The following is a 576,716-nucleotide window of genomic DNA, read 5'->3' on the forward strand; positions in this document are numbered from 1 at the left end:
TGTCCTTTAAGGTCGTGATGTAGTTTGATATCACAGATTGCTTCTCATTTAATGAATTTGACTTTGACTTGAAAAAAAGAAAAGAAAGAACAATGCCAATATGCTTCCTTTCGTTGACAATCTACAACTTATCAAGTACGCGTACTGTAGTCCACTGTTCACAGCTCGGTGCTAAAATTACAATTGAAGATGTAATGAAAACAAAAAACAAGAGCAAACCGTACCTTTGTCATTGGGTGTGACGTTTGTACATTTGTGATGTAAATCTTAATTTATTTTCAAGCTCTGCTTTCTCCTTCCGTGTCTTCCATTCAAACACAGAGGCAATGGTCATTGGACTGATTCAGGAAGACAAAGAAACAGCGTGGCACCAACTGATGCTGGTTGGATTGAACTTTGAATCCAGCTGATGCGTACACAGTATGATAACATGTAACAATATGTATCAGTGACTTTTGATCAGTTTTTTACCACTTACTCCACTGCATGGAGACCTATGGGATCACCAATGATATTCTAATTCATCCTAACAGTAAGCCAGGAAAGCAGCACAAGAAGTGAGTACAGGACTGGAGGAGAAATAACCAAAGTCAACAGAATAGATCATCATCTGGGACACCCCACTGCCACAATTTTGTGTAAACTGATCAAGATCGAGGACTTTCAAGTAGGCAAAACCTCATGATAGCAGTAGATTCAGACTGAAAAATCATTGTCACTGTTATTCATTGTCACGGAATATGTGGATAAATGGTAAATATAGCTTTATACTTTAACTCAACAGCATGAACAGTCTACAGTGTGTGGGATTTGTCAAGCAAGTGAGGCAAAACGCACCAAAATGTTTTTTTTGTTTGGTTTTTTGTCAGGGTAATGGAGATATACCAACAGTAAGTAACCCAAGCCTTCATTCACACCTGCCAAACACGATCCATGTAACCTCAACACAAAGTGACAGCCTGACAAACTGAACTCCGGATCCTTCCTGACTGATTCACCTTCCTCTCCATCCTCTCTGCCTGATCCCCCCCCCCCCCCCCCCCCCCCCCCTTCTGTCTCCCATCACTCCCCAATATGCACAAGGACAGCCGGGCCTCCTGCTAGAGTGTGTGAACGCTGACAGAGGTGAGCCTCAGCAGACTCCGAACTGGGATGCACAAAGTCGACCACTTGACCTCCAGCGTTAACCTGCAGCAGTCACAAAACACCCGAAATGTACTTGCTCTTCGGCAAGTCGACAGCAATGGACATGAGCAAAACAGGATCTTGTACCCACAAATAGCTTGGTGTTATGTGATTATCTGCTGTGCTCAGTAACTTTCTTATTCATGATCATTTTCCTCAAAGGTATGACCTGCAATTAGACCTCTTCGCGATAACATGTTTGGTTAAGAGCTCCCACAGAGGAGCTGACAAAGCAACCGCTAGCATTTTTCCACAATTTTTGTAAGACGCTATTACAATCACAAATTGAGGAGTGGGAGAAAGGGGAGGAGGGAAAGTGTCTAATGTACCACCGCCCCCCCCTTCCATTATTTCCCTCCCCAAGTGGACGGGATCCATTTCGGTCTTGGGAACGGCCTTGACAGCTGAGATAAAGAACATTCTGGTCCCTGACATGCTGCCACGGCCCCATCTGTGGCGGCGCTAAAAATACATGCAGTCTGGTGTCGCCATACCAGTCGACTGTTGAGAAGACGAAGGGGAGGCGACAGACAGACAGACAGGTACAACTCGAATCATTTGAGACGGAGCAGAGAGATATGGAAGAAGACTGATGCAAGTGAGAGAAAGACGGATGAATAAAATTCAAAGAATTAGATGGAAGAAGAAGATGCTACTGTGCTCGCAGTGGGATTGCCATCGCAGGAGGGCAACACAAGTGTTGTACACTAGTTACAACATGCTGCTAAACTTTGTGAGCTGATCCAGCACATGACAAGCAGAGTGGAGCACAATTGTTTGTGAATTCGAATCCTCTCACACCCTTTGTCTAACGACCTTGGGTATCCTGAAAGGCGGTATATAAAACGAATGATTAGAATGATAATAATAATAATAATAGTACAGTAAGACTTAAGCACAATACGGTGCCTACTATATCAAAGGTCAAGGATATTATTTATTATCAAAAAAACAATTACACTTACAGCTTTAAGCCTCTTGGGGTATGTCTCTTTAAGTTTGGTACATGTTGCAAAGAGGGATTTTTGCCCATTCCCCAAGTCAGCCACTCCTACAAGCTGGATGGGTTCTGCTGGCGTACGGCAATCTATAAGTCACGCCAAAGATTCTCAGTCGTATTGAAAGCTTGGCTTCGACTAAGCCGTTCGAAGAGATTCAAATGTCTCCCCCCTGTAACCACAATTGCTGTTGGAGCAGCATGATCAGGGTCATATTCATGCTGAAAGATGAGCTGCTGTCCCAACCTCAATCCACTGGAAGAATGAAACAGGTTTTTCCTCAAAAAACATGGCTGTATTTGGCACCATCCAATATTCCCTTCAGTTCATTCTATTTGTTTAGGTCTTGCCTATGAAACCCACAGTATAATGCTGCCACCACCATGTTTCACAGTGGAGCTTTCTGAAAGCGGGCACATATTACACCGGTTTTAAAATCGCTGCATTGGCTCCCTGTGTGTTTTCGGATTGATTTTAAGGTTCTTTTATTGGTTTTTAAATGTCTTAGGGGTCTTGGATCTTCTTATCTATCAGACCGGAAATATTAATCTGCAAAAAAATCCCCTTTTGCTTCAGCTTCTGGAAACTGGGAGACTCCTTGTCAGCCAGTATTTTACTGTATCCCAAGACATTCACAATGCCAAATGGGAATACAAAAAGAATGTTAATACCCCAAAAGTCTCTTTTTTGTCGTCAGACAGCCAGAGGTCATCACACTCCAGTCTGTGTGCTTCTGCATGGAAAAACATGCTGAGAATTAATCCTTCTCAGATGGGGTATCTGAGAAGGATTAATTTATCTTATGTGCACAAAGACTGTGCTACCTGATAGTCATTAGACACGTCTGCGGGATCCTTGGCAAAGTTGAAAAAAGAAAAAGCGTATAAAATGAATAAATTAATTATATGAATCTAAAAAAATTCAAGTAAGGTTCAACTGGTACTGCCTTAACATGGGTGACTGATGACTGGTTGTGTCAGACAGGTTAGCTGATGAGAAAAAATGATGTCATCATGCTTAATGTCTGTTTTATGCAGAATTCACCATGACAACAACAACAAATGTATCACTACTCTCAGTGTAAATGCTGTCAGTTGCATTAGAGGTTGTTTGACAATAAAAAACGAGTGTACAAGTGATATAGCCTACTGTTAGTCATACCGTAAGTCCACTTACAGTCTAAATAAGCTAGAGGCTTTTGGAGCAGGTCCGTGATGCTCAGGATGAGGGGCTTTGCTGCTCTTGTCACGTTTGTAGGGGTGGGATGGGCCGTCATCTAGAGGTGTGCTCACTTCCTTGCCGATCATACAACCAGACAGGTAATGTAATTACAAGTTTTGTCTCATCTTGAGACCTGCTCCCTGTTTCGGTCAAGAAAAATCTGCACAGGCTTCAACTTATGCAAAACAAACCTGCTTGAATGTGTAGGACACACTTGGCATGGTGTCTCGTACCTAAAAGCAGAGATGACAGATGTTTATGTGATCCTCTAGTTTCCCTTCATTGCATTGGCACTATGGTTAAATGCTTAGGATTTTACTCTCTGATCATTCATCGACATGGTACCAGACAGGTACGTCATATTCCTGTAGATCTTGTTTGCTGTTGTGGCTTTTAAAACAATCAGAGAATTTGGCACTGTCACAAAAAAAATACAAAAAAAGAAAAAAAGTTGGTTTGATGCCTACAATCCTAGTTCCCCAACGAGGACCAAATGCCCGGGCAGATCTTAACACAAATCATGAGTGGGTGTGTGCTAAATCTGTGACAACAAACTGAAATGGAAAAGAGGCATGGCGACGATACAGCTTGCAGGCGCATTAGCATCACCAATTGGTCTGCCGTGGGGAAGTGATGCTGCGGTGGAAATGTCCTGGCTCCATGGTTCTGGAACCGAAACCACTCTTTCTATTCAGAAATAAGCAACAGTGATCGTTTTTGGTTCGGAGTTGTTACATAAGAGGATATGCAACATTTCTGCCTAGAAATGAGTTGTGAGTGAAAAAAATCTATTACTCCTAGAAAAAAGTAAGAATACAGTTCTGAAAGGAATGGTTCGGCGTAAAATGACAATTTGAGCATCGCATGGTCATGCCACATAATTTATAGGGGTGATGAGCCTTTCTCCGAAAGACCGCGGCATTCCGAAGTTGGCTATTTTGAAGTGTTTTGTTAGAAACGCAGCCAAAGCAACTGGACGGGGCCAATTTGGAAAATATAAGAAATCGGTTGTTTTTCCGCGATAAACAAGCTCAAAAGCGCTACATACTTCAGCTGTGTCATAACAAAGGCCTCGTCAAGCAAACCGAGGCACAGAGAAGTTCATCGGACCACACAGCCCCCCCAGAAGAATGCTGTACCCAAAAGGCGCATGGCTTTGGAGGTATGTTTGAAGTGTTTGAAGTTAGAGAAACATGTATAAGTTTGTCAGTCTCATCATGAATTGACTTCTGTAAAACTGATCGCAACACCGCGCATCTTTGCCAGCAAGCAGGCACTCTATTTGGGAGGCATACAGACAGTGTTACAGTAAATATAACCTACTACAGGAGATAAATACCTCCAGTACGAGACCGAGCATAAGCGCCCACTGACGCTTGCTCCGCACATCTCTGTTGTTCCTCCCGTTCCCGCAACTCCTCGTCTGTATATTCGGGCTCAAACAAGTATGGTTGGCCTTCAAACGCAAATGGCTCGTCTTCGAAAAAATGATGGTCGTCTTCTGCCATATTTGCAACTCAGCCTCCCTTTGATAACTTGAAGCAGTAGGCCTACACCCGGGTCAGACTAGGAGTTGGAACTACCGGTGATGCCTCAAAAAACACTAGCCAGTGAAAGGCTGTGTGGTCCGATGAACTTCTCTGTGCCTCGGTTTGCTTGACGAGGCCTTTGTTATGACACAGCTGAAGTATGTAGCGCTTTTGAGCTTGTTTATCGCGGAAAAACAACCGATTTCTTATATTTTCCAAATTGGCCCCGTCCAGTTGCTTTGGCTGCGTTTCTAACAAAACACTTCAAAATAGCCAACTTCGGAATGCCGCGGTCTTTCGGAGAAAGGCTCATCACCCCTATAAATTATGTGGCATGACCATGTGATGCTCAAATGATCATTTTACGCCGAACCATTCCTTTAAGGGTTTGAGAGTGGTGGTAGCCTGTTGGTCTTATTGAATCCTCTCTTTTTTTGTATTTAAACGCCACAACTGAGTGAAATGATGTGCACCCTTGAGATTAAATTCCATAGCTATTAAGACTTGATTTAGTTCTGTATCCTGTTAAAGCCTGGTCCTATTACTGCATTATGTCTTACTTACATAGGAATTAGAATGTGAACAGATTTCCTATGGCTAAATGATACCAGATGAGGGGTAATTATATAACATATACTTACCCCATGTTGTGTGAACTTTTCCTCCTTATCTAATAATGTTAGGTGTTGTTTTTGACTCGTTGTTTGATGCCCACGCAACATTAAGTGGTTCAGGCCTAATTTGCCTAACCAAGACGGCTTTCCAAGGTCAGGTTGTTTCTATCTGCTGCTTTTACTTCTTCCAGACTCAATTATGGCAGTGCACTTTAATCTGGTGTAAGCAGGGGAAGACTGCAGCTGATGCAGAAAGTAGCAGCTGGGCTTTTAACATGAACTAAGAGCAGAGACCTTGTTACACAACTCCTCGCTGCTCCTCACTCCAAATCTGTTATAATGTTGGAAAATAATAGATATTTTGTTGATAAAGGCCACGAGGTACGGCTGAAAGCTTCTCTAGTGCCGGTAATGAACTTTCAAGCTCAAGCAGTGCTCTATTCTTTCAGTTGATAATGAGTGCTCAACACGTTGCATTGTATAATTCTCGGTAATTTCCCCTCTTATTATGTGGAGAAAGGATGCTTATAAAGCTTACTTCTGGAAAAGGTTGCTCATCAAAAAAAGAAAAGAATATTACAACTTTGATGCAAAAAAAAAGACAAGACTGTACGCTTAGACGCGTTGATGCTGTAGCCAGTCAGAGCTCATTTTCTCAAAGTGAAACGGATGCAGACAAAGAAAGCTGATTACAGTCAGTACACACACAATTTTGAATGTCTCTCTTTCTCCCCATCCTCCCACAGCGTCTCGTCTTCTCCCGAAATTGAGTTATGAAAATTTGATCAGGGTCTTAATCCATGAAGCGCTCGTCGCTCCTCACACTTCAGCAATGGCCTGTGTGATGAGGAACAGGATGATAAGTAAGACATTAAATGTGTGGGTAAGAGGAGCTGTATCAGAATGGTGTTGTTTTCTCTGTCAACATCCTCCTCATTGCTGTGCCTTTGCTGCCTGGGAGACATGTCTTCCACCCTTGCAGGTAACGCTTGGGTCGTCTTTAGTTAACAGTGACTGTGACCGGCTGTAAACAGTGTTTGTGGTGAATTATCAAAGGGTCAACATCTTCACTCGTTTAGCCACCGCTTAAACAAATACAGCAGAGAACGTGTGAAGTCTTGCTGCAGTCCTGAGACACACCACTAGGTGGAGTCCTTGTAACTGACTTGGTCTCACTTGATGAATTACCCTCACATTCACCTGCTTGCGCTCTGTGTGTGTGATTAGTTTCTTCAACATTTCCATGACTGAGGAAATTGATTCTCTACTCCCAAAAATTTCCGCTCTTTGTTTGCAATCACAATAACTCAACATTTCTACATTGCAGTCAGGTGCACCCCCTGCACAGCTAAGCCGAATACCTCATCTACCCCATAACGGTTGATTTTCAGCACCTGAGACTGTTTAGTTTTCCTAATTAGAGAGCAAATGCTAAGCACTAACACAGCCTCCCTGAGTGGACTTAATAAACAGGATCCTCATTAAAAACAGGCACCACTGAGAGTGGTGCAGAGAGATGAGGCCCCCTGGAGCAACACCCATCCTAGCAACACCATCCCCATGCCACCCATCTAAATCCCTTCTCTTGTTCATGCACAGCACCCCATGATGGTCTCGGATGTAAAGGTATAGGTTCATGGAGGGACTGAAATCAAGATTCTGGTCTGGAGACCTCCTACTGTTCTAAACAACAACCAAACAAACATAAACCAGATTATGAAGAGTGAGCCGAGGAAGACAGCAGGCATGCAGAGGGTAAACTCCATGGAAACTAAAGGCACGAGAAAACGAGGGGCGTGAGTTAGCAAAAGCTTCAAAGGAGGCCAGCTGAGGAGCATATTGGATTTCAAAGCTGGAACCATAAAGGAAACACGATCCGACCGCTAGACAAACATTAGTAAGTAAAACTAACTTAGCAAGATAGCAAAACTTCAAAAAGGTGCTAAATTCCTTGCTAAAATTCTTGCAAAAAAAAAAAAAAGTTGTGAAAGGCTTCTGAAAAGTTGCTGAGCAAAAGTTGGCAACAGTAAGGCGAACCGAAATATAACATTCACAGATCTTTAACATACTTAACTCTGAAAACCAATGAGTAGGTAGCACTTATTCTTGTCCAGCAGGTTTCCCTCACAATGAATTCTGGGTTATCAAATGCGTTTATTTTGTCAAAGACGTGTCAAGATCACCAGCTGAATTAGACCATTTAAGGTCAATGTGCCAATTTGTAATCTGGCATAATTTCAAGTGAGTTTCGGCCCAGTAATGGTTTGCCAGACTGGGTTTCGGTTGTATTGTATTTTGGGGCAATACAGTGCTGATAATTGGCACATTTAGTCACATTAAGATGATCAATGGCCCCGTTTGTGGTGACCTGAATTCGGGAAAGCCAAGAGTGAGGCCAATGTGTGATCCTGGGTCATCATTCATACCATAGTCTGATTTAGTTTTTAAGCCCTGCTGGATTTGGACAATCATAGCTGAACCATTTTGTTTGCCTGGGTGGCTTCACTGTTGCGTGAAAGTATAAATATTTGACATAAGGGATATTGATTTCTGAGGGTACGGGAGAAATGTCAGTGGATAAACAAATTCATGTAAAGTCATGTTATTTTCATCTGACAGGAGTATTTGCAATCGTAAACTTGCCACTTCCTGTAAACATTTCAGCCATGTAAAATACTGTAGGTGTGCCAACTCGTGCAGAGTCCCACTTCCAAACTTTGCTCATCTTACAAAACTGATGACACGCTTGAGAAGCGGCACACGATTCTCATCGCCTCCACCTCCCTCCCTCTCATCTCCTGCAGAGCTGAAGTTCTTGCTTCACTGCAGGGAAGCAGGCTCGGACGCCTGGGCTAACAGATGGTTAACAGGTAGAACTACCTGGAACCCCTCTGTGAGTTAGAGGACACGCTGCGTGCGTCTCATCGTTCAAAATCACATTAGTGCACCGCTCTTGAAAACACAAAGAAGGGGGGAAAAAAAACCTCAACAAAAAACACACCAAAGTCTGCTTACTGGTGTTATACTGCATTAAATGAAATGCACACGCCGTGGCAAAGTGTTTTCATGTTTAACGGCGACACTAGAAATGACACTATTCTAAATGAATTATCATGAGGAGAACTTGGTGTATTCATGTGAATCATTTTCACCTCTTTGTTACGCTACAGTGACTGCAACATGATGCTAGTTCTTAAGTAAAGAATAAAGGCTAAGGGTATTATGAGATCAAGCTATTCATTATTTCCATTGTTTCAGTCTGAAGAATTTTCTTATCAACCCATTCATACATAAAACAACAGACTGTTGCAGACGTAGCCACTGGCTCTGAAATGTGAAGCCACTGAAGAAGTGGCTAAAAGTGTAATACCACCACCTTGGTTTTTTCCCAGCTCGTCATATGTGATACTCTACTTTTGGTTTGTGGGTTTTGGTTTATTCTTTTTGCATTATTCACGTCTGTTTTCTTCGTGGGATGTATAATTTTGCCAGGTGGTGAGGTAGCAATGACGCACTGGCACATGTATATTCACACGTCTTAATTTTGTGGAGTAACAGCTTATAGCTCATTACCAACAGGTCTGCTTTCTCGAGTCTCGGTGCTAATTTTATGGCTGACAGTTGTGATCAGTATTTAAATGATCTGGCTTCACAAGTGCTTGCAAATCACCCAGAAAAAAACCCGAACGCTCCCATTGGCACCATTTATGATTTGCAACCACACACTAGTTTGCGCAGCTTAGTAAATCTGCCCCTTAGAGTTGTTACTCAACATGCTGGGGTAGCGTGAAAGGTTGATCTTTTCCTTACCCTAACCAAGTACTGATTGAGGCCAAGCCTATCCATGTACCTTTGTTGGCCACATCACACCATTTTTGTAGTGAAAGGTGAACTTTTTTTGGTGACCAAATGGCATGTGGGAACAAAACGTAAAAAAAAAAAAAAAAAAACACCAACAGACTCTCATTTAAGTCAAGCGCTGTTCTGGAGGATTAGAGTCCTAAAACTTATACCACCCTCACCCTTCCTACTTCCAAAAACACGTCACGAGGCAGTGCTGTATCCAAGCATCACATACCAACCCAGCTGATATTTAACAGTATCAGTGCTCAAGATCACTTTGTGCACATTTCATAGATGCTGCCAACTTTGACAAAAATGTCAGTATTTGATACTCTTGGAATAAAAATGAGGTATCTGTCTCTTTTCATCCGCCTATCTCCCATTCTATCAGTTGCTCTTTCTATTCGTCTGCCCATAGGTGTCCAAGTGTCATCTTTCCATCCACCCATTTATCCATCTGGTATTTAACAGTCCATCTACCCATCTCTCAGTGAGATGAAAGCTGAACATTTGAGGACTTAGATTAGAGGCTATAATGAAAAAAACCCCCAACAACAAGCAGATGTTTTCTAAGACACTGAAGAAATGGAGAGGGGGGCAATTTTGTAGCTTGAATCTGCATTCTGGTATGAGTCAGCAGACCAGTGACAAAGCCATGCTCATCGAAGGGTGTTTTTGAATAAGCCTGTGTCCTGTCATGAATCATCCTGGGCAGCCATGCAGACTGCCCTTTGCCCCCCCTACTCTCCTCCGTGCCTCCTCTCCTCTCAGGTCCATCTTCTCCACCTCCCCTGTCCTCCCTACGAGCTTAAATCTTTTGAAGCGCTGATGTGGGCTGACGGTGGTTATTTCTTATAACGCCATGACAGTTTTATGTGTCGCAAGTGCTCAATACACATCGAATAGAAGCGTGCAGGGTCATTATGAGTCCTAAAACCCTGGTGGGGCAGACGACGGCTGGCCATTCCGAGAGCAGCCGATACTGTCATGTTTTATACTCGTCTCCGCTCAGAGTTCGTGTGCACATGAATCCGTGTGCCCGAGAGGGAGGGTTCACAGGGTTACGGCCACGAGCACTATCCGGACTCAGCACTCTGCCCTCTGCATTGCTGGAGGGTCAGTGTCACAGCTTCTTTTTTTTTGGCATAAACAGTACAAAAGGGCCAAAGCACAGTGCAAAGAGAGCACAGACTTTGTGCTCCCAATTGGTGTTTTAACTGACTGCACAGCCAAAATCAAACAGAGAATCCTAATGGAAAACACTTCCGGAAAGTGCTGATAAAGCAAGAGAAGTACCAGGAAACAAGAAACTTAACAGCAGCATAAAAGTGCAACTTAATGGGTGAATGCAACTCTGAAACACAACCTAATTAAAGGCTTGGAAGAATAATGCTAATTCTACTGGTCTGTTGAGACCCAGTTGCAACCACAAGCAACAACCACAAAACAAGATGCACCTCAAATATAAGCAGTCCATGACTCATAGATCGAAGTACGACTGCGTGGTATACTCTAAACTGATCCGCTGAGGCAAGTATTTAGCATTACAAACAGTGTTTACTTTCTCTGTTGTGCTTGAACCAGCACATGGACACCATTAAAATATTTACCCCTTCATGCACAGCTGGAACTAAGAAGAAGGATTTCTTCAAGGGAAGTTTGGATTGGAAAGTCAAACTGAGTGAGTAATTAGATCAGTTAAGGCCTCAGTCAAGCAGAAAAGCAGCTTTATTTTTCAGGAAAAAGCAAGTACTAGATACACAGTGGGTTGTGAGGGTTGATGCATCGAACGACATGTGTTATTCATCTGCTGAATGCTAAATGGGAAGCAAAAGGAAGCTCAAAAAGCTAAAAGAATCTCAATTTCTTATGAGCTCGCTTTATGGGGAAACAGCTCTTTGGGTAACACACAGCATGGTTTACTGAATAATAAACTTTTTTTTTTTTTTTAACAAATAGAATCTCCTTTTCTGTTTTTCCTTTCTTTTTTTTTTTATTTTGCATGAAGCAACAAAAGTCATGATTAGCATCCGTGAGGACCACTGGCAAGCAGAATAGTTTATTTCCATGCAGAAACACCTCCCACTCTACATTAAGAACACGCTTGCTTCTCAGTAAAAGAAACTATCCTTCCATAAGCCCTATTCCCAATGAAGGCATGCAAGTGCACTCAATGCCCCGATTCCAAATTGAAGCCGCTTCTACACACAAAGAAACTCTACTTATGATACGTGTCTGCCTCGCTGACTGTGGAGATCTAATATCCACTATGAGTCATCATATGTGCAGGGAAAAACAGCAGCCGTTTTCTTTCTATTTGGCTGCAGGTACATTGAAGTGCATTAAATTCCCATTAGGGGACCTCAGGTCTGTGTTTTCACCCGTGGTGGCTGACTAATGGGAGAACCGGGGTGGGATGAATCTGTCATGGTTTAGCTGCACCGGTGGTGCCGGTGGCTTGGCCCTGGCAAAAGCAGCCACAATGGGACCTCTGCTTTGCTCAAAGACTGCTATTGATCTGCAAGTGGCTGGGAATCAGAGGGACGTGGAAGGAATCATAAAGCGCTCTCTGCCTTAGCTCCCCACTAATTCTCCCCTGCAGAGAGCGGGACCCCTGCTAGCAGTTCAGGCTGCAGTCAGAGGTGCTTCTCCTGCACACAGTCCTCAGGCCTAGAGGCCAGGAATGCTCTCACCATAATGATGCTGCCAGAGCTACTTCTAAACCAGGGGATGTGCCGTGCCAAAGTTGAGAGATAGACTTATGGATAGAGAAGAATCACACTAATATTGTCCTAGTTTTTACCTCTATTATCAGCAAGAAATAATTAAACCCAGGTTACAGTCAGTTGATTGTATTGCCAATATTATACAGACTCAGGTTAGAAGAGCACTCATAGACTTTGGAGAAATAAGCACCTTAAACATTTAATTTGATTTATTCAGCCCAACCTTTTAAACAAAAGTGAGTTGCAAGGGAGGACCACTGTTAATGTGAGGTTCAGCCTATTCCCTAAGGAGAATTCCATGTGAACTTGCACATCTGGGAATCGAATCAGTCCTCCGAATGGTGGACAATCCAGGTTGTTGAAATGTCCCGCTGCCTCAGATGCTACGTCCCCGATTCACTTTTAAATCTGTAAAGCAAGCACTATTCCAAACTTTTCTTTCATTTGCTCTGCCCTGTGTGTGGGTAGAACTTAAAAAAAACAAAACAAATATGAATAAAAAATATAAATGATTCCTACATTTAGCTAAAGTTAATGGTGTCAAATCGAAGGGAAATGATCGATTCTGGGAATGAACCGACAGTAGTGATCAAATGAAATTAGGCTCTGGAGGAGATTGGAGATGATAAAAAATAACATTTACCATATGGCATTCTCATCAGGACAACAGTGAGTCTCACAAAATCTGCTTAAAAAGGACTCAACCAACACAACAAATCGGTATGGTTTTTTTTTAAATGTCATGGTGGTTTGGGCAAAAGCTCTATGGTGGAAATTTATACAGCTTCGAGACAGTTTGACAGTTTTCAACTCTTTCTCAACTGCGGAAATTACGTTAGCAACATGGTCCAGGTTGCGTTCCAAAACAGTCCAGGTTGTGTCACCATATGGCAACGTGGCAACAAAAGCCTTTTCTTGTGGCCCCCTTGTAAGAAGCTTTTAACTGTAGCTCAGCCGTCAGGAAATCCATTCAAAACACAAACGCTCCGACAGCTGTCTCAAGGTAAAAAAAGACACCAACTGCTCATAAGTACTTCACACAACCCTACCAAAGAAAAAAATATACCTTTAAAGTTCGCCTCTTTTGACATGAAGCAGTATGACATCCCATATTAGCAATATCATTTATGAACATTGACTTACCCCCTGCTGCGTCCTGTGAGCCGAGTTCCAGCCGAGTTTTGGTGTTGAAGAAGGTAGTCCGGTTAGTTGGCTGGGGTTGCAAAAATAAAGCGTTTTGCTTCTCAAAACAATATGCGTTCAAAAGAGTAATACATTTGCATCACAAAATCGTTCTCCAGGAAAAAGTCAGACCTCACAATCGCTTGGCACTATTTTCTCTCCCTTCGTATCACTGCGCGCTGCCCCCTGCCGACAGACTTCACGGTGTAGACCGTGCAGACCGAAGTGCAGACCGAGCAGTCCCCTGCTTCAGAGCAGTAAACACCGTAATAGGCGCGGCTTTCGGCAGGCGGAAGTGCGCAGTGATACGAAGGGAGAGAAAATAGTGCCAAGCTATTGTTTTTTGCATATTGTTTTGAGAAGCAAAACGCTTTATTTTTTTGACCCCAGCCAACTAGCCGGACTACCTTCGTCAACATCAAAACGAGGCCGGAACTCGGCTCACAGGACGCAGCATGGGGTAAATCAATGTTCATAAATGATACAGTGGAAACCGCTTATAGTGGTCACGGATATAGTAATCAACCGCTTATATAGATCAAAAGGCTTGGGACGGAATCATTTCTGTACAAATGCTGTTTAAATAATTTGTTTATAGTAATCAAGAAATCCACTTATAATGTTCATTTTTGGTCATTTTATGAATGTAAACATGCGCAAAAATAATTTTAAAACTACGTGTAGCTATTTTATTTTTTACTCCATTGATTCCTTTCTGGATGTCTGCTTCTGCCTCGCTAGCTAACGTAACGAGTTGACACCAGGCAGCAAGCGCGCGAATCATGGCTGGAAAAAGGAAGTCATGGAGGAGCATGTGTCCGAGGATGGGTGCTGGAGAGCGGATTGAATGCGCGTGTGACCGCTGGAAGCTCCAGGCTGGTTCTTGTAAAATGGGAGGCCGGTGTTCATTCGATTTCTCCTACTTGTCGAGAATTGCTACTTTGTGGTTTTGCGCATGTGCCGAGCCGATTTTCTAAGTTTCGTTTTCACGCCAAGTAGCACAAATCGACAGAACACCGGCACGGAGGAGCATAGATCCGAGCAGGGGTGCTGAAAGGCGGATTGAATTCAAACTTTATTTTTCAAACATGTAAGAAAAAAAATGCACCGGCGGCACAGCAGAGAATAAGTAACGTACTGTATTTGAGTTAGCCTACAGTATGCCTGTGCACTGCGCAGTACTGTAATTAAACTTGCATGATAATAAAATTCAGTAAATGCTGAAGCTATCCGTTTCATTTAATTTTTATCATTGAAAAACTATACAAATGGCATTTAGATGATATTCTGCATAAAAAAATAAGTGAAATACCTGTACTGTAATACAAATTCGGTTTTAGTAATCAACCGCTTATAATGTTCAAATTGGCTCTGGACCAACGTGATCACTATAAGCGGTTTCCACTGTATTGCTAATATGGGATGTCCTACTGCTTCATGTCAAAAGAGGCGAACTATCCCTTTAAGTTGCATCAACAGTATACATGACTTAAGGAAACAACATTTACTAAACAGCATAAAACTGCAAAAGGTTTCACAATTTAAGATTGTGCTTGAATTGGACAGAAACCGTATGTAATCTGACTAAATGATTTTAGGCAAAATCAGAATCCTGACTGAAATATACAAGAAAAAAACGTCAACTTGTTTTCATCTATAAATCATTAGTTGCTGAGGAGTAGCTGCATTATGAGCGCCCTGCTCTGTGGGAGCTTCTCTTTCGTCACAAGCACCAACTCACCCAATTATGTATTTTTCAAGCCAGCTGACCAAATACATATCACAGTGTTGGAAACAGAACTACTCATTAGTCACTGCGTTTCACCACAGCCTGCTTTAACTACTCCGTCCATTATATTTTTCTCTCGTTTTTTTTCCTTTCCCCCTTTTAAATTCACATCATGCTTCTCGCCTTGTGCCACGTCTTGCTCGGTGCTGTGTTCAACCTGAACCCTTCATTAATAATGAGCGAGAATAAGGTGTGGTCCTGTCTTGTCTCTCGCGGCTGGCTGCGTGTGTGTGTTGCTGACTGGTTTCTTGAAATGCAGAAACAGGTCCCGAGGATGGCCGCTGACTCAAAGGAAAAGTGGAGGTCCAGCTTCATTAGAGGAGCGTGTAAAAGGATTAGCGAGAGAGAAGGGGGGGGGGGGGGGGGGGTAAAAGACCAACAAAAAAAAACAAACTTGATGCTGTCTTTAGAGAAACACACAATTTGGCAAAAAAATAAATTATCCAGGGTAACAAAGGATAGAAATTATTAAGGAACTAGTGGGTAATAAAGAATATTCTGGTTTGCAGAGTGTAAGGATTAAAGCCCCTCATTGCTTTTGTCTCCTATGTTAGAACACAGGCAGCAAGGAGCACATGAAAGTGACGCATACTGGTCCAAAAGCATTTCAACCTCTAGGAACCTTGTTTTCCCTATAGGCAGCTTTCCCAGCTGTTGATATTCATCCCCCGAAAGACTTTCCCTGAAATTTCTGAAATGTGAAGAAGTGAGCCGCAGTGAGCCGCAGCCATGATATTTATCACTTAGTTTGACTGAAAGTAATTCAATCCGCACTAGTTCTATTCCCCTGATTGCACATCTTCACAGCTGGGCTGACCTGTCATAATCAGTTGATCACATGCAGGAACTCGCTGCGAGCAGTTGGACTTTGTTTCTCCTCTTTCTAATCAAGGAATCATTCTCCCAAAGTCAAACTTGTGCAGCTTCCATATGAAATTACTTTTGCAGTACTTGAGAAAAAAAAAAGAACAACAACTCTAATTTACACATCCAAAGATGGCACTTGTTCTCTTATTCTAAGTCAGTTAGTAGCGCCTTTAACATCTTTCAGTTATTGTTTCATGAAGGTTTATCCATTCTTCCTGTAAAACATCTTGGAACAGTTAGCATGCAATGCTTTTATGAGCTCTATCAGCATATTTTCAGTTATCTTTAAGTTGAAGAATAGGAGGGCCATCCCAAAACCGACATCTTGTGGTCGTCCAGCGTTGGCCTTCAATACTCTGATTCCACGCAAGCCTACGATCAATCGATCCACTCCTGTGCTTAATAGTTGGAAAGTTGTTCTTTTCATAGAATTCGCCACCCTTGTCCCTTCAAACATATCTTCGCTCGTTGCACCGTAAAAAGTTTCACGACATTTAAGGCATTGGGTTTGCTTAGATGTTCATTTGCAAGTATCTGAGTCTGAACTTTGTGGTGAAGACGCAGGAAAGGTTTTTCCTCTCAGATCTCGGTATTTGTGCAGGTGTGGCTGCACAGCGGAACGATGCTGAATGTTTGCAGAGCCTGATCGCTCTTCGTTGAGGGTCATTTGCAGGCAAAGAAGGCTTTCAATATGGTGATTTTGTCAGAAGATGTATTAGGAGAGGTAAGTCTTGAGATAAGCACCCACACCTTTTTTTTTTGTCTAGATATCTAGCAAAGCAAAGGAGTCTTTCAATTACAACCCCAACCAAAAAAAAAAGAAAAAATTGTTACAGTTGCTCCAACCTACCACGACCGTTGCTAAGATATAGTCACACTAAATAAGGAATGTCTTAACTCGACCTGTTTTCTTTTCTTTAAGAGACAGGGAGCACTAGCACAGCATTGCATGGTTATTACAAGACTGAGCTTTGTAGAGCCTCCAAATCCTCAGCCTCTGTAGTCAGAGGGCTGAAAACAATGCCTTTGTGGAACACATGGTGTGTTCTTATTATTTATTTAATAATCTGTACTGTGTACAGTCAAAAGTGAGGTCAGGCCTTACAAATATTGATTCAGAAGCATGCTCACAGACAGAAAAAAAGTCTCAAAATCACAAATATCTATAGATTTATGGACAAAGATGCAGAAAATCATTATTCTACTTGTCTAATCTGCTTTCAGGGAGCCGTGACCTGGGGTACTTAAGTCCTGTCGCATAATTGTTCATGCTTATCGAATTGAAGCCAATTTAAAACACCTTATTCCTCTTTTCAGAACCTCCTTTCGTGTGCGATGCACAGACGCTTCACTGACTTAAACCCACCATGCTTTAGAGCCCCACAAACTAAACCCAGGAAAACAGAAAACCTCTCTCATATAACAGATTCTCAATTAGATTTCAGCTCACAAAGCCGCAGTGGTGTCACACACAGCGAGCCATGAGACCTCCAGGTGTGTTGAGGTGAATCCTGAGAAGAGAAACTGGCGAAAATTGCTGTTTCAGTGGTCAAATTGTATCTCTAAGTTAGCATAAATCACTCACCCCACAACCCTGAATTGGATTACGTGGGTATAGAAGATGGATGGATAAATCTCTCATATACTATTGCATGTAATAACAAAGGATGTTTTGTGCAGTTCTCTATCCCAATATATTAAAGTAAGAAAGCCTTATGTGCTCAGCACCTGTACCGAAAGGTTGCACTGTCATGTTTTGCATGAAGTTACCATGACGAAGTTAAGAAATAAAAAATTACAGTGCTGTTTTCCAAGGCCTTGAGCCACCCTACACTTCTTCGTATATTGCCATGAAAACAGGAAATAAGAGCAGGGATTTATTGGAAAATGTGTAAAAGTTCCAGTATTTAAGGCAAAATTGCTATAATTATATGAAAGTTTAAAGTCAATATTTAGCATGACCACCTTTTATTCATCTGCACAGCCTGGACCTTGTGAGTCAGGCTTTTCTTAAAACTTCCTTTAGTGGTTTTTCGGGGAATAGTTCTCCAGGCTTCTTGGAGGACATTCCAAAGCTCTTCTTTGGACGTTTGGCTGCCTTTCGTACTGTTCTCTGTCAAGATGATCCCAGACCGCTTCCATAATGTTGCGGTCCGGGCTCTGGGGAGGATTCATCCCTCCATCAAACCTGTTGCCACTGATTTTTTTAGTCCAGTTCTTGTGTCATATGGCACACCTCAGCCTTTTCTCCCTCCCAGTGGATAGATCAACTGAAGGTCCAGATTCATCTCCTTTAAGTCCTGAGTCAGGTCTCAGCTGGAATTATTTCACTTTCAGATACCGTTCATCTGTTTTCTTTAGACCTGAAGCTTCCTCTCTTGTCTTAACACTCCACCAATGTTCTCAATATTTTTTGAAGTCACACTTCACACCAACGGAACTGTTCTTCTTTTTTTGTCTCTCTTTTTTGTACAGGTGCAATAAAAGAAATGGGAACAAATGTCTTTGTGAGAGGCAGCAAGTAGCAAAGACACAATTTAAAACTGATTCTTTGCTAATTTGTCTTTTCTCAAGCTTGAATGATTCATAGGTCAGTGTTAAGTGGTTTAACAAATGGGAAAAAAAGATAACCCACATTAATCTGAAAACAGTCAAAGCCTATGGCTCAAGACCACCTTTGAAAGATAACAAGAACACGTTTGGCTATATAATATTTAAAATGCATGCATTATGGAATATAGGGTCTCTTTTAAATATATTTTCCTCACATTTACAAAAGCAAGTTGTGAGATTAGCTCTTCAAATACATCAAAGAACATGATGTAAAGTATTCAGGCTCATGTACACAGCTACAGAACACATCAGTAGCTACAAATATAAGAGGGTAGGGGCTTGTGATGTCTCTTATCTACCTAAGCACAAGCATGCCAATGCACTTAATTAGGCTACTTCTTCTTTCAGGGATTACGCACGACAAAAAGCGCGTTGACAATGACCGTCATCTTCAGAAAATGGGATTTAAAAATGACCCTATCACTTTCTTGCTTGCATGGTCACCCCTGAGATGGGAACAGCATACCTCTGTCTTTTCTGTAAAAAAAACAAAACAACAAACACTTAAAACTCCATTGTTTCTGTGACAATTGGGCATTGACCGCCTGTAATTTTCCCTCTTGTATCTGCTCCATCTCTTTTGTTCATCCACATTCTTTTCAAAAGGATGTTAATGGGACTTTGTAATTGTGCGTTTGGCAGTTATCATAACAAAAGCGCTCTCATTGTGCGCGTTCATGTGCGAAGAGAGAAATGCAATTAGGCACATTAAAGGCATTAAAGCTCTGTGTTCATGATGCCAACGCACATCTCTGATGTAAAAAAAATGTTTCGTGTGTTTGGGCAGCCGCATTAATCTGTTCGCCATAGAAACAACAATGTCAAAAAGTGAGTTTGATGGGATGAGGGTGTTTATTGATCTAATGTGTCTCCTTGCAAAAGAAAGTCAGAGGTCAGGAAGCGACGTGGGGGTAAATTAATTGTATTCAACTGTAAAATTTGAACAAACACATACGAGTTAACATAGGAAGCAGGGATAGCACAAAGATTAAAGGGGTACGGGCAAATTGTTTTTGCAGCTGGAGGCACAGCAAAGGCTGGAATTGTAGAACTACTGATGACAACAATGACTGTGTGACTGCATTAGACTGCAGCTGGGGATTTCCTTTACCGTGGGTAGATGAGGTTGGAATGGAAAATGTGGAAAGGAGAAGAAAAAACACTTGAAAAGTTAAAATCGACACGGTTCATTCATTCGTCACCTGTGTCATAGCGAGGAGAAAAGAGACAAAACAAGATAAATCTAAATATAGCGGCTAAAGCAGTGCCTTAAGGGATTTCTATAGTTTCGCACAAGTATGACCCAAGAAAAAAATCTGAGCAGATTCAGAAAGCCCAATTACACAAAGGAGGCAAAAATATCGATGGGCCTCGGTTGGAAAAGGGTGGCTTGCCCACTCAAGGTTGGGAGTCGGTTGCTGAATGTGAAGCTTAAGCATCCACAGATGTTGTCAAGTTGAGGTGGTTGAGGGGGCGGGACGGACTGGGTGGTTGACCCTCCGATTGGGGCAGCATAAGCAGTGATGTGAGACCCAGCTGGTTCTACTGTCAACTAATCGGTCGCACTGTAGAGATAGTGGAGTCAAAAGGCAAAGCTGTTGATTTACCCATTAATTTATCTATGTTCCGACTCTCACCTACGGCCAGGAGCTGTGGTCGGTGACAAAGAGAATAAGATCACAAACACAAATTGCGGACATGAGCTTCCATCGAAGAGTGGCAGGGCTCACCTTTGGGGAAAGTGTGAAGAGCTTGTTTACTTGAGATGGGCTGAGAGTAGAGTTGCTGCTACTCTGCATCGAAAGGGACAAGTTCATCTCTGCTCACTCAGTGGGGTTACATGGCACTGAAAGGATCAGATTATTGGCTAAATTACAATAAGACTGAGTTGCTCCTTATTTGAGCAACGGTAATTATCCTTGGATATACGGCGGTGAATGAATCAAATCATAGGCACAAAGCAGGTCATACTCCGATACGATAGGTGTTGCTATTGCTAATAGAGCCACTTCCGGTTGACCGCTTCAGCACCAACAACAATAACAACAAACTCAGGTATTCGAGAAAATGAGAAAAGAGCAAGATTGTCAGACCTGGACTTGAAAGAGGACTCAGATGCAGAGTATCCAATTAGGCAGATTTTATTATATATATATCCAACCACCAATACGAAGTGATGAAAATAAAAATCTATGAAAATGTTATTCTATATATTCTATAAAACTTAATAAATAAAAAGGAAAAAACAACAGAAACTCACTCTGCTAAGAGGAGGGCAACTAACTGTGAACTATTAAACCAAAAATCACTCCCTAAGGAGGAAAAACAATTTCGTACTAGAAACAAAACAACTAAATGCACTCCTAAAAACTGGAGGCTCTACAAAATCTTAGAAACGTTATCTATAACCAAAAAATCACTCCTAAAGGAGTCTATCAAAAATGGCAATGAAAACCTGAAACTAGTTTATGTAATTTACAAACAAAAAACACACTCGCGAGGAGGCAAAGAATTGTGGCTTAGTATTCGATAGTGATGTTACCTCCAACACCGAAGCTCCGAAGCACGCTTCAAACTCGACGGGGTAGTTATAGTGAAGCAGTGGGCCAGAGCTTGCTTCATGTGACGTCACTGATGACGTTTGAACCACTTCACTGCTTCATTCAGACCGAGTCAGCTGACTGCTTCGAGTTGATGGGCGGAGCTTTGAACATTTGCCACGATTCAGTGTATTCAAGATGGCTGAAGCCCCGGTTCATGTCCCCGTTCTACACGTCTTATACGTTACGAACAGCTCTCGTTTTTTGATATTCGGAGTTTTGGATTATTCTCTCATGGAGCAACCATCGAGGAAGCGTTCTAAAGTGTGGGAATATTTCGACCCAAACATTTCCTTGTCACATCAGCCTCCTCTGTTCCCTGTGACAGAGTATTTTCCAAAGCTGGAGAAATTGATTAAAAAAAAAAAAAAGAAACCGTTTGAGTCCTTCTACTGTGCAAAAACAACTTTTCTTGAATTAAAACACCTGAAGTAACACAAGCACCCTCTTTATTACACCAAGCACACTAACAAAGAAAATATGAATGACAAACCAAAAATTTTCACATTGTTTTTAAATTATTATTCCATCCATCCATCCATCCATCATCTTCCGCTTCTCCGGGTCGCGGGGGCAGCAGCTTAAGCAGAGAGACCCAGACGTCCCTGTCCCCAGCCACTTCCTCCAGCTCTTCTGGGGGGACCCCGAGGCGTTCCCAGGCCAGCCAAGATCCAACGTGTCCGGGGTCTTCCCCGGGGTCTCCTCCCAGAGGGACGTGTCTCACCAGGCGTCCAGGTGGCATCCTAACCAGATGCCCGAGCCACCTCATCTGACTCCTCTTGATGCAGAGGAGCAGCGGTTCTACTCCGAGCCCCTCCCGGATGACCGAGCTTCTCACCCTATCTCTAAGGGAGAGCCCAGACACCCTGCGGAGGAAACTCATTTCGGCCGCTTGTATTCGCGATCTCATTCTTTCGGTTACTACCCACAGCTCGTGACCATAGATGAGGATAGGAACATAGATTGGCCGGGAAATCGAGAGCTTCTCCTTCTGGTTCAGCTCCTTCTTCACCACGATGGGCCGGTGCATTCACCACGTGCTTCACCGTCTACAAGCACGTTTAATTTGACTTTCAACCGAGTTATCTCCGGGTCTTAATCTGATTGCGAGTAATCCGATCCAATTTCTTGTCCGATTAAGGTGTATACATGAACTTAATAACTCAGTCTTATTGTAATTTAGACAATAATCCGATTATTTAAGTTCCATGTAACCCCACTGACTGTTGCACCCATGACTTGGATTTACAGAAAAAAAAAAAAAAAATGGATGGATGGATGTACGTACAAAAGTATCATACTCATTTAAATAACGACTACAAATCATTGCTCGTAGTGACTGCAGTCTGAACCTTTTCTTTGATCATCTGATGTGAGAACCTTCTGAAGCACTAGCTGCATCTGAAAATGTATGGTAACACTTGATCAGTCCTGTACATCAGCTTGGATGGATTTTAGTCCATTCCTTATGACGGATCAGCTTCAGCTCTGCAATGTTGGGGATTTTTCTGACATAAACTACTCACTTCAGGTCTTTCCAAAACATTTGTATTGATTTTGGGTCAGGACTTTGACTCGATCATTCAAAACCTTTGTTTTTACTCTTTGTCTTTATTCTTCTCGAGGCTTGTTGTATACCATTTCACTCGTATCATTAGGAATTCATTATTTAAATTTGGCCCAAATTCTGCAAAACAGCTTGTATGCTCGAATGCTGTGTTTTTCTCTCTTCAGCCGTCTCATTAAAAAAAAAATCTAAATGTTCTATTTTTGGGTTTCATCTGCAGAACATTTTTCCATCAGCGTTCAACAAACTGCACACAGACAACAATATTCTTTTTTGGAAGAATTATTTCTGGGGTCCGACTATTGATTCGTAAATGGATTTTTAAAGGACATAAACAAATAGTGTACCTTGTGTCCCATATGTAGGACATTTCTCCATCCTTGTTAAATTTATTGGTACTTTAAGTTTTACCATTTGCTACCGTAGTAAAAAAATTGTTCATACACATCCTAATTTCGAGTAAAAGGAGTTTCCAATTTACTCGTTAACTTTCCATGAATTTCTTGTTCCCCCAAAAGTGTGTCTGTTAGACAGAAGCAGGCACTGCTGTGTCTTTTTGTTTCTCCTTTTCTGAAGGGCCTCTGTCTTCGTGATTGCGCTCAATAATCGCTGGTTAGTGCACAGACTTGGGGCTTGTGGTGGGTTGTGATTATCACATCTCAAGCTGGGTCTGCTGATGACAGGAGAGCCCCCTCGCCTCCACTCCACCCTGTCACCTTGGTTGTCCTCAGGCTACCTATGGCTGCCTGCCCCATAGTAATTCAGGCTGCAGTTCCACACTGATTATCCCACACTGAGTCACAGGTGGTGGATTCACTGTCCCGCTGGCTGCAGCCTTTGTGTCCGATGGAGAGGACAGTGGGAGAAAGCTCCACCTGCTTAAATTTTTGGGCAGTTTGAAGCAAGGCTGTGCTTCTGAGGCTCTGTCGCTTATTACACTCGGGTCTGTTCTCAGTGTTGGGAAACTTGTTTGGTTTGGCTTGTAGACACGGCCTCACAGGAGAAGGAGGGAGATTGAAATAAAGATGCAGCTGCATCAATCAGGCGAAGTTTAAAGGAGACAAGTATGATGTTTGGAGAGCGAAGTCAGAGAATGGCAAACAGGAGATCGAAGTGTAGTTAAATGTGAAAACTTGATGGCTGCGCATCCTTCCTCAGTTTGTTTGAATAAAAAAAATGAACTAAGACGCGTCCTTTGAATCCTATCTATGAAATTTCAAAGCGTAAAATCCTTTCCTAGTGTGGAAAGGACTCACCTTCCCCTTTAAATATTGTTTGCTATCACATAATACTGTGCTTTGCATAAAAGTCTCCTCGCTCCTTCTTCACGGTAGACTGAGAAGAGAGGTCTACTTTCATTCTGTATTTTTCTTTTTCCTCCTCAAATTGCCAAACCAACGAGTGGTTTGTGAGTCAAAGCCTATTACAATTCTTTCTTCTGTGCAACTAAGTTACATTTGTCCAAACACTGCTATACACATCGGTAAACTACACTGTTGCTACGGCTGACATGGCCTTTCATTACCCTGAACATGCACACTAAGATTTATTCAATCAAACCCACATTATGTCGTCCAGCTGCGGGATTCAGTTTCGGAAATGAGTTCTATTCCTCAGCAGAAAGCAACCACCAACAAATACACAAGTAATACCCAGCTGTTTGCAGTAATTACATAAAAAAAAAAATCAAACTATTCATTTGTCAATTAAATTAAATTGACTTGTATCTATACATTGCCAAATCGCAACAAATGTCGTCTCAAGAACTGACTATCATCAGTCCAACAGGACAAGCACAGACATAAGTCCGCTATTGGAGGTCAATTTAAAACATTACAACAATAGATGCCCAGTAATATTGCCCCTTAGCCACCACGTATTAGCCTCGCATGACAGGCTGAGCGAACAGCGCTATCTCCGCACAGGGAGCGTAGATTTGCACCTGTCTGTGTCCTACTATCAGTATTTGACAACCTCTAGCAATGGAAATGCGCTTCAAATGCCCCGGAGTTCCCCTTTAATGATCACAACATTCAAGAACTTGAGGCATAAAAGTGGGATTGAATATAGATCTATAATTATCTAACACTCCTGGATCAAGAGTACAGAACAATGGACGATGTTGGCCTAGTCTGATAAATAATGTTTTCTTTACCATCTAGCGGATGGCTGGGTCTATGTCATCGCTTACCCGGGGAAGATGGGGCACCGAGATGCGACATGAGAGTAAGGCAAGCCAGCGGGGTCATTGTGAAATTTTGGACAAAGATCTGCTGGGAATGCTCAAGTCCTATGTACCTGAGACACTTACAAAAACATTGTTGCTGACCAAGTACACCCCTTCATAGGAACAGTATTCCCTGGTGGCAATGGCCTCCTAAAGGAGGATAACTGTAAAAACAACAAAAAAAACCGCACAACAAGTTCAAGGTGTTGACTTTGACTCCTACTTCTCTAGATTGCAATCCTGTCTAAGGATGTTCTGGACACACAAGTCCAATCCCCAGAGTCCCTTCCTCACAACTTACAGGATTTAGAAAATCTGCTACTTACGAACTTGTAAGTAGGAAAAGTGAGACCTACTTGATGTGAGGGAGGTGGTCAAAAATGTTATGCGGATTGGTGTGTGTCTATGTAGACAAATGAATCAAAACAAAGATGAAAGTGAAAAAAAAAAAGAGCTGGGTCATTTGATACAGTTAGCAGTTTCGTGTGCTGCTGCAAAACTGTGTTGCCAAGTAACCAGATGTGATGCTAATAATGTATCTTTTTTATTTTATTTCGCTGTTTGTCTGTATTTCTTTAGCAGAGTTCATTGTGTTAAAAGAAAATCATAAAACAACCTCATAGTTTGGCAACCAAAGTAGCTTAATTTAAACAGTGTGCCCACTACATTGTTTGAAATGTCTTTAAGTCCCACCAACCATAGGCTAAGAAGTGTAAAAGTGTAATTTGCAATGGCACATAAATCTATAACCACAGGGTGATTAAATGCACCTTCCAAATTAAAGTCTTCAGTCGTGTAGCTTTCGGGAGAAAAAGACAAAAAATAGTACAATACAGTAAGTTAATTCAGTCAGTGAGAGCCGTAGGCACTGGCCCTCTCCATGCGGCTGTGACACCAGTATTAGGCAAACAGAGTGAAGCCTTGCCGCCCCACTGGGCCCATGTGACAGGGCTCTAACTCCTCTATCCCATTTCAGGCAAGTCTGACTGTTAGGCAGCCTATTGAATCCCCAGCACAGAGAGAACAAGAACCTATACATTAGAATTGTGTCAGCAAGACCTGGGATAGTGCCTGAGCCGCTTCACTGCTTCATAATAGGGCTCTTACCTACAGCAGCCACATATGGTATAAATGTGAGAGTGTGGATGGAGCTTGCAAGCAGAAGACCTATGAGGGCTCACATATAGAGCACGGTGAAAAAGATGCTTACACATGGACGCACACGAAACATTTTCCTTACATTTTATTTCACTTCCACTGCTTATTTTCCCTCTGCATCCACTCTATTTCATCCCTGCTCTGCCTCTTCTTATTGCCTCCTTTTCTCTGCATGGATCCACACACGTGCAAAGCCAAGCACCATTCTGATTCTTTCAAAAAGGGTTACATCTTATTTCCTTCTCTGCTACACTTTTCAAAGGCAGGTCCAATCGCTGTTACTTCAGCATAGATGCCCATGGGTGACTTCACTTTCCAAACCTGTGGAAGCGGCAATTTTCCAGACCTGCACCGAGGGGTCCGATGGGTATTTTAGAGTTCAGAAGCATGTATTTAAATTAGACATGGCTTTTAATTATTTTGTCACAGCGTAATTTCTTGGCTGAGGGCGATCTAGTTTTTGCTGAGATTGCATTTCCACAATTCCCTAGCATCTGCAGGACACCCTCAAAGTCCTCAGATGATAGGCCGCATATATTAATTAAAATTGAAATGTCAGCCGTAAAGGTCCCTCATGTGTTCTCTTGTGAAGTACAACTGGGGCACCTTTATGCATTAGAAAAAGCAACACTTTAAATACAGACATATTGCTCCAATTAATCCCAAAACAGCTAATAATCGTAAAAAGCAAATAGCTCCAGGCAAAAGCCGTTGAAATTCGATAAACTGTTACCAAGGCTGATGAACCATCAAAATTCAAAGAGGTCAGTGGGGGGGGGGGTTGTATTATGTGCAGTGATGGTACTCTCAAGGGAGGAGCAGCATCAAGGTACAGTGCCCTCCATAATGTTTGGGACAGAGTCATATTTTTCTTATTTTCCTTTGAGTTACTCTGCAATTCTAAATCAAACAGTTCAGACGTGATTAAAATGCACATTTTAGACTTTAACTTGAAGTCATTTTCATACATTTCAGTTTCACCATTTAGAAATTAGAACAGTTTTGTATACTCAGCCCCCCCCCTCATTTCAGGGCACAATACTGTTTGGGACAATTGGCTTCCCAGGTGTTTGAGATTGTTGAGGTGTGTTTCATTGGTTCATTAGTGCAGGGATAAGATACCCAAGCCTGCTTTTACAATTTGGAGTCGGAAGCTGCCATTGCTCAACATAAGGAGAGAATCTGTGCCAAGAGAGTCAAGGGAGCTATGATGTGGCTGAAACCTTTCAATGACCCAAAATCAACTGTCTTAGAATATCGTTAAGAAGAAAGAAGGTGCTGCGAGCTCTGTAATCACAAAGAGACCAAGGAACGCCTCCACTGCCGATGACAAAAGAATCCTCACTAAAAAAAAACCCAGATCTAACAGATCAGAAACAGTCTGCAGTTGGCAGGCGTGTCTGTCAGAGACTACGTTGCACAGAAGACTTATACAATGCAGAGGCTGCACTTTAAGATGCAAACTCCAGGTTTATCCACAAAAACAGGATGGCCAGATTACAGTTTGCCAAAAAGTACTTTTCTGGAAAAAAAAAAAAAGGTGTTCTGGAAAGATAAGACAAAGATGAACCTGTATCAGAGCGGTGGCAAGAAGAAAGTGCAGAGACCAAAAAAGGAACTGCCCGAGATCCAAAGCGTAAGAGCTCATCTGTTAAACAGGGTGGTGGGGAGCGTTGTAGCTCGGGCATGTATGGCTGCCACGGGCACCGGCACACTTATCTTCATTGATGACGTCTCTGCTGATGGCAGCTGCACTGAGGTGCACAGAAACATCTTATCAGCTGCAGTTCTGCCAGTAAATGCATCCAAACTGATCGGACTGCGCTTCATCCTGCAGCAAGATAATGATCCCAAACTTACTGCTGAGGCAAACACCAGAGATTCTCAGAGCTAAAACATGGAAAATTCATCACCAGAGGAGATACTTAGCACCTGGCATGCAACTGAGATATTCAAGAAAGTACTAAACATGACAGCTTTAATGTACCTACCATTACTCTGGACCAAATATTATGGTGCCCTGAAGTGAGGGGGACTATGTATAAAAAGTGTTTTAAAGTGTGAAATTTATGAAGTGACTTCAAATTAAAGTCTGGAATGTGCACTTTAATCACGTCTGAATTATTTGATTTAGAATTTGTACCCTGAGGCGCAGAGGGGGGAACTCAAAGAAAAAGGTGACTTAGTCCCAAACATTTTCTAACTCCTGTCCCTGGTGGGCCAAAAAGAAGCATCTTTTTGTGGTACAAGTCTGAACGGGGAAGGCGGAAGATGCAGAGTCCTCCTTAAATCCTACTCTACAGTTTATCTCTCTTTCACACTCAAGGGAAAAGACACCATCAACCGTTCTCACAAGAAATTACTAACACAGCTTTAGGGAAATGCAACAAAAACTCAACGTCGTTTGACAACTTCTCAATTCTAGTTTGGTATGAGTTTTGCTCAAACGGGCCTCTAAAAAAATAATGACACAGTGCCCACAAAAGCTTTGGATCGCGAACAACTTCAAAGCAGTCAAAAGTTTTCAGGCTGGTTAAATCAAACGCCACCTTTCAAGTGGCTCAAATTTAGGACATCTGTCTTCAGGGCCATATATTTTTTGGCGATGACTGAGACTTTACCTCATCATTTTCTGGGAATCACAAGCCCGACCGAGCGTGCCAGCAGTAAACTAGAAAATGGAGGCGACAGAGCCGGTGAGACGTTGGCTAATGGAGCGTTCACTGAGATAGAGGGAAAGAGGTAGCAAAACAGAAAGATGCTGTCATTCACTTACAAGAAATGCATTGAAAAACAAATGGAAGAAAGTGGTAAAACATATTTCACAATGTCATGATGCCACTCATGACATTGTGAAATATGTTTTCCTTTTTTCCTGCCTTGTGAAATGATTATCTATTGCTATAAAGTTTGAGTTGAACTACCTGTTCCTCGTTTAGGAATAGACAAATACACTGCGTGCTACATTCCTCTGCTTGTTGTGCTAGTTTTTTTTACACAGTTCTTACTTGCTGAGAAACAGGATGTCTTAGCCATATTTTCTCAACATAAGTCAGTCTTCTGCATAGAGAAATTTCGAAAAGTCATACATTCATCAATTTTGCTCATGATGTCCTACTGAATAAGGCAATGATATTAGTTGGTTAGGGTCAGAAAAAGACCATAGTTGGCCTACATGGAAACCATTTTTTTTTATAGTTTTAATGCAGATTCTCTCACAACAACTCGAGATTATATTCTGCAAATGTAACTATTTGTTTGCTCGGCCAGCATGTACAAGACTCTACGGGGGGGCATTTTTGGAGGGAAGACAGTGATATATTTTTTCTAAAAAACTGGAAGTCACCACGTTAATTTAGTCAGAAAAAAGGATAGAAATGGGAAATGAATGCACTTTTCTCCAAGTTTTTTTTTTTAAGATCCTTTAGAGTTTGCTTGAAATGGGTTCTTCTCACTGAAGATGCGTTCAGCTCTGTGTGCTGTTGTGTGATATTTTTCTGCCCAATCTTTTTGTGGATGTCAGTCTGCCGGCTGCTAATTTGCTTTTAGAGAGCTTCCCTTTTTGGTCCAGTTGAGCCAGAGTTGTCCATCACCGGTGGTTTGACATCAGACTATGCGCCATTCTCCTCTTTTGCTGACAACACGCTCGGAAGATAAAGTTAGTATCAGTCTTGTTAATGGAACTTTTTCATGTTCACACATGGTTGTGCAGTTATTTGATGACCGCAGTGAGGAATAAACGCACCAGAATGTGCTACTGAGGTCAACGCTACATATTACAACATTGAACCAGCTGCCACTGTGAGTGATTTTGGATGAAACCTGATGGCACTTCCATTGGGTGGGACTAAGAATTGAATAGCTGCTCCTTCCAAATAGAGAGAAAAATTAACTTTTTTGTCTTTGAGCTGCTTCGCCTGCACATTGTGAGAAAGTCAGTTGTGATCACTTTTTTTAAGAAATAAGGAGGGAAAAATCCGTTTGCTTTGTTTTGTTTTTGAAAGAAACCTTGCGCAGGTGTGGACTAGCCCTCCTGATCCACCATACACATCCACATCTATATAAAATAGCCACCTTAAACACCAACTGCATGCAACCGTTGCACAAAAAGTGAATTGCTTTCCTCAAAGTAGCTTTACTGGAAACAAAGGAGGTGGATGCTTTCCGCAAACTGCCATGATGGCCAAGTTAAATAATCAAAGGATCTGAAAAATCCTTTCAACTGTCTTCTCTCTCCTCCCTCTTTTTGCCCGTGACCTGCAAATCATTCACAGCCAAATATTTTAAATGCAATTATAAGTAAATACCTTCTTTGTCACAAACTTCTTTGATGGAGGATTGGGAAATGATATGTAATCTATAACTCCACATACCCATCTTGTAAAGTGAAATATAATGCAACACTTGTTTGACAAGCTCTGATGACAGTAGAGTGTTTAGGTGTTTTAAGGCATCATTAGCCTTTACAATGTTGCAAAAATATTTCACTCAGTCATTTTTGGCAACATCAGTATGCAAATTCACTGGATCACACTGGATTATAAACTCTTACAAAGTAACTTCATAGAGCTTCGTGAAATGAAGCTGTGAGGGTCACAGCTTCATTTCACCTCAGATCAAAGCCTCTCCTGTTCAAATGGTAACAGGAGCAGCAGTGTTGAATAAGTTCACTTTAATTTGTTCATTTCATAAAAATATACGCATGCTAAATGCAAGAAGTGTTGATCTGGTCCTGATACCGAAAAACAGATTCCACTTTTCATGAGTTCAACATTGAGAATAAAGCAGACTTAAACAGACTCAGCGTGAACTGTTTCCACCAAGTTCTGCTGACAAAAGGGAATGTGCGCCAATGCATTTCTCCCTCCTGACCGCTCAGCTATTGTAGAATGTAATCTCAGGATGAGAGTTGAAACAGATCAATTTAGCTGAAAGATTCCACCCTCTTATTGGATCCAATAGACTTTGTGGACACTGAGGTGCATTTCAAGCCCGTTTTGACAACAGCAGCCTGGCTCACAGGCAGAAGGTAATCATCCAAAAAATGGATTTCCTACGGCGAAGAGACCTCAAGTCGCCCAGGTTCAAATTTTTTTTCGAGAGACTGCCTTTTTTCCACATGATCTGTTTTCTCTATCTGATGATAATCCACCGTTGACAAATGTTTAAACAATGGGAGGGCCTTAAACAAGAAAGTAAAGAGGTGAGAAAATTGCTTCAGTGCAGTGCCAGCAGGAACAGGAAAAAAGGGGAGAAAAACAATAACATAATCCAATAAACTGTTTATATGCTGTTGTGATTCTTTTTCTTTTTTAGCAAAAGCTAATGGAATCTTTGGAAAAGATTCGAAAAGAAAAGATACTTTATCAGTCCTCACATGGAGATTTGAATAAACACTCCGCTGGGGAAAATCAGTTTTTCAAAGCTTGGTAATAGGTAAGTGCGGTGTGTTTTTTTTTTTTTTTTTTTTTTTTTTTAAATGATGGAAGTCAGATCACGAGCAAAATGAGAAGTTGATGACATAAAACAAACAACTTCAAGCATGTTGAATTATGTTATATTTTATAATAATTATGATGAATTATTTTGCCTTCAGAATAAGATTCTTTGGCTTTGAAAACAACATCAATACGGCAACCTTCAACAAGAGACAAAGAATTGAATCAAAAGATTAAAAACTCCATAATTTATATAACTCCACTCATAATAGAGGAACTTGTCACACCCTCTGCCTTCCAACTTCGATTTGCTGTGTACCAGTGACTGGATCCATATTTTTGAGGCTGACAGTCAGGCCTTTAAACTTAACAAACTGCAAGCAGGTCATCTTGCAGAGTAGGACTTGTTAGGGCGGACCATGGCCTGGTTAATCTAACAGCAGCAACACATTATTAGTATTTTTACTGTCGAAGAGACAAAGCCACATGTACGCTTTAGAATTTCTGAAGAGTATTCAGATAATTAAATCTGGCCTTTCTCCACTGCTCATTTTTTTTTACAGGAGGAGGTTCTAAACTGGAGCTGTTTTGGGACTGATATCAATACATCACGCATTTGGACATGTTCGCAATAATAATAAAGGAGTGGGAAACAATACACCTGCGAATTGAAAAGAGTTTGAAGAAGCAACTCTTCCTCTCGCAGAACCACCCGGGAAGTCCTCCAAACTGTTTAGAAAAATGCCGGAATTTAAGGGGAAATAATAGAACATGATTGGTCCAAACTTTTGAGTTTCAGGTGCAAATGAATAGTTTAGAGTCTTAACAAGATGGGTTTTCATGTGATAACGATCCTGTGAATCTGACAAGGATCCAGCTGTTTCGCAATAATTCCAGAACGTGTCTACAAGATGTCAGGGCTGTCGCGCATGTGAGAGAGGGGCTCGAGAGTGTGTTGGCAGTCAGTTGTGAGAAGCTGCAGCCTTAGATATGAATGACACAGAAGTGGAGCCAATTTGCATATCCACAGAAACCAAACATAGCAAACAGGAAAAAGTAAAGAGTTATGCAGTGATCAAGCCCCAAAACGTTTCGGAGATGTCTGACTGACGAGGACCACGATATCTATGGTTTTATTACAAACACCCACATACTAAAGAGTCAAAACTCTGTCTTTGATATTGTTAACTGTTCCTGTTTTTGTGTATTTGTGTATCTTTTTAGACAATGTCAGGGGTAATATGCGTAGTGAGTAGGGTTGCCACCCGTCCCTTGAAAAACGGAATCGTCCCGTATTTATGCTTTTGTTTCTAAATATGGGACGATTCTGTTTTTCAAGGGATGGTTGGCAACCCTAGTACTGAGGCAATGAAAAGCAGCTGATAACCATGTCTTGGTTGAGAAAGCATCGTCTGGGGGAGAAAATTACAATTGCTGAAGCACATTGTGACTATGGAAACCAGGATATACAGAGGAGGGGCAGCAGAAAGACAGTTGTGCAGAATTTATTCAGGATTTTCTGCAATCCACACCGGGTCAAAACTCAAAATATACACACAGGCACAAATGTACGCAAACACTCGCCTAAATCTTTTGATAAGCGCTCCTGAAGGTTCTAGAACAGGGATGTCCAAAGTCGGTCCTCCAGGACTGCTATCCTGCAGGTTTTAGATGTTTCCCTGCTTCAACACACCTGATTCAAATGAAATGGATCTCTTCAAAAGTTTTGCAGAAGCCTGCTAATGATGCATTGATCTGAATCAAGTGTTTTGAAGCAGGTAAACATCTAAAACCTGCAGGACAGCGGCCCTCGAGGACCGGATGTGGACATCCCTGTTCTAGAATGTCTTTTAGCTTGACACGGCCGATCAACTCTTCATTAGTGATCACGATTGACTGCAGCTGGTAGTTTCTCTTAGCCAGCAGATCTAAGAAGGAGACTGTAGATTTACACAAGCTGGGGAAGTCTTTTGGAGCAAGATTCCAAGATCATCAGTTCAAACATTTGTACATAAGCACAATTTGTTTGGATGTTTCACCACTTTGCCAAGGTCTGGAAGAAAACCCAAACTGTCAGGAGGAGTGAAGGTGAGGCCTTTCAAACCTAAGAACACTGTACCAGCCGTCAAGCATCCTCATGCTCTGGGGCCAATTCGCTGCCAGTGGTACTGCACAAAGTGGAATAATGAAGCGGGAAGACTACTTCCAAATTATTCAACTTTCCCTCAAAACAACAGGGGTTGAAACTTGGATACAATTGGGTGTTACAACAGATCCCAAACACACATCAAAAACTAGATTTGGAATTAATTAAGCAGGCCAACATTAAGCTTCTGGAATGGTCCTCCCTAAACCCCTTAATGAGAGTTGGTGGACTACGCTCAGAAGAAAACCAACCAATTTAAACGAACTTTACCAATTCTGCCAGGAAGAGTGGTCACACATCCAGCCAGAATTATGAAAGAAGCTGGCTGATGGCTACAAAAAGTGTCTGGTTGAGGTGCGACTTGCTAAGGGACATTTGACCAAATATTAGTGGGTCCAGCACCTCGTTGATTTGGACTGTTTCTTTCAAGTGTCTTGAGATGAAAATTGTTGTTATTTGCCGCATGTAAATAAAACCTGAGTTTAATTTTTTTTAATTCAATTCAACCCTGCATTGCCAGTCACTCACTTAAACTATTTTATTGTGCTGGACAAAAAAAAAAAAAAAAAATAAATTCTATAGATTTAACTGTATGTCTTGCAGTTACAACCCCCTGACAGTAGGGGTGCTGTAGCCCCCCCCCCCCCCTGCAGCCCCACATCCAACATCCCCAAACTTGAGTCTTGCCTGTTACTCAATATTAGCAATGACTTTAACTTTGTAGCAATGTAATGACATAAAACCCATTTCCGCCAAGAAACAGAACAACAAAGGAAAATAAATATATTTACAATCAAACGTATTTCAACACTGGAAACTTTTGTTTTACATTCATCCAGGACTTCTCTGTCAGGACTTTGACAGAGAAGACTCAGGTTTAAGTGCTGCACGGGACACACCTTTAATTTACTTCTTTTTTTTTTTTTGTGGGACAACAAAAGTAGATTTGAATTAAGATTTGTAGCTCTTTGGTTAAGTTTAGGCACCAAAATTACTATGTTAGTTATAATAGATGATCATTGTTTAGTTTTAAAGGTTTAGACCATTATAGGGTCAATTTAAGCATCCAACAATGCCCGTGGTTGAGCAGTTTTTCCTAAAATTTTCTTCCTTTTCTCTTATAGAATGTATTCATTGGCATTATTAAATTCACATTCATTCAAATAATAATACTAGGCAATGTAATTTATCAAGCAGCTTCATTGCAGTCATTTCTGATTTCCCCAATTATATGTGTGGCTGCAACTTGACTGCACAGCCGATAGACAATCAAGATCACTGATAGAAATGCCAACAACAAATGGCACAACCCCCCCAAAAAAGCCTGAAAGATAAAGATGAAACGAGAAAATAAAGACAGAGTCAGATTTAGAAAGGAGCTGGGCTGGCGGAGAGCCTCTGCGGGCCTCCACAGGAGGATGTGAGGTAAGGTAAAGAGCCCCTCTGATCATGTTTAATTCCAGTTTTTATTGGCGGTGCCGCTCAAGGAAGCCTTTGTTACACACAGGCTGAGGATCACTGTGTGGGGAGAGGAAAGCTGTGCACACAACAGGCCGGTACACTTTATGAGAAATACTACAAGCTCAGCTGCAGATGCTCTCTCATCTTCTCTCTTTACTAACTCTCACAAAGTATTTTGAATTCCAATAAATTATCGTGCTGTGTGTGTGACACAAGAATTTTCTTCCCCTCACGTTGAAGCTTGATGAATGTAAAAAAAAATCTAAATTTGGGCCAGTACTTACTATTCATGCTTGACATTTTGAGAGACGATGGTATCTCTTCCCCTACAAGTGGCTGTACCTGTATCAGTAGCATATGATGTCAGTGCAGCTTCAAGTACTTTTTGCTTTCTCTGCTTAAAAGCTCCACCCATGGCAATTAATAGTGGTTACCATGCCAACAGCAGCTGTTGTAAGGCCACTCGTGGCAGCCTCCGTGTCGCTGGGGCGCTCACAGCCAGACAGAAAGAGCCTCTCATCGTTTCCATCTGCCTAGTGGGGAAAGGTTTCTAGATCTGTGTGAATGAGTTTATAATAATCATCTTGTAAAGACTAGAAAGAGGCTCACAGCCAACATTGTTTCTGTTTTATTTGAGCTTAATGTCAAACGTATTACTGCAAATTGATTTTAATACCACTGAGAGCATGTTAGCAAACTGCTTTTAAAGGCTTATCAATATCCAAAAAATACAAATTCTACAGTGCTTTCAAAGTGGATATGTAATGTTACCATGACCTTTGACCCCTTCCAATACAGTTTCTTCCTTTCATTTTGCCTTCATTCGCTTCAGTAGCATGTTAAAAATCCCCCTTATTCCACTCTTGTCTGACACCGCCACATGCAGGCGTCTGTTTTATCTTGTTCTAACGCTACTCTGAAGCTCTATGATATCTATGTGGATAGAAATATTTAAACCCAATACTTTGTGCGTTTTATTGCTGAACCACTCCATCAAATATAACGTTTGTCATTTGATCATTTCACACACATTTGGCTAAAATATATACCGATGCCTTGGGAAACCAAACGGGAAACCTGGGATTTAGTATGGGAGCTTTTAAAACTGCTTTGGTTTGCATTCATAAACACAGTTTCGGGCTTCTGGCAAAATAAAAGTTGTTTTATGAACACCGTCACCATCATAATTGCCGGTGCGCTTAAACCCCAGAGAAAGCAAAAAAAGCAAAAAAAACAAAAAGGTGTTGAAACCAGCTTGCGGATGCATTATCACCTTGAAACAGACTGACGTGAGGAATGGGTGCCGCTGTGAGATGCATTGGTTCACTACAAAGGGATTGGGTCTGTGGATCCTGAACAAAACTGCTATGTGAAATAGACCCAAAGTGGTTATCCATTGATAAAATGAAAGAGGAAGGAAAAAAAAACCCACATCTAACCCCCTGTAAACACTCAGGAAACATTTCCCACACACTGTGGTTATCTCTCCCTCTTTGCCAGTCTGGTCACGACTCACCCCCCCACCCCACCCCACCCCATCCTCCCTCTCGTCCTGCCTTGGGCTCACATTGTGTATTCATTACCATTAAAGACTCCCCGGCTTGTCTCGCCATTAGGCCACATTACTCTGCTCTGCGCTTTCTGACATTGGTCACACTCTGATCGGTAATCTGGTCTGAACCCGATGGAGGATTTCCTTGAGGGGACTCTCCACAAGTTGGCTGAGAGGTAGAAACAGACATACACAACCATATACACACGTATATACACTCATATTACATTTCTAGTGGATGTCTATGCTTCATTGAGATGTGTCCGGAACCAATGGCTGCGGCTTTTGATGACTTGCCCACCGTGGCCGAGACCAATCTGAGCTGAGGGACTGGGCTGGGGGGTGCATGGGGACACAGTGATGACTACAGAATCGCTGGGTTGCACTGATGATGTGGAGGTAAGACAATAACTCCAGCAAGTCGTCAAGTGTGACGATCTAGATTTGCTCAAACGTGGCCTGATGAATTATTGATGTCCCAAACATTTTGGTTTTGTGGCATAGCCTATGCTTGCCGTGAGAATGAAATCCATCCTTGACATGGTAAGGATTAGGAATAGTTTGATGTAGTCAAAAAAAAAAAGAAAGCTGACTTTTGAAAGCAAAGTACTTCTGGAACCAAAACAAAAGAGGGCCGAGAAGTACAGATCTGTTGTCACAAAAGAGGCTCAGTCACTGTTGTCGTTACAAATGTAGTCCTTCGGGACCGTAATGAGAGGTTTTATACAGAATGCGCATCTAATTTTCGCTCAGCCATAAGTAACGCATGCAAACAGATATCATGAAAAGGTCTGCGGCAAGGCAAGCGACGATGTTTCCGAAAACTTAACAGAGGCCTATTCAGCGATGAAAATGATCAAGTAGTTTCTTTTATGCCTAAAATGATCCAAAGTGAAAATGAAAGCAAATGTAAAATAAACTCATAGCACTGAGACAGGAAAGAACCCAGGTCCATGATGATATCATGATGTGATACTTCACCGCCACACCCCCTAACCTCCACATACTGACGTTTTCCTCTTGTATATACTGGCAAACTCTTCATAAGTGTAGAAAATGGGAAATGGCTATACCCACTTATTGTTGACATTGTTGCAGGGGTCCGAATAAAAAGAGCTTGCAATAAAACAACATGTTGTCCGCGCTGTTACTCTACGCTACAAAGTTTATTTGTCAACTGATAATGTTTCGGTCAGAGTCCATTTGGTTTTAGTTTAAATACTATACAGCGACATGCAAGTGTGGGACATGCACAAAAGCTCCAATTCAGAATTTCAAATCTAAAAAAAAATCCCCAATGACTAATGTCCTCGTGGCTCAATCAAGAAACTTTCTCTGCCAACTTATTCATTATCCAATAACAGCATTATCTCCGTCGTCATCCCATTACAGTGTATGTGACTAGATGTTGCGCATCAATTCATTATGAGGGCTATGAGCTGACATTTCCCCTCCAGAATGGATCATTTATTTGAAGCACCTTGATGGCAGCGGCAGCCGTTAAAGCCGGCGAGCCAATTCGCAGACGGGGAGCAAGTTATTGTGACAGCCAGCCGCCTAATTGTTCATTTGAGGTAATCACCCGACAACTTAGAGCAATTTCGAGCACAATGCCGGGGACTAATGGAGGCGGACGTGCTCGCTTGATGAGATCAGAATCACTGTGCCGCCCGTCTGCTGAGTGCCAGGGGGCCCCTATGAGGGGCGTCTTCCTTGATATTCAGGGAATTATCTTCACCTCTGTGACACGACTGAACTCTCGCTAGGGGAGTATTAGCAGGAAAAGCAGAGGATAGTGATGGCATGATCATTTGTGTATCATAATGAAAAAAAAATGGAAGAAGCATTTGTCTCTTCTTATGATGGAAGGAAAATCCACTCGAAAGAAGCAGCACAATGCAAGCTGCTTTACAACTGCAGGTTGAAAATGCGTTGTGGAGCTGCAACCACGAGATGCGTAACCTCCCTCTTCCCTCTTAGCATGCAGGAAGACGCACCTGCCAGTGCCTTGTCTCTGTACTGCCGTGGGTATGTGTGTCTGGGTGGGTGTATGTGATGGATGACCGTGCAGTGCTGGGGCGTTCTTGGTTTAATTGTGATGTCAGTGCATGTCTGTGGCAACCCCACCGGTGAGTGGTGATGGACAGGAGCGTGTAGATGTGGCTATACTGTCTGTGTGTGTGTGTCTGTGTATGTGCACATCTTTGTCTATAAAGTGAAAAGGTGGAGGCCACTGAGGAACTCTGACAAGATGTTGCTGGGGCTTTTCATCCGACCCGCGGACCACAGTCTCTAAGGAAACAAGTTTTGAGGAGTTTGCCCAAAATACCGGCTGCTCGGGAAGCGGACACGTCAGACAAGTGTCAGATTAGCTTTACAACTAGGAATTGTCAGATAGGGACACAAAGGAGTGAAAGTGAAACTGCCTCCTTGATGTGTGTTTGTATGTCTTTCAAACTTAACCACGCATTCCCTTCTGTCATTTTCTTAACTAAGTCAAATTCATTCAAAAAGCACCCCTACAGTCCCATCCTAGAATATTATAAACCCTCTCCCTGAACTTCCGGGTCTTGTTTGGGGGGATTTTTGTTCATTTTTACTACAGTCTTGCGTGCACAGCTCTATTTTTGCCGCATCCAGGTCCGAGCACCAAGGCAAAACCTTCATCTTGTACCTATTGAGATTCATTCATTGTGGATTTTACATCAGATTCTTTCCCTCTGGAATTTGCTGGCATGGTCATATTTGTGCAAGCGTGGCTGCACAACAGAACAGTACACCACTACTCCAGACTTCGAGTATTAGTCTGTGGCCCTTTGCTGCGTTCGTCCTCTCTTTTTCTCTCTCTTAGATAACAATAATAATAAAAAAAAGTCTCCCTAAAGCTCTTTCGCTAACAAATAGGGTTAAACTTGCTAGCCATCCCCTCATTACCTACAAACTCCGGAAATGTTTACCTGACCACTGCATGTCCTACCGCCCTGTTTTGCTTTGTGGGCTTCAGTTCTTAAGATTTTCCAAGCGCCAGGCAACTGCTTCGATCACTGTAATAAGGTTTGATCTATATAGCTTTGAAATTTGCATAACATGGCCATTCGTAACAATTACTTGGACTTGAAAGGCTAATTAAGGTTGAAGACTTCAAAAAAAGGTAATCTGAGAACTCAAATCTCTGGGGTGGTGCCCGGTTTTTTGCACTACACACCATTCCTTTTTCACCCACTCACACAAAATAAGGTACACCGGTCTTGGTTGAAATGCTGAAAAGAATGATTCATTGGACTTTTTTTTGCAGATAATCCTCTGCCCACTCAACTATTGACAGTCAGGAATTTTGGCCGGAGGTGCCCAAACTTTCGAATGCCAAAGTAGCTGAGATGATGCATGTCCTGGACGCATAATTTGAATTATGAGTCACTCGTGAGGACTGAAGGAGGACCGAAGGAGCAGCTGTAGTTCCCCAGAGTGGCCAGGGAGTGGTGCTGTTGGACCTGAGCTTCCAAAACCATCCCTCTGCTCCTCAGTCACAAATTGATAATGCATGTTGAAATACATTTCACTGTGATTCAAACAGAGGCATGCAGGGAAATCATTATTTAATCTAAGGCTGATTTGGAAGGAAATAATTCAAGAAAATGTTCTATTCTGGTGCCGCGAGTTTGATTAATTTAGCCTGAGACACATGTGGGATATTGAGGATACTTCTTATCATAAGTCTGAACTATCCCCACAGAAATTGGGAAGAAATATTTCATGTTGTTTAGCTTTAATGGAAGATATTTGCTGCAACCTATCAAGAAACAAATCTGTTCAAACATCCACGTGTCACTCCATCCGTTTTGCTATTCAGCTCAGGTTTGGAAAAGCAAGAGTCTTGTTGTTTGTAAGAGGGGGGGAATCAGTCTCCCTCAGGAGAAAGAGTTTTCACTGAACATACTGTGGACTTCTTCGGGGAGAATATGTAATAAAAAAGCATAGCTGCAGCCTCTCCTCCTTCCTGGGGACCAAGTTGTGGTAGACACACAGACAAACAGGCAAGCTGACTCGACTGGACGGAAATAGAACTGACCAACTGTGCTCGTCCGGTGCCAATTTAAGCCCGTGAAAACAGCCGACGATACCAGATGTGGAGAGGAGAAAAACATCTTTGATTCCTGCCAGACTGCGAATGGAATCAACACATCTTCTCTGCAGAAGTGTGGAAACAGAACAGATTAAATATTATATCCGTGTGTCCTTCCTTTGCAGGGAGGAGAGCTTTTGTGCGGCAAAAAAAAAAAAAAAAAAAATGAACCAGGTTGTTCACAATAAGTCTGTTCACGCAGGACCAAGTAGACATTAACCCAAACCTTAATTTACATGGTCTTTCAGGGAGCCATCGAGAGAACACAAAAAACTCCCGTGACCTTACTGTGATGATGCAGCTGTGCTTTTGCACATGGGCCTGTCTCTATTTCATTCAAATCCAGGCTCTTCAATTGGATATTGCTCTGAAAGGCCAATAGACTGTAATGTGATTTGTATAAAAAGGCCAAACATAAGGGGCTGAGAAGCGGCCAGCAACGAGGTTAGAGCGCGCTGATAAAGGTTATTCTGTTGTGAATTGGTTGCCTCAATCCATTTATCGCCACCACATTCCAGACGCCGTGGGCAGAGTGAGGTGTTTGAAAATGCCTCGCGAGGGACTGCGTCTCCTGTGCGGGGGATTTGTTTTGGTGTGTGGCGTCCACACACAGTGGGTTTAGCTCAAGGTAAGTTCCATTTCTTGAATCAATGACTCGTTTACAGCCATCCTCGCCACAAGGCTGAGTGATAATTGCTCACAGGTTGAGTTGTTTTGGGTTTTTTTCTTCTTTTATTTCACCACTAGTGACAGATCGAGCTCCTTGAGAGGGAAGGGCCCCGAGTCTGACCAGTGATGCCAGCCTGATCCCGCTAATGAATTCTGCCACACAGTGTGCGCGCCCAGAGTGGCAGCATGGCACCGGTCACTGAGTGCGCTCGGGGGACAGGGAGGGTGTGAGATGCCATCTGTTGTGCAACTGTGCTCTCAGTTTCCCTTTGCTTTTACCCAAACAGCACAGCGGAACCACAATAAAAGAACGAGAGATCTGTTGCTTTCTGCAGTCACACTTAAACCAGAGTCGGGACATGTGAAAAACTTTAAGCACAAATGTAAGCTTTCACGCCGACCTTTAAAAAAAAAAAAAAAAAAAAAAAAAAAAAAGGTTGGCCCCCCCCCCCCCCCCCCCCTATCAAGATCAATATGAGCTGTGGACTTCCAGTGATTTGCAATACTTGCAGAGACTGCTGCCGAATTTAATTCTAACTCAAGTCTGTCACGTCTGGTGTTTGTCAAGCCTCCGGCAGAAAAGATCTGCATCCTTACAGAGGTCTCCCCCTGCAAGCTGTGTGCTGTTTTCCTGTTAATATGTTTTCGCCCGTCAAAAAAACGAGCAGTTTTTCTTCTTCTTCAATATCTTCCTCCTGTCCTGACAAACGTAACTCAAAGTGACGTTTTGAATAAGGTGTAGATGAAACCTTAATGATTCTCTTTTAAAGAAGAGAGGCTATATCTTACCCGCGTATTCAGATATTCAGAGTGAAAGGGATTTCATTCTCAGATAGTCTGCCATTCCCATCGTGGATAAAAATGCCTCCACATAGATATTCAACCCCCTCTTCACAATAAAAACTGGTGAAGTACCAGGTGGGTTTTTATCTTGAAGAGGCCACAGCGGCTTAAAAAAAAAAAAAAGCGGATCGGTTTGAGGCTACTGACGTCATCGTGGAACAGGCCAAGCACTGGACGATATTCTCAATAAAACAACTTGATTTTGTCTGGGTTGCGGTAACTTAAAAAAAAAAGATAAATATACTATAATGCAGTGTAGGGATATAGGATTTAAAAACATTTCTGAGTGTCTTGTTTTAACTTGCTGGGCTGTGTCCTGGAGTACAATAACAAAAATTTAAAAACTAATTAGGCTACTGTCAGATCCAGGACACTTGAATCCCTTCACACCACATTTGCTCATCACAGACACAATTCATAATACAGAAAATAATTAATATTTCATCACTAGAGTTAATTCATGGCAGCTATATCTGTAGTCGTAGGCTACTGCTGACAGTCGTAGTAATTCAACCTTTGCTCTGTTAGTGGTGCTGAATTAACACTCAGGGGCATCACCAAAGTTGGCACAGTTCCTTTCGAGGGAGACATGAATATGTTAACCAAACTCCTACCAAACTAATTCAAGATGAGCTCATATTTCTCACGAAAAAAGCTAAATGTCTCACTTTCAACATTTGATGTGCTTTCTATGCTCTATCGTGAATAAAATATCGGTTTATAAGATCTGCAGATCTCAGCGTTCTCTCTGTATTGACATCTCATACAGCTTTTTGGAATTAGGCTTGTAAGATGTGGATCCAGTGGAAAGTGTGACAACCTCTTCACAGGGTCTATGACAACACGCTGCAATCATACGCTCTCTGAGGTGACAGGACATTGTGTCCTTATGACACTTTTGTTTCCACAGCTCTGATTTTCTTCTTCTTGTGAGTCTTTTTTCAATTACAGTAAAACTGGAAAGTGAACTGGGGGGGGGGGGGGGGGGGGCATTTACCATTACTCAATAATGCTTGCAGAATACAATGCGCCTGAGGATATACACGCGAAAATGGGCCTTATGTTTCATCATTAAACTCTAATCATATAATTATTAGCTCTACTCCCTTGGTTTGAATTATTCTTGCAAACAGGCCTTTAAGAAATGAGCACACAAACAGACTGAATCAAATTCATCTTTCCCTTTTACTGTAATGTTTCTCTCCATTTCAAATCCCTCTGCTGTTTGTTTCCCAATCAGCACAGATGATAAAAAAAAAAAACCAGCCTTTTGTTAAGTCGTTTCACCGCGGCTTTACATTGCAACGAAAAGAAAAGAAAAGAAAACATTTCCGCCTTCTGCCACCACTCTGGGCTCTGCTGGGGAATTGAAGCTTTGTGTCCAGTGTAGCAATCCAATTATGAAGCGAGGACCAGTTACAAGGCTGCAATGACAGAATCAATGAAAACGATATAGGAGAGGCTCATTTTAAACATGTTACTGGGAAAGAGCCAAAGACCTGATTTTAAAAGAAAGTATCAGCGACAACGTTGTGAGATGGAATCAAAGTGAGACCAGAGCAAACAACTCAATGATTCACCGAGTTAAAGCTGTGAGAGTAGGAGAAGTAGTGGCAACACGGGGCTCAGTTAGTGAGAACGCTCTCAAACAAGTTGGTAAAATCTTGTTTTAGGTCTCAGTTTGGACTCCTTATCGATCTAAAGAAAAGGGCCTCAATTTTACAGTACAAATAAGCAGCTAATAAAAGTATTCATGCCATAAGTAAGGGAGACATCAAACATTAGCAACACATGATAATGCAAACGTATGCACAACCCACTGGAGGTTAGAATAGCAAACAAATGCGTTTCTATGTGATATTGCTTGCAAAATTAGGATAGTGCTAAATCTCATCCTCCTGTACAACCAAAATGAATCTAATTTCACCCACAATTCCTGTTTTCGACGTCATGGAGCCGCAAACCGCCTCTGAGCCACTTGTAAGTATTGCGCGGGGATGCTACCTCGCTGAACTTGGCTGCATTTCAGACAAGTGTGGGGGAGGATGAAGGCTCGCCTCCTTCCCTAGCTCAGCGAGAGAGAGCAAAGGCCCCACAACACTCTCAACCCACATCTGTAGAGGAAGACGAGGGTAGAGCGAGAGCGAGCCGCCCACATGCCGATTGGGGATGGCAGAGGGGGCACCAGACACGACACTCCGGAGTGTTTGTTGGGAGGCGTTTGTTCCACGATCAAACACTATTTTCAGAGAGACGGAATGAGATGATTTGTAGGGTTTGCACCTGGTTCTTCTGAAGTATGATTTACATTTAACATCTTTCGCATCAAGAGTCTGCTTGTTTTTTTTTTTAAAGAGAAAGTTCTCCTTCGCATCACCGATAAACACACTTATGAAGGATGAACCCTTTTGGAGAAGCTTTCTTGTAATTTCTTGAAATAGTCCTCAGCGATACTTCTGCAGGCTTCTCGAAAGACACTTCACAGCTCCTCTTTGGACGTTGGCTGCCTTTTGCTGCGTTCTTTGTCAAGACGCTGCTTCAATGATGTTGAGGTCTGGGCTCTGGGGAGGATTCATCGCCACATAAGACCTTTTGCCACTGATTTTCCGTCCATTTTTTGTGTCATTTGGCATAGCTCAGCCTTTTCTCCCTGTTTCCCATCCTTAAGAATGTCTTCTTGACAGCCACCCTTCCGTGGAGACCATTTCTGATGAAGCTTCAGTGAACATTCGATGGATTAATTGAAGGGGCCAGATTCATCTCTCAGATCCTGATCAGGGTTTTTCTTAAGGACATTACTTTTTGATACTACTGCTGTTGTAGATAGTTTTTTTCAGCCTGCCACTTCTTCTTCCGTCATCCACTTGTCCAGTTTCCTCAAATGCCTAAAGATACTATTTGAAATCATTTTTTTTTTTGCTCAGTTGTCTGTTATATGTGGACAAATACTGGTTAATCCCATTGGCTTGGCTTTTGCTGCTTGAATGACTCATAGGTCAGTGTGAAGGGATTTAAACGGGAAAAAAATTGTCAAAAAAGAAAAGAACAAAAACTTGGGAGACCTTCAGCGAGCTTGGAGAACTGTTGCTGAAGACCCTCTATAAAGATTACAAGAAGGCCTGACTGCTTGGAAACAAAATATGAGGAGATGAGGAGCGGCTCAAGACTTTTGCATCATGCTGCATGTCTGCTAAGTGTTCAGTACATTCAATGATTAGTCACATACAGTCCAGCTATTCTTATCGTAATAATTTGTCAGCTCGTTTGGGTTCTGCTGCCAATGAGCACTAACCAAAAATTGCAACACACAGATCTTCAGTTGACAATTGGCTCGAATGTCTGAGGTTGCTTTTGCCTTCTTTCGTTCGGAGCTAAATTGTGATTACAGTATTCGCTAGCCAGAAAACACAGTTTAGTGGTCTATTTAAATTTTCATTCAATGCCTCATATAAAATGTCAAAAGCCAAAAAGAAGAAAAAAGAGAAGCTTTATGGTGCGACACTAAATGGAGGCTGAATTTCCACACCTTCGCAGCCAGTTCAGACAACGAGGCACACTGACGTCTTTGTACTTTCTGCCATTGCAAAGCCTGCTGAGATACAGGGAAGCTTCCAGAACAACATATTAACAAAGGCTTGCGCACGTCAAAAGAAGAAGCTGTGCTTATTGCGTGTTATGCGCAAGTTCTCCAAAAAACAGTCCCCTTTACTATAGCTGGGATTTCATTCACGAGCAAATCAAATCTGAAGTGCCCTTTGGAAAAGTTGTAAAAAAAGACATGCGAGTCAAACGTGTTTCCATTAACTGGTTTGAGGTGAATAAACTAGTCTTATGTGTAGGGGCAGTACTGGCTATGTTGCCAGTGCTTTTGATTCAGTAGAAGTGGTGGTTGTCAAACCTCAAAAAACAAAGCTCAATGGGAAAATTAAACAAAAACTGCAATGCACATCCAAAAGAGGAAAGCTGGAGAGAGCTCTTCTTCAGGAATTCATCTCTCGGACTACCAGGAATATTATACTATCTCTTATTATACTATACACATCAGTTTATTGTTTATGCGCTTAAATGCAGCTGGAAACAGCTGGTGAGTCAGGTCATTTCGATATATGCCAGGTCAAAAGCAATTTGCAGATTTGTTTTCATTCTTCCTAATTCAATCTTTCAATCTTCTTGAATTATTTTCTGGGTTTCTGCCCTGCAAAGTGTTGATTGTTGACGGTGCGAGTGGAACTACGAGGTCCTACGTGGTCGGGAGAGCTTGGCTTGTGGTTTGGAGTCTTTCCTGAACCAATAAGGAATCGTTTGCATGTGAAAACCAAATGTAAAAAAACACGTGTCTCCCTCACTGCTAACAATAAGGTGTCTTCGACCAATAATTCCAGTGAAGCAGCTCAGTGCTTGGAACTGTTCGGATTTAGATGTGTGCAATGCTGCTATTAAAAAAAACAAAAACAAAGAAAAACACAGCTGGAATTGAGTGACCATGAGCAGTCTTGGATCTCCGGCCCCAACCTTCCTCTGCCTTCCTGCTTCCTATCTCCTGGCAGTGTTTACTGGTAGTAATGAGGCCATTAATCACGTTAATGGAACATCTGAGAATGTACCAACTGTATTCTTTCCCACAGAGCCACCTCGCATTACCCTGGACCCCCAGCTGTGGGGGGAGCCTTCCTGGTTCATGACCAGGCACAGCTGAGCAGGGCCGCCCATCTGTCAAAGCCACTCCCCGAGCCACCAATACTGACATCCACATATGTGTGCACCGCGGGAACATTATGTATCACATGCAACCGCTGTCAGCATGCTCCGCTGCACCGCTACGGTCTGCTGAAGTGATATAAGCTTTGATGACAGGATGGCTGTGAAGGTTGTAGCCTTGAAAGTGAGCCATGCCCAGACAGCTGACCCGAGGAAAAACTGCAGTCGGATCTTTTAACTGTTCGGAAAATTAATGGATGTGGGATCTGTTTTCAGAAAATTCTACATAACACCACGCTTCTGCCAGCTGGCCAAGGCCAAAGTCGAAGCCAAAAATGTCAGAATCTGGAAAAACTTGCTCATCAATCATCTCTTATAATCTCTCATTAATCAACAGTCCTGTCCAAAACGCCAGCAGAGGCCTAATGCTAGTGGCATGTTTCTGATATTCTGGAGGAACTGTGAAGTGTACGATGTATTTATTGGATTTTAATCATCTAAATTAAATGTACACAGTACTACCAAAGCAAAAGAGCAAAAAAAGCTAAGGTTTCCATTTAGAGCAAATAGGGCTGAATTTGTCTTTGTCTGTGCACTTAAGGTGGGTTTCTCAAGCCGTGACGGGCAGATATGTCAAGTCCTGCTAAAATGTTTTTTCACACACGTGTTTGAATATGTTGCATTTTGTTGAAAACTGCAGCTCTCTCTGCACAGGGCTGCTGATCCCCTGTGTCTACACTAGGACAGCGTGCCTTGACGCATCCTAAAGGGTGAGCCTCTAAAAATAGATTTGGAAAAACCAGTCCGGTTTCAGTCTTACGACAATCTCTTTTTCTGTTTCAGGAGTTGTGACTTGAATAAGAGTTAAAAGATGGGCATTCTTGGAATATTGAGAAGCCACTGCGAATATGACCTTTCAGACGTAGAATGTCACCACTTCATCACAATTCTGCTGTTTTGTTAGCCTGGCTGACGCGTCCACATCTCGATGAGATGGTGGTCTGGGAACTAGGTGTGCATTTTCTCGTATTTGAGGCGTGGTTTACGAATGCCTAGAGCCGTTTATTGGGAACTACGAATGTCTATCAAATGACGTCTGGTTCTTCCCATGCTGCTTGTAGCCAATTGTATCACTTATACCAGATGACGTTTGTAGAGCGACAGAAATTCGACGAGGAAATATATCCTTCTTGGCAATGAAATCTTTCAACGCCAAACGTTGCTCTTTTTTAAAAGTAAACTTGCGTTCTAAGCTACTTAAAACACTTTCTAAGGCTGCATCGAACGGTAACGTTGTGTCCGCTGCCATGTTGGATTAACTCGCGCATAGACGTCGTCGTCGTCATTGCTGCCCCCCCCCAAAAATAAGGGCGGTGGTTTCCAGGCTGCCTTTGCAGTGTGAATGAAATCGCGCGCAAAGCAGCATGGGAATTCCCAGGCTACTGTTTTGTCAGTGCTCGTAGAGCCTGGGAGATGCACACAAGTATCACAACGTGCTGGTTGGAGCAACATTTGAAGCCAAATGCTGCATCTTAAACAAGCCTCTGAAGCTGTTTCCACATATGAACAACGGGGATCTCTTTCCGCAGTTACTGTTAACAGGAGCAAATCACAGGGGTAAGCTTTCTGCTGGAGAGGCAGCGGTAGGAGAGGCAATGGAATCAGTTCCAGACTTCATTTACAACCACTACAACTTCATTTTGTAGTTCCAGGTTCCAACTGTCTGGCTCTTCCACGCCCATTGCTTCAAGAACTTTAATCTTCACTTGGAATCATCACAAAACCAGATGGCATCTGTGCTGACCGAACAGTCTCCCCCTTCACAGCTTTGTCCTCTGCAGGGGTTCATGTCTCAATCTCCAAATAACTTGATTGTACTACTAGCATGGTTCATGAAATGGCAAAAAGGGACGGTATAGAATGATAGCAGTACCTCAAAATACAATCAATCTGAAACATTATAAGAAAAAATAAAGATCCATCCATTTTCTTTGCCAATTCAGGGTCGCACGGCGGGGGGCTGGAGCTTATCCCAGCTGCCACTAGGCGAGAGGTGGGGTACATCCTGGATGGGTCGCCTGTCCATCATTGGGCCACACAGAGACAAACCACCTTGCCCAGTCACACTCACTCCTAGAAACAATTTAATATCACCATTTAACCTGACGTGCATGTTTTTGGGTGATAAGAGAGTAAACCCAGGAGAGAATCCCTGCATGCAAGGGGTGGACATGCAAACCAAAGATGAGTGCAGAAATATGCACAGATATAAATACATGTGTGGACAAACATTTTTATATACCTTTATTTCTTGTTTTTTCCTTTTCACTTTTTCTAAATCTTCTTTATTTTCACTACACTTTTTTTCTATGATCTAATCCCTTCATTTTACCCTCATTTCCATTTTACTTCGATTTATTTCTCGTTGATTCGTTGGTCTCTGCTTTTCCATTCACTTTTCGCTCTGAGCGTGATTTTATTTTTCTGCTTGCTCCTTATGAATTTCACTTGTTGTATGAGGAGACTCCTTTACCTATTGTGTATTTGACTATAACAGCAAAAGCTGTTTCTAAACAGATTTGTGGTGAGAAATTAACGCTACCATTTGTCCTATTTTGTAAATATACAGCGGCACATTGATGTTCTTATTACAGCTCTTTCTGTGCCAGAGTGGACAAAACTCTTTGCTTTTCCTTCACTGAATAATGCACAAAGAGATGGATGTGACTGGAGTCTATATAGGACTCGACAAGGGTGTGTTGACTAGTTTTCTCAGGACCATATGTCAAAAGTATTTCATAAAATCATAATATTTGCCCGTTCAATAACGCTAAATGGAAAAAAAAAGGTGTCAGTTAGGGTGGGTGTGAAAGGACACGGATGCGGAATTTCAAAAAGCAAACTTGATTTATTTTCTCACAAAACAAAGTTCAAACAAAAAGCGCAGCTGAGACGGATTCAAAAGAACCTTAACTGTGGAATAATTATTTAACAAAACAAAAACACTTGACATAGCATGGAAATAACACTGGACGTGGGGTCGTAGCATGGCTTGAGGGATGTTGACGGGTAGGATCTCGCAAAACAACGAGGGAACCTGGAAACTACATACTGTGGAGGGTGATTAGGGATTGAGTGCAGCTGATGGGGGAAACACAGGTGAGGGAAGTGAGGCTGATGGCATGGCAAAGCAGAACTGAAATGACAACCTGGATCCTAAAACAAAGACATGGTAAAAACTAAGAACTAAACAAACTAAAAACATGGCAAGAAGCCACAGACATGACAAAAGGTACAGATAAATTGAACCCCAATGACCCCAATAGTTAATATATTGAGAAACTCAATACATGCAGACTATAGCTGCACACCTTATATAGATTAGTTGTCATTCCTGCAGGATTTCAGAGCGAGGCCATCTTTTCTAATAGAAATATTTTACTGACAAGATGATTGTTGTTCAACTTAAACCTTCAATTTGTTTTGAGGTGAAGTCTAATCACAGAGCTGTAATTGGCGAGGGGTCATTAAGGGCTTTATTTGTTCAACCTGTCACAGATGAACTTTTCCCATCACTCCAGATACTCCTCAATCAACAACAAGGATTAAAACTAAATGAGGCCCAGAGCCTGGGGCTGTCTCACCAGTGTTCTCCCTCCGGCCATTGTCTCCCCGTCTCTGTGGTGTGCAGTTGCCTGCCCCACCGGCAGACCCGAGCTCATCCCAGCCTGTCTCCCAAACAAGCAGCGGTGTAATTGCTTGTCAGAGCTGTCGGCGCGCCCGTTTCTCTTCTCACCGCCACGCACCTGACAAGAAACACATATTTACACACAAAAATGAAATTACAGGCAATTTGAGAGCAGGAGCTGCGGAGGCAACGCCTGCCATCGAGCTGCACGAGGCGATGAACTCTCAGCCCCGGTGCTGTATCAACTTGAGAAAAGGATGGAGAAAACACAGAGGGGGGGGGGGAAGAAGAAATGCTTGGGGAATGTAGGCTTGAGCGGCTGCCAATCACGCCACTTCTTTATGTTATACATCCTTCAGTGCCTGTTTTCTTGCTCCTTTTTCATGGCCATCTTTGTGTGAAACGAAGCTTAGCCGTTGATCCTCAAATCATTATAAATACGAGCATACTACAATAATCCTGTAGGAGTGAATGAGTAAAGCTCCACAGGTCTGCCTGCAAAGGTGTTATTATGACATATTTTCACTGGCTGCGTTAAAGTATCAAGGAATTAATACATCACCACTGTATGACTCTCTGTTATAATTACCGCCTTGATTAATTACAGTGGCTCATTTAGTAGTAGGTGCCTCTGGGACATTTATTGTAAATACTAATTACATTTAAAGTGTGAAAAATCACCGATAACTATGTGAAAATTCCTCATTGAAAGCGTTTAACTTTTATCATTGACTTTTTTTTAAATAATGTTTGTTTAATGTATTCAGAAACCAATTCCAGTGATTTTCCAAGGACTTTAATGTTTCTAATTGGTAGATGAATGCGTGCCTTCACACAGGGTCATATACGATTAACTGACTGAGGCCATTACTCAATAAAAAAAAAGACAGATTCTGACCTGAATTTCAATCAGAAATCACCCTTTCAAGCTGAGGTTTTTTTTTTTTTTTTTTGCTGCAGTGGATAAGAAGAACCTTCTTGTTCAGACAAATATTCCTCATCTGGACACAGAGAGCTCCGATTTGTCTCTCATACAGTCTATAAATATACCAGATTTAGCTGGGAAACACAAAAAAACTTGTGGATTCAGGTCGACTCAAAACTGAATGTGTGTACAGCACATAGCTTCTCTTTTGCCATGCCAGGCAGAAAGCTGCTATCTGTTTCAAATTTTGAGATGATCTGTAGGAAAGTCACAAAACCAGAATGTTTTTTTTCCTTAACTTTCCTTTCATTGGCAATCTCAATTTCATCGTGTTCTTATGAAAACTGATCCAGCAAATGGCAGGGAGTACTAACTCTACAAAGTAGCCTCGTTTAATACAACATTCATTTGAACAAGTCAAACATTAGAAGCTCATGAAGTAGTCAGTTTAAGGTCTATAAGAAGTATATAAATTTTTTGAACTACGTTCAATGTTGGGGCTGCACGGTGGTGTGGTGGTTAGCACCGTCGCCTCACAGCAAGAAGGTTCCAGGTTCAACACCCAGCTGGGGCCTTTCTGTGTGGAGTTTGCATGTTCTCCCCGTGTATGCGTGGGTTCTCTCCGGGTACTCCGGCTTCCTCCCACTGTCCAAAAAATCATGCATGTTAGGTTGATTGGCATCTCTAAATTGTCCTTAGGAGTGATTGTGAGCGTGCATGGTTGTTTGTCTCGTTTGTCTCTATGTGGCCCTGCGATGGACTGGCGGCCTGTCCAGGGTGTACCCCGCCTCTCGCCCATTGACTGCTGGGATAGGCTCCAACCCGCCCGCGACCCGATCGACGGATTCAGCGGTATAGATAATGGATGGATGGATGGATGGATGGACGTTCAATGTTAAAACTACGGAGCCCCTTGAGTCTTAAGGTGAAATATATTGGGGTGTCGAGAAAGCGTGCACCCGTTTTAAAAAGCGCGCTCTCATTTAACCAAACCGTGCTCTCCTTAAAATATAGCAAGCGCACGTTTACCTAAATCGTGCGCTCGAATTACTAATGTCGTGTACTCGCTGTAATACAGTCGTACTCACGTTATATCCCTCGTGAGCACAATTTACTGAAACGTGTCTTCACTTTGCAAAGTGCGCGCTCATTTAACCAAAACGTGCTCTCGTTGAAATACAACGTGCGCACGTTTACCTAAATCGTGCGCTCGATTTAGTAGTTTCTTGCTCTCGTTGTAGTAACAAAGTTATATACCTTGTGACCACAATTTACTAAAGCGTGGTCATGATTCACAAAACGTGTTAACGTTATTTAAGAAATGTATAGCCTAATTAAAATTGGCACAAGTAAGCAAAGCGTGGCCACGATTCCACACTCTCATAACATCATGAGCCAAATTTACCAGCAGGATATGATTCTTCACCATTTTAAAATGGACTTAATCAGGGTTTACCATGGGCTAGGTATGGAATACAAGAATATTCTTTCAACCTTGGCGTCCAGTCATGGCATCATCATGAGCCTAGTTGACTCAAAGTACTTCACACACCCTCACCTGTTCTCAAGGCTGCCTTGTAAGGCGCCCAAGTCAGGGCTGTAGCCAAATGAAAATCCTAAAATATTTATTTGCATTCGTTAATTTTTTCCCCAGGATGAATTGAACAGCATCCAAGACACATGGAATGCACATCGCATCCGTCCGTCCAGAAACCCAGGTGTTCCGGCTGGAATACCGGATATAATGCACCTGGCTCCGCATCTGTGGGGGGCTGAAGATCATCTCTTTCCTCTCGATGAAGCCAATCTGACCGTCTGCAAGTGGAAATGCACCTTCCTCGACTCCATACCATGCGACATCGATGTATTTGATTTTTGCACAGGCATAATGCAAGAACGAGGGTTACAGTTGACAAACAGTCCAGACCAAGCACTTGAATTATACATTACATTAAGGGACACTGTTCGTCCCATAATACTTGCTTAGGCATACATTCGCCATAGCACAATGCACTTACTGTTCCATTCCAAGCAACTTCCAAATAGATTAAAAAGGTGAGATGCTCACACTGTAATGGTAACAGATTTCGTGGCCACAATTAATACAACGTGCGAACGTTTCAAGCAATTTGGATTTATTGTTGCCATACAGAATGTCGTGGGCACGTCTTACAGATCGTGGGCACACTTTTGTTTATTGTGCTCACAAGGTATATAATGTGGGCACGACTGAGGGGCAGTGAGCGCACGGTTTTAGTAAGACGAGCGCACGGTTTATGTATACGCGCGCACGCTTTATTTAGACGAGCGCACGATTTAATAAAGCGAGGGCACACTTTGAAAAGTGAGAGAACGCTTTCTTGAAACCCCCTGAAAAAGATAATGTTTGATCTCCACCGGGCTCCGTATTAAAACAGTGAGAATGACAGAATAATCGCAGGTGAATGACATAAGATGCAGAATTAAGGGCTCAAAAACATGATCTGCTGAATAGGAAATGAGACTGTGGGATTAAAAAAAATAAAAAATTCTCCGAGTTGCAGCTGAATATAAAATTCAATGCACCGGTTGAGTTTGCAGTATGCAAAATGAGTCAAGTTGAAAAATCATTCACTTTATAAAGAAACCTAAGTAAAATTATTATTATCAAATGATATGAAAAGTAGAAATTTCTGGTCTGTTGCTTCTCACTATTGCTTCTAGACCAGGGGTCTTCAACGTTTTTCAGGCCAGGGACCCCCAAACTGATGGAGAGTTGGAGCAGGGACCCCCCTACTATTTATATGGCATACAATTGTGTTTTATTTTTAACGGGGCCTAGTGCCGTGTATAAATATAGCTACTCTGTTATTGTACATTCAATACTAAGCTATTCAAATAATACACAGGTTAATATATTCATGTTTTTATTTTAAACATGTGCAAGGTACAGGGTGGCCGTGCCACTGCCATTTATAAACAAACATCTTGCATACAACACTGAGCTATTCAAATAATCCACAGATTTTAACTTTAAACATGCATGTAGATGGGACAATGAATCCTCAAAGCATCTGTGGATGGCACACGTTTGTACGGAGCCCCTTGAGTCTTAAGGTGAAATATATTGGGGTGTCGAGAAAGCGTGCACCCGTTTTAAAAAGCGCGCTCTCATTTCACCAAACCGTGCTCTCCTTAAAATATAGCAAGCGCACGTTTACCTAAATCGTGCGCTCGAATTACTAATGTCGTGTACTCGCTGTAATACAGTCGTACTCACGTTATATCCCTCGTGAGCACAATTTACTGAAACGTGTCTTCACTTTGCAAAGTGCACTCTCATTTAACCAAAACGTGCTCTCGTTGAAATACAACGCTCGATTTAGTAGTTTCGTGCTCTCGTTGTAGTAACAAAGTTATATACCTCGTGACCACAATTTACTAAAGCGTGGTCATGATTCACAAAACGTGTTAACGTTATTTAAGAAATGTATAGCCTAATTAAAATTGGCACAAGTAAGCAAAGCGTGGCCACGATTCCACACTCTCATAACATCATGAGCCAAATTTACCAGCAGGATATGATTCTTCACCATTTTGAAATGGACTTAATCAGGGTTTACCATGGGCTAGGTATGGAATACAAGAATATTCTTTCAACCTTGGCGTCCAGTCATGGCATCATCATGAGCCTAGTTGACTCAAAGTACTTCACACACCCTCACCTGTTCTCAAGGCTGCCTTGTAAGGCGCCCAAGTCAGGGCTGTAGCCAAATGAAAATCCTAAAATATTTATTTGCATTCGTTAATTTTTTCCCCAGGATGAATTGAACAGCATCCAAGACACATGGAATGCACATCGCATCCGTCCGTCCAGAAACCCAGGTGTTCCGGCTGGAATACCGGATATAATGCACCTGCACTGCACGAAAAGAGGGATTTGTGTCACTGTGGACGGCAGTGAACTTCCGCGAATTTGCCTAATTTTCGGACGCACCTGGGCGCTTGCAGGCAGACAAACTTTAAGTTTGTTGAGCGAGAAAATCGTCGGAAACGAACCCGACTCGCGGCGGGCTCTCACAGCGGGGTGCTAATGGCCCAGCGATTAGCACCCCGCTGTGAGAGTGCCTGGACCTCTCACTGGCCTCGCTGGTATTGGACGAAAAAGGCACGTGATTACATAAAAAAGCTCCTGTAAAGCTGTCCGCCCATTGGCCAATAAGGTTAATATATGCATACTTTATATGGGCATATCATTCAGCAATTATGATTAATAATTGTGATTATGATTACTAATATTCCTGGGATGTTTGTGTACTTCATATATTCACGTCATTCTTATAAGCTGCACTATGACTAGGCTAATGCAGGCATGAATGACGTGAATCTATTGAGGATGAAAAAGAAAACTTTTTTTTTTTTTTAAAGCGCTTTTATTGCCACACCACACAATGTACATAGCTTACATTGTAATAAGAACCATGTTGATAATAAAGAATTGAAAACTATATACACACACTGCTGTAGCCTACAATATACACAATAAGTCTAAACGCCGCCGTTTGGAATCCGCATTCTTCGCATTACTCCGGTCCCTGCAGGGTCTGCAGTTGTCAGACGTCCTCATCCTGGATCAGAAGCTGGCTTCTGGGAGCTGTTGGAATAACCAATAAATAATCAAAACATAGTCTATCCATGCACAGCATATTGACAACTTGTCTATAAAGTAACAAAAGTCATATTGACAGCGTATATGTTCTTACTCTCTTTCACTCTTCTGTGGTGAGACTGTGAGTATTTCGGGTTGGCTTCAAGACGCGCCTGTAGCACAGCACACAGGTCCGTCACGCAGCTGAAAAAAAACAACAAGAGGAATGAATAAAATGACCAGTGCTTAAAAGTGTCAGTGCCAGCCGTGGTAAAAGTCAGCTCCGCTCACCCTCGATAGTGTCCCCGTCTGCCTCTCTGAAGTTCGGACTGTTTGCCACCGCCTCCTTCAAGCGACTCGTTACATCCATATTGTGAGGTGACAGTAGCCTGTAAAAACAACAGGCCTATGGTTAATAAAAAAAACTGCATTAACGTAACGTAACATCAGGTCCAACTCAACTAGATATTGGGAGAACATTCACTTATTCTTACCCTTGACCTGGATTATAATGCCACGGTGAGTTATGCAGGCGGCGAACTGCTTCCTATAAATTGAAAACACGAAATTCATTTTTTTAAATAAAGCAACTCACACTGGTTTTCACATGATGGACACAATTAAGTTGAGTTTAGCCTAAAGCCACAGTCAATAACCTACTCTTACCGCGATTTTCGGATTCTGTATCCGCCTTCTCTTGGGGGTGCGCTCTTCAACTTCTCTGGAATGTAACTCCAGTCCGTTCTCGACGGCCATCTTGCCTCCAACCTAGCGAATCTCGGTCATAGCATTCAACAGGACTTTCATTTTATCTGCCTGTAAGCAAGTGAGTAAGTAAGTTTAATATACAGCACATTTAAAATCAGCGAGAACTGTCCCAAGTGCTGTACAGTGTCAACAAGACTAAAATTAAACTATCAAATGGTCATGTGCAAGTAGAGAAAAACACACAAACCTGTAGACCCGCAGAGAGTTGCTGGGGAGTTGAAAGCTAGTCGTCTTCCAGCCACATACCAGGGCAGTTTTCACAGTACGGGACTCTCTCTGCCTTTCTGCCGCCAGATCTGCTCCTTAAACTTTTTGTTTACACTGCACGACACAATGTTTCTCATACGTGATTGAACGAGAGCTTATGCGAGCCGTTAAGCTCCACCAATCATATGCGTATACGTCATTACACGGAATACTCGCGAGACAACCTCCCGTCCTTTTGCTATTTAATGTTGTCTGACCACAGCTGGCAATTTGCACTGTTTTGACACAAAAATGGACTCTGCAAGGACAAAGAAAAGACCTCGGTGATATTGTCACCATTGTGACACCGAATTAAGCCATACACAATAAAACACTGAGCGCACTACTGCACATTATGTATACAGGCCAGATTTCTATATTTTTATTTCTATATTTCTATTTTATTTAAGAAACCTTTTAGAATATTGCTGTTGCATGCTTATTTTATCTTTATCTTATCTTTATTATTATACATTTGGACATCCAGTGCGGAGAAAATAAAGAAAATAATTTCATTGTTCAGGGAAACACGTTTCTAACTGCACACATGACAATAAACCTTTGAAACCTTGAATCCTTGAATTTTGCCCACAAAAAGCGGTATTACAAAAGAGGTGTTTGGGAGAAAAAAACCCAGATATGCATCACCTGTCACCAGCAGACAGCGTGCACCTCTTCTTTTTCAAGACAACACAGCAACAAACTTGGCTGGAGTTGGAGGTGATGGTCAGGAACGTGTAGAAACAGGCCTGCCCACCCCCCACCTCACCTCACCCCACCCCACTTGAAAATGACTGTGGCAGCTCCTGACCTGATCACTGGCATTTACATATTAAAGGCTCTCCTAAGTAGGGGAGGGGAGGGGGGCATGGGGGAGCAGTTGCCAGGTCAATTTGCGACAATTTGGGCCAAGTTTTCACTTTTACCACCGCAAATGCAGGGGCTCAACGTATGCGGACATGTAAGGGGCCACATACATCCGCAAATCCCTCTTTTCATGCAGTGCTGGCTCCGCATCTGTGGGGGGCTGAAGATCATCTCTTTCCTCTCGATGAAGCCAATCTGACCGTCTGCAAGTGGAAATGCACCTTCCTCGACTCCATACCATGCGACATCGATTTGATTTTTGCACAGGCATAATGCAAGAACGAGGGTTACAGTTGACAAACAGTCCAGACCAAGCACTTGAATTATACATTACATTAAGGGACACTGTTCGTCCCATAATACTTGCTTAGGCATACATTCGCCATAGCACAATGCACTTACTGTTCCATTCCAAGCAACTTCCAAATAGATTAAAAAGGTGAGATGCTCACACTGTAATGGTAACAGATTTCGTGGCCACAATTAATACAACGTGCGAACGTTTCAAGCAATTTGGATTTATTGTTGCCATACAGAATGTCGTGGGCACGTCTTACAGATCGTGGGCACACTTTTGTTTATTGTGCTCACAAGGTATATAATGTGGGCACGACTGAGGGGCAGTGAGCGCACGGTTTTAGTAAGACGAGCGCACGGTTTATGTATACGCGCGCACGCTTTATTTAGACGAGCGCACGATTTAATAAAGCGAGGGCACACTTTGAAAAGTGAGAGAACGCTTTCTTGAAACCCCCTGAAAAAGATAATGTTTGATCTCCACCGGGCTCCGTACGTTTGCACACAATTTGTGAGAAAAAACTGTTTGAAAAACATTTTTTTTAAATCGTCTAATCAACCAAAGATTTCGCGAACCCCCTGCAGTACCTCCGCGGACCCCCTGGGGGTCGCGGACCCCCTGTTGAAGACCTCTGTTCTAGACTCTATGGCATATGACGTGTATTTCCCACTTACAAAGTTTGACTGTTTTCTGTGAGCTCCTTCAATAAAAGTTAATAATTTTCCCTTTCTCTACAAAAGCTCATCAAAATGTCACAAAACATTCACCTTCAGAATGCGACCGAAAAAAAAAAACTCTTTGAAATAGTGGTACCAGCCACCACGGCTACGTGGAAAGAGTCACACTCTGTATGTCAGCCATGTTTGTGGGTGTTTGCTCCTGAGCCGAATTGTGTTTGACATTTGTCCGAGACAGATCTGTTTGGACTTGGTGGTATTTCAGGATGAGAAGTCAACAGAGGCAAAGATGCGAAGCAAAGATGTGAGGAGGGTCGTGATGGGGAAGCCGATGATTGATATTCCCATTAGCCACCTGACAAGGTGAGGACAAGGATCTGATAATGAAGTGTGGCACATTAATGAGCTTGTCTAGCACAGACAATACCTGATCAGCCCTCTTACCATTTAACCTTTGATACCAGTGAGGGAAAATGAAGGCAAAAGAGGGTTTTGTGTCACCTGCAAAGACGAAACATGACTTTAAAAACTGTGAACTAGATACTTGGCTTTGGCTAATGTGATCAGGGATTTTAGGGACACCAGTTTGATTATTTTATAAAAACAATTCGAACACTTCGGAAAGTTAAAAGAAAAGGATCAGGGTATGTGCATACATAAGTACAAATTAATAGAGGTAGGTCAGGAATATTTGATTAAAAAACTTTGCAGTAGTTGCAGTAGTAGAAAAGCAGTCCCTGACAATCAGTCCTTCGCTAACAAGCTAGCTTGGGTGACACATATAAGATTTTGCGTACCTAAACTAGAAAAACTCCTTTGCCAAATTTGTCATTTTCTAACCTTCAACGTGTCGAAACCTACAGTGCAACTGAAAACATGCCTATAAAGGTTCCAATTTGAGTGAAATGATCAAATCCATGTGGCAGATGTAAGAGCAAGGCAAACTTCCTTCTTGCCAACAGAAGTTGCTTCAATACATTAATTTCTTATCTCCTCTTAAAGGAGATTTGAACAAAAGTTTAGGTTCAACTAATTTTGTCATATTACCAGATGATAATCATTGGGATTGTTATCAATAAGTGTGAACGAAAAGGAAGGTGAGTAGGAGCAACCATTGCTTTCACTTAACTTGGCACTTAAATCTTTAGATTAGGAATTGAAATACTACTTGTACAGAGTTGGGATACCATCATGGCTTTCCTTCCCTTTCACACTGGGTTTCATGCCCTATCGTTGCCAAAAAAGAAGACGTCAACATTGAGCCACTGCTGTTCCTCTTGAGTAGTTTACATGGACCAAAAAGAGGCAGATCAGTAAGTTACAATGAGTGCTTACACGTGGCAAGCTGGTGTGGCGTTACATGCCGCCATTGCGACATGAGCCTCAAAGTGTCGGAATGGCGACACTTAATTTTCTACCAAACATCCTGTCATTCCGACACTATGGCAGTACGTTTTTTTTTTTTTTAAACATCCTGCCTTTCCGACAATTCCTTAAATAGCCTTTAGCTGACCGTGTCTAATGATCAGCTCGTCAGACGATGTAAATTGGAAGTTGCTATGCCTGAATTTTCTGCCTCATTTCGGTGGCAATTTAGAAGGTGAGACTGCAGATTTCTTGAGGCTGTAAAGTAACATCTACTATTTACAGAGTCAGCACGCTGTCATGTAGTTGTTAATCACTTTACTATCTTTGCTCCACACAGTGCTGCTCAGATGCTTTAGAGTAATACTTCAGTTTTTGTCTTTTGGGTGGGATCACATAAAGTACTTCGAATAAGTTAGTAGACCGCTGTCTACTTGACAGATGAGCTAAAGCTAAAAGCAACTCAGAAGGGAGTAAAAGAGGAAAGAATTTTTCAACGTCTAAAAGAAATCCAACCTCATACATTTTATGGGGGTTCAAGTGAGATTTGTATTGTAATATTTTACACCAAGCCACATGTGCATTAGACAGTTACATAGAATGTGGCCATGTAACATGTCACCACACAGTGTGGCAACCCAGACAGTTTCGGAACACACCGCAGACCAGGTTGCTTCACCGATATTCTGCAGCCGAGAACGACTAAACAACTGTCTGATGCAGATGTGACGCTTTATGAAATACCACAAAAAAAACATTTGCTTAAACTGCTGTGAAATGTTCGAGGTTGGAGATGTTTTAGATGATCTTTTTACTGGTCCCTTTCTGAGTCTTTGCTCGCCTTTCAGGAATCCTTCTGATTTATCCGAACTGTGAGCATTAAAAACTGCTATCTACTGCAGTGGTTCACACACCCCAACTTAAAATAGGAAAAAAAGAGAAATAAACCTCTTGAATTTAGTGGTTTTCGCTCAAGGTGACTTTTGGTCAAGTACTCTAAGTTAATACTTAGAGCAATCTCTGCTGGATTATAAGAGAATTTACTGCAAAAAAGTGCTTTTTCCTTCTTTTGAACATATGTCCAACACATCCACATTTGTCGCCTCAATGAGATACCCCACTAAGAACGTAAAGGACGCATCATCTAGATCAGGGATGTCCACATCTGGTCCTGGAATCAGGTGTGTTGAAGTAGGGGAACATCTAAAACCTGCAGAACAGTGGCCTTCAAGGACCGACTTTGGACATCTAGGTCAATGCTAGGTCTTTCTTATTCCTATTACATTGGACCAGTGTTTCCAAGCCTGGTCCTCAGGGTTCAAATAAATGGGTCAACTCTGCAGAAGCCTGATTAAGGCCTGATAATTTGAATCAGGAGCGCTGGAGCAGGGAAACATGGAAACACGCAGGAGAGTGTGCCTTGAGGATCAGGGTTGGGAAACACTGCATTAGACAAGGTACCTTTGCAGTGGAGAACTACAAGGCGAATAAAAAGCATACACAGAACCCACACATACACTGGTAGAGCATGCAAACCCCACGCAGGAAGGCCCCAGCTCAGATTCTAACCAGGAACCACACCACCGTGCAGCCCAAGCTGCTGGTCTCAAGGCTCAATTTCGACCCCTGTGTTCCATGTCTTTTCCTCTTCATCCCAAATGTTTGAACCAAAGCCTGCTCAAACCTGACTTGCGAAAACACTTCTACCAGACGACCAGAAAGCTTTCGATTTCAAGTAGGCCTATCCTTCAGATGAAATAAAGATTAAAATTTGAATCTAACTTTAGTTTTAGGTTGAAAGATCTTGCCACATAACCATGCATTACAGTTATCCATTTTGATGACTCCATACTAAAATCCATCAGTCTGCATTATTATAAGTTCTTTGGTGGCATGCTTGTAAGAGCCGGTAATGATTTTGTCTTTTTCTTATGAGATGACTTCACGTCTGTTTGTTAAATCCTAAACACAGACTGCTTTCAGCTAAACTACCCGTGACGAGGTTACTGGATGGCTGTGTCCAAAATCCAGTTTTCCATTAACAGCGGGTGATGCAAACTGGATTTTTTTTTTTCCTTCTCCTCTTTGCACAAACAAAGTTGTGTTTGTGTGCCAAGGTGTGTGCGCTGTTTATGTGTGTGCCTCGATGTCACTGTCACGTCCCTCCCCATACAAAGCACCTCATTGGAAAGCTGGCCGGCTAAGTCTAATCCCAGGGGAACTCATTAGAATCATCGGAGAGGAGAGGGCCCCAGACAGGGTCAGGACAAACTGCGCTGCTGAGCTGCATAGTGATGCTTTCCGCTCTGTCTTTATGTCTGTTTGGTTTGGCTGCATGTCAGTTCATCTGAGTGGATGGCAGATGAGAGATCGGCCCGCTCAAGCACTTGACAACCATGTTGAACACCCACAGGCTCAAGCCTGCACACATAAACACACGTAAAGACACATACGGAGCCAGCACACACATTCGCTGATGCTCCTCGTGCCCGTACTCCATCACAGACGGAAGAGCATTTACTCACTTTCTGTGCGCTTGCCTATCTCACTGATCCAGAGTTTTCGTTTGTGATCAGGCACACATACAGAAGGGACTGTCAGTCACCTACCTGTCAGGTTGCAGTTTGGAGCATCCGATGTGATGTACGACAATAAGAGAGGGGCATGGGCGAGGTCAGGCACACTGACACCCACGAGACACTCATTAAATGCTTATGAATCTCAAGTGGAATCCTGCAGATACGCAGGACGTGTGAGTCTGAGTGGGTGTGTTTTGGGCCATGCATCTTTTTCATTCATGCATGCTTTTGTGTGCCACTACGTTTGAAGATGCAGCTGACGCGTGATCAACCCGTTCGGGGGTTTAATCACAAGAAGAGGAGAAGGAAACGTTGACCTTTTCATGTTGTTGGAGGAAATATCCAGATGCTTCTGAAATCCTGAATCGAACGCATTAGCTTGAATGCTCAGGTCCATGTACTCAAGCATTTGAATTTCCCACCACCATATTCAAATAGATTGTTTTTGTTTTGTTTACTTCTTTAAATATCTTAACAGCTTCGATTTATCTTAGATCTTATATTTATCCATGTTTAAAAAATGGCATGTAAATTAATTTGACCAAGTTCCATCTTCGGCAGCTACAAGAGAAACACGTTGATACTTCATTATCAATAATCAAATGATATGATTCATAATAAAATCCCATGCTGTATGAAATAATGTAATACTAGAACTAGGGATGCAGCGATACCAGTTTTTTTCAAACCGATACGATACCGATATTTGGATCTGAGTACTTGCCGATGCCGAGTACCGATGCCGATACTTCTACCACAAAAGAAAAATGCAATGAATTGGAACACAGGTTTCGGTCTCACTAGCCTAACCACACTGTTCCTGATTAGCTCGACATCTCCCCTAGCCGCCAATCTAAAAAAATACAACAAAAATGATAAGCCACCCTCTGATCGCGGTTTTTATGCAATAAATTGGTATCGGTTAACTTTAACGAGTACGAGTATATTAGAATAGTATCGGCCCGATACCCGATACCAATATCGGTATCGGTGCATCCCTAACTAGAACAGCGAATGGCGCATGACAAGACCTTGCCACAGACTCAGAAAGACAGAAGAGGCTCGGTGAATTTAGAATTTAGGACCTGTTGTCGTGTTTCCCTGGATAGAAATCGCCGATGAAGACCAAGTTGTCTGTTTTCTCCTCCAGAAAATAATTTAACCCACTGACAGAGATGTGTCTCATTTCTCGATAGTGCGTGAAAGGCACATAAAATGGTTGCTATATCCAAATCACTGCAACAAATCAATGATTATTGAATGCAGTATCTTTTCAGAGCTTACTTATAGCTTTAATTGGAGGTCTTTAATGTCCAGAGCCACATTAATTATTGGCTCAAATTTAAGTTACCCAAATTAACCAACAATCGAATCTTCATTTTTGATCATCTTGATTTCCGAATGACTGCCTGAAGTCACCAAAATACGGGCAACCTCCTTTGGGATGCTTTGAGAAGCCTTTAATGTTTATTTCTCGTTCGGCCGTTGGTCCTGCTGTCTTCGCTTTGACTTCAGGGGGTGAAATACAGCTTGATGGTTGAGATCATGTGATTGACATGGCCATTGCAGACTCTTCCGGTTCTTTAGCTTCAAAGAATCTGAGTTGCCATGGCAGTGTGTCTGGGGTTATTCATCTGTACTGAGAACTGTCATCATCTGAGAAGAAACCTTATCCACTTTTATAGATGAAAGAAAGTCACGAGAGTGGCAACAGCTGAACTTATAAGATCCCTAAATGTGTTTCTGTATGCAGAAAAGTGCAAAATAATTTGGAATGTGAAGGTTCGGATAAGACAGGAGTTGGTTTGGTTATGTTAATGAAAAGATAACCCCTTCTGTATATTACTGCCTACCTTTTCTCCGCTTGCAGCTGGCTTGTTATTCATCTCCACACCAGGGAAGTCTTCTCTGTCTCTGTTGCTCAAAGCAGCATTACTAAGCGGCTCAAATTCTGAGTTCTACTGAATTGGATGGGGAAGAGTGAGGAGGGCCAGAGATGCTGTTATTGCTCCACAAAAGCCGGTGGACACATAAAGAGTTTATCATCTGGGCGAGCGGAGAGCAAGCTTGCTAATATCCCGAGGCTCTCGCAACACTGTCCAATGAAGTCTGATTGACTCCATACATCAGAGGGTTGTGTATGTCTCACATATATGTGTAAAAACCCCCAAAAATGGCAGGAAGACGGGGAGAGCTTGACGGGTTTCTCTGCTTTGGAGCGACAACGAAATCACACACAGGAGCGCAGGACTTTGGTATAATTGGGAAAGTGCTGTGAGAGATGCCAGGCTGAGAGAGTCGGGGGGGGCGGGGAGGCTGCGTGGTCACAGGAACACAGTCTGAGAGCAGGAAGACAGTGGGGTGTTGGCTGGGGGGGGGGGGCAGCCATTATGAATGGATGAAGCAGCGGGGCAGGAGGCTTGATTAGAAGCAACCGGAACCTGTTTGTTGTTTGAAAAGCTTCTTCCTCTCTGTGTGTGTGTGTATGCATGTGCATTTATGCCCTTCTCTCCATCTCTGTGTAATTAGGCTGCTGGCTGGAAGAATGATCAGCTGTCATCCCCAATGGTGGACTTCCACTGCCTGAATGTCAACACTGTCTGAGACCTCCTGTCTGAGCGAGCAGCACACTCAATTAGAGACACTCAGTCACCGCCGGGGGCCGCGAGGACAAACACGCTGACACATTTACAAAGACACAAGCGCACACATACATATGAGGCAACTTCCATGCTCCCACAGAACAATATGTCCATGCACACGCTCTCATTTTGATTCATCACAGTGGTAGATCTCAGCAGTTACATTAATTAAATCACACCTCTTCAGGACATAAAAGTAACTATTGCTTACTTTGACTTTCTTGCATTTGTGGGAATCCCTCTGCAGGCTAATAGGCTTTCTCCTGGATGAAAGAGGAGGCAGGTAAGCGGCAGTGAGGTGGCTCCTTTGCTGCATTCGGCCACATCAAAGCGTTTCACAGTCAAAGGGTGAGGCACCAAAGAGGAGTTTTGCTTTGTGCATTTTTCCGGGGACACCTCTGTAGTTTTCTGAATTTCTTAACCGCGATTAGCCCGTTTAAGGTCGAGCTAAATGCTTTTATAGGCTTCATCCAGCCAAAGAGGTCACTGCAGAAAAATGATCAAATAAAAAAAAAACATTTAAAAAAAGGACAATGTCAAACCAGACTTTCCAGCCTCTGGCGTAAAGTTAATTTGTTTTCACCCGAATAAATGCTGCTGTACTCTTAAACAGGTGAAGATCTAATAGCAGTCTGGAAGCACAACACTTGTTATCTTGATATATCAACTGCTGGATTCATTTTTTAATCGTACCGTGGCCTGAAAGAAAACAGAAAAAAACCAAGCCAGCCTCATCGTTTCCACTAGCCATCTACTAATTTTGAGCTTTCTGCCTGTATTTGCTTAATTTTCTCACACTGCTCAGCATCATTTTCTTTGACAAATTACAGAGCTGATGCAGACCATCTGGACCTCTCCAGGCCTCTTTAGATTTAAGGGATTCAGCTGATGCTACTATCCACGGCACTGTAGAGTATGATGAAGTGAGCAGTTAGAGGTTTGCTGCCTTCAGTCACAGGAGGGGACTGTTGGATCCAACTGTTTGGTTACATAACAATTTTGCCCTTCCATGAATTAATGCACATGTACACGCTAAACTGTTTCTGTTCTCCCTGCTTCCGTTTCAGTCCTTCACTGCTGACTCATGCAGGCAGGAATGTGTCATGTCTGTGGGTTTTTTGCCACGTTTTTAGTTTCTGCTTAAGTTCTTAGTTTTCTCATGTTTTAGATTCAGGTCTCGTTTTTAGTTTTGCCATGTCATGCCACCTTCTTTCTCCTGCCCTGCCATCAGCTTCACTTCCCTCACTTCGGGGGCCTGACTTTGCCACAGAGGCTGCGGGGCCTGACTTTGCCACAGAGCCCATGGGGCCCCGGCCCATGGACCCACAGTTTCGAGCCCCTCCCTCCCACCCTCAGACTTTGGGGATGTCTGGGATCCATCCCTTGAGGGGGGGGGGGGCAGGGCTGGACTGGCATCTGAAAAGGGCCCGGGCACTTTTTGATCACTGAGGGCCCAGCGCGCACATATGTATATTTATATATACACACACTTCTGTCTAATTATCATTAATCCTCCATTTAATCCTTGTAAGGTGTTCATGTTTTTGTTACATAGAAGATATTCTGGCCCAGTGAACCTGGGACTAAAGGAGGGGAAAAAAGCTGCTGTGCACCCTCATGTTCCCTTCATCCTGCTTGTGAAGTTCTGAGTATCTTTGTTTTTGAGGATAAGAGATAGAGAGAGGAGGATAACCAACTTTATTTTCCAGATGATGAGCCCTGGCCAGTGAATCTCATTGTGAAAAAAGTATTCATACCATTTTCCTTCAGCAAAACCTGAAAATGGGTCCCACAGACCCAAGCCAGGGATAAGCAAAGCAATATTTCACCAACACACACAACACTGTATAGAAAAGGAGCACTAGCACCACACACTTGAGACTGATCAAAAGAGCCTAAGATAGTGCTTATGTCTGTGTATTTTTTCTCGGACACGTCATTTTTTTCACTACAGCAAAACCAAAAAATTATACCAAATGGGTATTTTTGTGACTGATTTGATGAAGTCAGGATGACAACTTGGTCTCGGTTTCAAACTTTCAGGCAATGGGAAACAAAACGCTGAAGCGCCCAATAGCTACACTGCATTGGCTAGCGGGTGTGTTGAGATGAATTCTAACCTCAATCTCTCCCTGCTGGGTCACGTCTCCTATCTCCGTCTCCTCCTCCTCTGGTTCCCCAGCTGGAACCATCTCCTCCGCCTCCTCCTGTTCATTCTCCACCACCTGTGCGCTCGTTGATGATGTACCGGCGGCGGCCCCACTGCTGCCCCAACCTGAGGTCGAGCAGCCAGGTTCCGCATCTCCCACGGCCCACTAACCGAACCTGAGCTCGAGCTTGTGCTTTTAAAAAACATATCGGTGATTTTAGCGCATTACTGCGTCGTCTCTTGGTTTTTGTTTTCTCTTTTCTTTACGTTTGTCATGGTCACTCTTTTGTTTCTCCATTTCGCGTCCTCTTTATCCACCAGAGCTTTAGCCGAATATAGCCAAGTGAAGTCAGCTAAACTTGGGGTTATAATGATGATGATGACTTGGGTCAAGTGGGCCTGTAGGGAGGGGCGGGCCTTTGACAACGTTAGGCATTCTCATTGGACTAGCGCTCTGTGCGTCAGGAGAAACATCCAATGGGCCCCGACGTGTAATTTTTTTTACCGTCGCAGTCAATAAAAAATATAATATATATATGTATATTTTATTTACGGCCCTCGGAGGGCCCAGAGGGCCCAAATCGCGGGAGGGCCGAACGGCCAGATAGCCAGTCCAGCCCTGGGGGGGGGCTCCTGCCACGTCGTCGGATGTCCGGCCACCCGCCGGACGGGCTCCGGCTTCTCCTCCTACCACGTCGTCGGATGTCCGGCCGCCTGCCGGACAGTCTCAGGCTTCTCCTGCCTTGTCGCCGGATGTCTGGCCACCCGCCGGACAGTCTCCGGCCGCCTCTGCCACGTCACCAGATGTCTGGCCGCCCGCCGGACCGCCTCCTATCGTCACGTCGCCGGAAGTCTGGCCGCCGCCAGACCGCCTCCGATTTCGAGCCCCTCCCTCCCACCCAGACTTTTGGGATGTCTGGGATCCATCCCTTGAGGGGGGGGCTCTGTCATGTCTGTGGGTTTTTTGCCACGTTTTTAGTTTCTGCTTAAGTTCTTAGTTTTCTCATGTTTTAGGTTCAGGACTCGTTTTTAGTTTTGCTATGTCATGCCACCTTCTTTCTCCTGCCCTGCCATCAGCTTCACTTCCCTCACTTCGGGGGCCTGACTTTGCCACAGAGGCTGCGGGCCTGACTTTGCCACAGAGCCCATGGGGCCCCGGCCCATGGACCCATAGTTTCGAGCCCCTCCCTCCCACCCTCAGACTTTGGGGATGTCTGGGATCCATCCCTTGAGGGGGGGGGCTCCTGCCACGTCGTCGGATGTCCGGCCACCCGCCGGACGGGCTCCGGCTTCTCCTCCTGCCACGTCGTCGGATGTCCGGCCGCCTGCCGGACAGTCTCAGGCTTCTCCTGCCTTGTCGCCGGATGTCTGGCCACCCGCCGGACAGTCTCCGGCCGCCTCTGCCACGTCACCAGATGTCTGGCCGCCCGCCGGACCGCCTCCTATCGTCACGTCGCCGGAAGTCTGGCCGCCGCCAGACCGCCTCCGGTTTCGAGCCCCTCCCTCCCACCCACAGACTTTTGGGATGTCTGGGATCCATCCCTTGAGGGGGGGGGGGCTCTGTCATGTCTGTGGGTTTTTTGACACGTTTTTAGTTTCTGCTTAAGTTCTTAGTTTTCTCATGTTTTAGGTTCAGGTCTCGTTTTTAGTTTTGCTATGTCATGCCACCTTCTTTCTCCTTACACTGCCATCAGCTTCACTTCCCTCACTTCGGGGGCCTGACTTTGCCACAGAGGCTACGGGGCCTGACTTTGCCACAGAGCCCATGGGGCCCCGGCCCATGGACCCATAGTTTCGAGCCCCTCCCTCCCACCCTCAGACTTTGGGGATGTCTGGGATCCATCCCTTAAGGGGGGGGCTCCTGCCACGTCGTCGGATGTCCGGCCACCTGCCGGACAGTCTCAGGCTTCTCCTGCCTTGTCGCCGGATGTCTGGCCACCCGCCGGACAGTCTCCGGCCGCCTCTGCCACGTCACCAGATGTCTGGCCGCCCGCCGGACCGCCTCCTATCGTCACGTCGCCGGAAGTCTGGCCGCCGCCAGACCGCCTCCGGTTTCGAGCCCCTCCCTCACACCCAGACTTTTGGGATGTCTGGGATCCATCCCTTGAGGGGGGGGGGGGGGGGGGGGGGGGCTCTGTCATGTCTGTGGGTTTTTTGCCACGTTTTTAGTTTCTGCTTAAGTTCTTAGTTTTCTCATGTTTTAGATTCAGGTCTCGTTTTTAGTTTTGCCATGTCATGCCACCTTCTTTCTCCTGCCCTGCCATCAGCTTCACTTCCCTCACTTCGGGGGCCTGACTTTGCCACAGAGGCTGCGGGGCCTGACTTTGCCACAGAGCCCATGGGGCCCCGGCCCATGGACCCATAGTTTCGAGCCCCTCCCTCCCACCCTCAGACTTTGGGGATGTCTGGGATCCATCCCTTGAGGGGGGGGCTCCTGCCACGTCGTCGGATGTCCGGCCACCCGCCGGACGGGCTCCGGCTTCTCTTCCTGCCACGTCGTCGGATGTCCGGCCGCCTGCCGGACAGTCTCAGGCTTCTCCTGCCTTGTCGCCCCCTCCACAGTATTTAGTCTCCAGGTTTTTCTATGCACTTTGCCAGATCCTCACCGTCACTCATGGTCTCAAGTCAAGCTAAGTATTTTCATGCCAAGTCCAGTCCTTTGTTTTTTTTTGTCACAGTCATGTTTTGTTTTCACAGTCTCGTTTAAGTTTTTTTTAGATCCGGCTCAGCCGCGCTTTCTGTTAAAACCTTTAATTGAAAATAAATCAAGTTTTGTTTTTCATGAATCTGCATCCGCATCCTTCCTCACATCCACCCTACCTGACAGAATGGCAGAAGAAGCTCCAGACAAAGAAATTGGGAATGGAAGCATTCTGTGTGATGGTCAAGGGCTTTCATATGTGGCCATGCAACAAACATTGGCTAAGTATGTGGGTGAGTGTGTACTTGTCTGAAAGTGATAATACATAAGTGTGTGTGTGTTTGTCCGAATGACAAAGGGAGGAGATTGAGTTGAGAGGGATGGAGGGACTTTGTGGGCCCCAGTGGAAATTAGAGCTCTCCATCTCTGTCCTCAGGCCAGTCTGTCTATGTGTATATGTGTGTGGTTTTGTCTCTTTCTGCATTTGCCAGGGGTCACTGCAGGAATATGGAAGAAAAAGTCAGAAACCTGTCAAAAATCTTTAAAAAAATAAAAGGTCTTGCAGCTAATAAAGCCAAAGAAACGTTGATATTTATGCTAATTAAAAGTGGATTAAGACAATTGATGGTTGAAAAATATCCCAAATTTTTCCTATTTACAGCAATCGTCACCTTGGCAACCAAGAAAAAGGGGGGTGGCATATGAGGCGATTCAGCATCTGGCCAGGATGTCTTCCAGACCTCACTCATGGGAGGTGCTATGGACGAGTCCTCTGGGGAGGAGGCAGGACCCAGGAATCACAAGAGAGATTATATCTCTTGCTTGTGAACGCCTCATCCTGGAAGAGTTGGAGGATGTGGCTGAGTAGAGGGAGGTCTGGGCATCTGTGCTCAAACTGCTGCCCCTCCCAAGCCCTGTACGAACAGTAGACAGTATAACAGATACATGGAAGTAAATTCCCCAAAAGACCTCTATGTTAAAATGTTTAACAAAGGAGAGAAATATATTCATTGCTTGGCATAAAAAAGGATTTTGGTCTGTTTAGGTAAATACCTCATTCATGTGCAGAGAATGAAGTTTTTATATTTGAGATGGCGATGGCTAAATGACAAAGTCGTGGCTTTCAGAACAGCAATCCACAAAGCAGAGGGGTGATGTCACACCGACTACGGTGTGACATCACTATCAACATACAGTATATATGATTATTACCGAGTACATGGAAACATTTTCATTGGTGGTTATTTTTGCACCATTACAGAATGTATACCCAGACGTCCATGTGACAAATCTACGTGTTGTGTTTAAATGTAAGAAAGGCAACCGGCAAAATGACATATCCACGAGGGTGGCAGTTGAATGTATATTAGCCCTAACCATGATCTTTATGTAATGTTATTGTCTAAATGCATGCAGGAACTGACAAAGTGTATTAGAATGTCGTTATATGTCAGTGTCGTGACTAAAAGCACTGAACGAGAACTAAGAATTAATTCTTGTCTCCTGTGTGCAAGAAAGCAGAAGTTAGCTTGAAAGCAGATTAAGTAAAAATAAGTTTATGGAGTTTTATATTTAAAAAGGTTGTGCTCATTTTCTGTATCATAAATCTTATCCTTCATTGTTAATTAAGCTGTATGTAGGTGGAGCTCCTCAGATGACATACTCAACGGATTTTTTTGCCCCCATCCTGTTCAGTAAACGTTTTGAGTAAACTTGAGGATGTTGGCAGATGATGTGAGCCAAGACAGTTGTGGTCTCCCTGTCGCAATTGACTTTCGTTTAACTTAATGGAGACATTTCCAGCTTCAAAAACTCAAGCACATGCAGTTTTTGGATGGTCAAATTGTGCTAGCCCCATGGATCCTCTCATGGCTCCTCACAGATGCCAGATGTGTGCATAATGTACATCTGAGTCATCTGAATGCTGTGTCTCGTCTTAAAACATAGTTTTAAACCTTTTCCAGTATTGTTGGGACCTATTTAGCTCCAGCCACCCTTGCAGAGGTGATTCTGTGCAGCCCTCGACAGTTTGCCTCAGGCTGTTGTGTCCAACCTCTATCTTCGTTTGGTCTCTTCTGCCTCACTTTCTCCTGCCTCTCTTGTTTTCCGCCGCCTCCTCAGTCAGCATCCCTGCCCTGATTACTATGCTGTGTGGCAAAGCCGCCTCATGGGAAGTTGTCTTCCGCCCTCATTTTCTTCCTCTTCCACACAGTAATCCTCCACCACAGCCTGGACGGAGTGTCTTTACCGGCTTGCTGCAGACGGGTCTCTTTGGGCCCGTCTTTTCCCCAGACTTATGTGTGAGCCTTAGGCTTGGAGTCACAGCAGCGCCTCCCACAAGTTTTCATCGACTCAGAGACCCAACATCCACAACGGCCTGTTGTTTGGGAAAAAAAAAAGTCTCAACAAATATTAAAAAGAGTGATATTAGAGTGTACAATCCTCCTGCCATTGATTCAGCGGTTAAACCATTTTACTCAGATCAAATCAGAAAGAAATCAATTGACTAAAAGGTGTGATGAGTGGGCTATTTTCTAAATGATTACACTAAATAACTCTAAACTCTCTTTGACAGGATTGAATGAATTATTGATTACTTGAGCTCCTTATCTAAAACCCATATGATGTAATTTCTGCACGAACTGTGAAAAGACACACCGTGCAAATTTGTATTACTAATCCAGTCGAAGCGAAGGATCACAAGGAGGAAGAAAAGGATGATCCTGTAAATGAACCACGTTGGCTAAATCATGGTAAAAATAAATCTTGCCATCTAAAGGATAAGTAAGGGATACCCCATGGAGGGAGATAACTATGATTTATGCTTCATATCCTCAACCACATCATGGAAAGATCTTGTTTAATTGCACATTATGCAACACCAGCGGGATTCTTCCTGTTATTAGAATTTAAATATACCACTGGAAATTGAACAGGGCAATATGTAAGAGTAATGATGTCACAACAGCACATGTACAGTACATGTCGGGGAGAAATACCGTAAAAGCTTCAGATTAATACGAGAGCAGAGTGATGACTTCTACAGAGCAATAACACTGTCGGCCACACTGGCTTAAATCCCTCAAAATTAAGTAATAATAATATTTTTGTAATATTTTTGCTGCTTTATTTCGCCGAACATAGTCACACACAGATTAACACGCCATAACTAAATGCGGTTTCCTTGAGTTTGAAGTTTTTTCATAGTCTGCCTGTGTGAAAGGCATCATTTTGTACTTCCGTACCGTGTACGATGGGGGGAAATGACACAAAGACGCCGCTAAGCCCATCTTTGAAGACATGTCCGATGGGAACCGTTGCAGAAATTTTGAAGTTGGACTTGAGTGTGGACCAACGACATCCTGCCCTCGGCCATGACAATACGTATTGGTCGAGTGCTAATTTCATGGGTTGGTAAGTAGGGATGCAGCGATATCAGTTTTTTTCAAACCGATATGATACTTGGATCTGAGTACTTGCCAATACCGAGTACAGATGCCGATACTTCTACCACAAAAAAATGCAATGAATTGGAAGACAGGTTTCGGTCTCACTAGCCTAACCACACTGTTCCTGATTAGCTCGACATCTCCCCTAGCCGCCAATCGAAAAAAAATCAACAAAAATGACAAGCCACCCTCTGATCGCGGTCTTTATGCAATAAATTGGTATCGATTCATGGTATCGGTTAACTTTAACGAGTACGAGTATATTAGAATAGTATCGGCCCGATACCAGTATCGGTACATCCCTATTGGTAAGCATTACAGTACTGTGCAAGAAGGCTTGACCCTCCAAATGTCTTTGTATATATCCAGGAAAACAGAAAATTGTTTCAGCTGTTTGAATTGTTTGAACGTCTGCAAACAAATTGGACATACTGTATAAAAGGTAAAATTAGTGTCAAACAAAATAGAGTCAATATTTGGATTTGGTACCATTAATCCTTAGCACAGCTTGAACCCTCTTTTTTTTTTATCTTCAGGAGTAGTTCTCCAGGCTTCTTGAAGGACATTCTAAAGCTCTTCTTTGGATGTTGGCTGCCTTTTGTTCCATTCTCTGCCAAGACGGTCCCACACTGCCTCAATAATGTTCAGGTCTGGGTTCTCGAGGATTCATTGTACCATAGGCCCTATTGCCACTTAGCCTAGAAATCTAGACGCCCCTAGCGGCCGCAAATGGAATTTGCTCCGAGGCTAGTCTAGTCACTTGTGGTCGTTTTGCAACGTTCCAAATCAAAACTTAATCGAGCCAATCAAATCGTGAGGAGCGGGGTCAGAGGCCGGGCTACCTAGTGACGACAGAGGTGCGACGTTTCAGTGTGTAGTTCCAGAGAGAGGTAAAAAAAAAAAAAAAAAAAGTCCCAGAGAGAGGTAAACAATGGCTGCGCCCGGCGAACAGGCTTATATAACAGCTATATTGCCTTCCATTAGCTAGCTCTCTTTAGATTTATAGGGAAACGAAGTAAACGTACATCTGAGAGCAATCCCCAGTCAATTGCGAGCATGATGTACCGAAGACAGCGGGCCGAACGGCAAAACCGGAAGTGCGTTGCTCACTGCGGCTAGCTTTGGTAGCGACAAATTCGTGGGAACAAAATTGTAAATAGCTGGTATTTTGTCAGATTTTCAACACCTTGGGGGTCTAAATGACTACTTTCTCGCCTGAAAATGTGTCAAATGTTGCTAAAGTTATATATTTACAGAGTTTATAGCTTAAGAGTAATCAGCTTTTCAGGCCATAGACTACAAACCACGATGTACATTCCGTCGCGTTGACTACATAAAACTTCTTCATCGCTCTGATTGGTTGTTGCGCCATCCTATTGCGTGGCGTTAAACTTGACAGACAGCCGTTTATCCCGCCCACACTGCTATCCAGCGTCACTAGACCCCTGTACAGCTTTTTGCTGTACGGGTCTGGCTTGCTAGGCTAGTTGCCACTGGCTTTAAGTCCCGATTCATCTCTCAGGTACTGTGCCGGGTCCTTGTTGAATTTGTTTCCCTATTAATCTACTGTGGATAGTTTGGCCTGACACTTTTTCTTTTGTCTTCCACTTGCCCAATAAGGTCACACTGCACATTATGCTAAGTTTTCAAATAACATGTTTTTGGGAATCATCTTTTTGGTACATAAATACCATTTTATACCAGTTAATCTCTGCTGTCTTTGGTATTTTTTGTAGATGTAACCAAATAAAAGGGCACAGCTGATATGTCTTTGTGACAGGCTGCTAGTAGGAAAGTACCGAAAAAATACAATTAAAAATGGTTTCTTTGCTAAGTTGTCTGCAATGTTTCTGTCTGTTATGAGCCTTTTTTTTTTTTAAATATCTAAATGAATCATAGGTCAGTGTTAGGAAATTAGGGGTCTCACAAGACTTTAGATTAACCGCAATAGGCCATTAAGTCTGGAGAAAAGCCTGGGTTTCGAGAAAAGAGTCATCTGAATGTTGTACAACCCGTTCGCTGCCTCAGAAGAGGAAACAAAAGACAGATGTTGCAAAACCACGACGGCGTCTCTCACTTAAGTGATGCAGACAGGAAAGAAAGTTAAAAAGCTATTAGCCATGCTGGAGTACAGATGCTTAAACCTAAAACCAGAGGTATCCCTCCTTTTGTAGGGTTGAGAGCTACAAATCTGGAAGCACTAAAACATGATCTGAACCATATTTCAAAGAGTGAACACGAGGCACAAAAGTCATGCTCTGTGTCCTTTCCTCAAAATTTCCATGAAAATTGAATGAAATGGAAAGCATAATTGGGTCAATTAAAAAACGAGAGGGGGAATGAAAAAGGACGAGAGAGACATTAATTATATATATTTCATTTAACAGAACCACGCCATCTGTCCATTGATTTTTTTACAGACTACCGCTGAACTTTACAATTTGCAACATACCTAATCGCATACAAACAAATTAGAGTGTGGGATTCATGTGTCACGCTTGCTTCCCGGTGCAGAAGTCCAAAAGAAATCTTCAAAAAGTAGCATCTTTGTATTCCTGAGTTACAACTCCTCTGGCAAGCCTCTAGCTACCGTACGTTATTTAGCACCTCCTCTCCCCTCCAGGTGGATTTTAGGAATTAATACGTCCTTCAAAATGCTTTGCTTGTGATCCATTTTACATGTGGAATGACAGAAGAGTGAGAAGCTGAAGAGACGAAAATGAATATCATGAGACGAGGCTTTAATGCGAGTCTGTCTTGCGGAAACAACGTTTTTCTCTAAGACGGACTAAAACGATTGCACTTTAGATGCTTCATCCGTGGTTTATATGGGCGATTTCTGAAAAACATGAATTGCCCCCCTCAATAAAAATACCCTAAATTATTCAAAATTGAACAAATGTATTTTCAGATTTCACATTCTTCACGTTTTAGATTCACATCTAAGAATAAATTATTGAAATGGTGGAACAAATAATGTTTGACAAATATTTTTCTGACTCCACATTCCATCTCTGGTCATCCTCCACTACAATGCAAATGAATGGGTAGTTTCTTACACAGACGCTGATGCTGACGCTTCATTCTTACACATCAGCAGGCTTTAAGAAAAAAAAACAATCCCTCAATCTTTCTCTCAGCTCTGGAAAGTGGGGACTGGGGGCTATGGTTGCATTTTGTTGATGATTTTCATGATTTTGTTGAGTCTACTGGTCAGAAATATGATTAAAAAAAAGAAAGTTTATAAAATGTCCTTTATTGTATCCAGGAGCTGTATCCAAATACAGATAATGAGAGTTATACAGATACAGGATTTCTTCTTCCAGTGAGTCCTGGAAAATGACAGATTAAAACAAAAAAGGAATGATTTTATACAAATTTATGTAAATAAATCAGATTTTGTTGGGTCAACCGGTTTACCAGCATGACTGGCATTGTAAAAACATGATCAGTCAGTTTTCACAACTTGGTTAGGGCTTCATATTTTGATATTCATCCATATCAGTTAATCATGCACAAAGTAGTCCCATACACTGGGAGAAAAGGAAGATGGTGAGAAGAATTGGGGATCTGGGAGGCAATCCTGACATCGGATCTGCACCCCTGCCTACAGCATTTTGAGATATAAAATGTTTCGTTTAAGGTAAAGAAAACCAGATTCTTATTTTTCAAGTGGTTCTTCCCTAAATATCACCATTTATTTACTTACTTATTTGACTACATTTCTATGAACCGATCATCCTAAAACCGACACAGTGTAACTTTGATATGCACAAGCAGAATAACACAGTTGGGAATCACAAGACTGTAATGAGCTTTTTCCATGAATGTGGATAAAACACTTTAGCAGTGTAGTTTTCATACTAAGTTGTGGAGTACGTAAAATTAAAATATCTCTTAAAGAACCAACCTTTGAAGTGGATGGTGCGTTTCTACCTCCTTATCTGACGTTACCAGCAGCTTGGGGATCATGCTATTTTCACTGGGCTTAAAAATGTGAAAATGTCCACGACAAATGTCATGTAGTTTAATCTTGCACAGAGGATGGAACTGATTACAGTGTTAGCTTGGACTGCAATGATTATGCAAACTAATTTCTCATCAGAAATGCTTGACAACGGATGGTTGAATGCTTCCAAGTGAGGAACTGCATGACCAGATATAAATATGTCACTGAGAAGCCATTTGTCATTTTTCTACAAAGGAGTTTGGACTCGTGGGACCCAAGTCCGTTTTCTTTACTGGCCTGGATCTACCATCTTGTTTTGGTCTTGGCAAAGGACCCAGTGATCCCCTCGGAATAAGAACTTGAACAACTTTAATCCATCATTTGGGCCAGTTGGTGCTGTTAACTGCCTTGTCATATCTGCGTAGGAGCAAATAAACACGTACGAGCACAGCTTTTTGCCTCCGGTTGAGCATGCACCTATGTTATGGCAATCCATTTAAACGTGTTTATACAGACTCATTTATTTAGGCCAAATCAGTCAGAGGTGTTTTTTTTTTTTTTTTGGAATTGTATCATCCTTTTATGAGGAGCGCCATATAAATTCCTCTTCCAGGGCCTATGACTCCTGTCAGAATACTTTCAAATGAACTAGCTGCAACTTTTACAAAAACAAAAAAAAAATCTTACTGGTCAAGCCCTGGGCCATCATAGAAATTAATTACCAAGTTTATGGAGCAAATTTAAACAGCCACCTTGTTTCCTCTTGGATGTGCAGGTAAAAGTCCCTGTCAAGGCGACACGCTGCAATTAAACAGCAGCGGTCTGCCAGTGATGAGCTGTCATCACCCAGCCATGTCACAGGCGTGCGGGGGCAGCTGTAAGCGGAATTGTCGTAGGCCTCCGGGATGGAGCTGAACCCCATCTCCTGGTGGCGACAGCAGCCTTTCCTGGAAGATTGACTTTTAAGGGGACTTGTAATGCACTGACAAATGGTTGTAGAGCAGTTGCCAAATTAACACTGACCTCCCCTTCTTTGCCGTCTGGCTTGTCTGATAACGTGTAAAGTCCTGTCGGGAAGTGTGCTTAATGTTCAAAATAATCTGTCCATTATGTGCGTTCAGTGTTAGGATGGGAGTGAGTATCAATTAAGCTCTCTTTACAAAGCAAATGGGAAGCGTCTCTTTTGTTTTGTTGGTTCACCTGATTCGAGAAGGCAGACTTCTTGTAGATTTTGAATACGCAGCTTTATTGGGAAAAAGCAAGGGATAGTTAAACAGTGTTCCTCTGCAGCAGAAGCCCACTCCCTAAATTACTATGGTGGAACTCAATGTGCTTACTAATTGAGTCTCAATGCTCCAAAGAGTGGAGCAGAGGGGGTGGAAAAGGGAGGAAAAGAAAGGAAGGGGATTTTCTGTTCATAAATCGTGTTTACTTTAAGCAAGCCATTGCCTTATTAGTATTAATAGCAGTGACTTCAGAAAGCTCATATTCTGCCATTGGACACTTTTGTATTATTTATGATTGAAATGAAAGCCAGGGTTTGGAGCAGCGGCGGAGGAGTGCTGCATAGCAAACGATGTTGCCTATGCCAGTTTACATAACCAACACTTGGGTAAACAGCGGATTAAGCGCAGCACGGGGCGAGAAAAAAAAAAACGAGAGCAAAATGTTATATCCACACATCAGCCTGTTTGAAGCGGAGGAAGCTGGGAAAGAACACTGCGGACCTTTTGATGCAGCTGGTCTTCATCTGAAAGTCCTTTTGAGCATGAAAGCGTGGTGTGGTGCAGAATCTCGCCTCCGGTGTAACTTCTGCACTGTTGATCTTCAGAAGCCAGGTCAAAATAAGCACTCTGTAACTTAAGAGCCTCCTCTTAATTAAAGAGGCCATCTGTAAATTTGATCATTGAAGCCGTTAGCATGTGTATTCGAGGATCCGTTCGGGGCTTTCGTTTTCTGATCTAGTTGCAGCATTTGCATGTCATGCAAAGATAACCTGGGATCTGAGCCTCACTGCTGAGGCGAGAAAGCCAAGAAATCCAAACAGGGATGCAGAGTGAGTGCAAGTCAGCTGGTCAGAAATACTGGCAATATTTAGGGTAGCTTCAGAAAAAAATGAAAAGAAAATGAAAACATTTTCTTAAACAAACTAAAACAAAATATACTCTCATATATTGATAGAAATAAACACACAAGATGTCTCTTAGATCAATTTGTTTTTGGCGCTTTTGGGATTAATTACATGAGAGTGAGTTGGATCTATTCAATCAAAAATAAGCTGAAAACTACTGCTGGCTGCTTGTTTCTGACAAATGGTGAAAACGAGAAAGCTGTCTGAGAGAAAGATGCGTTGAGGAAGTGGTCCCATCAAACAGAGCCAATGCGAGTATGTATTTTGGTTGGTGTAGACTGAGGAAGAAAACACGTAAGACATTCAAAGAGCAAGCTGGGGCGTTGGGTTTAGTCCCCATGACACATAGCGCATTGAACTGAGTCGGGCTTCAAGGACAAAGGCCAATGGGCAAGACAGTTATTTACAAAAACGCTAGGTAAATGCAATGCAATGCAATGCATTCATTAATTTCTTTCTCCTTTTCATTGAGGGATGGGCCACATAAAAAGAGTGCCTGCCAACAGCAAAACACGGTGGAAGTTGTATAATGCTGTGGGCCTACGTTGCTTCTTCTGTGAGTAGAGGCATCTTAGATTAAACTATTACCCTGCGTAGAGAACTCGCATTCGATGTGAAGATCTTGGGTCTTAAAACAAGAAAATGTGCTAAAGGATACTTCCAACAGGAGAAGGTGGACTGTTTCAAAGTAATTAGTCCCGACCTTAATTCAGTCGAAAATATTTTTGAAAAGGGTTGATAGTTATTTCAGTCTGCATGCTAAATGGCAGAGTGCCTCTTATGTGCGATTTTATCGTACATACTGTGCTAAAAGGTGGTAATACAGGAAACTTCTGCGTGCCGCGCTTGAGCATGTAACAAAGTCTAAAACGAAGAGAGCTAAAGCCAAAAGTGAAACCCAAGTTTAAGATGTTCTAACAATCTCTCCATCTAAGAGAAAACAGGCCAGTTCAGGCTCAGATTTCTAATTGGTCGTCATGATCTAAGAGCGAGGACTTGATCTAAAAGCTAGCTCGCGGCCACTTTGAATGAGATGAGACTCAGTGCTTATCTATGTGGGGTTGGACATCAGAGGGCATATTTTCGGGAAATATGAGGGCAGCAGGGAGGGAGGCTGTGTGCTTTGATAGGACCATCAATACCCCAGTACATCTTCCACATGGCATGTTTGTTTGTAATTCTTGAGCGCCAATAATGCTAACCAGCACTGTGTGCACTGTTGCAGTCCCTGATGTAGCTGATTTTTTCTTGATAAAGACCGTATCATCCATACAGACAATAGATACATGTAGAGTGACAATTTTCTATGAATATTTCATGTGTGTGTGTGTGTGTGTAGACTTTTAGCCGCTAGACACACAAAATCACCACCAAAAGACCAGCACAAATACAGAATCAATCTTTATTTATATTAAATTAAAAATATACTTTTGACAGATTCATGTACCAAACATGAGGAACGGTATTTCTATGATATAAAGCTTTGGGTATGGTTTCAAAGTACTCAGAGAAGATAGTCAGCAGTGACCATGTTGGATAAAGGAGACAGGGGGAAAGGTGTTGAAAGGCAAGGAGGAGTGGTGGATGACACCTTCTTCCCAATTAATTTTTCTCGACAAGCATGCAAAGCAATTTGGAACTCAAACATAAAAACGGGTTGATTCGGGGAAGCTGTGCTCTGCCTTTCAGGAGAGAAAAAGGACGTTAGACTTGGCTCAGTAACATTTCCGGGCAGAAACTAGGCAGAAAAAGGTAACGCCGACCCCAGGTTAGTTGGCAGCACTGGTTTCAGTTTCATAAAGTGAAAAGACGTGGAGATGTGGAGGAACTTGTCGTGTGTTGATGCGGCAGGCGCGGGGGAATTGAAACAGATTCAAATGGACTGACAGCCTGCCACCATCACTTTTATAGAGCTGTACAGTGTTCACCTAAACTGAAAGATTACATGAGGACACCCACAAAGGTCCAGAACAGGGCCACTGAACAGTTTCACATGAGAAAAGGTCAACAAGCACTTTTAAAAACAAATCCCCATTAGTCCAAAGGTACACTCACATAAAGCAAATATGTACGGCTCTTTTTATACAACTTGTTATAAGCAGGAGAAAACAGTAGTTGGAGAGAAGACCAATATAAATCCAAAGCATTGCCTCCATATTTACAAATTCACCATGTTGGCCATTTCAGTGCTTTATAAAAATACTATTCACATTTGTTTTTGAAGTGTGTTAGATAAATTTTGGAGGAAATCCCAAAGATTCTGTACAGTTCCACTAATCTGGTAATTTGAACATGGAAAAAAAAACAAATGATCTCCATTTATGAGCCATGATTTGTGCAATTAAAATGAATCACAAACGTTTTGGATAATGTACAGTAGCTGTCACAGTAGTGTAAATAAGTACATCCTTAATAGTATGGATAAAACTCAATCTTAAGAAGACAATATAGTATAGGAGTACAACACACGTAGACACATACACACACACACACACACACACACACACAAAAACCCTAAAAAAATCCATGAAAAAAATTTCAGAGATAATAATTTCCAGTTTGTGCTACTAAACTCAGTAAAAAATATCAGTTTAATTCATCCTACACTCAAAGGAAATATTGTCATCGGTGAAGAAATACAAAGATGGAGGGCAGTAAAAACACTCAATTTGGGTACCATGCAAATGTAACATTTACTATACAACAGACTCAACTGCAGCCTTTGTGGAAGGTAACAGCTGAGGAAGGATTCACTTCGGTGCATGGCTACATGCCTCTGCACCTTGGCTGAGAGGAAACAGTTCATAAAAAAAGTGATTAAAAAAAAAAGAAGGAAGGAAAAGATCGGTCTCAGGCCCTGTCCACATGAACATAGGTATTTTGATAGGCTCAAATTAGTCTATGTGTTTGCACCAATCGTTCACATGCAAATGCAGTTTTGAGCACTAATGCAAAACTTTTTGGATAATACCTTTCAAGGAGAAGGATTTTTACTAACTTCAGCTATAACAGGTGTCAGACATGTTTACAAGTAATTTTTTTCCAAGTCTAAGTCAAGTCTCAAGTCTTTGTGTTCTAGTCCAAGTCAAGTCTCAAGTCTGAAATGAACGTTCTATCATTAGACACAGACCATTTGGTCTAGATAATAAGACTGCATTGCTGTTTGTTATGTACTGTATTATCAGTATATGTAATATCATTATAAACTGGAGGATCAAAATTGATCACAGCATGGTCACTTAAGAGGGCTATTTCAATCCAGTGTGAAGAAACGCCATGAAAGCTTGTTTGAAGTATATAAATGTATTTTGAAATATGTGTGCTTGCTCTGCGCCACAGGATACATGAACACACATATTAATAACTGGCTGTGTAGCCTGAACTTCTCATGCATAACATTTTTCAGCACAATTGCAGGGCATTTTTCAGGTTTTTCTTTACAGTGTCGACCTGGAATTTTATGAGGTGTCCCTGAAATAGTAAAAGTGGGTAATTTTAAAACAGCAATTCGATTAACGTGAAGTTACATCCACGTAGACTTGGCTTAGCAATTAATTCGGTAACTGTTAACCAAGGCTACTTAACCCAAGTCATTCCCAAATTCCACAGGCTGCTGCAGATAAATCAGCAACGCCGTGTACTGAACAATGAAGCTATGATCTGCATATAGTTTACACTGTTTACTTTGATTAGTTTGCTAGCGTAACCTGTCGATACGCGCTAAGTTTCCCTTTCACGTTACAAAGAGACTGACCTGTCCTTGTGTGTTTTCAGGTGCCTGATGAAGTTGGACGTAGTTGAGCCGGCATCATTTATCCTGATACCACACACTTTGCAAGTGGCCGTTTGCTTGTTTGCCGTCTGCGTGAACGCTTTAAAACCAAATGTGACAACATATGGCACAGGTCCAGATGAGCTTGACGTTGCCATGGTTACAGTAGTTTTGATATCAGTGGCTGGCTGCCCGTATGCGTGAGGCTATGCTGCTCTCAGCCTGCCATCAGCCTTGTCATACATCGAAATTTACTAAATAAAGATCAGAAACAATAATTTCAGGAAATAAAGATTGTTTACAAGTCCCAGACCTCGAGTCCAAGTCAAGTCTCAAGTCTTTTGAGGGCAAGTCTGAAGTCAAGTCTCGAGTCTTTCTTTGTGCAACTTAAGTGCGACTCGAGTCGAGTCGCATGACTCGAGTCCCCATCTCTGACAGGTGTGGACTAGAAAGTCTGGGATTTTGGCTCATAGCGTGTGCTATGGCTATATCCTTACTACGATATCTCCTTTGTCTACATGGCAATGGCAGATCTAGCTAAGATAGCTCTGGTGCTAACCTTGCTAACAGGACTTTTTACATGTTTGCACATAAATGTCCAGTTACCCTCCGTATGGACTACACTGCAACATGAAACAAAACTTCAACAACGCGGGACCAAACACCAATGTTGTCAGTTTTGGACCAGATTTGGCAAAGAATTCGGCTCAAGAATTGTGAGAGTGTTTCCCTGTGTTCAGCACTTAAAGCAATACAATGTAACTTCTCAAAAAGCCCATGGAGCTCCCCCTACAGGCTGTTCCAAGAGCAACTCTAGTCCGGTCTCTTGCTTTGTCGGCCTCTCTCTTTCTCTTCCTTGCTTCATCAGTCAACTTCTTCTTCTGTTTCTTCGGTGCCTCTGCCATGATGATCGTACTGACAATGTTGCGCTAGCTTAGCCTTATACCTGGGAGCGTGAGAGGGGTCTATTTGTTTTTGCGGTAGGTGTGCCAGAAAGCAAGTCGAAGTACTTCCGCTCAGCTCCCGGGCCGGTCCAGCAAAGTTACATAGCGCAGTTTTTCCAACTCAGACCCCCGAAGGGCATAGGAGACAGGCCAATGCTAATATTAAAACTCATTCTAGCCGCACAATTTTTTTCAAGCTGTTATTTTAAGGTAGAAATGTTACATAGTATTGCTTTAACTATCTGTGTGCACTTAGCCTTAGACCTGGTCCACACAAACATATGAAAACGCAAGAATATAACAGCGAATACCAAAACGTCACGTGCCACAAGTCTCTGGGTTTCTATGCCAACACTGCCAAGTAATAAAGATGAACTTTGAGTGACCTAAAACTGCATTAGCATGTGGATCGAAGACCATACAAAGAGCTGGGCCTTAATAACCCACATGGACAAGACCCTTAAGACTGGTGTTGCTGTGGCATTTTTTTCTTTTATAACTGCCATGAGACACACTGGGGCGAATAGGGCAGGTACCACAGCCCAACACCAAGGCAAAAATATGTTTTAACATATTAAGAGTCAGCAGACAGGAAAGAATAACTATATCCACAAAAACACATTTGTGATATTTAAAGAGAGGTAAACAAGGCATCTGGATGACATAACAATGATGAGAACTGGTTAATCTTAAGGTTCAGGTGCGTCTTTCTGTCTTCTGTCAATGAAATCAGGAGATAAGTTCACTAAAAATACAGGGCTGAGTGCCTTAGATGCTCTACGTTTCACACCACTTCTTTAAATAGTCTCAGTGAAATCTATTAGTGATTATAACGCATGTTTTTTCCTGGGTCTGCAGAATTATTTGAGGAGGATGGAACCGAGGTATATGTTCTCCTTTTTCTTTTTTATTCCCCACATCATCCTTTTTATCCCCCCTTAAAACCCAGATTTGGCAGTTGCTTCCATCGCTCAGAATAAACAAGCTCAAATGTGCCATAAATATTTAACACTGATATTAAATGCTGTCTCTATTTCATAGAATTAGAGCTCTAAAAGGGACTACAAAATACTCCTTCATCTATTAATCATGATATCATCAAAGCGGCATTATAAATACTGTTTGAAGCAAACAAAAAAAAAACACGGAAATGAGGACATTCTTGAAGCTGGTCAGCACCACCTCGAATGTGTTCTTGTCTTCAACTCTTGGCAGCAGTATCTTCCTCAGACCTCTTCCTCAGCTTTTGCCTTCTGAAGTGTTAAACATCCAGATATACCAGTTTTTTGCAAGGAAGGCTGGAAATACTCTTTTTCTACCCGCGCCTCTGATCAAAGTGCTCCATAGGGAGGAAAAACATATACAGCTTTATATGTGCATAGACAAACACTTTCCGACACGCTGCAATACATGATATAAATAACCAAAACAAGAAAACAGCTCAGCTCTCCCCGCAGCAGAATGATGAAAAGATGTTGGAACAATGACACAGCAATATCGATGATCAACAAATAAAGACCAGTAAATGTCGCCCTTGTTAAAGGTTCAGGGAGATATTGCAACTGGACCTTTGAGATAAACCAACATTACAAAAGTTTTGACTCCTAAACTTGTTTTTTCACACCCGCGGGTTGCTCTGTATGGCTTGTCGGGAAGAAAGAATGGCTGTAAAACCAGTGCTTCTGGCAGCATGGCACGGCAGTTTGCCTGCAGAGGCATCAGAAGTGAAGGCTGCAAATATTCTGTGGGCAAACTCTACTTGTGCTAATTCAAATTCTGTGTCTGTGAAAGTACAAAGGAACAAGTTACACCAGCTAAGAAAAAGCAATGACGGGACTCGATATTTGGTACATTCATCAATATGATTAACGAGCCTTTTTACTGGAGGTGCGGATCAACCCTGTCCCCAAAAACTTTGTGAACGCAGTATAGCGCCTTTTGGTTATCCTAATTGTTGTGTGAATTCAAAACGCACGACTTTGCTCAGGAGGTTTAGGCTTGATCCAAATCAAAATTAGATGCACGAACTGCCCAGCTTTGATTTGAAAAAAGGTGGGCTCGGCTTGGTTTTTAGCCAATTGGTGGTTCGGCTAGTTTTTTTTCTTTAAAAAAAAAAAAAAAAAGTTACGGCTAAAACTATGGCCAGAGCTGGAGAAGAACAAGTTTTTCACTGAAATACACCGTGACGACATCATAAAAAAATAAGCCAACTAACTGAGTGACACACACTGATGTCAGATGCATGACTGCCTATCAACCAATCAATATCGAACACAGGGAACAGACAGAACACTTGAGGGACGACAATGGCTGGCGTTATGTTGTGAAATTATTAAGAATGCCTACATACATATTATTAGATAACATATGTTATTAGATAACAGAACCAAATTTAAACATAAAATTCATGCAATGTAACAACAAATCTTGGTTTTTGGTGTGAATCTTCAGGTAAGAAAAGGTCATGGGTCAACAAAAGGACTGACTGGAGTTGGTCAAACACTGTGGTCAAAATGCTGATGTAGTTACTGCAAACCTCTTCTGGACTCAGCCTTTCCTTAACATCAGACATATGATGATGATGCGTACTCAAAACCATGAAATGCTTCATGAAAGTAGTTGCTATGGTCAGCTACTGGTTGGTAGAGAAACAATACAGTTCAGTATTAAAGACTTTTCCTCATTACGTTGATTGAAACAGTCTGTGCATTATTTTATCTCACTCAAAATAAATGATCAAGAAATTAAGGTGGCGTTTTACCAACTCGTACCATCTGCTACTCCAAAACAATTCAGTAACAGTCACTGACAGTTAGAGCAGCCAAAGTGAAACTGGTTGCACGGGTGGAATCAACTTTAAGTTCAAAGTCAATATAATGACAAAAATAATGACAATGCACACTGGTCGTTATGTGTAAAATGAAATGATAAAAGTCAAATAAAAAAGGTGATCCAGCTGAAGATGTTAGGTGATACTCAAAATGTTTAGCTGTCAATCTATAAAACTGCCAAATGAGGCTCAAATGATGCACAAAAGCTTGCACCTAATCTAGATCAGAGTTTTGTTTCCGTCAGAATAAGCCTCGCTCTCATCGGCATCTTTTAAAAGTCCGTATACTTACATTTATGTGATTTCGGGCTAAAATGACGGATAATTCCTTATTGCTACATCCAAAACAGCCTCGGTGTTTGTGAGGTTTATCAAGCCTTCAAAAATGAAGCGACGTGGTTGCTTGGAAAAAAACTTGGATATTTGTGTGTTCTCTCATGTCTCTATTTTCAGAGGATAGCCCAGATTTCGAATAAACTTCCAACTTTAACCAAGAAAAAAGAGTTTTCTGAAGGGCTGGGAGTTGAGATTGCAAAAAAAAACTTATCAAGCTGTCAAGCCTGTCATTTTAACCTGTAAATTGCCACTAATAACCTAAAAATTTAAATTTCATTGTAATGTCTGTAAGAGTATAGATGTGGTGGAAAAGAAAATTCGGGTAATGAACAACTGTACCCATTTCCTGCGATATCAGTCGTTGAATCTTGCTCACATATGCCGCTATGTCGCTACTCTCCAAAAATGTACTTGAGATCAAAAAAACGTAGTTGATTTTTCTTTCTCATTTGGCGCAGATGGGGGCCACTCCATGAGTTTTTGATCCAAGCTTGATTCGTCTTCTGCTTAAGAGCGACCGCAGACCAAAAGCTTTGTCGAGTCTGCTGTTAGTTAACAGAGATAATGAACGTCTTTAGCTATCGAGCCCACTGATCACTGATTTTTAAAAAAGAAAAAAGATATCCCGACGGGGTCAAGCCGACTTCATAATATGTGAACATACACACCCACACTCATCCCAATCGCACTGACATAAAACACCCACATAAAAAGTAGTCTGCTTTACTGTGCTCTGCTGGTGCTGCCTTCTTCATTCCTTGAGGTCTTCATTAGTCGGCTTGTGTGAACCTTTCCTCAGCTCTCTGTAGTCATTTCTTCTCTCTCTTCTTTTAAGCTCTACTGCTTAATGGATGATCTTGACACTTTATTTAGCTGTACACAGCCATTTCCATAAAGATAGTTGCTCATCAATTAAGAGTCACGGTCTAAATGGGAAAACCAGTGTATAAAAGTCGAACGTTCAGCACCAAATCCGGTGCTTATCAAAGTATTAACAGTGTATTTTTATGTTAGACCCTTTCACCTGGAAAAGCTGTTTTTTGATCAGCCTTTCCAAGCAGACAGCAGTCAAGTGAAAAATAACAAGACTATAGTTGCCCTGCATCTTTTCAGACAACGTACAGAGTCTGTGGTTGAACTACAAATGCCACAGAAGAAAACGCTGTAGTTCCGGCCATCACAGTATCGTAGTTACAGTAGAAGGATGAAATGGATTTCCCGGATTTGATGAAAAGAATTTAAGAATAAATGGATCCTACAGGTTAAAAAAGAAAAAGGAAAAAAAAGAATATGATGGATGAGTGCTCCATCCAATGACTGAACATAAACTTGGTCTTCTTTTCCTCCATAATTACCATTCTTCACGTCACTCCAATATCATTCGCAAAGCCAGACATCTAACAAACTGAATTTGTTCTATCGGTTTGCTCGTTTACATAAACCCTCTGCAGAATATTGCTCATCCTCAGACTTCTATGCTGGAGAACAAGAAAAGAAAAAAAAATTAAAGTATTTGTTCCTCTCACAAATCTGACACTGAAGTGGCTGGCAGTGAGTTCAGGTTCCCAAAGATGAATCCAATGTGTTCGAGAGTCGTGCGCCTGCCTTGGTGCGAACAACAAGACCCAGAGCGCTCACAGCTGTGTTCTCTGTCCTCCGCCCAAAACTGCCATATACTCCACGCTCTCGGAGAGTTGGAGCAGAGTCTCTATCTACAGAACAGAAAATGGACCGGACTGGATATAGTGAAGATGTCTGAGTTGGTTTCTGCTTGTCCACCTCTCTTGGATGTTGCTACAGCAGATGGCGCATTTTTCTGGAACGAGAGTGGGTGGCTTTGGTTGCCGGCCTCTGATGGTGGAATCAAGAAGAATGTCAGGGTTGTCGAGGGGGGGGTGGAGTAAGATCGGGGGACAATCTAGACCACAGTGTTTCGCTGCCTGTAAGGTGGAGGCGGCAAGACAGTGCCGGACTTCAGGGCAAACTCAGACATGTATTCGGGGTTCTCAGCTACCGCCGGTCGTATGTGTCCGTTCTGTTTATAGAAGAGCTTGGCGTTGGTGGAGCCTCCCTGGGCTGCATCTGGGGCCACCTGGATAGATGATTTGGGAGGCAAGCTGTGCTGCCAGTATTCAGGATTGTCAAAGGTTACCTTCAGCTTCTTCCCGCTGGCTTTACCTGACGTGTGCCCTCCGTGCTTCAGCATGCTCGCAGGGTGTGAGATGGCGTGGCTCTGGTAGGCCGGCAAACTGCCATGCCCGATGGTGGCTGAAGTGCACAGGGCACCTGATTGGCTCACCTGGACTTGGGCAGTAGTTCCTGTTTGGCTCTGAGATAGGGAGCCGCCGCCTGGGTTGCCAGGTTGTCCTGCAGGTTTAATGGTGTGGTGGGCGTGGAGGATGTGAGTCGCTGGACCGTGGAGGCAGGGCACACCAGACGGAGATGGCTGGGCTGTGGGGAGGGGGAAGTGGGGCAGGCTGGTCTGGATGGTAAGTGGGAGGTGGGGGCCTGGGGTTGAAGCCGAGATGGAAGAAGGAGGGTGGATGGGTAATGGCAGACCGTTTCTCCTCAGGGCTTCCAGGCCTAACTCAGCGGAGCTGTGGAAGGTGTTGAGGTAGAGGGGCTCGTTGATGTACTCATCCTCTCCTTTTGGCTGGCTGTTGGGTGTGCTGTGGTAGCCCGGGTTGTCCAAGGCATGGACCTCACCGTTTTTACGTCGTGAGACAAAGGGGTTCTCCTCAATTGGATTCAGATACTCTGCAGCACGGGCCAGAGAAGGAAAAAGGGTAGGGATTAGAGGACGAAGTGCAAAGGAGTCTATGAGAGACAATCAGAAGAAAAATCAACAGAAATCAAATCAACAGCAGAGTAAACAAAGTGAATGGAAATTGAAAGAGAGTAAGAGAAAGAGATCATTGGCTAATGAGGAGATGAGATGGTAATGGTGATAATGGCAGCCACTGAGGACCAGATGGGAAACATGCCAGCAGTTCTTTGGCAGTGGAAGCTCCATCTGCCTCGGGTGAAAGTGCCAGCAAATGACCCCTTCTTCACTGCTTCCAAGCGCTATAATGGTGGGGTGTGAAACCTATTGATTTTTTTCCCCACTCTTCAGCTCCTCGACATTGCATCAGATGCACTTTGCCGCAGGCTTTGTTATATTTAGAGCTGCTCACAAATCAAAGATGGTAGCTCAGAAGCTGGGCTGATGGAGTGAAATACGATCAAAGGCAAAACATGACTCTGGAGTAGTAGCTGGCATAAACTGCTGTCGATGGAAACTCAGCAGGAGTATTAATCAATGGCAGCGAAATGAAATGAACAAGCAAAACGACAGGCAGACAATACTACAAAAGATTGCATTGAGTGTGTGAATGAGCAAAGACGAGACAGAACAGACGGTGCAAGAGACGAGAGTGTGCCTGTCTTGTATAAAGTTTTGCATCTGCCTGAGTCACATGGTTGTGTCTGTGTTTGACATGTCAATAAAAATGAATGCACAATTTTCAACTGGACTTATTTCCCCACTATAACAAAGGCTTATAATGTGCGTTCTGTAAAATATCCTAACGTAACTTGACTGTTTTGTGTTCTTAGACTACCTGAGGAGCTCTTGTCCTTCATTGGCGTCATGTAGCCGTCCTCATCAGTGTCCCCTCTGGACGCTCTCTCCCCCAGGAAGATGGTAGGGTCAGCGCTGTACCTCTGGGCTCCGCTGTCTTCCCCTCCAGCTTGGCTCAGGCTCTTCTTATGCAGGCTTCCGTTACAGCGCTGGTTCTCCAGGGCGGGAACCGGGCCACCTGTGGCTTCCTGGTTCACAGAGGCTTGGGCGAGGGCTCCTTCCTCTGGGTTCGGACCACCATCTCGATAGCCAAACTGGTTCTGTGTTAAAGGGACGAGTTGAGAGGATGAGACGAAGTTTTTGTTAATCTTGTGCCCTCTCCTCCTTTTTTGAAGTAAAATCCTCAGGTAAAGTTTTGCTGGTCTAGTCATCAGTCTTAAGAGACTCTGAGAGGCAGTCAGGCGAATCTATGATTCAAACACCTGAGCCTCAAAAAAAGAACAAAAATCCCCATAATAAAACACAAAACATGACACGTGAACTAAAGGCTTCTCATGGTGCTGTGCTCACTTGCCCATGGGCTATGTAATCCAGGCCAGCTCTTCTGCACTCTCGCCAACTGCTAGCGCTAAAGCAGCAATTACAGGAAGCGGAGCAACAAAACACAACAGGAAAAGAAAAGACAAAGGAAACATCCCGGGGTTATATCTCTCCACCTCCTCCTACAGTCCAACCTCCATTGCAATCAGCCTCCCCCTCCACCAACTTCTCACTTCATCCCTTCTTCAAAGCTAGTCATTATCTGCTCCTCTTTTCAAGTATGAGCGCGTGAGAGCGAGTCAACACAGATAACTGTCTCCATCGGACTGCATTTGCAGACCCGCAGCCTGAATAACTAAATTCCCCTGACAAAAAATGGCCAGTAGCGTTTAACAATGAGTTCCCTCCCTGTCTGAGCATTAGGGGAAATTTATCTGCATAATCAAAAGGCTGATGGGCTTCTTTGCCCTAAACACGCCGGACCTCAGGTGGATTATGCTGTGTGTTGTTTTTTTTTGGGGAGACGGACGAACAAAGAGCCTCTTGCAAGACAAATTTGTACAAGATGCAAAGCAATGGGCCAGCATCACAGGACGAATGCTGCAGAGCAAACGGCCTGCACTCATTGCCTATAAGGCTCAAGCCTTTTAAAAGGGCAGCTGTTATTTGCTTCTAAAGCGCTAAGTCATGAAACTTGGGGCCTGCAGAGCGAGCACATAAAAAGTCCAGGTTTACCATTAGCAAAAGAAAATCATCCGTGCAGTGAAAGTTCTTAACAGCCTCGAGCACTTAGAGAAGACAGCGATTTGGGGCCGTTTAAGACAAGAAGAAGGGAAGAATTGAGTCAAATCAGTAAAACCAAAAGGTCTTTTAATGGTGATTTTAAAAAGTTGCTCTATCAAAATGCTTTAATTTCAGGTATTTGTTTGCCATTTCCTGTTTAATTTCAAACTGTTGTGAACAGTTAGTTTGTTCCTCCGCGCCTCTTCTGTGTGATTTACCGTGTTTATACTTTTACACTTTTCTCAAAGGATCTCTGATTAACATCCTGTGCAAGACACTCCAGAACACTCTCAGATGTTCTTTGTCCAGACTCTGAAAGGTCAGAATGAACCTACTTAATATTAGGTAGGTGGTCATAATGTTGTGCCTTACTGATGCAAGATAAATTTTAGATTTTAAATCCACAGTAAATTCACAGCACTTCATTAAATTGTAAGGTTATGAAACACCATCACTTGTCTTAGGGTCCGTTTATACTAATCTGTTTCTATATCGTTTCTATCGTGGATGCACTGTCCATTTACATTAAAATACTGGAATACGACTTCATAGGTGGAAGGATTCAAAGACGCCGGAGCCCACATAAGCATTCGCATACGATGCTGATTTTTAGCAGTTGTAAACGGTGAGAAACGGGGATCCGCAGTGCTGAGCTCTATACTGCGGACGTACTCCTCCCTGATTCGCTAGGCTGGTATCGTTGGTCATGTGACTTGAGTGCTGGGAAACTAAAAACAAACAGGCGTGCTTCACTTCAGTTACACACTTCCTTTCTATTCGTGTCATCGAGAAGAATATGGAAATCATGGACAACCACGATCAGCATGGGAGCCTGCTCCATGTCCTACTGCTGGTAGTACGCTGTGCACAACAATAGGTGGCAAGGAGGCGCCAGATTCAACAAGCTTTTATGATGAGAACCCAGCCACTGCAGCAACGCAAGCCGTACATGGAGCGCCGCTTTTGGGTTAGACCGGGAAGAAGCAGCGCATGGTGGGACAATTTCGTGGACCAAGTTGTTGTCGCCGAAGAATAAATAATAAAGAATAATAAATAATAAAGCAAGGGCAATCATGTGATGTGATGGCTGATTAGTCATGTGACTAGCGAATCAGTCGATCCCCGTTTGTGTGTAAATGTAAATAGTTTGCAAGACGCCGACACGAAGAAAGGTTGAAATGAATTAATGTAAACAGAGCCTTAAAGAGCCCTCGTTATTGGTGTAACCGTACTTCACAGCTAATTGTGAGACCAGGCTGGAGGACGGGTGATGTTTGCATGTTTTTATCTTAGAAAACCTAGAGTCGCAACATCTTTGTGTGTGTAGAAACAGCGTCTTACTCTGTTAGAGTCAACTCGAGGCCTGGCTGTGCACGACGGAGGAGCCGCATTGAAACCTCGAGGCACCAGATACTCCTCAGCATCCATCAAGTCATCAAGGTCCTCTTCATCCAGCAGGCTCTGGAAGAACTTGCTGTCGTTGGGGCTGGGCAGCTTCATCCGGTCGTCTCCCTGAATCATAATTCATATTTGTTTAATCCAGAAGGCAGTGTTTCACACAACTGCATCAGACTATGTTTGGCTGCCGTAGCATGCGACTAGCTGCACAGAGAAGTCTCATTAAAGAGTGCCCTGGCAGACAGCCTGTTGAGGAGGACACACCTGGATGACCAGGTATCGCTGGGGGTCTCGCGCCATTCTGCAGAACTCAGCAGCTAACTCCTTGAACTTCGGCCTGCTGTCTGCATCAATCATCCAGCCTGAGGAAAAGAACAGAGAGGGATGTGGGAAAGGAAGGTGGAAAAGAGAAAAATAGATAGATATACAGATGCATAATGGCCTGAAAGAAGAGATTTTTCCTCATTCTCTGCCACCTTCAGTTTAACCTTCTTCAGATTTTTTTGCTATCGTCTCAAAAAGAGAAAATATCCTCTGTTGCACTTGCAGTTCATTCCGTTTCATTCATCCCCACTCGCTACTCTGCATGAATACGTAGAGAAAAAAAGCTTTTTTACTTTATTTTAAGCCAGTGATTGACAGCCAATGGCCTTCACATAGGACATCACTTTCACACTTTGCACTTGTATGCTCTCAAGGAAGTGTGCAAGTTCTTCAAATCACCCAATAAAATGAGTTTCATTTGATCCTTTATCATGTTAACCTGCATTTAGCCAAAGAATGCTGCCTGGGCAACAACGCTATTCATTTCAATAAAGTTTGCTTTACTAAAATAAAGAGTGCTTTGCTCATGGGAAAACTTTGAGATAGTTCTAATGGAGAAGTAAAGTGTTTTTCTTTTCAGTCCAGAGTCTACGCTCCTCTCCCTCGGGCTGCGAACCCCCTGAAGGCAAAGTGAAACAGCGGGTGGTGTCTCGGCTCAGATTAGACTAACTCAGCTGCTGGTTTCAGTGTCTACACCTCTATTACAGATTTTACAAGGCTGATGAATAAAGTGGGGCCTGTAGTAAATCTCATGGGGGGGGGGGGGGGGGGGGACAAAGACTGTAATTGTTTCTCTTCACTTTATTTTACCAGTTATATGTGACTAGCTTAATGCTTTCCCTGTTGACCTCCCTTTCATTCTAAAGCTAGCCTCATTTAGATAAACCCTTTCTTTTGTCATTCCTCCTGTCTGACTTTGTGCTGCTCATCTCATTTCCACTTGTAGCGCCCCATGCAGGCCCATTACCCAAATGAGGTGCAATTACTCCGGCAATCAAACTCTATTTCATCTTTATTGGGGTGGCGCTGAGGCGGCGGGGCACGCAGTGTGACGGCACACCAAATCACAAACAACGGCTCTCAGTCAACATCCAATTACAATTCATGTGGCTGTTTGCTGAGCTTCCCCTCTGGCTTCTGAATGGACAGCCCGACCTGCCTGCTTCTTTCTGGCTCAGCGTTCCAACTTGTTATGGTTTTCATTTGATCATTTAGTGTCCGCCCGACCTAAGTCCTCCATTTAGTTAGCAAATATTGCTGAAGGTGGTGTGGTATTCTGATACCGTGCAAAAGTTTGCTTCCAAAGAACCAGACTTTTTTTTCTTGGAATCTTTTCAAGTGATCTTGAAAAGGGAAATAGCTGTCTGGGCTCTCTAAAGGTGATTGAAAGTTTTTCTTTGGGAAATTGGCTCCTCCCCACCACTAATTTTCAGTCCTGTCCTTTTACCTGACGTTTTTTTTTGTTTTTCTTTTGTTTGTTTGTTCGTGAAGCTACTTAAACACTCGTCTTTGAATCATTCAAGCATAAGAAAGGCTCAAGGGATGAACCCCTGTTGTGGTTGTTGTGAACCAGTTTTAAATGGTATCTTCAGGGCACTTTGTTGCCAGCAGCCTGTTGCAAAGACACACCATTTGTCCCCATTTCTTTCGAGGCATCCAATAAAGATGCCAAAGATAACACGGTTTGACTGACACAAAATAGTATTTTGGCACCAACAAGGTGACTCTCGGGGAGCTATTAGCTGAAAACCAAAATCACAACATGTAGCTGAGTGTCAAAAAATAAATAAAAATGACGAAACTGTACAAGTGGAGGACAAAATAAGAAGCGGCATCTGATGATGTCCCTAAGAAAATCCAGCAAAGACCTGACACAGGACCTAAAGAGAGGCATTTGGACATCACTGAAGGGGCGTGGGATGATCTTGACGGAGAACGGAACAAATGGCAGCCGACATCCAACGAAGAGCTTTGGAACGGCCTTCAAGAAGCCCGGAGAACTATTCCCGACGACGACAAAAAACTTACAAGACAGACTGTCTAAGAGGGGTTCAGGCTGTGCTGATGGATAAAGGTGGTCGTACCTTGGATGACTGCAATTGGAGAATTTGTGGCATTTCAAAGAAAAAAGCACACCCACACTTTTAGCAAAGTAAGGGAACCCCTCAACATCAGCATTTATAATATCATTGCCCAGACACGTCTTGACAGATCTGCATAGCACATAAAAATTATCTTTCTCCTCCAGGGTGAAAGAAAGAAGAAGTTGGCGGTATTATTAGACTAAAACGCTGCAGGGCTTTCAGGGTTTGCTTCAATGCTGTCAAAAGGCATTGGAATCTATTAGATATCATGACATTTTAGTACGATCACCATCTTTATCATGGGAATATGTTTTGATTTAAAGCTCTGAGCAGGATCACATTATTTTCTTTCAACACATTTGGCATTTAAGCCCTCTGCAGAGTGAATCCCAATGAGTGCCACAGGTTTAAATTCATAGTGCCACAAGAGGCCAGGGTTAAGAGCTACATTTATTATACCGACACAGTAATTGTGCAATAAAAGACAAGACGATTAACAAGAGTCCGAACCGCGTAAGCAGTTGTTTTTATGAGATTTTCAGGGAACAGATAACTGAGTGACAGAACAGTCACTCCACTGTAGGTTAAGACAAGTTGAAGCGATGACCAGACTGGTGTGAGGAAAACGAGCCAAGAAGCTAATAGCTGGCACAACTCAATGCCTGTTTTTGGCTTACACGCCTGGACTGTTTCCTGGAAATATGGGAGGGTGGATCCCACGGTAACCCCCTCGTGCGAGCATTGTGGGAGGAGGTGGAAGATGGGAGGAAAAAGGAGAGAGTTGATCTCTTTGGGTGTTTTGCACAAGCTGGAGGGAGAGTTTGGGTGAATTGGATAGTCCAGACGGAAGGCTGACGTCAACGAGGATCGGGGCAGAGTCCCTGGTGTGGACTGGGCCAGCAAACCAGCAACTTATCGCGGTTTTCGTGACATCACAGTTCGATCTTTGCCAGCTCATTATATCTCAACTTCTCTGTCAGCCTTGGAATGTAGCCCCAGAGTTGCGATAACATCTCATGGGGTGAATAATAAAATATGAACTCTTATTAAACTACAACTCATCCGTATCACCTGAAGCTGAGCGGCAGCAGAGGATAAACATGATTTGAAAATGAAAAGAAAAGAAAACGAAAAAAGAGCTCCACAACACTGGAATAATGCTCTTTATGAATGTGCTTAATGCTACAACCTGTGGTTTAGGCCTCGGGTACTACCTTTATTCACACATTTTTACACGATATGTCCACAGTGTGAATCAAAACCACCGGGAGATGCAAGCATCACAGCAAATGTGTTTACCGTGCCAGCATCAAGGTTTCAGCATGTAAAATTTCAGCAAATGCACTTCGACTTCGTGACAAATTGTTTGAAAAATATGAACCAAAAATGAACACTCACATCGAGTAAAGCTAACGACAAGTGGATTCTTCGTTGAAGAGTTTGCCATTTTGCAACGTCATCCTCAACAAGCAGCAAAAGTAGGGTTAAACTCTGTAGCGAACACATCTAACATGCTTCTCATAGAAATCTCATTTCAAGTTCTTAAACGACATGGAAAGCTAACAGGCCCTTGTGTACAATGCAAATAAAAACAGTATTTAAGGATTTCAAAATTATTTAAAACCAGTATGAAACTAAAAATAGTCTTTCCACAAGATATCAAATATTTTAACAATCAAAGAAAAACTTTTTCTCTCTAAAAAAATAAAATAAATCGCTACGAATTTGCAGATTTCATCACCAACGCAGCATAATATCATTTAAAGACCCGGAGAATCCAGAGAAATCGCTGTTTACAAGAAAACCAATACTGAATTTTGCTGAAGCCCCTCTGGGACACGATGCAGCCTGTAAGACTGAGCTGCTCATCAGTCCGTCCAACACAACATCAACAGAAAACTTGCCTCTTCAACTGTCTCCCCAATAAAGGCTGCAAGAAGATTGGGTGTGGGGATTCATAAACATTTGTGTTTTTTTCTGGTTGTGTCGCAGCTGTCTCTTGGTGGTGTTGCTTTGTAGTTTTTTACGACGAAAGATAAATCGGGCCGTGTGGCGCTCAGTATACGACCCGCGCCTCGGTTCAGGCCACAGTTATCATAGTTATCAGGCCTCAGCTGGTCTCTCAGCACGCGCAGTGAAACTCCGACAGGCTGTCAGGAACGTGGCACCTCGTCTGGTGTGTGATCAATCAAAAAAGGGGACCATGTCACTCCACTTCACACTGACCTTTACTGACTAATAAGGCAGCCGGAATCAAATTCATCGCTCGCCTAAGTGACTGCAAACTCGGCACTGAGGTATTTAAACTCCCTCCTACATGTTTATGATCCTTCTCAATCATTGCATTGCTCTTGTTTTGGAATAACATCGCTATGCACAAAGTAATCCAGACTGTTCTTATACATGGATCCATGATGGTGATGCTCTCAGAACGCAGTGGGGTCCTTCTGTACCTTCAAGAAATCTTGTGACGACTCGTCCCTTCTGAAAACCTTCTTTGTCCCCTTGGACACACCTAACCCGCACTTTACCCGCAACTTCTGCACCTGCTCAATCGTGCTCTCACATTTAAAACGATTCAAACTGATTTTTGCACCCAATTTATCTTACAGAGATTCGTCGTGAGCACAGTTCGTCGCTGTCCCCGCCACCGAAGTTAAAACTCCACTTATGCAAAGTCAGTACCACTTCCTTAAGTCTCTGCTACAACAGTTGCTTGGCAACCTACAACTCCCAGACACAGGTCCAGCACGTGTAATCCCAACTAATCACTTTTGCACTTTCGCATGGATTACTCAAGATACAATGTTTTAATTAGTGATCTTTAGAGGTGCCGACAGCCAGACTTTATATTTATACCACGCTAATCTGGTCCACTGCTGACACCGGCTGCATATTGAGCAAACGGTTTCTCTGATCTGACTTCAGAGCAAAAGAGTGACAGTGTTATTCAATTTCAAGACCAAAAATGGATGTTCGGATGTTCAGATGTTCTATAGAACACACATTAATCCTGTGAAAACCACAATGATCTCTTTTTACTGTAAACGTCAGCCTTTTACATATATAAGAGGATAGACCTTAAAGTTCTGATGCTGGTCTATAAAGCTCTGAATGGTCTAGGACCAAAATACATCAGTGACCTCCTGACCCAGTATGAACCTTCCAGACCCCTCAGGTCATCTGGATCCGGTCTTTTATCAGTTCCCAGAGTCAGAACCAGATATGGAGAAGCTGCATTCAGCTTCTATGCTCCACATGTCTGGAACAAACTCCCAGAAAGCCTCAGATCAGCTGAAACACTAAGTGTATTCAAGTCCAGATTGAAGACACACCTATTTTCAGCTGCATCTGAAATTTGAATAAAGCTCCAAATCTGAAGCTTGAGTTTCAAAACTTAATCACATATTAACTACTGATTTTATCTGATTCTACCTATTGTTCTTATTCCTTTCTTTTTTTGTTTAAAACTTAAATCATGCTTTTTATTTCTAATGTTTTAATGTATCTGTAAACCACTTTGAATCGCCTTGTAGTTGAATTGTGCTGTACAAATAAACTTGCCTTGCCTTGCCTTATGTGCCGTCGAGTACAAGCTGAGTACTACCAGCCTCGTAAACGTTATATAAAACATCAAATGGTTGGTTGTATGTATGTTGGTTTATGGAGGTGAGCTGTAATGCATTTTCTCACATTTGACCATGACCATGTAAACGTCGATGGTACAAATGGGCGGCTGGGGAAGGCGCTCCCCCTTCTCCAAGATGTCGGGGATTTCTCGCGTGGGGATGCCGTCGTACGGTTTCCCTCCGAATGTCATCAGCTCCCAGATGGTCACTCCTGGGTGAAGAAGGATAAAAAAAAAAAACAACAACACAGGAAGAGAGAGATGGAGAGGTGAGACGGAAAATAAGGCAAGCGGGCGGACAACAGGATTTCGGGTCAGTGACTTTGTGGGAAGACACGGAGTAGATTGAGTACTCACCATAGCTCCACACGTCACTCTGATGGGTGAACTTCCTGTAGTGGATGCACTCCAGAGCCATCCACTTAATAGGCATCTGAGGAGACACATACAGATGCATTCAAAATGGAAATTTCAAATTTTTTCTTGAGCCACCCCTCAGACTTGTAGTCTTATTAGTCTTAGCCTTTCAAAATGTTTCTTTGGGCACCGGCTGCTTTTTCACTCACTTCTTTTGTTGACTATAAAACTATGAAAATGTCCAAAGATAACACGGCCTAAAACTGTATTTCTGCACCGACAAGGTGAGTCCTGAGACAGGACCCGAGAGACGCATCGGGTGGTCATATCAAAACACGACTTCCAAGCTCATTTCAGTTCCATAAACTCCTTTTCTCCTTATTCCCTGTAGTTTCATACACACTGGCACGAGCTTCGATACATCACAACGCATATTTCTGGTTTTCCTGGCAAAACATGAAGAAAAGAGGGGTGACTCAGTAATGTTTGCGCAGTATCGTGTTAGCCACAAATTGCAAAGCATTTTTCCCTTTTGCTCAACAGGATTCCTGTCTGTGAGGTACAAAAGAGCTAACCGTGCTTTCATCCAATTTTTTTTCTTTCTTCAGTATTAGTCATGCCTCGTGATGGATTCTATTCACTTTAGCCCTGAAATAAGCAATCGTAAAGGAGCTCTGTAAGGTACCAAATAAGACTCCTTTTTTTTGTTGCAATTTGTCTCGCATTATCTCAGCAGCATGTAAGTTTAGAGCCGCCTGGGTGTAAAATACCGATAACGGCGGGTCTTTTAACATTCCGGACAAGGACAAAGAAACACGTATCCTAGCTGCAATGTGGTTCCATTAGCGAAGGTAGAGGTGTTTTGAGCTGTGCACTGCGCGAGTCAAGTATACATGCGAGCGCACACGGGCACAAACATGCACAGGTGTCGGTCATTTCCAACCCCCCCCCACCCCTTTGTAGAGAGACCGACACACAAGCGCACACACCCTCGCTCTTTAGGGAAATGAACAGGAAGGGAGGAAATGATATGCTTCAGGTTGGAATGGCACCTCCACTTTCATCTGTGTTGATTTATCTCCCACGGCGCGTCTATTTTTACGGCATACATGCAGATGTGCTGACAACAGCTCTCATTTATCAAGGCATCAGTGAATACCAACATGGAGTCAATCACTCAGAAGGCTGCTTCCAACTCGCCTGGGTTATGAAAATGATCCCCCCCCCCCACCTCCTCACTCCTTTTTTCGTCAGAGATAACCGCTCCGAATAGAGATGCAGCGGCTACCTTCGGGCCTCCAGCTGAATAGATGTGGCAATGAACAAGCCAATTTAATAAAGGGAGTTGATCAGAACAATTTGCATAGCAAGTCTCAAGCGGGGAACAGCGAAGGGGCTTCTGATTAATGTAGTCCCCGAACAAAACAAACTGGCTGGAACTGTGGTTGCGTTATTAGTTTGGATGAAGTGTTCGTCATTGTTTGTTTGACCTGAAATTGTTAAAAACTGCAGTGGACTGATAGAAAAACTACTTTTCTTCTTGATTATCTTTTTCTTTTCACAATCAAAGAGTTGTCACCTCAGTTATTTACAAAGCAATGAGCATGAAAAAAATCTGCACCCCCCCCCCCGTGCAGGCTAAATTCAAAATTGAAATCTCAAGTGGTGTTTCAGTTTTTACAAAGGTCCCCATCCATATTTAAATAACTGAAATGAAATAGAAAAACAGCAACAATTCTTCTTCTTCCTCTTTGGTTGAGAGTATCACAATTAATTTCTAGTATCTCTGCCAACGTCCCTCTGCTCAATTCGCCTCCGGCTCTCCATCATCGCGTCTCATAGTTCAGCCGTTATCATTTTTCTGTTTCTGTTTCACTGAACAAGCAGAAAAACAGCTATTTGATTGCTGATTGTAAATACTACCTGTTAAGCTACGTGAAAAGTCATTTCTGCACTGCTTCACAAAGAGATGTCAGGGAAATCGTTATGTCGTGTTGCTTCTTGTGTGCTCAAAGTTGTCTGACAGAAAGAAACACAGGGGCGCGCAGGTGAATTTTAAACGGAGTGCTCAGACAGAGGGACAAAGGTGACAGAAAAGTTGTCACTTTACTGCCACACATACTCACGGGTCTCAATTCTGCTTTTTTTTTAACGTGAGAAATATTGACTAAAAGAGAGAAATATACCCTCTAAAATGTGCCTATTTGTCTTGACACAATCTAAAGCGAAAATATGTCAGTCTCAAGATCAAGTCCTGATTTGTTTCTGTCATTTCCTCATGCTAACGTGGACCAAAACAAGAGCAATCGGAGGTAAAGGGTGAAAATAAGAAGAAAGAGAAAAACGATTTTTGAAATCTCCTCGACAATATGCCATTCACATCAGATAATAGAACACGAATCAAATGTTTAAAGGGAGACATTTTACGATGCCATGAGAAATAGTAGCACATCCTTAATCGGATGGCAGCACCAGATCTTAAAAAAGTGGAGAGGGGGCAGCAAGCCTGGAAAAGAAAGTGATCCTAAAAAGTTGGAGGAACAATGCAACTAATTAGGTCAGTGACTTGATTGGGTATAAAAAGTGCACCTTAGACAAGGGGCGGAGTTAGGCAATCTGCAAATGAACTATTCCATCATCTACAGTACGTAATAAGGGACACAGCTGAAAATCAAAAATGGATGCCCGTGATCGCTGAGCCTTCAGGCAACGCTGCCTTAAAAATAGGCTTGATACTAGGGATGTCCCCATCAGGTTTTTTTGCCCCCGAGTCCGAGTCATTTGATTTTGAGTATCTGCCGATACCGAGTCCCGATCCAATACTTCTACAGCAGATTAAAAAAATAAAGAACAGATCCAGGATGTCCCTGATTTTTTTAAAAATACTTCCACACCGCAGACATTCGCGCCCCCAGCTTCAAGAGTGTTCTGCTTCGCTTTACGGCACGCAGCAAAGTGACGTCATGCCGCATGCGTTGTTCCTGTGTGGAGTTGAGACGGTCTGACTCTGTACCACGACATAACAGTAAATACTAAGCTGTTATTTTTTCCCATTTGTTTTGAAATATTATAGCTCTGATAAAAAAAACAAAGAGAATAAATAAATACATACATATATATCCAATCCCTGATCGGGATGTAATGTGCTATTCCGATAGAGTCTGAAACAACGTAATCGACCCCGATTTCCTATCACGTGATCGGATCGGGGCATCCCTACTTGATACTGTCATGAAATCAATCCATTGCCCGTGAACACAGTTCCCCCATGCAATCAAAAAATGCAGGCGAAAGCTCTGTCCTGAAAGAAGAAGCTATCTGTGACCATGACCCCGAAATGCCACCGTCTCCCACCAACTGTAAACATTTAGTCAATCTCGAAAATGCAAAACAGACAAAGAGAACATTCCATTCACAGAGGTACAGCAACTGGACACCTCAGTTCCCAGATGTGACTGTTCAGGAGATTTACAAATCATCGAACTCTACATTTCACAAGAGGTTGTGTGTAATAACGGCTATTTGTCGTGAAATGCAAAAAAACAAAAACTGGGAAACTTTGGATCCTGCCATTCTTAACCAAGCAGTTTGAAATGTCGAATCCAAACCAGTGACCAGAACCTAACCAAATTATTTTGATTATTTAAGCCTAACCAAACACAAAAGTTGCTAACTCAATTTGCAAACTAAGAAAACACTGGACTGGACAGGACAGAAACTCTGATCTCCTCACTGTTACCTACTATTTGCAATAGAAAGTAGCTAAAGTCTACAAAAACAAAATAATAATTTGCTATATGTCACAAGATGACATTATACGCAAATCAGCATATTCACGATGTCATCATGTCGCATTTGCATTCTGCATTGTGGCGGCCTCTTACATCTTTTTTTGTCTCTGCCTTTGCAGAGACAAAAGCAGCTCTCTGCTGTGATGTTGCTATTTCTTTTCTTTTTAACAGCGATCACTCACGGAGAGAGAGACCGAAGTGACAGAATAGCCAAGTTCCCACTTTCTTTTCAAGAAAAGATGAATGGAAATGGCCAAAAAGCTTTGGTCAAAAGGTTGGTCATTGTATGTTTTAAGAGAGGACTTAAAGTGCTTACATGGGAATGGAACAGCCGCGGCTATTCAGAGACAACACGGGAAGCCGGACAGCCTCTCCCATTCTCTGGTGAAATTGCTACACCTTCAATCTTAAAGGATAACTGCGGTATTTTCAACATTAAGCCTCTTTTCTGAGTCGTCTGCAATGTTTTAGAACCCCCCTCACCGCTTTTTTGATGTTTACTGCTGTCTCCGGTATTTGCCTAATTTTGATTCTTCTCAACCTGCTTCAGAATGGCAAGTCATGTGCATGTCCTAAAAGGTCCGTAAAAGCACCATAAACGTCCGTTTTCAAGATCATCAACTCACCGGAGTGGTTACTGGTGTGCACTGGTAATCCATATCAAATTTCGTTGCGAAAAGTTGCTTCTGTCGTGTTTTATTTGACATTTTGTACTGGATGTTCATTGATATTACTCCGCCACCGTTAAGAAAATAGTTCGCGCATGAACGAGCTGCCAAATAAAACACGACAGAAGCAACTTTTCGCAACAAAATTTGATATGGATTACCAGTGCACACCAGTAACCACTCCGGTGAGTTGATGATTTTAAAAACGGACGTTTATGGTGCTTTTACGGACCTTTTTGGACATGAATATGACTTGCCCTTCTGAAGCAGGTTGAGATGAATCAAAATAGCAAATAAGCAAATACCGGAGACAGCAGTAAAATTAAAAAAAGGTTTGAGGGGGGTTCTAAAACATTGCAGACGACTCATAAAAGAGGCTTAATGTTGAAAATACCGCAGTTATCCTTTAAATTGACGATAAAACATCCATCCATCCATCCATCATCTTCCGCTGGTCCGGGGATTGGATCGCGGGGGCGGCAGCTTGAGCAAAGAGACCCAGACGTCCCTGTCCCCGGCCACTTCCTCCAGCTCTTCTGGGGGGACCCCGAGGCGTTCCCAGGCCAGCCGAGAAACATAGTCTCTCCAACGTGTCCTGGGTCTTCCCTGGGGCCTCCTCCCAGTGGGACGGGCCCGGAACACCTCACCGGGGAGGCGTCAAGGAGACATTCTCACTAGATGCCCGAGCCACCTCATCTGACTCCTCTCGATGCGGAGGAGCAGCGGTTCTACTCCGAGCCCCTCCCGGATGACCGAGCTTCTCACCCTATCTCTAAGGGAGAGCCCAGACACCCTGCGGAGGAAACTCATTTCGGCCGCTTGTATTCGCAATCTCGTTCTTTTGGTCACTACCCACAGCTCGTGACCATAGGTGAGGATAGGAACATAGATTGACCGGTAAATCGAGAGCTTCGCCTTCTGGCTCAGCTCCTTCTTCACCACGACGGGCCGGTGCAGAGCCCGTATCACTGCAGACGCCGCACCGATCCGTCTGTCAATCTCCTGCTCCATTCGTCCCTCACTCGTGAACAAGACCCCGAGATACTTGAACTCCTCCACTTGGGGAAGGATCTCATTCCCGACCCGGAGAGAGCATTCCACCCTTTTCCGGCCGAAGACCATGGTCTCGGATTTGGAGGTGCTGATTCTCATCCCAGCCGCTTCACACTCGGCTGCAAACCGCTCCAGTGAGAGCTGAAGGTCACGGCCTGAGGACGTCAACAGAACCAAATCGTCCGCAAAAAGCAGAGACCCGATTCTGAGGTCGCCAAACCGGACCCCCTCAACGCCTTGGCTGCGCCTAGAAATTCTGTCCATAAAAATTATGAACAGAATCGGTGACAAAGGGCAGCCCTGACGGAGTCCAACCCTCACAGGAAACATGTCCGACTTACTGCCAGCAATGCGGACCAAACTCTGACACCGGTCATACAGAGACCGAACAGCCCATATCAAGGAGTCCGGCACTCCATACTCCCGGAGCACCCCCCACAAGAGTCCCCGAGGGACACGGTCGAACGCCTTCTCCAAGTCCACAAAACACATGTAGACCTGTTGGGCGAACTCCCATGCTCCCTCCAGGATCCTGCGGAGGGTATAGAGCTGGTCCACTGTTCCACGGCCAGGACGAAAACCACACTGCACCTCCTGAATCCGAGATTCGACTATTCGTCGGATCCTCCTCTCCAGTTCCCCCGAAAAGACCTTTCCAGGGAGGCTGAGGAGTGTGATCCCCCTATAGTTGGAACACACCCTCCGGTCCCCCTTTTTAAAGAGGGGGACCACCACCCCGATCTGCCAGTCCAGAGGCACTGCCCCCGATGTCCACGCGATGCTGCAGAGGCGTGTCAACCAAGACAGCCCCACAACATCCAGAGCCTTGAGGAACTCAGGACGGACCTCATCCACCCCCGGGGCCTTGCCACCGAGGAGTTTTTTGACCACCTCTGCGACCTCAGCCCCAGAGATGGGAGGTCCCACGTCCGAGCTCCCCAACTCTGCTTCCTCATCGGAAGGCGTGTCGGTAGGATTGAGGAGGCCCTCGAAGTACTCCCCCCACCGACTCACGACGTCCCTAGTTGAGGTCAGCAGAGCCCCGCCCCCACCATACATGGTGTTGACGGTGCACCGCTTTCCCCCCCTGAGCCGCCGGATGGTGGACCAGAATCTCCTCGAGGCCGTCCGGAAGTCGTTCTCCATGGCCTCCCCGAACTCCTCCCAAGCCCGAGTTTTTGCCTCAGCAACCGCAGAGGCCGCGTTCCGCTTGGCCTGTCGGTACCCATCAGCTGCTTCCAGAGTCCCACTGGCCAAAAAGGCCCGATAGGACTCCTTCTTCAGCTTGACGGCTTCCCTCACCACTGGTGTCCACCAGCGGGTTCGGGGATTGCCGCCACGACAGGCACCGACCACCTTACAGCCACAGCTCCGGTCGGCCGCCTCAACAATGGAGGCACGGAACATGGCCCATTCGGGCTGAATGTCCCCCACCTCCCCCGGGACATGGTTGAAGCTCTGCCGGAGGTGGGAGTTGAAACTCCTCCTTACACTTATAAAACAGTTATTCACAAAACACAAGATATGCCCAATACTGCATTACTGCCCGGCTTCAGGAGGGGGCGGGAGAGTCATGTTTTTTTCTACAATTCTAGGTCATCATTGGCTAAATCGACAAAAACTCATCACTTCCGAAGCTGCTCGGCGTCTCTGGGGGTAGATTAGACGTGGGCGTGTCAATATGAGGGGTAATAATGATTGGAGTTAGTGTTTGTCCATCATGAGAGATTTTGTGGCAGCCGAATTTTTAAGCGGGGAGAAGCACGCTGGAACTTCAGTCCCAAAGCCGATACCAAAGAGACTGGTTGTCTGTGAAAGTGCTGTAATACTTTTAGTTGTTTCTTTCCAGAATTCATGCTGCCCATTCACAAATGTTACCTTTTTTAAGAATACTTACCACCACCATCAAACTCTAAGTATTCATTATGACAGAGAAAAATTCTCCACAGATTCTGATCCAGCCACAGACCCAGCCATTTACAGGCCTTAGATTCGATCATACTTGATTTTGGCCTTGCTGTGTGAATTTCTGTGTATTTGCTGGGCATACTTGTCATACTAGACACAGCTACGTTATAACTAATTCTTTTTAACTTTGCTATCTTCTGCTTTGGGATGGCACGAGCCACTACAACCCTGAACGCGTAATATGGGCTTCCCCTGTTTTAGAAGTCAGCAGCCGCCACTGGAATGGACACAACCAGGGCTCTCAAGTCTCACGCAATGAGCGTGAGACACACGCATTTCAACAAGTTCACACGCTCACACGCCACACATGCCATTTTTCACGCTGAGAAATGATCAACTTCGTCGCACAGAAATTATAATGGCCGATACTATAAACGAGTCAATGGCAGGTGCGCTCGTACAGCTCAGAACTATAGCTCTGGTACAGCTGTCTTGATTTAGCAACCCATCGGAAAAATCACAAAATAGAATTTCTCAGCCAATCAGAAAACAGAATTTCTTGTTGCCGGGTGAGGTCTGAAATAGCTTTAAGCTGCAAGCACGCGTCCCATGAATGCACAGCGGACATAACCTTATGCTCTGAATGCGTGCAGAAGTTGTAGACGAGCTGGAGGTGGAAGAGAACCGTCAGGATCATCAGCAGGTCATATCTTCATTTATTTTAATCTTTTGTTAGTTACTATAGTTTTCCTACTCCTTGTAAAAGACCAATACCTGCCGATTAAAGTGTTCGTTGGAGTAGTAGACCTAAATATTCAGCACACACCCTTTGACATGAGCAACTTAATGAAAATGAAAAATATGTAGGAGTGTGATTAGGCTTCCGTGGTTAATTCTTTTCAAAGGTGACTGGTATGAACAGATTCCCAATAAGGCTACAATTGCCAAACTGGTATTAGTTCTGCCACACTGAAATGCTGATGCAGAGAGGGTTTTTTCCATGGTGGGGCTCAATAAAACCAAGACCAGGAACATGTTGGCTCTGAATGGAACTCTGCCATCCATCATGACTGTGAAAATGGCTGACATTGAGCCTCAGTGCTTTAAATGGGAGCCCCCAATATCAGTCATCAAGCATCAAAATCTGCCACAAACACTTACAACAACACTCATAAAAAAATTTTGTTTGTTAAGACTTTGCATACCTAAAACAATTTATTTTAAAATATAGCAGAATTTAGTGTACAAGTGAAGATTTGTGATTTTGGTATAAATAAAACAATTGTTCTTTAGCTAGTTTATGGCGATGGAATACTGCAAGGGACCAGCCCCCCCCCCCAAAAAACATTTAGCACCAATCTCCAAATTGCAAATGGACTTTCGTTTCTTGACTGTGTTCACCTCTGGCTTGGGAATGTTATACATCTTGCCATGGCGAGAACTGATTCATCTTCCATTTTCATGATTGCTTTGTTGACAATTTCCCCCTATCAACTGCCTGAAAAAACAGCAACTAAGACAACGGCAGCAAATATCTGAAAAATGAAGACATTTTCAACATGACGGGTAAATCTTGTGACAAATCATGGATGTACACCACCAAACCCCTGCTTGGTCTGGGGGTTGTTTACAGTTTCATGGACTTCTGTAAGACTGTAAGACATAAAATTGATTTCTTTGGTTTAGGCAGTGCACACACTGAAAGACTAACATATGAGTGGCCCTTCAGATTAACATAGCTTCTCTGTAACAGCTCTCACTTCCTGTCTCCAGCTCTAACCTTTTGTTCTTTTAATTTCTGGTGTCGGTACACACTGTGTGTCAACCCTTGCTACACGATGTGCCTTGTGTGCCACATCGCTCTGAGCCTGGTGAGGAATTTAAACGCACAAAAATATGCTCACGCCTCCACTTACACCAACCTTGCCCCCGTCTGCGTTGTACTCCTTCTCATCAGCGTCCAACAGTCGTGCCAGGCCGAAATCGGTGATCTTGATGTGATTGGGAGACTTCACTAGCACGTTCCGTGCCGCCAGGTCCCTGTGGACCAGCCTCCTCTCCTCCAGGAACATCATCCCCTGGGACAGAGAGACAAAAAAGAACTGTGAATTCTCTCCTGGAGCTGTTTATTACTTTACATCTCAAGACTGAAGCAGTAAATGTCACCACTAACAAAAAATTATTGTCATAACTGTCATAACCATCAGCCGTGCAGCCGCGCGGACATTTAGATTAATCTTTAATCACTATCATAGCTCCTGTGAATGACTGAAAGAAACAGCGAATTCCAGACAGCTTTTAGCCTTTCAGAGAATGTCGGAAAGTTTTTGACGAGCAAGACATACAGCTCTCAAATCTGAATGCCTAAACCATAACTCAACATTTCAAAGCCTCAGACTTACAAACGAAAGACTTCAACACAACCCCTTCTACATGTGTAGTTGATAAATAATAGAAGACATTTGAGCAGCAACCTTTTTCTGGCGTTAAATGTTTGCAAATCTTCCAAGTGTGCATTCTTTCAGGTGTTGTTCAGAAGCTGGACAAAACAGCTGGTGCGCCGAGAAGATAAAACAGCAGCTGCGGCGGCTGCCTGAAGCAACATCAATAAATACTTCTTGCAACGTGTCCAACTCAAATGTAATCTGGTTCTGTCATACTCGATATGCTGCCTCTGTGTCCTCGGTAATTGGGGCCATTTTCAAGGTGGCTGAGCAATAAGAAGAAGAGATGCGCCGCCAATTTGTTAATTCCAAAACGCACAATGAGCAAAACAAGAGCAGGGAATAAAAACAACAAAACCTCCGCGCTGGCAGCCGTAATTTGTTGCTAAATGAACTTGATGGAGCAGTGACTCTTTATAATGAGATCTGTTTGAAGCCATGTGACGGTTCCCACGCACACACACACACACACACACACACACACACACACACACACACACACACACTCACATGAAAGTTCAGCTCATCCTTGAGGAGCAAACGTGTCACTATTCTAGGGTAGCCACCGCACAAAACGCCCATGTTTTTATTGTGACCTCATGAGCCCACATATTCCTTTCCGTCTGCTGAGCTCGTAACTGAACAAAGCAAGACCGACAGGCAGGCAGACAGGCAAGGCTGAGCCAAGTGAAGTGTATTAGTTTGGATGTTAAGCAAGTGGTTGCCACTTTGCAGGAGGATCAATAAAAACACCTTGGTGAGAAGGGAAGGAGTCATTGTACTCAGCAGACAATGAAAAATTTAAACCAAGGCCCCCGCCTCCGCTGGAGTGAGAGAATCATCGCCCATTTGAAACAGTTAGGGCGAAAATACTGTAAATATGAGGGAGCACATGTGGAAGCAGGTTGCGCCGAAGTGCTCGAGCCTCCTCCTCCTCCTCCTCCTCCGCCTCCTCCTCCCAGACGAATGTGAGGGTAAATCGATAGCGCCAACGTCTGACTCGCCGCTAGCTGAGCCCTCATCCATCATCCTCTGGCCTTGCGAAGACTGACGCATAGACACACACATCTAAACAAACAACACGCACTGGCAGAGACCACCAAGAGGCCACGATACTAAAAAGCAAGACATTTTTCCCAAAGCGTGCTTTTTAATATTTCAATATGTCAGTCTGTGGCACGACTTTCTCTTTTGTCCACCAGTTTGGGACACTTCCTACTTGTTTATTCCTTTTCTTCACTCTTGGGCTGTCCTCACCGATTCAACACAACAATGTGCTGTGACAAGGCTCATAACAACACCAACGCCCCCTCCCCCTTTGCTGAGAGTGTATTTAAAATAGATTACTTGCGTGGGGTTCGGGCAGGCGATCAATAACAATGCTGATTACAATAAGCCCGAAGACGAGCGTGCCACGCAATATTTATCCCCGATGTCGACGTCGAGAGAAATTAGGAATCAATGGTCCACACAGCCCATTAATACACTTCGACTTAAACTGACGGGGCAATGAGGGGAGGCCATCGCGGTGACAGCAGGGAATGTACAACAGCTCAAGGAGCCAATTAATTTTCAGCCACCCTGGGCGGTAAACACCAGCATCCCAGCGGAAGATGTGGGGGCAGCCGCTGTTTCAGATTGAGAGGGTCTCCCTGATTGTGCCTGCCATGCCTATGTGTCACAATCCCCAGAGTCCCCCACCGAGGTCCACAAGGATGGAGATAGGGATTGGATAATTTGTGATTACACAGAACTTTCAGAAGAAGTAATTAACCATCATTTCAATTCTCGGAAGCCAAAGACAGAGCGTAGTTCAAGATCTCCCTCTTAGGTATGCACATGCATGCATAACCCACGTTCAGCAGTCAAATATGTGTGTCATCTGATTAATTACATTGAATACAAACTGTGCAACATCCCAGCAAAGAAAAAAAAAGAAGCAGAGAGTCGCAAGAGCTTGAATTTTTATTAGATTGATTAATATGTAAAGTATCTGCCAACCTACAGAAAAGAGGAAATCGTCCCGTTTAAGGTCAACTGGATTATTTTCCAGCCATATTTGAAAAATCTTAAAGAGTTTAAGAGCTCCCGCATATTGCCACGGTGCATCTACCTCATCTTGGATGACATATGCATATAGGAGACTACTTTTTCCAAACTGACACATTCAAGCTTCCGTGAAGCAAAAAACACAAAGTCAATGAAGAAATGATCAATGTCATTAATCTATTCCAAGGGTAAAGTACAGTTACAACAGGTGCAAAAATACAAAGAAAGTGCAGCAAAATCAAACGAGATGTTTTCTGAAGTCACCAATGCTTGAAGGTGGAAGGAATGCCTCTCCTCTAGCATTTGGTAACTCGTCCCACCATTGGTGTGGACTGCTTTGTGCGTAGGGAAGGCACAACCAGATGAGTGTGAGATTGCACGACTGAGTTTTCATTGCACGGTGAGCCCCCTCAGTCAATCTGGTCGGTAATACTCACTTGAATTTGTTTCAAGCTGACATATGTTGGTGGCCAATTTGACAATATATCCATGTATCCATGTAAAGCCACATGTAAGTAGCCATTACACTGGAAAAAATGCCCCTCCAAAAATAAGTAAGAAAAACAACAAATAAAAGACATTTTTGCTTGAAATAAGCAAAACAATCTGCCATTGGAACAAGTGAAAATCGGCTTGTCAAGATTTCTTGAAATAAGATGGGATATTTGGGACTTTTGAGATAAAAGTGATCTTGAAATTAGCTTAAAAACCTCTTCAAATGTCAAAAAAAGCTTGTTTCATATGAAATCTGTCTCAAAACAATTTGTTTTCAAGACTTTTTCACTTAACAAGATATTCCAGATGTATTGTCTTCAAACAAGTCCCTGTATCTGGCTGAAATAGTACTTGTTAGGCAGTTGTGTCTGTCATTAGTGTAATGAGATATTTTGACTAGAAATGAGACAAATATACCTGGTAAGACTTTGATTTTTTCCAATGTACACTGTATCAATGCATCTTTGCACAGTCAAGTTTCAAGTATCACTCTCCAGCTTCGTGTTCAGTACGTTCACTTTTGGCTCCAAGGGCAAAAATGCTGACCCTAAGGCTACAAAACACCAGTCCACAAAGCAACGGGTGATGTTAGGGTTGCTGCATCCAGTTTTCTTAAAGATGACACGAGAAAATCTAACAGTGAAATCTACTGCAGGAAACAAAAGGGATGCCAATTTGAACAGCTCTTTTTTTCCCGATTCAGCACGGCAATATCTTATGAGGCTGCACAATAATTAGGCCAATTATGTCACACATGTCAGAGTTGCATGCATCACCTGAAAAGATGAAAAACATCATTTGTGACTTTAAAACAGAATCCTATTTGGTGTTTTGGAGGCTTTTTTTCAATTACAATCCAGGATCATTTTACTTCTTGTCTTAGCTGTCCTAACCTGGTCATCAGGGAGCCTTTTTTAATGAGGCAATTTTTGTTTTTTGTTTTTGTGAAAGAAAATCATTTAATTCATAACTGACATGATCAGACTCTCGATTTTTCAGCAGAGAGGACCTTCTTTTAGACCTCCTCAGACCTGGTTGCAGGCCAGCAAGCAGAATAAAACTCACTTTTTTTTTTAAAACAGCACCGAGGGTCTTTTTCATCTCTGCAGGGTCCTGAATTGTTTCCAGAAGCTAAAAAGCCCTCTAAATGACGGGGTGTGATGGGCTGGTCAGCGACCCATTAGCACCTGTCTCTCGAGCAGGGAGAAAAGATGACTTGAATGAAATGAAATGCAAGAGGATGAAACCAAAAGGAAGAGGAGTTAGAAAAAAGTTAGACATGAAAATATACAAGATTAAAATAATAAAAAAGACAATAATGATACAAAATAAAAATAAATAATAATAAAAAATAAAATAAAGAAAAAGTGGATATTCAGGACAGTAGCAGTAGGCTATTTGCTTTCTTTAATTGTCACTACACAGGTCTTCTGAGGTCTCTGAGTCTTCATTCTTGTTTACTTTTCAATCATGTGGGAGGGCTTCAAGCTTCTCAAAATAAGATAAAAGTGGGGCCCAAGTTTCATGGAATTTTTGGGTCGATCCTCTAATGCAACATTTGATCTTTTCTAACTTAAAGGGGAACTCCGGGGCATTTGAAGCGCAATCCCATTCATTGCTAGAGGTTGTCAAATACTTATAGTAGGACACAGACCGGTGCAAATCGGCACTCCCTGTGCGGCGATTGCGCTGTTTGCGCTGTTTGCGCAGCCTGTCATGCGAGGCTAATACGTGGTGGCTAAGGGGCAAGCGCTAACCCTTCCATGTAAAACAACAACTTGCACACTGCAGAAACGTCACACCACTTTATAAACCATCCGACAATAAAGTCACAAGCCTTACCATCAAAACCATATGCATGGTTCTCACATTACTGGCATGGGGACGTTACAAAACAACTTTATAAACAGCATGTCACTTACCTCTTGTCGGTATGCGCGCGCATGTGAAAGCCCAAAAGAGTCGATGGACGATAATCCCATATACAAAGCAATTATCTTCTCTAGAAAAACTGCGTTCAAGTATTTAAAACATTACAATACATGCCCAGTAATATTGTTGTAATGTTTTAAAAACTTGAACGCAGTTTTTCTAGAGAATATAATTGTTTTGTATATGGGAGTATCGTCCATTGACTCTTTTGGGCTTTCACATGCGCGCGCATACCGACAAGAGGTAAGTGACATGCTGTTTATAAAGTTGTTTTGTAACGTCCCCATGCCAGTAATGTGAGAACCATGCATATGGTTTTGATGGTAAGGCTTGTGACTTTATCGTCGGATGGTTTATAAAGTGGTGTGACGTTTCTGCAGTGTGCAAGTTGTTGTTTTACGTGGAAGGTTTATTATTTGCCCCCTGGCCACCACGTATTTGGCTAGCATGACAGGCTGCGCAAACAGCGCAATCGCCGCACAGGGAGCGCCGATTTGCACCGGTCTGTGTCCTACTGTCAGTATTTGACAACCTCTAGCAATGGGATTGTGCTTCAAATGCCCCGGAGTTCCCCTTTAAGGAATATAATCAGGTCTTTCAACCAGGCTTTGAGGCTTTGGGTGGATGTGCTGATTCGCACTCAAGTAGGATTCTTCTCTGGGCAAGGAGAGTTGAAAAAGCGAGCACATTTTTAATTTTATTTGTCATTGGTATACCCTCCCCTGGGACTCCAAATATAGCCATTTCAGCACTGGGTTGGATATCTCTGTTAAAAGCTTCAGATAACGTTTGAAATATCGTAGTCAAAAATCATATAGTTTATTACAGGACCAGAACATATGGGCCAAGTCGGCCTTTGCTATATGACAAGGCTTACATGTTTGTGTGAGCGCATTCCTGCGTGACAGGGGAGATATCTAGATTTGCTTTCGGAGACAGATTTGGTTTACAACCTCAAGCTAATGGAAGGGGTTAATCCTCCTCTCTGCAGCTGCATGCCGTAAAACTTCCGCCTTCGTTCTAAAATTTCATATACGCCGACTGATTCTGCTCATCGGCATCAGACACATCCGCATTTCATTCAGGCTACACGAGCTCCTGTACATGTCTGGCCCCTTTTGCGAAGGCTTCCAATACATATCTGTCAAAAGACAATTCTGGGTCTCACAAACATGTTTCAGATTTCCACCACAACAGGTCAAATCTTTCACACCACATCTTCAGCCATGTTAATTGAGACGTTAGCAACATGAGCCACACACAACCATGAAATAGTTTCTTCCTGTAGTTACCAAGCAACGTACTTTTCCAGAAAGCACTGGGACCTATCAGTAGATAAATAGTCTTAATGATACAGCTATACCTGTAGGTTACTAACAAAGACACAGTATCAGTGAGCCTCCCTTTATTAAGGGATTCATGTCTGGAGAAGCTGAAAAAGAGGAAAAAAATCTGAGTTTCACAGAGGAACCAAAAGGAGAGGTGCCTGTTTCCAAAGGGAGTGATAAGAGCACCACATGTGGTGCACCAAATACCCACCTCCAAACCCCCCCACCCCCAGCGCCCCACCAAGTCGGGAGAAGAGGCAACGACAATGTGAGGAATTTTGCGACTGTCAACACACCGAGAACTGGGACCGGCACGATAAGGAACGCGCACAATGGGCTCTGCTCAGGTGGCGCAGGTGGTCGTCTGCCACGCAGCGCGTGCGGCGCTGGAGATAGAATGGAAGGCATTCCCGCGGAGCTGGCAGTCTCCGGAGCAAGTGCGCAAAGAAAAAAACATCTGTGTGTTTGGGCGTGGGAGAGAGAATGAGCCAGACTCTTCAATCATGAGTATATCCACAAGAGCGCATAACAAATTCAAATTTTATTCCCGAAATATTGTCCCGAAAGTTGAGCCTAATTTATTTCCAAATCGCTTTTCGAGACGATGTGTTAAGTCGTGTTGGGTTTGAATTTTTCTTCGCAGGCAAAATAAGCGGTAAACTGCATCAGCGGATGGTTTGGATGGTAAATGAACGGTTCAGGTGGATGTGACATAATGTGACATATATAATGACAGCACGGCGGTGGCACAGCAGTCCGGGGGTGCAGGCCCATTTACCACGCATTCAGCTGTCTGGAGTCACAGAGCAAGGAAAACTGTTCCTATCTATCAACCCGAGCTGAGCGTGTTTGTGCACGCACGCACGCGCATGTATGTGTGTGTTCATGCACACCTATGGGATTTGAAGGGTGAGATAGAGCACGTGAAGGCAAGGGAGGGTAAAATTCCCTTCAGTGGGAGTGGGTTTTTAAAAACAATGTTCGTGCTTGATGTCTCCCTGCTTGCAGTGTTAATTCTGCCTCTCCAAAAAAGAAAACGTCAAAAATATCGAAGCCGTGTCTCCCTGATGTCAACTCCCCTGTGGGATGGAAAGATCCTTCCAAAATGTCACTGCGCAGGCAATAAAAGACCGCTGGTGGCAAATTTACATGAGCAAATGTCAATAATCTTTGGCTGCTGCCGTGGAATTAGAAAAACCTGGGAAAACTTTTTGATCAGCGGGACTAATTTCAGATCCTTTGAGTAAAAGTCCAACTTTTATAAAAGAAAACACTGTTGGTAATGAGTCGACGAGTAGCTGCAGCAAAGGCATGGGGGCAGATGCCCTTTCCAAGCATCAATTAAGCGCGCTAAAATGAGATCCTGTGAAGTTTGTGATAGCCCGCGGGCTACCTCACAGTAATGATGGGTTTCATCGTCGGCTCAGATGTCTGTATTTGACAGGTGATGCAAACTGAGAGGAAGAGAGAAAAGGAGGTGGTAAAAAAACAAAAAAAAAAACAAAGAAAAGAAACAATGAGGACACCTGATCCTCATTTGAATGGGCTGGGCAGGAAGCTACACTCTCAGTCCATCTCTCAACCTGCACTGTAATGCCTGTAATTTGGCTGCTTCCCAGTGTGACACACGGAGAAGTTATAATTTTTAATCGCAGCGGATAATTATCGCAGCGAGAGGCTGTCAGACTCTTTCTTGATTCAACATGCCCACAGGCTACGTTGGGTTTGGAAAGGGACTCTCTGCGCTGTTGGCATGGCCACAAACTTTGCATTTGCTGAAGGATTCTAACGTGGCTTCTAATGTGGATGTTCTAATGTTTGGGTTCAGGTGCAAATCTTTGCTGGGTCACTCCAGCATGTGTAAGATTCATTTGTAACCCACACCGTGGGCTTTTTTTTCCCCCACCAAAGCATTTCATGCGCTAGTGTGAAGCCAGAGACGAACTGAAAAGCATTTTTTTTCTGTTTCAATCGCCGAGGCACGGGCCCTAGGTGAGAAAAACAGCAACATTGTACTGGTCCCGAGCAAAGAGCTACCTCCATCAAGAGCTGGAGGCGCTTTACAGATACCAACCAGACCAACTAGAATGTGACAAAAGTGTTTAGAAACACCTCGTGAATTTATTATGTGGGTCTGTGATGAGTCTCTGCCTTTGGAAAATAAATTGTTTTTTTCTGGGAATCAGTATACTACTATTAACTGGTCAAAAGGGTACGTGTCCTCTTGGTGACTTTCTTCAAGTCCTTGTTTTTGCTGAAATGAAAACCTTTGCCTATGTCTGAAATCTTAAGCACACTGGAGAAATGTCCCTCTTTGCTTTGCTCTCTATTTTTCTACATACCCCCCCCCCCCCCCCCACCGCTGTCCTGGGAGGCCTCCCAGTCCTTGTTGCAGAAGAACATCCCCACTGCATAATTCTGCCGTCACCACGTTCCACTGCAGAGATGTTGTGCTGCTCCTTTACACACACTGTCAGGAACTGTGGCAAAGTACTTATAATCTAACGTCTTTGTTTATCGGATCAGATTTAGCTTCTCGTGCCAAACCCCTGGAAGGGCATCATGGTCTTTTTTTTAGAGAAGAACAGCTTCTGTCTGACCATTTTACCACTGGGCCCTGATTTGTGGAGGCATCTGTTAATCTCTCCACAAAGGAACTCTGAATCTCATTCACAGTGACCATTTGCATGTTGGTTATCTGTCTGAAATAGCCTTTCCTCTCCGACTTCTCAGTTGAAAGCCAGTCAGTGGTTCCAAATCTGAAATCCCTCCGCTTCCACAGTTTGTTCATTTATTTGGGTGATCGTGACAGATGCACGGGCACACAAACAAGTCAGAAAATAGCGTCATTTCGGAGCGCAATTGCATCCGGAAAGGCTGAAATGAAAACTTGATCGCACGAAATTGATTCACATCGGAACTTAGAAATTTGCCCTTTTCATTAAAACAACATCGTTTGTACTCAATAACGCACAAAAAAACCCAGAAAGCCTAACAAAGAGAGCAGATTTGAAAAAAACACGTCATCACCATATGGTGTTGGACGATCCCCGCATTCATTGCATGTGTGCATATGCCTGTGTCTAATGAGCCTCAGTTTGAGGGATCATGAGTAATGGCTGTGTATTGAAAGAGGTGACCAATCCAATCAGGCCTTACTCGCCAGTGGATCTAGCAGTCAAATCCCTCCCCTTATGCATCCTTGAGCACTGCTGATCCACACAGATAATTAGATAGACCCGCGGGGCTTATCTTCCCACCGCCCGCCCCTCAAACTCTTCCTCCTCGTCTTCCTCCACCCAGCGTCCTTATTTTGTTGCATCAGCAGGGACATGTGCCTTCTGCTGGGGGCTCGTCTGTATATGTGTGGAAAAATGTTAAGAAATGTGCTTCCGTCGGAGGAAGAGGAAAACTGCTCAGGGTGCGCATTAGTTTAGTTTTGTTTAGTTTTTTTTATCATGTAAAGTAGTTTTATGGGTTGTTTGGTAATCACGGCATGAAGCTCTGAGATGCAACGAATTGTGGAGCTGCATTATTAATGAAGCCCCGGGGAAATGAAGTGGCGAACATGGATCACTACCATATAGCCTGCTGACAGTCATGAATTCCCTATAACTACTGTATATAATGTGTTTTAGTGGAAAATACAAGCTGGAATAAAAAAGACTGAATGTTTTGAGCTCTGAACACATCAATCATCCTTGCCGGAATTCTGAAAGTCTTTTTCTGCCCGTTTATTTGTGACAAGGAAACAACATCCAACTCCTTACAAAAAAAAAAAGAAGAAAGTTGAAGGATCTTAAAGTTCATTGTCATATTTCCACATTAAGACAAAGCATCCAGTCGACTTAAATCCTGTTTCATGATCCTCAAAAAAGGATCTGTTGACAACCTGAATGGCAGAAAAATCACAATACCAGACAATAAAGTGAATGCACGGCAGCTTTCATAAATCTCCATATTGATAGAATAAATCTGATCCTCTCTGACTTACATGAGGCTCGTTCTGTCTCCTACACATGTTTGGCGAGTCGGTAAAACATGCCGAAGTGAAAAACACGCCTCACCTCCAGGCTGCATCACGGCAGCTCATCAACTGCTAACAGGAATTTAAACGACAAGAAGCATGTTACTCTTCAGCTTATACTGATAATTGCCTTTCAGTCCGCAGCGGACTGTTTTCATTGCTGCATAGTTAATTGCATCCGCCTGTCGCACCTTTTACTCACAGCGACCGGATGGCTGCAAGCACGGAAACCTGGCATCTCAGTGCTTGTTGTTGGAACAGGATGCGAGACAGTATCGCAGAGCATCATTTTCAAGAATATGATGAAGAATTCACACCATATCTTATATAAAATCAATTATAATCATGACTGCTTCCTTTTAAACTGTAAAGCATGTCAAATACTGGAAGCCTTGACACAATATCAGTCTGTAGAATTACATTAATGAATGGCAAGGTCAAAGAGGTTGGAGGGGAAGCGGTGGTGTGCCACAAGACTTTGCATCATGAAAGTTCAAAGCCAATTGAGGGTTATTGTTTGTTCTTTTTTTACTTCCGTGTTTTCACTTGAAGCTTGATTTTGGTTTTGCTTATTGACTATGTTTAGGCATCAAAACTGTTTGCTTAGATCAAAACAATGCGATGAACTGCTTGGTTAGGTTTTGGAAAAAGAACTACTTGGTTTGGTTCAGGAAAGGTTTGCGGTTATGGACCGAAATACAGTTGCACATGCGCTGATTAGCCATAACATTAAACCAGTGACAGGTAACACTGCTCAGCTTGTTGCAATGCTCTGCTGGGAAAACCTACATCCTGACATTTACACGGATGTTTCTTTGGCACTCGCCACCAACCTTAACATTTCGGCAGACCAGTCAGACCCCCCACATAGTAACATCACTCCATTACAGTAAAAGCCACCGCCAGCAGGAAATCGGTGTCCATGTAAAAACACATGAACACAACAAAGTCAGAAGTGTTCATTCGGGCTCCAAACCTGCCAGATACCAACCTGATGGAATCCGTCGTGGAAAAAAAAAAGCTCAATCCACCATTAGCAATCTATGTCTGAGCTAAATAAACCAGAGATAATGGTTTGAGCTGTAGCCGAAGCTTCTGCTCTCTGTCTGACCATGTATCAATTTTCTTGGGTGAAGTAAAGGATCACTTTTTTAAATCTACGTGAAATAAAGTGGTTACACTTTTCTGCTACTGTATTCATAGTCATGTTACTGACGTGTTGCCAATTAAGCTAATTAGTCGCAGCATGTTCCTCCAGCTGTTTCTTTTTAATACTTATCTTTCAAGCCTTTTGCTGCCCGATTCAAACTTTGAGATGTGTTGCTGCCATCGAATTCGAGATGAGCCAATATCTTTGATTGAATAGTCACATTTTGTCACACATTTGGTTCTAATTTACATTTCGCACTTCATACGATGGCCCAACCAACCATTGTGGAATTGGGTTGAATCATACTTCACTTTGTGGACTGTCCAACCACATGCAGATTGAAATGTACTGCACAAGCACCGTGGCTCTCTCCGTCACTTTCATAGGCACATCTGAATGACGGGCGAAGAACATTAATGGAAAAGTGATGTGAAAGTGACTGAACGCAGTCGCTTTAACAGACTGATGAAGCCATTAACGCTACATATCTCATGTGTGAAAAGAGAACTTCACGTGTGTGTGTGTGTGTGTGTGTGTGTGTGTTTCTATCTGTATTTTCTCACTTCAAAGACTCGATCACTTTAAACTGCTCGGACAAGGAACAAAGAAAGTTTTGAGGTAATGTCGTTGATGAAAAAAATGACTTTAGCTGTTTCCAGAAACAGGCTTATACAGGCAGAGGGAAAAACAATCAAAACAAGAAAAAAGTAAGAATAACTTTTTCCAGCATACATGTGTCCAGGCCATCATATTGAGTCCACTGAGACGTTCCTGTCCTTGAGGTGTGATACTGTGATGGACACAAGATCACACAGGAAAGATGATTTCATTCAAAGCAAAGATTCCTTCTTCGAGTCAGGGAGGGGGAGACGAAGGATGTGCGCTGTGGGAAGGAGGTGTGTTAAGGCCTAGCTAATGAGTACAGGCGAGATGTGTTTGCTCAGCACAGAGAGGGAAGTGAATGACACAGAGGGCTCCACACTAAGCTTGACCAGATTAGATCCCCTGCCATCGGGTGGCATCTCGAGCGGGGGGGGGGGTGATGATGCAAATCCACACATATACACACACGCGCGCTCTGATATGGAAGTCCACACAAGAACAATTAATGCAAGTGAATGCACACACGGAGCCAAAGATCAAGAGGTAAAAACGAAACATTTTCTTTTCCCCTGACTAAGTGGTTGCAGAGGCTGTCTGCTTATTTCGCCAAAAAAGAAAAAGAAAAAAAAGAAATACCCCATTGTCTTTGCGTAAATGTCTGTGTACACCTGGTTTTATACATATTCGACCACAATGCTGTACACTAGTAGCAGGATCGCCTTGTAGATATCCTCTAAGGTCAGTACTCGGCGTCAACATTAGGATTCAGAGCCGCCAAGACAGCAGGACACAAATCTAACTTGAGGGTTTTCCTGCAGCTAATGTCAGCCCACACGTTTGCCATTGTGTGTGTGTTTACACAATCTGTTCCACTCCCTCACTGCTTAACCAACTGAAGGCCTGAATATGGCCTAGATACAAACACCAGTCACAACTCCATCCTCACCCCCCCAAAAAAATAATCAAAAGCCTTGTCCAGCAGGAGCCTGAGTGCCAAAGCCAATCATTTCAGCGACAGTGTGGCTACTCGCTGAATCTATTCTACCATCATTATAGTGAGCCCGAGGAGTAGGAGAGAGACCGCAAATGGGAGAAACAAAGGGAGAGAAAGAGAGGAGAGCCGAATTAAAAGACTTCTGCAGCTCCACATACACTCAGCTCCAATCCCATATTTAATTCAGTGATTGATTTGTTCATTAAAATACATCCCAATCCTAATTATTCCATTAATAATCCAAAAGCTAATGAAAGAGAGAGGGAGAGAGGCTCAGTTAGTGAATGACAAAGAGAAGACGGAGACAAGAGGGAGATGCATAGAAGAGACAGAGAAGGCAAGAAGGAGGTCATTTTCATGCACTGAGAAATTACTTCAGAGATTTTGCTAACTATGCCAACACGCGCACACACACAGGGTCATCTAAGGATGTGTGGCCTGTTTTGGGAAATGAAGAAGATGATGTGGAGGGAAAACCTTTGACCTCTGAAAACATAGCACTCGACCACCATGGTGATGAAAAAATGGACATATATGTCCAAGGGAAGGGGGTGTGGGTGTTTAAAAGTAAACAGAAGAAGAAGAGAAAGAAAAAAGGCAGGCAGGGAGGAGCAGAAAAGAAGGAAAATGGAGAAAGCAAAATGAACAGAAAGGGAAATTCAAAGGAAAGAAAGGGGAACTGAAATGATTGACAAACGGGAAAAAGAAACGACAGCTGTGGAAGAAGAAAAGAGGAGAGGATGGATAGGGAAGGCAAAGGGAAAGAGCAGAAAAAAGACGGGAAAGAAAAAAGGGGGAAATAATCAAGTTAGTACACACAATGAAAAAACAACCAAAGAGATAAGACAAGTAAAGGAGGGCAAAAAATAAAGGAGAGTTCGAGAGCAATAAATTTAGAGGGCTATTCCCGCACACCTAAAGAGACCTCTGAACGCTCTGCATCATGTGTGTGTGTTAAGTGAGTGTATGCCGCTGTGTGTGTGGCAGGGCAAGTGGAACAGCCCTGAGTGTGGCTGTAGATTAATGGGGGCCATTATCTCAATGCCCAAAACACTCAGTGATGAAGAGTCACTGCCTGGCGACAGGCCTCGACCAATCAATTTGCGGTGCAGCAGTCACCTGCCTGGGTCATACCCCACATATGGCTGGCGTTTGTGCTGTTGGTGCGGTGGTGGCGGAATTGACACGACATTCAAGTATGGCGAAGAGCAGGAAAACAAGGAGCTTCTCAGCCAGGATGTATAGCTCAACAGCAGAAGAATGCACATTTAGAAAAACACGTGCGGATGAATAAATGGGATGAAAATGACGAGACGCCTGCCATTAAGTACCTCATGGAGCTCATCGAGAGAATGCCAAGAGTGTGCAAAGCAGTAATCAAAGCAAAGGGCGGCTATTCTTGAAGAATCTAAAATATGACACGTTTGGAGTTATTTCACACTTTTTTTGTTGACTACACAATTCCATATGTCTTCGTTCATAGTTTTGATGCTTTCAGTGAGAATCCACAATGTAAATAGTCGTGAAAATAAGGAAAAACCGTCCAATGAGAATGTGTGTCCAAACTTTTGACTGGTAGTGTATATATATATCTATGTGTATGTATATTTAAACGGTAGCAACAGCCTCTGGTTGTTAACTGGCCCGACTACGGTCCAAAACCAGGAACAGGAAAACAACTACAGCAGTATCTCCCCTCAGCTCTCAAACGGGTGATGCAACATGGTGGTAAGCATGCCACTGACCTGACTTTTTGGGGTACGAATTTTCCAAACGAGCACATACTTTTCTGTAACAGTTCAACTCGTCGGCTTCCGCGTCTTACATGCCATCTTTGTGCTATTTCTGATTTAAAAAATACTGTTCAAATGATTCACAAATCCTTGCTCTTTAAGAAACAGGGTTCGACATTCCCCAAATGGTAAAGTATACCTGTATGAGTAAGCCCAGGTGATAGATGTAAACATTACACAGTCCATCCTTGGTCTTGTGTATTACATCATGCAGCCTTCAGCATGCTGTCAGGGCCTTTTTCTTTTTAAACTCTCTGTGTTATTTTTTACACTTTTCTTCCACCCTTCCTCTCTCCTGTCCTCTACCTCAACAACAACCTTTTCAAAGCTAACTGAAGAGCACGGGAAATTATTCTCCCCTTAGCTAGAAAATTGTGCATCTTCTGAAGGATGCTCTCTCTGCTCAAGGAGAGGTTCCCCATCATTACCTTGAGAGCGCAAAGATCACTCAGGGAAGAAGACCGAGTTATTTCTTTGGCTCGCATGCCCCCCGAACACGCACGGGCATGTGCTCGGATACACAAAGAGGCACAAAAATACACTTATAGATGCACGTGCACACAAATGCTCGTGGAGACACAGAAAACGTCTCTCCTTTTATAGCTTGAAAAATAATCTCCAGTTTATATGATGGCGGACCGGTGAGGTGGATCCAAAAGGTTAATGCGAGACACAGCAGAACCAAACTACCCGTCTGTCCTGCGGCGTACATTTTAATTCTACGAGTAAAGCTTCCTGTTAAACGGACTCCCTCCGTAACCGAAAACACACCAGTGCAAATAAAAAGGGCATCTCGTATGAAGTCGAACTGATTCCTACTGTAAATATTTCATACCACAGTGAGTCATAAATTCATGACTCTATCCTCAAAGGGGCAGCCATCAAAGCTGCTTGCAAACACGAGTTCTTGTGTTCAAACCCACGAGCCTCTTGCTCTCTCTTATCACAGGCTTTTCTTTGACAGAGCAAGAAAAGGCACCAGTCAAAGTAGATTTGATAACTAAAAAATTGCTCTCTTGTGCCTATTACCTCTAAGGGAATCCAAGTGATATGCCCAACTGTATCTATTTAAATACAAAGGGGGAAGCATACGTTTTTTTTAATATATATATATATATAACTATACGTGTGCATTTTGAGTAGTGTTTAATATAATCTTAGCATGACAGTGATAACACCATTCTAAATAATACAGATGTCATCCAGTATAATCTATAACGAAGCTTGATTCCTAAAACTAATTGAAAAAAAAAAAAGGGAAAAAACACCACCCAAAATGTAGTCGTAAGGGATGTGGCAAACCACGACTATTCATGGAAGAAAAAATGTGCAACAACTACCGACACCTAGTGGTCAATCCCGAGAAAGCAACCATGTAAAATTTCATCCACGGGTTAATATATCTGGCAACAAATAACATCCAAGTCAGTAGGTTAGAGTGCCAGTTGCGAAGAAAAACTAACGCCTACTAACGTTTATTTCTGTTTTTCTGTGCTTCTTTGGTTGGTTTATGTGCCTTTACCTGTGCTTGCATAATGTAATAAGTATGACCCTCCAAAACAACCCCTTCCTCTACAATCTTTTTCTCCGCTGCATCCTTTGAACAGTATTCTTCTATCTGCTAATTATGGCTGTCATGTGACCACCATTTCGTGCAGAGGGACTCTCATTTATGCTTTAGACATAAATGGGTCATTTTAATAAAAAACTCAATTAACTTAGCAAAGCAATCAGATTCTGACTGAAACATAGATTTTGATGATAAAAATCTCTTTTGATATTGTTACACTCTATAACTTTAGACCCAATGTCGAGGCAGTCGAATGAGCACTCAGATAGCTTTTACTGAATAATTACAATCGTGCAAACAACAAAGCAAAGGACAAGTCTAACTAAAGGCTAACAGAAACAGAAACACTTCACTCGACTCGAGTCACCAATTCGCTCATTCAAAGCAAATTGTCGACGTATGACTTCCAGTCAGTCAAGTAGTTTCATCCAAACCCTACATGAAGGATGAACAGCTGTAATTGCTATCAATCCCAATCAGTCCATTTCCTGTGTGGGTTGAGGCCAGTTCTGAATGATCTCTCCCTCTCCTCTTAACAGAAGCACCAAGACGCTGACATTTCCCCTCCTGCTGCCACAGGTGAAATCGAATCCAATTATGGCAATAAGTACCTGCTTAAGTAACCTGTTCCTCAAGCTTTTAGGAGTCATCCATCATGAGGGGGGGGTAAAGGGGTTAAGCCCACCCACAATAACCTCCCAAGCCTCATGAAACCAGAGCGCTCATCACTGACAGATGACTGTCAGCGAAATAAAACAATTGAATACACTGCCTTTAATGACCGCTGTAAATCAATGCGAATGGACTGGCGAATGAAGGGGAGCTCTTTTTCTTGAAAAAAAAAAAAAAGGCTTTTCATGAAGAGTGACTTATTTATGAGCATGCAGTAACTGACTTTACTGCATTTGTCATGGTACCACATCAGCGTGCGCGACGCAAATAGCAACAATAGTGCGCAGGCATGCTGGATGCCGGGCGATCTTCTGCCATATAGCAGCATTTCAAGCTGTGTAGTATTGCTCCTGGAATTACTTCATATTCTCTCCAACCTGAAGCACTTTTTTGTTTCAAAGAAGTATCTGAGAAGAGATTCAGGGAATGTGTTTGGAATAGGAGAGGGACCAAACTTTTGTCTATAGCTGTCTATGACGGGGGAACTTTGACCAATCAGATCAGCAAACGACCACCAACCGAGTGACTCTGTAACCTGAAACTCTTGCTGATGCCAGTCGGGAGAATAAAAAACAAGCAACTCTTTCAATGGGAGAATATTCTCTTTCATCTTCGACAAACATGAACAGGATATAACCTGAGGGGTCAAACCGTACAGTATTTGAGAGGGGCAATTTACTGTTACCTGCAACAAACGTATTAAAGTGATTTTATGACACTTTCCAGAAATCATATACAAAAATGGCTAGAGGCAATTCTTCTGACCGTTTTATTTGAGTTATATAGCCGTTCTATTTTTTGGAATGCTGTAATCATATGGTGGTGCAACAAGCTAGAGCGACGCAGTGTGGATAGGATGCCTCAGTATCACTAAATATGTCTGCCTGCACAGAGCGTAATAGCAGCTGAGCACCCTGCTGACTGACTTCCCCGAGTTAAAGTGCAGCGCTCACTCAGCACTTCCAATATCAAGCAGTGTTGACAACGGAACACGAATGTTCTTTGGGTAAGCAAAAGCGCACAATTCAAAGAGAGGATTTTGTTTGGTCTGATCTGGTCTCTTGCACCGTCGCTACTTTCCTTGAAGAATAACGATCGCGCTTCAAGGAGAGAGTTCAAGGCGACAAGGCCAGGGTGTGGCTTAATATTGGTGACTCTCTGTGAGATTAAGCAGTGCATTAAGCCATGAAGGTAACGAGAATCAAGTGACAAACACTCGAACAAAGATTTATGCCAAAGGTTCAACGGCTGTCGTGGTTCCTAACGGTTGCTCTGCGGTGACTTTCGGTTCCGATGTGTCTGGACACCAATGGAAATTTGGAAAAGTAAAGCATGAAAGCGTGAGCTTAAACGCCCCGTGGGACTACTGTGTTTTTGAATTTGTGAGAGCAGATCAAAAACTATGCTGAAAGCTCTTCAAACATAAAATTGGTGCCATATCCCCCCCCCGAAAATTGAGCTTGTTTGGTTTAATGCTGGAGATGGCAGCCCTCCACGTGTCGGCATCAATCAGATTCTGGCAAAGAAAAAAAACGGCACGTTCGACTAACATGAACACAAATCCATGAAATCTATTACACCCCCTCTCCAGCCTGCCAACACATACAGTTTCACACAAATGCTGCAGCGACACCAGATGCCGTCCAATTTTCTGCTGATTACAGTCTCTTACCTTAGCAATTTGGACACACCAGTTGAGCAGCAGCTGTGATCCGATGTTGTCCTTGTGTTCGTGTACGTAGTCGAGAAGACAGCCATGGGGCATGAGCTGGGTGACCAGCTGGATGGTGGGGCTCAGGCAGACGCCCAGCAAACGCACCAGGTGGGGGTGCTCCATGCTGGCCATGATCAGGGCCTCCTGGGTGAGATGGGGGATAAAGAGACAAAAAGGGACTAAGAGGACTGATGCACATATCAGAATCTTTTTTCCTCTGATCTCTGCTTAAATGCCACTTCTTCTCACATTTACCTTAAACACTATTACCACAAAGAACGAGCTATTTTCCAAAGCATTTCTTTGTACTTACTATCAGCCACTGTTGTTCGAACATCGAAATCTTTGCTTGTAAGCACTCTTCTATGAATTATCTTTCTCCCCCCCCCCAATGTATTAAAGAGGCATATTTGGGAAGAGACTTCTGGTGTAGTCACCATACAACCCTAATTCCAAAAACAATGGAAAGCCGCGTAAAATGTGAATCAAAAACAGAATGTAATGGCTTGCAAATCTTTGAAACAACAGAACAATGAAAAACATACGTGTTGAAACTGATCATGTTGTTGCCTTTCCATGAGAATCCACCACTCACAGAGAGATTTTTCTTTATCCGTATTTATTTGATATTTTATTCATTTCAACTTCATAATGTGCAATATTATTTATACTAGGTCACTTTACTTTTTGGTCACTTTACTTTTTAGTACTTGCTTTTTCTCTTTTTTTAAAATTTCTTTTCTTTTTTTTTTTTTTTTTTAATTTCTTGTTCATGTCTGTTATTGCTACTGTGTTGCTGCTGTGGCAAGTGAATTTCCCCGTTGTGGGATAAATAAAGTATAATCTAATCTAATCTAATCTAAAAGCGAGACATTTTACTATTTCCCAAACAGTTGCAACAGGGCAGTGTTTACCGCAGTGAAGAATCTCGACTGCTGCCTTTCCACGTATAGTTTCATGTTCTCCATGTGCAATCCAAAAACACGCATGCTAGGCTAATTGGTGATTCTAATTAACCCTTTAGAACACACCCCCTTTTTCAAACTTCATTTGCGAAATTGGCATACCCAACTTGAAAGTAGCAGAGATCTTACATGGTTGTAGATACATGCATGTATTTGGTACCATTGGAAAGGTAACACTTCCAGGTTTATGCCTGAAGTGTAAATTGCATTGTTTTCAGTTGCAAATACCATGGCGTCACATACAGAGAAGATCACACTACTGTTAGTGCTGTGGAGAGTGTTGTTCTTCGTGGTTGGGCTCAAACGATAGCTGACGGTTTCAGCTTTCAAGCGGTATGCGGCATTACAATTATATGTTTGTGTACATGCCGTATGACATCAATTTAGTTAAAAATTTGTAAACAAAATGGCGTCAGCATCCCGTTCATGGAACAGTGTGTGTTAAGAGGTTAAGGTTCAAGAGTCCAAGATTAGGAAAGTACTGAACAACAATGGTTCACATGGCAGAGTTCCCCTGTCTGAGGTTAGTTTCGTGAGCAGAATTACGTTTCATGTATGCAGTAGAATTCAATATCTCTGACTGTGCATCTATTATCGATGGACAACAGTGCGCTGTATTCCAAAGACTTCAGTCAGGGGGTGGAGTTTGATGCATAAATTAAGACTTGTGGGATGACGACTACATCTGCATGCAGCGCATCTGTCCAGAGTGTTCTAACAGTGAGAGAAAATCCTGCAGAAGCCCATCTTCAAAGCTGTGCAAACACAGCCTTTTATCTATATTTCAGCATGTAACCCACAGAGGTTCTTAAATGTTGCACCGACACAATTAGAACACCAAAATATGAGTCACGCTGGCTTCTAATCCACGATGCTGGTGAACACAAACTCACTTAGTGTTTGATTTCATAAGCTCTTGTTTGATTTGGCGCGCACACGCGGTTTTTCTTTTCTGCCTTCCCTCTCATCTCTCTCTGCAGCAGATGGACGTAGAGGTTCGAGCAGTTGGGATTCGACGTTGGAGAAATTGTTATTGCGGGCTCGCAGGCAGAAGGATGTGTGGGGCTGATCGAGTGTTATGATTGCGACGACTGGTGCTCGTGGCCAGCGCGCAGCAGAAGCAGCACTCGGCTCCGTCGCTTGAAAACACTCAGATTGGTCGTTCCCATCTCCTGCTGCCTCGCTTGCTCACATTCAAGCACTCCAACAGAGTCTCCTGGCAGCTCTCTGGAACACTCACATACTCAAGGACGCACACTTTCAGTTGCTGTCTTTGCATACAGCAGGTGGTTGAGGAGGTACATATCCAGGCTCGGCCTCAGGGCAGTTGATAGCTGGATGAGGTGCCGTTTTAAATTCAGATGCTGAAAAAAAATGAGCTCAGAAGGAGAGTGGTGGTGTGAGTAGATTCATTCTTAACAGGAAGGTGGGCGGAGGCATAGGCCATAGAGAGGCTTTTGGTACCATCAGTGATTTAAACGGAGCCTTCCAGGCTAAAGTAGTGCAACTACATCTTCACTTAATAAAACCACCTGCCCCCCCCCTTAGGCTTTTCCACACCTGACACTTTCAGCCACCTCGACACTGGGCATGCCTCACACCTTGGGATCAAGAGACGAAGAAAAAAGGGGGACAGAGCGCTTTTATTCTTGCTCTGTTATCCCCAGGGACTCGGGGAGTCGTAAACTATGTTGGGCTAAAGTCCTGCTCTTGCTTTCTACTCTCCGTGCAAACATACAAAGACTTGTGTGTGTGAGCGTGCATGTGCATGTGCACACGCGCGTGTGTTTTGGTTTCTCTCTCATCTCCCTGAGCGCTGACCTCCATTACAGCTGGCTGACCCGCCTTTGCCGACTCGACGCCTTGCTCACTTTCCCCTTGCACAGACACATATGCACAAATGCAGGGTGATAGACTGGCAGAGCTCTGCAAATCTGGAGCATGTTCCAGCATGTGTATACACGCATCAAAACCTACTAAATGAATGTACTACCAGGCCTATACAGTTCAAATATCAAATATCAGATTCCCATATTTGCCAACACAAGTAATCACCATGCATCTCTCACATGCAAAGCCAAAGCCACCACGGGAGGCTTTTTGCTGCAGAGAAAGTGCTCTTTGCATACGAGTGTGTGCGTCTGTGTGGACTTTGCGAGTGTGTTTTGTAGCTGGCACTCCAGCGGCCAGTTTCTCAGTGGCAAAGCGTGAGCCTGCCTTTAGATTGCTGTTTAACAAGCCAGCAGACAGAGCATATTGGCTCTGGATGGACAGAGCCCCCCACTGGGAGGAACAAAGAAGGAAAGAGAGGTTGAGGAAAAGAAGAGGGAAGAGGAAAGATGGAGGGAAAGAAGAGTTAAACGGGGCAGAACGGATAGAAAGAGGGTAGAAGCAAAGCAAAGTTACGACGGGAAGAAAAATGAAAGGAGAGAAATACGCGATAAAAGAGTGTGTTGTGGTTAGCCGTAAGCAGGTTATGGATGAAAATTTCTCAGAATTTCAGTTGCACCAGATTGCCCATTGTCATTTGTTGACTCAGTAGTGTTGCCACAGCCATCTAATGTGCACTGTGTTGAACAAGATTTGCCAGATTTGCCAACTGTATCTACCCTTTCTCTCCAGTATGTTATATCTATATCTATATCTATCTATCTATCTATATATATATCTATCTATATATATATATATCATCAGACTTTTTTGTCACACCAGACAAAAACAAGCAAACAAAAAAAAACAACCTAAAAATTCTTAAAACACAAACGTTTGAAACGGTTTCACTCGTTGCTTGAGGTTCCAGCTTGTGCCCTTTAAGTATTGGAACAGCCTAACCTTTTAGCCTCAGTCTCTAATAAGATAAATGGAAATCGTAACCTGTAACGTGTGACTAAAAATGATGTGGAAAATTTTTTTTGAAGTATGAAACTACTGGATAAACACTAAAACATGACTACACCCCTTTTTTCTTTACTTTTAGCTCTGGGTGATATTTAAGGTCCTTTTAACATCACAGATGGGCCAGAAAATATGCAATGGGCCATTTAAACGAAGCTTTAACTCATAATGGGTTATAAACAGGCATGATTCTTTTTTGAAAGTCACTGCACGGGCTCAGAAACACTGGCAGCTGGGTAGTGGTCATTGTCCGTATATTTGGTATTTGGGGTGCATCTTTAAAGGAACCATCAATTCATGAAATAACTTACAGATTTTAGAGGGAAGGCCTTGCTTTGTTCAGCAAGAAAATCCCCTTTCTGCACAGTGAAAAATGGCATGGTTTCGATGTAAAATGTTGCTAACCTGATTTGCCAGCAGTCCAAACCAGTAGCCTGTTTTGCAGGGAAAAGTTTGCCTATTTCAGCAGTGCAGACATCGCAATGCCCATTTCACGACAGCACGGCTCTGTGGTCAGAGTCTGGGTGCTGAACTGACGTGCCTGCAGTCCAAACCTGTCACCCAACTAATAATGGATTAGAATGAAACAAAAATAGCAGCTCAAAACACAGCAGTTTGTCTCCTCAGTTCCCAAGTGATGCAGGCTAGAGTTCCTTGTGTCACAAAAGAATATTGACTGCCTACTGTTTGTATTTACATTTTATGCAGCTTTTTTTTTTTTTGTGGTAGATGAAATGTCTGACATTCACAGTGACTTAATGACAAGCAACTGCCTTTCCGCAAAAATCTCTTTAGAAGAAAGGAATTGTAGACTTGGAATCCAATATACGTGATGCAGGAGGGGAAGAAAGAAAAGTTGAGGAAGGTGACAAAGATTAGAGTTGAAAACTCCACAGCTTCTCCTTCTCCCCTATATCACTCCTGGATTCCAATAAAGCCATATCTCATAAACTAGTGCTGTTTTTTAATAGAGTCTTGTTCAATACATACCTAACTGTACAGCGCAGTGGAGCTCACTTTATTACAGGCACTGACTGAGATGCTGCTCTCATAAGAATTTACCGCCAAACACGCAATCCCACAAAGTGACAACCTCGGCCATCTCTTTGACAGCACTAAGGCTTTACAGCTCAGACACACAGGCTTGAATACAAATAGACACAAATTGTTGCGCTATAAATACTCACATCCATGAACTCCACATTGGCTTTAGGACCAGTGGCCTCGTTGAGGATTTTAATAGCAACTGGGATCTTCACTGTTTCACCCTCTGGGACCCAGATGCCCTGAAACACACAGGCAATCACCATAAACGCACCGCTCTGAGCCCCAATAAACATGCCCAAACACACACAGCTATGACCCTGATTCTTTTTGATCAGAGCTGGTTCCTTTAAACTGTCCTGCTGGCATTTCTTCGCAGGTCTGATACATCTGATAGTGTTTGTGCATGCTGATGGTAAAAAAAAAAAAAGAAGAAGAGAGCCGGAAGACCTTCAGTACAATCATCTAACTAATTTATTAGATGCATGAGGCTTAAATTTAATAGTCTGTTACAGACAGAGAGCTATGGGTCATATAATGTAGCTATAAATTGCATGCAGATTTATGAAATAGTATATGGCACAAAATTAAAAAGGTACATCAATCAATGCTGGTGGTGGAAAATGCAGTGATCATTTGATGGGTTTTTCCTAAATATTTTGGGGTGCTATTAACGATTTGTTAAGAGAAGTGAGTTTGCAAAAAGCAGTTTCTGTTCCATGTTTCCCTTTTTGTTTTATCCGTAAAGCGTGGACAGCTGGTGCGGTCAATCACATCCAAGCACAAACAAGAGTCCCATAAACACGGATGCACGCTGACCTTGTAGACTGTTCCGAAAGCTCCTGAACCGAGAATCTTGACCCTCTTCAGCTCCGTCTCCTTCAGGATGCGCAGCTGAGCCTGGTTGGGGGCCGTTCCACTCGGGGTCAAGGGTTCCACCAGCTGAGGAGACACGCGCATGCAAATACTCAACAATCGTGCCGTTTTGCCACCTTTCTCGACAGCAATCGCAGTGAAAAACCTCCAGAGATTCTGACATTCATTTCAGTTCAAATACTCTCTTTTTCAAGCAGCTAACTGGTCTTAAATGTAGTTTGAAGGAGAGATGTTATTAATTAACGACAATGTACCTCTGCAAATTCATGTTGCATTGGGGCGGGGGGGAATACTGTCTACCCAAAGACACCATTTCAGATGAAATATCATAAATTTCATAACATTTAAATATATGAGTAATATAAACTTACTCTCCCACAGAATATGATACCCCTGAAATGCCTAAAAAGTCTCATCCTTAGTCCAGAACTCCAATTCAGTTTAATTCAATTCAATTCAATTACCTTTAATGATGAATAACATAAGCTGATAAACATTTGAAACTTGAATTGTAACAGAGGGAGAGAGGTGAAAGTTTTTATTTTCATTGATAGCTATCAGTAGGTCGGGGTGTGTTTTCTGTTGCTTGGCTACAATTCAGCCGACGATGTTACCCACAGCATTGGCAGGTAACACAGCTGAACTCTCATAGGACAACATAGACAGGAGGTCACAGCCAGCAGCTCAATAAATCTCTGTCTGCCGTCTCTGTCTGCCTATTTAGCTGAGTAGAGTTGTTAAGAGTTGTTGCTGCAGCCATGTCTCGGTGAAAAAAATAATATTGCTTTCCTGCTATTCCTGCTGCATCCTCATCAGGGGCCCTGGCTCATTAATTCATCTGCCAATGATGTCACACTTCCATGATGACCAAGGGAAGAAATGTTATAAACTTCCTCCTCCTTTTTCTCCAATTTGTTCATCCTCCGCATGCTAGGCGTTTCCTCTTCAACTCATCTGGATGTGGCGTCTTATACCGGGAAGTATTTGAAGGCTCAATTAGCTGCTTCAATATGCAAACAACTTTCCCATTGTCATGGTTATGCATAAAAAAAGGGTTTTCACAGAAAAATATGCACATAAGGAAATCTCAATAAATATTATTAAATCTTAATATGTCCACAGCTACTGCAGCAGGCTGCCTCTACTGCAGCACCACTCTAGCGCCACACTTTCCTTATATAAAAGATAAATATTTGCACAACTGTGTCAATTATTTGCTTAATGCCTGCACCTTATGGCGAGTTTGCTATGCCTCAAGCAAAGAATAAGCAGCACATTTAAGGAGCAGCTGGCCAATCAGAACAGACTATGCCTTTCATGAGGGGAAGTCTTAAAGAAACAGGTCACGAAACGGCGTTTAACGTTTTACACGGGAGAGATGCCGCAGCAGTGAACAGTTTGAGAATTTTTTGATTTTTTTTTTTTAGAAGTGAAAGCATGTAAACCTATTCTTGTAGACCCTAGTAAAACAATAAACCCGAAAAAGAGAATAACATGGAATCTTCAGTGTAAGTTGTCCCAACTGCTGCAAAATGCATTGACAAGCACACAGGTTTGACAAACTCCAAACGTAAATCATGTCCTATGCCCCTGCAACACACAATCTGACCATTTTATACGAAAGATAGACCAGCAAAATTCTTTAATCCTGTAAGTACTCTAATTTTACATAGTAAACAAGCTATGAAATGCCGTTATATGATCCCATGCAGTTGGAACGCCATCACTACTTTTTTTGTAAATCCCGTTGAGCAGGGATAATTATGGTCTGGGATATGTCAATGATCAGCAACAACATTCATTTTTAGGGATTTTTAATTTGTTTCGCTATGTCTGATTTAAAAACAAAAACTCAAAAAGTGGAAAAAAATATTAATATGTTTTTAGGTCGTTTTAAAAGGGGACAAAATTGTCCCTTTTCAGAAATTAAGGAGTTTTTTTTCTACACAATGAAAAATTGCATCGTATATGATGTGTGTTTGAAATTCGAAAAAATAGTCAAAAATGCACAACTGGCCCAAATATGATGAGTATCACTATTTCCAGTGTGAAATTAGAGGAGAAAGTACACCCCAAGTGGACAAAAATGTCCCCTATCAGGGATTAGGGTTAACCACGTTTTGATAATCTCCTCACCAGTGACCCTTTTTTATTAATAAAAAAACCCCCATCTTTTTAACAGAAAAAGGCCCAATGGGACAAGAACTGCAATTTTCCGAAAAATTCCCCAGAGCACACAGCTACAATTGAAGCTTGCCATTCTTTTGCTTCAAGACGGAATATTCTTAATGTTTTGCTTTTTGGTATTCCGGGTGCCACATGAGCAGGCTGGGACTGTTCTGCTCTAAAGGTTTTATAGGAGATAAATAAGCTGCCAAAAACAAGGACCGCCTTGTCCTTATAGTTAGGCTTTGACATGCATTTATGAACAAATAAATCAGGGGTGTGAGGGTGAGGTTCTTTCAGAACTGGCACCAACCAGCGCGGACTGTCGTGTGCCTGGCACTAAGCAAATCACAGGCTGGTGTCACATTTGACAAAAAGCAGCAGCTCACCAGCTGTGCACATACAAAACAATTCCAGTTCATGGTTTTGACAAGCCTGCTCCGTGCTGCTTCCCTGCCAGTAACAGCTGACACTGAACAGCATCTCAGCAGCTGGCCTGGTCACCTGGCTCACCACTAACTGCTCAACAAAGCCTCTCCTCCTAAATATAAAGAGCAGGAACTGGCACCTGTAACTGAGCTGTGAAAAGAACCGAGCCACTCACAGGCAGAGACACGCACACACAATTTCACCCGTGCAACATGAAGCGAACATCTCAGAACACTACGGCGATGCCCTGCAAACTTTTTGTCCTGCACATGCACAAATATTAACGCATACACTCGTCAACCACACGAGAAACTCTAACATTCACATGACAATGCCTGAACACTACACACACATTCACACTCATGCAAATAGTCAATGCTTCTGATCAATAGACGTCTTGAGCAATCAGCCTATCGGAGCCCTCGTTTGCTACGGTTTATCAGCGGTATAATCACCCAGCTCAACCATGGCCATCAAACAATATAATGAGACCATTTATCAGTCAGTCAGCCACACAAAACCATCAGCACAATAGGGCTGGCCATCGCAGTGCCAGGGCCAGTCGGCAGAATGGATGATATGGCCTGGAGCTCAGCAATGACATGTCGTTTAATGGCTATTGTTACGGCTGGGCCCGAAGGTGCGGTGTAAGCCTGCTGAGGGTGCCGCCGGTGGAAGTGAGATAGCGGATGGAGCAGGGGAAGGAAAATGACCAATAAATTCCACCAGAGGACGAAAAGGGAAGAGAGGGAGATGAAAGTAGGAAAGAGCAAGAAGTGTGTCATTGTCATGTGCGAGTTCAGCCCGCCCTGTTTCACACGTTCACTGCACAAATTCATTAGTTTTTGCAGTAAAGATTTAAAAGATTTTAAATTGTAAGATGCTCGTTTTTTTTTTTTTCTGGACACACTCCTGGAGGAGAGCTCCCCACACTGGCAACCTAGGAATGGAGGAAAATGGAGGTTTCCGGGTCTGTTTAAAACATAATAAGATTTTTTTAAATCTTTTTTTATACACAGTCTTTTGAAAAAGAAAAAAACCCTGTTAATTCCAAGGTCTTACACAGGAGGACTAATACAAATTTGAAGCGTGTATTTAAAAACTAATACACCTTGTTCTGAACAAGCACCATTGTAGCCTTTTATTTAGCCACCTGAGTCTCAAATTGTCACTGTGAAACATTTTTGTGAAACAATTTTATGATTGAATCTACAGCTACACAGACCAAGTTTAAGTTCCCCATTGTCTTAAAGGTTTTTCAGGCACAAGCGCCCTTTATACGACAGTGGGGAGACTGACACATGCGTAGAGGAACATCAGCCTCTGAACAAGGGATGCCTGTTCAACCAGTTGAGCTATACGGCGCCAGCGCCTTAAAAGATTCGAACAATGTTTTTTTTTAGAAAATAGATCATCCACCCCCCATTATTCTTCTTCTTTTTTTCTAAAGATAAAAATATGATTCTTTCTTGGTATCACTTGGTAAAACGTTTTAAAAAGTGTGTTGTGCATAATAATGCATTCATGTTGGGGCACTTCTTTTTCCCCAATTGTCAGTCATGATAAAAATGCATTTCTAGTTCGAATGCACGAATAAATAATAAACACTTACTTGTGACTCCCTTGAACTATGACCTGCTGTATGAATGTATGAATATAACTGTGTGTTTACTCATCATCTGCAATTCTAATGAGCGCAATTCTCATGCAGTATAGATTAGCTTTGCATGCGCAGCTCTGCCGATTCATTTCCATAAATTATGGTCTTAGCAACTGGTTCTAGTTGATATTGTTTAACATATTTTGTGGTCATATTTATTTACTTGCTTCTTTTTATATGTTTTTGTAATTGTGTCCGTTTCCACGGGGAATCAATTCAGGCTATCCTGTGGCGAGAATCCCATATGTACTTAATTAGCTGTGTTTAGCAAGTCTTTAATGCTCTTAGTTGTAAAAGCACAGAGTTAGGCCTTTAAATGGCTGATCACAGTTAATGACTACATTTAACATAGCAGCAAGTATGAGATTTGGTCACTTCCATTGTTGTGATCCTGTTTTTTGGGCAGAGAACATTGTTTGCACAAGTGGGCTCCTGTTGCACGAATAACAGGATAAACAAGTCTTTCTATCGACAGAGGGATTTGGGGAGGGTTCTGAAAGAGAGCACGGGGATGTGACCTGGGGAGGTGGTTATAGAGCAGTAATAAGAGCAGATGGTGACAGGCCGTAGCTGTTATTGTTTCATTAGGACAAGTCTGGACCGGACTGAAAGGAGAGGCAGAGGAGAAGTCTATTAAACACAATACAGACTCAGGGCCGCAACACTCTCTTGAGCTTGCTCTCGCCCGCTCACACACAAACACTCAGCACACCACTTTATTTACCAGCTAATAATGCACCGTGCTTTTGCCAAATGAGCTTCACTGGTGGCGCAGTGGACAGGATGCGGATGCTTCATTGGACAAATAAGCAGTACGTTTGAGCCTCCAGCTAGAATACATTCCCGGAATTACTGTGTATTGAATAAGTAAACAGTGTCTTCAAACATAAACATGCTCTGCAAACCCTCGGGTGCATGCTTTAATGTTCAAATTAGCCATTCAAAATGCTGCATTTGTTGCGCTTTATAATTGAAACACACTGAGGTGAAACGGCATTGTCATGCCCCAACCTTTTGCTGAGGAGCAACTGGATTTAAGGCTGGTTTATAAGCAATTAAACTGCTACTTATAGATATTCCACGAATGTAGAAGCTATCAGAGAGGAAATGTTTAGTGGTTAAACAGGATCATTAGACTCAGATGCATGAACCAAACATATAATGCAACTTTCACCGAACTGATCATTCCTGAATCATCACAACAAGCTTCTTATTTGTTTCCACGAAACATGGCAGTCAAATATGGCTGGAATAGCTACATATGCTGTGCAATACTTGGGGAACCACAATGTCACAGAGAGGGCTCATTAAGGCAATTTGTACATATTAGCAAGAGAGCATCAGTATGCAAGGACATTCTCATAAACAAACTCCTCACAGCAGTAATGAACTAACTTCTACTGTGCGATGTGCACTTAAACTATCCGCAATAACTCAGTTACTTATCATGTAGCCACTCAAAGGCACAGGGCCACTGGCTACATTTTACGAGTTGGGTCCAACGAGGTAAAAAGTCAAATGAAAAACAAACAACCCAAAATTACTTATTAGTTCCTGACCGTCAAAACACAGCTGATCCAGGAATGGAGCGAAAGTTAAGCAGCAGCGCTGGGGTTTTAGCCAAGTTCTGTTTTCTTCCTGAATTGTCTGGTTTTGCTGAATTTGTGCCCACTACAGCTTTGGATTTCTGTTCTTGGCCAGAAGGATTGGAATCAGTCATTTCTTCTGCTGTTGTAGTCCATCTGCCTCGAGCTTGTGCACCCAGAGATGCTACACCGCTCACCACAGTTGAACAGAGTGCTTATCAAGCCTTTCTGTCAACTCTCTGCTTGTTTCCTGTGACGTTCCTTGTTGATAAGGAGGAGTTTGAGTTGACTTACTTTTCTGAGGTCTATCCTCCATGAAAATCATAGTAGAACAGATGCCTTTTGTTGTTGGAATGAAAGGTAGACTTTAGATTTTATTGATAACCTGATTGTCTTGGTTGCTGGTATTTAGGACTAATAGGCAAAATATGAAATGAATAAAGTGAAATGTATGCCAACTTTAAACATTATTCCAATGTAGTCTATCATATGTTCCATAAGGCTTATATCATGTACAATGTCTGCCTGCAATGCTTGGATGAGTGATGATCTTTCAGGCCTGCCTGCGAACGATGGGAGCTGTCCAGCTCCCCCTAATGCTGAAATCCTTCTTGTAAAGAACCAGAGGAGAGCGTGTAAGCACGGGAGCTGTCCACATCATGTGGTGCTGAAACACTCAGCCGGCCCATCTTTCTGCTGAACCGCTAAAGAGGAGGACCTTCCGGGATAGAAGAGAAGGCGATTCCAAGCGTTCAAGGCCTAGAACAGTGACATGACTCTGCTGTTTGTGTTTTCTGGGGGCTTTCTTCAAAGGCTTCACAGCACCAGGCGGGCTTTTTCACAGTAGTATAGTCTTCCAAGGTTAGACAGAAAAAAAAATTTGAAAAAACTGAAAAAACTGAATCGAAAGATGGAGCGGAAAAGAGAGAAGAATCCACAACAGATAACAAGACAGATGAGCAGAGATTGAGAGATCAAAATAAGAGAACAAAGAAGGAGGTGATGACAGAAGAAAAGGACCGAGAAAAGGCAAAACAAAAAGAGAACAACAAAGAAAAGAACAGGCCGCGTGTTTTGCAAGTCAACACAGTGCAACAGCCTTCACACATGTCCTTGATATGGAAATAATGGCTGAGCCTCTCAGATCGTGTTTTGACAGGGCGACTGAGGGCATCTCTTCCCTGTGTGACAGAAGAGGTGAGCTCTGTGTTTAAAAAGCTATAGCAGATAAGGAGATAGAGGGGGAGAGACAGAGAGAGGGGGAGTCCCCGAGCTTTTGCTGTCCCCAAATCCCCCATCCAGACAAGCTTGATCTCCATTCACAGACACGGAGTCAGCTCTATTATATGTTTGAACTGAGAATCCACATTCACCAGCCATCCAAAGCCTTTTGCATCGTTTCATCAGCCTGAAAGAGCCTCTGGAAAGAGTGACACAGACTGCAAGGGGTGCAGTTTTTCCAGCGTTCAAGGTTGGAGAGATCAGCTTTGAGATTGGAAGGTGTAAATCTGAGCATACAAGTATACATTCAGCATGAATTTCTCCGGTGTCTAAGCAAATTAGGCTTGGCATAAATATCAAGCTACTATAAGCAACTATATTTGTGCATCCAGGACAAATTAACATAAGCATTTTGGACTGAAACCCATATTTTGATTTTCATTATAACTGTAACCTATTAAACATTCACCTCCCTGCAAGCACAAATCGTAATAGGTAAATTCCATGCGTTCCATATGCAATGACCTAGAGAGAAAGACTGATCTGGTTAAGCTCAGGAGATTACTAACATGTGCGCATATGGGCTGTTGTGGGGATTGAATGTACGATATAACCTGTGAGACCAACCTGCCACATGTGTTTAAGATTTGATTTGGCCCAATTAAGTGTCCTCAGAGACTGCAGAAATTGCCAAGGCTGCCCATATTTCACATTCTGGTGGTGTCATAGTATTGACTCGAACTGTGCGGGTATAAAAATTTAAATCAATCTCTGGGAAAATGTATTCAGAAAGATGCAAAAGGAGCAAAAAGGATCCCCCTTCCAGCCAGATCCTTGCCAGCCCCTCCTTCTCTGTGACAGTACATTAGCAAATCTGCTTCCCCACTGGTCAAGCTGCTGTCGAAACAGGGCTTGGCTGATTAAGATAGATGTGTATGGCCGGGATGAGGCAGAAACTGCCCATGGTCGCCCTCCTCCTTTCTCTGGTCTGACAGCTGTCTATAACACTGCAGCCTCTACCTGTAAATTACACTAATGGAGAATGACAAGCGGCCTACCGGAATCCTTGAAGCAAGGCCACTCAGTGGACCAGCATTGACAACATAACTGCTCGGCTACACACAAGAAACAGGGGGAAGAGTGTCTTCTGGCAGCATAAAGAGTGATCAGCCTGAACATGAACGCACACGTGTGCAGCTCACACTCACCTGCACCTCAATCTCTGACCTTCTCCCCTGAATATAAAGTCTGCTCTGCTGTGTAATACTTCCAAGAAATGAACCTCCTTCAAGGCCAGATCGATGGGCGATGGCGGCCTGCATAATTTCAAAACCTCCTGTGCACAGCATGGTTTAGCTAAGTACCTAGCCAAGGTTTAATGTTTCAAGGTTTGCTTATGACTTTAGTTCAGTTCGTCTGAAGAAGCAGCCCCACAGTTCTGAGGTAAACTGTTTGCATTCAAAATAAGGGGAAAGTCCAGCATCCAAAATTGAGAGGGTATCATTTTTAAGAATTTTTTTTTTTTCATTGAACTAATTAAGAATCGAGCTAAAGCTTTTCATCTCTTCCATCAACAGGATAATGACGAACTATCATTAATATCTTTAATTCAAACCACAATACTATACACGCTTAAGTGTTCGAGTAATCTGTTATTTTTCTCACACCGCACATTGCTGCAGCCTTAAATGCTCCATGTGATCTCCTGTCTCTTTAAGACGCCTCTCTTGAAAGGCCCAGGGTCCTCAGATTGGTCAGATAACTGGTCGAAAATGATGGAGAGCAAGACAGCTGCTTGATGGTTGTTTGAGGTGTGCCAAATTAGCCACTAGCCAGGCATTTTCAAAATATGTTTCATGGTGATGTCGTTAAAGTATCGGAAGAAAAGCCGAGATATTTCAGGAGCAGCGTCTTCGGTGGGTGGGAGAGCAACTCCTTTGGACTTTCTGAGCATACTAAAATACTCTGTAAGAGTCTTGCCATGTGTAATCTTTTCAAGTTCATACTGTTATGATCTCTACACTCGTACCTCGGTCTCCAGGAAGCGCCGCAAGGCCCTCTTCTTCTTGATACTTTTACGGCGGACATAAACGGCCACGCTGAGCGCCAGAATGACGATGATGAATAGGCCTCCGATAATGCCAGCTGCAATTAAGGGTGTCCTGTAGAGAAAAGAGGAGGAGAAAAAAAACGAAAAAAAAAACATTGCTGAAACATTAAGAAAAGAAAAAGCAATTTGAGAGGAAGTGCAAACCTCAGCTGGAGTTGACAAATGATCAAATCTGCTGTTAAAAACTCGAAACAGACTCAGACGTAAACCGCTAAACCCCAAATCGAGTTTCCAGCCAAATAAATCGCAGTGCTGGATGCTCCGAATGAGATCACCACCAAAACTCTGATGGAACGGTTCATTTCGATGACAAACAAAGGAGATCTCGGAGAGAGGACTTTTTAAAGTCATGCGACTTTGCTTTACCTCTGCTAGAAGAAAAAAAAAAATGATTCTAATAAATGAGCAATCAAAAGTACCTATCCTTCACAAATTGCTTCTCCTCCTTCTGGGGAAAAAAAACTGCCTAAGGGAAGCATAAAGGTTGGATGTTAAAAGCTCTTTCTCTTTTAATGACAGCACTAATGCATTTGCCATTTACCTACCTCTTGCAGTTGAAGGTACTGTTATGCTACCTTTTTAATTCTGGCCTTATATTATTCCCTCTAGTCTGCATCTATTTTCACCCTATTGCCAATGCCAGAATCTTCACTGCACAACCACAATGCATAACATAACGCGTGCTTAAACCTGATACCTGAAGTTCAAAAGTCTCTCACTTGTAGAAACCATCAGCAGCTAATGGAACACTTGTGTACCACGGTGCTGTGGTGGAACAAGGTGCGGCAGCATTAGCCATATTGATCGTTATAGACTTAGCGCGGGAGGGGGATTGATTGAAATTTACAAAGAGGCTGCGGGTTTTGCACGAAATGAGATATACTATCATGTGGTGAATAGTAATGCAGCAGTTTGGAGTGATTAGGTCGAGGGGGGAAAACAGACAAGGAGAAATGAATAAAGTTTACAAGGTGTGGAATAAAAAAACAAGAAAGGACGGAAAGGAAAGAAAGAAAATAAGAAACAAAGCAGGAGTGGGACGAGCGATAAGCAGTGTTCTATTGCTCAGGAGAAAAAGACCCAAACAGACGGTGAGACAAGTAACAGGTTTAGGCAGCTCTTGATAAGGAAAAGCACTTTTTTTTAGGAGGTATAAGGAGGAAGCGGTTCGGAGCACAACACGGGGACCAGAGCCTCAGCAGAGGCCTCCTCGAGGAAAGTGAAAAAGGTCTCATATCCATTTCCTCTGTATAAGAGCGGCTCGAGGCCTTCATTAGGGCTAATTAGTTCAATCTTAATTAGTCTGCCACTCTTTATTTTGTCAAATTGGAGATGTCTTTCATGGCTATTTTAGTGTAGCCGTTGTCACATTCAGCAGGCTGAAATCGCACCTTAATGCAACATATTCACTCTCAGCCACCGATTTAAAGTGTTTTCATTCTGAGCTTGTGCATTTTCCAAAAAAATGAAATAAATCAACAGTCAAATAAAGACGGAAAAAAGGAAAACCTCCTGTAAATGAGAAGCTTACATAGATGAAGTAGACCCAAGAACAGGGACTGAGACAATTTCCATCAAGTTTGAGATACAAAAATCCTAATTTTCTGGTAATAATTCTTTCTTTTCTTTTTTTTTCATCATTTTTGAGATTCTAAGTTGTTATGTTTACTTTTCTCCTCAGACTGTGTGCGCGCTCACACGAAAAGGGCCATTTTACGCATCAACTGACCACCTTCCCAAAACACACCAATCACCTGATACTCAATTTATGAATGGGGAGGTGTGAGGAATATAAAAAGCAACCACGTTTAGCGTGGAATGCTGACTGAACGATTAGATGTGCAAAGCAAACACAACACCACGTGTCCCCTTCTGTTTAAGTCATGACTCGTGACAGCTGCGCAAAGATCTTAATCTTGTAAGAGCCAAAGCTTTAATTGCATTTAGTTCCAGCATTGTCCCATAAAACACGTAGATCGTGGAAGTGTTTGACCAAATCGGAGAAATTAATTGAATCAACTGGATATTCGCTGATGTATTACCTTCAAATCTGAGTAAAATCCAATACCAGATGAGAATTTTTTGCTTTATAAGTTGATTCAACACTTAGTTCCTGCGAAAAGGATTGATTAGTTTTGGTTTAATTGTCGAACAGATTGAAAGATGCGACCGAATTAGCATTGTATTGTTGTAAAATTGGTCAGTTAATACCAAACATTTGACCAACATCTAAATGCAGTTCGCCGATCAATTTCTTAATAGTTTAATCCTTTTTCGGGAGGTTGTCTGAGAATCTGATATTCACTCCATGTCAATCAAGCACTTTCAGTTTGGATGCAACATTGATTCTATAACTAAATGTAGTTTAAGCATAATTTTGCTATCTGGGAGAATCAATAGCCATGTTTACACTGACAACTTATGATCAAATTAGTGGTCCAATGAACTGAAATGTGTCGCGTAAACAGATCAATTAGATCACACCGATCTGATTAGGCTCAATCAGAAAGACTTTTTGATCTAATATCTGAACAAAATATTTTTTGGATAATCTGACCAACAGGAAAATATTACCATGTAAATGTTTAATCTGACTGTTTGCCTCTGGCTGAAGTAAATCTGTTCTCTTTGTGCGTGCTTGAACCACGTGAGCGCGAGACGATCTGTGCAGTTTCTACAAGGTGGCATGGTGGCAGCAAAAGCTGATCTAGTGCGTGACGCACACTTTTTTGTTGGAGAAAATCAAAAGAGCCGAGGACTTGTTAATTAAAGGTAGTGAAGGAGATCCTGGATTTTGAGTCCAGCGAAGCTGCATTTTGAAAATACACAGGTCAAAAGTCCCAACCCTTTTCTTCACTTTCCCCCCCAAAGCCACGCCTCTAGAGTACATGAACGCGCAATGCTTGTTCACGAGCACGAAGGTGCACGAGCGCTGTTCTGACAGCAATTATCGATCGTTGCCGTATTTAGTATTTAGTATATGATAACTATATGTTTAATAATGCTAGGTGCTAGCCAAGCTGGCTCTAGTTTAGCTTCCTGCCAAGCTTCTGGACGCGTAATTCGTTCACGGAGCAGGGTACGCGCACAGGGAGAAGGAGGGGGAGGGAGGAGCAGATTGCAGTTTGACAGACGGCATCAGAATCCAATCATCGTTAACGGTCCGTTCAGTATGATTGGATAGTGTTTTTCCTAGATTGTACGTTCCAGAGGCCACTAAAACTTTTCATTTTTGTGTCAAAACTTTAAATTAATTGGTTGCAATGGAGGTGTGAAGAGTATTTCAAGCAATATGTAAAAAAATGCTCCAGAAAAAGAACCCCTACCCCACCTTTAACTCATTAATTCATTCATTAATTAATGACAGTGCTCCTCTGCTGATTGTCACATTCAGTGCAACCAACCCAGTCTGAGAGTTTATTTCCCAACCTATGAAATAAAGTTCGGAAATCGGAAAAAAAAAGCTTGGTAGCGTGCAAGTTTACATCCTATCTGATCTCCTTACATCAGATTCAGATTGAATCTCCAATCAGAATGAGGAAATGTTTGTTTGATTGGTGTGAAATGTAAACATAGCTAGTGTGATGATGGTGCTTTCATTGAACCCATTCTTTGAGAATAAACTGCTTCTGAGCAAGGAGTGACAGGAAAAAAAAAACTTCTTCACTGACTCTGTTGCCTGTCTATTCACTTGATGCTTCTGCTGCTTCAACTTAAATTATACTAATAATAAACTTGAATGACATGAAAATAACTGACTAACAACTAACAACAAGACTTCCTGCTGATATTACATGGGCAGCACAGCTTGGTTTTCAGCACAAAAAGATGGTAGCAAACACAGCTCTTCTAACCCAATGGGTTCCAACTGGTCTGTGTAAAAAAAGACTTCATTAGTCCGTAGCTGTTCCTCTTTGGTAATTCACACACCAAACCGAAGCATCTCAGCACTGCATCAATGTGCGCTTACACAAAACAAGATGGCAGCATAGAATCAGCTGAAAAAAGGTATGGTGACAACATAAGGGACATAACGTTTATGTTAGCAATATCAGCTTTTTACCAAGCTGTCCACATCAGATTCCAGTCCTTTATGGCCTAAAAGCTGTCACCACTGAAGAAAAGCAACATCACAATTAGCTTGTTTGGGCACCTTTTCTCTTATTTCATGCCTTTGCAGCTGAAGGCCATTTTTTTTCTTCTCTTTTTGTCATTGTTCTAATTTCTTTCCATTAAAGTTTACTGGTCTCTACTGCGTCTTCTTCTTTTCTGTTGGCTCCAGGACAAACGGGGACTCATGTCCCATCTAGTGGCACATAGTGGTATTGCAGTAAAACGCAGTCCAAAGAGTCACAAAGTTTCATATCTACGCTGCACTATGCATATGACACATAATGTTTTTATAACATTATATGTACTGTTTTTTTTCCAATTATGTTGATATTTTCGTTTGATTTTTTAGACTTAAAAAAAAAAAGGATTTCAAAGAGCAACTTTAAAAAGGTCATTTTGTACACACGATTTTGGCCTGCCTGCTCATTATTTTAAGTCAGCATCGCCCGAATAAAAACAAATACAATGAACTAAAAACTGTGTTGAGTGAAGACGGATTCAAAAATCCAGCAATGACTTGAAAATAGCTTGAAAAATTCTCGAAAAACGTGTTATAGCTGTAATTCCATTGATGCACATCAGATCCTTATGCAACCTAATCAAAAGTTTAGCGCAAGCATAGACGACAACAAAAGATTCTACACTCTCGCTAATGAGCATCTTGAGAGTCTGGATTTAACAAGAACTTTAACAAGCTGTGGCAAGAAGTAATGCTGGTCCCCTAGTCCCACATTACAAATGTATGTTGAGATCCCTTACCTGTCCATCATCCCAACACAATCTTGGAGTCTTGGCCCGATGCACCTGCAGGGCAGAAAAACCACAGAGATCATCCTTTAAATCAGCGACAGGTTATGAGCAAACCTCATGTTGTCTTTCTTCCACGTCAATCAGCTGTCTCCGGGCAGGGCCCTGCCACAAAGAGAGCACGGCTGACCACTTGTCAACGTGACAGGAGGAGGCATGTGTTGCCCGGGGGGGGGGGGGGGGGGGGGGGGTTATGTTTGTATTTCAGGTGATATTTGAAAGAATTTGTGGGCTGAGAAACTACTTCTTTCAGCATTTAGTTGTCAGAGAATTGCCTCACTAAAGCACTGTGTCAAACCCTTTGGGAAGAACAAAATGGTGGAATAAAAAAAGAAATAGCTACCTTTTCACCGCCCATTAAAAATGTATATCCTCAGCAGAACATATAAAAACATGCCCCAAAAAAATATAAAATAGTTATTTGCCTTTCCACTGTGTATGTCCTGAAAAACAGAAGTGAAGTTGAGAGATATAGGGTTTGATGATGTGGTCTTGGTGCAGACACAGTGTCAGGTCAGCGTAGGTAGCATAAAGATTAATATGTTCTGGTGTGACAAGGTTTACTGCTTAGCATTTCCAGGGGTGTTATCTCGACATTCCCTTGACAGCTGCTTTATTTAGCTGCTTTTTGCACAGTCTTTTATGAACTCGTAATTAAATAAATAAAGCAGCAGGAGGGATAACATTCCGCAGCATGCATGGCCAACACTTTTAGTTTTCATTAAACCCATGAAGCAATAAAGATTGCCCTTTTGATAAAATTCACTCTGCAATTTTCCCCAGCGTCTTGGGTACTTTGTATTATAAGCCATTTCAAAGTATGTCCAACTCTTAACTTGCAGTTTCAAACAGCAGTCTACCTTTACTCCACTCAGCATGGACACATAACTGTTGTATATAAAATTGTTTATAAATGACTCCAAGACGTTCCTGAGTTTTGATTCTATTACTTAGATTTGACGAGAGCTCCTTAGACTTTTTCCCACCTCTTATGAGTGCTGTCAAACAAACCTTTATGTTGGTACAGAGAAGCAGGCAGCAGCAGTCACTTATGACCACTTACAGTACATTAAGACAACTTGGCAAGCAACTTTCAGCACCACTCAATAATTTAAGGGGGTGGAACTAAATATTTAAGCCTTTAGGTATAGTTTTAACCTATGTGTTCTCAGAAATCCCCAAGAATTATATATCTATGGATGGATCGTTATTGTTGAAGCTACAAAAACTTACCTCATTTGACCAAGCAGCAAACAGCAGATGGACAAAACTATCGCTGAGCTGGTCAACAAAGTGGAGTATTAAGCAGCCATAATACACATAGTAGCGGGTATTTCTTATGGGAAATAGCAGAGATCAAGCCGGAGGAAAAAAGGAAAGCTTGTATTGAGTAACACATTGCCAAGTAGCCAGAGGCAAATTCTCCAAATGAATGTTAACGCTGCTATTTAGCTAACTGTTTACTTAGTATTACACCCATGTCAGTGCTTCCTTCTAAGCCTACCAGTGCTGGAGCATTGACTTTATTTATCTATTTTTGTTCTTTTGTTGGAAATATTTATCAGTCACTTCACTTCTTTTTAAAAGGTTAATAAAGGGTAAATGACTTTCACATCTTAAAAAAACAAGAACTGAAACTTTCAAGCGGATTTAGACTATGATTCAGATTCATTTTATTAAAAAAAAAATAAAAAATCGAAATGTTTCTTTTCTGTATCTTATAAATCATAGTCAGGGCTGATAACACATCACTCGGTAAGAGTTGTTGTGGGTATGAAGGAAGTGATTAGGGCACATTCTCCACCGACTCATTAATTCCACACCCTTGTGTGGAGGATTTTAAACACAAGGGTTTGATGAAGGAGAAGGAGTTTTTTTGAACGTGCGTGTGCAAGCTGCGTGAGCACATGCAACACAACAAACTACACTGAAAATAAGAGAGTGGGGCTACTTTGGAATTATATCAGTGACAACTGCAACTCCTACAGAGTTACCTTGCTCTCAATTAAGTGGCGCGCCAAATGCCTAATTAGCAAGAAATTGGTGTATGCAAGACTACATTACTACAAAAACAAGGACTTACAAAAAAAAACACATCTTTGTCAGTAAGACAGAGTAATAAGCACTTTCAGGAACATACACATTTTTCTCAGCCCTGAATTGCTGTTTAAGCCTTTCCAGCGATCTTAGACTTGTAATCAAGATATGCAGCCACCGATTTTGTCTTGATTCTAGTCCTTAGCATCACGTGGCTCACTGCAATAAACTAAAGTGAGGTCCTGCTATGTAAGATATCAATTAAGTTCCTTTTCACCTCACATTATGTCACAAGTCCCGCTGCGAGCTGTCAGTGCCCTTTGTTTGTTCGAGAGCGCCGACATGCTGTATGCAAAGTGCGTTTGTTTTGTGGGAGACAGGACGGACAGCTGGACAGTTTTCTAGGCGTTGAGTTTATTCATATATTTGTTTTGCGGCCTCTGTGTTTCTCAGGTCTAACTCTGAGAAACACAGATGTCTTATCATTTATTAAATATGAAGCTGAGGACAGGACCCGGCTGTTTTGTCATTTCATAAAGGCGAAGAAACAAGCAAACACCTCGGGGGAAAATTCATCAGGTTACGGACTGAAAACAAAAACAATGAAATACAAAGTAATTTACGACGCAACAAAGACTTGCCATATCCGAAAAGCAAAAAATTAAAGACACCGCAAAGGGAAGTTTTTTTTTTTTCCAAAAACAATCTAGCACAAATGCACTGAAATATTTAGACGCATTTTCTATTGACAAAGTGATTGATAAACCAACCTGTTCTCATTCTCTGAGCGTAAAACGCTGTTATTTTATTAAAGCCAGCATTTGTTGAGGTAAAATAGATTTTTCTATCTAGTGTATTCCTTAGAAGGCTACCAAAGGATGAGGTCTTGTTCCCAAACAATTGTTCCACCTTCTCCCTCATCAAGAGCCAGTTGTTCTTCTCCCTGCTTTATCATTTTTCTCCACCCCTGGCCTCATCTCTCCCCTCCTCTTATTCTTTGTCAGCACCCGTCCATCTGTTTTGTTCCCCTTAGGGTCAGTAAATTCTGCCCCTCAACGAAAGGCCTCTGAGTGCAGTTGTAAGTCAAGGAATACAGAAGTCCCTTTCTCTTTGCGAGGGAGTTGCCACATGCTGGGTGCAATGCAGTACGCCTTCATGATGCATGAAAACCCCACACACAGAAGTAGCTATCTTAGGAAAACCTCCATACCAACCCCCCCCCCAGATCTTTATCACCCCTGCATCACCCCTCTCTTACCCCTGGGTGCAGTTAGCATGGCATGGATGACACTCATTGTTGGCCTTGGCATATTTGAAGATGAAACTGTTGGCCCCCTGCAACCCGTCAGGGCATTTCTCCACGCAGTTGGGTCCATCTTTGAAGTGGAGGCATTTTACACATAGGTCGGGACCCTGAAAGGAGAGCAGAAGAAGAAAGGGATGGATGAGACGATGGGTAAGGAGGAGGTGGTGGACAAGGGGTGGATAAAGAGGGGGTGAAGCAAAAAAGAGTTGCCGGGCAAATGAAGAGGAAAAGACAAAATGATAGGGTTGAAGGAAACCAGAAGGGAAAAATAAAGTCGTGGAAAATGGAATAAAGAAACAGGAAAGAGTGGAGAAGAAAATGCATGAGCAGAAAGAATAAAATTGAACAAAATCTAATCCAAACCTTGCAAATCATGTCAATTTGCTCACTTTCGATCACAGCTAATTTAGCCGGCAGGACCGGCATGATTTTCCTTCAGTCATTTATAAAGTGTTGAGTAAAATTGCCAAGAGTGTATTCCACTGCACCCCCCTGTTAAAATTGCCAAAATGCATGAGAAATCAGATCATGTCAAAGAACGGCACAGCGAATGTGATGGAGGAGATGACAAGGTGTTACTGAGCACTAGCTCAGATGCAGCAGGATCATGAATTAGTGAGATGGGTAGTGGAGTGCGAGCGGGGATGAAAGAGAGACAAACTGACTGTACTCTTTGTGTGTTTACGTGTGTCTGAAGCGATGAAGGTGTTGACAAAAGAAAGAACTTACAATACTGCAAAGATGGGAGTGTTTGCGTGTGTGTGTGTGTGTGTGTGTGTGTGTGTGTGTGTGTGTGTGTGTACTGGAGCTGTTGTCAGGAAGCAGTTGTCTTCTGGCTGCTGGGAGGTTTGCCATCACGCTCTGTTGCTAATGACAACCACAGTGACCTGATGGACAGCCTTTTGCAGTTTGACACATGCAGGCACACGCCATCAATAAACATTATTCTCACTTTGCATGATGGTGTGTATGCTGGTGCAGATGCATACAGATGTCTGAATGCATTCAAGTATGTCTGTATATGCTCTATGCATGTGTATTCGTGTGTCAGATCGGCTGTGGATGATTGACTCTGGTGTTATTTACTACTGAGCTGTGACTAGCATCTGAAAAGCCAGCAGCTTGTGTGTATCATTGAGGAGTCGCTCTCTCTTCAGCTCCTATTCTCTTTCTCAGAGGACACTCAGAAAAGGTTAGTCACACAATCACTAGATTCACCAAAATCAGTCATGCAGCACATTAAGTACAACTTCCAATAATGTAACACTGCAAATGTAAAATTGGCCTTTGTGTTCATATATATATCATATCCACATTTGGTGCACTGGCTGGTGTGTGTGCCACCAGAATGTTTACCAGTGTGAGGCCTCAACTCTTCTTTTAAGAGCACTCTGTAAGTGTTTGGGAAATGAGAAGAAGACTAGCTATTGTAGTTCTGAAAGGGATTTTTCTTCCCCATTCTTTCCTGACATACGATTCCAGCTCCTTTGCCTTATCTTTTGTTTCATAATGCTCTAAATGTTTTCAGTGGGTGACAGGTTTTGACTGCTGACAGGCCAGTTTAGCACACAGACACACTTCTAAAATTGTGTACAATGTGATATGGCATCGGTCCAGTCCCATTTTGTGTTTAATCACCACCTTCAATTTCAAGAGTTCCCTTGGAGTTAGTTAGTTGTGCATGTTTTCTTTCTCTACAAAAGAAGATAAGCAATCAGTTGTGTCCAATTAATTTTAAGCAAACACAGACATAACCTAAGGCATTGTTTACACCCTTTTTCCACCATACCACTAATAGAAGCAGATTCAAATTTTACCAGATGCCAACAGTATGACTTGAACATGGTTCTGGAACAGTTTTGATTGTGCTTTGTCTACATATTACAGAGTTTAGCCCTAAATTGGGTCAGACATACGAGGGACAATTTGAGCTGTTGGCTGCTCTTGGTTGTCTTGGTGCTGTTGTTGGTCCAAAATTTTTGCTCTTCTTGGGAAAAGGCAGAAGTCAAAGAGGACAAACGTCTGTTTTGTGATGTAGTGAAACTGTGTGTTCAAAAATGATAATGGTTGTCAAGTAGATCTATTGTCTGTGCTTTAACCAACACTTTTTCCCTGCTTTGTGCTTGTCAGTGACTTTCAACTCAAACTACCCTTCAACCAATCAGTGCTCAATACCATATGCTTTTATATTTTTGGCGGACTGCACATAAGTCCATCTGTGTTGACTGAATACCCACCACAAACCAATCAACCAGCATTTCCAGCACCTGGAAAGGCAATTGAATCAGATTGTGGTTTGAATGAGAGACTGCAAACAAATCTTCTTGTTGTCTGCTAGTTAGCATGTATAGCATGAATGACTTCTGTTCATATTGAATCAACCAGTAACAGTTGAACACAAAGAATGAGATCTGACTATTGAATTGTGTGTTGAACTGTGTGGAAATTCCTATGATATTTCCGATTGAAGTGTGTCTCTGCAATATCTCAGTTTCAGTGCATCTTACCTGCTTTTCTGGGAAAAAAATGTTCTGAAGCTAGCTACTCAAAATAGAGGGATAGGTCAATGTGGTAAATGGTACACACCTACGTGGCCTCTTATAACCTTATCTAGGTTCCTTAAAGCGCTCTCAAATGTGTTTCTCAATCAACCATTCCTACAAACGCTCAGAATGTGCTTCTTCTTCCATATTTGCTGAGTCACTTTTCCCAAAAATCAAATTAGAGCGCATATGAAATAAGGTGCAGTTCTTTTAATGTATTTCAATGCTGTAGAATAAGAAAGCTTGTTTGAATTCTACAATAGACTTTCTTCAATAGTTTCCACCATTTCTATACAAACTTAGCCGACAGCATAGCTTAAAGCACATCAACATAGCTTTAAAAAAAAGTGCCCTCTGCTGGATCCAATGGCATCCAGCAGACACATAAAGCTTAGGATCTGTAGCACCTTTGAACTGTAACTCTTTAATCCAAATGAGTTACTGGCATCCAGAGTTTCCCCACATTTGAGCGGATGTGTGTACTCATATATGGAGTGCTTTTTTTCTATACAACTACACACTGAGAGTAGATTGGGGGCAATGGGAAAGTTCAGTGTCTTGCTCAAGGACACTGGATTGTCTGGGAACTGAAGGTAAGAAGATGGCTGCTCTGCATGTGAGAGTTGGTATGGGAGAGAAGTGAAACAGATTTGCCCATTGTTTTTTTTCAATCTGCAAAGCGTTTACTGAAAAAGATGTCTGAGTTGCAGCGAATAACGGGACAAAAATCTGTAAATATTGTGCAGCATCAACGGTGCCATCACTAGGGATGGGAATTGATAAGATTTTTACGATTCCAATTCCATTTTCGATTCTGCTTAACGATTCGGTTCTTTATCAATTCCCTTATCGATTCTCATTTGGGAACAAACCGGTCGATTAGCATCAACTTTGTTTAGTTTAGGAGTAACACGAGTCGTGACCTCATAAACCCAACAACGGTGAGGTCCACATTCGTCTATCATGGCCTGGATAATTTAACTCTTCCCTGCTCTGGTGAAAGGAGAAGCTGGAGGTAGACATGAACTGGAGGTAGTACCACCAGCCTCTGGCTCTGAGCCAGTCAGGCTCTGCCTCTTGTGATGGTCATCTAAATGTAATGCATGAGAAGGCATTCATTTAACCTTAACCGTTACTAACAGCAGGTTTTACAAGGAGGCAAATGGTGCTAACATGATAGGCAGTGTTTGTTAGTTAGTTAGTGACCTGCAGTGTTAGCCGAGGACATGCTAACGTTGCTAACGTTACTGCTGCTTCTGGGTTGAGATTCACCAACGTTAGTCCGGAGCGGATCGAAAATGCGACATTCATTCATAGTTATTGCATGTTGGTAGTATTTCCTACCTTTGTTGAAATATTCACTTTGCAAGTTGCCCTGTTGTTGTCTTTTTTAGTGAAGTGTAACCAAACTTTCGAGCGTTTGTACCGCGCCATGTTTACTGTTGACTGCTGGCTGCACTGGAATCGATAAGGGAATCGTTTGCAAAATTGCCAAACGATTCCAAGGAATTGAAACACTGGGAACTGGTTCTCAACAAGAACCGGTTCTCGGTTCCCATCCCTAGCCATCACAGATGTTCCACTTTCCCACACCATCACAGACGCTGGCATTGGCAGCGCCAACTATTTCCTCAAACAGTACTAAACTTTGATCTGAAAGAAAGGTTTTCCACTTCACCTCAGCTCATCTTAAATATGTCCGGGCCCCTGATTTGTTGGGGGACTTTTCCATCTGCATCCCATGGGTTTTCATTAGTTGCAAGTGGTTTGCTGAACTTGGTTACATTAAAAAAATGGAATGTAAATCTGAGGCCACTCAGTCATGTTTTTCACACCAAAGTGTAAGCTCTATAAATTGATTAATCAAAAACAAATTGTTGCTTAAAGAGGCTAAATATCCAGTAAATCAAAAGCCAGTTATAGATTGTGGCAGAAATACTGTATAATGTGTCAAATCTCCTATCGGCTTACCATCGAAAAACCCTCAAGATTTATCAAACAACCTTTCTGGCCATCCCCTGGTTTGCAGTCTGTTTGTGTATTATTAAGCAGATAATGCAGCTGTAGCCTTAAATAAACAGATTTATTCATTTTGAAAACATTATACGTTGAGAAAGAGAAGATTTTTGTGTGCCTGTGTATTCAAGTTGAGATGTGTTTATGCCCTAACTCAAAAAGCGACTTTACTGAAAGGTCAGAACCTAATCTCATTTTGCTTTTTGAATGTGTATATATGTGTTTGCCAAGAGCTTGCCTTCTAAAGTAACCACAGTAGTTTATCATTCCTCCCATTAACCTACCGTTCACCTTTGTAAACACAGCTTATATCTGCTGAAATCCTACGTGCAAAACAGATAGACTCCAACAAAAAAAGGTCCACTTCAGCACACGGAAGATATGAGACTATCTTGCACAGAAAAATGAGAAGGGTGGTTTAATCTAAAAGTCAATTTCTGAATTTCTATAACGTTTTAAAAGAAAAAGAAGTCGAGTGTGGGGGTGTCTGGGGCAGATTTAGGACAGTCTTACCGGGCCAAGACATGTCAAGCTGTTTCCATCCATCTTCTCACACTGGCTGTCGCACTCCAGGCACATGGATCCATTGGCAAATTCCCGCACTTCCCTGATAGAGATGAGAAAATCAGAACAGAGGTGCATGGATTATAGATTCGAGAGCATGTCCACATTAAAATGTTGATCACCAGAATGCTACTTGAAGAAGCCAAAGCATCTGGCAATCGGAAGCATTGCAAATAAGCATACTTAAAGGGATGTGAAAGACGCGATGGTGGAATGGAAAGAAGAAGGGGATGGAGGGAAGTGGAGGAGGGGATGGAAAGTGACAGAAGTTTGCTTTGGAACAGGTGAAAGTGGGGCAGCGGAGGAAGTGAATGAAAGTCTGAGAAGAGAGGGTTTACAAGAGAAAAAATTGGCAGTCAAACGCATTTACTTTTCATTCTCTTATCAAACAATCCTTGCCTTTTCCGCACAACACCCTTTGTTCAGCTAGTTAAAGCCAGGCAGTTAATTTTGGGTTTTTATTTAGTTTATTTTGCTTCACTGCAACATCGAAAGGAATAGACAGTTCAACAATAGAGCTCAATATTGCCTATATAGACTGCAATTACAGAGGCGGGAGCTGTGTATTGCCTCAGGCCATCCTGTTGAACCCTTCTGTGCGTTTATGGTTGCGCCCGTGAGTGTGTGCAGGCCCTCAATCTATAAATTTCCTTCTTGTTTGGGAGCGAATGGGTGAATTGTCTTTGCTTTTTTTTTAAGCGAGGTGCCTATGCCGGACGGAAGTTGCCCGCTGTCAATAGCAGCCGCCAACGATCAAAACCACTTTTCACATCAGAGGGATCAATCGGCTGATGCAGAGGACAGACACCCTCAAAGGCGGATTCACCAAAACACAAACAAAGCCGCTTTCTCAGAGTGAAGTGATGGGATAGCACGAACGAGTCTGTGTGTCTCTGTGTGGTTTATTTGTGTTAGCATCTGATGCTGATGCTGCTGCGGTGGAATAAAGAGTCAACAGATTCCTGATCTGACACTGGGAAATTCACATCTCCTGGGGTGATGTGGGTTTTATGCATTTTCATGTGGTGAATATTAGATGAAAATCTTTTAGACTTAGTAGTTCTAAAAGCTACAAAAAAGAAAAGAGACATTCTGACACTCCGGAGTTCAATGGCATCACATTAAAGGGGGATAAAAGTGAAGATAAAATCCCAGCTTTCCCTTTTGCTGAGCCTTAATGTCGGTGCATTTTTCCCTTTGAATGGTCCTTTCGGTTCATTTCTTTTTTAACAGAGCAAGTTTGTCTCAAACAGCTTGAAAATACCAAATGTACAAATGTATCATTAAAAATGTTTACGAAGAACTCAAAGGAGAGTTCCATTACACGTCCCACTCGTCTTTCTTTCCCTTGTTCCAAAATAAATTAGATTTCTCACATGGAAGCTCTGTCCAGAGGAATCCTTTAGAACAGCCCCAGGCGTGGGAGAGATATCTCTTTTGTTGGTCGACTAGGAAAAAAAAAATACATGGAGGAAAATGGGTGTGAGACAAAGACCTCTGCAGCCGTGGTCTCTAGGGTCATTTCCATTCCGTCAAAGCCGTTCCTCCTGATTGGCCTCCTTCACGGCTGGAAGTGTGCGCCAAAGCCCTGTCTGGCCCGGATGGCCTGATGGGGGATTAGCCCTGTTTTAGCAAGAATTTAAGCAGGGCTGGGGCCACTATTCAGACTTCAAAATATCCAGGAGGCGGGGCCCAGTCAACCCACCAGAGCAACCATTTTTTAATTAACCACTTTCAACGCCTCCCTAACTCACTTCCTCCTTCTCCCCTCCAACCCCAGCGGACGTCATCTCAGTTTTTTTTCCCTTTTCCCCTTTCACACGCCTTTACTCTCCCTTTGTTTTATTCAACAGTCTTTTAAACTGAAGGGACTTAGTGCCTTTCCTCATTAAGGATGGAGACGTAGAAACAAGAGCGGGCTGAAGAATCTTAAGGTTTAAAAATCACCAGGCAGAAAACATTTTTAATGAGCTAACACCAAATTCTTTGGAGATATACACTTCCATAGCTTTAGAACAAAGTAAGACATTAAACAAACATTTTTTGTATTCAAAATAACCCCTCATACTGTAACTAAATCCAAGAAACAACCATTAGTTATGGCGGGGCTGAAGGTGGGTAACACAAAGATGGGTAAACACAGCTTGACTGATGTTTTCAATCACTGCAATAATTAGTACAGTGCAGCTAACTGGGCTATTTAAATGATCAACCATCCTTGATAACATGCACGACAGGGTTATCAAGTGAGGTATTAGATGCTGCAATAACTGTGGACTGTGTGAGAAAACAGGACATTCTGCAGACAACAACGTTAATCTACAAAAAAGCTCCACTGCCCACCTCCATAGTGTTGAACATGAGAATAACCTAAACATGCAAGTTTGGAGAGTGTGGGGAAATTAAAGTGTCCTTTGATTATCTAAAACATCATCTATGCTTTTCCTGGAAATATCACACCGCAGCCAAGTCAGCCTGAGGGTGAGCAGGCTTATTCTCACAGTCGCTTATTGAGCAATAAGCAATTGCCTCTGGACACAGCGTGTTCAACCGCATTGTTCGATGTGCTTGATCCTCAAACAGAATGTTCCGAATCCCAATAGATTTGTTGTGATTTTGTATATGACCGAAAACCTCTTGCAACTCCTGTGATCTTTGACAACCCCTTTTTTGGGGGGGAAATCACTGAACTGGTTGATTTCAATCCGCCCGAAATTAACTTGGAACTAGCTCTTGTGAAACACAAGTTTGCACGACATTATTTAACGTACAGTTTGGTGATCTTGGTAGCATAAGTCAAGTCAAGTTTATGTGTATAGCACATTTCATGTACAAAATAATTCAAAGTGCTTTACATACAATAAAAGCATTGCAGCGGGGAGTGGAAGAAGCATTAAAAATACATGAAAGAATATAAAGAGAAACAAATAAAATAATTGAAATTAAATTAAAATGATTAAAAACAGGGTTTATTTCTCCACTGGCAGTTTGTTCCACTTGTTTGCAGCATAACAGCTAAATGCTGCTTCTCCATATTTAGTCGGGACTCTGGACTGGACGAGCTGACCTGAGTCCTTGGATCCAAGAGCTCTGATGTTTAATGCTCTTTTTGGGAAGTCCAGTTAAAAGAGCTTTACAGTAATCGAGTCTACTGGAGATGAATGCATTGATGAGTTTCTCCTGGTCTTTAATTCAAACCTTTAATTCTGTTGATGTTTCTGAGTTGTTGAAAAGCTGCCTTGGTGACAGCTTTGATGTGGCTGCTGAAAGTCAGATCTGAGTCTATCAACACTCCAAGGTTACAAACTTTTTTCTTAAACTTGCTACCAAACAGAATGATCTCAGTTTTGTCTTCATTTAATTGTAGAAAATTCTCTCTCATCCAGGTGTTTACTTCCTCCAGACACTGACACAGTACGTCTGCTGGGCTGCAGTCGTCCGGTGACAGAGACACATAAAGTTGTGTATCGTCTGCATAACTGTGATAAATGACGTTAAAGTTCTGTAATATCTGACCCAAAGGGAGCATATACAAGTTAAACAGAAGAAGTCCAAGAATTGACCCCTGGGGGACTCCACAAGTCATGGCCACTTGCTCCGATTCATAGCTGCCAATTGTAACAAAATAACTCCGGCCTTCTAAGTAGGACCTGAACCAGTTAAGGACCGATCCAGAAAGTCCAACCCAGTTTTCCAGCCTGTGCAACCGGATTCTGTGATCTACAGTATCAAACGCAGCGCTTAGGTCCTACAGAACCAGGACTGAAACATAAACAGAATCAGTATTCACCCTAATGTCGTTTAACACTTCGACCAGAGCTGTTTCAGTGCTGTGATGACGTCGGAAGTCTGATTGAAAGTTATCTGGACTTCCACTTTCATTCAGAAAGTTTATACCTAAGAGCCATAGGGATTTTCTACAGAACATTTCTTGGCCCAATGCTGTTCTGCTTTTTCTTGATACTTTTTGGTCACTGTGTAGTGACCCAAATCTGAAATGAATTGAACATATCTGATCAAAATACAAGTGGAAGTGATGAGACCAGACCAGACAAGAATACTACGCTTGATATTGCTAAAACTAAAACCATCAAATCAGCCGTAAAACAATACCCAAACCCAGGCTGGTGCACGCTAGTGATCTCTCACTGTCTTTTATTAAAAAAGAAAGTAATGCAACATTTCCCGCTTAGTCATTACTCCTGACAAAGTTCACCATTTCACCTCTGGTGATGGTTATTACACCGATCCATCAAAAGAACGAGCATCTCCTTCAGATCAGCATGATAAGCGCTGGCTCTGTGTATTTTCATCCAGAAAAGTTATTCCATTATTTTGCTCTGTGCTGTATTGCATTTAGAAGGCACCATACTGAGATTTCAGGCTCTAGTGAAGTAATTCATTAATATTAATTTGTAGCTTAATGTCGAGAATAAAAGGAGACCCAGTTAAGAGGTGTGACATCTTTAACATGCAAACTGGCAAAACCAACACAAATTTCATGTTTATTTGAGCTTATTATCATTCTATGGATGCTATCTTGAACCTTTGTTTGTCTCACTTTTTTTCCCTCTCTTTTTCTGGCTTTTGTTCTCTGGAGAACTCAAAATTTGAGAGTGGACGGGGGAAAGGTAAACAGTAAGAGAAAAAAGACAAATACGAGAGCGTGGCCAAAAACCACAGCGGTAACATTCAATGAACATCGAGTTGTAGGTTCACCAACCGGGCAGAACAAAGACTTGTCTAACTTGTCTGCTTCTCTGGCTAAACAGGCTCCTCTTCCTCTGTCAGGCAGATTTTCCAATGCACTTGTTACTAGGCAAGTAATAATAATAACAATAATGATAATAATAATAATACAATTTATTTATAATGCACTTTTCATTTAAAAAAAAATCTGTGCTACAATCAGTAAAAAAGACCCAAAACAACATTAACAATAAAAAAAAGGGTAAATAAGATATATTAAAAGCCTCTTTAAAAAGAAAGGTCTTAAGATGTTTTTTTAAAAGAGTCCACAGTCTGTGGGGTCCTTAGGTGGCTGGGCAGGGAGTTCCACAGACGTGGTGCCGCAGCACAGAAAGCTCGGTCTCCCCTGGTTCTTGGAAGGTGGAGGAGATTCTGATGTCCAGAGCATGTGTTCCGGGTGTGGGATTGCTGGGTGAGGAGCTCTTCAAGGTATGGTGGGGGGGGGGGACCCAATGAGGAGGGCGTTGCAGTAGTCGAGTCTGGATGAGATGAAGGCGTGGACGGGCTTCTCGGCATCAGATACGGTGAGGGAGGGGCGGAGTCTGGTGATGTTTTTCAGGCGGAAGTAACAGGATTTGCACAGATGTTGGATGGAGTTTTCAAAGGTTAGGTCAGGGTCCTGTCTCACACCAAGGTTGGTGATAAGAGGAAATGGGGATATTTTGGTGGTGACATTGTACACCAGCCTTAGGTCATGGAAACAGTTGGCCAGTGACACAAGGCAACTAGTGGGACTGTTGGATATTACCAACAGAGGCTGACTGTATTTACAGTAGAGGAAACAAGTGTGCTTCAGAGGCTCTCTGCCACGCGCCTCTCCCTTCTGCTTCTTCAAAGCCTTCGCTATGAGCTGTTTTTCCCGGGAACTTCAAAGCTTCCCTCCCACAAACGGCGCTCGGGAAGGACCGGCAACAAGTCGACACGACCGAAGGGTTACTCGCTCTCAAACACCATCTCTTACACATTTATTGCGCCGTTCTCCTCCTCCCCAGGAGGAAAGACAAGCCTGACATAACCGCTCGCTCGCGGGGAAATGTCCCATTTGTCTTGTGGCAGATATTGCCGACTCAAGTGTTGTGATTTCTCGACATATCCACGCTCATTAAAGATTCATTCAAGAGTAGCTTCATCTACAAAGCTGCTTTTCTTCCGAGGTGAGTAGGCTGTGAGCATTTTTGATGGGCCGCTTTGTAATGTGAGGACCTGAGGTGACCAAACGGCACGTGACACATGGGTGCAAATACAATCAAGCGGTTGCTTTTTCTTGTCCGTCTTCAGAGCTGCGCTCAAACAAAGGCAATGGTAAATGAAAGAATCACCTGAATGCAATTCCTCACAATGAAAACACCAGTAGACGCTCAGAGGGCACGCTTTCCAGCTCAGAGCAGTAAACACTCATGTCTGTCAGTCTAAATGGGCACTTAGTAATAAGTAATCCTTCAACAATATGCTTAATTTGATTTTGGATAATGGAAACAACAAGCAGCCAAAATTTCATTTGACTGCTCTGCACTGTGAAATTCCTTATTGGTTCATCTCCTTTAATTTATGCCAATCGGCAATTAGACTCTCCTCCTCCGGAGCCTGTGAGGATGTTTTGACTTAATTCTCATGCATTAAAGCCGTTCAAATAGGTTTTACTTCCACTGCTTGCCACGTATTGCTGTTTGCTGAGGTGTAAATGCAGCTTCCTAAAAACTGTAATCTGTAAGGGCTTTTCAGATTCGTGTCGAAGACACTGATGGTTCTCGTGGGGAACTTCAGGAGGATTCTATCTGTGGAGGAACTTCTCACCCATCGAAGAGCTTGCAGGATTCAACGCAGGAGCGGCCTCGTTTGAAATATCTGCAGGAGAGACACTGGTCAGGCCCCGGGCCCCAGCAGCCGTCATCCGAACACATCCGGTCACACACCATCCGCTGCTGAACTGTGAAGAGAAAGGCGGTGCATGCACGAGAATTTAAAAAATAAATAGATAAATACACATTCTTTTAACGTGCTGCAAATGCAGGCTTTTTGGAAACATAATGTTTTACTCAAGTTACTGTGTATGCGCATCATTCTGTGTGCTGCTCTGCCTGCAGCCTGCCCAGCTGGGAGAGTTAAACATTGGTATTCCCTACACCTCTGCCTTCAAAGAGCACCCCGACCAGAACTCTGAACCCTTTTTCCCCACCAGTCGAACCGCAACAATCAATGCCCTTCATCAGACTCTCCGTTCCCTCCATCCAGTGAGTGACACACGCGTCCCCAGGAGTGCCGCCTGGCGGGGGCCGGACCCTCTGTCAACAGCAGAGCAGTCAATGGCAGACAGTGGGTTGCGTCTAATGAAGAGGCCTGTGTAAGGTGCCATCGATCGATCTCTAACACACACACTGAACTCATTAACCGGCTAATGATATCAACCGAGGCCAAGAAAAACTATGATGGCCTCTGCTGCCGCGAGCTTTACTGGAAAAAAAAACACAGGCAGCAACACATGTAGCAAAATACTGCAAATGAAATCATCGCCGTCTGGTCTCCAGTTTTAGATTCGACAGTGACTTTAAGCAACCTCAGTGCAGTAAGTGTCACAGGAGACCTGAATAAGAGCTTTCACGGCCAAGAGAGACATCTGTGATACTGTTGCCTTGGAAACGGGCATGTCAGTGTGTGGCTGGGGCAGAGCTGGCTTTGCAGAGATATGTAAGGAATCAAAGTTTGGAATTAAAAACATTATATGTGAGAAAATAAGAAAGCACGGGTGAGTTATCTGTTTGGCTACTGCCGCACGTGTGCTAAGACAAAATAATTAGTCTGTGTCAAGGTGTACGTGAATGTACGCATGTTTGAAAGTCTCCTTGCTTAAAACCTGATTTGACAAAGGGTGTATTTTTTGAAAAAGAATTTTGGAGCCAGAGAGGTTTTGAAGCAAACCCCCCCTGTGGCCATAAGTGGTACTACACTTTAAGGTACCTACTTTTTAAGCTCACGTGTTAACTTTGTCCATCTTTCATGTACAGACTACGATCCCACATTGAAAAAAATCTGGCAAATCAAAACTATTGTGGAAATGGCAGACATATGATGGCGAGGTGGACGGTAAAATAACAACCAAAAAAATAAAGGAGTAAAATAAAGAAATAAAGAAACATTTTGCTTCCAAAACAACTAAAATATCAAATCAAAAGGACAACAATATTTTTTATAATATTTTTATAATGAAGATCAACTATGTGAGTCACAGTTAAACCCAGTTATGTTTTTATCAAGCTGAGCACTATTATATTGCTCACTGTTTCGTTGGTGGCGTCTGGGTTTAGCTTTGGGAGACTTCTCAGTTATACAGTATAGCTCCCCTTTTTGAAGCTACAACTGAGTATTTTTACACTAATATGTTGCTTCACATGTATCCAATAAGTTGTAATATTGGTTTAACTTCCAAATTCAGAGCCAACGACACCAATACTCACTGCATTCCTTCGGGTCTTGGTTGTTGCGGATGAGGACTTTTTGGCTGGGGGTCCTGAACAGCGACGTCCAGTTGACAGTGTTGTAGAAGCAGAGGCGGCTGTTGTTGAAAATGTAGACATTTCCGGCGCTGATCTCGTCCAGCGACTGGAACTGGAACGAGGAGATCCAACGCTGCTTCAGGATCAGCAGAGAAATACCACTCCCGCTGCAAGAGAAGATGCATTAGGAGAAGATATAGGGCATTTTAAGGCAACACGTGAAAGCCCAATAGTCTATTTGGAATAATAACAGAAAAGGAAAGAAGGAAAGAAGGAAAGAAGAGTGTGAAAAAAAATGATGATCAAACGAGATGAGACTGACAGAAAATATGTGGAGGGTTTTTGTGGTTAAAGATAAACAGCCAGGCATAGGAATACTATGAGGTACAAGAAGCAGACAGTAAAAACAGAACCCAAAAAGGGCAAGGCAAAACTGTACAAGCAGATGAGGAAGCTGCAAATCTAGCCGCAGCTCCGCGTTCATTGCTGCTACTAAGAAAACAAGAATGGATATTCTTTGTCACCATTATCCCTCGGAATAAACTGCAGAACCTGTTATCAAAATGAATCAAATCTGAGCGCCAGCTGAGCTTCAAAGACCCCCTGTGCAAAATTAGACCGGCTGTGGGCTCAGCGAGAAATCCGATGGTGCTGACTGAACAAAGGCAGCTGATTACATGTGACCGTGTCACGTGACTAGATGTGAAACTAAACAATTAGAATACAATTCGAACACAATTTAAATTCAAAAGATGATGTGGACCATGACCGCCACTTCCCTTGATGAATGAGCAGTAAGTAATGTCATTGTGCTGAAACTACTGTTACAGTTATCACCTCTGTCCCCACTTATTTCCCCTTATCACGTATGCATGCTGTATCGCGCGGGTGCCTTTTGCTCATACCTATAGAGAGATCTGCCTCCGATGGTTGCCAGGTTGGAAAAAACACCCAGATCGGTCATGTTTTCAGGCCAAGACTGGATGTTCAGGTAACCTAAAGACACACCAGATGAAGCGGTTGAGCATGTGGCGACAGATTCAAAACTAATACCAAACAAGGCTGACTTTTTCTTCAAACAGTGTGAAGATAATCACCACAACTTATAACTTGTTTTTTTTCTTAGTAAAGAAAAAGGGGAAAGAAAAAAAAGGGAAATGAAAACGGGGGGTATTTGAAGCGAGAACATAAGAATCCTAAGTAAGGAAATAAAACCCTTCAGAGTTCAGTTTTTGGGTATGGAGTAGCATCGCCTCTGTGAAGTTCAAGCAAGAGCTCGGTCTTTGTAGGAAATGCGCAGGGAGAAGACAACACGCGCTAATAAAACGAATGGATTTCATATTCTGAACAATTTGTCCAGCTTCACTTGCCATCAGTGACATATATATATATATATATAAATATATATATATATAAAGATCTATTATATCAAATCAGCATCTGTGGAAACGACATTAAAAGGGATGGAACAGGAAATGGTGGGGATAGAATGGCCATTGCTCTTCCTTATTGCTTAGGTTTTCATTATGAAAATGCGGTTTCACTCCATTAGCTGTTTGGCTCAACCGCAAGTCGCAGTTTAATATGACAAAAGGGTTGGTATACAAGGTATTGCTCATCCCTTAAGGCCTCTAATAGCTCATGAATAAATACACACACAGCAGCACACACTGAAAGCATGCAGAACTTTTTCAAGTCGTGCACATACAGTAACACGGTATCGACCGGAGCACCTCTTAGAGATCAGACAAGAATAAGATTTCACCTTAAAGCTTTCGTCTAGGGCTTTTGAGGCGAAGCGATTCAAACAAACGTGGACCCGAAAAAAATAGCGACACACTTTTTGTCTTTCTTAGCGTTCGCAGGGCTCCTCCAGTAAGGCACTTTTACCTGTGATTTCTTTCACGGTGCGGAAAGCATTGAGACGCTCAGGGTCCAGAGGTCCAATTCCGTGATACATGTCCCTGAGGAAAAAGCAACCGGAACAGTTTACATATTGCTCCATCAAGGCTTTGTTTTGTATTAAAGCTCTCAGTCGGTACCGAATGACATTCATATTTACAACACATCACCCAATCATGAGAACTTCTGACAGCAATTCTTTACTCACTGACCTTCCCAAGCCTGATTTTCACAGACAAAAGAGGATGTTAGTTTAGAACTGTTTGCATCACTCGAGTTGGACATAAAAGTATGGGGCCGAAAAGTTCGGCTTTAGATAAAAATGATCTAAAACTAAGATTTCACCAAAATACCTTTGTATTCAATTTTCATGGATTTTCGGAAAAATCAGCAGAATAAAATGTGTAGGTATGCACGTTACCATCTATTACTGTGTCAGGCCACTACGTGCCTTTATTAAATCTTGGTTTATCGAGGTCAGCAGTAATTCTCTAACCAGAGGGTGCAACGACATGATGCGAGTTACACCTCGAACAAGCAGACAAACAGAAAGTATTTTAACTTAACTGGCTGCAGAAGAAACGAAGCACTCTTCAAATGAAAAGTTTTGTGAAAAAAGCACTGAAGCACTTGGTTTCTTAAGCTACATTATGTGGCGCTGTGTTAACGAGAACTGAAGGCCGAGTGGTTCAAAAATCACAAAGAAGAAAGAAAAGGCACAACGAGTGGATTAGATCACTTATGTGAGAAAAATAAGGAGAATTTTTCATTTTAGCTGGACTGTTACGATTTAATACGAAGTAGTACTGGCTATTTTTTTCTTTTCAAGAGGCAAACGCAGCTGATGATTCTGCCGATCAGCCACAACTACAGCAGTGAGCAACAAAACTGTTGACGATAGTTTGTAGGGTAACAACCAAGCAACACATCAAAAAAAAAAAAAAAAAAAGGAAAAAACACCTGAAGCAAGTATAAAGACACAATACTTCTTGGCACTGAAACGTTTTTTTTTTTCCGTTAATGAATACCTTCAAATGAACATCAAAAAGAACTGACGAAAACGCGCCTTTGGAAGAAAAAGTATTCTCCGAGTAGTTAGAGGGGGCAAGATCAGAGCTGAAATGATGGGCAAACAGGAATGCCGCATTTCCATTTCAGGGCATTGCATCTTGTTTATCACTAAAATGCAGTGGGAGACATTTGTACATGCATAGCATACAGCAATTTAACTGAATTACTCCGAAGCTAAGTTTATTCATGTTCACATTTATAAATAAATAAATAAATAAATAAAAATAAATAAATAAATAAATAAATAAATAAATAAATAAATAAATAATAAATAAAACTATTTTATATATTTTTTTGAGCAACTTGACTAATTTGAATTTCCCCCATTGGGGGATGAATAAAGTATTTTTTTTATTCTATTCTATTCTGTTTTTGAACAAATAACTAAATATCGCAAAGCGGTTTTTACATTGAGTGAAAGCCAACGCATTTCTACTCAGCAAGCACTCGATGACTGTGGGGAGAAAAAAAACAACAAAAAAATAAATGTACACAAATTCCGACCACTCACCCTTTAATGCCAGTGATGAGGAAGATGAGATTGCCGTTGATTTTGGTGCAGTTGACAAATTTATCAATATTGCTGGCGTCCACAGTTTGAGCGGTCTGCAGGCTGCCCGTCCCAATGCCGTCACACACTGGCGAAAAAAAAACAAAAAGGAAAAATAAACACACCCAGTTGTATATCGGTCCAGATCATTTCCATTTGAGTTACCTTAGTCATGACCCACTTTAGTGCATGTCCAAGGTGTCCTTTATTACCAGAGGCCTCGTAATGTCAAACTAGCAGAAGCCATTTGTCATGTCAATTATTCTATTCCCTTTTATGAAAATAAAGTCAACTTTTGGTGCGCAGGCTAGGCCATGGCCCTTCTCTATGCAATGGAATTCTTTTGATGAAAGCGTGGGCCAATCTACATCCAATTCCTCTTTATAATGAATTCATTACATCTGCATTAATTACACTCGCAGTCTAGTGCGAGCCAAGTATTTCTGACAGAGGCGAAGGGGATGATGAATAAGGCTGGCATTAAGTGGTGTAACCAGTTTTTGATAGTGATTTATACCAGCCAATTCTATATCTGAAATGTTAATTTGTTATCATTTCCCACAGTTCCTTAGGCTATCCCTCATTAACCCCTCCATGCGTCGTGACGATGTAATCGAGAGATTAGCCAATCAATGGACGCCACGGCCCATGTGTGGAGCCCGCAGGAAAACATTTATGCCCTCCCTCCAAAGAGAAAGGGCAGATCATTTACCTTTGTGAGAACAAATATGATCAAGGCCTGATCTTTTGCATTGAATTAATGCTTTTCAATTCCACATTAGACAGTTTAGGCATTTGGCTGATGCTCTCGTAGCAAAATGATTTGTAATTACTGAGCGGGTAAATGCGGTTGCTCATAATGAGATTTTTTTTGTTTTTTTTGCTAATTAACACAGCGACTCGTGTCGGTACCAAACATGTGAAACACCTTCATTTATGTCACACTGATCGTCCCGAAACTAATATCCGCTGGCTCATCTGTGAAAAATCTCTTAAGTAAGTCGACCAGAGTAATATTCTTTAACTAACATGTTTAAATGATGTCATACGGCAAGTTTGAAAGAAGCAACACGGGGGCTTTAAAAAAAAAAAAAAAAACGATATTATTACTTTTTGAGCTACAAGGAGGGGGAAGCTGTTTGCTGTGATTGTTGTTACAGTAAGTAAGTAAGTAAGTAAGTAAGTAATATTTATTTATATAGCACCTTTCTCAGACAATGAAGGTCACAAAGTGCTTCACAAGAAGTGAACATAAAATACAATAAAAGTCGACAATAAAAAAAACATACAGTTATTAACAACAATAATAATATTAAAATAAACAAAGTGGTCATAAAAACAGCCAATACACTGCTGTGGTTAGAAGGCTTGTCGACACAGATGGGTTTTAAGTCCGCTCTTGAAAGAATCTACTGAATCAAGCGAACGCAATGAGAGTGGGAGATCATTCCAGAGCCGCGGAGCGACGGCCTGGAAGGAGTGATCTCCTCGGGTCTTAAAAACGAGTATGAGGGACCAGGAGAAGATCTTGGTCCTCTGACCTCAGCCTTCGCGAAGGAGTGTACGGACACAAAAGGGCTCTAATGTAGGAAGGAGCCTGACCATGGAGAGCTCTAAAAGTCAGCACCAGGATTTTGAAATTAAAACGAAAAGCCACTGGAAGCCAATGAAGGGACTTAAAAATGAGAATAATATTTGTACACCCTAACTTCGACTGTAAAGACATTGATTTTTTGGACGGGGTTGATTGGAATCAGCAAATCAGCTGTAAGCATATTCAAAGCTCAATTAAAAAAGCAAATCTGGCCATAGAAAAGATAATTCGCATTTCCTATAAAGCTCCTAAAGTAATTCCTGTGAGCTACAGTTGATCCGGTATCATCAGTGTTAGCATAAAGCTATTAGATTAATACGTTTTAACTGCATAAGCTCTTGTGCATACAGTAAATGCAGTGCAGTGGGCCAAGAAGTGGGAGAAAGCAGAGGGGAATGAGTGAATCAAGTCTCCATCCCACTGAATGTAACTTATTTGGTGTAACTGCCAATGACAGCCTTAAAGGAAAAGAAAAAGAATAGATAACAGTGATGCGATGGGCTGGTGATACAACAAACGACGTTCACCAGCAGTGTCTTTGTTTCTACTGTATAGGGAATACTTCAAAGCAAGAAGCAGGCATGACAACAGTAGATGGTTTACCTTTAGGGCAGATGTCGGTACACGGGATGCACAGTTTGATCCGGTTCTCCTCCACTTCCATCTTGTTGCTGGGACATGCTCTGACACAGGAGCTGTGGTCCACCACAAAGTTATCTGCCAAAAAAACAACAACCCAGCAGTGTAGAGGACTCGCTGGCCTCACCAACCGCACAACTGGCACATATTTTGCATGTGTTGTATTTATTCAAACAACAATAGTCTATAAGGACCCTCATAGTGAGAAATGAAAACATTCTAATTACATTTCTATGGGGGATCTGCAGCAGCATTGGATAGGCGCGACTGGCTCACACTCATTTGATGATCAGTGGATCTTGAATATGCAAGCTGTTGACGCTGCTATAGCTTGATTTTTAATGCACGCTCGGTGAGTTACCGCCGCACTCCGACTCCATGACCGTGAAAGGAAGAGCTAAGATTGACTTTTTCTACTGCCAGAGGCTGGAGCAGATGGTATAGCAACTTGCGGATCGGGATTTGTTTAGTTGTTTGTCTTGACTTAAAAATGATTGTCTGGAGTCCAAATTCAGGATGGATCAGAGGATAAATGCTTCCTCAACGGAAAAAAAAAACTGGTGGAAAACAATTAAACATAATTATGAGCATCATTATGCGCTTTAAAAGTAGCAAAAAAAAAAAAAAAAGAAAAAAAAAAAAGCTGTGTTTGCTCTGACTTACGGGGACATTTCTTGACGCAGAAGGCTCCATAGGTGTACTTGGCTCTGGGGTTGTGCTCTAACTGGAAGGATGTGGGGTTGTACACAAACGGCTGGGGGCACTGGGTCACGCACGCTCCACTGTCGTTGAAATTGGTGCAAGCCTGCAAAGAAGGCACATGTACAGTGAGCAGAAAGGAGAAGACGCTGGTCGGACGAATATATAAAGGCTTGGTGAGGCGACACGGGGGGAGGGGGGGTTCCCCCTGCATAACTCTCTGTGAGTGAAACAGTATTACAGCAGCATTTCATTTTTACGTGCGGCTGCGACATGCTAGTCATGCAGCTGTCCCTTGTCTCTCTGGACGCCAAATGGGAGAAAAATTGGAGGCATTGATCCACAGCCGCGATGTAAATGGTGAAATGTTTTCCCCATAAACCTCTTAAGTGTCTTGCCGTCTGAGGCCACGGGCTGAAACGACAGTAATTGAATTGGATGAGCCTTTCTGTGAATTACAGCCACAATATCACCTCAGCTGGCGTATGCGCCTGCGCCACGTCCGAATTTGTGAAACAGGAAGGACTTGGGGTGATAAAAGGGACGTTAATTGAAACACCAAATCACCAATTAGTTGTCTGAAGAGTGTCACCGCAGCGGCAGACCTTAACAGCCCCACGTAAAATGAAAACCAATTTATCAGTAGTTAAACAAAGTGGATCTTTTTTTTGTGCAGGGAGAAAAAAAAAAAACAGATGTCGGACAAAAGTTGTGCAAATGTGTAGAGAACGGAGAGAAAAAAAGTAAGAGTAGGAAGGGGAAAGTTAAGGAAAAGGTAAAGAGCGCGTGTCCGTGTGTGTGTGCGTGTGTGTTGGTGGAGTGTGGCGTACAAAGCAGTCCGTGTCCTTGGGGCCGGAGCAGCCGCCGGCGCATTCCCGATGACAGCAGTCGCTGACGTAGGGTCCGAAGCATCGACCGTCACACTGCTCTGCACACACCGTCTTTGTCACTGCCCAGAAAAAGTGTAAAAAGGCTGGATTTGAAAGGTCTGACACACACACGCACATCCTCGCACACATTCAGAGGAGAGACAATACCACCGCCCTCGACCTTCATCTCGAGGCGTGTCTGATGGCGAGCATCGTCTCATATTAGATTCAAGGAAGAAACGGATTAGGGAACTTCAGCAAACCTAAAGGTCGGACAAGTGGGTTTGTGAGCGCATCGTCACAGGCTTGAATGCCCAGACTGAGTTTGAAAAAAAAAAACATGGAGCACTGACTCTTCTGTCAGCACCTGCTTTGGAGCTGCACTTGAGTGAGCCTCTCATCCTCCGGCTTCACTTCAGTGACTGGTGGCTTAAAATGGTGCTTGGCAGGTATGAACCTGAGGTGGGAAGTTGCCGCTGGAAGAAGCCAAAGGTAGCTCATTTGTGAGAAACACACACACACACACACAAAAAAAAAAGTTCAGTTGGACTGGATTTAAATGGTTCACCATATCTGTGTTTACACAATGGGTTATTTCAACCATGCGGGCCCTTCAAAACTGTGCCGGGTTCCCAGAAAAGAGTGGCTTTACCTGTTGTCATGCCAACTCGAGTGGAATTCAACTCTAAATGTACTGCTTTTACAGTTTCTTTCCTGCACTCTTTTGCCAAAAAAAAAACGGTACAGAGGATTAGTATATATATATTTTTTCATCAGCAGTAAAGTATGACTTTTGTATGGTCCCTCCTGCAAATCTCTAAAACACTTCTACTGAGGAACAATCTCCCATACGTCACTGTAGAAGACACACTTGCCAGCAAGTCAGCAGGAGCGCCAAACCGAGGCATCAGAAACTGCTGTGCTCAGTCTGCGGAGTTGCAAACATAATGATGTAGAAGCGGAAAAAAAACAACGAGGCTCTGTAGTCTATTAGTCCGTGTTAGCCTGAGAAAAACAAGACAGCATCTGTCTATAGAGGAGGTAGAACACCCTTTAAATTATACAAAGAACCAACATATCCTCGGTGCTCTTTCTGGTTTCCTCTGATTAGATTTTTTCTGCTTAATATCTGTGGCGGCGCCGGTGTCAGCAGCAACACATGCACAATGATAACATAGCATAGTGTCAATATATTTTTTGAAACACTGTGAAACCATTCCCTTCCGCATTCGTTATTCCAATTTGCTGAGCCGGCCCGCGGTTTCGGCTTTTAAGTTCAATAAGCTGAAAACAGAGGTGCTCAGAAGCGCTCACGCAGCCCAGGAATAATAGAAACATGAAAACAGATTATTTGGAGATTATAGACTTTAAAGACGTGTCTTCCATTTTCCACCAATCCGCATTCCAAATTGAGGTCACCCTATCAGATTTAACAGAATTTCATTAGCCTAGATTTCAATGAAGAATTGTACTGTTTCATTATAGTGTTAATATAACGGTTCTGATAACTTCACCAGCTGCAAAATGACAACTTTTTTAGGTATTGTAATTATGCGGGAACCTCAAGCTTTCAAGTTTTTTTCTGGCTGTGAGATGCAAATATTCACAGTATGTGTACGGACATGAAGGTTTAACATCACTTAACCGTCTATTTAATCTGGTGCATGAGCATTTTTGTCCAGGGCAGACTGCAGGAAAACTTTTACCACGTCTACTCTCGATTGTTATTTTTGTGTTCTAATTATTGCAATTTACCGTATCTACAGTATCTCCACCACTAAATCTCACAGTGTCACAGGCTTTTTCTGAGGGTGTAATGAGAAAACTGATATCAGCCATATGCTTTCACCTGCACATACAGAGATTTGGGGTTGGCAACAAGTCTGTTCTTGTGTTGGATGTGCAAACAAACAGGCCGTTAGCAGAGAAGATCTATGGTGTTATTTGGTGCCATTGGATGACTATGATGTAGCACTGTCGGGTATGGAAATTCTGAACAGGATTTTCCAAACTCTACATCTAATGAAACACGTAATGAAAAATGAAGACGGGCATAAGTCGGTTATTTTGACGGGAGGTTCTTGAGTCATTCATAATCGATCGACATAAATGATAATGACGGGCACACACTTAAGACAAAGTTCTATTGTATCGCCACTGCTTTCTTTCCAATGCTTTGCCTCATATTTCATTAGAATCTATGTCACTAATATATTTACATTTGAGTTCACATTTTTGATGGCAGTTGGCCGAAAATCGACACATTCTAATGTTTCGATATTACAGAAAGATCGTCAGTTTGGGTGGCTTCAACTCGCTTAACTTTATTTATCATATCAAATAAATATCATCGACCTTTCTCAACCTTATATTAAGTTATGTTGAAAAAAAGTCTTTGATAACAGCTAGCAAAGTAAATATGAAAAGTACAATAAAAAAAAAAAGCGTTTAGTGGCGGCTGGAAATCCTAATGATGTCGCATTATTTGATATAACAAAATTAGACCTCTCTTTAAAAGACTACTCTCTTGAAAGCCATTGACAGAAAACAACCATTTCACTTTTCAGATCCTCAATCAAGAGGATATTTTGAATCTGAAGGTAACATCCAAGAACAACAACCAATTGAGGAACATTGGATTGGTCGTCTGCCCAGTAGCATAAAACAATGTTTAAGGAAAACCTTAAGTTCATAAAGTTTGAACTTTTGTTTACAGTATAATGAAACTTCCTTCCATTGTGTTGTTTGTGCCTTCAGTAAGGTCATAGATGCATTATTACAGAATTGTGGGTGGGACACAAGGTTATATCAGCTAAGTAAAACATTATGTTAGCCGAAAAGTTACTAAAATAAGCTAAAAGAAAGAGAGAAACAAAACAAAAACCTAGCTTACCATAAATATACCAAATCAATGTTTTTCAATTCGAATATATGCCTCAAAATTTGCAGTTTTAGCCTAGGCTAACCATGTCCTGATTAACTATGCGTGCTATTTTTCTCAAATGCTGAAATATATTCTTTGAGGTTTTTGTCCCACCACGTCAAGTTAGCATCCCAGAGAAAGTCCAGGCAAACTGCATCTCTGTGTGCGCATACTCACGTGTTTGACACTGGTCTTCCTGATGGCTCCAGCAGCGTCCATTACACGTGCGATGACAGCGTCTGCCTGTGAAACACACCAACGAACGCTCAATGTGCATCAGAGAGCTCCTCTGCAAAACTCGACACAACCACGAAAAAAAACCCTCTCATATCCTGAACAGCAAAACGTCACCGACTACTGACGGCGACACATCTGTCGAATGGTCATGCCATGCTCATACGACAACAGACCTGGAGTTAGGCAACGTGCAGCCTGTGAGGAACAGAAGCATGACAGACAGGCTTTCCCTCCCTAGTTCTGTCAACTACTTGCACTCAAAGTGGGACCTGACAGAGCACTAACAGTCCTCATCTGCCAGTGGCACATCATCAAGGCTTAATTGACTATGGGGTTAATTACACAGTAAGTGGAAGAGTGCCACAGACTGTCACCCAGCCTCTTCAACCACTCCCACTGTGGGGTCGTTAATGTTAAATACCAACTACGTCTTGGTGAGGGGGCCTGAATTTGGCAAACTCAACTCCCACACTCTCTCGTCATTTCTTTTTTTTTTGGTCCACCTCCTCTGTTCCTTGCTGCTTTTTATCCCCATTATCCTACACCAGCACCATCTAATCAACAAAATAACAATGTCTCACATTTTGCACTTAAACGTGTCTCTCCGAAACCTTTTATGTCTAAATATCCACCTTTGCAGATGTGCGGCTCCCTGGTGAAGTTGCGACTCAATTCTACGTGGATTTTATTCTGTGTATGCTCTCTCTCTCATGTCACTGTCTGCGCTCACCATTGTGGTTTCAGGTCTCTCAGCTGCTTATGCCGACTTGTGTTCACGTAGAGGGGCCGATGGAACTTCTCCACCTCCCCCTGTTTCTACCTTAAAATAAGAAAAAGGCTTGCAGAAATGTTTGAGTTTGCCTTTGACAGCCAATTGTCCACCGGACAGAGATGGCCGTTATGTCCAAAGCAGAACAGGGACAACAGGGACCGTTAAGGGGATGGGGGGGGAGAAGTGGGCATCTTCAAACCACATGTCAGATTCACTGAGATTTAAAATGAGCACAGAAGACAGCAGCTCTGTGGGCCTCGCTGCACCCACACCACCACAATGGGAAGGCTCACACGTTGATCTAACACTATGTGATCTGGCTTCCAAATCACCGCCAGGCAAACAGAATGAATAAAAAGGGGATAGGCCATTGTGGCTGCTGGGGGTGTTTGTGCTTGTGTGGACCTCGGGGAGTACTTTCAAAGAATCTAAATTGCAGCCAAAGTTACTGGTTCCACTTGATTTTTTTCGACCGTGTGTTACACTCACATCCGATGTTGCTGTTGTTGGACGACACCACCAGCAGCTCCCCCTGGGGGTTCTTGGTAATATCACGCCAATGGATGGTGTCGGCATGACACAGGAATTTGTTCTGGTCGACGTAAACACCCCCGTTCAGTATCTCTGCACAAGGAGAAAAAAAGAAAAAAAAAGATCTGAGAAAGAGAAATGAGCACATAGCCATGGATTTATAGTACATGTACAAGATGGCAGAAAATCAATACTTCAAGGTGAACTCTTAACGTTCTTTTGTCTCAAAGTCCCATGCTGCAAACGGTGTTCCCTGAAGTGCATCTGAGCATGAAGGTAAATGCTATTGACAAATGCGCACAGTAATTCAATGCCTTGTCCAAAGACACCGATAGTTACCATAGAGAGCACTCCACTAAAAATAAGTAAATGGATTTTTAATGCAAACTAAACAGCAACGCTTTTAAGAGGGACTCATCCTGCATAATTTCCTATGACGCACCAAGTATTCAACCATTTCCATCACGAAAAACACGGGACATGTGTTTTCCCCATTCGAACTGAAATCGTAAAAACTCGGGCTGATGTAAAAGCTTTACCGTTTTTTTTTTTTAAAGAATCTGTGTGTGTCTAAATCTACCAGAGAACAGAAAAACAAAGTTTGGAACATCATGAATTTTTTATTGCTGCTCTACCATCTTCAAGAGCTCTCTCCTGGCCCCAACGGGCTGGAGTCATCAAGTCGACTCACAGAAAACCGCCCTCTCGACGGCTCCAGATGCTTCTATTAAAGCAGCAAAGACAAAGGTGGGGTCCTTATGCAGCATTGCTTAATAGCAAACATATGTTTCTTTTCAAGGACCAGTGCCCTTAACAGATGCCAGAGCGGGGATGTATGATAATAAATTCTAATCCCTCTCCGTGTTATTAATCCAGGTTTTGGTTTACAGAAGCTGAATGAAATGATGTTGCTGTAATCCACCTCCCTCCCAAGCAGAGAGAGGCAGAAGAGCCGCCACCGGCGTCGCCTTTCCTCGGGGGCAACACCTGACTGGATTGCTAAACCTGGCAGAGGGATTTAGATACAATCACCTTGCATCCCTGTATCCTTGAATATGAAGCGTGGCCTGATTCCAGGAAGGCACTTGTCATAATAAATTAAATTTAATTCCAAAGAAGGTAGAATGTGGTTCAGATTAGGACTGGATAAGCTTAGAAGTAAAGAAGGGCATTGTCTCTCCAGGCAGATTATTAACAGTGTATGAGTTACGAGGATGGTTCGGCAGCTGGGTAGCCTCACGCAGGAAGCTAATCATTACTATCCGACACCGTGATTAAGGAAGTGGGCCTTGGTAGAGACAGGGACATTTATTCACACCCCTCTTAGAGGTGACATGGCGCTCGGTCTGCCTGCTGAATGGCCTACAGCCGCGGCTTCATGTAATCATGTTCCCGTCACAATGCACGATTTATCAGGGGGGGTGTTTTACATTCATAAATGGTGGGGGGGGTGAAAATGGGGCAAGCTGTGCTTTATTCAAATAACTCGAACCTTGCTGTCAACATGCTTTGGTGTTTTTTGAAAGCAGTCTGGAAATAAGCAGCTATCTGCCGCCAAGCCGCATCCCAGAATGCGATAAATGTCTGACATTATGTGGCAACACATACACTGACAGGAAACGCACCCACGGGTTCACTTCCTTTAACCTTCTGAGTCATTATACTGCGGTTACCCCAAAGTCACCTTGACGCGACAGAAGGTTTTCCCTGTAAAGATTCTCTCCAAAACATCCTCCGCCTCCAACGATTTACACAGTGTCACAAAAACAGCAATTATCACTACTCACTGTGATATGGCGAAAGGTGCAGAGGGGGAATTTGTCAAAGAGAAGCTTCTTTTCAGCATAGCCAGCCACTTGATGACAGATAAGAGACCCACTGTGCCGAGACAGAAATGAACTCCTGACTTGAAGAACGCACCCCAGCTGGACTTTAACTGCTGGCCTTTACGTAGTCGAACACTGGGAAGCCTTGAAGTTTCTGAATGTTTTATTTCATGTCAAAACACTCGACAGACGACAAGACTCGGGAGACGCCGTCTAGTATTTTCAAGCAGGAGCTGAGGATTTATGAGGGCTTGGTTTTTGAAGTGCACAAAAAACAACAACTAATAGAGGTTCAATGTTATGGAATGCATGTGGTCTAAATAGCAGAATGCGGGCTGTTCCGAGACACATTTCAAAGTGCAAAAAAAAAAAAAAAAAAAAGCAAGGGAAACCGATAACATTCGAGCAAATGCCTGTCATTGCTGTGTAAGAAAATTAATAGTACCGCTGAAATGCTCTACGGGCAGACATATTTATTAAAACCTGCTCAAATGTTTGGGAAATCAGAAAATTCAAAAAAGAAAAAAAGTAAGAAATGACTAAATAAACTACCATCTGCACCTAAGGGCTCTGAGGTATGTCAGATATAATCTATTTTGCTATTTCATAGTGAGCTAACTTTCTGTGACCCAACCGGCACGGTCCCAAATGCTCTTTTAAATGCTAGCAACCCCCCCCCCCCCTCCCAACAGATTGCCATGAAACAAATTGCCAACTCTGCTGTCCATCCAAGCAGGAGCACTCACTCTTCCAGCAGGGTGACAAGCCTCTATCAGTCCTGCTGCGTGCCTCACTCGAGGACCCACCACTCCACAACTCGATGTTTTCGATCCAGAGTGCTACAGCCGATTGCACCCCCCCTCCTTCTCTCCTCTTCCACCCAACGCCCCCTTCACTGTCCTGTGATTCACAGATTGTCATAAAAGCTACATCACAGGGACAGCGTTGGGAGGTGTGGTGGAAGCGGTGAGTGGGAAAGAAACACAACGTCAAAAAACTAAAAGCACCTTTTCCAAAACACTCTGAAAAAAAGATCATGCGATTTGTTTTTATTGCTGTTGTGCTTTCATTTGTGCAATGAAACCACATGACGAAATCCCAAGAGGACATTTGAGGAATCACAACGACGAAACCAAGCGTTTTTTTCTGTTCGATGGTCTGAAATTTCTTTGCGCTTTCTTATTGTGTCTCGTCTTTGTTATTCTGCTGCTGCGTTTTCCACTTTGTGTGTAAACACTAAAAACAGCACCGTCACATTATATGTACCCTTTAAAATTGTCAAATTGTCCAAAAAAAAGAGAAGAAAAGACGCATGGCTAAAATTCAAATGATTTTTCTATAATTGAAAAAAAAAAGTGAAATGAAAACCCGTGAGGTCTTTGGTGAATGAAACATAACTAAGCATAGTTAGTCATAGCACTAAGCAAAGACTTAGCTATCATTTCTCACGTGTACCACCTACATCGCAGCAGAGGTGGAAAAGCACATTACCTGTGAACGCATCTCCCGAAGATTTGCTTCGAATGAGCATATTTGGAAGAAAAATAGGCTATATTTCAAAGTGTATTACACATGGCACGGCAAACAGAAAAAGTTACTTCATCTTCACCTTTGACAAAAGTTGGATCAAATTGCTAGAACTTCATTTACTTGTGGAAATTAAGCTGATTCCTGTCTCTATACTGCTGGTGAATGTCTGCTACATTACTTAGCAATTCTACATTACCATTAAGAACGTTTTTCCCCATTTGTCAATGGACAAAACTCTGACGGACTCAACAGACTTAAAAATGGCCTTGGAGGCCTTCTAATAGTCCGTATGTTGGAGCACAGCGCCCAGTTCTACGAGGCTCTTTGCGGGGTGAGACAGTTCCCCAGAAAAGCTGTTTTAAGTGTGCACATGGCCACTGAGGGCTCCGCTGCCATATGGTCAGGTCATATTTTTGCTCAAATTGGCTTTGACTGTAGCATTACATGCCTCTTGGCAGTGAGAAAAAAAGAGCTCTCAATGCAATGGAAAGAAAAAAAAAAAATATTGCCAAGTGGCAAGTGGAAGTGTCATGTTGAATCATAGTTGAGGTGGAAAGCCTACAGTGGAATATGAGATGAAGAAGATGCAGACGCTCAACAGTGACTCCTCTAAACTGGACTGTAGTTTTGCATCGGCAACATCGGGGTGTAGAGGGGGAAAGAAGTAGCAGCTGAACAGTGTACCTTTTCCACTTCTTTACACAATCACTTATTTAAAGTTGCAAGTCAATATCATTGCATCACACTTTTACTGTTTTTGCTATTCAGATCATATGCTCATCTTTTTTTTTTTTCTTTTTATCCTTTGACTGAATGGCTCACAAGCATCAATGAGGCAGCCGTGATAGGATGGATTCCCTAAATACTGAGGAAAGTAGATCCTATGGTGCCTTCATTATATTTAGCAGAGGAAACACTGGACCACCTTTTATAAGAGAAATGGAAATAATTCCGTCCCACAATTCATTGTGGCCAGAGGATTCAAAGCAATGCTCCATTATTCTCAGCTAGCTGTGCTAATTGGGATTCATGTAAATAAATACGATGTATGAACAGCCTGTGAGAACAATAGCTCTCACTTTTGTTGCTTTTTTTTTTACCTTTCTTCTTTTGAATGACCAACATTGACAATTAAGCAATATTTTATACAGTATTATACCTTATTATAGGAATATAATATAGATGGCGTAGCCTCGGTGAAACAATATAAGATAGCATGAGAAGAAGTAATTAATATCCTTTTTGCAGTTTCATTTTGAACATCTTTAATTTGAATTTTGCTGACTCACATAAATGGTAATCATAAGTTTGACAAATTTTTTTTCTATAAGGTTCCTGAGCCTGGTGACGCTAAGGAAAAGAATATAGGCTGTACTTTTTTTTTGACTGTTCGACCATACGCCTGGTGTGTTGGAACAGAGATATGTGTAAAGCATGAAAGGAGCAAGGAAAGCAGGATTAGAGAATGTCATTCAACAATGATGTATCTGCTATATTATGCAGTATTATTTACAACTTATAACTTGTAAAAACATCAGGTTGAGATCATCCGCAGGGTTACAGTATTTCTGATACTGTTGCTAAAGTTCCTCATGAAAACCTTCAGCATAATCCCGCAGTATCACGGCTTGTAAATTAGCTTGTGACAGCTCTCGGTTCCTGTTGAGTGGATTTTAATTGGTTCATCCCGCAAAAATGCTTTTCCATCTTTGAAATACTTGGGCCATCTTGGATGCACTTCGCGGCCGGGGTCCGTCCACAGGTTTTTGGTGAAATGTACCCTGTGCCACTGGCTGCAACACAAACCCAAAGCATGATTGATCCACTGCCGTGCTTAACGCCTGCAGAGCTACTTTCGTGAAATTCTGCACATTCTTTTCGACGAAGCAAACTTACATTTAAGCTTAATCAGTTCGCACGGCTTGTTTCCAAAGAAAATTGACATGGTCATCCAACACTTGCACTCGATTACATTCCTGCGAGCTGCTACTTCAGCGCAAGCTGAGGAGAAGATTTCCAGAAAACACTTTCCTCTTTGCGGTCTCCTGCTTTGTAAGAATCAGTGACTGTAATTTTCAGAGTTCAAGCCAGCTGTTTAGAGGAGCCAAGGCTGGAGGAGTGTTTACATAGCTTTGAAAATGTGCATCACCCGGCCTTTCCTAATCATGACTGTGACCAAGCCATAGCCCTAACAAGCAATTTAAGGTCTAAGACCAACACTTTGGTGGGCAAACCCCCCCCCCCCAGACCTTGATATAAGGAAATAAATGATGAAAATAACATGCAAAACAGCAAAGTCAATGCCACAATTTATATATCCTGCCTGATGTAATGATGAGGTTTTTGTTTTCATCCGTGGCAATGGAAAGGTTCATTGCAAGGTTGTGCTGAAAATACTGTTTGTCAATCAATCTACATCCAGTCGTATGTTTCTAGATCACTCACATCACACGCAAAAACAGAGAAGAGTGCAGGGAAAGTCAGATTATCCTGACATATATCATGACCCTTGAATTGGTGTGGAAACAGTCAAGAACAACAGAGAAAACTCATTAGTCATGAGTACTCATTAGCACTGTGCATCTTCTTATTGGCCTGTTTTATAGTGTGGAGAACAGGCCAATATGCGTACAGATTGTTAAGAAAGAAAAAAAATGAGCCTGGCTTTGCAAGGCCTTCGCAAGCCAATTAAGTTAATTCTACTGTCGTTCAGCAGAGCAGAGCCTCCTTTTTTAAAGTAGATTCCAGCCAGTGATGGCCCTAGCACCAATCAGTGGCCACAGCTCTAAAGGGAGCCTGCTGATGAGCTTTCATCAGTGCTGCTAGCCACTTGTCCCACATCTCTTCCTCTCCCTAATTATGCTGATGAATAAGGCTGTAACAGTGATCTGTCCTCGACTGATGAGTCCATGCATTTGCCATTATTGTCTTGTCTCGGGGGCGGGCATGTCACGTCTCACACAACTCAAGCTGCGAGCATCCGGGCCATCCACTCTGCTCTTTTTTTATTAGGATCATCTCTCCGTACTTGTCGTCCTCCACCCTGCACCCATCCTTCAAATCCACCCATCGCCTGCCGCATGAAGGGTGCTTTCTCCCTCCGACGATGGGCTGGCGAGCTGAGCAAGGGTGAGCAATGAAATCAAGAGGATCGATCTTTGGCACCACAGTCAGTTGTCCTCTTTTTCTGTGGGCACTCACACACGGGAAAATCCTTAGATATTTAAATATACATGAACTAGAAAGTACAGCACGCAAACATACAGGGTCCCAATCACAAAAACCTCAGGGTCATCAGGTAAAAAGAAAAAAGCCTCACTTTTGTGGGCAGAGCTTGAGAGTTACTTTGGATATACTTCAAATACTTAGTCTGCCACAAATTCCTAAGCAATCTGCTTTCATTCAGCCCATACATTTGATTTTTACTCTATTTCCTTCGAATCAGACTGTCTCAAATTTGACAAGACGACTCCAAGAATCGTGTCATTAACTTTGTGTTTTTTTTTCTTTTTCCTACAGCAGGTATCCTTGGACGATTTTTTTTGTGTTTTGTGTTCTGTCCTCTCTCCACCCCCGACGGGTGGAGGCAGTTGGCCGTCCTTCTCGAGTCCTGTCCTGCTGGCGGTTTCTTCTTCCTAAAGGGAGTTTTCCTCTCCACCATCACCTCCTGCCCTCCAGGATGGGAGATTGAATTGAAGTGAAGATTCAATGGGAACAGTTGGTAACGTCACTAGAAAACTGTTGAAATGGTGCCATGTCAATAAACTGCTGTGCTCGGTTGCCTCACAGCAGGTTTGAATCCCGACTGGAGCCATTCTATGTGGAGGTTGCATATTCTCCCTGCGTATGCGTGGGTTCTCTCTGGGTACTTCACCTTCCTCCCACCGCCCAAAAACATGCATGTTGGATTAATTGGTGACTCTAAAGTGACCCTAAGAGTGAGCGTGAGCGTGGCTGGTTGTCTCGTTTGTCTCTGTGTGGCCCTGTGATGGACTGGCCCGACTCTCGCCCGATGGCATTTTGGATAGGCTCCAGCCCACCCGCGACCCTGAGTTGGATTTATCCGGTATAGAACATAAAAGAAAGTAAGAATGAACTTTAATTGGCTTTTTATGCGAACAAAAAGCAAATGCGTATGGATTTTAAAAACTTTCTATAAAATTGTTTCACGGTAAAAAAGCTTTCCTGTGGCTAAGCCCTTTACCATGATAACATAACCGAATATTTGCAAGTCTTTTGGGTGTCATCCCACACAATCATTAGAATTGTTATTTTCAAACTGCATAAATTAAACCAACAAACGCCCGGCCCATTGTCACTTTGACGGTGGAATACGTTCCTGTTTATCCAGAACACACATCACTGCAAGCAGCCTTCAGCGTCAGTTTTAATTATGCCAATTTCACAGTGAAGTTCTACAATTCTGCATCATTATTCAACATGCTGACTCAGCATGATGAATCACTGTATTTTGAATTGGAACAGGATGTCTTGTGAATGAATTCTCTTCTTAATAATGTCCTTTGCTCTGAAACTATGATTAGTCTCGTATTATTCGAAACATGTACAGAACAAACAGCAGAGGTCAAAGTTTTAATGACCATTGAACTATACATTTGTTAATAGTCATCTAAAACTAAAGATCATGACAGTCTGCGGAGTAGCGCATACACAGTCATCTGAATTTGTTTGTGAACAGGTTTCTGATCACAAAAGAGATTTATCCAGCATGCCATGCAGTAAATATACAGGCATCTGCAACTATATGTACTCTTTTTTTGGGGGGGGCTTTTTATGCCTTTAATGGATAGGACAGTTTAGAGAGACAGGAAACAGGGGGCAGAGAGAGGGGGAACAACATGCAGCAAAGGGCCGTCCGATGCGGGACTATAGCCTCTTGTACATGGGGCAGCTGCTGTACCCACTACGCCATGGACCATGGACCCTGCTAAATGTATGCAGGAAGTAGTTAAACATTGACTCTAAAGAGAAGGACATTTTCAGTGATGGGAACTAATTATTTTGTGGACAATAAGATAGAAAGATATAGTTAAAAACAAGAACCTAGCACGTCAGATGGTGAGCTTAGTGTTACTGAAATGTTTTGACAAAGGAATCGTTTCTTAAAGCAGCCTTTACTAACCCTGTGGGCAAAAGGGTTCTTTGGAGACTTCTTTTATTTCGGAATTGCTGTTTGTGTGTGTGCTGTCTAGTCAGTCGTTTCCACGCATCAGCTCCTGGTGCTCTGCCTGGCCTGTGACACGGTGCTGACAGCTGGCATGACAGAAGGTGGTGAACTGGGGAACGAAACAAATTGCTTTCATTTTCTTAGAGTGCAACCTCTTCAGGGGAGCACCGGTGAGCGTTACACAACTGCAACAAATCTGCAACTCTGGAAAATGACGACTCGCGTGAGAGCCAATGATGTAAAGGTACAGAAACAGAGAGAGTGTGTTTAAGTGCGTTTGGCTGTAAAACTCAGCCCAAACTCAGGTTATATGGGTTGAAGGAAAACCATGGTGAACACAAATGGAGAAAAAAGTTCATCCATAGATTTTGCCTTGCTCTAAGCAAGCCAACTACCATCAAAAAGTACTTCAAACTTCACACATAAGAGTGTAAAAGTAGGATCTGCAGAGACAGGGAAAAGTTCAGTTCTCCACTATAGTGTAAAAATCTCTTTCATCTTACGGCCAGAGTTACCGATCACATAGCTTCATGAATGAGGAACACTCCAGTGGAAAGAGAAGAGGAAGATTCTCTGAACAAAAGGCGAACAATGATAAGTTTGCGTGTGCTTGAATAACACGGCCGTGTGAGGGGGTGTTGGTGAGCGTGTGTGTGCACCTGCCAACCCCCAGAGTCAAACCACCTTTAATTAAAATAAAGTTGTGTATTTCTCTGCTCTCAGCCACTTTACAATAAGAAACCCCACAATTTGAAGTAAACACATGACTTGACTGGAAAACAAGCAGCAGGTCCCTGAGGAAAGCCTGAGTGTAATTGTGAAGCACTCCACTGTACAGCGCCTGTAAGCATGTTTACTCAGAGGAGGAAAAAAACAAAAAAACAAACAAACAGGCTGTTGAGAAAGTAGCTGCTTAAATGAAAATGACTTCTCAAAATCTATGAATAACTGTAAAGTCTGAAGACTGCAAACGAGCTGCCGATAGATGAATGGCTGCGGATCGCTGAGATAACAGAGACAGAAAACAACTAGTTTGCCTCCAGCAACAACAACACAAAAGAAAAAAAAACAGAGGATCAGCGAAAGATGTTTATTGGTATGAGCGGCCGAAATGAAATGAACTTTTCAAAGTGCAAAGTGAGTAGGGGGGGAAACATCTTGCTCCTGCTGCTGCACATTTTCCAAAGATCTGCATTATTCACACACCTAAAAAGCTGTCAAATGGGTGCACTCGGTTTTTATAAATGATACAATCCTTACAAGCAGAATCCACAGTGGCTTGGGGGCCCTTTGACTTGAGAACTTATCTGATCTTCACGGCAAGGCGGAGGTGGGTCTCCAGAGTCCCGTTTCCCCCCACTTCTCCATTATTAGCTCTGCCAGCCGAGGAGATATTGCGCCCGGTGACGAATGGGAGACGAGCGCTAGGGTGCAGACAGTGCGGGGGAGGTCCCCACCATCTTTTCCCCCTCTCTTTCCTCCACGCCCCCCCTCCAGCTCTTCTCCCACAATTCCAGAGCGCTGCCGCCGCGTCCTCCCCGATAACCATAATTGCGTTTTAAAGCCCCTGATTAAATTTTACAGTCTCGAATGATATTGTTTTGCGATGAATTCTGATGAAAAATGCTTCACCTTAGGAGATTGTGGAAGCTGTGTAGGCGCCGGAGGAGGCGGAGATGACACTCTTTCTTTTTTCTTTTTTTCAAAGCTTCAATGGACCCTAAATGAATCCCTGCCATTACTTTCTTTTCCTCCACCCACTCTTGCTCCACTCGTCCCTCTTAGTCTTATAAACACACAGACATAAACACCCCATTTCTGCCTTGCTATTCCTCAGCCTCTTGCCAAAGTACATTTGCAGGCATTCAGGCTGCATAGCAATCACGATTACTAAAAACCTTCATACATTTCTCTCAGACCTAATAAAACAAGAAAGTTTCCAAATGAAAGAATAAAAAGAAGAACTTTTCTGTCAACCTTTAAACTTCTGCCCGTCTCATTACTTTACGATCATAATGTTAAACTCCCCTCTGAGTGGCACAGTACCTCGGGGGATTTCTTTTTTTTTTTTATCATTATTATTATTTCTTTTTAGAGGTGACACAAAATGCAATCAAGGCGAATGAGAAGCCGGCAAATTCAATAATGGAGGCAAATGAAAATGGAACTGGAGACTCTGCACTTAAAGCCCTCTTCTGTCACCGCTTCCCTGCATCTAAATTAACCAGAGGCCCTCCAATCAGCGCAGGCAAACAAAAGAGCCAGCCAAACAGAGGAGAGGGCTGCTGCATACTAATAAAGGTAACCAATGATCAACAACAATGCATGTGCATTTGTTGCTGGTGGGATTAGAGAAATCTGCTGAGGCCAACAACTATCACTTTTGTGAATGTCAAAAGTTTATGTATACCGGTATATACAAAATAAAGACATTTAATGGCTTTGAAAGCCAAAAAAAAAAAAAAAAAATCAGCAAACAATAAATAGGGTTTTAAAGAGTTCACAGTGTGCTTTTTTTCTGACCCAGAGGTCATACAACTCACTCATCAAATAAATTGCCACTCTAAACCCCAGAATTGCTGTGTGGCAGGTTGTTTTTTTACGGCGGAGTTACCCCGACCAGTCAGTCTGTTCCGTTATTAAGCTAGAAATAGTGTTTGGGTACAATTGTCCAAGATAGCGACATCAAAAGTAGAATTTAGAGGGCGCTATGAATGAACCGCAGGGGAGCCATGACGACGGAGAAACTGCTGAGCAGCTGAGCTCATAACTTGAAATGTGCAACGTTACTAAATATCCACTCTTCAGTCGGGAAACTGCACACGAATAATATATATATATATATATATCCTCAAGGGCCATGCTGTGTGTTTTGACACCTGCAGTGCACAAGCATATACCCTGCCAGTCCGACATGCATTTTGTAATTCAAATTGAACTCGTTAGATATTTTTATGGTGCAAAATGCTTAACAAGAGCAAAGCCTCTGCATTAAAACTGACACCTACAATGGGCTAAATGAGCAATTTGTCATTTTGTGGCACAGAGCTGAGGCACTCATCCCTCTACTTGGGTAATTTGGGACACGCTGAGACACACACACACACACACACAAACTCCAGCAAACCAACTATGAATGGTAAATTGCCTCCATCTGGCTGTACAGTAAATATAGTGTGAGGGTCTGTGAGCATGTCCAGCAAGACTCCACTCCTCCATTTTGCCTACCTTCTGCCGACTTCTCTTCCAGATGTACCGCACACCCCAACATTCATCAGTGATGGTGATTGGCTTTGCTCTAAAGGATTTTTACCTTTGAAGTGTGAGTTACACAGATCTGAAGAGGGGCCTTGGACTGAGGTGGGCAACCAAAAATATTTGACCTAAAAAATGTCTTCAGCTGCCTTGGAGAGATTGCACACACGGCACAGAGGTATTCATTTCCCCCCATAAAGTATACAAATACACCACAATGTCAGAGGGGGAACTGTGCGCCTCACGGCAAGACAAACAATCAGCCAATCTGAACATAATTACTGTCAAATAAACACTTGCCAGCATCTGAAAGTCAATCCATCGTATAACACGGGTTTCAGAAATGGTTTTGTAACCTCATTTACCAAACTGCACGGCAAAATAAAGTCTCTCAATCAAGGACAAAATCAAATTTCGATACAGCTGTGAAAAATCCAGCGATGCCATGTATACATTAGAGGCCAGGTGATTCATTTATCTATTCATTTGAGTTTTTTTTCTCCCATAAATGCAAAATGTCATAACTTGAGATGGTTTAAAAAAAAAAAAACGGGAAACGCGCATGGTAAAAACAATGACTTCAGGCTCCATGGAGTGAATCCGATAGTTACGGGCAATTCGGTTAGATTGGTCTGAATTCCCATGAACTGACCACGAGAAGAGGCTGTTCAAGTAAACGATTACTCACAATTTGACAATATCTTATAGCCCCACACTTACTGCATCCAAAAGCATTCACAATGCCTTGAATTTGACTTCAAAAGAGCACATTGTTTGGATTTACTGATCATTTCCAGATGAGATGGAGTGTGCCTTTGAAATTGAAGAGATGTGACTTGTTTTAAAATTTAAAAAACTGTCTCTTCGGTGGCCCCTGTGAGTAGCTTAGTTTAGGCCTCCCGTCAAAAATTCTTCCTGGCTTCTCCAAACTGAGAGCACTCTGCTGGCTTTTTCCTGTAGGTAAGAAGCTGATTCTTTATAGGCACTTCACACGAGGCACCTCAAAAAAAAAAAGCCAAATTTCCTTTGTCTGCAATGCAATCACTGTCGAGTACAATGTGGAAAGTTGTTTCGCCCCGGAAAGTGTTGACAGGACATAGATTGCCATATCAAGTTATTTGGTGTGAATGTATGTATAATCCACAGAACCTGATTCAGACCTTGTTGATGTGAAAGTCCATGCTCACCTTCCCTCATTTTCACTTCTGCTTTGTGTTCAAGTCGAATGAGAGAGGATAGATGGCATAATTGTAGTAAATTAAGGGGTTTCTGACTTCAACTTTTTTAGTAAGACCGTTTCATTTGGTGTCACTTTACGTAGATTTTGGACACTTTCATTAGCAACTTGTCAAGCTGCCACAGCTTCCACTGTCTGCGCCTCGTGCCGCCTAACCTGTGATATTTGGTCTGGAGCGTGACGGGGAAATCATTGTTTTTTTTTTGGCTTTTTAAAGAGAGAAACCTCGGTTTTCTGCGACAGATTTTCAATATGTCAGTGGCAATGAGGTGGTGGATTTCCGGTTTCACTGGACTGTAGCCTGCAGGGACCTGGCCAGGTTGTTGTCACAGGTTGCTGAGCGTTCAGGGGATGTTTCACTGTTAATCATTATTGGTCACTGAGGTTATGTCAAGTGTGTAGGCAGCAAAGCAAGCAACATCAAAGAGTGGCACACAGGGCAGAAGGCATACTGTCCCTAGGGACTATTACTAATCTATTAGAGATCATTTCACCCCCCTTACAAAAGTTCTACAGCCACTAACTAGAAATCCCGTTGGGCATCGTTGTAAAAGAAACCTAAACAAAAAAACAACAGCAGCACAATGCTGATAAGACCTTGCACAAGCATGGCATTATAATGATCTCTGGGAAGCAAGGGTGTGGAAAAAAAAGGAAATAAAGAGATGAGAAAATAAACATTTGAGTTGGACAACCCTCTCTGTGTCTGCATGTCAATGAATGTCGACCCCTTTCTTTTTAATGAGGCGCTCTTTGCTATGTCATTTTGTCTGATCTTCAAGAGGTGAAGGGCCTAACAATGGCAGGTGGCAGATTATTACAGCAGGGCTGCATTCTCTCCGAGTGAAAACCCAGCTGAGGGGGCCCCAAGAATGCGCAGCGCGGATGATTTCCAATCTGGGCTCGGGCGTGAAAGTTTGCGTCTAAGAAAGCGCCTGTGCAGACGCATATATCACAAAACGCTGGAGAGTTTTTTTTTTTTTTGGGGTTGTTTTCAAAAAAGGAATGCTGGCGCTTTGGTGTTTCAACATTCCAAAAAAAAAAAAAAAAAAAAAAAAAAAGAGGTGGAAAGATGAATGGAAAAAAATGAAAAAAGAAAGCTAAACTTTATTTCACAAGCACACTGAAGGGCCCTCTTCCTTTGCAGATCCACAACTGCAGCGTTTTTCTAGGGTAGCAACGCAACGTTTGAAGCTGGGAGATATGTTTTAATCATTTGGTGCCTTAATGATGACACTGGATTTATTATTAATGGGCCCCATCCCTCTGCTCTCCCTCTTCTTATAACAGTAAGGAGTGCGTATTAGTATTAGACGTTTTTTCTCTATTTGATCTTTCAGTAATTATACCACTTTTTGGAGATCACACCACAGGCTTTATGTTAAGTAAAGGGGCCTTGGAAGTATAGTTTCTGCCTAAACAAATTCCAAATACAATTATTATGGTTCCATTCCCTCCCTTCTTTTACCCCATTTTTTTTTCGGGAACATTTCCCACTCCTGGCAGTGAAAGTATAAAGATACGATCAGGTAAAGTTCCTCTTTTTCCATCTATTATTGTGCATCAGCATATTCCTCTTAATTGCTAATACAGGAGGTGCTGGAAAAAAATTAAATATTGGGAGGACGCCTTACTGTGTGTTTCAGTGATGTAGAATTCTTCTTTAAAGGTGCGTCGACTCCATCTTTGTACTCTCTTCTGAGAGGATTTACTATAGATCAAATCAGCTTTCATGGCACTTCTGAAAGTAGCACTTAAGAAAAGTTTGCCAACTTACAGTAGCTGAAAAATATCAGTGGAAACTACACACACCACAGAGCATATCAAAATTTACACACACACATCGTGGACACGTCACGATAAAATTGGAATTCAGATGACAATAATTCCTTTATTGTGGCTTTTGTGGCAAAAATCAACAGCTCTGCTTTGACAATTCCCTAGTTGCAACCATCAATAAGCTTCTGGCAGATTTCTGTCTGATTTTTAAACATCCTTTCTTGGTGGAGCTGTTAGAGTTTAGAAAAATCTATGTTGCTTCCAGGCATGGACCTCCCTTTTAACCATAGCCACTGTATAATTTCCACATGTCAAAGATCAGAACTGTGAAGGCCTTTTTTGTTTTGACGTGCATTTTCAGTCACTGTCCTGCTGGAACACCCCACTGTGTCAAAAATGACGCTGGTGAGCTGATGGTTAGAAGATGTGCGGAAGAATTCTGTCATAGTTTCTTTAGTCAAAACTTCATCCAAAATTGTCACTGACAGCATCACAGACCCAGAGAATGATGCTACAGCAACCAAGCTTAAAAGTTAGAATTACTTGCGTGACCTTTACTCCTCTAAACAAAACGTCTGGTCATTGTGGCCAAACGAGTCAACATTTGTCTCATCTGCCCATACAACTGTCCTCCAATGAGCTTATTCTTTGTCTGTGTGGTCAAAGAACTGCCGAGCTGTTAGCAATCGTCGAGTAAAACTTTCCCGACTGTAGGACAGGAAGTTAAAAAGCTTTGGCAAATTAAAGCATGTTTTCTAACACTCAGCATGATGGAATTAATACTCTTAGTCTTTGTTTTTGATTCTGTGCATATACCATGTTGATATTAAAAGAAAAGACAAAAAAGCAAAAAATATGTGCGTATATGTAAGATAAATGTTTAACAATCACTTGTCTCAGAAACGTATTTCCACCATTACATTAATGTCCACAATGAAGTATGTACACTTATGGTCAGAGTTTTGTGTTGATCTGCTACATATATAGCAACATATGCCTTGATATAATTCCAGATGTTGCGATCTGGTCACTGAATCATTTAACGCTCAGATTTCTTTCGGCACAAAGGAAACTCTTCATTTGTTGTGCAGACTGATAATAAGCAGAGCGAGTGAAAAATTGGGAAACTCCTCCGAATGCATGTGACCCGGTAAATCAATAGTCATGCTCTAAAAATGAAGATGCACATGGGGTTAATTATAATAAGGTCTATTAATCAAGTCAACCCAGCGGGGACTGCAGTTGGTAATTTGGCCTAAATGCATTTGAAATGCCCACAAAAAAAAAAAAAAAAAAAACTGCAATTAGCGAGACAGCGGCGGTAAGTTGTTAGATTTAAATTAGGGGAATCCAGCCAGGTTGTAAAATCCACAGCAGAAATAATTTGAGAAAGATGGGAGATAGCACAATTAGTGCTTTGCTTCTGAATGCGGGCATGGGGGGGGGGGGTGTAGGCATCTCTGCCAGATGGGAAGTTGAAGTTGGAGTTTCTTTGGATTACATTGAGTCATTTGGCTTCCATCCAAATGGCCACTTTTGAAGAAAAAAAAAAGGAAAAGTTAAGCAAAGTAAGAGGCAAAAGAGGCAAAGACAGGATGTGAGGACCATTTCACATATGACACCTCCTCAGATGTGATAGTCTTTTAGATCTGATGGCTATTACACCTGCTGCTGTTCAGCATGGGGTAATTGGCGCTGCAGTGTGCAGCAAGGCATGTTCTATGCACACAGTTCACATGGCTGATATTCGGGCTTAGGAGCAGCTGCTGTAGCAGCATAGGGTGAAGCCGAACAAGCTGATATCAGAGGAGTCCCTTAAACACAGATTACTACATATCCCTGCTTGTATGAAGGCTGCGCAGCTGTATGCATACTGACTCTGCAGCTAAATTGAATTTCACGCCTTCCGTGGACTCCCTCTGTGCACTGAATCCAAAGAGGGATAAAGTAGCCACAAAGCTGTTGTTTAATGTATTGTATGCAGTGAGAAATGCCGAGTATATTCTCGCTTGGCCACTTGTATCCCCTCTGGACATAACAGGCTGCGGTGGTAGGCTGCACAAAGAGATGAATATGTCCAGTTCATCATTCATGAACTGAAGCCTATGTGCATGGCAGCTTGCTCAAAACTGTTCGGAGAGAAGGACAATCTGCTGGTGTAATTGTCAGCCTAAAAGTTTGGCAGATGTATTTCTGTGAAAAAAGAAAGCACACCCTCTTTAAGTGTACGGTTTTTATGTATCAGGAGATTAAAACAATTCAATTAGATTAAATTAAACCTCAGATGAGCAGCAACACATAACATATCACACCAAGTCATTATTTATTGAAGCCCAAATGAAGGTGCAGTGAGGTCGACAGCTTTTAGAAGCTCCTTTGCCATCAATATTTTTCAGTAATCGTTTTCTGTATGACGTTATCAGTCCTTCACAGTGTTTACGGCGTCGCTTCGGTTCATTGAGGTTCGTTGGCATTTGTTTATGCGCAGCTCTGTTGAGTTCCCACCACAGCATTTCAATCAGGTTGAGGTCAACATGGGTTTGAAGTGAATGTTTTGTGTCCGTCATGTTGGATTTCTGGATTCAAAATCTTTTTTTTTTTTTTTAAACAATATTGTGATAAACCACTGACTCTGGCATATAGTCTTTGTAACTTCAATCTTTTGGCTCCCTGCAAAGCACAAATGCTCCTTTTGCTCAGTGTTGTGGATAAGGGTCGGATGTTAGCTCGTCAAGACAGCCTTCGAGGAAGAATAACACGTCCATTCTGAAAAGTGAAATTTGTACAGAAAGTGACTCAATGGTTTGACGTTTGCTCCGAATCTTTTGAAATTGGCTTTATCAGCTTGTAATCCTGATCCCCTGGTTCGCAAGTCAAATGTTTTTCCAATGTTATCAATAGAAGGGGTAATGGGAAAAAAAAGAAGCTTATTAAAGACCACAATAAAGAAGTGTAGAAATGAGGTACATATAAACATCGGGAAACCTGATTTCCAGTTAATCTTTGTGGTCAAGATTTGTTTGGATGGTAACAAAAAATAAATTTAAAATAAAACAGTTGTGTCACACATTACAAGATGTTGCTCGTCCGAGGTTGCATTTACCTCATTTCAAGACCTGGTAAGAACAAGAGGATTTTTTTTATTTATTAAGTCTTCATACATAAAAACTTACAATTGAAAAAGGGTATCCTTTTTTTTTGTTCTTGGACATGATTATTGCTGAGACCAAAGTTACCTTTCCACTATGTTGGCTGGACTTGATGGCTCTACTTCAAGGCAGAATATGAAGCGAAAAGTGGCTCCTGACTGCATCATTGCTTCATTCGGGAAAGCCAAAGAAACACATCGATCATGCAGCATTTTTCACCTCAGGGAAAACACAGGGTGAGCCAACTCAGGTAAAATAAATGGGGAAAAAAAAGACTTAAAGTGATGTAGAAGCTACCTCAAAAAAGATGCAACTTTGTGTTTACTTTGTGTATGATCTTGTCAATTCCTATTAAAAGCCTATTCTATCCTTTTTTAAGAGGATCAGAAGCAACATTTTAGCCATCATGAGTCATTCAGGGATAGAAGAGCACTTAGGCCTTTCTTTCTTTGGAGGGGTTGTCAAACTGTAAGGCGCCCTGCTGCTTTACCAGCTTAGGATGTCAGCAAACCCTTAAAACTCTCAGGAGTCCTTTATCACAGCGTTTAGACTCCATAAAATGCTGCTTATCACACTAAATCTGCCATGTTTTTTAATATGGATCACAGTTTGATTCAAGACCATCAATCAAAAAAAAAAAAAAACCCTTACTGCAAAGTCAATAGCGCAAGGGTCAGTGATGAATATCTGCAGCTCAACTTTCTCAACACCGATGGCTTTTCTCACCAGTGCGTGGACAACCAACTTTCAACCATGGCCGCGGAACATGTGACCTGTCTGATTCCAGTGGGAAACATCTGACGCAGTTCTGTGTCAGATGTTTAAGGAGAAGGAAGCAGGATAAATGGCAATTCCCACAGGAAAGAAGAATAAAATGGGAAGATCGATGCCAGAGAAAAAAAAAACCTCAGGCAAAACAAAACAAAGGAAGATACAGAAAAAGGCGTCCTGGTGCCTTGGCAGTTAAGGGCATATACCCCATGATGGGAGCATAGTGGGATTTGAGCCCAGTTTGGTATCCTTTCTATCTTTCATGGTTTGGCAATCTCCTGCCAGCATGGAACTCACCTTGAATAGGATACATCCCACAGTGTGTTCAATGTTCTTACATGTCTTAAACAATAGAATTCTAACAAATTACTTACAGCGTGTAAAGATCATCAGTATTTGGCAGGTTCTCACGCATTTTTTCTTTGTTCTTTGGCATGTGCTTTCAAGGACATGCGTGTTGGACGTGAGTTTTCACTCGTTGGCCGCGTTGAAGCGCACCGAAAGATTCAGCGAGATTCAAGTTGGACGGACAACAATGACTGTTTTCTGTTTTTCTGCCCTGAAGAAATCCACCCAATTTCCTTCAAATTCCATCCAGATTAAAAAGGAAGAATAAGCTGCGTTAGAGGCTTGAAAAAAAGACCTCCCACCCTCTCCTCCACAATCTTGCCTACAAAGCACTGAACAAACATTTCTAATTTCTACGTGTGCAACATGGAAGCTTCTCTTTGGAAACAGAGACTGTTTCAGCTCAAAAAGACTAAACTTTAAACTTATCTTCCTTTAAGGAGCTTTTGTTTAACTCACTTAACTTTTGTGCACTTCTTGTAATGCTAATTTCCGTGTCTTTTAAAATCTTTGTTAATCATTTACCTGTTTCTTTCCTTTATGTATCTTCTATTGTCGCCGTTATTATTAATATTTCACTGGCATTTACTTTGAATTGCTATTCAGTGGGGTTATTCTTTACATTCTTTCTTTTTAATTTAGTTTTTATCCCTTGCTTGTGTTCTTTCTTTGTTTTGTAACACCCTCTGACCTGCATTTTGGTAGAAAAAGTGCAGTATCGACACAGACTAATTGACCGATCCCTAATGTTACTCTAATGTTGTCATGACAAACCAACATCTAACCCTTAACCCTTAAATGTCTATAATGCACCCCATTTTTTTTTGTCAAATGCAAAACATTTGCAGTAACACAGAATATAAATGGTGATAAATAGGGTTGTTAAAAGGTATTGTTCTATATTGATTTTTACTAAAACAACTAAAAACGGACAGTTTTTTCCAGTGCCTTGATTCCTATTGTCCTGATGTATTACAGCAAACCAGTTGGCTCTCTTCTATTTAAGTCGTGTTTTCGTTGTTTTCCTGCCGGTCAAACCGTCCGCCGTCAAACAGATCTGGGGTCCGTTTCACAAAGCAGGTTGAACAAACTCTGAGTCTATTCCTGAACTCTGAGTTGATCTGCTCTGAGATAGAAAACTCTGAGTTTTCGCTTCCAGAAACGCTGATTTGACTGAGTTTAATCAACTCTGAGTAGGTTCACCTTGAGTTTTGCGTGTGCGCCACAACTTTAAAAAGCCAGCATCAATGGAGCCCCGATTTGATGAGTCACCAAGGCAACGGGGAAGAGGAGGGGCTATGTTTTTCACCAACTTCGAATTGGAAATCTTAATGCGCTCATATGGCGAGTTTCAACACGTTTTTAGAAATAAGTGCAACACTGCTGCAGCAGCAAAAGCGTAAGTTTAAATGTAGTCCTTTGCAATCCCAATAATATTACAGGGAAACTGCTTGAATGATAACCCATTCATTTATTTAATTTAGGTGCAATCCCGCGGGGGAGAAGCGCACTTGGCAGCAGTTTAAGATGAAATATAAAAACAAGCTTCTAACAGGTGAGACCTCGGCATGGAGGTACCTCATTTTGATCATGTTTTACACTGTAAAATAAATATTAAGTGGCTATTTGACTGTGCAGTTATTTTATCCCCAACATAATGTTGTTTTCACACACATAAAATATGTCTTCTCATCTATATCATGTTCTGTTAAATAATTAAGCCTATTTAAACCAACAGAGACTTCTACTGAGCCAACAGAAAGAAGGCAGATGCCCGTAAAACGGGTGGTACCCAGCACCGCCACCTCTAACGGAAGGCCAGTGGCTGAGGGAATCCCTGGGGGGAGTCCACCCCCAAGACACAAGTGCCTTTATAAAATATAATAGGCCTATACAGGTATATATCTTTTTTAAGCCTATTCATACAAATATTTTTTTGTCTTTCATGTCTTTTTTTTTTCTTTTGTCCCAACACATTCTGATGGTGCTGCTCAAAAAGATAATTGTCTGTAAATGCAAAAACATCTATACGCGGTCTGATAACCATCTCCCGACGAATATTTATTTCTCTGTGCAACAATGCTGCACCTTCATCCACGGGATCGTCGTCAAAAGGACATGCCATGTTCGTGAAAAAAGTCGTCTCCTACTGTGCCTAATGGACTTCTAGAAGTAGAAGAACTCGCTCTGCTGACTGAATGAATGAGGAAATCAAATGGCGTGTGTGGCTGAAAGATGGCGGAGACAGAGAGAAACTCAAGGTTTCTTGAATAAAACCTGGTCCCGACCAGGTTAGGTTCAGAGAGTCTGTTACTACAGTAACTGACCGAGAGGTTAAGTTACCTCTCTTTGGCTAGGGTTACCCCTCTTTCTCAGGGTTGAGTTACCTCCCTTGTCAGAGCAAAATTCAGAGCTTCCCTCATTTCAGGCTTAATAAATTCAGAGTTTCCCTCATTTCAGGCTTAATAAACTCAGAGTTTTCACTAAACCTGTTTCGTGAAACGAACCTCTCCCTCTTTTGCTACTGTGGAGCGTAACCAGGGGTAACACAGTGTAGTCCCATGATGAAATCCTGTGCATTGCCCAAATTATTAGTCATTTAATGTATTTGTTTTTACTAGTATATACACCCACAACTACTGATAAACTGTCAGAATACAGCTTTCGTTTAATTGAAACTAGACTCACTATTACTATATTCTCAGAGATCCTGATTTTCATTTAGTTGTGTAACATTCACAATTTAGATGTAAAATGTGAAATAAATCACCAAACTTTTCATAAAAGCCTCTAAGATTAAAAATCTCTGGCATCTCATTTTTTGTTAGGCACCAACATGATAAAACATACAATGATTTTACTTAAATAAATCAGTAAAAGCAGACTATTCTGCAATTTTAAGGCCTAATGTTCATGATTAAATTCTACCATATTTTATGGAAAATTGAACTACTTTTACAGAGAAACTAAGGAAATGACCCCAGTCTGAGCTCCACATTCTTTTGTCAGAATCTCCGTGACATTTGTCCCTCAGACATCTCTTCTCCAACTAAATCTTTTGTCTTGAAGCAACACTACTGATGGTGATAGAGGCAACACCTGATTCCCCAGCATGCTGGGGATGCTGACTGCCATTTTAAATGAACGTGAGAGGGTCACATGCGTGTTTAACACATATAAAAGGAAACTGGCAATGGAAAAAGTAGCGAGAGGAGATTATATTTTGTAGGATCCCCATGAAGAAGGTACTTTAAAAGATGACAAAAGCAAGTAACACAACACAGAATTTTACTCCGTCTTTCTGGCTGGGGTTGGAAGGTCACTCCAATACTGGGTAACAACAAAATGGCAAAGATTAACTGATGGCAAGGTCCTGACTCAGAGCTCTGACACTAAGATGGAGTTAACACAGACAAAAATTTACCCTTTACAAATGCAATCCACTCTGGCTTCTGCCCTCGCATGACCGTGACAAACAAAAACAGAGCAGCTGTTATATAAGACATCAATAAAGCAACTTTTTCGAATCTTCCAAAGAGGCCTCTTTTTCTGAGTGTGCAAACAAAAATGTAATTAACCAGAAAATAAAGACTTTTCACCAACATTTGATCCCCTCAGCACAGAAACACAGATGACTAATTTGCCCGGGTCGCTTCAAAAGTTGAGTTCCAATTTTGTGACTTAATTATAAAGGCCCTATTAAATCTGCATGTGGGTGGAAAAACAAGTCAAAGACAATAATTTATGGTACATAAAAAGGCATTTACAGGATGCCGGCAGCACAAATCACGAAAAAGACGCTCCGGTTTATGTTGAGGAGGAGTTGAAATGGCTAAATATTCCTTTTTTTTTGTTGTTTTCTGTTTTGTTTTTCTTATTACTAATGACGAATCTCTACAAACATATGCAAATATATATATATGTATGTATGTATTCCACTTAGTGGTGCTCTGATACACATAAAAGGCAATAATTCGCAACGGTTTTAAAATATATATAATACATAAGATTAGGGCTGGGCAACAATTAAGATTTTTAATTTAATTATTCACATAATTTCCCTGATTAATCACGATTAATCGCATTGGTACGCAAAATCCAAAAATGAATTCAAAAGTAGTGTATAGCTTTTAGCATTTAGTTTTATTTTAAATGTGCTGCCATATGAATGAAAGTGCCATAACACTTGTTGTGCAAACACACTTTTAACATCAGCATCTTTCTGTAGTTTTTATGTAGAAGCCTCGCTCCACTGTCTGTTTCCTTGAATGACTTGCTGGTATCAGTTGTGTGTTTTGCCTTTAAGTGATATTTTAGACTGGAACTACTACGGTGATAAGACAATTCAACTTGGCAGAGTTTACAGATGACTTTGGTTCTGTCGGCTCCGCCGTCTGGAAGAACTTTAAAATGAAAATGGCCGAGTAAAAGTTCCGTACCCTTCTCCATGTTTGGTGGATCCGGCAATTATGTTCTATTCCGGTTCCGCAGCAGAGAGCACCAGACTTTTACAATAATAAAATAAATTAAAAAACCTGCGCTAATGCACGATAAAATATTTGTCGGTGTAATTAAATAATTAATGCGATAATAACGAGTTAACTCGCCCAGCCCTATATAAGATATGATATGACAAAACGTTGGATAAGATGCGATGCAATCACATGATACACTGCGATACACTGCGATACACTGCGATACACTGCGATACGATGCGATACGATGTGATATGATACAATACAACAATATAAAAATATGATAAGGATTTTAAAATGAGAGCACACAAGTAAATATTTTGCATGTAACATATGTCATGCAATCTGTCTTAGATCTGACCTGTGAGGTTGCGTAAACCCAGCTGCTTCAGGCCGTAGTAACCGTCTCGCCTGTAGTTGAGGAAGATTGCCAAAGCGTAGCGGCCTTCGTACAGTTTGGTGCCTCGGACGATCCGCAGGTTCTCCAGTGGCAGGTATTCAAACTCATTGAGCGCCACCAACACGTAGCCCGTCACCTCTCTGATAGACTGTACGGGGAAAAGAGGATAAAAAAACGATTCAACATACAGTCGGAATTATGTGCAGTGTTGCATGTTGCTGCGTTAATTACGTGAAAGCAATTTCTCCTCTCGAAAAAGATGCCGCCGATAAGTACAGTGTGACATTTTTTCTTCATCGCGATTTTCCTGCCAACCTCCTTATCTAAATAGAAAATATGGCTGTCTTCATGTATCAAACATGGTTGTTAGAGTTGAATGCAAGTTAATCCACCTAAATTTTTGCTTCCAGCTCCTCTTTTTCACTTCAGTTGCAGCCATCTCTGCCTCAGTCATTGCACTTAAAGGTGGGGTATGAGATCTTGGAAAAACGGTTCCTGCAAGCTATATTTTTGAAAATACACAACCTTGCCTCTTCCTTCAGCCCACCCCTCGAAACCACGCCTTCAAAACACATGAACGAGTCACGAGTCTGTGGGGGGGAGGGGGGAGGGGGGCTGACGGTTGATTGGCATGACAGAATCCAATAGAAGTAACTCTCATCATTACTTCTATTGGTCAGACATTTCCTCTTGCTACACCCTCTACAATGGACTAAAATATAAAAAAATTTACCCAAACATTTTATTTTAGTGGGTGCAATGGGGTCGTGAGGAGGTTTTCAGACAATATGAGAAAAAATGCTCCAGAAAACGTCTCCTACCCCACCTTTAAGGTGCCAATGCATGCTTCTCATTTTCAGAAATATGCAATTTGCATTTTGAAATGTCAACCTAATGAAATATTTGGAGATGCGGTCCAAAATTATCAAAATGTCAGCTCAGTTGCAGCCTGATTACACTTCAACGATTAGAGCTCCGCAGCAGTCCTTTAAGAGTTGAGGAATCTGTGATTGTCGCACCTTTTTCAAATCAAAAGGCAGTGATTTTTCAAATTGAGTTCATTGATTTAATTGAATTTCCTTTATGAGCAGGCACATGATAAACAAAAGAGGGAAAATCATGCTTTGGCCAAGCTGATGTAGTCCGTCTTGGCTCAATGCAGACTGTGTGAGAAACAAATGATATAGAAATAGAGACCTTTGGAGCGCTGAGTGTGTAACTGAAGAGCAGCGAAGACTCTTAAGCCTCTGCCGAAAATTCAAGCTGATTACCTCGTGTGTTATGCACTTGATGAGACGAATGAATTCAACTGCAAAGTTAGCCTGAAGGATGGTAGCAAAGAGAAATCTGCTCATTTTACAATATCTTAATATCAATTCTCCAGAAAAGCGTTTGCCCTCACCCTCGGGTCACCGCTAAAGCAATAATGGTAAAAGGAAAACAAACCAAAAAAAAAACTCTCATAGAAAATAGGGTTATTGGTCAACAGAAGCACAAAAAAGACAACTACTTTTGGCTGACCACTACAGCATATTCTCATGTACAACATCCACATGCTCAGACTTGTGCTTATGCTGTCAAACCTCTGTGGCTGTGCATCACACCAACAGCAGAACAAGCCCACTAATACACACACAGATCCTCAAAAAGGCTCATACAATAGCTGCACAAACACACACTGACCCACCACTGACAAGCTTAGCGACAACACTACATCTAAGAGTGTCTGATTCTCTTTTGTAGGCAATTCCCTCTTGTTCTCTTCAGTTACATCCATTTTTTTTTCCATTTTCTCTTTATAAATCTGAGGGCATCACCAAGGTGACGCAACGCGGGTGGGATTTACCATCACATCTCCAGCAGCTTCCCACTTAATCCTCACATATCAAGACCAGCCAGTTTAGGAGTTAACAAAACAGCTATTCTGAGATTCCTGCAACTGGCTTTCTTCTATGTCATGAAATTGGTTTTGTCCAAGTACTACATGTGAGCTTAAAGACAAAATCAGCCCAAGTACGAATTTAATCTGAAAAGCATAGGTAGAGCGTTTCATTCTGAACTATTAACCTTCAATAATACAATATAATTTGATCGTATCAGTGTGAATCAGAGGCAAAAGAAAGTCTTGTGCGCTCCATGTTAAAGCATCTAGACGTCGAGCAGTTTCAGCTGTTCTTCTTCTCTGCAGCACTGTCTCATATCAAAAGTACTTTTTAAAATGGTTCACGAGAGAGCTTGTATGCATTAGTGCATTCATTTGAGTCACAATTGATGTTCTGGCCCTCAAGTTTCTTACATTTCCCCGTTGTGATATCAGTTAACTTATTTTCCAGCCAAAACGTTAATAGTCAATCAAGTATAATGCATATGTTTCCTTTTTTTAGTCTTTCCTTTAATCAGAACCTTATTACTATTCGTGGCGGGACATAACTTTTCTTTAAATGACGTTTTAAAATATCTCAAGCTGTATGACCCCTTGTTAGAGAAACATACCGCCTGCTAACACGCTGCTCTTCCCGCGATAAATCAAGTTTTAGTGAACTGTATCCTCACAAGTTTCAACTAATGCTTGAGTGTGGATGAAAATATTGCCATGGTAAACATGCCATCGTATAGTGCAACTCATTTTTGTGAAATCTGACATTTTTTGTGCCGTTTCCATTTATTCATTTAGTCAAGAGTTAGAAAGAATCCAAGTTCCATATGATCAGAAAAGGCAGCACTGTGTCTGAAATGTTTTGTTTACCCTTTCATTGTTGAGTGCTCACCATAAAGTGGGCTCACTATTTGGTGTGGACGGCGACTTCGGATTAATTTCAGACACTACTTGAATGCAGGGGGGGTTGAATAAGTATGCTCACAGTTACGTGTCGCGTGAGAAAAAGGCCATCAGGATAGGCACACGCTAAATCTGAAGTGATGGACGGCGCAAGGTTGTAGTTTTTGGTGGAGAACATAATTGTAATCAACATCTCTCTCCACACACCACTGATATAAAACTTTACTTCACAAATAAATGCCCTCTTGCAGGAGGAAAATCCCAGCAGGGAGCTTCGTATGCTACTTCAGGCTAGCGGTGGTTAGCATTAGCACTCCCCGTCACATGCTCTACACTACGGCCACCGTACATTTGTTTTGGGTTTAACACTTGACAGGTTCGTAGCGTGATGTGAATGAAAAGTTTTAGCTAAGATTCTAAAAGGCACTACAAAATGACTTGCCCGCTATATGGAGAACTATATAGAGAATAAATGGGCAGCTTGAAAACAGTCCCTGTTTGTCTGAGCTTCCGGAGGCACCGGTAAGTGGCTCCTTTGTTAAATCTAATGCACAACAAAGGATTCATCAGACATTTTACGTCTCTCAGTGGAAAAAAAAAAGAAAAAGTGTTGATCCCAATTCTTTTTGCTACCTCCATGAATGATGAATCCAGAGCAGCCACACATTTACTAATCACATAATAATCACAAGCGGTTTGTTATGTTCCAAATGCCAGGTGTTTATTTACGACGCAGAATTCTTGGTTACATTAAAACTTCGGCTTCAGTTTGGGCTAAATGAATGAACAACAAGTCCTGCAATGGCTAAAAGTTTTGAATTCTCCACTAAAACGCCCTTTACCCTGGACATAAGTAATTCAGTGTCCAACGATCATTCAAGTCTCACTTTAGAGCGTTTTCAACATCCAGGGAGAGGTTTTCAAAGCAATGGGCAGCTCCAGACACATCCTAATGACCAGAGACAGGCCAGTAATGATGTGGATGATTGGTTGGGAGGGAGGGAGGAAATGAGTAATGCGAGGTTTGATTGGCTGCTGACCCCTAGGGTACATTAGTGAAGACTGACAGCACACGGGGTGCATGCATTTCAGGAATAATAGCAGGTAACTGAGATTAGCTTCTATATTGAGCGCGAAGCAAACACTGCACACCTGCCAAGTTGGCCTACTGAAACGCGAAACACAATAGGAGGGAAACAGACAGAGGAGGTACTTATTAGCAAGATTACAATGTGTCAATCAGTTGAAGAGAGAAAGAACAACATAATAAAAGAGCAGTAGAATCCATTTCAGGAGAGGCTTTGATTAGCATACTTATTGCCAAAAGGATTTCCATTGTGAGGCACTCCACCGCCTGTCAAAATCCCCTCGGTGGAATCATTTTCTGTCATATATGTTTTGAGAGTTTCATGTTTGCTTGATGGTTACAAACTTTATGCCACTCTGTGCAACTTGTGAGTCAGCCTTCAGAAACAATGGGGTTTTTTTTCTCCTCCCTCCAGGGAGGCCTGTTGATGCAGCTTCACCGGTTGGAAGTCCAGCTGCTTCATCACTCCGACCCCTCCACGACCCCCTGTTTATCCCTGGGGGCCAACGAGCTTTGCGACCTCGCCCCTGCTATCATCAACTCCAGCCGGGGGGCGTTGTGATCGGGAACAGGGAGGCCGCTCCACAACCCGACCCAGCTGCGGGCACGCACTTGGCTCCTGGCAGACGCCACAGTGCCTCCACTGTGCCCCGAACTCGCCTGCCAGCCTCCGGGACCCGCTGGCAAAACCAAAGAAAAACTGTTTCCCTGTTGCTAAGCAACCGCAGGAAAGCCTTCCAGTGAGAGCAGAGGCAGAGGAGAGGCAGGCGAAAGGAGAAAAACCAGACTTAGAAAGGATATTTTGTTGTAATTTACCTAATTAAATTAAAGGATTACCCTGCTCTTTCTCTTTCTCTTTGCTTTGACACCATTTAATTTCCTTCCCTTGCAATAAATAGCTTTTCTGAAAGCCTTCACGGTCAATATTTATCTGCATTCCTCTGTGCCGGAGGAGAGAGGAAGCAGAGAGACAAGGGGGAGGGAGGTCCGGAGGGAAGTAAACACAAACACCTGCATTTCCCCTCCTGCCGCATCAACCGCGCTCTGTTTCAGAGACACAAACAGAAACTGGAGGATGCCGCTCAGAGAAGCTGCCCAGCTCTGCCCTGTGGGCGATGTGCTCTAAGTTAACAAGGCGGGCACACAAACTGACGTTATCCCCTGTGTGTTTTTCTTTTGAAAGACACGCACACACACACTTAGCAAGGCAAGTGCTAATCTACCCAAACAAAGTGCCTGGCACACTCACACACGCACGCCGTGTCCTCAATACTCCTTGGATATGACTTGGCTGGCGCATCAGAGCAGGAAAAGTAACTGAAGTTGAAATTCACGTTATTATTTTAGAGTCCACTTGAGTCTTTCGATTCAAGCCTCAGCCTGACGAATCTGTGTGTGTGTGTTTTTTTAAATTTTGTTGTTGTTGTTGTTGTGAGGCGCCACAAAGGGTTTGTGCATCGTCTTGTCTCCTTCTGTTACACATGCTCTCATGCCGGTCTCGTATGTGACCAAAAACCTCCACCCACGCACGAAAAAAAAAAAAAAAGAAACATCACCGCAAGGCACAGACAAGGCTTAGTCGACACAGGGCAACTACCCATCATGCATTGCAAGTTTAACGCTTCCTCCAGTGCCTTTCTCCATCAATCGCCGGCAATTGGCAAACGGGATTCTATGTGTCTTTGTGATTCTATGTTTCCTCCCTTCTGTCCTCTGGGTGAGACATGAAGGTCCACATGTTCCTAAATTACTCTTTGCATTCTCCTGAATACATTGCACTGAGACGTCTTTGGAAATAGAAAACGTGAGGCTGGGCTGCATGCAGTCTCCCAGTAGTAAGACCTAGATATAGCATGGCACTGCTTTGACTTTGAGAAACGTTTGTACGCGAGCCAGCGTTGAAATGAGCCAACCATTGTCTTGCATTGCAAACCGTTTCCATCACTTAGCGAATGGAGACTCACAGTCAGCTGTGTCCAGTCATAATTCAGCTGACGTTGACAAAAAGGAAGCAGAGGTGAATACTAAAGATGGAAAACCATCAAGCGGGTCCCCAGTGTTCAGGACTCTCCTCTTTCAAGTCAAATCTGACTTAACAGGCACTTATAATAACTAATCTACCAGAATGCATGGTGGTTTTAGGCTAATGGCGTGTGTGTCTATTGTAATTTACTCATGTAGCTTTCTTTGCAGTCACATAGGAAACCTGATGGATTTGCATCTACTTTTCACCAGCAGACTTTCAAAGAAACACTTTTACCACCTTCCTTGGTGTATTTTTGGTGTGGAAAAGGTCTTCTTCCAGTTCAACCTAAGTTTTCAGACAGATGGCACAGGACTGTTTTCAACGATTGAAAGCATCGCCGGTCCGAACCCAAAACACAACACTCCCACCACCCTGCTTCGGGAGTTTCTCCTCGTGAAAAGCTGCCTTTGATCTGTGCCAGTCTACGCCTCAAAGATGATTTTCTTTAAACTGGACCGACGTATCTTTTCAACACAGAGATCTACATTTTATCTGAAGGCCTGACGGAGCTTTTTAGATCTCTGTATGCTGACCAAAATCAAAAGAAATGGGAAAATCGGGTCTTAGATGTTGAGAGAATTGAAGGAAGGTGTGTTCTCACTGTCACTTCTTAATAAGACTGTGATTTCCTGGATTTGATGTGACACAGCAAATGTACTCTTATCGTGTTTTTGAAAGCGTCTTAATCCCTGTCAACAAAATGTGAGTTTTATGTCAATCGTTTGAGTGTATTAACCTTGATTAACAGGCAACGTCTGTCTTCCTCCCCCCTCTTTTTACTTTTTCTAGTGAGTGAAACTTTTTGATTACTACCCCGATTTTTCATTGAAAGAACACAATCGCTGAGAATTTGTTAAGGGTACGTGAGGTTAATTCAGGACGGCAACAATATACAGTAAATATCCACAGCCAAGCATAATGGAATTGCCCGGTGAAGAATGGTGAAATTTAAAAAAAAAAAAAAAAGGCTTGGAAAATTCGGATATTTATCCAGTGTATGATTCTGGAATTAGGCGCATGAAAATACGACGACAAATATGTCTTCATCCAAAGTTTTGATTGCAAAACCACAGAGCTTAACTCTGTGGAACATCTCTGGAAGATTTTATGGATGAAATCTTCAAAGTTAGTTTGACAGCGTGGAGCTCGTGGCGCCACACCGAGGAGCGCTGCAGCTGTTCTGGTGGCCAGCTGTGGCCTAAAACAAAATAAATACATCTAATTTGATCCCATCTGCTGTCCTCTGTCAAAACCTAAACAACTCATTATCTTAACCTGTGGAGTTGGCTTTGATCCAACATTGTCATTCATCAGATCATCATTTGTAGATGCTCCCGAAGGTTCTGTCCCATCGGGTTTATTTTAATCGTGAGGGTTAATTCTTTATAATTTATTTATTCCTAAAAAATGTCATCCGCTCCGCACTTTCCCCTCCGACGGTGTCGCTTTCATCGGGCTAAGCCGATTTGGGTAGACATCAGTGGGGCGAAGCGGCTCTGAACACCTACCCTCCCCCCCCTAGATTTGTTGGCTCGAAATAATGAGATATTTGAGGTGATCGTGAGAAAACAACGTTTGATACCTTGAGATAACAATGTAGTTCAGCTGTTATCTCCGTATTTGGTTAACATGAGCGGCGCAACCCCCCCCCCCCACACAATTTGCAGTCCTCAGATAATAAGATAGACAGGCGGCACCGTGTGAGAACAGTTTGATATCTCAAGATAACAAAACGATTAAGTTGTAAGTAAGCCGCACCCAACGGGCCTGAGGGCGGCAGGAGCGGCCCGCGGCACCCTTGACGCACGTGTTAATGTTGCAGAGGTGGAACGTAAAAAGTAAAGGTGGATGAAGAAAAAGTGTGGAACTGGAGAGCTCAAAAACAGAGAAGTTTAGAGATGTGTAGTGCTGTTTGGTGAAAGTGGCGGTTGCGCGTGGCAAGCTTCTGGTGATAAGGTGGAGAGGAAGTGGAGCACAGAGGAGATATATGCAAAGGCATAATTAATAGTGCACCTGTTCTTGTCATCTGGATGAGTGAGAGTCGAAGGAGAGAGATCCAGTGAGGAAAGTTGAGGAGCAGAGGAGGGAGGGTGGAAGACATCATGCAGAGAAAAAACTATAATGACGCCATTATAAAATACAAGAGATAGGACACATATTATGGTGATTATGGCTCATTTCCATACATATGGAGCTCTGTGCCAGTCAGTCAAGGAGAGTTCAGCAGCGCACGTCAGCGACACGACAGCCAACTCTCAGCGGTTGGATTCGGGTGGAGCGTCGGCGCAATCTGACTCCTCCACACGGCGGGCGGAGTCAATGGGTGGGCAGGGGACCTGTTTACCAATTCGCTCCAATGAGCTCCGTTAATAAAATGTGAACTCTTTCGCCTCGTGGGACTGTTTGGCTGCTAAGCATGCCGAAAGCGCTGGGGTGTGACATTTAAGATTTGGAGAAATCTTGCAGTAAAAGAAAGAAAAAAGCAAAAAAAAAGACTGCCTATAAAGATGACTTTGAAACTAATGAAAATCCAGCTGCATGGAAATGTCACTGCTTCAACGACTGGCTCTTTCAGGAGGGGCACCTGTGCAGAGTACTGGATAGGATATTTATTCTAAAAAAAGACTTGGAAGAAACAATGTGACGTTTTGCCGATAGGAACCTGAGGTCCTCCAGTAAGATCAACCAGCTGGGGAAAAAAAGTGCACAGACCAGTGGGAAGGTGGAGCTTCTCACTTCAAATGGAAACTACATCAAACATGCGAGGGCGAGTGTTTTTGAACCCACACACAGCTTTTCATGTTCAGAGTGGCTTGGATTATCCTCCCTTTAAGGTACTTTGGATTCTTGACCAGCACATTAGGGAAAGCTAAAAGTTCATTTCTTGCACAGCTTAATCCAACATCTTTTACTGGACAAGCTTTCAGTACCCTACTGTCCTGCAGTGATGTGCGATTCACGAGTCAATCGTTCAAAACTCGAGATTCTTTGTAATGACTCAGGAGTCATTAGCCACATTCGGACAGAGCAGTTCTAAGAACGCCGTTCTAAGGGACTGAGGGAACTGAGGGCCGTGGTCCCGAGTTCCTGTACGTGCGAATGCTGGGAAAAAACGGGGCCGTTTTTTGCGAATGCGGCTATAAGCCGTTTTTGTAGGAACCTTTGGCAGTTCTTATAACCTTTTAAGGAACGTGGCCGTTTTTTCTCGCATTCGCACATACAGGAACTCTGGACCATGGCCCTCAGTTCCTATAACCATTTCAGCTCCTTCTCTGAGGCTGGGTCTGTTCTGGGTTCTATAGGAACACATCTGACAGAGGTGTTTGGTGGTCGATAGCTACGCCCCTTGTCATGTTGTCACGGCTGAAATGTTTACTCATACGACACGGACACAACCGGCGCGTGTTTAATAAGTTAAACTGACACGTTGTCTCCTTTGTCTGCAGCGCTCTGCTCTCCTTCCTTCATGAAATGAAGAAGTATGGCCTGCGCTCCATCCTGACTCTCTCTGTGTGGTTTACCAGCCTCGATGTTAGACGCCCGATGTTATCGTCCATGATTAATATCACCATCATGCAGACCATGAACACGGTGGCCTCCCCGCTCTCCATATTAGCTTCTTTGTGGTGTCTTTTTCTTCTCTCATTACTTTTCACGGGTTTTGTTTTGTTTTGTTTTGTTGTTGAATGTGGCGCTAAAGTAACACGTCGCTGTCGCAGACGGCTGCGCCGCATCAGTCCCGACTCATGTGCGAATGCAGACTGAAACGATTCCGCTGGGGAAGGACAGTTATCAGAACGAAATTCGAGGAGGACCGTTCTTAGAACGGCTCTGTCCCAATGCGGCTATAGTCTCCATTAACTCGTTCACTGACTCACCGCTGCTACTGCCAGCTGACTACAAAGAGGAGACATGCCACACAAATGTTATTCGAACTGCAATTGCGTAAACGTATAAAGCTAATTACTGAATTAGCTCTGTGGCTGAAGCGACGGCTCTGCTCCAGCTCACAGCTCGTAGAGCCCCTCCCTTTCTCGCCAGCTCTCTGCTCCGCACGGTTCAGGACTCACGATTCAGGACTCACGATTCAGGACTCGCGTTTCACAACTCACTCGCTCTCTCTCCCTCCCGGCTTCATTTTGAAGAAAGCGGGAGTTCATTCATTTTGCCCATAATTATTTTATTCTAATGGTGCAGTGTTGGATGTTAGAATATCATTATTTTTGCACTATTGTTTAGGTTATTTAAATGTTTTATTTGGGCACAGTTTCATACATTTTATTATAATTTTACTACCTGCCCTACTTTCCGGAATCAAGGCATACCAAAGTCGCAATCAAATACCAGGAAGTAGCCCCTAAATTAGGATGAGACCCGCTTAAAACACGAAGCTCATTCTTTTTTTAGCTTTTTAAAAAAAATATTCTTCATGTAGTCAGAGAGAACAAATTGGCTGCAGAAAACTGGTCGAAGGAGGGAAATGAACTTCTCGTGCGCAATTTCCTGAGGTAATCAAAATTGAAGGTGTAATTTCAAAGCACTGGTTGCTAAACAGGTAAAGTGAAAGAAAAGAAAAACGTGTTTTGCACTTTTTCATACTTCGGATCCCAACCACTAACATTGCCACTGAACATACAGAAAGGCAATTTTTTTTTAGACTCGGACAAGGACATAATTCAGTTTCAATACTGCCAGCTTGTGTTGACAGTGACTTTGGGATGACACAGTGCTGCTGTTTATATCTGTGAGTGTGTGTGTGTGTGTGTGTGTTGGTATCCAGGGGTGTGCCTCCAGCAGCTGCTGTGCTATAGGCTTTCGGTACTGATATTTATTGTCTCAGACAGCCCGACAATCTCATGTAGGTCCGCTTCACGAGTGGCGTCTGTGTTGTCAAGACACATTTTCAGTTAAGACCCTGATTTTGAAATTAAAATGACCAAAGGGGAAGGTTTGCCGGACATTAGCAGGCAAAACTAAAACAATGACAGTGCTCCAGAGTATCTGATCCTGGAGCAACAGTAAAAAAAAAAAAAAAAACTGATACATAACTCATGAGGCAAGGCTGTTGTAGAAACCTAGCAACAGTCGCGCGGCACATTGCATTATGCTGTAGCCTTTGGGGACGCTACATAATGCAGTTATGTGACAAAGCCAGTGCACATCAGCCACAGGCTGGCTCCTGCTCGCTTGACAGTGGCTACAAACCAAAAAAAAACAAGAAGCAAGTTATGTCCTGTAACACCTACCTCATCCAGCTTAAATGCAAGTCCTTCATTATTCATGGTCATCTCAGATTTGGACAAAGTTTTTAGAGCCAATCTGCTGTACTGCACGGGTGGGTCCTGGGCACCGATGTGATCGGGGGGGAGAGGACAATGAAGGGAGAGCCGAGTGGCCACCGAGGCCTAATGTCACCTCACTCTTCTGGAGAAGAAAAGATGCTTAATGGCCCTTCCAAGTGATTGATGATTGGGCCCACTGCAGAGGTAGGGTCCAGCTATAGGTAGACAATATAAGACTTGGCTTGTATAATAAATTTGTTTCAATGGGAAAAGAAGACAAAATGCATGAATTCCCAGTGTGGACGTATGTAAATGTATGGAAACAAAATAGCAGTTACAGTTAATGATTGAGTTAGGAAAGCCGGATGGGGACATAAATCATATTTCTTCTCAAACTGAGCACTGTAATCTCACTTCTTTAGTGCTTTTAGATGCATGATACCTATCGCACAAACCGTTCTCTGTACTTCCATTTATAGGACAGTCTTCATACAAAGTTTTAACTATCCTCTCTTCTGACTCCCAATAATCTGAAATGGTAGTCAATGTATAACATTATAAAGATAATATCTTTACATCAGAATGAATACAAATTCAACATTGGCTTTCGGAGTTTCTGAAACATTGTTCAAAAACGGCTGAAAAAAGCTATTCTATGCCCAAAGAACACCATACCACAATGTCCAACTTTGCAGCAGGGCTTAACATTTTAATGGCAAAGTTTTGTAGTCTCTAAAGCCCACAATTGGCCTTGAATGACAATGTTGACTCATGGTTAGAGTGGCTGCCAAAACCCAGCCACTGGTCCACAGCATATGGCCCCTTTTGGCACACATCCATCTGACCATAGCTTTATGGCACGGTTCATGAACCTGGGGCCACATCTGGCCAACGTAACACTTGACAGTGCCACTCGCTGAGTCATAATTGCCAAATTAGTCCAGACTGAACCTAAATGTGTCTGCTGTCAGGGTCTTTTTTCTTATTAAAGGTCCAATTTGTAGTGATTTCTCACGGCATGAATTGCAAATTGCAACAAAAATAACGTGACCCTTTCATTACTACATGGGAAGGCACGCTGCTTTCATGAAATACAAAAAGCCTACTCCTTAGCCAGTGTGTGATTTGTACCTTACAGGCCATAGTAGGAACATGATGATTCAACATGATGAAAAAAATCAAGATGGACACTCCACACCGTCTTTGGCTAAATTGATTGTTTTAAGGAAATTGAATCTCTATATTGTAGAATACAACATTTCCGCCAGTAGATCTCTTGAATGTTATATATTGGATAAAAAATAAATAAATAAATACTTCCATCTTGAAGATTCCATCTTGAAGCCATGCTCATATCTAATCTGAATGTTTCTCTGTCAAAAGAGCCCAGAGTCACTCCCACTCCCAACAGAGCAAAAGTTGGTCGGAAACTCAACAAACCGGACTTCACAGTCGCACCTTAGTCGAGCACTGTCCTTGTCCCTGTTTGCATGCAAGGAAGCGGAATTTAGTTATTGCCTGATGCACATATGCCGGATTCTCAACCACATTATGTGGCTGCGTCAATCCGGGTTTGAAAAAGCCAACTTTTGTTTGATTTGCTAACATATTTACATGCACTTTGTCGGCAGCCGACAACAACAAGAGAAATAGAAACCATTCGTCTTTCCTCTTAATGAAAAGCAAACTGTAGAGTTTGCAAATTGAAATTGTTTTCAGGCCAGGTAATCAACCGGCGACGTGACTGATTCCAGCCGTGTCGAATTTGATCTGTCAAGTGTGCGAGTGTGCGTTTGTACAGTGACGAGGGAGGGTGTATCTGGCCGCCATTTTTTGGGGGGAAAAGAATTTCAGCCTCATCATCAGCACTTGTTGAAAACGTTTCGGGGCTGAAGTACCTCATTATTCTCAAATGAAAGTGCACTTTTAGGATATAAATGTTATATTATTCAAAGCATGGATACTGTGACGGATTTGTACATCTGCATATTGCAGGTGCTTCTGTGCATGCACGTGCCACCGTTTATGTGTTTTTCCAGGCGCTGAACGACATTTCTCTATTCAACATATTTTTTTCCAGTGGAATCTGCTTTGTCAGCGTGCGCAAACATCATAACCAATAAGCGATCACAAAGAAATCTTTTTCCCTCTCACTGTAGGGGGTAAAACTCCTTTTCATGGCAACAAAGGCATTCGTTTACTTATAGCTCACTCATACATTCACATAAGCCGGTCATGTGTTTTGGAAACTTGATGTATGACTAATTCTACTGTGCTGTTTCCCGGCTTTGCAAGCTTTTTCTCTTACATCTCACAACAAAAACATTCAAATGAATGCCGACAACTGCAGGGTAACATCATACAGAAGCATCAACGGTCGTGTTTCCCTGCTAAGAAACCTGTCGCAGTTGGCGGGCGTAGAGCTCTGTTGTTGTGAGCAGTGGCAGAAACGGTGCAAAAACAGCTAATGTGACAAACAAATTCAAGGACGCATTCCCTCTTTGCAGTGTGATCTTGCACGCCAGATTTTGTTCAGCCAACAGAAACACTGGTGCACTGTGTGTGGAACCAAAAGGAACTCTTTATTTTAGACTATAAATGGCAGCATTGCTCTCATACACTGCTCACAGTTTGTGCTTAGAAAAGCAAGTTGGACCATACCTAAATCCATCCTATTACCAGCCTCCTGATACCATACATGCATTATGGATGTGTCATCTACTGTGGGCCTTTCTTTCCCCGATCTGATATCTCTGAGTTATGTTTGGACAGTGCTAGTTGAGCTTTTTCCACCCTGTTTGCACCCTCCAAACAATACTGAAGCCACTGATGACTTCACAGCCGCTGATGCATGCTTCATATCTGGCATATAGTTAAGAAAACTGTGCCGGAACAATGTAAAGAATAAGAAATATTTCCCAATGTGAGCTATTTCAAGCAGTCCCTTTAAACATGATCTGCTCTCTGCCTGGTCCATCTGAGGAATGGCAGGGCGACCTGGAGAAGTAGCTTATCTGGCTTAGTTCCCTGTCTGACATCTTTATTACCATGGAAGTACAGATAAGCCTCGGAGCTTGTCAGACTGTTCGTCGCATCGCGGAAGATCAAAATCAATAAAGTAGCTAAATATACTTCTAAGAGTTATCCGAGGCCACTTCTTCTGGGAATCCCTTCATGACCCTCGGTGGCCGACGCAGAGGTGGTCACTGCTCCCTTTCGGATGTACTATGTTGTGGTTATATTTGACTGTGGAGGTTTTCAGGGCATTGACATGAGTAAAAATACCCATAAAGCAATGTAAGAATAGTTTACTGCCAAGGGCAGGTCCTGCATGAAAAGTCATTGCATAAGAATTCAAAGCAGTTTGCACTGTTTTAAAGTAAAAAAGTAACAAAGCATCTTTGGTCATCATGCTTATGTGCAGCAGTGTTGTTGCATTACATCACGAGACTATTAATAATCAGTGAAGCACTATGAAAAACGACGTTCTGATGCATCGATCTGTGTGCAAGAAGCTCAGATTTTCGGTGATATTGAATCAATGGATCAGTCGCTAAAAAGTTCAGAGGGCAAGAAGGACATCTAAGATGTAACTCCAACAACACAGTCAGTATGTAATAACTATGTGTTATAACTAGACTAGGGAATTTAGTCAAACTACTCTTCTTGTCTTAATATATAAGCACGGGAGGGGAATCGGTTTATCGATTGAAGTATATCCAATTCTGTTATGACAGGTGGCAGTTTGCCACCTTTCGGTTTGTTAGATTGTGGCTTTTTCTGGTTGACCAATTACCGGTACTTTACCAATGAGAACAACCAACACAGTATTAGTTAATAGGTGAATTGAACAGATTCACAGCTCTGTACATTTCATCCTTGCCGTGTGCTTTCCTTTTCTTTTCTTTTTTTAAACAAATTAAATGAAGGAGATACTTTGCGGCTATTCTGTTGCCAACTTGTTTTTGTTCTGCTGCGTGCTGCCCTTTTCCTCCACGTCAAAGCCAGCAACGGGAGCATGTGGAATGTGTGCTTTATGTCAAGCCAGTTTGAGTCCAATCTAATGCACACATGCAGACATGCGTCCTACCATGTGTTGGTTTTGAGTCTGGCTTTGAGTCGCTAAAGATGTTGCACGAATGAGGGGGTATCGAAAGCCCCTGAAATGGAGTGGGAATATTAGAAAGCATAACATGGAGACGCACAACTTCACGTTGAACTTAAACTTGGTAAAAGGTACATTTGTCCAACTGTTTGTATACAAGTAAATGTGCCGGTGCTTTACTTTCCACCTCTTGTCATACATGACGTCTTTCTGCAAATTCTCTTACTGTAAAAGGGGGAGAAAAAAAACAACACACGCAGTTAAATCTCCATCTGTATAAATAACCAAAGACTCAACAAGATGATCACAAACATCTTGGGCCCAGCCAACTAGCCGGACTACCTTCGTCAACGCCAAAACGAGGCTGGAACTCGGCTCACAGGACGCAGCGGGGAGTAAGTCAATGTTCATAAATGATATTGCTAATATGGGATGTCATACAGCTTCATGTCAAAAAAGGGGGAACTATCCCTTTAACACAATGAAACTGTACACAACATGGAACTAACTCCCGCAGCCCAAGTTGAGGAGCACATGAAAGGAGTGTTATCTAACTTCATACATTCTTCAGGGTTGTGCAAAATACACTAAGTATGAGTACGTTTTTGTTTTTTGTTCTTTCTAATGCTGTCAGCTTTGCACCATAAGGCCCCTACAAAAGGATCTACTGTCCTAAAATGACCCTCTGTGATACAGCAGCTGACATATTTTCAATAAAACTTTTTAACAGTTTGGGAATGAGCTGCACCTCGTCTCTTTTTTGTCCTCTGCTTTACAATTTCAATTCATCACATACGGTAAGCCGTAAAGTAGAGGATCAGTGATGACATCAATGTTTATTTTCAGACTCATTACAGAGATGTCATTTTTTTCAAACCTTTCCCCTGTGATTTGTAAGATCTCCAGACGTCCAGAAATGAGCTGCTCAATCAGTCCAAGTTAACACAACTATTTCTAACTCACACAGAAATAGCACACAGAGACAGGGAGACTTACAAACTGCACACACACCTTACTACACAGTAAAGTACATGTACTGTGTACACACCCCATGAATGGGGGTATGTGGCATGTAGTGTTAAAAGCACTTTAGGTGGTCGGCTAGACGAGAAAAGCGCCGTACAAGTACAGTCCATTTACACACAAAGTGTAAATGTCACCCAAGAATACAATCTGTTCCTTCCTCTCACCGTAGCAGCAGCAGTATGATGCAGGGTGTATTTTCTTGCAATGGAAGGTACTAAAAAGGCACAGGGAGAAACAATTTAGGCACTCAGGAATTGATCGGTAGCAAAGATGCCTTTTTGATATCTGCAAAGGGCCCAAGAGGAAGACCGGGTGCTCTAAATGGCGATATCGGTGTCACAGACAAGACGTAGTGGATACTTTTCTCCTGAGACTGCAGTGGGAAAAAAAGACTTTAAAACCCAACAGCTAGAATACACGGCTCCAAGCTAACTGTCATAACTAGTTAAAGCATGCCACCCCACACTCTTTGTGCTTGAGTGCTTATTCAGAAGCCACTGGTGGTGAAAAATACCAACTCTGGTTAATATAACCCACACTCGACACATACTTGGGTGGTTATAATATATGTTTCTGCCAAACAGCTTTCGCTAAAGATATTAACTCTCCAGAGTTCGCCAAAGCTAAAAGTCGAATCTGACGTTCTAATAGCATGACAGCCCTCTCCCAGAGTACTTTGTTTTCCCCCTTTAACTCTCTGCATATGCGCTTTTCTTTTCTCATGCGATCATTTGTTTTTTTGTCTCATTCCCTCCATCTTTGCATCTTTTGACATGATCATTATATTTCAAATGACAGCAATGTGAGGCGCTCTGAAGAAGTGAAGAGATTTAACGCTAGTTGGGTACACAGTGGGGAATATTTGCTTGACAAGATCTTGTAAATCATTACATTACAGCCTCGAAATCTTGAAGAAACGACATGAAAACGTGATAATATATCCAGCAGTCAACGATGCATTCACTATGCATATGATCTCGAAGCGCTTCCAAACACAGCCAGACATACAAACGCTCAGTCTTGTAGGCTGTTCTCATAGCATCAGTACTCATGTGTTAGCAGTTGAGATCTGACGATTTCAGAAGGTTCATGGGAAGTTGAGGGAGACAAGACTGGGACAAGAGAAACTCCATTATTTATTTGTGCTTTTGCACTGAGGAGTCGCTTCACTCTTCCTTCTACAACATGAGATTATTGTTGATGTGCTTCCCAAAGATTTCAAGAGGAAACCCAACAATGTCTGAGCTTCCTCTTAAAGCTAAGTTTAGGTTGTACTCTTGACAGCTGAACATGCAGCTTTCATCCACAAACCAACGTGGGAGAGCCCCAACACGCATGTGCCAGACGCACAGAGGCATGCGTAAAACACCAATTTTAACCACTCCGTGTTGTTTAGTTGTTGGATTTTTGTGCATATTATGGAGCTGTTTTTGTCCATGTTAGTAAGCCTTTCTTTCCTGGAGTAAATTTCCTAAAGTTGCAACAAGTGGCATCGGAGTGTGTGATTGAAAACCACCACGGTCTGATTCCCGTTCAAGGCATCTCCTCCTACTACTGTATTTTTTTTGTTTTTTATACATTTTAGGATGAACTGCCTATTTCTAGTGAGATAAAATTATTTCTCAATACTGTAGAAGTGGCCACAGAGCCACTGTTTAGCCTGAGGCAGATAAAATGTATGTTTAAACAGTCTGCCCCCCTGAATTTTTTTTTATTTTTTTTTATTATACAATGCGTGGGAATGGTTCAGAGTCTACAGTGGAAATGGACAATACCTCCTTGACAATAGAGACAGCGACTAGCTTCTTCAGTTCTCTTCCCTTCTTCTGCACAAAGTCCTGTCGCTCTTAAGTCTATTTTTTCACCTGTTTGGCAGGAAAGGGGCCGTCGGAGGTTTGCCCGGTGGAATTGGATGTGGTTGCCACAGCGGTCATGTCAGTGGGGGAATCCGGGGGCTTTCTCAATGAGTTTCACATTCCTGTGCCGGCTTGCTAGGTGCTTGATCAGTATTGTCACGAGACACTCTCACAAATAAAATCATGGTTTAGTAACGCAGCCTCCTTGTGGGAAAGTAACAGTAATCTAATTACTGTTTTTTTCAATTGTAATCCCTTACTTTACTCGTTACTTGAAAATGTAATCAGATTACAGTACCGCGTTACTTCTACGTATGGCACGGTTTCAAAACTAAGACTAATGGTGCTCAGCTGAAAGCTATTTTCTAATTAGGTCAAAGATTATACATCTCCAACAGTATTTGAGGGAGTGAGCAGCATCAGGCACAACCTTTCCATCTTTTTTTGGGGGGAGAACACCTTGCTAATTCAAGCAAGAAAATACCAAACACACCAGATCTTCGTCAACACGAGGCACCTTTTTCCACACACGATTACAAGAAATTTTAGTTTATTACTTCATAAGCGAAGCATATCTCGCAGACAGTCATCAGAGCAAATAACCATTTAAAGCAATAAAACAGCCATGTCTTAATATAAATTGTCTGCCGAGCCTCTCGGTCTTCATCACCCCTCAGATTTAAAAGAGAGACAAGTAAATTAACTTGAAAATATTCATCTCTCCGACTTACCTCTTTGAGATAAAGATCTGCATTCTGTCATTGAGACCCACTTGCCAGCAATAGCCGAGGGATCATTTCAAAATGGGACTTTTTTTTTAAGTATTCTCTAACACAACGATCTGCACCTGGTAATAAGATCAAAGGTGCGAGTAAGAGAGAAACGCCACACTGACACTCGGTGAATAACAAAATGGGAAATGAACAGAACACGGTGTAGGAGGAGGGGAAGCGGAAGCTTTATCCGTTCCTCTCGGCCCCGTGCATCTGCCACCATAATTGGCGATAATGACGGCATCCCAGCAGGGCCACTCTGCAAAGAGTGATTCCGAATTGATTTAGTGCATTAATTACGCTCCTGTTACGCCGGTGTCATGGACAATATTTTACAATTTGATAAGCAAAAGACGTGCCGTGGGATCGTTTTGATGAATTGCGAGGGTTCGGCCGAGGCGCGCTTTTATGGTCGCACCTTTTAATTTAACGGTAATCACTTTCTCCCCCTCCACGGCGTGGAAGAAGCAAGACTTTAATTTCACCTCCGAGACCTCTGCTCTGCACTGTGTCTGCTTTGATCAAGCCAACAACAAAGCAGGCATGCAGACGACCACACACACACACACGCACACACACACACACACACACACACACACACACACACACACACACACACACACACTCTCTCTCACGACACACGTGCCGAAAAGAATGGCATAACCCCAATCCCGGATAATGAGCTGGTTGTATTTGCAAGTTTGTGGAATGTGTAGTCCATAATACTTTCTGCATAAAAATGTGTTTGCTGTAACTCTGGCCCATCTTGCACCTCTTTCTGCAGTGGAACACCATCCCTGCAGTGCTGTAGGCAAGACAACCAGTAGGCCAGTAATGAGCAGGAGCAGGGTCTCAGTCGTACCACCTACCACTCGCCCCCTGAGGGCAGAAGACATCCCAACATTCCAAACTGAGGAGCTACAACTCCCACGGGAGTCAGGTCCAAAAGTGGCAAACTTATACTCTGTTTACACTTTTCCTAAAAAGTTGGCAGCATATAGTAATAGATGTGTTTGTATATATTTGTATCCTTCGACCTGACTTTGGCTGTTAATTTGTGCGTTTTCTGTAACTTTATGTCGCCTGATTGACAAATTGACGGACTGCTTCAGCATTCAGTCACAGCTTCAAACTTTTTCGTCCAATACAACGACAATATATTGCCAAAAGTGTTCACTCACCCATCCAAATAATTAAATCCAGGTTTTTCAGTCAATTCCACGGCCACAGGTGTATAAATCCAAGCACAGAGGCATGCAGACTGCTTCTACAAACATTTGTGAAAGAATGGGTCGCTCTCAGGAGCGCTCAGTGAATTCCAGCGCGGCACCGTGATAGGATGCCACCTAAAGCACGCCGCCACTGGACTCTAGAGCAGTGACCAAGTTCTCTGGAGTGACCAATCACGCTTCTCCATCTGACGATCTGATGGACGAGTCTGGGTTTGGCGGTTGCCAGGACAACAGTACGTGTCTGACTGCATTGTGCCAAGTGTAAAGTTTGGTGGAGGGGGGATTATAGTGTGGGGTTGTTTTTCAGGAGCTGGGCTTGGCCCCTTAGTTCCAGTAAAAGGAGCTCTGAATACTTCAGCATACCAAGACATTTTGGACAATTTCATGCTCCCAACTTTGTGGAAACAGTTTGGGGATGGCCCCTTCCTGTTCCAACATGACTGCTGCACCAGTGCACAAAGCAAGGTCCATAAAGACATGGATGAGTGAGTTTGGTGTGGACGAACCCGACTGTCCTGCACAGAGTCCTGACCTCAACCTGATAGAACACCTTTGGGATGAATTAGAGGCCTTCTCGCCCAACATCAGTGTCTGACCTCACGAATGCGCTTCTGGAAGAATAGTCAAAAATTCCCATAAACACACTCCTAAACCTTTTGGAAAGCTGCAAAGGGTGGGCCGACGTCATATTAAACCCTATGGATTAAGAATGGGATGTCACTTAAGTTCATATGCGTGTTAAGGCAGATGAGCAAATACTTTTGCCAATATAGTGTATTTCCATGACTTTAGAAAAGACATCAGGAAAGGAAAAAAAAAAAATCATATTCAGCTAATGGTGGAGTGCATTTGTGTTCGTGTGATGGCAAAACATCCTTCCACCAAGGCTCAAAAAGCTTTATCCATAAATTATAATATTTTTTTTTAAAAAGGCAACAAAAACAATGACTCAAAAACACCAGAGAGTTAGATGGAAATGTTCACAGTTAGCCTCCAAACCACATTAAGCTCTTTGATGTGAGGATCAGCCAGTCGTCCAAACTGCCAAAATGCAAAAGCTGAGGGAGATGAAGATGCTACTCTTTTATTGTGTTTTCGGTTTAAATGTTTGATTTTTTTTCCTGTTTTCGTCTTTAAACGTCTTTTCCCAGTGAATTCCAGTTTGTTTTGATTCCTGATATGTTTTTTTTTTTTTAAATTCACATCATTTTCTAATATGTTTATTGATTCACAGCCACGTTAGTTGAACACAGACAAGTTCAGGTCAACTCTGAAATGACTGAAATGAACGTTCTATTATTAGACACAAGACTGCATTGCTGTATGTTATGTACTGTATTATCAGTATATGTAATATCATTATAAACTGCAGGATCAAAATTGATCACAGCATGGTCACTTAAGAGGGCTATTTCAATCCAGTGTGAAGAAACGCCATGAAAGCTTGTTTGAAGTATATAAATGTATTTTGAAATATGTGTGCTTGCTCTGCACCACAGGATACATGAACACACATATTAATAACTGGCTGTGTAGCCTGAACTTCTCATGCATAACATTTTTCAGCGCAATTGGAGGGCATTTTTCAGGGTTTTTTTTACAGTGTCGACCTGGAATTTTACCTGAAATAGTAAAAGTAGGTTATTTTAAAACAGCAATTTGATTAACGTGAAGTTATATCCACGTAGACTTGGCTTAGCAATTTAATTCGGTAACTGTTAACCAAGGCTACTTAACCGAAGTCTTTCCCAAATTCCACAGGCTGCTGCAGATAAATCATCAACGCCGTGTAGTGAACAATGAAGCTATGATCTGCATATAGTTTACAACACTGTTTACTTTGATTAGTTTGCTAGCGTAACCTGTCGATAAGCGCCAAGTTTCCCTTTCACGTTACAAAGAGACTGACCTGTCCTTGTGTGTTTTCAGGTGCCTGATGAAGTTGGACGTAGTTGAGCCGGCATCATTTATCCTGATACCACACACTTTGCAAGTGGCCGTTTGCTTGTTTGCCGTCTGCGTGAACGCTTTAAAACCAAATGTGACAACATATGGCACAGGTCCAGATGAGCTTGACGTTGCCATGGTTACAGTAGTTTTGATATCAGTGGCTGGCTGCCCGTATGCATGAGGCTATGCTGCTCTCAGCCTGCCATCAGCCTTGTCATACATCGGAATTTATTAAATAAAGATCAGAAACAATAATTTCAGGAATGAAGATTGTTTACGAGTCCCAGACCTCGAGTTCAAGTAGGGCCTCAAGTCTTTTAAGGGCAAGTCTGAAGTCAAGTCTCGAGTCTTTGTTTGTGCGACTTCAGTGCGACTCGAGTCCCCATCTCTGGTTGAACACCCTTGTCAAACACCCTGGTTTTCAGCCTTTAACCACCTGATTTAGCGGAATTATAGTCAAGTTTTGGAATCGGGAATTGGGTAAATGAAGTGCTTGTCAGAGCTTTAAATTTTTTCCCAAATACATGGGGCTGTTATAACTGCCTGGGCAGGAGAAACTTGTTGCTTTCCATAAATTCCATAAAATGTTATTTTAACACACACTGTGTCTCTCTGTCATGTGATGCACCATTAATGAGTCCTCAGACATGTTTTGTTCCACCAAAGTTGGAGAGGTCATACACCTACTGCTCTGCCTGTATGTTATTCTAAGCAGGAGAACTATTCACAAACAGCCATTTGAAAATTGTAGTCAAGAAAAAGATGACCTTGTTTAAAAACCCTAAAAATAAACCCCAGCATGGTGGGTGTAAAATACATCAATGACTCAGAGAGAATCCATCTAATCAGGTTCCAAATGATCCATGCATGTCCAAAAGCCAATCAGCCTCTTGTATGTTTTACATATCGTGGCTGTTTCCAGTGATGGTTACTTTTCAGTAACTGGCTCTTCCTGTGTTGTTTTGCTGATCTGACTGGTTACCTATTTTGCCTTTTTTTTTTCTTTTTTTTTTGCCTGCCCTTACCTGTATGTTTCCACTGCGGACTTTCACGCTGCACGCTAGTGTATCAGGTTCCAGCTCCACGCGTAAAGGCTCCATGCCTTCGACTCACAAAGCACAGGTCCCACCTGTAAACTCTGGGTAACTTTAAACGCCATTGTCATGACTGAAGTCATGCTGTGGCCAAAAGTCATACTAAAAACATCAGCTTCCAAACTCTGATTTATATAAAAATGTTCAAGATCAAGCCATCCATCTTTGCGCTCACATGAAAAAAAGGCTGCCTCTTTAGCAGAGCAGAAATAACTTCACCCAGTGGAAGCAGTGCCTCACGGATTGCGGCAATCAAAGGATTACAAAGGGGGAAATAACAGAAGTTGCCTATGTTCAGATATCGGTTGCTTGTTTTTGTACTTTTGCACAACTTTAAACGGAATAATGTGGGTACTTCTAACAGTGTTACAGCTTCGTGGAAACCGTTGCGCTACCCCCTTCTTTAGATTTCTAAAGTATAAATATTCCTGAAACGAGGCGATCAAACAAGCAAAATGTAAGCCTCAATTTTCTGTCACAGATGAAAGAAACCAAACAAAAGAACGACGAGCACATTATATTTTTCATTTCTCTGACTTAGATGTCTTAATTACCCCACAATTAACAAGCTATAAAATAGAACATGGACGCACCGCCGTGATCTTACTGGGAGCTGGCTGGCACGTGCAGGGTGCTAATTTTCCCAGCGTTAAGAGCTGTAATTATGCAAACTGCGGCTGGGCGCTTTGCAAAAGGCGCTAACAACCTCCCATTCCGGGCGACAGTCCCAACCTTTTTACGAGCTCTTCAGCTGGTTCAGAGGCTAATGAAACTGTCTGGTCCGCTCGGCTCGCGCACCCCTCTCCAGCTATCACCTGGGATGGTCATGTCATCGCAGGGTGAAGAGGCCCTGTGGCAGCTATTGTGCATTCAAGAAGCACAATAGCATGAAAACAACTACAGAGAGCTGGCGAGAGTAGGTGAAAGAGAAGAGCACTCGACCATCCCATTGGCCTCGTCCTCTACCTTTCTGTGTCTCTCCATGTAAATAACACCTCTCACTGTGATATGTTCAGAGAATATAAACCCAGCAGAGCTCTTATATCCAAGGACTCAGGTCAGCTGGTCCAGTCCAGAGTCCAGACTAAACATGGAGAAGCAGCATTTAGCTGTTATGCTGCAAATAAGTGGAACAAACTGCCAGTGGAGATTAAACTTTCACCAAATGGAGACATTTTTAAATCCAGGTTAAAAACATTTCTTTTCTCATGTGTCTATGCATGAAATATCTTTTAACTTATCTAGACTGTTGCCTGATTTTAAATTCATTTAAATGATTTTATTTGTTTCTCTTTATATTATTTTATGTATTTTTAATGCTTCTTGCACTCCCTGCTGCAATGCTTTTATTTTATGTAAAGCACTTTGAACTGTTTGTACATGAAATGTGCTATACAAATAAATTTGATTTGATTTGATTTGATTTGACTTCGAGGGAGGAGCTCTCAGCCTCAGACAAAAGGTCTGCAGTGCACGCCGAAACTATATTGTCCACACTCAATACTCTGCACCAACTACGCAGAGTCAAATTCCTTGTAAGTGCAAACCTAATTGGCAATAAACTTCATTCTGATTCTGATCCCCTTGAGTTATGGGCCTTTTAGTGCTCGAATAAATCACGTGTCGAGTGGCTTGATAAAAACAACGGTCAGGTCCAAGGACCGGACTGAGGATGAGAGAAAAAGAGGCCAGTGTCCAAAAATTAAACAGAAAAGATGGCTTCGAGAGGCATTGATTGAGATCCTTTTTGAAAACATTACAAGAAAGTCCAGCTCCTTGGAAGCAAAATGTGAAGAAATGAGGCTCAAGACTTTTGCACAGTGCTGTCATTGTGTTACATACTAATACATCACATGCTCTAAAGAGCAAAGAGGGAACCTCGAAACACGCTCCCAGAGCAAAAGAGCACAGACGTAAGTATCTATACATTTTCCTATAAGTGCCTGGAAGAATGTCAAACACTGCTGAAGGGCAGACACGGTGAAAGGAGTGTGATAGAGTGGAGCGTGAATTACTGCCTTGCAGTAAATTAATGGCATAGAGCCACTCTCACAGACAGACTGAAGTGTGATCAGATGAGTTCAGAATAATGAGTCACTAAGAAGCAGTAATCTCTGACTAACACACTGATCTCAGCGAGGTAAGGCAAGGACGTAAAGGAAGAATAAAAGACCTGCACTGTCGGAGGACAAGGTCGCGGCGTGCAGTGGCAAGGATAAATTCATTTGGTGGAACCTGTAAACTTTGTTTGACTCGAGGTCTTCAGCTTTTCTGCAAACATGACGTGCACGGCCTATTAACAAGTGCACAGGGCACACACTATGATGCATGTGCCGGTAGTTTGCTCTGCATGTTGCAGAAGGCGGCGGAGCGCAGATTTCTCGGGATGTACACTTTGAGAATAGCTGAGCTGCAGAACCAGAGGGCTTTCATTGAAACCACATGAGGAGTCTCTCTTCCTCTCTTCTCTACTGTCGCAACTTGTTCCCCTTGTCTCCTGTTTTTCCGGGCTGAGCCGAACTGAACTTGCAGGGGCCGTGTTGCCCATTTCTCTTGGAAAAATGACAGAGCTTGGAGAGAGGCGTTGGTTAAAGAAGATGTGTCTTTTCTCTCTGTCTCTGGCGGCCGGTGTTTGCCGGAGATAAGCTCGGTAAAGAGTGTCTCTGTCTGCATGTAGACAGAGTACACACCTCAGTGACCGTGTCATTCATCTCTCTTTATTGCCGAGGTGTGTGCGTGTGTGTCTGCACGAGCACGTGTGTTCGTGTCCCTAACTTGTGATAGATTCAGTCCTCTGGGGAGAACTTTGAGACTTTAAAAAACACTCAGTGACACATGTCGTTTTGAGGCTTTATGGACGGACCCCCCCCCCCCCCCCCCCTTCCCTCTGCTCTCAGCTGCAGCTCTGTCACTACGCCCTCTGTTAGCCGCCTCTGAAGAGCCCTTCAGCCCAGGTGACATCATTAGATGGTTGTGGGCCACTGTGGGCCACTTGGCGCAGCCCTGCGCTTCACTTCGGGGGGGGGAAATGGGCCATTCTGAGTGACGGACAGAGAGTGGAGCTGGCTAGCAAACTAGACAGAAGGGGTGTGCCAGGTGGCGGCGCGGTGATTCCCTTCATTCATTCATTTTATCGCTTAAACAGAAGCACTGCCGAGGAGCCCTTAACAGTTTTAGCGGTGTGAGTTTTCTAAGTGCGCAAATCTCAGATCAACTTTAGTCAGAGACTTTTGGTGCCAAACATTTTACAGTGGACGCATATCACTGCTGGTTAACACGGAAATCCTGCTTTCTGTCTTTTTTGTTCCTGACAGAAACCGATATTAGTATGGTTTTGTATGTCTGTTTCATCACGTCCTGGTGTATTTTGAAATTTTTTTATTTTGTTTTACACCTGTGGTAAATTAGCTCATTACGCACATCTTTATTCATACTCCCCCTTTCCCCAGCTTGCTGCCAAGCTGTCCTGTCTTGATTCTGCTTCAAGATTCTAGCATTTCCTTATGTTTTTCCTTTGTCTTTTTTTCTACAGCTTATAATTTTGCCCGTCACTCACTCTTGCTGATTACCTACCTGTCTGTTTTGAGAGTTTTGTATGATTTCTTTTTAATGCCCTCCACAAAAAAAAAAAAAACACTGGAAAATCCTAGGCTCAAGGATATTCTAAAGACACTATCCCAACGTATACACCAAAATTGATAACTGGGGCATCTGACCTTACTCTGCAGAGAATTCTCATAACAAAAAAACAGTTAAAATAACCACTAAAAGCTATAAAACAAACAATCTCAGTAAAATACACGAAAAACACTCAATCAATATCACATATCGATGACTACGTTATAAAGTGCAGGAACTAGGATACCACAATATATACAGTGGAAACCGCTTATAGTGATCACGTGTTGGTCCAGAGCCAATTTGAACACTATGGTTGAAGCTGCAGTCTGCAACTCTTTTTCAAGCATAATGCCTGGAACTGTCCGGGGATTCTGAAAGTAGTACATTAAATACCCCAATACAAAAAAAAAAAGAGTTCTCTAGGTCCCCTATATGTCCCGCTAGGTCCCTCCAAAGCCAGCAGGTTTGTTTACAAAATTGCAGACCGGACCGGTAAAAGGTAACCAATCAGGTTTACGAGCTGGGCTCTGCTGCCTGTCAATCACCAATTGTGCACGCGCGATACAAGGTAGGCTCGTCCCCACGCTTATTTATCAAGACTATTGAACTTCATTACGGGCTTGTCTACTTACTGTGTCTTCCATGATCGCAAATGACAGGTGAGTTGATGAATGAGGAGTCGTGTGCGCGCATCTGGCGTGCACGTCTACGTGCACGAGTTCTCATGTGTTTTGAAGGGGCGGGACAGGAAGTTGAATAACTTTTTATTTTTCGGTTAAAAAATAAGCATTTCTTGCATTTTGCGACTACGGAGGTCACCGTTTTCAACTTCAAGCGTTCTGATAGATCATGTAAACTCTTAAAATGCCAAAAAGTAGGACTTTACGTATGACAACAACAAATCCTGCAGACTGCAGCTTCGATTACTAAAACCGAATTTGGATTACAGTACAGGTATTTCAATTATTTTTTTATGCAGAATATCATCTAAATGCCATTTGTATCGTTTTTCAATGAGAAAAATTAAATGAAACGGATAGCTTCAGCATTTACTGAATTTTATTATCATGCAAGTTTAATTACAGTACTGCGCAGTCCGCCGTCGTTTTCTTTCTCCGTCGTTAGCATTCATGACTGTCTCTCGTTGCTTAATTAGACTACACAAGGTAGCCTGAGGAATGCCAAGCTTCGCCGCAGCGTCTCGTTGGCTCGTTTTTGGTAATTTGTCATACGCCTCGAGGAGACTACGTTTTTCATTCAGAGAAAATGACTTTTTCCAGCCATGATTTGCGCTCACTGCCCGGTGTCAACTCGTTACGTTAGCTAGCGAGGCAGAAGCATAGGGCAGAAGCAGACGTCCAGAAAGGAATCAAGGGAGTAAAAAATAAAATAGCTACACATAGTTTTAAAATAATTTTTGCACATGTTTACATTCATAAAATGGCCAAAAATGAACATTATAAGCGGATTTCTTGATTACTATAAACAAATTATTTAAACAGCATTTGTATAGAAATGATTCTGTCCCAAGCCTTTTGATCTATATAAGCGGTTGATTACTATATCCGTGACCACTATAAGCGGTTTCCACTGTACTGGTATACACAAACTGACACGATTTGGGGTAATCTGTGATAATGAAATGAATGGAATGAAAATAGAATACATCCCACTAGTCACAAAGACAAATCAAAATAATGCTTTTGTCTGTATCGTGGTGACAGAAAAACAAATTTGCCTTGACTGAAAACAGAATATTCCAGGTTAAAAAAAAATAGGGTTGACATAAAGTACTGACTCGACCTGGTTTGAATTTACCTACACTTTATTTAATTAAAAAAATGGGAATTTTTTTTTTTTTGCAGGATAAAGAATTAAAGCACTTATTTGTCAGTTATGTTGAAGAAGAAAAAAAGTCACTGTGTAGAGTTAATCTGTGGGCTGGATTGACCTCCTATAGGGTTCTTTGTTCCAGCTGAGCTGAAGCAGCCTCTGACTGAACACACTTTGTTGCTAATTCAATACGTGTGACCAAACAATAAAGTAATAATTCATTAAAAAGCACGAGTTTTAAATGTGTACGAGGTAAATTGGGGTCATACTTCACTTAATACCCTTGTTGTCTGGCTTGGTCTCAACAGTGTGGGTGTAAATTCCCCCATTTTAAGACTGCTCTATTCAAATAAAAATATATCCTCCCACAGGAATATAAAGTTAAGGAGAGCTTAATGTTGAAATGATGGTGTAAGCTCCACCCATGTGAGTTTCTAAGCTGGATAAAACAAACACAGAGAGAGGCGGGGGGATAAGGGGCAGTCAGAGATGTGTGGAGCTGAGGCAGCCAAGGAGCCATATCGTCCATTTAACTGTCAGGTTCTCGGAGGGGGGAAATCACCACGCCTTCCATCTCTCACTCCTTCCCTCCCTCTCCATCTCCGCACTTGTATTGCCCCTCTTTTCATATCCACACAAACGCAGCCACAGATGTATGCCGACACAAACATATACCCCTGTGGCACAGTAGCTGAAAATTGCAATTTTAGCACAGCAGCTGTTTTTGCCTGCCATAAAAAGTGGCATTCCTCTAGCCCTTCTTTGGCTCCCTCTTCTTTCTTGCTTCCATCCCAAATCCCTTCCTCCCACCCTGACACTCTATTAGCTCACATACACTGCATGCACCTCCTTAAGCCGCTCTCCCTAGCCATTCTTAGCCAGCCCGCAGATCTTGGAGTGCAAGTCTGTATCCGTCCAAATGTGTGGAACATGTGCTTGTAAATGAGATATACGCATGGCAACGCTGAACTCTGCACGAACCATTAGATTGTAAGTTAAGGGCATTATTCCAAATTGAAGACTGATAAAGGGTAACAAAATAGGGAGGAAACCATCTGAACTCAAACATGAGGAAGTCTGGCTTTGCTGCTTATCGTAAAAGTATGAAGAAAAGAAGTAGAAAATGTTTGTGATGGTTGGACACAACACAGCTAATTTCTATAGGGAGTTGGGATTTAGTAGGGTAATAATCTACCATTGAACTACTCATTGTCTCAGAACAATATTAAGCGTTGGGACCCTGGCTCTGATTTCTTGTGACCAGAAAGATGATTGTTACAGAGTTCCTATGGTAACCACAAACCCCCTTCCACCCCTTTCACATTCACTTAACAATCCCACAGATGCCTAATTGTTTCCCTAATGATGCTGAGTCTAATGGGACTGTTTATGCTATTCATTTGATAGCACTGGCCCAGTAATTAGACTGCACCTCACTTCATTAAACAGCAGGAAGGGGAGAGATTAGGCCTCATGGCACACGCAACAGCGACAGTGTGAACACACAGCGCCAATGATGGAGATGCACAAACACTCACACCTAGAGACATACACACACATACAGCGGTACAAAGCAACTACGCACCCAAGGGACTACTGTGGTCGGCTGGAAACAGCACTTTGACTTCGGAGTACTGCTCATTTGCCTGCAGACTCTCTCGGTATCTTGCAGACAATTCTTTCACTGTAATTGTTCTTCGTGAGTAGTTTCATTGCGCTGTGTTGTATTGCCCTGGCAAAGGGCTTCAATCGATATCCATGATCTCTCTTGAAGTGAGTAAGATGCTGAACTCATTGCTTGCTACAATACAGTAACTCCTTCCAGCTAAGAGAATCAACTAAATCAGATGCCTTGAATGCAAATATGAAAAGGGCCAACTGATGTCTCTTAGAGGAATACGCACTTTTTTTTTGAGAGTTGGGTAACATGATCAGTCACACTGTTAAGCATTCTTAATATGAGAATATTTGCAGGAGGCAGTTGACAATTTCAGATTTGTCACATCACAGCGACCTGTTCATATAGAAAGCGGTAACGAGTAACTGGGAGGCCATTTACCATGTTTGCATCCAAATACTGAAACAGTTCCTTTCTCTTTGAGTGTTGATCCATGATGCAAACACTTAAACACCCTAGGTATGATCAAAAAGTCACCTTCTCTGTCTTTTCCAAAATGCTTTCCCCTAACTTCATTGTAAATTCTATAATATTCATATGAATCCAAATCAGTAAGACTGTATGAAAATAGTCAGAAGCCCAAGGAATAAGACAAGGCTGGAAAAAAAAAAAAAGAGTGCCACTTGTTCTGGATGTTGCTGCTACAAGTAATTGCAGTGCACAACAATCTCTATTTCTTTCATAAAGGACAGTCAAGCGTTTCCTTGATAAGAAACATAAAACTTAAAGCAAACATTCAAGCTCTATTTCTTAGCCTTTGGCAAATTTAACCAGCTTTTTATCAAGTGACACTTAATTTTGCTGAATTAGGAACCTCCCTAAGCAAAATAAGGGACCATTAAACAAGCCACTGCTATGTCAGCAGTGGCTTGTTTATTTGGTCCAATTGGATAAACCTAATTTATTTACTTTTTACCAGTCAAAGCAATTGACTTAAGCCGGTTCTTTGTTATGTGTGCAAAGATCTACAGTTCATAGTTCATGTTGTTCATATTAGGAACTGAACAAATCGATGATGAGTCCCAGCATCTCAAGCCAACTGAAAGTATCTTCAGCTATTTAGTTTTGACAAGAACAGCTATTACTTAGATGCTTCCGGTTTTTTCCCTCAGTTACTAACGTTCCAAAGTAAAAAGAAGACCACTCCACTGAACCGGAGAATGAGAGAAGCAAGGCAACCACTTTTTTATCTCTGTCCATGGTGCTGAAGCATTCTAATCCTGTATCCCACTCTTTATCCAAAACACCCAAACTTTCAACCTGGGTCTTTCTTTTTTCTATGCATGACCCTGTTCAAAGTATCAACACATCCAATCGCAGGCTTCTTTGCCGTCCATTCACCACTGTACATTTTATGACATCAGTGACGCCCAGTAATGACCACAGGTAATTCAACATCCATACCTTGAGGAAGGAGAGGTTGCGGTTTCGATCGATACTAGTGATCTCCAAATTGCCCATGACAACCTCACAGTTCTCGTAGAGTTTCCTCAGGGTGCGGTACTGCTGGTCCAGGTCAGACGGGGTGCTCAACTTGTTCTCTGTGCCGGGACAAACTAGACACAGAAACAGAAAAAAAGGTGAAATGTTAGAGAGTTTTTGTCTTGAGCAGTTCCAAAACCAGCAACAAAAAAAAAAAAGTAAAAGGAATGATGTTTGTTGTTCAAGCATTCAGCACCCTTCAGTTGTGTAGCTTTTGGATACTTAAAGGTCAGTCCATGAGCCGAACTATATATGTTAAACTGCAGTTTTTACTCATCTTCAGTCTAAGAAAACTACAGATTCTATAAAGTATAGAAAAAGTTGGACAACAAATGCAGAATGGAAGAAAGACAGCCATAGACATTCAGATCTGTAGATTTTTGTGCTACAACAGTGTATTGGTGGGAGTATCATATACAGTTGGAGAGAAGGGAACAAAGAAAAGAAAGTGAACAGGGGGGATCAGAAGAGTGGGGCTGTAAGAGCAGGGACTTGGGGAGAAATGAGTGGAGTTAGAGGGTTGGATATCATTTCTCTGAGGCAGTGACCTACAGTTTGGGTTCTGGCACTGACACACCATTTAATCAAAGATATTCAAATTGCATTGGTTGACCTTTACATAGGCTGACTTTACTCGGCTGACGTGATTACAAGACTTTGAAGATATTATAGCGAGTAGGCAGCCCAGTTGGTGTGTGGGAAGGCCAGGCAATTAGAAAGTTGTAGGTTAGTCTCTTGGTTTAAGCCACACAAAGCAAAAAACAGCCATGAGAGTGCAAACACACTCAATCTCGCACACATACGCATCTTTTGCCAGCTTTTAGCACCTTCTGCAAATCCTTGCTAATGACAATGACACCTAGAGCTACAGCCCATGTTCGCTAATGCTCTATTCTCGCCTCCGATGCTGCTGTGAAGATGCTCTCGAGATATGCACAAATACTTAAGAAAAAATCTCAACTGTCCACACCAGAAAAAGGGAAGTGATAGCCCACAACAACCTATGAAATTTGAACATGGGAACAGAAAAAGATTCATTTAAAATCCTCTGCTCTTAAATATTTTTCAGAAATGGTGGAGAAAACAAAACAAACAAAAAAAGCTGTGTTGTTGTCTGCAGTGCTTATGGTAAATGTGCATGACAATTGACTTATACAGTGGCTACCACTGTAATTAGTTCCTCATATTTCCTCCCATCAAGCCCACTTTTCGTCCCTGCCAGCCTTTCCAGGAGTCGGTAAGCCTCCCCAGTCTCAACCCTGAGACCATCTGCTCCATTCAGCTGGCACCATTGCCATGTTACAGCAGGCATGGCTGCTGATGAGTGTATGTGCATGTGTGTTTGGCTCAGTGCATTTGAAATGCTCATTAAAGTTAGTCAGTGGTTCAACTGAAAAGGTCCTACTCGAAATGGACATGCGTTTCTTTACTATCACAACTGTTGGCTGTGTTTGTGTATTAAAGCTAGCGTGTGGGACATTATGTTTTCATTGCTTCATATTTATCACATTGAACAGCTTTAAAACAGTCTATCTGGCTTTGCTCCACAATGTCAAATAAAAATTCAAATTTCTGCTGAATTTAAACTAGATGGGATGTTTTCTTTTTAGCAAGAGTCACCATGAAGCAAAGGTTTCCCATAACCCTATGTATTTTTCATATTCGAAAATAAAGAAATACTAACGGCTGCTTTGGCCTTTTTCGTCCAACAGGCTACATTATATCTTTCCTTAAATGCTGGTTGGACGAAAGAGAAACGAATACTCAAATTTCGGAAATATCAATTCAAGTCAGAAAATAAGGTTGAATAAGGGTCAGACACAGTCAAAATTGAATTGCCTAATAGCTGCTCCAATTCTCTTGATTGTTGTAGCTGCAACTAAGATCACTGGTTTCTATTTGGGGTCAGACAGTGTTGGCGTTTCACCTTTTGCCGTGTCCTGAAAAAAAAAACAACAACTCAAATTATTTCTCCGGGCAAAGTTCACAGTTTCACAATCAATCTCAGGCAGGGAGAATTAAAAAAACAGCCTATTGCATCGCCGGACTTGCCCCTATATTGAACAACATTGAGATCTCATAAACTCTGTTGGCTCTGCAAAGATGAGCGCACTTCCTCCCCTTGGTGATCCTGCGTAGTGCTGTGGGTGCAGGTTGTACGGGACAGAAAGGCGGTGAGGGGACCTGAACTATGGGGATAAATTATATTTGCTGACCCCCCCCCCCCAACAACACATCTCACAAGGATGAGTTATTAGATAAAATGATTTAAGAGTGGCCACGAACTCTAAGAAAGTCTGCACGTGGATCTAAAATTGGTCCAATCGATAAGCGCATGTGTGTGTGTGTGTGAGGATTTCTCTTTTTCTGTGTTGTGGAGATGAAAGGTTAGCAGACTTCTGTAATAATCTGTTATTGAAACCTACTTGCAAGTGTGTGTGTGCTGGTTTGCGTCTGTAGGCCGTGATAAAAGATCAGTGAGGAGAAGTGAAAAGTGAGGCGAAAACAACTTTCAAAAGCCAATATCAGCCAGCAAAACACACACACACACACACACACACACAGATTCAGGGTGAGTAAGCGAGGTAAAGCCAGGCAAAGAAATAGAAATGAAAGAGAGAAAAGAAGAGACAGTGAAAGAAAGAGACACACGGTCTTGTATATGTGAGAGTGGGAATGACGTCCTGGAGCATTAGCATTCAAGTCGACATACCCTACTGTAAATGGCCTTTTCTCTGAGCTCATTTCAAAAGTGTCCAGATCCATCTGCTCTACCTCTTTCTCCTTCTTCTTTTAATTTCTTTTTCTTTGCCCTTAATCATCTATTTCTCTGTCTCTGCCTTCTATCTGTGGCGACTTCCATTCTCCTTTCACTCAGCATCAGCAGTGGACAATGTAAGTATTGAGCTGCAGCCTTTTCCCCATTAATATATGGGTGATACGCGGCCATGTCCACTCAGCAGCTCAGGCGTGTACGTCTCTTTTGTGGGTGCTGGTGCGTTTGTGTGGTGGGGGAGCTGATATCTGCTAGTCAGGACGTCCAACTGAGCTATGAGGATATAACAGCTTTAGACAACTTTACACTAAGAAACAAGAAAGCAGTCCTTCCATTTATTTGTCACAACAAAATGTAGCACTAAGTAAAACGTTCAACATCTAAATAAAGATTTCCATAGTGTTTTCATGGTAGAAAGACAGTTTCAACGGTTTCCAACATGTTGATCTATATTTAATCCCATCTGTCAGAAAGGTCAAAACAAAAATCAATAAGACAGACAGATCATATAAAAATATTATATTTTACGTCTGAAAACCAGAAAAATATTCAATGATGTTGTTCTGTACATCAGCATTTTCTATTTCTAAACAAATTCTTCTTAAACCTTAAACGGGTTTTTTTTTTTTTTTTTATCTCAACCGAGTGTCTGCATATATGAAACCAAAGAAAAAGAAAAAGAAAAAAAAATCCCACGAGTGACAAGAAGGTCCATCCACCACCTCAGCCGAACTCTCAATAAAACTCAATCTCTGGGGTGATAAAACTAAAGTTAGAGCAACCCCAAAGCCGCTTTTTTTTTGTGGCCCAAATATACGAAAAAAACCCAAAACCTAATTTTCCCATAGCTGGAATGTGGGCATTGTATATGTACATTTGGGGTTTCCAGAAACATAATACTGCAACATATTTTCCTGGCTTGGTTACGATGTGAAGTGAGTCACGGCTGTGGCTTTGTTTTTTTCCCCCTTTATTTATTGTTTTTCACAATTGAAAATGAAACATTAGGAGGGCGGGGCAGCCTGTTTCCAATTAAGTTAAATCATTCTTCTCGCTAAGAGGGTGACAAAAGCAATGCGATCAGATCCTGCCCAAGGAAGATGGTCATCTCCACATTGAATACCAAATATGGCCGCGAGAGGGTTCGGGTTTATTGGTCTCTTAAGTACCCTGGATAGAGCATCAAATATAGAGGACCAGTAACCTGAGAGTCTCGGACTATAACAGAACATATGAGCTAATGTTGACAGCTGTGGCTTTGGTTTAATGTTTTTTTTTTTTACTTGAAAAAGAAACAAAACACAAGATTTTGAAACAAAAATTCCAAAATACTTCCTGGGCGTTTTCTAGTTGGCCCTAACTGTCATGGGAGAAGTCGCCACTCTGAATTTAAAAAATGGAGGAGCACCATTCAATAACAAAATGGTTCAAATTTACTAGCATCTTTTTACACTGAACCATGATGTTTCCTAAACCTAACCGACTAACACCACTTGTATGGTTTCAACCTTTTAATGACCAGTTATGTAATATTATAGCCAATAAATGTAAAACAGGATGTGAAAAATAGCTTCCCCCAAATTTAGTCTCAAATACTTCACATGTATGGGTCTTCCAACTATTCCTTCGTACCTCACCGACTTATAAGAACCTTATCACTTGTTAATGACAGTATGTAAACCTTTGCATCATTTGCTTTCGGCATTTACTAGAGCCCACTGCAATATACAACTGTAGAGTGGAAAATTGTCGATGTGTGACGATTTGGAAACGAGAATGATTAAAAACGCACAAAAAGCCAGACTAAAACACGTAACTGCATCGCAAAATGAACACCCCCATTTATTCTTAGTTATCCACATTTAATTCTACTCCATTCACTTTTCACATTGTTGAAAGGTTACCAACAAAAAATACCCTGAAGGAAAATACATGCAAAAATCAGAGGGTTGGAAGATGATATGTCAAGAAAGATAAGAAGACCGAAGTGTGTTGGGTATGAAAGACGGCGCCAGACATCAGATCTCCAGCTAATGGCAAAAACAACGCATAAACAGTCTCTCTTTTGTTTCTGGGGGCATTGGGAGATCACTGCATCATGGACAAGTTAATGGCCTGTGTGAAAACTTCAAGGAGACCCCCACAAATGCTTTGTTATGGTCTGGAGACATGGCCACAGGTGTCATTACCACTTTCCAGATGTCTCAGAAATATGAGAAATCGGAGAGGGGGATGAGAAAAAAAAACATTTGTTGGACAAGACATGTCGCCACCCTTGTTGGAGCGCTGTGCACTGCAGTTCAGACACTGAGCAGCCGGTGGAGTGCCTGCTTCTCTCCTTCTACTGTGTGCCTTGTATCCCTGTGCGATTCTACAGCTCGTGAGTGACCGTTGCAAAATGTGGGAATTATTCATTGTGTCGCGTCCAAATACATATTGCACTTGCAAAATTGATTAATAACAGTGTTTTTTGATCCGCCACTTTGAGAGAATGCTGAAAGTTGGCGATAGTAGCTGTAGCATCAACAAGTCAAAGATTATATCGTATTAACAGGAGGTTTTTTTCTTAGCCTAACTATCGACTCCTTCTCATCAGCTCTTGCAAAGCTCCGCTGATGTCACGCTACTTTATCTTTTTTTCAGACGCAGTCATTATTCACATGGCCACGGCACCTCCTTGTTGGCGAAAGGCGAACGAAGGCGAGCTGGTTTTGAGCACACAAAGGACAGAGGAGTTCATCCGCTGCGAAAGTGTGTTATCGAGAAAAAGGAGCAGAGATAACAGTGAGGGATGGCGGAAGAGGAAATCGTCATATAGGCAGGTGGCTGAATGAAACAGGAACGCGGGAATGGATCGACACGGAACAGTCGAAGACACAAGGAGAATAGAAGAGAAATAAGTGCAGGGCTGCTGCTAAAGCTAACCGAAACAAGTTTTGTGAAGATACAGGAGCCTCTTTAGTATGTTTTGTTTCCTGTGGTGATGGATGCAGGGCAGGCATGAATGTGTAAATCACATTTCTGGTCCGTCCATGAAATGTGAGACAAAGGCAGACAGTTACCTCTTCACTTCCTCTTAACTGACAAACTGAGCTGTGCTCGTTGTCACCTGTTCTCACCTCATTTCTCCTTTTCCACAATCCTGTGTCATTTTTGTCTTTTGTTCTCTCGGTATCTCTCCTCGTCTCACAGCTTTAGACAGTCCCATTTCCCCCTCTATCTTTCTCCTCGTACTTGATGGCACACTGCCATCACTTTCCGGCAAATCCCTCAAACCAAGGCGGGCAATCTGGACCTCAAGTGGGCACGGTGAGCTCCACCAATAATGATTAAGAACTATGTAGGTAGGATAGAAAGTTCAGATACATTTTTTTGCCCTCGAAACTCTAGTTTATCATGTTTCAAGGAAACGCACTACATGCCTCCCTTTTATTTGCATTAAACAAAAAAAGTCCGATTATGAGCTAGAAGAGAAGCCATTCAAACAGCAGAAGAGGCTGTAACCTTGGGTTTGGGAGCTCTGAGAGCTCAATAAGTGGGTGCGAAAACCAGCACGTGGGGGTCTGCAGACAGACATGAACGTGATGCCAGTAAACCAGCTCTGGTGCGAGGTCACACCTCTATTCACTGGATAGTGATGGATTTCAACACAGAAACATAGGGAAATAGATTAACCTCAAAGAGATGCAATCCCCAATTCTCCAAATGAAGAATCTGAAGAAATCCCTTTTTAGCAGCATAAGCGCCAAACACCCGCGCAGAGTTTATTGACTACCTCAAATAGTCTTTCTGGATGTTATCTTTGTGAGGGACATGAAGGTAATTTCTTTACACTGATACAAAATTGAAGAAAAAATGGTAATGGGTTATCTGCTCAACTTCACAGTGGATTTATAACTCTTGATAACATATCTGAGGGCTCCTGCATTAAGAATGAGACTATATGTGAGGGGGGCTGTAAAATAATAATAATAAGTGTTGTACAACGGCACAAATCCCTCTGAAATTGTTTTTTTTCTTTTTGTTGATGTTTTTTTTCTTTGTGACAAAATGGAGTAAAGTTTTTGATGTCTTTTTCATGCAACGCTCGAGCGGCTGTATTTATGCAGCTTTGGGGAAAATTGATGCATAAAAGTAGGGGAAAAAAACCAATCAAGCATAAATTACATTTTCAAAGCAGAGGAACTTTTTGCAAAAAACTTGTGTTGAGCCCTGAGGTCGATGGTATGACCCTACAATTAGAAAATCTAATTTGATTCTCTTTTATTCACTTTTGCTGTCATTTAGAATTCTTTTTCCAGAATTACTGATAATTACAGATGAGTACCAAAGAATAAAAAGGGAAACCAAGAGGAGTGATTCAAAGCAGCACATTTCTATTTTATAGTCAGTTGAAAACATGGAAAAATATTTTTTTTTTAAATGACGGAAACATTATAAAATACCTTTTGGATTATTAAAATATTTATTTAAGTTCAATTTAATTTAATTTATTTGTGTCATTACAAAGATTAAAAATAATATTCACAATATATACATATACATACACATACAGATACATACAGAGTTTTTTATTCATATTGATATTCTGGTTATTTTCCTTTTATATCTTTATTTTAAATTTGGTATGAAATAAGAAAATTTAAAAAGAAAGACAAAAAATACCTTCAAAATGCACATTTATCAGAATATCTTAATCTAAGCCAATATAATCACTTAAACTGAATATTTGCTTTATTTGTCTAAAACATGACCACAAAGAAATGAAAACAAAACTATCATACAAAAGTATAATTTCTCCTAAATGTCTCCAAAGTGTCTCAAAATTATATATATATATATATATTTTTTTTTTTTCTGGTAAAAAAGTGTTACAGTATCATTAATACTGATGAAAAGTTTTCATGTTTCATCATGTCCATCATGTCCATTTGTATCTGTTCTGTGTGACCAGCTATTCTGCAGGATAGGGAACAAATAGATCTTTCAGATTTGGCAGGGTTTAGCCATTTAGGCCTCTGCACACAAGAAAGATTTCAAATTAGAATTTGATTTCTACATGGAGCCAATGTACAAATGCTAAAACACGAGAAAAGTGGATCCAGTCAGGATTCTGACCGCAGCGTTTTGAATCAATCTAAAGATTTTCAGGTAATGATATGGACTCAGGGCAGCGATGGCTTTGCACTAGTGTTTTCTTGATGTGGCAAATGCAAGGATTTTCTCCAAATTCCAAAATAATTTTAAAGGCTGTTTAATATGGGAATTAAAAAGACAAATCCTGGCCAATAACGACTCCAGGTTTACTCATAATTTCATTGGAAAACAAGGTAAAGCCAAATGGGATAACCATATTTTTTGGATTAATAGTGTGAAGTGTGAATTCAGAAGTAAAAAATGTATATTATTCTGGCCTTTATGTCTCCAAGAAAAGTTTGTAGCTTGTAGTTTCTGATAAATAAACTGATAAATAGAGCAGCGTGTCATTAGCAAATCAATGGAGCTGAATGTCCTGTTTCTAGTTGATACTGATTTAAGGAAGCGTGTATAAAGTGAAACGACTTGGTAACCCCATTGAGAATCCTTGGGGATGTGCTGAACAAGACCTTGTGCAACAGAGCACTCTCCCTTCAGCAATATCATTTTTTATTATGCAACAACAATAAGACGGGGATTTCTACTCCCAGAGAGATTAGTTGACATAAATTTGCATTTAGTTTCCTCTTTCCAATTCAGTCCTCGTTAAATGACAGAAAATAAACTACTTTTTTACTTTAATAAGCAGTGTTTTCTTTCAAAAAGCAACTTTTAGAGACACAAAACTGGGATGAAAATAATAATCTTTTGTTTCAATGCATACAAACACTCTGCAAAATTGTATTCAGAAGGGAAACACACAGAGTGCGACAGACACAAATAACACACTGTAAATACAGAATATTATATTATATTAACAAACCTCCACCAAACTAAGCCGCAAATTCCATCTCTGGGAAGTCATCATCCATCCTGTCATCACAAACCACTCAAACACACAACCGTTCCTCAGCTGACACACTCCCACATACCCTGCTTCAAACATCCCTGAAACCTAGACCACATCAGTGGTGGATGGTTTATACCAGGCCCAGCAGTCTTCATCCACCTCATCACAGCTTCTACCATCACAATCACAATCATCATCGTCATCATCATCTTCTCTACTGCCCAGAAGTCACACAGCTCTGAGGTGATGCTGATGAGCCAGCCACACAGCTTATAGGCTTAGCTCTCACATGAGATTACTCTAAATGAAATGAGGACTTTCATCTAAAATGAAACACCTAAAGAAAGAAAATAACCGAATCTTACAAATTGACCGAAACCACAAATTAAACTCCAATCTAATACGTTTTTACACAGCAGGTTGTCCTTGGTTAATAGAATGTTAAAGCCTTACACAGACACTTTGATACCTCTCAAATTTATGATATTTCTGCTCTTTTTAGTACATTTTCAGATGCATCTAGAGGGGTCAGTGTGACCTCTTGTAGACTTTTTATGTATGGAAATGAAATTGTGCACTTAATATTTTAGGAGTCAAGCTCATGCTCAGATCACCCTGTATGACTGGGTTCATAAGTGAACGACCTCACGAGCCGAAACCTGAGCAATGAGTTAGTGCGGCTGTTTTAACTGTGCTCTGATTTCCTTTTTTTTTTAATTTACAAAGTTGCTCTCACTCTGAGGAACTAGATTATTCTTAACCAGCCTTCTTCTCCACGTGCTCAAATGCATTTTATATACATATGATATTCAGTATTTGTTCATTTTACGTCTTTTTTTTAATGCATTCCAACAGCACAAGTTTTACAAACTTATTTGAGACCAAGTAATAGAGATCGCATTCAAAGTTGTTGTTAAAAGTTGCGTGTATAAATCCAAAATGTTTAATTCCAATTTCAAAATGTCCAAATCCAATTCTTTTGTCTGTGCGATCCATGTTTTGTTGACAGATGTGAGTGTTTTTATTCATTTTTTTATTAAATTAATTGAATTAACAAACTTGCGGGGAGACACTTCTTCTCGCCAATCAAGAATCGTTGGAAAGTACAGGGGGCTACGGTGTAGTTGGGAGAATGAGCTTGTTATTGTTTCAAGCCTACATATGACGTTGACGACATGTTTCGGGATTAAAGATTATCCAAATACACACGCTGTCAAAGAATATTCGCCAAATGATGCCTGTTTCCGCAGCCACTGCGGAGCACCTCCTTAAGCTGTTTACGTCGCCTTAAGACATGACCCTGCTGAATTCTGCACCGTCACTTTAACTTACTTACTCAGGCCCTACGCCTATGTACATATTATTCATACTACAATACTGTCTACATGCAGCTCTTAGTGCATGTAATCTGCATTCTCCACTCACTGTATGTGCATACCTCATGTACTGTATATGCACTCTCTTAACAATGTACATATTTATTTCCAATAAGATTTCCACTGTACTTTGTGTAAATAGTTCTGTATACTGCACTTCTGGTTAGATGCTAACAGCATTTTATTGGCTCTGTACCTATACTCAGCACAATGGCAATAAAGTTGAATCTAATCTATCTAATATCTCAGGAAAATGATGACTGTTAAACACCCGAGTGGACTCCCAATGATGAACATCCATTGTATAAGGGGACTGATGCTGAGGTCATTCTGCAAGAGTTTTATGAAATTTCAAGATGCAGAATCAATTTCATAGAGCAAAGAATATCATTAATTTAATTAGAGCTTTTTTTTCTCTCTTTTGCTTGGTTTGGTGAAGATTTTTGTGTGTACTTTGAAATATAGTGTGTCTGATGCTGCTGGTGAAGTGGATTGCAGAGGGTATTCAGCCATATTCGTAAGCGGGAGGATTTAAGATTTAGGGCTACTTTATTGTCATGTTAGTCACACGAAAATTACTCCTCCGCATTTGACCCATCCAGGTTGGCACCTGTTGAACACACACATGCACAAGGTCACACACTCATGGAGACAGATGCCATATACACTGGAGCGGTGGGCAGCCACTTTCCGGAGAGCATGGGGGTATGGTGCCTTGCTCAAGGGCACCTTGGTTGCGGCAAGGAGGTGGACTGCTACCCCCACCAATCTTTATTTTGAGCGGCGAGAGTGGGAATTGAACCTCTGACCTTCTGGTTATTGGACAACCCACTCTAACCACGTGACACTCTAACAGTTTGGTGAAAGTCCTTATTAGGATGCTATTTAGATCACTCGAAATCTGCGTTTCTCCATATAACTGGAGAGAACAGGGCATAGACAGTACAGCCTCTAAATAAGGCATTATCTGTATTTATTTCACTACTACTACTATAGTACTTTAAGACGAATGAATGAATAAACACATACTATTGCACTGTAAGTTCAGAGCTGCCATGTTGTTGTTATTGTAGGTTTTAAAAAAATTAACTTCCCCTTTAAAACGACAATATTCACAATATTTTCTTCATATTTTCTTTTGGGAGAACTGCTGGCAGTAAAATTGGTCTATTAGGAAGGAAGGCTTGGTTTGGAACTGTAAATAGTTAGAATTTGCTGCTAAAATGCAGTGAAAACAGAGTCATACATGGAGAGTGCACTCTCTGCGAAAGTGTCCCTGCAGGGTGTTCTCAAGTAAGGCATTTTCTTTTAAGGGAAGCAGTTAACAGGGGGGAGGAAGTACAATCTATTTACACTGTGGAAGGAAACAAAGCTACAATAAGCAGGGGCCTGACTAATGACTGGACAATGATGCCTAGAAAAAAAGAGCAGACAAGACAGAGGTGGCCAAAGAGAGAAAAGAGACTGATGTAATGGAGCCAAATAAAAAAATTTATACTCTGCCCTGTTTTACAAGTATGAAGAAGGGCTTCACTCAAACATGGATTTTTACCAAAGAAAGTTACCTTTCTCTTTTTTTGAAATACCAACATGCAGCGATCACCATTTAAAGGGATAGTTCGCCTCTTTTGACATGAAGCTGGATGACATTGACATCCCATATTAGCAATATCATTTATGAACTTTGACTTACCCCCTGCTGCGTCCTGTGAGCCGAGTTCCGGCCTCGTTTTGGCGTTGACGAAAGGTAGTCCGGCTAGTTTGCTAGGGTCCCGAAAATAAAGCGTCTTGCTTCTCAAAACAATATGCGTTCAAAAGAGTAATATATTTGCATCACAAAATCGTTAGCCAGAAAAAGTCAGACCTCAAAATTGCGCTATTTTTGCCTCACTGCGTTCAGCCACCTGCCGATAGCCGCACCTGTTACGGTGTTTACTGCTAGGAAGCAGGGGAGTGCTCGGTCTGCTCTTCAGTCTGCAAGGTTTACACAGCCCGTAGTGATACGATGGGAGAGAAAATAGCGCCAAGCGATTGTGAGGTCTGACTTTTTCTGGCTAACGATTTTGTGATGCAACTGTATTACTCTTTTGAACGCATATTGTTTTGAGAAGCAAAACGCTTTATTTTTGGGACCCCAGCCAACTAGCCGGACTACTTTCGTCAACGCCAAAACTCAGCTGGAACTCAGCTCACAGGACGCAGCAGGGGGTAAGTCAAAGTTCATAAATGATATTGCTAATATGGGATGTCATACAGCTTCATGTCAAAAGAGGCGAACTATCCCTTTAAGGTCAACACCATATTGTCCCCGCAAGCTCAGGCCTGTTGATTTGAGGCCAGTGTGGGGTTCAGAGCCACAAAACATCTTGCAGTAGGCATAAATTCCTCTTTATCCTCACTGATTATCCAAATCTGTAGTTTCTCTTTGACAAATTTCGGATTTTTCAAACCACTTCTGCTCTTTCCACTTTCTCTTTTTACTCTACCTTCTGCATTATACACTGTTGTTCTTTGTCTGCTTCTTTCTTTTTAATGTCACTTTCATTCAGCCTTCGTCATCGTTATTCCGTCATTTACAATATTTCTCTCCTTTTGTGTTCTTCCCCTTCACTACGTGGACATTTCCATGCTGTGTTCCTTGCACTCACTGTCACTTTAAACTCACATCATTAAATGGACTTTAAGACCCACAAATGCACGAGCGCACGCACACATTTATGCATGAAAACTGGAGCTCCTCTATCAAAGGGGCAATCATTTCTCAGCAGTCGCTGGGTTATCACCATCTACACTAACACAGGTGTTTGAGTGTGTGAAAGGGGGTTCATTTGTGTAACAGATGTGTGTGTATGCGCTCGTGTGTAAGACACAGGTTTAATGACTCGTCCCAGCCAATTTTCAGCCGGTGGCTCGTCTTTGTGAGGAAATGAAGTTTGCAGTTAATGTTGCACAGAAAGACTGCCTGTGATCAGCACACATGCACGCGTCATGATGCTTGTGCAAGAGTGTGTGTGTGTGTGTGTGTGTGTGTGTGTGTGTGTGTCATTTCCGGTGTGTTGGCTCCAAGCAGAATATTAGTAGAAACCATATGGGAAGCAATCATCACGGAGGAAGGTTGGAGGACATTTCCGCAGCGAGGCCTCCCGTGTTTGAATATCAGAGCGGTAAAGGAAAATTGTGCCGTTGGTGTAAATAAATTTGCAGGTGTGTGTTTGTGTGGGCTCATTTGCGCATCTTCAAACGTGTTTAACCTAAAAACGTACTTTGTGAATCACTTGACGGCGTTTTTCTCCACACTGTGCGAGATTGGCGGTTCCAGAATGTTGTTCATTTTTTTTTTTTTTTACGTTGTGTTCTGACACATTTCGGTGTGTTTCCTGCATTTCGTTGTTTTAAGTCTGGACTTTTTTTGTTTTGTTTTTCTTCCTCGTGTGTTTTCTTTTGTTGTTCGGCTTGGCTAAACGTTGATGTGTGTTTTTTTTTTTTTTTTGAGATGCTGGCTTGTTTGGACCCTCAAGGCCACCACATTTCCCCCTCAAACACACAAAAGCAACACAATTTGCCACATGGAAAAAGCACCCTGCGTGACGACACATGGCCGCACTTGTAAACAGAAATGAGTAATAACAGTTAGAGCCCTGGGGGGTGGGGGGGCAGGTCTCCCCTAAGGGGAGGAAATAAGTTTGAGTTGGATATAATGAGCAACTGAAAGGCAAATGAAGCCTTCAGTGTGACTGCCTCTATCTAAACCCAGCCTGTGTCTGGGGAGACGCTTTATTGCTGAGAGAATCTAAAATGTCATCCATCTATCTGTACTCGGTCAACGGCCAGCTTCCCTCCCTCTGCTGTCCCACCATCTCATTCCACTCCTGTCATCTTTTTCATGCTCTTCCTCTTCCAGTCCCGATCAGTTTTTTTTTTTTTTTACCCCACCAATCCTTCTTTTCCCAACCTCTCACTTCTATCAAATTTTTTGATGGCGCATTTTCTCCTGACTCTGTGCTTTTGTGCTCTTGTTCAAGGTCTGTCTCTCCAATTGCCCCTGTATCAATCAGTGGCTCTAGACTGATTGAGCCCCCCCCTCACTTTCCCTTTTACTCCTCTCCACAGAAAGAGACAGTTGTTGTCATGCTTTCATTGTAACACATTGACGAATATATCCATATCTACAGCAATGAAGCCACTGTATACCGCACTTCACTAATAGCGTGGTAATAAATCATTTACATTTGTAAGAAAGTCTGAACATGTTCTGAAAAAGCTGAAACTCAAGAGACCAAGTAGATATCTTTAAATTGCTCATTTAAACTTCCAACAAATCCGGCTGAATTAGACACATACTTGCAACATTGCCTCAAAGGTAGTGTTAAAAACTACATATGAAAGATTCTGCATACAAATTCTACAAAAAATCATAGGATATATTAAGATCTTGTCATTGGTCACGGAAAATTGAACGCTTTCCCCATTGAAATTCGTTGCTATTGAGTGAATGTGAGACCAATAGCTAGAGAGCAAGAGCAATAAGTGGATACTTATGTCTGGTATCTAGGAAGGACAGCGTCTTAGATGCAACCCAACAAATCCCATTTTCCCTTACTTTCCGAGCCGTTAGTGTCAATGTGGGGGTCTTTCTATGGAAAGAATGCTGGGCAAATTCTCCAGGAGGAAGTGGTGTTTATGCTCACCATCGAATTACACGCCTCAAAGCATCTGTTCTACTCCAGTGCAGCACTAATAGGGCCCCGACGCAAGCTAACATTAGCTTAGAAATTGAGTGCGCAAATGCTAACAAACAACTGGTACAAAGCACAAAAGTCGAACACAAAATTAAAATCTTTATTTTTAGTCTGGTCAAATGACAAAAATGTCCCCGACTAGAGTCAGGCCTGTAGCCATTCCAAACTTCATCTAAGCATTGCGTTACTTGGGCAATCTCATCTATGAACACACAGTAATGTCTAAAAGACGAGGCTCTGGTTTGTTATGGGACTACCTCGATAGCAGATACATCTGGGCCTTATCTGGGCTTGGCACTTATGGTTCAGTTACAGCACTGGCAAGTGTTATATGAGCCAAATGTGGCTCAAGAGTTCATAATCTGGGCCTAACTATGGCTATGCTAATGAGGCCAAAAGAAAATGATGCGTCAAAAACACAATAAATCTCACCTGTTGTTAAATACCTGAAAAAAAACCCACCGGGCACCTTTGTAAAACAAATAAGAATTAAGATTTTCAGGTGGAAAAAGAAAACCACAATCTCGGTACAAGGCTAAAGGAAGAAGGAGACAAGACAAACAGCGTGTTGGCTAAGAAAAAAATAAATAAATACATTATTTCATTGAAATACAACTCCTGGGATGCTTTGAACACCCCAGATTGTTGATGTGGAGCAGGATGTGTGAGAGGGGCATCCGTTCCTTAAAAAAGAGGAAGATGAAAAGCCCGGAACAGTCAGAGCTGCAGTCTGGCTCTGACCAGCGATTGTAGCCGTAGGCGCAAGATTCAATGGAGACATGGCAACGGCATCAAACGGTCTTGAAGTGGATCCCAGTTTTCTAAAAAGCTGCTTGAAAAAACAGCGCCAGGACAGAAACATGGAATAATATTTTGTTGACAGAGCAAGCCGGGATGGGTGCCCAACTGAGGCGGCGGAAACCTTGTGCTCATGTTGTTTTAACACTCATCCAAGAAAAGTAGCAACTCTGTGATCACAGCGCTTGATACATTTTTCTGAGCGTAATTGCTTCCATTTCAAGATAGTCAACTCCGTAAAAGTCTGGTTTCACATCTGATACCCTCTCCTCTTAGGTCCACCGTCTTGACTACACAACTCTCCTCAATTCTCCACCAACCCCTGCCTTTTTGTCTTTCTGTTTTTAATCGCACACCGCCCCTCCGCCATTCATCTTTGGCAAAATCAATAACCATTCGCTGGCACGCAGGAGTTGAGGGATGTAAATAGCAGGAATCTGACATTCGCAGGATATAAAACAACTGGCTTTCGATATAATCAACAGCAGTGCCGGTGCCATTCCTCAAACAATCCATAGCCTTATTAAAAAGGGGCCAATAATTTAGCCCTGTGTGCCCGCCAGTGGAGGATACATGACAATAGTGTCTGATGAGTCAGGAGTTGTAGGTATGACAGTGTGAGCAGGGACGGGAGGAAGTGATTGAGGGTGAGGAGAAAGCATAAGGTAATTTGTATTAGTGTTTACAGAGTATGCCGTTTGTCATCTGTCTTGTGGTGTACATCACTGCTCCGCTGGATTTATTTGTGCAGGCTCTTCAGCTTTATTGTGCTTAAGTAGGAAGCTAATTCATGCTAAACATCCTATTATGTGTTATCCATAAAATTGGATTATTTTTTCCACTCATCTATAAAGGCTTCTGCCTTTTTGTCGACATGGAAACGTCTGTGTACCTTATGCCAAGCTGAGACTACACAACTTTTGAGACATTCCCAGATGGATCCGACACATGAAGTCTGGCATATATTTGATTTTTAGGATTGCTTAAAACCTTGATATTTACAATCCGTGCCCTTATTAATCTATTTTGTCAGCACAGAGAAATTTGTGTGGGAAGCCTTTTGTTCCTGTTTGCAACACACCAGCTTAACATATTGAAGCAATATATATCTGTTTGAGACAATGCACTGAAATACGCTTTCTGAGTCACTGCTGCCTGTTCGCCGGTTAAACACGCCAGCATAACAGTCTTGGCATTCGTTGCAAGCGTTATCAGAAATGGACACAAATGGCCACCTTGTCTGCATTTTATACCCTTTTTTTTTACGCCAAAAGTAGTGTTTAAACGGGCATTTTAAATGCTGGTAAACCTGCAAAAAACAAGCAATGAAATCCAACAACAGCTCTGAGGGTTACAGCAAACACAGACCACCAGTAACATTTCCACCTCCCAGGGGACAAGCTTAAAAGCTGCAATAACACGAAGGGATGGCATTACAGTGTTCCCCGCAGGATGTGCTGGAGCAGCAATTTTGGACTTTTTGAAATATTTAAGCCAGTTAATTTATTTGCTTATTCTTCTATTTATTTATTCTTTTTCACTGGATGGCAGGAGTCAGCCCCACACAGCGAGACTTGGAGCGATCTGCCAAGTCTCTCTAGGAGACATGAAAAAAAAAAAAAAAAATCAATTCGTCCCTTCTCTTTTAGCCTGCGAGTCACTCTCAGAGCTTCCATGTGAGACATGACAGAACGTTGGTGTGCGTTTCATCCAAAACCAACCAGTGCCGTCGTTTGACGCAGGACTGAATGCTGATCATACACACGCAATTCATTGCCGACCGTGCTACACTCTCAGAAAATAAAGTACAGAATTCTACCTTTAGGGGTACGATGGCTTGTCACTGGGGCAGTACCCTCAGAAGGTATAGTTTTGTACCCTTGTGGTTTGTACCTTAGAGAGACCAATTTTGTACCCTTATACTGAAGTAGCCTAACACAGACTGTCTATTGTACCCCAGCATGTAGAAAAAAAGGTATATATGTGTACCTTTTACCACTTGAGAACATATATGTACCTTTTGGACCCTCAAAAAGGCACATATGTGTACCTTTAGGTCCAATAATTAACCCTAGGGTGTACATTAGTATAGATTGTACCTCAGGGGACAAAAAAGGACTCGTACTGTACCCCTATTTCTGAGAGTGTACTCAAACCATTCCTTCGTCTGGACTCGTTTAACAGTGAGCGCACCACAATCCACAAAAATTAAAGTAAACCCACAAATGTAACCGAGAAGGGGGAAAATAGACCAGAACTGCTACACTCCTGTGTGTCTTTGTGGATGCGGAACCAAAATCCAGCGTCTTCTTGCTCTGTATTCTCGACTGTGAGGTAGCATACGCGTGGCTGATTATGTGAAAGCTCCACAGCTTATTCTCATTAAAGATGTGCCGGTGAGCATTTTGGTGTCTACCTCACCACTCAGCCGGCCGGTTGTCACACGCTCAGAGGGGGAGTCGGTCCGTGTGACAGTGTGTGTCTTTTCCTCGTTAGCCGCAGCTGGGTTCACATTTACCAACCAGAGAGGGAGAGAGGGGAAAGAACGGCTCATCGTGACCTTTTCGGTGTGGCCGTCAAAAACGATCAATAATCGTGAAATGAAATGGGTTATTGCGCTTGGTGATAAGTGAGGGATGGTTATTGCTCATCAGAGGGGGGGCGGTAATGAACTCGAGAGGTTTGCAATCCCGTCAACCCTTCCCCGAGAACAGCGGCGGTGTTGTGCTACATGAGGATTTAATGCGAGACAAAACGAGGAGATTTCTTTTTGTCGTTTACAAGGGGGAACGAAACGAACGCAGAAATGTAAAAGTCGGGGTTTGTGCAAAAAAGGGCAGGACTCTTTCAAACTTATTAGTCTGCCGAAAAGCACACGTGCCACCTGCGGTGTATCTATGGAAGCCCGTTTCCGCCACTTAATAAAAGTAAATTTAGAAATACTATCTCATAATTATGAGATACTGAGTCGAAATTATGAGATACTAAGTCAAAATTATGACATACTATCTCATAATTATGAGATATTAAGTCAAAATTATGAGATACTAAATCGAAATTATGAGATACTATCTCATAATTATGAGATACTAAGTCGAAATTATGAGATACTAAGTCGAAATTATGAGATATTAAGTCAAAATTATGAGATACTATCTCATAATTTCGACTTCTAAATTTACTTTTATTAAGTGGCGGAAACGGGTTTCCATATGCATCAGCTCAGCATCCTTTTCGGGATTACGTCGCACAAGCCTGTAATGCGTTTATTGGAAGGGCATGAAAAGGCTTTAGAGGTTAGAAAACAGAGGGGAAAGAAAAAAAATCATAGATATGAGCTACATATAGAGGATTTCTTGCTTTTTCCTCCATGTCATTTTTTTTCCAGCACTTCAGCAAAAAGACCGCGCGACTTGCAATGCATTACACATGGCAGAGGTGGAATTGTGCGTGATGAATGAAACCACAAGCAAGAGCAGCTAAGGGGGGGGTAGTCATGTGTGGGAAGTGTGTTGTAAGGAATTGATCAGTTATGGTGATAACACGCTAGTGACAGGTTTTCAGGGTTGGTTTTAAAAATAAAAAAAAAACATGAAACTATCAAATAAAACACATGAGATATACAACATTCATTCAAACAAAATGAAATACCTGTGGCACTGACCTTCCTTTTAACCCCTCCCTTAATTTCCTGTCTATATCAATATTACATGTTTATTTCTAATAAAAATAATCTCTTTCATGCCCTAAAATAACTTCGATGTAACTATACCTTGGCTTTATTTACTATATGTAGCAGCCAAAAGTCTCCTAATGTCATGAATATTTTGTGAGTGGGGAAAGGTAGACTGGCATGTGTATTGTATGATTTTATGAGTAGAAGTAAGTGGGCAAACATTGCGCAAATTTCACATGTATGTTGGTTGTGTTATCCATCCATTTTCTACATCTGCTTGATTCAATTTAGGCTCACAGGGGGCTGGAGCCCACCCCATCTGCTGGTTATATTTTATCATATATTTTTGCATTTTTCTTTTCGCTTAGATACCCCGTGTTGCAAGATGCGAGAGCGCCCTGTTGATACACACACAGGGATCACAAAGTTAATTTTTTTCTCATTTCCTGTTCAGTGGATATCTAGCAGGAGCAAAACAGATCCAACATTTCCTTTGATGAATATGGCGTACGATTATTTCTCTGAATCCTTGGTCCAATTCGCTTTTTTCCCCGAATCAGAATTGATAACCCGAGCACGCTTCTGAAGATGCTTTTCCGTGAAAGCTTTTTTCCGTGACGAAAAAAGCACCACAAGGCGGTGGTCGCGTTTTCATTTGCGCTTTTATTGCCCATCATGAAGTTGCAAAAGGCTTTTTTTGCCGTTTTCAAAAAGAAGCTCTGGCGCACGAGATGAAACAACCACTCTGTTCGTTACACAAATGTGTGACTTAGCCGCTACCGCTACCTGCAGATAACGCTAGATGGCGCACTCTATTCACGTCATGCCAGTTTCTAGGTGTATTTTACTTTCAAGGTAGCCTGGGAATTCCCATTCTGCTTTGCGCGCGATTTCATTCTCACTGCAAAGTCAGCCTGGAAACCACCGGCCTTATTTTTGCCAGAGTTTGGGAACCAATCACAGAACGGGGGGGGGGGGCAGCAAGACGATGACGACGTCTATGCGCTACACCGAAGCTTGTAGAGTGTTAATCCAACATGGCAGCGGACACAACGTTACCGTTCGATGCAGCCTTAGAAAGTGTTTTAAGTAGCTCAGAACGCAAGTTTACTTTTATTTTACTTTTTTTTCTTCTTCTTCTTAGTCGAATTTCTGTCGTCATCTGGTATAAGTGATACAATTGGCTATGAATCGTGCGCAAAGCAGCATGGGAAGAACCAGACGCCATTTGATAGACATTCGTAGCGCCCAATAAACGGCTCTAGGCATTCGTAAACCACGCCTCAAATACGAGAAAATGCACACCTAGTTCCCAGACCACCATCTCATCGAGATTGTGGACGCGTCAGCCAGGCTACTTTCAAGTTACATTTCAAACCTTTGCTTCAGATTGATTTTTGCCACGACTGGAAAACCAGCTGCAGGTAATGACGCAAGCCGGCCGTTTTGTCTCTGACTTGATTCTTCCCAACGTTAGCTGATACGCCGTTAAATGTTTAATACACCGTCCTCCTGTCTATCAGCTCTGAATAATTTCTGACACATTGGTTGGATAGGATCTTTCAGATTAAAAAAAAAAAAACCTTGTTGTTTGAGTCCATTCAGTTTTTTTTTTAACTGGATCTGGTATGTTGTATTTCATGCAGACTTGTTTTTACAAGCATCTAATATACGCCATATAGACATGTGCTACACGGTGGTAGCTAGTCATGCTGAAGAATAAACAGCTGTAGATTAGAACTTTTGCATGCGCCATCATCACTGACATGCAAATGTGCGGTGGCATGAAAGTCCAACTTCATAAAGTGCAGAATTGAAAGAAATGCTCTCATAAATGTTTTCTGTTGTGATGCAATGCTTTGAATTTGCATACCGTCACTGTCTGTATTGCTGCGTAAGGACTTCTAAAATGTCCTTGACAGCATTGTTGTTTGCAGAGACCAAAGTCTGCATTACTCCCTCTGATAAAACAAACAAACAGAAGCTCCAAGCGGTGCCATCGCACTGAAGATTGAAATGATTAGCAGAACTCTGTCCTGCTGCATGCAACATCTTTGTATTGTGACCAGCCTGACCTTCCTCATTTCCTCCCGCCATTATCCCTCCCACTCTTCCTCCTCATTTCACTTGAAAGCGGGACCTCAAATGCTGAGACTTAATTGCTTCTGACGCTTCGCTGGCAAAGTTAAGAAATGAACCGCAACCTTTCTTTGGGCAAGCGACAATGTAAAGGCAATCAGTGGAGAGGGGAAACATCACTGCACGATGAGGGGAGATTGAACTATATAGGAGACATCGTTTAACCAAGTCATGACTATTTTCCTTTTTGAATGAAGAGCAGCTTCAGAGCCAGAGCGTTTTTTAACTTTAATAGTCTGAAAGCACATTTTTTTAATGCTACAAGATACACACAAAAAGAAATAGAGCATGCTCACACGAAAGGTGACCAAGTTCATGTGACCACAGTGGTGTTAAAATTGGTCTCATTTGCATGAATTTTAAAACATCTACTTAAAGGGGAAGTTTGTTTTTTTTTAAACCATAAAATACGTTCATCTACTCACCGATAACAGTTTGGTGAAAGTCCGCGTCCTTCGGACGATATTTAGATCACCCGAGATCCGCGTATATCCAGATAACGGGAGAGAACAGGGCATAGACAGTACAGCCTCTAAATAAGGCATTATCTGTCTTTATTTCACCAATACTTTAAGACGAATGAATTAATGAACGCGTACTATTGCACTGATAGTTCAGAGCTGCCGTGTTGTTGTATCGGGCTATCGGGGGCTTTTTACACACGCATCTGCTGGGATGACGTCGCACACCGCTGCAGCACAGCTCATTCACTCCGTGCTCTGTGACAGTTGGCAAACTTCTAACAAATTCCGTGTAAAGATGCTGCTGCTGCGCATCGATGACGTCATCCCAGTAGACTTGTGTGTACAAAGCCCCCTTTATTGGTGAAATAAAGACAGATAATGCCTTATTTAGAGGCTGTATTGTCAATGCCCTGTTCTCTCCCGTTATATGGAGAAAAGCGGATCTCGATTGATCTAAATATCGTCCGAAGAATGCCGACTTTCACCAAACTGTTATCGGTGAGTAGATGAAAGCATTTTATGCCAGAAATAAGTTTCAGCTTTTAAAAAAAATCGAACTTCCCCTTTAAGAAGGCGTTTCAAGCAGCAAAATGTACATTGAACAGTTTTTTTTTGTTGTTGTTGTTTTTTGATAAAGCAAAAACACACAAAGAATTTGCCTCGTGAGTTTCTTTTTGATGAAACTGTTGCTCAAATATTTAAGAACTTTCATGTGCCAAAGTACAGAGTGCATATAGTCCCTTTATGTGCTGAGAAAAGTAATTCATTCTTAACTGAGCCTGTATCCGTAAGTTTAAAGTTGTTTTAAAATGCAAACAAATCACGACATGATTTCTCAAAGATTAGCTCCCTTTGTTGTATGACAGCATGCAAGAAATAAGTAGCTACTGTATCTCAAGCTCTTTAAAGCCCTCATTTTTAGGTTTGATCAGTATAGATGACTTGGTTATTAGCAATTAATGTGTAAAAGCACAATTTTTAACATTCAATAAAATTATTAAGGAAAATCATTGATTATGGGGCACCACTGGAAACTAGAAACTTAACTAAACAGCAGTATCAGCCTCAAAGTCTGGGAGTCACGTTTCTCTTCAAGGAACCTGTTCCATTGACTTGAAATTACAGCTGAGTCACTTTTGCAGTTAAAGTAATAGGAAGGTTTTACATTTTTCTAATGTTACATGACAGTTTTTTTGCATACAGAGGGGACTCTCTCTCTCTTTAACTCTGTGTCTGGGAGCTCCCCTTGGTATCTAAAGTGATATCACATGCCTACCCGGCTGTGTTGGCATTTGACATCAAGAAGCCGAAGCGGGCGGTAGGTAAGTTTTTATTTCCATCTCAGCTGACATTGTTGACAAATGACAGGGGACCGTGTGTCTGAGGCGGGTTTGTCTTTTCTGTAAAAGTTAGAGTGATAGAGAGAAGAAGACGGATGCGAATAAGAGGATGAGAGAGGGCGAAGAAAGCGGGAGGTGGTAGAAAAAAAGAGCTTAGACTGCCTTCAAGGGATGAAAGCTAGATATTTTCTCAGGTGCGCTCGAGGGAGGAGGAGATGGAGGATGAGTGAGAAGATAGAAGAGTTGAGCAGACAGAGAGAGGTGTTGATAAAAAGCAAGCAGCTTTTACAGAGGACAAAATCATATCTCGCATTCAGTTAACAATCCAGCCAAAATCAATGTGTGCATCAGTGTGTATATAAATCGAAGAAAAGAAAGCCCCGGCTTTGAGCAAGAACAGAAAAATAGAGAGACTGGGAACTGGAGAAAACACATCAAGGTGAAATTCAAAGGATCGTTGCTTGATCGATGTCACTGTAATCTCTCTGTGGACGTAAATTAAATGTAAAACTTAAGATTGGCCAAAGGAAGAGATTTGAGTTTTCGTCAAAGGGGGCCAGGCGTCAGCCTAGCCCTATTTAGGGGGACATTGCATCCTAGCAATGCGCTTGAAATAAGGGAACATTCTTGCATAGCTATGAAAGTTATGCTAGCTGATCCAGGTCTATTTCCAAAATGTCAACTTGGTGTCTTCACTGTACATAATATATTTTAAATTACACTTCTTTACATCAGTATCTGCCTTGATAATGACGTCATTTCAATTTTGTCATTTCCGTTAGAAGTGCTTTTTTACATAGAAAACAAAGGCTTTAAAAAAAGTCCTTAAATGCAGCTAGCTAGCTCGACTTTATGCTATAATTCCGATTGTTATTGTCATTAGCGGCATTCTGGTTTGCGCCACATATACCTTGATTTCTGTTGTCAAAAACACAAGTTAGAACTTGTGACTGAATGATGGCCTATTGAGACTACGGGTTTCGTTGAGACTATGGAAACCCAGGGTCTCCAAGATTTTGGTGATATTTACATGTGCGATGATTAGCTAGCGAGGAAGTTGGAAGCGGCACACAGTCACACAGTATCCTAACACACCACAAGGATAACATGTGCAAGCAGCTCATAGGTGTTGCTTCTGCAGGTGTTCTTTCAATCCCGAAAGAGACCTCACTCTTTTGGAGCAACACTTGTATGTTTGTTCAAATAGCTGCAAGACATGTCGCTCGTCTTTGTTCACAAAAAAGAACACTGAAGGGGTTTGAAAAGTAGTTTTCATTTTTTTTTATAATACAAATCGCTAAGTTGTCAACACTGACTGGAAAAGTAACCGATGAAACAGTCTCTTGGATTTTAAATTTCAACAATATTAATCCGACATGGTGGGCGGAGCCTTTTCAGGCCACAGGAGCTGACCAATCAGAGCAAAGTGGACTTTTTTTCTGAGGGGGGAAGCCACATTCTCCTCTGTTTTATCAAGAAGCATTTAAATCTGCAGGAATAAATATCACTTGACAAGTCTTTTGAAGGGGACTTTAAAATTGCATGATACCTGAGTGAATAATGGAACACATGAATGATCATTAAATAAGATATAATAGTGAGGAGTAACATGATAGGATGGCATGAGATTATCACAGCAACACAGTAATTCTCAGGTTGTTTGGTCGTTTTTTATATTTATTTGGTTTGCCTTCTGGAGCAGCTTAATGCCACCTTAAAATGTTTTTCCCCTGCCTCCAGGGATTCATTGGTGCAGTGATTTAGAGGCGCATTTCATGGTTAGTGTGCTGTAAGTTCTCCCTGGTATGAAATAGGGGAGAATGATTGAGGAAATTGACTCTGAATAGAGGTAGAATCTAAGCAAACTGTATTTTTAATTGTCTCACTAAAACTACAGTGACAATTCTGCAATTATGACCAGTTTTAGTATAATTCAAAAAGCTTGAGCTTGAGTATTTCTTGCAGTAATTTAAAATGGAAACGCTTGGAGTTTGTTTCAGGAAGTGCGATATCAGTAGAAGGGTCTAACGCCCACGACTTACAACTCTAAGATAAGTCATATTCATATAATTTTTCAGCCTACAACATATATAATGAGATAAAACACACATATGCTGATGAGATTCAGGTCAGTTTTCTCATTATCAACAATGACCTGCTGTTGGTTTCATTAAAGTAACGCTGAGGGATTCGTAGGATCCCTTGCTCCTAGAAGTCATGCCCAGTCCCACCACCACAGCTTAATTAATCATTAAAATGGACTATAAAACCATTAAAGCCAAACTCGGATGACAGAAAAGGCATGACTGTTTGATTGTCTGATAGTCTATACTGTATTCATCGCAGCACAGTTGCCTGCAGAGTTCAAATCTTGCCAGCTCATCACCAGTGTTGGGAGTAACGGCGTTTAAGTATAACGGCGTTATTTTTCCAGTAACAGAGAAATCTAATTAATTACTTTTCCCATCGTTACAACGCCGTTATCGTTACTGAGAATATAAAGTGGCGCGTTACTACAATTAGGTTGTAGGCTTTCGGCTACACATCAGCTGCACGCTGCCTGGAGAGAGCAGGGATGATGACACCGTTGCAAATGCGATGATGATTGGCTGGGTGGGCGGATGACCTGCTCACGCTGTCTCATTGCACGCGCTGACTACTAAACACACACAAAGACAGCGACAATGGCGACGAGCCAGGGAAGTTCAAAGGTAGCGTTCTCTATCTGGAAGTACCGGCACTACTTCTCACTCGTGGAGATAAAAGGCAAGAATGTGTATGTAACATGCACGCTATGCCCAGGGAAAAATACTTTATCCATGGTGGTTTCATCTTCTCCCAACCATGAATCCAGATAATAACATTACAGAGTTTTAATGTGATGTTGCAAAATGATAGATATCGTCTTACCAGCCCAGCAGTCAGTAAATAACAGTGCCAACAGATTGTTAATATAAACATATTTGATGTTAAAGATGTTATAGAACGTAACAGCGTTATAGAACATAAAAAATAACGCCACAGTTACTTTGCTGAGTAACTAATTACTTTTACAATGTGGTAACTGAGTTACTAACTCAATTACTTTTTGGGAGCAGTAACTAGTAACTGTAACTGCTGTTGGTTTCGTTAAAGTAACGCTGAGGGATTCGTAGGATCCCTTGCTCCTAGAAGTCATGCCCAGTCCCACCACCACAGCTTAATTAATCATTAAAATGGACTCTAAAACCATTAAAGCCGAACTCGGGTGACAGAAAAGGCATGACTGTTTGATTGTCTGATAGTCTATATTCATCGCAGCACAGTTGCCTGCAGAGTTGCTTGCAGAGTTCAACTCTTGCCAGCTCATCACAGTGTAGTCAATACAAAAGCTATTTTAGTGGCTCAAAATTCATTTTTCCTCACAGCTCCAATGCTCCACAGCTTTACTCCTGAAGTAAAAATACACACAAAAACACGTAAACAAACCATGCTGTCTGAGGAGTAAAAGCCCCCTGCTGCAGTTCTGCAGCTTAGCCATGATACCTCTTTTTTTCATTTTCTTTTACATCTTTACCTTAAGTGACAAAGCCCCAGTAGCCTTCTCAATTATGTTGTGCAGGTGCAGTCAGCAAGAAAGAGTAATTGCACTGGGTGTTTGGAGCTCCCCGAGATGGATTGGAAGCTCAAGGCAGAACTGTCAGGGGCTCCCGAAGGACACACCAGGTTGTGTGTGGGTTTTATATATACGTGTGTGCTCCTGTCACACCACTGCAAGGATGACATTGTGTTTTCATTTTGCATGTGCAAGTACTGCACCGCCGCGATGCCTCAATGCCCGTCTTTGCCCACGTGTTTGCATATGCATTTCTTTAAAGACATCAGTGTTCGTTCTGCTTTTCCTGCCCGCTGGTTGACAACTGCATCCGGGCAACCCACCGGCTTCCTTGGCAGTGACAACAGAGTCCCCAGGACCTGTCAGTGCCATCGCAAAGTGCCCTCAGGCGCCAAGAAGCGTCTGGATGCTCGAGCAACAAACGCTCCAACCGGCTCCTTGTTACAGGCATGACACTGGGACACAAAGGACATGCCGTGGAGGCTGGAGGGTCCCTGTGAATCGGGCAAAATCAGAACAAGAAGCAATCTGAATATGGTGCCGTAAATATTTGGTAAAGAAGGGAAACAGATAAGCGTCGTGTCCAGCAGAAGAGTCGAGGGGAGCGGAAAGAACACGTTTTATGTACACAATCACAATCGCGAATGCATGTAAATAAAGGCAATGATATTTTTTTGGTGTGTGTGTGTTTGCCGGAAGGATGAGAAAGTCCTGCTGGCTTTGATTCAGCACCCGTTGCTGTCAATTCCCATCACCTCGTCTCACTGTTTGACTTGATGCTCCTGGTGTAAAGCCTCACATAGCCCCAATGGCCCAAATGAGACTTTGAAATCGTCTTTAAAGAGATTTCTTTGTGAGAGGTTTGCTTTTTGTTTTAGAATTCAGCAGAGGCGAGCAAGGGAAGAAGGGGGGCAAAGGGAGAGGAGGAAGGAAGCAGATTTAGCTTTTAAAACACTGTCCCACAAGAAAGGTTGTTGATCGAGTGTAGAATGACAACAGTAGGCAAGGAGCTCACCACAGAGACTACCCGAATAATCTCCAAAGAGGAAAAAGAGGTGTAGCAAACAGCAGCAGAGCTTTTTCCTGTCGTTTCAATCGATCTTTTACAACTTCACAACCTCGTTTGTTTTCCATTCGGTTCCTTTTGTTTTTCTGCTGGAAACTTCTTTCACATTGAAGATATCGGTCCTCTTGTGTCGTCTCTAGGACCCCTGTGTTGTCCACAGTGCCTGTGTCTACTTCATTCATAGACACCACAAATCTACCCGATCAAATACTAGCTGCTACCGTGAAAGGACGTATTAGTGCACGAGATAATGAAATAAAATGGTTCCAAAAATATTTTTGTTTCTAAAAGTTTCTTAACTTCAGCCTTTAAATGAGATGGGGTTTTTTTTAATCATGTTCATTACATTTTAAATTAATTTCACAATTGCATATGTATATTTTTTTCAGATGAATACATTAAATATATTTTTTTTTCATTTATATATATATCCATCTTTACGGGCCATTTTCTGACGGATTAAACCAGCGACCTTCAAGCTGCAGACATTCAGAACGGCTAGTTTTTACCAGTCCGAGAACAAGAAAAAAAAGAGATTTCTTTCTTACTTTTTGAGCAGCAGATCTTTCAAAGTTAAAAGAAAAAAAAAGAAAGAAAAGAAAAAATCCGGCTCTTGTGTTTGACAAAAAAGAAACACTGATGCATCTTGATGCACGGCACTGAACAGAGCCTTGTAGACTGAGTACATATCGATCAAAATAAGCAAAATGACAGGAATGCAACATTTTTGAAACCTCGTCTAAAAAAAAAATAGCCCCCTCTGTAAAGCTCGATTTTAATAGATAATTCCCACAGCTCAAATATTTGGAGTGCAGAAAAATAAAATGGAACTTTCAGGTTGACCCTCACTGGCACAGGAAACTTTTATCCACTGACAATCTTAACAATGAAGCCGATGAAGACAATAATTAAAGATAAAAAGACAGAACAGGGGGCCTGCGAGCACATTTGCAGCCATCATTGTTTATCATTGCAGTCACGCAGTGGCAGCTGAGAAAAGAAAGGCGAGGAGAGGTTCTGCAGGCGACGCCGCCACCTGCTCCAGATGTGGAAGAAGGCACAGATGTACTGGTTTAATTAGCCTTGCCAGAGGTGCTGCAGCATGATTACTCTGCGCCGCCCCAAGAGAATGCCAGTCACGATGGGTGTGTGTTTGCGTTTCACAGCTTCTGCTTGGGGGGGGGGGGGTGCCTGCTTTTTTTTGTCCTCCTCTAAGTTTGAGAGCAGAAACAGAGGTGTGAACAGATACAGAGATGAAGCAAAAGAAAAGAGTGGCGTCTACGTGTGTGACACAGAGGGAATGACAATGAGAAGAGTGATTGTGTGCCTATGTACAAAAGCAAGTGTGTGCCTCATTGCGCAGCCGCCTTGCTTTATGTTTCGACGCTGCTGCCGTTATTCCATCTGCCCAAGCAAACCCGAATGACCTGGTTGGGAGTGAAATGTGCCATAAAAGAGCGCTGATGGACGAGGCAGAAGATGGTGCTAATGACACGGCTGCATCCACACGCCTGCTCTCATCTCTTCTAACGAAGGCCCTCACACCATAAACAGCCACCTTTAATGGGCTTTTGCCATTGGATGGCAACACGTTGCTCCAACGATGGCCCTTTGAAAGTGCAGCTGACATTCGCACCTTGTCGCCAGGCCCTTGAGGAGAGATTTGAAATCGAGGAGTGAAAAGTTCACGAAAATGTCAGCGTTTGGAGATTTTAACGAAAGAATGTCAAACGGGCTGGGATATTGAGGCCACTTTATTCAAGCGACTTCGAGTTTCTGGGTCAGTCCTGTAATCAGGGAATCTCTTTGTGAGAGGGCCGGTCTGACTGAATGTCTCAGAGACTAGAAAAAACGCACAAAAGCAAACGCACGCACACAGTAACTGTGTCAAAGTACGGCAAAGTTGTGCCCGACTTCACAAGCACTCCTGTCTGAGTTGCTTATGTGCGATGTCAGTCTGAGTGAAATTAAGACCAGAGATGTTTTAATGAGCAGACCCCAGGAGACTCGCGGAAGTCTCTCTGCCGTTACACATGCAAACACGCAGATGCACAAGTTTGTATTCCAATTTGTGTGCAGACAGTCGTAGAAATCATAACCACCCCCAGCCTATCTTTCTAAACTAGTCCAAAAATGTACAATTTACCCGAAATCTGAGCCTTAACCCTCAAATTGCCCCTCAAAAGGGGTGCGAGCAAGTCTGAATTTGCCAAAAGGTCCTCGGATTTTTTTTTCCTCACTCTGGTCTAAAGTTCAAACTGGATCTCACTAAAACAGTGAGGTGCACACACTCACAAGGGGGAATGCAGACACAGTTTTTAAGAGAGGGAAATAAAATATTTATAGATTCAGCAGGTGTTATCCAATATTTGTTAAGTATGAATAAAGTAAAGGGAAAGAGAGCAGTAAGCTGGGAAGTGCCATGGGATGGATGGATGGATGGATGGATGGATGGATGGATGGATGGATGGATGGATGGATGGATGGATGGATAGATGGGGAATAAAAAAAATGGAAAAAGCAAAGAACTGAATGGGACGAGATTGTGCAAAGACCGTATGGATAACTGGTGTGTGTGTGTTTGTGAGTGAGTGCAAACCCCAGGGGGAATGGGGTTTCAGTCCCCTGGGGTTTGCACTACAGGACAGCAAATCTCAGACTGCTGCATCCATTTAGCACAAGGATCAATAGATCCAGTCAGCATAGACAACACACGCACTCACTCCAAAACTGACATGTGCACTGTGCACTCCTGTAAAAAGCACTCCTGAAAAGCACGTATGTAAGCTAAGCTTCCTACAATTGTTGTCGACTGTCTTTACAAGTAAGTTTCACATAATTATCCGAGTAAAAGGATTTGTGCTTTTGCCCGCCCTCACCGCAAAATCAGACTCACAATGACCCTATTTTGCAGGGGCACCGCCACTGCATTCGCGTTGCTCAGGTCAACTCCGTTTGGTTTCATGGCATACGAAGAGGCCAAAGTGGGTTTCAAGGCCTGTGAAAGAAGTTACGCACACTCACACTGGATCTTAAAGTCACTACAGAATTACCAGTTAACCCAATCGTGGGAGTAGGACAAACGAGAGAACATGCAAAACACCACAAAGAAAAAAGATCCCCAATTCAAAGACTCTAAGAACTCATTCTGGGCCAGCACATCACCTTAAAAGTACACACACAGGGGTGCAGCTGGCCCCGGTTCGAATCCCGCATCAGACGTCCCTTTGCTGCGTGTTATTCCCCCTTTCTCTGCCCCCTGCTTCCTGTCTATCTCCACTGTCCTATACAATAAAGGCATAAAAAGCCCCAAAAAATATTTAAAAAAAATTTAAAAAGAGAAAAATAGTTTTTCCTCAATAGTGTTAGTAGCGCATCTTCTAAAGAAAATGAAAAGAAAAAGTGCCAGCTGAGAAATGCTCAACCTGCCGCACACATTTTCATGGTACCTGCTGAAAATTATTCAACATCATTTTCTGATTCACTATGGGTCATTTTACCGTCAAAAAAAATATATATTTTTTTATATTTCCACCAATAGTGGATGTCTTGAATGGACATAAGGGTGACATAACTTTTTTTTGCTGGGCATTTACAATGTAGTTCACAACAAGCCCTCCCTTGGCCACCGTTATCAGGCCAGGCAGTGATGAAGATTTGAGACACGGTCCTCGCAGGAAGTTTAGACTATCCCTAGACCTGCCCTGTCGAAGCGATCTGTGTCTTTTATATTGGATCCCAGAACGGTTTAGGCCCAAAAATACATCTGTGATATGTTCAGAGAATATAAACCCAGCAGAGCTCTTGGATCCAAGAACTCAGGTCAGCTGGTCCAGTCCAGAGTCCAGACTAAACATGGAGAAGCAGCATTTAGCTGTTATGCTGCAAACAAGTGGAACAAACTGCCAGTGGAGATTAAACTCTCACCAAATGGAGACCTTTTTAAATCCAGGTTAAAAACATTTCTGTTCTCTTGTGTCTGTGCATGAAATCTGCATGACAACACCCTTTGCACACAATTAAAAAAAAAACAGTGAAAGATCATGTCCTAGTTACCTTTGATCCTCACACAGAGGAAGAGGGATCTATACTTGTAACTGAAGAAAACACAGTTTTTACAAACTTTAAAGGGCATTTCAAGGATTTAAAGGCAACTGGAATTCCCGACCCAACCCATAAAATGAATTGCAGTAACCGCTCTCCCATTTTAACAACATGAGCAAAAAACTGCCCATTGAATCATCTGCCCCTGAGGGGGCATAACTGACCATGAACAGGCTGGGCAGCCAACAAGAACAGCTTACCGCATGCCAGTGTCATAATTCTGAAACTAATGTGAGAGTTTGTCTATTCTCAAACAGAGATTCCGATGAAATGGCCTTATAAAGCATGACAAACGACTTCTCAAAACAGTTTGCGTGAGCACAATTGCCCACCTGTAGGTGAATTCATTTCCACCTCTGCACGGAAAGGAGCCCAGCATACACGTCGCAAAAAAAACAAAACAAAGGAAGTCCAACTGCTCTCACATCTCGACACAGAACTTACTTAAGAGGCCCTGAATATCACAGAGAGAAAACAATGCTCCAGTAGATGCTGTCATTTTGCTGCAACCCGTGTACGGGAGGTTGAGCTGTATTGATCTTGTGAACAACGGTGAAATTCAGATGGTGATAAAAAATACGAAGCCCCTCACTGACATAAATCAATGGCGCGGAAGGCTGAATTAAATTAAAGTTTATCTCATAATAGTGGCATTGGATCTGCATGCCAGACTGCGTGGAAACACGATGCATCTTGTTTTGGAAAGAATACTTCATTATAGGCGCCTGTAATCAGGAAAATAAATAAATAAATCAACCCAATCTGTTGATGTCATTTTTTGTATTCTTTCCGTTGAAAAGCTGAGATCACAACAACACGTCTGCATTCCTCTCAGCTATTGTCTTTCTGTAAAGAATCACCAGCAACCATTTATGCTAATGATGCCATTACTTCAGTAAATTAATCTATAATTAGCAAATACTTCTATGTCATCATACTTGTCTTCGACTAACATATGGAGGGCATTAAATGCGATTCCTACAATTTTAAAACAAAGGAGTCGTAGGAGATCCAAGGAATCAATTTTTCTTCATTAATATGCAAAGTGTTAGTTGAAAGGCAAATCCATCTAAGCTGCGAGGCGAGGGCTGTGTCGAGTTTCCAGCCTGCCCGAGATGGAGCGAACGGTCGAAAGTTTTCTTCGCCCCAACTCCATCTTTTGTCCCCTCCGCATCACAAAACTTCACTTTTCGTCTTTGGCTGAGACGAACTCTCTCACTGTATCTTCCGTCTTCACCGGGGGAGATATACGATCGCCTCGCCTCCATTAATTTAGTGTTCTGATCTTCTTGTCATAAAGCATGTGTGAAGCCGGTGGAGCGGGAGGGGGGGGTGGGGGGCGGCCTGGGTGGCAGGGAGATGCCAATTTATGAGGGCTGGCAGTGTAGGTTTGCGGTTTTACAGCTCCGTGATTTATACCGACTCCTCCTCCGAGCATTCCGTCACAGAATTTTTTTTTTTGAGCTTTCTTGTTTTTTTGGCGGCGGGAGCTGCTTGAAAGCTCATGGGTTATATGACCTTCACCTGTGATGACTGCCGCCACTTTCCCATTTTTTTGTGTGTGTGTGTGTGTGTGTGTTTGTCCTCGGGGTAGGGTTGGGGTGGGGTGTGTGTGTGGGGCTTGTATCATTTAGGCAAACAGCTCTGGCCCTGCCTGTGCCATTTAAAAGGTTCAGTGGAACACACAGGCTGTAAAGGGGAAGGTCAATTTAATTTGAATTCAACAAAGGACAGATTAACTTTTCAAGCCCTGAGAGGGGGCGTCAAAAGGCTAAGAGTCTTTTTAATTTTATGTTTCACTGATCCGACGTGGGGACGTGACCTGTTGAGGGAGGCTTAAAAGAATATACAGAATATTTGCGCTGAAGGAGCGTGAACGAAAACAAGTCGAGGAGCAAAGGGACTGAAATCTTTGCAGATGATTGGAAATGAAAGGATTTAGTCCGCGGGAACTGCTAACTTTTCACACGTTATCAGGGTTACAAACCTAGATGGGATGACTACCCCGTGCAGGTAATCCAAACAGTTTTGGTATGTTGCTGCTCATAATCGCAAGTGATTCTAAACCATTCTTCCATGGTTTTAAGATGACCCAGGCGCAAAAAATGCATGCATTTGTATTTGGATTGTGTCCAATTCAGCTTTGATGCAAAAGAAGTTGTAGGCCAATCACTTCTTGTGTCATCAATGATGATGCCGGTGTAAATTTTCAGCGGTCGATTGGCAACCACAATTATCTAATTTCCTCAGATCCCATGTAAATAAGGTGGTTAGTAGAAGCTTTGCATCTTGGAGTTCTCTTGGTTTAAGTGTCAATCCTTTTATTCGTTACTTTCTCTTTTAAACAACCCATTTATGCAGTAAACTCAAGGAAGACTATTATGTGCACACTATAGACCGTCCATTCGCTTGTCTTCCTATCATCTGCCTTTTGCTTCTCGTCAATATTGCCTCATCAGTTAACCTTTAAAAAACTGATCGCTGACATTTAAACTGTAAACTCATTCGAAATACTCCATGTCCGCATCTCACTGCATCAAAGATTCTATTTTTTTCCCCCCACGCAAAAGTGCTATTTTACATTTCTTAAAAAATGTGAGTCATCTGCCATGAGAGCGCGCCTCATCAACCACCAAACAAATCCACATTTGATGACTGGAGGCTTGTGGTAGAATTTGTATTGTAGAGTTTGTGTTTATGTTCTACTATTTTGCTGCCACTTTGGGGCAGTCCCATAAATATGTGGAACAATCTGAGCCATGGGCTGCTCTTGGTTGTGTTGGTGCCATTATTGTTTCTTTTCGCTTTGCTGCCTCGTGCCTTTTTTACTGTCAGTTTTATTCGCTGTTAATGATGGAGGAGGCTTGGGTCTAGGACAAGTTTGGTTCTCACATGCAGAATGATTAGGTTTAGGCGTCAAAATAACTTGTTTTGACATTAAAGTAAAGACCTACGTTTGGTTTAAAATAAATAGTAAATGGACTGTACTTGTATAGCGTTTTCCTAGTATCACTGACCACTCAAAGCGCTTTTAACACTACATTCCACATTCACCAATTCACACACACTCACACACACTCATACAGCAATGGCAACGTGGGGTTCATTCGTGGGGTCGGAACACTGACCTTGCGATTGGTTGGCGACTGCTCTTCCTCCCTCCGCCCCCACAAAATACAATCTTTCAAAACCCTGCAGCACAAGTACGTTATGGGCTGGCATAGACACTGGGTTCTTCTGAATAAGAGAGCACACGGTGTGCTACTTTTATACTTTTTATTATTATATTATTATTTTGCAAATCTGCACTTTTTATTTACTTGATGTTTTTTACTTTAATTGTTTTGCACTGAGAACGGGAGAAGCTCTACAATTTCGTTGGACTAGGGCTGGCACAACGATTAAAATCTTTAATCTATTTAATCACATGATTTCCCTGATTAATCACAATGAATCGCATTTGTACGCAAAATCCAAAAATGAATTCAAAAGTAGTGTATAGCTTTTAGCATTTAGTTTTATTCTAAATGTGCTGCCATATAAATGAAAGTGCCATAACATTTGTTGTGCAAACACACTTTTAACATCAGCATTTTTATGTAGAAGCTTCGCTCCACTGTCTGTTTCTTTGAATGACTTGCTGCTATCAGTTGTGTGTTTTGCCTTTAAGTGATATTTTAGACTGGAACTACTACGCTGAGAAGACAATTCAACTCGGCAGTGTTTACAGATGACTTTGGTTCTGTCGACTCCACCGCCTGAAATGGCCAAGTAAAAGTTCTGTACCCTTCTCCATGTTTGGTGGATCCGCCGATTACTTTCTTTTCCGGTTCTGCAGCAGACAGCAACAGCAACAGACTTTTACAAAATAAAAGCCTGTGAGCAACAGACTTTTACAAAATAAAATAAATAATAAAACCTGCGTTAATGCGCGATAAAATAATTATCGGCGTTAAATAATTAACGAGTTAACGCGATAATAACGAGTTAACTCGCCCAGCCCTAATAAGGACAATAAAGGACATTCATTCGTTCATAAAGTGGTGTACTACAGTAGTCATACACAATATCCTGAAGTCAAATTGCAGTATGGCCTACAGATTAAGTGCTATTAAATTACGGGTTGAAGAGGATTTGAAGTTTGATAAAAAATTATTCATGCTGAAATCACAGTTTCATTGTGATGACATGATTTTGGGAGTCAATGTCATCATTCAATACATCTCAAAACTCCCAAACCTAATGGGCATGTATTTGACATAAAGAGTGGATATTCAACCTTACTCAAACTCTAAAGATATATAATGTTCCTTGTAAAATAACATCGCTTAATTTCTATGCTTTATAAACCATACATATTTATTTCATCTAGCAGACACAGACTGAGCAGATACTAGCAGTAATAAAGAGTACTCACACATACCACACGTTTTCTAACTTTTCCAAAAAAGCCCTCTGTTTGAGGAGGGAGCTCAGCAGGCATGTAATAAAAAGTTGGCGCTTTCACAAAGGCCGCACCTGTAGGCCTACCTTCCTGACTTTGTTCTGCACCGCAGCTGCAAACATTTGGACTTGCCACACTTTTTCTGTTGTTTCCAAATGCAAAAGTCAGCGTATTTCCGCCTCCAATGATAAGACTTCTGGATCACACTTGGCAACAGCAGCGAGTGAGACAGAGGTCACCAAAGGGGAAATCGATCCTCTTCCTCCAAAACATAGAAAGTGGCTTATCGTTTCACCCCCAGCGGGATACACAGATTCATTCCTACACTGTGTGTTGGGCTCTCTTTTGCGTCCTCTCTTTATTTCTCTTTTGCCAGCACTTTTTCTGACTCTTCCTCTCCTACCCTTGCTTCTACTGCCGTCTCTCTCTTGCTGAACTCCTTGCCCTTCCTCGCGGCATCAAAGAAAAATCTGCACCTGGGAGCGTTTGAAAGCACCTCACTCCTGTGAAGTTCAAAAGACAAATATGTACCATCTCCTACGCGTGTTTCCGCCGCTTTGACATGTATCTTGGGGGGAAACAGGTTCAGGTAAAAGGGCTGTGTGGGCAGCAGTAGATGGAGTTTTACCTGTGAGAGAATCTACCACACTTGGTCGTCATCTGCAACATAAATCAACATGATTTTTTTTTGGAGGGAAAGAGCTAAGGTTTGGCTCTCGGTGACGGATTTGTGTAAGTGTTGGAACAGCAAAAAAAAACGCAACAATAAAACATAATGGGCGGCTATGGGCTATTACATTCTGCTGGGGAAAACAACACATTTGAAAAGCACAGTTTGCTTTAGTGGTGCTGCAAAACTGCAAAGCCATTGAAGTAATTCGAATTGCACATTCACAACATACAGATGCATTTATACTGTACCCGGTTAGCCTATTTACTTGCCATTTTACTCTCCCACAAATTTGATAAATGGAGTAGAAACACACACACTCTGATGCAGAGGAGGAAGGCAGCAAAAAAGAAATGAAAACAACCAAATCGCAGATTTAGGTTTATCTAATACATTTTGTCTGCTGGACATTTATGTAAATATACTTCCTGCTTCTGAAGAGTGCAGACGTGTCTCTGCTTCCTCCTGCTGCTTATTGCTTTATTCGCTTTTAAATCATTCTACTTCTTTCCACAAGTCTTGGATATGATTTTAGTCTTTTATTCTTTTTCTTTTAATTGTGTATTTGTAAACGGTATTAGCCCTCCTGTTTACAAAGAGAATCGGACAGAACAATGTCTCCTAACCCTGCAGTATCAGTGAGCTGCACACAGTGTGAGCTACTCTTTGCGAAGGTAGCACAGCTCGAGAAGAGGATTGAAACGCTGCAAGACATTCGTAACGACGAGGAATTTATTGACTCAATGATAGCTCCTGCGCAGGCTGTGGAGCCTTCATGTGACAAAGGACTAACTCAGATATTTCTACACGGGATCACAGCTGATGTGGAATCTCACACTGCAGCCCTGGCTGACACACTTCCCTGGATCTGTTCAAATGACACTGGAATATCTGGTCAAGCTTCCAAACTGGACGGTCCGACTGACATCTCCCACTGGAACAGTGTTGGTGCCAAACCCAAATCATCAACCCCAGCCAGGATCTGGTCTCATGTTGTCCGTCGCAGAGGTAAATCCAGCACGAAACCTAAACCTCCAGCACTCACTCCGCCACCTGAAGTTCTATTGCATAATAGATACGATCCATTGACTCAAAATAGAGTGTGTGATGATGAATGTAACCCAAACATGAAGAGAAACAAGAGAAATGGCCCCAAACCTCAGCCAAGGGCTAACCAGATCATCAGGAGAAGCCCAAATCCCACAACCAAGGTGAGGACTACAGAAGCGATCGACACCTCCACACAAAAAGGAATAGACACCATTCTAATCGGGGATTCTATAACACAGCATGTCAGAATAGCAAAGACGGAAAATATAACTTTTTCTGATACATCAGTCAGGGAACTGATAGATATTTTGCCGACCATTCTGTCTACTCATCCAGATGGCATGAGGATCATTGTCCATACAGGGTCTTTTGATATTCTGAGAAGGAAGACTGGCTCTGAGATCCTGAAGAAGGATTTTTCTCTGCTGTTGGAGAGACTGTGTCACTATGGAGCACACCGGGTCTCCATTTCTGGCCCCATTCCTACTGTGGGTAAAGGAATTGAACTTTTCGGCAGACTTCTTGGCCTGAACACATGGTTGTCAAATGCGTGCATCGCCCATGGGATTAAGTTCATTGATAACTTTAATATCTTTTGGAACTGTAAGGAGCGTTTCAGACCTGATGGCGTGCATCCCAATCGAACTGGATGCAGATTACTTGGTGCACATTTACGTCATGCTGTTGGGACGGCAAACCCAAACATGACTGTACAGATTAGACTGTTCAAAACAAAGATACCATGCCATGATGTGTTCAGGGTCCCTGCTATAGAAGTCTGACTTCTGACAGCTGTTCTGAGAACAAGCTGGGACCCAATAGGATTCCTGTTTTAGTCAGTAAAAGAAGGAATCGAAAACAGTCAACTTCCTGGGTGAATCTATCTAATCTGTTAACGGTACCACGTACAACTCAGAATACAACAGAGACCAGTGTAAACTCCACAAAGCTAGCCTTACTTAATATTAGATCTCTGTCCAATAAGTCACTGTTAGTTAATGACTTCATAATTTCACACAATTTAGATTTTCTTTTTCTGACAGAAACATGGTTAACAGAGAGCACAAGTGCTACTGTTCTTAATGAAGCAGCTCCCCCAAACTTTAGTTTTATGGATAAATGCCGAAATGGTAGGAAAGGAGGGGGTGAAGCTGCTTTATTTAAAGATACATTCCAGTGTAAAGAGATCTCATTTGGTGATTTCACTTCTTTTGAATATCTTAGTTTTATTTTAAAGGGTGTTCCTAAAATCCTGTTCTTAATCATTTACAGATCTCCAGGATACTGTGCAAGTTTTATTGATGATTTTTCTGAATTATTGTCTGTTATTTCGACTGATTTTAACCATTTCATCTTGACCGGGGATTTTAACATTCACATAGATAATATGATGGATGGTAATGCCAAAGAATTTTCTTCTGTGCTGGACATGTTTGGTTTGTGGCAACATGTAACAGAACCTACCCACCTTCGAGGTCACATTCTGGACCTGGTCATTTCTAAAAGTGTTGATATTTCTTCTGTTGTTGTTACTGATTTGGCCTTGTCTGACCATTTTTGTATTTTATTTGATTTACATATTACTCAGAATGTTCAAACAACCAGCTTCTCAGTTAAGAAGAGGTACATCAATGAGAAAACAAGTGCTCAGTTTAGGGAGGCCATAGCTATGTTACCAACAATGAGCGCAGAGTCGGTTGAAGGAATGCTGGATCATTTTAACTTGAAAATTTTTAATGTAATGGAAGCTGTTGCACCGATAAGAATCAAGAGCACCTTGATCAAACAGAAAACCCCATGGAGAAACACCACTACGGTCAAAGACCTGAAAAGAGAATGCAGGAAAGCTGAACGTAAATGGAGGAAAACAAAGCTTCAGATTCACTATGAGCTGTACAAAGAAAGCCTGCGTAGTTATAACAATGAGCTGTGCAAGGCCAGACAGCTGCATTTATCTGAAATGATTAATAAGAATGTCAACAAGTCTCGAACTCTGTTTGCTATGGTTGAAAAACTCACAAATCCTCCTAAACAGTCAAACCCAGACCTCCTTTCCACTGAGAAATGCAACGAATTTGCCAACTTTTTTAGCCAAAAAAATCAAAACAATTAGACAAAACATTCACGCAACACAGACAAACAAGAAAACTAATCTGTGTCTAAAACCTAGAAATAACTCTGACGTTATGTTGCAATTTAATGTTGTTGATTTAAAAATCCTAGAGGAAACAGTTCGGCATCTGAAATCAACAACTTGTTCTCTGGACATAATACCATCCGACTTTTTAAAAACTGTTTTTACCTCAGTAGAAAGTGATCTCCTACAAATAGTTAAAAGCTCACTGGCATCAGGCATTTTTCCCAAGTCACTAAAGACAGCTGCCATTAAGCCACTCCTAAAGAAGAGAACTCTAGACGCCTCTATGAGGAACAACTACAGACCTGTCTCTAATCTCTCTTTTATATCTAAGATTATTGAGAAAGTTGTATTTAACCAGCTCAACGACTTTCTGAATGAAAGTGGAAGTCTTGATAACTTTCAATCAGGCTTCAGACGTCATCACAGCACTGAAACAGCTCTGGTCAAAGTGTTAAACGACATCAGGTTGAATACTGATTCTGGTAATGTTTCAGTCCTGGTTCTGTTGGACCTCAGCGCTGCGTTTGATACTGTAGATCACAGAATCCTGTTGCACAGGCTGGAAAACTGGGTTGGACTTTCTGGAGCGGTCCTTAACTGGTTCAGGTCCTACTTAGAAGGCCGGAGTTATTTTGTTACAATTGGCAGCTATGAATCTGAGCGAATGGCCATGACTTGTGGAGTCCCCCAGGGGTCAATTCTTGGACCTCTTCTGTTTAACTTGTATATGCTCCCTTTGGGTCAGATATTGCAGAATTTTAACATCAATTATCACAGTTATGCAGACGATACACAACTTTATGTGTCTCTGTCACCGGACGACTGCAGCCCAGCAGACGTACTGTGTCAGTGTCTGGAGGAAGTAAACACCTGGATGAGAGAGAATTTTCTACAATTAAATGAAGACAAAACTGAGATCATTCTGTTTTGTAGCAAAGAGAAGAGGGTCAGCGTTGGTAAATATCTTGAGACTCGGAACCTTACAATCACTGACCAGGTTCGTAACCTCGGAGTGTTGATAGACTCAGATCTGACTTTCAGCAGCCACATCAAAGCTGTCACCAAGGCAGCTTTTTACCATCTCAGAAACATCAACAGAATTAAAGGTTTCCTCTCCCAAAAAGACCAGGAGAAACTCATCCATGCATTCATCTCCAGTAGACTCGATTACTGTAACGCTCTTTTAACTGGACTTCCCAAAAAGAGCATTAAACATCTGCAGCTTATCCAGAACGCTGCTGCTAGAGTTTTAACCCGGACTAAGAGATCTGAACACATCACACCAGTTTTAATATCTTTACACTGGCTTCCAGTCAGTCACAGAATAGATTTTAAAAGCCTGTTGATGGTTTACAAATCCCAGAACGGTTTAGGCCCAAAATACATCTGTGATATGTTCAGAGAATATAAACCCAGCAGAGCTCTTAGATCCAAGGACTCAGGTCAGCTGGTTCAGTCCAGAGTCCAGACTAAACATGGAGAAGCAGCATTTAGCTGTTATACTGCTAACAAGTGGAACAAACTGCCAGTGGAGATTAAACTTTCACCAAATGTAGACATTTTTAAATCCAGGTTAAAGACATTTCTGTTCTCATGTGTCTATGCATGAAATATCTTTTAACTTATCTAGACTGTTGCCTGTTTTTAAATTCATTTAAATGATTTTATTTGTTTCTTTGTATATTCTTTTATGTATTTTTTAATGCTTTTTGCACTCCCTGCTGCAATGCTTTTATTTTATGTAAAGCACTTTGAACTGTTTGTACATGAAATGTGCTATATAAATAAATTTGATTTGATTTGATAAATCAGTTTTTAATTGGAAAATGCCTCGTGAGCATATTTAAACCGAAAATTTTATTACACTTGTATTGCAAAACAATAATTGTCTGTACGTAAATTGCATAACTCTTTAGATTTACAAATTTAATTTCTTTGCTCGTGATTAGTCATTTTCATTCAAATGTGAAGTAAAATCACTAAAGGTCACTTTCTCAAAATTAGCTTTTGAATTATTTTGAGACATAAATGTCCCCTTCAAACAACACACACACACAAAAAAAAATGATGTAACCTTTTCCCCACGCTCTCTTTTCTCCAAAGGTCTGTGTTCAGGTTCAAGTTCAGTCAAAATAAAATAAGAGCTGTGTTCTTGAAAAAGCCACGAGTAACCATCCCTTTTCCCAAAGCTGTTAAAAATTAGCTTTAACTGACTTACTGAATAAAAACTATATTAAAATTTGTCTGCTGAAAAGACTTCAAGACTAATAATACTGCAACAATAGCAAATGAGAAACACGAACATCCAGTGCTTAAATATCTATCAAATGCAAATACATTTTACATACTTGCTTAACTAGATGCTACTTGATTTGCATGAATAACTTGCCGTGTCCGGTGAATATATATTATGTATATGTACAGTATATGATGTAATAAATATGAATATACTGAATATAAGTATATCCATTTAAAAAGAACTATGGAGAAATACTGGAAATATAGATATTATATCAATGTTAAGATAAAAAAAAAAAAATCACATGTGCAACGATTTACATAAATAAGGCTAAAGAAACAACTTTGCTTTGCATTGAATGATGCAATTATCATATAATCATCATTGTGGCATTTGCTTTAAAATCCTAAAGAAATGCATTATAGAATTCTTTTTTTCTGCAGCCAACAACTGCGTCCTACCTTCGTAACAATTAGTCTGTGGAACACATGTTTGCTGTTGGGTCATTTATGAAAGAGAGAGTTGACAGAGTGACAGATGAATATTGTCTGGTCTGTACAGTATTTCAGGATCCAGCTATTTCTTAATCCAAGCTCCTACGCCAACCTTGCACAGGTAGCATTGCGCGTGCGTGGTGTTGAGATGAGATGAGATGAGATCATCCACACGAGATGTGTGAGACCTGCAGCTCAAGCTAAGGCAGAGACGCGAGACATCTGGAGTTTTGCTGTGGTTCTTATTTTTCCCCCGTGAGGTTAGCCTAAGAAAATCAGTTCTCAACAATATACACCGTACAAATATTCATCGGTCATCTCATTGACCTCATAGCAACAATACACCTTTCACCGTAGTTCCGTTGTGTCGGCAATATGTGACACAAACAATGAATATACAGCTTGCATATTGTGACCATGATAATGAGCGATTTTCAGTTCATTTTGACAACTGCATGTGAGCATTGTTAAGTTATAGCTGAGAAACTTTCACATATGCGACACGTGTGTTGAGAAAAACCTCATACTTGTAACACCAAAATATCACCTTTCCTAACAGGTAATGAGTCATTTTCATCAAAACATTCAGTAAGCGCAATATCTGCTCGAGTGCTTTGAATGGGAACCCAACAATTAATACGACAACAACTTGGTCAGGATTAACTGAAAAGCAAAGAGCCATAGAAGAGTTAATAGATACTGTGATGAGTAGATTGATCATCTTCAGAGCTAAAAAAAGTTTCCAATAAAGGTTGCTTGACAACTTTGAGTAAGTCGTACGGAGCCAGAGACGGTTTTCCTCGTGGAGCACGATAATTAAATTACAGAGTAGCAAAACATCGATCGGCCCTGAAATCCCTGTGACATACAAAGAAATATATCCTGCTCAAACACACAGACCAGCTGTTTTAGAAAGTCCCCCGCTCAGCGAGGCACCATCCAGCTCGGGCCTGCACTTGCACACTGCCATGTGCAGCGAGATGAGCTGAGGGCCCGGAAAAGAAATTTAGGAATAACATTTAAAACCAATACAGGTGGAAAAAGCGCCTCGAATTACCTTAGGATTGTCCACTGGCAGTATTCTGCAAGCAAAGAACTTACGAGGTCCCTTTCAATGAGGTTCAAACCAAAAACGGTCCCTCTTTTTTTGACAAGACAGGAAGCGTTTGGGATCTGCGCTGTCGTTTAGAAAGTGAAAGGTGTTTTCTATTCTATTCTATTAATTGACTTCAGCTGCACAACAATACCAGACTTCCTTTTCACCAAATGTTTTCAAGGAATGACAGATCTGGACTGTAGGCAGGTCAGCTCGTCACCACTTCTCTTACTATGGAGCTATACAGTTGTTATATGTACGCTTTTGATGGCGTCTTTGTGTACAAGTTTTTTTTTTATTACAGTGGTGTTGCATTCCACAGCTGTAGACGGGGGCCAACAAGCAGGAAACTTATAGATTTGAAATTATTTGAAGATCATCGTGTTCTATCCAAAGATTTGTTAAAACAAGGTTGTGGGTAGCTAAATAAAAAGTAAAAATAATTTTATTTTTTCCAGAGGATTTTTGTACAAAAATAACATGAAATAAAAAGAACACTTATCGAAGGGTGTACATAGTGAAATAAAGAAAATACTAACAATATACAGCGACCCGGGAACTTCTCGCTTACTCAAACTCGCATACTAACTCAAAAAGTTAGTATGAGTAGTAGGAGAAGTATGCGGTTTCGAACACAGCCTATGACAAAGCCAACTCATACTAACTTTTTGAGTTAGTATGCGAGTTTGAGTAAGCGAGAAGTTCCCGGATGCATATTAGATTCGCCGAAATGTTGGGTATGCATCATGAGGTAACTACTCATACTCAAACTACCCAAGATGTAACGTAATGTGCCGTCGCCGATCGCCATTTCCTGTCAAAACGGCAGTTTCAAGCTAGCTACAACGAGGGTAGGTTCACTTCCTGTTTTCAAAACAAAAGCACTAATTGTATCGTAAAGGCTTTCCCTATGATAAAAGGCAACCATATTTTATTTTGTGAAAATAACCGGAAGTGCTTTGCTCACTACGGCTAGCTTTAGTAGCGCCGAATTCGTCGGAACAAAATTGTAAATAGCCGGTATTTTGTCAGATTTTCAACACGTTGGGGATCTAAACGACTACTTTCTCACCTGAAAATGTTTCAAATGTTGCTAAAGTTTACAGAGTTTAGAGCTTAAGCGAAAGCAGCTTCAGGCCGGCTGATTTCGGCTCGGGCAGGAGCGAAATGCATTTTGGGTAAACGCTCTGTATACTGTCTGATCAAATGAGTATGCCGTATGCAGAATGGAAATATGCAGTTTGCAAGTATGTAGTATGTGGTATGCGGTTTCGAACACAGCCTTAGTAATTTGAAAAAATATCTGCTTAGTGCACATCGCGCATGTGCACTGTAGCTTTAGCACAGGTGATCTGCGCACCTCTTTTGAACACAACTTTAGTCTTTGCGATGTAAGCAGATACATTATTTGATCCATTACATAACCAGATAACTCGCGATGTCACAGAGAAACAAGGAATACTTTCGGAAAGGGTACGTTCTGCTGTTTATTTTGATACTCGGTGCATTGTGTAGTGACGGGGACTTACCCTTCGCAAAGCTCTGTTTCCGCTGTTTCTTGTGATATGCGTTTCATATCTATGCGATGGGGAGTTCGTTCAACGGAGAACAATGGGTGTGAGTTTGCCCGCAAAGTGAACGTTAACATGACTTGAAACTCACTCACCTTGAATTCTGTGATAAATCTGGATGTCTGTCTTTGAGGTGCTTCGATAAATTGGAAGTGTTTCCAATGCTCTTTGGCACCGTTTGCACATAGGTTTTTTTCGAATCTATTATTAATCCCTGATCATCCGTCTCAAACACAAAGTACTTCCAGAAACGACTCTTACTATTTTTCTTTTCGACGAGTCAAGGCGGAGCTGTCGCTGCAGCTGCCATCTTCCGTGTTCCTTTGGCATTTAACGGCACACTGGAACACTTGTAGGTGTATATAGCCTCGTTTCCACTATGCAGTCCGGTACGGGTCGGTTCAGAACGGTTCGCTTATTTCAGTGTTTCCATTACCACGAAAGCGTACCGGTCCCATGGTACCCGTTACCATTTCTGTAACCCTTCTGCTTGGGGTACCTAGCACACAGGACCGGTTCCAGGCTCTGCTCTCCATTGTTGGTGAGGAGGCTGTGCAGCGGGAGCTCGATGGCGCTGTGCAAAACGAAAAAGTTTTCCAGCTGATTGCCGCAAAAATGGCTGAGAGTGGTTTCAACCGGACCGTGAGCCAGTGTCGCATTAAGCTGAAGAAGCTTGGAGGTGGTTCGAAATTATGGATGTTGTTTGTTATTTGCTGTTGTTTGCTATTTACACTTCGGCACACACTCCGCCCACCCCTGAGGGTCCCCTTTGTACAGTGGGAACGCAAAGTGACCCGACCCGTACCGTACCGTTCTGAACGGACCCGTACCGGACTGCATAGTGGAAACGAGGCTTTTGTCGCCCACGTTACGTCCGGAGGAATTTCATCCCCGGTACCAACTGTACCTATGGTAATGTAGGAAAACGAGTACCAATAGATTTCCCGACGTGGAAACCCTGAATGCGGCTTTAGGGTTAGGGTTAAGAATTAAAGGCACATATCTAGTGTTAGAAAACACACACATTTTAATAGTCAGCGGTGGTGAATCTCGTCATGTCGCGCTGAAGCTGCCCTATTCTTAAAACATCAAATAAAGTAATACGTAACCATCTCAAAATTTGCAAGCTTCCATTGTGAAACTGCTACAATTTGGGCATGTGGGCAAACATACCTGTTACACATCATCTTGTTAGACTGGGCAACTGTATCTCTAATTGAAGGAAGCAGCTGCCCATGGTGATATCACCAGATCTATATTTGGATTGCTAAATTCTAAGGCGAGAATAGAGAGATATTATTTTCACATGTTACAAAAATGTTCCATTTTACTGCAGTTTTTTCAATGATAACATAAATGAATTTGATCAGAAAATTATTTTGAAAAAATTCCCCCCAAAAAAGACAACGCATTGATGAACAGTGATGAATAAAAAGAACTACATTTCTCTTCAGCTTGGCTTCGTGTCACCTTCTTCATCAACTCCCATTTCTGTCTCTCTGTTATTGCAGCCAGTTTCATTAGAGGGTTCTGAAATTACAAATGAGTGTTGGAGAGGAAGCTGAAGAACGAGAAGCACTTCAAGAAGCACAAAAAAAAAAAAATAATTAACTAACTAACACATCTCTCTTTGTGCTCTCATAAGCCACGCTGATCATGGAAATCAAATTGCTCCTCCAGAACGAGGAAGGGGAATGCAGAGACCGAGCAAAGACCGAAAGTAAGCTAAAGATGGGAAGGCGCAAACGGAAGGAAAAAAAAAACAAAAAAAAACTCCCTTGCTTTCTGGCCTTGAGACCACTCGGTCTCTTTATGTTATTCTCTTTTTCTCTTCCTCTCATACATACAACTCACAGACGAGAAGTCATCCAACCCCTCAGAGAATTCGGCCCGAGAAAAAAGGGAGAGGATAAAAAAAACACTTATTTTTGATGGCCGCTTCAAAGAACATTACTGCCGTCTTTGAAAAGTTACCAGAGGGTGGAAGTTCTTTCCAGTGTCAAATAGGAGAGTGGCGGGGGTTGCAAAGGGGGCGAGGCAGCCATCCTCCTCTTCGTCTCCTTCCTGTGCCTCCTTTTTTTTTTTTTTGGTCCAACCACGTACTTGGTTCCTTTACCTCGTTTATGGACTACTAAGTAAACAACATCAAAGGAGGGTTGTGATACTCTGGGACATACAGAGGCCCCAGTGGCTGTCTGGGAAGCACATAAGCCCACTAAAAGTTGCAGCGGTTTTTGGAAGGCAGGTAAAGGTAAGGTCCGGTTCTGTTTGAGTTAAAAGCCTGCAGAGGGGATGAAAGCGACAAACCTTTTCCTGGTATGACATTTTCCACAGAAAGGATGACTGGGGGTTCGGGGTTTGGATGACTCTTGTTGCGTCACTGTGGTGGGACTTTAATCCTCTGCAGAAGTTCTTCTGAGTCATTGGCAATTAGGATTAAAGAAAATGTTTCTTTGTGGTTTGGCCAGCAACCCTTGGTTCGACATAAGGGGAATTTCTACTCCGGCAAATAGTTTCCTTCCAACATTGTGGCCACATTTTTGGGAAGCCCCTTAACTGTTTCCATATTATTATGCTTTTCTGCACAGACCCTCAAAGACTGTTGTTCCACACAGCAATCGGTGAAGTCATCCTGACAAATCATTTGGAAAAGAACACACAAGCCCAAGAAATACATCGACGGTCTACGCAAGCATCGGTCTTATTGCCATCACTGTTGAACTTCACCGAATCGGCTCAATAAAGCATGACAAGCTAAGCCAGTATATCAGAAGGGGAATCACAATCACCACACCTCCACAGCACTTTTGTGAATTCTGGTTGCAAACAGTTCGCCATGCAGCCTTGCAAGATGGATTTTCTCACGACGACAATCTTGCAAGCAACGTTCTAAAGAATCCAGCCACCGAGCAAGGCAAGCCCAGAATATGGTCAATTAAGAGGTTTTCCAAGTTTGGTGTGGATGAACTTGAGGCCTGATCTCAAGGGCCTTAGTGCCAAAATGAGGCTCTTGCAGAGGTAGATTCAGGACCGCAATCACATACTGATGGGTCAGCAACCATCCTTATCCTTGGTAAATGTATCTTTGGCTGTTTCTTTCCAATCGTAAATGATGAACATCTGATGCTGGAGAGCGATATAAAGTTGAGGCTGTGACGGAGTGACAGAATGTGCCAAAGCACCGACATTATCAGCTTGCATTCCGGGTGGTAGTTCTCCCTTATAAACCGAAAATCTAATTATCATTCAAATTAATTCAAGAATCTTGGCTGTATGTGACCTTTTATTTTTGTCAGATCAGATGATTCTCATGTCTAAGGTGGCAACCTGGGTTTATGGTAGTTTAAGAGAAGTTCTCGCAATGTTCGAGAGCTCATGTGTGTATGCAGCCATTTTACCGCCTTCGTCTTTGGCACATTTTGTAAATCGGTAAGGCCCTTGAGTCATGTCCAAACAATAACATTTTGCAAGGGACTCTGATGGTACACACTGTTCCCTCTCTGTAAAGAGGAGCACTGGGCAGACTTTCTGGCCACCGCGTCCACTGCTGAAGCCTGCCATGGCTGCTCTGCCGTGGACCAAGGGCCTCACTTGGCAATGCCGCACTGTTAGGGTTGACTGGACCCACCTGTCGGCACAGTTGGGGAGGACTGTCGTGGACGTATCAATCCATGACAGCACAGATCCCCTCAACAGTTTCATTCTCCCACCTTTTCCTTCCAACCGTCTGTTCTCTGCTGTGCCATCCTTGCCTCACTACCTGCCAGCTTTCTGTCTTTGATCAGACCAGCGTTACTTGCCAATTATGTTTCCATGAAGGGATGTACCCAACAGCAGCTAGCAGGCATATATTGTCCAGGCCTTATACTTTGCATTTCACCCAAAATTTAAAAACAAAACAAACAAAAAAAACATCGAGATAAACACATTTTCTGAATTTGGTAAAATATCTACTCAAGTACAAGAAAATGAGAAATGAATGACAACCATCTGCAACTACATACCTCAATGACGTGGCACAACAACAACATTTGTGATTCTGAACCTTTCTATGCTGTAGTAACTACAAAGATACCCATGCTATATAAATAGCTCAGCAAGTTTTGCCACATTCATACACATCTTCCTGATTTTCGTCCTTGGGCTCCAGGACAATCGACATAGTTAGCACCATGTGCTTAGGGTCCCAACAATCAGCCTTGAAATCAAGGTGCCAGCATGTGCTTTTACAATCAACAGGGCCAGAGTATGTTCAGAGAAGAGCTAGAAGGTGGTGGTGAAAGCAAAGCCGATAGGGCAGACAGTGAAATGGGGAGGGGGTTACAAAGAGGTGAAATTACAGGAAGAAAAGTCATAAGTAGGAGGAGGTGAAGGGGAATGACCTACAATTGAGGAGCAGGAATGTTCTGCAGAGCGTATAAAGACCACCTTTTCCCTTTTTCCACAGTGCAGTCACTGACCTTGAGAGGACAAACGGGGCGGGTGGGTGCGGCAGTATATCTTTGGAGCATATCATAATCCTCATCCCCACACGCACGCACTTACAAATAAACATATAGCAAACAAACAACATCATTCAGAAGGCATAAAAATCCTCCAGCATATCTCATGTCAACATCAAAGAGCAGGAGGGGCTGTTTGTGTAGCAGTGTGTCATACGCCACACAAATGGAAACTGCTCATGGGTTTGTTGCTCAAGATGAACCCACTGGGTGTAAAACTAAATGATCTGGATATGAGAGTAAGCTTATGTACATCTATAATGCATCGATGGCTTTGAGAACGAGGATAAAAAGATGAAAATGTTTAGGAATTAGCTTCCAAGGAGTTGGCTTTTTTGAGAAAAATGGTCTTGAGCAATTAGTAATGCACATTTTCTCACTCATTTTCAGTTGTACCAGAGAATCTTTTGTAAAGAAATGTGTTTTTTTTTGTTTCATTTGTTTGTTTGCCATCTTTTAATTCATATCCAGAGTAAGTAAAAAAGACAGGGTGAACGGAAATGTTGGAAATAGAAGAACTCCTCCCTTTTTAACATTTGACTAACCTGCAAAAAACCCCAAAACGTATAAATTAAAAAATGTATGCTCGCTTGAGCTGGTTTTTGACCATTTCAAATAAGACTGAATACACATTAGGAAGTACATAAACAACTTTTTAAATCTAGAATAAAGTATACTACTGCAAGTATATTATCTTGCGATAAGCAGTAAGTATCTCCCAGTTCTCTGTACATTTTCATTACCAGACCAGAATGGCAGTATTTGACAACACGGCCAAACCCTGGATTATGTTTAATGCCTCCAGAGTAGAACACATTTCTGGAGGTAAAGAAAAACCAGACCTTGGCAAACAAATCTTAGAGCGTTTGGGTCTTTCTTTAGCTACTACATTTGAAATCAGGGCTACCGCCTGGCTGATCGATATTTTGGCGTGGAGAGTTTACCATCTGTAGTGAGAAAGGCAACGGGTGTTAGCTTAAACATTTGAGCCGTGACAGCGTGAGAAAAGCGGGCCTCTGGGATAAAGATAATTCCCCTTTTGACACATGTTGGTTCATCCTAAAAATTTTTTATTTGAATTCTGAATTGAAGTTTCTTCAACGATGACACACGTGAACTCAGACTGAGTTGCTTTAAACTCACAGGGAGTTTATCATAAAGGCCAGAATTTGCGGCGTACTCTGACCTGGTTTGGTTGATGAGTTGAGGAGGCCCGGCAGAAGAGTGGCATATCTTAGTCTTATGGTCTTCCAAAGACCGAATATTCTGGGTCCCTGCATTAATGCCAGAGTTGACACACATCTATTCATCCCCTTAACTTCTCCCTTGCCTTCTAATCGCTGATTTACAGAAACTTTAATGACTTCAAAAAGCCAGATCTGGCCACCACTGTGCGCCTCAGAATGCATTGCTCACCATCACACAAAGTCGGCATAGGCTGAGGGCACGATCTGCTGGAGGGGGCGCTGCTGCAAGCCCCTCAAAAAGAAACAAAACAAAGATTTTTTTTTGTCAAACATAATCTTGCCTAGAGCATCAAAATGGCAAGAACTGACTCTGCTCTCACACCTCCCAGTCATCCGCCATCGTTCCGCCATCGTTCCGCCATCGTTCCGCCATCGTTCTCAGCACGACCTTCATTTTGTCCTTTTAAAATCAACACAACTTATCCCACTTGTCATATTAAGCTTTTTTTTTTTGTTAACCAACCCCAACCCATCTTAACTCTTGATTTTAATGAACTAATTTGCATACATAAGCCTTGAGTTGAACAAAGTTAAACAGCAGATTCCTTTCTTTTGCTGAAACTTGTCCTTTAAAACACTGTTGACACAAAAGTGCCAAAGGGGACAGAGATTCCCCCCGCATAATGAACTGCAGCGAGGTCACTTCAGACATACACACGTTCCGCAAAAGAACTGCAGTGCAGTTGGGGTATACAAACAGAAACTAAAGGATACACATGTATCATCTGGCAAAGAGAAGAAAGCTGACAGCCAGATGAAGAAGAGTCACTGCACTGGTCCATCTCTCTGGACACTTCACCCAGTTTTGATTCATTGTTTACACGAAAACTATCTGCTCAAGTCCAAAATTTTATCTGAGTTTATCCACTGCAAAGGAAAAAAGGACAATGCCTAATTTTAAAATGGCTAATTCAAACGCCACCTTTCCAAACAAAGAAAAGCGGGAGACCAGGCGCTTGCGAGGCCGAGTGTCTTTGAAGCACACCTCCATTTCTGTGCCTTTTGTTACTAACGCCAGTGAAATGCCATATCCCGTTTAGGGTCTCAAAAAAGCTATTCGGTTAATACGTCTGGCTTGTTACAATCTTTATTCGACTTCCTATGAAACCTCTTTCAGTGCACGGCACAACGGCATAACTTGAAAATTGCGGTTCCACAGCAGCATCGCTCGATGAGACTGAGACTTTATTCTTTTACACCAATTCATTGCGGTTTAATTAACTCAATGAGGGCTCGGTGATATCAGCCACAGGAAAAATTTTACAGTCAAAGGTGCTGAATGATTCTTTTCTTTTACCCTATTAGGTTGTGAAATACCGTCTATCTATCTATCTATCTATCTATCTATCTATCTATCTATCTATCTATCTATCTATCTATCTATCTATCTATCTATCTATCTATCTATCTATCTATCTATCTCGTGTGTAGGATATGCACACACAAGCCAGTGTTACATGCAGTCACACGCAAGGTGTGTGCATTAGATTTTCATTATAATAAGTAATGGGAGTGATCCCCCATCCTTAAAATGCCATTAGCCCCTGCTTACTCCCCCTTTCCACACCCTCCCTTCCCCTCCCCTCTTTGCCCTTCCCGAACCAAAGCCAAGCACTGTGATTAGCTTTATGGAGCAAGAGCTGAAGGCATAGAGGAAAATGCTGCAAATGATATTACTTTGGGCCTGAATAGGCATGTGACACATGACATTATCGTCTCACTGCACGGAGACGCCAGGGAGCCCACAAAATGCTGGGATCTTCATCACGAAAATCCTCGGTGCGATTCGTGCCGCCCTCCCCAGGAGGGCCAGGGAGAGGGGGCTTGGCTGGTTTGCCCCCTGGTGGGAAATCTACTGACTGCTGGACACAGTGAGAGGATCACTCAGTGTTGTGTCAGCAGAACAGTTCAGTCGGTCCAGTGGGTAAGCACCCGCAGGCGTGGCACGGAAAACATACTGTACGTGAAATTAAATTGTACAGCGAGAAAGTGAGGATGGCGCAAGTAATCCTCCAGGATGGGAATGCACGGGATGTATCAGGTGCAGGGTGAAAAAAAACATCAAAGCAAAGCTGAGAGAGCCATAAGCAATTAAGCACGGAAATTACCTTCAATTTGTCATTTCGGTGGTGAAATGTCCGGGGTCGCGTCTCTCATGCTCTCATCCAGCATGTCATTTTGACGGTGACTTGTCACACGAAGGAAGGGGGGGGGGAACTAATCACGCTTGATTGTTTCAGATTGGTCTTAGCAGTCTCTAATGATTTCCAACGCAATGGCAGATTTCCCAACACCCGAAGGCAGCCTTTCAAAAAAGATTTCAATTTAAAAATTTTTTTTTTTTTTTAAATCTTTGTTACTCATTTCGATTTATTTTTTTCCTAGATAAATACTCCCCGACCCCTAAGATGTCATATTTAACTCTCTTTTTTTATTAATCTATTTCTTTGTTTCATTATCAGCATATTGATTATTTCTTTAATTGCTATTTTCACCTATATTTATTCATTTTTGTCTTGTTTGTTTTCCCTGGAATGAACACCCCCAATATATCTTTTATTTCCATTCATTCATTCATTCATTCATTTCCTATTATGACCTCTAGAAACAATTGTACCAATTTGTAGTTTGCCGTTGCTGTCAATGTAAGCAAGGTATCTTTTTGCTGCCAGGCCATCCTCACTACACCTCAGTAAGGCTTTGTTAAGCCCCTCCCCCCACCCCCCGCACCTATCGTTTAATTATCTATATATGGGATTGCACTGATCTGAGCAGTGCAATAAAGTTAAAATTACCTGTAAGTCAACGTGCATGTTCCTTGCAAACATGTGCCTCTAGAAACCCATCTGGTCCACTTTCATTTTCCACACAGCCGGCATGTGCACTTTTCTCTCTGGCTGTGCATGTGTTATATCAACATTAAGGCGTGCGTACATTCCTCCACATATGCATTACCGTGCCGACGCTTGCTTTCATGGATGTGCATGCACATGCTATGCGAAATTAGTCTCTTTCATCTCTCTGCAGTGTGTTTAATCCCTTTCACGGCGATACGGGCAGCATGTGTGTCTGCTCATGTAAACATACTGGCACGTAAACACCCTAATCTGCTCCCCTTCCCTGGTAATTACACTGACTAACGAGAAAAGCACGGGAACACAAGCACACACACACACACACACACACACACACACACACACACACATGCACACACTCACACATAGTGAGAAAGAAGGACATAGGGAGGACGAGGAAGGGATGGAGAGAAGACACAGGACAGATGGTGAAGGAAGACAGAAAAGTTTTTATTTGCGCATATATGTCTCAGAAGGGTACACGAGTTTAGGTATGGTGGTCCGCGTGTGTGTGGACGCAAAACACTGTCTATGCAGTGTGAGCGAGGGTGCGAGGGTGCGAGGGTGCGCGTGTGCGCGTGCAAGTCAAGGCCAGATGCCCACACCTAACAGCCCATCTGCGAGGAGAGCCCTGCCAGACCACTAATCAGGCAATCCATCACCTTTCTACCTGCCTCTGCCCATTACTCGCGAGCCAGTCACACATATAAATACACACATGCACACTCGCATCTGTCACAGCCACAGAGGTTTATCGGAAGTTACACTTGAGACTGTGGCGTGTGCATTTGTGGGAGCGTGAAAGTGGGAGAGGATCTTGAAAGCTGACGAAGAACACATTAATTAAGGAAAAAAATGGCCAGTTTGCTCCGCGCACATTGAGGTCAAACACTCATTCACACATGACCACACAGCCTCTAGCGCATGTTCATAAACATTCTGGTATTATTACATGGCAAACACTGAGGAGGAGGCGGCGGCGTACCACCAGCACTTGGACTTTAAAATGAAATATTCAAATACCCCCCCACATGCAAGAGAGCGAAAGGAATTCTCCACTGAGGGTCTTAAATGTTCGAAAAGTTTGTGAAGTTTGGGTCCTTTTCACATCCAGTTAAAACAGCTGCACTCTTCTCTAACAGTGGTTCAAAGACGCAGCGTGTTCACGTACACTTTGACAAGCGGGCACGAGCATCTTCGTGGATTTTGAACAGGATTTTGTCTTTTTTTTTGTTTGTTTTTTTTTCACTCGGTGAGTCGCCATAGAAACCTGATAACAGCAGATGGTTTGCTCCGCCGAACCATCTGGGAGGTAGTTGTCCGCGGAAACTGTCGAGAAAAAGGGCAGGCACTTTAAAAAAAAAAAGAAGCTTGACAGGTGATTAGACGAGCCATCAGCTTATCGCCATCCCGAAGAACGATCTTAAATGAAGCAAATGAGTGGAGACTGCTGGTAAATCACTCTTACGGAGCCCAGATGGATGAAGCAGCAAAAGCAGTCTGCAGTGTTGTTCCTTACTTATCTTTCAATGGACAAATTCTCTCCAGTTACGAAAGAATTGACAAGAAAGAATACCTCCCAAATGTGGCTAAATTCAGGATTTGGTGGATAAATGTAGTAAATTGGGGCCATTTGGCTGGAACATTATTCAAAACTAAAGCTAAGTGTTCATTTTTGACTGTGCCAACTGTGACCTTCACCATCCAGCTTACCTACTGCGATGCTGGCAAGTCAAATCAGAGCACTTAACTAATATTTGGCCCTTTTTTTTTTTTCTTGACAACACGTGTTGATGTTTTCAAGATTGGAAGAAATTGAGTTAAAGGGGAGACAGAAAGTACTGGAAGAAGTTATGAATCTGACACGGATCTCTCTGTTCTGTCTCTCATGATACAATTGTAAAAGATTGTCAAAGATGAGCCTTTACAAGTTTACAATGAAACGAGATTTTTCCAATGCAATGGAAACAAGTTCAATTATAAATGATGATGCACAGATATTACACGACTCATGAATGCACACGGGAGTTGTTACTATAACCTCCTCCGAAAGCTTTCATTTGTAGCATTAATCGATTCTTCGGTTTGACTGCAGAAGTCACGTAACTGTAGTGGATGTGGAACATGAATCTGCGTTTTCCTTTACAAAATTTGGCGAAAAGGCACAATGCATTTGTGAAGAAACGCAGCTATCATCTAAGAAGCGACGCCTGTTAACCCTCCTGTTGTCTTGCGGGTCAAAAGTGACACTACCATGTTTAGCTGTTTAAACCAGAGGTCTTCAACAGGGGGTCCGCGGAGGTACTGCAGGGGGGTCGCAAAATCTTTGGTTGATCAGACGATTTTTAATTTTTAAAAAATAAATTTTTTTTTTTTCAAACAGTTTTTTCTCGCAAATTGTGTGCAAACGTGTGCCATCGACAGATGGTTTGAGGATTCGTTGTCCCATCTACATGCATGTTTAAAGTTAAAATCTGTGGATTATTTGAATAGCTGTGTTGTATGCAAGATGTTTGTTTATAAATGGCAGTGGCACGGCCACCTTGTACCTTGCACATGTTTAAAATAAAAACATGAATCTATTAACCTGTGTATTATTTGAATAGCTTAGTATTGAATGTACAATAACAGAGTAGCTATGTTTATACACGGCACTAGGCCCCGTTAAATATAAAACACAATTGTATGCCATATAAATAGTAGGGGGGTCCCTGGCCTGAAAAACGTTGAAGACCCCTGGTTTAAACTATCTTTTTCCAACTTGAAATTTTATGACTTTTCCTAAAGGCACCCCATCATTAGAAAAAGTCATACTTTATTTTTGTTTATGTTTCCATGTGGGCTGTACACCACTAGGGTACAAAGATTGTCTTTTGGGTCATTTTTGACCCGTGAATTATAAAAACATTTAAACGCCAGAAAAAAGTTCACTGTTTTTTTCCCTTTCAATATAATTAATTCCGAAGTAATTACTTCACAATTTTATAATAGCAATAATAAACTTTTAATAATGTAAAAGAAAACTGAGAAAACAAGAAAACTGTTGGTCCAACTGACAGTTGGTTTGTGGTGGAAAAAAAAAAAGTGTAATCCGGAAAACTGGTGATTGTGTAACAAAAAATACATGATAAAAAATGTATTGAATTGAGTTGAATAGATAAATAAACAGGCGGTTTTATCATACAAAATAGATTTTGGATTTAAAATTCAATTAAGTTTAAACAGAATGTTAAGACCACACAAGGGTTAAACTGCTGTCTCTTATAAAACTCACATGCAACTCAGACATAGCACGAAGCTTCGAGATTTGCGAGACGGGTTTTCTTTTGGTTTTCATCTTGGGAGAATCTAGGTGCCTGCAATTTAATCATCACAGTGATCTAGCATGACTGCCATGAGATTAGGCTGTCAGATGCTGTCGTCTACAACGCTGTAATTAATCTGTAAGGCTTTCAGAATTGGACAATTTTTTCTATTTACTTCATACACTCTTTTTCTTTTAGTTTGCCGAATCCACGATGCACATTCACACAGCGACGGCCACATACGCTTGCCAGCAAGCAATCAATTATTAAGTGAGTGCATTAGGTCTAGTGTTGTTGACAACAGCCCAGCAGTGCCTTGTTTTATCGCCATGCCGTAAAAATCTACAAGTACGTGGGATTTCAAGTATGAATGGAGAGCTTCGTCTCAATTTCAAGTTCAAGGGATGTTATTCTGGGTTAAAAAAAAAAGAAACAACCCTCCCTTCAATCTCCCACAGCGCCAAAAGAAAAAAAGATTAATAAGGAGCACCTGCTGGGCCACCGTACCCAACTTGTTTGTGTCGAAACAGGTAATGGTAGTGCTTTCAGTCGTCTCTCATTCTCTCTCATCCTGTGTGTATTTCAAAGCTTTTTGTCACCTGCCCGTTTTACGTATTTCACACACACCGAAAACGTCTTCTTTAGCGAGAAAAGATGACAACTGCTGAAAGGCAGAGGGGATCGGTGGCGTGTAATGAGCTTCTCTGCCTTATTAAAGAACACACGCACACATACACAGGAGGGGAGGGGAGTAAAATCCACCTGCGTATGTGCGAGTCTGTGTGTGTCAGCCTGCGGCGACGGTGGCATGCGACGCCGTCTGAACGCTGCTGTAAAGGCCAGAGGGATTTCATCTGGCTCTGAATGAAACACTTTTGACACTAAAGGCAGTAGATGGCTGCCAAAACACACACACACACACACACACACACACTGAACATAGAATGCATAAAAATAAAAACTATTTGCCAGAACAATTAGCAAACGTTAAGGCACACACGTAAATGAACAAACATATCTTCACATTCAAAAAGCAAAGCGTTAATAACCAGGATATAGGAGCATTTGAGATCAAATAAGCATATCTGGTGAAAAGGACCCAAACCTATCACTTATGTGCCATTTTTGAGGCCATCCTCTTGTTTTATCGGTGTGCAAACAATCAAACAAAAAGAACAAAAGTATTTTTACTTACACGTCTCATGCATTTCTAATTCGGGACTTCTTGAAGAAGAAGATGTCGCCTTCTTGTCAAACTCTTAGGATAACCTATTGCATCAAAATCTTTTTTTTTGATTACAGGCAAAACACACAAAATCACATGAATCAGACATCCAGCGGAAATAAATCACTTGTGCGAGATTGACTGGTTTCAGTAAAAAAAAGAAAAAGAAATTTGTGACTTTTTTTTCCGTGTCATCTTCTTCAGTCAGGTCTTGTTGTGAGAATGGGCTGTTTGTTTCCTACGGACCCCTGAAGCGCCGATTGGTGATTTCTTACAGTTACTCATGCCCGGGATATTTCTGGCGCACAATATAATAACCTCAGAAGAGACAGATTCCACATCTAGCAGCAAGAAGCAACAGCAATTTCAAACTGAGTAAATAGCCTGGTTCACGATCTAGCATTTCAGATGGTATCATGTGTGCACAACATATTTGTTTTTGTGCAGACCAATCACCAATCACCAATTTCAGGGGCTCTCTCCATTACCTACTGTGCAAAAAAAGATATATAGATGAATAAATAAAGAATAACAAATGAGTTAATAAATGAATAGCAAACTCAGAAACACCAAAAACCAGTCCACTAGAAATAAAATTCAAATCAAATTTGATTGAAATGCTGTTGTCCAGCTTACGTTTAGACCGCCGGAAACAAAACGACGCATCTGATGACAACTATGCTCGTGCAAATGCAAATGCAGTCAAGAAAAAGCAACGATGGATCTGTCCCACACAGAACATTGCACAAGCCACACACATTTTAACATGTCGATCACCAATAATAAGCACGTGCTAATGTACTCCGATAGTTGTATATGAAGCCCATTCATTGGTTCAATGGAGACCATAAAGGTTCGATTTCAGTGCTAATGTTACACAAAAATGTCTCAAATGTTCTCGCATCATCTTTATTTCGGTAAATACCTGATTAAATGTCCTATTGCACACGCAAGCTCACCAGCATTATGTCCTGTCCAAATAGTGTTCATGCTCTTTCATGTGTGCCCCCCCCCCCAACCCCCTTTGTGGTGCAGACAGAAGGTCCTCTGCTAGCGGACAAGAGCAAATAAGCTTCCAAGAGGGATAGTGGTAAAAGATCCGCCGGGTGTCCGACTTCACGAGTGTTCATTTTCTGCTTGTTTGTGTGTCCGAGCGCGATACTGTATGTGGCGGTTTAAGCTGAAACCCTGTGGCGTCGCAGCGATGTGGAGGTGTGTGACACAGCACGCACACTGAGCTAAAGCACCACCCACGGGTGCCACGTCCCTCAACAGACCTTCACTCTCACACACACACACACACACACACACACACACGCATACACGCACGCATGCTCACCCACTCGCACCGTCGAAATTAGGGCACGGCACTGAATGAAACAGCCTGTGCCCAGAAAACAAAGGTCCAGTGCAATAACTTTGCATAACATAAATCATTTCTTGTGGGGGGAAGCATTAGGGGTTCTAATATAAGTATGTAGGTTTGTGTTCCTGTTAGTGTGTGTGAGTGTGTGTGTGTGTGTATCACAGACACCAGAGGAACCAAGAGGAGACATGAAATTCACGGCCATCTGTTTTCCAGTCCGACAATTAGAACACAGTCTGAGCATCTGAAGCCAAGTTTGTCCTAATGCAATAGTCTGTCTGACGCACACACACACACACACACACACACACACACATACACACACGCCTCTTGTAGTGGCTGTCGATCGATGACATGCCTTGTCTGCCACTCTCTTTTTCACAAGCACCAGACTGTAAATCACACAGATAAGCCAAGACCTATAAAGTATTGGACCTGAAGGCCTCTTGAGCACTAACGCACCCACAAATACACACGATAGACGAGTTGCCAATAGGCGTTGGGGCATCAAACGAGCAGGAAACCTGTAGCATCAATGTCAATATTGGGAACAGCTGCAAAAAAAAAAAAAAAACTGTCGCTTTTAACATAGTGTAACTACTACAAACTCTCAAAATTGGTTAAATATTTGATGGCCAGACAACGCTGACAACAAAATAACAAGCTGCCTTCGATAGAATTAAGACTTTAGTTGTATGAGCTGTGGCAAGAGTGATGATGTAAATGAGTTCAACTGCATTTGGGCACATTTTGCTGCAGCAGTTTTGGGGTAGGTTGATTATTCAACATTTCTTTTACTCATTTATGCTTTTGACAAACGTCTAAGGATTTGGCAACAAACCCAATGCCGCAAGTGCTGATGGGTCAAAGTCACGATTTGTAGCACAGCAAAGAAGGTTATAATGAAGCTCACAGTTTCTTCAAATTTTATACAAACCCTTTCATTTCAAGCAAAATGATTGAAGCTGGTTTTGATGCCAGATTCTTGTGGCCCTCAGAGATATCTTACTTAATGGCGTTTCGTGTTGGCTTCAGATTTCTATACAGCACTGAACACTGTACCTTGGCCACTTACAGGCTGTTCGAAGACAGTACTTCATAGCACAAGTCAGGTTCACCTCAATAACTCTGAAATTAAAATCCCTAGGCATGGCAAAATGTTTGACCATAAATTAAATAGTGCAATCCATAATATCTATTCAGAAATCCTTATTAAAATATTGACAAAGGCTGTTTAAAATGTTGAAGTTGAGATTTTCTGTATCTCTTTGCTGGGAAGTGTATCGCCTTTTCTTTTACTGTTAATACTACTGTTCCTTTATAGCAAAGCATCATATACATTAAAATAAAATAAAAAGTTTGGACTTGCTCACAACCGAAAATACATGCAAGGATACATTAGATACATAGACAAAAAAATTTAAAAAATTAAAAAAAACTTTACAGCTAGATACCGGTTTGCTTTAAATTAAAAATGAGTGCCTGCAACTTTAGCAAAAAACTGTAGGATGGGTGAAAGTCAAACTAGGATGCTGACGTGACAAATTAGATCGTATTTTAGAATTTGAAATATCAGACAACTTGGGAAATGTGAGAAAAAGTCTCTGCAGCCATGTTATGGAACCTCGAAGAGTGTCCTGTTGCCATGCAGATTGCGACCGGATTGAATTTGATGATTATGTCGTTCCAGGTAAGCGGAATGGTTTCCCTGATGTTTTTTAAATGTATTTTGTTTTGTATTTTTGTTGTGGTAGTAGAGCTGAGTCGACATAAGAAATATGCCCATCAGGTACGTGCATCATTAACATTTAAACCTCTGTACCCTCTTACGCTGATCAAGACACACTTTATCCTACAACTTCCACAAGAGATCTTTTACTCTGGATACTTTTATTCAACTTGAGACCATCTCAAAATATTGAACACAAATGAATGTATATCCTTTATATTCTGTATTTTAATGTCAAGAAAACCAAATGCTGGAAAGTTGTGAAACAAGTCAAACTTGCACATAGATTAAATCAATCAGACACTGCCCTCAATCCCATTTCAAATACTTGAATTGAGTGCAAAATCAATATTGTTTGTAGGCACATTGGTAAGACAGGTGTATTCAGCTGGAGCCATTTTTTTCTTTTGGTGCTCTTTTAGAGCCTTCGCTGAAAGACAAGGTGCATAAAGAAGGAGGAGAGGAAGCTGAGGGCTGACAGTGAATAAAGAGAGAAAAGGGGAAAGGTTAGGGAGAATGGGGAGGTGCATATAAAAGAAAACAGCATCAGGGAGTGGCAGAGACAAAGAACAAGACAGACAAGAAAGGCAAAAGGGCAAAAGATGGATGGCTTGATCAATGGATGATGAGAGTATAAGGAGCTGGGGAGGAGTGACCAGCCTGGACTCGCCGGCAGTTTTACCAGTAGGAGCAGCTTGTGTGGCAGCAGGACGACTGTCACCGCTGCCTGCCAACTGCCACCATGCTGGCTCTCCAAAGCATCCACCTGTCACTCAAAGCCGTGTTTGTTTTAAGTTGCTCCCAGGCTGATGGTTGTCTGAATATGTATGTGTAATGGAATTTGCAATTAATTCACAACACCTCCGCCTCTGTGATTTTATGTATCCGAGCACAAACACGATATTCCTGCATCCTTTTCTGTGTCGACCTGGAAAATGACTAAGTTCCGTGAAGAACAACGTCCTCAAACGGCTACAACGCAAGTTGTAATAATTAGCCTGTCGAAGAGCAGAGTGGGAGTTTAGCCTGCCTGGCTGTTAGCACACAAAGCAACAGTCGACAGCTATGTGCATGTGTGAATGTGTGTGAACAGTGAGGGGTACCATTCTCACAGCCTGTTCTGACCGCCCTTCCATCTGTGGGCATGCCGGGTGCCCGCCTGTTGGCCCTCCGATGCCAAGCACTTTGACGTGGTTGCATGGTAACAGGTCTGAGAGGGCGGCTAGAAGCTGCTGTGGCCAAATGGCTTCAGCAAAACACTGACTTCTGCACAAATTTAGCCTTATAAATTGTGGGGGATGTAGCAGGTAAAAGGACATTTACTTCCATGTTTTCGATTTACCATTTTATGCAGGAAACCTGGCATATTGACCTAAAACGAGCATTCATTTGGCATTAAGCTTGTTGTAAATGAGATAACTAGCTATAAAAGAAAAAAATGACATAGATTGGTAACCTTTAAAGCAAATATTAGCATTCGATTCGTAAACTTAAGTTTTTTTGGTTTAATCTGGAAAAGAATAAACAGGCTGGTAAGGCAAGCCAAGGCAAGTTTATTTGTAGAGCACAATTCATTGTCAGAGTCTCACATCTTCTGAAAGACTGTTCCAGATTTTAGGAGCATAAAACTGAAACGCAGCCTCACCTTGTTTAGTCGTGTCTCTGGGCACCAGCAGGAGACCCCTCCCTGAGGTTCTCAGAGCCCGAGTTGGTTTATATGGCTCTAACATGTCAGAGATGCACTTTGGCGCTTGACCATGAAGAGACTTGTACACAAGCAGAGCTGTTTTAAAGTCTATTCTCTGAGCGACAGGAAGCCAGTGCAGAGACCTGAGCGCTGGACTAATATGGTCGTATTTCCTGGTTCTAGTCAGGACTCGAGCAGCAGCGTTCTGGATGTACTGCAGCTGTCTTACAGCCTGTTTAGAGAGTCCAGTGAGCAGGCCGTTACAGCAGTCTAACCTGCTGGAGACAAACGCATGGATCAGTCTCTCTAAGTCTGGTTTAGACACTATTCCTTTGATTCTGGCCATGTTTTTTAGATGGTAAAAAGCTGCTAATGTTACAGATTTAATGTGGCTGTTAAAGTTCAGGTCTGAGTCCAATATTACCCCGAGATTTCTAATTTGATTATTAGGTTTAAGAGAGAGAGTCTCAAGGTGACTGATAACACTTTCTCTTTGTTTCTATGGGCCACAGACAATAATTTCAGTTTTGTCTGAGTTTAGCTGGAGAAATTTGTTCTGCATCCACACACTGATCTGTTCGATGCAGTGACACAATGTATCTACAGATATTAGCTTCCCTCTTGCCCAAACATGGTCACATCTGGCTTCAAAAAGCTCAAAACTGGGAGTTAGCATCTGTAATATATTGTCTAAGCTAACTACTTAAGCTAAATCAGAACAATACAGATAGAATGTGCATGTGCAAGTTCACATGATTCAATTTAACTTGTTTATTGGCTAATTTTAGTGCTGTGGTCCATTTGAGTCTATTTGGGTGTATAAATGCAGAAGCGGTTCGATCCCCAACTACATTATCTGGCAGTTGGTTTGGCTTCCAGTGCTCCAATTTTGTACAATTTCACTCAAACTTACATGTTTTCATTGATTTTAAAATGCAATAATTCATTTATTTTTTCTAATGTCTTGGAAACATGCTTAATGTGTGGTTAGATTTAGTACAAAAAAACTGAAAAAAACTGCCTGGTGGGGTTGTCTGTGGTGTAGTGGGTTGAGCAGGCGCCCCATGTACAAGAAGCTATAATCCTCGCTGCAGCTGGCCCCGGTTCGAGTCCCACATCGGACGGCTCTGTGCTGCATGTTGTACCCTCTGCTTCCTATCTCTCTTAACTGTCCTATACATTAAAGGCATAAAAGCCCCCCAAAAAACTGCTTGGTTTAGAAAAAACCCGACTTCACTAGAAAGACAAAAATGTTGATTTTTCCAGCGAAAGAAGTAGAACATTTTCAGAAAGGGATGGGATTTGTCGCCCTGTTAAACAGACCAATGGAGGCCTAGCTTGTTGTCTTTCTATGGCACCTGGGCATAATTTTTACTGTACTTTCAGCATTAGGATTTGTAGTTTTCTGAGACTTGAAGGCTGGGATCTTCTTTCATATGTAACGTTATCATTGCATGTATTGGTTATGTCTAATTCCTTTATACATGCATAATATGTATAATATAATGTTTGCAGCAAAATGTGAAGAAAATATGGCATAAAAGCAAGAATGGCATGCTGTGCACATCATCATTTAGCTTGCTGTAAGTGTTTATTTGTCTTCTATGCATATTATTATAATTGTACAGTCAATAAATAGTTTTGCTGAAGTCGATTGGATGAGAACATGTTCTGTAGGTGTTATTTACTTGTTTACTGAGAAAAATTATTTTTTAACTCATATAAGTGTAATCATATTCTGCTCCTTCACATTAGAGCTTGTTTATTTTTTTCCTACCACAGAGTCTTAGTATCTCTGTGTATGTAAACAGATTTCTAATTCAGATCAGGCTAAATCAGGCATGAACGGCATGAACTTAAAGGAGATAAGGTGAAAACTCGTCCACTGTATTGAAAACAAGCAGAAACACATCCTTTTCTGCAATGAAATAAGTAAATAAGACTGAAAATCTCTGTCCCTCCTTCCCTTGCGCGCACACTCAGACACACATGCAGCAAACATGCGGACAGCTGCCTAAAAATAAAAGAAGATAGCGAAACAGAGGCGCAATCATCCTTGACTCCATTTTACTCAGCAGCGCCACAGGAAAATTAATTGCGCTAATTGAGTAACAGAGTTCATCAAACTGGTATTCTCATTTTCCACATTCATTAGGCACTCTCTTTGTGAGAGCCTCCCCGAGGTGACACTGTGTGTGTGTGTGTGTGTGTGTGTGGCAGCTGAGGAGAGAGGAAAGTTGACAACACTGCCAGTGGGACCAAAAGCAGAGGAATCCGAAACACAAACACTCACATTTTAGAGGCCTTGTGAAAGCTGTCTGCTGGCAAAAATCTGCATGTCACTGTGAACATCCAATGTATTTGGATTGTATCCCATTTAAAATCATTGCAAGCAATTACAATCTGCAACAACACGCATAGATTAACATGCTCCGTACATCCTACGTTATTGCTTTGTGTCTATTAAGTGACATTTAGCTTATGTTTACTGTCAGTTTTTCTCACCAAGGGTTTCCTTTGCAATGAATTTCACACTACTGAACTGTGTTTGTAACTGTGAAACAATGTATCCATGAATGAGCAGCAGCAGTCAACTCCAAACTGAATTACAATTCAAGCTGAGACTTAACACATACAAGACTGGAGAACCAGATAAACAAGGGTTCCCCCACTGGAGGTTCATCTCTGTGTGTTTTGCAAGCGTGTGCATTACACGCGCATGCTGCTGTATTGGTGAGTGTGTTCTCTAAAGTGTCGTTAATGAGTGTTGGGGCTCGCAAACACGCATGTGTACACATGGTGATGCCAGCGTCTGCAGCCAACATCAGCGCTGGAAACAGCAGGGGAAAAGACTGCAAGCAGAGGAAGAAGGAGTGTCCCCTTACTGCACAGAAGCTGCCAAAAAACTATTTTATCTAATAAGCTGGGGAGGGCTGTAGCTATCAGTCTTGTGCATCCTTTCTCAAAAATATATTGGCATCAGAGTTTTCTCTCACTTTCCCGGTTGACGTAGGCACCTTGTAAGAAAAAGGAATGCACATGTAATGAACATGAAACCTCAATGAAGTGAAGCAACGTTATAAAGAAGACTGCACCAGACTTCTTCCACAAAGATGTGAGAGACCAACAAGTCCTCCGATTCATATCTTTACAGGAGGGTGGGGAGGGTTTTGATGGCGCAGTAATGTGCAGCGCTCAATCACTGATAGCGTTTGTAACCCGAGTTCAAGGACAATATGAGACATGAACACAACAATACTTGAATAAAACCCTTCTGTCACCTCCTGGTTGGGTTAGGGCATTAACATTACTTAGTTAGGGTTGGAAAAAGATAATGGTTGGGCCTAAAATACATTCTTTTTACAATCTGGCCATCACCCTCGTGGACGGCATGTTGTTGGTTTGCCCTCTTTACTTGTAAACACAACATGTTCCAAAAAGCTTCTTGGTTTGGTTTAGCCAGTTACTTCGTTTGGAAAACTACCAATGTTACAACCAAAACACATTCCATTCACAATGAGACTCCCACCTTCATAGATTCCGTCATTTAAAATCACGTGCGGTTGCTCTCACAACCACTACGTTTGGACGAATATTCTACAACAGTAAGTATCAGCTGTTTCGACATTCATGAAAAAAAGGCGACATGGGGACATATTTGGACACAGGACAGTCTCGACAGACTCGTAACATCTTACAGAAAATGATTCCTCAAAGTTACTGCTGCTTGAGGTGGTTCTAGATAGTTCTAAATTATTGGGCGTACTTAGAGTTTCACATGCTGCATGTTAAATGTATAGAATGTGCTGTTATTCATGTGCGTTTTCACCTAATCATATGACTTCTTGTTATTTTCGGAGATGTTAAACCTTCGAAATAAAAAAAGGATGATTTTGAAATATGCCATTTTACTGCAGTCATAATGTGATTTGTAATAAGCATAACACTAATTGGAGGGGAAAAGGAGAATAAAACTATTTCAAGAAGAAAATCCAAAGAGATAATATTCCGTTGAATAAAATGATGAAAGAAAAAAACTTCATTTCTACAGTGTGGATTTAAGTAGACTTCTTTATGAACTTCAATTTCTTACTCTTCATTATCAAAGTCAGTTTTATCAGAGAGGGTTCTGAGAGCACAAATGAGCTTTAGAGTGTTGTTCATCTAAAGTTGGATTTAGCTCATTTTAACACCTATAAAAGACCAGAATTAAAAGATGTAATTTATTTTTCCCATAACTGCACCATATCCAGACATATGTTTTATTAAAGAGTCATACACGTTTTCGATGTAGTTTTTCCGCTATTTAAATTGGTGCTATGTTCTCTCAACCCAAGAATGTCAGTGTAGCGTTGGTCGTAAGCAGCTACTGTACGAGCTTACTTGTGGCTGTGCAATATGGATGTTCTTAGGTTGAAAACGTATAGTGCAAAAGAAAACAAACATCAAATACAAAAGTTAAACGATGTAAACATTTACAATATTGTATTCCCTCGAGCTGCTATGAATATATAGGCTGTGAATGGGTTAGAAGTCATAGTTCTGAGCAGCTGTTTGCTTAGCTATACCTTCTTTCTCCGTGCTTCTCCAAACTGAGAGCGCTCTGAATGCTGTCTACTGCAGGTAAGACACCAACGACTGGTAAGTACATCACACTATCCTGCTTAAAAACAGAACAAAACATCTTTCTTCTGACTTTAATGGCTTGTCTTGTGTTGCAGAGTTTAATTCTAGGTTTGTTGCTTTGCTTGCGCAGCTTTTGGTAAGAAGTTAAGAGCAGTTGAACGTTTTCAAGTGGTAGTGGAAGCGCAGGCCAATCAAATCGCCTGACCATTCGTGTCTCTAATCTGGTGACCGCCCACCGTCAAACATCAACTCATTACAGCTGTGTAAACAGCCTTAGGGCTATCTATCTGAGACATGCGATGTACTATTTCATCACCCTGTGGGACCATTGTGGTACTATTACGAGAATCCCATGACAAACTCATCACACACTGCAAATAGCCTATGAATTCTTTTTGGGACCATTAATGCTACACTTGTTAATTTGCTTGACTTGGGTTGGGTGGAAAAGGGATGTTTCACAAAATTAAACCTTAGATGGCACATTTCATCTGTCTGAGCATAGAGAATGAAGAATGAAATACTGCTAGAAAGAGAGAGAGAGAGAGCAAGAAAACATAGGGAGTCCAGAGGGAGCAAGAGGAGTAACAGCTTCTCAGCGCTTGTCTATTTCAGTCATATATGGTGGGATTTTGAGCTGAAAGAAACAACTTTAACACATCAACTGTGCCCAGAGCTCCCCAACCCTGTCATTCAACTTGTGTGTGTGTGTGTGTGTGTGTGTGTGTGTGTCCCCGCCTGAAAACAGTGTGTGAGATGCCTTGTGAAATATCACTGTGTGTGCGCACACCTGCGCTTTATGCACGTGTTCGTAACTGTTGAACTTTCTCTTCCATAATCATGCTTAAATACATCTTTATGTATGTACGAACGCAGCCGCCTGCTTATCACCTCCTGCCCGTGAAAAGAGACTTCTGCCACTCAGGCTCCCTCTGACATGCCTCCATCTTGTGGGAGGTTGGACTGATGATCAAGCGAATCCCCTGCAAACACTGCGTCTCACTGCACCCTGTGCCACCCGTCAATCACAAAGTAAGTCGCTTGCTATGCCGGACACCTCTTGCCCATCGGTCAAGAAGCCTTTTTCCCACTTACTTGCTTTAAGGCCAAGACTCTGCACAGATGAACAGCAGAGGTAACTGATGATAATGCTTGTAGGAAGGCGAAGGGAGACTGGCAAATTAAGGAGAAGCTTCCAAAACATGTTCTTGCTCGTCTTGTAAGTGGAGATCGAATGCGTTAGTCTTTCTTCTTTAGGCTACTGCACGTCTATCCTCTTTCTCTGCCTTTTGCTTTCCTTCATATTCTGTATCCCCCCCCCCCCCCCCCCCACCGCTCTCCCCGCACGTAAGCCAAGTGGAATAATCACCTGTTATGCTCCTTGACAAAACACCAAAGCTGGTGTGAAGCCAACATGAAATGTGAGCCACCAGAGTGTGAAATCTATCTATCACCCAATCTCATGTACTCGCTGAGAGCACTTCGCTTGACACAGTTTGCCACGCCATTTATTGAGCCTCTGTGAACGGTGGCAAAGTACGCACATCAAAATACAGTACCTGCACCGACACACGGTGAAGAATAATCCTTTCTGTTTGTAATATGCAACATCGTGTCTTGCATCGAAGCGTAATTAAGGTTGGATGTAATATTTTACAAGTTGTTTAGTCATGCTTGCAGATGATGAACACAGCTGAACAGCGTGTGTGCTAAGTTAACTTGCACGAGCAAGCAGAGATGAAAGGACAGAAGTGTTAACCACGAGTCATCATCACAGGGTTGGTAACACATTTTCCATTTTATAAAAAAAATCCCCCACACTTCTCCAGACACAATTTTCTAGGTTTATCAGCCAGTTCTTTGGGCCGTCACGATCTGAGTACAAACATCTACTCCTTCAGTAGATGTTTTTAAAGACCAAACTGCAACTGGAAACCAACACAAGTCCAAATAGTGGAAGAATTGTTTACCGTGAATGCACATCATTTTGTTTAGGCTGAAAACAGTGCGTGGTAGAAAATCAGTGGCATCTCTGTCCAAAGTAGAAATAAACCAACTGATTGCTCACCATATTCCGTTAGCATACCGAACAGAATTGTATTTTGTTGTCCCAATTTTTTTGCCTCTTTTATGAATAAACAGTAAATCTAAGTGGTCTGTTCTGCCTGGATTTTTCATGGAATCCACAAAGCAGCCTTAAGGTTCTAGATCACAACTAGTTGACTCTGAACCATCGAGTGCCAAGAAAAAAAAAAAAAAACCTCTGCACCACACTTTAGTCTATGAGAAAAGTGCTTCTCACTTGATATGTGACCCATTTTCCTAAAATGTTCATGGTCTAATCAGTGGTTTGAAATCGTATTAAATCGAACATGATGTCCATTTACTGAAACTATTGTCCAGTTTGACGTAAAACAAATGATAATGCAGGGTATGCTTTGGGCTGCACTGGCTTGATTATGACAAGTTGCTAATATGCACACAGTGCTCAGTGCCTTCTCCAAGAACCCTTATTTATAATATGCTGAGGAGCTGAGGACTGAGCTACAAACCTTGTGACTGTGCTCCATACATGCCATCACTGGGCAACCCATCCTACTACCTGAGCCACAGCCCATCCATGAAGCTTGAAGCTGTACAGATCTGGATTTTGGGAGTTTCCCATTCTTTTTCTCCTCGGAACTGCACAGGAATCCTCTTGTGTTTGCAGGTTGCTGCTGCAATGCTCATGACTCACACAGAGCAGTCTGCTCATCTCTGAAAGCCTGAATAAAGCGAATTTAGAGACTTGTTTTTAAACACGATATACAGGTAACACTGAACATCGACTGTATGAAATGGAAGGATAAAATCAATGTAATGTCACCCATTGGTTGATGTCCAGATGGTGGCTGCTTCAAGCTTCAGTTTCAGCTAGTTGGCAATCCCCATCTCAGTCTTTTGTAATCACAGATTAGCAATCCACTATGAATTTTCCCATTTGGTAGTGGTGGACAGTTACAGTGCTTCACCCAATGCATACCTACTTTATCATCTATTGTTCTACATGTGTACACAGACATTAAAGTGATACAAAGTGCATTTTATGAGGAGCCACACTGATGAAGAGCTCGGGATCACCGCCAACACCTCTGCAGTGTTAATTTTAAACCCACTCATTGTATACCAGCTCATTTAAGAAATTGACAGGCTGCCCCCCCGCCTTCACCTTCCTGTCCCATCGACATCTGCCACCCCGATAGTGACAGTAAATGTCTGCCAGTGAGTTCAAGCTGCCTTTTCTGTGTGTGTGGTTTCAATCATTCAACCAAACCCACAGCTGTTAAGTTATCAAAATATGTTGTAAGCTTAAAGTGCAGCTGTAATTTTCCATCTTATCTGTCGGATTCGGTAAACACTGACTTAGGTCTGTTATGACTGTCGTTGAAGAGGTCTGGAGCATCTCAGAGCGGAAAAACGCTCTTCCATTTTCTTACATCGTCTTTTCCTTTACTATCAATTTTCAGAATTATTCTAACTCGCCTGGGTGGTGTTTCAAAGACTTTGAATGCGATTATAAATTTGCATGGATGTAATCAAAAACATTTTTTAAAAAAAGACACATTGATTCAGGTTTTTATGCAAACTCGAAGCCCAACTTCTATCAACAGGGGTTGCAAATAACTACGAAGAGTATATAATTCTGTCAATTAAAATGCCAGGCCGGCGGTGTATTTATTATGAGTGGAAATTCACAGCCCTTCTGTATCTCAGCATCAAGGACACCATCTGACGGCATGTTAATCCTTCAGTGAATTATATAGTCAATGAAAATGATGAGGTGCGCAGCTAAATATTTACAAAAGCCCCATAACTGATCTGAATGAGCCTTCCGAGTGCGACTTGGGAGGAAACACAAAGGGAGAGGAGTGACCTTGCAAGGGAGAGGGGCTGAGTGAGAAAGGCAGCGATTATTATGGGCGTGAATGCAGAGGAGACGAGGGGCAGTTAGCCTGTGGAAAAAAAGGGAAGAGATGGAATTAGGAAAAAGAGGGGACAAGCATGGCTGGCACACCACACACCTCTCCTTCTCATATTCCTTCCTTACCAGTCTCCCTGGACCGGAGATGTGAATTTACTGCACAAACATTGAAAACCACTCATCGGTCACTTATCCCTGTTGGTCGGCAGCCAAGACTTTTAACTAGCATAACAGAAGCGCACATAAAAAAAAGAGGCACTTCTTTAAGGCATATTAATCAATTTTAGACGGATATACTCAAGTGCGTTTGACTCCAGAGAGCGTCGATATGCTTGGTTTCCCCATAAAGGAGCAAGGCAGGTGTCTCTGTGTTTTAAGAGGTCGGGTGAAATATTTTTCATGGGTATCTGTGGGTTGCATCCAGTGAGGCTGCTGTGACAAGTGTAATGCCGTTTGCGTGTCACAGGGCAGTCTGTTAAAGAAACGGACAAGCGCGCTTGTTCTTTTATGGGTGGACCCGGTGGAGCTCCGCTGGGGAAATGATGTCAAAGACAGAAAAAGAGGAGAAGACATGAGAGCTGAGGAGAGGTAACCAATATTAAGAGCTCTCCCACGCTCGCATTCCATTTATTTGCTTTTTTGACTTTTTTTTTTTAAATATCACAAAAAGAGTGCTTTCAAGTACTTTTAAAATACAGACTTACTTAGAGCTAATATGTCAAGATTAAATTACCAGCTTGAATAATTAGCCGCCTCGGAAACACAAAAACTGGCTGTCAAAGATTACATCTAAGTGTCAACTCATATTGGACATCTGTAATTGTTTCTCTTTTTTCAGCTAATAGTGGTCATACTCAAAGCTTTCAATGAAAAGAAGAAGATGCAAGATGTAATTTTCTTGTAGGAGTGGCAGCGGGTGGGTTAGTGACAAACATTTCCAATGACAGCGTGAACATTGTTGTCTTTTTAAGACCCAGAACAGGCTTTTCTTTTCACCGTGACCATCGTTTAAAAAAAAAAAACAATCTTTTTCAACCTAACAATCTAAACTATCTCATTTAAATATCAAAGACTTAATTCCTTCCAACAAAAAGAACTTCACAGGTCATTTGTGCAAGATTGGTTACATTTTTCAAATAAGTGTCACCTAGTGGCTGTGTTAAAAACTGCAGGCGATATCAGTGCTCATCTTATCGGCTACTCTACTTTCAAGTATTTCTTTTTTGTCTAAGCCTAACCAAACAGCGGGCAAAAGTCCAAAACATGGAATGAAACAAGGTGACAAAATAAATAAGAAACAAATTAAGTCCCCCAATTGGTCTCGAAAGTCACGAAACTCTTTTTTTTTTTCAATTTCAGGCTGGTATTTTAAAAAGACGTTGTGCAAATAGTATTCATTTATGCCAGCAACCTAACATAAAACGTTAACTCGAGAACAAATGACAACTTCTATGGGAGCGGAAAGGGATATTACATTGTTTTTCCAAGTTAATTAATAGGTTTAGACAACATAACAACTTCATTAGGTTTAGGCAACACCAACTGGGGCTAGGTTTAAGTCAATTCGTTTTTGAGAGCAAAAGTCCTTTTGTTAGGTTTACGGGATTAAAAGCGATCATGCTTAAAATGGAGCGCATCACACTGTTAATTTGGCATGTTGATTAATGGCAGAGAAAAACACTGTTTCATTACATTCACCCAGGGCGCTGTCATCTGACGGGGAGGCATTCATCCGCACAGATTCGGGATGTCAGTGGAGGGAACGGGCCGACCCCGCCTCCTCCTAAATTGCTCTAATTCAAGGGATCTCGGTGACCGCCGGGAAACTCAACAGGTTTCTACCCGTGGAGATTTGATTTAAGGGATCCAGCTCATCTCTCTGTGGAGACACTTCAGCCCATTGGTGCAAGCAGGGCCAAAAGTTCACCGCCGTCAGTTCTGAGCTGATGGTTTTTACAACCTTTCCGGGCTATATGGAGGAACTGTCTGTAGGATAGCAGTTGGGGGCTCATCAGCCATTCCACACATGTCCTCTGTCTCTCTCTGCCACGGAAGTCTTTCGTAAGGAGAGAATGAGCACCGTAAAAGATTTCCACCTCGGTATTACTTTTCTCTCTTCCTCCATCTCCCTGCTTCACTTTCCAACATCTTTACCCCTCATACGTCAGAACCTTTATTGTCCTTGGAGGGGGTGATTTGGAGTTTTAATTCCAGCCCTTCCACACTCTGACTTTGAATTAATGTAAACCATGCTGAAAAACTGTCAAAGACAGGAAGCACACTTCCGAACTCGGGGGAGGAAAAAAAACAAAAAAACCCTGCCTCTCCTGATTTCTGTCGAGTGGCAGAAACATGCCTGTTTGCATCTTGACGCGTTTGATTCGAGTACACGGCTTGAAGTTGCAGCGTCACAGGGGACGTCTTTTATATTTTACATGGTAGCTGGGAACTGTGAAAACAGCACTTATGTGTCTAATTTTCCAAACTCTATGAGGGGTCAGCGCGGGCTCAAAGAGAATCGGCAAACAGCTGCTCAAAAAAACTGTTGGCGTAGAGTTTCTTCATTTAATACAGTTATGTTTGAGATGTTTTTTTTCTTTTTTTTTTGCCAACTGCGCTCTTGCTAAATCAAACACCTATTTAAATATATATATTTTTTCTTATAGGGATTCATGCAAATTAAGGTAATTCAAGTACCAGAGAAGGGTGCCATTCTGAGAGTTGCTACATCGTGGACCATCGTGAGAATAACTTCATCCCATAGCTTTGTAAAGGAAAACATCAACATCATGAGTGAAAAAAGGGGGAAGGACGGCAAACTGAAACCACCACAACCAATCAGGACTTCTTTTGAGGAACTGAGAAGTCCGTATTTACCACACACCCCCTATAACGTTCAGATTTTAGGTGAAACACTGCAGAGCTTCTCTACAGAGGGAGGATGGACAGATACATACTGTAGTTTGTCAGAGGCTCTTTGAAATTCTACATTTGAATCTTCAAGGACTTTGGACAAAAGACACATCGCAGCAGGGAAAATGTCAGAGGATGGCCAGAAAAATGAAGGTCATCTGCCGTCAAGGTTATCTGAATTTGATGCCAAAGATCAGATCGATGATAACAAGGCTCTACATGCATCACCATCTTAACATCTCACAACAGCTATTGAAATGTGCTTAGACGCCGAGTTGAAAAGTAAGCTTACGCTTGGTTTTTATTTGTTAGATCCCCACACAGTTCAGTTACTCCTTAGGAGGGTTCGTGAATGGAATCTGCTCTCATTTATTTTTAATTTTTTTCACAAATCCATGTCATTTCAGATATATCACCATTTCATTTTTTTTTAGAAGTCTAAAAGAAATCAATTTAGTCATATATGCTGTTTAACCCGGCTCTGTGAACCAACACCCGCGTTTTACCCGGTTAATCAAAAACTCCTGCGGTCACGCTTGACAAAGTGTTCCGCGGAGGCACTGTCTCCTCTGACAAAGCATAAAGATTTAAACCCCTAGTTCATCCTCCAGCCAGGGTGTAAAAGTGCTTTCTCACCATCCTGAGCTACACCTGAAGGATGGACTTGAAATCATTTTTTTTTGGGGGGCTCTGTGAAGCACTGAAGCTCACCCTGGGTTTTGAAGTTCCGAGGGGAAGCTGCGTGGAAGATTTCTGGCCACACTTTTAAAAAGAAAGGGGGTTACTATTGGACTTCTGGTTTGAAGTAGCAAATCCAATGACCTTTGCAGTTCAGTCTGCTTTACTGGACACTTTCCTCTCACAGAGAGGAAGAAACACAGGTGGGTGAAATGACTTCTGATTGATGAAGGGGACAGTCAGTGCCAATGGAGTTTTCAGGAATTAGTCATTAGGTCATCGTCCTCCATGACATATTTACTTGTCTGTATGCGAGCCTGAAAACACTATCGGAACTAAGCATGCTGATTTTAACGTTACATAAAAAATGTAACTGTAAAACCTCCGACTTTCAACATTTCTATCTTCTATTGGGAATAAAATATGGATTTTGACTAAGATTTTGCTTTTTTTTTTTAAGGTTTTACGCAGCTTCAGAGCTTCAGCTTTTCTCTTTAATTTGGGTGCTAAAATACAGCAGTTGTAATCCAAACACCCCTTGCAGTCAGTCTGGAGGGGGGCGACGCCTTAAGAACCCCAAGAGCCCGCGGGCAAAAAAGAAAACACAACGCTTCACTTACACTCGACACACAAAGAGAAACGGAAAAAGTCGCTCAAGCATGAGGAGAACTTGTCTGCCACAAGCTCTGTGCTGTAACATTTCCATTCAGAGCAACAAAGTGTTTTTCAAAGACTGGTGGTAAAAGTCAGCATATGAATTAAATATTCTGCTCAACTATTCTCTCAGTTTCGACTACATATCATGCGGGTGTTCAAAAGTTGTTTTTTTTTAAGCTTGGTTTGGCTTGAACTCGCCTATTGAAATTTTAAAAAATGACCATATAACTTTAACGGAAACAGTTACAAAAAATACGGTAAAAGTTTCATTCTTATTCTCCTTAAGCCCCATCAGTGGTTGATCCCGCAACAAATTTACAAGTTGATACTGAGAGGAGAGAACCCAACTGAAAATTTGACTTTGACAGCAACTTAGAGCCTCATTAAGTCCACAAATGGAGCGGTGAACATCCACCTTTCAAGAGTAATATGTCACCGACTAGTTGCTCGCTGGTGTCATCTTTGCTGTTGCAGAGAACAGGCCGAGCGCACTGAGCCCCACACCAAAACAGATCGATGAGGAGTCAATGAGTTTAACTGTGTATCGATGGCAGCTTCGGTGGAACCCCGGGCCACGCTGAACCCACTTTGACAGCGACATCAGGAGGTGCCGGCCAAGAGTGCTGCTTAACGCCTCGTAGCTAATCACCTCCAAATCACAGAGCAGTTGCGTGCATATGTGTGAATTTATGCCCAAAGAAGGGAGGGGTAGGAAAAAGCACACGTGGGTTTGTGGAAATGCAAATATCTATCGAGTCAAACGGCTGGCTAATTGGGCAAAAATTAAATTCAGCAGAGGGGTTCAAATGTTTGTCAGGTATTAATTAACTGCTGATGGAAACATGGGGAGGAATGGGGAGGGGTTCCACTTCATTTCATCTCTCTTATCTGTGCCGCACAAAAAGGCGCTCGCAATTGTCATGGAAAGTGCACGTTTTTCGATTGGCGTGCCACCGTGTGAAAATGATTGCTGTCTGGCAAATGTTTATGAGAGGAAACAAGTTCTTTCGGGACAATTAGCAGGTCTGTCACTAATCTGTCAGAAGTGTGACAGATTTTTCTGTGGAGAATCCACATCCCGCGCTTCCGAAAAAAAACGAAATGCGCGTCACACAAAATGGAACAGTTTGCAAATAACTGCATCTAAGCTGTAAATTGTTCAGACAGAGCATCAAGTCTTGAAACCCAAATGCCGAAATGCTTTTTTATTTTATTTTTTATTTTTTAAACTCAAGTGGAATTTACTGCCAGCAACATAGATCAACAAGTAGCCGCATTGGTATGTTTACCTCTGCGTTGCATCAGCTCGTGAGAGTGGTTGGAAACAGTGGAGACCAAGCGCTGCAGTTTTTAAAAGTGAAATATTTTCCAGTTCTTGCTTGATATAATATTTCAGCTGCCCAACAGTTGTGTCATCACATGTGGAATTATTAAGTTGCTTTTTGTACTGATGAAACATTGAAACCTGCAAAATTTCATTTTAACAAAGATATATTTTGAGAGAAAAAAAAAAAACTGTGCTTCAAAGGATCATCTTCTCCTCATCTTTACCTCCATCCAACTTCAAGTTAAGTCCACGCTGCATTCACTGCACCTCAGAAGTGGGAGGCGAAAACTCTTTTGCTTTGCTATTAGCACCAAATTCACATCAGAAGTTATATCGTTCACTCAAAAGAAATATATTTGATATTGGTGATTTGATGCTCTACAGGTACCTTGTTTAATATTTACAAAAATTTCACGAGTAAATCCAACTTCATTTTGCTTTTTTTGTTTCATTTTTTCCCAGGTCAAAAGTTTGACATTTAGATTTTCCACTGACTGAATGCAGAATCGGTATGTCACACCAAGCCCCCCCCATTAGAAAGAAATGAACTTACTTTGGTAAACATTGGTGAAATCTTATCGTTAGCCTCTTACAACTGACGAATGGAGTGACAATTTAAGCCCAAAGTTTATAGCGTTTACGGGGATGGAGGCATTATTACATGGTTTCGACTGTCTGTGCTTGCTGGCTGTTGTTACATTATTTCAGCATTCCTTTGTGCGTCGCAGTGTTTTAACAAATTGATTCAGTTCAAAACACGATTTGCGACTAAACTGAGGCTTAGTCAGTATCAGTAGATCAGTATCAAGTGTCCCTGGCCGACTATATGAGGGAAATGTAAGCATTTAAGGATCAAACTAAAAATCAAAATCATCATCAGTTTGCTGTGTGGCTGTGTGACCCGACTTACTGTGTGTGCTAGTGTGAGCTCTAAGGTTACATACTGTATGTTCTCCCAAATGGTAATACCATTTTTCAAGCGTCGTTAGGTGTCATCTGTGTCCAGACAGCTTTGCTGGTGTCACAGCAACCAATCTCGATATCCCTGCATTCTTCATTTCCTCAAATGAATAATTCCTCAGTTTGTATTTATGTTTGGTTAAGGCCGGCGCACACCTTTACGATTCGTGTACGATTTTGTCGGCCCGATGGCCCAATTACCACACTAAAATCACATGCCATGACACCAAACTTCTACAGTAGTACAAATATGGTCTGTACTCACAAAACGATGCATTTGAAAGTTTGAAAATAGTCCAGGAGTTTATTATTATCAACACGAGCCTGATAGCTTTTCTGCTGCTAAAGCTGCGTCGACATCACTTCTGGGAGCTGGGAGCTTCAAAGTAAGATGAGGGTTGATCTACTACTGTAGACAACAAAGCAAGGCTGCTCAATTTCTCCATTGATAAAATAATTTCACAACTCTACAACATAAAAATTCATAAAAAAAACATGTAGAATATAGCATATACTTTGTTGTCGTAAAGGTGTGCGGTAGCAGCCGACAAACGATTTTGTCGTTTCATCGGATCAAATCAAACATGTTTGATATTTCCGTACGGATTTTCCTTGTGCCGAATACAATCGTATGTGTGTGCGGTCTCTGTTCCGATGTCATCGCGCAGGATTATTTAAACAGCCAATGGGAATAGCGCACTTAGTCACTTTGGACGACTACGACATTTTCAGTTTGAAAGTCACGTGATTTGTGGCTTCCTATTTCGGTCATGTGATAACATTCGGTCAAAAATATCGTAGGTTCGCAAGTGTGTGCGGTGGACGTGCCTTTCGAAACAGACGAGTTCCTTAATTGGTGTCAAATCGTACAACCGACAAGGCAGGTTTTCAAAAAGTTTCAAAAGTCACAGCTGATCTTGTGTTATCTAGAAGGTTTTGCAAACCCCATGCTCCACAATGAACACGTCTTCAGAGAGCGTGCCGATGGTCTTGGTGAGAGCACAGCTTGGTTTCCAAGTGGATACATCTCCCCAAAACAGATCCCGTTTGAATGCCTCTGTCTCTGTTGGGGACTTGTGTTGCGGAGACACAAAATGCATGAAACTATTCTGGAGCATGTCATTCGTGTCGGATGCCATAGTTTCCCTGGGCCCATACTTTCAGTTACCTTGGACAAAATAACACCAAGCTGAAATCAAACCAGAGGTGTGTCTGCAATGATGACGCTTTCAGTGCACGTGTTCAAAGGTGGGCGTTCTCATGCGCTCTGTCTTCCTCGTGTTGCAGATATTTTTGTGTGCTTTGACACAACTAGATCTCTCCTCTGATTCTATGAATACGTTTCGTTTTGGGCTCGAACACGGTAGTTTGGGACAAGTGGGAATCATCAGCAGCCGATCACTTACTATGTGAACAACTGCCGTGCACGTGTTTGATCAATGCAGATTTTTTTTTTTTTGCTCTCACTCAGATTCCAAATTTCAATTCGCAAGACAGAATCTTCTACAAAAGGTTTATCAACAATGGCTATAAGTTGTATAAAATAATCTATTTTATATATATATCATATCAAATCTTTTATATGAAATAAATAATTCCCTCTGAAGTGACGACGAGAACATGTACAAAAGTTCAGGTATCCAAACACTGCATTCGTGGATGTATGGTGTTGATGGTATTTACTCTCGAACCCTTAAAGGCTTGTTTCAGCTGATTTGTGAAATGTACAAAAAGAAAAACACTCACAGCTCTGATATTTGTAGGAATACAAAACAGTATATAAATGCTAATGCGGCAAACTCGGTGCATAATGTTCAACTTTGCAAACGAGGACAGCGCGTTGTTCACAAATTCAGAAAACAACTTTTTTCCCTCTTTTATTCCCCCCGCTTTCACACTGTTAAGGATTGGATTTTGATTTGAATAAACTATAAAGAGTATGACTAACCCATAGTGTTGTTGTTTTTTTGTTTTTTTTTAAATGAAGGAATTCAGCACATTCAACAGGACTTTCCCACGAGAAGCACAATTAATAAGCCATACATTACTCAGAAATACTGCAGGGGGGCCCTTCTGCAGTCACATTTGTAAGAAAGGGAAGAGGGATTCTTGGCTTACCTAGAGGAGAAAAGAGAAGAAAGAGAGAGTGATCAAAACGTCGGTGTTGTCGTATTCATAATTAATACCCCTCAAGGCCAAAGCTTGCAGAGGGTATTGCAGCGTGGGGTGTAAATACGTGGTATGTATCAAATTTGCTTGCCAACCTGAAGGCATTCTGTGGCTTTTCTCAACAACTGTTGCAGAGATCAGCTTTAACCCATCAACATGAAACTTTCTGGAATGTTTTTGTCCATTCTGATGACTCAAGTGGAACCAAAACCTGAATCAGGCTGGAGGGGTTGTGACACAGCACGGAACACGCAGGCGTTCTGTGTTAAATGAGGCCATTTAAAAAGAAACATTTGACAGTGACAGTGACTTGTTTCAGTAAAAAGCAATTTTCTTAAATAAAAAAAAATAAAAGAACGATCTGCGAGTTTAGAGATACAGTGCGTGGTGCAGATAGCTGGATCGCCATCACAGCCACGCTCAGACATTTGGAACATTTACACACGGCTCAGACATCATTTCCAGCGCGCGCACACACCCTCAAAGCTTTGGATTTCTGCAGCAAAAATAGGCCAGTAAAGTAAATAAGCCACTCTGATCTTTATTTCAAAGGCAGACATATGATGTGTATCGCAATAAAGTGAATGCTGCGAAATGCGTCAAGAAGTCGGCACACAGTGAGGACTGAAGCGAGAAAAAAAAAGCCGAAGAAAGTCAGAGGCAGACAGGAACAGAGAGGGCATGTGTGCAGGGAATTAAAGAGTGACAAGGGACGGGAGCCTCGGGGGTTCTTGCTGTGCTCTCATTGATTTCTCATTAGTAAATTCAAACCTCAATTTCATCAGCCAGGGCAGAGAAAAAGGCAGCTAACAGAGGCATGGCAGGTACTTTGGTCTTATGTCCCACCAGAGGATGGATTTCCACCATCCTTGTGCAGGAGACAAGGAGAAGGGAGGAGATCTGGATTCTATGCCTTACTCCGGAATTAAACCCACGGCGAGGCTTTTGACCATGCAGGTCTCTGACCAATTAGACAGTCGTACAGAAAGCAGGATTTCCTGGAGCATAGTTTTCTGGATCGAGACTGATGCTTCATTAGCTGAGGCTAGTGGGCCTTCTTCCTCTGGCTAAAATACATCTGAGAGAGGGCCTTGCAAGACTTAAAGAAACACTGGGTATTAGACACGTCAACCTGATCCCACTTGTAAAAAGTAGAGAAAACACTGGTCAGAGGGTCTCTTTCATTGTCTGCCCAAGTGGAATGATTCAGGGCGTGCGCAACTCCCAAATTAGGTGGTAATGTGAGCTGAATGCTTGGTTAGGTGTATCTTTTTCAGCGAATTAGACAGGTCAGCTTGGCAGAGCTGAGGCAGGCACATTCATTTCAGAAAATATACAGAACTCTCATTAGATGGCACTGTGTGCTCTGCAGCCGCTGAGGAGGAGAAGCAGGAGAAAAACTCATTCTTTTTTTAGTTTCCACTTTGATGAGAATAAAGATTGGTTTTATCTGTCAAACGTCTTAGGAGGGGAGAAAGGGCCGCAGCATATCTGTTGGCGTGTTAAAAAAAGAATATTGTGTTTTATTGCTGCTGGAATCAGAAAAGAGAGTCATTGCTTCTGATGTACCAGCCACGAGATCAGGCGGATTGCTGCTGGATAGGGACTCATATCTGTAGCATCTATGTGCTGGACGACAATGAAAGAGAGAGCGAAAGGGAGAATAAGAGAGAGGGAGATGTGGAGGGTTTTTTTTTTTCCTCACAGAAAAAAGAGTGAGGAGAGATGAAAGAGGCTACTATTGACTGCATCACGACATAAAGAGGCCCGGCCCTGGTGTTATTCTAACAGAAGCAGCTGGAAACGAAGACGAAGATACAATCTCTTGGCATTTATTAGGCAGCCTACAGATGGAACCGCTATCGATACAAAAGCATGCACGCGCGCTACTGCTGTTGCTCTAATTAACTCAGTTTCGCAAACAAAATAACTGCGGCGGCTCGAATAACCACATCTGTGAGGGGAGCATCAATTTGAGACAGCCGGGCTGAGTACTACGGAGGGCCGCAGCGGGGAAAGGGTGACTGAGCAGCTGCCAAGCTACGCAGGAGAGCGGACGGCGCGAACATGTGGTAGCAAAACCAGACCGCTAGAAATCTTCAGATGTGGATCTGCCGTCAGGACCTCAGAAAAGAACATTTAAAAGAAAAAAAAAAAGGAAAAGCAAAGCTTGACTGAGTGGAGAGAACCCAGGGATGGAATCAAACTCAAATCACCTGCAAATGTCTAATCTGTCCATCCAAAGACAACAGCTGCTGACATAAGGAGGCAGCAGTAAAAAAAAAACGTATCCTGTGATCCACAAGAGTCCATTTCATCTCCTTCCTCTCTTTCGAGATCCACGCCGCACCAGACGTGACTATGCACCAAGTCAGTGGATGAAAGGGAGAGTGATGGGTGAGGGGGCAGCAAAGGGGGAGGCCGGATGTGTCGATCTTCATCAGCCTTCCCTCAGGGGAAGGAGGATTAGTGCGCAAAAGCACTGGAAGCTCTAACTAGTGCCCTGATGGATAAACACGAACAACTTCATGCGTGTGCAGCAGAGTAACTAAGTGCAGAAAATGTGGTTTTCCACGTGGTGCATGCTCATACTCGCAAGATGGGAAAGATGTGAGACTCCCCTTACTAAGTGTCATGCTGCTGAAAGTTTGCCTCGGTTGGGCTGAACAAGCAGGCGAGGGCGGTGGCATAAAATAAAAATGACTGTCCCCAGAACCGCCAGAGTTTTGTTTTTTCCACAAATTATGAAGTGGCTCTGCTGTGAATAAGCAGATAATATGTGTACCTCAGCCTCAGGGGCCGAGGAATACCATAGAGCAGCTATCGCTCCTTCGTCCGTAACTCACTTGGCTGTAACTCGCATTTGGAAAAAACGAATTTTGGTTCCTGCAGTGTAGCAGTTTGACAGCAGATGTTCAGCTGAAATGTTGCCGTTTTAGCAGGTTTACAAGTTTTATTTAGCTTTTTTTTTTTTCTGTTTTTCCCACAGTGAACTCCCCTGTCTCATTCTCACTTCTCATCAATGAATGCATCCCCACCGGAGAATCGAGGGCACACCCTTGCCCTACAAAAACCCCCCCACGGGGAGCTGTGTATTTCCCAACAGTATGCGTACAGTTAGACGTCTGTGTGAAGGGTAAGCAGCATCCATAGCCACACAGCAGAGAAATGCCCTCCAAGCATAATTGCTATGGATCTCCCCGCTGCATAAACGGCGTTATCACAGTTTGTCTAATTGTGAAAGCTGTGATCAGCATAAAGAAAGTCTATGCGTGTATGTGTGTTTACAGCTTTGGGAAGGAGATGCTTGCCTCTTTCCCCGAACATCTTGCTCCTTTTGTCATCAAAAAAAGTAATTAGAACAAAGGTCATTTTTGTGCAAACACTGAAAACGAAGCTTAAGATGAGGTTCCACGTGGATGGTGGCACCTCTGCAGAAGCTTCACTGAACATATTTGAAGCTATCGTTGGCGTGTGCATGTGCACATGACAAAAAAAAGAAGCAAAAAGCATAGGTAAATAAATGTTTACAGATAGTTCCCTCCTTCTAAATAATGGAAGTCTTGCAGCACGATTTGGTACTTTAGTCTGAAGGGTGCTTCCAATCTCAGGGTGAGAGGAAATTTGTGCTCTTGTGTCAATGTGTCCTCCAAATTAAATCCTAAATACCCAGTTTATCCTCCCCTCTGCTATAAAACTTAAGAGACACTTCTGATTTCTATCAACAGGTTAACACTGGCTGTGTATGTCCTCCAAAGCATCACGAAACACTCTTGTGACAAAGAAAAATGTTGCAATAATCCAACAATTATGTTTAATGCAAGGACCTTCAGCTTTATGATTACAATCGGACCTGTTGCCTGACCTAAAAGGCTACAGCCACGTGCTGTTACTTGTTCATTTATTTATCATTTTATTTAGTTTTTGTGGTGTTGCAACCTTGAATTTATTGATTGGTATATATAGCTGTTGTGAATACACCACCAGGGAAAAGGACACACGCCGAAGGCCAAAAGGCACAAAGTTTGCATAAAGTTAGAAGAAGGAAAGAATATGACAAACCAGCCAGAGGACCGACCAAAACTCATGGCCCAGGCAAGAAGAACATTAACCAGAGAGGTAACCAAGTGACCAAATGTAACATTAAAGCAAAGTAAAGAGATTTGAATGTCTGTCAGTTTAGAGTGTTGCAGCATACAGGTACCGATGACAATTCAGTACCTATGTTGTGCGGATATTACCCGTGAAAATAACATGATTTGATGTCAGTTGATAAAATCGGGTTGCGTGAGTAAAGTGCCTTAGTCACCATAGGGCCACTTTTCAGTGATGGAATTCCATTGAGCTAGCTCACTATGAAGGAGTTGAGAAAAAGAATCCACGTCTTACAGAAAAGACACCAGATAGCGCAAATGGGGTTTGCTAAGAGCACCTGGGAGACTCTCCTAACGTGACGAGGAGGGTTACTCCTGTCAGATGAGAAGCCGAAAAAAAGCTTTTATGATTTCAGGAAAAATGAAAGAAAAAAAAGACTGTGACAAACCCACACAGTCTCGCTGCAGTTTATAAAAATGTCACTTATTTGTGTGGACAAAAATATAATACGTACATAAAAGAATGCAGCCTCAGGGCATTTGAATAAACTGTTAAGAAAGAGTGTTTGCAAGTTTCAATGAGTCCTACCATCCGACCCAATTCATGCTGTTTTAAGCTCAATTTCCAGTTGCTGTTCACTTTGCTTGGGTTTTACATACCTGATCAGCCTCCCTCTCCTTAACTTTAGGTTTAGACATTCACAAATACTTGGTTAGGATTGGGGAAAACATGAAGACTTGAAAAAATCTTGCTCAGCTCCATGGCATCCTGAACTCCTTTGGTATAAATCCGAGCAAGCAATGTGAGCCGGGCCTTATCGAAATGGGTACATTTTAAAGACCTCTGCAGCTGAAAGGTTGCAAAAAACACTGCAAACGAGTTCTGAAATGCTGCTGAAAGCATTTAAACAAAAAACAAAAAAAACAGCGGAGGCTGTTCGCTAGATATCAATGTGTGTGGTTTGTGGGACAACATTCTCAGCACCGACAATTTAGAGTTATATTCAGCTCTCCAATATGTGCTTTAAGCACAGGACTAAAATGCTGAAAACACTGTATACCTCTAAAGTACAGCAATGATGATAAATCATCCAACACGGTTCCTCTGTTGGTAAAATCCTGATTCAACATCACCTTCACACCTCATTAACACTCCTCTGCGCACATGCTTTGCAACTCTCACCATGAAGGCTGTAAGTCAGCTTTGCCTGAAATTCTCAGCATTACGCTTTATTCCACTGCAGCAATAATCCAACAATCTCCCTAAATTTGATGAAACACAGACTGAACGATTGCCAAGAGGGATGGCGCAGGTGAAGAAAAGTAATTATCTATTCATCTCACCTCCTTAACTCACCCTTTCATTGCACTTTAGTGTCTCTCTTCTTTTTTTTTTTTTTCATTCTCTCTGTCTGGAGACCACCAGACAAATCTCTCTCAACACGACTTAATTTCATCCTGGATTTAAGCATGCAAAACTTTAGCCTTCCTGTTTTAAAAGATTGTAGCTGTTTGGATGCAGAAATAAACCAGCAGGTTGTTCTTCCAGGCATAAAATCTAGAGGTTATAGCAGTGATACTCGCTACTTTTTTCACAAGAGCCACATTGGCAGAGCAAAATCAAGGGAAGAGCCACTTTTACGACAACATACTAAAGTCCCGTTTTGCAAATATGCATGTCTACAAATAAAACATCCCACAAAAAAAAGAAACATGACTTTCTTCATGTTGTATTTGTAATTTGTTGTTGTAATCATAGTGAGAAATTCCAGATGAGCATGGTTTTTGTTCTGCTTTTTGCCCTTTTTTAATTAAAAACCGATTCATTGTGCCTGCATCTCGCGCTGGCTAAAGGAGCTAGCGTGCACTGGCTAAAGGAGGAGCTAGCGTGCGTTGGCTAAAGGAGCTAGCGTGCTCTGCGGTCAAGTGTGACGGTGGTTTAAGCGGGCTGCGTTGCCAGGTTTAACAGTGCCCCCTTTAGGAAACACCATTAAGCCTTAATTAATACTTAATAAAAATACTTAATACTACAAAAACGCAAGCTTAATAAAAATACTTTATACTGTCCAGTATTGGCTGTGTGTTATTTGAAGAAATTTATTACATTACATTACATTACATGTAATGTAGTATAAAGTAATAAAGTATTGTTATTGTTACCATATTGTTATAAGCTACTATGCGAGTGCGAGCCACCAATTAGAACTTGAGGAGCCGCATGTGGCTCGCGAGCCGTGCAATGGGTATCTCTGGGTTATAGTGTTGATTTTTGTGCTATGATGTCAGAAATATACATGGCCCAGCCTGGGTGAGAATTTAGAGGTGTTAAGTAGTGGTGAAAACATACTGAGCTAATGTGACACGAGTCGTCTACATCCTGTAAAAATGTGTATGGTACATAAAGTGTTTTATATCCCCAGTAGAAAGAAGCCACAGCGGATAACTGATCACCTATCGTCTGTCTTGTAAATGAAGGGGGACTATGGCGAAGGTGCCCTTGAGAGATTTGCGTGCGCGCGCTTGTGTGTGTTCAATGTGTGTTCAACCCAGCAGGTGAGGTAGGCAAAGAAAAGGGAGGCTTGATGTCTCCCACACATAAACCATGATTAACACAGTTGGGATTCAAAGATCTGAGCGCCGCCAAGAAACAGCACTCAACTGCAATCGAGCCGGCACACGAGAGCGTGCGCGGGAGCACATAAGGCAGAGCACGTGCACTAATGCACCCGCATTCAGAGGCTGGAAAATGACAGACAGAGAGGAAAGAAAAGAAAAAGAACCACTAAATTACTGCTCCACGGTCCTGCTACGTGTCTTTAAATATGCCACATTACAAATCATTATGCTCTATTCATTCTCTCTCCTCAGACAATAGCTCTCACTTCAAAACAATTAGAGTGCAATGACACCAGCCCTTGATGAAAGTGGCGCTGTTAGTGAAAAGGGCTGAAAATGATACGAATGATTTATGTCGAGACTTGGGAGAGCGCACACTTTTCAACAAAAGCCAATTGACCCCCACCGTCACCATCCCGCCCTCCGCCAGCCCCGCACACCCACACACGTGTGATTCAACCATGGCGGAATCTGTCATTCAGTGTCGGGGCGCTGCCGCGATTTCATTACAATAGAAACTAATGTGAAGAAAGCAATTATTCCACTCCCATAATGCACTACTTTAGCACAACGGTGACCTTTCCATCTGTGATTGTTCATTTTCAAAAACTGTTCTCGGTGGTGAATATACATGAATATCAACACTCTGAGTCTGGAATATTTAATTTCACCCCTCGCCTTTTCTGCGATGGTGGAGGGTAATGAAACTAATTTAAGTTTCTCTAAAATCAAAAGGCATGCAATCTGTGTTCTGATTGAACACCAGTCAATCACAAGTGCTACATGACATGCAGTTTATTAGTTAGCTTAATTAGTTTTCTTGTCCAATTCTGCACTGAATAACAAAACAACATCACAGATGCTGCGTGTACACCAAGAGCGACCTACGCTACCTGAGCGCCGGAAATCATTATTTCTCTATGGAGTGTGAGCTAACTGGCCTACCAGAGCGGATTCCAGCGATTAAACTCAAGCTAACATTATGGTAATGAGCTATCACGCGGTTCGGCGAAAACCAATGACAATCCACAGATTGTAGGGGTCCGACAATCCGCGGGGTTTGCGGAAACAGACGTGTAAACTTTGGTTCCTATCCAAACAATAGTCGATTAATCCTGAGACTGTTGCAATTGCCGTGTCGAGTGCTTCAATACAATAGTGTAGTAACCCCACGCATACCTTTCTCACTGCAATTAAGTTTTATTTCGGATTTTATTTCGAATTTAGTTTATTTTCACAGCTGCCTCTGCTATTCCTGCTCTTCTCAGGTGTACCTAATGTAGTTTTACATAATTTGTAACGTGATGTATATCTTGTATAACAAATTGTAAATAACAACATGTTTATTCGTGTCCCTGCCCTCTCTTTCCTCATGTTTTTTTTTCGCGGGGGTGCTGCACAGCCGCGGGGCCTTTAAAAATTGAACAATCTAAATGTGACGTCACCAGCTACCAAAGCAAGTTCTCAAGCGAAGCTTCTCCAGCTACCTCCGCTACCAGGTAGCGTAGGTCGCTCTTGGTGTACACGCAGCAAGATCGAGTGTCAGATATAAAATACCTTTTTTTTTTTATTCCACATCAAAACATTGAAAGAAGGGAAGAACTTAGCAATCTTAGGAAAGGTGGGGACCTTGGTTTAATATTTGAATAAAGCTCCACCCCCTCCCTCTCTGCTGTGCTCTAGCTCTGCCTATAAAGCTTCTTCCTGTAGTGAACGGTAGGTGCTTTTCAAAGCTATGGATACGACCTTGGTAGAATGGGCCTTTTTTGCCTTTGGAAAACACATACAGAAACAGAACCAACCTACCAAGGAGCTCACATCAACAGTCCCGCTGTCAATTAAACGCTGCACCCACAAAACGTGACAAACGAATATGGCAGTCTGGCCCCTAGATGGTAGTTTTTAGCTAGCCATTTATACTGACAATTTACACTTTGCTGTCTTTTGATCCTCAAAGCTTATTATTCTAACAACTTTACTGTGAAAAACACAAACAGAACATGTTAACGGATATTGCAGCAACCTCAGTCCATCCCTCTGTCTGCGCCATTGTTGTTGTGTGTAAAGGACACAAACGTTAGTTTGAGAACACAGAGGAGGATACACAGAAGCATCCTTGTAAATTTCACTGATCAAAGGATTAAGTCCTTAACCCATTGACGCCGGATATTGTGTAGCGCAACATTGTGCCTAACGCCGGTTGTTGCGTTGCGCAACATGGTCCCTAACGCCGGTTGTTGCGTAGCGCAACATTGTTCATTTATCATTATTTTCAAGGCGCATGTAATGCACAATGATTGGTATTTGTTTGGAGAGGATGAGGACGAGGACGAGGATTTTTTTGGCTTTCAAGTAGACTGGCAGTCCGCTGGATTTCGCCCCCGACGTCAACAAAAGTTTACTCGTACACCGGGGCTGAAGGTGCCAATATCTGAAGATGCAAGTCCTTTAGATGTGTTCTCGCATATTTTCACTGATGAAGTTTGGGATATGTTGGTGACACAGACAAACTTATATGCGGATCAGGCGCGCGGCCACACACCACCCAACTCGAAGTGGAGCCCCGTGTCAAAGCAGGAGATGAAATCTTTCATCGGTATCTGCCTAACTTTTGGAATAATCAAACTACTAACTCGCCGGGATTACTGGAGGCAGAGCAAGTGGCTGTATCAGACAAATGTCGCCCGAGTGATGGCACGAGATCGTTTTGACATGATCTGGAGGTAATTATTTATTCTTGCGCTGCATTCTGACGACTTCTCATTCTTATTTGAGTGGCGTTGCCCTTATGTAAAAAAAAAAGAGAGAGCCCGGTGCGAATTACTGCAGTATAACTATGATGTTTTAGAAGTCGTGTCACTGAAGTATACAGTATAACTGCACAATGCAAGATATATTGCAGTTTCTTTTTATCATTCATTATTATTGCTGATATTATACTTTTGCAATGACGTCTCTATCATGGCCAGAAATGTAGCTGAAGTGGTGCCTACATTTACTACCAATACTACTAATAATAATGATGATAATAATAGTAATGATGATTAGTTATAGTATAGTAATAGTCGTATAATAAATAGCAGCATTGGGTATTATCCTGAATCATGTGTGTGTCTGTGTGTGTGTTTGTGTGTGTATTGACTCATCTTTTTCATTTTTTTTTAATGAAAATGTGTTGGTGTTAATGCTGAATGAACATGACGGAATAAAAGCAGAGAATTTAACCTTTAAAATGCAACTTATTTCATGTCTTTATGTGTTTCAGAGGCTGAGACTATTGAATTGTTCTTAAGTGTTTTCAATTAATTGTTTTTAGTTAAAAAAAACCTCAGGCATTGGGGACCTTTTCTAAAAACTGGCTTAGGCATTGAGCAGCTTTTTTTGCAGGTGCTTTAGGCGCCAATGGGTTAAAGGATCCTTGATGGAGAAACAGTACTTTGATTCAATTTGATGGCATGGCATCTTAGAAGCACATACTGTCATGCATGTGTAGGCTACAAATCATTTTCATAAACGAAATCCTCTTGAATGGTGCTACGTTAACGGCAGCCTGCAGTGACTGTAGATATGTTGCATCTTTCGTAGCATATTCATGTTTGGACGCTCTCCTGATGGAATAATCGGACGAGCGGATAAAATGGACGAGAGCGGAGCGGCAATCGCATTTTTTCACTGAGACATAGCTGCAAGAACAACTCTAACACCTCTCCTCTCAGCTTTTAGACTACATGGGCAGATAGAGATTACAAGCAGAGAGGTAAAAGTAAAGGAGAGCGGAATTACAGAGTTTGCTATCAGCAGATGGCGTCATCCTGGACATGTCACTGATTCAGTCATGTCATGATTCAGGACTCATGATTCAGGACTCATGATTCAGGACTCATGATTCAGGACTCACGATTAAGGACTCACGATTCACAACTCACTCGCTCTCCCTCTCTCCCGGCTTCATTTTGAAGGAAGTAGGAGTTCATTCATTTTGTCCATAATTATTTTATTCTAATAGTGCATTGTTGGATGTTAGAATATCATTATTTTTGCACGATTGTTTAGGTTATTTAAATGTTCTATTTGTGCACAGTTTCATACATTTTATTATAATTTTGCACCGTTTCGCACTGAATGTTAATTTATTGGCTGTTTGCGTTGTTTGCATTTATTTAGAGAGAAAGAAAGAAAAATAAATGTTTCGCCTCAGAGACTTCTTGATTTTTAGCCTTTTTCACAATGATTTGGGGACTGGAGTGGTTTGCAACTTGTTTGTACATTCCCTGGCGCACACTCTGGGTGACTGATTCAAATGACTCGAAAACCCGATTCACTTTAGTGAGTGACTCATGCAAACTCGAGTCAGTAAAAGGAAACGAGTATCCCATCCCAAGTATTTCAAGTTTCAAGTAAACCTCTCACTGCTACACATCAACTTTCAAAATGTTGACATATTTTCTTATCTGTAGGCAACAATAGCATACCTTCAATAAAAAAAATATACATATATATATATTTGTATTTATAGCACAGCATATAATTTCCCTTTGGGAATGAATAAAGTACCATTGAATTAAATTGAGTTGAATTATCGTGCCAGATTCTCCAAATTTAGATCATGCTGGCTACAATATCTTATAATAAACTGACTTTGGATTTGCAAGTCATGCAACTTTCCTTCAAAGAAAAGGCATTACGCTTTAATGTGGGCATTTTGATAAGGAAAAAACAATCCAACAAGACCAAAGAGTTAAAAGCTAAGCGCCATAATTGAAAAAAACAGCCTCACATTTAAAATGACCCGAGAGGAAAGCTGGATCTGGAAGTGTATTGATTAATTATGTGACTCTGGGAGCTGTGTTCTTGAATTTGACATTTAAGATAGTACAAGTAAACTGAATAGTAATAAAAAATAATAGTATTAGAAAAAAATAAAGCATTGAACGGAAAAACTTGTTTCAGCTACTTTAAAATTTTTCTAACCCTTTATAACTTTGTACATTTCTCAAAATTCTTGAGAACTTGTACACTTTTATCTCCTTTCTTTCTTTCTTTCTTTCTTTCTTTCTTTCTTTCTCTCTCTCTTGAATGTACCAAATCCAGTTACAGAAACATCTTCGGCTGTAAAATGATTCATCTTGTTTCGTGCTGCCTGAGGTTCTAAAAGATATGACTGTGCAGTCATAGTGCACAGTCAAAGTGGGACCTCTGATACTCTATCCTTCAAAATTGCAACTTTCTGTTACGTATAGTCCACCCCCCTCCCGGGAAATTAACCTTCATGTATGGAAGGCAAGTGGGAGAAGTTTTCTTTTGAGAAAATAAAAGACTATTTGTACTGAGAAGCAATGAATGCTTTTCTAAAACTAATCAGATTAAGATTAAGAGGACACTGAAGAAGATATGGCTTGCCAAGAAGATGCTTCTGCTGAACTTTTAATCAGGCGCTTAAATGCTTGAGAGGACATGGTAGCTCTGGCAGCTTGTAGCTACATGGTGCAGATGTGCTTTGGCTTGCTCCCATCTCCTCTCAGAATTTTTGCCGCCCCTCACTGCGCAACCTCCTTTTCCTATTCTTCTCTTCTGTTTGATTTTTTTGGAGCTTGTCAACCAAGGCCCCAGCTTGTCCAAGAGACTCCTAGCTATTAAATATTCATCCCTCTCTCATCAATTGCTCCCCAAGTCCTTTTGGAGGAGAAAGAGGGGAGAAAAAAATGACACTGAATTATTCAGGGCCCAATCAGGGTTATTTCTGGCGACTGCCTTGAGTTAGATGAGGTGGCACAGCGGGCTTCACTGTTTGTGTGTTTTGATGTGGTGGCTCCATTAACTCCATGTCCATCCTCAGCTGTCATAATTACAGGCATTACACCATTATGTAGGGGTCATCAAATGCCTACTTTCTACTGACTGCAATTTCCCATCATTGCTGCACGGCTCTAGGACTTCAATAGATCAACTAAATCGCTATATTATATTCTGCAAGGAGATTTTTTTTTCAAATGGCAGATAAGGAGCGCAAATGTCCCTAAAGGAAAAATATGTGCAGGTTAGAGATATCCTATATGCCTCCAATCATTTCTAACCACTTTAGTCCAAGCATCAGGCTGGAATGAAGTTGAGTTGAGTTTAAAGTTCGTTTTTTTTTTTTTTTTTTCGTGCAAGGTCGAAGAGACTTCCTCACACAGCTGCAGAGGACATGGAAAGTTAAAAAAAAAAACAGAAAAAACTGATCACAAACACAAATCAACGTCTTTCCCAATAAGGAGACATTCAGCCCGTCTATTTAAAAAAAAAAAAAAAAAAAAAAACTTACTTGAAATGGACAGATTGCAGATGATTTTCCTTTTAAGTCCAAAGAAAAGCTATTTTTCACATGAAGGTGTTATGAAGTGCTGGAGTCAGAAGGCGGACAGTGAGAGAGAGGGGGGGGGGGACATCTTAATCACGCTCGGCTGAAGAGACAAGGATTTTCCCTGCACAGGGTCAGGAAGGTCCTACTCCCCTGTCCAAAGATAGTAACATCTGAGACTAAATCCCCCAGTAGAAATGTCACTTAAAGATAAGATCTATGAGATGCAAGCTCATTATTCTAAAAGGATAAAAACGGGCAGTCAAGTGTGAAATTTCAATATTGGTTCAAGAGGAAGGTGGACACTCAACTGTCTGTGTGCCCAGTACATGAACTGTACTTAATAAGGTGCTACTGATCTTTGTGAATGCGAATTTAAATTAAAACATCACGAGTCACGCGAATCGAGAGATGATTCAATGTACACCGAGGAATGAAAATGCCTCCGGTGATTGTACAAAGATAAGTGGACAGTGAACTTAGCTAGAAACAAAAAAGGGGGAAATTTGGGGATGAGCTTGGGATTTTTCAACAGGAAATTAGTTTAAGAGAAGTGTTCGTGTTCAATTATTTTAACAAGAGATGTTTTACACGAATTGTTACGGTTTGGTGGGTTGACATGGAATGACCGTTCTCCTCGTGTTCGAAGCACTTCTACATTAAAGAATAACTGTGAGGCTGCTCCTACTTCGTGTTAATTTGGGAGAGCAAGGGATATTAACTGGCTTGTGTACTATTCCATGAATGATCACATTAAAAAAAAAAAAAAAAAAAAAGCAAACAAAGTAGCAAGTTCCATCCGGTTTGCCTCGAGAAAGTTGAAACTTTCAGATATGCCTTTAGGAACTTTGCTTAAAGGGGAACTGCGGTATTTTCAACATTAAGCCTCTTTTCTGAGTCGTCTGCAATGTTTTAGAACCCCCCTCATCGCTTTTTTGATGTTTACTGCTGTCTCCGGTATTTGCCTAATTTTGATTCTTCTCAACCTGCTTCAGAATGGCAAGTCATGTGCGTGTCCTAAAAGGTCCGTAAAAGCACCATAAACGTCCGTTTTCAAAATCATCAACTCACCGGAGTGGTTACTGGTGTGCACTGGTAATCCATATCAAATTTCGTGGCGAAAAGTTGCTTCTGTTGTGTTTTATTTGGCAGCTCGTTCATGCTCGCACTATTTTCTTAGCGGTGGCGGAGTAATATCAACGAACATCCAGTACAAAATGCCAAATAAAACACGACAGAAGCAACTTTTCGCAATGAAATTTGATATGGATTACCAGTGCACACCAGTAACCACTCCGGTGAGCTGATGATTTTGAAAACAGACGTTTATGGTGCTTTTAAGGACCTTTCTAGACATGCGCATGACTTGCCATTCTGAAGCAGGTTGAGAAGAATCAAAATTAGGCAAATACCGGAGACAGCAGTAAACATCAAAAAAGCGGTGAGGGGGGTTCTAAAACATTGCAGACGTCTCAGAAAAGAGGCTTAATGTTGAAAATACTGCAGTTCCCCTTTAAAGTTTTTTTTTCTTTTAGAAAAAAAGTCCTCGCGACATCATTTTGAGCTACAATGTGTGACGAATTGATGAAAACCTACTTTTATGTTCACTCGACTTCAAATTCGGAAAACTTGTGCATCCACATAAAGTTAGTGGAAAAAGATAAGTTGAATATCCCTCTTTTTTTTTACTCCTATCTCAAAGAGTACCCACTACTTCTGTGCGAGTTTCAGGGGTATGAGTTTATCCCTGCGTGCACCGGGCAATGGTGCAGCAGTCCATGAGAAGGTAGACATAAATCAACACTGACACACACAGTTGTGTATATCACATTGATAGCACACTCTAAAAGGAGAACAAAGAAGTAAGTTTGTCCCAACAACAGCATCCGATCGGCAATTTTTCAAGGACTTGTGTTTATTCAGTAGCAGGGGTGTAATGTTCGGTGTCAGTGGTGAAACTCACATGAGTGGCCATGTAAGAAATTAGCCTGTTTTCATATCTCAATAGACAATAGAAAACACTAAACCGCATGCTCCCATACAGCGAAAAGCACCTTGGCCTCTACCAAGCGCGAATCGACACGTAGTCACTGCACTTGTTTATGAATTCGCAGCACAGTTGTGGCTGAGCAGTTTCACACCAAATATTCCATCTTTCAAAGCGGTAGGGAGCTTTATGTTTTCAGCTTGTAAATGGAATTTTATTTACATGTGCCTTCATAAATAATCTCTTAACAGCTAGGCTAGGGTGTCAGGGGCTATGATTTAGCACGTTCGTGTTCAACTACTCATTAACACTTCCTTCCTTCCTTCCTTCCGCTGCAAATCATGTTCTACCTCAGAGCCAATTATTCAACAGCAGCTAATGCATCAAAGTGTAGCCTACTTGGCTCCCTGCCAGATACACAAAGGTCCCTCACGGGTCAGAGGCTTTGTTTTTATCAGAGGTCACAAGAAGATGAAGATACCAAGCGGAGACCACTGAGCATCCATCTGCGTGATGCAACCCCTCCATGAGCACCAGGCGGACCCATTCCCCTTTCTTTTCGGTTCTACCCTTTCTCGGCCCTGAGTAATGAAAACAATTAACATCTGTAATTACCGTCCTAAATCAGCGCTCAACACACCACACATTGATTTGATAGGCTACCTGAGTTACGAGCTGCTCCCAATGGAAGAGCGCAAAAAAGGCTTCAGCGCAGGGCAACGGCGCCTGGCAGCTTCTTGCCAGGTAAATAAATCTGAGGAGCGTGCACACAGTAGAGCCCTGTCATCAGCTCAGAAAGGTCCACAGTGACGTGTGCATCTGGCAAACGCCTGCAGCTTCCGTCCAAGTGTTAACGCTAATTGCCTAATCACTCAGTATGAGTCCAGCTTATCAATGGCATTCATCACCGCTGGAGACGATATTTGTAAATACCACCGTTCGGTGATGAATATGGATATTTATCAACTGTCTCGCCTGACCCTGGCTGATAGGAGGATTTCTGTGCTCCACGCCGCTGACAGAAAAACTCTCAGCAGGGTTCTGATTGCTGAGCGTTGGCCCAGAAAAACATGACCGACTAACAACACCTGCCTGTCACTATGTTAAGTCTGCAGCTCTCTCTCTTGCCAACAGAACAAGACAAACAAACAAACTTTTACGGCTCGTCGAGAGTGGAACTTGGAGTTGCACCCCAGAGTAGTACGGCATGACCAACCCCAAAATGTACAGGAAAGCATGCAAATGGTGCAGAAATATATTAAAACGTGTGAAGGCATGTATGGAAAAACAGAATATAAGACAGTGTTTCAATATTGTTGAGGTCCAGGCTCTGGGGAGGATTCATCTCTCTATAAGACTTGTTGCTACTCCTTTTCAGTCCAGTTCTTGTGTCATTTGGCATACCTCTGCCTTTTTTTTTTTCATGTATGCACCCTTTCAATGGTTTCTGATGAGGCTTCAGTGAACAGTTACTGGATCATCTCAAGGGCCAGATACATCTCTCTTTGCTGGATTTGTTCCTTTTTCTTGAGAACGTCACTTTCATCTGCTGTTGATAGTTGTCTTAGGCCTGAAAATGGAATTCTTCTTGCTGCCACACTTGCACTCCATGCCGGGATATACCACGTTTTCGGCTAACAGCTCCATGGGAATCACCTTGTTTTTCCAAAATATGGTTTTATGACTGTTGTGTGATTTTTTTTTTTTGATAGATATTATTTAGAATTGGCTCTTTGCAAAGTTATCTGTTTGACACAAGACTGCTTCATACTTTGGCCTGGGTCAGTTATGGTCAGTTACCAGGTCTGGAGAACTATTGCTCAAGACCACAAGAAAGTCTCAGTTTTTAGAAGCAAAACAGAAAGAAATGGAGGCTGGCTCAAGACCTTTGCACAGCGCTGATGCGGTACTGTTGAACAGCATTGCATCGGATCATTGTTATTAAAAGATCCCAAGCGTTTTATTGAGCAGGTAACATGTAGAACAAGATGAAACAGAGGCCCTTTTTTTTTCTTTACAGCTCAGGGGACTAAAGTGAGAAAGAGATTGAAGAGAGAGCCAGCTAGAGACAAAACAAAGAAAGGAGAAAAGGGCAACAGAGTAAACTGAGGAAGGAACATCTCTTTCCCTCTCCAGCTTCCTCCCCCCACCCGCTGTGTTGTGGGAGAGATGCGGCAGTGACAAGAGAAATGTTAACTGGGCTGTACTTTGGAATAACAATACCCAGCTCTGGCAGGCAGATAGCGGGTGACAAAGCCTCCCCCCTGACGGAAACACGCAGGAGAGGGATAAAAAAAATGAAACGCCCGCCCGTCCTCCCGGCACGACCGACCCGAGCGCCGCTTGAGCACAAACGCTCACAATAGCTGAAAAACAAACACCGCAAATAGCAGCATGGCCCGATGACATTTCTCAGACAAATGCACAAAACACAAACACCTACGTGCCTAAAAAAAAAAAAGCAAACGCCTCCCGACCTGTGCTTTCGTATCTTCTCTCTTTGTTGTCTGATCAGATGCAAAACACGCTGAAAGGATTAAGCTGCTTTTAACCGCACCCGATAGGGTATCTCGCCCTGCATCACTGCTGATCTGCTCCTAATGACGGCTAAGAACTCGGCAAAAGGCGCGACCCCATCAGTCGATCCCTGTCCTCGAGTGATCCGCACAAATCGGCGAGTGTCCACATACACGCGTTCACAGGGACACAATCTCGCACACAGCGAAGCAGGAGAAGACAATAGCAATTTGGAGATAGCATCGGGCCACAATCTCCTCGACATGAGTGATGTCTGCCCATTTCCCCCGTGGGGATAAAAAGAGTCACGGAGTCTTGCTGTGGCTTCCACCGCAAGGAGTAAAATCATTGGATTACTTTACAGAGCAATAGTATGGTGTCCCCAACTCCCATGTGTGTGTGGGGGGGTGGTATAAATAAGGCAACGAAAGGAAAACATATCGACCAATGGATGCTTTCAAGGGAAATTGATATACAGTAAGAAAACTCAAGGGTTGCTGCAGGAGGCCTGACTGCCACTTTCAATAAGAAACAACGCAGAATTAAAATGTCCAGTGAGCGGAGAGGTCAAGGGGAAGAACAACTGCGGGATGTTCAAGAGTGGTAACAGCGGTGGAGTGTGTGCGCCACTTGTGACAAGGTGGAATGTAGATGTAGAGGGAGGGAAAAAAGCAATACATATTTGAAGTTATTTAACGCTTCGCTCTGTCAGTGTGAAAAAAAAAAAAGCCTCCAGAATGAGATTCAGAGACGGAATCAGGGCCGGAATTGTGTGCATTAGGCAAAATAAAAAAAGGCTGCTTTCTGAATTCTATTATAACCTGCAGGTGACGGTAATTGTTGCTTTTTAAAAGACTGAGTTCGAGGCTGTTTTAACCCAGATTTATTTTACTTTTTTAAAATCAAGTTTAAAGTCTTCTTGCTTTGAAGGGCCAATGCGATGCTCGTTTATGGGTTCATAATCATATATCCAAACAGGTATTCATGATGCAGAACAAATGTACGGTAGTGCGACTTTGTCCCTTTTGAAGCCTCGGTTTTCTTAAGGCAGTCTGCTCTGCTTGGTCAGCTCTGTACTTAAATAATGCATCCTAGCTGCTTATTCATTGGTTGAGGGGTGTGCTGAACAAGTGGCCAGACAGGCACTATGCAAATGTATTCCACAGTGATGTCATCATATAAAGTGTGAGGGTAAATTATGAACAGGTCCATTAAAGCAGTCAGGCCCATAAGAATGCTTTTTTTTTTTCTTTTTTTTCATTTTGGATTTTGTAATGCTCTTATGCCCATAACTGCCATCAACCAGCATTGCAAGACAGCTTATTTGTGGTAGTGACACTTGTGACTTTATGTTATCTTGCACTTAAAATTCATGCTACATTATACCGACACAATTTGCACTTTACGTACAACTATAATTTCAGGGCAGACACGTACTGCATATGTATCTATGGTGGAAATTGACCATTAAAAAGATACAGTGGTTAAGTTATAGTATGACCCTGACAATCTAGCAAACCTATTTTGCACTCCTAGTTCACATTAATTTACTGCGTATAACAACGGACAGGCTATGATTTGAAATGTTGCTTTAATAGATGGAATTGTGTTGCTCAAAGAGCACTTTGGATGAATAAAATAGAAGGGCTTTTGATTTAAAAAATAAAACAAAAACAGTAAACAGCCTGCAGTGGTGGAAAATGTTGGCTCTCTAAAACCCAGCAGCAGGGGAAAAAAAATACCAACCTACATAAACTGGTGCATCAACAAACTCTATCATAAATAGAAAATTGTTTTGAGAGATGGAAGATGGGACAAGATAGCAAAAAACTGCTCCCTTCCCTTTTATGAAGCTGGTCGCTAGTTTCCAACACTTATACAGGAGAAAATGGTAGAAAATCCAGTGCATTTGTGAATATGTAATTGATGTGTTTTGTTCTTAGGGCTGATATATACCTGCATGAAGAGATGAAGATAAAAACTAAATGACTGCATCCAATAAGCCCTCTTGTTGTGCGAAAAGTCAATTTATCTGCATATTTAATGAACAAAAACTACCATTTCTGGTCCTTTTGTACCCATGCGAAGACTTAATGGCAGAACGGAGCTGCTAAAGAGAGGGTCCCAAGTGCCAACCTCTTCATCACCTTCCCTCCCACAAGCCCTCAGAACCGACAGCTGAGCTGGAAATCAGCCAGCGCATCAAACCAGGCCCCTGCATTTGTTTGTGATGGGACACAGGTGCCAGAACACAACCCGATCCCTGCCGGACTTCATAACTGTAACACGGAAACAAAAGAAGATTGCAGACAATAAAACAGCCGCATTCTGTTTTGTCCTTGTCACATCACATCTGTCTTGCTGGGTCTGACTAGGGAACAGCCTCTTTTCATTTGTGACGTTTGGTCCATGGTCGGCATGCCAGGGGTGGCTGGCACAACATCAAAGCATGCGGGCATGCTCTCCATCAGGGTCTGACTGACTGACTTTTGAATGGTGATATGATTATTATTTTTTATTTTTTTGCTCTAAGATTATGTCTGTTACTTCAGACAGCTCTACATCCATTACTCATTATAAATCTAAAGCACGTGTTGACATTTACATCTAACACACATCTGTATGCTGTAACAACAGAACAGATCCTTAATAATTTAATTTTGTCCGTGTATCGAGTAAAAGCTATTAAACTGCTGTTTTTTTTTTTGGGGGGGGGGGGAGGGTTTACACTCTGTTATGAATATCTATTATTTCGGCAGTGTTTTGAAACCACAGGCTTTTTCTAACTAAAATAAATGTTTGGGGGTTTTTTGGTCTAAATTGAGAATGTCACCAAGCAATTGTCACTTTGCAATGCAATTGTTAAATGCAATATATTGCATAAGCTGGTCAGTTCTATCCATCCATCTATTGTTGTTGATTCTATCAACCATTAGCTGTTTTCACACTGAGATCCGCTACCATCGCGGGTCCAAATTGCCACTTCATCCCGCGTCGAGCAATGTGAAAGCTTGGCGTATTAGGTGATCCGTGCCGCCTGAAGCCGAGTTCCGGGGGCGTTGCCTAGTGGCAGAGCGTCACACGAAACACATAAAATGCTGGGCGTGTACAATGACGTAGGCCCAACCCATGCGTCGGAGGTAGGGTTAAATACACCTGTCTGCATCAAATTTTTCAAACCAACGATGGCGGGACACCTTGAGGACTTGTTTTTGTTGCTGGCTGTTTGTTCGGTCACGCAAGTGTATATGCAATTCATGGAGATGTTATTTTACGGGGTCTGTCTTTTAAACTCCTCACGTCACGCCACGCCCACGTCCATCCCGCGTCAATTGCATTCACATCAAATTCGGCTATGCAAAAAGACTAGGGTCCGATGTGGGTCGAATGGCGAATCGAGTTGAAACCCCAGCCCGGATCGTCAGTGTGAAAGGAACAGCGGACACACTAAATTCGCGAACTAAACGCGGGTTATTCCTTAGTGTGAAAGGGGCTATAGTTTCATCACTGTTTTGTGTAGAGGGTGTGTAGCGTTGACCATTCATTTCAGCAACTTGGGCAGCCTTTGCCTTCGCGCAATCGGTTCCAGAAGAACGCTGCAAACCCTGACACGGCTTCAAATGGGGTAGCAGGTCGCATAAGACCATACTGACGTGACTTTAAATATCTTTGAAAAAAAAGGGATACAAACAAATACAACGGGCACTCCTTGATTCCGCATCGTTAGAGGAAAATAGACCAAGAATGGAAATAACATGCAACAATCTCAAATCCCGGACCTTTCAATGAGATCTTTTTTAGGTGAATAAAGCTCCTTATGGTAATCACTTGTAAATTAGTCCACTTAATAATGAACTTTAAATAAATGCAATCAGACTGACCACAACCACTGACCTACTGGTGTGAAAAGCCTCGTTTCCACTAGGCAGTCCGGTACGGGTCGGTTCAGAACGGTACGGGTCGGGTCGCTTTGGGGTCAGCTTGCGTTCCCACTGTACAAAGGGGACCCTCAGGGGTGGGCGGAGTGCGTTCCGAAGCGTAAATAGCAAATAACAGCAAATAACAAATAACATCCATAATTATAAACCACCTCCAAGCTTCTTCAGCTTAATGCGACACTGGCTCGTGGTCCGGTTGAAACCACTCTCTGCCATTTTTGCGGCAATCAGCTGGAAAACTTTTTCGTTTCGCACAGCGCCATCGAGCTCCCGCTGCACAGCCTCCTCACCAAAAACGGAGAGCAGAGCCTGAAACCGGTCCTGTGTGCTAGGTACCCCGAGCAGAAGGGTTACAAAAAATGGTAACGGGTACCATGGGACCGGTACGCTTTCGTGGTAATGGAAACACTGAAATAAGCGAACTGTTCCTAACCGACCCGTACTGGACTGCATAGTGGAATAGCGGCTAAAGGTTACTGCATAGAGGCTATAGGAAACCAGGATCTTTAGTTGCTTTCACATTTCTCTGGGGGAATTCAATTTAAAGATTGACCACTGACTGTCCCTTTAAAGACAAACCCATGTTTGCTGCACCCTGTGTCATCAGCATGCACTGTCTAACCCTCAACTCCACACCTCGTAAAAAATTATAGTGGAGTGGATTTCAAAACGGCCTGCCATGTCCAGTGCATGAGTGCTCAGTGGAAATTTTAAAAGGGATCTTGCACACACAAACACACAAATCCCCATTGCACTAGTTTACTGTACATTCCGTGTGGTTGCTGAGCAACATAAGAAACGGGTCTGCAGGATGCCATGCCCCACACAACAGCCAAAGTTGCTGCAGATCATTAAGAGCACATAATCTGTTGTACAGACATGGGTAGCTACACGAAAAATAACACAGCGGTTTGTGTACTATGTTTCTGTAACCTTGGTTTGTATTTTGAACGCTGTTTTGCTTGTGTATTCTTTCAGTTCTTGGTGTTCTGGCAGTCCAATTGACAATAAAACTACAAGGACAAGAGCTGATGCTCAGACTGGAGTCTTTCCATTTTTGAAATACACAGTTGAAAAAAACAAACAAACAAAAAAAAGATTTTGCAGCAGTATGTACACAAATTTCAATTCACCTTGGAATGGGCAAGGACAAAATAAAGCTAATGTGGCGTGACTCAAACCAACATTTTTACAAACCTCAAAAGTATTACTTTAGCCTTCCCGCAGTTTCATAAATTCGCTCAACAGCAGACGGTGAAATCAGGTTACAATTAGTCTCAAATTGAGTTGGGGCCCAGCTGCTGCAATATGAACCTTGGTTTACTGTATGAAAGCAGCTGTGGCCAACATGCAAGGGAATATTAAGAGAATCAAAAAAGTGCCTTGAACTACTGGAAGAATGTCAACATCCATAGAGTTGAAGAACAAATACCTGGTAAAGTACCGCTGATATCTTATAAACATTGATCTTACACCACCTCTGCCTCTCTTGTGTAGAAGAACCAAGAAACGTCAGCTCCTTCCCCATGAACATCAATACAGGACAGATTTACTGGAGGCATAAAAAAGACACAACAGCCTAAAGGTCTCATGAAGCATACCTTGGTGTATCGACTCCCTCCCCCATCCCTTATTCAACAGCTGACAGGGTCCAGCAGGTGGCACATGGTGTTGAAGGGGGGGGGGGGTTGTGTGTATTCATGCACGGTTAAAAATACCTTGACCCTGACACTCGTCTGAATGCTCCACACATAGCTGAGATAGTCTGCAGGGTGCCCTGACTGCACCTACTCTATAACAGCAAATACCTCCTTTATATACAACATCCCTGCATGTTTGAACTCTGGGAGGCTTTTCAAAATTTCAGAGGAAAATCAATCCAGCCACCAATAGTCCAACTCATTCAGTGCTAGTTGAATTACATACCGTGCAGTTGAATTATCTCATAACTCAAGAGCAAAGTTGCCTTCAGTCCTTGGAATGGAGACCATTTTGATATGTAGGCCTCGTCAACATCTCCGTGCTTCCAAGAATGTCCTCGGGTCAAAATAATTCACTTTTTATTTTGATTTCTTTTTATTTGAAGGCTGCGACTCTGTATTCTTATTCTGCACAAACACAAAAAGGTCGCCGTTGAGAAAGACAAAAATCCCCTGACTTGCGTGCCATGAGAAAAAGAGGGGTACAACCTGTTACATAACTCTGGTTATTATTAAGTCCTGCTTTGATCTAAAAAGAAAACAAAACAACTACATTTTAACAGACCGTTGCTCAGAGCAGATTTGAAAGAAAAAGACTGACATCTCCTTTCTTACATTTTAACCTCAGACAAGTTTTAAGAAATATTTGCACCATGTAATAATCTATGCTTTTTGGAATAAAGCCCTTTATCAGTCGATGCATTGAAAGAGTTGTATTTTGTGTAAGTAATCATACAACAAAGCCCAAGTCAAAATCTCTGAATCGGAACCGACAAGGTGAGTGGGAGTGGCCACGGTTAATTGCTGTTTTTTCAGAAACATTAAGTGCTTTTCAAACATTTCTTTTTAAGAGCCATTGGTTATTTAAAGTCCTGCTCTGGCAGTTATAAATCCTAGACCATTCATCTGTGTCCCATCAAGTTGTAGGTTTTGAATTTTTTTGCAAAAAACAAAACAACCCTTTAAAAAAAAAAACATATATAAGAGCAAAAAACATATGTCTTCTTCCACACTCAGTGAGTGCAAATCTATGAATATGCTAATCTGGTCCCACCCACACCCCCACCTGTCAGCACTGACACCAGCCTTCCCTATCTCTGCTAAGAAATAACCAATTCTACTCTTGGTATAACTGAGTCACACGTTTATATATTCAAGGTGTTATGATTTTACATTCAATAAAGCCTAGTAATAAAGAATAACAATTAGCGATACATCTTTGAGCCAGAGATTTTATTCTCAAAGAGGTCTAAGGAATTATAAATCATTTAAAAAGTATCACAGCGGTAATGTATTCCCAGATCAACAATTCGAGTGCTAAATCAGAGCTAAATCAGCTAAATCAGAGCTTCTAGCTAGTCCAGCGCTCTAAGAAACAGTCTAGTCGCCAGGATTAGCAGCTAATAGCTAAAGCAAGACCAAACTAGAAGATCACTCTCAGCAGAAGCTACCAGCTCTTGGGGTGCTTAGCTACCCAGCGCTCCTGGAGCTAGAGGCTTCTGCAGCTGGATCTTGTTCGACCATCAAGCGAGCAACCTTCTTCCTTTCTCCGAGAGCTCCTCACTCGGCCTTTCTTCAGCTGTGTTCTCCACCTAGCCTTTGCTAACTTCTCCTAAACTCGCTCACTTCTCATTTAATCTGTTCCTCCCAGTGCATGCAAATTAGCTCTACAGCCCCACCCAACAAATAGCCAGTAATGGTTGGCACCGTTTTATCGAAATAGCTTACATAGGATATACAGACTGTTTGACCTTGCCTTTCTAGGGCTTTCTTTGGTGCTCTGCAGCAGAGACCCTCACCTAATGCACTGACGGAGGATTTTGCTCATGTCATTTCCTGTAACAAATGAGATACATATCTCATTAGACATGTTAAAAAGGTAAAAACTTGATTTTTAACAGTGAAGGATTTCAAATACAAACGAGGAAATTGGCTATAGGCTTAATGTGCAACCACATTACCAGAGATAAAACATACAATCTTATGATTCTACAAGCTATGGTCAAGTATAATCTCAACATTTTTAGCAAACACTCATTAATTGGACATCACCAGAGGGCCGATCATTATTAAGTGCAGGGTTGGTTTACATATGTTACATATGAGCAGATGCTAATGACCAACTGAACCATAGATCTTTCAGTGGGTTGCTAGCCTGCAAGAGTCAATAGCCAGCCTCAGGATGCTGTTACCCTTTTAAGGCACATGACCTATACCTGAGAGCATGATTGCATATTGTCCCGATGGTGCCCAGTATGGTACACAAGGCAAGTCACCTTTAAAGTTTTACAGCAAACAACCAGCCAGGACTTTTCTCTCCAAGCTGCTCAATTCTTAAAAAAAGGCCTGGTTTTAAAACGCCAGGTGTCAAGTTCTTCACAGTATTAGCAACTCTCAAACATACAAAGAGTACTTCCACAGCGCTGGAAGCCACACTCCAAAAAGTAACCTAGTTGTCCTTATCAACAGCTCTCAGTTTTAAATGTGCCAGGTTGAACATCTGGGACAACTGCTCCAATCCATATGATCTTAAAGATCCTTTGGTCATACCCTTAAATATGACCCATCGGGGTGTCCTCCCCACCTTCAGGTGCAAATAACGAGCAAATAACAGTTAAAGGAAACTGAAATGTATGGAATTCTTCACCTGACCAGCCGGCATTTTTGTTCTGAGAACTAGAGGTGTTATTGAGTAAAGCTCAAACCAAAAATCAAGCACTGTAGTTTTGAAGAGGAGCAAGTGCTTTGCCTTAATGGTTATCTGGTCTGCTGCAGCTACATAAAATCCCTATGTTCAGGGCTTGTTCATGCTGAAGCTGAGGCACTTTGCAGTGACAGTGAGTGGCGCTCCGCAAGCACTTAGCAAGGCAGGTCCTCGACATCTACCTCCTCCAGAAACAAAGTAAGTTCACGGGGAAGAGACAAAGATGGGTGGCTGATGTCTATTTCAATGTTTGCTGATAGACAGGCTGACAGTGTTGTGGGCAGCAACATTCTCATTGCCTTCCTCTTCCCCATTGCTTCCCCGTATGTATTGGCTTCTCTACTTAGGCAAGGTGACAGGTGATACATGTGAAGTTTATCTGTCAAAGGACAAAAAAGAAACCGGTCCAGCCGTCCTCCCCAAAGCAGAGGCACTTTTTGTCTAGTTGTCACTGGTACGTGGAGGGTCGTGATCACAGAAGCTGTCGCCCTCCTCCGCAAACACGACAAAAAACAAACCCTCCCTTGCGCTGTCTTTTAATTTCCAGCTTCTTTGCCGCTATATTGTTGCCTCAGCAGTGTGGAGAGGAGAAGGAAGCAGGGCTTAGGGGAAGGTGGGAACAGGCAAGTATTGTTACCAATAAACAGTTTAAACTTAGAGACAAAAATAGCAACATTAATATAGCTAAAATTTGAAACAACCAGGCCAAAGTCGAACATTTATGAAACAACTTCGGCATCGACAAATGTATCTTTGTAGCAGTGAGGTAATAACTTGTCCTTGTAAGCATCAATGGTGCGTGGACAGACTTTCCAGAACACCAGGCACTCACAAAAGACTGACAGAAAATGAAATAAACACGTCCATGGAAATGAAGACAGCTACCGAGAAAATGGAAGCAGGTGCAAGGCAGCCCACCTCCTCTGCTTCGTGAAAACACGACACCTTCCTGACCTCTGTCTGAGCAGTGAGTCACTCCAAGGGGAAAACATGATTTCTATCTAAAATATTTTAAGATAACCTAAAGGATTTGTTTTTTTCTCCATCTCACGTCTATGTTTTTGGAGTTTTGAGTTGGGACAGTGGGGTCATTTTAAAGTAATTTAATATCTAAGAGTTTTGCCCTGTCAATATATGCTTATCCTGCAAAAAAAACTTAAGGCCCTGATGGTGCGGCTTGGTTGTGAGATGAACTCAGCCACTACATTGCACCACACTGCATTTATACCCTGCCCCCGTCCTGTCAGATCCTGGAGTAGCGCCGTTAGGGAAATGAGAAGAGTTATCAAAGGCTTGGCCGAGGGAGAGCCAGTGGGAGAGGATAGTCAAAAACACAAAAAGATGAGTGGAAGAGGAGGTGGTGTAGTTAGTGTGTGTGTGTGTGTGTGTGTGTGCAGGGGGGTTATTTGACCAGCTTCAATCTTTGAAATTGCAGTGAACACAGGTTTTGTGCCCTAGCTCATGGCCCCCCTCAGTATCTGGAGGGACTCCTGCTGCAAAGCTCACTTTTTTTGTTTTACCGCCGCTGTCTTTACTCGCCACCTGTCTGCGGGGACATTTCAGGATGGCAACTCTACACTGAGTCACTTACAAAAAATAAAATGCCTTTTACCGTCCAGCTGTCATAATCTATGGGAGAGAGGCTCATTGTCTCCTTCAGCTGTTGGCACACATGTCTGTGGTGAATAATGAAGGGTATTTTACCCTGGTTTTAGCCTCTTAGGCTATATATAGGCTTGCACTTATTATTTAGTCGGTGGAGCCCATGAGGGATTAAAGTAAGGAGGAGATTCACAACTACAACCTATTCACTTTCTGAATAAGAGTGAGGCTTGATGAAAAGACCAACGAATACTGACTCCAGTGAAGTTATTTAAAACTTTTAAAGATTAATGGGGACTTGCAAAATCTTTCTATTCCAAACACAGCTTTGAGATTTAGTATTAAACACCGTTACATCACTGACTTGTCTTCATGTCTGCAAGACTAGAAGCAATGTTCAGTAACAATACGCTCAAAGAGTTTGGTCTTGTCGGACAATAAGAGGTTGAAAAAACTTCAAGGTTACATACAATTAGCAGAAGCTTTTCACATATGTACTCTCAAGAAAATCCATTACAGGGAGGACTGGCATGGAATGACCCCGATTTGGCTCTCATACCTACATGTATCCTTTAAAACAGGAGTTTTCAAAGGTGGAGACAGCAAGCAACCCCTTCAGATGAAGTTATGTCAAACGACACCAGATACATTTTCACAAAATACCTGGATGCCAACGGGTTCATGATTATATGGTTTATTTTCTATTCACCTGGCAAAGTGAGCCAAGATAATCATGTATTTTCTGCTTGTGATCAAAAAAAAAAAAACGTTTCAGAGCTTCTCAACCGGGTCATACCTTTTTGTTAGACAATGTTATATTTTCTCACCAATTTTCACCGAGCACTCCCCGGGGGAATCCCGCCTCACGCTTGAAAACCGGTGATTCCAATGAAAAGACGTGAACCGAAGGGAAACAGCTGTTTTTAGTCCTCTGTGAATTTTTCCACTCAGGATGAAATTTAAGACCAGTTCTTCACAGCAAAACAAAAAGAGGATATAATAACACCTACTGAGTTAGATTCTATGACAGTTTGTGCATTTATTGAAACAGAGAAGTGACCAAAATAGGTGGAACAAACCCCCATCAAAAATAGTCTTGGTTCGAACTTTACTTTAACACCACAGGCAGAGTTGTAATTTTCCATATGACCGAGTGATTGCAATTGACCACCCTGCAGTTGAACTCGCAGAGATAACAGTGGGCCTCGCACGCTCGTCGTCCTCAAACGGCTTCATCCAGGAAGTGCGTTTTTTTTGTCCAATCAAAATCATTTCCAAAACACAAAAGCTTCTCTCTCCATCCAACGCAGAGACAATCGTCCCGGCTTTTGTTTACATGCAGACCGGATTACTGTAATGCTCTTCTGATTTCAAGACTCTTTTAAAAACAAACAAAAAAAAAAACGTCTTTGATCTACTTATTCATTAGAGTTGATTTACACTGCAGAGCCTTTTCTTTGAATTGACACACTTCTTGCACTGGCTTGTTGGATTTGTTTTAAGGCTGCATCCATTTATGTTTTGTGTTTTTTTACTTGTCAATTTTCAGCATTTCCTCATCGAGTGATTGGGGGTTGTGCGTGTTTTGCTATATGGAGGTGCTTAGCATTTAAAGAGTGACTGATTAATCGAACCATGACGTTCACTTTAGAAATCAGTCAGCCTGTAATAGCTCCTAAGTGTAACTGATGACAGCTTAAGAAATGAATATAATTGCGCCCCGTGAATATAAAGAAAAGAGTCTTGTAAGATCAACTGATTATAAATAAGTTGTTTTTCTTATTCTCATTGTGGCATTTTTAAAGAAATTCTAAAAACCTTTTTCAGATTACTATAAGAATCTGCAGGAATCCCTGTTACATGCACATACAGTACACAGCATTTATCTTTATGTCTAAATGCCATTCTCCATACATTTTCTACATAATGAAATAAAAGTATAGAAAATATAAAACACATTTTAGTTTTTGGAATGATCAAATTATAGTGTGCTCTTTTGCTGGGCTTGCACAGATGCACAAACGTCGTTTTTCACTCTGGCAGAGCAATGCCATCCTTAATTTACTGTATATTTATATGTGACGCAGTATATTCCAGGATAGTTTGTACCAGTATTAGAGAGGGGGCATCCATAGCTTCCAACTGTGTTGTGTGTGAGCATGTTCAGGTGCCAGCGCTGAGGCTTGGCACAAAGGGAGTGATGTCACAGAGAGGGGCAGGTGCACGACTGCATTGTCCATCTGGCCATAGTGGGCGAAACAGGTGCTACCTGTCAGCGGTTTGAAAGAGGGAGGGAGAGAGAAACACTCTTGTACGAGCTGTGGTTCAGAGTCAGAGCTCAGCATGTGATGTATCACAGAGAGGCAAAGATCAGGCTCCGTTTCTCAGGAGGGAAAAAAAGAGCATGTGGTTTCCCATGTTTATTATCCCATCTCCTCCGTCTTGCAGGAGCTCCGTCTCACATATCCATGTCAACAAAATGCCACACTTATGCCCGTGCGCACATAATTCACCTCTTTGGCCCACCACTATCGATCAGGCCGTTATCTCCATTATCTGTGGACATAAGGAAAACAGACAGACGGTCATTAGCCAGAACCACCTGGTGTGGAACAGCCGAGCTCGACTAAACAAGACATTTAATAACCAATCAGCAGAAAAGCCCTGCTCCCTCTCCCACGCACACACCTGTACGGAAACTTCCTCAACCTTTGGCCTGTGTGGCTCTCAATTTGTGCAGCGCCTCTCCATTAGGAGGATGCTGACGCTGCAGCTCCTGGCCTGAATACGATGTTGATGCTCATCATTGCTGCTAACAGATTTCATGCTGGACCTCTCTTAACCTGAGGAGCCAGTTTGCCAGTTATGCTCCCACTCCATTACAATGCAAATAGAAAACAACAATGTGTAGTGAGTCTGCTTTACACAATGCAGCGCGGCTACAAGCGAGCTGGCAGCACTACCGCATTGTTGTGACTGCTAGTCTTTCCAGGCTATTTCCAGAAGTACTTTAAAGGGCGCTCCAGTCATGAATGGTGCCGTGAATACATTTTGTGGGGGCCTGTTGCCAACTGCTTTGCAAAAGGCGTCGTCTCCGACTCGAGCGGCAGCGCTCGCTCTCAATCTATCTTTCAGGGGACCTGAAACAGGCACAGCGCTATCAGTGTGTATCATTTCTGCTTCACATCCATCAGCGAGCTGCTGTTTGCTAACAGCCAGCGAGCGCCCTATGAGAGCACGCAGCACTTCCCCTTCCACTTGTGTGTGGCGGGCAGCGCCGGTACGGCAATTTGCCTCTGATTGTTTCCCATTTTCCCCGGGCGAGTTCAAGCTTGGATGCAGGCGGAGACCAGGAAGAGGGGAGGCGAGTGGTGGGAGGACGGTTAAAATGGAACACAAGTGCTCCCATACAAATTCAGACTGAGTTGGCCTCACACGTACAGAGGTAGAGGCCATGTACCAAGAGGCCATTTCTCATTGTTATTATGACCGGGCCCATAGAGCTGACTGCTAACACCGCTGACCTCTACAGTGGGTCACCATTACAGTACTTGCGTGCGTCTGATCTTATTGTCTGGGAGCACAGGCTGCTGCTGCTGCACATGTGCCTCAGCGTTCATGCAATAACTCATCCATCTGCCCCAGAGATCAAAGCAGCCCCACTATTTCTGCTCACAGCCATTACCAGCACCGTTAACATTACCTCCCGAATGACTGCCCTCTTCAACTCCACACCAACCTAGAATCGCACACAAAAACACACACGCAAAGCATGTTCTGCAGTCAAAAAAAACTCGTTGAATGAAAGCTTTTGCAAAGAAGTCAAAAAAAAGGGCCATGCAGCTGAGGTCAGGTAACAAAGGGGCCTGAGTCAGGCCATGAAAACGTAGTAAGAACTCAAATAAGGCAGATTTTTCAAGTACACGTGCAATCATTTTGTTCCAAAATTAAAAAACAAATGACAATTCCTCTTCCATGATGACTCACAGCAGCAAACTAATACAAATTCAGTATTAGGTAAATTGAGTTTTCTGGCATAGTCTGACAAGATGATTACGCTTCTGAGAAGCAGTCCTATATCTTAGCAAAGTTGAATGATGAATTTGCCGAGATAAATAATTGAACTTTAGGTCATGATTTTTCTTCCACCTTTGGAGAATATGTGGCGCACAATATCACATTTTTAATGGCAGAGATCAAGGATAATGCTATGCCCTCTGAAGGCAGCCTGGCTCTTTACAGGCTTTTTACAAGAGTAATCCACTTACTAGTTCATAATAGGTGCGACGATTCCCTATCATAGGATTAACTTGAAGCACCTAACACTATGCAAATATCAGATGGAAGCTACGGTTGGTCCACTATCAAGCCTTTGGACAAGTGTTCACAATGTGAGCTAAATATAAGCCAGTGCCCAGTGACTTCAAGTGACCCCCTATCACCGTAATAATAGCCATGGAATGAATTGCTAGCATGTTTGCTAATTTGAACAGAAACCTTTTTAGCAACTCTCCACAGTGGTCCAAGAGTGGACTTTGTTGTCGTGATAAACACAAACATTAGTTGCCAGGAGTTTTAAATGATGCCATATGGGAGAATGTCTCTGTGTGTGAGCGCCCATGTGCGTGTGTGTGTATGTGTGTGTGTGTCCGCGGTCGCAGCCGCCAGCCCAGCAAGACTCTTTTCAAGTTGACAGCCAAATAAAGTTATAGGCAGTTAGATAGTAAGAGGCACACCGCCAGAGGTCACACCGCTTTGGATGATAATCTGTCTCCTCTTTTCTCCCCTCAGTTTTCAAGCAAACCACCTTAAATGGAGACAACTCGTGTATTGCACGAGTTATTTTTATCAGGTATGTCTGCAGCCGCTGTGAAAAAAGCACTCCCACTTTGACCCGATAAGTGACGTCAAAGAACAGATCGGAACTCACTCGTCCCTCAAGGTTGGCCTAATAAAGACACAATCCTCCCGCTGTTATTACACTATGAAGCTCTTTTTTTTTTCCAGCATTAATAAGTATCAAAAACCTGAAAAATGGGGGGGTCAATTCCTTCCCAAGCGTTTTGCAATCATCTTTTATGAAGCAAATTTAAGGAGATACAAAAGCAATTAGTAGAGAGAGCCAACTTGATAAGCTGACACCTATGATTGCCTTTGTATTCCACGGAGAGTCCATTAAGTAGCATTACACAATGTTCTGAGGATGATGAGTGCTGGAAGACGAAATAAAATAGGAAATTAAATGTACATACTGAACCGGAGCTCAAGCAGTTACCGCTTCTCCCTGAATTATCAGCATGAAACTGAGACATAAAATTAATCTGGGGAGACATTTAAGGTGCTATTCTCTGTTGTGCAGTTTTTGCTTCGGCATCTTAGAATTTTGTTCCCCTCTCTCATGCTCGCGCGGGTATGCCGAAATGTCAGCAAGCCGCAGAGAAAATGTGGCGAGATAGCAAAAGTCAAACAATGCTAATGGGATACACACTCTTATATTTGAGTCAGATCCATATTTTACCTCGGGTTTCACAGTGAACACAGTACCGTAGAAGCTCAGTGCAACATTTGTAACAACCAGTGAAGAAATACAAGAAATGATTAACAAAATATTTGGACTTCAGGACCATCAGGAAATTTGGCAAGAAAACACTCGGCTGATATTAGCCCCTTTCACACTGCCGAATAACCCGCGTTTAATCCACGAATTTAGCGTGTCCGCTGTTGCGTTCACACTGCCGACCCGGGCTGCCGCATCAACTCGACTCGCCATTCGACCCGCGTCGGACCCTAGTCTTTTTGCCGAGCCGAGTTTGATGTGAACGCAATCGACGCGGGTCGGACGTGGGCGTGGCGTGAGGAGTTTAAAAGACAGAATGGACAGCTGATTCAGAACAACAGCGACAGGTGAGGACAAGTTTTACTCTGTTTTAGCCTACATCAAGTTGGAGACATTTTTTAATATGGCCAACTGGTGAGACAAGGAGGTCCGCGAGCTCCTCAGCCCCCGAGCAGAGGACGTTATTTACCGCCACATGTCGGGGACGGTGAAGGATGGACCTCTGCTGGAAGGGCTGGCGAGAAAGATGGGAGAGCGCGGTTTCCCACGCAGCAAGACGCACCGTAAAGTAACATCTCCATGAACTGCATTGCAAAAATGAGTTCTCAAGGTGTCCCGCCATCGTTTGTTTGAAAAATTTGATGCAGACAGGTGTATTTCACCCTACCTCCGACGCATGGCTTGTGCCTACGTCATTGTACACGCCCAGCATTTTATGTGTTCCGTGTGACGCTCTGCCACTAGGCAACGCCCCCTGAACTCGGCTTCAGGCGACACGGGTCACCCTGACACGCCAAGCGTTCACATTGCTCGACGCGGGTCGAAGGTGCAATTTGGACCCGCTAAGGTAGCGGGTCGCAGTGTGAAAGGGGCTATAGATAGCGGGTGTGAGGACTAATGTCAGGAACATTTTAAGCTGTTTTGTTTTCCAAATTCAATACATAGTTGGAGAATTTGGGGTCTGTTATCTGGACAAAATGAGACCGCTTAGGGATTTGGGAAATGTTAACAGATATTCTTAAAGGGGAACTCCGGGGCATTTGAAGCGTGTTTCCATTGCTAGGGGTTGTCAAATAGTGATAGTAGGACACAGAGAGGTGCGTATCTGTGCTCCCTGTGTGAAGATCGCTCTGTCCGCACAGCATGTCATGCGAGGCTAATACGTGGAGGCTAAGGGGCAAGCGCTAACCCTTCCACGTAAAACAACAACTTGCACACTGCAGAAACGTCACACCACTTTATAAACCATCCGACAATAAAGTCACAAGCCTTACCATCAAAACCATATGCATGGTTCTCACATTACTGGCATGGGGACGTTACAAAACAACTTTATAAACAGCATGTAACTCACCGGCTGGTTGTAGGCTCGCGCATGTGAAAGCCCAGAAGAGTCGATGGAGAATAATCCCATATACAAAACAATTATATTCTCTAGAAAAACTGCGTTCAAGTATTTAAAACATTACAAGAATATTACTGGGCATGTATTGTTGTAATGTTTTAAATACTTGAACGCAGTTTTTCTAGAGAATATAATTGTTTTGTATATGGGATTATTCTCCATCGACTCTTTTGGGCTTTCACATGCGCGAGCCTACAACCAGCCGGTGAGTTACATGCTGTTTATAAAGTTGTTTTGTAACGTCCCCATGCCAGTAATGTGAGAACCATGCATATGGTTTTGATGGTAAGGCTTGTGACTTTATTGTCGGATGGGTTATAAAGTGGTGTGACGTTTCTGCAGTGTGCAAGTTGTTGTTTTACGTGGAAGGGTTAGCGCTTGCCCCTTAGCCACCACGTATTAGCCTCGCATGACATGCTGTGCGGACAGAGCGATCTTCACACAGGGAGCACAGATACGCACCTCTCTGTGTCCTACTATCACTATTTGACAACCTCTAGCAATGGAAACACGCTTCAAATGCCCCGGAGTTCCCCTTTAACAATTATTGACAAAATTACTGCGGAAATAATTAGCTGAAAACAGTTATTAGTCGTGACTTCATCAGCAAAGTTTACAAGTAACATTTTGGACCATTATCAGTTGGCGTCCTGTGAAGCCGGCAAATATCCAGAAAACAGATATTTGGCGCTAAAACTTAACACTTATTATTACACTGATTATTGAAATTTAAGTAAACAATTATTTGTTATATAAATAACTGTGAGCAACAATTTGATTGCCTCTGCTCAGTTTTATTTCATTATTATAAGCCTCCTCATAACATCCATGTATTGGAAATTAATACAATAAGAATAAAGGAGAACTATAGAGATTTTTGTTCATCTGGTATGTTTTCTATGACAATAACTGTAAATAACTAAATGGAAGGGAACGCTTATAAATCAGTGGAAAACAATGTGGAAATCGGATTTTTGTCACTGTAACCTAATTGCTTTCAAACAAGTAAACGAAATGACGATATCAATTGTGCAACCGTGATCACGATCATTTCAAGTATCGATTACTCACTTATTGGTTCATTTGAATCATTCATTTGTTTGTTATTTAACAACAGTTAAAAAGTTAAATCATCCAAAAATAAACAAAAAACAAACCTAATGGTTTTAAGTCAAAAAAGCTCAAAGGCTTTCAGCCATCTGCATGCGACCGCACGATATATCATACATGATTGTTGTCACACTTTGGATTGAGAAAGAATCCTAAAGTTTTTGAGTTTGACTGGCAAGTTTTAACCACATCTCAACGATATAAAGTGATATACAAGAGTATATATATACGATATAAAGAGTATATATAAAGCATTGGCTGGTGCGTCGATATCTTAGTTATTAATTCAAAGAATTGCCCCTAGAAAACCAGCGTCAGTTGGGCTCTATTAGTTTTACTTACAGGGGTCATTCCGCATGTTGATAGATTTATTCTGTCACAAATTTTCCTACCGCCTACAAGGCAAGTCCTAATCATGAAATATTTTGCATTATAGTCACACATTTTCCTACTTAGGTCCATTATTCTAAATGCTTCTTATACTCTGAGCTGATGATGGCTGAAACCCAAGTGAAAAGAGAGTTACACAGACAGTTGTGAAAGTCTGTTTCACCTGAGGGCAAAGACTCAAAACAAAGACAAGCTGAGAAAGCTCCTTTCAAATATATTAAACAATGAGGATAATCCATCCCAGTCCGGGAGTGGCCACAGACCACAACAGAGTTCATAAAAATCAGATAATTGAAAAACCACAGTCTTACCTCCTTTCCTTAGCTCCATTCCTTTCAACCCCAGCCAACTGCAAGCCAGCAAATAAAAATCTCAGACAGCGATTCATTATTTATTTATCCAATATTGACTGTTATTCCATTGTTTTGTTTTTTCTTTGCAGCTCATTAGACCTGGCTGGCTTGGCGGAGTAATTGGTCAATAGGGGTGATAGATGACCACCACGCATGAGCTCCTGAAATCCTTTGGCCCCAGAGAAAGGAAAGAGCTCTTTCTGCAACTTTTTTTTTTCGTTGTCTTACCCTTAGGTAGTATATTAATTTACTTTTAGGGAGATTTTCCAACGTTACCTCCAGGGGCCTCAGGATTAAAAAATCATATGGATATAATCTGGTTTGCTTCATGAGAAGTCTTTTAATTCATATTCCAACAACAACACGGCAGTGTTCTAATTCTTCTCCTACTTCTCGCTTTTCTCCAAGCGGCAACGTCTACCCAGGGTCAACGATGTGCTGCCAAGTAATCAAAAGGAAAAATGTTTTCAAAACCACAACAATGGCTGAATGAATGAGGAAACCTTGAATGGTACCGTGTTTCCTCAAACACACCTGAGTCCGAGAGCAAGAACAAGCAGCTACGAATAGGCCCCAGAGCACAAAAAAGGGACTTTTTCTCATATACCATAAGAGACAAAGGAGACGAAAACAAACAACTTTGCATTCCATTGAAAAACTGAGTGCTTGCAGACAAAACATTCATGCATATCCATAGCGACGAGACATATTCCGAAGACAGCGGGAAAGTAACCACATGCAAAAGTGCGAGCACACGCGCTCCAGGCGATGACACAGACAAGTACTTACTGTTCTGTTCGATCTATAAATTCCTCCCACTGAGCTGTGAGCACTCCTGCCTCCATGTTCCCTGCTGTCATCCATCATTCCTCCACCCCCCTTTTGTCCCTCACCTCTTGTCCTCAAACATGAACCCAAGAGAGCCCTGCGTGGTGGTGGGTGTGCGTTTGAGTGTTGACTTGTGATGGTTGGAGTAGTCACCTATACTACCGTTACAGACTCACAGCCAAACACAGCTTTCCACTGCCCTGACCTTAATGGGCCATACCCTGGAACACCACCACCAACACAGATCTGTAAAGCCACAAACCCCATTCACTTCACAAACAGATGTTTGAATGCTTACACACACGCATTATATACTGACTGCCCCAGGTCACGGTCCCATGCCCAACAGGGGCTGCCAGGGGGCAAGCTTTTGTCCAGGACAAGGCCCCTGAGGTAGACAAAGAGCAGGCCAAACACACGGAGGACTCGGACCATCCGTCTTCTTAATGGCTCTGTCAAATTTCATAATAGATTTTAATTCAGCTATCTGCCACGCAATGGGAATATAAGGCCTTTAAGATTGTCCGAAACAGGGGGGATATGGCCAGAGTCCAGAGACGGTGACATCTGTGAAAAGCATCGGGGGAAGTTGTTCACATAAGTCAGTGTCCTAGCAACAGAACACTCCACGGCATCAGAGTTTGGGACAATGTATTTCTAAATCGACGCAACAGAAAAGCTTTAACATATCAGGATCAACAATGGCCAATTACTATACTATCTATACTGAAGATGTGGTGGACTGAAGATGCCATCCCGCTCAAATTCTCAAGATCAGTGAGAATAAGTGAGAATAAATGCTTGAAACAAGGAGGATAGAGGTAGATGGTTTTGTTTTAAATTCCTGGAATCTTTTGCCTACATTGCACTGCACCAGTGGCACTGAAATCTGGTTCGAATCCCGGCTGGGAGTGTGGAGTTTTCATGTTCTCCCTGTGAATGCGTCGGTTATTCCCGCGTACCGGCTTCCACCCACCGCTCGAAAACATGCATGCTAGGTTAATTGATGAATCTCAATTGTCAGATTGTACCTTGCCTCTCGCCCAATGACAGCTGGGATAGGCTCCCCCCCTGAGTTGGATTAAGGGGGGTATAAAAAATTGATGGAAGACAGTAGGGAGAAAGTTGGCAATTTGGCTAAAGTGTGTTGTATATCCACAGAAGAATGGGTTTTTGTGTCATTTTTTCAGGGTCGATATTTTTTAAGCTTTCCAAACTTTTATCCCAAAGTGAGAATTGTGACAGTCTCGGTCTCACTACAACGGGCCGGTCGTTTGGCTCGCTCTCTCCTCTTGGCTGTCTGAGCTGCTGACTCACCTCTGCCTCCAGGCTCTGTACCAGCCAGCAAACAAACCAGCCAACCGACCAGCTATGTTGACAAATTGATATCTGATCCATGCTGCAATTGGCGCAACTATTCCAGTGTTTCGGCTGTCTACTACCAGCTCCAAACAGCTGAGGGACAAGCTACAGGGTTTCTGAGGCCGAACCTGTATTGTTCCTTGATGGGGCAAGCAGTGAACACTACACACACCCAAAAGTCTCAAGTTTGGAGTGAGGAGAAGAGGTATTAGTATATTTTTGGCAGAGGAAAGTGATCATTTATGTGTGCCTAAAAATACGTCAGTGAGACGTCTACTGTAACTGTATGCGAGACGGCAGCAGTATGCGTGTCCACAGGGCAGCCAGCTGGGTGATGGAATGCAATGGATGTGGCAAGGCTGCTATTCTGGGTGCTTTCTCCCAGTGTGTGTCATCAGCAAAGCACACGACGTTCAGCTATTCCAAAGGGGAATCCAGATTCCTGGCATTAGTCAATGTGTGTATGCCAGTGGATATTTTTCCATGTATGTTGAGTGAGTGAGGGTTTAGGTCACTGAGTCACATGAAACCCAACGCTGCAAAAAACACATTTCAATAAGTCATCCGTGGATGCTTAGAGTAGAAAGTTCTTATAGAAAATATATCACTGATCAAAGGTCCTTCGAAGGGGAGCTCATAAGTTTTGTGACACCCAAACTTCTCTATTGCCACCATCTGCTTCTCAAGATATGCTGCCAACCTGTTAAAATCCACTGCGTTGATATTCATGGCTTTCGAAGAATGGTTTTGGTCCATCAAGACTAAATGCTAACATACAGTTAAGGATGTAGAACAAGGACAAGCATACGTTACTTTCTTTTTAAATATTAAGGTTTCACAAAAACTGAGGGGGGATTTAGCTGCAGACAAGATGGCGGACCTTATCAGCACCATGCTCAGCTGAGAAAAAAAAATTAAGTTTCTGGAGAAGGTTGGTCGGTCGCATAATGTCGTTTTTGCCCAGATTTAGATGCAGGTGGTCCACTCTGTGTGACACAAGTAGGACTTTGCAGAAGGAAGATATGACTCTTTATTTGCTGTCCATTGAATTTCAGATTCAGATGTACTTAAAGTAACAATCGCTGACCTCATCCCAGCTGCCATCCACCCAATATCTAGCAAGACATGGCTCTTTTTAGTGGACTGATTACGTGTCAAGGAGAGCTCAAGCAAGTGCAGCATCACTAAGAAGGCCTGCTTCATCAGCAAGTTCAATCTGGGAAAGAAAAACTGCACTGATTTTGGTTCTTCCTTTCTGCGTTTGACAATCCCAAAATCACTTCACCTCTTCGTGTTTTCTTTCTTCTTTGATGAGGCCAATTTCTGGGCTGTTACCCCGTTTTTGCATTTCATGATAAGGAACGATCCACCCTCTTTAAAATGCGTTTGGTGAGAGGTTTGAGAAAACACATTTTTACAACCGCTGATTCTTCCCCTCTCATCTCCTTTGTTGCCCTTTAAACAATACTCTTACTCCCTTTTCTGGAAGCAACATGGCCTTTCGTCTGTGTGAAAAGACTATTAAAATGGATATACTTCTGTTGAGAACTCAATGTATGACCAATGTAACGTTAGCTTGATAATGTGCAGCAGCATGCGCTTAGATTTGCAGACTGCATTAACTTTCGAAACACTTAAAAAAAAAAGAAAAGGTGCCCTTTAAATATGGGGAACTGCAATACCCACATGTTATAAAAGGTCTTAGTGGATTTCCTGCATAACCTTCATGAATTGAAGGACTCTCTGGAAACGGAGGGTAAACAACATTTTTTACAGTGTACAAGCTCAGGGTGATCTTTCCAACACATCACCCAACTAGAGTCATCTAAAAATATCAGTAATCCTGTTGTTGTCGCACACATGCAACATCACTGTGGAAACCACCACAAAACATTCCCGTGAAGGCAGTCACAGCCCTCCCCACCTCGCACCTTTCTGTAATCCACGCTACCCTATTTTCTTTCCCACAATCTTTCCCATCACCAGACGGCACCTCGCCACACCATTCCTATCTGTCAGATTGAAATCTAATACACTCTTGAGTGGCATGTCATCTCTTGGTGCAGTAAGTCTCCAGAGTCTACCCACAGCATTTCCTCTCAGTCGGTGTCAGCAGATGTCGGAACTCTTTACCACTCTGAGAGTCCGACTTTGTGGGAGATACAAACTTAACAGCAAATATTATCCGCCTTAACCTCAAAAGCACACGAGTCGCTAATATCCTTTTAACAGAAGATTTCTAAGATGAGTCAAAACTCTTAAGATGTCCTCTTCCTTTCATGCCAACAATCAATATGTGAGCAGGTGTCTACTGCTTAAAAAGTTTTTAATAACTTTTCAACTTTGCCAAAACAAGATATGAATTGTATAAGCTCGAGCTCCAAGTAGAAAGGGACCCCCATGGAATACAGTTCAAGGTCTACCTCCCAAACCGTCAGGTTACAGTTGAATTTCAAGGACTTTTAAGAAATTAAGATAAAGTCCTGACAGAACAAAAAAAGCCAGGCGGAAGGCTCTATTCTCTGTGACATGGGAGCAGGCGAGGCATCGATCGTCAGGTTCCTGCAAACATGTGTCGAACATTTACTAGACCTTGACCAGGTCCTGTGTCCGTGACAGGCAATTCCATTACTTACAGCAAGGGTGAAAGGTCGGCAAGCGATCAATATGCGGAGGATGGAGACAGTGGGGATAGAAACTCTGACGAAAAGAACTCACCATGCTCTGCGGTTATGACCCCTCTACAAAAGAGAGGAAAACAAACGTGCCTTAAAAAGGAGAACCGGGACAGAGAACTCCCATTGAGAAGGCACATTATTCTGGCTGCTGGCAGGTGAATTTGTTCTCAAGGAAGACTAATTTACAGGACATGCCTACATGCGAAGTGTGATGTGAGTTCAACCCTGAAAAGAAGCTAATCCACCATCACAAAGGTGGAAATGATTACTGTGGACCAGAAAGTCACATTACAGCACTTGTTTGAACAGTTAAGTGCTTTGGCTCACTTGTACTGATTCCGGTACAGATTGTGCAGTATTTCTTGAGAATGACAGAAATAAAAGTAGCCTAAGTAATATTACGTATTGAAAAAACAAGAATAGAACTTAAGTTTCTTCATGACTACACTATGAGCTTTAAACTCAACAAAGAGAGCTTTTATCCATTCTTAATCAGACCAAAGTATGACGAAGAAAGATAACAAATTCAGTCAAAATCATACATATTCAAGGCTAAATATGATGCCTCAACATTTATTTGCACAATTCTATTCTTTATGGGGAAAAGAAATACATTTGTGGTCTTTGATTTAACTAAGGTGTGCATCAAGACAGAAGACATTAACAGCGTTTTGTCCAGTAAGCCCCAATTAATCAACAGACAAAAAAAAACACATTTTACATCATGGGAGAGCAGAGGTACTCATTCTTTATGGGCAATTGCTTCAAATGTGAAAGGGAGCGAGTGCTGGCTGCCAAGAGTCAAAATCTTTAATCAACAGAAAAGCCTGTTTGGTGTGATAATAAGCAAGAAACCTTACTGAAGACTCAACTTAATCTCTCCTTTGGTGTCAAACTATTGTGGGAAGCTAAATGCAAGCATCTGACAGAACGATCGGTCTAAAGATGCATTCAGGGAAGCAAAGACATTATTCTGCCTCAGCATCACCCTATAATGGCTGTAAATAACCCTGAGCCACGATGGTCTTGTTGTGCACCCCGAGATAAACAGTTCCTTAATTAGTCATCATTTCTTTTTCCTTTCTTTTTTTTCTTGGCTATCGGCTTAGCAAGTCATTTCACACACAAACTGTGTTGAAACCTGACTTCCTACATAATCTGACCCTTGTCGTATTTGGCTTATTTGGTAAAGTAAACCAATGATAGAACTTCCAAAAAAAATAAGGTATCCATGTCATAATGTTACTGAAGCATAGATAGCATCAGTGCTGTACATATAAACAATAAAACATGTAACTAATCTTTGAACCTGTTAACATGTTACAAAAACTCCGTAGCCGAATATCTTCTGCATTAAACAAAAAACAGCCTCGGTGCTAGCAGTACTCCTACAATATAGCATGTACACAAATCAGTGACCCCCATATAACAATATAACAAATGTCAGTAACCCTGCATTCAGAGTCAGTTACTAATTGTTTAACTAATGAACCTGATTTTCGAATTTCATTGTGACTGCTTTCTGCTCAGGCTAATGGAGTTATCCTATTAACGCACATAACTTTTTGGGGTGGGTTGTCCTGCCCAGCTTTCTTCTTTTTTTTTTTCCTCTACGCTATTCTAATTATTATATACTTGTCTATCCTGGCCTGAGAGGTTCAGGAGGTCCTTTGTCTCCACAGCCATAAGGCTTTTTAACAGTGACTGCTGACATGTTTTTTCAAATTTATTTATTTATTTATTTATTTATTCATTATTATTATTATTATTATTGTTGTTGTTGTTCTAATACACAATCATTGTAAAAAAAAAATTGTAAATTGAGCTACTTGAGTAATTTTGAATTTCCCACACTGAGGGATGAATAAAGTATTTTTCTTAGGGCTGGGCGAGTTAACTCATTATTATTGCGTTAACTCGCTAATTATTTAACACTGATAAATATTTTTATCGTGCATTAACGCAGTTTTTTTTCATTTTATTTATTTATTTTTTGGGCTTCTGTGCCTTTAATGGATAGGAAAGTTCAGAGACAGGAAGCAGGGGGCAGAGAGAGGGGGAACAACGTGCAGCACAGGGCCATCTGATACGGGACTTGAACCGGGGCCAGCTACAGCGAGGACTATAGCCTCTGTACATGGGGCGCCTGCTCAACCCACTATGCCACGGACCACCCCTGTTTTATTATTTATTTATTGTTGTAAAAGTCTGTTGCTCACAGGCTTTTATTTTGTAAAAGTCTGTTGCTGTCTGCTGAGGAACCGGAAAAGAAAGTAATTGGCGGATCCACCAAACATGGAGAAGGGTACGGAACATTTTCTCGGCCATTTTCATTTTAAAGTTCTTCCAGACGGTGGAGTTGACAGAACCAAAGTCATCTGTAAACACTGCCGAGTTGAATTATCTTATCACCGTAGTAAAATATCACTTAAAGGCAAAACACACAACTGATAGCAGCAAGTCATTCAACGAAACAGACAGTGGAGCGAGGCTTCTACATAAAAACGACATAAAAATGCTGATGTTAAAAGTGTGTTTGCACAACAAATGTTATGGCACTTTCATTCATATGGCAGTACATTTAGAATAAAACTAAATGCTAAAAGCTATACACTACTTTAGAATTTGCGTACAAATGCGATTAATCTTGATTAATCAGGGAAATCTTGTGATTAATTAGATTAAAAAATTTTAATTGTTGCCCAGCCCTAATTTTTCTATTTCTATTTTTATTATAAACAGGAAACACGTACATCTGAAGACGCACTCTGCTAGCCATTTACTGGAAACTGTGATATAGACTTTGAATCCCTCTACTGTTATAAACATGAGATCAGTATTCATTGTTATGACAAAGACTCTTCTCCAAGTAAGAGGACTTTCTACAAAGTTCACAAACAAGCTAACTAATGTATTACTTTGTGCAGATATGGCAACCATCTTTGGACCATCTTCTCACTGGACTGAAAGCAGATCCTCTGAGAATTGAATATTTGATTTTGTGCTTTCAGCTACACAACGCAGGATTTGAAGTGAGAGGTTGGTGTTCTGCTATTTTTTTGCTCTTCACATGTTCAATGCTTTCTACAAACCGATGCCTGAAAACAGAGATTGTCATTAACGTAAAGGCACAGAAGATAAAATGTGCAAACAAAATGTTGGCTAATGTTTTGTTCCTGTAGAAAGACAAAAACAAGAGACACTTTATTTTGGCAGCATGTGCTATATGTAAATCCAGTCGTAAACCAACATTGTAAAAACAGCACTGCTGTTAGAATGTCTTAAGATGGGAAAAGCTTTCCTAATTCATCAAGTTGGAACTTTTAAGGTCTGTCCTTACAAGATTTCTTTTAGATCTTCTTTGTTTGCATTTCCGAATGCAGCATTAGTCACTGCTTCTAAATGATTATAGATGAACCACCAATCACAGAGGCTCTTGATGCGTAATTTGTCACGGTAAGGCCGATAGGACAGGACACAAGGGATTAATTATCTTTTCAGCACTTGATATCTGAATACAGAAAAACTTCAGTTGTGTTTTGAAGATAGTCTAAACAAGCGGCTGAATGAAAGTTTCTGAGCAACATATTGTTCACTGTAAAGCCTGCCTTTTCAAGGTCTTTTGTTGCCTTCTTCATTTCTTCACAAACACATTCTCCATTTCTTCACGAGCATTTTACAGTTATGAGTTCTCACACCACATAAAGGGCCTTTATTGTGTTGGTGCCGGATAATGCTCTTCAGTCTCAATGCGGCAAATGTTAAAGGGATAGTTCGCCTCTTTTGACATGAAGCTGTATGACATCCCATATTAGCAATATCATTTATGAACATTGACTTACCCCCTGCTGCGTCCTGTGAGCCGAGTTCCAGCTGAGTTTTGGCGTTGACGAAGGTAGTCCGGCTAGTTGGCTGGGGTCCCGAAAATAAAGCGTCTTGCTTCTCAAAACAATATCAGCCACCTAGCGATAGCCGCACCTGTTACGGTGTTTCCTGCTCGGTCTGCACTTCGGTCTGCACAGTTTACACAGCCCGTAGTGATACGCAGGGAGAGAAAATAGAGCCAAGCGATTGTGAGCTCTGACTTTTTCTGGAGGGACGATTTTGTGATGCGAATGTATTACTCTTTTGAACGCATATTGTTTTGAGAAGCAGGACGCTTTATTTTCGGGACCCCAGCCAACTTCATAAATTACGCCTTCATAAATGATATTGCTAATATGGGATGTCATACAGCTTCATGTCAAAAGAGGCGAACTATCCCTTTAAACACATGCAAATGTGAAGGACAAAATCCCGTTTGATGAAATTTGACCTGATGATTTGAGGTTCAATTTGAAAGAAGAAATTGTGCAAGTTTCTGTTGAGTTATTTGAAATCACTGGGGCTTGCATGTGAATCTGATCCGCACGCATCCATGTGTGAAAGGACAAGTGTTTTGACACCATATTCCGCCCTGGCTCACTTTGGCGGCGGCGCGAGCGTTTGTGCTTGAACAATTCTTCAGTCCTCATCTAATGAAATGTCACATCGACGAGTGTGTGCTTCCCCCGGAAAATAATCGTCATAATGTATGTACACATTTGGAGAGAACAATTATCATAAATTACAAATTTGCAAAGGTACGCTCGGATGCACCATGGGTAAAACAAATTCAATGGATTCTGTGTCATGATGGAATATGAACAACAAGAAGGCCTTTTATTTTTTTGTTTGTTTCCTCAGAGCATGCCTCTGTTTTATAATGAAGTGCTGGCCGTTGTGAATGAGGACTCAATGGGGCATGGAATGGGGCCTCATCATCCTTTGTCTGTTCTTCCCTCTCATCTCTGTGCATTTGAACCTTTTGCACCCCTCTTCTTTAAGAGAATTAAAGAAAGGCCATTACCCTCTGTCGGGGCCGAGCTTAGAGATGCAGTGGATGGGCTGCCTGGGTACTTTTTCTCCTCTTTTAACTAGACAAACAAACTCATGCAAACGCTGTAATTCTGATAACGTTTCATTATTGGACGATAATGTGAATCTTTCAACATATAGTGTTTGACTTTACACAAAAAATTGCGAAAAGTAGTGTTGAGGTGATTCTTTTATTTCATATGACCATCTTTATGGTGCTGGCGAAGTTTGTTTGAAGTGTGCTGCCAGAAAAGCGGAATCTATGGTGTATTTTCTTTCGTTAGATGGAATTCTAGTGCAAAGCACGGGAGCTTCAATCTTGGACATCAGTTGTGTTGTCAAGTCCTGCATTTGAAGCTCTGACGAGTGCAAGGCGATGGACGTCGATAGGTTTCTACGTAATCTTTTTTTCTGTTAAAGTTTCAGTTAAATTCAATCTAAATTAATCTTTTTAAGTTGAATTAAAACCCAAATAGTACTCAATTTTGTCAACACTGAGTGCTGTCACCCGCAGGCACTTGTCGCTGTCTCTTTAAAATGTTTGACCTGTATTTGAATGACTTTACTTCTCTTTTTTTATTCTGTATTCTGTGGATAGTAATGTTTTATCGAATGCTGTTGCAACCTTTTATTTAAGGTGACTCTGTAACATCAGACATAGCCTTTGCGCTAACTCTGGCGCATTTGCAGTTATGTTTGTTAATTAAAAGAAAGAAGAATAATCTCAAGTAAACTTTTGAAAAAAAAAAAGAAAAAAAGACATGATTCCATCAACTGGTTATAAGCAAATCAACTGGGTTGCATAGAGTCACCGGAGGAAAATGGAGGGATCTCTTCTCGAGGAATTTCTTTTATTTCTGGGAATATCAAGGATATTATGTCACATATCTGGCAGGAAGGCAGTCAGTAGCCAGAGTGCATTATTGTTTGTCAGCTCAGACCAATAACAGCTGGTGAGTCATGTCTATGTATTTCGTAAATTTGAAACCATTCCTCCGAAAGCACATCAAATTGTTTTTTTGAAACAAGCAACATTCACCTCAAACAAGCATATACACTACTTTTCACATTTGTAGAAGTTATATATATATATATATATATATATATATATATATATATATATATGTATATATATATATATATATATATATGTATATATATATATATATATATATATATATATATATATATATGTATATATATATATATATTTTTTTTTTTTTTTTTTTTCACATCTTCTACATGTCCTTGAAAAACTGTAATGGAAACCCAGCAAACGTAGCTCAAACGTTAGCAGAAAATCCAACACTTTCAGATCAGGCTGCGATTATAGTTAAAACATTGTCATGGCAGAGTTAATGAGGTTTGGAGAACGCATCTGTGATTAAGCACAGACCTCCTTTTGAACACACAAACACACGTTAAAACCTCCCGGTTCCCACAGGTATTGCTCACGGAAAGGGAATGGATTTAAGAGAGACATCCCAATCAATATCAATCCCATTATGGTAATCAGCCCAAGTTCCCACCACATTCTCTCATAATTCAGTCAAAAGTGAAAATGTAATTACTCAAATACAGTCGAACAGTTTCAGACTGTGCCTTAGTGTGGAGGAGCAGGAAGATGACAACTGCAATGTTCCAGCTCCGCTCCTAACAATACACTGTCGTGTCTGTGTCATATATCTGTATTTGTTTATTCTAAAGATAAAAGCTTTTTTTTTTTGTTGTTCTTTACCCTCTAAGTACCAGTGACAACGCCACGGTCTGAGATCCTTTGACACACCGCCAAACTGTTCAAATGAAGATAAATCCCTGCCATGACAGCAGAACAGAAGCACAACTGGCTTACGTCACTCTAATTTCACACGCAGCTGTTGCTGTTAGGACTTTAAAAAGATGGTTTCTTTGCTTTTGCCACTGCAGTGTCAAACTGAAACTAAGCCTTCTTTATAAAACAAGAGGTGCAGATTAAAAAGGAGGAAGCGGGGCTCTTATAATAAAACCCTAGGGTCTATATTATTTCCTGGACTGGTCCAGCACCAGACTGGGCTTCAAAGTGAAATGTGTCGCAGCGAGAAAGGGAGTTATCAGACATTCACAGTGAGCAAGGTTCATCCTGGCTCTCTTTCTAGTGTTCTCTCCATCTCCCCAACCCATCTCTCATCCCGCTCCCACGGGTCATTTTCTCTAATCTGGATTTCCACTGTCTTCTACATTACTGACAGTATATCAATCATGGTTAAACACATGCCCTTTACCATGCCCACTGTCAGCTGATGCAGCATGTGTGTGAAGAGCTGCCTGGGGTTCCCCCGACCACATTCTAACCCCTCCTTAATCCCTGAAAAATGCCTGCATCGCTATGGAAATGTTATGCTGCGCTGCACTGTGGGGTGGCACAGAGCAACGAGCTGAGGATTAACATATATTTCAATTGCTCCCCCTGTTTGAAATACAACAGAGGGTGAACACGAGGGCAACTCTCCACTACTCCTGCCAACACTTGGCTTTTTTGTTTGAGGAAAAGAAGCAATGGTCATGAGTGTGGGGGTCAAAATACTGAGCGGTATGCTGAATTTCAAGAGCATTTGGCTCAGCTGATGTAAGCACACTTCCAACTCAATGCAAAATCTTAACTTCAGGGTTGCCTGTTTTCCTCTAATGGTATGCTTGTCATTTCCTCCAGATAGATTCTTAGAAATTCAAGGCGTTTTACACACTGTCTCCCACATATCTGCCCTTTTAGTCTCCTTTACAAACACTACATTTACACTGAGGAGTGTGAGCGAACTCGGAGGAGCTAAAGCAATCCTTTCGCAGTTTTTAATTCTCACAAGCTGTTCTTCCTGTGCCATCCATGACAATTCATGAAAACCTGTTCAGTCTTGGAAACTGAAAAGCAGACGCCGCCGTTTGACGCAACACAAGAAACGGGGACTTCTTACATCAGTGTAACTGGAGTTTGGCAGAGCATGTGCATACCCGGTCAACCGAAATCACCTTTGTAAAGCTGCCAGAGTATCGTTTGCCACTTTGGAAAATCACCTGCTTTCCATCTCTATTTATAAGCACACATTTCACGATACCATGAGTGGTAAACTCTATCCGGAAGGGAAGATCGTGTTACAAAGTTAAAATCTTTATTGCAGCTACCGGCTGTAAAAATTTGCCATTAGCATTTCATCTGAACATTTCTAATCTGCACGTTAGAAGAAGTCGATGAAAAGAGCAACATTTCACCAAAAAAATCTCCTTGATTTGAGTGTGATTTCGAGTGTTTTTTGCCATATCTGTATAAATATCTGACAGAAATATCACAAAATACTCCTCTGGGGAAAAAAAAAACAATAGTATTCCGTGTATACAGCCAAAGTACCTGATTCTGTTTATTTTCCATTAGCAGCCTCTTCATACTCTTCTGTTAATACAGGCAAGTTGCCCCTTTCCACCATCACGACATTAAAAATACAGTTTCTTTGCTGGAATCCGTGTCACGGAAAAGTGCTCGATGCACATTTGATTTTAAGCAGTGTTTCAAGAGCTTCTGTCAAGTTTGCTGGATGATGTGCAAACATAAGCCCCTTTCACACTGCCGAATAACCTGCGTTTAATTCGCGAATTTAGCGTGTCCGCTGTTGTGTTCACACTGCCGACCCGGGCTGCCGCGTCAACTCGACTCGCCTTTCGACCCGATGTGAACACAATCGACGCGGGTCGGACGTGGGCGTGACGTGAGGAGTTTAAAAGACAGAATGGACAGCTGATTCAGAACAACAGCGACAGGTGAGGACAAGTTTTACTCTGTTTTAGCCTACATCAAGGAGACATTTTTTTTAATATGGCCAACTGGGGAGACAAGGAGGTCCGCGAGCTCCTCAGCCCCCGAGCAGAGGACGTTATTTTCCGCCACATTTCGGGGACGGTGAAAGATGGACCTCTGCTGGAAGGGCTGGCGAGAAAGATGGGAGAGCGCGGTTTCCCACGCAGCAAGACGCACCGTAAAGTAACATCTCCATGAACTGCATATATAATTGCAAAAACGAGTTCTCAAGGTGTCCCGCCATCGTTTGTTTGAAAAATTTGATGCAGACAGGTGTATTTAACCCTACCTCCGACGCATGGCTTGTGCCTACGTCATTGTACACGCCCAGCATTTTGTGTTTCGTGTGACGCTCTGCCACTAGGCAACTCCCCCTGAACTCGGCTTCAGGCGACACGGGTCACCCTGACACGCCAAGCGTTCACATTGCTCGACGCGGGTCGAAGGTGCAATTTGGACCCGCTAAGATAGCGGGTCGCAGTGTGAAAGGGGCTATAGATAAGGGAAAGTTTCATCCAGTGCAGTGTGGAGAGCAAACAACCGCACTGTGATGGGAGAAATAAAGACAGAGAATACAGCGAAACCCTGATGAAAATGTGACATATTTCTGACCTCTCGATGTTACGTTGCAGGGCAAAGGTAGGTGAAGAAAGGATCGTGGTGGTCACTCATAGGCAGGAGGGGATTATGTGCGGAAGGAATCAAATCTTAGATGTATCTGGATGCGTACAAGGAAGATTCTAAATCAATTCACCACTGTAAAATATATATGTATATATATATATACATATGTATTTTAAATCGCTAAATTATTCAGTTAACGTTGATGAATGCAAAAGGAGGAACTTGGGAAATCAGAAGTAAAGTGTGCAGACAGCGTCTGTTGCGTGCATAAGATGGCTGGTTTACTGCCAAAAGCACACTTTTCTTTTCCTGTTTGTGTTTTTTTTTCCCCCCAATGCTGGGAAATACATTGGGGCTGCACATTGGTGTGGTGGTTAGCACCGTCGCCTGACAGCAAGAGGGTTCCAAGTTCTTTCTGTGTGGAGTTTGCATGTTTTCCCCTTGAATGCGTGGGTCCCACCCCCCACCCCCCAAAAAACATGCATGTTAGGTGGATTGGTGAATCAAATCTGTCCCTAGAAGTCAGTGTGGGCGTGGATGGTTGCGTGTCTCATTTGTCTCAGTGTGGCCCTGTGATGGACTGGCAACCTGTCCAGGGTGTACTCTGCCTCTTGCCCGATGACAGCTGGGATAGGCTCCAGCCCCCCAACGACCCTAAATTGGATTAAGCGGGTATAGTTAATGGGTGGATAGATGGAAATATGTTGGCATATGTGAAGCTCTCAGCTAAATGGCCAACATCTATTCTAATTGTTTGATTAATTAAATGTATTGGAAGTAAAATGAATATTGATTTTTACAAAAACTTTGCTGCTACAAGTAGTAGAGAAAAAAAAAAGGAATATCCTATATAGAAGAGCATTAGAATTTGTTTTTTTTTTAGTTTTCAATCTTGGTGTGGAACGTGTCTGAAAGACACCTGAAAAGCCACAGCTTTATAAACCTTTATTGTCCCAGGACATCCGTCAGTATTTAGTCCTGCTCATTTTTATGTATTTTAAAATAGGACAAGCCTTTAACAAAACTACTACAAGGTCCAATACAGTATCAGTACAGCCCTGTCTTATCATCATCAAACTCCACAATAGCAGATTTTTGACCTTGTGCAAAATAATAAGAGCAGTTTATCTCCACCCTTCCCATTAAAGACCGAATTCCTCGTCCTAATTAAGTAAATGCAGTGGAAGTGCATGTGTGATCACTGCTCAGGATTCCACTGTGATGTAGATGGCGGAAAACATTTAGCCATCCATTACATATCGTCAATGCAAAATAATCAATGCAGGCAAAAACAGATGTCTTTTAACACATGGCAGGTGTTAATTATGAAATGACAGGTGTGTGGTCCACAGTGATGGTCAGTTAGCTGTGTTGGTGGCAATCTGCCACAGTATGATGAAGATGTGGGTCTACTGGGATTGTAATAAATAGGATAGACAAAGATTGGTGGCAGTTTGTAATATGCATTTACATAATACTCCTGTGGGAAAAAACACAACTAGTTATGCCAACTGTACATAAAAAATAAATAAAAAAAATAAAAAATAAATATTCCTGAATACTGTATCAAGACAGCCTGTATAAGTACGCAAATATCTCTTTAATTGAGCATACCCCAAGATCCCTCATTAACTTTTTAGGCTGAACCATGACAAGCAAGATTTTACGGCTTTAGTTCATTTGCAATAAGCTGAACAAGGAAAAAAGTCCCTGAGCAATTGTGCTTAATGCGGTGGTGACCTTAGGAAAAGATAATAAGAACAAATCACATTAATGTAAACATCCACTGCTGCCGATGTTTACAGCAGCAAAGATAATCAGGAAGTGCAACATAATGGCCTTCGAAGAAATAGACTGTGTGAGTCAGTGGATTTTCATATTGGACATAATAGAGTGTCAAGGTACAAAGTCTCTGAAAGACTGAATCTGAATGGAAACGTAATTAGCACGACTGGCACAAACACTGCAGGAGCTTATTTATCTGCTAAAGAAGGTGAATCATGACTTGTAACATGGAACGAGGTTTACCCTAAACTCAAGCAAGTTTAAGCATGGAATAAATAGACGAAAGAAAAATAATGAATGGTAAATATAATGAAGCAGGAATTCAAATGCAGTGATCATGGCAAATAAATAGATATTAGTCTCTTGATTTGAGTCAATCTTTATGTCATTTCACACCTGACATGCATTTGTACTTGCCGTCTGGTTAGTAGGGACTAAAAACTACATAATGGTTAGGTAAACTTCTTGTAGGGCCCTATAGAACATTGATCGGATGTTAGAAATCTCTACCAGCTTTTATAGTCACGTGCAGTCCCATTTGCAAAGGACACAACTTGACTTGAAGTACTTTAAAAGTCGTGCAGGAAAGATTTTTCTTTTCTTTAGAGGCTATTGCACGATGCACCCCAAGATTCACTAGCTACTCTTATATTTGTCTTACTGATTTGTCATCCGGGAAGAGAAAAAAAAACTGTGTATAGTGCCGGGCGACAAAATGGTAACGATAGCTATCAAGGAATAACTTTTCCTCGATAGAGATATGAAACATGGTCGATATACTTTTCGATAGATTACGTTTGTCCATCTTTAGACGACAATACAAATAGCCAATGATAACGAGAGTCGCGCTGCGCTGAACCAACCACGTGGCTCAAATATTGTGATATGACTTTTTCCCATATCGCCCAGCCCTAACTGTGTATGCTTATAAAAATTTGTAAAGTTGCCTTTTGTGACATCTTTATCAAGAGCCATTAAACTTGATTCCTTTGAGCAGTCATTTTAGTAGTAGTCTACATTAATAAAAGAAGATGATCAAATCATGTCCCAGTCAAATATAACACAAAAGATAATACTTTGGTGGAACCTTCAGATTTTGTACTAGAATTTCCCATAAGGAACATAAGGCAAGAAGATATGCTTGCAGTACTGACATCTCTTTGAACACAACACACCTTAGGAAGGTATTCTACGAAGACCATTTTGGGTGTTCTTATTTACTTGTGTCCCTCATTCAACAACAAAGTTCCTTCAGTTTAATTCAAAGGCAGTTTATTCTTCCCCACTGGCTCTTCGAAAAAAAAACAAGAAAACATCACAATGAATAATGACACTTCTACACGCAATAAACGATAAAGACAAACGTTTCTGACGTCAAGCCATTTCGGGAATTGAAATGGTAGTTAATCACCAAGAAAATCATTTGTTGTGTGGCTTGATGTCTAGATGCCTGGATGGAGTAAAGGCAGAGCGATCACCGCAGTGCACGGTTTGCGCTCCAGCACAACAGCATGCCATTCTCTCCCGCCCATATGTTGCTGTGCTTACTCCCTCCTGTTCCATCCATCTCATAATGGGAGGAGGATGAGAGAAAATGTCTCAGTGTCAATGGCCCAACCACTGAGATTCCATTATTACAACCATAAATCCTTCCAATACCCCCATTTCTACCTCCTCCTTTCTTCCTCCCCCTCCCTCTCAGTTTCGCTCTCTCATACACAGGCAGTATCCAAATGACAACATTTGAAACACACACACGGGTGTTAACTTCAACGCTTTCTTGAAAAATAACCTTCTATCACGGCGACAGGACCCACACCTCCGCTCCCTGTAGGTTGCTCTAACTGCTGTCATTAAAGAGTGTGAGCAGGTACGTACCTGCATCAGTATGTTTGTTTTAGGCTCATTTTCTCAAAAGAAGACCTATATTTACATCTTAATTCAATTCAAATAGGGTACATTCAAATGCAGGTGTTTAAACTAATTGTCGACAATGACTCTTGTCACAAATATTCCCACTTCGTCTTTAGCGGGTGTTGCATTTCACTGTTATTGCCTGATCTAGTGACAGATAGATAGGCTTGCGGTGCTGAAAAAAAAAAAAGAAAAAGAAAGGACCCTTGTTGAACCCGATTAAACAACCAAATGAAAGCGGACAGGAAGGAAGGAACAGGAGGCAGGCAAACGCAAACACCTACTGTAATTCTGCCAAATGGTTTTGGATGAGTGGCGTTAAGTTCAATAACATGATTAATTAGGTGTGAAAGGAGAGCGTGATACGGTCTGCTGCAGAGTGAGACGTGACGACTTGCTGTTCACAAATAGCATGAAAAAAAAAAAAAAAAGGAAGCCAGAGACAGACAGGCGAGCGCATCACAGTCCGTCCGTTCACTTCCGACTCCTGTGACTTTCTCATGTGGGGGTGGACGTGAGCGCGACACCTGCTCACCCATTTGCATCAGCTCATCTGCCATCAGAAAAGCAAAAAAATTTAAAAAAAAGGCGCAGGTTCCAAATTTCCCCCAAGAAGTAAATAACCCGCAGAGGAGAAATGTGATCAGGTCACTGCCTCGTCTCCAAAGCAACTCGCTGAATCACAGCTTTGCACTTTGTGTTTTTTTCATTGCTATCGTGAGACGAATCCTAAATTTCAACAGATACAAGGTATTGTTATGAAGCTCTTTAGAACAAAGATGCCCCTCAGCGATTTGCCAAGTTTAGTTTTCAATCAGGCCCGTGGAACATTAACCTGACAGAGCAGATGGTTGTTACGACAGAAACATCTGGGAAGTCATCATTGCACTGTGTTTGAAAGAGGGGCAGCAACTTTCCAAAAACATATTTGTCAGATGATTGGATGAGCCATCTGTCTATTATCTGTTTTCTTGTCCATCGTGAGCAAACTTCTGCGAGGACGAGAAAAGAGTAAAAAGGTTCTCGAAAAGAATTATGACTATTTTTAGGAACTGCAGCATGTGTTTCATATTGATCTGAGCTCAGGGGCCACATTTTCCAGCTTTGTGCTCATGCTCAGCTCATAATTAGTGACGAGCAATACAGTTCTTCATTGGGTCCCAAGAATTGGGAACTTCACACCTGTTATTTTCAGTCAGTGGCCTTGTTGTTTCACCTCATGTACTTATAGAACAAACTCAACTTTTAAAGATAAAGGTTGAATCCAAATTTCCCCCTTGGTCCTTCCCCCTCCATTTTGTAGGTATAATGTACCCCTAGATGACCACTTATTTCTTATCAAATCAAGGAATAGTGGTTATCTCTCTCTCTTCAGCTTGGCATTGGGAGCCATTTGGATGGCTAAATAAACTACTACTACTTAATTAACCCTCCACTCTTGGGCCAAGGGGAGGAATTGGTATTGGGGCAAAAGATCACGCAGATGGTGAGGCCTAAAGGCGGGAAAGCACATGTTATCGAATATCATTAAGCTTGCTTAACACAAGCAGCTAACAACATACAGCTTAGAATGATTTTGAAGTTGCGGATAACCACAATATTAGTGGCTTCTCATGTTCAGAGATGGCAGCTTGATATATATGAAACAGCAAGAGCTTGGCTAGGAAATTGGCTAGGCCAATCATTTGGGCTCACTTTGGACTGCAGAGTAGCAAGACTTTGAATGATACTCACCTCGCACACAAGCACCTAGATGTAATACCACCACCATATTACCAGACTTCCAATCAATTCGAGCAGAAAAAAAGCAACATGTTTCATCTCAGAAGACCTATACCTGTACAGGGGAGTTGACAACAAAGGTCTTGATCATACAGACGGTCATACCACCGCATTTTATTTTCTAAATAGGGTGGAAAGCTATACTTTATCCGTCCAAAGAGACGAGAGTAAAGAGCAGAGAAAACCGATTTAATGCCATGACTTTCCTTTTTCGAAAGAACAAAAGTTGGCCCAATGTACGTTTTTAACTTACAATTCGAGATTCCCAATGAAGAAATACCATAGTTTCAAAAAATGTTGCTCAAGCGTAGATAATAGTGCAGAGTTTGGTAATCAGCAGTGCTAACTTCTATGATAATCATCATTTTTGTTTTTTCTTTCTTTCAAGGACCCACTCGCCAGAGCTGAATGACTACATTGAACAGTACTAGCATTGTTATCTGTTTACATGAATTCTTTTAAATATAAAACTTAGATTTATTGAGGTTTACTTCAGTTTTTTTTTTCCCACCACAGAAAAAAAGACTTAAAGTATGTTTTTTTTTTTTTTAAATGTCTTTTTTGACCAAATCGAACAGTTTTGAATCAAGACTCCCCCAAGCAGCGGAATGAAATTATGTGACGCCTATGGAACAAGCAAGGAAATGATCACATTCTGCAAATATTCAAGTCACACTTGTCTTTCCCTCTCATATTAAATGTGGCACGAGGCTCACTTGAGCGAGGCATTGGAACTAGATTCACTCCAGAAAAGCTGCTCGGAAGGCAAAATTGCAGAAAAGTTCTGGAGGGGTTGTCGAGTGTATCTGTGACTGCCGGAAACATTTGACAAAACGTTGCTGAAAAGGAGCATGAATGTTCAGCCAACCTGAAATACCATAACATACAAAACAAAAAAACCACACAGTAGCTCTGTAAGATTAAATGGAAACTGACTGTGCAGCACAGACTGCCTTTACTGATGCAACCCGGGCCCTGAGTGTGCACAAATCAGTCACTCAAGGAAAAGAGAAGAGACTTGTTTGCTTAAGTTCAACCTTTAAATGAGAAAGCGGCACGTCTGAAGCGTTGCCGCCAGAGAGGATCCTTCTTCAGAAAAGCCACGCAATATGGCTTAATATTGAACTAGTGCTTTGTAAACCATCATCGCCTGTCAACTTAATTGGCACCAAATTAAATGCACTATCAAGTAGAATTAAAAATAATTTTTTATTAGGCAATGTATTACAGGCATGGGATAAACTTCGAAAACTCTTTAAAGGCAATCGATCATTTCCAATTTTGTCCACACTGGTGGATAACCCAAACTGCCCTCCACAAACTTTAGGAACAAGTTTTGCAGATTGGCACTCGGCCGGGATCCATAGATTTTTTTACCTATTCAAACAAGGAGAGTTCAAATCTTTTGAATCTCTCAAGGAACAATATTCTTTGCCAAATAAGGATTTTTATAAATATTTGCAGATAAGGCATTATGTACAACAAAAAAATAAATCTCTTAAGTTTACACTTTAGATTCATATCACTTAGAAATTTTCCTGATCAATAATAAAGAACATAAACACTTAATTTCTAAATTTTATTCAGAAATATACTCCCTCAGTGTGGACAAACTTTCTTGGTTGAGGAAATCGTGGGGAGTGCTATTTAAATGTGAAATAAGTGTACAGGTTTGGGACAGAATTCTTGCTTTACCATCTAACATCTCAATCTGCAACAAGTTTAAAGAATTGCAGTACAATATTATGCATAATGTTTACATTTCTCCAAACATTTTCAGTAAATATAATGTGGGTATGTCACCAAATTGTCAAAAATGTAAAGTTCATGTGGGTACAAGGTACCATTGCCTGTGGGAATGCGTTTACATTCAGAAATTTTGGAACAAAGTGTGCTCTGATATAAGTAAAGCAACAGGACAACAAGTGATTGAAAATCCAATTATGTGTTTGCTTGGACACGTCCCTGTTTCAATTAAAAAAATGAGAAGGTGGTTCAATCACTATTAATGCTAGCTAGGAAAAGTATAATGTTGAAGTGGGTGGGGAAAGACCCTCCGTCTATTTCTGTATGGAAGTCCTTGATTGTCGACCTTATGACCATGCTGAAACTTGGACACTTTATTGATGGCAAAACTCAGTTGTTTATAGACACTTGGAGGAAACCTCTTGAAGGAATGGGAGTTGAATGCAATAGAGACCTAAATGGGCAACCACTTTGGACCTGATCTGCTTTTCTTGGACGCTGTGTTACCACTATAACCATTGTATCTCTGACCAGTCTGTAATATTTTTGTTTTTTTTGTTTTTGTTTTATTTGTTTTTTGTTGTTATTATAAACGACTGTAAAAGTTTATAAATAAAAAGAAAAAAAAGAAAAAAAGAAAAGCCACGCAAAACGAAAGCTTCCTTAAATGAGCGTCAGTCTCATATTTTGACAGTAAAAGCGAACTCTCTTTCACCTCTCTCTACACTCTGTCTTCCCCAAAATCCCCCCCCCCCCGCCCCAAACCTCCCTCCCTTTCCTTCATTTGGCACGTGCAGCGGATGGTCTTTAATTAATCCATAGCCGTCAGTGGGGAGCGGTTTGCTTGTTTACTCTTATTGAAATTAGCAAGGCTTGCCTCCCCAGAGACAAGGCGTTGGAAGCACAGTTAGCTGGCGCTGGACTAATTAGGACACGTTGCTAATGACACCTCCATGGCTGCACGGGTAAAGCGAGGACTAAAAAGGAGAAGAGGGGAGGTGAGAGGGGGAAATGAAGGCGGGAATCAGGATGAATGAGAGAAAATGAGTCGAAAAGTGACATCTTTAAACTCAGATACTGTACCCCAGATGAGGCTGAATGGGCACAATAAGCTCACAGTCACGCTGAGCTTATGGTGGCTGAGCTGGTGTCCCTGAACATCCATTTTGGCATGTACGCATAGACACCGCCATAAAATACCAGCAGTGGTTTTGATGAGAGACAACCTCCCACCTTCTCCTGCAGGCTTTTCTCAACACCTTGGCAGTGCAGCTGGCTTTACAGCCACGACTAGACGCCATTACACCGATTATCACCGCTGTCAGTCACATGCTCCACCCCCAGAGGGAGGCACGAGCGGCTAATTAGAGAGGAGACTAACCTCACAGAGGGAAGAAGTGAAGAACAAGTGGATGAAACCTCCAAGATGAGCTCAATTAACTCGGCTGGAGCAAACAGAGCCGTCAGAAACACAAACAGGGTAAACATGCATTTTCTCGCCAATTCACAGGGCACACACGGGGTGAAACTAAAGCGACGAGAACGAGGATGCACGGCTCACTTTGCAGGGTTGAGAAGGTCACATCTCAACTGTAAACAAGCTTCATACAGTTTAATGGGTTTTGATGTCTCACGAAATATGACGGCAGCAGCTCGCCAGATTTGGGTCGACCTCGTTAGAAAGAAAAGACACTATTGGTTCACAGTGGGGAAAATAACAGGAATGGCATCAGCGCTTCCTGTGAGGGTTAACAGACCGATTAGGTTCAAAATGTGACCATTTCAACTCTGCTGAAAAGACCCCGGAGAGTGAAAAAAAACCAGACTGCTGCAAAGCTCTTTCATCATCCTTTCTCTCTCAGCTAGCACAGCGATTGGAGTTTGTTCCCAAGTTTGTTCATCAATACATCAAGTCCGTGCCAGCTTGTTTGGATGATAAAAGGGCTCATCATGTGCCACTGGGTTTCAGCTGGGAAAAAACACGATTTCTTCTCACTCCTTTTCTCTGCGCCGCTTTTCCTTTCTTTTAACCCCTTGACTCAAGGTGGGGAACAGTGATTTCAGACTACAAAGGCACAAATCTTTAGAGAAACAGAGGCACCTGCAGTGTAAAATTTGGAGGAAAAAGAGTGATAAAACAGGGAAATCAAGGCAAAGGGGAGTCGTGTAAATCTCCCCTCCGAGTTCACAGAAGCCGAGAGAGACTTATTGCGGTGATGAGAGCAGCTCTGAAAATGTTTCTCAAGACTCTCCAGGACTCGACGTGAGCCATGGTTCTCAGCTGGTTCCACATCGCAAAGGTAGAAAAAGCAAAAAAAAACAAACAAAAAAAAACAGACCTAGCCAAGATGAATTTGGAATTCGAGCAAAAGTTCAAGACTAAAACTGACTTGAATTTGAGTTACTGAATTTGTCATAATCTCAGAAAGCACTCGGCAAAAAACACAGTATGCGAAAAGACAGAAATCCTAAGAGTATTTTAGAAAGCAACATCAAGAGAAAAGACATTTCAGTTGCTCCAATAACGTTTTCAAAACTTTTTTTTTTTATCATCGTACGGTTCCCTCGTCATTTTTGACTTGTAAGAAGAATGAACTGATGTACGCTTGGGTCATGCCCATTATTGCTTCCTTGCAGTACTCAAGACCAAGCACTCAAGCTGTGCACTTGACTTCCAACTAAGAGAAACGGCTTACGAGAACGAAAAATGTATCTTCTCTCAAGGAACTTGATTTAAATAATGTGGTGAATCAAAAGGGACACTCGGTCGTACTAATTGAACGAGGAATGCACTCACAGGCGGTCGTTTGAATAAAAGGGATCGCCAAATGGCACGCAAACAATTCTGGCTGCACAAGCCGCCATTCTTAACCTTTTACAAGACAAGTGCTTGAAAGTGCGAAAATAGACTGATCTTACACTTTTTAGCCTTTTAAAATTAAAATGGGGGAAAAAAAAACAGAGTGCTTCTCAAAAGCATTTGTATGGAAGTTTTCCTGTGCCATCAGAGTTTGAATACGAACTTCTAATATTGAATTTTTACAGCATCAAAATCAGACTTTAAATTTGAAAAACCAACAGTGTAAAAAAAAAATCAATTTCTAAAAACAAAAATCAGTGTAAAAAAATTCAACATGGTGCTTCGGTGAGTGAGTTTACTTTATTTGCCATTTGTGTTAGTAAAATTGAGTAATAGATATTACTCAATATCTATTGAGCTGATCTGTCCAATGGAGCGCAACTTGATTGGCTGCCGTTGGATGAATTGAGACGGGGATCGATTGCTTCTCCCTGTTTACCCGGATGTTGAGTCTGGTTCTTTTTCCACTGAATTTTTTTCCATTGAATTTTTTTTTAGACTGTTGTTTTTTCAAATTCAAAGTCTGATTTTTATGCTGTAAAAATTCAATATTAAAAATTCGTATTCAAACTCTGATGGCAAAGAAAAACTTCCATAGAGGTGCACCTTGGGAAATGTTCACCATCAACCCGAGGAAAATGTCTTTTGTGTTGCTTTTTAAAACTGCTTTTCTAGTAGATGCAATTGGGGGGCGGGGATTTGTTGGATGCTTACCAATATTGACCAATGTGAGCTTGACTCAAGCTGGGGGGGCGCAGTGTGAACGGGTACAACAGTAGCAGCCAATCAGGCGTGAAAGACTCAGCTGCGAAATAGCAGAGAGGGGCCTGAGAACGGTGGGGGGAAAAAAAATGTCGCGGGGACAGCGAGCAGGACGTAGAGGTCGCAGAGGAAGCGTCGCCGTCAAAGACTGCCAATCTGGGGTCAAGAGAGTGTGAGCAGCTAAAACATTTCCTGCACAGTATGAGGGCACATATCGACACAGTCAGTCAGAGCATTTATTTGCGATGTTGACGGAATCATTAACCATTTGCAGAATGATTATACAAACTGACTCTGTGTGTGTGTGTGTGTCCCATGCAGTATTCCCTGCAGCCAGCACTTTTCCTGTGTGAGGCTGATGAATGAGGTCTGGTAGCAGCCTGGACACTCCCATTTAACACAGCACGAAGCCACAAACTGCTACAATAGCAGACAGTAGCAGCGTGGGACTACACACACACACAGATGCACGCAGGCAGTGCACTTACATAACAGGCGCTGGCATGACTGCATTCTAAATTCGAAAAAAAAAGAAAACAGACTTCTTTGACCAGGAAAAAAAAAAAGCACCGGCTGAACATGCATATGATGATTTGTAATGACCAGGGTTTACACTTTCCTTACCAGGGGCCTCTTAGCGTCAAATCAATAACAATAACACACACAATACTGGATCAGGTATGAGATGTTGACTTGAGTGGAGGAGTTGAAGTATTTTGAGATCTTAATCATAAGTCGATAGTGATGTGCACAATCAAAAACGCCGCTTCCACACTCCAGGCAAGTATAGGTTCAAGGGTTACATGTTACAGTTAAGATATCCAGACTCCTGTAAACTCCCGGAACAAATATTTTAGGTAACGAACCAACCCACGTTTAGCTGAAAAGCCCAAAACGCAGTTGGGCTTTAGTTGGTCGGTAGGTCAAAAAAAACAAAACACCAACGTGCCTCCAAGATGAGAGATTTGAGGCATGTCCACCTGTGAGGAGACTCTGGGTCAAGCTTGAGACCAACTAGACATTTTAAGTCTGTCAGCTGTTATAGCAATGTGTCAGTATCGTCTCTAAAGAGCTGAAGGGTGGATAAGGAGGTGGAAAATCTGCCAATGTCTGCCAAAAAATACTGCTCATAAGGACCTGGATAGGCTTGTGGAAGATGTGCGTGAATGATACATGAGTGGGTCAGTCCAAGTTTTTTTTTTGCTTTAGTCCTAGATTTTTCTGTTTCCTTAAAAGTCTTGTCAACTAGACGGTGACTGGAGTGCAACATTTAACTGTTAAAAAGCCACACGCTAGCCTCAATAGCTGGAGGAGACCAAAGCAAAGCAAGAAATATGGAAACAGGCAGGCAAAAACGCAGTTGACCCTAAGACGCACTCAAATGTCACAGGTAAGAGGGTAATAGGGAATCAAAAGAGAGGTGACTACAGGGGGGGGCATCAAACAATAAGAAGAAGAACATTTAGTGTGTGTGTGGGGGGGGGGGGGGGAGTTTAATACCCATTATGATCATCATGTAGAAAACAAAGCAGGAAATCACCTTGAACATGACCTGACATTCAGAACGTGGAATCCCTTTAAGCAGAAAACAGACAACAGCATCGAGAGAACAGCGTGTGCGCCCGCTGGTGTCGAGGCTGTCTTTTAATTAGGAGTCAAACATGTGCTTTTGAATGGTAAATTAGAGGTGCCACGAGTTGGCCGTGTCTGTCCAAGCTGGTGGCAGAGAGCATGTGTAACAGCTCCGAGGATATCCACACGTAAAACAGCACACACCCCCACTGAGCAAAGCCATAACATCACTCACTTAATTATGCTCTTAATTAAGCCCGCAACGTAAAAGGCTGACAATGCGCGCCATGTGGACAACTGCACCTGAAGTCAAGAGAGCCTGTGTCTGCGTGCAAATTAATGCTGCTGATTAGCAGCCGCGTGTTTGCACGTGTCCTTGCACGTTTAATGCCCTTAATTTTGCCGATGTGCGGAAGTGAGTCCATTTGGGAGTCTTTGGGAAGATCAATGGCAGTTTTCATCTCTTAGTGCATGTGTTTTGCATACATAAATGCCCGTCGGGGAGCTAAATTTTAAGGAGACAGCTCACAATTCCTGACAGTAATCTCACTTTGGTTCTTGTCGTATATTAGCCGTGAGGTACACACCATATTGTGTGGCCCATCTCTCTGTCCAAGTGTTCGTCTGCCTGTCCACACTGAAACATGTGTTGTGATGCAAATGAGGCCCACTGCCTACACGCTGCAACACACTTTTTTAATTGAACCTTTTGATCTGTGGGTAATTCCACTAATTAGCAGCACTACTTCCCGAACAGTTTTTTTTTTTGTGTGTGTGTGTGTGCATCCATCCACCTCTCGCTAACTAACCAACGAGCCAATTGCCAGCTGGCATTTAAAAGGGGGCTTCCAAACAAAACATGAAAAAAAAAAGAAAAGAAAAAATCTCCATTCTTTGTCTAAGGCGCAGAACAGACAGGTGCGCTGTTAAAGGTAATAGCATTACTTTAAGAAAAAAAAAAGCACAGACGCTCATTACACAGGCACACAGAGGCAAGTGTTTTTATGTGCCAGTTTAGTTTTATATCAGTTTTGTACTTTCATCGCCTGATTGTGGAAAAAGAGTGTTTGTGAAACCTCTGCAGACACGAATGTCATGTAATTTTCATTTCTGCTTCCATGTAGTCGAATGCATCCGTCATATACACCTTATTTACAAACGCAAAGCATCACAAAAAGTTTTTGCTTTTCTCTTTCCCCACCCGAGGGACCCCAATCTGAAAAGGAATTATTCCTACCCAATACCTCAAGAGTGCCAACGCAGTCGGGCTCGCCAATTCACAGCAAGATGACAGCTGTCGTCACCTCTCGCAGCGCTCGCCAACGATTCCAAAGGACACTCAGAATAACAGCGGAAACACTTATTAAAATGTCCGTGGAAATTTTTTCAGCCAACACTTTCTCACCGCCGACTCGCCGCTCTTGGTCAGGTGCTGTTATTGGCGCATCGTGGGCATCATTTTTCAACGTGCGAGGGTCACGGTCTCCATCAGCTTCTGGTTGCACTGATGAGACCATTTTTACACGGGAATTTGAGGAGTTTGAGGTACCACGTGTTAGATAAGTTCTCATTCCTGCAATAAACTGCTTCTCCATTTTATGGGGATGATCAAAACAGTGACTGGAGGGAACATGTGGCCATGGACTCCATGCAGCCTATTTTACATGTCCTCTGTCAAGACTATTTTTCACATCAAAAAATAAGTCTAAAGGGAAACCATTTGTCAAAATGTAATGTCAAAAAGAGCAACTGGAACTGAGTTTAATGCACCTGTTCTGCCTGCGACTGTATCCACCAATCTTAGCGTTAAACAGTTGGGTTTTAGCCACGATACACTTTTAGAATGATCATGGTGAGACAACAGGAATGGGTTAAACTGCTAAAAGGGTTTGAAAAATATATGAGCTACAGTACAAATGAATCAGTTAGACAGTGGCAGCTCTTTAAATACAAAAATTCCCGACAGCTCTTTGTCTTCTTTAACAGAAATGTTAACGTCTTTGACGATGAGCTCTGAGATTAAACAAATGTGCTCATGAGCACATTTTAGAAACCAAGAATCAGTTGAGAAACAAGTGGCCTATAATTTTTCCGAGCGTGCATCTGTGCGAATAAATGTTTGTCATCTTTTTATAGCAGAGGACATTGCTACCCTCACACCAGGCGACCACACATTTCAGGGCCCTTAAAAGAGAGTCTTTTGGCAAAATTGGGTTCGGGTTAACCCTGTTTAAGTTTGAAATGCCAGAGTTGGGTTATTGCCTGGACAAGTCGCACAAAGTGGGTCTTTTTAGAGACCACACCCAAGTTCATTTTGCCATTCAGTTTCGTCACTTACTGTGCCCCTAACTGACTCATTGTCACACCTCCATCACGTTTTTGTTTTACCAGAAGAAAACAAAGACATTGTACTTTCCATACTGTTTGAAAAAGGAACAAAACTAAACTTTCAGTGCTTGAGACTATGAGGTTACCCCACCAATTGTAGACTGCACATAAAAAGGTATCTTTTGCGACAGGATTTTCTTCCTAAACAATCGGAGGGATTTCTTTTCATAGATCAGATTGGACGCCACGTCCAATGCATATAATTATTTACAGGTAATGCGAACATAGGTGCCTGTGCTAGCAGCTGGTAAGCTGTAGTTTTGCTCTTAATATTATTGCTACATCTACATATGTGGGCGACGAGCTATCATTCGTGCTATTTTACCTATTTTAAGTAACAAATGCCAGTTTCATAAACCAACAAAAAATAAACAACGACTTCTTTTAACTTTTCACGTAAAAGAAGCCCACCCGGCAAGTTTTTGGACTTCGGTGAAAACGTTCCAAATGCGGCCTCAATTTTGAAGGAAAAAAATAAAGAATGATTAAATAAATCATCCCTGTAAAGCTAACTTTTTAACATAAATCTGGCTCACCGTTAGCAGTCACCTAATTTCTACTATCAAGGCTGCACATTTACACAGGCAAGCATAAAAAAAACTAAAAAAAACAGAGGTTATCTCATTTCAGTGCTGCACTGTTGCCGTCTTCCTGACTCACACACATAATCCTCCTCCTGCTCTCTTTCCCATTGTTGGAGATTCTCTGTGAATCTTAAAAGCCGGCTTGATGACTAGATACCCCCCCCTCCCCGGCGCTTCCCTACCCTAGATAGACGATTACCGCAGGCCTCCCGCTGATAAAACTGCCTCCTTAAGTCACCATCTCTCCTTACAAAGCTTCTTTGGTTTTTCCCTGCCTTCGCCTCCTCCCTTTTAACAACATTTACTTTAAGGATGGCAATAGCGCAGAGAACTCTGACGTGCGGTAAAGGTGTTTCTTCTGCAGGAGTCTAAATCGGTGGAAAACATCTAGAAGACATCAAAGTGACTCTCAAACAGGCAGGGGATGAAAAAGCCATCATTAAGTTTCAATGTTAACAGTTCAGATGTTGGGCAGAAATGTAACATTCTCGGAATGTTTTCCAGGAGGAGAAGACTTTGGCGTGTTTTCTTTCCCCCATTTGCCTTCTGTGAGGGTTTATGTGGTCTCTGGTGGCATATACGGATAAAGGAGCTGCCGAGTTGAACTTGCCGCGAAGGGACTCAAGGTGTGTGAATGTGGTTTCCCATACGCTTGATGTCTCGCAGCAAGAAGCGCTCAGCCTGGAAGCACTTTGCTGTGAAACGACAGCACAGCACAGTTACAAACTTAGAAAGCCATGTCAGCTTTCAGCATTGCTGACTTTTCCTCCTCCCTGCTTCTCTCTCATGCCACTCAAACGCTTCCCGGCAGAGAAAATGAGACAGAGAGATGTGGGAGTTGCTATCTGTCGGGGGCAGCATTCAAGTCACAGACCTAGTCTGTTCTACCCATGTTAACCTGAGCATGACTGCATCATTTCTCACTCCCGCAAAGGGACACATTATACAACCTGTGTGTATGCGGTTATGGAAAATTAAATCTCATATGCATTGTATTGAGTGTTGCTGTGTATAACCTGCAAATGACCTCACTGCAGGATACCACCGTGTCCTGTTTTTCTTTTAATTCCTGTTTTACAACGGTGGGCTTGTTAGAATAGATAGAGAATCAGATAGCTGCACTTTAAGGGGGACAGGGATGAAGCTGAGTTTTTTACGACTATGTTGACACAGATCTGGTAACCTCAACTATGTTTGGGGGAGGAGAGGTAGAAGAAAGATACCTATACCCAATGAGCATTAAGATACCCAATGAGTGATGATGTGACAATGGGCAATATAACTGAGTTGTCAGAGCAGCTCTGTATTTTCATACTGCGCCGTTCTCTCTTGCAAGATATCATTATAAAAGCCTGTGCTAAAGCTTGATTACAACTTTAAAAGTGGTCACAACACTCAAGAGAATAATTAATTAGTCTGTTTTCTCCTGAACACCGAAGAAATCACTTGAATGCGGCGGTGGACACTCAAGAATGGAAACCCAACAATGGCCGACAATCAGCACACCAGTCATAAATTTTAGCCGTGCAGTGCGATTGGTCAGACAACACTCATTTGCATAATTACCTTTACTCTTAACAGCATTTATCATTGATTACGACATCAATTCTCGTTGTATCGAATGAGCCACTGACCTTTACTTTGCCATTACTCCAGAAAGAAGTTGCCCCAGTTCTATAAATGCTGTAACAATCAGACTAGGATTAGACATATTGCCTTGTCATTTTATCTAGCAGACAGTGGTCTCTTATTAAAGATCAGATATCGAGCTGTCAGTTTCCTCGATTGCAGGAATGATGGATGTTCTTCCCTAACCACTGATGCATTTCAAAAAAAGTTTTCACTGGCATTCGCTAATACAATCGATCATAACATTAAAGCCATCAGCAGGTCGATATCAATGAATATATTTTTACTATATAGTTCTGCTATGAAAAAATGGCTCTTTATGTGAATTTCATTTTGACACCTGCCACCCAGCTTTATTTACACTGCTGCACACCAAGCATCCCCCACCTCCAGTCAAATAGACATCACATCTGGAATTGTCTTCTTGATATCAATATTAAGACTAGGGATGCACCGATACAAGTACAAGTACTTACCTTTTAGTACTTGCCGATACCGAGTACCAATATGAGTACTAATTAAGGCCATTACAGTTCTTACAATTAAACACATTTTATTTTCTTTAGGCATATTCAACCCAAATACAACTGCACTTTGTGCATTTTAGTCATATAAAACTGCACTTAGTGCAACATATTGTTTTAACATTTTAACTGTCACAAACACATTGCAGGACATTGAAGCTCCTGTCACAATGGCATCAATTCTGTAGTATTGGAACACTTTAATGAATACTGAGTACGAGCACACACACATGGTATTGGCCTGATTGGCCTTACTCTCGATTGTGTTGAGGGCATCATAAAAAAGACGACAAAGGTCAAACTGAAGACTGTTTTGCTTCTTGAAAGTCACTTTCTCCATTATGTTTTTAATGGACTTCATAGCACTTTTAGGCTGAGACTGGTGATGCCTCAATGTGCCATGGAATGACTTCCATCTTTTTCAGCAGAAGTTAGATTTTATAACAAACATTTTTAGCCAGTGGAATTTTTTGCTCGACCAGTCATGGCTGGAAGTGTCACTGACTTCCATGCTGCTGTTCGTATTTGTTGCAACACTTGTTTTCTGTATCACGTTGTCCTGTCTGTCCTCTTTTTTATTCTCGAATTGATAACAATTACCCTGTTACTGTAGTGTAATTCAACTCTACCGAGCATTGTACTCACTGTGTACTCACGACATGACATGTCATGAGAAAGATCTGAGTCTAGATAGATTATTGTATTGTATCGCACTTTGTGCACAGTCCAATCTCAAACTAAATGCGAATATCACATGCTCCCACTGGCCGTTTTCTTCACTTTCACAGACATGTCTGAGTCAAGCGTGAGGAACATCAACAGAAAAGTGACTTAACTGTGAATGACTGAATGCCACTGTGAGTGATGATACCATTAATGCTGCATAACTCATGTTAGAAAAGCACCTGTGTCACCAGTCACTAACTTCTATCGTTACACTTGGCACATTTACATGACACTACAAAAAAAACTTACTGTTAGTCCAACCAAAACCAGACTTATTATACATGTAAACAGGTTTGTCCAACTGAAAATTGTATGAACTGAGCCTCACAAAAGCAGGTTAACACAACCAGGTAATGTAGTTGGCAACTGAAGCACTCAGCATGTATATGCTCAACTACATTTAAATTGGTTTAAAGTGGTCTGTTTTTTGTACTAAAGTTTCATGTTTTAGCATATTTTTGTAAAACAGCTACGTGTAAGGACTTACTATTAAAGTCAAATGCCCAATGTAGATGCTCTAAATCACATCTAATGTTACTTTTGGCAAGCGGCTACAAAAATCAGCCCATTAAGACTATTTGTCAATTTATGGTCAATTTGGGCATTGCTCTGCTGTAATAAAATCCTGATTCTATAACCTCTGCATTATATGACAAAATCAAGTCACTTTAAGATAATCTTCCACAGGCAGGGCCATGGGAAGTAGTTTTTAACAGGGGGTGCGGTTTAAAAAAAAAAAAAAGGGGGGGGAGGTTCGTATAAACTTTGATTAGGACATGCCAGTATGATTATTTCTGCACACTCTTATGATTTGTATAGGTGTTTTTTGTATGCAATACACTTCAAAATGACATAAAAATCGCACATTGTGCCTTTAATTATTAAGAAACTCTACTGAACAATATACCATTGTGTACACCAAAAAATGACAATTATTTTACGTGTTTTAAGGTGTTTATTGATTCATGTTGGGCTTGAGATTATGAATGCAAAGCAATACCATCAATGCATAACGTCACCACGTCCAGAACTGAACATTTTAACAGTAGCCTAGGCCTATTTGTATCATTAAGAAACTGTAGGCCCTTCTTAACTTTATTTTTGTTTAACCTTTTTTTTTACTCTTTTATTATGTTTATCAATGCATTTGTAATGGATGCAAACTAGCAGAGAACAGTCGAGTCTAAGCATAGGCTACATAAGTAAACCGCGCTGTCTCGCATTACGGAGTAGCTACAGATCTCATTAGCAACTTTGTAACGGTAGACCGGAGCAGTGGCTCAGTTGGTAAGAGACGTACTTCCGTTGCTTGAGTCGGAACGTTTGTGTTTTGAGACGCGTGTTCGAATCCCGATCGGAGGAGACTGTACAATAGGTTTTCATGAAATATATTTTTGTTAGCTCCCCACCATCTCGCAATGCACATTCAGCAGGGGGTGCAGCCGCACCCCCTGCACCCCTAGTTCCCACGGCTATGTCCACAGGGAACATTAGAAGCGTCAGAATGTCTTGATTTTTGCTTGAACATACTTCAGTCAATAAGTTGATTCCACCCCCGCGCTGCGCATGGATACTGTACAAGGACAATGGTCCGCTTTAATGACATAGGCCAGCTATAGCCACCGCTCAACTCAACTGTGCAAGCAACCATGCTGAATGCTAACTAGCTAGCTTACAGCAGCAGTTTTTCCTAGGCAATGATGCTACATCTGTTGTGGTGTTTGTTCGGTGTTCAAGCATGGAAAATTACAGCCGAGCTAAATGATTTACTATTGTTGATCTTTCTGAAGAAAACGTTTGCATGAAACATGCAGTCATAGGTTTGATAAGTGGTAAATATTTACCAAACTCAGCAGCTAGCTAGACCATCGCGGGCATGCAGTTTGCGTCATTGTTGGTGAGCAGACAACATGCAGAGTTCGATTTGAGACATCATTGCCTAAAAATACATACAAACAGTCGCCCTGAAAGAGTAGGAAAACTAGAGTGGGCAATAGAAAAGGGTTTTGTTAATTTCTTTATCTTCATTTAGTTTCAAACTCTGCTACAAAGTGTAGCATGTCCAGGAAAAAAGATTGACTATTAATTACTCTGAATCACTGACATGTTGAGATTAGAGCAGCTCAGGATAATTAATAACAAAAGCTTAGGGGAGCTTAAGCTCTATTACAGTCAAAACAGCTACACAGGGCTGAGCATTTGAGCCAAAATACAGGTCACTGCGCTTTTTTTTCCCCTCACATTAACAGATTTTGTTGATGGAAACGAGTGCTAGCACCACCTGCTCCTTCCGCTCTGAACAAAACCTGCCTTAAGTTAGCCCTCCAAGCAAACAACATACAAAAGCTTGCAAAGAGCACGCGCATAACTGTACATTCCCCCATATACCTTTACAAAGTGGATGCTCCATGCACAAACACGCCTGAGGTATCTGCACGATTGCTGATACACACGGGTCACTCACACCCGCAAAGTTGATCTCATTTGGGAGGACTGGCCCTGAGACATGGCACTCTAATTAAGTAAATGAGAGAATTGGAAGGGCAGATGGTGAGAGAAACAGAAAAAGGCAAATAACCACACTTCCTCCTCTCTGTCCGTGTATCCCACAGGGCTGCAACCGTTTCCCTCACCTCAGCCTTTTTTTTTTCCCTTCTACTGCTTGCTTGCCTTTTCCAGGCAAAAAAAAAACACATCGTACAGAGTGTCCTGTATGCGGGATGATTGTGTTTCATTCATGCAATATATGTTCCTCTCACTCCCTTGTGTCTCTACATGTCTCTGTGCTTACAGTACATCAATGTCACATGTCCTATAGGTGAAAAAAAAAAAAAAAACTCAGAGAAGAAATACAAATTTGTTTTAAAAAAGGGAAATGAAATGTGACTGCCTCTGGGTGTATCTAATATGTTCTTACGCAGGACAGACTACATGCCACGCATGTATATTATATTAGCCCGACAGGGTCAGTGTTTGGGTGCGAATATTCTGTCTGGCACTTTACCTAAAACAACCCTCTCTCACTGTCTTATTTTTGCTTCACAGAGAGAAAAAAATTGATGTTTTTGCACTGATTGTCAGCATGGTGGCTCAGTCAAACCATGGCATTTAGTCTTAAATGAGGTAGCTGTGGTAGAAATCACTCACTGCTGGTGCTCTGGAAACCCTGATGGATGACAAATTGTCTGATGGGAGTAAATTTGCTCTAATCCATAGGTTTTGTGTGAAATATGCTCAATTTCATCCACTTGTGGTTTGCATTCTTCTTGTATTATGGCCAATCTATAATTACTTCTTCAGGTGGTAGTTAGTGGCAAGGTCCACCATTACTGCTCTTATTTTCTCGTTTTGTGTTTTTCACACTGGAAAATCGTCTCAAAGCACTCGATAGCCCAGCACAAAGGGCTGTGACAGACCACAACAATGAGTTTGTGAGTGAAACTGCGTGTATGCCCTGCAGATAAAATATGATTTCTAGGGAGTGAAAGCTTTTAGAGAATTTCATTTTCAAGTGGAACAGGGGCTCACAGAGGGCAGCAGCGTGACACAATGAAACGCTGCCTGAAACGCCGGACTATGAAACCACATGCGTTTTGCCTATCTGCCCTCGTGTCTATCTCGGTTTCTCTAAATGCCTCTCTGTTTGTCTTTCATACTTTCTCTGTCTTCTCTGGATTTTCTCACAATCATTATCTGCAGAAAAACATGAATACATGCAGTCACTGTGGAATTTAATGGACTCTGAATGAACCTCCGAGGTAACACCATTTATATTCAAATACTCACTCTGTGTACTTGGTATAGGTCAGAGCTCAGATGTGCACATTTGGTGCTTGTCTCAGATTCCCAAGACTGTACAACAAATATCCTTGGGTTTTGGACACTTTCCCAGAAAAGACAATGAACTATAAAAATGTACCTTAATCTCTGGGAACTCTGAGGATCTTGTGAAAAAAGTTGAGCAATGATAAAAAAAAAAAAATCAATACTTGCGTCCCAAAGCAATAACTATGTTGATGTCAAAAATGAATTTAGACTGTTTATATAAGATCATACGTTTGTCACATTTTGGTCAAGACAGCAAATATTATTTTTATTTTATCTTGCTTGTTGTATATATCCTTAGTTAGCTATTTCTTTTTTATTCTAATTTTTATTGGGCTTGCACCAGGACCAGAGTAACTCATTTCGTTTCACCCCATGTTTTTAACGTGTCGAAATGACAATAAAGAATCTTTGAATCTTTTGAATCTTTGAAATTCCTTCTTGCAACTTAGTATTGACAAAGAGCTCTCTCTTCTGCACAAACCTTAACCAGAAAGCTTTGATTTCTAAACCTAACTATGTGAGATTAAATAGTGTTTACATGTAACCAAGACAACCCACAAAATGGTGTAGTTACCAATCCTTGAGGTTGATGGTGGCAATGTAAAAAGAATGTATTTAAGCACTAATCATGATTTTTTTCTAACCCCAAACAGATAATGTTACCGCCTGAACCCAACCAAGTGTTGTGCTATTAACTGACCCTTAGTCAAAATTGGAAAAAAAGAAAAAACCCTGTTGTCATATGTTTGTATCAAACTTGTGTCATGAGCGCATTAATGACTGCAAGAGCTGGACGTTACTCCACCATAAACCCCCCAAAACGGTGGCTTAAAAATTCAGATGACGTCAAGTTTCTATAAATCTTCAACTCAAATCCCTTTTAGAGGATTGTGTTGAAAATAAATAAACGTATGCGCGCACACACCCACCAAAAGTAATTGTTTTCCATCCTCCTCTGGGTACAAAAAACACAAGACCTCATTAGCATTATCCATGGAGACAAACTAAAACAAGGCTGTTTATGTGCGTGACACATCCTACTGAGTGTTGCACACTTTACAGTCACACAAAATAGATTCTCCACAAAAACAACTCCAAGTCTTTGCAAAGACACAGTTACACACAAACAAACACGCACACACACACGAGTCGCTGCCTGTGTGGCCCAGGTTGATTAATTGGAGCGTTCAACTGCGGTGATAGCTGTACTCCTCAGAGACAACACACTGTCTCTCTCACTCCACCGTAACCTTTGCTGGATACACACACACACACGTACTGTAACAACACACACACACTTGATCTGTCCCTTTCTTAGCTGAAATTAGACCACCTTTTTCACCACTTTCTCTCTCTGTCTTTGTTGTAATGTCTCCCAATCTTGCAACTGACCTGCCATCAGCACACATTCACCTTGCCAAAAGCAATGCCGTTCATTGCCGCCAAGCAACTGGTTAAGATACACCACAGGGGAGGAGCACTTAGGTGGGTGGGTGTGTGAGCGCATGACTGTTTTAATCTTTAAGACAAATTAATGAACTGGTGCACATTACTGTGGAAATGCACAAACAGATTCACACAAATGCACTCTTTCCAGTGCTCTCTCATCCATCTTGGTGTTGAAGGTGACTCACCTCCTAAACACAGACACACGCGCGCACACACACACACACACAAACACACACACGCACAACTACAGCAAAGCCCAGCCAAGGTTTTCTCCTCCGCAAGTTTTATGTACCTTTAAACCTGCTGAAGGAGCGGCCATATTTCTGCTGGACGGCAAGGTGACTTGAGAGAGAAAGAAAAAAATGTGAAGAGGGTGGGGGTAATGAGGAGAGAAAGAACAAGTAGAAACAGAGAAAGAGGCTCCACCTCTGGTCAAGGTATTGTTCGACGACGACCGACCCACGATCCCTCACTATCACCCTCCTCTCCCCTTCCATTGTCTCCCCCTCATCCTCTCATGCTTGCTCCTTATCTATCCTCAGAGACTTTCCATCTCTTTTACCTCCGCTTTGTCTCGCTTTGTCTTCTCTTGCTCCCTCACACCTCCACCTTCCTCTCCTCGTCGCTCCATTTCCACCCTCAGCTGTCATGGCTGCCACTTTAATGCGCCCACTCATTTATTACAGGCCACAATCGCAGGAGGAGCCGTTTAAAAAGGACAACGTGCCCCATCTAAAAAAAACACACACAACCTCTAAATCAACTTGCACATGCTGTGTTTGTCTTACAAACAAAGGCACTTGTAGTGCCAACTGATATGCAAAAAATAAGCACAAGCTTTTGAATTATAACAGCTAACATTGACACAGATACACAAATCCCCCACACACAATAGTCTAGCTCACGAGTAATGCTTTAGCTTAAGTCCTTCACCAATGTACAAAATCAAAATACATTACATCAGTATTCTATTTAATATTTTCAATACCTCATAGTAGGGATGCACGATACTATTCTAATATACTCATACTCGTTAAAGTTAACCGATACCAATTTATTGCATGAAGACCGCGATCAGAGGGTGGCTTGTCATTTTTGTTGTATTTTTTTAGATTGGCGGCTAGGGGAGATGTCGAGCTAATCAGGAACAGTGTGGTTAGGCTAGTGAGACCGAAACCTGTCTTCCAATTCATTGCATTTTTTTTGTGGTAGAAGTATCGGCATCGGTACTCGGTATCAGCAAGTACTCAGATCCGAGTATTGGTATCGTATCAGTTTGAAAAAAAGTGGTATCGGTGCATCCCTACCTCATGGTTCTACACAACATTTCAGAGTAAAAATGCATTCACTCTTTACAAACGACATCATAAATTAATGGATTAATTATAACCATGCAATCAATCGTTAGTTGCAACCTGATAGGTCAAAGCCGAGATCCCCCTCCATCACGAACAAACTGAAAATTCTGCTTTTATACAAAAGATAATGTAGAATAATTATGAAATGGTGTCATATCATATTGCAGGTCAATTACGTCACAGATAAATGCACAAATATAATATATAATTCAGCTAATCTAAATCATCGACAAGTAAAGAGTCAAGCAACTCCTGATACAACTTGATAAGACTTTCAACCAATCAAAGCAGATGGTGTGATTTAGCGCTGAGTGACTCATGTTAACATGTAAACAGACAAAAGAGTGTAGAGATGAAATGGGTTGCCAATTTTGCCATACCATCAAGCTCTTTTAATACTAATACAAGAAAGCATTTCTAAAATACCCCTCCAGCTTGTTGTGTTTGTGGTTTGCAGCTTTGATGTCTACAAAAATGCCTCAATGGCAACCTATGATAGGAAAGCAGTTCAAATTGAGCTGGAAAAGGCTAAGCCGGATGGGTAGGAGCCAGCAGTATTCAAGCAGAATACTGCTGTTTTTTTGGGAGACGGGTTACCGATGGAAAAAACCTACACTGATACATTTTTCAATCAAAATCAACAATGAAAATGCAGTTTCACAATAAAAGCTCAAAGCACATTATAAACGTACATACGTACCTAGGACATGCCTACTTTGCCACTTCTAAAATCCATGACAAGGATTTAATAAGCCTTGATTGTGACAGCCGTGCGTGTTTACGCTATGACATGTTCTGGAGTGAGACTGGGGGGGGGGGGGGGGTCATCGGCTTTATATTGCCTTTAATAATCGGATTTAATAATCATTGGCTTTTTTTTTTCCTCTTAGCACTTCTGTTAAAAGGAGGCTTACATGTAATGTGGAAATGTGAAAGAACTGAAAACACTTAAGTCCCTGAATATTTCTTCCATCACAGCTACAGAAGTCCTTCCAAGAACTGTGGATAGTAATTCTAAACAGAATTCAAGCTTGTCTTTTCTTCATGCTCACAATTTTCTGACAAAACTGTAAATTCTACCAATTTCACCTGCTCCACACTCATCTTTTAGAACAATTAATTAACTGTACAGCCATTTTTGGAAGACAATAACTACAGACAAGTATGCTAATTTGTAGGGACAGAATAAAAACAACACTCCTGCAGAGTGAAAAATATTTATCCTGCCTAAATTCGCATACACTTCTGCAGATTGTTGTCATCAATCTACCCAAGACAGCAAAGCCGGCATGCTTTCATATTTTGAACACAGTTTTAATTCTACAGATTGTGTAGAACATGAGCTGAAGATGAGCAGAGTGATGCCTGTGTCGAGTTTTTGCTGGCGTGTCCTTGAAATTCTGAAGCAACGTCACGCTGACATTACATTTTAATCCTTGTAAGTGATGCCTCTTTCTGCCCTGGCAACAACTGGAAAAACACAATAATCTCCTGTTTTCTCTCCTCACTTAATTGTGGGCAAACAGTCAGAGAAGAATTAAAGCACAGAGATACTGATAGACGCTGGCAGAAACAGCCTGATAATCACAAAGCCGCGCATGCCTAAGCACACAGAATATCAATCACACACAGACAGCCATGTGCGCACAGAAAATAATACACACTCTCACAGTGCCAGACAGATTAGGGCCCTGATTAAGACGGGTGTCGCATAAAAGTCTTGGAACAGTAAATATCCTTAATTTGTAGTGTAATTAAACAGATTAGCTGCCATGAATATCTTACCAGGGATTAGCCGCCACACAATTTACAAGGCGGGTTTGACTGGCACGCACACACACAAACCTACTCACAATGGGAGTCAACTAGTGATTCGTGAAGGAAAAAAACTCTTTAACCAGTGTAACAAGCAACTTGGTGAGCAGCATCTCGCTGAAGTTGGAGTGTGAAAGTAAAGACAAACAGCTGCAGGTTTGATGATTTTGTCAGACTGAAACATGCCCAGATGAGGTATTAGATGAGACCGCCGATCCATCTCTCGTCAGATGCTTTCGTTAAAAAACAGAAGCCCTTTGCCAAGGTTACAGGAAGAAAAGAGTTACTATTGTGATTCTCTTTTGTGCAGCACCGAGAGCCAGAACAGACAGCGAAGGGAAGCGAGTGAAAGAGGGCACAGGAACTAAAAGACAAAGCCCAGACTTGTGTTGAAAGACGAAGTCGATGGCACTTGATCCTGCTTCGTCAAAGAAGTGCTGCCAATCAAAGGCAGTTGAACGGTTGCTCCACTTCCTGTGTTGGCCTGGTGCCTGAGCACAGCGCTGCAAATATAAAATTCAAAGCCAGCTCTTGTACACACAAGCACAAATACACAAACTGATGCATATGCACATGTTGCATTTGTTTGGATCATCCACTGATGCTCTATAAGCCTTAGACTTTGCCCAAACTTAAACCTTATGCTTGCGCCAGCACAAGACCCAGTAAAAGCAAGTGCAATGCTCCTGGAGATTGCTCCTTTTCATTAAAATCATAGTTAGTTAATCGTAGTGTCATAATTAAAGGGGGGGGGGGGGTAAAAAGCTATGAAAAAGAGGGAAGCAAAGCAGTGTAAGACGAATGAAAAATCTGGAAAATAAAAGATAAATACAATGAGGGATGTTATTGGATAAGGACAGGACGGCGATGAGGTGTGTGTGTGAGGGCGAGAGATGGAGAGATAAGGGAATAGAAAAGTAAACGAGAAGACAAGTGTGAGACGGAAAGTGGAGGAAAGTAGATAAAAGAGTAGACAAAGTGAAGAAGGATTTGTAAATTAGAGGGGAAACCCTGAAGTGGCGCAAACTAACCTGTACGGCTGAGCGGGATCTGTGTGTGTTTGCAAAGCCCTCCGCTGAGTGTATATGCGTTTAGTGTGTAGGAAGCCCCCTAAGACCGAGATGGAGACGTTTGTCTCTGAGTGGAATTACAAGTGGCGGGCCAAACAAACCTTCAAGTACTTCGTAATAGACGGAGAAGAAAGAAAAGAGATTATTTCCTTTCCTGGGACATGCCTTGGTTGTGCCTCAGTGTCCATTAACTGGTTTTTCTTACTTCTTTGGAACCGGATCGGGAGAGTACAATCGTGTCTGGGCCAACGTAATGAGGCAGGACATCATTTATGGAAACGGCTTAATAAGGATGTAAAGGTACATGCATTCATCACAAAACGTCACAGTGTGATGCTACGGATTTGTCGCATGCATTGGCATTGAAAATGCACACGATGACAACATGGCACCGAGAAGCTTCCCAAGAAACTCAAATTGTAATGTTTTGGCAGCCACGCTCACTTTGTTCAAGCGATCCGCTAAGTCGGGTAACATACGGGGAAACAGGACATTGTCATCAGAGTGTATAGATTAGAGAAACAGGACAGAAAAACCACGGAAAGAAGTGTCCTCTCCCTGCAGAGTCAGAGCCTGGCAGAGCAATGACAATTGCTAGGGTGATGCTTATCAGAAAAAAAATAACATACTCAAGCATATAATAAAGAGCCCAGCTATAGTGTGCCATCATAACAGCACTTTATTCAGCCTTATGTGCCTGGCTTGCGCCATAAAGCACAAACAGCAGTAAATCAAGCAGTAGCCCCTCCACTGATGGATGGACAGGTGTCTAGAGGGCTGCTTGTCAACCTTATTGGTACACTACAGACATCTGTAGAATTCTTTATTTAATTCATCTTATTGACAGCATGCAGCATGTCCTCATGTGATTGATGGGAGGGAAAAAATGGCCAATGGCCCTGTTCGTGTTGAGTTATTACAACCCTGACCCAATTGCCTATTTAAGCAACTAAACCACAAACTTCGGGTGCATCTAGTCATTCAGCTTAAGGGTGTCAATAGGGTTAAGCGTGGCCTTAGAAAATGTCAGGGTTAGGCCACACCTGATGAATGAAAGACATTACAACATCCACATAAGAATAGTTCAGAATAACCCAAACTGAAAAATTCTATTCAAGTGTCGTACTTTGGGCAAACAATAAAGAAACATAAGATAGCCTACTTTAAAAAAAAAAAAAAACGACTGAAATAAGCTGCCCTTGCACCAATCATCAACATACATGGCTCAAGGAGGTTTACAGCAAATCTCCTGAGGGATGGGTGCACTGTATTCTGTGTGCGAGTGAGATCTCAGTCCTAATGAAAGGGGGACATCTGTGCCAGGCTTCCAGTCTTCCACTGGCCAATCTAACTCCCACTAAGAGTTGGCACCGGACGCCTCGGCCCAACCAAAGCCAATCCTGCTCATCATTAGGAAGCAAAGGCACAGGGGGGTTCAAAAGTCTTTCCTGCCAAACACCAAAGCTCAGCGCCAGAGCCGGCGAGGCACTAAGAAGACTGAGGGGTGACGACAGAGATCAATAAAGCCACTATTTTGCACCCGAGTCTTGTGTGTTTTCCTTCCCATGCTGTGCAGTTGTGATTGCACATGTAAATATTAGGGTGGCATGCAAACTCAAAGAACAGAAGCCCCTCTGTACAGAACAAACAAAAATGTCAAGCAAACGAGCTTGTGACGTCGCCAGATTGCTTTAGAATGCATGGGAAGAAAAATAGGAGGCGAAAAGACATGATTTTTTTCTTTTTTTTTTGAGACGGAGAACAGTGCAATCTTTGTTTGGGCCTTCCAAATAATAATCTGAGGGCCGATTCAGACGGTGGCTACCACGAGAAGTAGTGTGCTGCGGTCTCAGGCCTTGGAGAAGCATTCCATCACAGCCCCCCACACATCAGTCATTTGTAAGGCTTCCCTGAGACTGTCCAGCTCTGACAGACGAAGCAAATAGCAGCCCACACCTCAATGTCACCCTCACTGAACTGCCATTATTATTATTTTGTGCAAACTGCCATATTTCATTCCAAGCTCTCTCTGGCTTTCTTGGCCGTGTTCACTATAGGACGCTGACAAATCCACAGAACTCAAACAAATCTCCATCAGCTGATCGAGAACGGCCGCAGCCAAAGCCTGGCACAAGTCATGTCTGGCAGATATCAAGTTATGAAAAGCAATGTTGACTAATTTAGAACAGGATTGAATTCCCTCACCCCCTTCTCATCTCTCATGCTGTCAAATAAAGACCCCACGGTCTAAACTGATCAAAAAAAAAAAAAAAAAGGGAGCTTAATTAGCTTGTAATAAATTCTCATTTCCTTCTACAAAGCCTCGGCCAGCTCAGTGGCTCTGTGCGCGCCAGCTGACGAACGCCCAGTAATTTGATGCTGGCATCCGGAGGGTTCCCTTCTCGGCCGCCCCATTTCTCCCCCGGCCATTCCACAGGAAAGCACGTCTTTAAAGGTCATCGCAACACACAAACACACACACACGTGTGAATGTAGCATTTGTCGTACACACTCGAGAGCTGGGGGTGATTAAAATGTTGGATCCAGTTGTTTCAGGGAGCAGACACACAGCAAGATTGGGACACAGAAAACAGGAAGCCTGAAAAAAAAAAAGAGAAAATTCTGACCAGAGAGTAGCATCATCTTTGACGTTAAATCTTTGGCGCAGAACATCTCAAGACACAAAACAAGGAACCCTAAACCCCCCCAAATCCCAAACTAGTTAAATGCATAATCCACTGGCTTCCTGTCGCTCAGAGAATAGACTTTAAAACAGCTCTGCTTGTGTACAAGTCTCTTCATGGTCAAGCGCCAAAGTACATCTCTGACATGTTAGAGCCATATGAACCAACTCGGGCTCAGAGAACCTCAGGGAGGGGTCTCCTGCTGGTGCCCAGAGTCAGGACTAAACAAGGTGAGGCTGCGTTTCAGTTAACATCTGGAACAGTCTTCCAGAAGATGTGAGACTCTGACAATGTTTAAATCCAGGCTGAAAACAGTTCTATTTAGCTGTGCATATGACACCTGGAAGTATTTTATCTGCACTCTTCACTTTTAAATTAATTAATAAATGATTATTTTTTATGTTTTTTTGGAATGATTTTATTGCCTTCTTATGATTTTATGTAGCTGTGAAGCACTTTGAATTGCCTTGTGTACGAATTGTGCTCTACAAATGAAATTGCCTTGCCTTAAAAACTTAACGCTCACTCATTGACTTGAGAGTTTGCACAGAGCTTTCAAACATACATTATTAAGTGGCTACAGATAGAAGTGAGGACATTTCAAAACCATCTGTAACTTCAGCAGTTTGAGACAAGTTACAGTAGCGCATCAACTCTGGCTGTAAGATAGCCCTCTGCCGTCTCACTACTGGTCCCAACCAAAAGAAAAAAATAACGTTGCCAGATTTAGAAACTTAGAAACTGGCAGCATCCTTACACAGAAAAGAAAAAAAAGCAACAAATTATGCCAGCCTTCTCGCACTGGAACCTTTTAGCAGCTTTTCAAAAGTAACACGAACACACAAAAATGCTACAATTTTCTTCCCAACAACCTTCTCGATTTTCCCTCTCTCCACACGCTCACAGTCTGTCTGCAAAGGTGCATTGTGAGCGGGGACACCTCAAAACTTTCAGCGGGGAAAAACATTAAAAGTCCCTCTGGTTCGGAAATGAAGCATCTGGTGCAAAAGATAGCAGTTTAAAGGTATAGAATATCACGTCATCGACCACGTTGGTAATTCATTAAAAGTGACAGGGAATGCAGTCGCAGGCTGCTCACTCTCGTCCTATCTTCTCAAATCTGTTTTCACGGATCACAGTTAGTATGACTGGATGAAAATAATCAAGCTTCACTTTGGGAATTGCCGCAACGAATTGTGGGACGGATTTATCACTTTCTTTTTCATACAGGATGGTCCAGTGTTCTTTCTATGCCAAAGTAGATAATGAAAGAAACCAAGGAATCTCCCGTTCTTAGTATTTGTGAGAATTTGACAAGCTCTTATCGTGGCTGCCACTTGAATACTGTACCCGATGTGTTATCTATGTCAGTTTACTTCCTCTAGACCAGGTTTTTTTCGAAGTCTGAAACATCAGGTCTCTACTCAGATGGAAGGTTCTCCTAGTGTTGCTCAATTACTGCCTATGGGATCACGATTTATGCTGTTTATTTCCCATACACACTTGGCAAGGAAGCCAAGATAACCACATATTGTTTCTTTTTTGCCTGATCCAGACTAGAAATATATATGTAAATTGCCTGGACGGAGGTATCTCTTATAGTTTCGATTTCAACCAGAAGGCACCTGTCTGAACTCCTCAATCACATCTCAAACGTTTCAGTTATTGGTGAGATAGCTGCGCAAGCACTATTCCATGATAGATAGATAGATAGATAGATAGATAGATAGATAGATAGATAGATAGATAGATAGATAGATAGATAGATAGATAGATAGATAGATAGATAGATAGATAGATAGATAATTTATTAATCCCCAGGGAAATTCAAAGTATTCAGTAGCTACATCGAAAATGTGCTCATGTGCAAACAGTTCTGCCATGCATTTGAATATGGGTTTAATCATGATCCTCCCTGGCCACCCGGTGAAGAGTTATACTGAGTCTGTTTGTGGAGCAGCTCAGGGACAGCAGCCTGCTGCTGAACATGCTCCTCTGTCTCCTCAGAGTTTGGTGTAGTGAGGTGTCGTGTGGTGTCCAGGATGGATGGATTCTTCTCCAGGGTCCGTCTCTATGCCGCTGACACCAGAGAGTCCAGCTCTGTGCCCACCACAGATCCAGCCCCCTCCTCACCAGTCTGTCCAAACGTCCAGCATCCCAGCATCCCTCCTTTTAATACTGTCCCCAGACCCCAGTCTTCTCAGGGAAGTAAAGACGACTCTGTCCTTTTACGGCGGATGCTGTCTGTGTCCAGCTGCAGTCACAGGTTCTTATAGGTCCTGACCGCCTCTACGTCAGAGCCCTCGATGGAAATGGGCTGGAGATGGGGTCTCTTCATCCTGAAGTCCACCATCATCTCCTTGGTCTTGATATGTTGTTCTAAGAATTAAAAACTTTCTTCTTATTGTTATCATTAAAATGCTAAGGAACCTCCTACAGCATCCATAGCTTTCACTCTACAGGCATGCTACAATGTAACGCTCTAAACCAACAGGCTCAGGCTTTTTGCCCAAGCCTCCAACTGAAAGGCAAACTTCCCCATTGACTCAAATATAAAAATCCAGAGACAAACCAAGTTACTTAATTTTTTTTTTTTAAATCACCTCTATAATGACTGTTTTACACCGAAAAAAAAAAAAGTTAGATTTCGTGTGTGGGGAAGCTTTGCTGTGCCAGCAGTGTTAAATTGGTGTCATCGGGAGTTACACTTTCTTCCTCTATAGCAGGTTTTCGAGACCAAGTTTCTGTGAATTTTTTTAGCTGATGTCAATTATAATTGCAGCACTTAACCTCATCATGGCAACCCAAACTGTCACTGAGAACTCACAGCTGATGTACACTTGCTTTTCTCATCTCTGTTCTATTTGCAGACGCTTTGATACATTCCACTCAACATTTCTTGAGCAGTTAGCAAGAGGTAAGGGGCACGCAGTTTTGACAGTCCCATCGCTGTTTCTCCAGAAATTGCTTAATCGAGTACTAATGACAACTAATGAAACATATTAAATCACCCCTGTTTACTGAGCCTCCTCTGAAAGTGTTTGGAGCCCCCCGTGGAGGCCCGGCCTCATGCTTTGAAGACCTCTGCTCTAGAAAAGTCAGCAATGGCTTAATCATGGGGATGTTTTGTGCCGTTTTCTGCGCTCACGGAGTCCAAAGAGCAAAGTTCCCGCCCAAAAAAGACGATAAAGTTGATGAACCTCCTCGTGATCTAAGTTTGTATATGCAAACATTGATAAAAGTCATTCCTGAGCTCTGAATCTGACATTTGTATGAAATTAATAGGAGTTCAAACAAGTGTGTGGCTCTGCTAACAGCCGCTCAATATGTGGATAAATATTAATCAAGCTGCTTGCTGCGTGAACCTCCGTGCGTGGTACATGTGTGCTCAAACAGCACATCACGCACACACACACACTCAAGTCCATATGCAGCGAGGTGAAGCTGACTGGCAGGAAGGCTTCAGACATTTGTCTCGCAGCAACAGCGTCCTGACAGCTTCAATCACCATCTTACAAGTGGACATCTCTAACCTTGGTCTTCTTCAACCTCACGTGGCAAAGCGGGATTCATATGATGCCCGGGTAGGATTTTTAAAAAAGTGAAATAATGAAAAGGAGATGAGAAGAAAGGAGAGAAACAAATATCTACTCAGCATACACCCACAAACACCCACACACAATGAACTTCCCAAGAGGCATAGCTCAGATTCTTGTGCAGAATTTGCATCACAAATATCTTGGATGGGAGTGTGTGCGCGGAGAATAAATAAAGCAGCGAGGGCGCCACTCTTCTCCCCCCATTCATCCCGCCGTGCACCCGTCCATCCGTGCATCCATCCATTCTTGTTTAATAGGCAGCATTCAGCGCCTTCCATACAAGATTCACACCAGAGCCAGCAAGAGAGAGTGTTGATGTGTGTGTGTGTGTGACTGCTACAAGAGCCTGAGCCAAAACTCGACCTGTCCTTGGAGGCAGGAAGAGAGGCATCCTGGAATCTGTGGAATGGCCAAAATTCACCTGTGAATCTCCAATCGTTTGTGAGCATTCCTGCTTGCTTTTCCTCCAGTTCAGCAGGCAGTGCCAAGGCGTGATTATGTCACTTTTGAAGCTAGAAGCTGGCATCAAAGGCCAATTATCGGCCCAAAATGAGACAAGGAAACTAGAAGTGCTGATAACTGTAGAAGCTGTTATGTCAACCCAAACAGAATACATTAAAGTCCCGAACTTAAATGTGTGAACCAAAAGCTGAACCAAAACTCCTTTCTTCTGCTTCAAAGAGTCTTTTTTCCCCCCTTTTTTTTTTATTTAAGTAATCAAAGCATCATAAACAACCTCAAATGTTACATGTTTAAAAGATTAAGGGAAAAAAATCTCAGCAAAATTACCAGCAAATAAACCACAAGGGTACCAAAGGAAAAGCAGCTGGAACACAGGGATAAACACCGTTAACTTCTCCATTAATCGATGACTGGGCGCCATTGCAAGAACATAAAAGTCAATTTCATCAAGGGACCGACACCACAGGGGTCCGGATAATAAAAAAAAAAAAACAAGAACCAAAGGATGACTTCTTAGCGCCTGTGTAGCCCTGAGTCTATCTGCTGCATCTAAATTATTAAGACAGGGAGGAATAAAACCTGTTCCGCTGGAGCTCAATTCATATAAATTCACGCAAATAGCCACGGTGCTCGGTCGATCAGTGTCTGCTTAAGGGAGTAAAATTGAAACGTTCATATTCATATTCATTCATATTTAGTGTGTAAAATAAAAGAGCTGGGAACAGGGCATTTGCTCTACCTCAAAGCCAAAGATTGGCTGACTTTCATTGAATCCCGAAACGCGTTTGGTGGTTTTATTTTTTGCTGTGGAGATTTACCACATCTTAAAAGTGTCCCTTCTCTGCCTCCGAAGACGTAAAAAGCATCTAGTTTGTGGAGGTTTTTTGGGTTGTTTTTTTATTTTTAACGCAGAGCCCGACTAGGAGGCTGCTGTATCACAGCCTGCTGCAGGTGTGAGTTGATTCCAAATCAGCATCACCATGGCTGCGTGTGAACTTGTGTTAAGTTTGTACCAGTGATGCAGAGCGACAACAGAGGTGCTCCGCTTCGCCCATCAAAGGACAAGTGCACTGAATTTATCGTCAGAATCTCCCTAAATGTGGACGAAAGGAAAGCTGTTCCGTGGGCGTCTGGTCCGTCGCTCGCGGAGTCAAGAGCTGGCGGAGGAACCAGGCGCAGCGACGCTCACATCCCAAAGCACTCACCTGACTGCGCTGCACTCGAACGGATCACCAGCAAAGTGACGAGGAAGCAAGCCGGGAACTTCATCTTGGAGAAAGCCTGCTTGTGTTGTTAAACTCCCGTAACTCACATGTCCAATTAAGATATCCCCGTTGTTCGCGCGCGCTCACACAGAAGAACAGGCGGCCAAAGGAAGATTTTTCTTTCTTTTTTTTTTAAAGGGAAAAAAGTCAGGGGAAAAAAAACGCTCGGGAGTCTTCTTGGTCTCTCGGACTCTGGCACAGGCTCCGTGCGCACGCAGAAGGAGCGCCGTTGGAGAGCTTTTACGCACCGCTGCTTGTTTGTGTTTGTTTATCGGCTCCCGGTCCAGTGTTTAGGTCGGTTCCCACCGCGGACACTCTGAGCCCATTTACTCCTCACACTGCCATTGCGCCGGTGGCTGGACAGCGGGGGGAGGAGGGGGGATGGAACGCGCGCGTGTTCGGAAGGAGGAAAATTGTTTGTGGTGATGGTGGGTGGGTGGGGGGGGGGGGGTCTGAACACGCCTCCTGTATGTGACCGACACCTCTGCCAGCCTATTAAAACCTACAAAAGAAGCTGAAGCGTTTTTTTTTCTCTCTTTCTCTTTTATGGAAACCCGCTCTCTTCATTTATCAGCGCTCCTGACTCGTTAATAGGCTTCATCACCGCTGTCAATACACCTGTCAGAGCGGATTTTAATTTGGTTTTCCGCTGGGTGGCGTGTAGTCCTGTTTATCCCCGCGTGGGTATCTCTTCCCCCCCCCCCCATTTTATTAGTTGTTATTAAGCCTTCTTGTTAACACTACAGTGACAGACATACATTTTTTTTAGACGGATTAGATGTATGTGAGGAACATGACAAACATCTCGTCTTTTTTTAGAGAGAAATACAGGACATTAATCACACTAATTAAATGGCAAAATGGGTTACTTTTGAGTGCGTTTGCACGCCCTCTTTAATGTGAGCTTTAAGCTACAGTCGGTGTAACACAGCCTCTCCACATCTCCAAACGCTCCCAGGCTTATAAACTTTGATGGGTCTAAAAAGGAGCTGCAGTGACGGCTCCGGCAGCATGGCCGCCCATTTAACAAGCCTATCCTGCTCCCCGGCTTCATTTGCGGGCCGATGTAAAAAAAAAAAATAACAAAAAGTGTATGAAAACATATTGATTTGTGATCCGTGTAAGGTGAAGGCTCGGACATAACTGGCTCTATCACCGAATGGCACCATAGCCTGAGCATCAAGACTGGCCTGAAATTCAACTTCATATTGCTTCAAAGTGACAAGCCGAGGGAGGGTTATTCGGTGTCCTTTGCTGCCCTCTAGAGGACTTTATTACTCAGTTTCAGTCGTTTTTCTTGCAAACATGTAAAAACCCATGCGTGTCGTTGCAAGCTTAAACAAAGCACGCTCATACTCCACTTGTTTTTGCTCTGTTTTGCAACCCCCCACCGAGATCCAGAAAACGACCGAGCACTTACAGGAGTTGGAGCTCACTCACCGTCACATGAAAAAAAACCCCCACTTATTTGAGCCCTGGGATCCCTTCTCTTCCACAGCCGCGCGGGCAGCCACGCTGGGTGGCAGCACAGTGCAGAGCAGCACCCAGAATACTAATGAATGCTGCGCCTGTAACAAAAGGCCGCAGATAAAACATTCAATTATAGACATAACTGAGCTGCGTGAGATCTGCACTGATACAAGGCCGACATGAAAATGCAAATTTATGTCTTTTGTGCTGTGGGATGTGTCCGCCGGAGGGTTGCGGAACAATGGCTGGCAGCGAGGAGTAATCCATTACAAGTAATAATAAATAAGTAATATTGGGGGAAAGGGACTCACGGGCATTTAATTAAAAACTCACAATGAGACTAATGACATGTTATCTTACAGTAGGCCTCTGTAGTGATAATGGCGCAGAGACAGATGAGCATTCAAATTACAGATGAGAAGACTGTCCTGTACCTGTGTATTTAAAGGCCTGTTCTGTGCAAAATGTAACGTAAACAAAATAGGTTTTTGGATTTATTGATTCTAATATGAATTTAGAGCCTCGTTGTATGGCATTCATAGGCTTCCTAAAAACTGGCGCTAATTCTGGAGCCTGACTTTGTTTTGTCCCCAGTGAGAGGCTGCAAACTGAAAGCAGCGTCCCGAAGAAGGGGCTCAGATGACACGCTACGATTGGGGCAAAGGAGAGCGGAAGGCTGCTGCCCGCTGCGGAGGTTCTTTACGCGCAATCAGTTGGCAACTGCGCTTTAATTTGCTCCTCACGTCGTCCCGCCGGCTCTGTATCAGAGGCTTCGGTTTGAATACGGAACTGAACATGAGTCGCATGCTGCCGATCTCCAGGGAGTAGGGGAGACTCAAAACGCGGTCTTGGAGTTTGTGTTCAGCATGGCTCCGGAGAGCGCCTTGGTCCTGAGAGCAGGGCTCGTGTTGTTGCTCGCAGGTGAGTGCGCATTAGTGAGCCTGTAAGATTGTCTTAGATTGTTTGGATAGTTTCCCTGTATCCAGAATGCTCGTAGAAATGATGAAATAAAGTAAGGGGATGCACTGATGATAACTTTTCTTGTGTTTCATGTTTAGTCAGTGGGTCCATTCATGAAAAGGAAACAGGTGTAGAGTTCCTACTGTTTGTTCACGTATCACCTCTCCTGGTTGGCCTTTACAGTGGGGAAAGTGATGGGACAGAGAAGGAAAAAAAGTGTTGTACAAATGCATAACAAATGGATAGAAAGTAGATTTAATGTTTCTTTTTTTCTTAAAGTATAAAAGAATCAGTTTAAATGTACAAAAAGTGACATCGAAATCTTAAATACTCTTCTTTCTGATTTATTTTCTCCATATTTACATACTTATTTAAACGTTTATTTATTTCTTAAATTAAATGTATCATTTTTTCCCTTTTCTTTCTTTTCTGGATTTTTTTCTATATTTGTTCTTCTCTTTGTTTCATGTCTTTTGTTTCATATATATTTTTCGTTTGCTTCAGCCCAACTCTTCATTTCCTTCCCTCCTCTCACTTCCTCACACCCTTAGCCTTTTCTTAACTTCCTTACTTCCTTACCTCCCTTTGTAGCTTCCTTATTACCTTATTTCTTCCTTTTCAACTTTAAGACTTCCTCATGTTCTTATTTCCTTACTTAATTTCATTCTTAATTATTTGCTGTGGCACTCCTACAATATCTCTTTATGTACAAAAAAAAAACGGTCTCAACTTAACTGTCGTTTCAAATTGGGCTCAAACGTGACCAAAATCACCAAATGAGAGTGTGTTGTAAACATGGCCGACATGTTTGAAAAAGACTGTTTACAGTTGCATTTTATGAGATGAATAATTCGAAATTTGCGTAACTAGAGGTTTTGGCCTGTGCAGCATCCCTAATTTATTTTCATTAAGGAAAAAGAAACAGCGAGAACATAATAAATATTTAAGGAATCTTGAGTTTTTCTGTGTGAAATGTGAGCAGACTTTTGCAGCTTGTTGCGCTGTGAAGTGACCGAAATGAGCTTGTAACAAGCAGAGTTAACATTGCTGTTAGCACAGGACATTAAATTGTGACAACACACTTGTGGACTGTAATCATGCCAAGTGTGTTTGCGGCATCTGCTTTGGTTTGCCTGGAAAGTGGAATGTCGCGATGACATCAACTGTGAATGTCAGATTTTCCTACAGAGGTCAAGCAAAACATGGGCTACAGCTACCTCCAACTCAGTGGGTGATATACAAGCTCGTGGAGGCTTAATATGTGCAAAATTTGCATAAATATGTTTAGTTTTTACTGCACCATCTCAACGGGGTCTCAATTGCTTTTCGCTTTCTTCTACCATCGCTTTCAAACCCCAGTGTCAACACATTCAGTCTCCCTTTGAGTGTTTTGGGAGCCCTGGGAGCACCAGCCGAGTCAGAGTAAACATAATGGGCACACAGTTGGCCCTTATCAGACCAGTGCAGACTGAGGTCCGCCATGTTTCTCCGATCGCAACGACAACCTGCTTCTTTTCCACTTGGGCCTTTGTTGGCCTCCTTCTCCCGCTGCACAATGTTGCATTCAGTTGAAGTCCAGTGGGACAGCTGTGGTCTGCCTCCACATTAAGACACCGTTTACACGCATCTCTGAAGTAAACAAATGGGATTGGGACTGCGACTGCAAATTAAAATCTTTTATTTGTGAAACCAACAGCCCTACAGGGAAGAAATGTCCCCGTCGGAGTAACTGTAGCCCAGACACGACCTTGTTTATTGCAATGTATTCCTAATTCTGGAACAATTCAATGGAGCGAGTAACCACTTGGGTGCTATGGAAAATCTTTGTTGTCCATCAACAATGAGATCGTTTTATTTCTTTTTTTCATTTTTTTTTTAAAAATCATCCCGCGTTGCAAGTGTTTCTGTCTCTCTTTTGTTTTTGCTCGTAGCTCAGGCCCTCCCATCGGCGTCTGCCTGCAACAGACGTTTCTACGAAATGACGATCAGTGAGTTGTGCCTAGCTAAGTTCGAGCTCGATATGGAAGGACTGGACCGAGGCTTGTGGTGCAGCTGGCCAGACACGATGCAGTGAGTTCACCTCCAATTCATTCTTATAAAAATAATTGAGATCTTTCCCCCTTTATTTTTTTTTTTGCAAAATTTTGCTTGCTGCCCAAAAAGCATTAAAAGGTGATCATATTAAGGAAAACATTTATTTTTCTGTGTTGGTCAACATTTACGTGTGTGTGAAGTTACCATGAGCTCAAATACCTAGAAGAACTCCCACCCTGGCAAGGCAAGGTGACATTCAGTGAACAGCTCAGATTTGCTGGTAAGATGATACAAAATTATCTCGCTTCCTTCCTTTGTATCTCCAACTAATTTCAATTTAAGATGAAGCCACATTCTCTGTACCACCATTGTTGGCAATTGAGGTGTAAACTAATGGATGAAAAATGAGCCGCTGCGCTACGACAAAAGCGTGTCACAGACTTTTCATTGGGACTGCGTTAAATTGAGTCAGTTTGTGGAAAAAAACCCGCCACCTTTAAAGATGCTGGAATACGGGCCATGTTAAAAGATATGTTGTTTCTGCTCTCATTTAACTATAATCTGTGTTCTGGAACTGCGAAGAACAACTGCTGCTATCTCTTCACCTCATTATACACAAAATGTTTTCTATGGGTTGCAGGTCTGGACTGAAGCAGACCGGTTCAGCATCCACTCTTTTAGTACAGAGCCAAGCTTTTTCTAATACGGGCAGAATGGGGTTTGTCTTGCTGAAATGAGCAAGTTCTTGCCTGAAATAGGCCTACGTCGCCTGGATAGCAGCTTATGTTGCTCCAAAATCAGTGTGTATAACGATCAGCTTTAATGGTGCCTTTATGGATGTGCAAGCTACCCGTATTCACATACATATTGGATGCTGGCTAACACAGTGTCCATGATTTCCAAAAGTAATTCCAGCTTTTGATTAACCAGATTATAGGACAGTTTGGTGCTTCACTTAAGAGCACAGGCCCAAAGATGTGGCAGAATTCCTTTTATGTATTTTCTTTCTTTTAACCCCTTGAAACATGCAGCTTTGTTGAACAAAACCCTGAGAGTTCTTTGGAAGACTTTAACATGTCAACTGAAACCTTTGAAGAAACTAGAGTCATGCAATCAAAAATCAGGGGTAAAGTTGCCACTTCTGGAAAATTGATGCCTTTGGAGGCGCACTCACGGGCCAAATGCTATTTTTTGCCAATGCTTTATTTAAAATTCCAAATTAAAATTGTTTATTTATTCAATTACATACCTACATACGCAATAGTCCACCAACACCAAGGGAAAGTACATGATATCTGACTACCTGATACAGTGTCACACAGCTCAGACCCCCATTTTGCACAACACAGTCGCCTTTTTGAACAATAACATTAATAAAGACAGAGATTTATACAAAGGATAAACATTCAAGGGTTAACTCAGTCCCTAGGTCCTTCATTTGGTAACATAATAACTATTTTTTTCAAGAACTTTAGACAAAAAAAGGGAGATTGGATATAGGTGGATAATTAACCAACACTTCTGAATCAAGAGTAGGTTTTTTAAGTATGGATGCTAAGTTCTTCACAAGCCTGCTGATGATGCATTGATCTGAATCAGGTGTGCTGAAGCAGGGAAACATCTAACCTGCTTTTGACCCACCAAAAGCGGTACACGGCGGCGCAAAAAGAGCAAAGAGAAGACCAGTGCTGTGTCGAAAACACACCTTATTCACACAGCTGCGGAATACTGTTAAACTTTAAAAAAGTAATGGCAATAACTCATTGGTGTACGTTATCTCAATTATCGAAGCCGTTAGCTTTAGTAACTACTAAACAAAACTATGAATAAATAAATAAATTATTATTTCTCAGATACTTACTGAAGTTGAAATTTGAAATAAATCCCTCTTCGTGGCTCAGTTTCTTGAGTCCAACACTGAACTGGACGGGGTCGTGAAAAGAGTCGAATGGAAAGTGGTCGCTGCACGTACACAGTCTTTAGCCATCTCTTGCTGGAACATTACCCTCAAATATTAGGGATGCACCGATCCGCTTTTTTCACCTCCGATAACGATATCTGAGGTTTAGTATCGGCCGATACCGATACAGAAAAACACCGCGGAATTATGGTAACAAACGCTAAGTTTAATTGTGTGGAAAAGACTGGGATCATTATTTTGTGAAAGGCAACATCAGACTTGACTTGATTTTTTCGTATTTTCCTATTTTTTTTTAAAAACAAATAAACAGATATAAATGTACTGAATTACTTATTTATTCAATAATTGTGCAACAGTAAAACAATCTTAACTATAAAAATATAACAAGTGTAACTGGTTCAGTCAGTGCAATTGGGGATTCAAAATCCAATGTAAAACAAAATAAATATGAAATAATAAAGGAGCTGAAATTGAAAAAAAAAACAATAGCTTCATGAGCTTGGTTGGTTTCAAAATAAATAACAATCAGCTCTTTATATAGTTTAGTGGGATTTAAACATCCATTACAAACGCATTTGAACAAAGTCAAGTCAAAGTCAAAGTCAACTTTATCGTCAAATCTGTATACGTACAGGACATACACAGGATTGAAATTACGTTTCTCTCAGACTCAGTAGTGCAGCAGCAACATTTAACTTAACACTTTAATAATAAACTATAGTAACCGGTAAACAGAGGGACAGCACAATGTGGATATATATATACAAAGTCTCTGACATTGACATCAGAGTAAAGTGGCAGTATGCAGAAGTAAGTGAAATAAATATATTTATGTGCAAATATATATGTGCAAAGTAAATGTAAAGGCCCTTGATGTATTCTTACGATTAAAATGATGGTATGCAGTGGATTTGGAGTAGTGCAAATATAAACAGTAGTGCCAATTGAATGTTCAGATTTGTACAGAGATGTGTGCAAAAAACAGTTCTTAATGAGTTCAGTGTTGAATTTGTGAGTTATGTAGAGTCATTGATTCAGATGTGTGTTTCAAGATGAGGATAGAAAGGCAAAGCAGGGAGAGAGTTGATCCTCCTGACTGCTTGGTGAACGAAGCTGTCCCTCAGTCTACTGGTTCTGGCTCGGAGGCTCCGCAGTCTCCTCCCTGATGGCAGCAGGCTGAAGAAGCCGTACAGAGGGTGTGTAAGATCGCCCGCTATGCTGAGGGCTTTTCGAGCGAGGCGGGTGTTATGTAGGTCCTGAAGAGAAGGGAATGAGGTGCCGACAATCTTCTCAGCTGCTCTCACAATGCGCTGGAGGGACTTGCGACAGGATGCTGTGCAGTTGCCGTACCACACTGTGATGCAGCTGGTCATGATGCTCTCGATGGCACCTTTGTAAAAGGTGCACATGATGGGGGTTGAAGCTCTGGCTCTTTTCAGCTTGCGGAGAAAGTATAGGCGCTGGTGGGCCTTCTTGGCCATCGATGCAGTGTTCATACTCCAGGACAGGTCCTCTGAGATCTCTACACCCAGGAACCTGGTGCTACTCACTTTCTTCACAGTAGTACCATTGATGGTTAGAGGAGCATGCTGGGAGGGCAGCTTGTGGAAGTCCACAACTATCTCCTTTGTTTTTTCCACATTCAGAGAAAGATTGTTGTGACCACACCACTGGACCAGGCAGCTGGTCCAGAACAAAACAATAGCTTCTCTAGCTTGGTAAAACGTAAAAAAAACGTTTTAAAAAAAGAGTTTTTTTCACTACTAGAGGGGTGCAAAATACCTTTGGATGACTGCCAATCCAGTAAGAGAGCATTTCGAGATTTTGCTGTGTTGAGGCTTAAGTCACACACATACTTACACTCAGTGTCAGTGACCTGCTTGGGCAGATTTCTCAAGATCCTCAAGCTCAGGCTTAAGCATCCCTTGGCAAAGCAAATGTGTTTGGCATAAACGGTATTCAGATTACAATTCTGCTGCCATAATACTGGACAGGACAAGGGGGGAAAAAAGATGCATGCTCCTCAGGTACAGCTGAAAACAGAACACTTTCACGCAAAGCAGGGTGAATGTGAGCAGGTGGGCCTCAGAGGGTCAAGGCTTAGAGGTGGAATGAACTTGAAGAGTGACGTCATTTTGAAATGAAAGTCAGCACAGCTTGTTAAATGAGGACCTTTCAAACAAAAGGGTGCTGAAAAAAACGCCAGACTTCAGTTTCTAGGGAGTTATTCACTTGCTAGTGACACCCTAATATAAATATAAAAATAAGTGATTTTGTTTCCTAATATATCAGCTTTTAAAAAAAATGCATCGCCCCTATTCTCCATATTGGACCTGTGGTTATGTTGTTTGTTAGTACGGTGCCCCGACTTTGGTTTGTTCTCTTCTGGGCGATCTCCGGCTGTTTCTGCTGTTACTTATCACATATCTTAGTCATGACTGTTTTGCTGAGCCGATTGGGCATGTTTGTGCGTGAGACAGCGCCTCAGTGCTCGGTGGCTTCTTCTTTCGAAACACCAGCAGTCAAGAGGATGAGTCAGAGAGTACGATGAAAGGAGCCCATGGGAGAAGCTACTGTCAGAACTGTGTGATTTCCCTCCTGGCTCACTGTCCTCTCATGGTCCAGCTCAAAATAATTGGTGATGGTTGTCTTTGTGTGTGTGTGTGTGTGTGTGTGTGTGTATACATGTGCTGTTAAAAAAAAAAAAAAAAGAGCATCGATGGTTTGCATCTGCTTCTTGAAACGCTGAGCAACAATACATGATACCAGCCTTTGGTTCATTGGAGAGCTGAAAAACTGACAATTAGACATAAAGAAAAGTGGCTTGCCTGAGGAAGCAGGCCAATTTAATGACACTGAAAATAAAAGTCTACACCCTGTACATTTGCAGTGTCGCCCCTTAAAACTAAATATCATGCAAATTTTTTAACATACCATATCAATAAAGCTGAGTTAATAGTTTATTCACGACTGTTTAATTCAGGGATGTCCAAAGTCGGTCCTCCAGGGCCGCTGTCCTGCAGGTTTTAGATGTTTCTCTGCTTCAAGACACCTGATTCATATGAAATGGATCTCTTCAAAAGATTGTTAAGTTCTGCACAAGTCTGATAATGATGCATTGATCTGAATCAGGTGTGCTGAAGCAGAGGAAACACCTAAAACCTGCAGTACAGCGGCCCTCGAGGACCGGATGTGGACACCCTGGCCGAATGTCACAGAGCAGTGACTAAGTTTGTGGTAAAAGGCTTGCACCAATTTGCCACAGTAGATGCCTCTGAATTTCGGTAGGTGAATGTGTTCAATGTTCAATTGTATGCTAAGTCAGAGAATGTCAAAGTTGTATGTTAACCAGATGTTTCACTCAGTCATTCATTCCCATTATATATTTTCTAGGGAGATGACAAAGATTCTCAACCCTAAGTACAAAGCCCCAAACAGAGACGGTTTCACTAACATAACTCATGTTACTTCAAAACTAAACAAAGTTGATGCTAATCGACCTGTTTGTTGTCCTTTCTTCCCAAATGAGAATCGATAAAGGAATCGATAATTAACCGAATCGTTAAGCAGAATCGAAAATGGAATTGGAATCGTAAAAATCTTACCAATTCCCATCCCTAGTCTTAATATATGACTTTTTTTTAGATTTAAGCCCCATCACTTTTATGGAACAGTTTGCTTGAAATGTCATGGAAATAGTTTCGCTCCAGATTTAGTAAGCAGGCTGTGGGAGGTTTGTAGTGGACGAGGACAAGTGGAAAGTACAGAGGCGAAAAGTAAACCTACAAGGGATAGGAAATGGAGGAAAACCGGGGAACAAAAAGCAAGGGACACATCAAGGATCAAATGTAAGCAAAAAGTTTGGTAAGTTTACCAGCCTTTTTGGAGCTGGTAAAACAGATGCGGGTGAAGGGAATGAAACAATTGAAAAATGGTGGTCAAACAGGAATTGGTGGAGGTTAAAACAATGCACATGACATGAGAGCTCAAACAGGACCAGAACAGAAACCCACCATCATGAAACTTTTAATACATTTTTATCCAATTCTTTTCATGCCATAATTATATACTCCAACCTCCTTTTTAAGGAGTATGGGGGCCCCTTTTTTAGGGATCAAGGAGTAGAGTTACTTTGGCCATTCAAATGACCCCCGAAGCCCTGGTTGAAGGGCTAGGTGTCCACTTCTCTCCCGATTCCTAAAAAGTTAAGGGGCACCTTTCCTCTGTAAAACGGATTGATAGAGCAGAGGGGAGGAACTGGGATTGTGACAAAGTATCACCACTGAACAAGATCTTGAAAGCCGAAACTCTCTCATGCGTGCTTTGTTTTTTTCCACTTGTCAGCGTACAGAATGTAGTGACAGCCGAGTCGTCCCTCAGATGAGATCCAAACATAACATTGGGATAAATTTAGAAAGGCCAATTACTGCGGGACATCCAGCACCACAAATGTGTTTCCAAACACTATCTAACTCACCTCATTGTGTGTCTCTTAGAAGACAAGACAATTGGTTATAAATTTGAAAGCAAATGTACCTGTTTTATTCGTTACATTGACGTAAAAGTGCGAGTGAATCCTCGGAATACGGATTACTGGAGCACGTTTTCGCTCATGTTGCAATTCTTTTTAACAAGATAGCAAGATAGACTTTTTGAAATTAGAAACCACACAGCTTTTAAGTCAAAGTATGCTCACATATGAATGCAAACTTCTTCTCAGTTAGTTTGTCCGTAACCACCTTTAGTCTGCCTGTTGTTCCGGGGTCACCTTCGTGAGGAACGGGACAACTGTTAACAGGTGTTTCCTGTAAAGGAAAAAAAAAAGGAAGCTGGACACGAAAAACCTTTTATATTGCTTTTGTTCAATATGGAGATCTTTAAAGGTCAGACCATTTTTGAAAGTCCAGTGACCTGAGACTTGTCAGTTTCCATGTCTTGTGATTTCATGTCTCTAGATTAAGGTAAATTAATGCTATGCAAGGAGTTGTCCCATTAGCACTTCAGATTTATTGCCAAAATCAGATTATTAAACTCTTACATCGGAGATCCAATTAGTCCTAAAAAAAAATGAGTCACTTGGTGTTGGTGAAAGTAAGAGTTTGCAGCTTCACTCCCCAGTTTTCGGGTGGGGATTATTGAATTTCAAACTATGTTTGAAAAAAAAAATAACAAGCGCTCAAAGCAACAGTAGAAAAAACTGTTTCATCATGTTCTAGGGACCAATGCTTGTGAGAACCCCCTAGTTCACAACCTAAAACCCTTGTCCAAAGTGAGTTTTGGTCCTAAAAAAAAGAATGAAGCATGATTTCAACACATTACTCATAACTTAATCAGCTGGAAGAGTCTCTGGTATATATGTATATACACAGACACACACACACATATATTTATACACAAACACAGACACTTTACACCACTCCATACCAAACCTGTATTTCATGCTCTCAATTAAAGCGACAAATACCCAAGATACTTATAATAGAAATGCTTGCGAGTTGAATTAAAAGCAGTTGTTTGCACAATTTGGGGTTATATTATAATTCAAGGTATTTTAGACATTTGTTATGTTCTCTGGTGGCTTACCAACCGGGTACAGTGAACATATGCCATGGGACAGTTGTTCCTCAGAGCCCCAACACTGATTTATCTACACTGCTGCCTCGTTCATTTGTGCCAAAGCCTATTTTTAGTTGCTATGATAGCGCAGTTGTTATCCCACTTAAAAGTTGTTTAGTCCAAAAAAATAAAAAAATAGAGGTGATAAATTAAGGGAAAACCTGTGGTGTCGGGCCACTGCGTGCTGCCAGAGCGGCATCGGTGTTCCCACAGGAGGGATGAACGCTTCATCCAAAAGATGTTCTTGCAAGCTTCACTTGGTTTGCGACCTTGGATGGAAATCTATGTGTCTACATTATTTCAGTCTTCATCCGGTGAAATCCCCACCCTGTGAATGAAGGCACTCTCCCATCAGGACCCATCATCATTAGATGTTTGCAGTCGAAAAAGTAAAAACCAAAATTCTACATTTACCTAAGGTTATTTAAGTGATATTTAAGTGACATTAAAGTACTATTTTTGCACAAACAATGCTCCAAACATACACAGGATACATGAGGCAGCTGCGATAGACGTGTGTCCATAGTTGAAAGCAAGTATGTTCCTGGACTAGGGCTCGTCCAATTCCTCCCCTTGTTTCTCCATTTTGGAGGAGATGGTCCTCAACACACCAGGAAAATGGCCAGATGACCATCATGACTAGATTCTTTTCAAAGAATAGACACGTAACCTTTGCAAAATGGAGGGGTCGGGCCAAGCGAGGGGAACTGGGAATGGGCCTAAATCCCCTGTTTTTGCATCTTTCTCTGTCGACCAGTGCCTGTTGTTTTTTTGCATCACTGAACTCTCAAATCTTCAACCCACAAGCAGCCCCGTCATCACATTTGTGCTTATTCACCCACCTTTTGCACGCCACACAATAATTGGTTGCAAAATCCTTCATATGTGTTCTGCACTTGTTGCGTTTCTCCTCTTGATTTTTGCTTTGATTTGTTTGCCCCGCATGTGTTTAACTCGAATCAACACTTGAGTTATAAGACACCGTTATCTGAGCTGAGTGTCTTACCTCGGCATGGTTGCTGATTACTACTCAACTAGGGCGTGGGAATGCTGAATTGTGTCCTGCAGCACTGCGTTTAGGATGACCGATGTAGCTATAGTTAGAGCCACACGAAGGTGGAACTTTTTCAAAGGTAGCTCCTGTTGTTTGATTTAACTCAAAAGAGACAGGAAAAACAGGCACGGGAAAGTGGAGACATGCTTTCAGGGCCCCTGAGTGTTTCTGATCGCTCGCTTACTTGTCGTCCAGCGATGCAGTCAAGCGCCATACGGGACAGAATCTCTCCCTGGTATGGTGCAATGCTTCACTGAGCGTGCCACTCTATCGGTATGCATCTCCATTTCTCATGCCCTCTTCCACCTAGCAGTTATATTTAGCCGTGTAAAGCCCACTGGTAATTCTAGAAACCCCATTGCCTTTTTTTCCGACCAACAGGAATCCCCTACTATGGTTCCACTCTGAGAGGACATTTCAAAGACAACATGAGAGGAAATTTAATGCGTACCTGCAATAAAGAATCGTATTGATGAAAAAGGAAATAGATGAGCTTTCAGCTTAGTTGCATTAAGTGTTTCTTCTAACATTATAAAAGTGAATATATTAGAGTAACTTGTTCTCCTCCTTTGACCTTTAATGCTCAAGATTTTCCCAACAAATGTACATTTGCCTGCGTGTCTTCCGCCTCTGCAGGATCTACGAGGGGCTGACAAACTGCACCTACCAGGTGGCTTTGAGGATGGAGTGCTTCTGGCCCAATCGGATAGTCGACAGCTTCTTCATGCAAGTTCACCGGATCTACTTCCACGACTGCGCTCTGACTGGCCGGCTCCTCCACGACCCGCCGATCGGCATCCTGGCGCCGTTTATCGCAGTGCCAATACTGGTCACGCTGCTCATGACCGCCGTGGTGGTATGGAGGAGTAAACGCACAGAGGGCGTGCTTTAGGGAAAGCCAGGGCGCCGCACGTGGCGTCGGGACTCGAGCGAGGAGAGCCAGAGAACATGCCAAAAAAGAAAAAGGATTTTGTTTGGCTTGTGAAGCTTGGATGGTGCAGCGAAACATCTGCGTACTACGAAAATGTTTTTAGACTGTCACAGCATCAACATGAAATAAAGGCTCTGTTTGGTATGAAAGAGGAATTTGTCTGCGCAGTCAGTTTTAGTGGATCACATCGCCAATATGAAAGTGTCAAAGTAAACATGTTCTCGGAGATTCAGGGGGATTTTTTGAGGACTTGCATTTTTAATTACCATCTGCTCTCATGGCCCTAAACAATTTGCGAGCTCGTAAATAACAGCGGAGAAGAGGACACTCAGGGGGGACTCAGCTGGCTTAGATGGAATGAGCCTTACGAGGTGGAGAAAAGGGCGGCTAGAGGAGCAGAGGGGGGGGGGGGGGAACGAGGCTCCCAAACAAAAAGGTCCAGGGTCTCGATCGTTTTACAGCTGCGCCGAGACACTGTGTTATATTTGCCATTGTCTTTCATCAGTTTTTTTTCTCATTTTCTAAAGAGGGCACAGAGAATTTGAATGCAAAGAGCCAAGAATTAGCAGTGTGTTCACAAACAGCAAATATATCACATTGAATCAACAACTATGCGAGTGATAAGTTATCAGAGCAGGAGACATATGATCGACAATATGAGACATGGCAGCTTTGGGGGGGGGGGGGGAATACACCGCTGAGTCACAGGGTGGCAGTATTGCCTATGTATACTTTCAGAGCTCACTGGGAATAAAACATCTGTATTGGCATTAACACAATGCCCGTCGATGAATCGGTTGGTATTTCTTTCTTTCTTGGGAAAAAATATTTAGATATATCTGTGGCTGTGACATCAAGGCCTACAAGTGACCTTTTTATGTGGGTGGGTCCAGTGACATGCCGTCCGAACTCCAAAATATTTAAGTAAGCTGGCTGTGTATCAGGGTAGTTGCTACTGTTACTGATATAGTCTGAAACCAAAAAAATAAAAAATAAAGGTCACTTGGTTTGCTCCAGAAAGCCATCTCTTCGTTCAGGAGGGAATTGATGATAGGAAACCAAATATTAAAAACTTACACACAACAGCAGTGATCCCACTGCCCCTCTTCTTTGGTCAGGTTTCAGTCAGACGCATTAAGTCCAGTTTAATACCAATAATGATGTCATTATTAATGGCAATCTTGTTTGCATCGGTTTAATGTTGAGAAGTGCAAATTTGGATGTGCAGGGGTTTGATAAGAGTACAAGGGTTTAATGTGTACTAGAAATCTAGTTGATTTGTTTTAGATTTACTGACTAATAAGTGACTGGTCTCTGGTATATTCTTGAGCATCTTCATATGAGAGGGTAGTGGAACTGGGATGAGATGTCATAGCATAAAGGTTTTTGCAGGACTATAGTCAAGACTAAAGCTCATAGACAGGGAATGATCCTGAATAGTTTGGGCTGTTTCAATCATTTTGGACAATTCGTTTGAAATACTTTATTCAATTATCGCAATCTAATAGAAATATGCTATTTGCTTTTACTCCAAAAGATATTCTTAATATTGCACTTAATGAAGGAGAAGTGAAGGAGCTCCATCTAGTGTTCCCTCCAGAGGACTCTGCATTTACAGAGATCAGTCGTTTTGCCTCAAAGAAGAACAATTCGTAGTTTAAGCCTCTGAACATTTACTTGGTTATCTTTAGCAACGGATTAGGATTTATCAGCCGTGCATGTCAGTTAGTTTTGGCGCACCTGTGCAGAAGAGTACTTTTTTTTTTTTTTAAAGTTACGTAATAACTAAAGCGAGCAGTTAAATGAGTGTCACACTCTTCTGAGCTTAACATAATCCTTTCATTGTTTGAGCCATCACATGAAAAATGATCCGTTCAGCGATCCAAAGTCTATCAGGCATGCATGTGTAACAAAACCCCTTAATGTCTGTGACATTTAATGTTGAATGTCTGCTAAACGTGCATTGACTGAAGTAGCAATGCATTTTTACCGTATAGTTCAACCCATAAATAAGAACCCAGACCCATTTTTCCTGAAAGGAACACATTTTGGGGGGACATAAAGCAGACCAAATGAACCACATAGATCACATTTCTGAAAACATCTTTAAGCACCACAACCAAGTGTCAAAGATACGTCGTGTTACATAATATGTTAACTTTTCCAAGTTAGCCTTTACCTTCTTTTGAGGTTAAGGTCTAAGAAGCACAACGCAAAGCTGAATTTTTTTTGTATGGTACAAAAAAAAAAAAAGCCCATAATTTGAACATAGGTGCCACAGTGGAGAAAAAAGACAAGCTTAAAAGGCAAGGCCAGTTTATTTGTACTGCACAATTCAACTACAGGGCGATTCAAAGTGCTTTACAGAGACATTAAAACAGTAGAAACAAAACGAATGATTTAAAATTGAAACCAATTAAAGAAAGAAAGAAGAACAATAGATAAAATCAGTAGTTAAAATCTGATTAAGTTTTGAAACTCAAGCTTCGGATTTGGAGCTTTATTCAAATGCAGCTGAAAATAGGTGTGTCTTCAACCTGGACTTAAATACACGGAGTGATTCAGCTTATTTGAGGCTTTCTGGGAGTTTGTTCCAGACATGTGGAGCAACTTTAAAGTCTATCCTTTGATGGACAGGCAGCCGGTGTAAAGACCTCAGAGCTGGACTGATGTGCTCCACTTTTTTGGCCTTAGTGAGGACTCGAGCAGCAGAGTTCTGAATAAGCTGCAGTTGTCTAACTGACCTTTTAGGTAGACCTGTAAAGATGCTGTTACAGTAATCAAGCCTACTAAAGATGAATGCATGGACTAGTTTTTCCAGGTCCTACTGAGACATCAGATCTTTTAACCTTGATATATTCTTAAGGTGATAGTAGGCTGACTTTGTTATTGCATTAATGAGTCCATCACTACACCCAGATTTCTGGCCTGGTTGGTAGTTTTTAGCTGTATAGATTACATATAGAAGCTGTGTGGTGACCTGTAATCGTTATTATCTTTGGCTCCAAAGACATTCACCTCAGTTTTGTTGAGCATCCAAACATCCAAACATGTGTGCTAGTACAGCTCTTTATATTCATGGGATTGGTTAGTTGACTGAAGCTGTAACTATGGTTCTTGAAGTATTTTTCTTCCACACTTTTCCTTAAAATTGTGGAAGAAACATTTTGACGTTAAGGGAAAATGGTTTTGACAGATTCGTAAGGACTTCGGGAAAAGATCACACTTGTTATGCACAGACTATCTCATATATATGTCATGTTCATGTAATAAGATTTGATATAATGTATTACTTCATTGTCAGGGTTGATAATCTAACGGAAAACAAAGAAAAAGCCTCAAAAATGAGACACTATGTTGCAAGCTGTTCACACTCGCTCTGGAACGCTCATGTTTAATCGCATGAATCCAAGTTAGAATGACTGTGTGAAGTAATGAAGCGTCGCTTTAAGTGTTCAGGGCACAAATAATTGTGGAGCAGAATTATTTCCTTTCCTTTCATAGAAGTTGGTTCGAGGACCGTTGGATTTAACAAGCTCTTCTCATTCCTGCTGTATCGAAAACATTCAGATTATCTTATCTAAAAAAATAGAATTAACCAACCAAACGTCGGATTTTAGATTTGTTGCTTTTGGTTGAATTACAAACCCTTGTCAACGCGACGGAGTTGCGATATCCTGAAAAAAAAAAAACATGTCGTAATTGCAAAAAGTTCTTCAGAAACACAAGCTAAATGGACTGGGAAAAAAACTTAGATTTGACAGAAACTAAGAGCTGCAATTCGAGCAGATTAGACAAAAACACTGAGAAACTCATCTGTGATGATCAGGGTTTGCATGCCAGCAAGTAGAAGTAGTGCACGACCATCGTAACTTCAGTGTCAGGAGAGGACGCCTTCATGGTGGACAACAATCTGGGACGAAAGAGAAATGTTGAAGTGGGTTTAGAATGAATTTGGACAGAGCGAAGACTAATAAAGAGAGGTTAAACTCTACCGCGAGACGCAGTAGCACAGCTGTGCGTAAATGTTCCTAAACTGTCATAGTAATTCAATGCAATGTCACACTTCTTTTTTTTTTTTTCCTTCCATGTAAAAGTTATGGCTCAGCACTTCTCTATATATTGTGCTTGCTGGGCGGTTCTGTCCTGTCAGTCGTGGGGAATTAATGACGGCTGTGTTATCAAAGCTGTAAAAGGCCTTCAACGGTTAAGCTTAGTCAAGCAATGCTTAGCTTTTCTGATTAATGCCCAAGACTTGTGACAGTATTCAAAGATGAATTTCAGCAGTTTTTTTTCATAATGATAAATTAATTTGGCGGTGGTGGGGGATTACGAAATCAGCATTCGGCGCCAGGTGAATGGAGGTGAGAGCTCAAGGCCAGAAGTTAACGATTAGACCGGCGGATGAGTTGGAGGTTAATAGCTCACTTGTTCTGGATGTCATTCGACAGACGCTCAGCCTCTGCAGGGTCCTTCTGTTTCAGTTTCTGGTAGCTGGAGAAGGTCTCCACCATGCCAATATACCCACTCAACGGCACCGTCCTCCTTACTTGCAGACTCTCGTTCCTAGACACAGGTTTATGAGTGGAAAATGGGCTTACCGGTCCTAAATCTTTCAACGAAGCACATGATGTGGATGTCAATAAACACTCACCACTCTTTGTCTGGATAAGAGCAAGAGTTAAACATGTCGAGGTAGAGATTAACAGAGCTCGGCCCCAGATAAGCACTTCGGAATGGAAGCAGGGCAGCGTAAAACTAATGACAACAGGAAGAGAGGAAAATTTTAACTTGTGAGATAAAAAAGATTTTTTAAAAAACGATCGAGTTGTCAGATGTATATGGAAGCCCGTTTCCCCCACTTAAAGGCGGGGTAGGGGTTCTTTTTCTGGAACATTTTTTTACATATTGCTTGAAATACTCTTCACACCCCCATTGCAACCAATTAATTAAAAGTTTGGACACAAATATGAAAAGTTTTAGTGGCCTCTAGAACGTACAATCTAGGAAAAACAGTATCCAATCATTGTGAACGGACCGTTCACAATGATTGGATACTGATGCCGTCTATCAAACTGCAATCTGCTCCTCCCTCCCCCTCTCCCCCCCCCCGTGCGCGTACCCTGCTCCGTGAACGTCCAGAAGCTTGGCAGGAAGCTAAACTAGAGCCAGCTTGGCTAGCACCTAGCATTATTAAACGTATAGTTAGCATAAACTAAATACTAAATAAGGCAACGATCGATGCTTGCTGTCAGAACAGCGCTCGTGCACCTTCGTGCTCGTGCGCGTTCATGTACTCTAGAGGCGTGCCTTCGGGGGGAAAGTGAAGAAAAGGGTTGGGACTTTTTACCGGTGTATTTTCAAAATGCAGCTTCGTTGGACTCAAAATCCAGGATCTCCTACCCTACCTTTAATAAAAATAAATTTAGAAATACTATCTCGTAATTGTGAGATACTAAATCGAAATTATGAGATACAAAGTCAAAATTATGAGATACTAAGTCAAATTAAGTCGAAATTATGAGATAGTATCTCATAATTTCTCTCATAATTACATACTATCTCATAATTTTGATTTAGTATCTCATAATTTTGATTTAGTATCTCATAATTTCGATTTAGTATCTCATAATTTTGACTTACTATCTCATAATTATGAGATAGTATCTCATAATTTCGATTTAGTCTCTCATAATTTCGATTTAGTATCTCATAATTATGAGATAGTATTTCTAAATTTATTTTTATTAGGTGGCGAAAACGGGCTTCCATAGGTTAAGACGGACCTCTTTACAGATGTCATTGAGAGCGTCAGAGGCGTCCCCATATTCAAGCGTCATGGTCATGCTGTAGCTCAGGAGGGCCAGGCAGCCTCCAGGTCGAAGCACCCGATCGGCTTCCTGGAGGAACCGCTGGCGGTCAAACCAGTGGGCCGCGGTCATGGCCGTCACAAGGTCCACTTCCCCAGATGCAAATGGTAATTCTTCTGCTGGACACTGCCTGTGGCCAAGGCGGTGGGAGAATGAAAAGATTAATGCCAGTGTAGACATACTGATGAGGGTTAACGACACAGAGTGTGAACCTTGTAGGGCTCATTCCATCTAAGTCCCCCTGAGTGTCCTCCCCTCTGCTGTTATTTATGAGCTCACAAATTGTTCAGGGCCATGAGAGCAGATGATAATTATGTCATTAAAATAGTCCTCTGCTTATTGTAATTAAAACCTGAAGAAATGAAGTTAAACACACATCTTTTTGGGGGGCTCTGGTCTTATTGAATTCCATCTGCCACACCTTCTTTCCAGCTCACCTGTATGAAACATTTAGTGGGTTGCTATTGGCTGATGCCGCTTCTAGCTGGGCGGGGCTAATGTCTGTTCCGGCCACCTTGGTGAAGTATGGCGCCAGGAAGGTTGTCCCCTGCCCCGAACCGCAGCCCACATCCACCGCAAGTTTGAACGGTTTTGGTGTCTGAACGAAATAAAGTTTTACATCAGACAACAACATAACGGACGAGGTGAGAGTGCTCTTTTTTTAGACAAGCGCTGTCTAAAAAAGTTTTAAAAAAACAAAAAACATCAAAACTATTAAATGCAAGATAAAGCTCAAGTACGGAAGCCCAGAGCAGACGTGGTACGTATAAACTTTTTTTTGATGGTTTTCTTGAGATAAAGAGATAATTATGTCGTTATCTTGAGAAAAGAACGATCGTTTTCTCGAGATAACGAGTTAATTTACCGATGGTTTTCGAGGCCACTTTTTCTCCCCAGTCCGCCCCTGTTTATATGTGTTTTATGTGTTCGCAATTTGTTTGTCTTGTAGAGATAACATATCATATACCTAACTGATCCTGCTGATATAGTCAACTTCATCAGTGACCAGCTGAGGGGACCAGGCCGTCTCCATGGTTACCGAATGATGCACGAGAGGTGCTGTCGTATCGTTTTCTCGAGATGACGAGATAAATAACTCGTTATCTCGAGAAAACAAAATGCTTGTCACACCAGCGGGATTTGCTTTGTGCATTTTCACAAACGCTCCACATTCCATGTTTGATTCATAGGCTACTTTATTCTGTTTTCAATGAGAGGGGGGTAAACATGGGTACACCTTTGCCAGAAATACATATAAACACATAAACAGGGGCGGACTGGGGAGAAAAAGTGGTCTCGAAAACCATTGGTAAATTATCTCGTTATCTCGAGAAAACGATCATTGTTTTCTTGAGATAACGACATAATTATCTCGTTATCACGGGAAAACCATCAAAAAAAAGTTTAGACGTACCACGTCCGCTCTGGGCTTCCGTACTCAAGCACTGATTACATAGCAGATAGCAAAAAGCCTGTGGAAACTTGTTATAAAACTAAAAGCTTCATCATACACATACCCTTTTCTCCATATAGTCCATGATTATACTGATCACTTCATGCGGTGCCACTCTGTACTGCAGGTATGAGTCTGCGTGATCTTTACCTTCAAAGAGCCGCACAGCCATGTTTCTGCTCGAAAAGTGTAACTACAGGACGGCGTAAGCTTCACAACTCATGAGGCAGAACTTGCCGACCGGTTCAGTCAGGAAGGCAACAACAAAAAGTCAGAGAAAAAAGGGGGCAAACGCAGGGTTCCAGAGAGCAGAGCTCAAAAATACCAGGAAGAGAAAAATCGGAGTATTTCAAAACATAATAGGAAGCAACGAGCAAGAAACAAGGAAAGTGTGTCTACCTGATTGAAGCTATGACTGTGAGCTTGTCTTTACTAATACAGCAAGTTAAACATTAACCAACACAAACATAAACTAGATGGAAGAACTCAGACTATCATGCCCTCTGGTCTGGTTTGTATATACACACACACACACACACATACATATATATATATATATATTTATAATTAATAATTAAAATTTTTAATCTAATTAATCACACGATTTCCCTGATTAATCAGGATTAATCGCATTTGTACGCAAAATCCAAAAACGAATTCAAAAGTAGTGTATAGCCTTTAGCTTTTAGTATTTAGTTTTATTTTAAATGTACTGCCATATGAATGAAAGTGCCATAACATTTGTTGTGCAAACACACTTTTAACATCAGCATCTTTATGGAGTTTTTATGTAGAAGCCTCGCTCCACTGTCTGTTTCCTTGAATGACTTGCTGCTATCAATTGTGTGTTTTGCCTTTAAGTGATATTTTAGACTGGAACTACTACGCTGAGAAGACAATTCAACTCGGCAGTGTTTACAGATGACTTTGGTTCTGTCGACTCCGCCGTCTGGAAGAACTTTAAAATGAAAATGGCCGAGTAAAAGTTCCGTACCCTTCTCCATGTTTGGTGGATCCGCCAATTACTTTCTTTTCCAGTTCCGCAGCAGACAGCAACAGACTTTTACAAAATAAAAGCCTGTGAGCAACAGACTTTTACAATAATAAAACAAATGATAAAACAGTGGTGGTCCGTGGCGTAGTGGGTGGAGCAGCCGCCCCATGTACAGAGGCTATAGTCCTCACTGCAGCTGGCCCCGGTTCAAGTCCCGCATTGGATGGCCCTGTGCTGCGTGTCGTTCCCCCTCTCTCTGCTTCCTGTTTCTCTGAACTTTCCTATCCATTAAAGGCACAAAAGCCCCCCAAAATGTTTTTTTTTTTTTAATAAAAAAGAATATATATATATATATATATATTTATATATATTTTAAATTTAAAAAATTTAAAAAAATTTAAAAAACATGCGTTAATGCACGATAAAATATTTATCGGCGTTAAATAATGAATGCGTTAACGCGATAATAACGACTTAACTTGCCCAGCCCTAATATATATATTTTCCAAATACAGTTTCTTGGGACATCCTATATAAGTCATTAAATGCTTCATATGATTTTATGGAGGTGACATGGGTTGATGATTGCGTTACATTTACTTTTTTTATTTTTTTTTTACATACAAAATGTCATGAACAGAAGTAGTAAAAAAGAAGATTTCAACTTTAAATTTGACTAATTGCTCTTGTTGTGACTGGAAATGACATAAACATGTCACAAGAGTCTATTCTCTGTAATCAGTGCGGGAAAAGCCTTCATTTGCTTTTACGCGTGTCTCCACTGAGATATTGGCCCCACTTCTCATCAGCGATGATATCCGGTTCTTCCAGACCGAAAAGCCTGCTTGCCCTCTGGTTGGGTTTCAGATCTGGACTCGCTATTGGCCACATAAAAACTGATATGCCTCGCTCCAATCTTCTCGACCACTTTGGCCATAAAGTTTTGGATCTACGACTTGATGAAAAGTCACAAAGACAAGTTTGTCTGCAGACTACTAGAGGTTTTCCACAATATGGTCCTTTTTAAATTTTTTTTTTTAAAAGGATCAAAACTAAGGCCGTGCTAATTGATCTTAGCAATTCCAGAACCGTCATCCCAAGGCGGACACTCCAGCACGCCAAGAACAAGGTTTGTCTCCAGTAATGCTGACTCACTTCTGCAAGACAGGCTCTCGTGAGCTCAAATGGCCTTTGCAAAAGCCCACATGGCCAGAAAAGGAAGCTTTTTGGTGATCAGGTGTCTGCTTGGAAGAGAGACAAATGGAATTTCTAAATGGCTTTCATTTGGTGAAAGCACAGGAGAGCATCAGCCAGAAGAAATCTATTGGTCAAATAAAACGCAGCTACTTATCAAAATTTGGCAGCTGTATGAACCATTCCAGACTTGAGTATGTGTGCTGCAGCTTTTGCTAAGACAATAAATCATGTGTTTTCCTAATGGAATTACGCTGTAGATGGAAATGCTTGAACTGGCATGCAAAAAGCAGCAGATGGCAGTAAATGCCCATACAGTGCGTGGCAGACAGTGGATATGCGGTGAGTAATATAATCAGTTTGTTTCCTGACTTAATCTTATTCAGTAGGCATACTGATATATAAGGTATGGTCAAAAGAACGGATAAAATCATATCATAGGTATCCCCATATGAAGAGGCCAAAATGACTCAGTTCTTGCGGCCTTTTTCTTACATACCTCGAAAAAAATCCTTCCAGGATTGTTGTAATTTAAAGTCATGGCCCTGTATTCTCTTCCTAATCAACAAATATTGATCTCTCCTATTCACCTGATCAATATCTATTGTCAAATATGATTTGCAATAGGCCTCGTGTTAACAAAGTGGGAGCAGGAAGGTGTAGGGCATCCTCATTCAGCACAGGAGCCCCGCAACCCTTAACCCCACAGCGTTGGCTGCCACGTGCAGCCATGCTTTGTGTCTTCCAATCAATCACCTTTGATCAAACCTGTCAGCTCCACTCAAGTCACTGTCCTCTACTGGCTGTGTACATGTGTGTAGCTGAACCATCCTTTGGAGGACAAGGCTGTCAACACATGTGTTTATCCAGACATGACCAATGTATCACCAACTCTTTACCAGCAAGTCATATTACCGTGTCCACACACAATTTCAAACACACTCACAGGAGCCATTAAAAAGACAAAGTTAATGGACTCAGACAAGCAGCATCATGTATAGCTTTAATATCTGCAGGCATCCTCGACACAGTAGAAAAGAGCAGTGGGGGTGCTTCTATCGATGGTGACATGCGGCGTTGCTAATGCTGCATGGGAATTCTTCTGGAAAGCAATCACACAGGTAATCCAGACTATATGAGAGAGAGAATTATTACAAATACTGGATTTAAAAGTGAGCTTTTTCGTGATGGCAAGGGGAGGAAAAATAAATATAATTTTTTTCCAAGTAAAAACCAGTTTTTCGAATTTGAATGTAAGGAGGATTGTGGAGAAGGAGATATTAGAGTAGGCTATTATATGCATTTTAAAAATTCATTCCAGCCAAAAATATATGCGCAGTGTATACCTGCACACAGACTTTTTCACTTCCTCTGACAGTGTGAGTGCAGACACATGCAGGCTTGGTGGATGGATGGGTATTGAGTATAAAATCCCCCTTCCCTGTGGAAATCTCTGCAGGTAGAAGCAGAGCGCAGCTGCTGGATGAAATCCATGAATTTACAAAGACTCTCTGTTGCCTTATTGAAAGCCATGTCATTTTTGCAGGAAATGTGTTGTCATGGACTTTTGAAGCTCCCGAATCTTCAAACACATCAGTTTCTGCAAAGTAGCATGAAAACCCTTGAGATGAAAATAGCAACATTAAAATAAACTGTAGTTCTAGGTTCTAAAGTAATTAGCATTAAGTGATTTGGTCAAGTTAAGGTTATTGTAAACTATGATCTTAAGTTTCAGAATTTATTAGAGTATACGCTTTAATTTTATTTTTATTTTTTTACTTGTAAATTACTAGTATACAAGTATTCAAACCATAAACACATTGTCAGAATGGTTGCATAGCTAACTGAAGTAGCTAATGGACAAAGTAAATGTTAGCTTGTTACACATTAGTTTAAAAGACACAGAAATTTTCTGACATATGATTTCAAATATTCTAGAAACAATTGAAATCTTAAATTATATTCCACACAAATGACAACACCTTTAAACACCTCAAAAGTTAAGAGTCTCACAATTAGGCTGCTGAGATTTTTCTTCACCTGTTTTGCCGACCAATTTGGTAGGACTATTGTTCAATCAGATCCGTGAGCATAATTATGTACTGATTAATCATTATTTAGTTGTTGCCGAATCTTGTATTATAATCCTCATTGGGAGGAAGTGACAACTTGTGCTGGAGTTTTTTTGTGCGAGATCACTGTCGACAAATCTCAATCAAAAAGCAACAAGTTCTCACATGAAATACAGAGTACATACATCTTTTCCCGCAATCTAACATCGTGTCATTGGCTTAACTTTATCTTTTTTCTTTTTATCAGTATGCTATTTGCTACTTTTTCTACTTTGCTACTATTTCACTACATTTTACGCATCACAAACACATATTATTTTTCATCCAATCAAGTTTCAGCTATCAATCTTTTGCTCCACCCTCACTCGTGGCTATAAAAAAAACCAAGACGATTGTCTTTGATGCTTCCCAAATCAAAGAAATACTCTCTTTTTACATTGTTCTACATTTTTTGAGGAGGCTGAGAGTGTTTGGCATTGAGAAAGAAATAATGTTGGCCTTTTACAGGGCTTCCATTGAATCCATTATTAGATATGGGATTATTGTATGGTTTGGGAACCTGTCTATTAAATTGAAAGGTGAACTGCAAACTCTCATCAAGAGAGCGGGGAAAATAATGGGCATGCCCTCTCCCACATTATTGCAAGCGTTATTTGATGAAACAGTGAAAAGGCAGAGAAATATGAAAATCATATTTTGCATGGTGAATATGAGATACTGCCCTCAGGAAGAAGATACAGGGTCCCGAACTGTAAAACGAATAGGTTCAAATTTTCAATGGTCCCTAGGTCAATTAGGCTACTAAATAATATGTCTTAATGGTTGTGTGTGTTGGGGGGGGGTGCATGTGTCAGGTTCTTTATTGTAATCTTAGGTAGTATTTTATGTATGTGTGTGTGTGTGTGTGTGTGTGTGTGTGTGTGTGTGTGTGTGTGTGTGTGTGTGTGTGGGGTTGTATTTTTATTTAGCATCATATGTATAATATTAATTTTTATATTTAGGAGGTATGTGCAATGGATATCCAAATGGGGTAGAATTACTGATGATGGGATGATAGGATCAAGAGGGAGGGTTGTGTGCACTAAATGGTTGTCTGCTGCGGGGCTATGGCTGTAGGCAAACTAGGCTACAGTGTATCTATGTTTACATGTTGCCTTGTTCAGCATATATTGTATGTTTCTTGTGTGTTCCCTCTGTGGTACCTAAGTCGTGTCTAAGTCTTGTTCGTTCATTGTAAATCACACCTTCTCGTGCCCATGCAAAATTTCTCTCCTGTAGAGACAATAGAGGCTAATCTTATCTTATCTTATCTTATTGTGAAGATGTAACGATCCAACTCCAACCACTTTCACGGCATCCCTAATGTTACTTCACAAGTCATGCCCACTAATCCAAAACCCAACTAGTCATATTGGATGTGGACAGAGTTGGACAGTCCAACTACAATATATATTTTTTACATTTATAAATATATTATATATGTACATATATATGTATATATAAACCAATGGGCGATATTATGGTGAATACACCCATCTTTATGTACATTCTGTGTGTAAACTGAAACAAGAAAGATAAGAAAAATAAACCAGTAGCCTTGATATGCTGAATCATGCTGGACTTTGCCAATTTGTTCATATCTGATTCCTTTCCTAAAATCTTTGCTCCTCCAACTTGTAATGTGAGGGGAGGAGACAAGGAAGTGACATGAGGAGAGAGGGGGGGAGGCTACAGGCTTTTAACAAAATGAGACATGCTTGCTTTGGAGCCATTATTCTAACATCAATCTAATATAATGTGAGACAGCTGCATCATCTTGTTTTGTCCTAGCCTACCACTGAATTTTATTAGGGTATTAGGGTATTAATTAACATCTATTTATGACAATCCATTTACTTTTAATCAAATTTACAGTACTGGATGATATACCACGCCCATGTCATACTTCAAGGATGTTGAAAGGACAAGTGAAACCTCACTTAAATCTCCACCAGCAAACCTTCGAACTCCACCATGTCATGTTATGGACCTTTTTTTGAAGATGTTTTTGCTGAGAATGAGAGGAGAGGAAAACTTCTCTTAACAGGAAGAAACCTCCAGCAGAATCAGATTCATGGAGAGTGGCCATCTGTCTTGACCAGTTGGGGGTTGAGAGGACAGGAAAGAGGGGTCAATAAGTTCCATAACACCAGGCCAGGGATACCTGCTGAGTAAGAAAAAGAAACACAAGTTAATGACAAAAATAATAACATATACATTCATGCAGAGTAAGGAAAAATGCTCAGCATCATGGGAGGTCCCCCAGCAGTCTAAGCCTCTAGCAGCATAACAAGAAATGGCTCTGGGTCATCTGAGCCATCCCTAACTTTAATCTTTATCCAAAAGGAAAGTTGTTAGAATGATCTTTATGGTAGAGATAGTGTCTGTTTCACCCTGCTCTTGGACTGCACGTCTACTTGTGGTTCCCAGAAGCCTCTGTTGCGGGGGGAAATACAGAACTATGACATCTTTAAGATCCAATTGATCTTGGTCATTTCGAGCTTTACATGTGAAGAAAAGAATTTCAAGAGGGATCCAAACAAAACACCACCAAACAAGCCATATCAGGGCAGCAATCACTCTCAAGTACCCTAGGAGCTGGAGGTTGGATGGCGCGGTAACTTGCAGGGCTTTTATTTGACGAGGCGATGATGACACAAGACCAACATATGACATTGGCTTTTTACTTCCAGAGTTACGTTCAGTTGATAAACACAACAATTCTTAACTTAAGCAATTTTGTTACTTCCAAGCAGTGTTGTTTTTGACAACCATCTTAGATTTAGTCTTAGTCTTAGTCTTTTGGACTAAAATGCTTATTGGTTTTAGTCACATTTTAGTCACTTCTATATGTGATAGTTTTAGTCCAGTTTTAGTCGACGCATAACTCAAAAGGGTTTTAGTCTAGTTTTAGTCGACGAAAAGTAAAAAGGTTTTAGTCTAGTTTTAGTAAAAAAAAAAGAAAAAATAAGTATACCGTGTTAAGAAATAGTATGGTCTTAACTATCAAACAAGCAGAACAAAAATGCATAGCTTATTAACTGACCCTGTACTAAAGCTTTCTGATTTTTCATTCTGTACTGTGCGTGTGTCCCAACTTTACTGTAAGCGCACTAAACGCACAGGTCCTGGTTAGGGTTGCACAACGTCACTTGTGGCTTTTAGGCTAAAGCTAGCAGACTCTACGTATAACAGTAACTCGACCTGTTTAACATATCAAGTTACGTGCTGACAGAACGTACACACAAAGAGATAACCACACCGTCACTGAATGTAAACATGGCTAAACATGCTGCTAAAGTAACACACACATAATGAATTGACGTTAGCGTAACAAAAGCTAACTTTATCCTGAAGTTACCTGCCCATTTGCGCTAGGAGTATGTGGAAAACGTACTAATGTATTAGCTTACTATGAAATTTATCGATTATGTTAACAGCATTTGTAACTTACCTTCGAAAAAATATCCCTGTGGTGAGCCTTAAGGTGCCACAGCAGATACTTTTTAGGTTTTAATTGACACACACAATAAGCAGAAATGTCATGCATTTTAAACGTCTGACAGATCACCCACTAACATTTTCGTCCATTCTCGTCTCGTCAACGAAAACTCACACACGTCTCGTCATGTTTTCGTCATCAGAGAGCTATGTTTATCTCGTCACCGTCTCGTTATCGTCATGAAAAAAAGTGGCGTCAACGAAATGATTTTGTCATCGTCATCGTTGACAAAAACAACACTGCTTCCAAGTCTCGGTCTGAAATGCATTCTTTTTGTCACTCCCATGGACACCATTTTTACAACTCACATGTCGTTGATCTCACGAACAGTAGAGGTTGCATATTCTTCTAACGTAAAACGGGCTGTTTCAGCCTGCTTGATAAAAAATGTTAGCAACCCATTTGGGCAGAGGACAGTTCTCATGATTCAAATTATGATCTACTTTTGTTGTTATATTAATCAAATGACCAACGAAACACATATCCACCACAACCTGAGAATCCACGTATATACCGCAACAAAGCACAAAGATACGTCAGAAAGTAAGTCGTGTTTCTGAATTTCTGTTTTGATTCGTGATTTGTTTCTGTACTTCAGTCATGTTTAATCTTATCTTGTTATGTTTTGTAGGTTATCACATAAAGCCACCATTATTTGGGGTTAAGAGATGGTAGTTGTTCTTGAACTGCTCACACATACTAAAATGACTCCCGAGGCAGAAACTTTTAAGCAGACACCAAGAGAGTAAAGCCTCAGTTCAAGTCTTCAAAACCCATTTTTCTGCTTTGAACTCCATTTGAACCCTATAGCACTTTCTGCAACAGGCTGTGTACTCTGAGCAGTTTTTTTTTTCATGACACAGAAAACAGACTTCATATATCCTACAGTTCCCCTTAAAACCATTCAAAATGCTACAGCTGTGAACCAACTGGCCAAACACTTTGGAGTTTATTTATCATGGGATACATAAAGTGTTGCATTTTGAGTGTGTGGCTTTGAAAATTGTACAAATGGTTTGAAGGAAAAAGGGAACATTATTAAGGAGCATCAATTTTCTTTTGAACAGAGGCACATAATTTCTACATTTACAATAGAATGTTATTCAAGTTCATAGATCATTAATATTTAGTATGTATTTTGAGGTAGGAATTAATCAGTACGTCATCAAAGTCCTAGTTAGTGAAACAATGTTAAAGTTTCTTAAAACCGAAAGCCTATGGAAACGTTTTTCTATAGCTTCCTGTTGAGAATAAAAAGGAAGACAAGTCTTTCCTTGTCTTTTTACTAGGGTGCTGGGCATTGTGCCAAACTGTTTCCAATCTCTTGTAGGATATGAAGATCTTAAATCTCCAGCCATTAAAACTTCACTTGAGACTCTCTGTTTTCTTCACGGCCAGTTGTAAAGAACAAATATCACTAGTATCGAGGAGATCAGATCGACTCTGAGGCTGGTTTTTTCTTTTTTTTTTTATTGCAGGGATGCTCGCTCCGAGATGCACTCGGAGGGCTAATCCCACTCTCCGAGGAGAGAGGTAGGTATTGGCTTTGATGATAGAAATGGATTAAACAGATTACATTAAAGGCCAGTCTAATTGAACCAATCTATCCTGATTCTGCTGCTGTAAGATAAATGATGAGAGGGCAAGATAGGATATATAGGTCATACATTTGTGTGTCTGGCTCTGGATTTCTCTGTGGGCATTTACGGGCTCGCTTGAAAAATACAGCAAAGCGATCACTTTCTTCTTCTTCTTGAAGTGTGTGTACAGTTCTGTACAAGTCTGTGTTTCGACAATACGCTGGTTTACCTTGATTCATTTCTGCCATATAAGATTAGCAATTTTGGGTTTAGTTCTAATTTTGGCTAACTCTTATTTGTCTGTATTATTGATCTTGTTTGAAACACTTTTGCTTGTGGAAAACTAAAATTGGCACTGGAAAGTTCATAAATACTACTCTATGTTCATGTTTTCTTATCCTTCTCTCAAGTTAAAGCCCCCCCCCCCCCCCCCCCCCCCCCACAGACAATTTCACATATTTCCGGTTGAAGAAGTGAAAGAAGAACACAAACAACAAAAAAAAGCTGCTCTGAAAAGAGAAATTGCCCACATTGATTGACTGATTGATTCTGCCTTTTTGGTCAAGTTTTACATGTGCGGTTTTCATTATTCAAGGAAGACTGAAAATAATGAAAATATTTTCTTTGTGAACAGAAAAACAGAAAATAGCCAAAACAAGACAATAAAAAGTACACAAATTCGATGGTAAGCTGTTGCTCTCCCTCATTTCCAAGAGGGATGCTTCAAACAAGCTGAATAATGATAGCTTATGTAAAGGCGGCAAGCACAAAAGAAAGTCAGTTCTGCCCCAGCACTTTCTGGTTCATCTGCTTTTTTCCACCAAAAAAAACTTTTACATGATAACCTGTGTGTGTGTGTACCTGTCCTCTCAGGCAGGGCTGTTATTGACAGGGTCCAGTTGAAGTGAGCCTGATGGGGTGACCTTTCCTTCCAACCTTGTTATCAGCGTGGACTCGTTAAGCTGGACTGTTTAATTAGCAGCGGAATGGCAATCAGGGAGGAGTCGGAGACCTCTGTGGTCATAGACACGGATCAATGGTCTTCAGGGAGCCTTTGCACTCGGCAACAGGAGACCTTTACACTTACTCTGTGTGCACGCCGTATCTCAAAGCATACTTACACATTCATGCAATTCTACATTAACATTTACCACTTTAAGTTTGGTCTTTAACACCCCAGTGGAAGTTTGGCAGATATTTATGAGAGTATTTAGATAAGAGGTAGATGTAAATATACTTTTAATCATATACGTACACAGTGTTTATCCAGAAAGTGGATATTTTCAACCAAAGTTGAGACCGACCTTGGAACTGCTATTTTTCACTTCTTTCTTTTCATTACATTTGCTGTCAATTGCTAGCTTAGGGTTGCAACAACTTAGTTAGGCTTAGGTAGCAAAGCTACTTTGTTTGCAAGCTTACAATGGAAATGTGTATGGCCACATCTGGGGGCATATCCTGCATATCAAAAAATTCTGTTCTAGAGTACCCAAGCCATTGGGGTTTTTAATGAGTTGGGGGTGAATTGACAAAACACACCAATGAATCGGCGGAAAAAAACAACATTTTGAAAAACCCAACAACACAAAATAATTTCGTGGAATGCTTTTGTTCGCTTGATTGCTGAAAAGTTCTGTTTACTGATGTTTTCCTGACATATATTCTCTTTCACTGATGTCCTTTTTAAAATATTATGGCTTATGTTTTGTTGTGTTTCCTAACACGGTTTGTTTTGAAAACTGTTTTTTTTTTTTTACTGTTTTGTTTATTGGGAAATACATTAATATCAGGATTGGTCTTACGTCTAATACTATAACACATTCTTATTTTCAGCATGTCACACACACATGGTCAGGGTGACTGTGCACCTTGTATTTGATGTTGAGATTCAGCCCACAGATGTTGGTGGTAGTTAACATTGTAGTTGTGCAAGTTTGTCCATTTTCAACAGAAAGATGACTAAAGGGAAACCTAACAAGCCTGAATCCATACTTTGACTAGGCAATTATTGCAGAACTTACAAATATCATGCCACCAATGGCTGCCAAATAATATCATCTCCAAAATTCTTCCTATCATGATAGCCTGAAACACCATTGTGGGACTCATGTTCCACTTTTATTAAAAGCTTGGCGCAGTGGCAAACTGATAAAAACAACCCTGGTTGACATGCACGTATGCGCACACACTTTGGAGTGTGTGCACACATGTGTGTTTAAACTCTGATACACAAACACTGAGGCGAAGAGATGTGGGGCGGGTGCCAACAGCCGCTGCACCTGGTAAGATCCAAGTGAAAGTGAGAGGCACAAAAAAGAGCTGAACGCTCAGGTCTGTTGATCTATTTTTACCGCAGAGCAGGGGGCAGAGGGAGAGACAGACAGAGAGAGCTTCCTGCATAATGCATGGCTCTGTAGAGCAGCAGTGGCTTTTACACTGCACTCTCTCATTGGGCTTCCAGGTGTCTGTGCTGTCTGTCAAACAGGCAGCATATAGGAGAGCCAGGTGCTCTCACACTGTGCTCTGGTTGATCCATCTCAGAGCACCAGACCACCAAGCTATCCAGCCGCTTGTTCCCTCTCAAAACACAGAATCTTGTCTCTAGTTTACTTCAAAAACTATCTTGAAGAGTGAGCATTCAAAGGCAGGAGTAAGGGGAACGAATACAGATTCATACACATTACTGTGCACAATCCTTTACTTGGTATGAGATAGCCTCTTAAAACCTAAGGTGTTGATCATTATGCATTTGTAGAAAGCATTCTGTTTTAGCTCCTGATCTTTTACATTCCCCTCCAGAATTCCGTGGTTTTTAGACGAACCCGTGCTTCCATTTGCTGACAAAATGTTTGCATTGTCACTGGCTTCAACAGAAGCCCAAAGCATGATCAATCCACCCCCGTGCTTAACAGTTGGACAGATGTTCTTTTTTTTTTTTTTTTAACTTTATCAGCCCAAAAGGCTAACTTGAAAACTTGCCTCTGGTTTTTTTTAAGTGTTCAACCGCAAACGTGAGAATGCTGTAAAGGTTTTCCACTGTCTCATGTTTGCGCTGGTGTGGTTACAGTATAGAAAAGAGCAGCACCGTTTAGAGAGTCTTAAGGCTCTAGCATGGTTGCCGCGTCTGCTCGCGCGAGCGGTATTGATGACGTCACGAGTTCGTGCCGCCATAGGACCCTATATAGTGGCGCAAGTCGTTGCGCGCCAGTAGTTGCAATTTTCTCCGTCACAGAGGTGGCGCTGCTACCTGAAGGTTACCTCTACTCTACAAGCACGAAAGTGGAGAAGAAAACAATGCCGCTGTCAAGAGCAGGAATACTGTAATTAATGATACTGCTACAGTATTCGGATCATTTTAATTTTTTAATTCAGTTAAAAGAGGTGAAGGTTTGAAGCCCCCGGCATCAACAGAGTCTCTGCCCTCTTCTTTGCCTTCACGTATCTGTCCCGTAGCTTCTTCCACACATTCTTACAGAACTGTCCCTCTTTCCCCAAAGTTCTGCCCATCTCTGTGTACCAGTTTGGGGAGTTTACGTGCTCCCTGTGCTGTTTCACTGCAGTTTCGTACAGCTGCTGTACAAACGCACCTCCTGACTGAGCCTGGTCTCACATCGGTCCATCCGGTTCTTTGTGCTCGGCGCCGCCAAGTTACAAAAATCGACTGGTGCACGACACCGCGCTGCGCCGTCTTTTCAAGGCAAGCGCCAGGCCTGAAACGTCATTTTGACGTCACGGTCCACCACCGCCGTGACAGACGCGGCAACCATGCTACCGCCTTTACCAAGAGACCTTATTGTTGTCAAACAGAAGTTTTGATTGTATTTTCTTGCTATCCTTATAGCAGTTCTATCTGAAAGTTTTCTCAAAGATCCAGACCTTAACTCACAGATTCCCTAAGGGGACATGGAATACTTTTGCAAGATCTCACAAAATGAATTAATTAATCAATTACACTATAAACCGAGGGAACAATTATCTGAAAAATGCCTATCTCCTCAATCTCTGCTTTCGAGGCATTCATTATTTTTCAATTTACAGATGCTTCCAGGATCACAAGTCTGTGGATGGTTGGGACAGAGTTTTTTTTATAAAGATTTCCAACTGAAATCCCTTGGAATTTTCCAATAATGACTGTGAACAAGCTATAGCCCTAACATGCCAGTTAAACTCTGTGAAAACACAGTCACATGGAAGTTCATGAAGGGGTCACAAAATTGAATCTATTAATTTGTGCCCTGAGACACATATTTCTCTCTCTGTCTCTTTTCATCCACAGAGACACAAAATAAAGTGTGTTCTGTAAAGCGATCTGAATTCATTTTAATAAACAGACCACATTCTTTTTTTAAAAACAAAAAATAATTTTCATCTCTATTAAGCTTAGTTTTGTTTTTTTCCCTATGAATTCTTTCAATTTCTAATTACACATTACAATTACATGGATAGGCTTGGGCATTCAAATACTTGTTTATGTTTAGGGAGGGCTTCATTTGAGACATAACTTTAATTTTCAGTTGTCTTTTTCCATTTTTCTGTCTGCAATTACATGGTCAGGTTTAGGATTTAAGATTTGAGATTTAGGCGAGGGGTTACTTTAATTCTAGACATAACTTTTCTTTTAAGTAGGATTTCTTTTTTTTTTCTTTTACCTTCACCAGTCTCCGTTTAGGTTTATGCACGACAATTACATGATAAGTTTTGGTTTATAAAATTTGTGTCCATCAGCACAAATAAAATTGTTGTTTTGAAAGTTTTTTTTTTTTTTGTACTGTTAATGTTTTCCTAGAGCTCAGATCGTCTGCGATACAAAAACTTTTACAATGGAGCGCTTTTTCCTTCCAATGGTAAAATGTCATAATAAATAGACAAACAAAAATAAGTTAAAAAAATGAAAAGATAGAAAAATCAGAATTACACATCAAACTGCCTTAAAATGTCGAAAGGAATTTTTAATCTCTATGCCTTCAGGAGATCAGTTAATTCTTTACTCAATTAAAATTTTTGTGCCCACACATATTGAGTTCCAAATATTTCTTTTTCCTAAAGCAAATTAAAAAATACTTGCCAGTGCAACTGGGCTCTTGTTTGAGTCAATTAATCCTAAGAATCCAGTGTAATCTTGCTTAAATCTGGTGCCACATTCTGTGTTCTTTCAAAAATAATTACAGTTATTTTCTTGAGAAAAAAATGCTATTAGTCCTCAACAATAGACACAGGGATAGTTTATCTTTCCTCTCTAACTTTGAAAAAAAACCCTAGAAAATACCTGGAATTTGCAACCAAAAAAAAGAAGCTATTTGACCATTGTTGAGGGGCTTGGGTCGCTGCTGGGCATTACAAGCAGGGAGAGTAATGAAAGCTTGATGAGGATGCTTCTCCGAATCCACCAGCATGATTAGGTTTTAATTACAGAGGGCCACCACGACATATTCCCAATAATTGAGAACATCTAAGTACTAGGATGCTTAAGAATCCATGGCTCACTTCTCTTTGTAGGACATTTCGTGTGTGGATTTTTTTAATTTATCCTGTATGGGTGCTGCAACTGGAGATTTTTAGGCTGAACACCAAATCTCGATTTTATGCAGATCAGCTATCAAATTGTATGTAATCTTCTCCTTGTCATCACCCAATCTCTAAGCATAGTGCGCTGAGTTTCCCAGTATGCCAACAACCTCACATTGGCAGATGTGACAGTAACATCCCTATATGGCTGCCAGCCGCCTAGAAGACACCCACAGGTACTGGCAGCTCCCCTCGTTGAAATCTCCTGTTACAAACACATGGAAAAAGGGCTTTGTGTTCAGTTCGTTAGGTGAATCAACGCCTTGCCTGAAGAATCACCTTTTCTTTTATTACAGAAGCTCCAATTCAGCATTCATACCATTGACACCTTCTTTCAGTGGCGGGAGCTGCAGCTGAATCATTATAAATTAAACAATGGCAACAGATCTGAAATGCGCTCAGGTGTTTTGTGGGTGAAAAGCAGAGCTGAGACGGTAGACTATTCAAGGCCAAGCTCACAAGTCTGCAGGATACTGAACAATGGCAAACTGTGCTCGAAAATCATTAAATGTTGCATTTAGCTTTTCAAGTTCAGTCACTCTCATACTTTGACTATTATATTCATATCTGAAAAAGGATTTTGAAGTTATCTTTAGGATAAGACTAACTAAAAGCCCTTTTGTAAAGGGCATTGTTGTCAGCCATGCATAGTGAATAATGTGTACACACATAGATACCAACATAATTAGAATGCTATGCATGCATGTTTAAATCTTGTTGTCCTACTAGATTTACAAAGATGCTATCGCCTGATGCAGAAGTATGAAAACACAAAGGTGACAGGGAGACTGAGCGCATGTATCAGAGCATTCAGAAGCTGTGTTTATCAACTTTTCTGTCCCATTATTCAGATTATTCTGTTTGAGATCCCTGGTGTAATTATCCGGATAACTGATCCACCTCTTTTCCAAAGCGTGCCTGCATTAATTCTGCTGAATTCACCGTCAATTTGCTTTAAGAAAACAGCATGTGGGTGTTTGTCTAATTTAGCTTTTGTAATCCTAACTTAGTTAACCTACATGGATACATTCACCAAAATAATATTCAGGATTTCCCCGGTTTCACCAGATTATGCCCTAATGTGCTGTCTTTGCTCAGGCACAGGCATGACATGTCCCACTACGGCAGTGGCATCTGAGTCCAAAACACGTTGAGCCAAATCGAAAGTTGAATGCAAGCTGGAGTCCTTCAGCAGCTCGTAAATGCTTCTTTCTCTACAAATTAGAGCAATGAGGACCCTGGCCTTATCTGTACCATTCTGTTAAGCATTTTAGCCAGTTAGTCTAAGTCTAATGTGAATACAGTAAAGTGTGGATGCTTGTCTGCTTTGTAATGCATGGCAATAACTTGCAGTTGGATCAGTTGCCACAACGCAGCAGCTTTACAACACTCACCGAAGGAGAGTGATTGTGTTCTCTGAAAAGAACGCCACACTGCTATATTCTCAGATGATGCTTGCTTGCTTCTTAATCAAGGTTTCAAATATTGCATATTGTATTAAGCTTCAGCATTATCCATTATCGCTGTCAGTGTAAAAAATAGGATGCAAATGTTTGGCAGTTAGACTCAGACGGAGCGTCATGGAGGAGCGTGACATGATTGTAGGGATGAGGCAGCAGACTTCTAAGCAGCCGGGGCCGCTGTATTTGGGCAGGATGGGTAGAGCCCCGCCTGCCACACCCCCACCTTTCCGAAATTATAGATAAAATATTTATTTCAACTTCAATCACAGTGGGAATCGTATTACACCATATTGTGGCTTGTGACGGACTTTGCGAGTGGAATCTGTTTTTATTTTCGCTGAAATATAGCCTACCTCCAGTGTGGCTGCTTAACTTTAGATCTATGGCCACTGGCCAGGGCAGATGCCTGGCTGCCCTCAGCTAAGCCCGGCCCCGCCGCCCCTTCTTAGAACTCTCGAGCACATTCAACCAATCAGAATCACTGTAGGCCCCTACTTAGCATAATATCATGTAACATTTAGCGCACCTGTATAGATGCTATTGAGGCAGGTGTACGATCTGCCCTGGACATGGAAAGGACTCAAAGGGTTTAAGAAATATTACTCCGCCCATCTAGCCAGTGGGAACTTCAGTGCCGCCAAATTCCCCTACAAACTTGTTGGATAAAACGGATAACTATGTCGGAATTGATGAAGGATATTGGCTGTTTAATCCGGATTCACGTTTGTGGTAGGTAAAGACTTTACTTTATAGTTGCTATCTTACAAAGTTTAAGTGATTGTGAACGAAGTCTTTGCAAAATGGGAAACTGGGAGTGATTTAATGAAGTATCTTAGCTTGATGAGCAAAGCAATGTTGAGACAGTAAACAATGTATTGACAGCTTCGTACATGTACAGTAGGTTACTTGTCTGCTAGCTTAGGTTTCCCCAAGACTAGCTAAAAACGTTGTAAGGATCTCCTTCGAGAATCTTTGCTACACACTGTCCCGCCTACTGCTATATTACTCTGCACAACCTCAGGAGCGAGTCAGTCTGATAGTAGGCAACAGTGAGTGAAAGCAGTAATCCGCCGGTGAAGTTTTAACCATGGCTGCTAGCATCGAACCTGTACTCAATAGCGTTTAGTTTCTCTTGGAGAACTCATTTGAAAGACTAGATTTGGGAACAAAATTGGCTATTAAAAACCTCTGCCCCCATAAACCTGATATTAATATAGTTCAGCAAACAATGGATAAGGGTAGGTCTTTCAATCGGACGTTTTCCCGTGCGTGGTATGACAAAAAGCCCTGGCTCTCTGGTTGTTCCAATAGGAATAAAATGTTCAGTTTCCCATGCTTGCGCATTAAAGTTTCCCTCTAATTGAAACATAGGCAGTATTAATTCCTTTCACAAACTTTCTCTTCGCTCATTTTCATGGGGCTTTTGTGTTTGTTGTATGGCAGACTTTTATGCGAGCGGGCACATCCCCCCCTGCGTATGGTTGCATAGACTATTGGCCTATTGGGTATGCTCCATAAAAGCTTGCATTTTGATAACGCAGATCATCTGCCCCGCCTATTTTCCAGACCACGAGCCGCTACTGCTTCTAAGGCTCTTTTTGGAGCATCAGGAAGAGTTGGAGATGGAAAGGTGGCGAGGTTGCACGGGAGGCAGGCTGGAAAGAGAACGAGAGAACTGAAGTGAGCCGTAAAAGGGTGGGAAACCCTTTGAATTTCAAAATTCAAACTTGTTCAATTCTGACATTTCCGTCAAGTTCAGCTGCTCTTTGTGTTTGATGCTAATCAGCAAATGTTAGCACGCGAGCAAATTTAGCTACTGTTAAAAACTAAACGTCAGCACATTTGCATTGCAACTTTTGGCACGTCGCCTCTTACGACCATAGTTTTGGACTCTGTGACTCAGTGGAGGACGTCGCGTGACTGCGAATGTGTGTGTTAACCTTTAATGTGCACTGATGTGAACGTGGCCCATTCTCTGCCAGAACACATTAAGACCATTTAGCTCTGCTGTGAACTCACACAGCACCTCGTTTCCATCATATGGGATGAAAATGATGCTTGAAAAGCGCTCATGGGACGTGCGACCTTTCCTGAAAAATGACTCCATCGTTTATAATTTCATAATGTGCCTCTGCGTTTGACGTAGTAGGAGCTAGGTAGATAATATGCAGTCTGTCTGTAATTACAGATAAAAGAACATTAAGTTCGACAGATACATGTAAGCTTCTTGATGAGGGTGCCCATTTCAATTAGGGTGCATTGAATGAAACAAAAAACCTTATGGGAGTTTCTCACTGCCAGATGCAAGGAGAATTAATACACTGCATAGGGCCATTTACCGGGGAGTAATTACTCTCTAATTAGCCATTAGTTATTCGATTACCCTTTTATCAGCTAGTCATGGTCAAAAGGCAGGAATAGTGGATAAGTCATCACCTCGGTTGGTAACAGATGTAATTAACATGCTGTAGCTCCCTCGGAGGGAGACAACGGACGTGTGCATTCAGGCAAAGTGAAGGTATTCTGGCCTATTTCCTTCATTTGATCAAAAGGAAAGATAAACCAGAGGCCTTTTTATTCATCCAGGGGTGGTTTGCTGCAAATAGCAGAAACAGGAGGGGGTAAATTAAATTTTCCTGCCCTCTTTTACCTTGTTGGTTAGCATATTTTGTCTTTCAAACAGCAGCCAGTCTGTATAGGTGCTCCGGTCAGTAAACGAGAAGAGAAGCCAAAAGGAATGTACGCTGGACGCTCATTGTTAACAAACTGAATGGCTCTGTGATTGAGACTTGATAAGAAATCAGAAAATATTCAGTGCGATGATGGATGATTAGGTGCATATTGTTACAGGAAGAAACCACCATTAACATACCAGCCAAGAAGCATGAATACTCCATGCCAAACTGCTTCTACCATTTATTACACATAATTACATTCTTAAATAAAAACGATTCACCGAACAGTTCCTTGCATAGAGATATTACAATACCAATTTAAAAAAGGAATTATGAAACAAACCAGTAACAAAAATAAATCTTTCTCATTTTTCCATAATAAAGAACATTATCGTACCCATACATCATAATATACAAATGATAAATTTGAAACACTTTGTACAGAGAAAGAAAAGGAGAAAGACAACAGAGGAAAAAGGTGTGTAAGGGGGGTGAGGCAGAGGTGCTGGTGGGGCTGGGGAGGGAGGGAGGGAGGGAGGGGTCGGACAGAGGAGAGGAGTTGAAAGGGATCATATCTGGGTAAATGGAAGGAAGGGGGGGGAAAGGAGAGAAGAACAGGAGAGGGGAGCGATGAGAGAATGCTGGTAGAAAAAGGGGGGTGCGTTTGATTTAAAATTCAGACCTAGTGGAAACAGAGGTGGTGTCACACATAGTAATGCGTGTCTCTCCCCACCCCCCCACCCCGTCCTCAGCTGAGAGCAGGAGCTGCAGTCTCTGACTCTCGCAAGGAGGCATGAAAAACAGTAAAAAAAAACACACAAGGAGAATACACGTTTGTGTCTAGTTGTGAGTACGACGTGTTCGTGTATGTGCATGAATTTGTCTGCATGTGCCTGAATGCATTCGCGTGTCAACGGAGAATCTGCATGTATGTAGTTTTGCGTAGGTGTGTCTGCAGTGTATTTGAAACCATGAAAGCATGTATGCTTCGAGTATGTGTAATCTGTGCCTAAAAACAGCTACTATACAGACTTTGTGATCAGCGTGTCATCACCGGGGGTCGTTGTGTGGCGTGGAGTGTACAAGCGGGCAGAAAACATTAGATATGCCAGTGATTCTTTTTTTTTTTTCTTTTTTTCTTTCCAAAGAAATTCAGAGTGCAAATACAAACCGACAAAGAACACACAGGCACAGCAGAATTGACAATCATTCATTAAGATGACACAGGACTGAGCCGCATCCTCGGAGACGACGTGAAACAACCTTTCCCGGAAAACACATTCGCATCTGAAATCCTAATTCTGAGCTCCTGGTGCACACACGAAGAGAACAATTTGTTTACGTCGGCTCACAAGAGGAGTCGGACTAAATTCTAAACTGTCTTGTCACTGGGATATTCCCATTACATGGCTCCTTTGAGTGTAAAGGAACATGAGAAAAACATCATAATTAATCTTCAGTCCAATATCCTCGGCTGTTCCCACACATTCGCAACAGATGAATTTGACAAGAAGAGTGTCCCATTGAAATACTGAAACACACACATAGAGCTGCCATCGCTGACGCAGTTTTACCCCACAGGGTGAACTGCTATTCTTCATTTCATCTTTCACTTAGAGTGTCAGGCTAAGCATTAAAAACAAAACAAAAAATCATACAAATAAAAACAACAACAACAACAAACAAAAAAAAAACAGATCAGCAAACCTGTCTGTCAACCAAATCTCAAAAATGTTTGCTCTGTTGACGTCCTCTACCCATGCTCCTACATCTTGTGTGAATTGTTGGGTCTCCTTGAAAATAAAACCAGCGTTTTTTGTTTTTTTTTACTGTGTTCATCCCCCACCGACTTGCGAATTGAGGCCCGGATTTTCAGTCAGCTCAGTCGCCAGTGTAATGTTGCCGTTTTATGGTTCTGGAAGCCAGAGATGTGAACAGTTTCAACGTTTCTCATTCATACGATCCCAGCGTCATCCCGACTTTATCATATCATTCTTTGTGAGCAACAAGTTGGGTTTTGGAAAGCTGTATTTTACACCAAAGTATGATCCTTCCAAATCAAAACCAAGTTGGTTTGGTTAAGGAGATCCCCTGATACCAACTCGGTTAGGATGGACCGAATTTCCCTAATCAAATTGGTTAGGATTTGGAATTGTTCCTAATCCTAATCAAATTGATTCCTCATCCTCATCAGTGGGATATCCTATTCCAAACCAAGTTGTTTAGTATTAGGATTAAGAACCAACCAAGGGTTAGAAAAAGATCCTGATTTCTTCGAATCATCAGTCTCTTTTAAAAATTGATTGGTCAGATGCTTCAAATGACTCTTTTTGTCATACTGATTCAGTCATAAAACTTTGTCTGTTTAGTAATCGTATGGATTGGATTCAAGGGTGACGCTGACAATTGCACCGTCTAATTCTACAAGCCGAGCTGGTGAGATAAACCGATGAGCACGTGTTCACTATTGCCACAGCGCTGTTCTTTCTTGTGAGATCCCTTCATGTCCAAGGTTATCCTCATTGTGGTAGATACTGCTGATCATGAACGGGTTGAGTTTCTAAATGTCAGTGCCCAAAGCAAGATGACCCCTGAAATAGTGAGAGTTTGCATTTGAACTTTCTTAGCAAGAGGATGGACTATATGCATCAAGTCCAGACATTAAGGAAGAAGGCTGCCAACTTTACCTCAGCAAGACGAAAAGTTTTGTTTTACAACTTGGACATGAGTGCTTACAAGTTAATAGTATTAAGCTGTAAAATTTGGCATTTCTCCAGTGATCTCTGAGGGGTCTATCTGACTAGCTTTCAAATAAATCGTTCGGTGAGATACGTGTGAAAACCTCCAACTCTGGTTTTCCAGACAAAGTCTTGTGACCTACTCCTGCGGCGCCCCTCCAATTGTGGATTTGCTTGAAGCCTGATGAGTTCACAAAGAGGCTTTTTTTACTCTGGCAACTTAGTGGTTCAGCGAAGAAGTAATCCTTGTCCACACTGAAAAAGAATGAGTACACTGTTGATGTGAAACAGGACTTCATACGAAATCAACTTCTAGAGTTGCCGACAGATAGGATTGAGCTGGACTGCTTTGTACCTCACTTTGCCTCAAAGTATGGATTAAAAATAATGAAAAACACCTTGTTGTATATGCTCCCACTAAAATCTTTCGGTATCTTGACAATCTATTTCTGTCCGAGCTGCCTTTTTGACTCGTCTACACTTGTATACTCGTCCAACATGTATCTGCGGCTTTAAGACATTGTTTCGAAGAAGTGGGCTTTATTCGTCTTTGTTCTATCTGACAAGTCAGGTCACCACAGGATAAATGCTAATTCCATTTCTTGTGGAGTGAACGAACGTGTCTCTTTGTGCATGTGGGTTTTCACTCTGCTGCAGTTACACGAGCTGATGGGGCAGTTATCACTGCTGAGCGAGCAGATCCATCATCCCCTAACCCCTTTCAGCCACCCACTGGACATTTGCACTCACGTTGGTCCAAGAAAACCAGTTAAACGTCAAGTCCAATTAATCCAGTTATTCCAAGTCTGATCGTTCATTTCGAAAGTGAACAAAAAAAGAGAAAGACAAATGGTGTCTGGTATGATCTTACCCACCATTCCGAGTGTTTTTATGGGTCTGTCAACATGTTCAGGCTTGCAAACAGTTACATTCACATTGATTTTCTCTGGACGAGACCCGATTGATTAAATGCGCCTTCCAATGAGTCCTTCCATCAGGGTAAAAATCTGCATTCAGACACACACGCTGGTCAGGAAGTCAGCAGGAATGTTCACGGATGTGCATAGGGGCCGGATTCGAAGAGCTGTTGAATGCTGCTTTTTTCTTTTTTTTTTTTTTTTCTGAAATGAAGTCAGAGAGCTGTTATTTGGAAGAATTCTGCATGAGTGCATACCGCGGGCGGGACGGCCCTCGGTGCAGCAGCGAGTTGCGGTGCCAATCACTCTCAAAAGGCCGAAGAGATCATTTCAGGTGCACCCATTCGTTTTTTTTTCTGGTTTTTGTTTTTGCGCGCGGGATTCACTTTGCTTCGCTGCGTCCATTTTTCAGCGAGCTGGTCGAGGGCGTCTTTTAAGTGGTCTTCTTTCAAACAAATAGGAGGATCTTCTTAAAAACAATATAGCCTTTAAATACATAGTGATCCCATTTGTGTTCGGTGTGCTATCACAGTCAGCTAGCTGCTTCGACTTGTGCGTGTGGCTGTCCACGCTCACGTGGCGTGTGAAAGCCAGAGTTTGGTGAGTCCCACTGTGTCTCGGGGCAGCGGAACCTTTTTTTTGTTTGTTTGGTTGTTTTTTTTGTCTTTTTTTTTTTTCTTTTGTTACAAAACTTTGCAAAGAGTCAATTGTGCAACCGCTTTCTGGCAACGACTCTCGAGAGGCGAGATCGTTCAAAGGAGAAAACACTCGCAGGAGCCGCCTCGCATTTCTCAAGACACTGACAATCCAGGAGTCTTTCCCAGAGTAGATTGGCTGGTCTCGGTGGATGATGTTCATAAAGTAAGCTAGCCCCCTGGATGACCTCAATCAGTCTATGCATTACATCAGTCCAGCACATTCCCCTCTTTGAGTCTTTGAGTAATCCAACCCTAACCCTAACACTCTATTTAAACAAATGCTTCTCGTGTTATCAAAGCAGAGGGATTTAGATCAGGTGGCAGGCAGTCAAATTGTCATTTGTCCAGTTGAATAGATAATAAACCCTTTGGTGTATTGTAAAGGCTGTGGCAAAGTTTGAAGGAGTGAAAGTGAGTTTTCTGGCTGAGTTTAGTTACTGTTGGAAAGGAAACTGTTCTCTTCGAATCAGGGTGCTCTGTCAGAGGAGGAAGTCTCAAATGTACGTACAGCGGTTCTGCTGTCAGTACACAAAAAAATAACTGTACAGCCGGTCCAGTTAGGCATCTGCGTGCTCACTGGCACGCGGAGCACCGCTGCTTGAACAGGGCTGACATTTTGGAAGGGTTTCACAGAGGGACTGCTGCAAAAGCCACAGGGATGACAAAAAACAAAGAGCTGCCAACCGCAGGCACGCGTTCTCCCCCGCTCGTCATGTGGCATCCCCTCTGCGACGCATCTGAAGGGTGGGATGGAGCGCCTGCATCATCCATGCGACAACACAGGGAAACATTTGTGAGGCGGTGACCTGTCACCGAGGAACTATGGACCAAACGGTTGCGAGGTGAATGACGGGGCCACTTCGGATTGGTTGGTTTGTCTATCGTCAGCGTCCCTGTGCGGTTCCCCTTCCATCCAAGTCAGAATGTCCAAATCTGGCATTTTCTTTTTTTTCCTTTATTTTCCCCCCCCCCCGAGTCTATCCTGCCGTCTCTCTTTTACAACCATGTTGCTTTTTCCGCAGTCCTTCCTCCATCTTCTTCCACCACCCTGACTCCATCCTCTTCTTCCCTCTTCCTCCTCCGCTCCCGCTGACCTCTCCCAAACTGTTCAGATGTGCCTTTTCATGTGCAGCGCCAAGTGATCCGACCGCGAGAAACACCTGCAACCAAACAGAGAGGAAACAGAGAACAGCTTGTTTAGCTCGTTACCAATGCAAGGGGAACAAGTTTGTTTTGTCGATTGAGCTAAATGTTGCTGTTAGTTAGAGGGTGCTGAGCCACTAATGCACACGCAATTAGTATATGTGTAACTAATTCATAATCAGCATTTTCAGCAGCACTCCTAATGACTTCAGCTGCGCCATGAATAACTAGAGAGCCCCGCAGATGGATCTGTTGAAACACTGTAGGAGGAGGGGGAAAAAAAAAGAAAAAGCAGCATGCAAAACATGTGCTGTAAACCGACAGCTAAAGTAGATGAATCAAAGCCTCTCATCTGAATTCAGCCTTGTGGAATTACCGGGGTGTAGCTGCGAAGGGAAAAAAAATGAAATTGCCCTGGTCTTTTAAAAAAATGTTTTCTTTGTAAGCGAGGATTTTTCAAAATGCTTGTTGAAGATAATATTTATCAACCTTATCACCAGAAACTGACGTATAAATGCGTTCAGCCGGCGTTCTTCTGTATTCCCTGCATGCTCGTACAAACATGCAGACACGCTTTTTTTTTCAACATCCGCGTCCAGATCGGCGGGCTTGCTGCGGTAACGCAGTGGCGGCCATCACCGTGTGAAGTGCTTTCTTTGAGATAATTGGGAGTTGCGTGTTTTGGTGATTTGTGCGCAATATATCAGAAATATCAGAGAAGGGCGTTTGTTTCGGGGTGTAGTAAATAGGTCAATTTTTTTTTTTATTATATTTTTTGGGGCTTTTTGTGCCTTTAATTGATAGGACAGGTGGAGAGAGACAGGAAGCAGGGGGCAGAGAGAGGGGGAAGACATGCAGCAAATGGGCCATCCGGTGCGGGACTCGAACTGGGGTCAGCTGCAGCGAGGCCTGTAGCCTCTGTACATGGGGCGCCTGCTTAACCCACTACGCCACCGACCGCCCTAAATAGGTCAAATTTGATCATGTTGAGCAAAAGAAACAAAAAAAATCAGTAGGGAACAAAACATTTAAGATCATTTCTACTGTATGAAGTCAGCTGGTTTTGTTTATCATTTCTGTGGTTCATAGTCTTAGGACTAACCATTATAATTCTACCTGGTGGAAAATTGACGGAATTGACATCAAACACACATATAACCACACAGAAATATTCATTAAGAAACACTCAACATAAACGTTTCAATTTAAGTTTTTAGTTGGACTCCAAACTGGAAAAAAAAAAAAAAAGTTTAAACCTAAAACCATCAACACGTCTGCAGCTGTTGATTCCTCTTTTTCCCGAGACAGGAGCAACTGTCTGAGGTGTCTAGATGAGTCAGTGTTTGGCCAAGAGGGGGAGTTTACATGTGACAAGCCACAAGTCATCTGTCTTGCTGTCACACCTGTGAGTGTGTGTGTCACTCTGTACATGAACACACAAAAACACACATGTGGGGATGGATGAGCAGCTCCGGAGACATTCATCAGCTTGTGTGTGTGTGTGAGAGACAGATGGTAAAGTATGAGTCACGACTCGGGGGCACGACACCAGCTGGCACACCGTAGGTCTGTCTCCTCCCCACCTCCTCCTCCTCCCCCATCCTCAATCTTTCACCCCGACTTCTCTGTCTCCCCCGTTTCCCCTCTTCCTTCATCTCAGCAGGGTGCATGCGTGTGTTTGTGTGCTGGGGCTGGAGGGGCCGGGCGCCCTGTGACACATGACAGAGGTGGGCCCGAATTAGTGATGTGCCTGCAGGGGGGGGGTCTGGCAGTGGGGGGAGATGGGAAATCAAAGGGGAGGGATACTGTATTTACAGTCTGCCCAGCTGGGACCTGATTAAGTTGAATCTGCCTGGCCCGCTGTTCCATCACACACGCACGCACACGCAAAGACACAGTCTTATCGACATTAAGGCAAAGTACCCCAGGTGAAGAGGGATTTCTTTTTGTCCTTTCATAATGAACATATGCATGATTCAAGAGGTCACGCATTCGGTAACTTGCTGTATTGTGACCGATTTTCCACAGTGTCATTCTCCTTTTAAACACAGCGTACCGTGTATTGTTTGTACCATTTTTGACATTGAAATGACATCTTTGTTCGTTCCGAGCTTCATGAATAAACCAACACCGTTGCACGTAATCTTATAAAATGACCTAACTTAGTAAAACATTAACAAAACTCTAGTGTTAGGGTTAGGGTTAGGACTTCTTGTCAAGGACAAAGACAAAAGAATGAATAAATAGGTAAAAATTCAGTGTGATTTACTGAGCAAAACTATATGTATGTAGCAGTGAATATAAATAAAATATCGTGCTGTATTGTTTATTGTATATTTGACTGTCATTGACACTCAAATATTGAAATAAATGACAAATTACAAAAAAGATTATCCAAAAACTAAACAAGGCATTGAAATACATGACCCAATTCTATGTATTTGGCAAAGAATTAGAATTATAATTGAGTTGAAAAAATGTCAAATTTCACATTTTTAAGAATTAAAATTAGATTAAAAAATCAAATTTACAAAGAAAGCAAGCTTTTCGTAGGAGAAAATTAAAAAAAGTATTTTTCCAATATGAGAAATGTTCATCTTGTAATGAAATTTTTTTTTTATATACGACGACCAAGCAGAGAATGCAAGACATTTAACTCATTCAATCCTGATATATTTGTATGCGAAGGACAAACGGTAAAACACAAGGCGTGTACCTACTATATAGGCTGCGTTTTTGAGGACATTTTTACAAATGTGAAATAAGGCGACTTTAATAAAGTAACACCTTTAAAATGACCTCCTCACACAGGTCGCCATTGTGCACCATGTGAGCTGAATACTGCTCCGAGATCCCACAGGTGTCAGATCGAGGACAGAAGAGTGTCAAATAAAACAGGGCTGAAGATTTCGTCTTTTTGATCGTGAATGGTGAACGTCCAGTAGTTGATAGGGTTTTTTTGTCTGTGGAGCCTGGAACGTTTCACCGGGATTTGTGATTAAAAAAAAAAAGACCAGTCACAACAAAACCAAGCACCTACACCCAACTGATTGAGAACACACTCAGCAAATGGGAAGTGACAATTAAAGAGCTTGAGATCTAATAACTCTTTACAGACAACGGTGTAAAACCATCATCCCAGCTAGGGTACTGTTACAGTTTACGAAATGATTGTGTTTAACTGATCCTGCACTGGAAAAAATGCCCCTCCAAAAATAAGTAAGAAAAACCATAAATACAAGATGTTTTTGCTTGAAATAAGCAAAAAAAACTGCCAATGGAACTAGTGAAAATCGGCTTGTCAAGATTTCTTGAAATAAGATGTGATATTTAGGACTTTTGAGATAAAAGTGATCTTGAAATTAGCTTAAAAACCTCTTCAAATGTAAAAAAAAAAAAGCTTGTTTCATATGATATGTGACTCAAAACATTTAGTTTTCAAGACTTTTTCATTTAACAAGATATTCAAGATATTCAAGATGTATTGTCTACAAACAAGTCCCTATATCTGGCTGAAATAGTACTTGTTAGGCAGTTGTGTCTTATATTAAGTGTAATGAGATATTTTGACTAGAAATGAGACAAATATACTTGGTAAGACTTAGATTTTTTTTCCAGTGTGTGTTTGTGGGAGTTTCTCCAATTCTGGGCCAGCCACAGTGATCTGTATTTTTGCTTCAGGTGGCCTGAGAATTCAACTGCTTCTTTGTCCTCCAAACACCCAACACATGAAATTAGATGCTAATTTCAATCAAGGAAACCTTTTCGAAACCATTTGTAAGCTTAACTAATGACCCCTCTGCCTGGACAAAGTCTCGATTTACAGCCCCGGAAAAAAATTCAGATTAATGTTCCAAAAAGTTACTCGTGACAGCGCTAATGTGTTCGACACTCATCGTGCGCCTCTGTCCCAGTGTGGCGAGGCAGCCTCCAAAATCAAGGCTATGTATCACCGTGTGAGAAGACTCCGCGATTAATATGCAGCACCGGGCCTAATGCGAGCAGAGTGAGCACCCTTTGGATTCTCACAGGGACACGGAGCAAGTTGGGCGAGTTGCAGAGAAGCAGGCATTAGTAATCCTGACAGCATGCTTTCAAACTGGGTCAGTACCAAACACGTTTTGGGTGTGTTGCGAACATCTTGTGAAGCACTTCTGTACTACTCTGCACTGTGTAACAAAGAAAAACGCAGTATTTCAAATAAATAGACTTGGAGAAGCGGAGGAAAAACATATCAGACAGAAGGAAGAGGCAGGAGGGGGGGGGGTGTTTTGACAGACCTGTCACAGTGGTTGCACTTAAAAGGCTTGGCGCCGGTGTGTTTGCGGTAGTGCCTCGTCAGCTCGTCGCTCCTGGCGAATCGCCACTCGCAGCCCTCCCATGAGCACTTGTACGGCTTCTCACCTGAGGCATGAAAAAAAAACACACACTCAAACACCACTTTAATCACTTACAAACCAATCACATTCTTATTTTGTCCGCACTCCTCCGTTGAACCCTGACCTCAAATATCAGGTGCCTTTTCGTTAAGTCGGCAGCATTTTGCAGAGTTAAGAGTGTCCTTTTTGTGTTTATGAGTCATTTCAGCTGTATTTCACTGATAAAGATCCCCATGCCTCACACGTCACTTTTCCCCTCTTTTCGGGACTGAAACGAGAGCAATGCAATGTTTAACTGGAATGGAGAAGCTCCCACTGGCCTCCAATCTTGCTGAACACGCAGAAGACAAGTGGAGGGCCGAGAGAAGTGGAGCGAGAGAAGAAGCAAGGAGGGAGGGGGATTTGAGGCAAGGTGGGTGAGAGGCTGAGAAGAGGAGCTGAGACCAGGAGAGAGGTAAGTGGAGTGGGAGAGAAGTGTGGGAGAAGTGGATTAAGGCAGAGGAGGCTGCAGATATGCCGGCAGGGGAGGGGGTTGGTGATAATTAGGCCAGTCACATAATGGCCGAGGAAGCCACAGACTGCCAGCTGCGTCCAGCTCCGAAGATGTCACCTGCATCAGTCACATCCCATCTGGACTGCTGCTCATGGTTGAATACAGACACTCTGACCAGCTCTGCTTGAGTGATTTGGGCACAAGCACTGGCTTAATTCACTGAATGTGATTATCAAAGGGGACACAATCAATGGATCAACTGCTTTGTGAAGACAGTCAAGATTAAGAAGAGTGCTTATCTGAAGATAGTAAGGGTTTTGTGGCATTATCTATACCGAGTGTTTGGAAAAATCGAAAGAATACGGGCAGAAAAATCAAAGACAGATGTTCAAATGTCACAAACAGGCACTGCGGTTCCGTGGCAAAGTTGACCTAAAATGCAAAGCAGGCCAAAACAAATGAGAAGAAGATGCAAATCTCTCTGAATCACTTCTTGTCGAGGAGGAGCCATGTTACAGAGTGCTCTATTATCAGGAACCAAACATGTTAGTAAGGTGGGAAACAGAGATGCAGCAGATACCAGCACTGATGTGCAGATGAATAAAAAGTGATAAGAAAGTAACCTCCTGTCAGCACTCGCGAGATTACAAAAACTCTAAAAATGTTTGATAGCATAATTTTGACCTAAGTAAATTATTTCAGCGTCACCTAAATTGATATAAAAGTGATCATTTTAGATAAAATCATAGTTCTGACATTGTTTTTCTCGTCAACAAGGTATAGAATTTGAAGAATTAGCCATGTCCTCATAGTGAAAATGTATCCCAGCAAACTGCCTCACTTCCCCGAAACATCCGGCTCTGGCCAATGAAATTCCCGGGAGGTAGGGATGCCTGAGTGTGTTGCCTAGCAATGGTAGCAAGGAAGAGTGGTGGAGTGGGGTGGGGTGAGGGGGGGGGGGTTGCGGTGAAACATGAGGAGGCAGTAGTCGGTGCAGCTGGCTGGATCTGGCAACGGCACGCCGCCATGCCACCGGCCAATTACTGAGCACGCTGGCAGAGCACGGAGGCAGTTGCCTAGCGACGATAACCGTAGAGCTGTACAGGGCAAGAGGCAGAGGGGGGAGTAGGGGAAGGGAGGGGAGAGTGGGCCGCGGTGATGATGGTGGTGGTAGTGGTGGTGCAGGAGGAGGAGAAGCGGGGGGGGGGGGGGGGGGGGGGCACTAAGAGACCAGAGCCTGCAGCAGTACATAAGCACTCAGCTACCGACTCCTCCAACGATACACTGCCCACGTTGCCTAGCAACCTCCACCCCCCTCCCCTTCCTCCTCCTCCGCTCTCCTCTCCCTCAAGATGCCCTCATGCAAACAGGCAAGTAAAGCAGGTACACACTTCCCTTCACAAACACATACTCTCATACTTTCCAGGCTGGGAAGGCTACTTTGGAGAAAGAAAAAAAAACAAAAAACAGTGTCACACACAGTTTTAAATGGCAATCAGCAACCTAATCCACCGGATTTGCCTGAATTCAGAAGAATAATCTGATTATGTTCTGTTACTTATGGATTACTTTGCCAGTAAAACATATAATGTAGATTATAAAGCTAAGTGGATTATTAGCTCTGATTTACAGAATCAGGATTGTGGATTTTTTTTTTCCTGTTTTTCTAATTCTACTCAATGAGAACCCTATTCGCTGCCTTACTCCCACTATTCATTTACTTCAGGAAAAAAACGTGCAATCAAAATCGCTTTTTCTCCTGAAAAACATATTTCCCATCCGTAATCTGATAACTGGGTGTTTCCTGAGTCATTGTAATCCCATTATGTGTAATCTGTTACTTCCGAATGCTCTCACTCGCAGACTCGCAGACACACGCTCGCTCCAGCCTCTCAGGTGCCAGCATTGGAAGTTAATTACATTCCCTCCATTAGCCGGAGCCGAAGCAGGGCATCCGGGTCTCTGAGGTCATTACAGAGACTCTTGGACAGGCCCTTGCCCACAGCTAGCACCGCACGCTTGGAGATGAGTGAGAAAAAAGACAAATAGGCGAAAAGGGAGAGATGAGAGATGGAGGAAGTGATAGAGAATTATGTTAGAGAGACATGAGAATGATGAAATTGTAGGGGGGAGATCAGTGCATACAGAAATGTTTACAGAAAGAACATAGATAGTTTGGTTTAGTCAGATTTTAGCTGTAAAGTCTAACAAAGATATAATCAAAGATATGTGCAATATTATTTGAAAAAAAGCTGAACAAATCATTTAGCCCTTAAAAAGGCAGCGGTAACTATGAGCAGGAAAAAGAGGAATACATACAGAGTAGTGGTGTACTAGGGTTAAGACCGAAGGAGAGAGGAAGGGAGCAAGATTCTCAGAAAACTAACAAGGAGCAGAGGGAACGAGAGAGAGAGAGAGACAGAAGGCAGAATAACCCGACAGTCCTCGTGTTTTACCCTGCCCAAAATCTAATTGTACCATTTCTTATCTACCATAAGCCTATTCACAAAAAGCTCTACAGGGCACTGTCATTTCAACTCAGCCCGTCTAATTCCAGATTAAATCGCAGTCTTTTTCTCCGTCAGTAATTTATGGAAATAACAACTAAGAAAAAGAGGATTTGAGTAATGACATCTTTAAACTTGTCAGGATAATGGTGAATGAGGAAGCCTGTGGCACTGCTGTCTTTTTTTCTGAAGAGGGTCGCTCCACTGTACCTCCCCCATTCCCATTTTCTGTCTTCATTTACTCTTTGTTTCACTCCGCGTCACTCTTGCCTTCTTGTTCTTCTTCGGCTTTTGAGCTTCCTTTTGTCACTTTGAGTCAACTCAGTGTCGTCGCGCCCCCCTCCCCTTCATCATTCTACCTTGCTGGTCTGAACAACAAGACAGATGTTCCTTCTCTATGCTTTTATGTTAAAGCACGTAAAGTGACACTGGCAGGGGGGGGGGGGGTTGTCTCCTGAGAGAATCTTGTTCTTTATATGGAAGGTATAGCACACCCATTAAACGATTATGATGTGCATTTTCCATACGTTTCTTGGATATAGAATGAAAAGGAATGTCACGTTAACCGAAGGACGTCACTTTAATCTGACAAGGGTCATCTTTTTCTAAGAGTGTTGAGGGGTGCAGTGCAATAAACGCCTAAGTAATAAGGCCATTATTAACAAGGAAGCAAATCGTAGCCAAAGTCATTTATCAAGCAAAATGCGTTTATGTCTGTTTGATATTTTAAGTATGCAGTAGAATAGGAGGATGTCACCTGTGGGCTATGAGAAGAAGCTGAAATGTCGGTTTGAACAAGAAAGACCCATAAGCACTAAAAAGTACAGTCTTTAAATACAGTTTGCTGTAATTTACCTTGGGATACAGTAGTGGGGAACCCCAAAAAATTTCAACACAACCTTTTCCACCATCCTGCATTGGTTATGGTGACAGACCCGACCTACTATAGCCCCAATCTTCATGCCTTATGGTCCTAGCAGTAAACTACCATTACATTGTTTGCAATGTTGATATGGGACACCAGCTAGCAAAGCCACATCAAACAGACAATCGTGACACAGCAGTCTCCGGAGCAGTGAATTCTAGTATTTTGGGTACAAAGTAGGTGATGAAGTACAGTGACTGACGATAATATCTCAAAAATAGCTTTCTTACTTCAGGCTAATCTGCTAGCTTGCAGGCACGACTGGCCAACTAGCCCCATCACATGGTAAACCATGAAATCTGTTAGATTTTTTGGTGATAGTCATTGTGATTTTCAAGCCAACATAGTGCATTTCAGCGGAAGATTTGATATACCCATTGTTTATCGCTTCTTCTAATGTGGAGGGCGGGGGGGACTCAGGACTCTGTAAGCTAAAAAAAGTAAATGTAATTCTTATATACAGCAACCACCTTATGTGACGAGGCTCACGCGTTTCATAATAGATTTGCAAGCTCTCACGACACTGTGCTACGAAGTAGAGCCCAATCAGCTGCTCAAACTTTTTAGCTCGGTTCATCTTCAGAAGCCTCCTGTCCAGAAGCTAAAAAAAACAAAAAAACATCAATGATACACTGAACCTTTATAGGAGCTCTCATCAACAGATATGAATAAGATAGAGCTGCACTTTATTCTTTGTTGGCGAGTTTGATGGGGTGACCAGCTCAAATTCATTTGAAGCATCAATCTAAATTGGAACATTTTTGCTAAATGTTTTTCTGATCCTTTTGATCAGTCACCAAATTTAAGCACAGGTGACATAAGACGATGCTTCCTTGGAGCTTCTTTTTTTTTAGCCTTCATGTCCACTCCTCTTATTTGTATTTATTGCAGGACAGCACAAGTGGTGCTGGTCTCCCAGAGCTAGCCTGGTTGGCCTGGAGTTGAAATCCCAGCAGCTGCACACATGCCACACTGGGGAAATCAATGATGGCATGTCTGTGGCCTTTGTAGCAGTCCTGCTGATGCCTGTGCAACACGGAGGGTGTGATCACACATACAGTGTGTTTCTATTATTCTCAACATGCAGAGGTTGACAAGTTGAATTTTTTTCAAATTCACACCCATCAAAATACGAGCGCACACATGTCGCGTCTTTGCAGGACAGCTTTGGTGATCTGTCGACTTGAACAGAGGATAAATTTAGATGGTGGGGGGAGAAAAAAAAAATCTAATTTGAGTAACTTCATTTAACATGATGGACGTTTTTTTTTTTTGCTGTATCCCCCCCCTGGTTAAAAGAAACAGCTGGATGTATCACATGTCAATATTCATCTCATTATACCCCCGAGCGCCTCCCTCAGAGGGGGTTTAGAGGCCAGAGCAGCTAAGCTCAATTACTTCCAGAATTTAAGAAAAAAAAATAACCACTGCTGTCACCTTCAAAACCAAACCAAAAGAGGCAACACACACGAGCGCAAAATAAACGCCCCAGTCACGTTTGGTGCGAATGAGACTTAAAGGTGCTCAGCTGTGAGCATGCTAATTAATAACGGCAAAAAACCAACAGCGGCTACGCTTCTTTTTTCTTTCTGAACAGAGTGAGCTAACGCCCATACCGTATTAAACGGTAACATTTAAAACACGTTTTTCTCCTGGTCTTAGTTATCATCGTGTTAACCCCTCCGGCAAAAAATCAGACAGTCTCCAAAACCTCGGACGGACAAACGGTGACCCAGACTTATAGAAAACACAAAGAGGACGGGAGGGCCCCCGATATAAAGCGGGGAAATGGCGGCCTATCCAGGTCAATCCATCCATCACCGTGCAGTTACTCAGACAGAGGACAGCTCCCTGACAGAGGTCTGAGTGGTTTGGGATTGAGATGGAGGAGTGGGAGAGTTATAGCTTCTATACCCTCCCTCCCCGCCCCCTTACTTCTTGAGAGGAACCTTGACAAGGAGGACCTGCCCTGGTTTGGTACAGAGAAGTGCTTAGGTAGAAAGAGTGCGATAAGAGAAGTGGATTTTCTTAAAATCATCACCTTTTTTTTTAATCTACCATTGCGATATTTCCTTCTGGAACAGAGCCAGTTCTGTGATTACAGAGCTGTATCTTTTTACATTTCTTATCTTGTGCATTTTGTTCCCCGAAGCAGGTTAGATTTTGCTCAATTATCTCAAGTCAGGTTATCGTAGGTTTGGGCAAACCTGAACCGTTGGAGGGATAGGTGCGATAAGTGGGCGGATTGATCTCGCTCATAAAAACCATTTAGAGATAGCGCCGGACGCCACTTAATTTTGGAGAGAGCCAATATTTCACATTTCATCGTTAGACAAATGCTTAAATTGTTATTTTACATCATATACTGAAATATAATTGACTAGACAATATTCAACACGCTGTACAAAGAGGTAAGGCTTGGACTATAACTGGTACCAAAAAAAAAAAAGGTTCAGGAAAAAAAACAGGGCTAATTCAAAGACATGAAGCGAATGAGTGTGTGACAGCTCACGGTAGAAAAAAACGGGCAGAAACAGGAATCAAATAGAACCAAAACCAAAAGCTCTGCTGGCAAGGAAGCCAGAAATAGATAACCGAATAGAATAATGAATTGGATTATTAAATAGGAAAAAAAAAAAAATTACTGGTCTAGTATACTGGCATGCTCTCACTTTTAGGATGCTTTAGTTTGGATGTATTCATATAAAGCATGCATAGATGTAACGTCCAAACATCGGTATTGGCCGATATTTCAGTTTCTTTCCTGGACTCAACCTATCGACAATCTGGATAACATGGCAGAACGATATTTAACTTATATCATATTTATTCACATTCAATTTGGCTGGGCAGAGGACAACAACAAAAAAAAGGTAAGCCATGTAAACATCGCAAAGTAATTGAGTTGATTGTGGTTTAATAGACACAAAGTTGTTTTTCTATTCATGTAAAAGGTTTTTTTTTAAAAAACATTTTGATCAATTGATTTGTGCTCACTTAAAGGTAGCAAGATGAAGAAGTGAAATACTTTCAATCTCCTCAGTTATTTCTCAGTTTGTAAGTTTCATGTTCTCAACTACGAAAAAACTACCACTTATGAGTGGCATGCAGTGTCGTGAGAATGAATTCAACTCTGGTCCACTTCAAACAACTTCAAACTACAGTTAAACACCAAACGGAGAGCAACAAACGCAATCACTTATAGGTGAAGTTGCTTTTTTTTTGCCTTGTACGGGGTCACCGATTTTAATATGAATGAAGGACAAGTCTGAAAAGTCTGCGGCTATGCAGACTCAGAAAGGGCGCACATGTTTCGCGACAATCCCCTGTGAACTTGAGTATCCTAGGCCCTGAGTCACCATGCGCAAAGTCTGGGAATATATTAGTGTGAGGTCTGGAATTGGGCCAAACTATCTGAAAGGGTTGGAACTTATTTTCGAGAAAACAGCTGATGAATAAAATCCGAAATACTATCTTAAGTGCTCCATATACTACCGTTGCTTCTTTTCCTAATGATAATGAAACAAGTGCTACAAACTATATTCAAGGCTTTGACTTATTCTCACCTGTGTGTGTCCTCTGATGGGCCTTCAGGTGGGAGCTCTTGGTGTACACCTTTCTGCAGCCGTTGAACTGGCAACGGTGGATTCTTTTCTTGTTCTCTGGTAGCTCTCCAACCCCGATCACACAAGCGGCCCCTTCTTCCTCGTCCTTCATCCGGACAGGAAGCGCATGCCCCGCCACCAGCCGGGCTGCGCTAAGCCCCACTTTCCTGGCCACCAGCTTCAAGGTGAGTGTCCCGTCGGCTGAGGCTGTGAGTGTCTGGTTGGGTTTGACGAGGTGTCGGCCCAGTTCTGGCGATGACGGGGGAGTCAAGGAAGTGACGGCACTCAGTTGGGCTTGATGGACCCCCTCCATTCCCTCTATGTTTTCTGGCCCCTGTCCTTTGGGTTTGAGGTCTCTTGTCACTGCCCCGGAGGAGGGTAAGTTCTTCCGTGTAGGGAACAGGATCATTGGCGGTGGGCTCGGAGGTTCAGGGAGGCTAGGCAGGCTGGGGAGCAGCGTGTCTGACAGCTCTTCCTCTCCGTCCTCCTTAAGGTAGGCTGGAGTAAGCAGGCCGTCCAGGTCTTGGTCAAATAGCTCTGAGAGACGCTTGGGCTCTGTCTGCAGATAACGTTCCAATTCCAGGCAGGTCTACCGGAGAGAAATTGGAAGAAAACACTTGATTTAGATTCAGTTCAGGCAAGTTCACACATTTGGGCCTCTGCACTAAAGATGCCCATTCTCACCCTCAAATCCCACTTGACGGTTTCAACAGCCCTCAGATCATCTGATCTGCCTTTACACGCTGTGGAGAGAAAATCTGCATGGTGCCATCCTCTCACCCAGGCAGACAACTTTGCAGCTCTGCACAGCTGTCACATGCACACATATACACACAGATAGCCACCAAGACAGCCAGTATTGCCTGGCAACTCTGGCAAGACGGCTGATTAAACCCTGATTGATTGCAACCATCGCAGCGCGGAACAAAAGCGAGGCAAGTGGATAACAGGCGGAGAAGTCCTAAACTGTACAGAACTCCTATCAAACAACATTTTATGGAGCTTTGACAAACCATGTGTGCACCGGCTTCCACTGAGCCAAGATAGGAAGATTTATTCAGCTGTAGTTATGGTCTGCTTCATCCCTATTACTCCAAACACCTCTCCCCGCGGAGGGCAAATAAAAGGCTGCATCCCCGTTTTGTGTGAACTGGCATCCTGAGAAGTCTATTACTTTTACAACAAGCTGGCAAGCTTCTGAGACGAGAGGAGCCGGTCAGGGGAAGAGACGCTCCGTGTCCAAGGATGAAGCCGTTATGTTTGAACGGACGGCGCCAGTTTGATCCCAGGGATCGTTGCGTTTCGCTTGTTGCCACTAACCTATTTTGACAGCTGAGATGGAGGCTAGCGGCTCCACTGGGCGCGTGCAACTCGCCACTTCGTTTGTGTGTAAATAGGCACTGACAGACAGAGTAGCTAGTTCCATTATCAGGAATAAGGCTGCACAGACTGAACACATCAGAGACACTTACAGTCTTACAACCCCCCCCCCCCCCCCCCCCATTCCTTGTTTGCACCTTCTAAAAATAAAGCCACACTTTTTTTTTCTAAAAGAGGGGGGGGGGTCTGTTGCTAAGAGAGTGAGATTTCTCGTCAAAGTAATTTTCTTCTAGGAACATAGAGAGGGATTTTGAGTGTTTTCGTACTGACACCGAATTAAAAAGCTGCTCAAGACCAAATCTATAGTGTGAAAGGAATAAAAAGCACTGTCCTCCCTACACTGTACGCCTTCATGTCTTTCTCTGTGATGATTTAAAGACCAACTTATTTAATGTAGTAGAGTGTCTGAGTGGTCTTCTCTGATTCTTCATTGGCTTTGACAATGAGTTGCGAATCAAATGAGAGGGATTTTTCCCTGTTCGTTCCCTTTTTCAGACTATAATCAAAGAGTGAAGGTGTGGGGACACGACAAATGGAAGAGCATGTGAGCCATAGAGAAACACCCGTCTGCTCTGTTCACACAATTATCTGCAGTATCTTTCAACCGCCACTGCCCACCTTTTCACATCACCCTTTTAGGGCAATTCTACCTCAACCCAGATCGATTTTTCTAAATTCAGCCTTTTCCTTTGCTCTTCCTTTTCCTCATTGTCATCTTCTCGTCTACCAAGGTAAGGGCTAATTGTCTTCTTAAACCAGCCAGTTGAGGGAGACTTTATTCAGCAAAGCGCTGAGGACTGCAAACCGAGGTGTGTGCGAGGTGGTTCAAGGGAGCAAAAAAGGGGAGGATGGAAAGGGATAAGTGAGAACGGGGCTGGAGTGATAGGCAAAGATGAAGAAGAGGGAAGAGGGGGGAGGAGGGATGATGGAAGGACAAGGTGAAGGAGGCAGGATAGGGGAGAGTGAAGGAAGGACTTGACTTCATTTCCACCGTGGGGGGTGAATCCTTTTTGGAAGTGTGACATTTGGCGTAACAGGATCCTGTCAGCGGGCAAGCCACAGGCCCCACACACACACACACACATGCAGAAACGGGGTTCGTGCACACTAAATGTTAGGTTACGACCCACAGCGATGTGCGAGGATGTTGTGTGTGACATGGCGTGAGATGGAGAGCGCATCAGTAACGGGCATGCGGTGTGAATATAAGTGTGCGTGCATACAGGACAAGAGACGTTGACAAAGTAAGAAAGATGAAAGGGGCTCCAGGTGAGTCGGTGGCAGGTACGACACAGTTTATCGTGAGCTCTGTCTATTTCTTCTTTTGTTCATCACTACATCAAGACCCTTCCCCCTTTCTTCCTCCCTTCCTTCCTCCTCCTCCCCCAGGTGGTGACATTAACATTGTTGGAGAGAAGGTCATGCAGCTGATCAGCAGTTCCTGTGTGCACAGCACTGAGTGGTGTGGGTGTATGTACTGTATGTGGCTTGCGTGTAATTATGCAAGTTTGCGGGTGTATGCACATAATTTGGCAAGTGTATGTGTATGTGTGTGTAATTATGCCACTCTATGTGCAATTATGCTGCTCTTGTGTTCGTGTTTGTGCGAACACCTACGCACATGCATAAACACGCCGGTCTCGTAGCCTCGAGTGAGTGACGTGCATCTGCAAGTGTGTGCGTGTAGGCAAGCAATCAAGAGCCAGAAGTATGACACCAGAAGCCAAGCTCGCTTCAAGTCCATTTGGACAAACGCCGATCTGGACAGCCAACATCAGTTGGCTCCACACAAAGCCAGGGTCCATTTCCTAAAGGCCTTTCAGGAAGATTCCTTCATGCCAGCCAAGATAAGCTGAGACAATCCAGCGGCTGGTACAGCAGCCCCACCTTCGCTGCCAAATTCCCAAAAAGAAAGGAATCTCATCAGTGGCGCACAGCGGTCCTAGGTTTTCACCTATTAAAACTGCATGCATCAAATGCAAGCTTCTTCCTTTCAAACCTGGTGCAAGCCAAGCAAATTTTTTTTTCCAAATATGTACCATGTACTAAGACAAACGAGAAAGTCAACATGTAACGATTTATAACAATTACAATGTTGTCGAGTTTTTGAGAAAACACAGATTTTAAAAAGTTGTTTTCAAGCTATGCTCTTAAAATAGTCTTCTTTTTTTTTTTTTTTTTTAAAGGTACATCTGAGGGTTTCTTGGGTTAAATTTGCTCAAACAGCCAGCAGGGGAGACTGATAAAAAAAGACACCCTGGCAAACATTTTTCTAAGGAACTCATAGTCTCAACAGCTTGTTTCAACTCTCCCATTGTTTTCATTTTGTAAACTGTGTCAAAGCCCTCTTCTGAGCTCGCACAGGGAATTAATTTGAAGGAAGGAAGGGTCGTCTCAAATCTAACACGCTCAGTTGTCCACTTACGAGAAACGACGATGGCAGTGTATGACGACGATTGTCATCCTGGCTGCCGCATTTTGTTTATATCCACATACATAATTATAACTTGAAGATGACAACACCACAAGAAACATTTGTCCTGATAAAGGATCTCTCACTCTAGCTAGCTAGCATTAGCATCATGAATTTGAAGATTTATTCAGGCAGAAAAACACTTATCTCGCAGTAAAGGAATAAATGCTGTGGAGCCAACGTTTTTTGGGGGGAAAATATGGTATTCCAACCTAGTTGTCAGGCTGCATAGTGCATTAGTGTGCAGATACGCAGTCATATGCATCGTGGTAATCCTAAATGCTTAAGCTTGAAACATTTCTTTTAAAGCTTTTTCTTCGTTTTGAGGCCTTGCAAATGCACATCTACAGGTCATGACATTTTGGAGGCAGTGTCAGAAATATGTGTAACGACCTGAGCCGTGGGCTGGTTTTGGTTGAGCTGGCGCTGTTGTTGGTGCTCCTGTTTCGCTCTGCGGTAGAAAAATGTGAACAAAGATCTGCTTTGCGATGAAAATGAACATTGTTTTTTTGTGTTTTTTTTTGCTATTCATTGTTTTTGGTGCTTTTTCCTCTTTGTTGCAAAATTTGTGGTGATCAGCCCCTCTCGGCTCACACCAACTCAGCCAATCGGAATTCGCTCCACACGTCAATAGCATAATGTCTCAAGTCTATGCACTGTTAGCTTCTTTCTGTCCATCTGCATTGAAAACGTACCCATCTGCAAGGGATGAGAGCAACTCAGGAGTTATGAAACAACAGGCTTAGTTTTGGCTCTTCAAGACGTTTCACCTCTAATCCAAGTTAAGGAGTAGGGAGTTCAAGACATTCAAACCGATCTGGGATCATTCACACCATGACATTAATCAAGGTGGGAATGGTCGTGAAAATTGCCCGACAAGGGATGTCAAGCATCACCAGCTAGAATGGCTGGAAATGATTCAAAAAAGTGTCGCCAAAATGTGTAGTGTATGATCAACACTTGCTGGTATGCACTATGCAACAGACTGTATTGTCAGCTATAAGCACTTATTTCTTCTTTTTCGAGGAAAACCAAATTTCTAATGGCCACCGATTAAGCCAATCTTATGACAGGGCTCACAGTGAAAAGCCCACCAGACCACAGCGCAAAGGCAAAGCGATCAAGAAAAAAAAACAAAAAAACAAAGCTGATGTTTTAGCTTGTCATAGCAGAAAATTAAAACACTGGTGTTACTAATAACTTTAATAACGGCTTGGTTCCACTGAAGTGTAGCAACAAGCAGTGTGACGGCGACTCATCAGCTCCCTGAACCTGAAGAAGCAAAATGGAATTCAGTCATCATTAATTTCACTTTGCACTCTTTAACATGTCAAAGTGTCATAGATAAAAAAAAAAAAAAAGTCTACCGGGATAAATCAAGAAGTGCCGGGTGCAAGAAAACTATTTTGACCTTTTTGCTCATCACCTGTCACTTTTCTGGTTATGTCAGGTAATGTCTCATGTAATTGGTCGAGCAGTGAAAGGTTACAACTAAATCAGATTGAAATAGATACTGACTGATATTCGAGCGCAGCTGCGAGGCACGGAAGCTGACAGAAAGGTGCACGATCGTTGCTTTCTCTGCATACGATTGGGATAAATGTCTGGTGATTTGGATTTCTTGCATCAACATGTATTCTCGCTGCAGGGCTACAATTAAAGATAAGTGACTCTAAAAAAAAATAAAAAACTCCAAAGTGGGTTCATTCCACGGCGCTCCGTGTTTGATGGAACAGCCGATGTCTTTTCTGGCTCCAGCCGATGAGCGGAGCTCAACAGCACCCAGATAATTAATGTGATGATTTTCAGCCGTGGTGCAAAACTTCAGTCAGCCGCCGTGCATGACCAAAATTCATTTGAATTATTTGGCTGCACCTTGATTAAGACAAGGCAAATAATAGCTTTGCGGGCGAAAAAAAAAGTCTAATCTATAATGAAATGCTACTCTGGAACTCGGGCTTTTAGGTCTGTCTGTGATTCAAACATTTTAAAAGTGTGCAGTTTACTCAGTAGGGTGCACCCTACGTTTTTTCCCATGCAGTATGCGCTATTTATGTTCCTGCTCTTGAATAAACATACGTTCTATTTGTGGAAGAATAAGTGAGAGCGCTCTTTTCTTTATCTGATCTTCATATATTTGCATCGTCTTTAAACCAGTGTCTATAAATATTTAAACAGAAAATGCTGTAGAAACAAAACAAGCATGACCCATGAAAAAAATGCAATATGTTGACCTCATGCTTGAAACATCCACACACACACACACACACACACACACACACACACACACACACACACACACGCACACACACACACGCATACACACACACCTGGAATCGCAAATAAAATACACACCTCAGGTTAGTGAGGCTTAAAATACAGCAGGTGTGACAATTATTCGCTGATCACAAGACACGCTTCTCACAAAGTCAAGCTGGGTGAGAGCTGTGAACCGAACCCGATTCACTCACTTCCGCTCTTCATTCTCAATCTCCTCACTTTTTCTTTCTCCTCTGTCTCACCCTCTCCTTCCCTCTCCTATAGTGGCCCCTCAGCCTGGCAGCTGATCCTCTCTTCCCGTCTCCTCCCTTCACGTTTGGCGCACACCGAGCTGCCTGCCATCACCATCAAAGCGCTCGCTGTCTCCCAACTGTTAGCACCCCACTTCGTCGCTAATAAAAAGCCTGAGTTATAAATATGAACAGAGGAGCATGCATAATGCCCTCAAGGAAGGCCCAAAACACCACTAAACAGATAAATGTAATGGGGTGGATACGGCTCATTAATTTTAGGATGATCGTATTTAGTTTTTACAGATGCTGTGATAGAAACAAGGTGCTATGAATAATATTCAAACATTGATGTTAGCATGGTTGAAAAGGCCAGGAACGGTAAGGGGCCCCTGAGCTGGAGGGGGTGATGCAGCACTATTGTTAAAGGCTCACAGTTTCGGGGGTTGAATGCTGTCACATCTTCTAAGAGATGATCTATGATTCCCTGCAGCATCCTCTTTGAAGGGTTGCATAATTCTGGAATAAATGGGGTTTTTTTTTTTTCCTTCTTTATTTTCTCCTTGACTGGAAAACACAGTTTATGTAAAATAAAACTGTAATTTTATATAAATTTGAATGTCTTCATAATGGCACGTCAGATTTCAAGCAACTACTACAAAAAAACGACAGCAATAAAGCATATTTCAACAAATTCTCGTCTTTGCTAACCACTTGAGTGATATGTAAGTGAATAATCATTCTTTTAAACAATGTTTTGCAATGTTCTTTTTGTGCAGGTCTATTGTATACAGTGACACATGCAGATTAACCCTTTTGTGAACCCGCATTGCTACAAGCATCTTCAGACTTTCATACACCTTTCACAAAGGCAGATGCATCCAATTGGTTCGCCAATCAAAACCAATTGGATAAATTGGATACAAATATAAAACTAGGATATTTATTGAGGAAATGATGCGACATTCCAAAACTAAATGGCAAAACCAAGGGAATCTTTAAGATTAGGAGTTCATTTGACAATGAAGTTGCACTCAGATCTATCACAGTCTAATCTTCAGAGCCGATAGTTGAGGAAGGGTATCATGGCACAAACAAAGAAGATATTTGAGGACCTAAGAAAAACTGCTGCTAATGCACATCAGGCTAGAAACGGTTACACTGTCCAATGTAAAAAATTTTAACCCCACCAATCCACAGTCAGCCGCTACCCATCTCTTTGCTAATTGTATTTAGAACCCATATTTTTTTTAAAAACAACACATTTTTGATTGAATTAAACAATCGTATAATTGTTTGACTTAAATGAGAGGCGTTATGTTTGGAGAAATGTAATCTCATCTGTGAAACATGGTGGTGGCGGTGTCATGGTTTGGGCTAATTTTGCTGCATTTGAGCCCAGGACGATTTGCCCCCATTGACTGAATAAATCTAAATATGAATTTTACACTGAATCCAACAGAAATGTTGCGGGAGGACCTGTATGGAGCAGCTTGTAACCAACAGAGTAAAAGCTTCTCTGTACAAAGGGCTAAAATTCCTCCAGAAATGTTTAGCTGCAACCACAGCTGCACAAGAGGATAATTCCACAAAGTAAAGCATTATACAAGTGCCAGACAAAAACATGGAATATTGGACTGCTTTCCGAAATCAAGATGAAGATAAAATTATGACATTTTTGTCTCTCCTATTCAATCAGGCTTCTTGTTTACTTTTAAGACTTGTAGGAAAATCTGATGAAGTTTCCAGTTGTATTTTCTGCAGAGATGATTAGAATTCTCAAAAACGAATCGCAAACTTCCAAGCCCCATTGTGCTTCCTCATTTCATCTTTTGGAGACACACTTTGGATGGGTGCATTCCTTTTGTTGTCTTGACTTTGGATGCTTTCACAGTGTTTGCAAAGAACGTGCTTTTGATTGTCATCATCATTTTCTACAACCTTTTGTCGTCAACGTGACACATTGATTATTTGTTTTGGCCAATTTATAGCGGGAGCTTGCTTACTCGTTTTAAAAGTGAGTAACATTCGTGTCGTGGATGAATTAACATACGCTTCTCCGCAGCTTCGCTCTGCTTCTTTTGTTGTTTTCGCATTGGAATGACAGTCTGCTTAATTCTTGTTGGTTTTGCTTTTATTCAAACCGCACAATGCCATTGGTCACAGAAAATAAGATGGCCCCGGCTTCTGTTCACAGGGTCTAAATGCAACGCCACCGTGATATCGGCGTTGATTAAAACTCCTCTGAGAAATGAATCACACTTTTACACCACAGGTAGGTAGTAATCATATTGGCTCTCACATCGATGTGAAAATGAACCAGCAAACCGAATTGTCTTTTCTCTTACTCTTTTGATGTGATTTTTATGACAAGCCGTTTTGCTTTGCTGACTTTGTTTGCAGACATCTTTGTTATCGGTGCTTGTAATTCAACACGCCTTGACACTTTTGTCGAAGCAAAAGTTTGGCCTGGCGCTCGATTAAAGAGAGCGGCGTTTCACACAGTTTGTGTACATTTGAGTGTGTTTATGCACACGTGTGTTTTTTTCTGCCGTCTTATTGGGTCTGTGTCTCCCATTGATCTGGTGAGCCGGGCCAAGCCATCACTTTGAGGTGACAGCTAAATGACCAGTGGCCCAAGGCAGCGGCCATCTCGCCAACAGCCTTTGTGTGTTTGTGTGTGTGTGTGTGTGTGTGTGTGTTTGCATCGTGGCGCCTGATCGATACCAAATGATACCATGCAGGAGCTCATCAGCAGTGCCCGTCGCAGCTGACAGAGACAGTAATCTATAGCTTTACCGAGCAATACTTACACAGCCCCCCTGCTGCTACATTTATCCCATGGACACATAAGAACTCCAAAATGGCACGCCCTCCCTTCTAATCTCCCCTTCAGGGTTTTTGCTCCATCCCGTAGCCTTACTAAGAACCCCCAGATTTCAGACTCCTTGGAGGGCAGCATGGAATCATCTGCAGGTCCCAGCTGAGCGGGGAACCTGCCTGCAGGGCCAGAAGGAGGGGAAAGGTGGGGGAGTCGGCGGGGAGGTAACTCCTCATTTTCCTCAACACTGATCTGAATAGTAGAGTGATCTGAATAGAGTACCCATGCATTGCTCTGTTGTTATCAATAGACAGAGCAACAGGGAGCACAGGTTTTGGCCAGGAGGGATCTTGTAGCTTGATGGTGCATCGAACCAATGACTCAGAATAGAAACAGGGGGAGAGGGGGATAAGGTAAAGGGGAGAAGCTATCCACCTGCAACGCTCCAAACAGGTACAACTGGCTAGGATAGTGCGGAGAATTGCATTTCAGACTAGGAGAGGAAAGCTTAAAGAGTGGATAAAGGGTGTAGCAAACACAAGCATAACAATTACGCTGCAGATTAGAAGAGGACAAGAAGGAGGGAGAAAGATGTGAAGCCTCAAATAGCAGAGACAGGAGACAGAATTTCTCTTCCTCATTGACTAACAGCTCCATCTCTCCAGGCAGTCACCTAGCTTCAGATAACACACTACGGAAACAGCTTAATTACACAGACGGCCTTATCAGACGACATTAGCCTCGCAGTAATAATCAGCCCCTCAGTCAAAGCCTGGCAACGCAGCACCTTGAGGCAGTTTTACACAGAGCGGGCTTCAAGCTGATAACAGACACCTCCAGTTGTTAAATCACAATTTGCTGATGGAGTTTGAGGGAATAAAGCACATTTAGTTGTAAACCTGCCACCTCCTTTTACACACAGTCAATTTTTGTTTGGATGGGTGCATTAATAGGCATTTGAGGCTTTTGCAGGCGGCATATTCTGGTCCACTGGACCGACTCGCTGAGAATCCACACTTAAGTAGGGATTGTCCATTTTTCAGCACAGTTTGAGAATCAGGTTTAGTCTGATAGTTTCAGTCAAGACATCTTCCCCGCTAAGGCCTTCTTTTACAGGAGGTTTACGCGACACAAGCGAGCGTGCGTGCGTGTGTCTGTGTGTGTTTGAGTGTGATCTTCAAAGCACCTTTCATCTGGCAGGAAAACCACAATGATGGAGCACTCGGAGTGCAAAAAACCTTGTGACCTCTGCTTAATGGAGCAGAGAGACATTTCCCGTCACTTTCTCCAAGCAGACACAACAGAACGGCACACGTCCACATCAACCTGACACTCGAGACCTACCCTCTGTCATCCCGTGGTACAACAACATCGACGCAACGGGAATGGGAAGAGAACAAGACTATAAGTGAAAGCTGAGATTAGGGTCGGACCACATATGATTACCGTTCGAATGTGTGAGCAACTGGCTACAGGAAGTCAGTGCGATCCTGGATTTTCGCTGCCTGGTCCTCCGGGTCTAAATTGACTTGAAATCTCAATCATATTTACAATAATTAGGGATCATTTAGGAATTATTGTTAAGCCGAAACTTCAACTTTCTATTATTTATAGACAAGGTAATTAGAGGCACTCAACGGTTATTTTTAGAAAAAAAAAAAAAAAGAAGCAGACTATGACCGGGAAAAATATAGTCATATTTTCTTGTATGTTCTGTCATCAAAATTGAAGGCAGAAAAGTTGGAAAAAATCTCAGGAAAAAGCTTTATTGTGTAATAAAGACAGATCTGTGAGAAAATTGATAATATCATTAAAAACGGTTTAATTTCATATTTATTCTGTTTTTCCGAATGACTAAGTTTTTAGTACCTTAGAATGAACCATCTATTTACACAGTAGGTTGGCCATATTACTACCACATAAAAGGAAACATAGAAGAAATGCGGCTCAGAATTCAGCAAAGAAGAAAGTTGGGGAATCTGTGGTCACGGTTCTGCTAAAATATGAGTTTCTCCACAATGCCAAAAATATGCACGGCTTTTAACCGACTTTTCCCAGAAGAAATATCACTGGTGAAAAAAACAAAGAAGAACCCCTCAGCCCAACCAGTCAAACTGGATTTAGGTAGAGCAAAGTATTGAGCAAAGTCGGATGTGGGCGAACCACTGGTTATAGCCAAATATGCTCTTACTGTGTTATACTCGTGTTTAAACAGATGGCCATTACTTTCCATCTAAAGAAATAGCATTAACCACCAAATTCCATCAGTAGCTTCTCAAGCATCTAGCCAACATGGATGACAGAATCTACAATATGGTCAATAAGGTCCAAAATACCAACTGAGTTAAACTTAACGAAAGTAATAGACAAAAACACAAAAACACTGGGAAAATGCGGAACTATCACTTTCAGCATTTCACGCAGTACATTGCAGGTTGACAAATGACTGCTTGTGATCCCATTACACACATTTGCCGCAGCGTTTTTTTTTTGTTTTTTTTTTGCACTTCAACAAACAACAGCTGTCACATTTGGATAATCCATCTTCCTGCGCAGACGAAGCTACTCTTGTATCCTCTGAAGGCTTGAAAGTAGCTTGACAAGTAAACAGATTGAACTCGTGAAGATCTGCCGACCTTGAGAGTGATACAGACATTATTAAGAGGTCTTAGTCTGGGGATACAACAAGTGCACTGCATATAAAGACCTCTCCTGCGCCATCTAAATAGCTTGTGACAAAGTGTGGAAAACGTCTTTGTTCTGGTATTAAGTCGAGGTTAGGAGAGGTGAGGGTGAAATAGGATCAAGAGAATGGAAGAAGCATCTTGAGACTGATGGAGAAGAGGATGAGATAGAAGCGAGAGAAAAAAGAAGAATATCGGGGAGTATGGAGAGGGGTGGGGGGTATAATCCCGACGGCTGGAGCCGTGTTGCACTCGCTGGGGAGGGGAACTCTGTCTCTCTTTAACTGGATTTGGGTGAGCTGCTGTTTATCGGCGTGTGAGTCGCCAAGCGCTCCCTCTCAGCTGTCAAAACCACCCTAATCTAATCAGGGGGCATTTCATCCATTTGCTTTCAACACGGCAGAGTGCAGAGTGCATATTGGCCATGTTTGTGTGCGTGTCTGAATGAACAAGACGATGCATATGTGTGTGTGTGTGTGTGTGTGTGTGTGTGTGTGTGTGTGTGTGTGTGTGGATGAAGGGGGAGTCGGCAGCATCAGTGGTTAAACACCAGGGTTAGCAGCTTGCGACAGGATTTGGGGAGTCTGTGCTCCGGATGTGCGGACCCCATTGTGTGTGGCAGGCTGGCTAATCTTCATTACCGCACACAATGAAGGGGCAAGAGAATGGGGCCTTGGCTGGAAAAGGCACCGAGAAACAAAAGAGTGGCGGCCAGTGAAAAAGAAGCTAGAGAGATAAAGGGAACAGTGAAGCGGAAAAACTCTGCTTCCTCCTCATACAGTACCAGTCAGAAGGGGCTGCTCAGTAGCCAAATCCCATTCACGGACCGCGAAGAGTTGTGCAGTGCCCACACTGATAAGAGCCAAAACAGTTCTTTCTTACGTGCCTCTCCATGCCTGAATAAGAAGCCCCGGCTTTGTCACTCATTACGCCACCAGATCTCAAACAACAAGAGCATGTGAGTGCATGTGAGCGGGACAAGCGCAAGCAGCGAAAAGCAGGTCAGTGGCACAGTGTTGCAAGGCCGAGGTGGATTAGCATGGGGTCAAAAAACGCGGTGGGCCGCGAGTTTACGAGGGGAACCTGTTTGGTTACTTTCCCGTACGTAAGGAGCCATGCAAACAGGAGGTGGGGGCACTGTCATTCCCTCTTTATCCCACAGCAATGCTTCCAAAACAAACCTGAGTGACAAAGATTAGCCCAAGCCGCTTAAAATATTGAAAGATGTCTCCTCGCCGCCACTACAGCTGCGAGCTCTCCTCTGAGAGATAGCGCAGAGAGAGCGTGTGCGAGTTTAGGTTGTTACGAGGAGGGGCGGAGGCATCACGGCAGGCTGAACCCATTCACCCTTCGGTTCGGAGCGGCTGGCTTTTCAGCGGGAGTGCGAGGACTTTTCACCCCAATTTCATCCTGACAATGTACAGCTTCTCAGCGGAGAGAGGAGGAGGGTGGTTAGACACAGAGAGAGGTGCTAAGAACTCATTGACTTTGGCCTGTAGGTCTGAATGTGTTTGTGTGTGTGTGTGTGTGTACTCTTTGACTGGCGTCCCACAAGTAAAGATTACAGTTTGAAAAAGCAGGTGATTACAGGGCAAAGGGCAGAGCCTTGTCTTAGAACTGACTTAAGATTTGGGGTTAAAGTTTAAAGGCTGGCAAATTAATGGGTTTCAAATGAGTAAGAGGTCGTGGGCGGTTGGAGTGAATTGTGTGAAACGTGGGAACAAGTGCGTGTTTATGTACAATGTACACCACATTCTCTGCTGAATATTCAACACAAAACAACAGCTTTACCTCCACACACACACACACACACACACACACAAACCTGCTATATTCTGTCTGTCTCTGTCGTTCTTGGTTATGCACACGCACACACACGCCAATGGAAATTATTGATGTGCTCTCTTATAAAACAGTGGCTGCTCCCTGAAGTATTCCTGGCAACATCACAGGCCGAAAATAGCTACCGACCCAAATAACTTTCCCCGCCGGAATGTAGAAGGAGCCAGACCACAGCCACTGGCGACTGGCTTTTACTAATTGGCATCATTTTACAATGAAATAATATCTGGGGCAATAGACTGAATAACACATAGTAAACGAGAGAGAGAGGGAGGATGTGCTGTCTGGCCACACGAAAGCTCACACTGACAAGCAGGGAGTGATTTTGAGGAAGGTTGGATGAGGGGAGGGATGGGAGGAGGATAGGGATCCCTTCATTCTCATTAGCATAAGTTATCAAATTCTTCTCCCTGAAATGCACAAGTGGGATTTGGGTGGTGAAAGATTTATGTGAAAGCATCCGTTTAGTTAAAAGATGGAAGGGACAAAATATCTGCAACATTGGTTATTCAGTGTTTTAAGTAGATTCATTTTTACTGATACCCTTATGAATATATGTGTTTATCAATTTGGTGTTTGGTAATAGATTTTTTTCTTTTGCACTTGACATGAGAAGATATCAACAAGAAGTTTGAAAGTGTACGGCATGCAGCCCCTTGGGTTACCATCTGTAAATGCAACATGTGCAAAAAAAAAGTTCACACCATCAAACTGTACAGCGAAACCAGTGGTGTGGTGCTCATCAACAGCGCTTTCGAAACCCCAGTCAATGGGCATCAGGGTTGCCTTCTATCTCCGACCTATCTCTCTGGGGAGAATTATGTGCTCAGGCATTTAAACACCCCAAAGAAACTGCCGACATCAGCAGCAATAAATCACCAACACCGTCAATCTGGCAGGAGGACCATGTGGAATGCTTGGATGAAAAACAGAAAGTTCCAAAAATGGAACTGAAATCAGAGCAGACGAAAAAACAAAACAGATGACAAACAGTCACCATGCCAGGACATGCATCTTTCTGATATTGTGTATATATTATCGGAAAAAAAGGATCCCGAGCGGATACCGTGGCCAGGAGAGCTCAAACTGTAGCAGCCGTTGCCACCTCAAAACAAAAATGAATGGATAAGAGCTCAAAGCTCAGGCTCATGCGTGTAATGATCTTCTCAATCTCCTTCTACCAGCCAGAGGTAGGTCAACCAACTTGGTTTCAGACTTGGCACACACTATTCTGCCAAAATGTCTGCTGAGGTATATTTAGATTATACGTCAAAATGTAATATAGCCGTGTGAGAGATGCTGAGATGGTCCATATCCATGATTTACTTCCTTCTGGAGAATCTAGGTTGGTATAAGGTATGTTTGTGGAAAAAACATTGGTCTTATTTAAAAAAAAAAACAGACATGGAAAGGTAATACCTTTGGGGAATAAACTCTGGACTTCAGTTCCAAAAATCATGTGAACAAAGACACATGCTGCCCTAACAAGTACATCGGGATTGGCTAAGCCTGTTACCCAGGACAATGTGTAAAGAGCAAGAAGAAAAGGCAGGTAAGTGAATAAATGGGTGGATGACAACAAAGAATGCTCTGGGGGTTAGAGTTGCCACAGCATGTCTTCCCTAACAGCTGTCAAAAATAGAAAGAACTGTCCGATTGGGATCTGTTGATGATCTGTTGGATTATAGCACTAATTAAAGCACTTGACAGCAGTGAAAAGCACGTAGAGAGGTTATTTCCCTGTGAGTTGCATTGAACAAAAACGGCATTGTTCTGTGGTGAAAGCCCTCGAGGAGCTTAAGAAGACACACTCGCACACATTTAGAAAAACAACAGCAGCGTTTGGTTTTTGGATCTAACATTTAGAAAAATTACCGATGATTATCTGAAGCGGCATGAAATGAAAAATAACATCTCCACATCGTGTTCGAGACGATCGCGATTTTGATTTGCATCCGTCCGGTGCGAATCAGAAATGTTTTTTTTGTTTTTTTTCCCCCTGACACATTTGATGTACTGATGACCATCTCTGCCTCCATAAAATCTGCATTTCAGGGATAAATCAAACATGCGCATGCGTGTGTGTTTGGAGCGACCAACTGACTTTGATCAAAGCCCTGCATTTTACGCTGACCACAGGTCACCACCCAAACTACCGGTTTTGGCCAAAATTTCAAAATCATGATCCCATAAATTGCTCGCTCGCATGCAAGTTCCTCCAAGGAAACGGAGAGGGTGGAAGAAATAAACACAGATGTCTCCTGGCGGGCCTAAATCTTAATTAGCACCAGGAGATTCATCTATTCAAAGGGTTTGCCGGCCCATCATTAAGGCTAAAACACACACTGCTCTCCTCACATACCAGAACAGAACAATGGGAAACAGAGGTACGCTGTCATGCTGATGAATGGCTCTTCCCACAGGTCTCATTAAATCACACAAGGGCACTTCCCAGGCCATTCGAAGAGTGAGGCAAGGTGCAAAATCACCTAACCCCCTCTGTCTGTCCATTTTGACGCATTCAGCCTTCCTCTTCTAAGCATGCATCTCAAAGTAATATATTTCACAGCGTATAACCTGCACTTGCAGGCTTTGACATGTGGGGTTAATTCCTATTCAGGTGGAATCTGTCTGGTTCTGAGAACACAAGTGGAATCTTTTTCAGGCAACTTAACCCCGCAGGAGCTTGGAATGACTGAAACGGCATGATACACCCAGTTGGCTCGAGATAGCTGTGTCTTTAGGGTAATTTGGAACCCTGTTGAATCTTCCAGAAATTTCAGCAGCAGCTGCTGACGATGGGGAAAAAAAATAGCCTTTATCTATTTCTGACCACACATCTGTGTCCTCACCCCTGGTTTCAAGCTGCCAAAGCAAGTACAATGCTTTTAAATGATAAAGTTGGAAGAGCAAGAGGGAGGTTAAAGCTTCTGCCCTGCAAGTGAATTGTGATGTCAACACAGTATTATACCTGTACCTCAGGTGTGCAGGAGTAACTGCAGTTTTCGTCCTAAACAGTAGGCGTCCCTTCTGGGAAACGGCACCATGACACCGCAGAAATTGCTCTAGCAGAGGTCACACAGGAAGCACAGCATACAAAAATTTAACTGCACAAGTTTTAATGTTTCTGTTTCACTTTTGAGCATTTTTTTTTCTTCATGTTTTGTAAGATTTAAAGCAGTTGTACTTTTTTTTTTTTTTTTTAATGTACCACGAGCCAGGTTACAAAACACTCAGTGGGGTTACATGGCACTGAAAGGATCGGATTATTGGCTAAATTACAATAAGACTGAGTTATATGAGGTGTGGTGGACAACTTTGCCACTTGGTGTGAGCAGAACCATCTGCAGCTCAACGTGGCAAAGACCAAGGAACTGGTGGTGGACTTGAGAAGGAGTAAGGCCCCAGTGACCCCTATCTCCATCTGTGGGGTCAACGTGGACATGGTGGAGGACTACAAATACTTAGGGGTGCACTTGGACCATAAACTGGACTGGACAAAAAACACAAACGCCCTCTACAGGAAGGGCCAGAGCCGTCTCTATTTTCTGAGGCGGCTTAGGTCCTTCAACATCTGTCGGACAATGCTGCGGATGTTCTATGAGTCTGTGGTGGCCAGTGCCATCCTCTACGCTGTTGCATGCTGGGGCAGCAGACTGAAGGTGAAGGACGCCAACAGACTGAACAAAGTCATCCGCAAAGCCAGCCACGTTGTCGGAGAGGAACTGGACTCTCTGACAGCAGTGTCAGACGGAAGGATGCTGTCCAGGATCAAATCCATGCTGGACAATCCTGCACATCCTCTTCATAATGTGTTGGTCAGCCACAGAAGCACCTTCAGCCAGAGACTGATTGCACCACGCTGCACCACAGAGCGCCACAGGAAGTCATTCCTGCCTGTGGCCATCAAACTGTACAATTCCAGTGTATGACATCACTTCACCATGTGCAATAACCCGGTCATAACAATAATAATTAGCTACTGAGTAGCATTGTAAATACTGTTTATTGTTTATTCTATTTTTGTACATATCGATATTTTTATTCTTATTTTATTTTTATTTTATTCCCTATCTTATTCTTATTAATCTTTATTTTCCTGTAAATAAGAGCACTGCAACAAAAGAATTTCCCGCAAGGGATTAATAAAGTTATTCTGATTCTGATTCTGATTCTGATTATTAAGTTCATGTAGACACCTTAATCGGACAAGAAATTGGATCGGATTGGATCAGCTCATCACAAACGAAATGTAGAGGGAAGTAGCTTCATCTTGCTCTTCGTTCGCCATTTTCTCGAATAACTGAGTTTGTTGTTGTTGGTGGTGGTGAAGCGATCAACCGGAAGTGGCTCTATTAGCAATAGTTGAAATGGGTACAGCGCCACCTATCATATCGGAGTATGACATGCTTTGTGCCTACGATTCAATTCGTTCACCTATATATCACACATATATCCAAGGATAATAATCCTTGCTCAAATAAGTAGCATAACCCAACTATAGCTATAATCAAATTAATCTCACCATGTAGACCCACTGACTGAAGGTGCAAGGCCGGGTAAAACATCAAAGCATGTCAGCTATTGCGATATCAGTTTTGGCACATGGTACCATTCCCACAGGCGAAAATAGGGCAACTGTGTACCAAGTATAACGGAGAAGCCTATTCAGTAAAGTTTTTAAAAAAGAGCAGGGTGAGAAAGAATTATAATAAAGGGAGACGAAGATAAGAAAGAATGATGTAAGAAGAAAGGTAGGAATGATGGATGAAAACAACCTGAAACACTGACCAACCAGCTGGCTAACTTTGGAGCAGAGAGCCATGACAGGTGGAAATACGCACATATACACACAAACTGCCTTTGCATGTCGGACCACCACAGCCGAGTGCTGAGGCCGGCATGCAAAGCCTGCACACACATGACTGGACACAAATGCACACAAACACAAAGACGCTGAAGGAATAATGCAGAAAGTCAGGCACGCACACAATTGTGGACGCTGAATGCCACTTAGAGCCAATTTAACATTTTGCTGAAAGACTTTTACACAAGCACTCACTCTTCTAAAAAGTCAACAAGGGCTGCACTGGGAAGCAGGCCGTGATCTTGACCAATGACTGTCTTACTTTTTAAACTTTTCAACCAATTTCAGAGAGTGTCGTGTCCTTGTGGCTGTCACCACCAAGAGCTTAGGGCTGTGATTGATGACTGGCTTTGGATGACAACAACAAGCAGCAGTGTTTACTCAGGACAAATTGCCCTTGTCTCTCTCTCCGGTCCATCTCTTTTTCCCCCCTTCCTCTGGCTCAGTCTTTGGAGAAAGATGGTCCACATGGCTAGATCTCTGGTTTCTCGATGGCAAAAGCTCTCTTGGGGTGGGATTAGCCTCCCAGACTGACAGCTAAACAAAGAAAAAGCTGATCTGCCTAGCAACAGGTAGATAGGAAGGTGGGGATGTAATGCTTCGAATGTCACAGCCAATTAGTGCTTTAGAATGCCTGCACATAGTGTGAGTTTGTGGTCATTGTTAAAGCCGGTGGATGTCAACCTATGTGAGCGGGGTGGGTGATTAAACAAGCTGTGGCCAGAGTCAAAGGATAGGGAGCAAATTATTTTGAGCCTTTGCATAGTCAAGGGTTTTTTGCATAGAGTGACCCTTGGCAAGCATTTTACATGCTATTTAGAACGCATCCCTCAATGCAAACAAGGTGAAATTTCACTTTGTTTTTGCACAGCAGTAACATCAAAAACAGATCAGTTTAATTAAGCTGTGTTACCATAGATATAATATGCATCCATGTAAAGAAGAGAAGATGGCTTTCCAATATCTTCTAGGCAATTTCCTGACAATACAGCAATACTCAACAGTTAGCTGCTAGCTACTGTGAAGACTGATATTGGTCTGTTGCGGAACTTTTTATCAACAAGTTGGCACTTTTGTCAATTTCAGAGCACCTGATGCTTTAGTTGGTCCAATTTCTTTTCAAACTTATAGTATTTCAGAGCTTTGCTTACTCTTGATGCCACAAGGAAGGATAGCACACACTCGGGGAAAGATAGCTTTTCCACATGGGAGTCATACTCATGTCATTACTTATTGGAAGGGGAGCTGATTAATAGCCACAAGTACTGCAAGGCATTTGAAGACAAAGCCAGATGCTAGTGGAGCTTTTTGCCCAATGGAACTGGAGCTTTATTAGCCTATTCTATACATTCTTCAAACCAAGCTAGCAGTAAAATCAGAACAATATTTCTGCTTTTAAGCTTTTGTACAAATCAAACAAATGCTATCTTACTTCATTTTGGGAAATTTGGAGCTATACTGGCCAATAAGTTTTGCTAGTTTTGGACAGATCCTGGTTGGCTGTTGACCCATCTGCTTCCAGTCTTTATGCTAACCTTTATGCTTACCCAGCATTTATGCGAGCCTAACCAAGCCTAACCTTTATCTTAACCTAAGTTAGGTTCACCAATTTTAAATAGGTGCTTAAGTGTAGAGATATGAGGATGGAACTGATCTTCGTTCGACGCTTTTCCAAAATACCTAACATGATAAAGTCAAACAGCTGTCACTTTGTGTGTTTTTTTTCCATTTTTGTGTTTTGTGCCTTTTACTCCTCACATGCTCTGTGTAAAGGGGCCTATTTTTGTTTCATCTTATTGCTCAATTTTGATCGCGTAACACTCCTGGGTTTGGCTTTCTGTAGACACTGACTCTGAGTAAGGGGTAGGAGCAGGGCAAATCAAACAAGGCAGCTGTGACTTTGTCAAAACTGTCTTCTCGCAATTTGTCAGAGGGGAAAAAAAAAAAGGAGCAAGGGAGAACCATGAGATAGAGAATGGGGGATGGATAGAGCAGTGATTTTGAGGCATAGAACAAGTGTCTGAGACTTCTCTTCCTTTCTCTATTCTCCCCGCAGTCTCCCCACCCGGATGGCAGCAGCGAAGCATGTCGGATCACTGTAAGGTGCTGTAACGGCTTCCCGATTTCCCCTCAAATGATGTGAAAGTCATTGCCAAGCCATGTGTGCTGGTGTGAGGCGAAAAAAATGACTGGCTCCTCTTCTCACTGTTAATCAAACCTGGGGTAGCAGAGCGTTTCACAGAGGGAAGCCATACATAAAGATGTACTTGTTCGCCACTCTCCCCCCTTCCGTCCTCTCCTCTCCCCGCCTTCTCTGGCTTTTTCTCCTTACGCCACCTCCTCTGCCTCTCCTTCTGTCACCGAAGCGTCAGACAAATGAATACTTCCACAGCCGTCCTCTCTTTCATCAGCGCTTCCCATCTTTTCATCAGTGCCCATAAAGCAGTAGCCGGTACCTATCACTGGCAATCGCCTCTCAGCTGCCTGAGTGATGAGACAGAGGTGGCAGAGTTCACTAAGCGCTCTTATGGCAAAATGGATGTTACTGGGTCAGGGGGTCGCTCGCACATCTCATTACACAAGATACACAGACACACGAACCTAATGGTGTGTGCATGAGAAGAAATAAAATCCCTTTGTTAAGAGAATATCCTGTAAAATCAAAGTACAATACTGCAATTCTGAGCCTCCGTGTAACAATGTACACTCAGACCATGAGATTCGGACAGTCAACATAACCAAACAGATTTAAAAGATACCCTTCCGCAGTAAAAACACAATTGAATACATGCAAAAGTTCTCTAGAAAACAGCCAGCAGGGTGCCTGCTCAGGAGCCAAATTGAGTCTTTACTGTTTCAGCTCATTTATCTGTTTACAATAACAAAATTAAAGTCATTGCTCTTTTAATACAGAGTGCGAGCCCTCTCCTCATTAAACATCTTTTCCCAGGATCGATGCGCTGAGTGATAACCTCGTTGCCGAAAAATGCTTTAAAGAGAGCAGAGATGCTGCACCGAGCGGCGCCACACAAAGGCTTCCTTTCATGCATGGCTGCATCACAGGCCAGGCCATGTCAAATACATTCTACGTGGCATCCATCTTCAAGATCATCTGACTGCTGTCGGGTTAGAGGCGAGCAAAACAACGCTGTTAGAAAATCAGCTCCATGCTCGCCATCTGAGAGTCATGGGGTAGCTGAAAACTTTGAGGATGGGGTTCAAACGGGGACCAAATGTCAGCTCAATCAAATGTCAATGGCAATTTTTTTCATTTTTCTGGGAGCGCGCCCAAACTTGATTTCATGTCTCATGCTAAGAGTAAATGTGACATTTTAATAAAGCAACATGTCTGGAACGGAAACACTTCCAGGAGCTCTTTTGAGACAAATAAGATTAAGTCCCAGTTTGTCCTCCCTCCGCCTGCTTGCTGAAGGCCGAACTCTGCCTCGTACAGGATTGATTTAATTTTAATTTGCATAAAATTACATCAAGTAGCAGCCAGTGAAAGGTCGTCAAAACATGAGATGTGTTTTGGGATTGCTTAGTATGTTTTTGCTTTGGGGAAATTGTAACATCGATGCTGGTTCCTTTTTGTTGCTGTGTGCCTCACAAAGCAAACAAGAGTGACTCAGAAAGCATGTTTACCTGGCACCCACTGTGTTTCAACACAGCTGAGGAGTGTACAGTACAGTAGGGGGGGGGGGGGACAGTCCAGAGCTCACATAGCAGCCATGCGGAGATCAAAAATCCATACTGTGCTAATTCTATAAGAAGAAAGTGGGAAGAAAAAGCAGGCAGACAGAAAGAAAGGAAGGAGAAAACAAGGGATGGAGGAAGACAGGAAGGCGGGGGCCAGTTGGCTGTGCTCCCCAGCATGCCTGCTGTCTGTGTGAGAAAGCAGCTGTGGCCCACTGAGGATTACATAACATTCTGAGACACACGCACCAGCATGCACACACTCACACATGCACAGAGCTGCTTATGGATGCATATGGATATTCACAGTTTCGCTGCTGATTTCTCTGCTTTATCTTTCTGCCGCTCCTCTTAATCCCCCCTCGTGGTGTCTCCAGAGTCTGCGCGAGGGGTCTCGACGCTGATGCGTTTCTCTGGCACTGACCGCGGCTTTAATAGCCCGGCGTGGAGAGACTTTTCCCTCGGAGGCCTCAGTCAAAAATGCTAAATGACTCCATCTATCCGCATCCCTGTTTCTTCTTCCTGCTCATCGGGAAGCGCCATGTCTCGCTACCCACTTGTTCTATGAATGTCTGCCTCCCGGTGCCAGCCATCCCCGAGGGTGGGGGTGTGGGGGGGGGGCAAGGGAGAGGGGCGGGGGTTCAAGCCCACCGGACTGTGAAATGCAAAACCCTGCGGTGGGAAGAATGTGCGTGCTCGGCAACTTCCCTTGACGTTCCCCCCTAGATGGAGTTTGTGCCGCCCGCCTGAGAGATGTCGCCACTAAGAGCTAGATGTAAGTAGTTGCATCTGAGCGTGCTGGCTTGCATCTGGAGGTTATGCCAGAGTGCAATCTACATCCACATGAAGCCCATGATGCACCGAGCAGCCAGATACAGACGTTTCGCTTGGGTAGGCATCAGGCACTCCTCAGTCTAAATGTGAGCACTTTGTTGTGTGTGATGAACCCCAGAGGGATGATATATGCTTTGGAGGGTATGGAGTGTGTCCTGAGGTCAAAAACAGACAACCATGGGTGGTGTCAGGTTACATCCTTACCCATCAGGGCCAAGTGCTGTGCAATAAGGGCACATCTTCACTGGAGCCTGAAGAATGAAAAAATAATCCATCATATCGGCCGGATTTCAGTTCAGTTGCTGATCTTATGTCAGCATCAAAATGCTCCGACGATACTGAAACTGTCTTGACAGCGAGGCTCAATAAGGCTTCATCTGGGCAAAGTGTCAGTTTACAAATGAGCATAACAGGCATTGGAGATTGTAGCCAAGATAGCAAGTCATTTCTGTTGGTCCAAAGATGCAAAATAACACGCGCCGTCTCTGCTTTGAGTGAAACTGGGTTCCGCAGATAATGAGCAATTTTTGACCAGCTACTGCTTGTTCCAAATCCAGCTCAAGCCCTGCTGTTTGTTCCAACTCTGAACAACCAACTGTACTGGGATTTGGAAGCGAGACAGCACAGTTCAGTTTGGCACTATTAGGTTCAATAATGGAACAAATAGCAGCCTCACATGTACCATCTGCAGACCTCCAAAACACTTTGCTCCTTCTCTGCTCCCCGTCCCTCTATAACTGGCTGAATCATGCCTCACAGACACCAACAGGGGACACAGTCATCATTCTTGCCCTCACATCTCAGGCAGCCATTTAGGGGGGCCGACTACAACGGCCCCCTATCTTACCATCAGATGCCATAAAAGCATCAAATTCGAAATTGTGCCCGGAATACAGCGGGGACTACTCAAACCGCGGGTCCACTGCAGGAGACAAAGCTTTTAAGGCGAGCCCCAACTCATAATTCCCGCATTCAGTAGGACTTGTGGTGTCTTCATCCTGCTGCAATGAGCACAAGGCAGGCTTTGCCAAGCACATCTCTGCACCGCATTCGGAGAGGGAGATTCAAAGTGTGGGGCAAGTCTTAATCCTTGTGCTCACAAGGATGGAGTGGGATCTTCTTATCCAAAACCAAGGGTTGCTTTCCCAAACAAATCTTCTAAGATAATAACTCCTCTGATTCGCAGTGAGACACTGAGACTGAACGCTGTTTAAAAAAAAAAGGATGGAAACTGGAAGGAGTGTAGGTCACACTCTGTTAATCATCTAGTTTTCCTCCCATGGGCACCAAATACTGCCTTTTTGTCCCAGCAGGTGGGGTTCATTTTGGTGCATGCAGTGATGTACAAGGATCGTCTGTTTATCAAAAGAAGCAAACACCAGCAAAAGATCAAAGGTCTTTCAGGAGTCTACTACATAAGGAGATTGGATGGGTGATGGGGGATGAAGTCTTTGCAATTTTGCTCACAAGACCTCACAAGGAATTGTTTTTCTCTCTTGCTTTCTCTCTGTTTTCAGTTTTCTTTTAATTCGTTCGTTTACTTTTGGTCAAGTTTAGGCGCCAGAACTACTTGGTTAGTGCCGGCATGTTTTGGAACAAAATAATAATGTTGAGTTCGCACACTGGATAGTAACATAAAAATGCACACTTTCGTGATGAAAAATGAGTCTGAAGGGTGATACTCTAATGATAACATGAGAACTTCTACATAAGTTGTGGATAAAGTTGCATCAGCTTGTATTCTGTTTGGTTCATCATTCATCCATTCCATTCCATCATCCAGGTTTAATCAGAGTTTATCTGTAAAATCAAACAGCATATGTTTAAATTAGATATAATTTCAAAATAAGAACATAAAGGAAATGGTTGAAAATGGATAAATGATAGCTGTTGGGTTCAAATAACTGAATTCTTCGAGAGACAGCCCTTACAAAAGTCCCCGTGGTTTTCTTTGAGTCCAAAATGGACGTTGTCCTGGGGAAAATGTGCTGCAAAGAATCATTTCAATCAAAGAAAACTGACATTTCCAGTCTCCACAGATAGGAGCTTTCCCGGCCCACGCGCGCAGCTGTCTCCCTCTTCCATTTGCATTAGGTATTGATTTTGATATGCGGGAAGTGGGTGAGAAACGGGGGAGAGACGCGCGCTGCATATGGTACACGTAGGCCCGTGCAATTTAAGAATTCACTGACAGCGAGTAGGGAGTTTGAGACTTGTTATGAAAAGATGCGTCGGTGGCTAACAGTAGGATGCCAATTAGGCAGGCCGGCCACGGCGAAGACATCCGCGGTCACGCACCGGTTTCTCCATCTCTACCCCCCCACCCCTCCTCCATCCTCACCCTCCTCTATCCGCATGGAGCAGACAAGTGATGAAAAACTGAGGCTCCAATTTCATGAACAATACAGGCATCAAATTTCCAAGCAATGATTTTTTTTTTCTCTCCCTCTGGTTCTTTTGCCTGGTCAGTGCAGAGCAGCACTGAAAGCAGCATCTCCAGCTGCAGCAGCGATTCAGAGGCCCTTAGAGAGTCTTAGAATTTTTTTTAAAAGGGTAGAAAAAAAGGAAAATATGAGGTCTGTTAAGGGAAAAGAAGGCTGGAGGTGAGGGAAAAGTGAGAGAAATCCAGATTTATTACCAATATTTGTAGATTTATGCATTTCTGCACCAGAAAAATAAAAGAGTCAAATATATGCCATTTTTTTCACAGTAAATGTCGTTATATGCACCAACACATATTTCATTTCGTGTGTTCTGGGACGATCTCAGAGCAGTAAAGATCGCGTAAAGTACCGGCGCATCTCCCCACGCATCCCTCGCCATGTGCTCGCGTGGACCTTTCTACTTCTCCGTAGTCATAAGCTAAACTGAAGGAAGCGCGTGCTACATGGGGGAAAATATCGGAGCGAGTATGCAGATGACAGTTCTCCTGCGCCTCCCTCGCGCATCTTTTTCACAATTACATTAGAAGATGGCACAAAGGCAGACATGTTAGGGTATCTATTATGAATAAGAGCGGAGACTTCTCTCAGATAGCTCAGTGATCTGAGGGATGCATATGTATTATTCACGATCAATTCAGTCCCCATTATGGGATCGGGATCTTCATCTTCCCGTATCTCATTTGACAGCTTTATTACGCGCTGGTGTGCGTTCGCATTTTAACCGCTTAGCAATCTCTCGCAAAACTGTCTGATATACGAGGGACTGGAAGCATTTTATGTCCTCACTTCAGCCCGGACCGCACGTTTCCACTCCTCGGAGGAAAAGTTGACGCCTGCATCCTCGAGCGCGTGTGATCATAAAAAAATCAGCGGCGTGCGGCTCGAGCCGCTCAAAGCGACGAGGACCGAAAGTTGAGACGTACCTGCTGCCAGTTTTCCTCCAGCGACGGCATGGCAGAGAAGTAGCCGGTGTCGTGAACAAGCTGAAGTTCCTGAAAGATACTGTGGTTCGCCAAGACATCCATGCTGAGGCTCGGTGATTGCAAAACAAGAATGATCCACAAGAAATGCGCCTCCTGTCTTGGTTCTCTCAGACCTCTACATCCACTTCTTTCATATTAGTCCTTCAGAGGTGATTAATAGCGCAGTGTAGCAACTGAAAATGGAGCGATTCAGGGTACCTGTACCTGCGCGCGTAATCGGACTCGGTGCGTAAAAGAGACTGGAAGTGATGGAAGCTCCATGCGTATCCGTGTTGCCAAAATAGCCACTGATAGGGAGCCAAAGGAGGGGAGGGGTTTGTAAACGAAGGGGCGTGATTTAGTTTGTCAATCAACTCCGCCTTGCTTGTCCATTTAAGGCGAATGGGCGGTTGAAGACTTATTAGAGCGGCGGCAGTGCGTGGAGAGGCGGGGTTTGGTGAATTCGGCGGACGGGATTGGCTCCAGTGTCGCGTCACTCATGCCGAATATGGGCTCGATAGGTGAGCTATTTATGGATGGGTATATTAGATTTGGATGAAGGACTGAGAGTCTAGTCTGAGTCGAGAAGCCGTGGAGTAAACATCATGTGCTCACAAACAAGAGCTGGAGTGTTAATAGGCTGCTATATTGTTCCACAGTTATAATGAGATTCAGTGTCAGGCTTTTACACTATAGGAAGGAAACATCTCTGTAGGGACTGCGCTTTAATGAGTTTGAGTCACCTAAAGGATATTTGAATGTTCCATAATAAGCTGAAAATTTGTTGTGTTTTATTATATCTAGTTCCCAAGCAGCAAGACTTTCTCGTAATCTTTTAAAGTGGGTTAGATCGATAGTTTTTCAAAAATTTCTGAAGGTCTCTAAAAGTTCTTCTTTGGGCATTGGCTGCTTTTTCACTCTTTTGTTTTTAGTCTAGTCTTTTCACCTGACCATTTTCAGAGATGTTTTTTTTTGTTTGTTTTTGTTTAGCCACTTAACACTTCCCTATGAATCATTCAAACATAACAAAAGCACCCAACTCAAGGGATGAACCAGTGTTCATCATAAACTAATCTTACAAGTAGCGTGTCAGAAAAACATGATATGTTTCCATTTGTTCAGTTGCGTCTAAAATACCAATGATAAGACAGTTTGAAAAAGGTAAAATAGCATTAAAAGGACAAGACTTTTGCACAGTACCATATTAATGCAGTGTCGAAACTGTGTCATATAGCCTGCCTTAATAAAGGTTTTGTATGTTTCAATAAAGACTTCCACATAAGTTAGTTACTGAGGATAAAAGTTGTTAGCAGTGTTCATTCAAACACGTGACAGGCAAGAGGCTTGTTTAGCAGACGCTGTAGAAATCAGCCGTTTTTACGCAACTCATGTGCCGCAAACGAGGGATTAAAAAAAAAAAATCACCCTCTGTGTGTGTGTGTGTGTGTGTGTAGGGATACCTAAGTACCCAGATATTCTTCATTGTGATGCGTTTGGTGATGTGAGTAATGCCGTTCTCATGTTCTGGTCCCGTGTAAGCCACCAGAATTGGGCCCTTCCACCCCGGGGCTCAATAGTATTCTGTCTGCTACACGCAGAGATCGTTTGTAGAGGTCTGTAATCTCATTACAGTGCTTGGAGAGGCGGACTGAGGGCAACCCGGCTCTGTGATTTACACGCGGCACTTTGGTAGGGAGAACTTAGCTCAGACAGACAATGAAGCTCCTACTGACATCTATCCATTTGACACAACTCACTCACTGTCTCTGCTCCTTGCTCTTGTCTCTGTCGTCCACCCCCCCCACCTCCCCCGTTCTTTACAGCTTCACACCGGCCCCTTTCAACCCTCATCTCTCTTCTCCCCTAAAATCATTCCTGTCTTTCGTTTTTTCTTCCTTCCTTTCACGATTTTGTGGAAAAAATTTATTTTAAAGAGGTGTGACTGAAAGAAGACACATGATGGAGACGTGAATGCGGCAAAAAAAACCAAAAACAGCTCTCATGTGCTTAAAGCAGAAAGCAGTAATCTTACACGCCCGTCCTGCTGAGGAGATTTCTGCACGGCAGACTGGAGTGTAAAATATTTAACAGGTAAATTCTGTTGTTCTTATGCATTGTTCATGCGGTTCCTTGATTATAGGAGAGGCAGCGGAAGAAAAAACGTGTGTTTGCTGTCCAGTTGAAAAGCAATTTTAGTCTTACAATGGCTCAAGACGATTCCTCTTGCGATAAAATAATTTCAGTGACCGGTCTGCCAAAATGTCAGGGAACTACGTTAACATCCCACAAAATAGAAGGAATCAAGGCATTCAACTAGGATAATTGGATCCACAAAGATACCCTTCGACGTTGAGGTTGGGCTCGTGCTCAATGTGGAATTCAAAACAAACAACAACAACAAAACCCCCCCATCAAAATCAGTGAAACAAGGGTCCACTTATGTGAAGATTCATTCATACTTTATTCATTACAGCAATTTAAGATGGGGAAGGCCGGCCCTGTTTTGAACTCCGTCTCTCTGCCAAGAAGTGGCCGAAAAACAACATGTAATTACATCCAAGTGACAAAATGCCTTCAGTGGGTATAGCACATAGCCTATGAGGAGAGGAGAAAGGCATCCCGGGTGTCTTCGTTGTGCTGTGCTTTTTCAGCCAAACTCGTCAAAAGTAAACCCATAAACGATTGTGTGTTTTTTTTTCTTTCAGTTGCGTAGATTAAAACTTTAGGCAAGAGACCTTTGGCAACCAGATTTAAGCCAAAGTACGTGCACTGATAGTCGTGCATTCTTCATACTGTGCCTGGGCAGAATTGTTTCTCATCACTTGCTGAAAATAGCAAATATGGCAATAATTTATAGAGCAAGTTTCTAATTTGGAGCAGAAGGCTAAGAGAGTGAGTGGAACCATCCTCAATGTAACTGTGCGGGGTAGCTGTATCACTCGTCCACTAATGGGAGGGTCATTCAGTGGGTCTACATGATGAGAGTAATTCGATTATAGCTATAGTTGGGTTATGCTCCTTATTTGAGCAAGGGTAATTCTCCTTGGATATATGGCGGTGAATTAATCGAATCATAGGCACAAAGCATGTCATACTCCGACACAATAAGTGGCGCTGTACCCATTTCAACTATTGCAAACAGAGCCACTTCCGGTTGACCGCTTCACCACCAACAACAACAACAACAAACTCAGGCATTCGAGAAAATGGCGAACGAAGAGCAAGAAGAAGCTACGTCCCTCTACATTTCGTTTGTGGTGAGCTGCTTATTGCACAAACGCGATGCACAACGGCGCATTCTCCATCGCGTAGTTTGTTTCTGTCCGACGGCGGCGACACCAACAGTAATATCGTCTCTTCCCACTTCCGGTTCACGACCCCGGGAAAAAATCTCGAGCATGCGCAGAACGCAAAGTCTAATTCACCACGTGCTTCACCGTCTACAAGCATGTTTAATTTGACTTTCAACCGAATTATCTCAGGGTCTTAATCCGATCGCGAGTAATCCGATCCGATCCAATTTCTTGTCAGATTAAGGTGTCTACATGAATTTAATAACTCAGTCTTATTATAATTTAGCCAATAATCCGATCCTTTCAGTGCCATGTAACCCCACTCACTGTTTTTATCCGTAGTTCCCCCCAGTTTGTTTGTCGAAATGTCCTTGGCAGGATCATAACCCACACCACATGCAACGCAATGCTCACCTGTAAAGCCGCTTTTGATAAAAAAAAAGAAGTAAGCTAAATGAATTAATGTAAACGTGTGGTGAATGGCTCTGATGCCAAACCCACTATTCCCCCAAAAAGAAAAGCGTGTAAACTGTTCACCTGAAAAAACTTAAAACAAAGAGAAACGGACTGAAAGTCACGGCCCCCGGATTTACTGAGCCCTAGAAATGAATTTGGGACATGATTTGGACTCACACGTCAAGTGCAAGGGCGGCTACGTCTTTGTATTGTTCCAATCTGTTGAAGCAGCCTAACCCAAATACAACCACCATGAAAGCACGATGTCATCTGGGGAACTCTCCAGTCCCCATAACCCACAGCAGGCCCTTCCAATGAATGCAAAGAGGATGCTCTTATCTTTTTTGGAGGGATCACAGTTGCTCTGCTCTTATCCTCTCTTGTTTCAAGTTCAGCTGATTTGAACCTAAGACAGATTTCTAGATTTCTATTATAGGCGAGATGTTAGCAGCAGGCAGTCAGCTGACACCATTGTTTTGGCTGAGTTAACGTAGGGTAATCTAAAATGCTCCCATTAGTGTATCTTGAGTAAAGAAAAAAGAAAATCTCGCCTGCATAAACTCAGCCTGTTCATACAAAACTTCAAAGGTGTAGGCTATTTAGCCTATTTGAATACTCAATTATAAAGTGAAGAGCAAAGTTTTGTACAGCTTGAAGTATCGCAGGCCACTCACAGACGTTTGGAGAGCACATGAAGTAAGGTACAGTAAAACGGTTTAAGTCCACAGAAAGTCAGAGCTTACTTACAACATTTCATCCTGCAACAACAAATGAGCATTGCTGCGGTTGTTGGAAACATCCCTGCAGTTACTTGGAACGTCTGAAAATAACACTTTCCTACACGTTTAGGCTTATTAAACAGTTCGTATGAATACATCAGAGAGAACTCTCATATGGGCTTATTCCTCAGGAGGAATTTGTTGCCGCGCGTGATAGGTAGTATGACCAAAACTTATCCAAGTCCTTCTAGAGTGACGATTTTCTCGTGAAATTTTGCAGGGTATTTAAACAGAGAGTAGAGGCTGCAGCTGCAGTTCAGGCACTGCAGCAAGCATAGCTGCCTCTAATTTGTTTGGCTTGGAGAATGCAATCAAACACTGCTGAGGTGCGTGCCGATCCGTTCATGTGACGGCTGTTGAAAGCGACACGTTAACGTTGCCAGGGTCTGACAGCAACAACCGGCTTGCTCATTCTGGCATGAAGCTTAAAAGTTCAATTTCTGTCATATAAGTGGAAAGGGTTTGTGTGTGTCCGGAAGTGATAGATTATAATAAAGCCACACCCATCCATAGACGTGCAAATCACACAGGTTTGAAACGTGAAAATAAAAGCTAGATGCGCACCAAAGCCTAATTTTTGTGTAAAGCTTGTCCACCGCATATCAGAAAAATATAAACAGATGTAAAGTGATTCTCACTGCTCAAAAGATTGGTGGACTGACAGCTGGTGGGGTGGCACTGCAGTCCACCTCCATGCCACAGCTGAGGTGCCCTTGAGCAAGGCAGCGTAAACCCCCCCCCCCTCCAACATCTGCTGCGAATGGCTTCCCACCGCTCCAGTGAATATGGCATCTGTCTCTATGAGTGTGTGACCCTGTGTGTGTGTGTGTGTGTGTTCCAACAGGTGCCAACGTGGATGGGTTAAATACGGAGGAGTAATTTCATGTATCTTCACGACAAAAAAAAGTTAAAAGTAAAAGTTTCAACTTAACTTAATATATACGTGCTTGTACGCAAGGCGGTGGAGAATTATTTTGGAATGAAAATATCAACTCGTGACTCAGTATTATGAGCATTGTCGTGAAGTCAGGATGTGAGATGACACTCCTGTGGAAATCCAGGTGTTTCATTGTAGCAAATCAAAGTTCTCTCTAAAACTCCCTCATTCGATAATGAAAAAATGTACCCACAATATCTCCCCTGACATCGAATTCTGGAGTACTGAAACTCAAAAATGTGGAAGTTGCGTTGTGTTTCGTGAACAATAAAGCTTCAATTTGACTTGGATAAAGTCTACTAGTACACGAGCATACGCTGCACTAAACATTATTCTTTATCTCTTACCGACTTTAAGTCACTTTTAGTGACAAAATCAAGAATACATTCGACTTTTCCAACCGTAATCTTCCTATTTGAATTAATGTTCCTTTTTGTTTGACCAACCAAAACTTGGAGAAACATAAAAAAGGAATGTGGTTTATTTTGCACTCGCGTCACACCGGAGGTGTTGAGGGAATTTGTGTAGAGGTTTCCCAACCCAATACCAGTACCTTCAACGTGAATTAGCAGAACTCAAAGCCTCCTCTTAATGCCATGTTCAGCTTCCTTCTCCTCTTCCTCCGAAGGCCCCGAAGCCCGTGCATATCATAGATAAAAAATAAGTGCTCACCATTATCCGTGGGCACACAGCGTTATATTGTGGATGCTGACATTGCTCTTACCTGGCAGTTGGTGCTTTTACTATATTAATAATGGAGCAAGCGCCATCCATCATGGGGATATGAGGCTGCTAATCATGTCAGCTCCCTGCATATTCACTCCTTTCATCAAAAAGGGTGGGGTGGGGTGGGGGGGGAGACCGGGAAAGAGGCAGAGGAAGAAACAGCGGGGAAAGCTGAGGAGTGACGGTGAGAAGAGGACATTAACAGAGTGGGGAAGTGACGAAGGAAAAGAGAGGAAGAGAGGGGAAAGAGGGAGATGGAAGGGGACAATATCAATGTGCTGAACACATGACAGATGCCCTTGGCCTTTTGCTGAATGGCCTCCCTGTTGGCAAGAGTTAACCAGTGTATTTAAACAGGACAAGACGAATGGGACCTCGACTCCCCCCTGCTCACTGAACCAGCCCATTTCTATTCCGACTCACAGCCTACCCCCATGTGGGACTGCTAATATGGTTCGCTGACATTGCTGGGGTTAAAACTTTGGAACGGCATTCATTGTAAAAATTCACTTTACTGTGACTTTCCAATTTTTCAAATTCTTTTCTTTTTTTCTTCTTTTTTTTCTTTTTTTTCTTCCGGGAAGCATCTGCTGAGCAGTAGGAATTATTCAGCATCCGCGCCACTTGAAACATTGCTAAAAAAACAAAGAAAAAATGTCATTAAGTTTAACGCAGGATTCCGTAAGATCAGCAACTCTAAAAATAAGTGGCACGCATTCGAGACATTGGCGTCGTTTCTCCTGTTTCCAGCGTGTTTTTGCTCATTGCCACCTCCAAATTTCTTGGAACATGTTAATTTGCATGGAAAACAGCGCCTGATGTTCGCAGCGACACCCTCCCCGGCTGGCCTCAGTAGCCATTAGTCTTCTGCAACAGAGGGACCTTGAGTGTCTGTGCTTTGCTTCATTTTCCCTCATTTGATGTAATATGACATCCACATGCCCTGATGTGTTTGAGCATAACATTTACACAAATCTGGAGCTTTTTCCTCCAGCTAAAATTGCCTCAGTGTAATATTATGATAACCTTTATGCTTTGAGGAAATAAAACCTCACAATTTTTCCTGGAACGCCTGTCCATGCCTCTTGCCGAGCAATTGGGACAGAAAAAGGAAATTTGCTCGCGATTGATGGGCCTGGTTAAATAAAGATAAGGTTTTGAAAACGTGGCCATATGCCTGGCATATGCACTGTCTCTCTTGGCTCAGAGCCTGGGTGCAAAACATCTTCAACATCCTGACATCTTTCTTCACGCTGCTTCTCTACAGGAGGAAAAGCCAGGGAAGCAGGGAGAAGGTGGAGGTGGAGATGGGTGATGAGTTGTGGTGGTGGTGGTGTGTGTGGGGGGGGGTTTCAGAGCGACAGGCCGACTGAGAAAAGCGATAATGAGCGCTCGGGGCTGTCTGGGGTGCAAGCTCCTTCCCGCACCACATAGCTGTAAGGCAAGGGGATGGAGAAGGGGGGCAGGGAGCGAAAGGGAGCAGAGGGGGCAGGCGAAAGCGCCCTCTGGGTGATGTTTGATGCAATGCTGCAGCTTCCTGTGCCAGGAAAAAAACAAGCCAGTGAGGAGGCCATGAGAGGCAGCTGTTAAGTGCCAATTAGGCAAAGATGAGTGGGAGATGGAAATGCCCATTTGCATGCTCACTCCTGCAATCCGGCAGGGAGGAGTAGTCAAAAAGTGAAACAAATAGGGTATAATCCTTGTCAGTTTGTCCCAGAGTTGCAATGCTCTCACCCTCTATCTTTCCTCCCGACTGTTAGGTAGCGTCACATCAGTGTCAGCTGAAAATGTGGGTTACGATTCCCTGCTCCATTTAGTTTAGTCTCCGTCTGGCCTCGGCCTCTTCTGACGGGCCACAGAAAGGAACATTTTGTTAGAGCCTGTCACATTATGCCAAAGGACAATGCCTGTTGTCAGGCATCCAATTAGTGAGCGAATTCACTCACACTTTCAGTTCATGACACACGAAATGATAAGGTAAGATGAGGAAAATGGAGCTTCTTTGGGGTTTCTTCACAGCTCGTTTTCACTGACAGATGAGCTGCTCTTGCTGAGGAAAGCATCCCATTCAGTGTCTTTGCATGTCGTCTTTTTTTTTGTCAGCGCTTGTGGGTGTCTGCTTATGATGTACAGAAGACCCTCTTTGTATACCTGAACACAGGGACGACGATTACAGCGCCAACTTTGTCAGACAAGAGCAGGGATAAAAGTGAGACAGATTTGGTGAACCCCCGCCCCAGCTATACTGAGCCTGTCTCAGATACTCTTCTTACATCCAATCACGTTGGTGACCTGTCGCCATTTAACCTTACCAGATGCGATGTTCCACGAGAAGACAAGCAAGAACAAAAAGGGCAATGTTGTATGTTTTCAGCAGTGATGATGAGGAGTAACACGCTCCTTCGCGCACTGCTTCTCTGGGAGCTATGGCAACTGTGGCTGTGGTGAAGCGGTTGACCTTGTTTGCAGCAAAAGAAGATGTGCATTATCTGAATTCAACACCTACAGGTGCTCGCACTGGCTCCGTAGCACACATAATCAAGCAGCCCGATTTCCTATCCTTCCATGTGAAATTGTACATGAGAGTAAATGACTTTGATAGATTCACAATGGCTTCAAATGTAAAAGTGTCATTCGTCATCAGGGTCACTGACAGTGAATGAGTCTATTCATGTCCGAGCTTCCAGTCAATCTCGTTTCTGTGCATGCTGCACATCTGAAGCCTAAGTAATTTCCCTCGGATCCGCCCGCACCGCGCCGCACTGTGTTTTGTATATTCATGTGTGTACTTTCCTATCTTAATCCTAGCTATTACTCGCATGGCTGGCCATGTCAAGGGGAGATTTGCTCACTCACAGTGAATGGGCCAATATTGACAGCACGCCCACCGCATCAGCGATCAGTGTTAGGGCTTAGCGCTCACTAGATTCACAGGTTTGAAGCTGAATTCAACGAGGGGGGTGGTGTGTTGGAAAACAACCCTCGCAGGGAATCTATGCAAATGCTAAATGTTTCTCTTAGACTGTCAGGAGTGATAATTTAGCAGCGGGGGATGATGTGATGTCCGTGGGCAATTGCTTATAATTTTAGCGTGCTGCATTGAATCGTCGTGAAAGATGCGAGTTTTGGTCAATTTGCAATCTGCCAAGATTCGTTGTCGTCATTTTTCTTTATACACTTTCACTTAATGTGACACAAATCTGACATGCAGTTGTGCTAAAGTGCATGAAGAAGACCTCTATGGTTCCTGTTAAACACTTAATTGAGATGCAATTCCATTGTGTGTGCATATTTTCTCCAGGTGTTCTTGTTCTTGCCTCTGTTATTCAGATATTTGAGCTCATTTATGTATGACACCCAAGAGTCAGCTCAAATGTGCTAGTATGCAAATTTTCCTTGATGCAGATTTCTACGTTTACTGCATCTCTGAAATTTTCCAGAGATCTTCGGGGGGGGGTACATGGGAGAACGCAAATGTCGGCAACTTCCCTTTGTAATGTCCTGCAGAGATTATCCAAACAGTTACCCTGAAAAAAAATCAATGAGATTAGCGTGTGCACCAATGTGTGAACAATACAGCAAATATCCCTGCCAATACTCCAATCACTGCCAGATGTGAGTGGTGCGTGCTCAAAATTTGAGTCAAACAGATGGCATGGCAAACCAACTCTTTCCAATTCATTATCACGCATAGATATGGAAAAACTAAGATGTGGAAAAACAACTAACTGTTGTTTCCACCATCAGTCTTACACTTAATAATCCAGAATCAAATGGGAGTATCAGAATGGTACTGCTTTCCCCTTTCTATGGCTTCTATGTCTTTCAACAGAGTTAGAAAGGCACTTGCTTGCCTGTCAAGAGCTTCGGCAAGGTGAGCACACCTTTGTCTTGACGCAGAGCCAGCAAGTTTAGCGAGTTCCCAGCCGAGAGTTACGCTCAGACATCCCAGCTTCTTCAGTCACAAGCTCAGCTTGTTCACGAGTTCCCGGCCAAGTGCTAGGCTCAGACATCGTGGCTTATTCTGCTGCTAACTCAGCTAGCTCACAAGTTCCCAGCTGAGCGTACGGGAGAGCTGTTCCATAATTACCAATTTGGTGGGTCTGAAAGCTCAGCCAAGAACAAGGGCATTATAGAAGATCTAGCTCTTGGGCAAACAAGTTTGGCCTTCACACCTGCTAGAACCCTCAGCTTGTCTTGCTCTTGGCTCTAAAGGTTAATCTCATTGGCCAAACTTTGCGGCAGTGCACTCAGGCTTGCTTCAGGCTTCCATGCCTCTGGAGATCCATGTTTTTTTTTTACAATTCCTGAGCGCTCATGACAAAGTGATATGCCTTTTAACATATATATAAAAAAAAACCTTATTGAAAAGTTTATATGGTTAAAAAGGGACAGTAAATAAAACCAATACAAAAAGCAGCACTAAGAGTAGCAATTACCCTACAAGCCGCACCAGGCATTCCTTAAATCAGACAATGAAGCCTGGTCACCCGTTGCACTCTGCAAGGCAAGTTAGAATGCATATGTGAAATGGGATAGGTTTTGCTGTTTTGCAGCAAAAAAAAAAAAAAAAAGACAGATCTTATCTGAGAGATGAAGTTGTATTTTTCAGGAATAATGTGCAAAAACAGTCTTTCGTTGTTCACTTTGTAAGACTGGATAAAGCTGGATAAGTGGTTGGAGAGATGTTAAAAATAAAATCCCAGATGACATCAGTTGTGTTGTGCCACAAATCCTCTTTGGAACTACTGTTGGACATAACCAGCGATATCCTTGCATCTGTTTGTTGTAGAGTAATCCCTGGTGGCCAAAGGCTCTCACCTCATCCAAATCAAGATTTGGTTTTCTATTTTCGTACTGCTCTATCTGATGTGGCAACAATCTGACCCAGTCAAGCACTGCAGGCATAAAACAGGGCATGAAGTTGTGTGATTAGCTTGATTCAGGCATGAGATGTAAAGCAATGCGGTTATCAAATGACCTAAAACATTTAGAATTTCCCCACTTATTTGTATTTGTCTCCTTTCTTTGGTTTTGTAATTTACTTTGTTTTTGCCCACTATATCTCCAGTCTCCAGAAAGCACCTTGAATCATAAATATGTAGGGCTGGGCAACGATTAAAATTTTTCATCTAATTAATCACATGATTTCCCTGATTAATCCTGATTAATCGCATTTGTACCCAAAATCCAAAAAATGAATCCAAAAGTAGTGTATAGATTTTAGCATTTAGTTTCATTTTAAATGTACTGCCATATAAATGAAAGTGCCATAACATTTGTTTAGCAAACACACTTTTAACATCAGCATCTTTCTGTAGTTTTTATGTAGAAGCCTCGCTCCACTGTCTGTTTCCTTGAATGACTTGCTGCTATCAGTTGTGTGTTTTGCCTTTAAGTGATATTTTAGACTGGAACTACTACAGTGATAAGACAATTCAACTTGGCAGTATTTACAGATGACTTTGGTTCTGTCGACTCCGCCGTTTAAAAACTTTAAAATGAAAATGGCCGAGTAAAAGTTCCGTACCCTTCTCCATGTTTGGTGGATCCGCCGATTACTTTCTTTTCCGGTTCCGCAGCAGACAGCAGCAGACTTTTACAAAATAAAAGCCTGTGAGCAACAGACTTTTACAAAATAAAATAAATAATAAAACAGGGGTGGTCCGTGGCATAGTGGGTTGAGCAGGCGCCTCATGTATAAGAGGCTATAGTCCTCGCTGTAGCTGGCCCCAGTTCGAGTCCCGCATCAGACAGCCCTGTGCTGCATGTTGTTCCCCCTCTCTCTGAACTTTCCTATCCATTAAAGCCACAAGAGCCCCAAAAAATCATTATTAAAAAAATATATTAAAAAATATATATATATATATATATTTATATATAAAATATTTATCGACGTTAAATAATCGATAAGTTAACGCGATAATAACGAGTTAACTCACCCAGCCCTAGAAATATGTATCAGAACCTTTGGGAAAATGAAAAAATATTCTCAAAACCACTGATAAAAAATTGTCATAGATCTGCAGCTTAGTGCCTCACCGTGTCTTGGCCCAAACATTTCAATAAAGCCCGTTTGAAATGAGCTACAGTGCATACTAACGAGAACCGACAACTGAAAGGGGAAACCAGGATCAGGTCACTTAAATTTAAGATAATCTGGAGTTTTTTGGGGGGGTTTTGTAATAGATTTTAAATACTGTATTGGTTTAATGTGGATCAAATCTTGTCAAAAGCTTACATTCAACTTACACAAAAGAGTATAGTGCTTGTAAGACACCCTTCTGAAATGTCTGAAGCAAAACTTTGTCAGAAATTAACAAATATCTGTATTCTGCTCTTACATAATTCAGTTCATTTGAGTCCATTTTAAGTCACTCTGTACCACATCGACAGTTTGGCTCCAGTTTAGTCAAAATGGAGAAAACTCATCGTTGTTTGTCAAAAGAGGCAGCAGCCTCTGGAGCAGCAGCCGGCCAAAACCCCAAATGATCTCTCACATAAAGAGGTCAAAAGTTGACGAGAAGCCGTCTCCCCTTTTATCCCACAAAACCGTCAGCATCTCGCTGCATTTTCCAGAGCACTTCAAAGGTGCTCGCGGAATGATGTGCAGACGAAAGCCCCGCGCGCATATCTCTCTTGGCTGGTTCACAGTTGTCGCTGTCGCACTTTGTTTTGCTTAAATGAAATGATTGAGTCCTGGATATGTGATGCTGTTTCAAGGGATACCAGCCTCACATCATTACCAGTGACATTAGCAGGTGACAGCAACAGCCGCAGAGCAGGCGATGCACCGAGGTTCAAAGCCTCTTAGCAGCGTGAACAGATGAAACAAAATAAAAAGTCACAGAGAGAAGGGACCCAAAAAAAACAAAAAGAGCATGGCAACAGTTGGCATGAAGTTGATCATAAATAAACACATTTTGTCTCTAAAGAAGGATCCCATAGAATAACAGTGTTTTGGACCATCTATCCTCATAGTCGAACCTATTTAGCATCACAGTCAAGCTTTTTTACATCAGAAGAACTTACATCATATATTCACCCCTGTTCTGCTAAACACTGCTTTAAAGCTCTGGATGCAGAGATCAATACTGTATAAAAAAACATGTAGGGTTACATTTCCTCTATACCGCTCCAATCTCTCAAGTGCAGAGGCCATGTAGTCAGATACTGTAAATTCCCTTAAGACTATTGATTTAGGTTGCAGGTTGCAGAGTCCAGTGCTTCAACGACAGAGCAGACTGACCTCAGGGCAAGCATTAAAGTAAAGTTGGACCATGAAGCACTTTAAATAGTCACATTCATGGTATAAATGTGTTGCGGTAATTCGATCTGCAGCTGAACAACAAAAAGCAGGGGGACAAGGCATATGACAGTCATAAGACATCGAGGTTGAACTCAGATGTGAGCCCTTTGGCTTTTTTTGCAAAGAAGAACACTGAGCCTTTTGTGCGATGCAGCAACATTTGCACCCAACAGACTGCACAAGAGCGGCAAAAAAGGGATGTTCTTCTCGATCAGGATAGAAAACAAACGGCTCAGAGTGTGCAGCATTTCATGTGTAACTATCACATCACGGTGCTGTTTTTTAAGGCAAGGGCTCACCTTTCATCCAAACTGCTCCCATGTCTCACTGACTCATGAGGAAAGCATTCCCCTAACACAGACACAGTGAATATGTCCCGGGGTGCTGGGTTGATCCAGCAACACCATACAAACAGTAAACATCCTCCTTGTTCTAAGAGCAAGGCGTCTATTTATTTAGCAGAAAAGCACTCCCAATTAGCGTCTAAATTACTGTCGGAAATAGAGGCAGTCCACATTAACAACCTCGTCCTCTGTGCATAATGCTCCCAGCGCCAGCGTGCCTTGTCATTATGACCATTTCTGCTCCATTATTTCAACACCGAATCACCAAATCCCTCCCTTTTTCGCTTCGTCCCCCCCCACTCCCGCTTGCCTCAGTGCAGTGGAGCTTGCACTTCAAACTGCTCTAAAATGAGCTTGCTTTGCCAGGCCCGGCCGCAAGCCAGACCAATCATCCATCTGCAATAATAGAAATCTTCTGGCTGATGATAGACGGAGGCAATCACCGGGCATGCTGAGTGGGCTCTTCAGTCTGGCCTCTCCACCCATGCTGCTGGTTGATAGCAGGGAAGGGCCAGAGGATGTTGGCAAGGGTATCTAGTGGGTACAGGCCTCTGAGCACCCTGTCTGGCTGGCACACTGGATGAATATGGATGGAGTGTAAAAGGCTCCAGGGAAAAACACTGAAAACAGCAAATAAGATACTCTGTCTGTTTGTGCCTTCCTTTAAGTTGAAAGACAATAGTGTCACTGGTGTCTACCCAAGATCTCCAATCACCAGACTACAGATTTGTTCGCTGGTCGCGCTAGTGCATCTTGTCTGAGCATCCACCGATCCACCAGTTCTCTATATATGGACATCGTCCTGTAAAAGGTTTACAAGTTTAAAAGGATGAATCCTGTCCCACTTCCCATTTGAGAGCAGGTGATACATCGTGGACAGATTGCCAGTCCATCACAGAGTAAACACAGGGACAGGATCACTAGACTAGGTTTCTAGTAACATAAAATGGCTGCATTTTACTCTGGCATCTGGGTTGGTTTTAGTCTGAATGATGTTTTTCTTTAAAAATCTTAGTGAAAAAACTCCCACGATGAAACTCACAATCTTTGGATCCTCTTTCACCGTCAGTTTCTCTCTCCACAGTAGAAGGCATTCTGCACACTGTAGACAAGACGTTTTCCGACCCTTCCCAGTTTTTCACAGTTTGACATGTTTCAGACTCAGAATCACACACTCTTATTGGCTGGTGTCATTTCAAATAGTTAAGTATTGTCAAAAGAACTGACACAATTACACTTTTTAATGAATATTCTGCTTCTGTTGTGTATGAGTGGCAATAAAACTGAAGTCCTGCTTGAAAAATCCTTCCTGAAGATGCAATAATACAACTCAGTATCTATCTCAATGACAAACAGAAGGAAAACCAAGGAGCCCTTGGAGCCCTTCAAGTGGTCCATAAAGCTCCATGTTTCCAGTAAACCGATACCGATACCAAGTACCGTTGCCAATAGTTGTACCACAAAAAAAATGCAATGAATTGGAAGACAGGTTTCGGTCTCACTAGCCTAACCACACTGTTCCTGATTAGCTCGACATCTCCCCTAGCCGCCAATCTAAAAAAATACAACAAAAATGATAAGCACCCTCTGATCGCGGTCTTCATACAATAAATTGGTATCGGTTTACTTTAATGAGTACGGGTATATTAGAATAGTATCGTCCCGATACCAGTATCGGTGCATCCCTATATTTTATTCAATCTTTAAGTAGAAATGCAAAGAAATTTGTTGTGCGTCAACAAAAAAATTTGCTGTGATTTGGCCGCTGTATAAATAAACTGAACTGAATTGGATTAAATGTAAATACTTCACTTTTTTTATGCACACGAGCAAGTGATTCAGACAGCAGCAGTGTTTCCATGCAGCCATGGCAGAACATTTCATCACTGCTAATCTGCCCCCTACAAGTGTTTATTCACGACTGCTTGACTGGTGTGATGCACGGGTGGATAGTCATCGAGCCGTCGCAGCTTCTTTAGATTCTGCCACCCTTCCTCTCTTTCATCCCCTCATTATTTCTCTCTCCACCTCCCGCCACATCTCGGGCGCTCTCTCCATGCCCCGAGCACCTCAGTCCCTCAATCATCCCGCACATCTCCAGCTCTCCACACCTCCAACTCGACCCCGTTCTATCCTTCCATCCTTCCCGCTACCTCTCCATCATGTTCATCTGCATGGAGAGCGTCTAATTCTGCCCAGGCTAATTGGCTGTAATTAGAGTCATTCAGCAGGGGTTAATCAAGGATGACTTACACAGATTATGACTGGTGGGGGGACCTATCTGAGGGAACAGACAGCCTATGTGCCAGGCACTCATCTCTCCTCCCAACACGGCCTGGGGGCTTGGCGTAGATAAATGTGTTTAAACCTACACCAAGACATGGCATACTAAGATGCATGCTCTTGCAAAACACCTACTCAGCTACAACCACTGCTAAAGATAAAAATATGAAAAATGTTTCCTTTTCTTTATCACAGTGACCTGTAAAGGTTTCTTTAAATTCGAGAAAACTCGGGCAAAGGGTTGAAATGAGGCAGACCGCTTCATTACCCTCGAAACTGAATAAAAAAAACCGCGTGATTTGCACTTGTAATATGATGATTATGTCTCCGTGCCTGCTTGATACCTGTTAAAGTCGACTAGAATTGAGTTGTAAAAGCACCAGGTCCAAAAGTTTTCTCTGAAATGGAGAAAATTGAAGTGATTGCAGGCTTGGAGAGAAAAAAATAAAATAACCACAATCATTTTTTAAACCAAATTTGGTTGGAAAATGATGTTCTTTCGCTGAAACCTACTTTTCAAAAACATTAATGTGGGCAGTATCTTGGGGGATATATTTTTGTTACATAACAGCTCTGAATTCTTCAATTCTAGTTCAAACAGAGGTAATATACTCACTTTCAAACCAATCCATAAAACTGAGTAAAGGCTCATTTTTTGTCTGTGGAACCTAGATGATTTGAAGACAGTAAACCAAACATGTCGGCTGACAACTCACACACCTACAAACCAAACTCACAGTGTGAGTGTCTGCATACGCCTTTTTTAAATGTAGTACCACTTCATGCTGTACTTGAACCTTAAGAGTGCGTTCACCCTTATAGTAAGTTTTTCAGGTGTGGACTTAGGGAAAATATGTACTTTTAGTCCTGATTTGCTTTGTGTTATGGTTTCACAGAGGCTTTTCTTTTCATAACTTTTTTAAATAGCAAAACAAGAGATAAAAGGCAAGGCAAGGCCACTTTATTTGTATAGCACAATTCAACAACAAGGTGATTCAAAGTGCTTTACAGAGACATTAAAACAGTAGAAATAAAAAGCATGATTTAAATCTTAAAAAAAAAAAAGATATCAGAACAATAGATAAAATCAGATAAAATCAGTAGTTAAAATGTGATTAAGTTTTGAAACTCAAGCTTCAGATTCGGAGCTTTATTCAAATGCAGCTGAAAGTAGGTGCGTCTTCAACCTGGACTTAAATACACTGAGTGATTCAGCTGATCTGAGGCTTTCTGGGAGTTTGTTCCAGACATGTGGAGCATAGAAGCTGAATGCAGCTTCTCCATGTCTGGTTCTCACTCTGGGAACTGATAGAAGACCGGATCCAGATGACCTGAGGGGTCTGGAAGGTTCATACTGGGTCAGGAGGTCACTGATGTATTCTGGTCCTAGACCATTCAAAGCTTTATAGACCAGCATCATAACTTTAAAGTCTATCCTCTGATGGACAGGCAGCCAGTGTAAAGACCTCAGAGCAGGACTGATGTGGTCCACTTTTTTGGCCTTAGTGAGGACTCGAGCAGCAGAGTTCTGAATAAGCTGCAGTTCTGTCAGAACCACTCTCGTCAAAACAAGACGAGAAACAGAGATGAATTTCAGAAGCTTAGTCTGAATGCATACCATTTGTGTTTGGCGGTATGGCTCTGTTCGGAGGAAGTTCCCGACTTTTCCATGAGCTCCATGGAAGCCAGACAGGGAACAGCAGCATCCTCAGGTGGAGTGCCTTCCATTTGCTGTAAAGGCAACAAACCCCCTAGAACAGAGCAAGCAACAATGAACAACAGTATGACATTGTTGGCAATGAAAAATCGGTGGAGCAGGGGAGGTGGTGGGTGCAAGCAGAAAGCAAAAAAAAAGCAGTGACAGCAAACCAAGTTTAAATGAAGTGCCCCAAATGCCAGCATCCAATTGCGAGAAGGAGCTGATTATTACCCATTGAGCGCAGCTGGTTGTGGAGCCATAGGGGTTGGGTCGGCGTCAGCCAATAGGCAAGGGCGCGTTGACTACGTGGTCTGCCAGAACTAACGCGATGCTCTATTTGTCTAACTGACATGTGGATAAGGCCCCCACTCTTGAGTGGACAACATTCCTGACAGAACTTACGAACTTCTGAAACAATGCTGTGTGTTTTGGCCTAGTGTGCTTCTACGATGTATGCAAATGTGTGTCCCCGGATCATGCCTGGCTGTGGTGTTTGTTTGCTTTCCGGGTCTTAGGCGGGGTTTGTGCAGGTTTTCCAGGAAGCCCGGGGCGGTCTGGTTCTGCTCCAGCACTCTCACCTGCTTCTCGTCAAGACGCCTCTTTAAGGATCTGCAGGAGCAACCAGTCTTTGCCAGATTGTCTCGCTGCTTCCTTGGTAATTCGGCCGGCTTCTGTGCGCTCATGCTTAGAATCTTCCTTTGTGCATTTGTTCTCAGTGCTGATTCCTTCAGTGCTCACCTCGCTTTGGATTTCCAAGCCAAGGGAGCTTGCATTCTCCTGTGGATTCCGAGACACCTGCCTGCTGTCCCCACCGCTGACTCAGTGTCACTGCACCACAGCCAGCATCCTCCCCTCCACTCTGGAACCCAACCTGGACTCAGTAAGGATAAACCCACACCATTACCTTGATAAATCTCTCTCTCAGACCGTCTCTAACTATTTCCCTCCTCCCTCAGAGTTTCCTTCTCTCCTGGATCCACTCTCTGGTTCACCACATCTCCTGCCTTTAAATAGACCTCGTCTTTTCACCCAAAACTTCCAGTGTTGGCGTCCGCTCTCAAGTCCTTTTGTCCACTAGGCGAGTTATGAAAACCCCTTTGAGAATGTCGAAAGGAGTCAGTTATGCTCTTCCTCCGTCAATCAAGAACTGTACCTCTGGATGTCTTTGGTACATGTGCTCATAAAAGCTTCTGTGGTGCACACCCAAGGTTTGGATAACAGTGTCTAAATTTGTTCAAATGAGCTACACTATTAAATTCGAGTAGACTAATCACACAACATTGTATTCTAATCAAACTAAACTTGTCAAGTATCAACACTCCCTTAAATGACCCTCAGACTTATTATTTTTTAGTTGCTCTTGTTGCCTAAAGTATGAGGAAACTGGGGGAGAGATATGCTGTGCAAAATTTTCATCATAGAGCAAATTCTTCACAGGTACTCCATGTCAAATATACATAAAAACAAAAATTCAATGATTTGCAAATCTCCTAAACCATCCTTGTGAGATGTTTTACTTGTGGCTCCTTGAGGATACCCAAACTCAACTGCTGTTGAAACTTTAACTTGGTACTTACAAAATATGAGATACATTTTAGCAATAAATGGCCAATGATGTGGTGTGGGATAAATTATCATTATGCTCTGATTAAGACAGTTTTTACAGTAGCTTATGAAAAATCCTTTCGAAAATGGTGACATGGTCGAAAGAGCTCAAGATATTTGGAGCGACAAAAAGAACCCAATTACACAGATAAGACCAAACTACTATAAAGGTGCTATACTCCAACTGTAGATGTTGCATTTATATACATATGTGTGGGGAGAAAAAAAGAAAAAGGTGAGCTGTAAGAATTAGCAGCTAATTTTAAGGTGGTATTGGGGTAAAAAGAAAGCCCGACGTGAGTCTTCTTTTTTTTTTTTTTAAAGAACAGTTGTTTTACTTTTTTTTTTTAACTTTTTTTTTCTCATTTTAGACAGCTTTTCATCCACTTCCTGTTCACATTTCTGTTTCCTTTTCTTCCTTTTTCTTCCTCACCTGTTTTATGTACAGCTTATTAACGCAGCGTTCCGTCCCTACCATTGACACCTTGTTGTAATCACTTATCAATCTTTATATGTACTTGGTTTCTGTTGTTCTGCCACCTCCTTTGTGAGCAGCTTTCCCTCTCTTGCTTCCTGGTTTAACCTTTGGCCTTACACTTACCTTTATAATTCACTCACGGATGTGATTAACCACGCTTGACATGTGATTTTTATTATCTTTTAGATTTAACCTAGCTGTGTCCTGCGCCGTCCAGAGTATAGAGCCATCACAAGATGTCTATCAAACTCTAATCTTCACAGCACATTTAAGACACATAAGACTTTCATGGCACAAACATACGAGTTTTCTGAAAACCTCAGAAAAAGGTGTTGCTTTTTGACTCCACCAATCCACAGTCAGACTAGTTTTTCTTTTTCTTTAATGGAGGCAATTTAAGATCACTGTAACACTCTTTAGAAGCTGTCAACCAACAAAAACATATAAGTGAAAAAGGTGTGTGACAGTCTACAAGGTCACCAAGAAAATCAGGATTGTTTCAAATCAATTCATCCATCCTTTTTTCGCGGGGGAGGGGGGGCGGGACTGAGCCTATCCTGACCGTCATTGGGCGAGAGGCAGGGTACACCCTGGACAGGTCACACCATCACAGGGCCACACAGGGACTAACGACCACACACATGCTCGCACTCACTCCTAGGGACAATTTAGAGACACCAATTAAAGAGGAGTGTTAGTTTTTTTTGGACCTTATTTCTGGCATAAAATATGTTCATCTACTCACCGATAACAGTTTGGTGAAAGTCGGCATCCTTCAGAAGATATTTAGATCAATCGAGATCTCCGTATATTCATATAACGGGAAAGAACAAGGCAGAGACAATACAGCCTCTAAATAAGGCATTATCTGTCTTTATTTCACCAATATTTTAAGACGAATGAATGAACGCGTACTATTGCACTGTTAGTTCAGAGCTGTCGTGTTGTTGTTATTGGGGGCTATTGGGGGGCTTATCGGGGGCTTTCTACACACGCATCTGCCGTGATTACGTCATCACCGCTCGCCGCTGTAGCACTGCTCATTCACTGCGGTAAGGATGTCCATCGTACTCAAAGTTGTCGTCCACGTCGTCAAAATCTGATAAATATTCTGCCATGTTGCACAAAACAGTAGCAAACTCTGTGTGAAGTTAGCCGACCGTCACAGAGCATGGAGTAAATGAGCTGTGCTGCGCATCAATGACGTCATCCCAGTAGACGCGTGTGTAGAAAGCTTCCTATAAGCCCCTCGATAGCCCCGGATAACAACAACACGGCAGCTCTGAACTAACAGTGCAATAGTACGCGTTCATTCATTCATTCGTCTTAAAGTATTGGTGAAACTAAAGCCCCTTTCACACTGCGACCTGAGGAGGAAAACAAAAAGCCTCTCCTAGAAATCGGAGGAAATATGCTATGAAACTTTTACCAACAAAAGGGCCACTCCACTCAGGAGGGAAAACAAAAGGGCTATAACAAAAATTACCTCTGTAACTCTTACAGGTTCTATATTATCAAATATTACTCTAGGAAAAACAAAAATCTCTCTTACGAGGAAATACCACTGGGAACTCGGAAACGGGCTTGGGAAAACAGGCTTGGAACGAACGCGAGGATGATGCACCATACGGGGACAGATACAACACACTGGCACAAGACAGGGGGAGACGCAGACTCTTAAGCACACAGGGGTAATGGGGAACAGGTGGAATCATTCATATGACAATCAGACTGGAACACGAGAGGAAGGGCAAGTGACCTGGAACGAGAGGGGAGTTAGTCTTTCAAAATAAAACAGGAAATGACGAGACAAGACAAAAACCCAACTTAAACTCACCACGGTGTGACAACCTCCTTGTCTCCCCAGTTGGCCATATTAAAAAATGTCTCGAACTTAATGTAAAACAGAGTGAAACTTGTCCTCACCTGTCGCTGTTGTTCTGAATCAGCTGTCCATTCTGTCTTTTAAACTCCTCACGTCACGCCACGCCCACGTCCGACCCGCGTCGATTGCGTTCACACCAAACTCGGCTCGGCAAAAAGACTAGGGTCCGACGCGGGTCGAAAGGCGAGTCGAGTTGACGCGGCAGCCCGGGTCGGCAGTGTGAACGCAACAGCGGACACGCTATTTTCGCGCATTAAACGCGGGTTATTCGGCAGTGTGAAAGGGGCTAAAGACAGATAATACCTTATTTAGAGGCTGTATTGTCTATGCCCTGTTCTCTCCCGTTTTATATACGCGGATCTCGATTGATCTAAATATCTTCCGAAGGACGCCGACTTTCACCAAACTGTTATGGGTGAGTAGATGAACGTATTTTATGCCAGAAATAAGGTCCAGGTTTAAAAAAAAAAACAATCTTCTCCTTAAACCTAACATGCATGCTTTTGAATGGTGGGAGGAAGCCTGAGTACCCGGAGAGGACCAACGCATAGACAGGCGCTTTTACCTCGTCCCTTAAAACGTGAAACTCTTCGTTTTTTCGGAGCTTTTGAGATTCCCTTGCACTCCGCCAAACACAAATTCATCTGCTACGTATTCTCTTAACATTGCAAAAACATTTTCATTAGAGGTCCATCAAATCCCCATCTGAGATGTTTCCAGGTGGTCCTCCTCATGCTCTCATATCAGTTTAATATGCACAATGCAATATCGCAGGTCTCTTTACTGCCTTCGCGTTCAATACAAAGAGGCCTGTTATAATTATTCAGGAGGTTCAAAGTGTATTGAAACCCCTCTGGGATTGGAGACATTAGAACTGAGACTCAACACACACACACTGAGATACTGGACAGAGAGTAATGGCCCAACCCCTGGTGGTAATGGCTTCTCTTTCGGAGTGTAAGTGTGTGTGCACGGTGGCATATGTGCATGCTTCTACCAAGTCTATTTGATGTGACTAGTCCATTAGATTTTCAATGGGCTTCTACACCATAATCCTGAACACACAGAGGGTTTTTTTTCTCCTCCTCTTTTTTTTTTTTTTCCTCCAATGGGCTCTTCATTGGAACTGCCCAACAGTACAGATTACTCCTGTCACCGTTGAAGCAGACAAATTCCCCTTCATATCCTCTGCATATGGGATGAGATTGTCTCGTTATGGTCCTGTTACGTTCCCCCACGGCAGCATTAACCGGTGGCTGTAAAAAGACTATTAGGATCCAAATCACTCTGGACCGAAGACAACGAGGTTCAGAGGAGTTAGCAAGGCCTGATGGGAAAGAGAAAAGAAGTCGTAGAAAGAAATTAAGTGAGACCTCCAGCACACATGGCCTCTCTTACACACACACACACCCACACACATATATATATATATATATAGATATACGTACTGTATATATACTGTGTGTATACGCACTTCACACTCACACAGTCCCTGCAGCAATGTAGTGATCTGCTGCAGCCAATCAATAAGCATTTGACAGGTACTGAAATACAATACAGAGAGCTGCACTAGCCTGCTGGTTCTTCTGCTCCATTTAAACTGCAGTTTGACAGCTGAGAAGGAAAGCAGGGGGGGGGGATGCTTTCAGAGATGTCTCGCTTGGGCCTGACTCAGGGTTCCCAGAGAAGAGAAAAAAATATTTTAGTTTTTTTAACTTAAACTTCAAGGCTACCGACCAAAGTTTGGCGTGTGTGATGATGGAACCTCGCACGCACACCGTGCTTATTGAAAAGCCCACAATGGTCCAGTGACAACCTGATTTGATCCGAGGAGGAAAGCCGAGTAATTCAGCCTTACGCTGTTTGAGCCACTGTTTCGGATGTAGAGCCTGTTGTTCACACTGATGAGCTGACACACTTCAATGGTATGTCTCGAGATCAATAGCTTTTCTTATACTCTTTGCTTAATTGCCTTGCTCTTCACATTGTCTTGTGTATTTTAATGGATTTTGTTTGTGTTCTTTGCTCAGTATTCATATTGCTCTTTGTTTTGTTTTTTTTGGATCAAATTAGTTAGGCATAACTTGATTCGTTCTCATGCATTTGTGGGTTTTTTTTACTAAAAATGAGAAGAAAAAAAAGCTTTTCGAGAGGCAGATCTTTAGAGTTCACTGTGGCTTACCCTACAAGGTTGTGTCAAACAAACTGTGTGTTCGCTCAGATATTCTTTTCATTCATTAGATTAGATTAGATTAGATTGTACTTTATTTATCCCACAACGGGGAAATTCACTTGTCACAGCAGCAACAACAGACATGAAACAAGAAATTTAAAAAAAGAGAGAAAAAGTAAGTACTAAAAAGTAAAGTGACCATAAAGTAAAGTCACCTAGTATAAATAATATTGCACATTGTGAAGTTGAAATGAATAAAATATGAATAATACGGATAAAGAAAAATCTCTATATGAGTGGTGGATTATCATCGGAAAGGCAACAACATGATGAGTGTGTGCATGTGTTGAAAAGCCCCCCCCCGCCTCTTATTACATTAAGTAACACGTTTACTTGTTCCTTACAATCTTTTGGCGGAGAAATATTGAGATTATACTGAATATGTCCCTGGTTTCCAGAGATGCAAAAGGTTGACTGCTCCCTCAGAGGGTTCTTCGCCAAGGTGTGTAATGGGAAATTATTCACTTCCCTCGCAATCACTTCATTTGTGTAAGTGCATTTCACCTACTGGCTCAATCTCAAAATATATCCACGTACATCTGTACGTGAAGAAAAAGACAGAAAATGAAAGGCATGCCGAATTGTTTTTCTTTTCTATTCTTTCTTCTGTCTTCAGTGGCAGATGAGGATCCGGTGCTAATGCCCCTCTTCCATCATCACTCCTCTCCAGCTGCAAAATGCTGATTGGAGCTGGAACCTCCTCATGATTGCACACTCTTAAAGAAAGCAACAAAAAAAGAAGAAAAGAAAACAGTAAAAAAAAAAAAGGGGGGGGGGGTAGGACGGAGACAAAAATCCTTGTTTAATTTATTCTACTCAGCTTTTAATGTTTTGCAAGGTAGAAATTGGAAATGCCTTGCGAATATGTTGGGTAAACATCCAAAACCCGAATCAAGGTGCCATTACTGCAATGGTTGGAACACAGTGGGGCTGAAAAATCTTCAGCTTGCTCCCTCTCACTTAATGATTGTCTCATCAGCAGGAGTAATTTGGGTTTCTGGTTATCGCGTCATTTCTGATGCCGACGAGGGGGGAAAAAAACGGGCAGGGACATAATTGCTTCCCTCTGCAGACAGATGAGGAATTGGGGAGTAATTAATAACTGGCTGGTACCCCGATGGAGTGCAGGCTACCTTCCAGCTTCTTTACTCACTGTGAGAAAGGAGTGGGAACATACTCCAGTGGCAAGCCTGATGGATCAGCAACAGGCATTTCAAAGAGGGAGAAAGAGAAAGAAATGAGATAGTGAGGTGAGAGTGAAAAAGGCGGGGGAGGCTGCAGAGGGAAGGAGATGAGATCAAGAAGTGATGGGAGAGAAGAAGAGGATAGGGATGAAGTGGATGGATGGTGAGAGGACAGATTGGCCTCAGCTGAGAAGGCTGAAGAAAAGAGATGAGGAAAGGTAGTAAGGTAAGGAAGAGAGGAAAATGGAAAACGATGCTCGACGAGTGTAGAGGATTCATTATGCGAAAGCAAAAAGTTGTCACTTTTGATAAGAGGCTGCCAAATGGGCCTTTTCCAACTCACTCTCCAGCTCTTGCGGAATAATAAAGAATATTACAGAAGGATACTGTTCTTGTCTTCTCACTGACCGTTTTCATTTCCTCACCTACGTTTGAATAATCTCTGGCTCTTCCGCTCCCATCTCCGGTATGTAGATTATTTTGTGAAGCTCCCTGGCAACCACATTCACACCGTAGCTGCGTCTTCCTATCTAATCTTCTCAGTCTGTGGCATGTCGCTTCAGCCTTGACTAAACATTAGCATGCACTTTGCAAATGAACAAGTCTCTCTTTCTCAGCCAAAAGGTTTCCCAGCAAAACTGACCTCCCTGCCAAAAAAAAGAAAAAAAAGGCCATCATCTTCTCGTAGCTTTATTAAACCCTGCTCTGAACTACCCTCTCTTTCTGTTCGTGTGCTGATGAGGAAGCCTGCTCAGCTCCTCATTTTCATTCAACACCACTTCCTTGTCTCCCCGTTTCTGTTTAATAAGATCTTGGCGGCGGCAGCATCATGTCTGGTGTTGGATGCCAGGATCGGTACAGGATGATGGGCGTTGTCAAAACACAATCTGGAGGCTTAGGTGAAGTCAACAAGATGAGAGGCGGCATCTGAGCGGGGAGGAAGGGAGGGTTGATGATGTTTACCTGTCTGTCTGGGCTGTAGCACACAGAAACCACACACATGCACACATGAGGTGATAGTCATCTACCAAACAAGAGCGCAAACCGATAGCTATCGCTATGCAATTGCATGTGATAAAGAAAGCATAGTGGACATGCATATCCATTTAGCACATATGAGAACACACACACACACACACACACACACACACACACACACACACACACAGACGGCGATGGTTATCTTCCACAGAGGAGCACAAACAGAAGCTGATAACAATCCCAGATACACTCGTACGTTGGCTACACAGGAGCTAAATGGCTCTTCTGTATGAGGCCCAGTGATGAATGTTGTGTAAGGACCACATAGTTACACTCTAATATTCAAAAAAACGACGCATAAAGGCTTATTGAGGATCAGCGCTGATAAAGCTCTAGCCAGACAAAGAGGAATTGAAAAGCCGAGCCGGTAAAGGTAAATGAGTTAGAGTGCACTGAAGAGGCTCACAATGTTGCAGGCCAGCACCAATCAATCATGCTCATCAGGGTCTCTGAAAGGGTTTATTAACAATTCAGGAAGCAGTCGGCCCCGTTTTGACCATTAGCTGACTCCTGCTTCAAGTCTGACTCTATCTACATCTATTTGTCCTACCTCGCTCTTTCATTGTCTTGCCCACACTACAGTATCTTGCATACCTTTTGTCTAGTAATCAAAGTGCTTTCTTTAGATTGCGCCTATTCTAAATGGGAGCTGAAGGAGGAAGTACAGTACTGTACAAAAGTCTTTAACCACCCCTAATTTCTTTACATATTGCCCTGAAAACTGGAAATATGTACAGTGATTTATTACAGCATGGTCAAACATCAATAGAAACACAGAATTTGTGCAGTTCTATTCTGCAGCACAGCCTAAACCCTCTTAAATGAGCTTTCTTGTCATTTTTTTTTTGAATGTCTTCAGAAATAGTTTTCCAGGCTGATGTCAGCTGCCTTTTGTTTCATTCTCTGCCAAGATGAGCCCACACTGCTTCAATAATGTTGAGGTCCCGGCTCTGGGGAGGATTCATCCCTCCATAAGACCTGTTGCCGCTGATTTTCAGTCCACTTCTTGTGTCATTTGGCGCACCTCAGCCTTTTCTCCCCGTGTCCGTTCCTTAAGAATGGCTTCTTAACAGCCACCCTTCCATACAGACCATTTCTGATGAGGCTTCAGTGAACAGTGAACATCCATTAGATGGATTAACTGAAGGTCCAGCTGCATTTTGTAGTCCTGTGTCAGGTCTATGCTGGATTTTTTCCTCTTTTCTTCTTCTATTTGTTCTCCTCTTGTCCAGTTTCCTCAAATGTTTTAAGAACACACTGCATGCCAAAATGCCAAAAGATGCATTTTGAAATGGCTTCTTTGCTGAGTTATCCATTATGTGTAGACACCACACTGGTTCCTCCCTTGAGTTAGGTGTCTTTTTTATGCTTGAACGAATTATAAAATGGTCAGGTCCAAGGACTCGAATGAATAAGAGTAAAAAAAAGAAGCAAGGTCCGAAGAAAAAGTTCAAATGACCTTCAGAAAGCCTGGGGAATGATTGCTCAGGACCACTTTGAAAGATCACAAGAAAGTCTGGCTCTTTGGAAACAAAACATAAAGATAACGGGGTGGCTCAAGACTTTTGCACAGTGCTGCATGATCCTTCACTTTCTTTTAATCCTGTACTACATCTATTTGGCCTTTTTATGCTGTTATTCTATTATATCAAGAGAGATAATATTGAGATAACTTCCACTTAGAGATAATTTGTGCCTGATCAAGTCAATCTACTTCAACAAACGCTTTAAGTTTGCTCATGAAATCACTGACTTGATCTACAAACAGTCTTTTTTCCCAGTGTTTTAGTGTTCGTTCACAGTCAAATCTCCTATGGGTCACAATGATGACACCAGGTGTGGTTGCTAGGCGATTTGTGATGCGGATGCAGCCTGCAAAAGCAAGCGGGGGGGCTTTGCCAGAAAACACACACCGTCGCAGGCGCCTTTAAGCTTCAGTGAGCCGCACTCCATCGTGTAAGAGGAGGCCTGTCTGTGTTTGTTTCTCTGCCTCCTCTTGTTGTACCCTCTGCCTGTTGACAACACCTGTGGAAAGCAGCTGGCTGAATAGCAGGGTGCTTTGCATCTCATGTGCAGGCAGAAGGGGGCCTGCTTAAATCCACTGGGGCAACGGGAATGTTTCACACCATGACAACAGTCAAAGGCCCTGCTGCTGATGCAACTGCACACATGGGACACCAAGGCGGGGTGGTGGGGGAGCCAGGTAAGGTGTTTGCGCATGTGAGTAGGTGTGTGTTTGTCTATTTTTCTGTGTTACTGTGCACATTGCTGTATCTGCTCGAGGCGAGAAACAGGTGGCAACCCCATGCAACAGAACAATTGTCATTTCAAGAAAGAGAGGAATAGATGTCTGATGATTAAAATGTATGAGAAGGTGAACAACTCCCATTCTACAGGAACAGAATGCGGTGTCTTAAAAATATCGCCATCACTGAAACAGAGATTTTATTGTTTTATCCATTTCTGCTCCAGGTAGGATTTAATCTGGCAACAGTCCGCCTCATTTCATAACATGGCAAACGTTCTCAGGGGGGGGGTTGACAGGTTTGGACAGCAGGCAGGCCAGTTTAGCACCTGGACTCTTGACTATAGTGCCATGCCGAAAATGTAATCCTCACAAGATAGTTGCTCGGCGGAAAACAAAAGATATGAAGTGCAATAGCCCCGGCCCATCAGCAGTCTGGGTCAGTCTCAGGCTCGCTGATGTGTGTGACGAATGACAATGTTCTCCAAAACAAGTCAAACGCACATAGTGTTGAGGTTTTATATGCTGCTCTAGAGCTGCTTTAATGAGGGCCTTCATAAATGCACAAGTAGCCCATGAAATGTGCGTTAATACGACCCCAATCCAGTCTCACAGCAAGATGTGAGATAGTCATTTTAATTTAATTCTATTGACTCATGCCCACAGACAACATTTTTTGCTGTTTTTCTCCACTCCAGGAACTCCAGCAACACAAAAATAACTCCATAGAATAACACAGTTTTTCAGTATTGAGTAAAAAAGTCACGTATTGACTTTTGCATCATATCTAATGGGGGAAGAAGTTTTGCATTTGTAAGTCGGAGCGGTTGGAGGATCTTGTTAGATCGAATTCCATCCCGACCACTTGTTCCTGCAAATAACCTTAAATTGAAATCTGTTTCTTTATTTTCTCAAAGCGGTGGCTTTTTTTTTTTTCTTGCACTTCCAATTGTTGCTTGGCGATTGTTTTACACATGACAAACTTAGCGGTGAAGACGAGGAATTACAAGCAGGATGGTGACAGTTAGGTGTTAAAAAGTAGCTGGTTAAGGCTGGCTTCTGAATGCAAGATGGCAGAGGACAGGAAAATCATCATATTTTACATTAAAACACAACATGGAATGCAACAGTATTGCATTAAAACGTTTTTTTCCTGGATATTTTTGTTGCTTAGACCCCCCCCCCCATGAATAACACATATAAAATTCTGGACACATGAGCCTGGTGTTCTATTGAAATACATTGAATTGAAAGTCATGCTGGTTTGCACGTAAAAAAGAGGAAAAATGCAGATTTTTTTTTTTTTTTATCAGATCGAATAGACAGTTCTCTGTGATGTTTTTCTTTTAAAGTGGGCCGGCACCCCCGTACACTGGCTTTTGGACTGAATTTTTTTTTTTTTCTTCTTCTTCTTAATTGTAAGTCTTCAAATTATTATTCACTACAGAACAGTTTTCCACTTCACATCGATACATAATGAATGAGTGAGGGCCCAGATAAAGGTGGCAGTATTTCTGGATCTTGGAACATCCAGAGTGAAGCAGACAAACTGGTCCATGCATTTGTTACTTCAATATTGGACTACAGTAATTCTTCATTATTGGGCTGTCCCACAAATTCTCTGAAAAGCCTCCAGCTGATCCAAAATGCTGCAGCCAGAGTTCTGATGAGATCTAACAGCAGAGATCTCCAGTTTTAGCTTCTCTTCATTGGCTCCCTGTTAAATTCTGAGAATTTAAGATTATTCTCCTCACATATAAATCTCTTAAAGGAGAAGTTCGTTTTTTTTTAAACCTGGACCTTCTTTCTGGCATAAAATACGTTCATCTACTCACCGATAACAGTTTTGTGAAAGTCGGCGTCCTTCGGAAGATATTTCAATCACTTGAGATCCTTGTATATCCATATAACAGGAGAGAACAGGGCAAAGACAATACAGCTTCTAAATAAGGCATTATCTGTCTTTATTTCACCAATACTTTAAGACGAATAAATGAATGAACGCGTACTATTGCACTGTTAGCTCAGAGCTGCCGTGTTGTTGTCATGCGGGGCTATCGGGGGCTTTCTACACACCCATCTCGTGGGATGACTTCATCAAAGCGCGCCGGTCCAGCACAGCTTATTTACTCCGTGCTCTGTGACAGTCGGCTTTCTTTACGCAGAGTTTGCTACTGCTAGTTTTGTGCAACATGGCAGGATATTTATCAGATTTTATGATGGACGTCCTTACCGGAGTGAATGAGCTGTGCTGCAGCGGCACACGTCGATGACGTCATCCCAGTAGACGTGTATGTAGAAAGCTTCCTATAAGCCCCCCGATAGCCCCGCATAACAACAACACAGCAGCTCTGAACTAACAGTGCAATAGTACACGTTCATTCATTCATTTGTCTTAAAGTATTGGTGAAATAAAGACAGATAACGCCTTATTTAGAGGCTGTATTGTCTATGCCCTGTTCTCTCCCGTTATATGGATATACGCGGATCTCGAGTGATCTAAATATCTTCTGAAGGACGCCAACTTTCACCAAACTGTTATCGGTGAGTAGATGAACGCATTTTATGCCAGAAATAAGGTCCAGGTTTAAAAAAACAAAAAAACTTCTCCTTTAATGACCGAGCTCCATCATATCGTAAAGATCTCATTGTTAGATATTTTCCTAACAGAGCACTTTGTTCCCAAACTGCAGGTTTACTTGAGGTTCCCAGAGTTTCTAAAAGTAGAATGGGAGGCAGAGCCTTCAGTTATCAGGCCCCTCTCTGTGGAACCAGCTGCCAGGAAATGTCCGGGAAGCAGACACCCTGTCTAACTGTAAGATCAGACTTAAAACTTTCCTTTTTGATAAAACCTATAGTTAGGGATGGCTCAGGTGATCCTGAAACATCCCATAGTTAAGCTGCTATAGGCCTAGACTGCTGGGGGGCCTCCTATATCACACCTTTCCTCACTTTGCACTTTTGTTTAATTTCTCATATGACATTATGTACTGTACATGTGACATTATTGTGGTCATTAACTTGTGTTTCCCTGTCTCAACAGGTATTATTTGAATGGTGTTACAGTGTTTTTTCCCACTCTTTTCTGTCGGATGGCACAGGTAGGGATGGCCACCCTTCCTGAGTCTGGTTCTGCCAGAGGTTTCTTCCTGTTAAAAGGGAGTCGTTCCTCTCCACAGTCGCCTCAGGCACGCTCATGACGGGAGATTGGACTGAAGACAAGTTTCGGTGCTATCTGTTGGTTTCCTTAGCTAGGAAATTGTTTTTGAATTGGCTCCGTATGTATAAATTGGACTAATTTCAAATTTAACTAATTGGATTTGATTGGATTATGATTACAATGAATTAGACTCTAATTGGCTTGAATTGGACTGTATTATTTAAGTGCCTTGAGATGACATTTGTTGTGATTTGGCGCTATATAAAATAAAACTGAATTGAATTTAATTGTTATTTCTCCCATGGGAGAGTTTTTGCTTGCATTTGAGATGAACTGATCAGACAAAGGCTTTCAGAAGTGCTCCTGAGCTCATGCTGAGACTTCCACTGCTGAGCGTGTACGTTTTTAATCCAACCTGAGAGCCTGAACACTGTCATACTGGTCAGGGGGATAAAAATAACATCTTTTCAACTAGTTAGTTATAAATGCCAGACATGCCTTTATGCTATAAGACATTTGGTTCAATTACAAAATGGAATTATGTTAAAGGACCATTGATACCTTTTAAAAGCTAGATAACATAAAATCCGCCACTTATTTTTGCCGTCTCCTCGTTTTCCGGCCTATTAATGTTCCAAGAGGACCTTGTTTGCTGTAAACTGTAGTGATCAGTTCTTGTTCTGAAATCGGGAATCAAAAATCCCTGCTCATCCAGCAACAGTATTGGCGCAATAAATAGCTTTAAGCTGCTAAGATCACACAACACATCTTTGTGTACAAACACGAGTGTGAAAGAATCTGTATGTAAATCAAAGGCCGGGGCTTGTTATTAGGTTTCACATGCAGCTTGAGGATTGGAGTATATAGCGTAATAAAACAGGTGCTCAGTGGGAGAGTAGAGATGGTATTACGGCTGGTGCACTGGGTCAGCCGTAAGCCTCAAGGCCTCAGCTGCATAACTTACACACATATACACATATAATAATTTAAGTGCTGGCACACAGAAAAAGATAGACCCTCAAACACACCCTAACACAAAAAAAAATACACACGCACGTGTCATTTCTACAACCAAAAAAAAAAAAAAAAAAAAAATCGACATTGGCGTAAAAATGAATTCATTAGGATTTGGAAAACTGCTGAAACAATCATGGCTACTCTTATCACACCATCTTGTTGAAGTATTGCTCAATCCCACCTCCCCTGCCTGACACAACAAATACCCCCCCCCCACACCCCCGGCCGGAAATCCAATCGTGCCTCTGTGTGAGCGGGGAGGCATTGTGACGGATGGCTTGTAAGCGTCCCACCATGTTTCATCGAGCTTCTTCTCTCTTTGGCAGGGCCAAAGACGGAAGACTTCCATGCAGTGTCTCACCTTAGGGACGCTGCTATGTTCAATAATTCAGTAGCTGTTGCTCCAGTCCTGTGGAGAGCGCTCATCAGCGACCGATGAACATCTCTAGTGGGCCTCGGCCTGTCAAGAAACGTTTTTCACTCCCGGTAGCCAGAAATGGATAATAAATTTAACTGGCAATTATTGCGTTCTTGGCTACAAGTTCAAGCGATTTTTTTTCCTTTTTCTATCTAAAACGACACTACTTCTGGCACGAACTGTCTTAAAACTAACCCTAACCAAAATTAGAAAAAAGATTATTAATACAGGAGAAAAAAAAAGAGAGTAATTAGTGAAGGGAGCTTGGCCATATTCATCAGTCGCTCCAGCTTGAACTGCGGACTAATCAGCAACAATTAAAAACACCTGCGCAGCTGTGCAGGGCCTTTTTTTTTACCTCATTACATCAGTGACTACCTGATAGAGGCTTTCTTGTTGCCTTGCAAGCTTAAAGGAATACTTGAAAAGAATACAATGTTTCTGTGTAGGAGAGATCATTCTGAAGTAAAGGCCCAGCGCAAGGCAAATGAGAGGGAACAGATCTTCCTTACTGAACTCATGTAAAAGCCTCATTATAGTCAGATTACCTCTGCAATAAAACCCTCAACTTGGACTTTAGGTGTGTTTGAGCCTCCTTGTTCTCGGGTCGATCTTGTACAAATTCAGGCGCATTTGTACCCAAAACTCTCCTCTCTAGCGTTTGTCGTTATTCAAAGGAAGAAAAAAAAAATTCCTGTGGCAATATTCATGCTTCCTTGTGCTTTCCCAACGGTCAACCCTCATATTATCCGTGATTAAAATCCACTGACTTGTTCATTTCTGACTTGATGCTGCCGGTTGTATTGACGTAACCATCCATTTTTTTATACCCAGCAGACATGGACAACCGGAGAAGCCAACCTCACCGCTGGCTCGCTTTACATGTTTAGTCTGTTTTCCACTGAAGGACGCACAGTCTCGGGAATCCCTGTTTTTGGTTAAATACACTTGAGAAGGAGAATCACTCGAGTTGCGTAATTTTACCTGATTCAACATGCAAGTATACTAAAGGAGCCTCAGGTTTCAATGAGTTATTATATTGCCATGAAATCATGGCAATGATAAATCACACAGATCACAGATGAAACATTGGTTACTATTAGCCACAAACATGTAAAAAATGACTCACCGCATTATCATTTTTGATTTTTTCACACATCTTTAATTGGTGTTTATTACTGCAGATGTCTGACTTGTCATGGAGGACCAAGCACAGGTGTTACTAAAGCTGTTAATAAAGCCAACCTGTGATGTTCAAGCATCTCAGAACAGTGGGATAATGATCCGGTATCTCTGAATAAATGGGAGCCGGCTTGCTCCGATGTTGTCATTTACACCAAACCTGAAATATGAAATATCACCTGAATAACATATATAGTAACGCATTCTCTTTTTCAGTCATATCTCCTGCCAAATCATTTAACTGGCTGCAAAGAAAGTTGCATCTTTGCATAGTGCATCCAAGAGTGGCAGCAAGTTCGTCTCATGTTTGAGTGTGTAAAGTACATTTCAAATGGGTGGCATTGAAAAAAATGTGTAGTTTTTCTTCCGACAGCAAAGACGTAAAGTCCTTCAGCTGGAGATAAATGATCAGTTTATGCTTTCTTTTCCGAGGTTTTAATGTCAGAAGGCTTGCTCGGGGGCCGATACTGAGCCAAAGTTTATTCCCTGTCTGTTGCACTCTATGAAACCTCTGGTGTCCGATTCTCAAGCTACAGGATTAGTGTTTTTGTGGGAAAAGCGTGAGAGAAGGAAAGGCATCAAAGCTGACGAATGAGGAACTGTCTGTGCAGACCGGCAGAGGCAGAATCACATTGAGGTTGACCAATTAGGCGCCACCGGTGAGGTTTTGAGTCCCCCCCCCGGGGTTTAAAGGCATTTCAAAGAAAGTTGGAGGTTAATGTGCAACTGTGGACAACACAACAGATAAAACCTCCTCCACTGGGTGCAACCAGAAAAATCAATGCTCTGCTTGGCTCACCTCAGGCTGATTCATCCTTTCAATACCGCATGACTGACACAGCGGTCAGGAATTTTTAGCCGCACTGCCATTAAGTTTGCTATACGTTACGCCCCACTCCCACAGCAGTGATATTGAACATGTGGGATGGGAATTGCCCTTTGAGTTATATATATTTTACAAGTCTATTGGGGTACATTTCATTCCCCAAGTCTTCAAAATGGCTACTTTGGGACTAAGGTTAATTCTTAATGGTTATGTCTATCTTCCCTGCTGCACAGACACACGTTTTGTGGTCTTAGGAATAAAAAATATATCCCATTCTCCCTCCGCCCTGCTGGGAATTTAGATGGTCATAATTTCTTCCCTGCAACATTTATGTGCCATCCCTTTCGAACAGGGCTAGCGGCCAGGGAAACGGCCAGCAAGGGAAACCAAGCAGGATTCTTGGTGGAGGCCTCGTTAGCTGACTCAAGGCAGAAGAAGATGAGATGGGAGCTGGAAAACAGAGAGGAAGAGAGGTGAAGTGATACAATGGAGCAAGGAGAGGAGGTGGCAAAATAGGAACGAAAGCTCACAAAGGAACAGAGTTAGCAGAGCAGAAACAAACCCAGGAGTGTGTGTTTTCTTTTACTTAAAACTTAAAAACAAGTGGAAGAGAGTTGGATTAAGCTGCTGTTATAATTGGCTTTGTTCTTAGACATTATGCATTCCTATTCTGTATTTTTCTAATGAGCCTTGTAACTTGTAACTGGGCAATTATACTCGGTCGCGTGTAAGTCCAACCTCTGTAAGACAAATGTGAAGAAGACAAATATGAACTATTTCCAGAGATTGGGGCTCGTTCTGACGGAGGCCCTGCAAGGGGCACTGATGGGCCACTCCGAGTCCGGCGCTGCCATACTTTACCCTGTGACCAAAATAAATACCTCGTCTGTGAACTGAAGGCTTCCCCCCGTTTGTTCTTGGGCTTCCAATGAAAGAATCGGGCTAGCGCCGCTCTCCATTGAACCCACGTTTTGGACTGGAAGACGCTAACTGGTGACGAGGGCCAAACGGTGGTCTACAGTGTCCGAGGAGCCCGACCGCTGCTTTAAAACGGGAGTCAAAAAAAAAAAAAAAAAGAAGCTTTGTTTGCATAATACTGGCCAGAAAAATAAAAGGGCTCGCATCCCATGTCGAGCATTTGTGCTGGACAATGCACGAACAACTGCACGTTCACGATAACCACTGCTTTGTTCTCTCTCAGCTGCCGATCTCCCTCTGTAGATAGGAGTCACATAAAGCATATAAAACACACACATGTGCGAGGGCTCTTTTTCTCCCCGGTCCAGCCGTGTTTTCTCAGTAGAGAGCTGAAGAAACAGCATGATCTAAATAGCTCATTAACTTTTGATGACTGGGTCCTTTGGCTGTAGATCTTGAAAGCAAACGGGAGCCAGACTCCTTATGGCTATTGATTCAGCAACAACCCTCCCCTCTGCACGTCCCAAGGAGGGCTACCAGGGACACCAAATAATTCATGCCAAGATCCATGCATTTGCTAATGACTGATTGGGACAATGAGTGTCCTGCTCTATTCTAAAAGCACAAACCACATTTTGTTACAACATCCCTTACAGCTGTAACACATTATTGATACAGTCACGTTGAGACCAAAATAGCTCTAAAGAGCATAGTGTAATTGTTGAAGTGAATGCTGTTCGTAAATCGTTGGTTCGAAGCATAAATGTAAACATTTGTATTTAGTTCCTCGCTAAGCCAGTGGTTCCGGAGTAGTCCTACTCTTAAAATTGGAAATTTGGTTCTTGTTATTTATGTCCAAGAGCTGTAAACAGTTGAATTATCCACTAACGCCGCATTGTTTTCATTGTGGTTGATTGGGGTATGGTGGAAAGAAGTCATGTATGTGCATTGAAGATTAATACTCGCCTGACTTAATATCAACTGGTGCCGAACGCATGTATGTCTTTGAGGTTTCCTTCAACAGCACATGAGTGACCAATGACCAATTTGCAACAGTTAGAGACTCTCCGGGACTTTATTCAACAACTAACAGCTAGTGGGACGGTATGTTGGGTTGGTGAACATCTGTGTCTTGTGTCATTTTGAATGGAAAGCTCTGATTGGCTGTTCAGCATGGCTGGAGAATCCTTGATTGTGTGCAAATGAGTTTGGATCTTTGAACGTCCAAACACTGGCATATTCGTATCCATTAAAAAACTATTCTAGACTATTGTAGGTCTGCTCCCAAGTTATCGACAGACATACATCCCTCCAGTAAGTACTGGAACTTATTGGTTTTTTTTTGTTCCAGTGAACTACACTTATGTATCTATCCCCAATGTCCATACAGAATTTGCGAAGTAAGCGTTTGAGTATGCTGCTCCCTCGGCTTGAAATACATTGCAAGCAGCTGGTTTCCCTTCACAAATTTAAGCTCATTCCAACACATAAGAAGCAGATATGGCTGGTTGTAAATGCCGTGATTGACCTTTTCTACCAGTGTGTAACTTTTTTTTTGTGCCCACTAAACTTTATGTGCATTGCACGTAATTCATCATTTTGCTGCTTGAATAAATGTTAAAATGTTAAATGAAAATGAACGCAGACAGGGATAGAGAACACAGTTCCTTCTATTCTATGAAGGTTACCAGATGTGTCGGGTATGCTAATGCCGCCTTCACACCAGCCAGCCGCACTATAGCACCCACACATGGCAGGACATGAGCGTGAAAAAAAAAAAATGAAAACATGGCCATCTTTGTCTCCTCGTGGGCCAACAAAATTAGGCTTTGAATTGAATTTTCCGCCATTGGATCCTTTACTTTCCGTCACAATTGTTATTTTGTGTAGCTCCCATAGTGCGGCTGTTTGGAACCCAAGACACTGCTGAGAAATCGAGTATCAAACTGGTTTTCTGTGTTTATCGGGTTTCACAATTGGCCTCATGTTTTTTCGTAGTTGTATTTGAGTATTTACAGGATAATGGCATATGTACAGTAGTTCAGAGCCTATGAAGCACAACAGCTTCCCTCAGGTCCTTAACGGCAGTTTCACTGATGACATTCCGCTCATTCTGATAATATTCTTAGTTACTTAAGCTATATGTAAATTATAGATTTGTTCCACGATAATCACCCTCAGGCAAAAATGAGAAGCGCCGTGGAAATTAAAAATCTGTCAAAAGACCCGTCCTTGTCAAGAGCTGTCTTGAAGTCCCTCTATTTTCTTTCCGTTTACCAGAAAGCGCCTCCGTGTCTCGCATTTGATTCGTGGCAGCTTGGAATCTCACAGCCCTTTTGCACAGAGCGCTGCTTGCATTGGAGAAGGGGGAGGTTTAATGTTTTTGATGGAATACCAAACGGAAGTGATGTATGTAAATTTGGATTAAGGGGATAAGGCCCCTGTCAGCTTCAATAAGTATTGTTGCCATTGTGTGTGCATGTGTGCTCGTGCGTCTGCCGGCCAGTCGCTTTAGGCTAAAGAAATACATATAAATGAGCTCCTTACCTGCAATATCACTTCAATTAAAGGCTCCACTTTGGCAACCACGTAACTGTGTGTTTTCAGGGGGGGGTACTGGAGCATGTGTGTGTGTGTGTGTGTGTGTTCTCTATGCACATATGTCTGTCTATGCCTTAGGGAGAAGCAGTCCATACTTTTAAATCACACTTTGAACTGCTTGATGACTGCAGGCCAATGAGCTCTGTGTCCGAAGCAGATAGTGCCGCTCTGTGACTCAACCTATATCTGGTGTTGTGTTTCCAACATCACGTTCCACATGATGCCAGGAGAAAGACCGAGGGAGCGGGTAAAGCGCCGATAAGCCGTGGAGCTAGTCGTGTAGACGGTCAGTGCGGCAGAGAGATAGGGCAGCTACATAGCAAACGGAAGTCACGCGTGAGCACTTCCTTACTCTTTCACTCATCTGCCTTTCCTTTTTGTCCCCCCCGTCCGCCCTCAGTATGGTCTTGTTATCTCACACTGCACTGATGGCTACTCTGTGTATCTTTCCTTGCATTTGCGCTCCTATTTGTGCATGAATATGTGCATACCAGCCTTGTAAGCTTGTGTTCAATTTCTCTAAAACATCATTTCAGCCACAGTCAAACTCTGCAGCAAGCAAACGCAGCTCTAGCCTTTTTTTCAGAATGAACAAAAAGTAAGGATGAGACGAACTAAAGCCTCCGCATTGATTTTACACCCACTCCTCTGCAGCAGCTGTCCTTGAATATAAATGACAGTGTTTCAGCCCACTCCTCTCTACAAAGGCCCCAGAATTCTTTATGGCTATCATAGTGAGGATCTCCTTCATTTTCAAAGCTTCCCCAAACCGGCTCTCCCCATATCTCCACAGCAACCGCTGGATAGACCTCGACACCGGCCTCATCACCGAAACTCATTTTGACACCCAAGAGCAAGGCAAAAACTCAGAGAACTTGATCTCTGGGAGCGAGTTCTCTAATCTTTCCCTGACCAATCCAGTGGGGCAGGGACACTTACTGTACAACTCACTCATCTTCAGTGCCGGCTTTGATTCTCTCGCTCCCCTCTGCTGATTTCGCATAATCACAAGGTAATGAGGTGGGCTGCGGTGCGCCGGCGTGGTCCCGGTGCCCGGTTAGCTTGCGCTTGCATGTTAAGGGGCTGCAAGGGGGTTTGGTTTAAGAGGGGGAGGGAGTGGAAAAAAGGCCCCCTACTTTGCAAGCACATTTGTTAGAAATACAATTACACAGGCGCACAGAGGCATACCAGACCCCACAATGATTTCTCCATTCTCAAGCCGCTGGAGCGGCTAATTTCCTTAGCAGCTAAGTACTTATAGATTGCTCTGTAACAGAAGCTTGTGACGATGGAGCGAAGCCCAATGGACGAGGGCAATGTATCGCATGATTGTTTCTGCCTCATATCTGCCATATAGTGAAGGTTGTTCCCATACAGGGGTTCTGCATTAACAAGTTACACAGTGAATACATAAACATTCAGTGCTGGGGTTCTGCGGAAATAAAGGAGGTGGAAAATGACAGGAACATCCCAGACTATAATGTGATGCAATATAACTACATAGCTATTATACGGGCTTGATTTCAAACAGTCAAAGATGTATAATAACTATTTTCATACTCTTGGGTACTTCACATAAGTACAGTTTTATGTTTTAAATCTCACGCCACTGAATATTTTCAGCAGTCAGGGACTGGAGCACACTGACTGATGCCGCTTTAAGAGCCCAAGCAGACAGTCATTGCAACACTACTTTGTTTTCATCAAAGCCAAAATCATTTGCAATCGAATCGATCATTGAGCTACGGCTAAAAAAAAAAAAAACACCAGACTCAGCTGCTCGCTGTCAAAAGATGAGAGCTGTTTTCTCACAGAAAATACATGGAAAATCACAAGCTCTTAGTGCTGCATTACGCGGTGGGGAGACACAAAATGTGTGAAAATTACATGTTAGGTCTACAGACAGCAACAAGCTCTTCCTCCACGGTTAACGGGGCGATGAGTCACCAACCGCTTCTGAGAAAAAGGTTGGAGATTACAGATGAATTTTTATTCACGCGACCATGAAAAGCAAGCACCAGTTTTCTGCGGAGGCTTCAATGCAAAAACCACGACCCTTTCCTCTAGTCTAACCAAGCAAGAGCTTGCACCTGCATTAAGAAAATGGAACCAACAATGACCCAAAAGGAGAGTGAATTATGAGACAAAAGAATAATGATCCCAAAGATTCCAGATCCCTGAGTTAAGAATCAAACGATTGTCCCCTTGAGGATGATGATAATAGTTCTATTACTTTACATACACTTTGCAGAGAATGGAGAATTTGCATAGAAAAAAATCATGAACTCTAAAGTTGGGGCTAAAAAACGATGTGATGCTCTGGTCTTTTATCAAATATCTCTGTTTATTCAATTATCATTTGCCACAATTCTAGTGAACTACTTCAACATTCTGTTGAAAATGAATCATGCCTCAATCAAAGCGTATCCCATGCATCAATGTGTTGAATCGTCTTACAAGTAAGAGATACACACCCCTTAAAACGTGCCCATCTTCAGCATAATGACTGGATATGTTGCCAAGTGCAGCATCGTGTTTATTGATGTCCATCAGTTACATGTTTGTTTTTTGTTTTTGAAATCTTTTGTGGAAGTCTTTGATGGATCAAAGTATCAAAAAGGTCTCTTAACTAAAATATATAGTTTCAGGGCAGCATTTATTTAGTCCTTGTCCCATATGGTGGCTCTCTTATTCCATCAATTTCACTCCACTTGCACTCATATCAGTGGAAATAGCCATGTGTGAGGCTTTGCAGGCTTGTGGCTTTAGAGAGAATATCTCATAACATCACAAGTGCCAGACATCACGCTGAGGGTGGACACGAGGTGCTGGACCGCTGCGAGTGACTGTCGAACTCTGCGGGGGGTGTCGTTTACCCGTCATGCAAGTGTCGTGGAGAGCAAGGCAACACCAGTCGTGTCATTAACCCTTTACATGTGGCTGCGTTTCTTCTCAACCGCGTCTCATTTTGGCCTCTATGAAAGTCACCGCTGCATCACCACCAATTTATTGTACTGGTTTAATGCAGTTCAGTTTGTTTGATACTGCCCTGCGGGGCTCCAACTTCAGACACATTCTTTCGAGCCGTTCATTTGAAGCTTCAAAGAGACTTTTTTTTTTTACAGTTGTATTTGTACTTTTTTTTTGGGGATTTGCAGCTTTATTTGAATGTCTTTTTAGAATTTTTCGGCAACCATGAAATGTTCATTTTACAACTCAGACACGATCCTTAAATGTTTTGTGTTGTTAATGGATTGAAATTTGGCAACAACAACAAAAAAAGGTGCAACATCATTTCAGAAAACACAATGAAAAGCACCGAAAATATTTCAGAAACTTTTCAATAACATTTAGTCTTGTTTTAACTGAGCTGTTTGTTGTGTTTTCTGAAACGTTATTTTCTGTTTTGTTGTCTCATTAAATGATATTGTGTTTTTATTAGTGCGATTGTTTTTTTTTTTTTTAAGCACTGTGTTTTTGTTTATATTGGTTGTGAAATGCTCTTGTGATTTTTCACTTTTCAGGAATGAAAAGGAATCAACATCGCTGCCCCCAAAAACTGGAATTGATTGGCTTTTAATCTTGAAAATTGTTACAAAACGTTTTTTTTTTAAAGTAATGAGCTAATATAATTAATTTTCATGACCTTCAGCACAGGTGAAAATCTATTTCGTTCAAAATGCTACATCTCAATCTGTTCCAGTGCACTTTGTGCAACTTTTTTTAGCTGCACTGTAAACTTTTCTGATCTAAAAGCCTGCACGCCCGACCACACAAACTAACACAGACACTAACAGTCCAACCTACCCTACTGACCTGCTTTCTCAGCACAGCAAGTGACGCTCACCCTGCCTGGTTGTTCTTTTTCCCTTCTATTCGAGACTCACACGCGCGCACACACTCACACACATACACACACACACACACACACGTTAGGGGGTGAAGTGCAGAGAGGTCTTCTGGGTGCTCATCACACACACTTGACAGAAGCAGTGCTCTTGGCAAAGGAGGAGCTACATGATATATGAAGATGGCCACTTTGAGCCTGCCACACACACATACACACACGCTGTTCATCAGCCCCCTGCCCTACAACAAGCTCTTGAGACTCTCATAGTGACATATATGGAACACATGCAGACTGAAGCCTGTTAAATATTCATGTCTCGTCTGTGTGCCTGTAAATCGACGTGTGCATCCCAGACAGGGTATGTGTGTGCGTAGGTGTGCTTGTGTGTGTGTGTGATTGCACAGCCATGTATTTAGGGTGAGGATGTCGATTTTGGGTTCACTTACATTGCAGGTGCTGCATATTGGTGTATTTACCGTTCAGTTGTAAATATTCTTTGTCACTGTCACCTTTAAAACTGTTCATTCCCAACAGTGGCGGAAATTAAAGGGAAAGTTTGTTTTTTTAAAACCTGGACCTTATTTGTGACATAAAATATGTTCATCTACTCACGATAACAGTTTGGTGAAAGTCGGCGTCCTTCGGAAGATATTTAGATTACTCGCGATCCGTCTATATCAATATAACGGGAGAGAACAGGGCATAGACAATACAGCCTAAATCAGGGGGCTTATCAGGGCTTTCTACACATGCGTCTACTGGTATGACGTCATTGATGCGCACCGCTGCAGCACAGCTCATTTACTCCATGGTCTGTGACAGTCGGCCAACTTCACACAGTTTGCTACTGCTAGTTTTGTGCAACATGGCGTGATATTTATCAGATTTTGAAGCCATGGATGGCAAATTTGAGTACGATGGACGTCCTTACTGGAGTGAATGAGCTGTGCTGCAGCAGCGCGGCGATGACGTCATCCCACTAGACGCGTGTGCAATAAGCCCCCATTAACAACAACACGGCAGCTATGAGCTAACAGTGCAATAGTACGCATTCAGTCATTCATTCGTCTTAAAGTATTGGTGAAATAAAGACAGATAATGCCTTATTTAGAGGCTGTATTGTCTATACCCTGTTCTCCCGTTATATGGATATACGCAGATCTCGACTAATATAATTATCTTCCAAAGGACGCCGACTTTCACCAAATTGTTATCGGTGAGTAGATGAATGTATTTTATGCCAGAAATAAGGTCCAGGTTTAAAGAAAACGAACTTCCCCTTACATTTGATTTTCAACAAAGCACAGCATCAAAACGGAAAAACAGTTCGGAAGATGCAACATTTCTCAAAACAATCACACAGACAGCAAAACGGTAACAAGTTTGATAACAGATAACACACTCAACCTTAAAAAACAGCCACAGCATTTTTCAGAATACAACAAAAGATAAAATAAATTTCACAAAACGTAAACACACGACAACAGGCCACGCGTGTAAAGCACACAACATTTACAAAATAAAGTAATTAAACACAGTCTTTCAGAAAGCACATCGACACGAAGGAGAACACAACATTCTACAAAAGGCACAGCAACAGCAACAACAACAACAAAAACATTTCACAAAACGCAACAATGAAACAAAACATTGCAACAACGTTTTGCAAAAAACTTAAAAAACACTTGATTATCCGCTTGGTTTTGTTTTCTGATTTGTTTTTAAATTAATTTTTTGTTGCGTTTTTTCTGAAATTGTTTCATTCTTATTGTGTTCCATGTTCTGTTTGGTTGCTAGGTATTCTAAAATGCTTTGTTTTGGTTTGATTTTGCGTGTAAGAACAGAAAATGCATTAACAACCAAGTTCTCTCGCACCTGACAGCTTGCACTTTATTTAGACAAAATTAAAAAAACAAACCACTCTGATACAAAGTCACAAGTTTCCTCAAAGAGAATATCAACCAGGGGCGGTTTGTCCATAAGGGCGATGCACCACCAAAGGGAATGAAAAGGAATTTCTTTTCTTTCATATTTTTCCACAGCATTACGGTGGTTGTGCAGTTCTAGGCAGTTTCAGTTGCTCTGTTTGTCACTGTCCAAACAGCGTAAGACCGTTCTCCATGAGATACCGGCCCCTTAGGGGCGATTTTTCCAATTTCTGGCATTTCAATACAATCTCTATGGGTTCCAGGAGCCCCAACATGCTTTCTTCATACGTAACATGAAAATAGCTTAGCGTAGCCACCACGCGCTTGAATGTACAGAGTAAGTCAATTGTTTCATTGAAAGAAATTCCCTTCAGTCGGCGTAACAACAAGGATAAATTGGCAACAAAACAATCAGGACCTCCCAGACCAAATTTAAATATAAAAAAAAAATTATACTAAGGGAGGGAAATCATATATACGAGGATTTTCGCGGAGCTGGAAAGAGCGGAAAACTTGGCTAGCGGTCTGTGAAACAGCCAACGCTTTATTCTACTTCTGATGTCTTAATTCTGCTTTTTTTAAATGTAAATAGTCTGGTGGTGTCTTTGATTAACAACAGAAATTGTACCTCTTTGTAATGGAAAAATCAATGCTGATATAGTCAAGAACTGTAATTAAATACTAATTGCAGATACATGTTTTCAACTTGTATCTAGTCCCTGTCTTAATTAATGGTGAAGCAGACATCTCTCTCCATGTTCATGGGTATTTGAAGGTAAACCGATTGCCTACTAGTATGTGGCAAATGCGGCTAAAGGGAAAATCTTTATCTTGCCATCTAGTGCTTAAATGCGGTGTTGGTATTGTGAGTTGACCAGAAAAAAATCATACAATAGTGACAAATGACTTGTTACTTATTAATTTACCCAATTAAACGGGTCACTTTAGTCATCATCGCTAGTGTTAAAATTGGCTTTGTTCGTAGACATTATGACTGTATTCTCCATGACCTAAAGTGATCCAGGATGGACACGAGACGTGACCTTAACTGAGACTGACCCAGACAAAACAGGGAACCCTGAGAAACCAGGTGCAGAAGCACACACACATTATTTGGGTTACTCAGAGACAGTATTTGGCTTATGACGAAGAACCTACTCATATCCAATCATATTTGATCAATAAGGGATCCAACATGTGAAACAATGAGACATATAAATACAAAATGTTACCGGAAATCGAGACTCTGTCTGACGGATTCCTGCGAGAGTTCTGTCATACCGAGTCCAGCGCTGAAATACTTCATTTGTTGCCAGAAATAAAGACTTCATTTTCACTTGAATTACTCCGGTCTGTTCTTGAGCTTCCAATTGAAGAATCGTATCTAACACTACTATTGCCCACCCTGAGAAATTTGTCAGGAGCCACCACTGATATCAACACATTCAAAACCATCATATCCAGAGATACGTACGTATAAGTACGTAGAGATGTGAAAGTGAAGATGGGTTGGTATGATTTTCACAGCCTTTACAGAAAGAATCTCCATAATCTGCCTAAGGTATTGAAACACTTCTCTTTGAGAGCCAGATGCTAAACCCATACATTACAGAAATTCCAGTCCTACAATGCCCTGAATTATATCTTGAGTACAACAGTGTAACTAAGATGTTGCTGGTTACAGTCCAGCTGTTGCTGTGATTTACACCACATCTGTGACAGGTCAGTTTTTTTATCAGACCAATTGGATAGAATACAGCAAAAAAAAACGCTGTCAGCCCTGGATACGAATGTCCGCACTTGCACTTTTCTCAAAATAACCTTTTGGTACAAGACGCTGTTTGAATGTAAGCCCTCGCCTCGAGGTCTACCTCAATGCTGTAATGTATGGTCGAGAGTCTGGGCCCATTTGTCGTTACAACACTTGAATCTAATCAGAGGATAGGCTGCTTTTGGAGTGTTTGGAGAAACCACTTGTACCCACAGGCAATCAACACCTCATCAGAGGCCCCCCTCTCATGTGGAGAGAACGGGGGCACAGGGCCCAGCAGTGAAGAGCACAATTTCACCTCCTTGTCTTCCTTACCCTCTCTTCTTTTTGTTCCGCACCCTTCGGCTGGGTCACACTTGTCTCTATTTTGTGCGTTTCTCAGCTCTTGTATGACTCACTGTTTGGAGATTGAAGAGATTGTTTAGGAGTTCTGATTGTTTGGTCTATTTACAGTCACGACCAGACAAATTGTTTACTCACTTTAGTTGATTTTAACCACTATTATCTTTTCATTTCCCATGAAGCACAAATGACTTGTAAACGGATGAGAGAGCTCAGACTCGTAAAATTCGACAGGTATTTATCGTTCGCTGAAAAAATGCTCTTTTTTTCTTTTTGCTTTGCATTTAAGTGGCATCGCAGCCCAAGAAATAGGACTTTTTTTCTCGTCTCTGATTTATTTCAACGGTTGAAACGAGCCGGGCTTGAAAAAAAAAACAAATAAATCAAAACCGTGGAATTTAATAGCAGCTGCAATGAAAACGAGGTCGAGAGGTGTATGATTGACACGTGCATCGTTGTTCCGAGCACATCCATTAATTGGAGGGGTTGAAATTGCCAGCATCACGTATAACGTAGCAAAAAAGCAGCTCTGAATGAAAGCAACTTCATCTGCGAACGCTGCGTCGCAGCTGTGGGCTGAACGCTTACTATAAGCTCCACAGGGAGAAATACAGTACAGCTGGGGCCCAAACTTTATTTCATTCCAGTTCTGCAGAAAAATTAATCTACACTTTCCCCATAGTCAACCAGTAGCTATGTACCATCTCCACTCCAGCAGATTGATCTGCTCCTACGACATAACACAGGGAATGTATGCTGTCTGTTCTCTGCGAACAGTACCTGTTTCCCCGTGATTCCCCGTCAAGAGAGACAGACAGAAAGAAAGCGGGGGAGGGGGGGAGAAGGTGAAAGAAGTATGAACCAGAACAAAGAAGACATAATACACAGAGACAGAAACACACTAATGATGTTGTCAGGAAGCCTGTGAGTCTTTGAACGCACTCCCAGTTGTGGTGGTGAGAGCGATGCTGCGTGCACATGCGCGGACTTACACATCATAGCATTAGACAGGCACTCCATCACTGTCAAGTGGCAAATTTGGAGGGAGAGGCCGCTTCCTGCAGTTGCAACAAATCTCAAAAAGCCCTTTTGTGTCTGTCAGTCTGGGAGCCTTTCATTTTGACGGCAGAGAGAACCAACAACATCAGACTTTAGAGTGTTCTTTCTATCTTACTGAGTTTAAAGAAAGGCAAACAAAGCTGTTGTGTTCTCCTCCATATCTGCATCATATCAGCCAACATATTTGGAAGAGCCATGTCGAGGTGCGATTTCTGACTGGAGAGTATCGGGACAAAAAAGTGCTCTTCAGCGATCGTTATACAGTAACATTGAGCATTACATCGTCACTGTGGAGGGTTTCACACACATAGCAAATTGAGTTGGAGATTAGATTTCTTAATCTTTTTCTTTCATTTCTGTACCTATTCTTTGTTCTACCATGCATTATTCCCTGTATGCTCTCACCGGTGTTATTCATGGCCACTGTGACTGACATATCAATCTAAAGCCCAATCTAGTGTTGTTTTATTCGATTTAATAGACGTCATTTTGTTTCAAATATCCTGAAACACTTAAGGTAAATTGTGGAGTTTCGTAGTTGTACTGAAGAATAAGTAGCCTGACTGTTCCTTTAATAGAACCATCTGGAAAATCCTCCTTAGAAAACCATTTAGAAAAGGGGAGTCACTTTAAAAAGAGTGCATACCCAATGACTGGATGAAGCATTGGTCCAACAAAGTCTTTTGTTTTGGCCACAGACAGATTGCTTTGTGCCTGGCGAGATCGACTCTCTCGTTACCCTGATGTTGCCAGTCTCCCAAAACAAGTTTCTGGTGCAAAAGTGGAGAATAAATGCCTCAGAGGAGAAATAGTTTACCGTGAGAAGGTACACTTTGCTTTCGAACTTGAACAAGGTACAACTCGCAGGTCCCTCTCTGCTGTGCTTCAGCTGTGCCTCCAATGACTGGATGCTGTCAGGCCAGTAACCACAGCAGCTGCAGAAGAGGAAGTGACTGACACCTAGGTTCAAAACGTTCCAAGGTGTGCTTCAGCTCAGTTTCTTCATCTGCTCTGGGAAATGCTACTCTTCCCTCTTACTACCACAACTGCCACCGCCAATCCTGCTCCTGCTAGATTTACGATCCAACTGCAAAACCCAGAACGCTTGTGTATGTTCAACAAAGAATATCTACTCTGTGTTCATTCAACGGTATGACTTATTTCAGCTACATTATCTCACGTTTCACCACTATTTTCCACACACTTTTAAACCCCCTTCTTCCAAATTTTGCTTTCACCTTTTTTGTTATTTCATGCGTTCTGCAAGCCAATGAATCTCTAATATCTACATTTCAAAATGAACTGAAATTCATGTTATGCAGCCTTTAAAACGTATTTTGTGCAGCCCTCCTTCTCCCCATCTGCACCTCATCCTAGTTTGTCGGGAGTCTCACTTCAGATTTCCTTTAGCTATAACCCTGCATCTGGAATCATTCGTATCTTGTCTAATTCTTTTATTGCTTGACCTCTTGCACATCATAAGTATTGTCCCCAATCTTTAAATGCTCTGTCTTTATTAAATTGTTTTTACTGTTGGTTCTATTGCACCTATCACTGTTACCATGATTTACTGATGGCCCTACCACTAATGTTCTCGCAGCTACAGGTTACTTCAGTACACATCCCCCGCATTGATTTTTAATGCAACGTAGAGAAAACGTCAAGATTAAAACGCTGATTAGTGCTTTTTGCTTAATTCATATGGAACGCTTGATGTAAAATTTATGAAAACAAATGCAGTTTCTCTGTTTCCACTTTTGACAAATTTCCCTTGTGCTGTTTTTCGTGGAATGTCGGGGTTGAAACTGTTGAAAAAAAAAATGGTGAAATTCAGCTTTTGCCCTTCACAGCGTCCAACCCTTTTGGATATGCAGTTTTACTGCTGTTAATTCTGTTGTGATAATACAACTATGTGGCAGCTCTTCAGATGCCAGAGCTGTCTTTGCTATTACTACTGGTGCTGTTATCTCGGTTACCTTAATAACCATTACACGGGAGATTACATCTACTCCACAGTATTGCAGTGAAAAACACTTCACTTTCCACCAGTGCACTTGATACTGGCACTGATGGCAGTTATATATTTTTTTTTTGTAGAAGTAAAAGCTTTGTTTTTGTCCTCGATTAAACATGCTGTATTGTGGTTTTGAACAATAGATATATTACGTCCTTCCTCCTCACTATGTAGACTCTACAACCCCAGTTGTGAAAAAAAAAAAGTGTAAAATGGGAATAAAGCCAGAGGGCTTTCTTGTCGAAGGAAGAATTTGCAAATGTCATGAAGCAATAATTCATTTAAAACAGAAATAGAAAAGAGTGTCAAATGTTGAATAGAATATTATTATTCGATGAGGAGTATTAGCTCATCCTCAGTTTTATAACACTCTTTTACGGGACTCTTGAAATGTTCCCCAGTGTCACTGGCTGGATCTTTGGGAGAGGAGTGTAGTCCAAGATAACAGTCATTTTTTTTCTTTCACATTTGAAGTTTTTCTTGATGATTTTCAGTTGGTTAAGGTTCTAGACTGTAGACAAGCCAGTCCAGCAGCCAGACTGTTGTACTGTGAAGCCACGTTGTTGTAATAGTTGCAGTATGAGGTTTAGCACTGTTCTGTTGTAAGAAGACATCATCTAGATGAGATGAGAAACCCGTTTATAACTTTCAGCATTTCTAGACGTGTACGTTGCCAGTTTCAGAGGCACTAATGCTACCCATATCATCACAGATGCAGGCTTTTGAACTGAGTGCTGATAACTAGCCCGATGGTCTCTCTCTCTCTCTCTCTCGCTTTCTTTAGTCTGGAGGATGTGGCGTGGCCATGATTTCCAAGAAAAAATGTCAAATTCCAATTAATCTGACCACAAAACAGTTCAGCTCATTCAAAACATTTAGTTCCAGTTCATTTTAAATGAGCTTTGGCCCAGAGAGGACGGCCGTGTTTCTGGATCGCGTTCCCATTTGGCTGTGGCGTTGCATAATGGAGCTTTAACCTATATTTGTGAGTGAACTATGTTTACCGAGAACGATTTTTCCCATGATTCCTGTGACCAAATCATGCCTGCATGTTTTAAATGTAGTGATGCCCGAGGGCCTGAAGGTCATTGGCATCCAGTCTTTTTTTTTTCTTTTTCAGCCACGTCCCTCGAGCAAAGAGAAGCCTCCAGATTCTCTGAACATTCTGATATTACGTAGCGTGGATGATGGAAAGTCTTTGCAATTTTTGCATTGAGGAATAACGTTCGAAAAAAATCACCCAACACATCATGGAAGCAGTTGTTTGCATATGGCTGAAACTTTTGCCCATCTTTATTTCAGAGACTCTGCCTCTCTAAAGTACTCTTTCTGTTCCGTCACGTTTTCATCCAGCTGTTCCTTTTTCGCATCGCACACATTTCTGGTTTTTTGTTGCTCCCGTCCCAACTTCTTTAGACGTGTTGCTGTCGTCAAAGTCGAGGTGAGCTCGTATTTTTCATGAAATGGCAAAGTGTGTCGGGGTGGTCCTCGCTGCAGCTGGCCCCGGTTTGAGTCCCGCATCGGACGGACCTTTGCTGCATGTCTTTCCCCCTCTCTGTGCCCCCTGCTTCCTGTCTCTCTTCAACTGTCGAGTCCATTAAAGGCATAAAAGCCCCCAAAAATAATAATAAAAAAAAAAGAAAAAAAAAAGAAATAGTAAAGTGTCTCACTTTCAATGTTCTGAGGAAAATAGTCGTTTAGAGAATTTGGAAATTATTCCATTCGGTCTTTGTTGTATGCGCCAACTTTTTTTTTGGAATTGGGTTGTTCTTCAAATACTTTGTATTTGTGGAGGTTTAATTTCTTCCTCCATTTCCTCATCATCGATCTGTAGTGCCGAAAGGTACAATGTGTTTTGATGAACCATTACTGCTGCTGCTACCTGAGCCCTGATAATGATGTCTGCAGATTAAGTAGGAATAAAACTGGCAGGAGGCAACATTATGTAAAAATATGAGCTGTTAGCTAACCAAATATGCTAAACAGGTATGTTGGCTCTACACAACAAAGGCAACAAAATACTGTCATCGCGATACAAATCTGCCATGTTTTGTCTTTATGGCTGAGCTTTTTGACACCCAGAAGTTCCACATCACGCAACAATGCCTCTGTTCCCTAATGATGTCTGTGTGGGAGGAGCTTTTTTTACAGCATCAAAGACAAGGCACTCAAAGGCGAGTATAAGAAATGACTTAATCATTGCAACAGCGCAATCTCTCTGTCTCTCACCATCTCCCTCTTTCTCTTTCGCCTTCACTGACACACACACACACATCGATACGCACACTTCTCCCCTTCTGTGTAACTTTGCTAGAGGCGGCGGTTTGGCACCTTCTCTCTTTCTTTAGAACATTCTCGCACTAATCAGTGGAACCCTGTCCTCGCCCAGCGCACAAGGGGAGCGTGTGGGGCATGAATAAGGGACCCAGGCTCACAGCCAGAATGTCAGCCATGTTCTCTCCTCCATCTATCACCCCTCCTTCCTTCCTCCAAAAAAAAAAAAAAAACCAGCCCAACCCCTCCCCTCGGTGCCCTGGGTGAGTCTTTTTGGAAACAGCACCCTTCTTTTTGATGTTTGACAACTGAGAGAGGAGAAAGAAGAAGGGCTAGGGGAGGTGGTGGGGCGGTGGTTGTGGGGAAAGGGGGGCGGTGGGGGGGCTGCACCTTTCATCCAGCGGATGCTATCCTAAAGGGAAAGAGGGATGGGTGTGTGTGTGTGTGCTTGTGTGTGTGAGCACTGTGTGCATATCACGCATCTGTGTCTGCGCAGGCCAAGGCCGCCTGACAAAATTACATGGCGACGCTGTGAAAGATTTCAATTTATGTTTCTAAAGCGAATCACCAACAGGTATAATGGGCAAGACACACAAACTGCAAAAAAAAAAAAAATAATAAAGGAGGTGGTGTTATTGGGTTTTGCGGTGTTCAAAGCATCAAAGAAATGAGGATAACGAGCTTTCTCTTACGTCGGACCTGCCCAATGCAAGCCATGGCGGTAGGTTAAGGAGCTCCGCACGTGCACGTTATTGTCCCCTTTTGAAATTCAAAGCCGTATCACGAAAAACAAGAAATAAAAACAACAACGCAATGTTCGACAGTATGTGCAGAATTATGTAAAAAAAAAAAAAAATGGCAAAAAGTGATAACGTGTGATAACTTGGGAAATTTCATGAGATGCGGTCTCTGTGGGAGCTCGCACACCGAAATGTGTGACTCCGGCGCGAAAGATGTGCAGTGATGAACCTCCCATCCGTGTTTGACTATGCACCGTAGGTGTGCACACACGCAGGTCACTAACAGGGAGCAGGAGACAGCTGAAGTCCCATGTGTCCTTGTGCCCGTGCGGAGGCTCTTGTCAGTGTGCAGCAACAGGCCTGTGATCTCCCTCCCTCGCTGGCGCACCAACATAAAGCCCCCTCAGGCTCCTCTCTCGCCCACCTAAGGTTTCAAGGTTGCTGCTCTGCTGTCACAGTCTGACTGATTCATTTTTTTTCTTCCTTTTCCTCTGCTGTGAATAGTGCGTTCACCTCCCCCTCACTATAAGCTTATCATTGCTCCCAGATCAGGCTTTGGTAATGGTGTCTTCAAAGTCTGTTCGCATGGGCAGTGCCACCTTTTATGGTAGAGAATATTTCTTGACTGCACGGTCGAGTATCCCTATGTGTTTAACGTAAACAGCAATGTTTGAATCTCATGTTTAGACAGTGTAGATCGAATCATACGGCACCAACTGCATGCATATTTCACAAATAAATTAGATGCATGAACGTAATTACTTCATATTACATATTAATAATACATGGACTGATAAACGTGTCCTTGTGTATGTGCACGGCAACTTTCCTCCAGGTTGACTGCTTTGGGCCGGAAGGGTTGGGGATGGAGCGTTTTTTTTCCCCCCTGGTTTGTTGTTTCTGCAGCCCTCAAAACTGTCGCAAGATTCAGGTGGCGTGCTACTTAGAAGTTGAGGGACTCTGGGGGTCACGTGTTGGGAAGCCTTTAATGCGATTAGAGGTCTGTGAAACGTTGTCGTCAACATACGCTTAATTTCCCTAGAAAAAAATTCTCAGATCTTGCTCCATCCCACATACATACGTCGTGCTTATCATTTTCTCCTCGGGAGGATGCGAGAGGAAACGCAAAGGAAGAGACACGAGGCAATGTAATCTCACACCAGAAAGTTTGACTCCCAGAATGCATCCGCTGACAGTCCAAGTTGGTCATGTTCAGGCATGAAAGAATAAATTCTTAGGCATCTAAAAATATGATTAGAGTTGGGGATGGACAAATATGATTAAATGGTTCTAGGTTTGTATCAAGTCGCCTGGATGGTTCCTTATATTGAAAGACATTAACCAGCTCACAATCATTTCTGCACCTTTATCGTGAGATCACAACATCTAGACACGTGGACGAATGTACATTTTCTTGCGAAACTGATTTGTGTGAAGACAAAGGAGCCAAAAAACACCAAATGAGAATTCCTCCACTCCTTTAGATCCTTAAACCGACGTCAAAATGTGCGACGCACATGGAGGTGGAGGATTTACAGATCGTGCCACTTAAGATAGGACATCCACAATGTATGCGTCCTTTTTTTTCCCCCTGCTTTGAGCTCTCCTCAAAGGATTTGTCGCCTCGACGTGCATTTAGGGACTGGAGAGTCCTTGAAATCTGCTGTGAATGATAACTCGTGGAACTTGTGATTAGCTTTGTTTTCTTCACTGCTGACACCTACATCGTGCGACTGCTCCGAACGCGAAAAGATTTCTTTGTTGGACCAGATGAAAAAAAGGCCATAGAGAGGCTTAGAGAGGGTGTCCACCACCGAAACCAGTGGGTTTTATAATCTGTAATCTGTTTTTTTTTTTATTTTTAAAGAAAGTGATCTGGTTCCGCACCCAAATTGATCGTGCTCAGTCGTTGACCGTGCTCCTCCTCGGCACAAAAATTTCACATATTTAGCAGTCAAGGTAGTCCTTGCATCATTTTGCTGATGAACAGATTAACGGTTCAGTTCAGTCTAACAAAAAAAATGCTTCAACTATATTGACTCACAACTATTGAATAACCATCCCAAATTAAGATCTGATCTTACAGAAATCCACATTATATACTTGCCAGCATCCTCGCACTCCCAGATCAGACCGGCATGTGTGAGTGCATTTCTTTTTGCTCCCGAGAACAGATTATGTTGCAACAGTTTCTAAGTGTTGAAAATCCCTTTATGTCGAAAAATATGATTTGTCAAAAATGTCACGACTTAGCGCGAGCCGGTGATGGGGGGGAGGCTTTTTCTTTCATTTTTACAATATCGTTCGACAGTCAGCAAGAAATGATTCGGCTGAGAGAAATTGGACACATCAAAGAATGAAGCTGTAAATTACAAAATAACTTCCTGCGTGCTTTGAGGACCACCGATGTAGCGGATTTATCGCCGTGTAAGAACGTTTAAGGGCGGAACTGCCTGTTGAGTTCCTCTGAAAGTGTCTGTGTACTGCTCCTCGCTGGATAAACCCACTGGAAATGGACTGTGTCCTCGGACTGAATGAATTCAAACAGTTTTTAGGAGTTTTACAAGGTTAGCAGAGGAGTTGGGACGTTTAGAGTGAGGACACACACACATGCGCCTACAGTACACTTGTGCTTATAAATCAAAGCCTGTCGGCCTTGGAGCAGTAAAATCAGCAGTCTCTCCTTCTGTCTCTTTATCATTCCTTACAGAGTCGTCCCACACCTCAACACATTTGTCCTCCTTGACATTTTTCTTCCTGCCTTTGCATCTATTCAGGCAGCTCAGACCTTGGAAAAGTCGTCACTGAACGCAGGCAAAATACCTGGGAAAAAATGTTGTATCTGAGCTTGCTTATTTCTTAATTGCCCTGCATTCATCTCGCATGTACTTTCTCAGACTTTTTCTATGTATCATTTTCAACGGTACTCTTTGCAGAGTGACTACCTTGCACCGACTATGTTGAGTGTCAACCCAAGAAGGATGTGTCATGAAAGGCCAGGACTGCCCGTCACGTAGCTAGTTGGAGAGTAAGTGTGGAGGCCGATCTGGTGGATGTCAGAATGCTGGATGTTCAGTCGTGGTAAACTGAAAAAAAACAAAGGTTTTCAGAAGCTCATCATCAGGACATTGTATTCCAGGGCGTTGCATAATTGTCCAGACTTGTCAAACCGATGAAAAATGAATTAATAAAATGAATGAAAGATAATTATGACGTTACAATCGTAATAATAATAATCATTGTAAGTAGTCTGCTGCTGCTATTGGCACAGATGACCCTCTGTGTTGTCCTTTGTTGAGGTTGAAGAAGTCACCGACTGAACACACATCGTTGTCTAATCCCACTGGCATGTCGAGGGTGTTCAGGGTTGTCCATTGTGTCCAGTACAGTAACCTGCGCAGGCTTCTTCTTTGAACAATCAGCTCAATTAGTTCTGCAGTAGTCTCCAGTACAGAACCAGTATATTGTTTTGTTTTTTTTTTTCAATTTCGATGAGTCACTGGCTCTGACACTGCTGCCCCCCAACAAACGGCTGAAAATCACATTGCACCATCCACCAAAGACTTATAGAAGATGTGCAATGCATTTCCACAAACACCCAAGGACCCAAGCTTCCTTGTGAATTACAGTTTGCTCTGTCTTTGTTGCGATCGTGAACACCCCGGTCTCTGTGGTCCCCCACCATCTCCTCTCCCACAATAGGAAACGTGTTTGGCTCATGTTTTTAACACCCTCAAGATCTGAGGCCATCAACCAAAGAAAAATGGTAATATCAAGTGCACTCAAAAAGCATGATTTTTGAGTGTGCTGTTTATGGATTATTATACCTCTTTAACAATAAAAGTAGCCCATTTAAACTGTTTTTTTTTTTAATTGTTGTTGTTTAAAGTAAGTGCACCTGGTAGATCATTAAATTCTTTCCCTATGCCAGTAGTAGCATTCACTATAATAAATCTCAGGGCACAAGAATGTAAAACTATGACAACAGGAAGGGATTGCATTACACTGAATCCTGCAGGCTTTATTGGACCACAGTTTCTGATGATCACAAGTCTGAGAAAAATTAGGCTAGTTCAAATTACCTGGACAAGACCACACAGCAGGGCTGAGAGTGATCTGCCAGCTGTTGTGCAGGTAAAGATCAATAAGTCGGTTTCTTTTCGTATGCACATTGTTGATGTCGTTTTCGGAGCTTCCATGTGAAACGGTGTGGTTGGTTAACATATGTTTCTAGAAAGAAGTAAGCTGTGCTCACTCTTACAACTCAGAACGCAACATCCTCTTTGAAAATTAGCATTTGGAGACAGGTGTTGTTTTCCCATTAATGCCAGTGTGAGCTGGAGCTGGAGCTGGAGCATCAACTCCCGCAGGGTCACTTGATGTGAGATAGAACACTGAGACTTTCCCACTGCCCTCAAGCCAGATGTCAGCTGGTGTTGGTGGGCATTTAACAAGTTTAAAATTGGCTTTAGTGTGCAGTACGGGATAGGACACCTCCGCATAAAGCTAAAGCAGCAGATCAGCTACCTTTGGCTCCTGATTGTACAAGTAATAAAGCAGCAAATGGGTGATATATCATGTACCTTCACTGCAAACAATGACTAAAAATAGAACAAAAGAAAAAATAATTACTACAATAAACCTGCATGGATCACAGTCCTTAATCAAATCAAACTTTAGATTTGCTCAGAGAGGAATTAGCAAAAAGGGAAAATGTTTTAATTTGCTCGTCAGCATTGGCCAACTTTGAGTTAGCTTACAGCTGTCAGGGATTTAGCTGTATCAAATTGAACATTCGCAAAAAAATTACAATCAGAGTTGACTTTTCGTAGCCGAGTTCCCGCTATGAGTTTTTACGCCTGATTTTCACGTTGCAGACAAATATTGGAAGTCACAGAGAAATGGCTATCGCTATGTGTGACCCCCAACAAAAAAAAAAAAAAGTCACTGGGATACATCCCAGTCTCAGATTAAGCATTTTTTAAGGAGTTAAGCATTAAGGAGACAGGGCCATTGAGAGTGCTTGAGATGCCGTCAGGTGACACTACGGGGCGAAACCCCAAAATGAAAAATGGCAAATATTCTACAAACATCATGGAGATCACGGCGAAGAAACAAGGAAACTGAGAAGAATTTGGTTAAAGATTGGTGAAAGAGCCCATGTTTCCTTGAGGCTTACGGTGACAGGCTGTATACGTGACAGACTGAACCATTGGTCCTTCCAATAAGACAATCATCCACATATGTGTGTTTCAAATTAAACCATGTGGGGAGCAGCCCAGCCCAAATCAAGACCTCACTAGCATCCACAATCTCTGGAGCAATCTAAAGGCCCCCTTGATGATGTTAAGGAAGGCATTCAAGGTCAAAGGCCGGCAGATGGATGCAGAAGAGGAGTGGTCCAAAGTCACAGTGGAGGCAACAATTATTTGCACTATGTCTGCATAGAAGGATCCACTGATCACCGAATAAGAATTTAGATATGACACTTAGAGTTAAGCTATACTGTATATACATACATATATTGCAATACTGAAGAGTGCTGCAATTCTCAGCTATAAGGTCAAAATCTTGTATTGTACATAACATGTAGTTGTTCATTTTTGCTGTCTTGTAGTTGTTCCAAAATTAGACCTGTAGAATTGTGAGTCACCGCCGGTTGGTGACACGATACAGCCAGTGGACGTGGAGATTCACAGAAGGTCTTTGCTTAACAAAAATAGTAGGGCTGGGCAACGATTCAATTTTTTAATCTAATTAATCACATGATTTCCCTGATTAATCACGATTAATCGCATTTGTACGCAAAATCCAAAAATTAATTCAAAAGTAGTGTATAGCTTTTAGCATTTAGTTTTATTCTAAATGTGCTGCCATATGAATGAAAGTGCCATAACACTTGTTGTGCAAACACACTTTTAACATCAGCATTTTTCTGTAGTTTTTATGTGGAAGCCTCGCTCCACTGTCTGTTTCCTTGAATGACTTGCTGGTATCAATTGTGTGTTTTGCCTTTAAGTGATATTTTAGACTGGAACTACTACGGTGAGAAGAACATTCAACTTGGCAGTGTTTACAGATGACTTTGGTTCTGTCGACTCCGCCGTCTGGAAGAACTTTAACATGAAAATGGCCGAGTAAAAGTTCCGTACCCTTCTCCGTGTTTGGTGGATCCGCCAATTACTTTCTTTTCCGGTTCCGCAGCAGACAGCAACAGATTTTTACAAAATAAAAGCCTGTGAGCAACAGACTTTTACAATAATAAAATGAATAACAAAACAGGGGTGGTCCGTGGCGTAGTGGGTTGAGCAGGCGCACCATGTACAAGAGGCCATTGTCAGGGTTGGGTTTAGGGAAGGACACGGATGCGGACTTTTTTGAAAGGAAAACTGGATTTATTTACAAAAATAACAAAAAGCGCGGCTTGGCCGGATTCAAAAAACAAAACGTGACAAAATAAACAAAGGTCTCAACATGGCATAAATAAATAAATACTTAACTTGGCAAAATCGACGTGGAACATGGATAACAAGACGGGTGAGACATGTAGGGCACGAAACGAAGGCAAACATCCGACACACTGAGAGGGGAGACTGGAAACTAAATAGGGAGTGAGAGTGATTGGAGAGTGAGTGCAGCTGAGGGAAAAAACACAGGTGAAGTGAGTGAAACTAATGAACTGGTAAGTGAAGGGAAACTATCCATCCATCCATTTTCTATACCGCTGAATCCGTCGGTCGGGTCGCGGGGGGGCTGGAGCCTATCCCAGCGGTCAATGGGCGAGAGGCAGGGTACACCCTGGACAGGCCGCCAGTCCATCACAGGGCCACACAGAGACAAACGAGACAAACAACCACACACGCTCACACTCACTCCTAAGGACAAGTTTAGAGACGAAGGGAAACTAAAACATGACAAAACTAAAAACTAAACATGGACTAAGAACCAAAAACGTGACCTAAAACATAAAACTTAAAACATGAGTCCATGGGCGTGACAGCTATAGTCCTCGCTGCTAATGGCCCTGGTTTGAGTCCCGCATCGGACGGCCCAGTGCTGCGTGTTGTTCCCCCTCTCTCTGCTTCCTGTCTCTCAGAACTTTCCTATCCATTAAAGGCACAAAATCCCCAAAGAAAAAATGTTGTTGTTTTTTTTTTTTAAATAAAGAAAAAATGAAAAAAATAAAACCTGCGTTAATGCGCGATAAAATATTTATCGGCGTTAAATAATTAACGAGTTAACGTGATAATAACGAGTTAACTCGCCCAGCCCTAAAAAAAATAGCAAAACATATCTAACACCACATATTTTTGTCTCGGTTTTCATAGACTCTTTTTTTTTTTTTTTTTTATCAGACAAGACGAGCGCAGATGATTGTGTATTCACTTTATCAGAATATTTATCCAAATACGGGACATTATTTTCAGGGAAAGGACATCACTCAAAATATGCTCCTTTTCAAGTTCACGCAGCCATTTTGATACACATCCATTTGGAGTTTTACACCTCCAATATATTCTCACCTGATGCTTTTCCGTGAGACTTTCACCTTTTAGTTCGACGGTCTAAAAATGTTCTCTTCAGCCTGCTGTCATTTGATCCACGTCTAGGTTAACCATGACCTTTTCGACTCGCTCGTAGACTCAGCTTCTTTTTTTTTTTGTGTCAGGCTGGTGACATTTCTGCCAGAAGGCGGTTCAGATAAATGGATTTAACAACAAAAACTGCATTTGTGTTTGTTTTACTTTTCTTTAATGCCCTCCAGATAAAGACTGAAAGTGATACTGCTGAGATTATATTTTGATGAATTTTGGTTATTGGCTCTACCACAAAAGTGAAGTGGATTTTGAAATGAGGTGCTCCACTTTGTCTCTCTTAAAGCTGCAAATTGAAGTTACTACAGCAATAATTCCTTTCACACTCCCTTGCTTCTCGTGTCCCCTTTCCTTCGTTTCTTCATCATTTGCTTCTTACCCCATCCCTCTTGTCCACACTTAAAAGTGTACAGTTTTATTTTTACAAGGACATATACAGCCAGAGTGACATACTGCCAGCAATTTCCTGTCAACCTGTATTGCGCTATTGTTGCTTAAGTGTTGGCTAAAGTGGTGCTGCTCCAATATCTGTCAGATATGGATTTAAGGCGCTCTTGGATCATGAAAACTTCTTCTTTTTTTCAATCTCAGTTATTGAACCGGCAACCTTTTAAAAATAAGGTGTTAATGTCTTCTTCAATACCTGCGTTGTTACCGAAAGTGAAAAAGATCTCGATCGAAAGGAAAAGAAAAACTGGGAGCAGAGGAGTGAGGAGGAGTTTATCTATGTGTAGTACATGATATTTTCTTCGCTTTAAGACTCTGGAGCTGTCAACAAGATGGATAATGTTTTAGGGCCAGTTCTCCTGGGAGTGATCTGTTGTCTGTACCATCAAGTGTGGAGAGCAAAGACAGAAAGAGAAAGAGAGGATGAGAGAAACTGACAGAGGGCAGCAGACAGAGAGAGCAGAACCAGTCCTCATTACAGCCAAAGCCTGCTGGGGGTTGACCAAACTGGGGCGACTTGAAGTCGAAAGTTTTAAAGAATTTCCTCGTCTCTTTTTAGTGTGGTATCTCTGTGCTTAAATCACAAAGAAAGACACACATACATACACCTTCGCTCTGCTCACACACACACACACACACACTCAGTGCCCTATCTCCGGCCTGTGGGAACTCATTATCTTCCCAGACGAGCGGTGCCACAAGTCGCCAAGTTGGTCCCCTGCCACCATGTCACTTTGTGACGTTGGGTTGTGGAGACACTTGGGTGGGAGGAGACAAAAAAAGGCAAGAAACAGTTGACACAGGGGGGCACTGTTTTGGCCTTTCGGGGATCACGTGTTTTTTTTTTTTATGAGCTCGCGGAGCTCAGGGAGTCAGACGGAGCTCGGCCTTGTCTTTAGATTTTAAATGTTGCTCAGAAACAGACTCCGAGGAACCAAAGCGAGACGCAGACGAAATGTAAACAAAGACATTTAAAGCGAGAGACCACAAAGAGACACAAAATCGACCAACGCGAGGCACAGGCCAACAGCAGAGAGACACAGTATGGCAACAAACTGAGACCAAAAAAATGTCTTAAAATGAGAAGGGATGCATAACAAAACTGCACTGAAAAAAACAACTCATAAGATTTACTTAAAAAACCCTTTGTAAGTATTTGCACTCAATGATTTAAGTAATATGTAATGCTGCAATATCAAGTAACACTCACTTGCCAGTATCAAGTAAATTTTACTTACCATAAAACATAACAGTTTTGAAGATATTAAGTAACATTTACTTAATTACATCTAAGTTTTAAGTTGTGTTTATTTAAACAAATTAACTAAAGTCTACTTCATAGGCAGGAACATCATTTTATTCAAAATTTTAAGTAAATTTTATATATCTGTAGTATTTGCTGTTATGAAGTAATTTAGTAGATTTTAACGATACACTTTCAGAGTAAAGTTTATGTAGTATTTCTAGGTTTATGTTCATACAACTATTAAACATTTAAATTGTATGAGGAAACCTAAGTAAAACTTACTTTTCCCCATAATTCATGTATTATGTTAATAAAATGTTTAATTTTACTTAAGAAGCTCTAGTTCTTATTGAATCTTAAAAATACAAGGTAGAAATGATGACAGTTACTCTAATAGAGTTTACTTCACCAAAAAGTCCCTTTTTTCAGTGTGGACTGAAAAGGGACCAATGTATTTTGGACATTTTACATTAACTTGTGGTGGAAAGCAGCTAATTGTATTTACTCAAGTACTGTACTTATTCACAGTTCATTTGACTGCTTTAGTCTGTTTAAAGATGAAGATTGTATGCAATAGTTAAGCTTCTCAAATTCAACCCAGTGCTCGTCAGATCGAATTGATATCTGTTCAATCTGCGGGGGCCAAACCAGCTCAACCTCCTGTAGCTACGGCAACAATATGCCACTTACCCACTGATGCTGTGGTATTGATAATCCAACTTAACATTGTATTAGTCAGAAGGACAAAAGCTGTAATGCTTTGATACTTTGACTAAATTCCTGTTGCCTTAATTAGGGTTTTTTATGGATCACTTTTATTTCAAATCAAGTATGCTTACCATACTGTGATGTAAAGGACTGTGATGTTTCTGCAAAAAGACAAAAAGTGTCCAACAGCTATTTTAAAAAAAAAAGAAACAGTCATAAAGAGAAGCAAGATAATAACATAAAGGTTTGTGCTTTTTTTTGTGCTAGTTTTCATTTCAGGTGACTTTTTTTTTTTTTCCATGACTGTGCCTTTAGTGTATAGAAGCTGACTATTTTTGATCCAGAGTAATGGATAGCTGAAGTGTGGTTATTGAAACTCAGTTAATAGACTTACTGAGGCTCCTGTATGATCATCAAGACAATGACGCGAGTCATTGGGCTAAAATGTGTTTTTCTAACTTAATCTAATTCATTGATGCCAAAATCCAGCTTGCGATTCCTTTAAAATGACAAAAAAAAAACAACAGTAATTTGACAGAATTTAGATTCTTATTCCGACACGGTGGAGGTCCTCACAATATGGATCTTCTTTGCTTGATTGTGTTTTTTTCTCTACTTTATGTATTCGCGAGTTAGAAAAACAACCAACAACCTGTTTCTTTTAATCGTTTTCAACAAGCAGCGCAAATAACGCAATCATCTTCCGAAATACAACCTTTCTATCCAAAAGAGGCTTTTTTTTTTCGAAAGGACAGCCTCTTCAAACTCACATAAATTTTCCTGGAGAATCTATAAAGTGGATGACAGGTAAACCCGCTCTCCCAGGAGCAGCGGTGAGCATTGATGCGGTGACCCTGGATGGAGGTTAGCAGGTCATCCACTCACCGTTGCGCAGATGATCTACGTGTAAGCTCACAGGAATAGGTCAGTGGCATAAACTAAATCCAATAGGATATTGCTTTTCATTGATTTTTTTTTTTTTTTTTTTTTTTTTTACCCACCTTGGAATAATACACATATTTCAGGAAACGGATGGCTCCAGATCTGTGTGTGCGTGTGCATAAACAACTGATGGATAAAAGCACAGATGATTAGTCGTTACAGTAGGGGTTGACGAATGCCTTCATCACTGGCGTATATAGAAACATAACTCCTCTCGGACATATAGGAGACATAATACAGTATAAGACGATAACTTAGAGTGAGTGTGTTATTATTACTGTAGTGGGCTGCAGCTCGCTGAGAGAGACAGAGGAGAGCTATTTGTTAAATGGCACTACGACTGTACTGAGGTCTTAATTGGATTTCCTCTCCTGCTCAAAACATCCCCTTTTCTTTTTATGGGAGTGACCTCGGTGTTTGTCACACCTCTTACGCAGACATGCATCCTTTTTAGGCGTAGATACACACGCAACAACCTTTAAGCACACTCTCCCCTAAATTCTGGGTCAGCCAGCTCATTGCTTCCGGCTTACTCAAAAAACGTCTTTTTACTCTACCTAAACTCACTGTTAACATCAGGAAAATGGTCTCAGACTGTACGTTACGCCACACAATCACAGAGGCACGCACTTTATGTTGTACGTTAGCCATTAGCATGTTAGCTGATGTCATCATAATGACACAGCAGTTTGCATTTGCATCTTCAACTGTCAGTTTCAGTCTCAAACGAGGTCCAGCCACAGAATGTGACACGTAGGAGTGATGACAAGCAAAAAGCGGGATTTGAATCCGTATGAGGATGGTCTATGTTCTCACTGACTTTGAATGGGGTTCATGTGTTGCTTCAGCAAAACTGAATTCTGGGTCGGATGCTTCGCTTTTGCTTGAGTATCTTGCAGTGGAAAGTTGAAAACATTTTCTCAAGCAGCAGCGGAGACACCACCAACCATCAGGTTATTAAAGGGATAGTTCGCCTCTTTTGACATGAAGCTGTATGACATCCCATATTAGCAAATATCGTTTATGAACATTGACTTACCCCCCGCTGGGTGGCTGAACGCATTGATATGAAGGGAGGCAAAAATAGCGCCAAGCGATTGTGAGGTCTGACTTTTACTTTTGAACGATTTTGTGATGCAAAATGTATTACTCTTTTGGAGTACACAGGACGCAGCAGGGGGTAAGTCAATGTTCATAAATGATATTGCTAATATGGGATGTCATACAGCTTCATGTCAAAAGAGGCGAACTATCCCTTTAATGTGTCTTGAGAAACTTTGTCGGCGTGAGTTGACAAAGGGGAAAGTTAACCTGCAGGTTCAATGCAGCCTACCAGATACGAACGGTTTTTGCTCATTCATTTGCAGCAATGACTCTTGTACAGCTGAAAGCTACTGTAGATACGAAACTTACAAATTTGTAAATTGGTTTACAACTTCTCGTTCAAAAGAAAAGAGCCAATTTTGTGGAAATTAGTATAAAATCATGCATACAATGTATTTAATTTGCTCAATATTGTTTTCCTATCATGCCTCAAAGGTAAGTTTCTTGCCTTGTTTACAGCCAACACCTGTTTTTTTGCCTTGCACGAGTTTACTTTTCGATTTTTGACCATCGCTTTGTTCTCGGGTTTTGCCTCGGCAAAGATTTTTATGTTGACCGATGTCGAGGTTTTGACCTCACCCTTGTCGGAATTTACTTCGAGTTTGTTCCATGTATTCAAGTCTGTTCTTGGTTTGCTTTCACAGATTGAAAACATTGCACGCAATGACGCACAAGTAGACAACTTAAATCATCCTATTCCACTGTGGAAAAGGAAGATTTAGCAAACTTAACTGTGCTTTGATTTCCATAAAATGTGTACAGCGCTAGAAAGGAGGATGCACAAGTGTTTCCAAGCTGTAAGGGGCTTCTATTGTGTTATCGCAACGTATTGGGCTTGGAAGCGGTGCAATTTAATCCTGAAGTGCAGCTGCACTGAACTGTGGCACTAAGTTGGCATAACAGCATACAAATTGAGTTTCAATCAGTTCTCCCCCATGAAAAACAAATATTACACCAAAATAACCCAAAGATGCATAAATAAAATCATTATTCTCATCTGAAGCACGCCGTCTGCTGCCTTTGTTTATGCTGGTTTACCTTCTCTGCCTCATCACTCTGGAAACAAACCCTGTCCGCCTGTTTACAGATGGCAGAGCTGAGAATAATCCTCATGCACGCCCACACACACTGCCTTCACACATACCCTTTCCTTCGCTCTTGTGCATTTTCCACTCCTACTTTAATAACTGCTCCTGTATGCAGGTCTCAAAACTCCCACACATGTGACCGCCGTATGTCTTTTATTTTATAGAAAGTGGGCTGTTTCATATGAGGGGAAATTGTCTCACAGATGCTGGATGCACCGATTCCTGATACCACAGGTGTGATATGTTGGTTAGTTTTCCTAATTAGGCTTAATTAATGCTAACGAGCCTATCAATGAGGAATCATGTGTGTCGGCAGTGTTTAATTACTGAATGAATAAATAAAATGAAGCGTTGACATGAAGTCAGCACATTGTTGACTGTTTATATTTGGCCAGCATAGATCCAGCAAGCGTGTTCATTTACATGCATGATAAGAACATTTTACTGCATGGCTATTAGCATGTGAATGGCCTCATTCAACATCTAGCCGATTGAAGCAACAATCCCACTTCTCAGAGAACAGGAGAAATAAGCTTTTTACATGCTGTGAAAGCAGGTTTCAGAGGGTTTAAATACAGTTTTGTGCAGCAAATTTCAACAACAATTAACGGAGGAGGAAATGAGGAAATGAATGGTAGCTGTTTTTAACCTCAAGTTATTTATCTCTTTCTCTTTTCTTCTCTCTTTGAAAGCGAAAGGCAGAATGTCACATTTAATATTCACAACAAGCCTCGTGCCAATCCCCTTGAGCTCCCTGGTGCCAGATGACGAGCAGGCTGTCAGGGGTCACCCGGCAAACTGGTTGCCCTCTAAACACCCCTTGATCATCTACGGAAGTGACCCAATAACTGCGCCAGGCCACTCGCCGTGCCCTGCCCTCTCTGTCTTTAGCCAGAGATCGCCTACTGCTCCCGTTGAGGATTATCGCCCTTCCATGCTGTCTTCTCTAGCCCCCAGGATTCCTCACTTCTCAGATCTGCCGAGCAGTTTTACGAGTTGGGATTTTATGAGCTTCATCATCTTATTTTTCTCCTCTTCTTTTTATTCCAGCAGAACAGACAGCTTTCTCAGCTCATTTCCATCGAATGCCCTACAGGGAATGGCCAAGCGTAAAGTTGTGTCTATCCCTAGCCTCCGCTCAACTTCTGCGCCCATAAAGCAAAATAAGAATGTGCTGTAGTGATTTGTCAACTTCTGCCCTCGGGGGAGATATAATGTGAAGATGGGTTATCCTTGAAATCTGAGCCATCTTTCAAGAAGTGTTTGGTGTTTTCTATGCAGTGCGACACGTGTTTTCTTCTGTTTGTTTGTCCCTGTGATATGATCTGTGAAGTTGTTACCGTTCATGTGTGCGATGCGGACAACTCGACAGCCATCAGTGCACCACTTCATTTCCTTTGTCATTCAAACATGACCCCACCTCTATTCTTTATTGTGCTCCTCTTCCTCCTTAACTTGCTCTCAACATGCATCAGGATGAAAGAAAGCTCCTTGTGACCTCTTCTTATCTTCCATCCATTCCCGCTTTCCTGCCCCTCCCTCGCTCCCATTTACACCCTGCCCATTACCATCAGACAGGCTGCCACGTGCTACTCCCTCCATCCCTCACTGCTCCGATGGGCGGCAACAATAGACGGGAGAGCCAAAATGGCAGCCGCCCACCCCTTGTCTGGCTCGTCCCCATGGGGCCAGTCGCATATCGGCCCAGCCAATCTTAATGCACGTCTTCCGCAACAAATTGGCCAGTTTACTTAAGAGTCTGCTGTGGCCCATGAATATTTGATGTGGTCAGGGCTGAGGGATACAATGACAGGAGCTTATCTTATTTAGCCAGACAGAGGGGGTCGGATCCTGGCCCGACCCAGAATACTCCGCTCCTCTCCTGAGATCTAGAAGAGCTCAATCCAGCAGAAGTAGACACTATGAAAACATTTTTTTTTTTTTTTTTTCGATTTGCCCGCACCTTTGAAGTGTAGGAAGGCAAGGTCTTGAAATGGTACCAGTCACTGGTGTTGGATGAAAACCAAGCTGAGAGCAAAATGCCAAAATGCCAAATTTATTTTTTATTTTTTTGCTTTTTTGTCCCCATGATTGACATTTGAGAAATCATACAATGGGCTCTTTTTTTTTTCACACGTTTAATGGACCCAAGAGTGATACAACATACTCCAGTGCTCTCACTGGGCACACTAAATAAAAATGCAAATTTCATTCCCGAAAAAACAAAAAAAAAGACAACGCGTTCACAGTCTGCAAAAACACTGCAGAGCCAACAGCGGTGCAAGCGCTACTCTCGCGTCTTCTGTGTTTCCTTAAAGATGCAGAGGTTTTCTTTCTAAAAACCCGGGGACATTGTTCAAGAAGAAATGTGAATAGAAGTGTGAAACATGTGATTTCTCTATGCGATCAAATTCAGGCGAGGAAGGCAGGGAAAGGAAACAAAGTAAGGATAGTTTCCCAGCTATCCCTTCCCCCCTCTTCTCTCTCTGTGCCTCCTCTCAGTCCCTCTGGGCTCAGGGTGGCTGTGTGATTTAAAAAAGGCCTCTCATATTGCCTTGGCTGTGATGGCTAGTAATACTGTAGCCTCCAAATCAATGAAGCCTGTCCTAGATTTCGCTGCGGTCTCAACTCTCTCTCTATAAAGGGATCTGGAGGGCACTCTATATTTTTATTACCTGCAGAGAGAAACGAAGAGGCCGGGACCTGGATCTCATTTCACCCACACACACACACACACACACACACACGCCCACACATGCGTGCATTTACACTGATGCACACAAGCTCGCAAAAAAAAAAAAAAACTGATGCGCATATGTTTAAAAGCAGCCTTGTAAGCATGTTAACATCAAAAGAAAATTAAACATGCATGACCAGTTGAGCAAATACAAATAAGCATCCAAGCGTGCACAAGCACAAACACACTCAACTGTCCACTGACTGTACGTCAGACCCCTAGTGGCGATGAAAAAAAAAGGAAAAAAAAAAAAAGGGGACCCCAATAGAGACTGTCTCTCTTCATTAAAAGCCGAACACACACGCGTGTGTACACGAACACACACTCACAGAGGGGCATGATGCAAATGCCACAGTGGGTTACGCTGACTACTCTGCTGACTGTGCACATTGGGAGGCTGCGGCAGGAGAGGTTGCATCCAGTTTCTTGAGAGAGGAGAAGATGAGAGAGGAAAAAGCAGAAATGAGATGGGTTGTGTGTTGTGTAGGCAGCACAGCAAGAGCCATTCCAAACACTTCACGAAGTCCAATAAACCCTTTTTTTCAGTCTTTCTTCTTCTTCTTCCTCTTCAGCAGCAACAGTGTTTTGACATTTAGGAACATGCCGACAAATTCAATCGCATAACTGACACACTGAGACTTTCCAGCTTGGACAGAAGACACCCACCACAAATTTGGAGGATTGAAATGGGATTGATTTTGAAAATCTTCCTTGAAATTACACTCACGTGCCGACGTGTATTTTAAGTCGCAAGAGAGCTCGAAACATTATTTTCTAGATTTCTGCATGAATAAGACCTAAAAATATCATTTTTTGTCAGTCCATAAAAGACTTGAATTGTTCTAAATTAAAACAAATGAATCAAACGTGGTCAGCTGTTTATTGAAGGAGATGATCCAATATTACAAGTATGTGGCCCTTTGCTTTCACTATCTGGTGTGACACACCTTGGCAATCTTCCATTAAATTCAATGTTTCTATTGACTGTTGATCGGCTCTGCACGTCTACTGATTGACTGAAGTGCTTTCACAAGGGTTGGATTAAGGTCAGAGAGCTAAGAACATAGAACAGAGAGCAACCAAGGGGTTCAAAGAAACAACTAACTGAGAACACAGAAGAGAACTGAGAAATATAATTCAACTATAGAGAGGACCATAACCTAAAAACCCCAAAAAAGCCATTTAGTAGCTACGAACATAAAGGCAAATCAAGACTAGACAAACACAAACAGAATAAATCCTAGTTTAAACTAATGACTAAACGACACAAACAAAAACACAGAAAAACCAAGACGAGAAATAGTTTTTACTGAAACTAAAAGGCATTTTTGTCCACAAAGGCTTATTTTTTTGTCTCATAGCCTTCTGGTTTGTCCATGTGACCTTTATCCAACTGCAAAATGGGCAGCAATGCTCTTTTTTTGGTGAGCAATAACTTTGCCTTGAACCCCTGCTCTGAACACAACTCCTGTTCACCCCGAGTTCCTACAGCCTTCACAAACAATTCCACACCTTGACGATCGTTGTCCTTTGACCTCTCCTGGGAGGATAAAAATGGTCTTAAACTTCCTCTGAACAAAATCTGTCTGACCGTGGACTTTGCAAACTCTTTGTAGATTGTTTCCAGCCTTATGAACATCACAACTCCTTTAGCAGAAACCTACGTTGCTCGTTTAAAAACACCTGAGAGCAATTCACTAGAAAATGAGCTGCTCATCGAGTAGACTCATGAGCTATTGTGCTTCATGGATATTGACCGAGTAAAAAAGTTTTTTTTTTTGCGTTCATTTAAATAAAATGGGGCACGTATCTATACTTCAACCAAACCAACAGTGCAATTTCCAGAGCACAGACACGAGGGATGGTGAATCAGGAGGTTCTCTTGTGTTGGAAATTCAGTCATTCTTCCACATGGTGGCGTGGAAAAATAAATGCAAAATGACAAATAGATACAAAGCAACCATGGAGACCAAATACATAAGAAAAATGACCAAAAAAAATAGAGGCAAACCAACAACGCAGGGTTGCAAAACGAAAGCAAATTTACCCTGAATCAACACAAAGAGGGCAATAGCAATTGCATCCGACTTACGCCTTCTAAATAGGACCTGCTAAGGTAAAACTGACTTGACTGAGGTGACACAAGAGATGTACAACAGCCTGCAGTTAGATGCAAAATAACGACAGAGGAACATCAAACGACAACTGTCAAATAAAGAGAGAATATGATTGGGAAGATCCAACCAAACTCCTTCTTTTCTATCATCAGCTCTTTCCACAGAGTGGGGGAGAAACGGCAGGAAATCAAACTATGCTCATAGTGTACATGTGAGATATCAGAAGTTTATTAAGAACATTTCCCTCACAATTGCAAGTCAGATTGGCGAATTTCCATTTCACACACTGCAGCAGCGCACGCAAAAGCTCTGCCAACATGCCAGCTAACACACTTCACCACGTTGACATCGGCGGGTTAAAGGCGAACGGAACTCATCTCCCCCATGTGTCTCTGCGCCCCATCCACCCGCCCGACTGCCAGCCAGCCATCCATCCAGCCAACCTTCGTCAGCAGCTAATTAAATCTACTGCAATTCATTTGGCCCTAATGTGCTTTTAATTGGATTACAGGGCCGGTCATGGAGAGGGTTCAGGAAGGGGTGAGGAGGACAGCGTAGAACGGGGCGTAAGGTGATGGGACCAGGGAGGAGAGACTGACTGACTGACACGAGCTCCCAGCCAGGTAACTTTATTATTCCATCCGATCAGGGGGTGGCAGAGCGACAGAAGAGAAAAAGAAGAAGCTTTCATAATGGTGCAATGAGTGTTTGGGGGGTTTGTTTTGTTTTGTTTTTTGGAGTCAGCAGGTTTCGTTACGCCCCTAAGAGAAACTTTGCACCGCTGTAACTGGCGCGAGAAAGTGGAGACCTGAGCCCTGGCAAAGAGAGGAGAGGAGAAGAGAGGAGTCGAGGCTTTGATGTGGTGATAGGAAAGTTGCAACGCGCCGGTACATGTTTGGGCATATGCGAGTAAAATAAGCGCTGGAAAGACAGACGGCAACCAGTCATAGCCAGAGAGGGAGGAAAAGATCAGAAGAGCGAGCGGAGTGATGAGAATGTGGATGGTGGAAAGGAGAACGGAGTTCAGTGCAACAGTGAGCAATATATGAGTTGTTTATTGTCAGAAGCAGAAGTCCTAAGGGTTCAGGAGACGCAGAAAAAGGAGGAGCTGAAGTATAGGGATTTTAATAGTCTTAGTTCTGAACTCCAAAGCAAGCAAGAAGAAAGAGAGCGAGATGCTGTTTCACCCTGACCTGTTTAACTTTTTGGAATGAAAGGCCCCGCATTTGACTGCTCGCTTGGTATTCAAGTCACTACGTCCAGCAAGATTAAAAGGAGGGATTTTCAAAGAACGAGGTCAATGTTTAATTTTTAGTTGAATTGATAAATAAATTACAGCCAGATCGATGGGGTTTTAATCTGCGGCCGTTCTCAACAGGCAGCCTAGTCTTGCCCCTCCCGCCCACCATTTGCAGCCGGTGTTGGCTGCCTGATTACGAATGAAACTCGTGTCCAGGAGGCTGACCCTTTATCCCTAATGTCTGCCCCACTTTGAAGTTAGCCTCATGCACATTTAAGGCGAGTAAACAAGAACAAACTAACACACACACACACACACACACACACACTTTCCAAACCAGGTCTCATAGTTAATCATTGAAGTTATTTTATTTGTGCACTTGGACACAAATGATTTTTCAGAGGCTTCTCCTCGCAGGTAGGGCAGGATCTGGAAGCCGACAAAGGTGCAGGGTGCATCTACGGTCAACTTAAAAAGAAAAAAAAAAAGAGAGAACCAAAGGTAAATCCGTGCTCACAATTTAGTAACACTGCTGTTGCATTTGTAGATAAGTAAACGTTAGTGTGCACAGTATCCTCAGAGGACGATTTTGGTGTTGGTATGAGCAGCACACATCCCGTTGTATATAAGAAATGGAAATAGTCACAGAAGCGTCACGAACGGGCCCATAAACTGGCTTTTTGGAAACTTTGAGTTTGGCATTCAGCTGTCGACGCCTTGGGGTTTTTTTGGAGCCAAAAGCGGCCCTATGTGGACAAGAGGATGGAGCCGAAGGGTGACGCATGAGGCTCAAATCGACAAAAGCACATATATTTGACGGCGAAAATCTTTTTTACCTTGGAAAAATATCTTAAAGCTGAGCACTGGCGCACGAATACAAGAGGACGTGTCGGGCATAGACGACATAAAAAAGCTTCAGGATTCTGGATTTTTTTTTTTTTACATGGAAGGCTGTTGGAGCTCGAGGTGTTTGACCACCAGGAAAGAAAGAAAGAGTTTTGTCTGAGGTGTTAGTGGCCATCAATAGAACTGCACTTTTTAGATCTGACACAGAGGATCTCTGTCCATATTTTATGTGCGGTCTATGATCATGTCACGTCAGACCATTCCTTCACTGAATATTTAGCCTGCAAATAGGCTCGAATTGAACTGAAATTGAATCAACAAGATGGGCAAATCCAGCTTCACAAGTTACAGGCAAATTGTACATGGACTGTATGGTTTGTTTATAATTTCTTTTAAGAATCATGAAGTCCCTTTATTTTCTGCTATAAAGCAATACAAATGCACTGCAAAGTATCAGCACATTGATGCGGGAATGATGCATTGGTATTTGGATCAAACCAATGTGCCGTGTTCTATCGGCACGCAGTAGAAAAGGTCTGCCCGGTGACTTTGCATGTCAGGAGTTTTCTGCGAGTTCCCATCCAGGATGGTCTTACCTCCCGGAGCTCACAGTCACACGTTGTTTTCATTTTTTCCTATTACACCGCACAATTACATACTTCTCCTCGCTGTCAAAATAAGAACTTGGAGGAAAATTTAGGTGAGAGGACCGCATTGATTTCTTTGCTTTCAGTTCCGGCAGAATGGCGCTTACTTTCAATACAAATGAAATGAGGGGGACTTTATGGAGCTATAACGCCCCGTTTGGTGAAAATTAAAGGGGTCATCATCCATCAAGTGATGAATTGCATTTTCTCGGTATAGTAACTGCTTTAATGCACTTTTGAAAACAATGGGAGACTTTGACCTATGGGGATGAGGGCAACGCTGCAGTAGAGCAGTTGTAGAAGTAAATAGATGCATTTTTTCCACAGATTTTAAAGGAAAGCTTCAACAATTTTCAGCCATATAATTACTCTTGACTGAATTTAAGTATAATTACGTATGTGAAAACATATCTGTTATTTTTTTTTCTGGTTATGTGTTTGGTCCTTTGTTCCTCATCCTTCATTTTGACCTTAGTAAATGAAATATAACCGAGACTGAAGTACATTATTAAAAGGCACAATTAATTACATGACTCTTGAGTGTCATGCCTCAGGTTTTATGAAGAAGAGCCATGGCAGAAAACACTGGTTTCTACAGGTGGGCTGGAACCATGTCAAGTCTCAACAGGGAGACCATTGCATCCCACCCAGTTGCAGGCAAAGATCTGTGATGGCATATGGGGGGGACAACTGGATCGGGATGTCGCAGATAACCGCAAACTTCGGGAGACCTCGGGAGACCCACTGGAGTCCTGGGAAAGCAAGGGAGGCTGGGGCCATGGGAGCCAGGAGGTTAACCTATCAAGCCTTCAATGGCAATTCAACCAATCAGTCCGGAGATATATCCTCAGTGTGATATATCCCGGGTCGAGCAGCAAGCTATGCTGCATGTTAGATATCAAGGCATAATATTGTTGTTTTTTTGGGGATTCATTTCACATTCAGTACATGTTCGTTGAGTCATGAAACAATACAGAAAGTGCTCTGATGTGCCATTGATAACTAAACGTACACATTAAAAGTCCATATAGGGCCAACTTTTCTTCATGATTGTAATGGCAGGGGCAAACGGCATTGTGCGCTCACTGAAACCTGCATTACCCATGCATTATATGCATTGACTGCTCTTAGAATGGCTTAGATATAGCTGTCCTCTGTCCCCAATCCTTACCTGGCTTCAGTGGTACTCACTGGCTCCAAAACCCTGTCCCAGCATGATCATTTCTGGCTTCAAAATGACCAAGATTGGGACGACCAAATCTGCATCTCGAGACTTCATATCAGTCGCTGACATCATAGTGGCCACGAAGAAGACCAAAAATTATTTGTGTGGCCGCAAGAAGTCAAAAGAAAAAGATATTTACTTGGATTTGGACGTCTGGGTCTCTTTGCTAAAGCTGCTGCCCCCGCGACCCGATCCCCGGAGAAGCGGAAGATAATGGATGGATGGATGGATGGATGGATGGATGGATGGATGGATGGATGGATGGATGGATGGATGGATGGATGGATGGATGGATTTTCCTTTTGGACAACCAACTAACCTGTCTAAAATGTGTTAAACCACCCTCTTCTCAGCTTTTGCTGCACAGCTGTGACCTTGTTGGCACCGTAAGCCTGCTGACACAAACAAGGTGACACTTGGGTCGCCTCGGTTTAAGACGTGGCTCTGAAAGCCCATCCAAAGCAGATGATGTCAAAATCAATATGGCAATGTCATCAGGCCTGCTTCAGGAGTAATGAAGGCCCCTAAAACTGCTCTAAAGTCATGCACATGCACATGCTTAAGTACCCCCACATCTCGCCCCCCCGCCACTTCTTCATCATATTATCAAGCCCATCAGCAGGCTTAACTGGGAAGGGATCAATACGACGCAGGGGTCAGGGTGAGCAGGACGAGGCTCGTGATACCCGTACTAATGGCACCACGAGCCCACTTCACTTCACTCCACTCATCACTGTCAAACCAACTGTCCTGATATCGCCCTTATCCTCACTGTCTTCACCCTCGCCTAAGCCACTCACCGTCTCTGCGGGTGACCACCATGTCAGGTGATAACAGAGCGAGGGTCAATCCCTCTTGATACTGCAACATCATTAGTGAAGTGAGGCGAATGTTACTCCTGACGCACGGACGAGATCTCGGTGGATTACACTCGGTTGCTCCTCGCGTTGCCCACTTTGTTTGTTGGCTTGAGAGAGGTTTAGCTGGTCCCCTCGTTGCCCCCCCCCCCCCCCCCCCCCAACCCCTCATTACAGCCAGTTTATCATGCCAAGAAGAAAGTGGCAAAAACAAATTAGTCCACGAAAGGGGAAAATAGCCTGGGATATCGATTCTGCCTTTTCATGCCAGAGTGGAGCACAGAAAATATTGGGCTATAAAAGGGAAACAAGGATATAAAGCCATTACAGTGCGCACTTAATTGATCCCACTTCCCATAGCAAATTAATTGAGCGGAAAATGGCAGATGGCTTTGATGAATGTCATAAAAAAGGCTTGTCAGCAAGCCCGGTGTGCGCGACCCCGTTGCTCGCTTGCTGTATTGCACGAAGGAGCTACTGAGGAAGGAAGCTTGTGGGAGGGCAGCGTGTTTCCTCGAGTATTTACATCGCAGTGATCTAAATGTTAATCACATTGACTTATTGACATCATTGCTAATTGTCTACTGCTTCTTGGTGGATATTGTTTCCCTTTCCTCATGGTCTGGTTTCCTACTTTCTGTGTTCTTTAACTGCAGCCGGTGTACAGGTGCCTGTTTGTTTGCCTCTGTGGGAGCGTGGTGTGTGTGTGTGTATGTTTATACTGACAGGCTGCTGTCCCAGTCGCAGAACAAATGCTAATTTAATCAATTGGCTATAAATCCTACTGGCCGCTGACTCATGTGTCTTCCGCCCTGGGGACTCCAACAAAAACCCTGCCAGTGCAGTTTGTTCGGTGTACACACACTCGGGCCTGCGCACACAAATTCAAGCATCCATCTTCCATCTCTTTCTTTTTGCATCGCTGCAGCATGAGCATCATTTGAGAGCAACCAGTGAGTACAAACACATATGCAGATGTCGACATACTGAGATAATTGCTATTTTTCTGTCAACTTAAGTTCTTCAGCTGTGCCGGCAACTTGGAAGATGCAACGGATCCATGCTGACAGTCATAAACACACACTCACAGTGGCATCCATCTCACAGTAAACTCTCCGCTACCCATCCCACACAGAGCAATTATTTATTGAGAGCATACCACCCCACCCACCCCCATCACTTTTGCCCTCTCTCCCGGAACACACACATTGCTGACACACCTGCAGTTTCATGACATCCAGATCTGCAATAGCTGCTGAAAAAGGCGTCTTCAGCTGGGGCAGCAAGTCTGGCTGAGGGGCACAGTGGGGCGTGAGAATGACAGAGAGACAAAATCACAGGGATGTAGAGAAGTGACACGAAGGAAAAAATGAAAACACCAGAAAGAGTAACAGAGCGGTAAAGAGTAAGAATAAAGAATAAAGTCAGTGAAAAGATGGAAACAGAGGTGACAAGAGAGAGGAGAGTGTCTGCCAGCAGCATAGCTGGCTGGTACCCACGGGCTCGGTTCAGAATTCTGCGGGGCCTCCGCAGCCCCCCGTGTTCCCCATCAATCTCAGCCTGCTCTGGCAGCCGGCAGCGGCTGCATCTTAATCTGCTGGGGCTGGACGTGAGGACGGACAGGTCGCCTGGGCCGCGCAGTAAATAACCCTCCTCCTGACTGTCCCCTTCTATTCCCCAATGCACACGTGTGCACAGAAAACGCACAAGCTGCTCTTCTTCTTTACACAAATTTTTCCAGAAGGTTCTGACTCCTGAAAAAAAAAAATAGAAATCGTATTTTTTACATTTTTAATATCACGATTTTCTACATCGGACGAACACTTTGTGCAGATAACAGGTAAAACTATACAGTGTGGATAAAGTGACGTTACTAACTTGACTGCTTCATGTCTGTTGGATTTCTAACACCTAATACTAATCAGAGTAACAGAGGATTGACGCTGTTACCTTTGCCAAGCTAACTAGGGTTGTTAGATCCTACAACTATAGGGGAAGCCCAAGAGCAAAACATCAGATTCCCCAGTGTTATTTTAAGGTGTAATGCCTCTGTCAGCCACTGGGGACTTGGATTAAAAGGATTTATGCATCGCCACAATCTCTGAACAACGAGAAATAAAAACTTTGTTAATTTGAGTCGATCTCATGATTTTCAATCTTGGTTTGTCAGTGGTGGCCGAAATGTTCAAATACTGTACTGAACACCACAGAAATGCGAGTTTTACGCTGTTACATTTATGTAATTGCGTTTGGTATGTCACTAATTGTGACGAAAGCAATGGCGGCAAATTCACACATTTCAATCAGCGGAGCTACAGTTTTGGTATTTTCACACGAAAAATGTGCTTAATCGGCGATCGAGAGTGGTATGACTCCGGACACACTTGGCTCATTTTGGTTCACAATTTTATTTTCATACTCCGCTGTAATTCTTTATCGCGGAGCTGTCCGAAACAATTTTTCCGAAAAAAAGCCTCCAGCCGATCCAAAAAGCTGCACCCAGAGGTGGGTAATGACGAGTTACATTTACTCCGTTACATTTACTTGAGTATGTTTTTGAAAAAATGATACTTCTAGGAGTAGTTTTAAATCACTATACTTTTTACTTTTACCTGAGTAGATTTGTGAAGAAGAAACTGTACTCTTACTCCGCAACATTAGGCTACAATGAGCTCGTGACCATACTCAATCTTAGCGGCGGGTTAGCTTTACAATTTACAGTCGTAGCAAACTAAAAAAGAAATAGATGAAAAATGTCAGCATCAACGGTCGGAAATGAAAACACAGACGAGGCCTCATACTGAAAGCATTTTTACCTTACAAAGAGTGTGAAACAGCAGCTGCATTATGTGTCTTCTGTGTCAACCAAAACAAACAGACATTTCAACATTCAGAAACTCAACATCTCACTTGATCAAACATGTAGCGGTAAGTTTCCTAAATTTGTTTCCCCCGTGGATAGGCGAATGTTTGTTTTATAGGTTGCATATGGGTTACATATGTTTTAAACATTTCCTAAGTCTCTTTTATTTTTCATTGAAGTAGTTGAATTTACCTGGATTATTTTAATTGAAGCTATTTTGTAATTAGTTAATTCATTTGAATTTATTTTATCAATTGGATGAACTCTTATTTGCCAAAAGATGATTATTTTGTATTTTTGTCTGATTGAATGCTTGTGTTAACAAATAAATCAGACATTACTCAACATTTACTCAGTACATGAGTAGTTTTTTTCACCAAGCACTTTTTTACTCTTACTCCAGTAATTATTTGGATGACTACTTTTTACTTTTACTTGAGTCATATTATTCTGAAGTAACATTACTTTTACTTGAGTACAATTTTTGGCTACTCTACCCACCTCTGGCTGCAGCCAGATATCTGATGAGAACTAGCAGGATGGATCATATTTCTCCAATTTTGGCTTCTCTTTGCTTACTCCCTGTTGAGTAAGGAATAGAACTTAAAATTCTTCTCTTCACAAATAAAGCTCTCAATGACCAAAGTCCTTTTTTATAGTTAGTTGTGGCTCAGGTGACCCTGAAACAAGCCTATACTACTGGGGGACCTCCCATGATGCACCTTTCCTCATTCTGCTCTCTTTTACTCTCCATGTACATGTGATATTATTGTTGTAATTACCTTGTGTATTTCTTTCTCAGCAGGTATCTCTGGCCTGGTGTGACAGTGCTTGTTGTCCACACTTTCCTGTCCTCCCCCCCAGCCGCCATTCCTGTGTCTGGTTCTGCTGGAGGTTTCTTCCTGTTAAAAAGGAGGTTTTTTCTCTCCACCGACGCCTTGTGAATACTCAGGATTAGGGATTGGATTGGAGAGAAGTTTCTACACAATTTGTCGGTGTCCTTAGCTAGGCTCCCTTTTTTTTTTGTTTAACTGGCCTTGTATGTATTGGGCTACTTTGGAATTAAAAGAATTTGACTGTATTCCAATTAATTGCATTGTAATTAGCGTATAAGTGCCTTGAGATGACATTTGTCGTGGTTTAACGCTAGCATTAATAAAATTTAATTGAATTTAATTGAAAACATGAATACTTTTTTTTCAGCTTTTGGCTATTTCTTTGGCCAGCCCCACCCTCTTGTCCAAATATGGTCAAATATGGAAAAACCCAAGGCGGCAACTGTCACAAGCCACACACTGTCAAAACTGCAATTTTGCAACATATTGAGTTTGTCTCATAGTTTCACCATAGTCCATTCTTTTTTTCATTTTTTTTTTTTTTTTGTTGTTGTCTGAGTTTTGCTGTTAGGTTTGGTTTGAGCACCGAAACTACAGCACATTCTCAAAGGTGATTCGATGTGTCAGTGGTGGCTCCAGCTTGTACTCCATGACCCACTGAACAAATCCCAATGTTTCTGCACCTATTCCACACATGTGGGAGCAAAATTTAGAAAAGTTGATCAAAGAGTAGAAATTTGACCATAGTGCCTCGTTAAATATTTTCAGTAGATGTTCACTTATTGATAACAAAAAGCTGTGTGTTGAATGAGACACTTGAGTATTCTTGTAAGCCACCATGTAAAGTTTAAGTTTGAAACTAAATCTTTGTTTTTCTTCAATGAACAAAATCTGTGGCTGCTTCTTTAACCGTGTACTGGAGTTTCAATATAGAATTGACAGTACAAACCAGGCATTTAACTGATGCTTTGTTGGCAACCAAAACCCCTCCCACTCAATTTCTGACTGCCCTCTCCAATGTGTGGAGCCTCCTTCTGTTAAAATTGCTGCAATGCACAAACGACAGCGGCTGACAGTTGACAAGGTTAATTGATCCTCCCGGTGACATGATAACATTGACATCATGACGTGCAAATGAGCGATTGAAAAACCAATGGGGCAAATGTCACCGCTCTGAATTCTTCTGTGCTGGCGCCCCACGGTGCATCTGGCAGGACGCCCGAAAAAGTGTCACTACGTGACAAATTGGGAGCAACTAGGATGAAGACAAAGTGCTCAGTCGGAAAAAAAGATTAAAAAAAAAAAAAGATTTGGGGAAAGATTCTTGGTAATTGAAAGTTTCTGATTTTTACGAGTGGTCCAATTGTATTTTGGAGAGGACTGACTAATCACCTAATCATTTCAGCCATTTTTTTTTTTAAACGTTAAGAGTCGTGCGGAAGCCAGAATTTGGCTATAATTATTATCTTTTATTTTTAAGAAAGGAAAAAAAAAAAAGATCTGCCTTCAAACAACTGTTAAACAGAAGAGGAAGCCTAGGCACATATATCCGTGATCTCGATATCTGGAGGCCAGAAATGTTGATTTTGAAATGGATTTGAAGTGGTGAAATGACACATTTGTAGAACGTCTTATTCACCCTGTAGAGCCCCTTGACAAGAGCAAATATTTCAAACTGACACATTTCCTGCTCTGTGCATACCTACCTCTTTTTTTTTTTTCAGGGGCGTTTTGTGAATCCACTTATTACATCCATCAGTTTTATGCGTTTTTTCATTTGTATGCGCCTCAGACACACACTCCCCCACACACACGGAGGCAAACCCTCACAAAGCCAGCATCATCGTCCATACAAGCAACAGCGGTGACAGCTGCAAAGATCTGACACAAAAGATCCACTATCTGAGAAACACGGAGGTGGCAAGGTGAGACGGGCTCGGCGGATTAGAGGCCGGCTATCTCTTGTGCTCAGGGCCCTCTGAAATCCAGGAGGCAGCCGGCACGAGTCGCTGAGCTCCGAAGCTATATGGCCACTCCGCCCACAACCCTATGCCAACCCTCGGCGAGGATCAATTGTATCTACAACCCATTGTAGCCCCGCTCTGCTGCGTGCCCCCCCTTCTTGGTAAAACCTGGAAGGGTCAAAGGCCACCAAATCCTCCCCACTACGCCGAGCGCACTTACTCCAGTGGCTCAGGGGCAGAGCGCATTGTCTTCCCACTGGGACGCCAGTTGCCATGGCAGCCTTTGAACTCCCCAACAAGAGTAGGTGAGGGATAAGAGCAGGGTTTGTAAGGTAACGTTGTTCTCCATGTGTGAATGGCAGCTTCTCGCTGCATTTAAATATCCTTCGCACCACAACCACGCATGCATTCAAGCTGAAAAAATACACAAAACACCACATTTACCACAGATATAAAGCCAAGATGGTGCAGATGTACACTCCTGTACCATATGGACGCACACTTGTCTCCTCAGTTTGACAGATGACCTTATGCTCCGTGTCACTGATCCGCAGTGTTGGCCTCTTTTGGGAGGGATCGTGTCCAGAATGCCATGTTATGACGGGGAAGCACACACACTCCAGGACTGAGTCTATCATTTGTATGTGTGTGTGTGTGTGTGTGTTTCTATTTACCACTCTCTTGCCCTCGTACAGGCTCAGTGATAGAAAAAAGGCAACAGGAGGGGATTAAATTATGATTTTCACTTACAAAAAAGAAAAACAAGCTGAAAAAGTCAGAGATCAAAAGCCTAAATGAAAAAATGAAATTGGAAAAAAAACACCAAACCTTCATATCTTTCAGTTAATGTTTTGACGCTGATCTGATGTTGAATTAGACATGAAAGATAGCGGTTTGATATCACTTCAGAGCATTTTTTTCCTTTACTTTGTTGGCTCCGTCAGCGTTTGAAAAGCTTGTGCTCGTTGCGACAGACCTTCCTCTGCGTCAGTCAGATTCTCGCTGTGCTCCGACTGCATGTTCAACTCCACCTTGGATTCCTGAATGAGCAGCCATTGCTTCTCGCCGAACAATACTCGGATCGATCTGACCATGACGGCGTCATGATGACGCGGTAGCTCCGGTTTAAATTTCAAACTGCTTTGAGAGACGGGAAGAACCTGTTCACCTGCGTTGGGTGCATGCTGTTTCAGGTGAAGTAATGCGTGACTCTTTTGCAGGGCCGGTTCTAGCCCATTGGCTGCCCTAGGCGAGATTGCGATTTTGCGCCCCCCACCCATTTGAATCCTGTGTGAACGAACCACAACCACATTCTTTTTTTTTTTTAAGTATCTTTTTATTTCTCAAAAGAAAGCCGTTCAGCACACATATATTCAGTCTTACATTTTGCAATTTTTCTTTTGAGCAGCAATCCCACCCCCCACCCTTAAAGGGATAAGCCAACAAAACACACAAACGTAAAAGTACAATTATGAAAATGAAAAAGGGAAAAAGCAAAAGAGAAAATACATGTAATCATTCTGATATAGGTACACTATGTTATATGTATTATGCTGTACATTTATATTTGATACATGAACTACAAGCAAGGTAATGGTCTCAGAACATTTTTATTTTTAGAAACTTTGGAACTTTTACAACCAACTGCTCACAATGAAACACGCCTAGCCTTCCTAATCGCAAATTCATCAATGGTGTCATCGAATGATATCTGGCTTGACACGTCTTGGTTTACACTTATAAGAGCAAGCCCATTGAGACGTTCTTGGCTCATTGTTGACCTCAGGTATGTTTTTATCAACTTTAACTTGGAAAAGCTTCTCTCTGCAGAAGCTACTGTTACTGGAAGGGCAGCAGCAACTCTGAGGGCGACCCACATGTTTAGAAAGATTTCTCCTAATTTATTCTCGTATAAGAAAGTTAGAAGATTAATAGTGGTCATGCTAGCTTTTGACAAATCAGGGAATTTTACAGTTTTATAGTTTTACAATGACTGGAAGTGTGAGTTCATATTTTGACTGTATTAACATACTCCTATAACAGATGATTATAGCTTTATTATGTATAGCCCACTACTACTAAAACGAATGCTATTACTACCAAAAACTATAATAAATAAACTTACAAGATTCAGAGAGAGGTGAACCTAGGAGATCAGCTGAGCTTTCTTCAGGTGAGGGTCTCTGCAAAAATCTCTGGAGTGCACCTAGACATTTTAAAATATAAAATAATATGAGCATAACACACCACTCACCAACACAATCACATTTATTACAATTGTGTATTCACATTTATCTACTATTTACATGACCGTAGCAGATTCTACATAAGCCATTTTTCCATAAGATTTCCAAGCAAATTAACTCATTTATCTGAATACTTTGAATGTTTACCTAGCTGGAAGGCTCGACAAATGTTAAATGATAAAACAAAAGAAAACTAGCTAGGCTATTTCTTAAAGTAGTTTGGCTTACAAGACAAACTCTAGGTTTTTAGTTTCCTTTAAAAAAACGATTTTGTTGCCTGTGAAAGACAGCTTGTGGGTTAAGCTAGCAGGCTAATCGATAGCCCACAAGCTTTCTAGAAATAGCTAATGCTAGCGGAGTAACGTTATGCAGTGATAGCTAGCTTCTACAATGAAACGTCAACCATGAACAGTGACAGAAAACACAATTTTGATTAAACATTAGAACTAATGTCTGAGATGAAAATACATACCTCTATACTGGGCTTTCTTCTCCTCATCATCTTTTTTTCGTTTTCGCCCCTGTGCACCAGACAGTTTGGTCCTTTTTATGTCGCTAGTTGACCTTCTACGACCGTTAGCGTGATCTAGTTCCAGTGTGGCTGTGACTTGCAAAACCCATGCACATATTTTATGTAATATAATATTACATTTTGATTCGAAATATGGGTTGGGGCATTTTCGTTTGCACGTGTCGGCCACCATATGAAAGGCATAAAAAGCCCCCCAAAAAAATTAAAAAAATTAAAAATTTAAAAAAAAAAATTTTTTAATTTAAAAAAATCAAAAAAAGGGGGCGCCCCCTGCCAATTTGGCGCCCTAGGCAGCCGCCTTGGTGGCCTGTAGGAAGAACCGGCCCTGCTCTTTTGAATATAGATCCAACATCGTCAACAAATATTTTGTCTTTGGTTACATTGCGATGCATTTTGGCAAAAGTAGAGCCATTTATTACATTTACTGCATACTACATACAAGTAACAATGCTGTAACGATTCAGCTTGCTGGCCTCAGGCAGGAGGAAATTCTTCAGAATCCGGTGCAGAACCACCAGGTTCTGTAACAGTTTCGTCCCACAAGCAATCAGACTATTGAACTCCCGCTGACAAGTGGTGAGGGTAGTCTTGTGTACATGTGTGCATTTCTTGCCACCACGTGTGTATACTTGTATTTATATTTATGCTCATTCTGTAAATGGAACACATTTCAAGACTCCATGATTTCAATTCTATTTTTGCACAACAGTCCTTGAGCCAAATGAAACGTAATTTCGTTCCTTCACATCAGTTTTCAATGCACAGGGTACCCTTTTACCATTTTTTTTTTTTTTTTTTTTTACACGCACAGAACTCCTGTACTGAGGCATATGGACAGTTTTACATTGTGACATTAACTGATGCGCCAGCTGTGCCAAGTGGTGAACCAGAAAAAATTTAAATGAAAAACATCGACATGTAACATGGAACAAGTGAGGAGGTCAGAGAAGAAGCACGGCATAGTCAGACCTTGACGATGCGGTTTTTCTTCTCTCTTTTCATTGATTCAGTCTTTCTTTTGACTTCCTTCCCCCTACTGAGCAACATTATACATTAAAAGTACATGGTCAAAGGTAAGGCTGGAGCCTATCTCAGTTGCTATCTCTGGGCGAGAGCCACAACAAATGCTTGGACAGGTACTTGGCTAAAGGTTAAGCAGTGAACTGACCTTAACCAGGTACTCCAACCAAACTTCAACCAACTTGATGTGCCCTTTGCCGTCTTGCTCCTCTAATGCCCGGCATGTTGTGGCCATTCCTCCTATTGCTCAGTATACATTTGACCTCCTACTGTCCCTGTCCTCCAGCATCACATCTGACCACAGTAGTTTTTATGTCAGGGTCCCCTCCGTGCCTTCTTCCAGATCTAGTGAGTATACGAGATGAATGCATAATAGATAATAATAACTCTCCAAGACAAATTAAATTAAGGACTACTTTTCCATAGGCTGGTTCCAAAACTTCCAGTCGATGTATCCGCCAAGCGCAGGTACTTTACTGCTGCACTCTGTACCAAATCTAAAATCTGCACACTTTATTGCTTGGAATTACGGTGGCCCTGAGGTGCACAAGACATCAAACTATTAATACTGAAGGTGTAATGACGTTTCAAAAACCGGCATTAAAAAACAATGTTTTAGGAAAATGTTGCGGTATTTCACGAACGTAATGCATTTGGGAACAAGTGAAATGACTCACAAACCTGACGCCTCAGTGGCTGTCATCAGCCAGTTACCATTGTGAATTAAAAAAATATACATTTGGGCTTATTGGTAAAGTTTTGTCTCAGCAACAGACCTGCATTCGATCACCTCTGCTGCCTGTGTCGACACAAAGAGTGAAATGTACGAAGAAAAAAAAAGGCCACTACTTCAAAGAATACCAACCCATCTAACTGAGACTGCCGGTGCTTCAAGCTGCCTTTGCCTTGGACGTGTTCAGATAATTACACCGAGGTTATTCTTTTTAATGTGCTTATGGGCATGCGATTAGACTTGAAAATATCTGACCTTTAAAAAAAAACAGGAAGGAAGGATGAGGATGGAAGAAGCAAAGGGGGGGGAGGGGAAAGGCTGAAAATCCTTGCAGGACTGTGAGACAGAGAGGGAAGGAGGAGCTGACACCTTGACGGATTGATTGGGATCGTCGAATACACGCTGTTGCCTGCAGTCAGATTAGCAAGGGGTCCAGTTCAGCACAATCTCTGTGTGTTAGATAACTTTCCTGCCTCTGCAGCTTGATACTGCACCTCAGTGGCGCAATATTTTACAGGCTATCTCTGAAACTCACATCTTCAGATTTGAGAGCCTGGCTTACGTCTGTGTGATGGAAAGAGACAGACTGTGGGGCCCAGTATCCATGGCAACCCCCTCAGCCAGGTGCAGTGGTTCATATGCAATTCAGGTAATTCAACTTACAATGAAAAAGCATGCATATAAGGTCACCGGTATTCAAATGCGCCGCATGCTCTCGCCTCCGTATTCATATTCAGGCTCTCTCTGGACTGTGCCACATGACCTCCTGCGCGCCCATGTGACCTGATCTCTCCCCCCCACCCCCAATGCCCTGTTTGAGTGGCAGGTATGATATTTCCACGCAGTTTGATTGAGGGCTGCATTTAAAATGTGACAACAATGTTGACAGAATATATCAGGCACGTTATTAATACACTCAATATTGTCATGCCACGCAGAGAAGACGCTGCGTGTTACACACATGGCCTCGGGCGCTGATTTGGATTGGGTCATGATTTTTCTTATGACCGCATGATTAAAAAAAAAAAACAACACACGGAGAAAGGAGTCCAAATGGAGTGAGAGAAGGAGATGAAAACAGGCACAAAAAAAAATGTGGAAAGTGACATACGGGGCTTGCTGTCGATGGGGGTTTTGGAGGCTCCTGTTAAGCCTGGGGCTTTGACAGCTGGGTTTAACGAGAGAGGAAAGGGCTATGGATTGAAGTCAGGACTCTGCTTCATATTCCAAAGATTAATCTCCTACACTGCTCCTCCTCCTACACCGTTTTGGACGGCCGTGGCGTCGTTTTTTTTTTTTACGCCGCCGTTTTGTGGGCGTTTCGGCTCCGAGTCGCCGCCGGGGTTGTTGCTTTAGCAGCCAAAGAAAAATTCCGCACCAGATAGGATATCCAGCAAAGCGGGGACAAGTATCAGAAAACTAAGATCTGAAAAAGAAGGAAATGACAGACGTAGAGATTGATTGTGCTTCGTGTGTTCGCATGTTTTTGGTTTTCTTCATTGGCCAAATCAATTCTGCAATTCTTTTTGTGAGTCTGTGTTGCCAAAAAAAAAACACACCTTCTCTCCTCTCAATCTTTTTTTCCCCCCAGCAAGCTGACTACAATCTCGGGTTTTTGCCTCTCTCTGTCGGTTGCGATTCTCAGGAATGGCAATTACAAAAAAATAATGGTGTCGGTAGAGAGAGAATCGCGCAAGAAAGCTCCATCGCACCAAACAAATTTGTCTCAGGAACGGACGTGTTGCTGGTTCTCGGGGAACTGATCAGAGTGAGAGGGAAAACAGACAAACATGTACGACGGGAATAAATTGCAGACCCATTTTCACAGAAACAGTGCAAATAATCTGCAGGTGCACAGCTTTGCGAGGGCTCATTCATCGATAAGTAATGAAACCTCTCCTCTGGTTCAGGCTAATTATGGTTTGTTGAGGCTATCCTAGCTGGTGGTCATTACTAAGGGAAATCAATGTCCAATCAGGTCCTTGACGTGGACTCGGGAGCAAATGAAACGGCTGCCTTGTGACGAATATTCATTATATTCGCTGGGAGAGATTTCCATAATGTAAGGGTACCTACGTGGCTCCCTATAAGTGCAGAAAAAAAGTGCAGAATTTAAGGCTTTTGCTGGCAGATACCACTCAGACAGTTTTTATGGCAAGGACAGAAGATTGGTTTCACCGTATGTGTTTGAGCCGCCGGTGGTAGTCAATCACCCGATAGGTGAAGACGGGTATGTTTGACAGCCGTGTGTGTTTGCTCGTGTGTATTAAGAAGGCTCTGAAATGACCTCGCACATAGAGATGATGGCCATAAATTGGTCTCGGGTCTCATTTTCCCCGCAGGATTTGGACCAGCTGCTGCAGCTTTGAACCCATTTCGTTCCCGCAGCAGCCAGCCTCACCCACCAGTCACCAGCGACAGAGTTAATGAGTTCAGTTTACAGCTCGAGTCAACGACCAGGGAAAAGCAAATGTAATGTGAATAATGACGGCTGTAAATAGTATTAATACGCTCACTGTTTTTTTTTTTCTAATTAAAATCACCTCGGTTGTACAAAGATAGTAATCCAAATTAAAGGCTGATTTATAGACACTTGATAATATCGGCTGGAATTAAAGTGACATGTGATTCGATGCTACACAATAACACAGCATCAGTGCCGTGGTGGAGAAAAATAAAGAAGGGTTTTGCTGCCACCACCTGTCGAACAAGAGTGGTGCAGTCTTGTATTCGATGTAAATTAAAAAAACTATTTAATTGAGAAAGAAAATGGTACCCAGCTGAATAAGAATGTATTTGGTGTGAAAAAAACAGTGGACAGAACTAGAATTCTAGGTTTTAGGATGCGTGTCTTGGACGAAGCATTGCGTCCAAAATCAAACATTGTACTCGAATCAACCCCGGCTCATTTCATTTAGATTATCTGGCATCTCAAGACTCGCAGGGTTACACCAAAAATCGATAAAATCGCATTTGATTATGTTTGTAAAAATTCTAAAAATTTATTTCATTGTAGTTTTTCTCTTTTTTCTGATGTATTATTCAAATCTAAATTAAATCTAACTAATTATTTGATATTATTCCTTTAATATTTCTTTCTAACATTCCTTGGGAAGCTGTCTATTGCCGCTCTATTCTCTTTTAACTTCCTGTCTGAAAATGTTTACACTTTCACATTATTAGTTTTGTTTACCCCCCCCCCCCCCCCCAATACTCAAATCATGCACCGCTGCTTCTGAAACAGAGAGAGCTCCTGGTAACTGCAACAATGTAGAGACAATAATCTTTTTTGACATGTTATTAGGGCATGAAAGTTATTCTCTGCTTATGTAAATGACAACAAATGAGTTCATGGTCGCTGGGGACAACAGCTTATCCCAGCTGGGGGGGGTGCACTCCGGACAGGTGGTTGGTCCATCACAGGGACAACACTGAGACAGGCCAATTTAGAATCACTGGTTAACCTATCAGACGTGTCTTTGGACTGTGATAGGGAAAAAAAAGCCAGCGATATGGAGTGGAACGGAAACTCCAAAGTGGTTTATATATCTGAGAATTAAGAGTGCAGCGGAAATCAAAAGATCATCTCGCTGCTTAACAGCATGCATCTGTCTTCGCAACATGTCAGCGTTAGCAGCATTGTTAGGAAGCTTGCGCTGAAGCTGCTGTTGGCTTCAAAACAAACTTATTGTTTTGTGGAAATAAAATGTATTCAGGTAATATTGTGAGATTTTAATAAAGCATAGTCGCAGCTGCAGTCCTCAGCATGCTCAGGTGTATTGGTTGATTCATAAAGCCAAAGCTTGTTCTGAACACTTAAGTTTGCACAGCTTATGTATATAAGTTAATATGTATTCAAAGACTATATACTGCATTGTGGTGATCATGGCCTTGAGTATAAGTATTTAGAATAGAAATAGAATAGAAAAATACTTTATTCATCCCCCAATGGGGGAAATTCAAAGTAGTCAAGGAGCTAAAAAACAAATGTATTATTCATATTTACAATGATTGTATTTTAACAACAACAATAATAAATAATTCTAATAAAAACACTACAACTAACTAATAATAATAAATTACTAAATGAATAAATAAAATAATAAATAAATAAAATTGCGTTTATGTGACAGAAAGTTCCATAGATGTAATGAATATTGATTGATTAAAGTTCGGCAATATTCATATTAACACCAGATTGTTCCACCAGACAGATAGATAAATAGATAGATATGTTACTGTTGATTTATTGGCGGACAATCTGGCGCATGCTCAGATCAGTATAGGGACAAGGGTTTCCTCGGCAATCTCCGTGATTTGAGCCTTGTCCTCGGCTGTTTGCGTGAGCTTCCGAACTTCTCCGATTTCACTCGGGTGCTTTCGGCAGAGCTGATTTTTTCGCTGTCGTCGTCTCCCTCGTCCTCCTCTCCGTGTTGTTGTTCTCGGTGACGCGACGGAGGTGTAGCCTGACGCGGTCTCTTACGTGTCGGTCTGAATAAAAGTGGAGCTCCGTAGACCCGGGAGTGACGAAGCGAGTCTGTGTTGGTAAGAGGATACGCATCCGATGTTTGCTAAACAGATATATGGCTGCCCAGAGATGTTATTTGTGCCTTATAATCGCAAAGGGCCAACAAAGAGATCATGGCGGCGGTGTTGCAGAGGCTCACAAAATGAGTCAGTCTCTGCAAGGCTGGCTCGACTGAGACATAGGTATTAATGTGGGAGTGGGCTTGAATTTATTTAATAAACACTAAGGACATAAGTTTGTGAAACAGTTAGCCCTATTACGTTAGCAAGGATTTAAGTAGAACATGTTTTCGATTTTAATTGGCTCGAGGAGGTATTTAGTGAAAGTGGGGTGTTGTAGTTGCAAACAAAACTGACATACAATGCATGCAGACATTTCCCTCCATGCAAGCCTCAAGCTAGCAACCTAACGGTATCAGCCAGTGCAGCATGAGTTTAGCCTGACACCAAAGCCTAAAGCAAAGCAAAGCACCAAACTGAGGCATTTGTTAAATCAAACAAAACCAATTAAATTAATTTTAACCACAACTTCGATAAAAGTTCAATATTTTTCTGCGGAACTGTGCTTACATTCAAAGCATAACTTTTAGCGAGTTAGCATGCTAACGGAGGCAAGGAAGGATCATTCAAGCTAGCTAACCTACATGCTAACTTTGGTAACACTATCCCCATAGATGCTCGCCTATGATTTAATTGCGGCATTTTATGCGAGATAAAATATAGCTTTATGCTTTCATTCACGTCGTGTTTCGCCTTGCTATATGCTTTTGGTGAGCAAGGCTCCAATTCTGCCATAAATTAATCATACTGTAGCATGCTAAGCTAAACCACACCCTCCTTTGAAAAATCCAGCAAGTAACGCTCAACCTCCAGAGAGCCTGCTTTACACTGGACAACTTTCCCACGGTTTATATTGCAAAAGGTTATATCGCGATATTTCACAACTGATGGAACGGCACTAGCAATTTTTTTTTGGCAGTTTCACCCAAGACACAACAGTTTAAAAAAAATGTACGTGGCTAGTAAAAAGCTGTTAGCTACTACCCGGCAACCTTTTTTTTTGGTAGGTTAAACTTTGCTTTGCTTTGCTTTTGACAGAACACAATACAACGCTGTAAGTCTGCACTTATTGTGAATATTTAAAGAACAATAGGGACGCACAATTGAAGTACGGGTTGACATTAAGAATCCTTCCTTGACTTTTGAGAAGCATCTCCAACCTGTTGGTGCTGACCCCTCCAATCAAACAGCAACAGATTATGTCACTGTCTCAACTACAGCAAAAGCAGAGGCCTTTTTTTTTTTTTTTTAACAACGTTCAAAAGCCACATTGCATCAAACCTGAAGCTTATCTATACTTCAGCATTTTCCTATCCACCCTCCCCAGATTTTAAATGACCATGGAGGCTGGTGCAGACACACAGCAAAGTGGTGAAACAGCTGTCTCAGAGTCTGAGGCCCAGCAGATCACCTTGGCGCAGGTAATTCATGTCGTCGGGACAAAAATTTACACATTCAAGGGCAAGTTGTGAACTGGTGATTGTGTCGCAGGATTGTTCACGAATGTTTTTAACACACAAACCGATTGCGTGTTGTCATGGCTGCAGTCCATAGCAGCAGGCCAGGTGTCGTCCAGTAGTCCCACAGTCACGCTCGTGCAGCTACCCAACGGTCAAACGGTCCAAGTGCACGGGGTGATCCAAGCTGCTCAGCCTTCTGTCATTCAGTCCCCACAAGTCCAGACGGTACAGGTGAGACGAGGAAAGATGCTGCATTTGTAACCATGCCTAATTTCTATATTACGCAAACAATGATTGCTTGATGCTGACATTACACTATGGTCAAAGCTGTAAGCTAAACATGATCTACTTTTTTTGTTTAAGATACTTCAGACGTTTTTTTTTTTTGTTTGTTTGTTTTTTTTGAGTCAGCTGTTGAATTTAAAGCATTTCTGATTTTATTTACATTTCTCATTTATTTGTTTATTTTTTCATTGCAGATTTCAACTGTTGCTGAGAGTGAGGACTCTCAGGAATCTGTTGACAG

At 42.2% G+C, this 576,716-nt stretch overlaps 5 protein-coding genes and 1 long non-coding RNA gene across 10 annotated transcripts in view; 2 read left to right on the forward strand and 4 right to left on the reverse strand.

Moving 5' to 3' along the window:
• Window positions 1-56,586: 56,586 nt before the first annotated feature.
• LOC142391339 (uncharacterized) lies at window positions 56,587-57,294 on the reverse strand. The gene is made up of 4 exons (XR_012770537.1): window positions 57,245-57,294; window positions 56,956-57,105; window positions 56,784-56,836; window positions 56,587-56,678 (listed from the first exon to the last, which is right to left on the reverse strand). It is a non-coding gene; the product is annotated as an uncharacterized LOC142391339 (long non-coding RNA).
• A 24,187-nt stretch (window positions 57,295-81,481) lies between these two features.
• LOC142391622 (receptor tyrosine-protein kinase erbB-4-like) lies at window positions 81,482-400,617 on the reverse strand. 5 transcript variants are annotated; one of them, XM_075477530.1, is made up of 27 exons: window positions 400,183-400,617; window positions 232,869-233,020; window positions 201,084-201,270; window positions 177,123-177,257; window positions 175,802-175,867; window positions 172,663-172,781; window positions 171,797-171,938; window positions 171,098-171,211; window positions 168,862-168,988; window positions 167,268-167,341; window positions 166,283-166,373; window positions 165,339-165,544; window positions 163,681-163,813; window positions 157,087-157,180; window positions 151,967-152,121; window positions 148,624-148,668; window positions 143,671-143,803; window positions 134,523-134,645; window positions 133,847-133,945; window positions 128,758-128,940; window positions 109,945-110,106; window positions 100,609-100,684; window positions 100,317-100,463; window positions 94,480-94,577; window positions 94,159-94,329; window positions 91,535-91,814; window positions 81,482-90,689 (listed from the first exon to the last, which is right to left on the reverse strand). In XM_075477530.1, exons 1-27 carry the CDS (start codon window positions 400,244-400,246, stop codon window positions 89,851-89,853), a joined length of 4,215 nt encoding a protein of 1,404 aa, XP_075333645.1. In that variant the 5' UTR covers window positions 400,247-400,617; the 3' UTR covers window positions 81,482-89,850. The 5 variants fall into 5 exon arrangements, with proteins under 5 accessions (XP_075333645.1, XP_075333646.1, XP_075333644.1 ...); XM_075477531.1 differs by having other exon boundaries at window positions 109,951-110,106; window positions 128,758-128,943; XM_075477529.1 differs by having other exon boundaries at window positions 128,758-128,943.
• A 1,597-nt stretch (window positions 400,618-402,214) lies between these two features.
• LOC142391341 (receptor activity-modifying protein 1-like) lies at window positions 402,215-414,379 on the forward strand. The gene is made up of 3 exons (XM_075477104.1): window positions 402,215-402,633; window positions 404,604-404,742; window positions 413,934-414,379. Exons 1-3 carry the CDS (start codon window positions 402,579-402,581, stop codon window positions 414,187-414,189), a joined length of 450 nt encoding a protein of 149 aa, XP_075333219.1. The 5' UTR covers window positions 402,215-402,578; the 3' UTR covers window positions 414,190-414,379.
• Window positions 414,380-418,053: 3,674 nt separating this feature from the next.
• Window positions 418,054-421,723, reverse strand: LOC142391342 (putative methyltransferase DDB_G0268948). The gene is made up of 6 exons (XM_075477105.1): window positions 421,616-421,723; window positions 420,536-420,696; window positions 420,015-420,228; window positions 418,883-418,986; window positions 418,657-418,794; window positions 418,054-418,141 (listed from the first exon to the last, which is right to left on the reverse strand). Exons 1-6 carry the CDS (start codon window positions 421,721-421,723, stop codon window positions 418,054-418,056), a joined length of 813 nt encoding a protein of 270 aa, XP_075333220.1.
• Window positions 421,724-440,841: 19,118 nt separating this feature from the next.
• LOC142391623 (Krueppel-like factor 7) lies at window positions 440,842-484,842 on the reverse strand. The gene is made up of 4 exons (XM_075477534.1): window positions 484,515-484,842; window positions 458,002-458,629; window positions 450,412-450,535; window positions 440,842-446,148 (listed from the first exon to the last, which is right to left on the reverse strand). Exons 1-4 carry the CDS (start codon window positions 484,614-484,616, stop codon window positions 446,097-446,099), a joined length of 906 nt encoding a protein of 301 aa, XP_075333649.1. The 5' UTR covers window positions 484,617-484,842; the 3' UTR covers window positions 440,842-446,096.
• An 89,713-nt stretch (window positions 484,843-574,555) lies between these two features.
• LOC142391625 (cyclic AMP-responsive element-binding protein 1-like) overlaps window positions 574,556-576,716 on the forward strand; it is a 5,333-nt gene continuing 3,172 nt past the window's right edge. The window contains exons 1-4 of the mRNA XM_075477535.1: window positions 574,556-574,688; window positions 576,058-576,151; window positions 576,278-576,421; window positions 576,670-576,716. The exon at window positions 576,670-576,716 is cut by the window's right edge and continues 54 nt beyond it. Of these exons, the coding sequence (XP_075333650.1) occupies window positions 576,065-576,151; window positions 576,278-576,421; window positions 576,670-576,716 (278 nt within the window). The 5' untranslated portion in view covers window positions 574,556-574,688; window positions 576,058-576,064. The remainder of the gene's footprint in view (window positions 574,689-576,057; window positions 576,152-576,277; window positions 576,422-576,669) is intronic.

Source organism: Odontesthes bonariensis, chromosome 11 (assembly GCF_027942865.1).
Source record: "Odontesthes bonariensis isolate fOdoBon6 chromosome 11, fOdoBon6.hap1, whole genome shotgun sequence".
NCBI classification, from domain to species: Eukaryota; Metazoa; Chordata; class Actinopteri; order Atheriniformes; family Atherinopsidae; genus Odontesthes; species Odontesthes bonariensis.

Bases quoted from the DNA above. Each gene is read 5' to 3' on its own strand.
- LOC142391622 (XM_075477529.1), bottom strand. From the start codon at position 400,246: ATGAAGTTCCCGGCTTGCTTCCTCGTCACTTTGCTGGTGATCCGTTCG. The intron at 233,021-400,182 runs GTGAGTGCTTTG...TTCTGTGTCTAG, and splicing joins TTCGAGTGCAGCGCAGTCAG to TTTGTCCCGGCACAGAGAAC. The intron at 91,815-94,158 runs GTAAGACGCTGT...CCTTTAACACAG, and splicing joins CTCGAGTTGACTCTAACAGA to AACCAGTTTGGCTATCGAGA.
- LOC142391341 (XM_075477104.1), top strand. From the start codon at position 402,579: ATGGCTCCGGAGAGCGCCTTGGTCCTGAGAGCAGGGCTCGTGTTGTTG. The intron at 402,634-404,603 runs GTGAGTGCGCAT...TTTTGCTCGTAG, and splicing joins GCTCGTGTTGTTGCTCGCAG to CTCAGGCCCTCCCATCGGCG. The intron at 404,743-413,933 runs GTGAGTTCACCT...CCGCCTCTGCAG, and splicing joins AGCTGGCCAGACACGATGCA to GATCTACGAGGGGCTGACAA.
- LOC142391342 (XM_075477105.1), bottom strand. From the start codon at position 421,723: ATGGCTGTGCGGCTCTTTGAAGGTAAAGATCACGCAGACTCATACCTG. The intron at 420,697-421,615 runs GTATGTGTATGA...TATTTCGTTCAG, and splicing joins TGGACTATATGGAGAAAAGG to ACACCAAAACCGTTCAAACT. The intron at 418,987-420,014 runs GTCCGTCTTAAC...TGTTGTCATTAG, and splicing joins TCAATGACATCTGTAAAGAG to TTTTACGCTGCCCTGCTTCC.
- LOC142391623 (XM_075477534.1), bottom strand. From the start codon at position 484,616: ATGGATGTCTTGGCGAACCACAGTATCTTTCAGGAACTTCAGCTTGTT. The intron at 450,536-458,001 runs GTGAGAATAAGT...TTCATGCCTCAG, and splicing joins CCATCAGAGGACACACACAG to GTGAGAAGCCGTACAAGTGC. The intron at 446,149-450,411 runs GTCTGTCAAAAC...GTTTGGTTGCAG, and splicing joins AAGTGCAACCACTGTGACAG to GTGTTTCTCGCGGTCGGATC.